This window comes from Trachurus japonicus, chromosome 16, assembly GCF_045865225.1.
Source record: "Trachurus japonicus isolate A0001 chromosome 16, Traja_1.0".
Taxonomy (NCBI): Eukaryota; Metazoa; Chordata; class Actinopteri; order Carangiformes; family Carangidae; genus Trachurus; species Trachurus japonicus.
The window spans coordinates 14,776,052-15,344,116 of record NC_140922.1 but is presented as its reverse complement, the minus strand read 5'-3'; the positions used below and the strand labels follow the sequence as shown (position 1 = coordinate 15,344,116).

At 41.8% G+C, this 568,065-nt stretch overlaps 33 protein-coding genes, 2 long non-coding RNA genes and 1 pseudogene across 87 annotated transcripts; 16 read left to right on the top strand and 20 right to left on the bottom strand.

Moving 5' to 3' along the window:
- The first annotated feature begins 21,021 nt into the window (after positions 1-21,021).
- Positions 21,022-62,488, top strand: LOC146972124 (dynein axonemal heavy chain 11). 2 transcript variants are annotated; one of them, XM_085801946.1, is made up of 83 exons: positions 21,022-21,280; positions 21,430-21,573; positions 21,711-21,904; positions 21,975-22,164; positions 22,268-22,367; positions 22,491-22,702; positions 22,875-23,096; positions 23,188-23,355; positions 23,484-23,600; positions 23,697-23,834; positions 23,920-24,035; positions 24,149-24,344; positions 24,707-24,811; positions 24,955-25,350; positions 25,482-25,814; positions 26,221-26,475; positions 26,569-26,738; positions 26,817-27,039; positions 27,516-27,632; positions 27,730-27,816; positions 27,905-28,063; positions 28,293-28,376; positions 28,505-28,663; positions 28,756-28,878; positions 29,193-29,315; positions 30,210-30,434; positions 30,522-30,613; positions 30,702-30,828; positions 30,944-31,096; positions 31,185-31,418; positions 31,728-31,859; positions 32,169-32,329; positions 32,442-32,598; positions 32,697-32,842; positions 32,928-33,044; positions 33,130-33,268; positions 33,474-33,566; positions 33,671-33,865; positions 34,620-34,697; positions 34,789-34,921; positions 35,036-35,163; positions 35,484-35,632; positions 35,830-35,980; positions 36,074-36,205; positions 36,671-36,844; positions 37,424-37,628; positions 37,922-38,087; positions 38,217-38,319; positions 38,713-38,952; positions 39,038-39,199; positions 39,314-39,507; positions 39,824-39,986; positions 40,456-40,579; positions 40,786-40,928; positions 41,616-41,777; positions 43,207-43,440; positions 43,612-43,758; positions 43,894-44,007; positions 44,098-44,241; positions 45,056-45,238; positions 45,373-45,474; positions 45,602-45,736; positions 46,943-47,116; positions 47,277-47,512; positions 47,653-47,775; positions 50,137-50,341; positions 50,496-50,660; positions 50,924-51,064; positions 51,271-51,441; positions 51,868-51,990; positions 52,079-52,272; positions 52,365-52,513; positions 52,590-52,717; positions 53,066-53,293; positions 53,384-53,575; positions 54,637-54,765; positions 55,620-55,862; positions 55,958-56,140; positions 56,229-56,344; positions 56,498-56,610; positions 56,696-56,836; positions 56,959-57,202; positions 62,360-62,488. In XM_085801946.1, exons 1-83 carry the CDS (start codon positions 21,065-21,067, stop codon positions 62,442-62,444), a joined length of 13,467 nt encoding a protein of 4,488 aa, XP_085658072.1. In that variant the 5' UTR covers positions 21,022-21,064; the 3' UTR covers positions 62,445-62,488. The 2 variants fall into 2 exon arrangements, with proteins under 2 accessions (XP_085658072.1, XP_085658073.1); XM_085801947.1 differs by having other exon boundaries at positions 56,959-57,218; positions 62,360-62,383.
- On the bottom strand, positions 60,359-79,312 carry rapgef5b (Rap guanine nucleotide exchange factor (GEF) 5b). 2 transcript variants are annotated; one of them, XR_015037853.1, is made up of 19 exons: positions 78,791-79,271; positions 74,474-74,613; positions 73,671-73,771; positions 69,582-69,660; positions 69,195-69,339; positions 69,003-69,100; positions 66,821-66,851; positions 66,540-66,618; positions 66,118-66,267; positions 65,440-65,537; positions 64,983-65,105; positions 64,699-64,877; positions 64,375-64,465; positions 64,209-64,259; positions 63,842-63,929; positions 63,628-63,692; positions 63,460-63,514; positions 62,093-62,636; positions 60,359-62,060 (listed from the first exon to the last, which is right to left on the bottom strand). XR_015037853.1 is itself a non-coding variant. In XM_085801948.1 (18 exons), the coding sequence occupies exons 1-18, from the start codon at positions 78,968-78,970 to the stop codon at positions 62,518-62,520; spliced, it is 1,872 nt and encodes a 623-aa protein (XP_085658074.1). In that variant the 5' UTR covers positions 78,971-79,312; the 3' UTR covers positions 60,359-62,517. The 2 variants fall into 2 exon arrangements, 1 of the variants encoding a protein (XP_085658074.1); XM_085801948.1 differs by having other exon boundaries at positions 60,359-62,636; positions 78,791-79,312.
- A 7,856-nt stretch (positions 79,313-87,168) lies between these two features.
- On the bottom strand, positions 87,169-91,737 carry LOC146972122 (ferroportin). The gene is made up of 8 exons (XM_085801941.1): positions 91,563-91,737; positions 91,402-91,469; positions 91,077-91,236; positions 90,649-90,764; positions 90,312-90,438; positions 89,898-90,152; positions 88,477-89,157; positions 87,169-88,084 (listed from the first exon to the last, which is right to left on the bottom strand). The coding sequence occupies exons 1-8, from the start codon at positions 91,681-91,683 to the stop codon at positions 87,825-87,827; spliced, it is 1,788 nt and encodes a 595-aa protein (XP_085658067.1). The 5' UTR covers positions 91,684-91,737; the 3' UTR covers positions 87,169-87,824.
- Positions 91,738-92,997: 1,260 nt separating this feature from the next.
- Positions 92,998-97,415, bottom strand: LOC146972121 (sodium-dependent neutral amino acid transporter B(0)AT3-like). The gene is made up of 12 exons (XM_085801940.1): positions 97,141-97,415; positions 96,506-96,646; positions 96,199-96,336; positions 95,909-96,090; positions 95,597-95,707; positions 95,390-95,502; positions 95,181-95,309; positions 94,766-94,922; positions 94,472-94,676; positions 93,929-94,088; positions 93,682-93,844; positions 92,998-93,572 (listed from the first exon to the last, which is right to left on the bottom strand). The coding sequence occupies exons 1-12, from the start codon at positions 97,313-97,315 to the stop codon at positions 93,378-93,380; spliced, it is 1,869 nt and encodes a 622-aa protein (XP_085658066.1). The 5' UTR covers positions 97,316-97,415; the 3' UTR covers positions 92,998-93,377.
- Positions 97,416-98,179: 764 nt separating this feature from the next.
- Positions 98,180-102,066, bottom strand: slc6a19b (solute carrier family 6 member 19b). Its single transcript, XM_085801890.1, has 11 exons — positions 101,891-102,066; positions 101,672-101,809; positions 101,394-101,575; positions 101,197-101,307; positions 100,861-100,973; positions 100,652-100,780; positions 100,397-100,553; positions 100,076-100,280; positions 99,838-99,997; positions 98,789-98,951; positions 98,180-98,685 (listed from the first exon to the last, which is right to left on the bottom strand). Exons 1-11 carry the CDS (start codon positions 102,021-102,023, stop codon positions 98,521-98,523), a joined length of 1,656 nt encoding a protein of 551 aa, XP_085658016.1. The 5' UTR covers positions 102,024-102,066; the 3' UTR covers positions 98,180-98,520.
- A 2,882-nt stretch (positions 102,067-104,948) lies between these two features.
- fhod3b (formin homology 2 domain containing 3b) lies at positions 104,949-192,112 on the top strand. 3 transcript variants are annotated; one of them, XM_085801939.1, is made up of 29 exons: positions 104,949-105,471; positions 111,396-111,502; positions 118,970-119,034; positions 156,211-156,278; positions 159,023-159,128; positions 171,178-171,272; positions 172,195-172,306; positions 173,399-173,493; positions 173,623-173,766; positions 173,977-174,221; positions 175,656-175,838; positions 175,959-176,129; positions 177,252-177,311; positions 178,072-178,182; positions 178,327-178,461; positions 178,796-178,846; positions 179,636-179,823; positions 180,496-181,059; positions 181,146-182,077; positions 182,818-182,976; positions 183,731-183,913; positions 184,771-184,890; positions 185,843-186,004; positions 186,113-186,303; positions 186,500-186,692; positions 188,097-188,120; positions 188,696-188,882; positions 189,110-189,271; positions 189,372-192,112. In XM_085801939.1, the coding sequence occupies exons 1-29, from the start codon at positions 105,307-105,309 to the stop codon at positions 189,452-189,454; spliced, it is 5,061 nt and encodes a 1,686-aa protein (XP_085658065.1). In that variant the 5' UTR covers positions 104,949-105,306; the 3' UTR covers positions 189,455-192,112. The 3 variants fall into 3 exon arrangements, with proteins under 3 accessions (XP_085658065.1, XP_085658063.1, XP_085658062.1); XM_085801937.1 differs by lacking the exons at positions 175,656-175,838; positions 175,959-176,129; positions 177,252-177,311 and having other exon boundaries at positions 189,372-192,109; XM_085801936.1 differs by lacking the exons at positions 175,656-175,838; positions 175,959-176,129; positions 188,097-188,120 and having other exon boundaries at positions 189,372-192,109.
- Positions 192,113-192,216: 104 nt separating this feature from the next.
- On the bottom strand, positions 192,217-199,836 carry LOC146972118 (retinoic acid receptor RXR-beta-A-like). 4 transcript variants are annotated; one of them, XM_085801942.1, is made up of 12 exons: positions 199,701-199,836; positions 198,209-198,402; positions 197,789-197,942; positions 197,355-197,534; positions 196,939-196,992; positions 196,324-196,484; positions 196,005-196,134; positions 194,626-194,752; positions 194,464-194,505; positions 194,242-194,333; positions 194,019-194,124; positions 192,217-193,867 (listed from the first exon to the last, which is right to left on the bottom strand). In XM_085801942.1, the coding sequence occupies exons 2-12, from the start codon at positions 198,347-198,349 to the stop codon at positions 193,720-193,722; spliced, it is 1,335 nt and encodes a 444-aa protein (XP_085658068.1). In that variant the 5' UTR covers positions 198,350-198,402; positions 199,701-199,836; the 3' UTR covers positions 192,217-193,719. The 4 variants fall into 4 exon arrangements, with proteins under 4 accessions (XP_085658068.1, XP_085658069.1, XP_085658070.1 ...); XM_085801943.1 differs by lacking the exon at positions 196,939-196,992; XM_085801944.1 differs by lacking the exon at positions 198,209-198,402.
- A 1,560-nt stretch (positions 199,837-201,396) lies between these two features.
- Positions 201,397-203,537, top strand: LOC146972117 (uncharacterized; annotated as a pseudogene). Its single transcript, XR_015037934.1, has 5 exons — positions 201,397-201,512; positions 201,781-202,143; positions 202,240-202,575; positions 202,677-202,995; positions 203,087-203,537. The product of XR_015037934.1 is annotated as an uncharacterized LOC146972117 (transcript).
- A 4,351-nt stretch (positions 203,538-207,888) lies between these two features.
- LOC146972116 (complement C4-like) lies at positions 207,889-220,088 on the top strand. 2 transcript variants are annotated; one of them, XM_085801934.1, is made up of 41 exons: positions 207,889-207,985; positions 208,202-208,391; positions 208,475-208,649; positions 208,738-208,808; positions 208,891-208,979; positions 209,068-209,150; positions 209,280-209,367; positions 209,546-209,669; positions 209,781-209,919; positions 210,142-210,254; positions 210,357-210,518; positions 210,601-210,768; positions 210,863-211,054; positions 211,298-211,441; positions 211,539-211,662; positions 211,983-212,054; positions 212,145-212,357; positions 212,532-212,646; positions 212,843-212,913; positions 213,022-213,161; positions 213,278-213,493; positions 213,609-213,660; positions 213,760-213,849; positions 213,945-214,148; positions 215,179-215,257; positions 215,496-215,688; positions 215,826-215,921; positions 216,297-216,465; positions 216,622-216,815; positions 216,912-217,067; positions 217,168-217,227; positions 217,303-217,393; positions 217,479-217,650; positions 217,802-217,892; positions 218,321-218,395; positions 218,473-218,575; positions 218,662-218,751; positions 218,833-218,937; positions 219,067-219,150; positions 219,260-219,392; positions 219,493-220,088. In XM_085801934.1, the coding sequence occupies exons 1-41, from the start codon at positions 207,921-207,923 to the stop codon at positions 219,629-219,631; spliced, it is 5,130 nt and encodes a 1,709-aa protein (XP_085658060.1). In that variant the 5' UTR covers positions 207,889-207,920; the 3' UTR covers positions 219,632-220,088. The 2 variants fall into 2 exon arrangements, with proteins under 2 accessions (XP_085658060.1, XP_085658059.1); XM_085801933.1 differs by having other exon boundaries at positions 211,971-212,054.
- Positions 220,089-224,292: 4,204 nt separating this feature from the next.
- LOC146972115 (complement C4-B-like) lies at positions 224,293-237,994 on the top strand. The gene is given in 42 exon segments (XM_085801935.1): positions 224,293-224,450; positions 224,825-225,014; positions 225,097-225,274; positions 225,351-225,421; positions 225,491-225,579; positions 225,677-225,759; positions 225,861-225,948; positions 226,364-226,487; positions 226,607-226,748; positions 227,760-227,872; positions 227,965-228,123; positions 228,207-228,374; positions 228,464-228,658; positions 228,902-229,048; positions 229,149-229,272; positions 229,469-229,540; positions 229,637-229,849; positions 230,799-230,913; positions 231,110-231,180; positions 231,281-231,420; positions 231,539-231,754; positions 231,855-231,906; positions 232,006-232,095; positions 232,189-232,392; positions 232,865-232,940; positions 233,469-233,631; positions 233,748-233,843; positions 234,317-234,479; positions 234,624-234,817; positions 235,038-235,193; positions 235,286-235,345; positions 235,433-235,463; positions 235,466-235,522; positions 235,604-235,733; positions 235,873-235,963; positions 236,638-236,712; positions 236,785-236,887; positions 236,997-237,086; positions 237,191-237,295; positions 237,402-237,485; positions 237,610-237,742; positions 237,818-237,994. Coding segments are annotated over 42 exon segments (5,064 nt in total). The 5' UTR covers positions 224,293-224,379; the 3' UTR covers positions 237,960-237,994.
- A 3,654-nt stretch (positions 237,995-241,648) lies between these two features.
- Positions 241,649-248,599, top strand: tnxba (tenascin XBa). Its single transcript, XM_085801884.1, has 15 exons — positions 241,649-241,770; positions 242,954-244,209; positions 244,305-244,436; positions 244,526-245,686; positions 245,810-245,932; positions 246,048-246,191; positions 246,282-246,401; positions 246,481-246,636; positions 246,742-246,854; positions 246,943-247,075; positions 247,166-247,317; positions 247,413-247,509; positions 247,606-247,767; positions 247,873-248,036; positions 248,131-248,599. The coding sequence occupies exons 2-15, from the start codon at positions 243,084-243,086 to the stop codon at positions 248,227-248,229; spliced, it is 3,882 nt and encodes a 1,293-aa protein (XP_085658010.1). The 5' UTR covers positions 241,649-241,770; positions 242,954-243,083; the 3' UTR covers positions 248,230-248,599.
- Positions 248,600-248,872: 273 nt separating this feature from the next.
- cyp21a2 (cytochrome P450, family 21, subfamily A, polypeptide 2) lies at positions 248,873-252,453 on the top strand. Its single transcript, XM_085801932.1, has 12 exons — positions 248,873-249,053; positions 249,276-249,459; positions 249,605-249,694; positions 249,782-249,936; positions 250,109-250,204; positions 250,471-250,581; positions 250,682-250,768; positions 251,019-251,102; positions 251,180-251,308; positions 251,391-251,557; positions 251,980-252,083; positions 252,180-252,453. Exons 1-12 carry the CDS (start codon positions 248,907-248,909, stop codon positions 252,431-252,433), a joined length of 1,608 nt encoding a protein of 535 aa, XP_085658058.1. The 5' UTR covers positions 248,873-248,906; the 3' UTR covers positions 252,434-252,453.
- A 5,810-nt stretch (positions 252,454-258,263) lies between these two features.
- LOC146972112 (uncharacterized) lies at positions 258,264-261,138 on the top strand. Its single transcript, XM_085802512.1, has 8 exons — positions 258,264-258,357; positions 258,660-258,944; positions 259,031-259,318; positions 260,053-260,337; positions 260,424-260,684; positions 260,776-260,880; positions 260,982-261,007; positions 261,112-261,138. The coding sequence occupies exons 1-8, from the start codon at positions 258,285-258,287 to the stop codon at positions 261,136-261,138; spliced, it is 1,350 nt and encodes a 449-aa protein (XP_085658638.1). The 5' UTR covers positions 258,264-258,284.
- A 2,626-nt stretch (positions 261,139-263,764) lies between these two features.
- Positions 263,765-266,326, top strand: LOC146972111 (uncharacterized). Its single transcript, XM_085803329.1, has 8 exons — positions 263,765-263,960; positions 264,268-264,549; positions 264,635-264,922; positions 264,999-265,283; positions 265,370-265,630; positions 265,722-265,826; positions 265,928-265,953; positions 266,059-266,326. The coding sequence occupies exons 1-8, from the start codon at positions 263,888-263,890 to the stop codon at positions 266,176-266,178; spliced, it is 1,440 nt and encodes a 479-aa protein (XP_085659455.1). The 5' UTR covers positions 263,765-263,887; the 3' UTR covers positions 266,179-266,326.
- Positions 266,327-267,700: 1,374 nt separating this feature from the next.
- LOC146972110 (allograft inflammatory factor 1-like) lies at positions 267,701-269,205 on the top strand. Its single transcript, XM_085801881.1, has 6 exons — positions 267,701-267,762; positions 267,935-267,996; positions 268,110-268,176; positions 268,278-268,319; positions 268,459-268,624; positions 268,954-269,205. Exons 1-6 carry the CDS (start codon positions 267,747-267,749, stop codon positions 269,039-269,041), a joined length of 441 nt encoding a protein of 146 aa, XP_085658007.1. The 5' UTR covers positions 267,701-267,746; the 3' UTR covers positions 269,042-269,205.
- Positions 269,206-269,610: 405 nt separating this feature from the next.
- On the top strand, positions 269,611-275,400 carry LOC146972109 (casein kinase II subunit beta). 3 transcript variants are annotated; one of them, XM_085801926.1, is made up of 7 exons: positions 269,611-269,683; positions 270,072-270,147; positions 270,918-271,020; positions 271,106-271,221; positions 272,340-272,415; positions 272,526-272,715; positions 272,924-275,400. In XM_085801926.1, exons 2-7 carry the CDS (start codon positions 270,076-270,078, stop codon positions 273,012-273,014), a joined length of 648 nt encoding a protein of 215 aa, XP_085658052.1. In that variant the 5' UTR covers positions 269,611-269,683; positions 270,072-270,075; the 3' UTR covers positions 273,015-275,400. The 3 variants fall into 3 exon arrangements, with proteins under 3 accessions (XP_085658052.1, XP_085658053.1, XP_085658054.1); XM_085801927.1 differs by having other exon boundaries at positions 269,611-269,687; positions 270,075-270,147; XM_085801928.1 differs by having other exon boundaries at positions 269,611-269,687.
- LOC146972108 (uncharacterized) lies at positions 273,838-302,603 on the bottom strand. Of its 27 annotated transcripts, none has more exons than XM_085801892.1 (35): positions 302,427-302,603; positions 295,392-296,653; positions 294,674-294,955; positions 294,454-294,558; positions 294,225-294,343; positions 293,515-293,733; positions 293,223-293,310; positions 292,684-292,836; positions 292,331-292,428; positions 291,268-291,440; positions 291,055-291,171; positions 290,132-290,389; positions 289,825-289,956; positions 288,877-289,722; positions 288,055-288,285; positions 287,746-287,970; positions 287,437-287,658; positions 287,067-287,288; positions 286,765-286,986; positions 286,453-286,680; positions 286,102-286,317; positions 285,729-285,983; positions 285,196-285,390; positions 284,825-285,058; positions 284,533-284,724; positions 283,723-283,928; positions 283,368-283,436; positions 283,186-283,230; positions 282,474-282,536; positions 281,030-281,209; positions 277,202-277,588; positions 276,525-276,647; positions 276,196-276,315; positions 276,031-276,111; positions 273,838-275,634 (listed from the first exon to the last, which is right to left on the bottom strand). In XM_085801892.1, coding segments are annotated over exons 1-35 (7,599 nt in total). In that variant the 5' UTR covers positions 302,428-302,603; the 3' UTR covers positions 273,838-275,604. The 27 variants fall into 27 exon arrangements, with proteins under 27 accessions (XP_085658018.1, XP_085658019.1, XP_085658021.1 ...); XM_085801893.1 differs by having other exon boundaries at positions 285,741-285,983; XM_085801895.1 differs by lacking the exon at positions 282,474-282,536.
- Positions 302,604-308,809: 6,206 nt separating this feature from the next.
- LOC146972107 (potassium channel subfamily K member 5-like) lies at positions 308,810-311,781 on the top strand. The gene is made up of 5 exons (XM_085801879.1): positions 308,810-309,068; positions 309,939-310,050; positions 310,430-310,596; positions 310,719-310,887; positions 311,018-311,781. The coding sequence occupies exons 1-5, from the start codon at positions 308,883-308,885 to the stop codon at positions 311,701-311,703; spliced, it is 1,320 nt and encodes a 439-aa protein (XP_085658005.1). The 5' UTR covers positions 308,810-308,882; the 3' UTR covers positions 311,704-311,781.
- On the bottom strand, positions 311,759-315,061 carry LOC146972106 (serum paraoxonase/arylesterase 2-like). The gene is made up of 9 exons (XM_085801880.1): positions 314,952-315,061; positions 314,652-314,719; positions 314,380-314,435; positions 314,089-314,254; positions 313,360-313,486; positions 313,066-313,266; positions 312,873-312,954; positions 312,295-312,423; positions 311,759-312,209 (listed from the first exon to the last, which is right to left on the bottom strand). The coding sequence occupies exons 1-9, from the start codon at positions 315,032-315,034 to the stop codon at positions 312,048-312,050; spliced, it is 1,074 nt and encodes a 357-aa protein (XP_085658006.1). The 5' UTR covers positions 315,035-315,061; the 3' UTR covers positions 311,759-312,047.
- Positions 315,062-315,613: 552 nt separating this feature from the next.
- On the bottom strand, positions 315,614-319,088 carry LOC146972105 (serum paraoxonase/arylesterase 2-like). Its single transcript, XM_085801878.1, has 9 exons — positions 318,915-319,088; positions 318,757-318,827; positions 318,591-318,646; positions 317,917-318,079; positions 317,305-317,431; positions 316,986-317,189; positions 316,818-316,899; positions 316,424-316,552; positions 315,614-316,266 (listed from the first exon to the last, which is right to left on the bottom strand). Exons 1-9 carry the CDS (start codon positions 318,989-318,991, stop codon positions 316,105-316,107), a joined length of 1,071 nt encoding a protein of 356 aa, XP_085658004.1. The 5' UTR covers positions 318,992-319,088; the 3' UTR covers positions 315,614-316,104.
- Positions 319,089-320,126: 1,038 nt separating this feature from the next.
- LOC146972104 (casein kinase II subunit alpha-like) lies at positions 320,127-325,821 on the bottom strand. 2 transcript variants are annotated; one of them, XM_085801924.1, is made up of 15 exons: positions 325,628-325,821; positions 324,901-324,992; positions 324,443-324,519; positions 324,084-324,212; positions 323,860-323,971; positions 323,632-323,733; positions 323,470-323,520; positions 323,308-323,367; positions 323,113-323,196; positions 322,892-323,002; positions 322,693-322,794; positions 321,671-321,771; positions 321,427-321,575; positions 321,202-321,291; positions 320,127-320,978 (listed from the first exon to the last, which is right to left on the bottom strand). In XM_085801924.1, exons 4-15 carry the CDS (start codon positions 324,182-324,184, stop codon positions 320,863-320,865), a joined length of 1,179 nt encoding a protein of 392 aa, XP_085658050.1. In that variant the 5' UTR covers positions 324,185-324,212; positions 324,443-324,519; positions 324,901-324,992; positions 325,628-325,821; the 3' UTR covers positions 320,127-320,862. The 2 variants fall into 2 exon arrangements, with proteins under 2 accessions (XP_085658050.1, XP_085658049.1); XM_085801923.1 differs by having other exon boundaries at positions 325,757-325,821.
- Positions 325,822-326,513: 692 nt separating this feature from the next.
- LOC146972103 (uncharacterized) lies at positions 326,514-329,312 on the top strand. The gene is made up of 9 exons (XM_085801925.1): positions 326,514-326,796; positions 326,930-326,991; positions 327,109-327,141; positions 327,294-327,332; positions 327,599-327,646; positions 327,851-327,901; positions 327,987-328,025; positions 328,113-328,499; positions 329,054-329,312. The coding sequence occupies exons 1-9, from the start codon at positions 326,789-326,791 to the stop codon at positions 329,071-329,073; spliced, it is 687 nt and encodes a 228-aa protein (XP_085658051.1). The 5' UTR covers positions 326,514-326,788; the 3' UTR covers positions 329,074-329,312.
- Positions 329,313-329,526: 214 nt separating this feature from the next.
- Positions 329,527-330,449, bottom strand: tyrobp (transmembrane immune signaling adaptor TYROBP). Its single transcript, XM_085801929.1, has 5 exons — positions 330,398-330,449; positions 330,258-330,278; positions 330,029-330,172; positions 329,877-329,944; positions 329,527-329,751 (listed from the first exon to the last, which is right to left on the bottom strand). Exons 1-5 carry the CDS (start codon positions 330,432-330,434, stop codon positions 329,695-329,697), a joined length of 327 nt encoding a protein of 108 aa, XP_085658055.1. The 5' UTR covers positions 330,435-330,449; the 3' UTR covers positions 329,527-329,694.
- Positions 330,450-332,674: 2,225 nt separating this feature from the next.
- Positions 332,675-336,121, bottom strand: hcst (hematopoietic cell signal transducer). The gene is made up of 6 exons (XM_085803328.1): positions 335,987-336,121; positions 335,669-335,830; positions 335,104-335,174; positions 334,896-334,916; positions 334,575-334,709; positions 332,675-334,287 (listed from the first exon to the last, which is right to left on the bottom strand). Exons 3-6 carry the CDS (start codon positions 335,147-335,149, stop codon positions 334,244-334,246), a joined length of 246 nt encoding a protein of 81 aa, XP_085659454.1. The 5' UTR covers positions 335,150-335,174; positions 335,669-335,830; positions 335,987-336,121; the 3' UTR covers positions 332,675-334,243.
- Positions 336,122-339,107: 2,986 nt separating this feature from the next.
- Positions 339,108-347,889, top strand: nfkbid (nuclear factor of kappa light polypeptide gene enhancer in B-cells inhibitor, delta). The gene is made up of 12 exons (XM_085801930.1): positions 339,108-339,276; positions 342,007-342,125; positions 342,219-342,252; positions 343,356-343,540; positions 343,650-343,825; positions 344,385-344,490; positions 344,611-344,757; positions 344,854-344,905; positions 345,003-345,160; positions 345,485-345,601; positions 345,747-345,911; positions 346,014-347,889. Exons 1-12 carry the CDS (start codon positions 339,261-339,263, stop codon positions 346,083-346,085), a joined length of 1,347 nt encoding a protein of 448 aa, XP_085658056.1. The 5' UTR covers positions 339,108-339,260; the 3' UTR covers positions 346,086-347,889.
- Positions 347,890-347,984: 95 nt separating this feature from the next.
- Positions 347,985-350,641, bottom strand: LOC146972099 (uncharacterized). 2 transcript variants are annotated; one of them, XR_015037851.1, is made up of 4 exons: positions 350,277-350,641; positions 349,322-349,357; positions 348,255-348,292; positions 347,985-348,166 (listed from the first exon to the last, which is right to left on the bottom strand). It is a non-coding gene; the product is annotated as an uncharacterized LOC146972099 (long non-coding RNA). The 2 variants fall into 2 exon arrangements; XR_015037852.1 differs by lacking the exons at positions 347,985-348,166; positions 348,255-348,292 and adding exons at positions 348,306-349,004; positions 349,106-349,180.
- Positions 350,642-351,262: 621 nt separating this feature from the next.
- On the bottom strand, positions 351,263-359,648 carry LOC146972098 (FXYD domain-containing ion transport regulator 6-like). Its single transcript, XM_085801891.1, has 9 exons — positions 359,366-359,648; positions 356,713-356,769; positions 355,059-355,082; positions 354,808-354,831; positions 353,608-353,682; positions 351,924-351,960; positions 351,762-351,799; positions 351,638-351,674; positions 351,263-351,516 (listed from the first exon to the last, which is right to left on the bottom strand). Exons 2-8 carry the CDS (start codon positions 356,762-356,764, stop codon positions 351,670-351,672), a joined length of 255 nt encoding a protein of 84 aa, XP_085658017.1. The 5' UTR covers positions 356,765-356,769; positions 359,366-359,648; the 3' UTR covers positions 351,263-351,516; positions 351,638-351,669.
- Positions 359,649-360,388: 740 nt separating this feature from the next.
- Positions 360,389-376,660, bottom strand: fcgbp (Fc gamma binding protein). The gene is made up of 24 exons (XM_085802506.1): positions 376,431-376,660; positions 373,942-375,165; positions 373,651-373,807; positions 373,437-373,450; positions 372,009-373,232; positions 371,541-371,881; positions 370,764-371,334; positions 370,061-370,659; positions 369,412-369,979; positions 368,982-369,247; positions 368,522-368,854; positions 367,781-368,354; positions 367,436-367,635; positions 367,093-367,234; positions 366,627-366,955; positions 365,951-366,533; positions 365,257-365,855; positions 364,366-364,933; positions 363,663-364,261; positions 362,994-363,561; positions 362,692-362,891; positions 362,163-362,543; positions 361,787-362,073; positions 360,389-360,915 (listed from the first exon to the last, which is right to left on the bottom strand). Exons 1-24 carry the CDS (start codon positions 376,570-376,572, stop codon positions 360,906-360,908), a joined length of 10,479 nt encoding a protein of 3,492 aa, XP_085658632.1. The 5' UTR covers positions 376,573-376,660; the 3' UTR covers positions 360,389-360,905.
- A 1,441-nt stretch (positions 376,661-378,101) lies between these two features.
- On the bottom strand, positions 378,102-388,464 carry LOC146972096 (IgGFc-binding protein-like). Of its 3 annotated transcripts, none has more exons than XM_085801865.1 (18): positions 388,175-388,464; positions 387,450-388,020; positions 386,630-387,213; positions 385,873-386,440; positions 384,882-385,453; positions 384,200-384,761; positions 383,892-384,091; positions 383,600-383,735; positions 383,184-383,518; positions 382,533-383,103; positions 381,844-382,436; positions 381,194-381,761; positions 380,008-380,558; positions 379,364-379,916; positions 379,091-379,290; positions 378,636-379,013; positions 378,271-378,542; positions 378,102-378,166 (listed from the first exon to the last, which is right to left on the bottom strand). In XM_085801865.1, the coding sequence occupies exons 1-18, from the start codon at positions 388,319-388,321 to the stop codon at positions 378,151-378,153; spliced, it is 7,377 nt and encodes a 2,458-aa protein (XP_085657991.1). In that variant the 5' UTR covers positions 388,322-388,464; the 3' UTR covers positions 378,102-378,150. The 3 variants fall into 3 exon arrangements, with proteins under 3 accessions (XP_085657991.1, XP_085657993.1, XP_085657994.1); XM_085801867.1 differs by having other exon boundaries at positions 383,184-383,515; XM_085801868.1 differs by having other exon boundaries at positions 383,184-383,503.
- A 561-nt stretch (positions 388,465-389,025) lies between these two features.
- On the bottom strand, positions 389,026-396,016 carry LOC146972095 (IgGFc-binding protein-like). The gene is made up of 10 exons (XM_085801869.1): positions 395,819-396,016; positions 393,611-394,750; positions 393,173-393,507; positions 392,524-393,085; positions 391,839-392,434; positions 391,202-391,766; positions 390,577-391,121; positions 389,972-390,500; positions 389,634-389,830; positions 389,026-389,206 (listed from the first exon to the last, which is right to left on the bottom strand). Exons 1-10 carry the CDS (start codon positions 395,859-395,861, stop codon positions 389,036-389,038), a joined length of 4,683 nt encoding a protein of 1,560 aa, XP_085657995.1. The 5' UTR covers positions 395,862-396,016; the 3' UTR covers positions 389,026-389,035.
- On the top strand, positions 395,111-405,604 carry LOC146972094 (uncharacterized). Of its 6 annotated transcripts, none has more exons than XM_085801875.1 (8): positions 395,111-395,191; positions 400,596-400,653; positions 401,090-401,125; positions 401,901-401,933; positions 403,181-403,261; positions 403,403-403,471; positions 403,609-403,651; positions 404,905-405,604. In XM_085801875.1, exons 2-8 carry the CDS (start codon positions 400,605-400,607, stop codon positions 404,948-404,950), a joined length of 357 nt encoding a protein of 118 aa, XP_085658001.1. In that variant the 5' UTR covers positions 395,111-395,191; positions 400,596-400,604; the 3' UTR covers positions 404,951-405,604. The 6 variants fall into 6 exon arrangements, with proteins under 6 accessions (XP_085658001.1, XP_085657999.1, XP_085658003.1 ...); XM_085801873.1 differs by having other exon boundaries at positions 403,175-403,261; XM_085801877.1 differs by lacking the exon at positions 395,111-395,191 and adding an exon at positions 396,364-396,661.
- Positions 405,605-407,403: 1,799 nt separating this feature from the next.
- Positions 407,404-413,741, bottom strand: fxyd5 (FXYD domain containing ion transport regulator 5). Its single transcript, XM_085801870.1, has 11 exons — positions 413,582-413,741; positions 413,394-413,484; positions 412,000-412,039; positions 410,321-410,425; positions 410,067-410,171; positions 409,930-409,980; positions 409,238-409,309; positions 408,796-408,825; positions 408,640-408,714; positions 408,489-408,534; positions 407,404-408,072 (listed from the first exon to the last, which is right to left on the bottom strand). Exons 1-11 carry the CDS (start codon positions 413,593-413,595, stop codon positions 408,048-408,050), a joined length of 654 nt encoding a protein of 217 aa, XP_085657996.1. The 5' UTR covers positions 413,596-413,741; the 3' UTR covers positions 407,404-408,047.
- Positions 413,742-417,108: 3,367 nt separating this feature from the next.
- Positions 417,109-457,879, bottom strand: nphs1 (NPHS1 adhesion molecule, nephrin). Of its 2 annotated transcripts, none has more exons than XM_085801864.1 (30): positions 457,589-457,878; positions 454,587-454,680; positions 450,929-451,123; positions 447,707-447,829; positions 441,925-442,047; positions 440,450-440,531; positions 439,154-439,257; positions 437,235-437,359; positions 436,873-437,044; positions 435,461-435,618; positions 434,403-434,544; positions 433,865-433,989; positions 433,607-433,775; positions 432,607-432,736; positions 432,260-432,432; positions 431,383-431,523; positions 430,679-430,816; positions 429,076-429,197; positions 428,298-428,457; positions 427,992-428,148; positions 427,458-427,609; positions 423,461-423,572; positions 423,186-423,367; positions 423,018-423,068; positions 422,572-422,694; positions 421,950-421,998; positions 421,485-421,617; positions 420,479-420,557; positions 420,129-420,295; positions 417,109-419,965 (listed from the first exon to the last, which is right to left on the bottom strand). In XM_085801864.1, the coding sequence occupies exons 2-30, from the start codon at positions 454,648-454,650 to the stop codon at positions 419,876-419,878; spliced, it is 3,741 nt and encodes a 1,246-aa protein (XP_085657990.1). In that variant the 5' UTR covers positions 454,651-454,680; positions 457,589-457,878; the 3' UTR covers positions 417,109-419,875. The 2 variants fall into 2 exon arrangements, with proteins under 2 accessions (XP_085657990.1, XP_085657989.1); XM_085801863.1 differs by having other exon boundaries at positions 419,681-419,968; positions 457,589-457,879.
- A 12,210-nt stretch (positions 457,880-470,089) lies between these two features.
- LOC146972091 (uncharacterized) lies at positions 470,090-474,726 on the bottom strand. Its single transcript, XR_015037933.1, has 3 exons — positions 474,378-474,726; positions 472,611-472,776; positions 470,090-472,165 (listed from the first exon to the last, which is right to left on the bottom strand). It is a non-coding gene; the product is annotated as an uncharacterized LOC146972091 (long non-coding RNA).
- A 37,294-nt stretch (positions 474,727-512,020) lies between these two features.
- On the top strand, positions 512,021-546,555 carry kirrel2 (kirre like nephrin family adhesion molecule 2). 5 transcript variants are annotated; one of them, XM_085801806.1, is made up of 15 exons: positions 512,021-512,694; positions 534,173-534,328; positions 534,952-535,101; positions 537,172-537,329; positions 538,782-538,932; positions 539,133-539,238; positions 539,570-539,718; positions 539,842-539,969; positions 541,195-541,321; positions 541,503-541,603; positions 542,325-542,523; positions 543,431-543,538; positions 543,693-543,802; positions 543,972-544,061; positions 544,186-546,555. In XM_085801806.1, the coding sequence occupies exons 1-15, from the start codon at positions 512,655-512,657 to the stop codon at positions 544,678-544,680; spliced, it is 2,268 nt and encodes a 755-aa protein (XP_085657932.1). In that variant the 5' UTR covers positions 512,021-512,654; the 3' UTR covers positions 544,681-546,555. The 5 variants fall into 5 exon arrangements, with proteins under 5 accessions (XP_085657932.1, XP_085657931.1, XP_085657930.1 ...); XM_085801805.1 differs by having other exon boundaries at positions 512,023-512,694; positions 543,431-543,550; XM_085801804.1 differs by having other exon boundaries at positions 512,062-512,694; positions 543,951-544,061.
- Positions 546,556-547,449: 894 nt separating this feature from the next.
- On the bottom strand, positions 547,450-567,584 carry st14 (ST14 transmembrane serine protease matriptase). 2 transcript variants are annotated; one of them, XM_085801800.1, is made up of 19 exons: positions 567,094-567,584; positions 560,613-560,760; positions 559,879-560,039; positions 558,670-558,740; positions 557,994-558,166; positions 557,165-557,200; positions 556,486-556,714; positions 555,006-555,145; positions 554,785-554,888; positions 554,208-554,317; positions 553,640-553,770; positions 553,060-553,164; positions 552,543-552,650; positions 552,077-552,190; positions 551,441-551,560; positions 550,751-550,931; positions 549,590-549,858; positions 548,879-549,015; positions 547,450-548,741 (listed from the first exon to the last, which is right to left on the bottom strand). In XM_085801800.1, the coding sequence occupies exons 1-19, from the start codon at positions 567,118-567,120 to the stop codon at positions 548,580-548,582; spliced, it is 2,526 nt and encodes an 841-aa protein (XP_085657926.1). In that variant the 5' UTR covers positions 567,121-567,584; the 3' UTR covers positions 547,450-548,579. The 2 variants fall into 2 exon arrangements, with proteins under 2 accessions (XP_085657926.1, XP_085657925.1); XM_085801799.1 differs by having other exon boundaries at positions 556,486-556,717; positions 567,094-567,577.
- Positions 567,585-568,065: the final 481 nt, after the last annotated feature.

Below are 568,065 nucleotides of genomic sequence, written 5' to 3'. Positions count from 1 at the left end.
TTCTCTGCTCCCTGCGCTGCACTAATCACAGGCCTACTTTGTTTAATTGCAGCAAAACGGAGAAAATGTGTTCAAGAAGTCATCCTAATCCCTCCCCTTTACCCCCTGCTCCCTCACAACAGCCCCAGCTTTGCCTCTCCATACTCTTTCCCTCTCTTCTTCTCCCCACCCCCTTTTCCTTTTTTAATGAATTGTGGAACTTTAGAGAGACAACAAACAGCAGAACCGTGATAAATAAAGGATAACGGGAAGGAGGGGGCCTGATAGGTAAGGGCCTGAGGTGTTGGCTGGTTATCTATGAAAAACCCACTTCCGCTGGATTTAAGCGCTTGCAACAAGTGCCATTACACTAGTTTTCGGATGATGCAGGTGGGGGGTAGGAAGATCAGACTGAAAATAAATCCTGCATGCAGCTATAGCTGCTGGTAGCCCGCTGGGCATGCAGCCTCCGAATAATCATCGCTGTAAAAGCACGTCAACCCTCCCTCAATAGACACAAATTCGCCCCTTCTATTTTTCGATCGTAGATTTAGAAACTTACGGTGCTGTGTATTGTACTTGATGACTTTGGGGTCACAAGCGCCAGGGGGGGCAAGGGAGGGGATTTATCAATCAGGACTCCTCGTCTTTCTAAAGCTGAATAAAGAGCGACCCATGAAGAGACAAACCAGTCCCCTTTTAACCAAAGGCTTTTCTTATTCATTAGATCCGGATTCTGGCTTCTCCCTTTACCTCCTTTTTTAGAGAAGGAGGCATCTCAAGCATAGAAAACCAGTCAGTGGAAGAGGACAAAATTTAAAAAGATCTGTGAACTAAGGTTCAGGATAACGTCATGGACAGTCTCCCCCTATGACTGACTGTGGGGCAATAATAATAATATTGTTATTTCGAGATATTTTTTACCCGTTAAAGTCATCACAACATTTCAAAGTAAAAGACCACAAATATGCGCTGATCTAGAGAAAAATTACCTCAGAAAATATAAAAGGATTACCAGGAAATTGAAGTTTTTATATTTTAGAAAACAGCATGTCAACATTAGTGGCCCATTGTTTTTTTTGCTGTCAATCGCTGTCCTTCTGGATATATTTTTTACATAAAATGTGCAAAATATCAATTTTCTATTTGTGGAAAACAGAAAAACTTTGATTTTGTTAGCACAAGTCTGATCAATGTCTTCCTCTGAAGGTTGGCAGTAGTCTCAGAGGTTTTTCATATCTTGGGCAGAAATCAAATCCAAGTTTCTCAAAGCTGATACAAACGAAAGCCTAAATTATAAGATATGACTTTAAAAATGGCATTACTTATATTCTACAAACAGGTAAGTTAAGGTTGAAGGTAAAATAGCAGTAAAATGCAGACATAAAAAATAAATTCTTACTATTTTTTCATAGTTTCTTTTTTTTTAGGGTTAGGGTTCCACATTGGGGGTTTGGTTAAAGCTTTTTGGACTAAGTGGATGAGGGTTTGGATGAGAAAATCCACCCTAAGTAAACGACTTCCCATGTGACCTGGGGCAAGTCACTTAACCTCTGTCTTCATGCCCACCACCCAAGTTTAAACAAGAGGATTGCTCAGTTCCATCCCCATACACTCCTCAGGTCCCCTCAGACCAAATCATTTTGCTCAGGGTGAAAAGCCCTCAACACACAGAGCTCTCAGAGTAAACAAATATACCGTTTGTGTTATAATACCACACCCCTGACCACATTGACAACTCTCACTTAAAACTTGCATAAATAACTTTGCTGAAATTGCACAATGATCCAGCTTTTTTCTTTTTCTTTTTAAAGGGGATCTACACATTGTCCTCTCACAGTCAGAGGAAAACACAGCACTGATATTCACATTGTTTTACTTTGGTGATTCTATCTCTGGTTTGTCCCTTAACTTTGGTGAATCTTCTAGAAACTGTTGCAAGCCAGCGAGGACTCACAGATGCCTGTGAATGTAGCATTATGGCCCAGTCTCTTTCTCACTCCCTGAAAGACTGTTTAAATGGTTTGGTTTATTATTGCCCAAGGAAGGCTAAAGGCTTCTGTCAGCATTTGGGAATCACTGCCTCTTTACTGGACAGCTGTTCCGGCCTTACCCCACTTTTCATATGGATATGTATGTTAATGACAGGCAATGGACTGGAGATGAAGAGGCCTGAGCGCTAGGCCCTCTCTTCAGCGCACTTCTAAAGCTTCCACAAAAGGAGCAGTAAAAGAGGCTGCAATGGTGAAGCTCCCACTTTTGTGCCCTGAATTAGTTCTGCAAGCAATGAAAGTGATCTTTTCTGGACGACAGGGGAAGTCTGCCGATGGCTGGACCAGCTCATTAGCACAAAAGTCTGTTGGGACGTATAATTGACTGACACAGATCCCCCGCCTGTCACAACACAGCACAGGCTGTGGGACAGAGCACATACAGAAAAATACCTATCTTCAAAACTTACCTAACAGTTTACATTAGAGCTGCCCTCCCCCTGTCTGTAGGTGCTGTTGTGTTTACTTCCTGCATGCAAATGTTGCATCCTCCTGACGGCTAAGGAGCACCGCTTCCTGTTGCTGTCAACACTGTTGATAATACATCTATTGACTTTACCCAGTGGGAAAAGGAAAACAGACCTATCTCAACCTGTGTTTGTGGGTGTGGAGTGCTCCAATTGTAGACTTCTACACTCAGGATTCCTACAAAATTGAGTGCATATATTTTTATTTTTCATTATTATTTAATTCAATCCAAATTGCTGTTTTTTTTAAATATATATATATAAGTGCCTTAATGTATTTTGCAATGAATAGTGTGAATACTTGAATTGTGTTGTCTTTTTCTGTAGAAATTTACTTTGTGTTTTTAAGAGGATAAATTAGCTAACATGTGCATCTACTGGAATATCAAAATCACTTTCCTGATATGCAGCAGGAATCTCTTTCTTTTTTGTTTCATTTGTAGCCTGGAGACTGGAGTAACAAACATGCTCAGCACACCAGAAGCCCCTAATGGCTGCATCATGGTTAAATTGACTGGAAAATGCTGTTTTAATTTCCATGTTAATTGAAATGGACTAATTGTTAATATATTCTGAGAGCAAAGTACCAAAATGGAATAATTTTCCCAAAATTGAATCCATTTAGAAATTGCTTTGGAACTGATTGTCGTTTCGGGATGTTTGTCTGGCCATGCATTAAAAATGAATTGCAGATAACTAAATAATACAAGTCTCATGAAGTTATTTTAACTTTTTGCGTAGCAGACATTAATAGATTTTTTTATTCTAGTAAAATTCAGAGACTTGGACAGTGTAAAGGAGTCCACTTGAAAACAATTGCCATTGTTTTTCCATTTTTAAGCAAAAGAATTTTGTCAAGCAGCTAAATAGGGTATTCTTCATGGTCTCCCTTCTTCACAGGCAACTATAGAAATTAGCCCTACGTTTCTCGGCTCTCACACATGGATACACACGCTTGCATGGACACAAGAAAAATTTCTTTTCTTCTGTCAGCATTCCTGGCCAACAATGGCTAGATTAGTGGACGTGAGGGCCCCCTCGGGGGCACGTATTGTGGCACAGAATACCCTCGGCAGGAACAGCTGGTAGGGGTTAATGGCTACTGAACCTCTCAGCCGGAGCCCTTTCTCTATTGTGTGTTCCGCTCATGGGAAGGAAGGAGGCCACTGACAGCTTCTGGGGTGTGAGGAACCCTCAGAACAGCACCCGGGTCACCCCAAATGGGGAGCAGGGCAGAGGGTGGGGGAAGGAGCAAGGGGGAGGGGGACCTTGATGCGGAGGGTGGTAGGGATGGTGGCAATAGGCAAGTCTCTGTGGACCAGAAACCAAAAGCTGCACATCGACACAGCCAACAGTGGAATTAGCATCAGTGTATATCCAGCAGATAACAATAAGGGCTGGACAATGGGAGGTGCAAACTGTACACAGGGAGAGGGCGTAATGATGACAGTGGGAAGGGCAGGGGGCAGCTCTGTGGAGGCTGAGTGACATCAGCTCATCCTGCGATGTGATGTTTGTTTTTATGAGAAAAAAAAAAAAGAAATGTTGGACTCATTACCACTTGTAGTCTTTTCAAAAATGTAAATAAAAAATAAAAAATCTATTACAATATATTTGCAAAAGAAAAAAAAAAGACTAATCGAGAATAATTTCACTATATTTATATATTTCTTTCAGTAATCTTTTGAAAACAATCCAGGCTAATGAGCCTTACAATTTGTATGTAAATGTAGGCGCTACTGTATACTGGAAAGAAAGAAAAAAACACCTTCAGAAAGCACTGTCAAAGCTCCCTCTCAGACAAATGATGTCTGGTCTGGAGTCTTGTTGCATCTTAATGATCCTGTTGCCTCATTTCAATGATAGCCTGATGTGATCTAGGGCTGGGGTCACTCTGCCGGGGCTCCTCTCCTCCTGTAATGGCCCCCCGTGCATTAGTATTCAGAGCTGAAGATACACATGGAGTAAGCAGCAGTCCTCTGATGCTTCCTCTTTGCTGTCTGTGTGTGTGTTTCAGCCATATAAGAGCAGCTCTCCCCTCCAGTCCGTCTGACGTGTGTGTGTGTCTGTGTGTGTGTCTGTGCGCGTGTGGGGCCTGTTGCTGCGTCTTGTCAGCAGCATCACAGGGCTCGAGCCTTGCCACCCAGAGGAGCCCCTCTGTCAGGGCCAGAGGGACCGCACCTCTGATTTAATCCCTCAGCTACTCACCCCCCGCTGGGCAGCGTGGAGAAACCCTTCTCCCTGATCCATCCAAGCCTCTCACACCAGCGGCCACACTCATTAGACGGCTGATTATGATAGTGTGCCGGTGTAATGTTTAATCGGGTCTGACACCTGATTCGCCATGTTACAAATCCTGTCATGCAAATTGAGCCATTTGTGTCGTTTGATATGGAGAGATGGGCTATGAAATGAAAGATTAGCCCTGAAATGAGGCACAGGGGACGTGTGCCCTCTGCTCCTGCCGCTGTGATTACAAAGATGAGAACAAGCATCTTTCTCTATGCGTGTGTATTGCGTAGGGCCAGGACACGTTAAATTAACATGGTGTTTTTCTCCCCGCAGGAATCAGGAAAGCAGCCTATCAGTGAGAAAATGTCTCATCTCCCCCTGCAAACAAGGGCAGGATAATGGGCCTCTGGGAGCATTCTTTGAAATCACACCAGTGTGTGACAACTGATGTAAATAATTCAAATGTCCTCGGCCCCTCAGGTTGTCTTTGCATGATCGAGGCGTTAGAGCATCTTATGTGGCTCCAGTTAAATCAGCCTATACATGAAATATTTCTGGGGCAAACCTTTCAGTAGTGGTAAAAGTCATTGGTATGCTGTGGGAAAGTATTTCTATTTCATTGTAAAGACGGAACAAATTGCTGATCTGAGTGCTGCATTGAATTGAAATTGTAGGGGGTAGGTTGACATACAGATTGGGGTTGGGGGGGGGGAATTAAATGGGGAAGTGCAGAACTTGCCATTTTTCACTGCCCTGTAATGACACTTGTTTTAAGAATGACCGCTTCTCATCTGTGGCAAAAAAAGAAAAGAAAAAAAGTGACAGTCCGAACAAGTGCTCTCGAACGTCTCGTGTGGCCCCACTTATCAGCCCCCTCACTGTAAACATTTCATTTCCTCATCCTGTCAGAAACGTCTTTGTCGCTGGTTGTTGCTCGGGCTTTAATCTGAAAGACAAAGTCAGCCAGAAAGCTCCCCCGCTTTCTATTTGTCTTTTGCTTCCTCCTCTCTCATCTCTTGTGACAACCTTGTCTTTACAGCGACTTAAGTTCATGTTCCAGTATTTCTTGGCCTTCACTGAAAGTGCAAAGGTCCTTTAAAATATGCCCTTTTAAGTGGCTGACTGTTTGTCTCTTTGTCAATCTAAGGTTATAGTGCTGATGCTTATCTCCTGGTCAACAATGGATTACATTACCGCAAACACTGTCAGATGCTTTCACTGGCACAGGGGCTTTTTTATATTCACTCCAGTGAGGATATTTGTGCAAATTAAACACTGCTATGATTTCAGAGTCTCTGGGCAGACAGCCAAGACCCAGTTGTGAGTTATTGCAGCAGCAGAAGCCTTTTATGTGAGTCAATTCTCGTCTCAGTGGAAATCTACCTGTTTTTACAAGTCATCTCCTCTGAGAAACACCTGTACTGAGCAACAGGCCCATTGTTTTCCTCTTAGCTACATCGTAAAGATTGAGAGACCAGAGAGACAACACCAGGCAGGTTTGCTGAATCACTCATCCTTCCTGGCGCCACTCGGCTGACTGAAGAGTTCCTGTCAGAAACACTCCATCATGACTGATGTTGGACTAGAGATGGTGTAACTTGTTAGCACCGTTGAGCTGTTTTGCCTCACACAAAAACATAAGCTCATCTCTTGGAACCATTTCAATATGAAGTCACACGTTGATTGATGATTGCTAAATTACCATTTTTCTCAGATGGTCGTGTGACAAAATCCAAATGATTTATCTGTCATGGGAACATATTGGTAGATTGAGAGGCCCGTGCGCATGATTTGAATACATAGAGAAAAAAATAATAGCATTTAGGGTTGTTGTTTTTTTCTTTTACCGGTTGAAAAACACATTTAGTCAGGAAGCTGTTTTTGTAAAGCTGTTGTGAAGGACAACAATTTCTCTCCAGCGGGCAGCGTAAACACAGTGTGACTTATTTTCAGCCTAAGTTACAGTCAAGCTCCTTTTATCCATAGTTTGAGTATAAAAGAGTGACTTGCTCTTTTCTGTTAAATATAAACGTTACTGTTTTCCCAAACTGCCCAGAATATTGTAAAGTTATTGATTAGTTGTCATGTTTGGCGGCTCTTATTGATGGCACAAGAATGTGAAAGTAGCTAGCAACCTGGATGTAAAGATCAGGATTTATTGCCCAGAATCTCTTGAACAATTTTATCAAAAGCCCATTCCACTGTGACATTTTTTTTCTCCCATAAATCAGCGAGGGGAAATCTATCAGTGGACAGTAGTGAGAGATAGATGAGCAGAGGGATGAGAGGGTCAGCAGAGATTTTTCACTGGTCCTCCCCGTCACAGCCGCAGCCCCATTTTTTCACCTTTATGAATTGGTCTTTTACTGACTGTCTGGGCTTTTAATTTGTTCTACACACTTGGAAAAAAAAACTCAAAAAACATTTAGACTTTGCACATAAGATAATGTATTGATTGTTAAAGCACTGGTGGATTGGGTTTCTGGCTCATATTTAGATAGCACAAACTTTAGATAAATGGTTCCTGGGAGATGGATCAACCCCTATATTATTAATATCCTGGATATATTCCATTTTGGCAGCAAAGATATGAAGCAGCATCAGGGGTCCTTAATACATATAATTTGTAAAATGACCTCGGTGTAAATTCAAATGGCTTAGGTAAAGAGACGAGCAAACAGACAGAGTTTGTATAGTGGTTAACATTTTGTAAAAAAAATGGCATCATTAGTCAGAGATTTATTTATCTCATGCACAGGCAGGAAAGATGGCATTTCTGAATACAAAGAGACAGTATTATGGGTGAGGCCTTACCAGGAAAATAAAAGAAAGGCACGCACACAACAGCAAGTCTGATAAGGATCGCATTTTGTTTTGATTGTATCATTTTGTCTATGCAAAGACACACAATGCATTTGGCTGCATATTTGGACAGTTAAGGTATTTCCAGTGGAAACTGTTTGGAAACAAAAAGATGCCATTAACTTAGCTGCTTGATTAAAAATGTATCCAAACAGAGTATTATGTGGTCTATCTAGAAACAGTATTTTGTGGTTCCTTTTTTTTTTCTCTTTTATTTGATGGATTTACTCCTTTGTCATTACTCTCAGTGCTGTGTGTTGGTGTACCCACGGTCCATCCACCCAATCTGACTTGATTGAAGGCCTTCATTTGCTATGCGGCCATGTAAAGCAGAAGCCTTGAAATATCACACTGACCTTGGTGTTCCTTTCTGATTCATTTTTCCCCGACACCCTGTCCTCAGATGGAATTTCTCAATAGGCAGACACCCGACTGACATGCTGGTACAGTAACTCTTCCCGTAATTTTCAAATATAATTCAGCGATGAAACATCATGAAGTTGCTGTGCCAAAGAAAATGTGTTTACTGGATTAACTGCAACAATTCAGCAAAGTTCAAAGAATCATCTTACTTAATGGAGAAAATGTAAAGACACTGCTATTCACTTGCACCTACCGACAAAAAGCTTTGTATTTGTTTTTTAACATATTTATTGTACAGGATATTTTATCAAAGGTCAGTAATCTTTACACATAGGCAAAGAACAGCATTTAGGTAGTAAATCCTTTGTATCAAAATCACCACTGCTGATTGCTTTCCAGTCAGAATTATTCAATTATTTTAAAAAATATGTTAAATTTGCAGTCGTGGTCAATAAAGCAGTTAAATAGCAAAGTCATTTGTGCAGTTTTGTGTAACATTTGTGTTCGAACGAGATCCTCACTATACTGCGAGACTGACTCTGTGCAGGCACATAACTTGCAGCCGCATAAAATGGTTTTGCAGTAAAATGGCTCCATGGTGTTGTCAGGTGACATTGTTGGCATACTTGTTTCCTGTGCCTTCAGGGACGCAAGCGGTGAACACAGGGGATGAGTGAGCCGCCTGGTGTCGTCTACCTGTCTGATTTACTGTCCTGCTGCGTTTGAAGTAGGACAGGCGGAATTCACTTCACTCTGGTTCTTTGTGATCAGTCCGCCCAGATTACAGCCCAGGTGAGGCCCCTCACCATCAAGCACAGGATATAGGAAGTAGCTGTCTCTCGTAGCCCCTGGACATTACCCGTGAACTAGCTTTCCTAATGTCAGCATATGTAACATCGTGCTTATGTTTCCCCTGTACAAGACCTGTCTGCTCATACATGATGACTTATACACGTGATGACTAACTTTAAAGATCACAATGTTGTGATTTCACAATCCACGATGGGTTGAAGTATGCATGTAGCATGAGAATAGCCCGCAGCTGTGGCACTGTGGTGTTTTAACCTGTTGTGGGCCCAGACAGCACAACACGAGCCTGGCGTCAACTATGTTTTCTTTGTCAGACCTGTTCAGCACATGGATATACAAGCCAATACATGTGATGTGTTTGGCTGTAGCTCTTTTTAACAACAAGCTTTTTGACATCAGTCACCGCTGCTGGCAGCACGCTCCTCTTTGTTTAAATGTTAACATACTGCCGATGTTTCAGTGTTGAAGAATGGAAACAATTTGAACCTAACTTAGACTGATTTATCATACCATATTTCACCATACAAGTCCACAACATGGACATTAAGACATTATGGCCCCTGCACACTACTATGGCAGTACATGCATGCAGTGAACAGCCTTCTTGGTGTAAATAGTGCATCAAGCCATGCTAAATATTTATGTATTTTGCAGTTTCCCCTGTCTTCCCACCTAATCAGTCACCAGTGTATATGGGCTTCAGGACAGAGTGATGTTGGTATGGTGTGGCTGATTAGAGTCAATCAACAAGAGGCGAAACAACATCTCCGTCAAAACAACCACACGGACAGAGGTTTGGAATTTCTCTCCTTGGCGCATCGGCTAATGGCGCGGCCAAATTTTCTCAGACCAAAATGACGGCTTGATTGTGAGCAGCATGTTCATTTCATGTGGAATTGGGATGCTGATTTGGTGCTAGATGGGAATCCAGAGAGGCAAAAGACCGAACATAATCAGCGTCTCTAAAAGTTAAACAGGACACCGACATCAAAGTAATTGATTGGGATGGATTGTAAGGGAGCTGATCTATCCCAAGAACAAAAACAGCCTTAAATCTGACATTTCAGTGTGCAAAGGCACAATCAGACTATTGAATCAACAACATCTTGTGTTGTTATTATATTAATGTGGAACACTGGTAGAAGTTGATATTCAGATTTGATTATGCCAAGTGCAGACAGGGAATTCAGAAACATTTAATACATCAGCAGGCAGCTGGCAGAAACAAAGAAAACATTGTAACGAAAAGGAAAAGTGGAGTAAGTGCACTGGTTTGTACAGTTAAATTGTTATTATTTTCTTGTACTTCACATGTTTCTGACATAAAATTGCATACAAACCCATTCCCCATCTAGAATACACAGAATACATAAATGATATATAAAATAATAATAACGCCAGTGCCAATGATAAAAATAACAAGGATAACAACAATCGTAATAAAAATAATAAAAAAATAATAAAATTTCCCCTTTTTCTTATACTTCTTCTCTTACTTGCTCCCACTCATTTACACACACACACACACACACACACACACACACACACACACACACACACACACACACTATGGACATGATTTGCTGCAGAGTCTTGGACTGTGTAAAATGTATTTTGATAACAGGACAAATTAGGCTGTCATACGAAGGGTGAAGACCTGTGATTTTCTAACACTGGAGCAGCAGTAATGAGGTCTACTTGGCTGCTGGTGTGTCTCGCCTTGCTGTGACCAAGTGTGTGTCCACACCCTGAGTACTCTGAAAGACTATTTTTAGAATCCACAATATTTCTCTTTTTTTGGGGGTGAGACACTACATGTCACACGCAATTCATAATAAACTGTTTTTTGAAGATGCACTATTTTTCTCCAACTAAAACTACCGTATTGCTTTTTTATCTAGCAAAAAAATATTTTCTCCTAATAACACAAGATAATGCAAAACAAATCCGAACAATGTTTGACCTTTTTCCACAGTGATGAGGTCAAAGGTCAAATTTCTGAATTAGAAATGAGACTTCAGATGCAAACACAGTCTTTCATTCAACAATAAAGTGGATGACTGCTGTGAAATAAACATCACTACAGTGGCTAACATTACCATGTGTCAGATAAGAGACTTTCAAGCATCTTAAGAGAACTAAATAACTGCCATTGATATTTTAGCATTTCAATGGTTGCCATAACTCTCAAAGCTGTCATTGTTTTTATTTAAGGCCTTTGCTGCCGCTATCAGTTAAGTTTCCCATTGAAGGGGAAATCAGAAGAAACCAACATTTAAATGAGGGATAAGAGGCTTCTATGTGTCAAGAGCTAAAAGGAGCTGTTTTTGTCCTGCAGCATTGTATTGCCTTTTCAACGGATTACTTCAAGGAAAAACAAAGTAATAGTGACCTCACTTTCTGCAGCTAATGAATATTGTTTTCTCATAAAAGGAACTTACCCCTCTCAATTTATTCTTGCATAATTGATATCTCTTCCCTGTTGAATGACACATAACGTGCAGAAGGAGTGTTTTTCTTTTTTCGACTGAGGGAAATTCAAGACAAAAACCGGCACTTGCACTTACCATCAGTAGTAAAAGTTAATGGACTTTTGATTGAATGTTTGTCTCTTTATCTTCCCTAAGATGACCTTTCAAAATAAATGTGTAGGGCTTTTTTTTGAGTGCATTCTACTTCACCTCATTTTGTTTTATAATATTCAGTTAGAACAAAGGTTCACACACAGTGAGCAACCTGAGATGTCAATTCACATGAGGTCATTTTACGTCGGAGGTTAGTTTTTGGTTAAATTTTAATAGAAAATAGTCATTTGCTGTTGATTGTATCAAAATAAGATCTATGTATTTGATTGATTTTTTCAGTTTTATTGATTAATGTTTGGAGTCGATTATATATTATCAAATGCACCTATTCATATTTTCCATGCAGTCAGCTTTTTCAATATCAACTGTTCCAACTGTGTATGAACTTACAGTGGATTGACAAATCTTTGTGTGCGGTACTTGAGGCAGCAGTGAGTCCCAAATTGAATTACATGCACATTTCTCAGCCACAAAGGGGAGCCATCACTAATTAAAACCATGTGATTGATGACACTGACGCTTCATGCCAAAGGAGGATAAATCACTCTCACAGTCACTTTGCTGCATTGCTTCCTGTCTCCACACCACACGCTACTGTAAGTTCAACACTTCCGCAGCCATGAGGAATAAACAACCGGAGGAACACAGCGCTGTTGCTCTGTGGTTTGTTTTTAATGTTTTGTTGTGCATTATGCCCTCAAGTCTGTAGCTCCTTAGTCCCATAACTGAAATAATCTGTGGAAACAAAGTCACTTGTGAAGGCCAACATGGGTGTATGACTCTCTGTCTAATGTATATGAATTTGTCCGTCTATGAGCATACAGTACATCTTAGTTACGTTAAGCCGAGAGAGACTTTGACCTGTTAAAAGGGAAGCTGTCACCTTATCCATCTAGGGACAGCACTCTGTGAATAATCGCTGTCTAATGGCTTTTATAGCTACTGAATCCATGTATTATACACACACACCTATGCACCTACACACACTTATACTTCTAAAGCTCCTGATCCTTCAAACCAGTAGTTTTACGTCCTCATCACTTAAAAAAAAAGAAAAACCCTATACAGACAATACAAACCAGGTTTTAATACACATTTCTTGAAGAAATTGGGACCAAATAAACAGTTTTTCTTTATACATCATTTATATCTCCAACATTAGACAACAGAGTGGTCAGTGTCTTGTTTGTTCAAGATTTAAATACACTAATATCAAATATGTTACAATGCATTAATGCCAGGTACATATGTCACAGTAGTTTCATATTTTAGCTCTTTTTTTTCTACCCATAGTTGGGATATTTGCTAAACCTTCAACTTTTTTATTCAACTTGAGTTATTTCTAAATTCACAGAAATTGGCATTTAAACAATTATTCTAAAAAAAGAATAGTAGCAGGATCATAACGCCTCTTTTTCCCCCCTTGTTTTTAGTGTTTGTAAAAAAAGAAAAAAGAAAGAAGAAGAACCAAATGGTAACAAGAAGTTTCTCCTCCTTCATAGTATATAATCTATGATTATATAAGGATGTTACCACCTATCTAGCACACGTCCATGCTCTCTCTCTCTCTAGGTGGACTATTACAGTGGTTTAAAACTGCTGTCTTTGGCCAGGAACAATTTTGCACTCTTAAGCTGCATACAAGTCAGATCCTGTCAGTGGGTTAGTTTTGTTCAAAGGACCAATTAGTGGGTCCTACCTTAGCCTGCAGCTAAAAGGCCTAATGGTGGGGGCATCCACCTGAGAGGTACAGAGCTCTCCCCACTGGGCTTTAATTTGAGAGAGGGGTGGGTGGCAGCTTCTGAGGCTTTTACCATTACACAGGACTTCATTGTGGCTGCTGACCGTTTGATCTTAAAATAATTTACTTAATGATCTCACCACGGGAGCAATTGGTGCTGCTCGATTAGTCTGCAAGGTCTAATGGACATGGGAAAGAAAGAGGAGGAGGAGGAGGAGAAGGGGAAGGTGGGAGAGGGAGGTGGGAGGGGGGCGGCAAAGTGAGGACTAAATGAATCTGCTATGTAACCTTGGGGAGGTACATTTTTTAGCATAAATTCAGAGGTGAAATTCTGACAGTGCGACATGAATTCAGGGTATGTAACAGTACGAGGTGTTGTAGCAATTAAACGAGCCAAAATAAAGCGGAAACGAATGACAGTTATTTATTTACAGTAATATTTTTGCATAGAGTGCTTTTAAAAAGACAATGACACACAGAGTTTGTGTTGAAAATGTGTTGTGAAGATTAATATTCACGTGCATGAACAGGATTCAAATTCTTAAGATTTATTATGTTTAGAGCAACAAAGACTGGTTAATTACACCCATGTAATATGAGTATATGTGAGAAATTCACAACATTATCAATATTTAGCCTTGGATTGTAAAAACAAATTTGGATTGAATTAAGAACATTTAATTAATATGGATTTATGTTCTATCATTATTTTATTTACATTTGTATACATTTAAATCCAATTACTACATTGATGGCACACTTTAAGTCCTCAAAGTATTATATAACATACTGTATGAAGGCTAAGAGTCAGACAGCTCAGACCACAACGGCTTCAGGGATTCACTTAAAAAGAGGAAAGTTGAAAAGGTCACTCCACTTCTCCAGCACACACTCAGCTACAAGACTGAAAGGCGTCCTGACCTATGCGTCTAGATAACAAGTCAAGTGGGGTGGTGGTTGGGGGGACGGGGTCTAATGCAGCCATAAGGAGTCGAGATTGTTGCCGTAAGGTAGGTTGGTGCAGTTTACAGTAATCCCTCTGGCAAAGTTTGAAAAGCGGAAAGGGGAGGCAGGGTGATTACCACAGATCACTATTATTAAATCATGCACGAAGGTTGTTAGAGCACATGAAATTGTCTGTGACATGTCATGACAAAATCTGGCTCACTTGCAGGAAGAACCCAAATAAATCTCTGAATGGAAAATTTTTTAATGTGAAGACGCAGCATAATTAGTGCCATCAAATTTAATGATGAACTACATCTGTTTCTCTTGTCAGCACTGTAACCTTATTCAGAGAAACACGATTACAGTAAAAGTCAAATGATAGCTGCTTGTGCATATGGAGACTTTTCTTTTCACATGCCAAAACAATCAAAGACACACAGGAAAAAAAGATTTGCATATCTAGACAACTGCATTATTATTGTCATTCTTTCACACAATTATCAGTTAAGTAAACCACTTTTTTTTTAACCACTTTTCCCATTTTTTTTTAACAATAACTTAATATAAACCCTTCAGTTCATGTTTGCTGCATGAAGGATGATCTCCCAAAGCTAAACTGAAATATCAAGTAGATGTCCAATAGTGTGGCGGCTACAGAGAGGACAAACACTTACGCTCTGAATGAATGGCATTCAAGAGTTTGCTCTCTTGATTTTATGCTGAGACTTTTACTGTGACATGAGCAAAGGTCGACCTCTTCACTTTAAAGTGGGCATTAACCACACAGTCAACAATGTAATTAACAGCCAATATAACTGCTCCCAACGCATTTTCTGGTTGTATATCACATATTATTCCCTATTTTGAATTATATTTTATCATTCCTATAGAAGAGTAGAGAATTTAACATAACATGTTGGAATTTAAATTCAGCTGAAGTGACAATATTGAAATAAACAGCACACTGCATATGAATAAATGACCCACTGTGATACTGTACCTCTCCTGGAAAACACACACACACACACACATGAATGTTTGTATAATAGCGATCTGACTGTATGGCCTCTGATGAATTTTAAACATTTATTGACCCCCCTACCCCCCACTGAACAGCAGTAATCCTTGTGCCGGGCCATGCCAGAGACCACGAGGTGTGCATATTAAAAGTTTTTACTGAGGCTCCACAACACCTGTGATCTCTCACCATTGAGCCCTGCACCACAAGAACATAAATCACAGCTTGTGTGTGGAATATCTCATGGAGAGCCAGCATTCCTCAGCTCGTGCTGGGATTAGGAAATCAAAAGGGCACGCGCTCTGCAAATGCTACACAAGGCCCCAAGGAAGCCAGCGTGTTGAGAAACAGCCAAGGAGGCTCACTCAGCTCTGTCATTTATAATGGTGCCGGACTGACAGAAGCCCCTGGGACATTACCGCTACAAACCCCAAACCACTGACTGTATGTGCCATCCAAACAAGTACAAATTATGGTCTAAACGAAGCGGAAGAGCTACTGCAAATTGCAGGAAGCGTTCTCCTGTGTCTTCATTATCTTGTTAGTTTTTAGATAAATGTATTTTCAGCAGCATGTGGCTACAATGATCACCCTAAGAGGAGTTAATGTTCCCTGCTGGGACAAGCAGATTTTACCATAATGCTCAACATCATATGTGCAAAATAATTCTAGAGGATATGGATATGTTTACTTGTCATATAAGAAAGGCTATAATCTCTTCTCAGCAGGTGTGTGTGTGAGATTAACACTGCACCGAGGACATCTATGATTTGCCCTTCTGTATAGTCCATTATGCAGTCTCCAGGAAGAGAACTGTACTGTGAGAAATCCAAGCATTTGATATGCAAAAATGCTCTCTATGTATCCTTGCCCTGTGTTAGTCAAAACATTGATGAGATTAATTTGCATTTATGGAGTGAAAGATTACACAAGTACACTATATGAGGAATAAAGGGCCCAGCTCAGGTTAAGGCTGATTGACAGCAGCATTGTCTGGTGGGGCTTCACTTCATTTTGAGAAGCCCACAGTGACCTCAGGCATTATGGCCATGGGGGCAGTGCCAGTCTCTCAGGATGCTGATTAAGTGGGATCAACCACCCCCTCAGTCACAAGTGGCCTGGCTGTCCTCAGGGGAGTCCTACCTATAAGCGCCTGCATGGACCCGGCTTCCTTCACAAACACACTCAACCCACCCTGCCTTGTATACACACACACACACACACATGCACATTCATGATATAGCATTCAAGTACCTATATGCATCAAAATGTGATGTCGTTTTATATGCAGTTTATTACTGTGGCGTCAATTATATTTAATTTAACACACTTTTGCAGGAGTACAAACACAAAAACTACAGATAACACTCACAGCTCAACTACAGTTGGGCTTTTATCAGGGCTTTACATCCATATTAACCACTTAAATCAGTACAGGCTTTAACTTAAGCCTAATTCATGCCATATGCTCCAATACCAATGCGTGTGAACTGCCAAAACAATGGGGGATTGTACAACAATTGTAAGGTAATGGGTGCCCTTAAAGCTTTTGTTTCCTAGCAGAGGAACACTTAAAACAAGCCCTTCAAGATAAGCGGCCTGCTGTTGTACTGGCTTCACCCAGTCCCCCAGGACAGCATATCCATCACCAGATGCCCTCGGGTGTGGGCTAACAAATTTGTTCATTCTGGGGGCTTACATAACACCCCAAGAGCTTTAGCACTATCTGCTAGGATTTCTGTGTGATCTGCCAACCTCTGTCGGGTTGAGCGCTCAGCAGTGCTGTTTTTTAACGTTTCATTACAGGGGCGTTAATTCACTCCAGTGCAAAATTCCCCACATGTTGTCTAGGCTATTATTTACCACCACCAACACATCGAAACTAGTTTACCGTGTCTGTATTTCCGGAGACAGATGGAGCAGTGACTTATGACGGAATGACTGACAAGATATTATTATTTAGTCATGTGATCAATTATATGGACGGCAGGCCACCTAACAACAGGCGCATGCTGCGTGTTTGATTTCTGGACCTTTGTCAACTCGAACTGCTCTGTATTTATTTCACTGTTGAGTCTATAGCCTAATAAAGAACGAAATTAAACTTGATTGGCCTAGGCGAAATTATCTATCTATCTATCTATCTATCTATCTATCTATCTATCTATCTATCTATCTATCTATCTATCTATCTATCTATCTATCTATCTATCTATCTATCTATCTATCTATCTATCTATCTATCTATCTATCTATCTATCTATCTATCTATCTATCTATCTATCTAGTCTTCCACCCTTCCTTCCATCCAAACAAATAAAATAAACTTAAGCACAAACTCAACCTGTCCCCTCTTGTCTTCTCCTGGATCTCATAGTCCCCCGGACCTACATGAAGATCTGCCAAAAGAGAAAAGCCAGTGCCCTCTACAGGACGCCACAGACGGTGACGGTGCGAACCCCGAGGGGAGCATGGTTAAGTTTTGAACATCTCATGCTCCGTGATTTCCAAAGCTTCTGTTGTTGTGGGTAAACCCATTTAGTGTAATGATCTAATGAGATTTTCTATTTATATTATACAGTTTCTACTCTATCTGCAGTAAACAGAAAACAATCTAAAAATAATTATTTCCTCTAAGGGTTTGATGTTATTCACTCTGTGTGCACTGTGCACTATTGTGCTATAGAAGTAAAATCTATATTACTAACTCATCATATTTTGTCTTTCTTTGCAAAAGCTATGATCTGCATTGAGAGAAGCTCTAACATAACCCGGCCCTGTAGAGGGCGTCTCTGTGTTGTAGACCTCCTGACATCCAGGGGTCAGATGTTACATTTGCACACAGCAGGTGACTTGGTAACTTGGATTTCCCTTGTGTGTGCTACAGGATTTATTCATGTCTGTACTCTCAGTATGACTGTGAACGGCCAAAATCTGCTAAATTTGTTTTGAAACCAGTCTGGAGAAATCAAGCTTACATAGCGTGATTGTTATGGCAGTTATAATTGTAAGCTCTATGGGATTTAGGAAATGGATGGATGGACTGGATGACTCTGCTATTCCACCTGCTTACTGTCTCCAATCTGCTGGGTAAAAAATATACCAGAAATATTTTCAGGATCTAAATTATTGCTGTTCATTGAATGAGTAAAACATAATAAACACAATCTTTTTATTTATTCATCAGGATCTCATTGAACATGTTGGAATACTTTATGGTGGCTTTTTAAATTGTGTAAAATAAATATTATAAGCAGCAGCAGAGAAGTAAACTGTTAAAATACAGTACGCCAACTTAATCTGACTTATTATAGTCGCTGTAGATACTGTTGCTCCTTGTCTGGACACTGTAATTCACTATCTGTCTCCATAGCCTACTGCAATTTCTATGAATTCAAATAGTATCTATCTACTGAGTTTACTTCTAGAAATGAGATGTCTAACATCTGTCTTTAGCAAATTTTGGAAAATCATTTGAATCTGTATTGTGCTGATATTTACACACAGTTTTGGTTCCTATGTACAGGGACAGCTTGGTCCTGAATACAGAAGTGTGCACCATTAAACAAATGTAACTGATTTAAGTCTCAGATAACACATTTTCCTGCTCACTGCTGTGTGTTGGATTGACTGGGCTGCTATGATGGAGTGCTGTTTTGGGATTCGGCTCAGGAATCAATACAGCATCATCAACAAAACTCTGTTGACACTGCCAGTCATTGATGAGCTGCTTCATATTACAAATGTACACGGTGCATTTCTTGAAGGCCAAAAGACAAAGTGCAACACATACAATAAGAGTACAGATCATTACACATACACAGTTTCAACTTTCTTGAAGATATATGAAGTGTGGTGTTATTAATTAGCAGATGAGTCCAAGAAAAGAGATAATGCACTACACCAGAACACCAATTTTAATACCAATGACCGTGGGTGATGAATGAACTCCAATATTTACAGTCAGTTTGGAGCGCATCCTCTGCTGCGGCAGACTGCACAACAAGCAGTGGATGGAGATATTAGAAGGGCTAGCTCAGCAGTGTAACAAGTCTTGGCAGAAAAATGGTCGAGGCGGTCGGTATAGTGCCAAGTTTGAACAGCGTTGTTTGCAGAGGAATAGTTTTTGGTTGCTCAGTGGGGCACATGGTGCAGTCTGTCTTGCACAGATCAGAGGCAGATGGCTGAAAATAAACTACGACAAGGGAACAGAGGGATACATGCACATACATGGATTGCATTAGGAGATGTTGACCTCTCTCTCCTTCCATATTGTGGTTATGTTTATAATAATCTTATCCTAGTTGAGGCTGTATGGGTTTTCGTGGCAAATTGAATGGCTCATGTTCTCAGCCATGTTAACATCTGCACTGATTTTCAGAGTAAAATGAGCGTGTGGATTACATCAGGAGCCATCTTCATCTTAGCTGCTTGAATGCATTGCTTCCAACTTGTTATTACCACCATGGCAACAGGCAGGCAATCTCTTCCCCGTAGGTGGTCTTGTCATTGTTAGTGATGAGGTCCAAAACAGTAGTGCCACCTGCAAACCTGCAGAGTTCGTCTCACTCCGCTCTCCATGATCTGGAGACTCTGTTTCTTGATGTGGAAATAAAGTAGTAAAAGAGGAATATGGGGGAAAAAAGGAAAAATGGAAAAGAAATCACACTACAGCAAGAAGTGTATTTTATAAAAAATACTTTACTTTAAGCATTCACTATTAAATCAGGGCACCAGTCAGTTAATCAAATCTCTTAGCTGCTCTAAAAGTACAATTTGTTATTTATTTCATGCTGTCAGACCTCCAGGCTACTCTGAAATGAGGTGTAGTAAAGTGCCTTGTAAATGGCAGTTGCTGGGTACAGTGCTTTGCTGCTAAGACAACAGTGAAAGTACTCACACACACTCATATATCACATACATTTTACTGCAGTCTGTGGCTCCAACACATAGCCCCCTTCATGTCCAGTCCTGTCATAAAGAGGACAGATTTGTCATAAAAGAGGCCACAAATATTCAGCTGCTAAAATCAGGAATGTACTGTGGACCACTGGTTAAATGACTCTTTAGTATATGTCATGACAAAAAGAAGGCATACAAATTTCAATGAGTGGGACCTTCAAATAGACATGTGATTTACTGAATTTGAAAAAACATTTTGAACATTTTCTAAGCTCCAACTTTCTTTGTGTTATTTCAAACTAAATATTTTCATTTTAACTTAAAAAGGCTACTTCCTATAGCCATATGTGATAGTACAGTGTACTTGCAGGCCTATACAGCCTAGTTAAACTTACAGGTTTTTGTTAGAGCACATCTCAATCATAAGCCTACATAAATCAAACTAATTATCATTCAGACACAAAGCAAACTGATGTAATAGGCCTAAACAGGATGGAGCAAGTTGAAACATACCAGTGCATTGTGGAAGACCTTTTTAAACTCATGGACTGTATGTGAATAAAAATAGAGTAGCCTACATCTGTAGGTTAAATAACAACATATAATCTACATGAACACTCATCTAAAATAATATGAAGTCAGTAAGGAAGGAAACACTTGATTTAAATAGCACATTTCCTGCCAGAGCAACTCACTGTGCTTCACAGCCAAAAGTAGATACATTAATAAACCGTTGTTAAGTTTTAGCCTATATATATATATAAAAAAATCATAAAGTAAACTGGGAAATGTGATCCTTTGAGAAAGTTTTAATTTCACTGTGAGCTGAGCTGGTCAAGGCACCTGGCAGTGATTGAGGGTTGTGGGTGTTGCTAGGTAACGGAATGCTGAACCGCCCCCGAGGCTGCACAGACACAGCTCGTGCCAGTCCTCGCTCCACACAGATATGTCGCAACTTCGAAATAAATAATGTAAAACGAAGTTAATATTTGTTGGAGAACATTTTTCGGAGTCGCAACGAGTAAGCTTTCTTATTTTATTTTTTCTTTACACGTTTGTCAGTGGAAGTGACGGGGATAAAAACATGTCATGGTTATAGAGAAATCATGTCCGACGACGAGAGTGTGCCCACTTTTCTTGAGGACGTCAGAGTAAAGTTTGTCGGAGAAAAAGTTTGTGGGCTTCTCCGACTGCAGCGTCAAACATGGGAAAAGAGTGCTGTCCACGAAGAGTTTCAAACTCTTCTGAAAGACTTCTTCGAGAAGGAGTCTGTTGTGTTTTTCTCCTCATCGAAAAAAGGTTGTCTGGTTGCTTCAAAGGAGGTACGCCTGTAACATCACAGTACATTCATAAGTAGCATGTATACATTTGGCAAATAAGCGAGTTGGCTAAAAGTAAGAAATGTTAGCTGTTAGTTGCCTACCTGGAAATGCCATATTTGTTTTTAATAAAATATTGTGGTATTATGCAGGTTTCCCCTGTTGCTCAAAACAAGGCCATGTATTTTCTCAAGAAGAGAGTTCATCCTATCAACAGTGAAAACTACAGGGAACTGCTGCTCTTTGGCCTCCTGTCTCCATCACCACTTCTGCAACTGTCCAGCACAGTTGAGCAGGTGATTGTTCCTGTCACAGGCCTGTCTCATAAACAGACCTTTTACTATATCTTCAGTGACTTATTTACACCCGTTTATTGTTGTTTCCAGCTTGCCTTCATAATGTGTAGGTTTGTTCACTTTGTGTCTCTCGTTAGGTATGCGTTCCGCTGCTGTCAAACAACAAAAACCACCAGATGTGGCCAAATCTAATGTCTGAAGACATGGCACGACATGTTGAGAGCATGTGCAGCATAACATCAGTTGTGCAGGGACAGGTTTTAGGGAAAACCGTACTCCCTATCCCAAGTGCGACAGATAGGATGGAAACTTCACACAGCATTTTCAATATGTAAGAAAACACAGAGTTAGCTTTTATTTCATAAGCTGTACGGTTGAGTAACAAATATTTTCACATTCAGGTATAATAACAATGACAGGGCACTGGCCCACGCCATAGAGACCCAGGTCATCAACTGGACCAACCTTATCCAGAAAATTTTAAAGGAGGATTCATCGGATCTATTGAGGGCCAGTTGTAATCCAGGGCCCAGTGTAGAGCTGAAGTTTTGGGCTTCCAGGAAGAACAACATACAGAACATCTATCATCAGGTATTCTTTCCTTTTCTCCTAACCTTCATTTAGGTATTGTTCAGTTTAGTTTTGTCTCCTGGTGTTACACTTTTGTTGAAGTGTTTGTGACTGTCACTTGCAGCTGCAGAGTCCCGTTGTTCAAAAGATGGCAAAGATTTTAGAGATGATGGATAGCAGCTATTATCCAACAATCAAGACTCTAGTTGGAAATGTATTTGATGGTAAGATTAGCTTGTCTCTTTCTTATGACCAAACTGTAGTTTGATCCTTCTGAAACGTCAGATGTACATCATAATGTGAATACCAAACCCTCGTTTTAAATCTTCTTTTTTCTCAATCAAAAGCACTACAAGAGGCCCAGGACATTGACCTCCATCTACAGCCACTAAATGCACACATATCTCAGCTGGAAAAGGGAGGGTTTCCTCACTTGGAAACATTCATCCCTGCACTATTTCACACACTCTTCCTTATCTGGACCAACTGCCAGTCTTATCAAAGACCAGCATGTATTGTTGTCTTACTACGAGAATTTTGCAATCTGCTCATTGAACAGGTAAGGATTCTCATTTCAATTTTCTTTTATATTGGTTTACATCATGACACCAAATTATTGCAAATCCAATAAGACAGTGCATGGGATTTTAATCACCATATCTCTGACGTCTGTTATTACCTCTTTGTGTGTGAAAAAAAAATTGACAGATATAAAATCTATCACCCTGTAGGCATCTACATACCTCTCTGAAGATCTGCTGCTGAGAGAGGATCCAGTGGAAAGTCTGCAAATGGTAAAGAAGGTAATACAAGTCTTCAGATGTTTCAGAGACAGTTACCAGACCCAGAGGGAGAGGTTGGCCAACCATGTGAAACATGCACCCTGGGATTTCCCATCTGCCATGATTTTTGCACGTTTCAACCAGTTCCTTAATCGTATGCTACAGCTGGAGGTGAGACCCTTTTTTTTCTTCCTTTTTTGTGTTCATGTGTCACTGTGGGCTTGTATACAGTGTTCTCCAATTCAATGTGTTATCTTTTCAGGGCTTGTTTGACATTATGCAGGACTTTCAGAGGATGGAAAAGCTGGAATTTGGTGGACTTAAGGGGAAGCTCTACAGTGAGCATGCTGCTCAGATGTACACAGAGTTCACTAACCACTGCGAAGTGTTGAAGCACAGTGAAAACAGCCCATTTGACTTAAACTCTCAGGTGAAATTGTAGAAGAATCACTGTCACTTTTGACAGCATTTCAAATGCTAATTATGAATTTTATGGGGACTTAGAGCAAAATCATGATACAGACCTTTAAATGAGTTAATTAATTAATTTGTCTGCAGGATTTTGAAAATGAATATAAGGACTTCAAAGCCTGGACTGTGGATTTTGAATGCCATCTTGCCAGCCTCCTGTGCTTGGCGTTTAAGGATTGTTCAGGACTGGAATCAGCTTTTAAAGTAAGCATGACTGGATAATAGTTGCATAATGATGCCACAAACAAGACTGTTATGAGTTACTGACAAGTCTAATTTCTGTTGTCTTTTGTCCTTTAGCTGCTAACTATAGTCGGACCCTTCCTTGAGAGAAGCCAAATTAGACAGATATTCAGCCCTAACTTCTTTTTGCTACAGCAACATTTCCGAGAAGAACTGGAGAAATGTAAATGTCTGTTTAAATCCCAGATCCATCAGGTAATCAATATTAAACTCACCACTGACATATTAGCAATATCTATTCAAGGCACTTGAACTGAAAAGTTATTTATTTTCTGTACAGGTGGAGAGAGGCCTGACTAAGAACATGGCTCAGACATCCGGAGCGCTGAAGTGGGCAAAAATGCTCAGGGAACGTATTCAAACACCTTGGGAAAAAATAAGATTACTATTTGACATGTCAGTAAAAACACCTGACTATTTACCAGTGAATGAATGAATTAGTTACCAATACTAGCAGGTATACAGATACACAGTTCAGTATCAACCTTTACTATTTGCAACATTTCCAGGTCTACAGAGGGTGTGGAGATGGCGAAGGAGAACAACATGTACATGGAGATGATGAGTCTACTGGACCAATATGAGGTGGACATTTACTCTGAATGGTGTAATCGTTTAGAGCAGGCCTGCTTGATCAACCTGAACCAGCCCCTTATCTGCAGAAATACCTCATCTGGCCTGGTCTCAGTCAACTTCAATCCAAAGGTAATTGTTGTCCCACAGCGCTAAATCATTTTTCAACTTATTGGGAGAGACTGACGTAGCGTTCTTTGTCTTTTTTTTTTAAAATAATGTGTTCCTGTGCACTTCTATATATATGTCCCTCAAAATTAGATCTCTAAAAAAATTCTCTACAGTGGTGCAAATCCATTTTACACACTGCTGACTGAATTGATGAGAGGTGAAAAAAAACAACTACTGTTCAAGGGGAATAGCTATTTGCTATAGTTATTTAATTTAGGTTATTATATTCTCCAAAGGTTTCTGTTAGTAGAGACAAAACATTTTGCCACCACCCCACTGTGACTATGCATATGACTTAATCACTATTTCCTTTCACTCCTCAGCTGACTGAAGTCTTGAAAGATGTGAAGTATATTCAGACTCTCAGTCAGGTCAACATCCCTGCAGCTGCAATGACTGTGTTTGATAAGCGTGACATGTTCACAAAGGTAAGAAAAAAGCATATTGCTTTATGGGCTCACACACTTGTGCACAACTATGTGAGTTAAATAACAAGCAGCATGCCTTTTTAATTATCTTTTACATAGAAGACACTGAAAATATGTATTTTCTTCCCACTTGCATTTTCCAGTATGTAAGCAGTCTGCAGCTGTTAGTACAATGGTACAATAAGCTCAAGCAGACGGTGCTAGAGGTAGAACTTCCTCTCATCCGAGCTGAGCTGGAATCCATAGACCTGCAGCTGACCAGAGCAGAGACTGACTTGACATGGCAGGATGTGGACTGCTGTGGCTTCATCAGCACCACCAAAGACCTGGTCCAAGACCTCGCATGTAGAGTCAGTAGAGCCAAGGAAAACTGTGAAGCCATTCAGTCATTGATGAAAGGATGGAGCAAACAAACCATGTTTTGCAGAAAGGATAACAAGAAAGGATCACTCATCCAACTGGAAGACAGAGGAGACCGTGTCAACAAGAAGTACAGGGGCATGAGGAAGGATGGAGATCATATCTATGAGCTGGTGCAGGTGTCTATGGCTGAATTTATTATAAAAGCCACTTGTGTATTTAACATTTTTCAATGCAATACTTACAAAAATACAAAGTATTGATAGTTTTTGTGGTGACCATCTCTCCAATATTCTACAATTTTCATCAGGAGAATATGGTCCTTTTCCATGCTGACCCTGCCTCAGAAGTGTGGCAGTCCTACCTGGAATATGTGGATGAGATGGTGGTGGAGGGACTCTTCAGCTACCTCAGCCACTCGCTTCAGTTCTTCGTGGACAACATGGAGTCTTGGCTAAACCAGGCCCCCCTGTTTGAGGCTCAGTTGATGCTGAATGGTTCAGAAATGGTCTTCTTCCCCTCACTGGAAAGAGATGCAGGGGATGGCCTCTACGAACTAGTAGAGGGACTGGTTGGAGACATATTCAAGACTTCAGTTAATATCAACAGAGTGGCTGCACATCTGAGCACGGAGAGCTACCAGGTACTGTTATGTTCTTTTTGGATGTCAAAACAGACATAGTTTACATATTACAGTGGTTCTGTTCTGTTAAGATAGAAGAAAATCAGTTATTTGGTCATACTGTAATGCTTGAAAGTGATTTTGATGTTGATGTGTCGAATTAATGTGTATGCATACAAACCATATTGCATGCTCTGCAGTTTTTAATCTATATAATTATGATATGCTCTGATATACAGTATAATTGAACTTGTAAGAGGCACAAGTATTAAGTACATTTTCCATTTAGCAGATTGCATTTCTAAATCATTTAATTTAAACTAGTTAAAAGGTATTCAGCTTAAACTTTCTAAACTCGTTAGAGTGCATTCCCCTTTAAGTATAAGACACTGCAGATGTTATATGTCATGTAATATAACTCTTACAGGATGTAATGGATGGCATGCTGGATTTGTTGGACCTGAGACATGAAATAATGGAGCGAGTGGAGAACGTCCTGAGGAAAGCTATAAATTACCAGAGAAAGTTTGACTGCTACACCCATCTGTGGCAAGATGACAGGGCTGAGTTTCTCAGCCAGTTTCTCCTGTATGGACGTGTTCTAACAGCTGAAGAGATGGAGGCTCATAGAGCAGATGTACTCCCTGAGAACCCGCCTACAATCGATAACTTCAAAGAACAGGTTAAAAAAAAGGCTTTATTAAATCATGGATCATATTGTCTGTGCATGCCAGGCATCCTAATTGTAATCTCTGATGTGATCTTAATTTTATAGATAGATTATTTTGAAGATCTCTATTCTGAAATTTCCAAGCTTGAAGATTTCAGAGTTTTCAATGGATGGTTTCGGGTAGATATCAAGTTCTTTAAAGTCAGCCTGCTCAACATTGTAATGAAGTGGAGCTGGCTTTTCAAAGAACACCTCCTGACTTATGTCACTAACAGGTAAAGTTAAGATTTGAATGTCTATTTACAAACCAGACCAAAACTTCGGTTCTTCTTACTGTGTGCTTTCTCTCTCAGTCTTGATGAGCTACAAACATTTGTCCGAACCACTGTTGAAGGATTGAACCATCCTTTGGCCAACGGAGACCACCATGACTTGGTGGAAGTTATGAGTCACCTGCTGGCTGTCAGAGACCGACAAACAGCCACAGACAAGATGTTTGATCCTCTCAGAGACACAATTATCCTCCTGGAACGATATGGTGTGACCATACCAGACCAAGTCTATTCTCAGATGGAGGTAAAGAAAGGAAGGGGTTAATACTACTTTTTCCTTACGACTTTTAAGTCGCAAATTAGTAAATTAGTAATGATTTATTCAGAGACAAGAAATCAGAATGCTGTATATATTATATACACCAATCAGGCATAACATTATGACCACTGACAGGTGAAGTGAATAACTCTAAATTACACTTCATCATAGCACCTGTTAGTGGGTGAGATATATTAGGTAGCAAGTGAACATTTTGTCCTCACAGCTGGAAGAATGGACAAGCGTAAGGATTTGAACGAGTTTGAAAAGGGACAAATTGTAATGAGCAAAAGCAGGACCAACACAATATTAGGCAGGCAGCCATAATGTTATTACGAAAACGATTAAGAAAACTTTATTATCCACTGAGTGGAAATTCCTCTTTGGTTTCACCATAGACATGTCTTATGCCTGATCGTTGTATGTTTGCCATTTAACTTTCAAACAAATTCTCTCCATAGGAACTTCCAGAGAAATGGTGTGAAGCTAAAAAACTGGCCGTGAAAGTAAGGCATGATGTAGCTCCCATGCAGAATGTAGAAGTGATGGTTTTACGAAGACGATGCATGGCATTTGAGGTGACAAGTCACTTTTATATTTTAATTTGAGAAAAAATTATATATGCACACTTTTGAAGGTTTGAAGACCATTCAAGTGGTATCTGTTATTTTTCAGGTAAAACAAGCAAAATTCAGAGAGATGTTCAGAGCAACTGCACCCTTTGGTTACAACACGGTGCATCCCTACATCAGTCTGGAGAAAGTATGAGCTCAGCCCTTGTTTAATTACAACATTAAAATATCACAACACTCTATCCATCATGGATAACAGTTGTCACGTTCTTTTCTAGTCTGAAAAAGCAATACGAGACATGGAGAAAGAAGTAACAGAGCTTCAAGAGTCCACAAATCTATTTGATGTCACTATTCCTGACTACAGAGACATTAAACTCTGCAGAAGAGAGATCACTGTCCTCAAAGAACTGTGGGACATTGTTGTATTTGTGCAGGTAGGTAGCGTAATGTATATTGCATACTTAAACATCTCTATTCCTGAGGAAATGGAAGTACGGTTGAATGCCTCATCACCTTACAACGCTAACCCAATAATTCAATAACATGACCAGCCTGTCCTCGTGGTGGCTGTCATTGATTCTTTGAATACCCCAAAGACACTAAATGTCCCCATTAAGCACCCTCAGCCCATTGACCCCTCTGCATGTTACTTTATCTATACAGAGCAGTGTGAAAAACTGGACAATGACCAAATGGAGGCAGATAAACGTGGACCAGATGGATGCAGAATTGTGGAGGTTTGCCAAGGTGAGGTCACCAACAGTGCTACATCACACCAGCACATCTCTCCTGCTGTCTTGCTGTCATGCACCATTGCTGTTTGTAACAGATGCCCTTAATAACTAATTATGTTTACCTGCCTTCTGTTTGTGTAGGACATACGGAAGCTTGACAAAGAGGCTCGTGTGTGGGATGTGTATTCTGGGCTAGACCTTTATGTAAAGAACCTGTTGGCGTCACTGCGGGCCGTGAGTCATCTACAGAACCTGGCAATACGAGAGCGCCACTGGGTGCAGCTAATTAGCGCGACACAGGTGCGTACCAAGTAGAGGTCTTACTATAGAACAACGTTTTGCATGTCTTGGTTGACAGAAGTTTGCATTTGAAAATAATTCTTTTAAATCAGATGGACATCACTGTGACTGACAGTACCACCTTGGAAGACCTTTTGGCTCTGCAGCTGCATTTGTTCGAAGATGAAGTTCGCAACATTGTGGATAAGGCAGTCAAAGAGATGGCCATTGAGAAGGTTCGTCTTTAACTATGAATAAATGCAACCACATCAAAAGCGGAGTCTTTGACTCATAGTTACCAATGACATATGTCACATACTGTATCACACACCATTTCTTGACAAAGCTCTCTATTATGAATAGGGTTCAGACCTCTTCAAAGTTGAAAGATAAAAACACACCCAGATGGGAGATATAAAGTTTTCACTGGACAGCCAGAATCACTTTATTTGTTTATTGTTAGATAAGGTTTATTGATAGTTGGAAATACAGTCATACAGTTTGAATTTAAACAGTGTCATCATTATACTATGTGTTATTTGAATTTTAGGTTGTAACAGAAATAAGTCAAACATGGGCATCAATGGAGCTTTCATATGAAGATCATTACCAGACATCTGTGCCACTTCTTCAATGTGACGAGGAACTTATTGAAACTCTTGAGGATCATCAGGTAAATATCTAAGTTGCTGAACTTGTTCTCAAGAGCAGTTGTCTGTGAGACGCTCTGATAGTGATGCACTGAATAGAGATGAGAGTGCAGAAGGGGGCTGCTCTGTCTGACTGTCGAACAGCACAGCTGAGACTGAGAGGTCCCTATTGAGTCCTTGGATTTATAGCTTCTTTAGGACACAGGGCATTGTTGCACTGTGGGGGTCTTTGTATGTGTACACCAGATGTATTTTGGGGAGGTAGGGGGGTTTATAGCCAGCAATTACAAGTGCTTCCATCTTTGTGTGAAAAGATCGCTTTCCTCCCCCACTTTTTTTTTATGACTGAGCATTCTGATGAGGTTGAAGTTGTCTAGAAATTAAACAATACATGTTAAGATGGCTGTGTCCAAAATCACTCACTACTCACTATATAGTGGACTATATACGTAGTGATCACGTCATTTTGTAGTGCTTTCAGGATGTTTAGTGAGTATTAATATACCCTATAAGTGGACTCAGTATCCCACAATGCAGCATGAAAAGATACAGTACAACTGATGGTCACTAAGCAAGTAATATATACCATAATACAATTCGGTCATTTATCGTTGTTATGATCATTGATCTACAACGTTTTAATTGTGTGACGTAATTAACTGTGTGGCAGAGTAGTGTCCGAAAGTGTTTTTTCATTTTATCAGTGAGCTCACTATATAGTCCTCTATATAGAATTCACTATATAGTGAGTAGGGAGAAGTGAATGAGGGAGTGATTTCGGACACAGGCGGAGTCTTGTTATCTGGTGATGTGTTGCATGGTTATGTGGTTGGGTGGTAATATGTGTGTAGGAGTTTTACATTGTACTAAATCCTTTAGATAAACTATGCTAATGGTTCTGTGTTCTCGTCCTCAAGGTTCAGCTCCAGGGCGTCTTTCAGAGCAAGTATGTAGACCACTTCCTTTCCCAGGTGGTTGAACTACAAAAACAGCTGACCGTGGCTGACTCTGTGTTGATGGTCTGGATGGAGGTCCAAAGGATGTGGGCCTACCTGCAAAGCATCTTCAAAGGCTGTGATGACATCTGCCAACAGCTGCCTGCAGATGCACACAGGTTCCAAGCTATAGATGGAGAATTTAAGGTCTGTACATAATATGCCAGTCATGCAGTTATGTAAATTCAGTGGTTTTCATGGTCGTAAATGTGAGGTTTTTTTTGGTTCTTTCAGGAGCTAATGTTAGACAGCGCCAAGACCAAAAATGTCATCGAGGCCACCAACAAACCTCATCTATTTGAGAAGTTAGAAGATCTACAGAAAAGGTTTATGAACAGTTTGGTATTTTAAAAATGTCATTATACTGTTTTCAGTTAAGTTTGTCCTTATTTTCCTGTACCCTCTTTCTTACAGGCTGGCACTGTGTGAAAAAGCTCTTGCTGAATACCTGGAGACGAAGAGACTTGCTTTTCCACGATTCTATTTTATTTCATCTGCAGACTTGTTGGACATCCTTTCTAAAGGGAGTCGTCCCAAAGAGGTACAGTAATGTAGATTACTCCTTTATGTTTTTTTAAAAAATATATTTGTTGTCACCATGTTTAGGCTTACTGCACTATATTTGTCATGAAAAAGTTAATGATTGTGTTTTGCAGGTAACTGTCCACCTCTCAAAATTGTTCAGCAACATGTCAGATCTTGAGTTTTCCAAAAAAGAGCAGTTGGATAATCCTAAAGTTGTAGTGGGAATGTACAGCAAAGAGAGAGAGTATGTCCCCTTCCAGGCTGAATGTCGCTGTTTGGGGCCGGTAAGACACTGCATACATTCAGAATTTAATAATATGGATTAGCGATCACAATTGATGAAACAACTTGGAAAGGAATACTGTGTTTTAGGTGGAGGAATGGCTTACTGGTCTGGAGGAGTCTATGAAGGAAAGTGTCAGGGGTCACCTCTCTGAGTCTGTGTCTGTGTACGAGGACCGGCCCAGAGAGCAGTGGATCCTCGACTTCCCTGCCCAAGTGGCTCTCACTGGATCTCAGATCTGGTGGAGCAACGATATGGAGCTTGTGTTTAAAAGACTTGAGGAAGGATTTGAGTATGCACTGAAAGATTACAACAAGAAACAGGTACACATAATATTACATGTGAGAATATCTAACCTGCTGTTATACAGGGCCTGTGACATATGCAGGACATCCAGTAATATTTTGGTCAAAATAACAACTCAGTACTAGGGGAATATTCTTTATTCTGTTGTTTACATTGTTACACAGTCTTTGCTGTTGTAATGTGACTTTCAATACTTAAAATTACAAACGAGAAAGGCAATGTGAAATATACAGCATGTGTATTGCTATCTTATTGTGTTCTTCTCTTATTTGAACTGTCTGGTTTCTTCAGCATTCCTTTGAATCCATTTTTCTTCCCACCTGCAGATTTCTCAACTCAACTCTCTGATCAGTATGCTTCTGGGAGAGCTGAGTTCAGGTGACAGACAGAAGATCATGACAATATGCACGATTGATGTCCATGCCAGAGATGTTGTTACCAACCTCATACTGCAAAAGGTGAGCATAACTGAATCACATTATAATCAAGTATTCCTTTTTTGTGTGGCTGAATTAACTTTAGAGCTACAAGAACATTTTACTCAAGGTGTAACGTAAATATAATGATACATTGTCACAGAATGTCTTTATTTTGCTTGTCTAAAGTTTGATTGCAGTTTTTTGTTCATGACTGCCATTTCATGAAATTTGTTCTAATCAAGCTGTATTGAAAAGATGAACCTTCACCTGCTAGAGTCTAATGTGTGCTCCATCTCTGGTGATTAATTATCTCTTTGACATAGTTTGATACTAGCCATCTGTGTACAGGTCTCCACTTCACAGGCTTTTCAGTGGCTTTCCCAGCTTAGACATCGCTGGAGCGAGCAGCAGCATCACTGCTATGTCAACATCTGTGATGCTCAGTTCCTGTATTCTTATGAATATCTCGGAAATACACCACGCCTGGTCATCACTCCCCTCACAGACCGGTAGGTCTGCTGCCTATTCGAGTTAAGTGTCCAGTGTTTTCAACACATATGCTATATCTAACTTTGCTAACCAGTACAGTTGTGTTTTTCTGTGGGCTGTTGCCAAGTTTAGGTGCTACATTACCTTGACTCAGTCACTCCACCTGACCATGAGTGGAGCCCCAGCAGGCCCCGCGGGAACAGGGAAGACTGAGACCACTAAGGATCTTGGCAGAGCCATGGGTGTCATGGTATACATCTTCAACTGTTCTGAGCAGATGGACTACAAGGTGTGACAGATCATGATTATTTTCTTAGCCAAGTTCATGTCTGGTTTAGATGTTTCAGTGAACATGCAAATTTGTAAATGTTTTTTGTTTATGTTCAGTCAATTGGAAATATATACAAGGGTCTGGCCCAGACTGGAGCATGGGGCTGCTTTGATGAGTTCAATCGTATCGCTGTGGATGTTCTGTCAGTTGTCGCAGTGCAGGTTAAAACTATACAGGACGCAATTCGCTCTAAAAAGAAAAGGTGATTGATTACACACAATACTTGATAAATCTTAATGTTGAGAAAGTATACTAGATGTTTGTCAACACTTTCTGCAATCTCACAGGTTCCTGTTCCTCGATAAAGAAATTGTCTTAAAGCCCTCTGTAGGGATTTTCATCACAATGAACCCTGGCTATGCAGGCAGGACAGAGCTACCTGAGAACCTCAAAGCTCTTTTCAGGTGGGAATGATACAGTCACTTTCCTTATACGGTGCCTTAAGTCAACATGGAATTCATTGTCTGCTCCTTTTGTTTCCTGCTGTAGACCCTGTGCCATGGTGGTGCCTGACACTGAGCTTATTTGTGAGATAATGTTGGTGGCAGAGGGCTTCCGTGGTGCTAAGCTTTTAGCCAGGAAGTTTATCACTCTTTACACTCTCTGCAAAGAACTGCTCTCTAAGCAGGTAGGAGAAAATCACTAAGCACTGTTATATTTCATAATGTTGGCTTAGAACAGAACATCAATAATAAATCTTTTCAGCTATGCCTCAGGAGCTCGGTGATGCATGAAACCATTCAATAACTCTTAGTACTTTGTATGACATGATTTATGGTAAGTGTAAACACAGGAGTACACATCTTTACTGTCTGTCCTCATTTGTCTGTTAGGACCACTATGATTGGGGTTTGCGTGCTGTCAAGTCTGTTCTGCTTGTGGCAGGGGGACTAAGAAGAAGAGACAAGACAAGACCAGAGGATCAGGTGACTTACATGTGTTTGTGTACATCACCTCACAGCTGCAAGAGGAAGAAGGATTGTATTATATAACCTATAAAACCATTTCTCGCTACACTTTATACCTGTAGGTGCTAATGCGTGCTCTTAGAGACTTCAACATGCCTAAAATTGTGACTGAGGATGTGGCCATCTTTTTGGGACTGCTGGGAGACCTGTTCCCAGGCCTGGAGGTTGAGAGAGAGAGAAGCTGTGAATTTGAAAAGGCCATCCGGAAGAGCACACTGGAGCTCCGGCTCCAGCCAGAGGAGACATTCATCCTTAAGGTTTGACAATATATGGTGTATACCAGGGCTATTCAACTATAGTTGTGAGGGGGTCAATTTTGTTGGAGGACTGTGGCCTGTGGGCCGGTCATTCTTCTGAGCTATCTTCTGTTACAATTTCATCGACAGCAGCAGTGTTGGGCAAATTAACCTTGAAAAGTAATTAGATTACTGGTGGTACTGATTACTCTTCTTAAAAATAGGCTTATCATGTTACAGTTCTTATTACTTTATTTCAAAAGTAATTAGTTAGATTACTAGTTACAGTAGGCTATTAGTTTCTCCATTCTCTAAAAATGAATAAATAAAATAAATAAAAAAATTCAGGCGGAGCGGGCCGACACTGTGTAGCCCAGGATGGGTAGTGTGGGAGAGACTTCTGGCCAGACTCTCTCTGGTCTGCTGTAGACAGTGTGTCGTTAACTGCCGCAAGTGTCGTAAAATGGGCATGTATAGGAGCGTCAAACATTTCTTTTGGCAAAAATATTGCACAATTTCTCCACTCTTTCTTTGCTTTTCACTATTAATGTTAGGTTTTATGAAAAAAAAAGTTTTTTTTTTGTATTTTCTGAAAATTATTATTTTCTTTTTATTATTTTATTTTATTGGTTGATGGGCCGGGGGGCTGGTCTAACTTGACATACGGGCTGGTTCTGGCCCGGGGGCTGCTAGTTGAATAGCCCTGGTGTATATTCTGCAAATACTTAAGAAAAGAATGAAAATGTTTTCATGAATGACTTTATTTTGTTACTAGGTGGTGCAGTTGGAGGAACTGATGGGAGTACGTCATTCAGTCTTTGTTGTTGGAAATGCAGGGACTGGGAAAAGCCAGGTTAGATTACTTAGATTTCAAGCATTTTCTCCAATCAGATGCTCTGCTTAATAAGGCAGATGTGGAATATCAGGTATGTTTATTTTAACAGATGCTGAGAGTTCTCCATAAAACATATGTAAACTTGAAGAAGAAGCCTGTGTGGAATGACCTCAATCCAAAGGCAGTGGACAGAGATGAATTGTTTGGCTTGATCCATCCTGTAACGCGAGAGTGGAAAGATGGTAGGCAGAGCTGATTTTAAAAGAGAATTAGAAAAGTAGAACACAAGAAACAGGTCTAAATAGTGCTTATGCCTTGATATCTCAGTTGTTTGTATCTTTAAATCTCTTTGTAAGGTTTGCTTTCATCACTGATGCGAGAGCAGGCAAACATCTCCCACCTAGGACCTAAGTGGATTGTGTTGGATGGAGACATTGATCCGATGTGGATTGAATCACTCAACACAGTGATGGATGACAACAAGGTACCTCCCTTCTGTTCACTCATACACTATTGTACAACACATAGCAACTAAGGTGGTATAGATAGAAAAAGATGTTTCTTTCCCCCTCCTTCAGCAATCACTTCCTGGAGTGTGAGTACTTGGAGGTATTTTTCCAGAGCAATGAATCATGTCACAGTGATCCTGTGCCTTTGAAATATTCTAAAGCAAGTCTGTCAAACCTGATGAGATATGGAGGTGTTTACCTTATCGTTTGGGTAGTGTCATGTCCATCGTATTGACCATTCAAATGTTATGATATTTAGAAACTATAATGCTTCATACTGTAACATTTCTTTCAGGTTCTGACTCTGGCGAGTAATGAACGTGTGCCACTTACCTCCTCCATGCGACTGGTGTTTGAAATCAGTCACCTCAGGACGGCCACTCCTGCTACTGTGTCCAGGGCGGGAATCCTCTATATTAACCAACAGGACCTGGGCTGGAATCCGTACGTTGCACCGTGTACAGTCACACCGCACCAGAACATTTTTGTGCTATTTTCTGTAGCACGTGTTTTACTTCATTAGTCATTAGTCATCATATTTCACCAAAGAGACTATGATTTCGACAAAATATTTAAATGTATTACACATCCTGATCCGACCAGCTCCGCAGTATGAAATAATTTCTTGGTCTGTTGCTCAGGTATGTTGCCAGCTGGATTGACCAACGAGAGCGACAGACAGAGAGGGCTCACCTCACCATACTGTTTGAAAAATATGTTCCTCGTTGTCTTGAAAAAATGAGAAACAGCTTCAAGACCATCACTCCCATCCCAGAAAACTCTATGGTGCAGGTACACAACACACAGGCAGGCACATTTTATTTATTTCTCCTTTTGTTTGCCTGTACAGCCAGAAAATCACTATCAAATTTTCCTCTTGTTCAGACACTCTGCACTTTGCTCGACTGCCTTCTAACACCAGAAAATATTCCGTCTGACTCGCCACGTGAGCTGTATGAGACCTACTTCACCTTCGCCTGCATCTGGGCCTTTGGTGGGGCTGTGTATCAGGATCAGGTATGACTTCACTTCCTTTTACATATCAGCTTATATATACAGTAGCAGCCGTCAGGACAATTTGTGTGGATATGTTTCAACATGATAACACATACTCAGCATACTCCACAAAAGTATTTGTGTCCTAATAAAAGTCATAAAGCTTAGTCTTAGGTGCACATATCTCTAGACTTGTCCCTCCATTGAAATTAAGCATTTTCCACAGTACAATGTGTAACTGGGCATTACTCCACTTAGTTAAAACTCTACTTACTCATTGCTTTGTCTTTTTATTCCTATCTTCTTCTCAAAGGCATGAATATAGCTGGAGGTGTGATACTTCCTTTTGTTGAGAGGCATGTCAAGAATGTCAAGTGACCAAGAATAATATACACTTAACTGTCAATCAGTTGGACTAATGGTGGGGTTGTCCATTGAAATTACATGAATTAATGCATGATATTATATCTTCAATGATTTGTCCAGCTCTGTGATTACCGGGTAGAGTTCAGTCAGTGGTGGACCAAAGAAATGAAGACAGTGAAACTACCAGCACAGGGAACAGTGTTTGACTACTACCTTGACCCTCAAACAAGACGATTTCTGCCCTGGAGTGACACTGTGCCCCCGTTTGAAATGGAAACTTGCACACCATTACAGGTAAGGACATATACATAGTGGGGGAGAGTAGGACCCTTCAACATTTCAAAGCATTTTTGACACATAATCACTTACACGATCACAAGAAGTGGCCTTCTTAAAGAAAAATAACCAAAAATGAACAATACAGTCATATTAAAAATGTATGTGTGCCTCAGTGAACATAATAAGAGAGGGTAAAGTCACATCATGAGGTTATGGCAGGGGTGCTAGAATGGATGATAGGCTTACCACTGTGTCTGATTACCATCTACTACACCCCATACCAGACTGTGTGGGGGTGAAGGCATGAGCAACAAGGCTTGCGCTATCACCCACGCTCTATTGTCTTTCTTTATGCTCCTGCGTACAGCTGTGAATGCTCCAAAGGCTCTTGCTGAGCCATAATTAGTGGGGTTTTGTTCTGAACAAATGATGCTATTATGACAGAATAGTTGTGGTGTACTGGGGAAATACAAGAAATTATAAATCACATACAATTCACTGAACACATGTCTGTCAATAAATCACACTCAAAGAAAGCCATAATAACCATGTATGTTTCTGTTCTCTGTCTTCCTGCTGTTTCTATGATTGCAGGCTGTTCTGGTACACACAGCAGAGACTGTGCGTCTTCGGTACTTCATGGACTTGTTGCTGGAGAGGAGACAGCCAGTGATGCTTGTGGGAAATGCTGGAGTGGGAAAGACTGCACTTGTCAAGAACAAGTTAGACTGTCTGCCAGAGAGTTACATGACCACAAAAGTACCTTTCAACTACTATACCACCTCCCTCATGCTGCAGGGTGAGTGTGAGGGGGTTTATGAGTTGCTCTGTGCTAGCACATCAGGCAAACTGTAGCACCATCTGCTGGTAATTTTCAGATGGAGAAAGAGAAGAGTGGAGGGAGAGAAAAACTCACGCTTAAGTATTGTTAATTGTTTTAATCATGACATTCTCATGCTTCCAAAGCTGGTTTGACTAGGGTACGGTCAATCTACCTCTTTTTAGTTTTGCTGTTTTGTTTTCAGCAGGTAACTGTTGTGTGGCTGATGTTTTTTTGTCATTGATTTGATTTGTCTTTGCTTTCTGTTGCAGGGATTTTGGAGCAACCATTAGAGAAAAGAGCCGGCAGAAGCTACTCCCCTGTAGGCAACAGAAGGCTGGTCTACTTTATAGATGACATGAACATGCCAGCTGTTGATACTTATGGAACTGTGCAGCCTCATACACTTATACGCCAACATCTGGACTACGGCCACTGGTGAGAATATCCCACACATTTAGTACGGGTTTTGCAGTTGTCTGTTACCAGCACATAAAAACACTCTAGCAACCATCTTATGTTTATTAAATCAAGCGTGCTTCCATTTCTTTCCATTTCAACCTGCAGGTATGACAGACAAAAATTGACCCTAAAAGAAATACACAATACCCAGTATGTTGCCTGTATGAATCCAACTGCTGGAAGCTTCAGCATCAACCCCAGACTGCAGGTATCTAATTCAGCATAGTTTATTTTTTAATACAAATATTATCAGCTGTGTTGAAAGAATCACAATAGCATCTTTTTAAAGACTGAAATTTAGTTCGAATTTTAAAAAAAAGGAAAATGAATGTGTGTGTGTGTGTGTGTGTGTGTGTGTGTGTGTGTGTGTGTGTGTGTGTGTGTGTGAATTGGTGCAGAGGTTCTTTGATAGATAAATCATGCAACAGATTGAACATGGGGAGAACTACCACCAAAAACAAGCCGATTGTGCATAGTGTACATACTTTATATTTTTAATTCAACATTTAGGGTTAGGTGGAAGTGATCCTTAAACTAGTCTATTTTAATAATTAAATACTGAACATTTTCTGAGACTTGGTTGTGCCTGTGCTCCCTACAGAGACATTTTTCAGTGTTTGCGGTGAACTTTCCTTCGTCTGAGGCTCAGGTGTCGATCTACAGTAAGATCCTGTGTAGCCACCTGAAGCAGCAGTTTTTCAGTCCACTGGTTCAGAGGGGCGCTGCAGCTGTGGTCCAAGCTGCCACAACACTTCATCACAAGATGGTTCACAGCTTTCTGCCCACGGCCATCAAATTTCACTACACATTTAATCTACGAGATTTATCTCATGTCTTTCAGGTATTGCTGATAGCAGACAAGTTGTACTTTGAATGGACTTTTGAATGTTTAGTGAAATATTAATTTTAGTATCTGTTTTGTTCAGGGAATTCTCTTAGCTGGGCCAGAGACTGTGAGAGACAGCACTGAACTGGCACTGCTGTGGCTCCATGAGTCCTGCAGAGTGTACTCAGACAGACTGGTAGATGACAAGGACCTGCAGTTCTTCCGGAGGCTCCAGATGGAGACTGTGCATGAATGCTTTGAGGTGCAATACAGATTCTGATTAACAGTGTAAACTGTATAAATTGCTGTTCTTCACCTTCACATAATAACATTGACCGAAAGATTGAAATGATTTATTATGCTTGTCCTCGTCCAGGGACTGGAGGACAAAAAGGTGACAAAGCAGCCCCTCCTCTATTGCCACTTTTCCCAAATGGGTGAGGAAGCCTCCTATGCTCCTGTTAGAGACTGGTCTGTGCTCAGGACCATTCTGACAGATGCACTGGAGAGCTACAATGAGCTCAATGCAGCCATGGATCTGGTGCTGTTTGAAGATGCCATGCAACATGTGTAAGCAGTGGATTCACATATTATAATAATTACATTAATTACATTATAATAATCATTGTAACCTTTTTTCCTTTGAACCAAATCAAATCAAAATATAAAAGTACTAAGAGGAGGATATTAGATCCTTTATAAAAAAGAAAACGTGGCAGTTTATTGGACAGTGGAATTAAAATGCTGTGAGCTACATTTGTTAAAGGGTTTTGTGTGCTGTAATGGGAACACCATATTACTTTAAAAAAAAAGCAATCTTTGAAGATGTTTACATTTGGAGGGACACATGTATTTAATGGCATAACAAAGATTATGTTGTGACCAGCTGTCGCATCAGTCGCATCCTGGAGTCTCCCAGGGGTCATGGGTTACTGGTTGGGGTCGGGGGCAGTGGAAAGCAGAGCCTGACTCGTCTGGCTGCCTACATATCGTCTGTGGAAGTCTTCCAAATCACTCTAAATAAAGGTTACAGCATCCAGGACCTCAAGGTAAATGTTGATGTCATTAATCCAGAATTTTAAGTGCATAGTAACTACAAAATCTACAAAAGCTAAAGCGATATGCTTTTAGTTACAATCCTCGAGCATGGCGCTAAAATACATTATTATTATGCAAAATCTAAATAGTTAACTTAAATCAAGGTTTTACAAAAAATCTCTTGATCAATTTTCTCTCTGTTTGCATGCAAGATATTGACGAAATTCTGTTTTGTTCAGCTTCTCCACTGATGCAAGAAATAATTGTCAGATACTATTAAAAGCCACAGGGAAATATTTCAATATCTTATTGATGAAGCAAGTTTGTCAATCTAACCATTTAATAGCCCATTTGTGAGGTGTTTTCATGAGACTTGTGCTATGTCACTGATTATTGTTGAACAATTTGAAATTCTGTGGTTGACTCCATAACGTGTAAACAGCATAAATGTCCATTCATTCCATTTGTTGTTTTACTTAGATGGATCTGGCAGGCTTGTTCCTAAAGACTGGAGTGAAGAATCAGCGTGTGGCTTTGCTTCTCACTGATGCACAGATACCTGATGAACGGTTTCTGGTCATTATCAATGACTTACTGGCATCAGGTCAGACCCCAACCCCATAATAGTTGTACTGTTTTTCCAGCTCTGTCGGCCTAAAAGAACAGTGTTTGTAGAATCATATGTTGTTTTCCTCATCACGCTGTCGTTGAATAGATGTTTGCTGTCCTTTCATGTGATTCAGTTCATTAATTGACCTTATCAAATATATTCAGTCTTTGCTGTGATTATGACTGTGCCTTTCCCTCCAGGAGAAATTCCTGAGCTCTTTAGTGAGGAGGAAATGGAAGGTATCGTGACAGGTGTGAGAGCTGAGGTCCGAGCTCTCGGACTGCTGGACAACAGGGAGAACTGCTGGAGATTCTTCTCTGACCGAGTCAGACTACAGCTCACGGTCTAGTCTTGCAAACTCTCTCTACTATCTTCAGTTAGCCAATGTTGCTTTCCAACTTTATCTTCTGAATATACTTACAGAGCACCACTGTTCCATTGTTTAGCTTGATAACATATCAAATGTTTTCTTGAGAGAACCTTAAAGACAAACATTAGACAAGAATAGATTAATATTTAATAAACACAATGCTACTCTGAGGATGACATTTTTTATGATGTGCCATCACAGCCAATATTCACAACAAGATTATGGGGAAAATCCTGCTCCAGCCATTTTGAACTTGAAAACCAAAAGCACAACTGCTGTGTTATGTTATTAAATATGTTTGACATGTTAAATTACCAGAGCCAGACAAACCGTGGGGGTTAAAAGGAAGGAAATTCTTGTCTCAGTACACACGTATGCCATCCAGCTAATCTCTGCGCCAGGGCCTCTGGGAGCGTCACCGTCTGCTCCAGCCAACTGGGAATGTGGCTGCCTGTCCACATGCCAATGTGATGGCAAATGGGGGCACAGAGGGCTGCCAGTTATGGGTTCTTGAATGCATCAGTGCATCATTGTTGATTTGTTGATTTCCCTATGTTCACTCGCATGTCTTTTTATATTCAAGCATGGGAATTCACCTTTGCACATACAGTACGTGTTTTTGTGTGGTGACTCTTTGTGTCTCTGGTTTCCTATTTGTAGGTGGTCCTGTGTTTGTCTCCTGTGGGCAATGTCCTTCGTGTAAGGGCCCGTCGATTCCCGGCCCTTGTCCAGTGCACCACCATCAACTGGTTCCATCCTTGGACTACTGATGCTCTGCAGTCGGTCAGCTACAGGTTCATCCAAGAGATTGAGGGCATTGAGGTCAGTCTTTTGGCTCTATGCTTTCCACTACACATGTGTGATATTACAGCAAATAGCAGTCAGAGTTGCATATGTATGTGTGATTTGCAGTATTTCCCTTGCTTTGCCATGTACCCTCACATTCCAGACTGAGTTAGACTAAAATGAACACCTTCTAATTACTATGGTGCAGCTGGATTAACTTTTCAATAGATCCCTCATCATTAGTTCTCTGCTGAGGTACTGACAAATTGCTGAACACATGCCTGGAGACTCACAGTGAGTGCAAGCATATCATTGTTTTCCATCATAGCAGTGGAACGATCACAACCCAGGATCATTTATGTTAATGAGAGAAGAGTGATTAAGCACATAACGACCCTCTAAGGAGGCACAGCTGTCACAACCAGGAAGTGTCATCACATATCTGAACATGTGCCAGACTATTAGTTTCCACTATGTGTGTGTCGACATCTGTCCATGTGTGGATGTCCATGTGCAGAAAAAATGTTTTGTTGTGGTAGTAGCTGTAGTACTTGAGAAGTTGCGTTATAAGAGTGTTAGTGGTAAGTGATAATAATGGAGACAACACCAGACATAATGTTGTTAGAGGTGCTTTTAGTAGTACTGGTATAGAGATACGCAGAGAAGGACTTGAAAAATATAATCAAATAATCAAACAAACACAATCAAGGAAATAACTTTGTGTAAGTTTGTGCATTAATCAGTATAAATATAAATATGTAAGACATCTAAAGTTATTAATGATTGTTTATCTTCTTAAAGAGGCAGGAATACAAGAAATGAAATGATCATTTATTTAAAGTTGAAAATGCACAACCCACTGATAGTTGCTACACAAGGCCAATCAATGAGAACTTCTCTCGCATCTCAACTGAACATAGCATTGTTTGTCAAAAAGCATTATGTCAGATCTTAATTAATAATGATTTTATTTCCTACTGGCTCCACAATCATTAACAATGGCTTTTTGTGAATTATGTTTAGCCTTGATTCTTGTATTCTCTGCTCATTTGTTTTTGCTTTAATTGATTGCTAAATGTATGATTAATGGAGGTTGTGTGTCATTGAGCACCATATGATGAATACCTCATTGGAATATAGTACAACAGCAACTGAAGACAGTGTTTAGAAAGTTGGAGGGCATCAGAGATAATGTAAACACTGTGCATGTCTTACAAGCTGCATGTCACTGGTCTAAACACATTATTTTCATAGAGGTTTCAAAGCCTAATCATTCCTGGTAGCTGCACCTAAATTTCAGATTGAGTAAGTCAGGGCCAGCCAAGTAAGATGGCAAAACTTGTAGATGAATTCAAAATTTATGAAGATAATATTTCAGTCCCCATCAGGTTGTGGATGTTAAACTCTACTCAATCCAGCTCGCCCTGCTCTCCCCTACCCCCCCCTTGTCTGCTTATTTTTACAGCCTGCCGTCCAGGAATCCATCAGTCTTTTCATGGCCTACGTTCACACCAGTGTCAACCAGGCAAGTGAAAAATACCAGCGCAATGAGAAGAGGTACAATTACACCACCCCCAAGAGTTTTCTCCAGCAAATCACCCTGTACAGAAACCTTCTGGAGAAGAGCCGGGCTCAGCTACAGCACAAGATGAACCGGCTTGACAGCGGCCTTCAAAAACTCCAAACCACTGCTGCTCAGGTAAACGTCTTCATTATATACTGGATGGGGGCTAATGTTAGGGTTTAAGGCACAAGGTTGAGGTAGAAAAATTTGAATGATTATTTGTCTCTGATCTAAACAGTGTGGGTTCTTACCCGACATATTAATATTATACTCCGAAGTACATGAAATTGTTTTTCTCTGTTTTAGGTTGAGGATCTACAAGCCAAATTGGCATCCCAGGAAGCAGAACTGACCTTTAAAAACCAGAATATTGAAGCTCTAATTACAAAGATTGGACTGCAGACTGAGAGGGTTAGAAACAAAAGGGAGGCCGCAGATGTCGAAGCACAAAAGGTGAGCTATTCTGTCAGATGTTGGTTTTCACACAATTTTTTTGGTTTGTTCTACTCTTCATACCTCATCATACCGCTATCAATTACAATAAAGTCTTTCTGTGAGTTGATAAAATGTGGTTGTTTTTTCTTACAGGTTGCTGTGATTCAGGCAGAAGTATCAATCAAACAAAAGGACTGTGAAAATGACTTAGCCAAAGCCGAGCCATCACTGACAGCTGCCACAGCAGCACTAGACACTCTCAACAAGGTAATCCATGTTATCATACAGTACTAGCCAGAATTCCATCAAAACCTCAATCAACCCTAAAGATTATGTAATGTCTCTAATTGTTTTTAGATGAATCTCACTGAGCTGAAGGCCTTTCCAAACCCTCCTGTGGCAGTGATCAATGTAGCAGCAGCTGTGATGGTTCTGCTAGCCCCCCGCGGTCGAGTGCCTAAGGATCGGAGCTGGAAGGCGGCGCGGGCCTTCATGGGCAAGGTTAAGCTGTCATAATGTCAATCACATCTGCCTGATTAATGCCAATCTAATTTGTGTGTGGGCCTTGACCCTGGCCCTGCCCAGCGTCTCTCGAGTGCTAACATTACAGCTGGATGTCTTTATGAATATGCTCACTCACTAGGAGAGCAAGTGTGTTGACCCATTTCTCAACCTCTAGCGACTATTAATGCAAGTGTCGCCATTAAAGGATGTATTAGGTTTTTGAAAACCAGTAATATTAAGCATGAAATTAAGGTTCATTATTTTTATTTTTCAGAAGTAAATTTTTGCATTTTAATCATATTATGTTTTTGAATGTATTAGTTGGTTGGATTTGGTTAAAATACAAATGATACATTCATCTTATATACATAGAAAAAAAAAAAAAAACTTCAGTTTAAAAGATTATTTTTAATGAAGTGGGCAACAGGTAAGAATATAAGAGAGGAAAGTATTCTATTAGTCACTGTTACACCAGTATGCCTGCTCAGTTTTACTATATAGTCATAGGCTGTGAGTATGAAATCCATACAAAGTCTTCTCACAGATTTCATTTAATAACAGAGATTATTTCATTTGTGTATAATGTTATGACGAACGGAATCAAATATATAATTATTGTTGTGCAGGACTGTTTCCTTTTAAATCCTTTTTTTGACCAGGGACTTTTTTCCTGACAGCCCCTGATTTTATTCTGGTATGGGCCCAGCCCCTTTTATATACCGTAAGGGACTTTTTACTCTAGACTGGGCCCAGGCTTTCAGCATGGATATCAACATACTGTATAACCTGTATTTGTGTTTATGTGTGTCAGGTGGATGACTTCCTGCAGGCCCTGGTGTCATATGACAAGGAACACATCCCCGAGACCTGTTTGACTGTGGTGAAACAACAGTATCTGAAAAATCCAGAGTTTCACCCAGATCTAGTTCGGACCAAATCTACAGCTGCAGCCGGTCTCTGTGCCTGGACTATAAACATTGTCAGATACTATGAGGTCAGACAACGCCTTATGATGAGTTGTAGTCATCAGTTATCAGTTGTAGTTAAATGTGAACACATTTTCTTCCATTTTTTTTGCAAAAATGTATCTATTTTGGAGATATTTTTCATGTGTCTCCTGTTTTATAGATTTATTGTGAGGTCATTCCCAAGAGACATGCATTATCACAAGCTAATGCAGAACTAGAAATGGCAACAGCCAAACTGCTGTCAGTTCAAAAGAAGTTGGCGGTGAGTGAAATATTATTATTATTATTATCATTATTATTAATATATGCATTTAAGTCACTTAGTCTAAAAGCTACATTTTCTTGATATTGTTTCATTTCCATGGTTTCTCTGTGGTTTGTCTCTCCAGGATCTTGATGCCAGTGTTCAGAGCCTAACAGCTCAGTTTGAAAGGGCTACAGCTGAGAAAATCAGTTGTCAGGAGGAGGTGGCGCGTACCAACCAGACCATAGAGCTGGCCAACCGACTAGTCAAGGGCTTAGAGGTAAACAAGGAGAGATAGAGGAGTTTGGTGGTGTCACTGTGGTTGACCTGGCATAACGTAAACTGTCAATTTGCCGGAGGCATGCATGGACAGGTGCTGGTAATCAAATTGCATCAGTAATCTGGACTAGGAGTTGTTATGTCCTGGCAGGAAAGCCTAACGTTTGTATGAGGAGCTCAGGCAAAGGGAGATTTTACAGCCTGGCCCAGCAGCATATCGTAGACTTGTGAGACAGGTAGAGAGGGCTGGATCACAGAAAACGCATGGCTGAACTGGGCAACTGGCAGGCTGAACGGTTTCCAAATGGAGAAAGGAAGAGAGATGGCAAGAACGCTACACTAACACTGCTCTCAGACAATAGACTGTCTGTGTGTATGTGTGCGTGCACGTGTCTATGCATTTGTATGCGGAAATCCTTGTATAATAATACATTCTTAATATTAACTTACAAATTGTCATGCAGTACAATTACATTGAATGTGTAAATGTCTCGTGTTGCATATACTGTATGTAAGTCTTTTGTGTTGCTGTGTGCTTTGGGCTACAGTATCTATTATCTTTATGGATGCTAATATGAAAAAAAGATTGCCATTTCAGTGGCCATTTTCCAAGTTCGACTTTCTTATTCCACAAAATAAATGTAGTTTGCATGGAACAGCTTGGCTTTTAAGCATATCAAGATAAATGTTTTGTCTTTATGGCATTGACCTGGAAGCAATAGTATTCAGACTAATAAATCAGGCCGTCTATATTTAATCATTAACTTACCTCAAAGCCTCAACAGCTGTTGGAAATTAACAGTGTCTCACCCTGGACTGAGTGATATTACAGGCAATCCATAATACATTAGAGTAAAATTATAGTGATTTTTAACTGTCTGAGAATTTATTATGTGACATATTCTAGATCCACAGCCCCTTGTAAGAAAATGCCATGCATGATTTATTGTTGTAGGGCTGTCACAGTCCTAGTATTGAAGGTTTAAATTAATGCTAAATTGATGCTGAGTGAATCAAACTTCTGAAGCTATTTTAAGGGAATTGCAGCTGTATGCTTTACTGCTTACATTTTCTTAGTTTGTAAAATAAATGGAGTGGGAAGTTGCCCTATGCACTGTATTTTAGATTCCTTTTTAGACTGTGTTCAGAGGAATCTCATTGTAACTTGTACGTTTTTTAATGTGTATTCAAAATGTGTGTCTTGCAGTCAGAGAAGGTGCGCTGGTCCCAAGCGATTGTTCAGTATGAGAAACAACAGAAAACCCTGTGTGGTGACGTCCTCCTCACCTCAGCATTCGTCTCTTACATGGGATATTTTACCAGGCAGTATCGTGTGGAACTGCTTAACAATGCATGGATCCCTTTCCTTCAGTCTCAGAAGGTACAGTCCTTTTTTTTTTACTGTTTTAAACTACAGTCGTTGGGAGAGTAAACTCTTTCTCGTTACAAACGTCGACTATGTCTATGAACTGAAACTCATCTGTCTCAGCTGCCACTGGTGCTCCAACTCGAGTGACATCCTTCCTTGTTTTCTGTTCCAGGTCTCTGCACCCCTGACAGACGGTCTGGATCCCATCCTCATGCTTACAGATGATGCCACTGTGGCTGCCTGGCATAACCAGGGCCTGCCAAATGATAGGATGTCCACCGAGAACGCTGCCATCCTGACCACCAGTGAGCGTTGGCCACTCATCATTGACCCACAGCAGCAGGGCATCAAGTGGATCCTCAACCGGCTAGGGTCAGAGCTGAGGGTGGTGCAGCTGGGACAGAAAGGGTGAGAAGGAGTCGTCTATCAAACTGTATGTCTTTTGTGCAATTACAGTGCCCTTTTTTTAATATGCCAGGAAATTAAAATATCATATGCGGTAGAGTGTACATTTGATCTTTTTTAATCCATTGCTTTTGATTCAGCAGGTATCTAGATGTCATTGAACAAGCTCTTAGTTGTGGTGAAACAGTCCTGATAGAGAATATGCCAGAAAAGGTTGACCCAGTCCTGGAGCCTCTACTGGGCAGAAACACAATCAGAAGAGGAAGGTTGGTAGTGAAACTACAATATTATATTTATATTATTGAGATAGAAAAGAAAAAAAACAGACATGAAGCATCAAACCTGCTCAACAACAGAAAATCCTTTGTCTTGCTGTTGCACACCAAAAACATTTTAAATCAATGTATATTTTTATATCCCTGTTGATGCACAATTCAATAAACCCACAACCACATCACAATGTGTCTGTGGTGTGAGACAATAGGAGCAGATTTGCCAGCTGGTTGACTCTCAGTGAGCATTGAAACACCAGTAAGACATGACTGAATGCATTATTATTGCCCACTCTTTAGCTTATAAATGAATTTGTGGCGCGTGTTCTGAATCCCTGAGGCCAACGTATTGATTAGCCCCTCAAGAGGTGTGATAAATGTATATTTGTGTGTTCATGTTCTTTAGATGTGATGAATATTGAACAGCTGAGCCTCTGTGTAAAAGCTGAATTGAGGACAGTCATGGTTATGTATAAGGACTCCTGTCTGCCACAAAGAGCTGGCATGTAACACACTAAATTCATGGGTCCTCAATCATCATGGCAAACACAATTCAGCTTCAGTCATTTCATAACCCTGACGGGCGATTTGTTGGCATTTTTCTGCATTTATTTATGGAAATGTAATAATACATATCACGTTGGCAGCTTTACACTGACTAACGGCACTCATTGCATCTGGATTATCTGAAATCATACCTGGTCATTTGTCAAGTAATGAGGTCATTTTTGGTTATTTTCTGTCATTGAATTAGAAATGAGGCTTTACCACTAGTGTTTCTTGACTCACGGTAAATTATTAAGCAGCAACTTACACGTTCTGTCCAAACTGGCACTTGTATGTATTTGCTGAATCAGTTTGTTTTCAAACCGGATTTTTAAACAGTTAACCAGTTGCACCAAAAAAGCCAGAAAATGGACTAAACTGGACAACCCACAGAAAAGAAATAGAAACTACTGTACAGTATGTTGACCTTCTTTGCTTTGACTTGCCCCTCAAAAATGTCAACATCTCTCTTGCTCTCATCTATGTCTGGCCCCCGGCCCCCAACCACTGAGTATCTTGGTCCGTGTTCACCAAGCTTCTTTGGAAGTCCTGTCTGTCCAGACGTAACAATTCATCATAGCAAATCTGATTATAAGTTTATCCCTTGTAGATGACCCACACACTTGTTTCTGTCGATGATTAATACAACCTGCAGGGGCAGCCATGATGGATCTGGTAGGGCTCCACAGCTGAAGTTCATTAATAATTGGAATGTTGTAGAGTGTGAAGTAATGAATACTAATTATTCCTTTCATGGCTGACGGAAGACTACAAGCCAATCCATCAGCAAGGACTTTAATTTGGTGGAGTAATGGTTCTATCAATAGTACATTAATTCTGGCTTGTGAAGATATAGAGTTGAACCAGACCCAGGCCATGAGGAACCTATGCTGTAAAATTGGGGCCTCGCCTGACATCTAAGGGGTAATTAGAGAAAAATGAAAAGCCACCAGGTTCGTCAAGCCAGGGCTAATTTAATTGAAATGCAGGAACAGATAAATATTGGCTGCTGTCGTGGTTGATATTTCACATTTATTCAAGATTATTTGTTCGCACTTTAAGTGACATTTGGAGTCAGAGTGAAGTTCATTGAAGCTGAAGTTGCAACACATCTAAGTACTGTATGAAGTCCATGAAGTGCGTACAGACTGGTTTCAGTATACAGAGGGATTGTGCTACCCCAATTCATGTATTCATTATCATCATCATCTTGGTCATCATCATTATCACTCTTTAATTTTATAAATCACCTGCACCGCTATTTAGAAGGAAACACTGGTGATATTTAATCATCCTTACTTCCTCACTTTGAAAGTAAATGCAATAAACCTTCATGATGGAAAGCTTAACCAAATCGCACAGATTTAACTATCGCTGTTTTTTTAGATTCTTTGTTCTTGTCAGGCAGGAAAATATTATGTTTACAGCAAATTATTTATTTTGTCACTCTATACATTGGATCTAGGATCATTTCATTCATAATACTTATGACATTCACATGACTTATTAGTTAAGGAAGAATGAATCTCTTGCTTCGTCCTTTAAAATTAAGGTGTTACAGTTGAAAAGTTTCAGAAAAAACTACAGTAGTAAGATGACCTTGAGTCGGGGTTCAGCCCTCAAATTATTCTAAAGTGTCTTTCTTCAAGCTGTTTTTTACAACAGTTGTTTTGAATGTTTTAAAGCACACTTCCTGTACTTCATGAAATCAGATGGCGTATTATGAGATAAAATGCCAACACAACAACAACACACACGAAATGTTGGCATTTACTATTTTTATTCAAAACATGCTCTCCTGTTTTTCAGGTACATTCAAATTGGGGGGAAAGAGTGTGAATACAACAGTAACTTCCAACTAATTTTGCACACTAAACTGGCCAATCCCCATTTCCCTCCTGAGCTCCAGGCTCAGACCACCCTCATCAACTTCACAGTGACGCCTGTCGGCCTGGAAGAACAGCTGCTAGGACAGGTTGTGTCCCGGGAAAGGCCTGACTTGGAAACTCTAAAGGTGAAAACTTTAAAAGTATTATTTGAAAGATGTACTACATAGCATGCTGTCAAATCTGCACAAAACCATTTTAGAGTTTAGTGATTTTCAAAGCGAGACCACAATCATTAAGATGAAATGGAAAATCTGAATGCTGCTTTGTATGTTGCTGAAGATGAAGCTGACCACACAGCAGAACCACTTCAAGATTGAACTCAAGAGGCTGGAAGACGACCTGTTGAGCCGCCTCTCTGCGGCCTGTGGCAACTTTCTGGGTGACATTTCTTTGGTGGAACAACTTGAGGCCACCAAGACCACAGCTGCTCATATTCAGTACAAGGTGAGGCTATAACACCAATGGGGTCCTCTCTGTTCTCAGAATGTAGTCAAATGTGTGTGTGTGTGTGTGTGTGTGCGTGTCTGTGTGTTTTTTTGTTGTTGTTTTTTTGTCACTCAAGTGTTTTTGAATGCCACACGACAGCAAGCTCCCTCAATTTATTGCATTTGCTGCAAATGATGTGTAGTTCCGAATATGTGTAATGAGAGGGTTTTGGAGCATGACTGAGAGCCTAATAGCTCATTTTGCACAATTGGAACACGCAGGTGGTGGAGGCCAGAGAGAACGAGACAAAGATCAACGAGGCTCGAGAACTATACCGCCCAGCAGCTGAGAGAGCGTCACTCCTCTTCTTCATCATCAGTGACCTCAGCAAGATTAACCCCATGTACCAGTTTTCTCTCAAGGTGAACCCTTTACCCGTGAAGCACTGTCAAGGGACATGCATTATTTTGTGCATCATTTCAATCAGTACTCGATCCACTTTGGGCAATAATCTGTTTTCTCAGTCTTGTAATCAGTGCTGTTTGTGATGTTTGTGCTGTTTCTCTTAGTGGTCAGTATATGTACATATTCCTTATGATGGCACTAATCCTCCCTTTGGTTATTCCAGAGCTTTAACTCAGTGTTTAACAAGGCGATGGAGCATGCAGAATGGGACGAGGATGTGAGGACCAGAGTGCACACCCTCACTGAGGCCATCACCTATTATGTATTCCTGTACACCAGCCAGGGCCTGTTTGAGAGAGACAAGTTAACCTTCTTGTCACACATTGCCTTCCAGGTGAGGGACTCAGGGCCGCCTCAAAGGTGTGGCCTCCTGTCATCCTCATCAATCAAAGTACTTTTCTGCCCCCACATTAACTTCAATTAAAAGCAGTCAGCAGGACCATACGCTGCTATTGATTACCTCTCACACCTTGCTCTGTAGCTGCTGTTCAGACAGTTGGTTCTGACAAGGGGGTTGGTTCTGATGGCATAATGCAATTATCTGTCATTGCACCAACTGTTTTCATCTTAGAAACTGTTGTGGTCTGAAGGCTGTCCTTCATGTGGCTTTTTCACACTCAGGGGCACTTTTTCAGCCTGTAGGAGTTTACCCAGTCCCATCGCCAGAGTTTTCTTGCAGCCTTCAGTTGTTGTTGAAATGACTGAAAAGCGATCAATGCAACTCAGATCATTACAAATTGCTCTTGGTCCTTCCCCTCAGATTCTGCTCAAACAGGGCCTGATTGATGATGAGGAGTTTGACTTCCTACTGCGTTTTCCTGTGGAGGCTAGCAAACTTAGCCCTGTCTCCTTCCTCTCTCCATATACCTGGGGAGCCATTAAGGTACACTAATTGGCCATTGACATTTCGACACTGCTAACGTTTTAACATTATTAAGAGGCATCTTACAATGTGTGTTATTTGGATACAGACAATTTCTACTATGGAGAATTTCACTGGACTGGATAGAGACATAGAGAGCTCACCAAAGCGATGGAAGAAGATTGTTGAATCGAGTTGTCCTGAAAAAGAAAGGCTGCCCCAAGACTGGAAGAACAAGAACTCCCTCCAGAAGCTCATCATCCTCCGAGCACTTCGCCCTGATAGGATCACATACACACTAAGGTGAGTAAATGACCAAATGATATTTGTATTTGTAAGCATTGAACAAGATTCCCTACAGTTCAGTCTGCCTTTTGACAAAGTTTTTCTGACAGGAGCTTTGTGGAGGAGAGCATGGGAACAAAATATATGGATGCTGCCAGGCTTGAATTTGACAAGCTCTATGAAGAAAGTGTGCCTTCAACCCCTGTGTTCTTCATCCTCTCACCTGGAGTGGATCCACTCAAAGACGTAGAGAAACTAGGTACTGAGCTTGTTTGTTATTCATGCACCCTGGTTACTTGGTACGGATAATTATTTAGAATATCCTTTCTTTGCAGGTTTGAAGCTGGGGTTTTCCATTGACCAGGGCACGCTGCACAATGTGTCCCTTGGACAAGGTCAGGAGGAAGTAGCTGAAAGGGCTCTGAGGAATGCCTCCAAACTGGGACACTGGGTCATTTTGCAGGTGGGGATTTCTGCTATTTACTGACTAAACCACTGTAGTGATTTCAGACTGCTCCTCCAGCCGGCCTGTAATGTATCTAATGATATTATCTCACCCCCTGAGCGAGGGAAATAAACTCAATTTGGTTCAATAAAAACATAATTGGCTAGATCAGCTCCATAAATGCCTCCTTTAAAGGGAGCCAAGTGAGTCACTGAAGGGTTTCTCCCTATTTCAGAAGAAAGGGAGTTTTCTTTTTTTCAAATGAATCTCTTTGATACAAAGACAAACATATCTGTCATTTAAAACTAATTTATTTTTATCAACTTATTCCCTAAGCTTCTCTTTGATCTTTGTGAAATTGTTCAGAATGTACACCTCGTGGCTTGCTGGCTGCCCTCTCTGGATGCTCTTCTGGAGACAGCAGCAGTGGACAGTCACTCCAGCTACAGGGTTTTCATCACTGGGGAACCAGCACCAAGCCCTGAGAAGCATGTGATACCCAGGGGCATACTGGAGAATGCCATCAAAATCACCAACGAGCCACCCACTGGCATGAATGCCAGTCTGCATGCAGCCCTCAACAACTTCAGTCAAGTTTGTTGGAAATTAAAAAAAATATATTTGCATTACATTTAATAGCAGCCACTGTAATCTGTAGTTCCTACCCTCTGTCTCTCTTTTCAGGACACTCTGGATCTGTGTACCAGGGAACAGGAGTTTGGCTCGATGCTCTTCTCCCTTTGCTTCTTTCATGCTTCTGTTACAGAGCGCCGTAAATTTGGTTCCCAAGGTTGGAACCATAACTACCCCATCAGCACCGGAGACCTCACCATCTCAGCAAATGTCTTGTACAACTACTTGGAGGCCAACGCCAAAGTACTTACACCACTACTTTTAAATATAATTGAATATTTCATTTTTTATATATATATTTTATTCATGTTTCTTATTGATATTAGTAAAACTTTTAATTTGTTCTGTACTACTACTTTCTTAAGCTGTGTAAATTTATAATGATAATGGTGTTTGCAGTGGCATTATTGTCAGACAGGGATGCTGAATTACAGTACAGTGTCTCCAATTACTTATTGAAATCTTTTGTTCCACTGTTATTTGTGAAAAATGTTCATTCCCATATTTTTTTTTTTTTTTTTTTACATTTCTTCTCTTATAACGCAACCTATAATTTAGCTTTATTTCATGGAGACAAAAAATCCATTCTTAGGGTGCTGCACCCCTCACAACTCCTAATGCATTTCTCTTAGAACTCCTATTACTCTGGTCACAACCAATTATGTCTCCTAGGTATTCTGCCCTCCAAAAACGAATGTCCTTCATTATGTTAACCAAACAGTAACCTGTATGTGCGTATACAGAGAATTCATTAGGAGGGCAATGAAGCGTTATCCTAAATGTAATTACATGCAGCCAATGTGACAGTTCACAACGCTACATAAGTGATCACTGCAATTAGAGCTGATGAAGGAAGCAATTTGCAAAACAATACAGGTACAAATGATTGTGAACCTCCAGCTTTTGTAATTTGTTATGAATCACAGGTTCTTTTCTTCCTCCTTCACCCTCACGGATCATAATCTCCTGCTGAGGAAAAGACTCTTCTGTCATACATTAGATCAGTGTGTGTAAAGAAACATAATTTTGTTACATTTCCCCTCAGTTATCATTATTAAGAGCTCAATTGGTAAGAGATCATATAGCTCCCACTTGAATTTTGAAAGGGGGGAAATAATACAGAGAAAATACAACCACTGTGAGATGATGCTGACATATTGCAACAAGAACAAACAAACAAACAAAAAATATATTTTTTAAGAATAACATTAGTCTATACTCATCAAGGTGTGTCCAATTATTTATTGAACCAGTTTTGTTATTTTGACAAAGTGATATTTGTGTACAAACTCAGTCTATTATAGTTCATGCAGGTGCCGTGGGAGGACTTGTGTTTTCTTTTTGGAGAGATCATGTATGGAGGACACATTACTGATGACTGGGACAGAAGACTGTGTAAGACTTACCTGCAAGAATTCATGCATCCAAAATTGGTGAGTCAGTGTTAATGTTGCAGTCAAAGAAGAATCCATTTTTATGTGTGCTTGTGTTTTTTTCCCGACAAATTATTGCACCTGATATATACTATATATGTATATATACTGTATATATATATATATATATATATATACATTTTTTTTTTTTTTGTCAAAATTAGAAAAAGAGAACTTCATTTTATTAATCTCAGGCAATTCAACTCATTTGGATATAGACTTGTCTTAGACTCATGTTCAATTTTGTGATGCAAAGTTGGAAGGAAAATGTACAGTTTTTGAATGTATTGGTGTTGTTGTCATGGTAAAGGGTGCCCTCTTGGGATGTAAACCTAAACTGCAATGCTGCACTCAAAAGTCTTTGCTTCCGCTGATTTTTCTGCACGCACTCTAGGCAATGTTTACCACTCTGTGCATTGCACCAAATTTGGCTGCCAGCTGCTCCCCTACAGGCAATTTAGCAGATCATCTGGTACTTTTAGTTGATGATGTTTCACTAGGAGTTCATCTGTTTCGCTCCATCTGAGGGCTGATTAGCCCTTTAGGAACTTTACCTTTACTTTCAATACCACCAATCTTTCCCCCGAAAAGCAGTTTGAACAATCAGACATCAATCAATGTGTTGTTGGTCGTGAAGTGCAACACTTGAAGGCCTGTACATGCAGCACCCCTGTCCATCATATTGAGTTGTAGTAGAAAACACAGGATACGCTTTGCTTTCATTAAGCTATGCTAAGATTTGTGCAAGAGGTTTAGCCTCATTATTGTAATTCATTGTCATTTTTGCAGTACATTCAATATTGTGCTGGACTGTGTTTTATTAATCTTTGTATTTTTACATTTTCAATTCTTAGTTTGAAGGAGAGCTATTTCTGTGTCCTGGGTTCCTGGCCCCTCCATTCATGGACTACAGTTGTTACCACAGTTATATTGATGAGCATCTCCCATCTGAGAATCCCACTCTGTACGGTCTACATCCAAACGCCGAGCTCGAGTGCCTCACTGTCACCTCAGACAACCTCTTAAAGACTCTGCTGGAACTGCAGCCACAGGACTCCTCCAGAGGACAGGGGGCAGCTCAGAGCACAGAGGAGAAGGTGTGAGGGCAGAAAGGAGCATTACTGGAAAAAAAAAATCTAAATACAATGACCTACTTGCATAAAAACCTAACCATGTTTATTGTATTTGTCAGGTCAAGTCTGTGATTGAAGACATCCTTGACAAGCTTCCTGAGGAGTACAACATGGCAGAGATTGTCGCAAAGACGACAGAGCGAAACCCCTATGTTTTAGTGTGTTTCCAGGAGTGTGAACAAATGAATCTCCTGCTAGCAGAAATAAGGAAGTCCCTTAATGAGCTGGATCTTGGTCTGAGGGTACAGTCTACTGTGATATGTACTGTTAACACAATTTTGCTCTATCAACTCTAAGTTGTGGCATTAATGAGGATTCCTCTGTCCACAGGGAGAACTCACCATCTCTGCCAGTATGGAGACTCTGCAGGTCGCCCTGTTCAATGACTCTGTCCCAGATTCCTGGGCCAGACTGTCTTATCCTTCCACTAAAACACTGGCACAATGGTAACCACTCTTTCAAAAAATACTGTTTATACTTTATTATTGATCTATCTTTATGTTTCCCCATAACATTATGCACTGTGTATTGTAATAAAACTGGTTTGAATAAAAAAACTAAAAAACATGTGTTGTTAATTCTTTTCTCTTTTTTTATAGGTTCAATGATATAATGTGTAGCTGTCGTGAGCTGGACAGCTGGACTCAAGACTTTGTTCTACCTGCAGTTGTTTGGCTCTCAGGACTCTTCAATCCTCAGTCTTTTCTCACAGGTGAGATCCCAGTTTGTTAACAAGACACTGATTTAGATGAAGAGTACAACAGAAGCATGAACATGCGCATTTATTGTATTTGCAGCTGTGCTCCAAAGCATCGCACGCAAGAATCAGTGGCCCCTGGATAAGATGACTCTAACTGTAGATGTAACAAAAAAAACAAAAGATGACTTTGGACATCCACCAAGAGAGGGAGCCTACATACACGGACTCTTCATGGATGGTGAGAATTTATCAAACCTAACATCTGTCCAATTCACAAATTATAATTATGACATCAATTTCTGAATTGAAGGATTTTGAATTTACTGGTAAAGTACAAATCTCTGTCCTGTGCTCCTGTAGGAGCACGGTGGGACACGCAGTCCGGGGTCATCTCTGAGGCGGTTCTCAGGGATCTCAGCCCAGCCATGCCAGTGCTGTATGTTAGAGCTGTGCCTGCAGAGGAGCAAGAACTCAAGAATACTTACGAGTGTCCGGTGTACCGCACTAAGCAGCGTGGGTCCACATATGTTTGGACCCTTCACCTCCGAACCAAACAGCCTCCTGCCAAGTGGATAGTAGCTGGAGTGGCGCTGCTGCTGTCTGTGTAAGACATTATGGAAGTGAGTCCTAGAGTGTTTTATGAAATTTGCCATCAGTATCCTGGAAACAGTTTTTAGTACTTTACAGACAGTATTGAATCATGTGCTGCGATTTGTTGCCCCTGTATTAGGATAATTAGTAATAGACACTTTCATTCCTATTATTGTTCGCAAATTGGTTTATATGTGACATCATGTTTTTTGTAGGGTGGGCGCATGCGTGTGTTAGATTTAAAGATAAAGTATAAAAAAAGAGTGGAGGTCCATGTTTATCAAGTGTTGAATCTGTTGTGCCTGTGTGCAACACTGTGGAACCTCTCCCCTGAGATGGTTCAGTCTGGGGATGATTTGTTGGGAGCTTATGTCTCCATTTTAGACCATGTAATTCTGGATAGGGAGCATATTTTATTGGAAGGTCAAGATTAAAAAAGCTCTCTGGCTGCCCTCTGCTAACTGAATGATACACAATGCCGTCTGGAGGGTTCCCGGACAGAATTCCCAGGAGATGATGTGCATGGTCGCTATTGACTTTTAAATGAGGTGCATTTGACATTGACCTTTTGTACGGCAGAGCCAGAATACTAACAGACTAGTGTAATTCATTCAGCTGGGCCTGTTGGTGAAACCTATTCAAAGACACTGATAGCTTTCTATGAGAACGCAACGCATTAGATTGCCCATCCTTTATCTGTCTGCACTCTCTGTTAGCATCTGATTAACTTAATAAGAACCAAATAAAACCTTTAACTTTGAATGAGTCTTAAGAAACATGGTCTTCTTATCTAAAACGATTTGTTTTTTTTTACTTTGTTGAGATCAATTGGAAACCAAGATAAGATAAAAGTTTAATTGTATTTTGCATATGCAGATATCATTTGAAAATTTCAGGAGTGCTGTGGGAAAACACACAACAATACACTGAGAATAATATTTTTAATCAACACAAAGAATACTGTAGGTGCCAAGTGGAAATGTTGTACAATCATGAAAAGAGGAGATAAACGATAAACAAATATAAGTTGTATTTATTATTCAGAACAAACTTATTTAACCTTTTAACCTTTTATTTCTTTTTGAACTCTGATTATCAAGTAGACTTTGGTAGAATAGCACGTTATGGTATTAATACAACCAGGAAGTAACAAGGCATGTGTAATATTATCTGCTACGATAAACAAGTGACATTATGTATACAATTTACAGCCACTGAGTCATCAATTGGATGAGAATGAGATTTTCTCCAACTCTAATAACTGCTGTGTTGCTTTTAATTTCTCCCTGCAGCCAAATTGGCAACAGACAGACAAGTGGAGGATGGAGGATTGATTCTATGCATTGTATTGCACAGGGGAAATGAAGAACTAGTCTTCCTGTAGTTTCTCTTCATCTGCCCTCTCTTCCCCTCATTAGCACGCCATAGAAGCTAGCCAGTCATTTGGTGACAGGGAAATGATACAGTGCCGGCGGTGTTTGGGAGGAAATGGCAGGGTAGAGCGGCCCGGCGCAGCGGGGGTTATGCCTCAGATAGTCACGTTAAAGGCCAAGCAGGACACCTGGTTAAAGTCAGCAAGGGCATCTGGGTCACACCTCCGCCTTATAGCACTCAAGGAAGACATTGTGTACTAATGGTTTTGTTATCCAAAAGATAGATTAGGAATCGGATCCTGCAAATGTAGCTTTTTGTAGCTCACTTATTGTGTAAAGAAACAGATTCTCATCAAGTGAAGTGCTGTGCATTGACATAACAGGTCTCTAACTGTGATATTTTAATGTAGCCTACTGGAAAATGAAATTAAAACCCATATTATAAAATAATGAAAACTAACGAAATCGATGTTGAATTTTATTGGTGTATTCATTCTTAAAAACAAATGTAGATTTACAGGAAAATTCTAACTCATCAGACCAGCCTACAATCTTCCCCTGCCTCTATGCATTGTCTAAGTATCAGCCATCTGTTTGTGCTAACCTGCTTACACACAAACTTATTTGATAAGATGTCTCACAATATACAGTTCTGGAAAATAAATCACTTCAAAATGATACGTTTCTCTGGTTATTGCTATTTGTAGGTATGTGTTTGAGTAAAATTAACACCTTTGTTTTATTCTATAAACTACTGAAAACATTTCTCCTATATTGTAAATAAAAAATATTGTAATTTGGAGCATTTACTTGCAGAAAATGACAACTTGTCAAAATAACTAAAACGATGCAGTGTTTCCAGGCCTTGAATAATGCAAAGAAAACAAGTATATATTATTTTTTAAACAACACAACACTTTTTTTTCTTAGGAAGAGTTCAGAAATCAACATTGGTGGAATAGCCTCAATTTTTAACCACAGTAGTGGTTTTTAAACTCGTTCTCATTAAATACGATTTGGTTCAGGCGATCACCCTAATCAGTGCCTCATTAAGTAGAATGAGGTTCGCTTCTGTTGGAATTCAACAGACACTGGAACGGACAGGCTGCCATATTGTAGAGATACTGTTTATTAAAAAAAATATTTAGGGTGGTCTTTTAATTTTTTTTTCCAGAGCTGTATCTATAAATAAAGCAAAATCTGGTTTTAATTCCATTATTTAATTTAACCCAAGGCCCCAGTAAGAACTAAAGTGTACAGTTCCCTTTTGCAGCCACAGGGTGGCAGTGAAGCTTCCTTTTTGATTGTCTGATAGTCATGTTGATGTGATTATAAAAAAGTCATTATTTTTTCAAAAGATAGAACTGTTGAAAGAATATAAAATGTGTATGCTCAAAGTTAAAATCTGCAATTAAATGCTGATGTTCGTGCACATAGTGACCACGTTAAGTTGTCACATCTTTACATTTAGCAGCTGTTTTCTTCATTACTTTACTGGCCCGGTTTCCTAAATATTTTTTTTTCATCATGATTTTACAGTGTTTTATGTCTGAACCTTTAAACATATTCAAAACCACAACGTAGTAACAATGCAAAAACTTGTCAACAGATTATTATCACAACCAACACAGTTTAAGTTATGTGTAAGTAAATTTGATAGATAGTTGATCTTGTGTGTTTGATAAAGATCCCTTTGTGTTACGATTGTTACTGCATTTGTATTGGATCAGTCCGGTAAAATGAATCCTGAATGTCAGCAACTTACATGTGGAGAAACAGCATTTACAATAACTGGCTCATGATGAGGAAAAATATTTTATTGCATGCACAGTTGACACTGGTGGTCAATCCATGGGTTTGTTCCATATCATGCAGACCAACCAAAACATGTGTACAAAAAGAAAACAAAAATTAAACTGAATTTATAGAGTTAATATCTATAGAACAAATAAATAATTCTGAAATAAATAAATATCAGTATTCAGAATTTTAACATAATATATACACAGTATAAACAGAATCAACTGTACATTGATGATAATAGAAATTAAATTCAAAATAACATAAATACTGCTAAAGCGTGTCAGCTCAATGTTCAATGTGGGCTTTTAAATCCAGAAATATACAAATAAAATATCAAGTTCCATCTACATTAACACTTCACAATGCCTACTTAAAATGGCCTAACCTCTGAGCGGAAGTGAGCATTTTCAGTTTAGAGAATAAATACTGTATCCTCTATCGCTACACACTATACAGATGCATACAGTGGTGTTACTACACATTGAACATGAGCAGATGGCTTCTATGTATCTTCCTCTGTCTCTACTTATTTCTGTCCAGAAGGTGCTGCAGTATTTGATTTTACTATTGCTCTTTATTCATGCTGACAGTTAATGCAAAAACATAACAAAACTTACTTTATCTCTAAAATATGTATCTCGCCGGAGCTCTTTCAGGTGCAGCTCTGTGACGAAGCTGAACAACATTCGCTTCAACTACAAAGCAGCTCTCTGTTCAGAGGATGGGTTATCGTGGGCTGCAGTGCTGAGTCACCGTGTCATTGTCTTTGGAAAGACACTTTGTTGCTATGGTGTCTTTCAAATGCAAATTTCTGGTACACCGACTACATGACAAAGAAAAAGTTAAATCTCCATCTCTAAACCTGAACAGATCAAAACAAACTGATCTGGATGGCTGATTCTCCCATACAAGGAAAACGTGTGTTGTATTGTGTTTTTGCTTGAACTTTTAAAGACCAATACAGATGTAGCAGGATGTATCTGCTGTTTCACTCCACTGATTGTCCACAACTCAGCTACATGGAGATCCTTCTGCCAGTGCTTTTGAAAAGATGAGCTATTAGCAGTTATGGGGCAGTCTTTATGGTATTTGGCACTAACGTATGTGATTACAACTCACACACAGGGACACACAGCTTGTCACACATACACACCGAAGAAATACAGTATACCATATGTATATCTGTTTCTAATTTCCTGCTCTAAAATCATCTGACTTGCATCAAGCCTGATCTATTACACTGTACTTTAAACTATAGGAAACTGTTTGGAAATAATACATGAAAATGTAAAATATTCACCATTGTTTTCACTGGTTTGATTCAGTTTAGCAAGACATCAGGTCGGTGTACAAACACTGTACTGATTGATAAGTGACTGCATGTCCAACATCAGGCATAGAGAACATCTGGATTGTGTCAGACTCTGAGAAAACAGTGGTGTGTGCACAGTATATATATATATAGGACTGAAATGCTCTTTGGTTGAATCTAAACTGTAAATAGAAAATGATGTAAAATGAGTCAAATTGCATCTTGTAATCTTCATCACTATATGTGACATGAGCAGAAGCTCTGGAAAGGCTAGTAAGTGGAGCTTTTTGTGACATATTCTGTTCTCGAGGTTTAGAATGAACTTCTATGCTCTACATCTTGTTTCCACATTGTTTTTTTTTTTGTTTTTTTGTAGCTTTGAACTAGATAGGAAAGACTTGACCTGCAAACTGACACTTCATATGAGACTGCTGATTCACCACAGAGGGGAGCTGTTGGGTTGTTTTAAGATCAGCCTTTTCTCAACCCCTGCCACCTGTAGGGAAGTAAAATGACAGCACGAGCAGCAGCAGTTTGGACCTGCAGTGTCAGACACACTGGTCGACACTTGCGGCACTAACTTAGCTCTGCTGCTGGTGTTGCTCTGCCCTGCAAACTGGCAGCACAAGTCGACCAGAGTCTAACCTATGATATGTCCTCTGCTGATTATTCCCGTCTCCAGTGAGAGTTTTCCTGATCGAGCGGCTCCCTCCTGCGGTCGGCCCGGGATCGTGCAGTGTTCCTCTGACTTGAGTCCTGAGAGATAGATGAGACAGCGGTAGATTGTTCCGTGGCGATCCGACAGGCCGACAGAGTGGGAAGAGCAGTGGCAGCCGCTCTCTAGGCGCGAGGCTCCAGCCTGTGTGACAGTTCGAACAGGGTCTGCTGATTGTCGATGATATGAAGGTAATCAATGTAAGCTCGCACTTCAGAGCTGCTCTTCTGTGTGATGCCATTTCCTGGAGGGAAAAACAAAGCATTTCACTTGCAGAGCAACATTAGCAACATTATGCTTTTGTGAATTTCCCTATATTTTTATGTCTTATTACACACATAATTCCACAATACAAACACACAACAGTCAAGAAAAGAAACAAGCAGCACATAGACTGACAAAAAAGAAGAGAACAAACAGAAACTGTCCCATAAACCCTGCCCACAGTACCACTGTCACATACACCATCACCACATCCATTACCTACCACAGCATCAGTTTCATGATGCTTGTCTGAACCCAATTAACAAAAGGATTTACCATTTGGTCGATGGATTTAGGGCACCTGAGCATGTATAGCTCGTCTGGACAGGTTTTATAATCTATCTGCTGTTTCTGTGATATATTTGTGGAGTCTGACCTAAAAGGCTCTTAAATCCCCCGCCACCCTATTACTGTACATCTCCAACAGTCTGGAGTTTCTTTCAAACCCAGCCTCAAAAACCTACTAGGGTACCAGAAGTATCCATGGAGGATTTTAAATGATATCCCTAGAGATGTGTATTGTAGTACAACTACTTTCATCCCAGTCGTGTTCTTCAAAAGAATTTCCCAAATCCTTTTCTCACATTGTTTTCAAGGCTGTGTACATGACAGCAGACAGTATGAAGCCGATTTAAACTATCTGGAGATTTCTTGCATATAGATAAATTTAACTGAGTTGGTTATTAAATGCCATCACATAACCCTAACCCTAACCCACCTAACCCTAACCCTAAGCATTAGACCAGAATTCGAGGAAACGAATGAATGAATTGAAGTGAGGCCTGAGAGCTGTGAATACTGACCCATGTGATCTTTCTGACACTGCCGGATGAGCCGCACTGCGTCTGCAATCATGTGCTGGAAATAAAAATGGACACAGGCAACATTAAACATGACATTTTCAATTCAGCGCTACTCAGTGTTTTCAGTACCGGATCAGACGAGGCCATAACAAGGTTTGCGAAACTCACCAGCTTTTCAAAATTAACCAGGTTGTCGTGAAACGTCTTGTTGCCTTCGTGAATGAATGTGATATCTAAACACAGATAAACATCTTGTCAGTATTCACCAAGTAGGGTGTCAGTTTGTTTCTCAGTTGTCAAGATTGATAGAAATATGTCACAGCGCTCTCCTCCAGAGACGCACTGGTTGTTTGGTATCGGACTGACAGAATAATGAGCGCACCTTTCAGTAGCAGTGGAAGAAAAGGGATCTTCGGCGCCTTCATCTTCTTGAAGGAGTCCCTATAGGCCTTGTGGTTCAGCGACGGATCCTGTGAAGACATTTTCAAAACGAATGAGTGCAATCCTCAGGAGGAAAGGAAGTGTGGGGGGCATGTGTGCCCGTGCATGCATGCATGCTTTGTTAGATCTGAATTATGACGGCATCAGGGACTAATCATCATCTGAAACACCTGATGTCTCGCCTGATGTTTAGAAATGAAGAACATCTGTTTGTTTCACCTCGCTGTTTCACTGATGTAGGTTTATACCAGTGCTTTGCATTTCAGTTGCTAAAGTAGTGTACGCTGAGCGACATGAATTACACTTACTGTAACTGTCTCCAGCTCCGAAAACAGCTTTTTGAATTTCCCAGGAATTTTCTACAGAGGTAAAAAAAAACAACAACAAAAAAACATCAGAAGCCATGTAACACAAATTGAAGGTGGTACAAGTGAAAGAAGAATTCTTCCTCTGGGAAAGAGAAGACATCCTCACCTCCCATGTGTGGCTGAGGCGGCTCACTGCTGCAGTATTCAGGCCCATTATAATGGCAAAGAAACAGTTGAGGTTCCTCTGTGCCTTACAGCTGTGAAAGATCAATGGAGCACAACATTCTGTTACTTCCGGGGTTTGACGGCACAGAATTAGATGCAGTTTGTGGATTTACCACTGGAGGGGGCAGCATTCCCACACAAACCCTGACCTCCCACCCTAACAGAAGAGCTTGCAGTGGGTGCAGCTTTGGCTAGTATGTGATTCCAGTCAATAACCCACTAATGGAAATACTTAGGGATGTGAGTGAAGCTAGTAGCTACTAACTGGGCAGCAATCTTGATGAACTTCTTGATGAGCTGGACCCTTTTGCAGAGCGTCGGGCACAGCAGCACCTCGGTCATCACCCACAGCTGGATCTCATTGCAGCGCTGCAGCAGGAGCTCGAATGCCACCGTGTGTTTGCTGCTGGCGTGACGGCTGAAGGTGAAGTAGACCAGCTCTTGCTGGAGAAGAACAACATGTATGGGATGAAACAGATCACAGGGCATGTGGTGCTATTGACCCTTTAGGCCTATTTTAAATACATTTTTAATAAGACTGGGACATACCTCGTGTATTGAGTCAAAGATGGTCCAATCAAAGTTGGTGAGGGCAACAGCCACATCCCATGTGTTTAAACTGAGCATGCGAGCCGTCCTCTGTTGCAGCTCTGAGTTGTCAGTGAATGGGCACTGAAGCAGGAAAACAAGAGGCAAAAAAAAAAGATTAGAGCTGTCAGTTTGTCCAGTTATTCACCAGAAATACTGGTATAACTATTTAAAGAAACATATTTCCCAGATGTTCCCACATATGATTTGACAATATGAGAATGGGGCTTTGAAGCTTCTAGTAGGCTATAACCTCAACTGTGCTGCATATGCACATATAGGCATGAATATACTGAATTATGGATTGACTTGTTCGTTGCCTCTCAGTGGAGAATCATTAGACGTAAACAGACTGAAGCTTTTCCTTTGACACCTTAGTATTTTTAAGCTGAAGTGACACTTGCTGTGATGTTCCTACCAGGACTTCTCCGGGGTCGTTCCTGCATATGTGAAATCTCCCAACGGGCCGTAGACAATCTGAGAAAACTCTGTCCTGAGGCTGCAGGAGAAGCTTCCCTGCCGGGGAGAAAACATATCACAAACAGCAGAAAGCCGTGAAAAATCTTCTAGTCAGCATGTACGCAGCTATCAGTAATCAGAGATAAGACTCTGTGCGCCAGGAACCACTATGAGGTAGCCAGTCACTTTAATCGCTGATAACAGAGACTGACATTACATTACCGCCCTGTACATGCTTCTCCCCTTTAGCTGTTGTCACTGGGAATAAATTTTCCTCTGTTGACTGCAATCTAATGGTTTCATGTCTGGGTTCAATATACAACTCGACATTGTAAAAAAAAGAAGAAGTGTGAAATGTTGTGAGAAATTGAACTAGCCTACGTAACAAGTTTTTCTTGTGAAATATGTCCTTTCAATTTCTGAGCGGAGAGTTCAAGACTCAAGACACAAAACCCCTCAGACTTGCTGCCTATTCTGATTTATTATGGACTAGATAGCACAAAGGTGTGAAATTGTAGTCCTGTGGTTTTGTTTATAACATACAAAAATAATGAAATATCCAACCCACAAACATCATCAAATGTGCATTACATTATCGTTGTATGTACTGGAACTGTTAGATTAGGATGGTATATACCTCCAGGATAAGTCACGGCCACAAGGACTAGTTCCCCCTGGGGGACATCCATCCTCTCTGCCACTGCCTGCAGCAGCTCCTGGGCCACTATGCCAGCATGGGCCCTCATACTTAGGTATGAGTCCACAGTGATGTACACTTGACACAGCACTGCAAAGGAGACAGAAATTATGTCAGTAGGGGATAATATAAATTTCACAGCGGGTGAACCTGCTGTTTAAAAGAAGCAAAAACTCATCCTAATAAGGCAGAAAGAATTCATAGGTCATAGCTCAGGTATTTGTATTTTCAAACCCTCTCATTCATTCCTTGGATAGATTCCCATTGTTCTAATGTTCAGACTAAATGTCTCACTACAAGAGGCTTTGGAAACGACGTATGATGGGAGGAATGTGTGAAGTACGCCATGTTTTACGACTTACCTTCCTTGGTCTCCCTCTGTGTGCCTCTGGACTGCAGCCCATTCTCTTTCAGGCTCAATTGGTGGAAAAGTGCTTTGCTCTGAAACAAAGGGAAATGCGTGGATTTTGACACACATTCATACTGCCTGAGAACATCGAGCTTTTCGGTTGAACTGCGCCACAATGTCTTTGGCAGGAAATGTGAGGACAATTAGGCTTCACACCCAAACCAGTGTTTCAAAGAGGGCAGCCAGCTCGAAGTTTGTTCAGTCTTAGTGTCATAAAGAGTTATTTGAACTCACCTTTCTCTGAGGGGAATATTCATCGGACGTACTGGAAGGAAAAGAAGGAAAATACGTCAGTGAAGTGACTGTCATGTGAATACGCATGCACAAATGCAACTATTCTTTGTCTTTAAGAACATGATCTGATTAATTTAATTGGGCTGCAACTGTGTCTCACATAGAAACAGCCAACACTGATCAAGGTAAAGTAAATGTATATATATCTGTATTTATATACTCCTCTGCTGTTTTCAGTCTCTTACTGAAGCCCAGTGTCAAGGCAAGATTAGAGTGCTTAGTAGATTTTTAGGCCTTCCAATGTGATCCCTTCATTTAATCACCCTATTCTCATCAGTTAGTTCCTGCCGGCGTGATGGATAGCCCCGTGTCCATTATCATCCCTCAGCTTTTACTGGGCTCTGCATCACAATAGGCATGTTGGCACAAAGCCTGCCCTAAGGGATCCCCTCTCGCTGGCCAGCAGCAGTCCTGCACTAATGAAAAACCTCACTCCCACTGTCATGTCAAAACAGAGCTCAAGATCGTATTCACACTCATTCTCCTTTCAAAAACCCAGAGTCACCATGGATGTCGAAGAGCTGTGGCAAAGAAAAATACCGCATGACGGGAGAGAGCACAAGAGGAACCAGTGTTGTGTGGTTTTGAAGCTTTAAGGAACATATGACTCCAGCTTTTTTTTCCTTTTTTTTACACAAAGGCCAGATGGAAGTTGATGTGAGCAAAGGACACCAAAAAAAAGACACCTTTTAGCTTTTCAGTCGGCAGCAGATTGCCACAAAGCAGTCAACCTTGTCCTCCCACGGGATGAGCCTGATTGTGAAAAGCTCATAAATAGTAGAGTGTGTCAGTTAGTTACACCCACACAAAGTCCGCTATACTTTAAAGGAGCGGGCGTTGTGGAGCTCCCTCCCTGGATATAAACATGAATATGTCAGATAATGGCAGCAGAAGTCAGGTTGAATAATCTGCACTGGTTTTTTAATGGGTGGCAGGTTGTGGTGTCCCCGGGGAGAGGAGCTGATTGGAGGCTGTGGTTGAGGGAGGAGGGGGAGTGGGATACGGGTGTGGCGATGTGTCTGGTGGTGGTGGGGGGTTGTTGACAGACAGACACTGTAATGCCAAAGAGACACAGTTGCATCATCTGCCTTCTACAGTCCAGTGGTCATATATTTTCTGTAGGTGTGGCACACCAGAACCTAATGTGGTTCTTTTACTTTTTTTTAATCTATAAACTCAGCAGCAGCAAACATGATTATCATCGGTATGACTTTATTTAAGTAGGAATATTTGATGTGGTGACTGTGGGGATCATTCTACATGATTCACACCAGTTTCACAATCATCTAACTGTTCAGTGACCCCTCATGTCCAATGGATATCTGTGTATTCATACTGTAGGTCCCCTATGTCAATTTAGAATATCTGCCTACTAAAGCCCAATACCCAGCACTTGTCTGATACCAGCACTTTCTTTTCCCCAAATGGAAAATCCTCCTGTGAAATTCACTGGGATCATTTTCATATCAGGAGACATAAAGCCAGAGTATGCTGTGGCTCTAAAACCTGAGTCATTACTGACTAGATGGAAAAGATACTGGAAATGTGGATGTTTATGTTGATGAGAGCTGGTCACTTTATGATGGATACACATTCCACTTTTAAAGGTCAATATCACAGCTGATACCAACCCAGCACATTGGATCAGTATAAAGAACAAATTATCAGGATACCTTACATAATGATTTTATTGCTCAACAAGTCAGGAGCCATAATGACGTGTGTATTTATGCGACTGTGTGATTATACTCGTGTTTGCCACCGTGAACAGCCAGCAGGCTTGAATTTGTGTGCAGTAAACAAGCGTTGGAGAGCACTTTCCATTGACTTTGAGAATTCCTTAATTTCCTCCATCTTTAAGATTTTGGATGAAGAGCTGACTATGACCTTCATATTTTGGTCCATAACACCCCAGAACACTGCAATTACTCTTCAATCCCTGAATGGATTCATTGATGAGACGCTAAATAAAGGCACAGAGCAGAGAATAATCTCTTCCTTTGTGCTCAGAGACCAGCTAATGTCTCTGGCTCTTTTCAGACCTCCAACACTCATAGTCCTCACTGGCTGCTCTGCCCTACCAGACTTGATCACTTTTTCCATTTGCATTTAGGACACTTACTGTCGGCGATGCAGCTGGTAGATTCTCTGCAGTTCCCTCACGTCCGTCTCCAGTGCTGGGTGCTCATACAGATCATCCAACACGTAACGACACAAAGTCTAGAAGGAAATGTCAATTTTCATTCCTCTCAAGTTGAAGTCACCTCTCCCGCCCACTCTCCACCCATTTCCACAGTACACCATGTCCACCTACCTTCATGAACAGCTTGACGTGTTCGTCTTCTTTCAGGAAGTCTTTGCAGAGACACATCCACTGCGACACCAGGTGCAGCACTTTTCGTTTCCTCTCCAGCGCCTCCTTCCTGTCCTCTTTCCCTCTGCATCGCTTGTTGCAATAGGTGGGGATTGAGTTAAGGCTTCAGCACAGATGGAGGAAGATATCTTTTGCACACACTGTGGTGAAGAGTGAATATAGCCAGAGTGTGCACATGTAGCACAGTTAGTTAGCTTGGAGCCTGTAAATCAGTTCTGCTTTGGTATAAAACACCTATTTTCTGTCTGCAGCATCCACACAGGACGGTTAATATATGTGAATCTTTGTAATAATGTTCCCATAAACCCCTTCTGTTCTCAAGGATATTGTCCCAGCAGAGCCTGACATAAATCACTGGTTGACATGAACACGGGGTAGGTCAGCAGAAAGTCATCCAGAAGTGTATCTGCAACGAGAAATCCAATATTAACAATGGAAAAACAATGAAAAAGGAATATGGTACATATTTTCATAAACAGTTTGACTGTTACCAGGTCCATATAGAAAACACTGTCCAAACCATATGAATCCTATATAAATACAGGCTCATTAGGTTTATACAGGATACTGGAGGGCAAGTCCATCACTGACCTTGATAACTATATGATTGGTGCTTGCTGAGCTGCACATCTAGAGCACCTAAACCTGTGATAACAGCTAATAGAGACTTGGCTTCAGCTGTTCCTATTCCATTATAATAATTCCAGTTAACAAGCACTGAGCAGTGATATTTCAGAGACGAGCGTAATGTGAGAGACATTTCGATGGCACTTTATTCTCCATGGTCAGGGTGAGATACTGACTCCTGAGGATTCTTCAGCTTCTACAGTATTTCACTTTCAAGTTAAAACAAGCCTTTACTGGCTTTATATGCTCAATCTCACACATTCACCGTCGCAGGCTGTATCAGTGCAGATAAGCCAATAATGTTAATGTGTCAGCTGACTCTCGCTGACCTCTGATGAAGTCTGTGTTTTCATTGTGATTTATCTTGCTCACAGAAAGGCAATCTGATATTGCTTAGCCATCACCTTAATGTGTTTACATGCAGCATTTTTCGGCCACTGTACTGTATACTGTGTGTCAAGGTTACACGCATGAGGAAGTGTCTCTGTAAATGGATTAAGTCAAAGCTGGTCAAATACTGTACATCACCAACTCACTTTCACAAGTCCCCACGATATAAAATACACTTTAGAGTCCACATCATCACAACAACGAATATCATTCCCTTAACTTTTTCATCTTTTAAAAAGATCCCTTTCTTCCAGAATATTTGTTTTTAATGCAAATTATTATTTATAGTAAATTACAACAAGTATGTTTCATAATTTGACATAATTCCAAAACTACATTTCTCAAGAATAAAGAACAGAAAAGGACAGTAACTCCCTGACTTGATGACCAGCCAATAGTGAAAAGCTTTACAAATCCTATTAGGGCCAACCTCCTCTCAACCCCTCTGTAAGTGTGCCTCACACCCAGAATTGTAAATTCTCTCCTTTAATTTCACACTGGCTTCCCAGGGCCTTTGTGTGCGTTCTGGTCCACAGGACTCCCTGACATCATTATGTTAATCCGTGCAGAGCAGCTGTGGGATGCATCGCTGACTGCTTATGAGAGGTTACACGTGTAGCTCTCATAAAGAATACAGTAACACACCTTAACACGGAGGCAGAACGCGACACACACAAAAGGCCACTCACATACAGTAACTGCCCCCCGCGCACACAATCACCGTGAATTGATCGCTGGCGCTGCTGTGTGTTTGTGTTGTTTTCTGCAAACTCTCTTATAACTGAAACACTTTCTCATGAGTAGCAGCTTGCAATACTTCTCCCCAGGCTGTAAACACTGCAACTTTTTTTTTGAAGTTGGAAAACAGCATAAATATTTAATCTTACAACCTTAAGACATATTCTCATATAGGTTTTTCTTGGTAACACAGCAAAAAGAAGTAGGTGATGTCCTGCAGAGAAAGAAAACAGTTCCACAAACCCATTTATGCATGAGTTGTGCTGTATAAATATAGGTCTGCAGTGTGTTTGGCTCATTTGTGCCTCCTACACATCACATCATGTTGATTTGAGATTTTCAGTTATCATCACTAATTGGCCTGGATCCGAGATGAGAATATTCACTGTACAAAAATCAGTGTATCCTGCTCTTCTTGTACAGTGGAGTCCCGTACGTAGACACTCAAACCAAAACAAATTTAGTTTCATTTTCAGAGGAAATGCAGAATGGATTTATTGATCCAGTTTGTCAATCTGCCGTGAAATCAATCATCCTGTCAATCAAGCTGCCAATCCCTTTAGCATTTCAATAAGCACTCGTAAAATTGGTCAATGCAGCCTTTGAAAAATAGGATGTTAATGTGTCACTTATTGGCTCAGTAAAACAGCAGAAATCCTCAAACATGCCTATATTTTCAGAGTTTTCATTTTCTATTGAATCACTCAAGGTAATGTTTTGACTAGAGATGAGCATCGACATCTCCCCCCACGGTGCATCTGTGAAAGAGCTGGAACATCCTCTCATTAAGACCACAACTGTTCCATTACATGTTTTGCAGAGCTGGCAGCAGGTACTGTGAATCTGTGCAGAGTAAGAAGAATCAATAGCTGCACTCAGACATCGGGCACAAGAAAGACAGCAACACTCAACACTTGTGAATGCTACCCACAATGCTAACCCACAGAAGATCAAGCCCAGCGTATCAGAGATCTCCACAGCCAACCCAGCTGCAGTGCTCCATGTTTGCTTCTCCTCAAACGTGCCCGTGGTGCTCTCAGAAAAAGTGCCATCTCTTGCAGAACGACGGGAAATCTCCTCTGCATTCTTAATGTTGCGTACTGAGTAAATATGGAAGCAAGTGGTGCCATGATGAGATGAAATTGGCTTTCTAACGGGCTGTACTCCGTGTTAAGTCATAAACACAACATCAATAATTTGCTGCAATCATTAATCACGTCCCTGCACAATCTTTCTGAGCCGTCCTACAGGGACCGACCAAAGGCGGCAGCTGGGTGGATGCTGGAATAAATCTCTTTTTGATGAAATCAACGATCTCATGCTATCACGCTTCCACTGAGCTGAAACTCCAAGGGCGCACTCAGCAGTGGCACCAGAGCATAGTCCTCACACCGAGACAAGCAAGGCCAGCAGGAGTCAGCCTTATTAAACATCACAGTGCACATCAATTCTTGTACAGGACTCAGTTCATTCCCTCTCCTCCTCAGGTCTCTGACTCCTTGACCCTGGGATGTCGCTCAGCATCACGCACTAGTCCAACGCTCCCCATGGAGACTCAACTTCAATACACTCATTGCAAGGTGAGCTAATGGTGAATGATTCATCAACAACACACTGACTACTGAGCCCAAAGGAAATTAGCTAAAAGGTAAAAGACAGATGGGTTGACTGTAAGGGCAATAAGTGCAGACACTTGCCTGCCACTCAACAAACTCTAGATATTACAGTAAATACTTAAAAATAGCAGTAAAACATATTATTCAACATAACACAACTCACTTGTGTATGTAAAATGCACCATTTTGCAACGACAGGCGCATCTCCTGAGAGGGCATTTAGATCAATTTCATTCACTTCCTCATCAGAATGACTAATGATCCCTGGTATGAGGTTAGCCTGTCTCCACCCGGGTAAGAGATCATCTGTGACCACCTCCATCTCCAAGGGAATATCTGAATCCCTCTTTTTCTTTTCCCCCCTGTCCTTGCTTCCCCTTCCCTCCAGCCTTTAGATTGTTGCTCTTTTTCCCCCCTCATATTCTTCCTCTCCTTGTCTGACTGTACTGCCACTGCTCTCAATCATCACCTCTCATCCAGCCATTCAGCAAAAGAGAGTCTTCTCTGCCTTGGCAACAGAGGCACATTATCATGTTACCTGCTGGGATAAGAGGAAATGTGTTGATTTGTCATCATTGCGAGGTTAGACTTCATGTCACGTAGCCCCGCTACAACCTGACTCAAATGATATGAGCGACATTCATCTCTATCAAAGGCTTTTTTTAAATGAACAGGCTGAAACTTAGTGGAATGATAACACATGAGCAGCCCTTTAATATTGCCTAGCAGGGAGGGGGACGGGGACAGGGGGGTGTCCTCTGAGACAGACAGGAGTGGGGAGGTGAGAAAGTAAAATGAAAAATGAAAGGAGGGATCTCTCTGTCTCCTTCTCTTTCTCTTTCACATCGCATATAATAACATCAGTGGAGCTACCCAGGCACAACGCCAATGTTATGGTCATAAAGTTGTCTTGACCATCCACCCACTGAATATACAACTTTAATTTCTCAACCAACAATAAAAAAAACGTATTCATAAATTGAAAATATGCAGTGAAATGATTGAGATGATAAACTTCCAGGATATTAGATGAATCTATACTGACCTGATTCTTTGCCCTGTGTTGTTCCCTGGTCATCGTCCAGTGTCAGGTCGTTCAGCAAGTGCTCCAGGATCTTCTCTGGGGTCCCCGATACCACCATGTACCTGTCAGACACGACAGAGTCAGTGGATGAGTCCTCCTCGATAGAGGACAGTGAGCGGCTGCTGCTCCATTCCTCTTCTCCCTCTGTCCCCTCATCGTCTATGTAGCGAAAGTAGGGGACGTCAAAGGTGGGCATCGTCACCGGCTCTACCCGGCTGGTACTGTCACTGCTGCTCTCCTCTGAGCCCTCCTCGTCATCCTCGTCCTCCTCCTGCTCCACCAAGGCAGCGTGGAGCAGCCTGCTCTCCTCCTGCCGCAGGTTCGGGGGCTGTGGCCGAGATCCCATCCTTTACAGAGTCCCCCCGTGCCCTTACACCGGCAACGTTGCCGTGGTTACTGTGGCATGCCCCCTTTACCCATCCATGCATCCATCCATCCACCCACAGCTGATACAGCCCGGAGTCCAGTGCTGTGTATCTCTCACGCACACTGAGGAATCCCAGTATGTTCACGGCTGAAAAAGCTCCTGAATGAGTTGAATGGGAAGGAAGCCAGTGGGGCTCTGCCTCACAGCCCCACGCTGCTTACTTCAATGTAGTTGATGTAGTCATTTATGTGTAGGGAGCTGTGATGTAAGCATGCCTGAGTGAGTGTGTGATCCAGAATGACAGAGAGGGAGAATGATGAGAAGGGAGAGAGCGCTGAGGGAGAGAAACAGATAGTGAGAGAGGGAGTCTAGGAAGGAGGGGAGTGGGGAGGCTTACCTCTTGTTCCTCGCCTCCTCCCTCCCTCCTCCCCTCACCGATGCAGAGAGGGCTGGCCGCTCTGACGACACTCTCAGGAGAACGAGCACATCGTGGCCCCTTTCCCTCAAACACACACGGACTGCCTCGTCACTCTGGGGCTGGAGGGAGAGGGAGAGAGAGAGAGAGAAGGGGAGGGAGCAAATGTGTTATCACCAAGGAGATTCCCCTGTATATTCTCCCACTCCCACAAATCACCACTGATTTCCATCATAATACTCTGTCAAAGCCCGCACTGTAAATGAAAGAGAATTTCCATACATCATTATTCAGTCCTTATCTGTGGAGCCCATTCAGGGATTAACATAAAAGACTCATACATATTTTAATTACCAAATCTTGTAGAAAGCCTATTCAATTATGTGTGGTGTCTAGAGACAGTCTGTTTTTAAGCCTACACAGGGTTAAACTCAGGATGCCAGAGATGGTTTGGTGGTTTAGTTAACTCACATGGTTGCTCCTTGTCTTATGACTAACATGAGGTTCTATGATGATAAATTCACCATCACGTTGCCCACCAACTCCCAATCTTTCTCTCGACTCCCTCTTTCTCCCTTAGTCATGCAGTCACAGAGTGACAACCAATCACCATGAAATCAATCAAGATGATCACAATTATTGTCATTTTAAAGGAACCAAACATATATACTTTGATTGCTACTGACAGCTGAGTTGTTACACAGGAGTGCCTAATAAAAAGTCTCTAAATTCCACAAAAAAACCTATGTTGTAAACAAAGTGGCTTGTTGCAGCATCCCTGAACTATAAAGAGGGATGATGGCTGCTTGAAAATGGAGGGTCTGGATCAGAAATATTGGTCATAATGAGGAGTTCACTGTATGGTGCACGCATCCCGCATCATCTCCATCCCTTCACCCTCCCTCTCCTCAGCCATCAGTCAATGCAACACAAGCCTCTCTGCATGCAATTAGCCAGGCAGACAGGCTGGAAGTGGTTGCAGTTTTCTCCCCTAATTGCCTTTTGCACAGAAGCATCCATGGTTCCTCAGTTAAGCATGACTTCCCAGCACATTAACACTTATCTGTGATCTGTGGACAAACATACACAAAGAGACGGCCGGGCATGTGCCACACACACACAAACACACACACACACACACACACACACACACACACACACACACACACACACACACACACACGGATAAACACATTAAGACAACACACACATGCAATATCCCAACACAGACATACATTACAACCGTGCCCATCAGGTTGATCCCCTCATAGTCAACACTCACGTTATACAAGCACTCTCATCTATAAACAGGAGAGATGCTTTAAAAACCTCAGAAAGGACCATTAAAGGCAATGTTTGCTGGCAGTTCCTTCAGTGCCGTGACTCATAATTCAAAGCAAAGTTTAGATGTATGTTAGCGTCATCCCATGAATTCATTTCTGCAAGGCGTACGCATGCAAAATTGCTTTCATGTTCTGAAGGGTGCGTCTTGTGTAATAACAGTATTATCCTCTCACAGGACGTGTAGAAAGGGGTAGGGGCGTGACGTAAGGCAAAGAAGTCAAAAATTCCCAGAAAGGGAAGGCTGCGCTGATTAGCTTCCTGGTTCTTTGGAAAAACCGATTCAGTGCTTCTATCTTTATCAAGAGATGACGTCCACTGTGTACTCTCAGCTTAGCCAAAGTCACGAAGAAGCCACTGCTTCTGACTGCGCATGAAAGCAAAGCTAATTAACAGAGTCTCACAGTCTACCACTAAGAGGTCAAACAGCAAACAAACCTTTCTTCACAATAAATTATTAAATCTGACTTGGCTGCTGCAGGCCGCTGCTCAGTGTGCACTGGGATTTGTGGTTACTGGTGTCCTGATATGAGAAAACAAAACAAAACAAAACAATCAGGCCTCTCGAGTGGATGCTTGTCCACCCTTGCCTGGAGGTGACCTCAACTCCCATGACTAACCACAGCTACTACACTGCTGAAGTCCTCCGAACATGGACACTGTCAGAAGAGTAAACACTACTTATCAGGCCTCTGCACAAAGTTATGTCCCCTGAAAATGGTTTACTGTCTCTTCCAGGGGTCCAGATGCATTCCACTGGCTGGAAGGACATTGCCTGTCTGCAGGTCCCTGTGCTGCTGCTGTAAGGTCTGGCACGCATGGTATGGGACACTTAAAGGGAGCTGGAAGACGTCAGACCTGACAGGTCGTGGATTTGGTCCTGATTCCTTTCAAGGAATAGCGTGGATCTGACACAATGCAGCGACGGAGAAGAATGAGACCAGGGAGTCATACGTCAGGCTTGTTTTCAAAGAAGCCTTTGATGCAAATGTGCTTCGTTATCATTATCTCCAGCAATAATTCAATGAAATCCCTGCTTAATGCATTGTGCTCTGCTAATATACTGTAAACAACATTATATGCATGTTATGTAAATATTTGCATACAAGCTTTTCTTTTCTTTTTTTTTTTACACTTCATGACAGAAGATGGTAGCTCCATGTTCTAAGCAGAAGTACAGAGCAAAGGAAAATGTGGTTGATGAAATATTGTTACATAAGGTGCAAGAAACTCGGAAGGTGTCAAAGACAACAGATGCTCAACTGTTTCACAACCTTGAATAATTTAAAACAGAGATAAAGTAAAAGGACAAAAGAACAAAACATTTCCAGAGTAAAAGCTGTAAACTTAGACATTAAACAGCTAAATAATATATAAATAGTTTTGCCTCTTAACAACCAGAAGAAAAGGCCTAGAAAAACATTATTTACTAGATAAAAGAAAATTGCATAACATTCATGATTTCCATGCATCAACAGATATGCAGCCTACTGTATATTAAGTATCCATGTTTCTACCAGTTGGGATTTGACTGATTTCTAAGCTCTTTGATGTCTGGGCTTAGATATTTGTACGAGTCACATGTACTGTAACACAGTATGCGCATCATTGGATTATTTCAAACCATTCTATAATCTAGAAACACTGCTAGATAATCTCACATAATCTAAATATTTCTAGATAATGTCAAGAATTAAATACAAGGTCAGCATATCTGGCCATTAGCACCAGGATTACACACATATATACACACGTGCCGTTGGTGCACTCACGTTTGGTCTTTTGGATTCACGAGAAACTTTGCACAATGCATGCAACTGAGACAACAAAAGTACGACAGGTTGCTGTATTGTGCGGCACTAACATTTTGATCACATGCAGATTGGCAGTGGCTTTGTGACAACGAAAGGTCATCATATTGAATAACAACACAGATAAAGAGATCTGGCCTTGTATTTGGAGAAAAGGTCAGAGACCTGATGCAATGGAATCCACTCTGAAAACCACACAATGTCTTGGCAGGGTGGTCGAGCAACTTGCGTCAACTCTTCCTGCCATTGTTGAACAGGGTGGTGCACTGATACAGCTGGCAGGAAGGGAGAAGCTGGGCCCGCCGGGAGGTCAGCCAATCAGACGTCTCCTGCTCAGCTGGCTGCCAGGTGATGTAATGTTGTTTAAAAAAAGTGCGCAGGTTGAACTGAACATACAGTGCTTGTACTTAGGTTGTCAGAAATGACAGATGGCTGGGGCCGAGTGCTTAAAGGAAAACCCTCCTCAAACATAAGAGTGCTGCCATACTTACAGTATCCTGGTGTATGTTAAATCTCTGCAAACAGAGTATTTATAATGTAATTTTTTATGCATTTGAAACCAGTGCATCCAATAGTACACTGATGATATCTTTCATAGAGTTATCTAATTATTATAGCTCTTTCAGGGCATATATTTTGGTAGCAATGATTGAAGAGATCCTTTTGCTCTCTGGACAGATTCTAAATTACAATATTCATCATTAGAAAACGTAGAGGCGATATAGAATGTATGGAGGGCAATATAAACAGACAAATTCAGATCAGTTTGATTAATGGGACACTGCGGGGGGTGCAACAGAGGATGCTAAGGTAATAGCCTCACAAAATAGCAACATAAAACATCACAGTAGAGCCCAGAGTGAAATGAAAATCTAATGTTCTCTCACTGAATATTCAAGGAGAAAGTATGCTGATTGAGTGGGATTCATAATGACATGAAGAGGACTATCTGATAAGCAGCTTGACTGCTGTTTCACTGCGACAAGGCCAAAGATAGCTGTTCAGGGCAATGCATCAAAGAGTACAGTCTTCCACAGTAAGGCTACACTCCTGTGTCATCATCACTTCAGTATAATTTAGTGGTAAAATACTGTAAAAACATCTGTCATCCTCTGACTTGCACGAGTGTTGTTCTCCTGTATCTCACCTCGCATGTCCTCTCCGGGCCCTTGCTGTGGTTCTGCAGGAAGCGGCATCCATCCTTGGCCAGTCTCTGCACCATCTCCAGCCTGGACAGGTCCTCCTTGTCATGCAGGATGCACATGCTCCCCTGCTGCAGCCCAGGGGACACAGAGAACATGTACCTCAGGCCACAGTCCCAGGACATCGCCGGCGATCCAACCACTGTTGCTGTATCACTCAAAAACAAACAAACTACTCCACCGGACAAAACAGCAGGATGCCGGGCTGCGGGATAACACTACCCTCAAAAAGTGTGAGAGCAGGTGAGAAGCTCAAAAAAAATTAGTGTATGTATATGTGTGTTTCTTTGTCTAGGTGAAGTAAAAAGTCCTCTGTCCCAGTATGAGTCCTGGCCTTGATCAGCTCTGTAGTAGAGAGGCTCACGAAGAAAAAAAAACTTCACCACTTTTCTAGGCACCTTTCTGAGTGTTTGGCTTTACTGCGAGTGAATGACAGAGTTCCTCCCTCTCCGTCCTTCTGTTGCCTTTCACTACCAGGGAGGGGAGTAAGTTATGAACACGGTGGGTTCAGGAAACATCTGGTGAGCCAGACAGCCCCAAAAAGGAAGTTTGAAAATCTCCCGAAAGCAGGGGAGAGTCCAGATTCAGGACTGGGCAGGAGAATTGAAACTGGAAGGTCAAGCACTTGTTAGGGTGGAGATGTCTAGTTTTAAGGTCATTTGGGGAACAAGCAAGCAATGCTTTTCTGTTTTCAGTGAATACAATGCAGTAACTGAATGTCACCTAAAAGCAGCTCCTTTGGTAAAAGCAGACAAACGCCATAGGCCTGTTATGAGTAATTCACACAAAGAAAGAATGACAGAGGGAGCAATTAGTTTAGATCCATATGTAAATGTGTTAGGTGGAGGACTGGAGGGTCTCCATGTGCCTGTTATTTGGTGCAGTGAGCAGAATGATAAGATATAGGCAGAGCTGATACAGTTTGTTGATAAATTGGCTTGTCTCAGGGAAGAAAATAAAATCAGCAACAATTTTGAGAATCGCTTGTGTGAGTTAGCCTATTTAATCAAGAAAAATTACTGAACACTTTCTGGCTCCAGTTTTTGGATTATGAGAATGTCCTGCTTTTCTCTGTTACACATTAGACATTCAGTATGGATTTGGGGTTGCTGGTCAGACAAAACAATAATTCTGAGCTTCATGAAAACTAATGTTACTGCTATTCTCAGACTTCAATATTTGCAGATTTAGAGTTTAGTCTTCTGATTCATCTGTAATGAAACAAATACATGTCTCAGTTGACAAATTAATAATTTAATCATTCAGAAAACTGTGACAGTGTCCATCCCAGTTTCCCAAGCCAAAGTCATTTACATCAAACTGCCTCTATGCTTTCAGGCCAACAGTCTGATGCCCATAGTGTTTACTGCATAAAAGAAGCACATTAATGAATTGAATAAATTGAATTGTGAAATTGATAACGTGATAAATTATGAACGTAACTGCAGCTGTAGCCTTAATACCAGCTATTAATGCACCTATTTTTCCTAGCTAAGCAGTAAAGCCTTTAAAGCTCCCTGTGGAGTTTGTTAGCACTGGCGTAGCTGCAGAGCATTGTTTTGTTAAGGTGGTCTATGAGCTCTTTTTTGTTAAAGATCACCGAGACACTTGCCAATGAAATGAAGGTTGTCAGTTACATAAGGACTAGCACCAATTTCCTTGTATTGACCAATAAAGCAAGGACATTAATTCTTCATATGAACACTTTATCTATTAGGCTATCGTCATATCTTTTTCCTCCTCTGTCAGCAGTGTGATGCTCGACTGGGTCCTTGCAAAGCCATTCAATTGTGCTGCTGTTCCAAACTGCTGATACAGCAAACTGCTGAATGAGAAAAGGTCCCCATCACTAGACGCTGTTTCTCTTTCGTGTGAGGTGAGTCCCATCACTCACTCACGCCGTGCTCCTCTGTTCTTTCAAAGTAAGTGACTGGGAAGATGTCCACTGCCCTTACACACAACATTTGTCTTTAAAACTGGGTATTGGTCTGGTTGTATAACTTTAGTCAGATAATCTTACCCCTTAGCTCTTGACTGGAACCCGTTCATTATGGCTGAGGTCTCTGTTCAGAATCAGGCATTACTCATTAGTGGCAAATTCAATAAATCAAGCAAGTGCTCTTAAAATCACACTATGGTTCTATTGATTGAGAGGGAAATGTCACTGAACTACAGCCTTTTAACCTTTTTAAGGTAGCTCACCTAGCCAGACTAATTGTATGTTGCTGTGTGCTGTTTTTGTATTCTATACCATCCCACTACAGGAAGGAAGCTAAGGAAACTATTGGCCTTGAGTATGTAAAAACAACCTTGTCTTCCTTCCTGCACCCTTCTAGTGAACGCTCCTTAGACAAAGGCAGAAGGACGACTCCAGCTTAATGTGCTCCCACTGACCCAGTTTCTCAAGTAAATGAATTGCAAAGTGAGAATGCCTGAAGTCAGACTTGTTAGTGAGCTTGCTCTGATAGCAATAATACAGTCTTTAACCAGGGACTGCCATGACAACCACGGGAGGTAGCTACACTGTAACTGTAGGCCTGCAGCTCTGCTAAACACTAAAAAAGTGATGAAACTCTACTGAGCTTGTTACGTATTCCTCTCCAAGATAATAACCAGTCAAGAACAGAAATTCAGCAGCTGCAATCTCTCTCTCTCTTTTTTTTTAAGAAGATGATAAACAACAGAAACAAGGACATTACCACACAGCATGAATGCAATTTATTCATATTGTTTCCTGAATTAATACAGTACCTTACTGGATTTTGTAAGCACAAATCAAAATTACACACAAGAGAAATGGGTGCTCCTGATAGTGTTCTGTCAGACACTCATTGGGGATCACGGAGTGCAGGTGTGACTTAAAAGAGACTTCAAAACAAGTTGCTATTCTGTCTATACATCGGTATACTACCTCTAGTCTGTATCAGGGAAGGTATGTGTTTTCTGACAGGTCATGAGTCAAAACTTTGAGTAAACTCTCCTGCTGGAATAAAAAAAAAAGTTCCATCTGCTACACTACACCTCACAAAAATGTGTCAACCTGTTTTCTGTAAGCCAGGGGTGACATAACCGCTCTGCTATCAACCCCATTTTCAGGTAAACCTAACTTTTGGGCTATTGTAAGAACTGATTAACCTACCAACTAAGTAGCTATGTGATTTCCATAATGTTCTACTGAAATATATCATGGCATGGCACAGAAAAACAGTACATCACATCTGAAAAGCATGAAACAGAAAACGTTTGGCAGATTTCTGTGAAAAATGACTGAAATAAATCATTGCAAAATTTACTGCTGATCAATTTATCTGACAGACTAATCAATTTATCCAGACGTTGCTGCTCTACTTAATGTTATGGTTTTTGTGGTCTTTGTGAATTATACCATGTTAGGCTTAGGGGTAGAGGTACTACCCCAAATGCAATGCAAATAATTATAGAAAACGTGAAAAAGAATTTAATTGAATAATGTGGGAATGGTAGATAAAAAACCTAATGGTAGGGGTACATGTCATGTCCTTCCGCTTTGGTCATCAACTATAAATTCTTTGCTAAAAGTTTATTTAATGTAATTACTAATTTTATGTCAGGGCACATTTCCCTTTCATTTGATATGAAAATCCAACAGATCCCATCATTTATTTTTTGTTAAAAATGCATATTCTGTGTTGAAATAGCTGTTTTTGGGATGTCCAATTTGCTAAGTACAAAGTTTTGCTCTTCAGGAGAACACAAAAAAAATATTTTTTGTGTACAATTTTGCCAAATATTTATTCAAAAACAGTGAAAAAACACGAGAAATGTGTTTTTAAAAGTATTTGCTTTAATGTACACTAAATCATTCATTTTGTGAGTGCCCGAGAACTCATGTCAACCGTATTACCAATTGACCCCTTCCCCAATAACCAAACAATGGTTCGCTCCGAAGTCCAAAGTCCAACATCATGTGATGCCACTTTTCTTTTTGGAGGGAAACTTGAAGATACTATGGTAAATTTCTACTCCTCCTCTTCAATATTTTCTCAATATTAGGGTGTGCGCATAGAGCGGGTTAATTGACCGTCAACTGTGTTACCAACATATTCTTTTGAACTTTCTTTAGTTGCTATATTGACAAATAGGGAAAGTGTATAAAAACACGAGTTAATTAAGGTCATGTGGTGATGGATCAGAAGTCTGCAGTTAGCACAAGGCCCCAAAAATGGCTGAAATGTCAGCCCGTGTTACCTGTCAACCGTGTTACCCACAGTTGAAAGGGAGTAACACGGTTGACATTGTTGGGAGTTTCAACTGTATACTGCTGTCAACCGTGTTACTTTGTCAACTGTGTTACGTGTGGTTTTTTTGTCATAAATGTTTAAAATACTCTGATAAACTGTAACAAAGACGATTGGGGCTCTCTCTGGATAAGGGGATATTACATAAATATGGTGAATATTTATGAATTCAGTGTTTTCAGTGGATTCAGTGGATTTATGTGGAAAAAAGATCCATCCTTCATGGTAATATCTCACAGAATTGACATGATAAAGCTCAAAATTCATAAAATCTAATTAGTTAAACAAACAACCTCAAAACCCTTGGTGAGTGGACCTGGAAGCTTTCAAGAAAATGTGTTATCAAATCTGTAGCACTTCACACATGCTTTCTATGACCAAACATTTGTCAGTAACATGGTTGACATAATAATGTATCCAATAATTATTTTCACAAATATATTTAAATAGACACAGATTAAGCTTGGCAAATGATGAATTAAGCACATTAAGGGGGTATGCTATGGAGACATCAAGTTTATTTTTCAAAAAAGAATAGGATTTTCTGGTTTTGGATATGCTGAAATGTACCCCTAATTATGGAATGACTCTGGTGACGCATCAGCAACTCAATCACTTCCATAATAGCCTACACCTGAGAGCAATAAAATCCCCCCCAAAAAAGAGACAGTCCGACATTTAAGGGACCTGAGAACGAATTAGCCAGCGATTACTTTGGTAAGTGTTGACACCTAACTTTATTATTTTGTTGTTTGTTTGTTTGTTTTTAGCTCGGTTCGCCTTTGATAAAGTCATTAGCTCCGGGGACTCTGGTGACGCTAACCAGCTGATGCTAACTAGGCTAACTACTCCAGATATTAGACAGGCGGGAAGAGAGATAAGTCTTTATCTGTGGGCGGGAGGTGGTTGGTGCAGAGCCTCTTTATACAGTGTATGGTGCAGAGCTCCGGTGGATCTGTGGAAATGAGACAGAGTGCGAGACACCAAGGCCAAACTACAAAGTGCAACAGATAAAGATAATGACAGTTCAAAACATGTGAGAGGGGAGGAGAGGAGAGGGCTCCATGTAACCCCCAGGCCTGTAGTAACATCAAAAGGGTGATAACAGGAAGACTATCCTGGGAAACTGAGAAAACAGGAAAACTGGCAAGTTATCAGAGCAGTTTTAGGAGGACTATCGCGAATTCAGTATTACAGTAAGACAAGAGCTGTAGGAAAAGGCCCGGACAAGAAGAGAGTCTACAACTCCAGTGTTTCCTGACACAAAAAGCTCATAGGGGAGGATTGTAAATGAAGCAGCACAAGATCTGTGTTGGTCGGACAGCCTTTAACTAGAAAAAGGATTTTCTGTTGGAAAGAGAAATCCAAGTACAGAGTGGGTTACATCTGTCAAATGGGTTTATGGTTTGATGTGGCTTACCCTGAAGTGGTGTGATAAGGCTGCTGCTCTTCATTATGATCGATGCCATCTTTTCAAAGGTACCAGAAGATGTGTATACTGTAGGTCAGTGTTTGCAGAGCTCTGTGGAAAAGAATACAAGGACCAATAGGGTGGTGTGTCTCCCATGTCTCACCATGTAAAGAATAAAATAATGAAATTAAGATATAACAACATTTGAGTTTTGAGCTTTTTATTGATTCTCGATTAACATGGGCACACCACATTAGGAACATAGGCATGTGATTTTAGACTGTTATGATTTCTTTGACTTCTTGCAAATGGGGAGCAAATTGCTCATTATTAAAGGCAATGTATTTAGTTTAAATCACAGCAGCATAGCGAATGTGTCAGCAGGCAAGGAAACTGGATTGCAGGCACAGCTGAGAGTGTGCAGTGATTTTTAGAACATCATCTGTACCTTCCCTAGAGGTGGAAATGGGAGAAATGCCATTGAAATAACAGAGGATGCAACTGACGGACAGCTACAGGACTAATTTGCAAGGACACAATGATTCTCACCCCTCAGAGGGTATGTTGTAGGACTCGGAGTGCTGCGAGACTGGGAGTAAATGAAGGGATAACTTCCAGTAGGGAATGACACTGAATTTAGAGTGTGATCTGAGAGTAAGCCTGTCTGTAGTCTGCTGCATTTATGATGTATAGATTAGATATTTTTAAAGATAAAATTGATTTTATCTACTAAGTACTAATACTGATTTGTTGACACTATAAAAACAACTTGAGACTGGACTGACATGATTTGAGGGGGCATCAATACCAGTGAAAGGAATTAACAAAACAACACACAGTGAGTAAGGGGTTCGGACACTGGAGAGATGTTGGGATCTTTGGTTAAAATGTGACGTGGGGAAAAACAGACAAGGTAAGGTGCTGATGTGTTCAAATCCACCCTCAGCCCTAATAAGTTCAAGGTCTTTCCATTCAAAGAGCTGTTACGAGGTGTCATTTATCGGCCTCCTAAACATACTCGCCCCCTGTATTGTTTAATTCTACAGGTGTGCCAGTGTATTGAATAACCAAAGTGAGCATATGCCATTGTGACGTTGGACACTGTAGGTGAGAATCTGGATTTCCAAGTCCTTCAATGCTACACGAAACCCCTCTTGAAAACTCATGATGATGATGGTTGATACTGTAGCTATGTCTTTTTCCTGCTGTGATCTCCAGATGATTGTCAGAACTAGTGTTACGTGAGCTGGTACTGATGATTTACACAGAATCCTTACAGTAGATGCAGTGTTAAGACCCTGTGTGTTGTAGTTGTAGTGCACCAAAGCCTAAAAGCTCTCCTGCACTGGTTTAGTGATGACCATTTAATGTGACATTGACCCCTACTGGACACAAAAAGCCATTACATTTGCATATATGGTTGCTGTATCTCCCTTGGTTGTGATATCTTTATGTCCTCAGCATTTATGTCCTATGCAAATGTTTTATATCTCAGGTCCTCTTCTTGCAATTTCCCTTTTACATTAGTGGTATTTCTACCAACGACCACAACAAGCGTTCTACAAGCTACAGCTTGTTTCAGACTGATAATGAATTTATTCCACCTGTAGTAATAAATCCCAGGTTGTGTAAGCTCTCGTAGTTGAGCCACAGCTTGAACAATGTTGGCAGCAAAATCTCGATTAACCCCTTTGAACTTACATGAATGGATTCTGTGAATGTATCTAAAGTCCACAAACCATATGCCTGTCCCTTTTTACTGGAATCATTCTTACAGAAAAGAGTAACATTAAATTGTGGGGGTTGAATTAATGACTTTATTTACTCATTGGGCTGTGAATTAATAGGGTCAGTGACATTTTATTTAGATGACTAAGTTGAAGCGTAGCATGTGTATCATTTTATTTTACATTATGAATATTTATTTGTTGACTATTCTGTTCAGAAGACTTGAGGCCAAATCCTCTTCAGTCATCTTTATAATCATAATAGTTAGTCTGAAAAAATAACGACAACATAAAATACGGAAATTTCACAGGAAAATTATACAAATATATTGAGATGTATTGCTGGTTGTATGACAGAAGGTTAAACTTGATGTTTTTTCCACTGTACATGAAGGAGATATGAAAACATACAGTAGTTGAGAGTAATTCCCAAGTCATATTCCCAACAGTGTTCTGGTTTTTAGTTGAGGTAAGGTAAAGTTTAGTTCATCAGAACTACAAAAGAATGAAGCAAAATTTAAAACAATCCTGCCAATAGCAGTGATCGACATTTGCTATCAACACATAGCTATCACTGATTTCAAACATGTCACAAAATGAAGATTGCTTTCCGCTTTGATTTCTATAAAACTATTAGTCTCACTCTTTATATGGGAAGGAAAGAAAGTTTGGAAACTATTTTTATTTATCTAAGTACACAAGCAATTAGAATAAAATAGTTTGAATCGAAGTTTGACTTAAGTACATGATGCGATATGATCTTTTTTGTTATAATCCATGAGCCAGGTTTACATGCATAAAAGAAAGGCAAATGTTTGATTCATCCACAGAGAAACAAACCAGGGGAAGGAAATACTTCGTCCTTTCACTTCTGTCCATTAAAAGGGGGGTGCCTTTCTGATTTAATTAATCAAACAATCTCACATCAAGTTCCCTTTATGTTCCTTTCTGGACATCCTGGAATATTTCCAAGTGGACGGATCAGTAACATCGATGCCACTTGTAAAAAATACTGTCTTGTCTTGTTTATATTTTCATGTATCACTGTTAAGTTTTCCTCACGACACCAGTTCTTAACTGAGTGAAGGTTCGAAAAATCTCTCCATCCATCCACCCTCCCATCCAAAAAGCTATGTAAGTTAACAGGCTTGTTTGATGAAAGTCTTGCAGTAATCCTGTAGGGTTTCCAAAGGCATGTGCTGGTGCCTTAGCCGTTACCTTTGTGTCCTGTTGTACATTAGATTAGGACAGTTCCCCTGGAGGTACCATTGCTGCATTTATTGTAGCCACCTCAACGTATGTACACGAAGGGAGAGCGTGTCTCCCACTCTACTTCACCTGAGTTCTTGTTTGCTGCCGTGGCACATGGCCCCGCAGGAAGAAAGCAACCGAGGTGTGACAGGCACTTGCTGAGTTGTGCTGAAATGAATGGCTACGTTGGGAGTGGAGTGTTGCAATAAGATTGCTGTAGGAACAGGAGGGAGACATTCATTTCACAGGTGCAGAGTGGAGTCAGTGCTGGTGCAAGCATCTCATGCCTGGATGTGTGGGTCTCGTCTGCTCCTTAAGTGTCGTGGCGGCGTTTTCTCTTGGCTTTGTGCGCATACATGAAGTACATAGTGTGCCCAGTGGTGATGAATAATACAGAAATGATAACTAGGATGCCAAAGTGCTGTGGCTGTGGAGCAGAGATGACCATTATGAAGTGAAGCAGATCCATCAGGTAATTCATAGAGCTCTGCACCCCGTTTACCACACCCCTTTCTGACTCAGAGATGTTCTCCTGCAGGAGCTGGGTCACTGTCAGATCGAAGGACCACAGACCTAAAACACAGATGGCATTGTTGTTTAAAAATTTACCTGGCATTTCAGTTGATCTAAAGATTTAACAGTTGGGCATCCATCCAGAGTGAATTGGGAACAGTCCACAAACATTTACCGGTACTAGGCCTTTTTTAAAGCTCATACCAACTTTATGATATACTGTATGTCTGTAGGGCATCCCTGGCCCACTGACATTATTGCATTCTCTGACATTGCAACTGCACTGTTGACTCTTGGGTTAAAATACACAATAATAGTTACAGTGTCTGCCATGCCCATGTATGAGTCAGGCTTTACAGTCGACAGCACTGTCATGCATTTTCTAATAATATACAGTAGTATACTGTTGGTGTCTGTTAAATCAATTCACCTTCAGATGTTTGTCTACTCACCGATGCGTGCTGTGATGACCCCCAAGAACAGCAGGATGATGGAGATGTAGGATTCTGGCGCTGTGCCAGAGGGCACATTGTCAAAAAGTACAGTGTTGTTGGTCCAGTGAATGGAGGAGCGGTCCGGAAGCAGTGGCTGATTGCTGCCTCCTCTTAGAGGATAAGTATGTTTCTGCTTTTGGCTTGCCATCCCCCCAAGTTCAGTAGAGGAGTTGGAGGTAATGTAGGGCATCAGCAAGCTAAGATCCATGGGGCTGCCAGGGGCAAACACAGAGCACACACACAGCAGCAAGCAGCCCAGGTGGAGGCAGCTTGAGATGATTCCTGTGTTAACCAGGCCGTAGGTTTTCCTGAGTCTGGTGAACATCACGGTGCCCATCAGCCCTGTGATAGCTGATACACCCATCAATAGACTAAGGAGAGAGCCGCTTATACCCTGAGTGTAGGCATAGCCAGTGGTGATGCAGTCGAAGCCCAGAACTGTGGTGTAGAGGAAAGCTAGACCCATTCCTGCCAGGAAGACATCCTGTCGATAGTAGGCCCTCCAACCGTCCTTACAGGTGCTCACCAACCAGCGAAACCTCCGGAAACACAGCGGCAGGTTTGTGATTTCTTTTAGGGGCAGGCTTATGTTGAAGTTGCCTTCTGTCAGAGGTTGAGGTTGTGCGACCATACGTTCCCCTGATGAGAAACAGGAATTTTACCCATCACTTGCATCAATCACATAAACAAACCGCAGTCGATGTCCTACAGTACACCCTTCACATTATCTGCCAAGTAAAGACCATCTACACTAACATGTGTTATGCTTCACTGAAGCTTTGGAGCTGGATCATTCTTGTTCTATGAATTAAACCAATTTAATGTGATTACAGAGAATTACGGAACTGACAGCACCCATCAGATCCATTATAGTTGATAGTTCTGGGCTAATTACAGTGTTTTATAATTCAACAAAGGCATCCTATCACAATCAAGAGGACCGTAATGTTAACATTTTAAATTATATGCAATTTTTCTGATGTCATTTCAAAGAACCGCCAGGGTATTTAGAGAGAAATTGTAATCATTCTCTTAACATGAAAATCGACAGAAATCCCACTAGATAGCACTTGTAAGTTAACGCTGTCCAGCTCTTAATCCTGACATCAAAGCAAATTTTCAAAATTAAATTGAAATCCGAGTTCAAATTTAAGATGATGGATCTCTTTAGCTACTCTATGTCATTGCTAACAAAGCCTAAAACAAGTTTGGCAAAGTTTAGCCTGTTTTTATTTTGCATGTCTATGAGGTGGCTTAACATGTGTACTGTAGGACTCCATGATGCTGTCTCCCTTTGGCATATTTTCCTGTAAATTTGCATTCTCATGTTAAATTCTAGGAATACAGAAATTATTAACTTAAAAAATGTCTACCCATACCTTGCAAGCTGCTTCTCTCCATACTCTGCAGATACACCTCATCCTCCTCTGACGCTGGTGGTTTAATGGAAAGAGCAGGGACGATGCGGTACACCCGTGACAAGAAGAAGAACTCCACAATGAGAGACACAAGGTTCCAGCCCAGGATGAAGCCACAGCCAACTACATTGGAGGCCAGGGTCATGACCTGTCCCACCGCTAGTGGGGCCAGGATGTTAGTCACCTGATCTATCCGCCTCATGGTTGCATTCATTCCTTTTGTTAGGATCAAAGACACAGAGGTTAATGAGCTTTCGCTGGAGTTTTAGCAAGACCAGAGACATACCAGTTCCTGAAATCCTCTGTGATGCAAGCCTACAACAAACATGGGATACAAAACCAACATTTACAAAAACAGAGCGCAAATCCCCTCACCAGCTAAGTGACCTCGGTTGTAGCCTGTGATAACAACAATCCAGTCCCTCTGAATGGCAATGGTCAGCGCTGTACTTGCAAGGTTTGCCACATCTGCCAGGACGATCACCACCGTATAACAAACCACCTTGTGTGAGTTTTGCGATGCAACATGTTACTATGACAGCACAGAGTAGCCACAAGCTCAGAAGCAGAGACAACAGGGACACAGGACAGAGGGGACAACAGCAGCAATAACTCCTCTGTGTATCAGTCATGGTGAGTATCCTGTTTGCAGATCAACAAGGTATTGAGTTATAAAAAATAATTATTAGTCAAATGTGTAGTATCTACTCACAGTAAGCCATCCGTCCCAGATCTGTTCAATCCTTTGCTTATATGAGAACACCAACATGAGCACAATGCTACATACTGTCACTGAGATGTTCTGAATGAAAAGAGACGCATGTGCAACTAAAAGAGGAGACAAGAAAAAGAAACTGTTTTAGACTCTCAGAACATTAGTAATGTATATAAGAAATGAAGGCCTGCTTTGACAGATGTGAGTCAGTGGCTGTGAAACTTGTGCTTTTTGTCCTGCTGGGGTTGAGTCTAGCTATCAAACCAGAGACTGATTTATGGGTAAATACAATTTATCACCTGGTGAGATAGGAAACCAGCACACCTCTGTGCCCAAGATTGAAATCCAGTGATCTATATCGCTGTCCTGTGATATATTGCATACTGAAATGTTCAAACGTGTGTGTGTGAAATAGTCGTGCATACCTTTATTTCTGGGATTGCGATCAACCCAGTCTCCAATCAAAGCCCCAAGCAGGAGCACTGACCCAGCCACTACCAATCCAAACACCGCAGTCAACAGCAGGTTACGGCCGTACAGCTCAATCAGGAACACAGAGATAGCAAAGTGCCACATGCGGTCACCCTGTGTAAATCAACATAAACACATCACATCATCCTTATTCGTTGTTTTGAAAGAGGCTGTCCGTACGTTGTCACACCGTTTACAATAAGTAACCTTGCAGTTATTTAAGTTTCCTTGTGTTATCTATTGCTCCAGGAATCTGTTTCTTCAGGAAATGATTCTTACCCACATTGACAATGCTCCACTGACATAGATGAGAAACTTGGGACCCTTGAGGTAGATAAGAGCTGAACCTTACGAGGAAATGCATGAAAATGGAATAAGCACACTTTATATTTGCTTCAAACACATCACATCAATTCTTATAGATTTAAAGTTGAGTTCACCTGGTACATTCCTGGCTCTATTAGCTCTCGCATCCCTGATGTCATCCGACTCGAACTCGACCACAACCCCACCACACTGGGAGGCATCTGCTCGCTGGGACATCGCCTGGAGTAGGATCATGGTTCCAAAAAACAGTTGAACTTTTCGCACTCTTGCTCCATTGTTGATAGTACAGTGTTACAGTACTGTAGGTCATAGGGCTCAATCACTGAGATATTTCGAAAGACAGTTTAGTCCCCTTTGTCCTACTAAGGTTGCTTTGTTATTGGGGACTGTGTTTCGTGTTTAAGCCACTTACAAGTATGCTGGCTATTTACTTGTTAGCAGTTGTATAACAACACCAAAAAATCAACAGCATCTTTTCATCTCAGCTAGCAACTTGATGCAACAAAAGTTGAAACACCGTGTCCTTTTGAACTCAACAAACCACCTTAAACTCTGTGACAGTGACACCATGACTGTGCCACATCTAGTTTAACCAGTTCAAATATAAAAGAGACATCAATAATGGCTGCAATGGGTCAGTAAGTCAGATTGTGAAGGAGGAAAAAAATTAAGCAACAGCAACAACAAATCAACAATAAGACCTATGTCAGGTATTTAGATACGGCAGAACTGAAAGTAGCGTTAGCCTGACTCCTTGCATAGCTCTATAAATGCAATCTTTAACTGACAACAGTTACAGCTCTCATAAGTCATCGCAGGGTCAAATCGTCACCTTTTGTTATGATGTTTCACTCAATCCTTGCTGTTGTTCCTCGATGATGTATCTTGTGCCATATATCCTACATTGGGATGCTAGTCTTTCCTGAGAGCTGGAATTCAAGCTGTAGTAGTTTGAAAGGCTTAATAACATCACAGTGTTCAAGTGCACCATTGTATGAAAGTGCCAGAAAAGCAGAACAGGCAGAGGGGACAACAAAGGCAGCCAGCATATTCCAAAGCACGTGACACCGGGGGGACAATATCACTGTCCACCCACACCACAAAAAAGGATAACAGTGTAACTCGTATGACTCAAAATACACACACACATGCGCATGGCAAGTGAGCACATGCATGCACCCTCACACACACAAGCACAGCCCTACTACATACACCCACATGCACTGTTGACGTGCAAAAAAGTTACATAAAGGACACATCATGCAACACTACATCACTCTTCACTCTTGTAGTTAGAAAGCACATTACTATATTATATCACATGAAATCCTTTCCCCTTGTTCCTTGGCCCATGATGCATAGTATGAATAGCAACAATAATGCATCGCCTGAACATACAAAGACACATTTTCTACAAACATCCACTCGTGTCATTGCTTGTACACTCTGTACATGTGACATTTTTTAGGAAAACTAATAATGAGCTTATCGCAAACCATTCAGAAAAGTTATCCATCGCCCTCCTATTCACAGCATGAACACAGGAAATTAACTGTTGTCTTCCTTTAATCAAATATCAACACAAATTGTATTCTCTATTCCAGCCTTTTTTTAATCAGCTAATATTTTTCTCAGGGATATTGTGCCTGCATTGATTTGATCTGGCTGACTCTGTTTGCATTTCCTTCCCCATTGTAAATACACATGTGTAAATTAAGACAAAATTGATGTATTTTAATTTAGCAAATATACTAAAATTACAGCTGCGACTGCCAGCACACTGAAGTAGTGACAATATAGTTCAAACTGTAATGAAATTCACGGCTTACAAAATTACACTATACAAAGACAGAAAAAAAAAAGAAATACAATGAGAAGTTAGTCAGTAGTCCTGATTACCAATCTGATAGAAGAGCAAAAACTTTAATTCACAAGTCTCCGTTAGAGAATTCATTTGCATATGGGTTTTGATTGTGCCTGTTCATGAGGTACTTCTTTAGGAAACCGATGAATCTGTACAGAGCCACAAGAGGGATGGACACGATGGGAAGGACAGATAGGAGCACACAGATAACAAAAACCCATTCAGGATAGTGCAGAACATCAGCAAGGGGGAAGTTCACCTGTGGGGGTAATGGAGTGGAAAGTCAGTGTTGTTCCTTTCTTTTCAGTTTGTGCCAGATTTAGTAAATTCAACATGGTGCTGCTGTAGAGGGGCCAATTCTGCCTTACGTAATCTGGGTTCCAGACGTTATACGTTGGTCGTTTTTCTGCCTCTATTATAACGTACGCGACGAAAACCACAAGTAACATGAAAGGGCTGATGAAGCGCCAAGTAGCCTGCCAGTAGATGTTCGGCCTCCGACCTGTCATCCATTCAATGTCGTCATTAAACCTGTGGACGTGGGAACTCGATGTCAGATCATTCAAATATGTTATAATTTTGCATATATAATCATGTCACGAATTACAATATCACCTGTTAATTCCATAGATGTACACCACACTGATGATCTCGAAGAACGCTATGATGAGCAGAGGCATGGATCCCACATAGCTGTTGAAAATCTCCAGCCAGTAGTTTCCAGATCCCAAAGTGAAGATGAGAGCCACAGTGAAGGAAACAAGGCATATTAACCCTGTGAGTAAAGAGCAAAATACAAGAAATGTATATGAAATTTCTGATGATTTCATTTTTTTGATAATGAATATACTGAACATGCTTTATAGACAACTTTTCACAGTCTACCAATATGAAAGTAATTTGAAATTTTAAAGAATAGTGTTTTGCTGAAAACAGGTATTCTGATGTAGCAGATGTTCATGTTTTTTCCACACGTGTGAACTATTTAATTTCAATAGGACTGAATTAACATAAGAAATTTCGGTGTTCCTACCAAAACTAATCTCTCCAAAAAACACATTTTGCTTTGCAACTGCATCTGGGCTTTTTTTTTTTTTTTATTATCGATGTGACAGTATAAACAACATAAACACAATATAATTAGATGTTTGACTTAACCTGTGAAAACCTCCTTAGGAAGCCAGGGTGGAACCACATGCAGGTCCAGCAGAGGGGTGAGGACCCCCTCCAGATTTCCAAACATGGAGGACAGGCCCAGGCTGAAGAGCATTACAAAGAACAGCACTGCCCATACCTGAGAGCCTGGCATTTTTATCACCGCCTCAGTGAACACAATGAAGGCCAGCCCAGTTCCAGATGTGCTCTACAGGTAAACAGTGATACATAATCTCATACACAACCTCACTAAACCTTATTTGGAAAATCATTTTGATAGTATCAGATAAAAAATACCTGGTCCAGGAAAGTCTGAAGATTGCAGTTTTTTAGATTGAGGCTTTCGACCTCTGAGGGATCAGTTGCATTGAGATAGTTTAACCACTTATCATAGTTTTGAAGAGTTATGTTTTGATCCCCAATGTTAAATGCATTTGTCAGTCTTAGTATGTTCCTAAAATCGACAAGATATTAAAGCAGTTAATTCTACAGTTAAAACATCTCTTCTGATAATAATTAGAGTATGTGTTTCACATAATAATCTTATGTATGAGTGATAACTGTAGTGTATATACTATAGTCGGCATGGGACTATTCCTTTGGGGTCTACTAATGACACAATTGTCAGTTGTATTCTATTGATAATAAGATATAATTATAGAGCTGAATACACTGCATTATAGCACACCATATTTTCTTCAGTAGTACATACCAATTTTGGCAATCATTGTAGTCTTCATTTGCTTTAAATCCAAGAATGGCAAAAATAGGAATTGATGCATATATCGATGTAAAGCTGTTCACACACCCAACAATTAGGGCATCTCTCTCGCAATCATTCCTGCAAAGACAGAATATTATCTCTTTTGTCTAAATTCTGTGTATCACACAATAGATGAAAACTGTTTCAAATTTCCTTACTTTTGTGCATTATAACTGGAAAAGGCAATAAGTCCCCCAAAGGCCAAAGACAAAGAGAAAAAGATCTGAGTAGCAGCATCCAGCCAGACTTTAGGATTCTTCAATGTTTCCCACTGTGATGAACATATTCATTTTTAGTTTGTTTGCAGATTTTACTGTAAATGTATGTGGAAATATTCAACTGTTTCAGTCAGAAAGCAAACTTACATTTGGAGTGAAGAGATATATTAAGCCATCACTTGCCCCAGGCAGAGTCAAGGCTCTGACCAAGAAGATGCTCAGAACAAAATACGGAAAAGTGGCAGTGACATAAATGGCCTGTTGAAAAAGTTTTGACATTGAATTGATATTTAATATCAAACATATACACCTGTATTCCATGTGTAGATTGTGGCAACATCAGCTAGTTCCTTGTCAGAGTGCAGGTCATTTTGAAAGGGAGATAAATCAATGGGCAGGACAAAATAACAGTAGATTTGTGAATATTATGTTTCAGCTTAAATCAAATGAATAGATTACCTTTCCAATAGTCTCAATTCCACGGATGAAGCAGATGTATACAAGGCACCAAGCAGATGCTAGACACAACACGAGCCACCATTGTACCGACCCACTGGTCTCGATGTCTGGTGTTATGTTGAGTGTTTCACGATACCAAAAATAGTTCACTGGTGAACTCTTTTCACATTCAGTTACATAACCTGTGCCAAAGAGATTAGATGATGATATTGTGATGAATTAATTGGCTTTTCTGTGTTTTTCTTTAGTTTTTATTATATTATTCATATTATTCATGATGAAAAAGTTACCTGTGTGATTCATGTTTACTGGGCAGTCCCTCCAAGGAAGGGGGTTTTGAAAGGAGTGGAAGAAGTACCAGAGGATCCAGGCCAGGATCATGTTGTAGAACAGACCAACAAAGAAGGATACTGCCATGGAGGCCACACCTGTGTATAAACATAGAGGTTTCCCAATGTATGTGCAGTATGTATATATGTGAGTTATTTTTAAGGCAGTCATAAATTTATGTTTTACTGTTAATTCCCCCATTTGGCATCCTGACCTTTTGAGTCAATTCAAAATGGGTTCACATTCATTGATGCCAAACCTTCTCACCTAAACCTCCCAGATATGGGGAGATTGAGTTCCACACTCCAACACTTCCCATGCGGAGCCGTTGCCCGATGGCCAGTTCCATGTGCAACAGAGGAAGTCCCTCAAACACCAAGGCAATGACATAAGGAATCAGGAAGGCCCCTTGAAGTAAAGAGAGTGTGTAAGTAAATATGAGTTGAAACAATAAATATGACTCTGTATTGTTGAGGTCATTCAGTTTCTGATTACATTTTATCATCAACAGCCTCAGAGCTTTATCACACTCACTTACAGTAAGGTGTCAAGGTGTAGGTTAAATAAAAATTGAGATTAATCAATCTTTTTCACATCAAAAGAAAACAAAAATCAAGAGCATTGATAAAACTTAAGGAAATATGTAGCTCTTATATTAATGTACCTGTTAATGTAACAGCGAGTTACAGTTACAGAATGGGAGGTAAGTAGAAATGATAACAATCCATATACATAATTTGAGATGTATCTTAAAGATCAAAATCAAAATTAAGTAAGAAACATACATCAAAAAATTTAGTTTGTGTTTGTGTGTGAAGTGAAAAGCCAGATTTATATCAGATTTAAGTATTTGTTTTAACATTATGAAGCGTATTGTAACACTGTAAATGAAATTATCTTACCTCCACCATAGGTCTGACACAAATATGGAAATCTCCACACATTACCAAGTCCCACAGCAAAACCTATGCAGGTAAGCAGATATTGAACTTTATTGTCCCACTCTGGCCTTTCAGTCTTCTCCTTCTCTCTAGAACTTCCAGCTTCTCCAGCTATCACCATTTCCTCCTTCGTCATTTTTGGTATATTTTAGGAGGCAAGCCCAAATCTCTTTTTGTCTGACTTTTACCACTACTTGGTCCAAAGAGAGCCTACTCACTGCCAACCTGTGAATATCAGGAGTCAGGGACGTTTGCTTTATCAGCTTTGTGTTTCTTGCTGGCTCTTGAAGCTGTGGGAACAATGGAGCCTGTTTATTTAATAAAAAGCCCTTGTATAAAGCGGCATATCATGCTGATAACAGAGGCAGTTGATTGCAATACAAAGCAGCATAAATACAGAACCCAGGGAGTGAAAGTGTGAGAGTGCACATGCCTTTTTTAATTTGATACAATTTACATTACTGATATTTGAACACAGTCTGAGTTATTTTAGCCGACAGCGATCAAACACTATTTACAGCATTTATAAACATCATGAAATTCCTTATCAGAAGCGGTCTGAACAAAACATTGCTATTATATTCTATTGTTCAAAAAAACAGAATCATAAAGGGAATACTGTGTAATAAAACAAAGTAATTTACTAATAAGAGGGGATGCAGAAATACAGAGATTAAAATAGCATAATGCATCTGATAAAGTCATCTGATACAGTCCACTGTTAATGTCACAACAGTGACTCCAGCTGGACAGACAGGTACAGTGTAAGTACATGGCTCCAAGTCCAGCTCCCAGGCAGAAGCTCCTAATTGTTTGATTACATGACATTACACTATAGCATAACATACTTAACCAAATTGGAAAATCAAGTCTCAACAGGTCTATGCTGTAGATATGAAAAATAAAATGGACGTCAATTGCTTGCAGTAAGTGGAAACAAATTACAATGATGTGCAACTCATTAAAGTTGCAGTACCTTATTGAGGTTTTATTGATATTTGGTATTATCTCCTGTACATTATGTTGTTTTTAGTCATGCTTGCACCAGCCCTATAGAGGCAGATAGACAGACAGGTGCAACAGGTTCTTCCAGAAACCAATGTTGCTACTTGACAAATAAATTATAGTAGAATAAGGCAATGAGCCACTGCTGCTGAAGCAGTCTTTTATCAAACAGGAAACAGGCTGACTTTAAAGCAAAGAGGAAATGTTAAGTAACTGGAAAGTAACTGGAGCTTTATTATAAGAAAACTGTGCCTACTATTTTTATTGTATATTATTCAAATATATTTATTTGAATTTGAATGAAGAAAATTGTGCTGCAGAATTGTTGATTTGAATTTAGTCAGAGAAGTTGATGTCTTGTGACGTGTCCTTCCTCCTGGTAGTAAAGCATTTCCAGACAGCAATAACAGGTATTGCAAGACTCGGTATTCCTGCCAAGATGAAGATTAGCACATAGGACCAGGCAGGATATGGCTTCTCCTCTAGCGTAGGGAAGTTCTCCTGAAAAGAGAGAGAAAAATGTTTTTGTTTTTTTTAGTTTTTATGGTACATAATGGTATGCAATAAATTATCATCATCCATAGTTTAGTTAATTCATATTCACCGATTCAGGATCCCAGGCTTTGTAAACGATGTTTTCAGTTACTTTAGTGACGAAGTAAAATATCAAGATGACAAGCATAATGAGTGGACTGATGACTCTCCATGTCGCCTGCCAGAAGAAGTTGGGTTTGTGTCCAATCATGAACTTTATATCATCATTGAATCTAGGAGGACAATGACAGACATCAAGGCTTGAGCAGTTAATCAAAAATAGCCATTTTTAAATGTACAAATTAACCATTTTGGAGCTACAAAGATGCCCTGGCCTACAATTCTCCAGATTTAAGATATTAATACAGACCCCAGGAAAAGTCATGACAATTTTTCAGTGAAAACGAAAATGACCATTTCCGCTTAAATTCAAACTCATATTTTATTCCCAGTATATATGAAACTGATCTTAATATGATGTATGGTATATCTTATTGTACCAGAGCCTCCCAGCCTGCTCCACAAAACTGTCAAACAGCTTCTTCCACCAGGCTGTCAGGATGCTGAACTCTGCCCACTACCTCCCCCCTCTGCCGCCTTTACATTGCTTCCATATGCACTTTACTTTGCACTACAGCCACTAATGTACATAGGTGATTTTATATATTATGTTTTATTTTCTACAGCATTTAATTTATATCTATAATATTTATCTCAGGTGGGAGAGAAACGACTTCTCGATTCTTCTGTATGTAAAAATCTTTGAGTCTTGAACCTTTCAGCCATACCATGTACTGCACTGACAAGAAACAAGCTTCATTTGTAAATGTGGTGCAGTAATGAAGGGATAGGAAAAGTCACTTAGTTACTTTCTGAAGCAGAAGGTAAAACAAACTGAAGGATAATGCTCTAAATGTCAAAGCAACAGCAGGGCAGAACTATCAACTTGCACATAATGAATAATAAGTGTATCTGCACTGGCTTATGTTATAAGTCACAACTATTTTTGTTAGTCTTTTATGGACTTCCTTTTTCAAGGATCAAAAACTGCTTGATTAAGCACTAGTAATAAGAACCCCAACAACATATAAACAGAGTTTACACCAAAATGTATATTACCTGTCAATCCCATATATGTATACCACTGAGAACATTTCACAGAAAGCTACAACTAACAAAGGGATGGATCCTCCATAGGTGTCAAAGATTGAAAGCCAATAGTTCCCTGAGCCTTGCAGAAATATCAGACCGACCAGGCAGCAGAATATGCACGTTAGACCTGAAGGAGAGGGAAGAAATTAGGAAATGTACTAGAACCCCTTGTTAATTGAAAATGAGACAACAGATGCTGACTTACCGGTGATGACCTCTTTTGGCCATTTCTTAGGGAAAATCTTAAGGTCTTGCAAGGGCACTATAACTCCCTCAATATTACCAAACATGGATGACAGGCCAAGACAGAAGAGCATAATGAAGAAAAGGACGGCCCACAACGGTGCAAGGGGCATCTTGGTGATAGCCTCAGTGAACACAATGAAGGCTAAACCAGTTCCTTCAACACCCTAGGCCGAAACACAGCACAGAAATGCAGTAGAATGTTAGATGCATAATTTTCACTCAAATTGAAGCTGCTGCCTTGGCGCGTAAATAATCTTACTCAAACCTGCTGAAATCTTACCTCACTGAGAAAAGTATCTAAGTTGCAGGTTTTCAGAGCCAGCCCTTGAATAACATCGGGGCGTGTTTCATTAAAATGCTTAACAACCTGATCATAGTTGCTTTCAGTGACGTCACCCTCGGCAAGGTCAAACACATTTAATAGTGCCATGATGTTTCTGAAACCCAAAATGCATTAGATTTAAGAGGTTTTTTTACAGTTGATGTATTGCTGAAGACGTTGAAATACAGCTTGTCAAAGAAAGCCATAATGTACCCAGCCACACAGTTGTCAAATCTCTCAGTTGCCCTGAAGCCAATGATGGTGTAAATGACAGTTGCAGCGTAGACGGAGGTGATGCCATTGATGATTGAAATGATCACTGCATCCTGTTCACAGTTGTTACTAAAGGGGAAAAAAAGTTTTTAGTACAGTGCATATAACTTGAGGTGGCACAGCCTTAATAAACAACATGACACACTTACTGCACGGAGTTGTAGCTGGAGAAAGAAATGAGACCACCAAAAGCAAGGGAGAAGGAATAGAAAACCTGTGCGCCCGCATCAAGCCATGTTGTTGGCTTTGCCAGCTCTGCTAACTGAAAATCTTAGTGTGTTAAAACATTTTGCAATTATATGGCTCCACTGATGAGGAATGAAGGTTACAGTATATTCAGATACAGTACAACAGCTAAAATGTGGTTATTAAAAAATTTAAAAATACTCCGAACCAAAACATCTGTATAAAATGTTCTCACTGTAATTATCAAACAGCATTACAACAAATGTATAAACATTTGGATTTGTATAAAAACAACTTACATCTGGCGTGAAGAGAAACTTAATTCCACTCAAAGAGCCTTTCAAAGTCAGTCCTCTGATCAGAAATATTGTCAGCACCACATATGGAAGGGTTGATGTCACATACACAGCCTTGGGGAAAATAAGATATTTACAAAATTATTGTTCAGCCGATTCAACTATTTTCTCGTAACAATGTAGGAAGAAATGTGATGCACCTTCCCAGTGGTTTCAATCCCACGAATGATGCAAACATAGAGCAGAGACCACGCACAAATATGGCACAACAGTGTCCACCACTGCAGCCCACCATCCTCTTCAATTGTAGGAGTTGTGTTCAGGGTCTCTCTGTACCAGAAATAGTCCACGGGGGAGCTCCTCTCACACTCAGAGGTAAATCCTGAATGTAACGAGAATGTGCAACACTCAAGTTAAAATAATTATTTTTTAACATTACTCCTCTTTATGTAGGGGTATAGTATGATTATAGCAATACCTGTTAAGTTTTCATTCAAGGGGCATTGGCTCCAAGGCAGAGGCTCTTGAAAAGAGTTGAAAAAATACCACAAAATCCAAGCAATGATGGTGTTGTAGTAGAGACTGATCGTCAGAGACACACACATGGATGCAATACCTGCAAGTGAATGTGAAAGTTTTTCTTTTAAGTTACCTTTTCTTCAAGTTGCAGCAATTACTATGCAGAAATGTTGCTTACCAATGCCAGTCAGACAAGGATGAATTGTAGACCACACTCCAAAGCTTCCTCTTCTTAAACGTTGACCAATGGCAAACTCAAGATGCAGAAGTGGGATTCCTTCAAGGACCAGTAGGATCAGAAACGGTATCATAAATGCACCTGGAGTAAAGGCAAAATGTGACCAACTTTAATGATGGTTTGACAGCGCATCATCATCAATAAATCCTGATCTGTTTTGATACCCAGATCAAGTTCTGAAGAACAGAGTACATCTTATCACAAGAGGAAACAAAGAAACTTCATATTAAGCAGTAAATGGGATTACATTTCGACATTGACGCCAGTTATGCTTGATACACAATGAGCATGTGCAGAGATAAAGACGGTGAATGAAGCTAGGTTTATAGTGCAATGTACACACACACTAAAGCCTTCGCAGCACTTTACAAGACACTAAGTTTCTTATCTGAACAGAATAGTTACAAGCCATGTTTTTGAGTCCACACTGTTGAACGTGACTTAAGATGCTTAACGGATTTTACAAGGATATAGTCATTACTGTGGTCTTGTGGTCTTGTGATACTGGTAATGAACAACTTTACTTGTGCAGTTCCTGTATTCTATAGATCTCATCAACATGCTTATTGTAGCAGGAGTTTGCAAAAGTTTAGCAAGGCTTCTTTGTTTTTATCACACATTTCATACACTTAGGCAAATCAAAGTGTTTTACAGAGCAATAAAATATAAAACACAATACAGGGTACAGATATGAATACAGAAAAGATAGTACAGAAAACACAATCCAAAGTAAAGATGATTTGGATTGGAAAGATACTGCGATACTTCTATACTAGGCTACCCAAAATATTAAAAATTTGGTGGCAATAGAAAACAGACATACTCATCTAGGTCTGGATTGGACAAATTAATGTATGAATATTTTTCTTTTTCTTCAGAAACATTAATCAATTATGGAATAAGGACATGAAAGCATCACTTGCCTCCTCCGTGACTCTGACACAGATAGGGGAAACGCCAGACATTTCCGAGTCCAACGCAAAACCCCACACAGGTCAGCATGTACTGGGCCTTGTTGTCCCATTTTGGTCTGTCTCCAACCTCTTCCTCCTCCACCTTCTCCAACTGTTGGTGGGACAATATCCTGTCCTCCAGGCCCGGATTGGGGAGTTTCAGCTTCATGATCTGACAAACACTGCAGGAGTGTAGTGATACAATAGTGCACTGTACAGCCCTGGAATGTAAATTGCAGCTCACGCTGAGATGTGCTGTAGCCTACCTCTGGCTGTGGTACCAGAGAGCATCAGCTGGAGGTGTACAGCCTTTAAATCCTCTGCAGAGCAACAACGCAGATGACAGTTATTATCTAGAGTCTTATCATGGGGCAGGGTCAACGCTCAAGGGTCACTTTACCTTTCATAGGATTTATTGTGGGTAACACCTTAATGAGTCATCTAGATTCTAGAGTGTTCATCCTATTCACTGTAAGTATGTAATAAAAAGTGGCATATCAAACCTCAGTAGTATTGTAATTGATAAATTATGTTTTTATAACGACAGTAACTCTGGAATCATTTAGGGAAAATAGTATTGAGCACCCATCCCTATTCTAGCCACTCAGAGTGTTACATTTATTTTCCAAATTGTTAAGTTATCCATCTTTATGATTGAGTTATGACTTAAAAATATGCTTACATTTGTCATGTTTTATATATGACATTTATATATATATTACATTAATTATCAGTCAGACATTCACAGACGTTTAAACTAGTACAAAAATAGCTAGTGTAATGACAAAAAGCACAATATTGTGTATTACAGTATGAATCATGTGTTGTTTATTATTAGGGGAGACCGGGGATGGTTGTAACAGCATCACTTTCACCAATAAGGGATAACATTCGAGTTATGTGATCAATATCATGTGTATCCACTCACTCCCTGACATTGCATGTGAATTTGCATGGCTGTGTCAATAAGTGTGTACAGTAGGTTTTACAGCTGAAAAACATTTTTTTTAGGTCAGAAACTAATATTTTTGGACCAAGCCTAAATTTTGACTAGTATCGATACCGTTGAAGTTTGAATTAGGTAACTTGTATAAGATGAAAGAGCAGGTTCCTACTGTAGGTAAAATATGAGTCATTTCATTAATGTTTATTTCAAACCCCCATGCTGACAGGGGTGGGGATGGATGTAGGATGTAACACCTTTTATCTTTGTTGTTTTATTAAGTGCCATTACTGTAAGTGTCACCATCTTTCCTGGAATTTTACATGGACTAAGAGCTGCTTCTGACTTCCTGCTGAAGGTTTACATTCATACATGTTCACCATTCACTGGTATTATCAGAAGATGTTCTTTAAGACAGCTTTCTAATATTAGGATACACACCACTGTCACTGTTCTTCATTTAGCCATCAGTGATTAGTTCTTTTTGTTCATACTGAACCACAGAAAGATGCTTTAGTGTTGGAACATGCACAATAAACTTACGTAGGTGCATGTTTTTTTGGTTTGGTCTCAGTTTTTAGTTTTTGGTTGTGTTGTAACAGTGGCACTCCTTGCATTTGACATCAAATAGTGAATTATGTGAAATAGTTTGAGAAGTTTAAGGCATTGCTATTAGTAGAGAACAAATGAGGGGACTTTTTATGTCAAAATTTGGGAGCCCTACCATGAACACTCTGCATGTTATGGGAGCTGAGAGTGTTACAACCATCCCTGGTCTCCCCTGCTGGGTGTGTTGTTCTCAAAAACACCTCCGAAAAACAGCTGTTTTCAGCTTGTCTATCCATACTGGCTCTGTTTGTGTATCTGCCATCGACAGTTTCAATCCTAAAGTGTGTTTGTTGATGTGTTTAACACGCGTCACGATGCTGCAAGCTGAAGTGCAGTGCAGTGCAGTTTTTTCCCCCCTGTACTTTTCTCTCTCGCCGCTGGAGGCCGACATTGCGCCTGTAATTCGAGCTGCGGCGGCCGGCTGAGGTCTGGCTGCTGTGTGTCCCCCTGGCAGAGTTTGTGCTTGAGGAGGGAGCCGCTTCCCATCGCTCTCACAGACCAGGCGCCAAGTGTAGCAGTCCCGTCCGCAGTCTGCCTCAGCACCTCAAGCGCCCGCAATGCCCTTGGATACTGCCGCCCCGCTCATACCCACACCGCTCTGACAAACCGTATCTCTGAAGGAGGTACCCTGGATCTTTACTTTTGGGACTCTTGTGTACACTGTCCTGCGTCCTCCGAGCTGCGTGAAGCGAATGGAGAAGGTCCAAGGATAACAGAGGGTGCAGGATTTTGCTACTGCAGAAGACCTGCCGGTAGTTCTCTGGCCGGGAGGGTTTTTTGCGCGTCTGTCACAGGCTGCCGTGTCGCATCCACTATTTTGATCATCCAAAACAGCCTTGCATGGATACATCATGGCTACGTTAATATGCAGGGTGCAGTTCTTAGATGATACTGATCCATTTAACAGCACCAATTTCCCTGAGCCCACCAGACCACCTCTCTACACATTCAGGGAAGATATTCCTCTGATAAATCAGATTGCTGGAGTCCACCGGCTGCTAAAAGCCCCACAGAAGGTATGCAGACCTCTCTAGTTTCTTTATTTCTGCTTTTGTTCATGTGCGTTTTCAATGGTTTTGGTGAAGAGTCTACCCCTTAAAGAATCTAAATTAATAATTAGCTTGAACATGTTGATGGGGTTACCAGCAAACAAACCTAATGAACCATGGATTGACTCAGTGACTTGAAGGAGTTTGCTGATAGGCTGTGGGATGCTGATGCAGCATCAACACATCTATCTAACAGTTTGCTGCATGCACATTGTCAGTATATTAGGCCTATAGGTGTTTGGTGTTGAGGTGATATTAGGCTGAAGTAGGCAGCCATTATTTGACTGAGGAGAGGCAGGCATTTGTTAATGTTTACCTAAACCACAACACTAATCCCCTTTCTGTTGAACATGCTTTATATTCATCATCTTGACTTTAGGTGACCTTTCAAAATCTGGAAAAGTTTTGGTATTTAGTGTGAGAGAAAAGTAGCAAACGAATGATTATAAATGGTACACTGAAGATATTACTAATGATTGTTTGATTTCACTGCAAAATGTAATCTGTCCTCAATTTTGGTTGGATTATTCTTGTCTTAACTATGAAATAACTGAAGAAAAATACTAAGCCTACTTCACATTTGCATCAGTGATGTCAATTTTGAAGGCATGAAGTCCACATAGGAAACCATTTCTGCTATTGTCACAGCCCCAATTAGAGTAGGTGGGGGCAAATGACCAGCTGGGCAGTTGCTGAGAGATGGAAGAGGGTAATTCCTGACCTGGGTTGTCCTAGATCTGGGGATTTGCATTGGAAGCCACCTGATCTCATGACTTTTCATGTATTTTTAAACTATCAAGACAATTTTTTAAACATATTTTTGTGTTTTCACATCTTCATCTTTTCAGCATATTTAGTTATTTCCTTGGTCAAAGGCAGAATGCATTTTGCTCTGCCTCCACACTTGTATTTGGTAAGCTGCATCACGCCCATCTTCATTTATTCCTAGCTCTCTGGGAAGGTAAAACAGTACTCATTGTTTTGGTTGCAAAAGTTGGCCTTCTCAAGATCCACAACTGCACAGCAGTTAAGCAGCTCAAAATAACTGAGTGTTCCTCTTTGGTACGGTGTAATTGCCCTGTTTAAGTTTCCCTAAAGAAAGCCAGTGACAAATAATGAAAATGTAAAACCATTTTGAGTTTTTTTTTTTTTTTTGGAGACCTCTGAATGCTGTTGAGATATGCTTGCATCACTCTTCTGATTAGACCATGTGCAACCAAACACATCTCCAAAAGGCCTCATCTACTGACCCTTGAATTTAAACAGTAAAGGGGCCACAGCATCTGAGGTTGAGCCTTTTATTGAGCATTCTTCTTAGTCTGGTCAGGAAGTCGCGTAAATAGAAAGTTAATTTGGGTCTTTCTTCATTCTGTCAGATCAGTGGTACTCCATCTTGTTTGAGTAGAGTTGGTAAGATAAGTCATGGAAGCCTCAGGATGCTGTGGATCACCACAAGCCTGGCTCTCATTCTGCAGCCCACTCAGCCTGACCAGCAGGATGGGATGGGAACACTTTCCACTGTTTGAGAGAGGAGAGGGAAGCGGGTAGAATTAAAAACACAAACAAAGAGCTGATGTACTTTGCACAGTCGACTGGTCTCAGTTTAGCAGTAGGCCAGCTGGACCACAAACTAGACAGAGAGGGAGTACCAGCGGTAGGCTTCGCACTGCCTGGTTAGTGAGATTTGGTCACATGGGCATTAGTGGTTAGCAATAACTTGAGGGAGCAACGCTTGTGCTTGTCATGAAGGAGAAAGAAGAATAACAATCAGGTGGATGAAAAGACTGTGTCACCATGTTTGAGCAACAAGGTCTCTGAATCAACCCCCCCAAAAGTTCCAAGAAGGGACTTTGGTATGACCCTCTTAAGATCTTTGACAACAGACCTGTTGTCTTTGAGCTCTGTCTCTATGGTGCAGGTCAATTGGGTATAAATAGCACACTGCTAACACATGGTGCCGAGGGAATCAGAACAGCTTGCATATGCGGTATCCTGGGCTGTTCCTGTCAGTTTCAGTCTGCAGTCTCAAGAGGGAGGATCTGTTCCTGTGGATATGTGTTTTTGTGTGGTTGTTGTTTATACTTGATGTGTGTGTTGGATTGAGTTGTACATGGGTTGGTGCCTTGGCTGCACTACTGTACCGACTCAAACATCAATTAGGAATAACTGTCGGTTTTAGGAAGCAAAAGCCATTATGCAGAGCTTTGATTTGATAGCCATAAAGAGTCACAGTATACATGTGTTGTGTAGCAACAACAGCTTTGTCAGGGCAGCAGGCAGAGATCAGTATCACTTTTTCATCCTCTGACCTTTTTGAAAATGCCATCCCACCATGTAATGTGTTATTGTAATAGTACTGTTGATTATTCTGAAACCGTGCATAGAAATGTAAACACCTCTTTATGATAAAGAGACCATTATTCATCCGTACAGAACTGCAGCATCTTTTATAACAAGGCACCCACTACCTGACTCAGCCATTTGATTTAGTCATGAATAATACATTGTCCTTTTCAGATGACGTAACATGCAAACTGTTCAGAATCTGTTGGTATTATTCCAAATCTACAGTTTTTTTGTCAGCACAAATCATTTGGTAGTCCTTCGTGTGCTCTCTTCTCTGTCAGTGCTTTGTAGTTTGTGTCTCGGTGGCCTTGAGGCCTTGCTGCAGTTTGCAAAGCACAAATCAAGGGAGGGAAAATGTGGCTAAGTCTTGGAGAATGGACTCTCACTTTACCAATTTCAATTTTTGGGCCGGTTGTTTTCCTGCATTTTTTCTTAAGAAATTACAGACTCCTATAATGAGAAGTTATGTTAAATGCTGTAAAATACAGGTTCCTCATCCATGCCTGTCAGAGCTCCTTTGAATTCTTTTACACATTGTTATGCAGAGTTGAGGTTTTGCCGGTCTCTGCATTTTGGAGAGTTTTTTCTCAGCAGAGAGCTCCTTGCAGAAGAATGCAGCATCTGTGGATAGACTCATCCTCTACATGCTTGACAGGAATTTAAGATTACTGTTGTGGTTTCTCTTTCATGCATCAAGTGTGTTTTAATGTGTTTTAGATTACTTGCCTTCAGAGAAACACCACAAATACCATCCTCACCTTTATCAAACAAACATCAGGCTTTTAAAGTGGCTTATTGTAATTCCTCTTGTTTGATTTGGAGTCCGGTGCAGTTGTAGATTTGCTAACACGGGGTTAACATTTTCACAAAACCATGCACAAGACAGTGTTGTTGTTCTTATTAGGTTATTATGAGTTTCAAATGGGCAAGATGTATGTGCTATCTCATTCCAGATGTCTTTCCTTTGTGGAAGACAAAGACATTTGGAGTGAGATAGCAGTTTTAAATTGGAAATTGCATGGTGTTTATTTTTAGTCCTTTCTGCCTTAACTGCCTCCCTGGTCAGTGGACCACAGTATGGTGGTTTAAGGGAGAGGCCAGACCTCAGTGTGTGAGCAGAGCACTTATGGTTACTTCGCTGGACTTGGCCATCACAGAGCCACCCTGGGTTCAAGTCCTGGGCGGGGGACAGTTAAGGAAGACTGCCACTGCTAATCTGGTAACACTGTTCCTGGATTAAGGGCCATTTATGTACATCAACCTGGCCTGGTTATACATGGCAAAGACATGTAATCAGTAATCCAGTTTGATTATATAATGACAACCTGAGGTAATACGTGTTAGAGGATGGATGCAAAGACACATGAATCAGTAGATGGATGCACCAATGGGAGTTTATGAATGGGCAGACTTCACTTAGACTTTTCTGCCTTCTCTTTTGCTTTTGGTCTATGAGTCAAAGCCTTGTATGGTGAAATGCATTTCTTGGTTTCACAGTTAGCTAATTACTGGTTAGAGCTGGAAATGCAGTCCAATGTCTTGTCTATTTCAGGTTGTGATACAGAACATAGAGTAAAGTTGCTCTTTCATCATATCCATGAACTTCAATACTACTTCAAATATAATTTAAAGAGCTGTACAATCTCCAAAGAGTAAAACAATGCTGAAATAATAAACAGAACTCAACGAAAAAAGCAGGTAATCAGACTGACAGCTTTGTACCCAGGTCATGGAAGCTTTCACATTTACAAAATGTTCTTGGGGTTGTAAATTGTATATTTTCTGGTAACATGAGCAGCAACAGCATTTCTTACAAATAAACAGAGAAGGAGCATATTTTAACTCACAATCTACCTCAGGTAGATTGCTGGTGTAAAGATGGGAAAAATCAGTCAATGTTGACATTTTTCCTTACTTAAATATTTCACAGGTTATAGATCCTAACCACAGGTCAGCGTATATGATTTAGTGTGTCTTCTCCTTCATGCTACATTTCAGGTTACTGTAACATCCATTATTTCCAAAGGCATGTCAGTTCATAGGCATAAAAATAGTGGGCCTAACTCTGGTCCTTATGTCTGGATTTCCTGTCAGTCCAAAATCTGTGCTGTAATCTGGAGAAGCACTTGCCTCCCTCCTCTGTCTGTGTACAGTACAGCTTTGTTTGTTTGGCTTCTGTTCTGTCTACCTGCCTTCCTTTTCTTTCTCTCTCGCTCTATCTCTGTCTCTTTTAATCTCTCTGTCTCCCACTGTAAGAACATCAACAACAACCTTAAATGAGACTTGTCACTGTCTCAGAACACAATAGGATTTCTTCAGCAATTAAAGTTTTTGTCATTTGTTTACCACATTGGCCTCGTGTGTCTCTACAACTATTATATTACCAATATTCTTCTGGTTTGCCATGCATTTAGTGCCAACAAGGCACATCAGTCAGAGAGAGAGAAAGTTGAAGAGACAGTGAGAGTTGTCCTTACCAACCACATGTTTTGTTTCAGCTTTCAAATATGACACAGTCCTTGTGTGCTGTTGGACAGCAATACAAACAGAGTGGCTGAACAGATCAAAGCCATCAGACTCGTAATGTCTTTTCCAGCCTTTTTTCCTTCACATTCAATTAAGTTACTGTCATATGGTACAGGAAATTGAACTGCATCAGCACTGGCAATGATAATAATTTGAGAAACACACAACTTAAAAAGTTACACACTATATATGTTTGCATAAGAGGTGAAAAGTTTGCAGGCTGCTGATTTTAGATAAATAGTGATAAATACAGAATAATTGCATATAGAGATCTTTGCCACGCTACAAAGCTCTCAAAATGGTCTACTGTAGCGAGAGACGATAATTTATTGGGTTCAGTATATTTGTGGACTGTGCAGTACAGTATGTTGTTGTTTTACACACCCTGACTGTTGATGGAGCAGAGCAGTGCCGCTCTCTCCACTTAAGTCATATGTTTGCCCTCCTGCAATGGTATTTGTTTTTCTGTCCTCCCCTTCACTGTTGGAGCCGTTGTCCTGCAGAGCTGACAGACCCAGAATATAAATAGGCTAATATCTCCAATTTGGAGGTCAACCAGACAAGTGAACAGACAGGATCATTCTTCAGCTCCTTGACCGTAGTCAGCCAATGACAGCCATTCAAGACCAGACAAATCATACCTCCTCGGCAAAATCATCACATGTGATGACTGTTTATCAGACAAGGAGGGCAGGGAGATAAGAGACACCAGACAGCCAAGCTCTGCTCCAAATCTGTATGACTTCTCTCCAAACATGCACAGCTTGTCATTGTAGATCGCTGACAGGAGTTGATAAAATAACTTTCTATTGTCTGATGTGGCCATAAACATAATCCCTAAAAGACACAATGCAGTCTGCAATTGAGCCAAAATAGAGCAAAGTTGTTATGTTTTGTAAACACGAGGGCCTCCAAAATGACCAGAAACATTTCCTAGCTTCTTTCTGTTCAACCATTTGTACATGCTTGATGAGTGTTAAAGACTAATCATTGTTTCACTGTGTCCTCTCTTTGTTTAGCCTGATGACTGCGCCCTTCAGCTGTCCCATAATGGAAGCTACCTGGACTTGGAGTCTACCCTGGCAGAGCAGAGGGATGAGCTGGAGGGATTTCAAGAGGAAGGAGGGTAAGAAAGCCATCACCTGCATCTCTGTTTCTCTCTTTGTCCTCCTCACTATTGCTGAACTTAAAAAGCTATTATGTGTACACAACATGCTGAAATTAAATGATCTCCATTACTTCACTGAAGTTAAAAGATGAAATAAATTTAAATTACTCCTTTAAAAAGTTGGTCATACACTCTTTGTACATCAAAAGGTGCAGCTGGGACTGATGCCAGAGCAGCTGAAAACACAGGAGTGACTAGCACTGTCTGGCAGGTGGATACTCGCTGGGCCCCAGAAAAAGGCTGTTCAAACTGTTGTGGTCAAATTAGATGCTGTGAACCAGAAATAAAGTTGTATTATTCAAGAGTAAGTGACTTGAAAGTTTTTGATTACAACAATCTGGCTTGTAAAAACATCCCAAATATTTATCTGCTTTAACAGTCAGACATAATCAGAACAATGTGATTTGTGTTTTTGGAGAGAGAAAGAGACATATAAATCCAGGCAAGATAAGAGGGAAAAGATACAGTCTTAAATCCTTGGCCGTGAGGAAATGTATTCACATTGTACTTGCTATATTCCTTTGGCACATTTGATTCTATTACAGCAATTTGAATGGTAATGACACCCATTTTGTTCAAAGATGATTTAGTGGAATAATCTCTTTTCTGGGCCTCAGCTGATTGAGCTCACCTGCCCTGGTTTGGTTTGTTGGAGAGCAGAGGGGATGAGCTTTACCCCACTGAGGAGAGGAGGAATATAGAGTAAAAAGATCAAATTAAAATTTTAATCAAAATGAAAATCCTATTTTCAGTAATTTTGCTGTAAATTGGTCAACAAATGTCTCAACCGTCTCACTAATTCAGGACAGATTATTTTGTCTGTGTTTGATATAATTTTATCAGTTCAAGAGTCATATTCAAGCCACTTTGGTAACAAACTAATTCTCTCAGTGTTTCCTGCTTGGCATTCATCCACCCACATCCCTTCAAATACCTGGCCTGCCTGGCCGAGTGGCAGCAGTGATGTCATCTAAACCACTTAGGAAGTGTACACACGTCTCATGAGTAATCTCCCTCATCTCCACTGAATGTTACCTCAGTGCTCTCATTAGAGGTGGCCAAACTACAATTGTACCATACAGCCCTCAGCTTTTTAATCCAGCTGCATTGTTACCCCTGTAATGTCAAGTTAAACTAGACTTGGTTTTGACATAACTCTCGGACCTGGATGAAGAAGAGAAAGGTTTATAATTGTGTTAGTTTCATTTCAGTTTCATACACTTTCTTAGGCCAGTTACTTTATTGACTCCATATGTTTTTTCATGTACTGTGGAGTATGTTGATGTATCATTCATGTGCCGCCCACTTTAGATGATCACAAACCAAAGGTTGGCATGAGAGTTCCTGGTTGGCTGGACCACAAACTTGTATGGATTTATTTGTCTAACTTGGAATTCATAAGCTGCTCTCTGGCTTGGTGTTTCTATTGGACGTTGAGTAAGCTGTCCTTTCCCAGTTCCATCTGAAATTGTTAGGAGCTTATGGGAGGCAATTGAGAGCTGTGAGGTTAAAGTGGTCCACTTCTTCTCTCGTCGGAGAGCGAGCCTGCCAGGGCCTGCGTGGTGCCAGCTGGCACGAGCTGGTATGGATGTGTGTCATTAAACCCACACAGTGTTGTCTGAGGAGGCTGGAGGTGAAGGTGGTTAGCCAATTATTTTGTAAAAATAGGGCAGTTCGGGCGTGCTGATTACGTCCTGACAAATGCTTGGTGTTGTTGATTTGAAGATTATTGAACTAATAAAAGGTCTGACGAGGCGTTTCACCTTTACTTGCTCCATTTTTTATTTTTTTGTTTTCACTCTCCTTTTACTGCGTAAGATCTGTCAACAGCAGACTCCAACTCCAAAACATTTGACCTACAGAAAATAATTATCAAATTTCCCTGTGTTTTTCAGAATTTTACAAGTTGATGTCAAAGTAACACCCCTACACTCCAACTCCAGTTAACAAGCTTCATGGTGGTTTCATTATTTTCACTTTCAGCCCAGCCACGTTCCCTTTGAAAAGAGAATTGGACTGGTACGGTACTCATACTGTATACTACCAGAGTGCCTGAGCTCTCCTGATCACTGGCCATTGAATCCATCTGTAATTGATATTAATGACAGGTTACATTCCTGAGGCGCCTGTGTCATACCTAGTGTCTTTACAATCAGATTAAAGTATGATCCTCTGACAGAGCGCTGCAGAGCCAGGAGATATCCATGTCACAGGAGCTTAAGGGCCATAATCACTTCCACACTGTGTTATGAAGCTCGGCTATAGGGGATTGTGACTCATAAATCCCCTGTCCCATCTCTGATACAGTCTCCCTTCAGGTAATAAACTGACCATACACCCTAAACATGTGCTCAGACATATCTGCACAGTTTTAAGTATAGTCAGTGTGTCACTCAGGTTTCTAGCTGTGATAGATTGATTGACCCCATACACACAATTTCCTGCATTTGAAGCCCTAAGCTGAGATGGAGCATGGGGGGGCATAGTTAGGATCAGATGGCCTGACATGTGTTTACAGACATTTATAGCCCTTGAATATTTTTGCGGATTACATGGATTGAAGAGCGGGAGCTCTTTTGGAGCATTTCAGGGGACTTTGCTTCTGATGTTGTTGGAAAATTTTTATATTGAACTCATGTGAGGACTTACAGTAAGTGTCAGGCATGTTGTTGTTTTTTTTCTCAAATATGAGACAGTGATTGACAGATGATGCGTAAAGTAAGTCTTCAAGGACATATTTCCTGGCTTGTCTTTTGAAGATAACCTGAATTGCTGTTATTGACCTACCACCTAATTGATTCAGCATGTGAAATGTGCAGCTGACACACAGCACTGAATAAGACACTTTTTTACATTTCGCTGCCCCGTTGCACACAATGCACATTCATAAGCCAGTGATTTTTGTGCTGAACGTGCCTTTCTTGGTTTTATTGAGTGTTCTTGATGTGTTCGACAACAAGTTAGAAGTCAAGCATATTAAAAACCAACTGTTCTTGCTCCGTAGGCCTCAAATATTCAGAGTTTCTCATCGTATCCTTTCATCTCTTGTTGGACAGCTCCGCTTTCATTATTTTCATTTTTTTCTGACCTACTTGGACATCGTGTCTCAGACTCTCACAGCACACAAGATTTTCATTTGAGGAGAAAAAAGCACATTTGAAAAGAACCAGAGGAATTGTCAAACACGGCACAGCTTAAACTTCAAGGGGGGAAATAAAACACCAGTTGTCCCCTCTGTGTTTGCAGAGCAGTTTAAGGGTATTATTAACAGAATAGAACAGCTCGCTGATTGTTCAGTGTGTGTGTGTTTGGTTTTGTGTGAGACCTGGTCAATGGTTAGTGAAGCAGCCGCTCGGAGGGAAATCAACCCTGGAGATAGTCTCAGCCTCAGTCTTCAGCCTCTTTACCCCACCTGGCTCACTCGGGTGCTGCGGGTCCTTCCACTGGGGTGCTCACCAATAAGTGCTGAGTCAGTATAGGCCTCTGTGGGGCCTTCTTGTCTGGCATTAATTGGTCTTCAAGGGGAAGTACTGGCTTTACTGTAGTCCAAGTATGTGTGCTCACTCTCTGTGGGTACACATTTTGTGTTGTTTTATAAACAGGGCCAGTAATGCTGCCTTAGATAAAGCCAGGGAGGATGGAGCTGGCAGCCGTCCACTGGTCCAGTTGCTGCTGCTCTGGGTATTAGGATTAAGACAGAGTTTTATGAGAGCGCTGTACAACAAAATAATGTGGGGTATAATAATTGGCAGGTACAGTTGTAAAGTGCCCACAGCTGCATTCCTATATGTAACATTTGATAGGCAAAGTGTTGGTGATAAATATCAGATTCATACTATTGATACAAGGTTTATTGTCCATTCCTCACCACATACAGTACAGACTGAATAATAATGCCCCATATGTTTTCGTTTAATTTTCTATAAAGCAGTCTAATTCTGACCAGTTGCCTTGGCTAATGCTCAGGAAGTAAGATGCAAGTTAGAGGTAATTGTTTAAAGTAATGGTCAAGTTCATTCAATTCACAATATTATTAAAAAATAGTCATGGTTATTCAAATGATAGCAACAGAGGTATTTCAGAAGCATGATGTTTCACATGATGAATCAGATTTAATAGGAGCTTGGTTGAAGTTGATTATACAGTACCACCACTGTGGAAGAAACCACAACATTCTGGCACACAACAACACAAGACCAAAAGAGGAGCGAGGAATCCAGTAGGTATTATATCCCAGTATGTAGCCAATTTGTTATTTGGCTGACATTCTTTACACTTATGGTTATTTCTATAAGTTTGGGCTCCACCTTAAACACTGTCTGTGGGTGTGTCCAATCTTCATGTTTAAAGGGGACCTATTATGCTCCTTTTTGCACCAACTAAAATAGTTCCTGGGTGTCTTAAAGACATGTCTGTGACGTGCTTCGGTCAAAATACCCCAAAGATCAAACATCACAGCATTCTCAAAAACAGGGCTCTGCAAAACGGTCTGTTTCAGTGGCCCCTCCCTTTAAATGCAAATGAACCACTCCCTCAGCATTGCGTTACCATGACGATGTCTACTACTAGTACCTATACTGATTTGGCCAAAATGTAGTATGCAAACAAAAGCTAAATCTGCAGTAGGCAAATTGCCAGATCTCCAGTCTGCATCTGGCCAGTCTACATTGTGTAATGAAATGTGCCCATGACCTAGTCTCACCCTAACCAAAGATGGTATAGAGTAGTCTTTGCCATGTAGGCTACTGTAACCATGTAACATGTAATATAAAAATGCAAAAATAAATATATAAAATAAATTAAAAATATATGCAGACTGGTCAGTTCATTGTAAAACAGTTATTTATTGATGTAAATGTGGTGATTTGTGCACATAGACTACAGCAGCACTGCTCCTCTCTATCCTCCTCCTTCTCACAGCTTCACTTTTCATTCAAACTGATTCAACTGCCACAAGATTTCATCAATGAGACCAACATTCTGCTAAATAGACTAACCACACGGCGGTAAACGTCTAAAAAACCTGCGGGTATGTTTATTAGCGATGGTTTTCTCTACCGCGATGAGCACGGACGCCTGCCCGGCCAAGGAGGCCTGCAGACGGGCTCTGCCTGTGTGAGGAGCCGCTGCAGCTCCAGAGCTCCGGTGCTCCGGCGGTCCAGCGTTACGTCGGTCCGGCGAACAACGTCGCCCCGGCGGTACGTCGCTCCTCACACAGGTACAGCTTCACTTACATGAAACGTCGGCGTAAACTTCTAAATAAAACTTAGTAAAGTGACGCTACAGCGCTAAAACATGCAGGGAAGAAGCAGGAAGTAGTCCGCTCCGCTCTCCGCTGTGACACCAGGCACAACAGAGCAGCATGGGAGGAGGCGGGGCCGGCTGGAGCAGAGACCTCGGCATGACCATGTAGGGGAGTCCGGCACGCATCGACGTAGACGCGAGCTCATGTCAAAAAAAACTCAGCGCAACCGAGTGTAACAGGTGTGCAGAGAAATCCCAATTATCTAGCAGGGTTTACCTCCAAATGCATTAACCTCAGGATATGACACTTCCACGGCCTCTAGAACCATTATCCAACATTTTAAACATATATAAAAGTCTGAAAAGCTGGAAAAGCATAATAGGTCCCCTTTAATTGGTCAAGAGGGGGGTCTGAAAACCTCACGTATATTCCATGCAAGTTTGTTTAATTTGATAATGAGCACGTTCGGCCTGCGTAGCCTCAGGTCTCGGTTAAGCACAGGGATACTGTTGCAGCGAAGCGGAGAGAAAGCAGACGTTCGTGACAAAATGGCTCTGGTTACCCGTTCGCTTCAACAGCATCACAGGGGATTAAGTTCCTGTTTGCCGTCTCATCTCACCACCGAAGGTCCATGATGACAGATGTTGCTCCTGTGTCACCTCTGCTTGTTGCTGGATATTAAATTTGATAAAGAGTGAGCAAACACAGACGTTCCCCCTGCCATGTAATCTGCTTGCGAGCATGTCAGCACAGTCTCCCACTGACTGGTGGGGGGGATGTCATTACGTCCGTCTGCATGTGCGGAGCAGTAACGTAGTAATGCTGCTTGTTAATAGTGAAGCTGTAGTGTGATCTGCCGTCTGTGCTGATAGGCTTTTACTCTCTCTATCAGAGCCACTGCTGCCTGATTGTCACTGACAGTGACAGTCTGTTGCTGGCACTGGGCCAGTCTGAACAATCGCCCAGCCTTTGTGCAGGCGGCATAAAAGCCTGTTTTGGGGGGGGGGGTGAGGGGGGCTTGCGCAACTCTACCTGCTGGGCTCTTGTTCACAGTTGTGTCTACTGGGTTTGTTTGTATGCTTCTTTAGCTAGCAGGGAGGAAAAAGGCACAATCTGTAAACAAGCGGGCGGTCCCCCCCCCCCGCCCCGCACCAAGATTCAACACAGAGGATTGAAATGTCCCCCTCTCTGTCGAATTCATTAAGATGACATTAAAAACTAAATCAGAGTCATCATTCTTTCCCTAATGTTATAGGTTTGTTTACTTTTTGGGAGGCAAACACAGACAGAGATGTTTCATTATGACTGGCTGATAAGATATACACACACAACACGCAAAACTATTAAAAACACATCAGGGAGCCAGACTGTTGCACTAGATGACTAGTTTCTTCTTTACCATGTCGTTTATTTTGGGTCAGGCCCACATACGCTGTTCTGCTGACGTAAATACCCACTAATACGCTGTTGGTTTTGGTCTTTTCGTGGGATTTGTTGACACTATTTTCCATATCTTTTAAAACAGCAAATATGTCAGACTTCAGTCTTAATACACATTAGAGGCTGAACTTCTAAGCAGGCAAATTATCCTTTGTATGACTACAAACTGCACTGCTCTCACATTCACTTTCACAATTGAATAGAACTGAGGTGCATTGTTGCCGCCTTTGTTTGGGATTGTCATTCAGACATTGTAAGCAGTTGACAGGATGGTGATAGGGTCTTGGCGTATCTCCATTAATACAGGGGGAGGAGTTGACCTCTGACTTGCTTTCCATCCTTCATTTTCACCTATGGAGACCTTCTCCCCCTGCAACCTGTTCCCTGCTGTGCTCAAACCACAAACATCGAAGGGTTCTGGTGAAAATGAAAGGTGCAATTTGTTGAAACAGAATTTAGCTTGAGGATCATTTTGCACCTTTGCGCAGTAGCCACTCAACAAAATGTTCCTGTCAGCACTTGTCTGCCTCTGGCATATTGATGGCTGCCTTAGATTCAGAGAGACATTCTGTTTCTTTATCTAGATACAGTTGTGTGTGTGTGTGTGTGTGTGTGTGTGTGTGTGGGTGCGCTACCCCTATACAAACGCACAAAAGCATCTATGCACACACAGACACACACAAATAACAGGTCCATATAACATCTCTCTTTCTATTTGTCTTTTTTTATTTCCTTTACAGGAGAGGCAAGAAACACAGCGTTATTCTTCGAACACAGCTATCAGTCAGAGTTCACGCCTGCATCGGTGAGTAATAAACGATACTTTAGACAGGTTTGTCACATTTTACTGTATGCTGGTCAGTTTGTCTTCCTCAGTGTATATCGCCAGTGGGGTTTAATTGCATATATTACCAGTGGATTATTTAAAGTAAGGTTTTTGTTGAACTTGCACAGTGGCAATTTTGGGAAATCGCCTAGAATCTTAATTTGAGTGAGAATTAACAGCGTTTCAACAACATTCAAACATGAGCACTGGCACTGAGCAGAGACTGAAAACATTTTATGAGTTACTGTGTTCTGTCACTTTGTTTTATTAGGCTTCCTGGTGTCTTTGAGTAATGTGGGGGAACTAGCACAAAGAGCTGAGTGAAAACATATGCAAACATGTATGCACGTGGCACGCGTGCAGGCACTCACATATACACACCGTACGCTTATCAGAGGCTGGCCTTCGATTAAAACCGAGGACGCTGACAGTCTGAGTTTTTACTAAGTGCTATGCGCTCTGTCAGTTTTTGGCTCAAGTTCCCAACTTAAAGGCTTAATTTCCACACAAATTTCTGCAACTGGTAAATAGGTGTTAATTATTCTGTTGACTTGTTTAATGCATGTAAAATGTAAGGAACCGACAGGAGCCCTCGTAAAGCCATTTGCCTGAGACTTAAAGGGAATCTTAACAAAAGCCACTGTAGCTCAGTAGCAGGATGTGGAGAAGCACACATTCTCACACAAAGACACACGCTGCCTCCTTTACAGGCTTCAAGTGCAAAAATAACCCACTGCATGGAAAAGCTATTAGGTTGTAAATTGTCAGATTTTAAATTTGCTCGTTTCTTTTTTTTTTTTCCCCTCTTGTGCAGTAGAAGACAACCAAAGACCCAGACATTTTTCATTTGAATGGAGTCGCTGTGATCTGAGAACTATCTCTGATATTTGTCTCTGGTTATTTATTCTACCTACTGATGCGTGACGTGTCATGGAAAGGGAAAGGCTTGAAAACTCCAGTGGATCTTTTATTGAGATTGTTCTGTCACGACAGCTCCACTTTTGGTGAGACGCACGAGAAATGAGACGGCTTTTGCTTGAACCTTATGTGGTCTTGTTTGCACATGTTGATTATAAAGGAGGATTTCCCTTTGATGCTCTTGACACTATAATTGTGTAACTGATACATTAAACCCATCATGTGTTATATAAGCAGGTTCTTTCAAACACTGTGGAACTGCCACTCTTAATAATATTGTTTGGTGATTTTTCCCCTGATTTTACGACACCTGGCTGCCAAAAGACATTTGCAGTTGTTGCCTGATGTAACAGGTAATGTCATGAACATGGCTGTGCTTGTGTTTATTTGGCTGAAGCTTGTCCACACACTACTGTGAACCGGCTTCACCTCATACTCTCCTCCTGCTGGTGCTTGACTTAGCTTAGGGAGGGTGGAGTGTGGTGGGGGTGGCAGACATCCTTGCTGCTCCTCTCTAAGTGGATGATGACCCTCTCTCTCTCTAAGTTGACAGCCACCTGTTGCCCTTCTCTAGTCTCCCTCAGAGACTGCCCGCGTGGCTCGCTGATTTATTTCCTCTAAGCGAGGTGGTCACTGTTACTGTAACTTGTCCAGACATTTGAGCCTAATTTTATCTGACTAGAGGGCTTACCTTGTAGCCCCATGAGTGCAGAATTACTGGGTGATTTTCCTGCTCCACACAGGAGATAATTCGTTAGTCTTCCACAGACAAATGGCATGGTATTCTTAAGGCTTGCAGTGGCTGGGTATTAGGGGGGCTGAGCGTTTCCCTGCTGTCAGTTCATGAAGTTCCCAAAGACAAGCCCCCTTATACTCTCACACTCACACACGTTGTTATTCTGTAATGAGAGATGTTATGCAATGTAAAAAAAGAAAAAAGAAAAGAAAAAGCTACACTCTCTCACAAAAATTGCCTTTGGTGAATGGCCAGTACATAATGTACGGAGGCATCAGAATGGCTTCAACACTGTGATTGTTGGATCTCTGGAAATCTTTAAGAAATGCTCCTTTTGTTTAAATGTGACAGACTTGAACTAATGGCGCCACTCTTGTGTTCACTACAGGTCAAAGGACACTTTCAACAGCGCTGTTCGGATATGAGCAGTTTAGAGTTGGGCTAAAAAAAAAAAATCCCATTTTAAATGTGTCCTCGCTCACAGATCGAGTGCGAAGCGAGCACACCCACGTTGTTGATATTTTGTTTATCCCAGAGGGCCCTTCCATGAGAATGAGTGATGAGCTGGTTACAGTCGTATATGTAATCTGTGTCATTTAGCAGTGTTTTGTGGACAAGCCATTGTGTGTATTTCAAGTTTTAATTCAGTAGTACATAGCTTTGTTTAGGTTATCTGGCTTTTTTGGTTTCCTTCAAATTTACACAACTTTGAGTGTGTGTGTGTGTGTGTGTGCCAGCGTGCATGTGTCGTGAACCACAGCGAGACCTAATCCAGGCTTCCCTAATCATAGTCATTAGCCCTCACACACATATGGCTCTGCGCGGTCCAGGCGGAAATCTTTACAGCAAAGTCAGTGGAGGAAGGGAAGTGCTCGCCCAAAGAGCTAATGGTTTATTAAACTGCTTTTTACCGTTCCACCTCTGGCACGGCGATTTGTTGTAATCACACAGTGAGGCAGTCCAGGCTTCTTCTTTTTTTTTGTGTGTGTGCACTAAAACTGCCTGTCAGCGACAAACACAAAGCTTTATCTATGGGTGTTCTGCACAGAATGTGGCCTCATTAATTTGACCTGTTTTATAACCGCTAACCTTTAAATGAAGCCTTCATTTTTTTCCTTTGTGGCTTCCAGTATGACCTCAAAAATCAGTGCTCCCGGAGGACAGATGTGATGAAATGCACATGTAATAGATACAGTATGTGCCACTGTATCAGTGTAACTCTGTGACACAGTATAACACGATGAATCCTCTCAGGGCAAAGAAAAATGACTTTTGAAAGGATGTGTTTTTGTCACTACATAACCAGTAGTGGTGATGGCTGATCTCTTGTTTATTTGTTTGACCAGCAGCCTGGGGATGTAGGAAATAAACTCAACTGGTCCCCTCTCTGCGTGTCAGCATTGGCCACAGTCTGTTTATACTGTTGAGCTGTTATTGTTGTCGGCAGACTAGATGTGGTAGCGAGGGCTTGATTAAAGCCGCCTTGTGCTCATTTTACTGGTGTCTACAAGGACAGTAGGTCCTCTTTATATGCGCCTTTCTGTTTTCTGAGGTGGCCAGGGTTGCCGTCATGTGATGGCATCAGAGGGTTTGAAGACATGGAGAGAGGCTACAGTGTGAACTGCATGATGTTCAAACAGAGATACAGTACCAAGTTAAGAATTAACAAATGTTGCATGTTTTGTATCATCTGCAGCTTCAGACTCCAAGCAAGGTTTTGTAGAGTTTATACAGATGGACAGTCAGAAGCTGCTCCACTGGCAATTAATAACATTCATACTGTACAGTATTAGAGTAGCATTTGATGTGGCAAATCTATCAAGTTCAATCCAGAAAATTCCCCTTTATGCTCTGAAAATCATCTTGAAGTCTGTTGCTGTTCCAGTCATTCAAATCATTTTATGTGGAGCCAGCAGTTACACATAACTTTGGTTTACAGCACGTAGTAATTACTCACAAATGTAAAAATCATATATTTGGAAGCTGAAATTTTGTCGGTATTCCCCTTTAAGAGCAGGTTCATCTGTCAACACATTGATCCCAGCTGAGGAGTGACAGCTGTAATCAGAGGTGGCACATTCTTGGTGGATTATCTGGTCTTTTACAACTTCTTATAATCCAGGCTCGGGGCATGATTCATTGTGACCACTGTTGACTTGTGTTCCTCTTTTCGCGCTATAATTTTGCCAAATTGGTAGTTTTGATCGTCAGGTTGACAGCTGACAACTCTGTGGCTGTTCGAGTGGAAGACGATGAGCTGTAAATTCTCTACGCTTGTGCCTCTGTGAATCATGTCAGAAGATAAGGCGCTGTATTGAAATACACACAGTCACAAACGTGGGCTTTCCGATGCATGTTTATCTAATTGGTGCTCAGTGTTGGAGTGGGATGATACAGTAACATCACCTGCAGGTTATTGTGGTTCCTCCAACCACAGTATCTTTTCCACACACTCTGCCAGATATGCACTACTAAGCCATCTGCACTTTTGTGAGCATACATAAAAACAATTGCAGTCATTACGCTCGTTAATTACACCCAAGTTTATGGGCCGTGTCCAGGTCTCTGCATCAGCTAAAATTAATTCAGGGAGAATATAAAAAATCTGTTCATACATTTTTTTGTGTTACGCTTATGTTAAAGGGATAGTTCACCCAAAATTCTAATTTCACTCATTATCTACTCACCCTCATGTCGACTAAGGGCTGGGAGAAGTTTCAGAGTCCTCCGTGCCTTCTCTGAGTTACAGCAGGGCTCCGTGCAGCACTGCATGTCCATATGACGGTTGCGAACGGAGCTCACTTTTTTTCGTCCAAAAAGACACACCAAAAAACATCGAAATACCTCCACACAACTCGTCTGTAATGTCCCTCTTGTATTGAAGCCCCAACATGAGAAATTGTTCAGAAAAAAAATTAAATAAGTCTATGTTTTAAGCTTGTTTGTAGCGGAAGCTCCCAGTGTTGCTCTGCCGGAATCTCGCGCGATTTGCGGAGCCGTGAACTGGGTGTCAATGCAAATCGCGCGAGATTTGGACGGACCAGGAAGAGCAGTGCTGGGAGCTTCCGCTACAAACAAGCTTAAAACATATACTTATTTAATTTTTTTCGGAACAATTTCTCATGTTGGGGCTTCAATACAAGAGGGACATTACAGACGAGCACTATGGAGGAATTTGATGTTTTTTGGTGTGTCTTTTTGGACGAAGAAAAGTGGTATCCATTTGCAACCGTCATATGGACATGCAGTGCAGCACGGAGCCCCACTGTAACTCAGAGAAGGCACGGAGGACTCTGAAACTTCTCCCAGCCCTTAGTCGACATGAGGGTGAGTAGATAATGAGTAGAGTAGAAAGTAGAAAGTAGAAAATGAAATTTGGGTGAACTATCCCTTTAAAGATGTTACACCTCAGCCCTTAGGCTTTGTTAGAGTATCTGCATAGAGCAACCTCCGCACTGCAACACAATTGGAGTCACATTAAAGCAATCAGATCAAATATCTAGCCATGTATCTGTGACCAGAAAGTGCCAAGTAAGTGAGAATAATTAAAAACATTCATGTCACGTGGCACCTGCGAGACACAGAGGAAGATCGAATGGCCCGAATGGTCTCTCATCTCTCTGACTTCCCTCAAAGAGACCCCAAAATGGGATCATGGACTTAGAGTCACCCCAGGAGGCCAACCTAAACAACACAGTGCCAAAGAGGAGAAATGTGAGGCAGCAAACATCTCGGGGAGAGGAGAGACAGAGCGGGTCGTGCTCCTCAAATCACAGCTGATAGCAAAACTAGATCAGTGGAAGGTCTGATGGTATCACTCACCTCACACTTTGCCTCGCTCTGTTTCTTATATGTACTTAATGTTTGGGCACGAGCCCAGTGACCCCATGCAGAGAGATATCAACATAGCTTAGGTTAATGCTTCATTTATGGGCAAACAATGTTTCCTCTTATTTTCCTACCGTGCCCTCACAACTAAAACACAGCATTTTCCATTGTTTGGTGGGATTTACAGCTAATTGTTTGCTCTTTTGCAGATTTGCTCCACAGACTGTACAGGGTTTTAAACAACTAACATCAATTTGTGTAAGCGCACTCACATCCTCATGTTAACATGCACACGCTCATGCAAAGGCATGCACGTATTAAGAAGCCATCTGGTTCCAGTTGTAAGGCCCCTCAGCTCTTCTCCTCGCCCGTTCAAAAAGAAGAGAGCTGTCTACGTTTTCACCCAAGAGAGGAGTATTTTTTTTTCTCGGTATGTTTATAGGACAGAGGGAGAAGGGTGAGCGCGCAGCCCGACTAGGGGACAAAACTGTTTTCTTGTGGACAACTCAGGATCCTATATCCTTATTATCGAGTTTCAGTGCCTTAAATAATGATACTCTGCCCCTTTAATTGTGTGAGAAAAAAAGCTCCTGCCATAAAATCAGATCATTGGTTGAATATTGGTATAACTTATACTTTATAGTCAATGCATAACAAAATACAGTTTTGCAAATTGGTACTTTGTGACATACGTACAAGTTGTGCAGTTATGAGTGGATTCCATGTGAACCACCCCACTCTGAGGTTTCCCACTGCTGTGAGACCCGGAGCAGTCTCTCGTTGAAGTGGACAGGTGTGTAACCTAAGTAGCCACAGACTTTAAACAGCTGACTGCTTCGCAGGGAAGTAAATTTGGAAGGAATCTGAGTTTTGCTTTTGCTCAAAACCAACATTTATTTGATGTCTGCTGAGCATTGTTTATTGTATATTTACACAGGGGTCTATGATGGTTTAGAGCTGAGGTTTGAGGTGCCTCCACATGGCCTGTGTTTGCCCTCTCTCTCTCTGTCCTTATGGAGAGAGGACAAGGAGGACATGCATGAATTCTCTCCATTTATCTGAATTGTTTTACACAACAGTGACAGATTCAAATGCATTTAAATCAATTAATCTGTCGATTGTTTGATTGATTGACTGACTGTTTGGTTTCTAAAATTAAATTTACTAATGCCAATTTCCATTTCCTCCAAATATTTAGGAAAAAAAAGAAAAAAAGGGGAGAAGCAAATGTGAACTTCTGAGTGTTTGGTAATTTTGCTAGAAGAATGAACCATTCAAACAATGAATGACTAATTAATTGTATAATCATTTCAGCCACAACCTGAGTTGTTTGATTTTGTTTGAGCTTGTTTGAATAAGAGCAAATGTTTTTTTTTCTCTGGGATGAATTTATTTAGCTTAGTATGCAATTGCTGTAGCAGTCCATCTGCTACTCAGGTGAATGTTTTCACACCTTTTGGCTCTGCTTCATGGTTTTCTCTGTCAGAGTATCAGACTGTGTGTAATTCATCATCTTTGTCATTTTTGAGTTTTTATTTTGGCGCTCTGGTTATACTATGGGAAGGTATAGACTTTGAGTGCCACTATTAACTAGAAAAAAGCGTGACCTTTAACTCAGTACCCCACTGGCCTACAGCCAAATCCTAGTGTGCCATGGAATTCCATCTCACATCCTTCCTCACATGTCATGCTGGCTCCTTTTCTTTCTTGCAGCTTTGATGTCAACATCTTTGTAAGGAAATGTCTCTTTCCCTCTCTGCATCTATCAGGAGAATATGAGAAATGCTTAGGAGAACCAAAACATTTCATATGTTCTCTGTTTGTCGTTACAGTAACTGTCACTCATCTGCCGTTCTATGAAACAGGGTTGTTATTCCTTCTCTCACCTTGGATCAAGCCGTGTTGCCACAGCTGGCTAGCTTTGAATCATTTACTATTGCTGTTGGGCTTTGAGGGAGGATTTATTGGATTTTTGTCACATTCATGTGTGAAGATTGATTCAGTCTTTAAGTTGACATCAGCTGGAAAAATAAAGATTGACATGGCTTTGAGTTTAGAGGTTGTGACAGTCATTTTTGCACAGTGTGAGAACTCAAACTCAAACTGTCGCTTGGTGAAGAAACTTTGTTTCATATTGTTTTGGTGTTGAATAGGCTGACACAAATGTCGTAGATTATTTGAGTACATATTAACAAATTTCCACACCCCTCATCTCCCTCAGCTAAAAATGCCATGCTCTCCTTTTCCGCCTGCATCTTCCCCCTCTGATGTGCCAGCTTCTCATGCCTTGGGCACATAATGATGATGCCTTGAAGATTTTCTGTTTCTGTTTCATCGGATAGACAGTGGTCATTTTCACTTCATAGTGCAAGACAAATGACCAATGTCCTTTTTTCATATCCCCATGACTCCTGACGCTTCTTTAGCTCTCGAACACCTGTGGCTTCCCATGTTTAACATTGCATTGTGGTAACTGGCTGAGAGCCAACAGAAACTTCAGGCATATTCATTGTGAGCCATTTGGCAAAGGTAGAAAGCATGTGGCATTTTATGGTGATGTGTTGATGATTGAGAGCTGTCCACTCGTGCTCTGGTTCACAACAGTGTAACCACCCAAAGGGGAGATGTGATACATTGCTGTGGAATGATTGTGGATATTGTAGACCATATTATCTTCCATTGTAAATATTAGCTAGGCCATCAGGTATCTGTTTCTCTTTATCAGCTTCAAACATGTTCACGGCCAAGGAACAACTGCAGTTGTTATTTTTAGAGCTGATGTAAGCTCAAATGCAGGCCAGGAGTGGGATAAGTCATATTTATTTTGTAGGGCCTTTAATGAAACATAATCTTTTCACTGTTAACCTCACAACAAGTCATTTTCTATTCATACTGAACACTGAGGTGAGGGGAGGCATAGAAGATCTGTGAAATGTAAGCAAGAAGTAAACACTTTAGGTATTGGACTTATCTAAAGAATCACAAAGGAGTAAACTGTGTACAGGGTGGTGATGAGATAGCGTTGTCATCAAACTCAAAGCATGCTTTTGATTCAGGCTGCAGCTGAATCTGAAATACTTGATCCCCTCACTTCCATTCCAGACATTGTTCAGCCCAGTTGAAATAAAGAGCTCAAGCACCAGGAGAATCTCCTCTTTTAGGGCACTCATAGCTCTGAAGGAGAGCACTCAGTGTGGCCTTAGCAGGAGAGGATTGGTCAACCTTTGTTACATTCTTTACAGCAGAAGAAAAGAGACACCGATAGAGAGAGCAAGACAAGGTAAAACCTAGTACATGGCTGTACCATGTAGGGGAGTGAACTATGGGCTCAGGGTTGTGCCTCTTGTTGGAGGCAGCTGGGCACTCACGCAGCCGCCCTGGCTTCCCGACTACTTGAGAGGTAGGGAAGCAGGGAGTTGAGTGTTCTCTTTTACAAAAGCCTTTCCTCTTAGAAAATTAGCAATAGTTTGCAAGAGTGTAAATATAAATACAAGCCTGAGTAGATCAGATTTCATGCTTTTAATTTCCCCGACAACCTCTGTACTTAGCAACAGTCTCTTTTAAGACACATTTAATTTTAAAAATATCATACTTGGGGTATTTACTGATATACTGTATTTAAAACGTGGGTATCTCTCTATTGTGCTGCCTGCCAACATTATCTCTGATATCAAAAAACCCATTGACTGGCAATAATACCAACTTGTTTTTAAGTTTTGCACCATTCAATGTGTTAAAGCAGAAGTAAGCGATCCAGTCGTTTTGGCCAACTTCTTGTCAGCTGATGGAGTTAGCAGTCCCCGCCCTCGTCCCTACGTCACCACATTCACGAGCATCCCTTGGCTGCACACACAGAGAGGACTGCCCCTTTATGCCGTTCTCTCTCCTCATTGGATAAAGGTTGTAGGATACAAAGAAAGTTTTCTCCTCGGCTTACAGCAGAACAGAGTGACTGACAGACCCGTGTTTCAGACCAAACACTCTATAGAAGTGATTGCTGTCGGAAGATATAACTATTCAAGACTTATGTTAACACAAACATTCTGCTTACTTCTGCTTTAACACCCCCCACCAACTCCCAATAGGGCTGTTTACGTGCCAATTCATTTTGAGAGGGCGACTGCCAATAGGGAAGTTCCAACTCAGACAGTCACGTGGCATTCAGCTGACCAATGGTTAAAATATGATCACTCAACAATGATCACTCAGTCAGTCAGTCAGTCACTCACACACATTTGTGATTATAGGGCTGGCCCTGTTGTGGTTGAGCTAAAAAGGAGAGGCCCCAATTCCTTGTTTGCATTTCAGCCAAGAGCCTACTTAATCAGTTCAGGCATGTTGGACGTCTCCATCTGAACTGCAGGTTACGAGAGGATTCAGTGTGTTGGCCTGAAACGTGTCGGTGGTCAAGTGTCTCACAGTCGCAAATGGAGAAAGCTCATGCAAAGCAACTGAATATGTTCATCACAGGAGCTAATAGCACTGATGGTACTGGGGGAGGTTTGGGAGTGGAGAATGTGCTTAAATGAAATAGGAAATTGCCACATTTTATGGAAAAAAAATCTGTAATAATTACATTTGAAGGAACAGCTTACCCAATCTTCCTCTGTGGTAAAAGAAACATTGTCTGCTTTTGCTTAGTCTGGGTTGTAAAGAGGAGTGAAAATCTCTATTGGTATAAACCATAAGTGACGTTTCCTGAAGCTGTGAGGAAAATGAGCCATGTTTACATCATTGTTGTGGTCGAAGCTGTGTAAAGTTAAGTCTCATCTTTCAGTGAATATGTCAGACTTTGTTGTGATCCATTCAGATCTATTCGTATTTGTTGTATAGTGGTTTTCTCAGTGGTCACTTAAGGATCATTGAACACACAAAGCGCTAAAATGTTTTGCTTAGACCTCTTGTTTATAAGATAAAAGCCTGTACATAAGCCTTTAATCTCTGTGTTTGGAAATGTGAAAAATGTTTGAATCTCTCCCAGTGTCTGGACCTCAGAATTCAATGACATCAGTGGCTGCTCTCCCTGCTTGTCCTCTGCTTGTTCTGTGATGAATGCCTTTTGTATTATGGAGGTTCAACACAAAGCTAAGAGAGGCCGTGTAGGCTGTAGGGTTTCATTCAGAATTTGCTGTTCCCAGACACATACTAAATGCAGGGGATGGACGCAATATACAAACATCTGTTGAATGAAATGGCTTGCATTATCCTCTGTTGCATTATGTTATCTTTCCTTATCTGTTTTTATTTTTATTTTCAGAGTTGGGGGTTAGGAAGGAAATGGGGAAATTTAATGCTTTCCAGGGAAACACCACCGCAAACCACAGCTTCAATCAACAGCTTTCTAAAACACTGCCAGCAAATATTACACAATGGTTTTATGAAAGTAACATCATATTGTGCAGGTGTTATTGTTTAAATGTGCTGAATCCCACTACACGAGTAAATCAAACTGAATGTCAGTGTGTAGCCTGTGGACTTTGAAAGAGCTTCACAAGCTATCGAAAGACAGGCAAATAACAGAATAAGAAGCAGCGCACAAACCTTAATAAGTAAATAAAACGACACACATAATGAGTTTGGTGTTGCCTGTCTTAATTTATAAACCAAAAAAAAAGTGCAATACAGCAGTCGTACAAAAAACCTTTGTCGTAAATATGATTTCTCTCAAGAGAGGCAGGAAGTGCTAAATACATTCACTGACTCAAAGCTACTGGTGATATTATGTGGCAAAGATGGCTTGTAATTTTAGTACACTTAATGGATACAATTGTTTTGATTTAGTTTGGGCACTTCATACAAGGAATGCAATAAGTGCACATTTTGTTCTATGTTATGTGTCATCATGAACCACATATTAGCCCCAGACTCCCTCTTAACTTTCCACTCCTGCAGCCGAGCACAGCCGACTGTGGCAGGAGCAGCTGTGCTGGAACAGAGTCGAGGAGTAAAAGAGTTCGATTTCTTGTGTTTATCTGTGTTTTCTGCCCTGGAAAAGTCAGACAGCTACAGTATAGGGATAGTTTTGGGCCAGGAAGTAAATTGCCATCATTTGCGTTAAGTACAATAGATGAACCAATAGCATTAGATATACAGTAGCTTCAGACCTACATCTAATCCAATTAAAGCTGCAGCATAGCTCCACACAAAAGAGTGAATAGTCCTGCCTGTTTATCCCTACCATCATCTATTATTTAGTGACAGATCATTAGTTAGATGTGAACTTATGAAAAATGCACTGCCCCTATTGTTGTGCAGTGTTACTGTCCAGCTCCAAAATTTACTAGCGCACACAAAAGCTTCTTGGACTCATCATCACCAAAAGTCTACACACGCTAGTCTGTGTGCACACCTGCTTTCTGACAACTGCTGTCTGCTACGCTTCGTCCCTCTGAGACTACATCACAGGAGCGAGGCCAGTTGAATACACAAACGCATTCATCAAATTTTGATCAGAGCGGTTTGATTCCAGCCACATGAGTGGCTAATGAAAATGTTTTGGGTGCCTGGCAGCTTTCTACTCCCCAGGCCCACATTTAATTCAAGTGGCCACATTTGGACTCCCAACATGAAGCACGAAAGGAAACATTAACAGATAAACATTAACATACGAATACATGTTGTAACCATTTTAGGGGATTTGATTGTCAACACAAGATTTAATGCCTTTTGAATGTATTTGTTGAGCTAATGTTTAGTCTCTGTTGGGGAAGAATACACAATACAGCTCAGTAAAAAAAGAGTTACAGTCCATTAACGTTTATTTTGCTCACAGCTGCAAGATACCGTCTGCCAGTCTTTGTACATAATCTCCCGTTTTGTCATTCTCGCTGGAACAAATTTAACAGTTTTCTATTTTAGTAAGCGTTCCCAGACAACAACCACCACAGTTCAATGTCTAGACTTATCTTTAGTCCTCACCTGGATGCCTGAACACAACAATGTATTTACAAACCTGCCAAATCAGCTGTTGCAGACTGCAGAAATTCCCTGACTGCCTAAAATGAGACTGAAGGAGACCCCTATCCCTGCCATGTGCTGCCATCCGAGACCTCTGTGTCTCAGCATTTATTGGAAGTGTGTAAACCCAACCTGTTACCCAGCCGCGTACGTCTGCTGAGGCTTGTTCACAGACACTATCGTTTGACTTTACTGGAACCAATACAACTGAGTGTTTCAGACTTGACATACAATAATAGGAGCTAGATTAGAACAAAATGTTCAGGCATGATTACATGTTTCCATTATGACATTCAATACCTAGACAATGTGTACAAATGGGTGTAATTTAAAGACAGGTTTGATTAGATAAAGAAAAGGAGGATTATTGATACAGGGCTGTTAGGTTTCACAATCAAGTATATATATACTAATGTGTGTTTGTATAAGGAAAATCCCCATAAAAGGCTCTGTTCAGTGGCTGTCTTACATGATGGACATGCCACATTGTTCTGGTTTCCTGGACAAGCTAAGGGTAGATCTCCTACTTCTGACAGCAGCGATCCAGGGTCAAATGGGGTTAACCCCGTCTAACCCCGTGGGCCACCTGGAGACCCCCGCTACACAGCTCACCAGGATTATCCCACACCCTCCTACACATGAGCTGCACACATATTAAGGGTCACAGGGGTCATTTCTGTCTCTGTCTCTGTCTCTCTCTCTCTCTCTGATACACATACACTCTCTCTCTCCCTCTGCCTTTGATGCCTGTGCTCTAGGATGCTGATCCTGTAAATGCTATAGGATGAAAGGGCTGGTTTGGCACAGGCCTGCGTGACCTCTATAGCGTCGGCTATGAGAGCTGGCTGCGCCCCCTTTTTGTTTGGGTTGGCGCTCGAGGGAAGCTGTCACCCCTGAGGTCAGTCAGCGGCGGTGGGCTGACTGACTAGAAGACCACCTCCTGTCACCATGAAGTGATTTATGGAGACGAGAGACAATCAAGGCTCCTGTAAGCAACATTGAATACTAAAGCTATAACATCATTTCAGCCCTCTCTGCCTTTCTCCGTGGTGTTTAGTGGGGCATAGTAGGAGAGAAAATATTTTAAATAGACTGTTTGGCATGAGTTGCGCTGACATCCTTCCGAGACATTACCTTCTGGACATACTGTAGATACCTGCTCCCCTCAGAGAGATTCTGTTTAGTAATGGTAATGTTTGGCAATGGTAAAACTTTCAACCATTTTTTTTTTTCACTGGCATGCAGAGAAAAGAGGTTAAGTGGAATTCAGTCTCATGTATTTCTTCCTGTGGAAAGTTCCTGAATAGGAGAAATTATTTTTCATTCCCAGTCTGGGACATTTCACATATGTCAGGTTTTTTTTATGGCTTAATTTTGCATTAATTTGCTGCCCCATATTTTCGCCCGAAACCACTTTTCGTGCCCCCCGTTTCTAAATCGAGAAAGATGGTTTTAGAGGGAGAGAAAAAGACATGGAGGAATGTTCCCCTGCTAAGACGTCATGTGGTGTATGACTGTGCACACCGCCAGGCTGTGCTTTCCAGGCCCTCTCAGAGAGACAGGCCTTTCCTGGAAATCTCAATTTACCCCTGAATAATAGAAAAGGGACAATATATCACAGACTTGTATGTCTACATGATGATGTGAACTAATAGGGAACAGGAGCTATTAGTGAAGAGTTATAGTACGACGAGGAAATGCACTTGATTTGTTTAGAATTTTTTTTGTATTTGCTGACATTGTTGTTATTATTGAAACATGATACACTGTCAGCCGAGTATCCTCGATGTAAATCTGCCACATTTAAATAATGCTTTCCTCTCCCAACGTTGGTCCCTGTTTCTCTCATCAATATCAACTATCTATAGACCTTAAAGGCGTATCACGTAGTAGTGCTGTGGATCTGAGGGGATGTCTTGAGCCAGCTCTTTTTGGTCTGTTCCCCATCAGGCAGGCTGCCTCAGCAGGGCCTCAGCCTGCCCGTGAGTGGAAATCTTTGGCCCATGTTATCTTTGGAAAGTGTCGAGTCCACAGAAACCCAGGAGCAAGGAGTCCAGTGTCAGCTAGGCGTCCCATGCTCACTTTTACTAAGGAAGGATGGAGACATTGTGCTGCAACAGAAAGAGGATGAGTTGAAGTAGAAGCAGTAGAAAATTGGACTACAGTTTGCAGTGTTTTAAAATGACTCTGATGTCTGGTTATGTGGATGTTCCTCAGGAACTCTGGGCACTGTTGCAGTTTATTGAGGATTTTTTTAGACACATAACATCAAAACCACAGCCATGTTTAATATTGAAGAGCACTCTCTGACTTCGAGAGCTTCATGGTCCAATGACATGGTCCAAGATTGGACGTTGCTTTTAGCTGACACAGCTTGGGGTTTTTTTGTCATGAAAAAGCAGAGGGAATGTGGGACAAAGAGCTCCATATGTGTAGTAGACTGTAGTGTAACCCAAATCCTGTAGTGAGGAGGGCCTCATCCACTTAATGCAGGAATCCATCTCATTCTGTCTGTCTATATTGCTATGACCCCCCCCACCCCTTCATAATGACCCCCAAGAGCCAGCAGGAGATTGGATGGCCTCCTATACATTCTGCATGTTGTGGTGGGGCATGACAAATTAGCACCCTGCAGAAATGCTGAATTTCTATGGATGTTTGTCTCATCAAAACAGCATGGCCATTTCCTGACTTGGCAAACAAGAAGCTGTGGTATAATGGAACATTCATAAGGCTTTCAGACAGGGACAGTTTCTCATCAGATCTACTGTTCTCTGTTTGCTGCACGAGTTTATTTCATTATTATTATTACACAATGTCATACTCTATACGTACCTGGCCACTCATCCCTTTGGAACCAAATCAAAGTAAGCTGCGCAATTAAGCAAACCAAAATACAATGAAAAATACACTGTAAAACTCACAAGTGAGTGGTATCAGTTTCTGCCTGAGGCGCCACATACCTGAATATTTTATTGTGGTATTATGTTAATCCTATTATTTGTCATTATTACTATATAATGTCTTACCATAAATGTAAGAGATTAAATGTCTTTTCATGTCTTGGAAAATGGCCACAGGCAAACATCTGTAAAGGAATACAACTTCCTTTGAACACAACGTATGAAATCATAGATGCTTGAATACCAGACATGCCTCCTCATCTCCCCATCGCCCACATGGGTAGAGCAACAAGTGGTTTAGAGTCAGGTTTAGTTTTAATTATGTTATCAATAAAATGTGAACAATTATGACGAATCTGGACTCAAAAGTGAGGATTAATCGACCTCAAAACGTCAGATAACTTGTTAAAACATGTTACACGTCCGATTGGTGAAGAAGAAAAAATCCACTGAACTTTGAAGTTGCAGGTTTCCCATTTTCCCCTGCGGAATTATTTTAAGACGCAAGAAATTAAATGTGACTATTATTCTTATCAGCGCTCTGTGTCACTTGATCTGCTTGCGTGACTAAAATACCACGTCAGCTGTGCTCAGGACACAGTAGATTTTCTGTAGATATTCGTCAGTGGATGTTCTGGGTTAGATGAGAGCCAGTGGTAATCAAAGAGTGACCTGAATATTAACAGAGGGGCTTTGTCATTCCTTATTTGCCTGTTGGAGAAAAGCTGAGCATCAGCAGGGGAAATGATTGCTTATAACCTCACCGCATGCCACGTGCCACACAGGTCTAATGCAGCATGCTGTATTTTTACATGTGCTCGTATTTATATTTAGCGTGACACCCCCCTCTCTGCTTGGACTGCTCAGCTGGTGACTCATTATGAACGTTTGCAACGGTGCTAATTTATTTTTTGATGTAACCCAAATATATTCTGGGTGTAGACAGGTCTCACTTTCCTCTCACTTAAATACAGCATGCCGAATCAGCTCTCTCCAACTGATTAGTTTAGTAACGGTCTCTATGTTTAGTGAGTAATTTGACCATAATAATAGGTCATGAAGAGGTGTGTAAGCCCATTTTTAGGTTATTGAAACCTTGTACAATTGCAACAGGTGTGATGTCATGGAACATTAGCCTAATTATTCCTATAGGACCTCCGCAGCACTGCTACATGGTTTGAGAGTTTGACTTCATATTTACATTCACCATGAGAAATCTCACTTTTCTGTCATTCTCAGTATTATGTAACATCACATCTGTCTTCACTCATACCTTTTGCCAAGGTGTAGCACGAGGTCAAACCGCTGTCCAGGCCACTGAGGTTGTCTTTTCTCAATGCCTGGATGGGCTGTGCTACAGTATGCTGCCACCCAGTAAACTGTGACATGAGGGGAAATCACGTTGATGGCTTTACAGGATGTCAGAGGAATTTCGGTCATGCTCAGTAAAGCTCAGAAAAAAAAAAGAGGCGAGCAGGGAAAAGCAGTTGAGACCCGTCTTTAATTCTGCATAATGTCTACATATGGCTGCTGTGCGAAAGTAATCAGCGACGGTCTTTGATTGCTTTAACCCTTCAAAACTTTCGAAAGAACAGCTGATTTTATGAGTTAGTCTGTCCAGGTGGTGGCCAGAGTGTTTTCTCTCCTCGCTCGAGTGTTTTGATTATTTCTTATATCGATCCTACAGGGAGAGAGCAAAAAAAAAAAAGCATCTGCTAATATCAATTACCTTTGAACGACTGGAGTCATTTTCTGCCTTTCTAACATCTACAATCCTCCAAGGAACCCTGTAACACAAGTGAATGAGCCGTGTGTGTGTGTGTGTGTGTGTGAGTGTGAGAGAGAGAGGAGATTTGACCATGAAGGTGTTGGAATTCACCCTGGCGTTCATGAAACCGCTCTTGAGTTTGTTTAGCTGTGTGTAATGGGGCTTTGCCATCTCTTAACATACTGAGGGAACAATGCATCAAAAAGGTGCACCTGGACCCGCGAAAGCGCTTCCTTTTTCTAGGCCGTCACATCACTATGAAGAGCTGACATCGCACCTGATGCCTGCCGTTAGATGGCCACAGATCCCGCATGCTGGTCTGCATACAGGGGAAGGGTGAAAACGACTTATCACACCATTTACTTTCTTCCCAGCCAGAGTTGTTCGTCATTGTGTGCTAACCTTGGATTAAGGCCTGCAGAAAGTGATTTCCAAATGGCAGGACAGATGTAAATATCATCTTCCTGAAGTTTTGAAGTAAATTTCAGGCCATCCAATTTAATTTTCACCACTGACTCGAGATGCTTGTGCATATTTGACTCATGATGTATTTCCTCTTGACATTTAAAAAGGACTTGGAGGTTCAGTGACTGATGTAAGTTATATTGTGGACACACCTCACAGGTGTTTGATTAAAGTGCTTTGAAAACTCACACATTCAAGTGCGGACTGTCAAACCTCTCACTGACACACACTGATTATTGGCCTTCAATAGGTGACAGGCCCTTTGTTGTAACTCTAATTTAGTTACTTCAAAGGTAACATCCTTTCCCATGTGATGACTCCAGTTTTGTACCCACCTCTATTATCAGGTTATCACCTTGACAACACCAAATATCACAAGGTGAAAACGTTGTCTCCAAGTTACTTATCATTTTATCTCTGTGCCGGCTGGTCACAAATAATTTACCATTAACTTGCACTGCAATTGTGCTTCTGCAGTGATGAGAAGCCCCCCTCCTCGGTGATGTGTGAGGTTTGGATTGTGATGGACAGATGTGGATGTGAACAAATGAACAGACGGAAATCCCCAACACCCCCCACCCCCTTCCCCCGCATTTCACTTTAGGGACAAAACAGTGCAACAACACAAAAATATGGGTCAGAAGAATCAGATGATTATGTCCCCTGGCTCACAGTATTATAAGAAACCTTTATCTTGCTTTAGTCATATGAACTTGTACAGCTGTTTGGAACAGTTAGTGCTGTCCAGAGGGGAGGTAGAACACAAACTCCAACTCCACACCCAGCGTTGCTACCTAAAAGTCAAATTCAATTCTCCCTTCAACACTTAAACTGAATTAGGCCAATATAAGAGAGTAGACATCTGCTGTCAAGACGTAACAATTTGAAAAGCAAACAAATAACTGCTAGCGAGCACTTTGAGTGGCAAACACGTCCGCAGCTCTGTGCCAAAGAGCTGCGTGGTGCAAAGGCCTGGTTTGGCAGCCAGCACAGCCTCCAACAACTGTTTTCACACAATGTGAATTCACATGTCCGTTTGCTTAGATCCCTGGGAGTTTATTGCTGTCATTTGGGGTTTTGAACATGTCAGTTAAACGTAATGAATATGATGTTTGAATTTTTTATTTTTTTTTTTCAACCCATTTTATGTTTGTTTGTTGTGGTCACAAATTGCTGGGGTGAACATATTTGGGATGTTTCCATGTGCTGAAGGAGGAATACATGAGGCTGTCATCTTCTCTTGATGTTGTTTTTTTTTGGAAAGTATAAGCTTGTCAAACAAATAAATGGCCTTCTCATATTCACCCTGTCACTGTCTAATTTTCTGGTGTGTTGCCGTACTGGGCGTTCACATCAGTGTGACCAGATGAAGGCATTTCATTCAGTAAGTTTTCCAGAACAACTGATGTTGGCTAATGCAAAGCATCATATCCTTGTCATGTACAGTATATATCATAGCTTTCAGAATTGAGTACATTCCCAGTTGTTTTTTCCTCTTGTTGGTAGCTTTTTAAAAATGAGAACATGACATCAGTTAGGTTGACTTCACAGTTTTGATCTGACCGTTGCCTTTCTCTGTATTTTTTGTGGAGTTTGCAAGTTCTCCCCAGTTCTGGTTGTGTGAGTTTCCTGTGGGAGCAGATATGTGGGTCAGATGAACGGGGAAACTCTAAACTGTTCACAGGTGTGAACGCGGCTGTAGCTGTGATTGTCTGCCTGTGTTACACCCAGCATTACTCCAGTGTTTCCCTGCCTCTCAGGGCAATCTGGGATGGTCTCCAGACCTCTACAGCTTTGAACAAGATGTGCAGGTATAAAAATAAATGGATGGATAACACTTTGTAAAAACGTATAAGTAGTATATTAAATACAATACATCTACATTACAACTGTTGCAAGAGAGCAGCAGCTGTTGTCAGAAGAAGGTTTGCAGATTTATCCCCAAGTATCAGTAAACAAAGGAGAAAAAAAATCCAGCAAATGAAGAGTTTTTAAGAGTTCAGGGATCAGATATTCACCTGTACCAGCTCTTTGCTTGACAGTTTGGATAAACAGTGGGGGACTCGGTCTGACCTCACTGTCAAACAGACTGATATGAATCACCTCAAACTCCAGTGAGCACTTCCAGCCTTCTCTGTCGCCACCACCACCCAAACACATCACATTACCTCCTATGTTTTCAGAGCTAAAACTTTTCTGTGTTTCCACAGATTGTATGTTCCTTTTTTTCCCGAAACAATACTACTCTGCAACATCCACAACTGTCAAAATGATTTCCTCCTACTTGCCCCAGAAAATGCTACGTACATTTGCATTCACATTTATGTTTGTGACATACATACACAAGACTAAAGCGCAAACACAGGCCAGTTAAAACAAAAAATCTTACCATAAATGTGCTAATTACAGTTGCGGGCTTGTTGGCTGGTGTAACAGAGCGGGCCACAGTGGCCCTGTGAACCAGTCTTGCAGCTGTCACACACATCACACACATGCAGACTTCACTTTTCTCCTCCTCGTTCCCCACTGATGTGGCCCAGTCAGCCCAGAGACAAATGGGCCCAGACATGGAAGACATTAAGACTAGCTAAAAACAACATGCTAAGTACAGACTTGCTCTCCCGCAATGCAAACACAAAGTGTTCACTCTGCTGCAGTTATACACATTTTGACATGGACAGCAGGGGAGACAGTTTTCTTTATATTTATCCAAACGCTTGTTTCAGGAAAAGTCTAAGATTTTGAGACAATTTGTGGCCACAAGTAGCTGTGTTAACATTAAAATGAAAGGGTAAAAGAAAAACCAAATTATCCAGATCAAGGGTTAACCATAGATATATGGTTGGGCATTTAATGCATACTGTGAGAAATAAAACTTTAATAAGATACATGGGCTGCAATATTCCTGTTGATTGCCTTCAGACGACATGGGAAGAGAAGACACATGCAAGCTAAGCTTCCAGAATAAGTTTCTCAATCTCAAACCCAGCAGTGTGAGGAATGCCCCTGACCCTTCTCCAGTTTCTCCGGTGTCTTGACCTTTGTAAATACGGCTATTCTTAACACCTGAATTGTTTCTAAATCTGAGAGTGCAGTGGGTTGACGTGATGTTGCAGAACACATTAGCCAGTTGTGTGGTGTGCATCAAATCAATAAGCAAAAACAGTAGCAGTGCAGTCCTGACTGTCTCTGGGTTTAACATGTGATGAGACTGGGGAAAGAGCTTGCTGACGTGACTGGTAACAAATGACTTACTGTTGCACTGGGCTTAGAGGGGGCGGCTTCCCCCTGTGGATCCTCAAACATGGTGTATTTTCTTAAGGGAGACAATTAGCTCTTGATGAGGAAGCCTGCCGCTAGGAGCTGTTGATATCAGGGAGTCAAAGGTCAGTATTTGAAGTGGAAAAGCTACGGCATGGACCTGCTCATCCAGTGGGAAAACATTACCAGCCTTTTTCTTATTTATGTGCTAAGCTTTTTTTGGATTGGTACCAGACGCTGATACGTTGTTAATTGTTCATATTTTGGTGACACATTACCAAAACGAGAAGATCAGATTAGCCTTTTATAGTCATGATTTTTATGCAAAGAAATCAGCATCTAGAGAGAATGTCTGATTTGCTTGTTCTTTTTGCCATGATACTAAAAAACATAATCAAAGTCATAATGTACTTCAGTTCCAGTGGTCTAGATTGAAATACCTCAATAACTATAAACAGATTCCCTCAAAGTTTTGTTTTGTGGTTCCTAGTAGATGAATCTTACGTCTTAATTGATCCCCCGACTTTTCCTTAAATGCTAAGATGATATACAGTATTTTGTGATTTTGACGGAAATTTTTCAACAACTGTTGGACTTACTGGCGTGAAATTTGGATCAGACATTAAAGTGTTCCTCAAGATGAATAATCATAACCACTATCATCATCAGGCCAAGAGGTTTTTCTAATAGTTTTGCATAACAGTCATTAGCAAATGTCAGCATACAAACAAACTAAAGTAAACATGAAAAATACTGAGCTTGTAAAGGTCAGAACAGTAAATGGCCATTGTGAGTAATGTCAGCATGCGGACATGAACCTGTGGGTGAAAACTTCACTATGCCTTCATTGTACCTTACAGAGCAGCTCGCCTGGCCAAAGACTTCGCTGTCTGTCTCAATAACATTCTCTGATGCATAGGAAGTGATGAGGTGTACAGCACTGCTACAGTAGTAGGCTATGTGTTGAATAAACAAGAGCAAAGACTGGGTAGTTAACATAACCAACAAAGGACAAAAAAAAAGAAAAGACCAGGAGCCTAAGTCAAAACAAAGATGCTGCAGTCTTGCATGCCGACAGTGTTTAAACACAAAATGATTTCTTGGAAGTGCAGCACAAACACCAGAGCACTGACTGCTGGCTAGCTACAATGCCATCAGATTATAAATAGCACCGTCTTCCAAATCACAGATTTAACTACAGCCGCCACTGAGATATGTAATTTCTCTTTAATTTTAAAATTAGACAGTCAACAACTTACGCTGGCTGCTGCTGGCAGTTTGTATGTACCTAGAAGTAATAGTAGAAGTAGTAGTAGTTTATTCTAGTACAGCCGTCGCACGTCCCCTCTGTTGAATCATGGAAGATTTAAAAAGGAAATAATAAAGAAAACAAAACAGAAAAAAAGGCAAATCCTCCCACCCCGTGATCAAACATATCAACAACAGTCCACTTGAAGGAAACCAAATGAAATGGTGCAGCCATTACCCTCACACTGTAAACAAACATGTCTCTTTTCCCCCTCTGGATGCCATTAGGAATGTTTCAATGTTTGTTTTAGTCATTGCGCCGAATATGTTCTTTCTTCCTCTTCATACTTGAACAGTATGCAAATCACAGCATTCATTCACAAGCCGCCATTGTTCGTAGTCCAAACACAGCTTGTGTTTTTAACTCTGTAATTGTGCGGTATACGCTGCGCTGCTTATCTAACCTCCCCTCTTTCTAATCATGTAATATTTAGAATATATAGAGGCTACAACGTTGTGCGCTGGTTAAATCCCGTGGCTTTTACAAAGAGCGCAAAAAGGCCGCTTTGAGGCCTTTATGGAATCCAGCTGGCTTGGTCCAACATTTCCAAAGTTCCACATTTATCTGAATCAGATCAGAGCCAAGCATCGTCCAGTCGGACACCAACTGCAGCCTGGAAAACAACGAGAACATTTTTAGAGAACATGAACACATTTGTACAGATTAAACACTGGGGTGGGTCACAAAGTTGTTTTCGTTCCAGTATTGGTCCTGGTGACAGTGGTCTTACATACAGTGCAACTCTTTCTTAATGTCATGGACTGCAGAATCATCATTCACCTAAACCAGGTGTCTAACGCTTTTAACGCTTAATAAAATCATACGCCATTTATTAAGCATTAGATACAGCAGCACTGTGAAGCTGTAACCTCAATAATCACACACACACACACGCACGCACACACACTGCCATTCTCTGTGGTAAAGTGCTTTAGCTCTCCAACACCCCTCAGCAGGGGTGGCAAAATCTTTACAAGAACCCTAACTCCTCTTCATCATCATCATCATCATCATCTCAAAACACAACCCTGTGAATGTGGGTCAAACCTATTTTCGGAGCTGTTATTCCTGTAAAAATAAAAAGTAATAGATGTGCATTCCATTTTCACACGACACACTCAGCCATGTTGAAGTTCAGGCTTTTGAAAACATTATTGCCAGCCGCACTCCACGTGGAAATAGTCGCTGGATAAAAGGTTTGATTTTTAAAGTAGGCATGGTTTGTCCAGTGCACCTATTTATGTACATGCACAGTAACTCAGCTCTGAAATACAGTGCACAGAGTGGATGTGTTAATGAGAGCACCTTTTCTGTCAAGTTCCTCTTGTCTTCTGCAGCAGCACTCAGGAGCTTTGTGCTGTGATTGAGCCTAACCACTACCAGGTGTGCTTGAAAAGGTTTTTTGGTGAAACTGGCACAGGGTCAAGAAAGACAGGGTGGAAGGAGGAGGAGGAGGAGGAGGAGGAGGAGGAGGAGGAGGAGGAGGGAGCACCAGAGGAATGGAGTTGCTTAATGTGAAAACATCAAACGGCCCGAGTCTGGCACAAGAGTGTTAGGCCAAGGTGTCTGAACTTGTTACGGTGCGATCGAGCAGGGCTGTTGCCTGGTGAAGCCTTGTCTCACGCAGAACCCCAAAAAGGCCCCCCCACCCCCACCCACCCACCTCAGAAGCTGAGCTTTTTTCCAAGGGGGTCGTGTGAAGTCATGAATATTATTTTTCAGCAATTGGCGCTTAAATCTGGTTCAGTCTTATGGGTCAATCAAGATGAAAGACAAATGACATCAATTCTAACATTTACAATTCGTCATATTCTCTGTACGAAAAAGACTCTTTCTCTCAACTATGAAATTATCTGTTGTGAAAATCATCACGACTCCACCCTGCAGTCCACTCACAGCCTCGCGCAAACTGTATTGAAAAGGTATGTGTGGTCATGCACCGTGTCAAAGAGCCTAAACCAAACAGCATTTGTTTGTTCTTTGAGCCAAGTTAAGTGGATTTGCTCTGGGAATAATCATATGTATATGTACAACAACAGCCAGTTGGGGAAAATAAAACAGTTACACAGTATAGCAGTATGTTTCCAAAATAATATTCCAGAAATATTCTAGAAATGATCCACACATTGCAGCATTTACAACATTCTATTTTCAAGCAGAAGCACTGCTTGATTTTTTTTCTTTTTAATTTGCATGTCTCTTTCCAAACACTGAATCTGTGATAAGCCAACTGCAGAGTGCAGACATCCAGTATTTGGGGCTCTACGTTTTGGAGAGTTAAGAGTTTGAAATACCAGAACCACTGTGTTGTCATTGGCTTTATTTTTCAAATGTATGTCTTCATAGATGTAGATGCAGCCATGCAGAAAGCATACCCCCTGCTGAGCCGAGAGCAAGGTCCTTCTCTCTTTTCTTCTCCAGCTTTATTACACCGGCCTCCCGTCTTGTCTGAATAGTTAAACCTGTTAACTCATGCACAGTAATGCTTGGTGGGGGGAAAAAAAAACCAGACAGGGACCTCTAGGGGTTGGCATGGTAAAGACACCCACTCACACATGAGTCATCAACTATAATCAAGGTTATCACAAAGTTAGTTCAGAGAAAAGAATATTTCAGACATTTTAGCATCTCTGTTGAAGTTTTCCATCAGGTTATCTCGTTTATTTTATTTTCTGTAACACGTTCAGTCCCCTGTCCCATATGTCTCAGTACTTTTCCTTTCAGACACTGCCAGGAATCTCTTATCTCTGCCATTCAAGGAGACACACAAACACAGATTCTTCAAGTGAAAACTCACAAGTGAAGTTCTAGTTAAGTTTGAAAAATCAAAATGACTTGATGCTGTAGCAACGATAGCTAAATGAAAGGTGTCTGTAGTGTTAGCAGGGTTGTTTTAGCCATTCGTGTTGACATCCAGTGCATCATCTGCTAGGAGATGAGAATGGCTCTGTCCTGTCGGGTTTGACACTCTCAGATTCATACAGTAGAAGGTTATATTAATCGTCATTTAATCTACTTATGCAGTGATAAGAAATATCCATGGCATCCCTCTCTTACAATACAAATGTGATGGAAAATCTCTTACCACTCTATGTGGTTCCTGGCTAAATAATGTGAGTGTCACTGGGGTCTGCACACCTCTCGTCATCCTCATACCTCAAATATCTTTTCACTACTTCAAGGTATGTTTTGTTGACACAGATTTTTATAGCCGTGGATCATAATAGCTTTGGATCATAATCTTATCTCTCCTCCTGTATCTCTCCTTTTTTTTTCCATTGCACGCTCTGTGATATGATGGCTGGCTTTGGCTAAATAAGGTAAGAGAACACTTTACATTCTTTCTTGCCAAAAGACGGCTGATCCTCTGTAGTGCTGCGAGCCAGAACGCCTTTTTATCCTATCAGAAATTGAGGGTGCCTTGGGTGTGCCAGCCAATCCCTCTCCACCTTGACACTGTCATGCTATGGGGATGCATGACTGGCTGCTAATGGTGGTTTTCAAAAATCTCTTAGTGTGATTTATTCTCTGTGGGCATGTTTGTTGAAAGCCAGGTATGTCTCTGTTTAAAGTGGGCAGCAAGTTACTGGTAAAGCACACCTTCTCCCATCTTCTCCTTTTCATTGAAGCAGTCATTTCCCACTTTGTTTTGTATTGAAGATATGGGCCCCGTTGAATTTTCCAAGCATGCATATTTTCAAAACAGTCATTCTCGGAAGTCATCGGTCAGGTTGTCAAACCGAGAGACTAATAAATAAAGCGCCAGGGCTCTGTCTCTTGTTTTAAATGTAGCTGTGATCTGCCATAGCACATGGTTTTCCTGTTCTTTTTCAGTTCAACTTTTCCCTTTATAAACAAAAGAAATGAAATTTGCTTACTGCAGAAAACGTGTACTAAATATTCTGTGACTAAGTGAATTTAGGAAACTTTTTAGAGACATTTACTCGGAACTGTTTTTCATCAGCATTACTGCAGACTGAACCCAGCAGTGCAGGTCATGGTTAGATTAGCTCATTAAGAGCTATCCGCTGTAGGAAGGTCTTAACTTTTCTCCAATCCAGTTGACCAGAACTTTTTTTGGAAAATGTGGTGGGATTTACTCTTATATGACAGATGAGTGATGAGCAAGAGGCCCCATAGTGTTGCTGAAAATGCAGACAAGGAGCCTACTGCAAAAATACTGGACCGTCTCTTGTTGATTTTTCCCTGGGTAACAAGAGAGGGCACCCATATCTATCAAAGGGGTATTATTGCATTTTATCTCACATTTGTGGAGTCACCCTGTATCTTCTTTCATCATAATATGGATTAATGTCTGCTGGGTGTGTATGCGTGTGTGAGTGTGTCTGTGCACAGAGAGTTTGATGGATTTGAGCTGCAGTTACCTTTCCTCTCCGAGACTGGCCCACTGTGGTACAGTGATCCAAGGCACTGTATCACTGTATTTATTCAGACCAATCCAAATATGTCGAGGGGTGCAATGAGGCCCTGTGACACTGGAGAATAATGATAGTTGACCCTCACAATGAGGTGTCAGGGAGGATGGCATGCTTGAATATTTGAGATATCGCACCACTTTTTTTTTTTTACAAAGAGAAACCAGCCACGTGTGAATTTGGTGACTAAAATGTGCAACTGTTGACACTGGTGCTTTATGTTGTTCAGTCAAAAAAAACTGCAGAAAACCACTAAACAATTACACATTTTGGTTTAATGTCAATAGTACATGTTGAGCAACAGTGTTTGGCCCCTGGCTGTCACTACTTTGACAGTTGGCAAAGAGAACTTTAATCTACAAAAAGAAAACAACAAGATCAGAAAAAAAGACATTTATTATGCCAATAGGCTGTCACTGACTTTACTAATTTGGTTTGATAAGCAAATATTTAATCCTTATCATGGGTTTACATGGGTGTGAAACTTCATGGGGAATAAAACAGTGAACACATCAGTCATTTGGCATTGTTGAGTGGGATTTCGAAGAGAAAGCAGTCAGTCATGTTGGTTGTGAATTTGTTCCAGTTGGGCAAACATGTTGGCCCCAGAGGACAAAACAGGTCTTTGAGTCCTTTGACCGTCTGTGTGCCAAGCATGGATTATATTCATTTCAATGACACCTCGGAATAAAGAAGTGTCTATCCAAACAAAACACCTCCTCAACAACAGAGATAATTAATGATTCAGGCTGAAACTGTCTCCTCTCGTCCATGAGAAACGTTCTGTTTCACTGCATTTGACTCTAATAGCTTCTCAAAGTTAATATTGACAGTTTTAAACCTAAGTCAGCACCGTAGGCATAAATCACGCCTCTAAAGTTACAGTTCCATTGTATGCTGCCGTCTTTAGACGTCAATAACAGTGCTGACTTGACCCTTCTCCAAGCTCTGCTGTCTGTCAACAGCCAGATCACACTTCACACCCACCTTGGCATAGCAAAGCTGGAGCCAAGGTGCAACAATCTGACATGACAGGCCAGTCATGTGAGGCCAGGATGGTTGTGGTAACTGATGTTTATGATCACACATCACCACAGAGTAGCATTTGTGTCCCATTTCATGTCCACCCACACCTACTAAAGCTGGACAGCATTTTGATAAAATTCCTTCCTGGCTGCACGTCCTCCCTGGATTCATTAGAAATCATTTCACTGCTTTGAAGGCCACATCTAAAAGAGAAAGATTACACACACTGTAAAAACAGACTCATGCGCTGGCTTGTTTGATGATTGTACTGTAGGTAACGTCTGTGCCAGTCTGATTGTGAATCTGGATCAAAGATAATGCCATGCACCTCTCACAGCCAACCAATGAGTATTGTTTGGAGATATTACACAGATGAGAGAATAAGAGCTTGGTCTTTCTGTTGTTTCTGTCTACTTGAGTCTGCTTCATTTAGAGTCTGTGTTTTCCTCATGCATACCTCAATTTTGAAGAAGTTTGGAGCCCTTACAGGTGCTGTTTCCAGGCCAGGCTTTATTTTGTTCAGTAGCCAGACAAATAAGCCTCCATATGCTTTCAAATGCAGCCAATAGTGCTTATTCCCTTTGTCCCTTTGTTAGATTTGGGTCAGATTCCCAGTGCAACACATTTTCTCTTCTGTCAGGCATTTATATGCTCCTTTTAATTGCTACCATGCCAAAACCATGTTTTCCAACCAAGAAAATAGTCCCGTTTTCAGTCTGATGGGTTTTTAGATGGTTTATTTGACCTTAAGAGGTAAGAGAAACATGTCTAGACGTGGAGGAAAACTTACTCATTCGATTTATTTGAGAATTTCGAAACACCAAAAAATTGCAGATACTCAGTTCTGGCTGGACACTGATGCTAAAATCTAAAGATCAGATTTGTCTCTCTTCCCTGTCAAATGTGTTTTTAAATGCCTGTCTGACTGGTGGAAGTAATTACCCGGGGTCATTATGGGTTGAGGGCAACACTGATGACAGGTCTCTGGTCTTATTAGACCTGATGTCAGGTTCACTAAATTGTGTCCTCACCGAAGCCACTGACAGACAGGTGTCAAAGGTGCTCCTCCTCTCCACTGAGAAGACAGGAGGAAACACATTTTGCCCATTTTGGGAAAACTGTCAGAAAATAAACCAGAAATAGGAACTGGAGAGAGACTGCAATGGTTCCCCTCTTGTGCACCAACCAGGTGCCAGAAAAACTGTAACGCGTTCTCTTTTCCCCCCACCTCTTTTCCATCACAGAGTGGCTAGTATGGAAATGAGACGGTGTACTGTCACAGCTGTGTGTGGGTCCACATCGGTCTGCTTCCTATTCCAAGAGCTGAGTCTGAAATAGATGTGGTCTCAGCACAACTGTGTTTATTGGACAGAGTTTGCACTGGTCCATTTCCCCACGTGTCAGGTTGTTGAGAATAGGAGGGAGCAGAGAAAGTCAGAGGCAGAGAGACAGCCAGGAGAAGCGAGAGAGGAAGAGGGGAGTAAAGTAGGTAAGGGGGAGAGTCATTGAGGTCATTGTTGAGAATATTTTCCAAGTCTACTTGAAGGAAGAAAAGAACCATTAAATATTCTCATTTAATTGCTGTACATGAAATGAAACATTTTTGATTTTAAGGATCATAAAAGTCTAAATTGAGAGAAGCGCTTGGCTTTGTGGACCTGTCTTTTATGGATAAAAGATTAATTAAAAAAAAAAAACCTAACCCTACAGCATATGTGCACATTCGTGATAGTCGGGGAATATATGCTGAGATTTTAAGTCGTACTCTTAAAGCATCTGGTCCTGCATCTATATGCACATGGCTGGTTTTTACTGCAGTAAGAAAAGCTGTTTGGCTGCAGCAGCTGCCAAGCAACACATGGGGAACAGCCTTGACCCAACCTCCATCCAACTCTGAGTTAAAGTTTTATACACAGAGATTATTAGATGAGCACTGACCCACAGAGTCACAGAAATAACACTAATAACCAGCTTCACCCCTGTCAGCAGTTTTTGTGATTTTATAACCCTATCACGGTACATGGCGACTTCAGTGCCTCCAGTGTGGCCTTTTTTCGTCGCCACCCCAACCAGACCCGTTTCCATTGTCGACCCCCCTTGTTTATATCTGTGTCAGGCCTTTGTCTGGTCTGCTGAATGAGTACATGCCTTCACTCTACTCTCCGCTCCACTACGTATCTGTGTCAGTGGTGGCGAATGTGGGGGAAACCCTGCTGAGGAGGTGAAAGGGGGTGGGCTGGTTGGCTACCAAAAAAAAAAGCAAAGGGAAGAAAAAGGGGGATATATTCTGGTGGGGAGGGGAGGGGGTTGTAGTGAGGGTCACCCCACCTGGTAGCTAAGGAATGACTCATTAGACAGGCAGGCACTAATGAAAGATGTGTCTGTCCTCACATCGGCCTTGCTGTCATGACTCTGTCCTCATCTGGAATTCTGCAGATTCCACCCTCACTTTCCTCTACTGTTTCTCTCTGACAGCACTAGATAGTATCTTGATGGCTGGTTAACGTACAGTTTATTGAAGAAACTTACCAAGAGATGATTGGCTTGCCCTTTAAGTGGTCTACGGAACACCATTCAACCTCTCCCGGAGTAATAAAACAGTAGGGCCGTGTGCTCCGTAAGAAACCTAACGACACCTAACGCCACCGCTGTTGTGATCCAGGAGAGTTATTGTGACTGACAAAAACGTAAACTTTCATTCAATGTCTAGCATAAACACATCAATAAACGCAACAATCCAATCCCCCCCTCCCCCGTCGCTGTTTCACATCGAGGGACAAAGAGTGCCGTTGAGCTCCGTGGGCCGGGTTTTTGTGTTTATTGGAGCTCGGTATGCCTTGGTATCAAATGCCTCTGCCAGGATAGAGTGTCGCAGGCCAGAAACCTGATCTCCTCGCTGCTCCCGTGAGACACGATGTGTAGAGGAAGTCCAGGTACAACATCCGTGAAGGAAATCGAATCACAATGAATTAGTGTTGGTTTATTTGCATGTTCCAAACACCGTCATCAACGTAGACCTTGAAATACATAGTCCAGACATTCTTTACCGTCAACCTCCTCTGAATGCACATGACTTCAGATTATAACAGTCCTGAGCTGCATATAAACTCTCTTCTCGTTGCTAGATTAAGCTCAGATTTATTATCTACTTTTTGTTCCTGTCCCAAGCCTCAGCTTTGTGTCTGCTCAGAGACTTTCACGCCCCGTGGGTCCATGCAGGCCTTCCTGTGCGGCTCGCTCCCAAACGACAGAGGCTTCTTCAGTCTGTGTGGGCCCGACTCGGGTTTTCTCTAATCTAAACCATCATCTCCATATGTCTTCCATCACAACTTCCAAAGCATTTGAATAAACTCCAGGCAACAGGAACAAATTAATTAATGTCTTTATTCCTCTGCACGCTTTGTAAACTGCCTGTGTGAGTGTGTGCGCATATTCTTGTATGTTACACCCACTCACATTTTCCATCTAATTGTCTTGATCCACTGTTCAGTTGCACTCGAAACCCAAACACGTTGAAAGTGATCTCATTCTTACCTGCATTCCCGCTTAATGATTTCCACCTGAGCGCTATAATCTGCTTTTATTGACCCATCATTCACCTCATGTTTTCGTTCAGGGAGAAGGGGATAAAAAGAGCAGAAGAAAGCCCAGTCCACAAAGTAGCATGTTACAAGCCGATGCACATGTTGGGAGGTCTTCCACCTTAATTACTTGTGTTTTCTCTTCATAAATGTTGGAACAGGAGGTTTCCCTTACAGAGTTAAGAGGGAGGGAAAGGGGGGAGAAAAAATTAAAATAAAGCACTGCTGATGTTGTTGTGCTGCTGTCTCGTGACTGCAGAAGGCCATTACGCGTACTGTAAACTCAAGGGTTTCTCATGAAAATACCAGGGGATGAAAATGAAAAGATGGATCCCTTTATCCTTACACATGGCAGGCAGTGATGTGGCAATGCTGACACACATGAGACCGTGCTTTCCCAGATGGCTCACAGTTTGTCTGACCTCAGTCTGACCACCGTCACCTCTCACAGAGCCTGTGGCCTTCACTGACCAGTGGAGCAGGCTCCGGCCTCTCTGGGACCGGGCTAAATGCAGACATGGGCAGGGCACTGGCTTGGGACTAAGGCCACTCTCAGGGTCCAGACCAGGACTTTGCAGCTCAAACTGACCTTTATTTCCACAGGGATATGCATAAACACCATCCATCTGCCTGTCATTTGATTAATATAGATCATGACTTATTAATTTCTTGTCTTTACCAGACTTCCTGTAGGTCTACTGATGCGTTCCTAAGGGGTTAAAGCAGTGCCATCAGGACGCACAGACACTGGAAGTGACAAATTCTACTTCCTGCAACCTGCATGCAGCATTGTATACCCTTGGCGATGTCAGGTGGTCTATTTAGGCTGGCAGTGCTCTGCTTGCAAATACTGTGAGGGCAGTGCTGCTTATGTAACTCCTGCAGCTCTTTTGGGTTTCATAAGTTTACTTCAGGTTGGAAACAGTCATCAGTCCCCATTTTGCTCTGTGCTGAGCTTGTGGGAGTGACAAGGTCAAAGAAAAGAGGTGTTATCATTGGTGAAATAAAGCCTATACTCTGGACACTGGATATTGTAACACATGTTAGCATTTATCTCCCCTTTGTCCTCTAAAGACACTCTCAGACTCCCAGTGTTTCTATTTTTGCTCATGTTAGTTTGTTGGTTGCAACAGTAATAGCAACACAGCACATGCAAGATTGAAGAAGTGGTTGATGACAGACTGATGGGTCTGTGTACTGATGACCTACTTTCAGAACAAAATCAGGATCGTTTTGTTGAGGGCGTGATGATGAGGAAAGATGCAGCACAGACAGTATTACGCTTTATATCACTCTTTGTTGTCTGCTCCCAGCCTCAAATCAAGTGATCAATGGTCTCACTTTGCTGTTCTCATCTCAGCCTCGGTGTATCCCACATTAAGGATTTTGACTTGATTGTGAACTGTGAGAAAGTTTTACATACAGTCGCCAACACGATGCTCGGGGGCTCCTCCTCCTCCTCAGCTTCTTGTCTGACAGCTCCACTCCTGAAAGCAAACACAGTTTGATTTACAGCGGTGTGTGCGGGGGCTGTCCTGCCCAGTGGGGTCTTTGTGGGTTTCCTGGCTGTGCTTTGGATGTGGTTTATGTGCTCCGCCTGCTGCGTGAAGCAGGAGCAGCGGTAGTCATCCCTTTCATTTTATGGCACTTTCTGGAAATAAAGGCATGTGGATGTTTGTAACTGGAAAATGAGCAGGGCTAATGGCTTTATGGGCAAACTAATTTTGACTGTTCGTTAGCTGTCCAGCGGTGAGTGGTGGGGGACAGGTCTCAGGTTGAGATTGGCATGTGGAGATAAATAATAAGTGACCCATAACTCATACAAGACAGCCTTACTGGAATGTGCTGGCACTGGGATGGAAAATCAGAAGGTGTCTGAAGCAGCACAAGACAGACTTGCTTTTAAAAGTCGTCCTCTCAGCAGTAGCACAACCATCCATGAAGTCCTGTCGTGTCTGAATGTCTCAGGCCCCACAGCAGGTTTTTCTTCACTCTGGGTATTAGAGCACATTCCTGATGATTATAGAAATTCCTCTACTACTTTTATGATTGTTATAATTATGAGTCCATTACATCCCTGTAGCTGTTCCAGCTGAGAAAACGTGACTGTGCATTGCAATTTAAGGGGAGAACAGCTGCTGTCTACGACGCATCAATGTGAGGCATCAAAGAGACACTTTCACTCTGTTGAGTCATTCTTCTGTCTGGTACTTGTCAGTAAAACCCTAAGGTGAGTGCAAAGATGATGGGGGAAAAAAACGAGCTGCTCGTCCTTAGATGCACTCAAACATTCTTTTAATTTTAAGGCCTTGTTTTGTGGTATTGGCAACACAATTGGATGGCCGTGTTGACATTAAAAAGGTGTATTGAATTAATCTGAAATCCAGGCTGTGGAAAGTAACTTGGCTGCTGCGATTGGTTTGTTTTGTTATTGAAGCTGTATTATGGTCCAGTGAGAACAGAGGTGAATCTTAAATGTTTTGCAGTGCCTAAACTGTGTGTTATCCATCATAACTTCCTTTGTTCTTACAGTCCTATATTTGACTTGGCTCAGTTACAAATCCAGGACAAATGTAGCAAGCTATTGAGTTTGAAGTTTCAGGTGTTTTTTGGGGGGTTTCAGGTGAACACGACTTTGAGAGTTGGGGGTTCACAAGCATCTCATCTCCATACATGAGAGTCTGGGCTTTTTTTTCCTAAATAGGGAAATGCAGAAGCTCCATACTTCTGGGCGCATATCTGTGCCAAATGGTATGGAACTAATCTCCACTGAGCTATTTCTCATTAAAGATGGGCCTCTGGGAGGTGCATCGTTGTATGGACCATGGACAGGGACATGGGAAGGAACCGTCTGTTCCTGCAGATGGGCTTCATTTAGTGTTGGGAAAGAATAACTTTCTGACAGTTTTATTGCAGTCCAAACTACAGGGCTAAGTAGAGGAGCGCAATCCCCTTTGTGCAAATGTCAATGGAACTCTGCTTAGAAGAATTTCTCTGTCATGTTGTTACTGATTGACACACATGTGCACACAAACCCACACTAAAACATGCTTTGGAGATTAATTCAAACCCAATGGCAGCCCCAGTGCTGATGCATCACGCCGTAATGCTGATTGGCTGTGACCTGGGTGGAACCAACACCGGTTGTTGAGCAGAGCTGGGTGTAATTTATCTGTTGACCGATTAACATCCAGCGTCCGTGAGGAAGAGCAGTTAAGACTTTTAGAAGGAAAAGACGCACACTGATTCTAACTTGGGCTGAAGTAGCACCACAAATCAAGTTTTGCTTTGTATGGTGAAGGTGTGATGAGTAACCCAGAGTATCCCCCATCTGCGTTTCCGCTCGAGTGATCAGAGGGCTTGTCTTGTTTAGAGATCCCTAATCTACACTCTGAGTCATCTTCCTGAACTGCAGAGCACTGGATGTGGCCCTACCTTGACCTGCAGACACTGAACAAGCTTTGGTTCCTCACTACCTGAGCCCTCATTTTGTTCATGCAGATATCGTGGCAATGGGCAGCGATGTTTAACATGTTCAAAAAGTCATTTTATCTCACGTACATTTATGATTGTGTAGAAATATGTAGTAGTATTGTGTGTTGTTTCTTCAGTCAGAGTCTCGAGTTTATGGCTTTACCACACACAGTGATTATGATAAAAACAGAATCAGAGGTTCAAAAAGAAAGAAGAAAAAAAATGTTAGTTTTGAGAAGAGATTTAAAGATGATGCCGACTTTAGCAACCTTGATTTCCTCAGGCTGGGAGTTTCATAGTAGGGGGCCCGAACCAACAAGGCCCAGTCACAGCTCCTTCCTGTTATTTATAAAGACATAAATCACCAACATCGCACAGCTTCCCTTCCTAATACCTCTGGACTTGTGGAGATTTATTCCTTGCGGATGTTGTTGCCAGTGACTCGCTGGGACGCTTCCATAAAAGACCAATACTCATCTACTCATCAGGTGTCTGACTGAGCCATGTACGGTACTGACTGCACAAAACATTTCAAACTCTGCCTCGCTCTCACCAAATACCATCAGAGTCATAAATTAAAAGTGAGACATCCTCTCAAGATAAGGAGCTCTGCTGGAACCGGACCGTGAAGTGTTTGAATCCAACACAGCGCCTCATCACATAGGAAGATTTCAACTACATGTGGCTCAGTCCCAGACTGTCTGCGGTACAGATGCATCTTCAGTGTCTTGTCTCTGTAGTAGAGTAGATTATATCTATAATTTGAAGTGTTTAGACTTTTTCCCATGGTAATCAGGAATGTCCTGGAAAAGAGCCAAAATTGACCCAAACTGTGACTCATAATGTTATACATATGTCAGATAAATATATTATACTACAATACTACTATGTTATTAAAATAATAATTCAGACTGAAGTGCTGTTGATATATGATGATGTATGTGTCGTGTTAGTGGAAAATGCACCCTGGTCCGGGGTCGAGAAGTAGGCTACCGTGTAGTTTTGCCTACAGACCTGGCAACACACACCCTGTTTCTTCCTCTCTCCATCTGTCTCTCACTTCATCAGCTGAGAGGATTTACTCTATGGTTAAGGAGGAAGAGAAGGAGAAGGAGGAGGAGGAGGCCAACAGAGACAATGAATAGAGGCTTGTTGCTCTGAATCCCAAGCGTATGCACTCATCAGTGTGTGTTTCTCACACTTCTGAATAGAATTAGTGGCAGCTGTTTGTAAAGACTAAAGGATTTCATGGGCACAGCTGATTTGCGTGTGGGTGTGTGTTACTGGATGAAGGGTGTATTCAAGGCAGCATGTACATACGTATGTGGTGCCTGCCAGCGTGTTTCTCTCAACTGGATGTTTGGGTGTACAAGTTGTAACTCAACAACAGTGATAAATCATTTTTCTGCCAATCTAGCCAGGACTGCAACAGCTGCAGTGGTGCAGCAGACAGGAGTCGAGCCACTCAGCAAAGTGCTAGTCATGTCTTTATGGAGTGTGTGTGTGTGTGAGAGAGAGAGAGACAGAGAGAGAGAGAAAGAGACAGAGAGAGAGAGAGAAACAGACTACCTCATTGTGTTCATGCTTGAATGTGTACATGCCAATCTCCTGCCAGATCAACACATATCAACATACCTCCAAGCAAGAAAGTAGCTATAAAATAAAAGGGAAAAAGGAACCACTTTGTATTGAAAAAAGCAAACAAAAAAACAACATGCAACGTGTGAATCAAAAGATAACAGAGAGTGAGAGTACAGAACAGTACTGCTGCATTGGGCCAGAGTGTACTGTATGTTGCTGTATCTGCAGCAGTAATAGGCAGGTTTTGCTGAGTCAGAGAGAGTTCACAGAGCAGTGATGATGAGCGGGGAGACCAACACTGTGCTCAACACTGCCACTCCCTGGCAGACTCTGAGAGCTGCACGCAGGGGAGTAATGAAGGATTGTCAAAAGTAGTTGCAGGAAATGTACCGCCTCCATCACAAGCATCTGTCATCCGCCTGATTCCTTTCTTTTAGTCCCCTCTGGACTTTCCATAACTGATTAATGGGTGTATTGTGTCTTAGCCATTGTGGTGCCTATTGGCTTAAGGTTCTGCCATGATTTTGTATTATGGTGAGCTACAGATATGGCTTTGTCAGCAGGAAACATCCTCTGTTCACTAATTCTCCACAGATGTGTTCTGAGTTGCTCCTACTGTTCTTTTTCTCTCTCTGCTGCTCTTGCATGATATATTTCATTTAAAGCTTCTTGGGATCATTTCTGCCAGTGACATGTGCACCATGCAGACACAAGTGATTTTGAAGAAGTTTATGGCTCATGGGAAAATGTGTGAAGCCCTAAAACACTAGTGGATTTATTTTTCCAGAGAAGTTAGAACCATCCTGACTCTCTTGTCAAGATTTGTTTTGTTCACTCTTTGTATGATAATATTATCAAAGAAATACCACATTAGCTGATTTTTCCATTCTTTCCTCTTCTCTCTCCATACAGAAAAACTCTACAACTCAACTGGAAGGGAGCTACGACGAGCCCTCTTTTCCCTCAAACAGATTTTTCAGGTAATTATTTCTCTGTTCTCGCTCTCGCTCTTGCTCTTGAACTACATACTACATCTTTTTTTTCTTTTTTTTGAGGGGGTTGGGGGGGGGCAGCAGCCCTTGTGTGACGTGCATGCACATGCATGTGCACACATTAGCATGACAGAACTACATGCAGCGTGCACACATGCACTAGTGCACACATGCACACTCACACTTGCACTCGGCATTGTTTTCTTGAGGAAGAGTCGTGCTGCTGAAAGTCTGCCTTCGTGGCAGCTGTGGAGTGTTCAGGTCTGGTCAGACTTCACACACACACACACACACCACATACAGTCACTCACACACATTTGGGCTGGGCTGCTGGGCAGTCGCCTACAGAGGGGGAGGGTTAAGTGACAGTTGGATGAAAAAGAGAGCAACAGACCTTGATTCAGATCCAAAATAGATTAGAATAGCTCACTTTTTACACATGGCTTTGCGGGGTTTCAGCTGCAGAGAATATCGATCGTTGTTGTTGTGTAATATTACATCCACTTGGTTTGATATCAGTATCACTTCTGTACGTTGCAGAAGCGTACATGTACATGCACAGGTCTCACGACTGCTGTCTCCTGTCTCTTTAGTGTGCGTCTGTATATTTAGACCGTTTGCCAAATGACTGGAGTCTCCATCACAGCTCTATGGTAAAGCTGTTCTGGAAGCACTTACGCTCCCTCCAGGGAGAGAAGGAGCCCTGACCACCTCATGGTGTTTATTGCTGTCTTCCTCTGTATCCCATCTGTACAGTAGAGTGTATCAGAAAAATGTTCAATCCTGCAGAAAGCCTCCTGCTTGGCCCTAAATTACAAAGTCATCGACAGGTGTGAGACACGCAGGTGGTTTTGTCATCGAGGACAAAATGTGGGATGAAGTGGGGAGGCTGAAGCGACAGAAATCCATTCGAACAAGCTGCAGGCGGATTGGGTCGCTCACTGCACTTGTAGTAGCTTTAACCAAATATATAAAATAAGAAGATTCATATTGTATATCCAGCTGAGCATTCTGTAGAGGGTGAAATGAGTCGTGTGCTGATGCCCTCTGGCAAACCACAGATCAGTTGAGGAAGTTGAACTGTTATTTTTTGTCTCAACTCTACAACATGCAATGGGTGTTGTTTACAATGCGACAATGCAATAGAAAGGTTTGTCTTCCAATTTTCTGCTTCAAGTAGAGGGCCGCTGGAAGTAATTATAGGCAGGGGGTGCTGAAAAAACACTGCCTTTTTTGTGACAAAAAAAACATTTTAACATAGCTCTTAATAGGATAAGAAAGAGTGTTATCTTCACAGAAAAGAGCCACTACTGTCATCTATGGAAGGGATAATGTAGAGTGAGCCGGTCGTTATGGAGAAATAAACCCCCGACAGGATGAATAGAGCCCTGACGCGAAGCGTATAATTCAGAAAAAACAAATCTGCCCACGTTTTGTGTGTGTCACACTGGCCTGGGAGGCTGAATTTAGTCTCTATTTAATAATAACAACAAAACTGGTCGGGATTTGAATAGTTTTTGTGCTATAAAGTGTCCTATAGGCCTATTTAAAATGTGAAATAAATAAATACAGAAAAAACATCAGTAGTACCCATTGTAGCCAGACCGAGGGTTCGTAACACAGAATCAGTTTTCAGATGAATATTATGTTGCTTTTAATTAAACTTAACAATAATGTTATAACAAACAAATACCTATATTTAAACCTGAGTCTCTGCACCATCACATGTAGCCTATGGCAACTCTGTTATCTCAAAAATCCGTAAGCACACCACAAGGAATTAGCATCCATGGCTTAAAAAAAATCTCAGATTTTTTCACAAAAAATCTGTTTCAGGATTTAAATACATTTTTCCCTCCTTAAAATAAATCAGCAGATGACAAAGAAATTGTTCAAAACAAGTTTAAGTTTGTTTCGTTTTGATTTTCCCTTCTGCGGGTGCAATCAGAAACAACAAACCTTGCCCGTCATTGTACGCAACAGGACATAACAGTGAGAAAGTAACTTTTCAATAAGCTTTCAATGCAAGGTCCAATGCCACACAGTCCATTTGCAAACTTTGTAAAAGAGCTGTCCATGAAAGATATGAAAGACGGTCAGATGACAAACTTACATGGACATCTGTGTGTGTAAAGATGGCACCCGTAAAAAAAAGAAGTTGCTGCGCTCTCCAGCCGACTTACCTGCAGCTCACATTGACGAGCTGTCAGGGAGCACTCTGCTGTTTCTCTCAGTGGGAAGATAAAGATTAGGTCTACTTTGTTTATAGGCCTATAAAAAGAGTTCATCATTGAAAGATCTAATTAGTCCCCAAAACATTCAACATAAATTATTAATAGGCTGTTATGTATAATTACTTGGAATAGTATATATATTTTAAATCTCACTCTGGTCACTAGGGGTGCTGCAGCACCTCCAGCACCGCCACTTCCCGTGGCCATGTTCAAGTATGATAGATAATTGGTCCTACTGTGTGTTCAAATTATAAACATTGATATCAGATTTTTGGGAGTGCTTTACTTCCTTATCACAATACAATTCTTTTAAGTCATGGGAAAGAGCTGGTTTGGCTCAGTTTGTTACGTCTTGCCATGCTCTCTCATTCTCACTCTGTTATTTTCAACTAACATTCTTGATAAATGATGTGATATATTATGATAAAAATTGTTAATATAAATGAATTTTTGTGTGATGGATGTTAAATGTTTTCCTCTTTTTTTGTCCTTCTCCAGGATGACAAGGACCTGGTGCATGAGTTTGTGGTGGCAGAAGGACTCACATGTTTGATCAAAGTGGGAGCTGAAGCCGACCAGAACTACCAGAACTACATCCTCAGGGGTATGTGAGCTACGGTGCACAGCTTTTCAACAATGAGCACACAGCTCGCCCTCCTTACCTCCACGCTCTCACACCTCAGTTTACAGCGCCAGCTAATCGAGGATGTTATTAATCAATCCCATAACACTTTTCTTTCCATAAACCTATCCAGAACCACATGTGTTTACATGCGCCATATAAATCATTGATTGATGATTCTGCTTGATGACCTCTAAGCACTCACACACTTTAGGTATATAAACAAACCTAAATGTGTGTCACAGACAATATGGACGTCAGGCCAAGTTTGACGGCTGCTTAATTTATCTCTCCAGCGTCGGAGAGGTGAAAGATCAGATGTGTTTGGGTCAGAGAGGGGCAGGGGCAGCATGGTTTGGGGATACTAGAGGACCGCTGCACTCCAAGGTCACTACCATTTAACAGCCTGCTGTGAGGTGGTAAGGTCACACGCTTAAGTGGCTAATAAAAGTTCTGGCAGGATATTGCAGATCATAAAACTAATTTTCCCCCTCACCGTCTTTTTTTCTTTCTTTCCCATTTTTATTTTTCCTTGTGTGTTCCTTCATTCCCTGAAATGCTCTTGCACTTTTTTCTGATTGACTTCAGCCAGTACAGAATTACTTTTTTTTTTTAATCTACATTATAAATGGTATAAATAGAGACATATAAATCAGACTTCTCTTCATTACTTTACGAAGCCCTGCAAAAATGAGTGATAGTGTAGTTTGACCCTCATGATTTGGGTACAGCTCCGCTCATGTTTATTCAGGTAGATGCTAAATGCTTGCACTAAATGCTCTAATTTTCCCGCTTGCTCACCTTTGACCTTTTCTGTCACTGAACAAAAATCAAAGAGCAAAGGGCGGATGTCTGTGTCATAGTAGTGTTGTTGCTCCCACCACTCATCCCCAACCGCCCCCCTCCCCCCCGGGTCGATTTTAAACATGAACATGATTCCTGCCTGGACTACCTGGCTCAGATCTTTAGTGTTGGATGCTTCATCTGAACTCGGCTATCGGCCTCTGACTCAGACGGATAAATCTCATGGGTTAAATGGCCCAAATTATACAGAGGAAGAGAGCAACAGGCTTATGGAAACATAAGAATTGGCCACATGTAAGAGCTGTTAGTGTCACGATGCTTTGAATGATGAGACCGCTTCCGCGTCTTCTCACCCCTCCTTATCACGCTGTCGTTTTTTCCTTTAAACCTCCCAGAGACTTCTGATTAAAGATCTGTGTCAAAGTCTTTCCGTGGGACTCTCTTTATACTTTCATGTGCTAATTTATCGCTCCGTCTCTGCAGACTGTGCTATTTCCCCTCGTGTGTCTCCACATCACCAAGAGAAACTAAACCAAACTACCACTCTCCCAAAAGCCCCTTTAACCTGTTTCAACTCCTGACCTAATTTCTCCTGACCAGCTGAGGAAATGTGGAGTGTAGTAGATCACCCTCCCTCATGAGCCATGTGTTGGGAGAACACAAGCCGAGCATGTGCTGGAACGCAGATGCACAGGTCAGAAATGTGTATAGAGCTGGCCGCTTTACTCTTGACGACTTCCAAGAGGAGCTATGTCATAAGGATTCCCAGGACGAGAGTAAATTAGTTGCCTGAAATTTTCACACGTGCGCACAGACGGAGAAAGAAGAGAGACAGAGAGCAAAGCAACAATTGTAACTGCTTTGGTATCAACCACTGATCACTTGTAATGGGTTTCTTTTTTTGCGGTAATGTCTTTCAAGTTGAGGCCAGTAAAAAAAAAAACTAAACAAAGAGGAATGCAGCCTTGAACCCATCTGTCTGGTGTGTATTAACCCCCCTCCAACAAAACAATCTTGCTCTCTTTCATGAATAAAAATCAATCTTATGGGTCTTTTGTAGTTGAAAAAGGCACAGTCACACGTGCACACCAGTCTGCATGTATTTTACAAGAACAGGTTCCCAGCCTCCGCTCTCTGGAACATTGCCGTCATTGTAAATCGCAGTTCCTTCAGCTCTCTCAGCAATCTACACCATCTCACTTTTTTTTTTAAATTCCATCTTCTCAAAGCCCTGGAGGTGTCTGTGGCCAGTTAGTGCTCCCTCAGTGATGTGGGTATTTTCTGGGTCGGTCTGGCCCCTCTCCGGGCCCCTCACACCTGGCTCGGAGGGCTTCCAGACATGGACTTAGCTCCTTGGAGGCCTGCGTTCTTTTGGCCCTGGGGGAAACTTGTACGCCTTTATCACCCCATCAGTGGAGAAGGGTGTGAGGTCACTGTTTCAGAGGTGCCTATGCCATCTGGTACTCCTGTTGGCCTTGCACTCAGTCCTGCTGAACTGCTGCAAACACACACAAGAGCCAAAAAGGTAATGAAGGGCTCATTAGAGATATCCATTTGCTATTTTCATGTAAGCATCCGCATGTTGTTCATTACAGAAACTACATGAACACAGAGGTTATGTTTCATCCAACGCAGCTCATCTGAGCTCATTTGTACTTTTTGTAAAATAGTTCTTGAAATCATAAATCTTTGGTTGATGAAGTGCAAAGCTGAGTGAAGGTTTCTTAATGTATGTTTTTGTAGTTAAGAATGTTGTTTCTCAGACTGCACAGGTCTCGTGGGGTTGTAAAATGTTATTCCTCTTTCAAGATGTATTTCTCACCATTTATGTTTACATTTCAAGCTCCACTCAAAATCTTTGGCCCTCAATCTATAACTCAAGTGTGGAAAACAGATGCAGCCTTTTCTTTGTGCAAATAAAGGAAATTGACTTTTAACATCCAGGTAATGGACAAAATAAGTAGATCTTTATAATAAGATGTAGTCTAGTGAATAAACACTATTCAAACTTGTTATACTAAGTCATAGAGGCCACTTTAAGGAGGTTATTATATAGTGTGAATTGCTGATGCAGAAGATGCACACATCTTTTGTGCATCTTCAAACATGCTTTTCTGCCATTTGTTATGATAAGATAGCCCAATGCATGTGTTTTTATAAAGCACATAACATATGTTGTCATAGTAACACATCACAACACATGAAGTGGTTTAAAAGCCTTCAAATTAAGGCAGCTTGTGCAAAAGGTCAAAAAGTTTCTGCACCAAGCTCAGGCTTTTTTCACTGCGGTTTCAAAAGAAAAAAGAAGGATCCCTACAGTTCTAATTATCATGAGCAAAACAGGGAGACGAGGTGGAAGAACAAATAACAAGGTTCTTCCCGGATCATCGTTGCACTTGTAGTATTTACAGAAAAAGCACCAACAAAAGTAACAACTGTGTTTAATTGGTAACTGTAAAAATGGGAGCGGCGGACGGAGGGCAGATTAAAGACGAACCAATTACAGTCAACTTGAAGCAATTATTCTCTCCTTTGAAATGCTCACTGTTGACATTCCGCACCATAAGCTATGTTTTTAGCTACACTTTCTCTGTTTGTGCTTCCTAAAGGCTAAAGGCCGTGCCATTTCTGCCATCGTTTACAAAACACTCGCCGTCTCTAAGCCTCAGTGGAAACATATTGGAAGTGAAGCTTAAGTTTTGATCTATAGGAATTTAGAAAAACTGTCTTTTTAAAAAAGAAGACGTTTTTTTTACAAAGTAGTCCACGATGCATTTTTTGGAAAACACATTCTTAAACTTTGTATAAATTATCTTCATACCCAGTACCCAGAAGGCCATACCTCATCACCTGCTGTGTTATATACACAGGCTTACACGCTATAACTTATACTTGTGAATTTATAGCTTCCACAGAAATGGGAGTTGTGTTGTGAATGGTCCAGAAGTATTAATGTATCAAATAAGTCATGCACATATTTCATTTGGTGCTTTTATCTCATCCTTTCTTCCTCTCTCTTCCTCTCTCTCCCTACATGTGCAGTATCTCTCTCTCCCTCCTGCTGACATCTTGGGAGCTCCTGTTTTTAATGGCACCACCATTCTAACACCATAAGTTAAAGCACCTTGACTTCCTGGTTTCCAGAGGGAGCAGCTAACGGGGGCCTCTGCGGGAAAGGGAGATGTGCTCTAGTCAAGTGTTTCATTACCTCTTAAAGTGTCTGGGGCCTGGAACACTGTTCCCAATACAGCGCTCAGTCCTTCTTTTAGTGTCACACACAGCAGTAACTTTACTGGGCGGCAGTCTCTTTCACAAAGCTACAGGTGCAATCGAAACACAAGACCCTTTTGTTGAAATCGCAGCCAGTCTTATGGTGTCTCTGTAAAATTTTATTTGTTTCAGATCAGCGAGGCAGAACATCCAGTGACACGCCTGTGCAGCCGTTTTCATCCATGTGCCAAGAGTGTGTGTGTGTGTGTGTGAGCGATCCAAGTGTCTTTTCACCGTAAACAAACAAAGCAGTTGATCACTCACTTATTCACTCCTCCTTTGTAGTCGTAGGAGTTTAATCAGTGAAACCAGCTGCTGTACTGCATGTGTTTGGACAGAGGTGATCTCATGTAGCTAACATCCCCTTCTTCTCAGTTATAAAATCTAATAATAGTTGTACGTTTTTTTTATTCGATAAACAGCGCCATTACATATTTGAGTGACATTTTATTTCTCTTAATTCAGAATCGGGGTCATTGTTTTTGTGTAATATCCTGACCCAAGTTCTTTAAATGTTTAACAGAGCGTAACTGAATTCTCCCCGTGCTGGTCTGACCACTCTGCTGAGCATTAAGTGAAAACCCAGGCACAGTTGGGTTACCAGCAGCGTTGGAAGCTCTTGTTGGAAACAGTCTGTATTGTGTTGTCTGGCTGTGTTATAGGTCGTCTGTTCTAGAGGGGGGAGACCTTTTTTACTATGGCCTATTGTCTGGATGAACATTTCCACTCTGTCTGGACTGGGCTGAGAATTCATCAAAGCACATGCTGGTTGATATAAGTGTGATCATTTCCTTGTTTGTGTGATCATGTGATAGTTATGCATAGGGGGAGATGAGGGAATGGGTTAGGGTTAATTTAATCCTCTAGGATGAAGTAAGTTTGCATAGGGAAAACACAGGAACCGCTGACACTCGTATGTGGACAAAGCCTGATGTTTGGAGTGTGGAGGAGATCTCCAGGAATGCCCCTTGTCAAACCAATAGAAACTTGAACTCCTGGTTTGTAATGAGATCCCATGGGAACACGTGCATGTTTTCCACCCGATCTCTCCTGCAGCTCTGCGGGCCAGCCACCGCTCCCCCTGCCCCTTTGTGCAAAACTTTTCAATTTGAAAAGCACTCAGTCACTCTCTCTCTCACACACACACACACACACACACACACACACACACACACACACACGATACCACTCTTACTCTTTTAAAGGTTCTTCCATTCACATTTATGTTTCAGTGTCCTGCTTATGATCCAAAGGGAGACAGCTTTTGTTTTGTTTATCTCATTCTACTTAAATGCTAGTTAACCCCCAAACTAAGAAAGCCAGTTTAATCTTTAAACATATTTCTGTTTCATTACCTGTCTGATGACTTCATTTGGTCAGAGGATATTTAGGAAATGAGCGTTACACACGGTTTCAGCCCACAACCTCTCACCTCTCTTCGCTCCACTGGCAACATTTTGACTTGCCTCCAGCCTGGTCTCTCTCCATTAAATTAAATCACCAGCTTCCAAACTGAGTGACACTGGCACTAAAACATACACAGCTGTATGTCCCATGAACTTCTTTGTTCAGTTGTTTTTAACATCCTTTACCTACACCTTTAAGAAGAAAAAAAACACCAGTTAACCTTTAACTGAGTAGAAAAACATAACCTGTTGTCATGTTTTTTGTTAAGTCTCAGAGCCTTGTTCCTACCGGATATGTCCCACCCGTTTCTCCCCCTGTGTTAGACCCCTCAGACCTCCACAGACCCCTTCTGTTCCCCCTGACATGAGCAGACGGCTTGCATCTGAACCCAGTTCAACCCCACCTGTCTGACCTATTTTCTGCCTCCCCCCTTTTTTTCAGCTCCCTTCATCTGTAGAAGTTTTCAGCCTTAGCAAACCCACTGGCAGTGGAATTACAAACCCCGTCCTGGAGCCTGTTTTACTGTAACAGAATTCAGCATACAAGCCAATTATATTATAAGAATGTTTGATTTGGTTTATTTCTCAAGCTCTTATTTTATCATCTCTGACCTTGCCGTCTAAGATACATAAACTATAATTTGGAAAAAAAATAAATCTTTTGCAGTAATGTAGCACGCAGGCAGATAGACTGAAATCCTCAGCATTGGAGTGGGTTTTACGGCTGATTCCTGTGAGCTGAGTGGTTTTTGGGACTGAATTCAGCATATGGCTGGCCAGAACCGGAGCGAATCACACCGCTGCTCTCTCAAGAGCAGTAAGAATTTACCGCAGCTCATCTTTCAGTTCGCTTTACAAGTGGGTGGATGTCATGCAGTAGCTTTTCTCCGAAGTCTTCCCCGCTTGGATAGGATGGGAAAAACTCATCTGCTGGGCTTTCCCCAGTTGTTTTGTCCTAAATTGATTTTCTTTTCTCAAATCTGTCACATTTATGATATGTCAAATATTGAGATAGCCTACATAAAGAATATTTCCCTGTGTTGTAGTCTGAGCTCACTTTACCCTGCTTAGCACTGCAGTCCTTCATCAGGTCTGCATTGCCTCTGTGGAGCTTGCTCAGCTGAATATTGGAGAGGCACCGCTGCCTTACTTCATGCTATTGTTCCATTAGGTCTGTTTGTTTGTCTTTAGGGAATTTGTTTGGGCCTAGGTCGGCCGTAAATTGTGTGAAATGCTGGCCGACGTGTGTCTGGATTTGAAAATGGAAGCATCCTCCTGTTGTTTTACTGTATGGTGCTAATTGTAAGCCTGGCAGTCGGCTCAGTAACTGGAATTGGTCTGGCAGAGGCAGTTTGTCTGGCTCTAATGGTCTGGGTGATTAGCTGAATAAAATGGAACCAAGCCCAAGAACATGTCTTATCCAGTTCATGTATAGTCAGAGCACTTTAATTGGCCTGAGTAGTAAACTTGTCTTTTTGTGGTATACTGACTCTAAATCAGAAGCTCGCTGGAGGCATGGTACAGTAATGATATATAAAAAAAAAGGAAATCAGCCAGCTTTTAGCTCGATGTCAGTTAAACTTTTTGCCAGGCTAGCAGCACGGCTCCATGATGCCAGTGTTAGTCAGTCTGTCCACCACTTTATTCCAGACTGAAATATCACAGCGGCAGTGTGATGATGGATTGGCATGAAATTTGGTGCACACATCCATGTCCCCTCCAGGAGGAGTCGTTATCACTTTAGTGATCCCAGACTTTTCATCTAAATGTCACCACGTCAAAATCTTTGTACGTTGGTTTATCTGCACGTATAATGTACATTCTCACTGCATATTAGCAGTTGTCAGCATACAAAACCTGACTTGGCTCGGCTGGCAGGATTCTCACTGTGACAATGTTAGCATGTCAATGTAAGAAAAAAGCAAAAAAAAGCATGTTGTTAGCACTCAACTCAAAGTATTACCATGTGCAGCCTCACTACACTTGTTGCGTGACTGTAGACTCTAAATAATAAGAGTTTAGTAAAGGAACCTCTGGCCCTCACAACAAACAGTATACAAATACAAACAATACAAAAGTGCAGACAAGAAACCACAAACAGCAACAGCCTGTCCACAGTTTGATATGTAAATTAACATAGATGCTACATAATTTCTCTTCAAGGCAACAAAAGTATCTGTGTTTGGCACAAATATTTTTCTGGTGCCACAAAGAAAAGAGTCTGCCCAGTACAAATATTGTTAATGGGCAGACAGTCAATCAGAGCACAGTGGACCCTAAAAAGGTTTCCTTGATCAGCATCAGCCATCACCTGAAGAAGTTTATTTGCTCTAATGTACTGGGAACAAGTGGTTGAGCTGTCGTCACACAGGCTTGTAGTAATCACATTACCTAGGTTGTTGGTGGAGTCAACATTTTGCAGATTGATATTATACAGTAGTTGAAGTTGGCCCAAAGTTGCAGACTGTAAAACCAAAACAGTGTGAAAGAAGAAGATAAATGATCCCAGAACCCCCCTTCATCACACAAGTAGTCATGTGATCCTTTTTTGACATGAACAATATTCATTATGATCACTTTAAATATTTACTCAGACTTAAGTGAAAGGGAGGGAAGTAGCCAGATGTGACTGTATTGGTAGGAGTAAAAGTCTGGTGAAAATATTATTGAGTTCATCTGATGACTCACTATTAGTGATTATTGAGAGAATTTACATAAAAACTCTTTCTCAGTCTGTTCAGTATGGCACATCCAGCTGACATGGGCACAGGGAGGCATGCCTCTGAGCTGTGAGGGCAGCTCTCAGCTAATGCAGAGCATAACAAGATAAGGGGCTCTAAGTTGTGCTGTATGGGACGGAGAGTTGGCCACGATCCCAAAGTCCTGGTAAAATAAATGTTGCATGCTGACAGACAGTTTGGCCGACCCAGTTCTGATAAATTCCAAAATGTAAATGAAACTCAAGGGGCAGAGTGGTGAGAGGGAGGAGAAGGTGGGGGCGGCTCAGGTTTGGTAGAGGGGAAGCTGTTGAGTTGATTTCTCGCATCTTTATGGATAAGGCTCTCTTTTTTTTTTTTGTAATCAGCTGGCTCGTGTTGGCGCTGCCACCCAAACCTCAGAGTGTTTCTCACCTCAGCAGCGGTCAGGGGAGCAGCCCTTCCTGCACATTCCTGGAGCTGTGGAAGATAATTGCTGTGGTTTATGAGAGGGAGAGGCCCTGAAGAAACACTTCCACCAGACCTCGGTCTCTTTGCGTTTTTCAACTTCTCTGAGTTCTGGTTCAGACACCAGAACAGGGTCTGTCTCCTCCAATCAGTAGGTCTGTGGTTCCCCTACTGCAGCTTGATAACATTCAAATGTTCTGTTTACTCTTAAGGCCAATGTGAAAATCACTGCAAGAAATGGGGTGTGAGAGTGCTGCGCAGACACCAGGCTGCTCATTGTACACTTCCAAGTTTCTTCTAAGCTAAATCTTTCTTCCTCGGATATCCTCTCCCATAGTGGTTTACATTTATATTCTAATCACAGTGCTTTGAAGGGAGCTCATTGTCTGCCAGCATCTAATTACGTGACATACATGCAGAGGGACTTAGCAATGTTATTGTTGTACTTTGTGTGAGGTATTGTAGAGCCTGCTCATGATTACTCGAATGGAGGCCAGCATTGTTGGCCCCAGATCAGTGCTTGAAGTGGAGGGAGTCCTGTACAGACTCAACACCCACATGCTCTTCTTATTAACCTTCTTCCAAAGTTATTGATGACTGTCTGTTGTGGAGTTTAAAAACAGCTCACAGGTTCTGGTATCCACAGTCTTGGCTAACCACAAAAGGTGCAAAGCTTGATGTGCCATAGTTTCACGGTCTGATCGCGTTTTAAAAGCATGAGCTGCATGCAACACACAGGTAACTTTTCATTTTCTCATAGCAGTTTCATGACTAATTTAATCACAAGTGTGTGGAAATCGGTTCCATTTGCAGTTCACAAAGGTGATTGCTGTGGGAGTAATTAGATGTTTCCTTCAAACGGTTTCTGACCAGTGTCTGAGGGTTGCAGTTTCCCATAATGAAAGGTAATTTTTTTTTTTTTTTTTTTTGAAACAGTTACAGTATCGTTTTACCTAACCGTTCACAGGGTAACTGTGGTTCATGTGGTTTCTGGTTCTTAACGCAGAACTGTACATGAATGGCAGTTGGCACTGAATAATTCCATGAAGCAATAGTTTTAATGAATCTGAGCGAAAAAGATAATGATTGTGTGGTTTCTGGCGTGGTGCGTAAGTGTTTAATATCATATCATTTCTGTATCTAAACTGCCCACTGAATTAAATTCACATATGATATAGACATCCACTCTGATTTTATTTTACTTGGTGAAAATCCACCCGCTCCTTATTGTTTAAATCTTTAAATAACGTCTTATGATAACATGTCAGAGGGATCTAAAAAATCATCTCATTCTGTGGCTGACTTTTGGGAACAATCACTAACGTCTCATCTGTCAGCGGCTGAACGTTCATGTTGTGTAATGACACTTTTAAAAGCCTCATTAAGGCAACCTATCTTTTCTCACCCCTGTTTTCAATGGACATTCCTCAAAACCTCATTGCACCAAGGCAGATACTGTACACAGGTGCAGCCAGGAGATAAAAGTAGGTGCATTGATGACATTGAAGGTCAGACATCGGCTACCAATTTGGAAAAAAAGAAAGAAGCCTGTAGCTCATTACTCAGCCAGCAAAAGTCACAACTGTTTGTGTCTGTGTATAAAGAATTACTGTGAATCATTATTTTCAGACACTTTAAACATAACAGTTAACATCTTTTTTTCCCCAGTGTAGCAGAGGAATCCATTCAGGAACCAGCTGCACGTCATGCCATTACTGCTGTCACTCATCTGTCAGCAGCAGTCCCACATAAATGCAAGAGCTACAGAAGAGGGTGACACTCTGGCCCACGCTGACTGAGGAGGTTAATCATGTTTTCATAAACACACTCTGATGTGGTCTGCTCTCGTACGCCATGTTGTCCATGCTGCCGACTGCTGTGACACATGGCTCTGAGCTCGCAGCGGGAGAGGACTGTTAGGAATGCTCTGGCCTGACATGTTGGGAGTAATTAACCCTGATTGATAAAAGATGAACTGCCGCTGCCGCTGCCGCTGCTGCTGCGATGGGCCCTCAGCATGCTCATACACACACACACACTTATATCTATACACACACACACCCATGCATTCATGCATCCACCCACACGCTCTCATGCACCATGCACACACAGCAGCTGCACCTGGGAATTTTGGCTTATCTACAGCATATTCACGATTTTCATGCCCCTCTAGAGAAGAGGAGAGGAAAAATATATGACAGACGCTACAGCCACTCATCATAACATGTCAGAAGAACCCGTCCTAAACACAGCAAGAGGAGATTAGATGGTAGTTTTCTGAGGAGCAGTCAAGTCTGTTAAAGTATTTGATTTTAGTTTTTCGGTCAGAGGTTGATGTGTCTCTTCCTTTTTACCCAGTTCAAAGCAACTGGTGTATCAGTTTTGCAGCATAACTACTAATACATCTCTGAGCATGATCACAACAAGTTCATCAGCCGTCGTGTTGAAGAAAAACAGGATTTAAAAAAAAAAATCCTCTCATGTATTACCCCCAAAACCAGAGTGTCTTCCAGGAAACAAACAGGCCTTCCAGAAGTGTTCTACTTTCAGTGTGTTCACATGTTTATGTTTCACTTTTTCCCCCCATGTCAGCCAATGTATCACCTAAAGTTGCAGTGGGTTCAAGCTGAGCTCATCGTGTTGCCGTGCTCTTCTGTGTGACTGTTTTAACTCCTTATGTGTGTTAAAAGAAAAGCCACATATTTAAAGGAAACCCGCCCCCCCACATCTGTCCAGTGGTGTTTGCCCCCCCACCCCCACCCCATCTCTCTTCTTTTACAGAAGCCTTATACTTTTACTGCCCCCCTACTGAGATCCCTTGGCTCTTATTATGTTCTTATTTATGTATCCTGTTACAGATGGAAGTCATGTCAGCATCCAGTGAGGCACTCTGCCCAAACATTTCCCCCCCTCTGTTGCGCTCTCTGACTCGAGGGATGGTGGACGAGTGCTGTTTTTCTTTTCAGGTTTTCACTCTGCTTACCTCTGCAGCAGCTCCAGTTTTAACGTAGATCTGATCACGTCATTGACCCCTTTTCACTAACAGTACGCACCAGTTCGCTTATTTGTGTGGCTGTCTATTTTTTCGTGTGCGTGGGCTTGCGAATATCCACAGCACATCATTCATCAGAACAGTTTCACAATCATTAAAAGCTAAAGAAAGGTTTCACCTGCTTTACATAGCATGAATTCCACTGAGATTCATGGTTTTCAAAACACACGCACGGTCACATTCAAACCTTCAGATCATTCTGGTTCTCTTCTGCTTTGTGCAGGAGAAATGTAAAAACAGTGATGGACTGTTTAAAAGAAAGAGGACAAAGATAAAAACTGAAAAAGCAGATGATTAACCAAACCCCATCCCTCTTTCCCTCTCTCTTTCTGCAGCTCTTGGTCAGATCATGCTGTATGTGGATGGGATGAACGGCCTCATATCTCACAATGAAACAGTCCAGTGGCTTTACACCCTGGTCGGATCCAAGGTAAAGAATATGAACATTAATTTTAACGAGATCCCTGTTGAAACTACTCAGTGGATGGACTTTAAAATCAACTCAGCAGCTCCATGTGGGCGCTGACAAAGTTGAAATAAACCATATAGTTCACCACTCTGATAGGTCATACCTCACTGCTTTGACAACATGCAAGCGACTCTCCTGTCAGTGTGGTCTTCAGCCCTCTAGTGGTCAAACTGCATCATGAAACAGCATATGAGGGAACCACATTGGCCCTCTTCCATTTCCCCACTCTTTTCTGTTCTTACTAATTGCTTCTCTGTCTTCCTGTGTAGATATTGACATAATATTTGGCATCCGCATCCTTCCTAATGTTTTTTATGTGGCAGATTTCCATTAGCATTATTCATTTTGACCACAATTTTTCGATTGTTGCTTGTCCAACATAAGCGCTGATGTGGCAGCTGTTTCACAAGTGTTAAAGTCACGATGATGGCCTCTTTAATTATGTTGATTTTTTCTCTCTGACAGATTTGCAGCATCAGTTTTTCTTGTGCGTCACTGTCTGTCAGCAGGCTTTATTTTGAGACTCATCTCTGTTTCTGTGTTTACCATTACTCAGTTATTCTTTTAAGCAAATTTTATGGCTTTGACTACAGCACAGTATGTTCCACTGAGCTGTCAGTGTCAAACAGCACTCTTATCAAACCTCTCAAGACTGTTCAAACAGGAAAAGCTGGTCTAAGACAGTAATTCCATTTAGTATTTAGAATTTAAAGGGCTAGCACGTACTCTCATATTGGTCTATCGTTGTTTTAAAAAAACAAAAAACAATAAAATATTCAGTTCACAGGTGAATCATGTATTACTGTATGTGGGTTTGGGTGTGTAGACTGATGCTGCTCTGTACTGTATGTTGTTTATTAATTGTGTTTTTCTTTTTATGCAGTTCCGTCTGGTGGTGAAGACGGCGCTAAAGCTACTTCTGGTGTTTGTGGAGTACACAGAGTCTAATGCCACCCTGTTGATAAAGGCTGTGAATGTCGTGGATGCCAAAAGAGGTAAGAACCTAGAGGAACCAGCCGACAGCTCAGTCAATGGCATGAACTGAAAACACCTAACAAATGTATATATACAGTATATCAAACACCATCAAAACCAGTGAGTGACTTGTAGGTCATCTTTTTGAAATTGGGGATTTAGTCACATATTCTCCACATATACACATTTAATCCACTTGTTAGCAGATTATAGTGCACATGGTGCTACATTATTATAGTAATTTCTGGATGTTCAAATTAATATGCAGACAGACAATTGTAAGAGAGTCCAACTTTGAAAAAATCCTTCAAACACATTTTTGTTTTCAATCCATTAAATTAGTAGAAGCCAATCGTTTCAATTTAAGACATTTTAACCAACTTTATCCAAATGAACAAATTATGAATTGCCCCTTGTCTCTGTGAAATCAGAGAAGAAGCTGTCATAAAAAACATTTAAGGGAATCATTTCCTTTCAGTTCCACTAATACGGTCACAGTGGCTTTAGTGCTGTTCAGCTGATCACAGATCAGTCTTCTGTTACACAGTAGTCAGATCAGTTGTCCTGAACGGCTCCCTAGCCATGCATGGAACGAGGTTTAGTGAGACAGCCTGTAACTTCTACCTCTAGTGGGGTTCAGTTACCTGCCACTCTTAAAGCTCCACATTGTGCCGTGGCGTACAACAGGGGGGTTGAGCATCAGCCTGGGAGGGGGGGGGTCAGGTATCCCTCTGCCTCGGCTCTGTCTTATCCCGTCACCTCTGCTGTTGCATAAGAGCACTAAACCTGATCCCCAGTCTCCTGATGAGAAGAAGATGGACTTGACCCTTGGGGCTGAGGCACAGAGCTGCTTCTTTCTCACTGGAGATCAGTGCCCCTGCTCCGTGTTTCCTCTCATTTTTCTGGAGGGAAACTGCTATGACTGCATTTCTCCCTGGAGAGCCATGAGATGACATAACAATTTCTGATTTTTATTGCTGCACAGTGGTGGGGTGGAAAGGTTGCAACAGTTTTTTTTATTCTATAAGATCATAGTTACTTAAGACTTTTTACTATTTGCAAAAGTTTGTCTTGTGATATACAATATGTTGTCTGCTTTTTTGCTTCTGCAGGCACAAAACTGTGGTCAAACGTCATCGAAATCCTTGATGAGAAGGATGGTGTGGATACAGAGCTGCTGGTTTATGCAATGACCCTCATCAATAAGGTCAGGAAATATTTTCCATATTATTACTGCGCCAACTCGCAGCACAATCATTTATCTTATGTCTGAGCTGCTATTTCTTAGACCACATTTACGAAAAAAGGGCAATGTGTATGTGTTTGCGTGTTTCAGACTCTGGCAGGTCTCCCAGACCAGGACTCCTACTATGACATGGTGGACTGTCTGGAGGAACAGGCCATTGAGGTCATGGCCCAGAGACACCTGAGCAGGAAGGGCACGGACCTCGACCTCGTGGAACAGTTCAACATCTACGAGGTCAGAAAGCCTTTATTACCAACTATTATCACTGAACAAAAAGCCTTAATTTGATGTTAACTAGTGTCTCACGAGAGAGGTCATACAGTGTGTCACATGACATCTGTCTCATACAGCAGAAACTAAATGACCGCCGATGTTGCTGTCTGTGAACAGCATGCAGCATGCACTATGTTTACTCAGCCTCTTTTTGCCGACTCATTGTCCCAGATGACACTGCGTCATGAGGACGGTGATGAAACCCAATTGCCTCCCAGCGGCCGAAAGGACCGCCGACGGGCCAGTGTCGGCGGCAACAACGAAAGGCGGGGCCTGGAGAGGAGACGCAGCCGGAGACATTCGCTCCAGAACAGCAGAGGCCACGCTTCTGCCCCAGCATCGCCCAGCAGCCCACACACTCACACGAGCAGCTTCCTGCCCTTCGGTGGCCAGGGTGTTGAGGACATCAGTGAAAGGTGAGGCGGGGGGAGGACAGAGAGGAGTGGAAAAGTGGAAGACGTTCAAGAGAAGAACAGAAACTTTATCCTTGCCTCCATCTTAGCTTGAACTCAGTCTGATCCTGCATCTAAAAGGTTCTGCCAGTGGGGGTTCGTTTATATTTTAAACCCTGAGAGATAACTGCAACTAAAAAGGAATCACAAATTATTCCTGGGTCCATGGAGTATTACTCATTTTCACAGGAAACAGCTTGACTGCAAGCCTTGTATTATATTTCAGTCTTGGAGAGATGTGTCTACTCCATCCAGAGCCAAAGCAGAGAATTTAATTATATAGTAATTTAAAGAAAGGCGAAGAGGAGGCCGTTGCTGCAAAGTGACATTTAAATTAATTTTCCCACTGTCAAAAACATTCTCCTGCCACTGGTGGAAATAGGAAGCTTCTATAAACACATGATATGAGCTATCTGCTCTCTGTCTGAAGGCACACTTCCTTCACTGAGAGTGTTTTTAGCCTAAACTCCACATTGCCATCTGTTTTATATACAACAAAACCTTTGTAACTACACAAACTCAGAGAAACCACAACTGGTGATTCAGGCAAGAAGCAAATTGCAATCTTGTTTAATTATACAGTAGCTTGGACTCTGCTTTATAAAAGCACCAGAAAAACCTAGTCAGGCGGTTCCTTTTAGTGGAAATTATATTAACCCCTTATTCCACTTTTTATTACGGGTCACAAATCAGAAGACAAAAACAGAAGAAAACCTTTAAAATTCACTACAGATTACTGATTCCCAGCGCTACGTAATCCATCCCCCCATCGTTAATAACAAGCTTTTTTTCCCCCTAAGTAGCAAACCCACTAATATTTCTGGTAGCACTCAGGTCTTCAGGTATACTTAAATTCAATCCAGCAGGTCATATACCAGACTAGCCTCTTCCAGTCCGCCACAGGAAATTCAAGCCGCCTTTGAAGATCACCATTTTCCATATTGTTAATGAAATCCAGACAGCCAAGAGGGATCCAAATCGCACGCTGGTCGCGGACTCATGTATGACCATGTATTCCCAGACTATCAGTCCAAACACAGACAATCCCTCCACCTCTCACACTCCTTATTGAATTGTTAAATCTTATTCTCCTCAATTAAAATCACCGGGAGATGTTTTATGTGAAACATATTTTTGTTTAGAGGTTGTACTTGAATGTAGTTGTATCTGTTGCCTGTGCATATTGTACAAGAATACGTTGAAACCCACTAATGTTCTCATCCACCTCACTAATATTTCTAACTCTTTCCTGACATGCATGATTCTTGTGTAACCGCTGTGTGTTGTCTCTCCTGGGCTTTTGCTGTGTGTTTTCATGTCATTGTTGTCTCTGTCCACTTTCTCTCCCCTCTCGCCTGCCTACGTCCTCCCTTCCCTCGACCCCTCCTCTCACCACAGAGAAGAGGAGGAGGAGGAGGAGGAGGAAGAGGAGGACGAGGAGGAGGACGAGGAGGAGGATGAGGAGGAGGAGGAGGAGGAGGAGGATGATGAGGGGAACGAGGAGGAGGAGGAGGAGGAGGAGGAAGAGGCAGATGATGAAAGTCATCCAGTCATTGAGTCCTCTAGACAGGGCGCTCACAGGTATTTTAGGCCAACTGGTTTGCCAAGAGTGACTTGCTCTCTCATTCCCCTCACATTTGCATAGTTTCTCTTTCCCTCTACCTATTTGGACTCCTACTCTCTTGTATTTTGTCATCCTAGTGTGGGTCCAGCTGTAGCAGACACTCCTAACATGTGTTTGAACTTAAAGTGTATGGCCAACATCCTCCCTAAAGCCAGTGACCCTGAAGGGCAGAGAGAATATCTCAGCGTCAAGGCCAGGACATCGTCTCCTGTGTCCGTCGCACCTAAAAAGAGGAACTTTAGTCCTTGGTGTGTTCCTCCCCAGCCCACCTGATTGTGTGTTTTTTTTTGTTGTTGTTGCTCTGAGTAGAATATCAGGCTCTCCACACCCTCAGTGTCAGTCTACACCAACCTCACCCCCTTTCTCTCCCCCCTGACCTCTCCCTCCATCCAGTGGTTTGAATCAGAGCCAGAACCAGGTGTTTGTAGGTTTCACAGAGAGTGAGAATTGCAAGGACACAGAGAGGAGCTACAGGAGATACTATACATCCCATCCAGACCATAATTCATGTCTGGCTCTATGTAGATGACTATACATTCAGCAGAGACACATGCAAGGAGTAAAATCAGATATAGTAATACTAAAAAGTTTGATTTCTCTTTAAAATCTTTTTTCCAAATTTTGTCCCATAGAGTTATTCTTGGTCGTCATGCTTGAGCTTTGTTCCTCTCTACCTCCCTCATCCTATAAAAATGTTTTTTTGATCATAGTGGCCAGAAATGTCTTTACCTCCCATCAGATGTGATTTATGTTTCATCTGTCATCTCTAAAGATGTACTGTACCAGAAGAAGGAAGGTCATAATTACTTCCTCTTCTCAGCCGCTGGAAAGCATTATTTTACAGACGTTTGCTGCTCATCTGTCTCCCATTGTGGCTCTGCATCACAGCTAATCCATGACAAGTCAATAAATTCATTCAAAGCATTAAAGAATTCAAAGTATCAGTATTAGCCACAGCCAGCCTTCTTAGTTGGTCGAGATCTATCGTAATAACAAACAGGAAAGGAACAGCAGCTCCTCCGCATGCATCCCTGCTGCCATCTGAGCTGAAATAGTCCCCTGTTTTCTATAGAGTTGACAATGAAAAGTGATTCAGTGAAAACTTTTTAAACTATTCTATTATAGTGATTAGTAGTAAGTTTATTGATTTCTAAACAGAACGTTGTGCTGGTAGGACAGACAGAGAAACTCCTGCACTGCCCCTGTCGTCAGTCGTTGTCGTTGTGTGGTCTTGCAGCCCTCCTACCTTCAACTGCTGTCTCACTATCTTGTCTGTATGACTAACATTTAATTATTCTTAATCTGTGGAGTGTGTGACCTGACTGTTACTCTCTCTCTCTCTCTCTTTTATCTCTCACTTCCATCTTCAGTCTGGAAACAAACAACTCTCCTCCATCTTACACAGCTAGAAAGCCTTGCTGGGCTGAAAGGTAAGGCCAGGAGTCAAAAGGCCAAGTACAACAACAGTGTGCAATGGCATGAGATGTACATGTGGTAGTGCCGAGGCTTCGTGATTTACATTAGTTTTCAGGGTTCGAACCCCGATCCTGGGACCTTTCTGTGTTTGCATGTTCTCCCTGTGCCTGTGTGGGTTCTCACCAGGTTCTCCATCTTCCTCCAACAGTCTAAACACATTCACATGAGGTTAACTGGTGTCTCTAAAGAGCTCTAGGTATGAATGTGAGCATGTTGAGGTTGTTTGTCTCTATATATGTTTTCCCTGTTTTTCCCTCGCTCTATGTCAGCTGGAGTTGGCTCCAGCCGCACCATGACAAAAAGATAGATATACTGTACATTTTCTGTCATCTTTGTTAGTGTGCTGGCTTCTTGGACAAAATGATTTTAGCATTTTGCATTTGAATTGATAAGGCCCCATAGACAAGAGTGTGTCTGGCGAAGGGATATATTTAGGAAAGATTACGTTTAGGCACGGTGCACCTGCAGGATACCCTTCAGAGTGTGATGGCACAGGAAAGCTGTTCAAATGCCTGGGGAGAAGTGCTTAAGAGCACTGTTCTTTTATTCAATGTATTCATATCTCAATGGAAACCGTCCAGCAGTATGACATTGGAATTCGCATCACATCACATCGCAGATTCTTGAAGCGCCGTCCAGCCCTCTTTTCTGTCTCTCAGTGGAAAAAATGTGTTAGGGGAGAACAAGGCATTTATTTTTCCCTTCTTTTAACAGAATCACTGCCAATGGCACTCCATACCCTGGCAGGCACCAGGCGCCTACATCACCCATCCATCGCTTCTCCAGTTCAGCGGCCTCCACCACACCAGACTCCAAAGCTGACAGGTTGGCATGTCAGCTTTTCCACAGCTAAATGCAGAACACATTCTGGATATGGTTGATTAAGTGCACAAATACCCACATGAAAACACAAACCAATCTCTCAGCTTTAATAAAGCTATCACTATCTCTCTCTCCTCTGGCGCGCAGACCCAGTTTGGGGGGCTTGCTGACTTCATCATACAGACAGCATCAAGAATCGCTGGCCGCGGAGAGGGAGCGGAGACGCGTAGAAAGAGAAGAGCGTCTGCAGAGGATCGAAAGAGAGGAGAGAAATCGCTTCAAGTCAGTCTCAAACAATATAACACCTCATATCAAAGAGAATAATTCTTTACTTTGCGACCATAGGCAGCTGTACAGCAAATGAAGACATGTTGACATACGTCATTTTTAGAAACAGGTGGCTGCTGCTTCGACTCAAGAGGGAACCTCACATATCTCCCATGAGTCTGATTAAAGCTCGGCTGTATTTTTTTATGATGATCATTAGATGTACTGAGTCACAGCAGAAAGACTCTGCAGAAGTAAAAGTTCAGCTCATGTGTCTTGTCTTAGATACAGGTCCTCAATTGACTCTTTATTGTTCCTCTCTGGTTCTGTTTCTGTCTTTCTGTCTCAGTCGAGATTATGTGGACAAGATGGAAGAAGCAAGGCAAGCCAGACAGGATAGGTGAGTGTTTTATTTCATGGTTTCACATATTCACAATAATGCTGATAGATTAAAAAAATAATAATAAAATACTAAGAAGGTTTTTAAATGCTTTGAGATCGTTTTCGAAAATTGATAGCAGATGTAACGTGAGTTGCACTTCGCCTCAAACTGACTTATAGTTGTCAGGGCCTCTTCAGGCCTGCTCACCATTAAGACGTCCTAGTGTTAACAGGACAAGTGTGTAATTGTGTTTTTCCATGGATGTCGTGTGGTTATCTGCCTCTAACCGTGTCCGAGTGTGTGAGAGTCTGCGTGCACAAAATGACTCATAGCTCATAGCTCATTCCTATGCCCTCACCTTCTTCACCCCTGTGGACTGGATCATGCGTCTCATGTACTTTTCAAGAATGTGTGAACTGAGATCAGCTAACAAAAATGTTTAACATAAACATTTTGGGCCACTTCATTAAAGAAAGATGTCAATTGTCATCATCATTTGAGCTCTTTAGTAATGGGATTACAGCTCAATTTTCCATAATTACTGAGGAATAAGACAAACATGTCCAAAATGCTAACAACATAAATGCTGATATTATGGCTATTATTTCCTAAAAACCCAGCTGATACTTTCACCACTGTCTAATTGAGCCTTCATATCTCTAAAATATCATCTCACTAGTTGTTTGTTGAGTGTACTGAGTTTCTCCCTCATTATACCACAACAATCGGATGTCTGAGCTGAGATTTAAACAGCTGTAGACCTCAGCATAGATCTAAACGTCTGAAAGCTACATTGTGTCACTGCAGGTACAAGGCGGTGGAGAGGCTAGCTGCCGAGGAGTTTGAGCGGGAGCGGCCCCGAGCACCGACAAAAGGACGGACTGAGATCACTTTGTGTTTGAGCTCCAACCCTGCCAGCCGCTCAGCGTCTCGCTGCGCCACACCGTCATCCATCATCTCATCAGAAGACACCGTCAGCACTGCACAGACATCAGGTAAGAGAGGACGGGTGGGTTCGCCAACCATGTCTTCATCATCATCAGTAACCGGGTCACATGAACATGAATGGACTGTGATGTTGGTCTACGGCCCTGGCAGAGATTAAACTGGTCCTGGCATTAACCTGACAGATGATGATAACATAGGAATTAGATCCTGCTGCATTGATGAAAAGAGTTATTGAGAATAATAACTTGACTCTCATATTTTCATCATATTTTGTATAACGGTGTCTAACGATGGTGAAAAGGAGGTGGTGTGCATACACATATTTTCCAATCTCCAGTTTTTGAAATTGATGTAATAAGGTTCAGATTAAAGGGAGTTAATGATCTGATTAATTGATCTAATTTCTGTCTTATAGATTTGATGTGTCTTATTTTTCTGAAGAAAACTTGAAGATCGAGGCATTTTTTTCTCAGAAACTGTAAAGTTGTTATTCTTGTGTTGAATAGTCGTGAGTCATGGTCACAGACTTTACTTTAATGACTCATTGTGAATTACTTCCGCAGTCTTATACAATCTCTAAGAGCAATTAAGGATATGTCAGGAAGCAATTTAAAAGCAGTTTTAATTAGAAGACGATCAGATAATGTAAAGACACATGACCAGAGTATTTAAAGTAACATTATTCTTCCACGTTGTTTTGATTTCTCTTCCTGGAACAGACCACATGTCAGAGCCAAACCTTGACCCACAGACCAGAACCAAAAGTCCAGCGCCAGAGTTAACAGTATCACAACCTCCCCCCACACCTCCCCCCGAGCCAGAAACGCAGCAGACTGAGACAGAGTCGCCAGCGGAGACAGAGGATGTTGCTGAGTCTGAGCAGAATGTAGTGGCAGAGCCGGCGTCAGATGACCAGTCGAGCATGGAGCAGGAAGAGAGGAGAGAGCAGGAGAGGCTGGAGGAGCAGGAGCAGCACGAGGATGAGGCAGCGGATGAGGCAGCGGTGGAAGAGCAGGTAGAGGATGAGGTAGCTGATGTAGCAGAGGTGGGAGAGGCAGATGTGGAGGTGGAGGTGGATGTGGATGTGGAGTTAGAGGAGGAATGTGAGAAGGAGCAGCCGACGGAAAGGGATGTAGAGGACAGTGTACTGCTGAGTGAGAAGGAGAGACAGAATGAGGAAGTGAATGAAAAAGACAACTGCTCTGCATCCAGCATTTCCTCAACGAGTAGCACTCTGGAGAGGGAGGAGCGGGAGGAGAAGCTCACCAGTGACAGTGAAGCAGGTATGATTGGTGTTAATTGATTCATTTATTTTATTAATCAACTATGTGTTTTTCTTTAAATATCAAAGTTGTTTCCATATCAACAGGCCAATGGACTCAGTGCATTAAAGACGCAGATGTGAACGACCAGTGCAGCAAAATTCTCAACAGCAAGCGCTTCATGCTGGACATGCTCTATTCTCAGACGACCACCAGCAAGGACGAGGGGAACGTGGGAGAAACAGAGAAAGACAAATGTAAATGTGAGAAGGAGACGGAGGTCGGTGACTCCTCTGTGGCCAGTCTGGCCAGCAGGATCTCCACGCTGGAGGCTCACAGACAGGCCAGAGAAGAAAATGTGAAAAAAGTGGAGGTGGGACACTTGGACAACCAGGGCAGCGTCCGAGCAGTGGCAGAGAAGTTTGGAGATTTGGTCAAAGGTTTATCATCTCCTCCCGAGGTGGAGGCTTCCAAAGAGCAGCAGCAGCAGCAGCAGCAGAGTGACAAATCATCGACGGCTGCCTCCTCAGCGTTACCTCCTAAGAAAGAGTCCGATTATATCTGGGATCAGCTAATGGCGGCGCCCCGGGAGCTGAAGATCAAAGAAATGGACTTCACAGACCTGAGGGACGAGGATGACTTGGATATTTTAGACATGGACAATGTGATGGGGTCAGGTGACCTGATACCACCGCCTCCGCCTCCACCGTGCAACGCTCCCCTGCCACCACCCCCACCGCTCTTTGGGTGCCCCCCGCCTCCCCCCATGCCCGGCAAAATGATGCCGCCCCCACCGCCGTTCATGGCCCCTATCCCTCCACCCTCCCCGCAGCTCTTTCGAGGGGAGGCGCCCCTCTTCCAGAAGAAGAAAAAGACCATCCGTCTCTTCTGGAACGAGGTGCGTCCTGTGGACTGGCGGTGCAAGAGCCATAAATTCTGTAAAGAGTCCCTCTGGTCCAAACTGGACCCAATTAAACTGGACACATCCAAGCTGGAACAGCTGTTTGAGTCCAAATCCAAGGAGCTGCCTGTCACGAAGGTAAGTTATTGTTGTACTGCTGCTACAGTAGAACCATTCAGTGTTAACATACGCTTTAGAGGAAACCAGGTTTTTTTTCTGCACTTCTGATTTGCTTGTAATAACTCATGGGGTGTCACATGGGGTCAAGTAAGTATTTAAACCACTTCTCTCTATCAGTGAGACAGTAGAGCCCTCCTTAACAGGAGATAGCAGACATGAATAGGAAGTGTTATTGGCAAAATAAGAATAGAAATGATAAACACAGATATCTTCACTTGTCTTAATGACCCCCTGTAGCATCGCCATCAGGGCATAATTTCTCATTCATATTCCCATCACTATCAGTAATGAATCCCCCCACCAACCACCCAACCCCAGCCCATCCTGATGTTGCGTATAGCACCAAAGCTCATCATTTCCACATGCATAAAAACCTGTAGAAATCCCCTTTGCCCATAATAACATTGCTTCTTCCATCACTACCCTCAACTTGGCTCATTTTTTAAAACCCCCATTCGTCTTTTTGCTCAATATATCCAGTCACTTTGTTTTCTGGTGCAGTGAGATGTGCAAGCCTTCAGGTAATCAAGTAAAACAGAAAACACCACTATTATGGTGGAAGGAACTCAAGATGCTGTTTTTCTCATTTGCATTTTATGAAAAGTGGCTTTGTTTTCGCACTGTTTTTTGTGTAGTACATCTTAAAACCATTATCAGCCACTTCCACTTCAACACGCAACGTTTTGTATCTCTCATAGAAAGCAGCTGTTGATGGCAAACGACACGAAATCATCGTCCTGGATTCAAAACGAAGCAACGCTATAAACATCGGCTTGACTGTTTTACCCCCTCCTCGTACAATCAAAACTGCTATCCTCAACTTTGATGAGTATGCACTAAACAAGGAAGGTATCGAGGTAAGCATTTCATTCAACTCAAGATACATGCTGTACATTTGAATTTGCATTGTAAAAGCGACATCCAGTGCGCTTACATAAAATGACAGCCATTGAAGCTCACTGGGTCCAAAATAAACATGGCTTTCTTGAATGATATTTACCCAGCACACCAAAATACACTGTCGGATTTCCCCAAACAAGAGCGATTTTAACTCATCTAAATGGGATCGCCCACAATGTTGACATATCATGTGATTTTTCCAGCGGCATGGCTGGATTTTTGGTCGATCTCATGTAATTAATCACAGTGGCGATTAAAGGATCGCTCCACATGCATATTTTCAACTGGTTTTAAAAACCATACCATAGACTTTTGAAGGACTTCACATCAGCAGATAATGATGGATGTTGCATCCCTCTGGTATTATATAACCTGCAGTTTTCAGAGGTCCTCCTTGACTTGGTTTTCAGCGGAGAGGAGTATTTCTCTCCACCTTTTTGTCTCTGGAGGTATTTTCAGCCAGACAACAAAAGTGAGGTTGAAAGTTCAGATGTCACAATTTTGTGGGAAAGCTGGAAACATCTTAGATAAACAGAACTAGAAATGTCAGAGACGGTTTGTTTCCTCTCCATCTCTGTGATTTACTCTCGGACATGTTAAAAAAACTTTTTTTACACAGACTCTGAAATGCTTTTGATATGCCTGATGAATGATCCTATGAGCCGGCTTCTTTTCCCTTCCCATCCTCTAATTTCTTTCTTCGTCTCCAAGAAAATCCTGACGATGATCCCCACAGAGGAAGAGAAGCAGAGGATCCAGGAGGCTCAGCTGGTCAACCCTGATATTCCCCTGGGCAGCGCTGAACAGTTCCTTCTCACCCTCTCCTCCATCACCGAGCTGTCTGCTCGCCTGCAGCTGTGGGCATTCAAGATGGACTATGAGCTTATTGAGAAGGTCAGACACATTCCTGCTCACTCTAATCACATGCAGACACATCACACTTTAAAGGGGCTGGGGAGGTTGTAAGTCATAAGTCTTTTTATTTCCAACTTTACAATATGCAATGCATGCTATCATAAATTAAAGGAGGTTTTAGGAAATATACTTAGTTGCTTTCTTGCCAGGAGTTAGACAAGAAGATCGATAATACTGTCAGGTCTGTATGTTAAATATGAAGCTACAGCCGGCAGCTGATGAGCTTAGTTTAGCGTAACGACAAGAACTAGGGGGAACCAGTTTGCCAGGTTCTTTTTTTATTTATACAGAAGAGTTAGGAAAATACTTTTAATCTTATACTGTGTGGGACTATTTTGGGGAGCAGTGCTGCTAATCTAATTATCTAAAAAGCGCATAAACCCACTGGGATAGTACAACATTTTGGCAAATTGACCCATTGCCATAATCCTTATAGTTTTAGGAGTAGGTTTGTTAATCGTTACCTTTAATTGTCGGTGCAAGCTATTTTTAGAACAGCGGAGCAGAGCTACACTACGGAGGCTCATGGGATTTCTTGGTTTCCCTCATCAAACTCATCAAACGAGTTTGATGAGTTTGGAGTTGTTGGATTGCGTATTTGATACACAATCCAACAACCAAGTTGTGACCTGCACATTCACCACGCTATAAGATAATAATGGAACCTTACGAGACAGAGTTGTTTTCGAGGTAAATTCATGCAAAACCGCTGATGTGGCTTTCCGTCGGGGGCAGTTTTTCGGCAAGCAGTCTCTGCACCGACAATTAAAGGTAACAAACCTACTCCTAAAATGTTGGTATTGTCCTTCTTGACTGTGTTTTTTATGCTATTGCAGGAGGTGGCAGAGCCTCTGCAGGACCTTAAGGAGGGGATGGATCAGTTAGAGAAAAACAGGACACTCCGCTACATCTTGACCACATTGCTGGCCATTGGAAATTTCCTCAATGGCACTAATGTGAGTAACCCTCAAACCATTTATGGCTTTAAGGTTCCTTCTCTTTTCACTCTCTCTCCCTCTGTGTCTTTCAACCGCTTCCTCCATTTCCTCCCAGGCTCCTCCTCCCTCCCCCCCGACTCCCCCGCAAACATATTTATTTGGCAGGGATAACAGTGGACTCTGTGTGTAGAAGAATGTGCTGCCTGACTGTCTGCAGCAGACACTGTCCTTCTACAGTAAAAATGCTTGTCAAGGATTCGGCTGAACCTGGCTCCGTCTGTCCATCTGTCTGAGAGAGGAAAAAAAGGGGGAGGGAGGTTGTGTGATTGTGCATTTGCTGGAAGTGTGTCTGTGTGTGTTTGTCTGGCTGCTCTTGTGTGAACTTGCGTCTGTGTCTCTAAATGTTTTTTTTCTTTCCGCCGCCTCACTGTGTGATGGGGGGGGGGTTCTGTGTTTCTGCAGCCTCGCGTGTGCTTTCCTGTGCATGCATGTGTGTAAGTCTACGTATGAGTGAACGTCTGGGATATGAGAGCCAAACATGCAAAAGGGAAACATAAGTCATCAACATCAAAACAAGTAGTTCCCGTAAATAATGGCTGCATTTATATTTTGCAGTAAGCCATTTAAATCTGGCATAAGAACAAAGGAGATCCTGTTGGGATTATGTCTTTCATGATACGTTCAGCCTTTTGTTTTTTCTTTTTTTAGCTTCGCTGTGGTGTGTAGCAGAGCAGTCGTTCAGCACTGAAGTAGATTGTGGTTTCTGATAATCACAGCCTAATGAATCTACATATCTACTCTGCGAACACCATTGAGCCCCTTTTTTTTCTTCTTTTTTTTTGTCTGTGCCAAAAAGGAAATTCACTGCAATTTGGTCTTCGAGTCAGGGGCTCTTGATTTCTAATTTCAGACATGTTGTTTCCATCCCACATTCTGAGCTGTGTTGCTGTGTGTGTGCATGCATCTGTAGGCTAAAGGCTTTGAGCTGAGCTACTTGGAGAAAGTCCCGGAGGTGAAGGACACGGTCCATAAGCAGTCCCTGCTGCACCACGCCTGCTCCATCGTGGTGGAGAAGTTTCCAGACAGCACCGACCTCTATTCTGAGATAGGAGCTGTCACCCGCTTGACGAAGGTCGGCCTCGCTTACTTCTCAGAAACTCTTTCAACAGGATCAGTTTGTGCTTGTATACACACTAATAATAGCAGTGATCACAAATGAAGAGTCCTCCTTTGTTGCCAGGTGGACTTTGACCAGCTTCAGGACAATCTGGCCCAGATGGAGCGAAAGTGCAAAGCATCATGGGATCACCTCAAGGTCATTGCGAAACACGAGATGAAACCGGCGTTGAAACAAAAGATGTCCGACTTCCTCAAAGACTGTGCAGAGAGAATTATTATTCTGAAGATTGTACATAGAAGAATTATCAACAGGTACATTCAGGTGTAGAGCAAACACCTCCAAGTTAAATATCACATTTATTCAATACATTTTCAGATATATTTACATCAGGTTCACTTTCCATGTTCCATGTTTATCCTCTGTAATTTCTGTGACTTTTTGAAGCACGTTTAAAACATCTTCTCCGCCAAAGGATCCCTGATGTGATGTTTCTCTACACATCTGCAGGTTTCATGCTTTTCTGCTGTTCCTGGGCCATCCGATATACGCGGTACGTGAAGTCAGCATTCATCGCTTTAGCAAGATCCTGAGTGAATTTGCCCTGGAGTACCGCACAACGAGAGAGCGTGTGCTGCAACAGAAACAGAAGAGGGCCAACCACCGAGAGAGGAACAAGACCAGGGGAAAAATGATAACAGATGTAAGTGGTCTTCACCACGGGCAGCAGTCACATGAATACTTTCTCCATTTCCTGATCTCAGTCTTTGTTTAGTTAGCGTTCTCTCAATTCTATGAAACAATACGAGCGATCCCTCGACACTGGTTATATTCTTAATCTGGTTAAAGCGCCGAACGTGGTCATTTACGACAGACACGGCATAGATTAATAATGACATCAGCATAGTTCCTCAGTGCTCACATGTATAGGTTACTGTAACAACAATCAGTGAGTTGTTTTTAGTGTATCCCATTCTGTAGCTGCAGCAGGCTAAGAAAGGCCAGAGCAAATACCTCCCTGCATGATTAAAATCCCTTAAACCCAGAGGAGTCAGCTGGTCAGAGCGGACTCCACAGCGAGCCTTGGCAGGGGCCCCTCAGCCTTCAAAGGGACTCTAATTCAATCACTGTGTGAAAATTCAAACCCTTGGATGTCCCTGAGGGAGAAATAACAAGACCCACACCTTAACCACACTCTTACAAAGGTGTCCAGTCAGATATGCTCTCTTGTTCTATACCGTGTACATCTGCAGTGTTTTTGTTTTGTTTTGTTTTTTTTACAGGGGCGTGGGGGGGTGGGGGGGCTCGTTTGATGTTTAAAGGAGTAGTTAAACATTTTGTGAAACACTTGTATTTCTTACCAAGAGAGAGTTAGATGAGAAGATTGATGCAGCACTGTTGTCTGTTCAAAACGACCTTGGAATCAGTGTCTGATCATCTTAGTTTAGCATAAAGCTGACAGATAAACCTACCAGTAACCTTCACATAAAACCACAAAATGATTTAACTTTAATTTATTATCATTATTATTGTACTGATGAAACAAGACTTTATAAATATGCTTTAGGCTTTTTCCCCTCCTTTACAGTCTGGATAAAGCTAATTCATACCATTCATACCAAGCATCTCTATGTGCCTCCTCCCACACTGTGTACACAAACAAGTATGTGTTGTTATTTTAAGCTTTTAGACATCATTGTTGTGTCTGTGTCAGAATGTGTGTGTGTGTGAGTGAGAGAGAGAGTGAATCAATGCACTGCTCTTAGCTTGAAATGGTAAAATATTTTCCATACCATGTATTGGGACTAATCGGACTGTGACCGAGGACGTCAGTTTAGTGGGCGGTCCTTCAGTGTGTGTTCACAATGATACTGTAATACTGTATGTCCACATGTTGCCCAGGCCACCACATCTGTCTGAGATATCTCAAATGTGTCCTCAAATGGGACTGATGTTAATAATGCTAAGTGTGAGCAGAACCAATACGTTTATTTTAAAAATACTGAACTATTCTTTCATCATTTATAAACCAAGGGCTATCTGTCTAGCGCACTCTTTTTACAACACACCTCACTGCTTCTTTTTTCCATTTCCTTCATCTCTGTAGAGTGAGGATGACGATGATAGTGAGGTAGGGGAAGTAACAAAGTGCATGTGAACTCTGTGTGGTGACTAACTTTCAACCAGGTTGTGCTGTCGCAACTTAGGACAATAACTGGTGTAGTGTATTCATGAGGATTAACAAAGGACAAGTCTTTGGTAAGACTGACAGGTTCCATGTGTGTGCAAGTCCACATGAATGAGGAAGCTCGATGGTGATGACAGGGAGAGAAAAAAAAGGTGGTTGCATGATGTTGGCTGAAGTGTTGAGTGAACCTCTCTTGGAGGAGCCGCAGTTACTTCCTGGTAGAGAGTAATTGACCTCGGGAGGACTTGAAGCTGAACTCTTGAACTCGGCATGTCTGTAGTAAGAAAAAGGGAGGATCATGACTCTTTTTTTTGTCACAAAATTAATGTATATGTGGAAAATGTGACTCAGCTGGATGGAAAGTGTTGTTTAACATGTTTGATATTCACACCATAACCTTACAGATCTTCCTCAATACTGAATGTACCAGAGCATGGAGCTGAGTTTGAGCATGGTATCCTACGAGTCTAATATCAGCTTTTTGTAATCATGTCTCTCCCGCTCCCGTCCATATGCAGAGTGGTAAATTTGGCAGTGCCCCATCAGACACGCAGGAGAGCCAGCCTCAGGGTATCCAGTATGCTGAAGATGCAGCTGAACATGAGAACATGAAGGCCGTGCTGAAGAGCAGCCTGCAGAGCGGAGAGAGTGGGACGTCCACGGTGCCGGGCCTGCGTACACGCACCAGAGCTGGCAGCACCAGAGGTCAGTCTCATAAACATGTTATACTATTACAGCCCGCTATGTAGCTTCTTATATTAATACCATCATCCATTCAATCGATGGTATTTTTAGACATGCTAGCAGCGGGACCATCAGTAATGTCTGTGCGTCAGGCTGTCGGACACTTGGGCTTGTGAAGTCGTGTTAAGTACAAAGCACCTCTGCGCTCACAGCTACAGCTCCTTATCCATCCTGATCTTACTCTTCAGGGCGTATTCCCCCATGGTGCTCTGGCAGCGACGACCCGGTGAACTGCACAGACGACAACGCTGATGAGATCATGGAGAGGATCGTCAGGTCAGCCACTCAGGGGCCCAGCCAGCGGACGCAACCCCGAGAGAGGAGGCGTTCTCGAGCCAACCGGAAATCATGTGAGTCATGTTGTGTATGAAGCTGAGCGGTTGGTAACGGTAACACAAAAAAAGCTATTATTTATTACAACTGACCATATTTTTCTCCCTGTGTGTACAGTGAGAAGGACACTGAAGAACGGTTTGACTTCAGAGGAGGCCAACGCTCTCGGCTTGTCCAGTGGTCCAGAGATGCAGGTGTGAGCTGGGCCTGGATCCCACTGGACATTCAGACGTCTGGAAGTCCTTTCACTGCCCTCGCCCTCCAACCTGGCAGCCCACTGCACTCCACCTTGGCACTAAAACTCCACCCCCTCCCCTAGCTTTGATGAGTTGATCTCATCCTCATACGTTTGGTTTACATAGGCTTGACGCAAGTGCTTCCTGAAGAGAGTGGATAAAAGGCCGAATAGTTTTTTTGTTTTTTTTTTGATTTGGGCCCAGAGAGAGCAGAAACAAAAAGCAGAAGAAGAAAAGAAAGCTTTTTCTGTTGCTGGATAGACATCGATGATCTGCACTCACAAGGCTTGATCACCATCATCCTTGGAATCTGACATTGCTCACAAATACCCACGCAAAAGTGTTTTTTTGTTTTGTTTTGTTTTATAGCCAAGGGTATTGAAAGAGTCGGCAGTGCATATGCTTCAATCTCAGTGGCCTTGACTGAACCCAGAGGACTAGAAGTGTGGTACAGACACTAAAATCTCCACTAACTGTTTGCTTGGGTTTTAGTGTCAGCCCTGCAGCTTTAGTGACAAATTGAAGTGAAAGACATTTCATCTATTGTATAGATGGCATTGTGCAGAGGGTTATTCTGTTATATACTACTGTGGTAGTTTTGTGTTTCTATTCATTTTTGCTCAAGAAGGTGCTCAAATAAGGAACAATTGCACTGGATGTAAAAGTTTGGTATCAATGGAATGTGAAATCCTCGACACTGATGAACCACTCTGACATCTGAATCTGAAAACATGCTCAACAGTTTTACCAGCAATTTACAGTAGCACAGTTTTTAATGTTTAATCCGAATCTACAGATTCAAAGGCAGGTGTGCATTAGTTTACTGGGCGAGAATGAGACGGTGCAAATATTTGTAAAGATCACGAGGAGACGGAGAATGTTACTGCGGTAAAGACTGGTGATACCACTAGCTTCAGTCTAATGCTCATCACGCAAACTTTTCTCTTTTTTTTTATTTTTAGCTTAAACCGGGACAAAATTTGTATCATGTGACCTATTCTCACTTAGAGACTGAACAGTTGACAGGGGACAGCTTGAGGAAGGCGGGCACAATGTTACATACAGGTGAGCGATCTTTGGAAGAGTTTATGTAGTTTTATTTTGTAGAAACAATGAGCTGCACATTTCAGAGTGCCTTTCAGAGACAGTTATTTATTACAACGTTTTCAGGGACATATAAAAAAAAAATCAAGAAAATGTTACTACAGATGTGCGGTCTGTGAGGGGTGAGACGATCATTTTGCAATCATTCGTGAGCTGTGATTTATTTTCACCCGGTGTTTTTAAACTCGTCTTCTGTTCAGTTTTTCTGTTGTTGTTTTTTCCCCCTGCATTATATCTTGGATCAAGTAGTTTGTTATGAAGCTTTAAAATATTTATAACAACTTAGGGGTTTGGTTATGCACATTAGCCGTATCCTGTTGCCTTACTGTAGAATACAGGCTTGCGTTGTTCCACTATAGTTGAGATCTAGGTCAAATATATCAATTAAAAGTAGATCAGACCAAATTAATGTGTAGTTGAACCTGCATCACTGGAGATCTCGCTTTGTCATCTACAAGACATGTAAAGTATTCCTTCATTATTTAACTATGAATGTGAACATCAGGGGTTTCATGATAATTAGATATATGAACGCACATAAAATATCCATAATTTATCTATTTTAAAATGTGTTAATCTGTATTGAGCTGAATAAGGAGGAGCCCGCAGTTTGACCTTGCAATCATGTGGGTATGCTTTTAACTATAGATGAGCTCACTGTGCTTTTGATTCATTTGGAACGGCCTTGGCTACACAACAACCGAATAATTTCAGTTGACATCACGGCTCGCGAGATGCAAGGTAACTCTTATCCAATCGCAAAATTTTTCACTGTGATATGGAAACATAGCCATTGAGAAAAACAAGAATCTAGAGCAACATCATGCTAAATCTACGTAAAACCACACCAGCAGTAGGTTTAGTTTTTTTTTTTTTTTTTTTGTTATTTTTTATTTAGACTTTTATTCAGCACCTTAGACTCAATGTGTAGCATGCAATTTAGAACTGAAGTTACGAGGGAAGAGCTCATCATTTCCCAGATTGTACTGACTTTTGTCAAAAACAAGACACAGTAGATGTGTACAATAATATAGGGGAATGCTGTAAAATGATGTACATGTCATGACAATGTCTTTATGTTCTTTTTTTTGCTCCATGTGTAGAATAGTGTATTATAGACTAAAAAAGGCAGTATTATTCTAAATATAATTTAAACAAACCAAGCCATGCATGGTTTAAAAAGGTGTCACTTCTGCTTGATACAAAGGGAGGTTCACTTTGGTTCTCAGAGCTGTACGGTTTGTTTGCGTGCGTGTTATTAAACCTTTTTACTTCACGGACTGATCAAATTTACCAGCTACTCCTGTGGAATCCCTTAGAAGCCTTTGATTTCATTGCACTCAACGTTTTTCCTCTTTTTGTTTAACATTAGCCCACCACACACATTGCTGCCTGTGCCATAACATCACTGTGGAACTTGGACACGAGCGCTATACAACCAAGGCTTCTATTGCGTCTATGTGCCCACAGCAAAAACTATGTAACAACTACAATAAAATGGCTCATTAAAACATCTTTCGGACGTTTCTATTAAGCTTCTTTTGGTTCTGTTGTATTGGGTTAGAATTTAGAACATTTCACAGCACACTTTTAGAGAAGGAAAAAACGAAAACCAGAAAAAGAAAACTTAAGCCTCTTTATTTTTAGTCCACACAACCCATGCTTCAAGTCACTTTATGATCAAGAGCATACAGAGGTCTATGACAAGCTTACCAATAGAGATCATCTGGTGTTCGCTCATGGCCGTCATACAGACCTCATTTGGTCTCTTGTTTAAAAATTCCTATGTCCACAGGTGTCATGGAGCTAAATGTGATTATGGTTTGCTTTTAATAAATTGCAGAGACATTACAACGAACAAGACAGCTACCTAAAAAGTGGGGGGAGTAGGAAATACAATTGAGCATCAAAAAAAAGGGGGAAAAAAACATAGCTGAAACAGTCTCAGCAAATCCAGTGCAACCCAAGACACGTTCTGCTTTATACTAGCTGAAAACTAAAAACAAGGGCACATCATAAGAATTAAATAATTTGTATCTCCTGATCATAATTCAAATTTATCAATAAACATTTTCCCTGAACAATTACTTTTGCACAGTACCTTTGAATTGTATAGATAAATTACAAAATGGAGTATTCCCTTTCCACCAGACATGATTTACTTTGTAAAACCCCTGAATGACTGACAGGCAGAAAGCTCTTTTGCATTTTACATTTTATATTGCTACATTTTCAACAAAAGATTAACAAAGGGATTTTCAGTTTTGCATATTTTCTTAGGTTTGTGGTTTGGTGTGCGTCTGCACCAACAACGTCAAATTATCTCTGAAATAGCACCAAAAGACAAACACCTGACTGTTTTAGAAGCCAGGTGTTTATTAAGTATGGTTTAGAAATAGTACATAGCAAGTATGCAGCGCAGTGTAATCGTTAACCACAAAGTGATAAGATTTATAAAATGGCAAAGGAGTAAACAACACTGCCTGCGTATTATCAGATACAAAGCTGATCCTCAATCAATGTGGACAAGTCCAATCTGACAGTTTAAACCAATGACTTGTCTATCTGGGGGTCACTGTTGGGATTTTAGATTCTGTGAGTAAATTCAGGGCTGTTGCCACACAATTGCCGGTGACTGCATGGTACAATAATAGACTTTTAGATCTGGTCTGAATTAGAAATTATAAAAAGAAGACGACATCCTCAACGCATACTCATGATTTCAGGTTGCCTTGCTTTTAAAAAACAGGGTTTAGGGATCCGTTCAGCTGGAGAAACAACTGAAGCTTAATGTTTGAGGTGTCTAAAAAGCTTATATAAAAATGTGTACCCAAATTATATCTATTCCTGTGAGGGAAATATGTAAATGTTTACATTTTTAAAAAATACTTTTTAAAACCGTAGTTACTCATGAAGTTATTTCGACACATAGCACCAGCTTGTAGATCATGCCAAGCCTTGGGTTTGGTCTAAAGAGCAAATCTGTGCTGCACTAAAAAAAGTGTAACCCAGACAGCAGTGAGACAAACTGACAAATCTTCAAAGAACTTAAAGTGCCACTCCAGTCTCACTCCAGCTTCCCAGACTTCAGCTATCTGAACCTAACCACAGTACGCATTTCCTATCTAAGACAACTGATGGGGAGCTTCAAGCATTTCCATGAGGAAAGTGTCAATAGGTGTGTCACCAATCAGCTTGAAGAAGAAGAGATGCTCCAAGCACTTCAAGCCAATGGATCGCAGTGCTGGCAGTCGAAGAAGGAGCTTGGCAAACCTGCAGGGAAGAGAGAGGGTATTTATTTTAGTTTGAGAAGGTACACAGAGCTCAAGAGATGTTAAACTTTGACATTTCACACATCAAAACAATGCAGTTGAATGAAAAAATAAAACTATGCCATGTTTGTGGCAGCATTTAAGACATTTACCTTCCCTGCTGCTCTGGGTATTTCTGTTTGCAGTAGGCTTCCAGTGATGCATAGACCTTTTCTCTCAGGAGCTCCACCTCACTGGTGTTGGAGAGCCCTTTAGCATCTGCAGAAAAAAGAAGAAAACACTTTTATTAGGGGAAAGACACTACTTTGTGAGAAAAAAAATCTTTCTTATTATATGTATTAGCCTCTAGCATTAGCATAATGCTCTGTCAAGCACCTGGGTTGAAGAGGACGATAGCTCGGAGGCAGCCCAGCTCTGTTTTGTCCATTTGCATATCTCTCATTTTATTGACGAGCTCAGTGAGAACCCTAAATAATGACACGTGATGAGAAGATTGTTTGAAAAAGGTTCAAGAGTGTAAAAACAATGAACAGTAAAAAAAATTATATTCATTCTAGTTACCTAAAGACATTCTTATTAATATAAGACATAAATTACCTGTCAAATATGGCACCGACCTCTGCACTCTGCACACTTTCTCTGCATCAAATAATAACAGTTAATTAGCAGAAACTATGCATATTTAAAACATCAGACAGATTGCTTTTTTTTTTTTTACATTTGACCATGCTGGATTTTTTTTTGTCTCCGTCAATGTACCTGTCAAAAATGGCTCCAACTCCTGCACTGTGTGCACTGTCGCGCTGCAGCTCAGAGGCCAGGAGAACTCCGTCCTTCAAGGCGATGGAGCGATGGGAGAACGACGCAATGAGGAGCTCATTCCACCCTGACAAATGAAATACAATACAACACCTGTGAGGGATATGCATGATAGCATTTCAACTCAAGCATTTCTGTTGTTCCTAAGGTGAAACTGCCGTTTCAATGAAAAGCTGTTTTAAAACAAAACTTTTTCCTGCCTCAGGTTGAAACCAGTTGTACAACTGTGCTGCTGACACATCTGACTACAGTCCTAATGTTGAAATCTTCCTAACAGCTTCCTTTTAGATTCATTTCCATTTTGTGCTGGCCCAATCTGTCAGTGCAACACATTTCAACTGATTAAAATCCTTGTTGTCAGTCGTCCCTTTGGACAGAAAAGGAAACCCTTGGGACATCACCAAACACACAAGAACAGGAACCTAGCAACAGTGACTATAACAATGTCCTACCATTGGATGCCTCTGCCTGTGTCAGACTGAGTTGCTTTAGATTATTACTGTGTGGCTGCTGTCGTCTCAGTGTCTAAGCTCACAATCTGTATCCCACCCACTTCTTGTGGCTGATTTGCTGACAAATCTTTTTCATAAACATTTTTTGTGTTCAAGCTGTCAAATCTCACCATTTTGGGTGCAAATAAACACACATACAGTTTTAGACTGATAGCATGAAAACAGACCATTTCAGGAAATACTCTGGGACTTCTTGTTCTTTCAAAAGTCCTTTGCATAAACACAACATTAATGATTTTCCACTTTTAAACTTGCTGACAACTAACCTAGCTCTGACAGCTGTGTTTATTGTAGCATTGGGCAACACGGCCAACCATTTTTTTTTTTTTAAGTTAAGAATGATGCTTGATTTGAATCATTATTTATGTGCAATATCAACAAACGGGGACAAAAATAATAGTCAGTCCTGTGAAGAAGCGTTAAGTCGCTGCTTTTTTTTTATAACTGTGGCTGCTTTTTGGACAAATCACTATTGGGACCAATGTGTATGCAGAGTCATTTAGTTTGGGTGGTTTCAACCATGTCTAACATATGACTAACATAGTTATCTTTCTTTGGAATCATTTCATCAACTTCAGTGGGCATAACTCAATCTCGTTGCTCAATGGTAAAGGAAATAATGACAGCGTATGCTAATGTTGTGGCTACAGAGTTGCTGCTGCTGCTGGTATCCGACAGCAGAGGAATCACTATTCTCAATTCAGGCATTTTTTTTGTTCAAAAACTGGAATCAGTTCATTGCGTTTACTAAGTTTAGTTTTTGTATGCTGTTTTTGATCATTCATGGCTACAGTTTCTCAATCGTACCTGCGCGCAGAAGAATGACCTGGTCATCAAGGGGCAGTTCTGAGAAATGCGGGATTCTCTTTGCCCACTCCACCAAGGCAAACAGCTGTTTGTCTGCAGTCTGACAGATGTTGGTAACTGCATCATGGGGCTGGAACCAAACAACACAACAGTGATGACTTTTAGACATCTAAACCAAACACTTTTGAGTGATTACAACTTGAAAGCACATGTTTAAAATATCTCAGAAAATTGAACCCCAACTTGTTGCACCTCTATGAAAAAAATCTGACACAGCTACTTATGAAAATCTGTTCAATGCCTTGTTCTGGCCACTCACAGAGTTGCCTGCAGAGCCTCCATCAGAATGAAGCTCAGTCTTTAGCTCCACTGCCGTCTCTGCCTCCAAGATCTTCTCCACAGGCATCTCCTCGTTCACTCCTACACTGAACTCCAGCTCTCCTTCACGCTCTCGGTTCCTCTGGCGCTCCTCCTGGACCGCTGCGTCAGACAAAAACATATGGAAACAGCAGAGGTGGGAGAAAAAGAATGAGAAGGTGGCTAATACTGAAGAATGACAAGATGCCTGCATTGAGAAAGTCCAGTTTCCACTTTAGTGCTGAGGAGTCTAGTATGTGAAGTTCATTCAACTATAAGCGGCAGTGAAAAATTGGGTCTATATTGTACTACAACAATTGAAAAGGAGACTGATCTTTGACTGATCTACCCATCTCACTGGCAGATCGGACACAATACAGTGGGTTAATGGCTTTACTTTAATAAATCATAAAATTATCATAAGTCAGTATGCCGAAGCTATCCATGCTCATTCACATTTCTGGGTACACTACTCACCCAAAAAACCCCTAGTGAACAAATCTTTCATGCCTAACACATTAGGTCTAATTCTCTCATAACATTAAAATACTGCATTTTTAACATTATAATGCCATACTCATCCATCCCTCATCTTTTCCATCTTCTTTTATCCACTTTATATGTTTGACCACTATTGAAAGATGGAGAAAGGGTAGAATAGGAGAAAATGAAGGGAAGAGATGGAAAGGGGTTAGTTATATAAACCAGCCCCGATATACCATACTCTACCCTTAAACACATCTAATCAAGCACCCACCCTCGCCTATACCAGAATACTGAACTAATCAATCAATGATCTAATCAACTAATTGGGCCTCCTTTGGCATAACTAATTCTTCTAAGAATTCTCATCAACTGCCAATATTCAATTCACTCAGATTTGTCTTTGTGTATGCATGTGAGACAACGGTCAACAAAACATGTATCCAAACTGTCAATTGCCAAACAAGTCCTCAGTATGAACTGCTAATATATCCCCCGTTTGTTCCATACCTTCCCTCTTCATGCCCATGGCCAGACACTTCTGATAGCGGCAGTACTGGCAGCGATTGCGCTGGCGTTTGTCAACCAAGCACTCTTTGTTATCCCTGCAGGTGTAGCTCAGATCTTTGCGCACAGTTCGTTTGAAGAAACCTTTGCAACCCTCACAGCTGTACACTCCATAGTGTTTGCCTGTAAAGTGCAGAAATTATAAATAAAGGGCAAAGGTTAGAGGCCAATGGGAAGACCAAGTAAAACCAATCCAAGTGAAGGCAATACTCGGTCAAACATTTTTAACAATGCCTGAAATTTTGTTGCAGCATTTAGGAAACAGTCAAAATCATCAGACAGTGAGAGATAATCCACACTAAAATAAACACAGAAAAAAAGTATTCTCCAGCTGATGTTTCACTTGTGCCAACCTTGCTCTTAGTGCGCTCACTCACCAGAAGAGCGGTCTCCACAGATGACACACAGACGTTTCTGAGACAACATGATGCCAGGGCTGTGAGCTGGCATGGGCCTCAGGCCAAACGGAGGCTTGACATCCTCTGAACTGCTGATCGAGTGCATCCCTGATATGGGTGCTGAGGAGGAGATCTGGAAAAAACAGCGCAACAGCATTGGTTGATCGTATGCGGCGGTGACAACACTCACTTGTAAATTAGCTTAATTCACCTCATCACCATCTTTACAGACACTAGTGGATTAAAAAAAAAGAGTTGATAGTCCTGTGTGCATACAATAGCTTCTGGTAACAAATATCTAAAAGTGTTATGAAGTCAAACATGCATTGCCGTGGACACTCAAGTCAACATACCCTCTGCCCCATGTAAACAAATGTCAATGCATTACATTTAATTTACCTGACTGTTGCTGATGGGTCCAAATCCCAAAGAGGGCGACACCACTGGGGAGTTAAGCGAGGGGCTGATAACTGAGAAAGGAGAACCCAAGATGTTTGTGGGGCTGTTGGAGGCTGAACTGTTGGGCTGCTGTGAGGACATGGCTAGTAAGCAACCCACTGGAGAGGATGGTGTCCCGTCTGAAGGATATTTATCTGAAGGTGACATATAACATAATCATTAGTCTGACTATACATGTAACTATAACTGGCTGCACTTGTGCACGGCAAGTCAGACTGAAAGTATACCAACTGGATTGTTACGTGCTTTATAGTTATTATTCAGCCAAAGCTGCAAAAGAAAAACTCCCTCATTCAAGTCATTCAAATGAGAGGCATCGCCACTCTAGACAGTTTTATTCAATGATGGATTAAATTTGCACACTGGACTGCTGGTCATAAAACAAAGACAAAGCACAAGCTACCAATTTGTGCTTTTCAGAAACCCCGGTGAAATTGTTGCACTCTTTTCATTTCCAGACTAATCAATCCACCCGGACAATAATCGTTAGTTACAGATGTAGCTGCAGGACACAGTGACTGCGACTTTCAAACAGCTCCACCAAATAAAGCAAAAAACCCTATATAAACCTGGACTGTACAGTTACAGAAACAGTGAGATTAGCTGTATCGATGTGACTGAAACGACACCATTTATAAGCTGCTATACTGAAGCCCCAAATTGTTTAACAACGTTAGCCCCCAAACAGATTATTAGCTCACATTAAACGGAAAATACACCATGTCCGGTGTGTTTTGAGGGAGAACCGATGTTCAAAACTCAGCACACCACGAAGTGCAGTATGATTTTTCTTGCATTAGTCTTTGTTTGATCACGTTAAGTGACTCCTGATGGAGTCGCAATAACGTTACACGTTTGCTAAATGTTGCTAGCGATACGCAGTAATGCTGACATTCACGTTATCCCGTCGTCTCGCTGTTAAATCAGTGTTAACCGCAAACAGGGGTGTCAACATCCGCATACATTTCCAACAATTGGCATTGATAATGTATATATATATATTTAGCAATATCACATGAATTATGCCCTATGTTTGATTTTACCGTTAGCTAGCCTGCTAGCTTGCCACAACCCTGGACAGGAAGCATTAGCATTAGCATTAGCTACATGTCCTACGTCTGACTGTTAACGCATCTGTGGCGCTTTGTTAAAAAATACAAAATCAAAACAAAAATACACAAACCCTGGGCGTCTTGCAAAAACGCGGAGCTTAACAACGCGAATGTGAAAGTGCGAACCGCTTGCAGTGAATCCACACAGCCAGCGATGTTATTTTATTGGTAACTACGATTAGCTGGTTAGCTGCAGTCACGGCTAACGTAGCTAAATGTTGCTAACGTTAGCCTAGTGCACGACTCAGGGTGATTTACTCTGGAGAAGCAGTTATTGACAAAAATAAACCGATAGACGTCTGGAGGTGGGTAGTACTTACCAGACACACCTTCGACGCATTGTTGAAAGCGAGTTCAGTGTACTAATACTAATCAGACAAGCGCCAGACAACAGGCCGACACTCAGGTCCAGTTTACTTCAACTTGACGCTGCTGTTGTTGTTTACAGGCCATGGTGGCTCGGTGCCAGCATCCCTGGAGCCAAAATGTCTCATGGGACCACCCATAACAGCACTGTCATATGACACTCCTGCAGTAAATGTTCAGCATGATGTATTATTTAATAAAGCCAATTTTGTGTTCTCGTTATATTATTATTCCCAAAGATTAGAGCAGGACTAGGGCATGTTACAGTTTTTAACTTGTTACAATTTGAGCATCACACATTCCTGGGCTGAGAGGCTGAGAGTTAATGACCTTCTAACAAAGCCTTCACACACATTCACATCATCAGCTGTTCAATACCCTGAGCACTGTCAAAACTAGGAATTTCTGGTGCATTCAAAGAGGAAGTAATGGAAAATGACTCATGCATTTGCAAAATACTCAAGGTAAACAACCAGGCAAACAAATGTATGTGGTTATGATGTGGAATGGTTAGGGTTTGGGTTAGGATTAGTAGGCTATTATTTTATAATACTATTATTTTATAATTATATAAATATAATATTATATATTATATTATATATAATAAATATAATATATAATATATATAATTTTTTGTAATATATATTATATATAATATAATAAATACAATATTATATATAATATATACATATTATTATAATTATATATATATATACATATTATGATAAAATATCATGAATTCATATCATATCATCATGAATTCAACCAGAAATGGGGTGTGGTTTTTGGGTGGCCTGCTATGTTACATGTGAACATTTTTTGGACAGCCACACCTACAAAAAGCTTGGAAATGTTCGTTGCCTATGACAGGAGTGGCACACACTGTATTGCACAACATGTTCTTGCTCCAGTTGTTCAGTAATATTTTCCACTATCTAAAATATTCAGCACACTGTTCTGTTTTTAAGACCATCCTTAAGCTCCCGTTAGAGTGGAGACTGAGTCGCACTTCTGCAGGAGTCACAATTAGTTGCAACACTTCCTAACCCTCATGCACAGAAGTGACATGCAATTTCTTTCAAGCTGCTTTTATTCCTTTCCTTTCACATGCTTAAATTGCTATAGGCTACTAGGCCAGTTAGGGAAAACCTCAAAAATGTCAATGGCTGTGTAAACTCCCACAAGAGATGTGATAACCGCCACATCTTCTGATTGTCCTTTTCAGATTTTTTTTAAGCTATTGAGATGTTTTGAATGCTAAAATATTTGTTATGGTATTTCTGGATTTATCTAATCTTATTTATCACAGGGAAATGAGGAGGTCGTTTATATTTGTCACAGTGTGTCAAATCAAGACATGCTTGTCTTTATTGTTTGATGATGACAATACTGTGGATTTCATCATTCATTCGTCAGCAGACTTAGGCTATATGTTCACTTGTGACTCTTGTATTTCATTGCAGGTGTGGTTATTTCATATCATCTCATCTCAACAAACCGGATGACCATGCATGTACAGTGTGCGTGAGACAGAGGTAAACTTGAAAGACTACTTTGTGTACGGTATCCAGAAGAGGTGTTTCTTAACTAGCTGGGTGACATTTTTACTGCAAACACTGTGCTGGTCATAGCTGCTCTAGCACCATCGGACAAACACCTGCCTTACAGATAATTATTTACTTGTTGGTTTCCTTGAATCATGAATGAAAATAGATTATCCATCATGAAGAACAGGATTTGGATTCTTCATCTGATTTTTATCTCAGGTTTGTACTTATGATTTCTTAGTTGGGTACTGGTAGATGTCGACACAAGGCGTTCAAGCAGTGGAGAAATGTGACTCTTTAAAATGTATAATAATGTCCCATAAAAGTTAGAGATTATCAGTATAACATGTGAATATGATTGCCACTGCTTGTTATTAGAGCTGTTATTAGAGCTGTTAAACTGACTACTTTTTAAATTTCGTTTGTACCTTGGTATGAATGACAATAAAAGGAATTCAATTCAATTCAATCAATTGTACTTCCACAGGATTTTGCTTCTTCACAATGGGATCTCCAGATTTCCACCTGATTGACACTTCAAAGTCTTATGAAGAAGCAAAGCAGTATTGCAGAGACATGTACACTGATTTAGCAACAATTCACAGCTTAACAGATATGAATAATTTAATCACTTTAGTTTCGACCACTGACACTGCCAGAGCTTGGATAGGGCTGGAAATTGGAGAAACATGGTTGTGGCACTGGTCTTGGCCTGATCAAAAACTAAATTTTTTGAACTGGAGGGCAGGAGAACCACAGGAGAAGAATGAAGACGCATGTGCAGCAATGGATGAACATGGCAAGTGGTTTGAAAGTGGCTGTGAAATCAAAAGACCTTTTGTTTGTCATGGTAAGTAAAATGACAATAATGCACTAAGTTATTTCATCTTGTACAGAACCTCAGTATTTGTATGTGATTAAAATATGAAACTATTGCACTTTTCAGGCGGTGATGAAAGTGGTCATGTTTTTGTTGATGACACCAAATCGTGGAGGAACGCTCAGAACCACTGCAGGAATTTATCGTCTGATTTGGTTAGCATACGCTCAGCAAAAGAGAATGAGGCAGTGCATAATGTGTCTCTGTCACAAAATGTGTGGATCGGCCTCTTCAAAGATAGTTGGAAGTGGTCGGATGGGAGCAATTCATCATTCCGTTACTGGAAACCGAGTCAGCCAAACAACCAAACAGATCAGAACTGTGTCGTAGCTGTATTCAGAGATGGAGGGCTGTGGAATGACTTGAGATGTGGTCCCAAACGGAAATTTGTTTGTCATGGGGGTAAGTTGATTTTCTTAACTTGGGGTGATCTTAGAATTATTATTATTACCTTATTATTTATCCTCCACTATGTGACTTAATTAATTGATTAACTCTTGCAGCAATGAAGACAACTCCAACAACCCCCATAATTACTACAGAGAGCTTTACAACAGATCAACTGCCAACAAATATGACAACTACTACAACTACTCTCACTGTAAGTACCTAACAATCAAACGCTACTAACATTACCACTGAAGTAAAAGATGACAACACCAAATACCACAAATGTTGCATACGGTATCACAAGCATTGAGCTCAGAAATGCAACTGAAGATATGTCGACTGTAACTACACAGATGCCTCCAGAAACTACGATGCAAGCAACCACAGATGGTATGCAGAACACAACGCAGCTTTCAACTCTAACATCCCCAGGTATGTTTACAATTGTCACGTGCCTATACAAAAATGTTGATTATGCATTATAGAATTACATTATGTTTCTCTTTTTGTTGTTTTTCACAAGGAAATCTGATTCTAGTCCACCGAAACATGACATGGATTGATGCTATGAGTTACTGCAGGGAGCACCATGTTGACCTTGTCCATATTACTTCCAAAGACATTCAAGAGAAAGTGGCAGAAATAGCAAGGAATGCCACTTCATCCCATGTTTGGCTAGGCCTACGCTACACCTGCAAATTTAACTTTTGGTTTTGGACAGAGTCGCCGATTGGCTGTTACCAAAACTGGGCCCCAGGACAAGGCCCTGAAGAGAAATATGACTGTGGTGCTTCTGGTGCTATTGAGGCCACTGGGAGGCAGCAGTGGGTAGGTTTGCCAGAGACCGAGGAGCTGAATTTCATCTGCTCTGCATGCACTGGGTGAATGTTGAGGGCCAGTTAAGCTGCAGGTGATAAAGATGCTGCAGTTTTGATCATGCTGTGTGGAAATAATAACACATTGGTGCTGGCTGTACGTTTAACATTCAGAGGCATGTTTCTGACAATTGTAACATCAAACCAACAAACCTAGACAAAATGGTCATTTCAGTGTTCCCTTAAGCCATCATACTTCTACACTTGTTGAAATACAGCTGCTCTCCCTATTGTTGCGATTGAATTTCATTAAATATGAGAACCTCATGTGGTGTGTAGGCGTGCACATTCACAGTCATGGGCAGCAAGAGTAATGTGAGAACACTGATCTGCTTTATGCCTTTCACCCAGGGGTTACTATTTGCATGTTGACCCCCTGGGTTGGGCCCCAAGATTGTCTTTTTTAGACCACCAGAGTATGGCCCCGATCCAGGCTGCCTGCTGCCCTCACTGACCTGACCTTCACTAGTAGCCACATGGAAGGCAGAGCTCAGACTCACCTTCCTGTCTGTACCCTTGAGATACATGTAACTAATCTATAACCATGGGAAACTGCACTTTCAGGGGGAAAAAAAACCTGTATTTCATTTATCTAATTCTGTATGCCATGAATGCAAATATGTATGCAGACTTTTCATTGTTACTGTGAAATTATACTTGTTTACTATTCATTACATAGTTTAAAAAAAAGTCCTTCCTTTACTTAGTGGTAACAGTAATGATGACATTAGATACAGTACATGTTTGAATGAGCATCTATTGTCATCAATAGCACATCTTAAACTCTATGTTCTTTGAGGTGGAAACAGAACGCTGTGAGAAGAGTGATACAACACCCAAAATACACTGTCCTTAGCAATGTTATACATTATAACTGCTGTCAGTTAAAGATATTTCAATACAAATGGGGATGAGATGCATATGTGATGCAGTGTCCTTGAAGTATAAACCGAAAATAAACTGTTGTGTCTAAATTCCATGTACTGACATTCCTATTTTGTGTTGTAAAGTATTGTGATGTTTTTCAACACTTTCAATATTATCCAGGTTCATGGATACAACTTGTATCAGTTTTATCTGTATTTTATTTTGTTTGGATCTTTGAATTAAATAATCCTATATAACAATTGAATACTGGTGTGTATAGTGTGTAATCCAGTTCTGCATTCTGATAACTGCTTTTGCATCCACAATGAGCGCCTTGTCACTTGTCAATTACCACGGACCATTACACATGAGTGTGTCATAGCTTAGTTTCTCCTTGAATAGGCATTGGTCAGTGAGCCTCCCATCAGTTCAATGTTAATGTCCCATTGGGTCCAGTCAGTCGATCCGTGGACCACCCCCCCACCTCCTTTTCTCACCCTCATCTCCTCTTGTGTGCTGTCCAGCTGGCTCTGACCTTTGACCTATTCACCCTCACTCCTGACCCCTGGGGACATTCCCACGCCACACCCTTTTGTGTACACCTCTCCATGGTTCCCCAGTGGTCACTCCATCTGCATATGTAGAGATTATGGTGATAAACATAATTCACTTTCACTTGGATCAGTGTTATGAAGCCTAATTTGGCCTAATCCCAACTGAAGTGTGAGATGTGGCAAAAGAGATATCAATATATCAATTTAAGGTGTGTGAACAATTTTCACCAAATACAATGAAATGAAAACACTCACATTACTGTAAGCTATATTTTGGTGTGTCATAGGATATTTATCTCTCTATATACCATACTGAATATTGTGCTAGATCAAAAAGATGAACTAAATGATTCAATTTAAGAGTGCAAACATGCACCCAAAATGAATCCATGATTACAGCCAGCAAACAAAGTTTTGGGGATTTAAAGTTGAACATTTAAAATCAAGTGCATTAATTATTAGTTTTCAACTTCCCATCTCTCAACCTGTCATGCACACTTCTGTCTCTCCCCTCTCCCCTTTATTTCTCTGAGACTGCACCCCTGAGTAGACCCCTCCCTTCTTTTCCTTCTGCCACTTTCACAGCTAATTGTAGAAAAAGAGATTTTCTCTATTGAGGGTGAGTCTCTTAGGTAACCCCATTCCTGCATGAAATGAGATGGATAGAGGGAAAGACACAGAGAAGGGGACATGGACAGGCAGAATGAACAAGCAGTGGTTGAGGACGGATGCAGAGGAGCGTGGACTTTACAATTTTTGACAAAACTTAGGATGAAAGAATAAGAGTTTAATATTTCATATTCGTAGTGACATACAATTAATCACTGCTTCTCTGGGACTATTATCGCTCTATTACTGATGGTGCACTATAGGTAAATATCAATATATTTCACTTTTTCACTTAATAGGACAAGTTAATTTGTGAAGGCACTTGTCAATACCTGAGAATTATAGGGAATCAATATTAAAATATATCTGCATTTCTTAAAAAAGCATTTAGTGGAATAAAACCTTTTTTTCAAACAGTTACTTTTTAAGTGTGTAGTCTGATTTATTTAGACAGTTCATTGATTCTTCCCAGAACAAGGATTAACAGCTTGAACTGCTTGAAAAGCTTTAAAAAATTCAATACATTTTATGATTGATATGTTTTGCATGTTTTTTAAATTAATGTTTTATCAAACCATCCATCCACCACAGGGTTGACTTCCATGACTAAGAGATGCTGATGTTGATGACAGGGAGCCTGGTGCTGATTGTCCAAACGCAATTCTTGTATTACTTCTCCATACTTAGGAGTTGTGGATGGACATCATGCCCCCGGCTCTCATTCCCTTCCTCTAGCACCTGACTGATACGGTATGATGATGAACATTGGAAGTAAATGAATATCATCTGACTGTGTGCCAAGAAGGAATAACGTTTTCATGTTTTGAAAGTTTGACTCTGCAGGGCCGAAACTGGGTTAGGAAGATCTTTATTATTATTTTTTTATACAATTGATAATTTGCGATTTATCAGCTTTTGTGACTTTAGATCTAAAAGGTTGATTTAGATTTTAGTTGGGGTTTCCAAATCAAAAGCTGTCTCATAATTCAAACTGAGTTTTTATGCCCTTTTCTGGGAATTTTCAATTCCCTGATACCTACTTTCTCTGAGGCTGCTGCATCGGCCTTCCCTGAACATGAAGTTCCAAAAGGCTCAAATTATTTATTTTTGTTTAGTTGCATGGATATCATATTAAATTTTAGTAACTGGCTAACTGACAATGTGGATGAGTTAGTTTGCTGGACAGCTGAATGTGAACTGAAATGGTGGCTGACAAAGATGTTTCTCCGTTGTGCCAAATGCCAAACCATGACTTAACACATCTTATTTATAACTGAGTCCAGGGTGATTACAACTTGCTGCAAACACGTCAGTTATTTGATCTTACAGACATGTAATTTTATCAGAAATGATGGAGTTATGTATATTACAGTATTCAACATTTGATTAAAAAAAAAGATTCAATATTGGAATTATTTAATTTGGACAAAAGACTTATATTCATAGGTGCCATTCACATCTCCACTTAGCCTATGACTTGAGAAGGGCCCAGCAAGGTGGAAAACTGAGGCAAAAAAAATTCATAAACTTTATGGAGTATTGAACTGGAAAAGCCATTTGGGGAATTCAATTCATTAATGTTTATGTTTAAATTTACACAAAGACTATAAGTAGGTATTATTTACTGCTCTGTTGGTTGTTAAAAAAAACAAAAAACAAACAAACTTGAATATCACAATGTATCCTGTTAAAGTACACTTAGTTGGAACACAGACCTGACTGTATCTTTCACCAAAATGTTCATTTGGGGGCAAATAAATAAATAAATAAATAAAACTTCTGAAATTGTCTCTGAGTCTGTCATTTTTTACACTGCTTCATTTTGCCAGATCATGGCAGAGTTTCACATTCCATTAACCATACCAAAGGTTCTTCATTTAGACAACAATTCCTGAACCACTAGTTAGAGAGTAAACAGTGCTCACTCCAACCCATACCCAAAGAACTAAACCTCTATTTCTTGTAAATCACATGATTTCAGGGAAATCTGCCATGCAACAACCAATGAGAGCACAGTTACACATTGTGAAACAGAAACAGAACACTTTTCATGCTGCAAGCCAAGTTGTGCTACAAAATGAATTTTTAATAAAATAAAATAAAAAAAATCAAACATGTTATAATATGAAATGCATGTCAATCCATTGCAATGCACTTGTATTGTTATTGTCTCATGTTTAGAAAATCTGTAGATCAACTTCTTATATTTATACTATATACTGTAGGCCTACACACTATACCTTTTGTTTTGTTTTTGTTATTTCATATTTGGAAAGAGTGTTGTTTGAGACTGAGGAACAGATAACAGAAAACAGACAATTCCAAGTTTAGTGAAAAAACAGAGGGAGGGCATTGGAAATCCAGTGATTGAGAAATGCAGGGGTGTAAACATATAAAACCTCTGCTGATCAATTCCCCGTGTCAGAACACAGAAAGACACAGCAGCTGCAAAATGAAGCGACATATCACTTTAATACTGGTCCTGATCATGACCTTGGACACAGTCTGCTCAAACAGGTAAATATAGACAAAGCTTAGATTGTGTAGTTATGTAATATCCTAATGACCTATTTGTGTAACATGCAAGAAATGGTTTGTTTTTGTCTTCTGGTAAATGATTATTTTGTCACAATTTAATAGACAAGACAAAATGCTGCAATGCAGACATGTTGGCACAGATGTTGATCAATAAGGAATTGCTTGGGAACATTTTTTTTTCACCTTTGTGTGCAGATTCTTTATCTCAGCCCCCAATGTGTTTCATGTGGGAGTTAATGAGAAAGTGTTTGTCCAGATGGGAAAACCTCATCTCAACAACCCTGTCACTCTCTATCTGGAGCATGAGATCACTGGTACTCTTATGTCTACAAAGGAACGGGTTGAGTGCACTAGTGACACTGATATTAAAGCAGTGGAGCTGACGGTATGTAAGCCCTCTATTTCTAAAATGCAAATTATCGAGACTTAAATGTCATCAAATCAAACTTCTAATTTGCATCTGTACAGATATCCAGGGAAAAGTTGTTATTAGCCTTCCAAAGCCAACAAATTCCTTACCTTTTACTGGTGGCAGAGAGCAGTACCTTCACTCGCAGAAAATTAACAAGGGTCCTGCTGTCAAAACACAGAGGCTATATCTTCATTCAGACTGACCAGCCAATGTACAACCCAACACAGAAAGGTATGGGACAGTCAACAAATGTGAAGAAATGTAAAGCAGGAAAGATTAACAGTCATAATTAAAGCTAAGTTGATTATTTCTCTTTTAGTGCGTTACAGGATATTCACTCTTGACCACACCTTCAGACCTCTCGATGAGGTGTTCCATCTATCAGTTTATGTGGGTATACATTTTCTTGAATAAATTAGAGGACCTTGAAAGGTTTGCAAAAATGACTCATATGTTAAACAATTTCTTACAGAATGCTGCTGGAAACAGGGTAATAAAGGCCCTTAAAACTGCGGACAGGGGAATACTCAAAGGCTTTTTTACCATACCTGATATCTCCAAGTATGTTACAACCGTTTTGTAATCAACTTTGATTTATACTCTACAATAGCAAAAGCAACTTTGACTTAATTACACTTTGTTTACACAGAACGGGCACATGGAAGATTAAAGCGCACTATGAAGGCGATGAAGAAAATGCAGCTTCTAGGGAGTTCAAAGTCCAAAAATTTGGTAAACTACTAATTTCTAGTGCCAGTACAGTTTTATTTAAAAAAAAAAAAAAAAAAATTATAAATATAATAAAATATACTTTTTTATTGTTAACTCATATATTAACATTTTTGTTGTTATTCGCCCTAGTTTTACCAAGTTTTGAGGTGAACATCGGAATGGTGGATAACTATATCTTGCTTAGCACTGAACATTTTAACTTCACCATCTCAGCCATGTAAGTGTTGATTCATTTCCCATAACTGATTAAGTTTTCTGTTAGACACAATAAGGGACGCTGGGTCCATGTAGTTTTCATCATACTGTACAGTTTTGGTTGATTGTCTTAATTACACTCTCAGACACTCTTCTTATCTTAGGTTTAGAACAAAACATTTTAACATGTTTTTTTTTAGGTATTCACATGGTGAAAATGTTAAAGGGGCTTACCACTGCCAGTTTGGATTGTTAGAAAAAGCTAAAAGCCATGGTGAAAATACAAAGCCTGTCTTGGTCAGAGGACTGGAGCTCACTGGTTCGGTGAGGAAATAAATATTCATACAACACAAGACTTACAATGCAGCATAGTAGTAGTTAAACTGTCAGTTAAACAGCATTTCTCAAGTGATTCATTACTATAATTTCTTGCAGATCAAGGATGGGAATGCAGAGGTTTCTCAGAATACAGCAAAGATAAACGATCAGCTCCGAAAGGAGAACAAAACCCTCTCTGATTTACAACAAAGTGGAGCACAACTCTATTTGAAAGTGTTCGTCACCAATATACAGAGTAATTTACACACCGTCACACTACTACTACTACTACTACTTATTATTACACTGTAAGCAAATTGCCAGAAGGACTGAATTGAATCTGAAATAATATTTATGGTTGTTTGTCTTTTATCTGACATTTTATTTTATTAATTTGATAAATGTATTCATAATTAATTCTTTAGCCTACTTGATTGATAGATCAAAAAGCTCCTACTACTTATTTGTTTTGTCCCAGGTGGTGAAATACAAGAGGCAGAAGTTTATCTTCCTGTCCTCTCTCACAAATACACCATGGATCTCTCTCGGACTCGCTCACACTTTCTTCCTGGATTTCCACTTGATGTGGTGGTATGCACAAATCTAAGAAATGGATACACAGCTAATTAGATGACTGATATTGTTTTGTATTTTTATGTAAAACTTGTGTTGTTGTTGTTGTTGTTGTTCTAGGTGATCATGCGTCTCCCAGATGGCTCTCCAGCAGCTGATGTGCCAGTAAACATTAATGTACCAGGATCTGGAGAGAGATCGTTCCAAGGCGTTACTGACCAGGAGGGGGCAGTGTTTTATACCTTTAATATTGCAACTACTACAACTGAGATTCCTGTTGAAGTTAGTATCTCCAAACTCAGCTGTGATTTCTTCAACTGTATTTTTGTTCAGTTTTAACTGTTTCCACCTCTGTCTCTGAAAGGTGACTGCAGAAGGCCTGCAGCAGGTGAAAAGAATTGGACGTGCATCATCTCCAAGCGGCAGCTACCTTTATATGAGTTTTACCAACAGGGTGTACTCTGTGAAGGAGTCATTTACAGTCACATACGGGACTGTGAATGGCCCAAGTAATGGAAATATATACTACATGGTGAGCCATATAAAATTAAATGCACAAAAATGCATTTTGCAAAAGTGGAGCAGCAGTTTGTCTTCATCGAACATTTTGATTGTCTCTGTTGTAGGTCCTAAGCCGTGGGATCATAATAAAAAATGGTTCGCTCCCAATTGGTAGTTCACTTAAATACAACCTGCCGATAACAGCTGATATGGTCCCATCCTTTCGTCTGATTGCCTACTTCTACCACCAGAATGGTGACATTGTTGCAGACTCAGTGTGGGTGGACGTCAGGGACGAATGTGAGATAAAGGTCAAGGTGGGTAAACAGAGCAGAGTGCAGCATGGACAGAGTGAGAGAGTGGACTGACAGAGCTTTACCTCTGCTGACCGTGTTTGATTGAAGTGATTCACTATGAATGAGAATGTTTAAAATAATTTAAACACTATAAACATATAACTTGCCATCAACTCGATATACAACCCTGTAGTTTCACTATCACTGAACACATATGCACTTACATGTACAAATCCAGTGTTCATGTTTTGAATTAACTTTTAGGTAGAACAAAAAGGATCCTCTGAACCAGGAGAGGAGGTAAAACTTGAATTTGATTTAGATGGAGAGACAGCCAAAGTGGCTTTGCTTGCTGTGGATAAGGCCTTCTACAGTCTCAATGCTGATAATAAACTCAGAGCCAAACAGGTAATTTCTCTCACTTCTTCTGTACCTTCATTCTTTTTCTTTTTTCAAAATCATATTTACACCAAAGCAAATCTAAACTCTTGTTCTTATTTCTCAGGTGTTTTCTGCTATGCAGTCATACGACCTTGGCTGCACATATGGTGGAGGACACAACCCAGTATCTGTACTGAGCGATGCTGGCCTGGCTTTCGTGTCTAATTCCCAGTCAGGGTGGAAGCAGGGTATGACAAAAACATGTTTTAATCAAAATTATTGATACTTACTTACTAATGATGTAATTTACATTGAAGGTTCTCATTAGACATTTATTTGATGGAAGCTTCAACATGGGATCTTTATAATTTCCTCTTAATATTGTTTTAACGACAGATTACTGCTGATATTGATTTTGTAATGTAGGATGACCAGAGCACATTATCTACATAAAAGATCAAACTTACTGACTTTCCTATTTTGATGCCAGAAATATCCAAATGACTCAAACTCAGTCTTGAAAACAGCTATCTACTACTCTACTTAATTATCCCAGCTACTTTTCCAGGTTTTCACTGTGATTCACAATCTGCACGACACGGACGCTCTGTGGATCTTCAACATGAAATGATGACCTTACGTAAGACACGAACAGCATTACAACTTACAATAATGTAAAACACTTCTAAAAACACTGTTCAATAAAAATGTGTTCTTTTCCCCCCCACAGAGTCTAACTATTCAGAAGAAACTCTTAAAGAGTGTTGTGGCGACGGGTTAACTCTCATCCCTATGGCACTAACATGTCAGGAAAGAGCGGAGAGGGTCTCTCTTGTGCAACAAAATGAAGCTTGCACAGATGCATTTTTACAATGCTGCATTGCAGGAGAGCGTCTGAGACAAAGAAAGATACAAGAGGATTCCCTGAAAGGACTTGGCCGGAGTGAGATGAAATTATCACCAGGACATTACATATTTTTACAGTTTAACATGTTACATTTTAATGTTAGGTTACATTCAATAGCCATAGCATGGTTATCACTGAATTAATATATATATATATATATATATATATATATATATATATATATATATATTCATTTTTTTTTTTTTCTAGCTGCAACAGTAACTGATATTGAAGAATTCTTTTTGGATACCACCCGTCAAAAGATTAGACGTCTTTTCCCTCCAAGCTTTTCATTCAAAGAAGTTGATGCACATGGCAAACTGAGGTAAGAGGTGGACTTTCAAAACAATTTTAATGCTTGTTATTTTTTATTTTAAATATCTAAATGTGTTAATTACAACCACTGCAACCATAGTTTTACATTTGTTACCATGGGGACTATTTCTGCAGTGTGAACTATACACTTTTATCAGATGCATTTCACAGCCGTTGATTTACTTTAACTTGAAAAACTCTTTCAGTGTTCCTTTTCTTCTACCTGATTCCATCACCACATGGGAAATTCAGGCCATCACATTATCTAAAACCAGTGGTAAAACTTCAAAAATACATCTTGGATATTTGACCAAAGAAATTACTACATTATTATTGATAACTGCATAACTGACTTTATGCATAACTGACTTTATGTTTCATTCAGGTCTCTGTGTAGTGAAACCATCTGAGGTTAGAGCATTTAAGAAAACCTTTGTGTCTCTGAGACTGCCTTACTCAGTAAGAAAATATGAGCAAATATCTATTTCACCTGTTATCTACAACTATGGGGATACAAAACTAAGGGTAGGTATAGAAATATAATTTCTCAACAACAATCATATCAGTAATGATAATGTGATTTGTGTGACCTATGGTCTGACGTGCGACTCATGACTCATCTCACCACCTGCATTTCATAGCTGGCTGTTCATATGGAACAAGTTGAAGGACTCTGCTCTCCTGGCTCAGCGACCACTTCAAGTTATGTTAACATCGATGTGAAACCACATTCCTCCCAGTTTGTCACTTTTTCTGCTGTCCCCATGGTAACTGGCCCAATTCCCATCAAAATACGTGTCTTTGACATAGTGAATGAGTATGGCATAGATGCAATTCAGAAGACTCTGAATGTACAGGTGAGTAAAACCCGCCTATTTTCTCCCACTAAAGTCATTACTTTGACCTCTATATTTACATAGTAAATGGCATGGGATGCACTGTAATTAAGCTACCTGCTTTCTCATGCTGTAGACAGAAGGATTAGAACTGAGATTAGAAGAAACCAAAGTGATTAAATTAAATGGTGAGTTATTTCAGTATTCATCAGTTTTCAACAATAACGTTTGATATTTGTAAAACATCAATCAAACAAACAAATGTTTTAATCTGTTTGTTGTAAAAGGGACGGGCCTAAGGACTTTGACAATTGATGGGACTTTACCAGATGAAATAATTCCAGACTCCACCTCCAATATCTTTGTTTCAGTGGAAGGTTTGTACTGTTAGACACACAGACATACAAGACATGCAACTCATGGATCTTTGTAAATTAATGTATCTTACCTGTTTAATGCTCTCACCCGGCAGAGAATGGATTTGATTTTCAAGCAGTGAACCTTCTGTCTCCTGAGAAGGTTGCGAGCCTGATAGTGCTGCCTCAGGGATGTTTAGAACAGACAATGGTGCGACTTGCTCCGACAGCTGCAGCCCTCCGCTACCTTGATCTGAGTGCGCAATGGTTCACCCTGCCACTGGGTTCCAGAGATGATGCTCTTGATAAAATTGAGAAAGGTACAAAGACATCACACAGTTAACTGCATAATGTATTCATTATTTTAAAATATATACCTATTTCTGTAACTCTGCACAAAGTTTAGAGCCAAAAAGAAAAAAATAAACCTAGGATAAAGACTAAATCTAATAACTTCATATCAACTTTAGAGAAAGTAAGCATTTCAGAGTTGGTAGAATGGGTCGGCCAATAACTGGAGATGGAGAGTTAGCACCTGTGACTACTGACGTATCTTACCACCTCCAGACCAGGTGTGAATGTGGTATGAATGAATCATGGTTTCTGTAATGCGCTTTGAGCATGCCATGAAAAAGCACTACATAAATCAGAGCCATAATTATTTTTATTATTATTAATATAAAACTCACTGACGACCGACACTGTTAAAAGTGAAAAGCAAGACATGGAAGCATCATGACTTAACATTTACAGCAGTTTGTTGACTCAATTCCCAGTGGGAGACTGTTTCATAATCTTGAAAGCAGGAGAGAAAAACTTTATCATCTCAGGTCTGTGAGTTTGGGTAGGTAGGGCATTCCCAGGAGCATTTGTTGTGATGACTACAGAGGCCTCATTGACCTTTAGTATAGTAAGTATCCACTGACCTATGGCATAGTTATTAAAACCCAAGTAGTAAGTCAGGTTCACATGTCAACTGTAAAATGTCCTAACCAGTACATTTCTTTATGGGATGCTAATTCATGTTATGAATTTTGTGAAGTATCTTATAGGATTAACTATATTACATAATAAATACATTATAGGCTATTCTCAATATCTGTGTGATATTTAAATGTAGTACGTTAATAAGAAAGTGATTCTTGGTCATCATGTGGTTTAGTTTTTAACTATGTGTAAGTGAATTTCAGGGTTGGGTTTCATCTTTTCACATTAGTATTGTGAGACGTAATCACTGCTATGCATTTTGGATCTACAGGTCATGAAAAAAGTCAATAGAGAGTTAGCAATAGCAGTAGGTTGTTTTCTTAATGAAGTAAACACTCACAAAGACACACTGTTTTTTGTCAGGTTATCTGAAAATCTTTGAATACCAGAAACAAAATGGGGCTTACGGAACATTTTACTCAATGCCTACATCCAGTAATTGGTAAGTGTTTGTTCCAATAGATTTTTTATGTATAGTTGTTAATTATAGCATACTGTTTACACTCACTGTCTGAAATGTTGAATACTTCACATATCACTTTCAACAAAAATATATCATAGGCCTATCCTTTAGCTTTAGCCATTGCTGATCTGTAGGTGGAAAATTCAGCATTTGCCAAATTGTAAATAAATCTTGTCCATCCACTCTGCTCCATTTTTATTCTTTCTCTTGTCTTTAGGGTAACTGCCCTTGTAGTGAAAGTCCTATCATTTGTGGCACAGCGTCAGACAGCTGCTTTTGGACAGCAGGGTTGGTCAATGAGAGTTGTACCGGCAGGAAAGATCACTGAGTCAGTCAGATACTTGCTCTCAGAGCAGTCTGGTGATGGCTCCTTCACTGACCCACAACCTGTGTTGCACAGAGGAGTCCTGGTAACCTCACTTAACACCTAATCCTGTTAAAATTTAAAGCATATTGTGCATAAAAGAACAATATACGTATAAAAATATTGCAACAACCTGAACAGCAGTGATTTGAATCCAATGTTGTCTATGTGTGTTTAATGTAGACAGGCACAGACCACACAGCATCGATGACAGCTTTCATAACTCTTGCACTGCACCATTCCCTTCAATTTGTGCAAACTGAAGCACAAAATGATGTGGTAAGATGATATCAAACTGGCCAGTGGCCACTGGCACTTAGTAAAATATCTTGACTATTAAATGGGCTGAATTTTGTGTTTACATTCTTCTAAGCAAAAAACCTAATTAAAAAAAGAAAAAAACTTTTAGTTTACTCAACAACCTCGTTTCAGTTATGCGCTAATTAGCAAATGTTAGCATGCTAATATATGCTAAAGTTAGAGGATGTTGCATAGTATTGCATAAGCTAAGCACCAACATGTTAGCATTTTAATTGGCTGTGGATTGTTTATTATTGTACAGTTTTGTACTGTATAGTATTTCAACGTGAATTGTAGTCAGAGCACCATTTGCCAGTGAAATTAATTGAATGTCTTTATTCTACCTCCTGCCAGGAAAGAAGTATTTCAAGATCAACCACGTATCTAATGTCAAACCTGAAGGAGCTTCAGCATCCCTATGCTGTTGCCATTACAGCTTACTGTCTCTCAGTGTGCCTGCCAGTGCCACAGCGAACTGACCTTTCAGCTGTCTGGACAAGACTTCAAGCAATGGCTACTGAACGTATGTTTGATCACCAAGTAGAATCCTCTTTTGGCAGTGGCAGACTATGCAGTTGTGCAAAACAATGTATTTCATTATAAGGGTCTTTCAGAGTATGCTAGACTATGTATTTGAGACATATTCTCACTTTTACTTTGTCTATTTCTAAACTATCAGGGGAGGATGGCTGTTATCTGTGGACAACTGATACCAGCATGAAGAATCAAAAGAAGGCAGATGCCATCACAGTAGAGACAACGGCCTATGCCCTCCTTACTGCAGTAACACTAAGTCAGATCCAGTGGGCAGACAAAGCAGCCTGCTGGTTAATCTCCCAAGAAAACCATTTTGGAGGCTACCGATCATCTCAGGTAATTGGATGCTACGGCCTCTATACACTTACCCAAGCACCCAGTATAGTCCAAGATCATCTGTAATACAACTATTATTAATGTCTTCATCTTCAGGATACCATCATGGCACTAGAAGCCCTTGCAGAATATGATCTCAAGAAATCCTTCAGTACTGAAACAAATTTAATTGCAGAGTTCAGAGTCCCAGGAAGGAATGACATTGTAACACTTGAACTAGAAAAGAGAAAGAAGGTGGAAACAGACCTGAAGGTACCATAAAGCATTTCAACAGCACACTTCATTACAAAGACACCAAATCACATAGACCTCATTCTACAAAATATGTTTTTTTGTGTTGTGTCTGTCCCAGAAACTCTCAGGAAACAACATTGTTGTGAAGTTGTCAGGAGAAGGAGAAGCCAAACTAAAAGTAAGTTTCATTCATTTCTGTGCATGTGCTGAACAAGGTCCATAATGTGAAGAAAATATCCACCCTCCTTCACAGATTGTTAAGGCTTACCATGTACTGGAACCCAAGGAGAGATGTGCTGATCTGTCCCTCAGTGTCACAGTGGAGGGAAAAGTAAAGTACACTGGTGAGTTTTTATCACTGATAATAAATCACCTATACAGGTATTGATGATAGAAGCCAGACTGTCACATCAACCTCTGTCTCTTTAGATAAGGTCATAGACACGTATGATTACTATGATGAAGGCGATGTTAATGAGGAAAAAGAGACACGAGTGCCAAGATCAGCAATTGAGTGGTTTGACGCTCGCACAAGAAGCAGAAGAGATCTGGATAACAATGCAATTGCAGACGACACTGTCACCTACACAGTCTGTGTCAGGTTAGTTACATAAGACTCATCACCTTTGTAAGCCATAATGACATTGTGAACTTTAAAGAAAAATGTCATGAATCCTGATCAGTATTTCTCTGGCGGCCTTATTTGTTTTATGCGTGTGTGTCTGTGTCTGTCTGTCTGTGTGTGTGTGTAGCCATAACCCAGGCAACAACCTCACAGGAATGGGCATTGCTGACATCACACTACTGAGTGGATTTGAGGCCAACACTGATCAGCTGGACAATGTTAGTAGCTCTCTCCCTCCTCTTTAAATACTGTCATCCTAAACACAAAGAGATATTTTTTTCAGAATTTAATGTCATGTCACATTTCTTTTCTAAGTAGATCAGCTTGGCAATTCACAGCTAGATGGACATTAAATTCTTCCAATTTAATCAGTGCCATGGGTTAGATTGTGTACATAAAAATGTACAGTACATTACACTGTGCCTTGCAGCCAGTGGAGAGACTTATTCCAAGACGAAATCTGTTGTTTTTACCACTTGCTTACCTAAAACTATGAAGGACGCTTCTGCTGTGCTGTGTGCCACTTCATGCCAAGTACAATATAGGGAAGGTTTTTTGAATTTATGCCTCTGACTGGCCTCGTCTCCAAAGCAATTCTCGCCAATTTATTCAGAGCCTGTCAATTTCCCCTTTTTTCTCCTCACAGTTAAAACAGCCGTCTGCACAATACATTTCCCATTACGAAATTTCCTATGGAAGGGTGCTGATCTACTTTAATCAGGTAAAACTGAGATCTATTTCCATTCACAGAATATTTTGTGAAAAATTTACATGCTAAGCCATGTCTTTCATTTTTAGCTTATAAAGCCACAGGAATGTATTAGTTTTGATGCGACACAGAAAGTGCCCATTGGCCTCCTGCAGCCGGCTCCAGCTGTGTTCTATGACTATTATGAACCAGGTAAGCTTTTAATTTCCTATCTACATTTTCTCAGGCAAGTTCTATGATTAATTTAACACAATGGTGTATTTGTGCTTTTTTTGTAGACCGCAAGTGCACTGTGTTCTACTCTGCCCCCCAAAGAAGCCGGATGGTCTCTAGGCTGTGTTCAGAGGATGTGTGCCAATGTGCTGAAAGTAAGTCATAACTGAGAGGTTGGCTTACCCTTTAGGTTTGTGTAAATGATTAACATGTTATTGTTTTCATCTTTTCTTTAGGACCCTGTCATAAGGTTAAGATAACATTCAAATCAGACGGAAATAAAGCACTGACAAAGAATGACCGTATAGAACATGCTTGTTTCTTCCCTACAGTAGATTACGGTCAGTAGCTACTTCACACCACACACTTTGATGAAGTATCTATTTTTGATATGGGTTTGAAAATCTTCCAAAATAAAAAAAGGATGAATGGTTAATTTGTCTTATTAATTTATTCTTGTTTTATTTCAGCATACATTGTTAAAGTTCAGAGTGTTTCTATGAAAAGCAACTTTGAGCTATACAACACCACTGTAAAGGAGGTACTCAGATCAAGTAAGTAAATTCTGACCAGAAACCATAACAGATGACGTAACGCTGACCTTCAAAGGATTTTGTCCCATTCCAGTTAAAGTAAACATATTGACTGTCATCTCTTTATCAGATGGAGATAATCTTGTGGATGAAAACTCTCTTCGGATCTTTGCTAAGAGGCGCCATTGCAAAGGACAGTTAGATTTGGGAAAGCAGTATCTCATCATGGGCAAAGATGGCACGACAACTGACTCAAATGGAATGTGAGTATAATCAATGGCACAATGGAGGCAAACTTGGCACTGATTGATCCTCATTTTGTTCATGATCCTCATTTTGTTCACCCTCTTCCTCTTTATGTAGGATGCAGTACCTGTTGGAATCAAACACCTGGGTTGAAAAAAGGCCTTCTAAAGAGTGTCAAAAATCTGCCCATCAACCTGCCTGCAAAGGGTTCAATTTATTCAGAAATGAATACAAGTTAGATGGCTGCAGACAGTGAAACAGTTGTCAAGAAATATTTTTCAAATCTTAGTAGCAAAATAATGCACAGTGAGCATAGGTTTTAAGAGCTCTTTTCTTACTGTTTGTATTATTCACTTCTGAAATGCTTACAGATTATTAACAAAGTCATGATACTAAACACACAATAAAAAAGTCAAATATTGATCATGTCACACACTGTAATGATGGCAAACATTTGGCCTTTTGCTTATCAGTTGACCTGTTTAACTTTTCACAATCCATTAAGTGTAACTGTTATTTTTGTATACTAATCATGTATGATGTTTCGCCTGATGAAGAGCTGTACACGATCCCTTTTAAGGGTATAAAGAATATTTCTGCATGTTAAAGTGAGACAATCATGTGGAAAACCCTATTTGACCCTAATGGGTCAAATTTTACCTGGTGACGACTGGAGAGAAAGGTAAATAAATATTGGCTGTAGTAAAATGTTCCATCATTTGTTTCAGTGTTATTGATAAAAATTTAATAATATCAACCATGAGACGTGTCTCAGCCGTCAGCTTCCTCTGGATTTCAGCTTTTATTCAGCTTCCTCGCTGAGTCTCATTGACATTGATCTCTTTGATGAGGGTGTGTTGTTGTCTATCTATCTATCTATCTATCTATCTATCTATCTATCTATCTATCTATCTATCTATCTATCTATCTATCTATCTATCTATCTATCTATCTATCTATCTATCTATCTATCTATCTATCTATCTATCTATCTATCTATCTATCTATCTATCTATCTATCTATCTATCTATCTATCTATCTATCTATCTATCTATCTATCTATCTATCACCTTCTTTCTCTCTAATTGGGTAGGCTATACAAATCTGTGACTCACCTAGATTACACCACTGGGATCTCCAGGAACAGAGAAGCAGCAGAAGAAGATAGTAGCAGCAACTAGTGCTGTGATGATGATGCAAGAAAAATGGTATGCCAAAGAGTAGTGCAAAGAAGTGCCAGTGCACTGATGTATGCCAGCAGTGACCATGTAGCCTACCGTCTAACTCACATATTGGTTCATCATGCTATCCTAGAAAGCCAGGGGATGCTTCTATGAACCCCTGTCACACTGCACACTCAGCTTGGTCTGTCATTGTGCTTTCTAAAAGAAATATAGTAAAATGCCCCTCCGTCCCTTTCATTTTCTCATTCTCTCTTTGCTCAGGCTTTTCATTTTTTAAAAGTTGATATTTTTTGGTATTTTGACTTGGCCTGTCCAGTTTACGTGTGCTCTTCCACAGCTCTATTGCCCGAGAAAACAGCAGGGACAGGTGACAAATTTGTTTTTCAACACATATTGCAACACATATGCATTACAAGATAAACACTTACAGTAGTAGAGTAATGGAATTGCCGTTTATTACAATCTTGACCTTATTTCTAGCATAAAATACGATCATTTACTCACCCAGATGTCTACACCCACTACTCCCACCTCATCCACTCTGGCTCCAACAACCCCAAGGCTCTGTTCTCCACCATCAACTCCCTTCTCAAACCCCACGACAACACCTCCTCATCATTCACTACTGAAAAGTGCCAATCATTCCTATCATTCTTCCAAACAAAAATCAACACCATTTACAGTAACCTCAACACCTCCAGGATCCCTCCCATCTCCCCGCCTGCCTCCCTCCCTGCCTCCCCACCCACCACTATCCAGTACCTGACCCCCTTCTCTCCAGTATCACCAGCACAACTCACAACCATCATGACCGGAATAAAAACCTCCACCTGCAACCTGGACCCCATACCCTCCAAACTCATCAAGGACTGCCTCCCTGTCATCTCCCCACTCATCATTGACTTCATTAACGCCTCCCTCCGCTCTGGTTCTGTCCCCCAAACCCTCAAACTGGCTGCCATCACTCCCATCATCAAAAAACCCGGTCTGGACCCTGACAACCCAAATAACTTCCGCCCCATCTCCAATCTCCCCTTCCTGTCAAAAATCCTGGAACGTGCTGTCGCCTCACAACTCACAACCCACCTCACCTGCAATAACCTGTTTGAATCATTCCAATCTGGTTTCCGTACAAAACACAGCACCGAGACAGCCCTCCTGAAAGTCACCAACGACCTCCTCCTCTCCTCAGACTCCGGACACCTCACCATCCTCATCCTCCTCGACCTCACAGCAGCCTTCGACACCATCAACCACTCCATCCTGCTCTCCCGTCTGGAATCCTCTCTCCACATCACTGGCACAGCACTCTCCTGGTTACACTCCTACCTCTCCAACCGACAACAGTTCATCAGCATCAACAACTGCACCTCCACCACCGCTCCCCTGTCACAAGGTGTCCCCCAGGGGTCGGTGCTTGGTCCCCTCCTCTTCATCCTCTACATCCTCCCCCTTGGCCAGATCATCCGTCAACATGGACTCCATTTTCACTGTTACGCCGACGATATCCAACTGTACATCTCCACCAAAGCCATCACCAACAACACCCACTCCACCCTCAGCAACTGTCTCACAGAAATTAAATCTTGGATGCAAACAAACTATCTTCAACTGAACAGTGACAAATCGGACATAATCATCATTGACCCCACATCCCGCACTAAAGCCAGCCACAACTTCTCCCTCACCTTTGATAACTGCACTTTGTCTCCCTCATCCCACACCCGCAACCTAGGAATCATCTTCGACAGTAAGCTAAGGTTTGACCTCCACATCAATCACATCACCAAGACCGCCTTCTTCCACCTCAAGAACATCGCCCGTCTCCGCCCCTCACTCACCTTCTCTGCTGCAGAAACCCTCATCCATGCATTCATCACATCCAGACTGGACTACTGCAACAGCATCCTCTATGGTTCACCATCCAAACTCCTCAATAAACTGCAATACATCCAAAACTCAGCCGCACGCCTGCTCACCTACACCCGCTCTAGAGATCACATCACCCCCGTCCTCCGTGACCTGCACTGGCTGCCCATCACTCACCGCATACAGTTCAAAATCATCCTCCTCACACACAAAGCACTTAATAACCTGGCCCCCCCCTACCTCACAGACCTGCTCCATCACCACACCCCCTCCCGCGACCTCCGCTCATCCGAAGGAAACATCCTGTCACTACCCACACGGACCAAGCACCGAACCTGGGGGGACAGAGCCTTCTCCATCACTGCCCCCTCCCTCTGGAACTCACTCCCCAAACCCATCCGCACCTGCACTCACCTCCCAACATTTAAGACCATGCTAAAAACACACCTTTTTAAATCAGCTTTTAATACATAATTTCTGTGTGTGTTTTATATTGTTTTCTATGTTTTATACTGTCTTTGCTGCTTTTAATTGAATGTCTTGCGTTCTTAACTGCATTTATTGTATGTAAAGTGTCTTTGAGCTTTTGGAAAAGCGCTTATAAATAAAATGTATTATTATTATTATTATTATTATTACAAGTCGTTCCGACGAAATTAGATCCAGCCAAGAGCCGCGTATATCCCTATAATGCGAGTCTACAGGGCAGCGGAAGAATGCAGCCTCTAAATAACACATCTGCCGCGAAACTCGTTCATTTCACCAATATTTTGTCATGATCCATGGTTATGATAAGCTAGTGCTATTCCCCTCTGAGTCCGGGGTTATCTGTTATCAACATCCGGGGTCTGTAGGTTGACCTACTGTAACCTCTGACCTGGATGATATCATTTCCGAGCGGCGGCTTGTTTACCTGAAAGTTGCTAATGCTACAGTTCGTTTCTGCATGTTTCAAAATTGTCAGAACAAAATGATCTGCTGGACGAAGTTCAGCGCTTCCTCTCCGCAACCTGGACTTAAAGCTCTGGCCAGTTGCGCTAAAAATGGACCCAAATGCCGAAGTGGAATAATTATTATCAGAATGAGCCAGGCAGCGGCACAAAATATTGGTGAAATTAACGAGTTTCGTGGCAAATATTATGTGTTATTTAAAGGCTGCATTCCGTTGCCCCATAGACTGGCATTATACGCGGCTCTCTGCTGGATCTAATTTCGTCGGAACGACTTGTAACACCAAGTTATGGGTGAGTAAATGATCGTATTTTATGCTAGAAATAAGATCCAGATTGTAAAGAACGGGGCAATTCCCCTTTAATAATGAACTTGCAACTTCATCTAGACTGGCAAGTAAATTGCTGTAAGTGCTAACTACAGGGGAAAAAAATCAGCCACTATTACTCCCAACTATAGGCTCCCAACTGTATCTTTCAGCTGTTTATTTTGAAGAAGAAAAAAAAGGCTCTTATCTCTTATCCAGAGTCACACTGCCATGTTTTAGCTAGCCTACTGAATCAAAACAGAACTCAATGAACCAAGTTTCAATTTCTTGGAAATCACATGTTCTGGGCGAAATCTGTCTCACTTTCAACAACCAATGAGAGCATGGTTACACTGTAAACAGAAACAGATGACTTTTAATGCTGCAAGCCAAAACAAAATAGACTTTAATAAATAAAACATGCAATCTGGAGACATGCCTGTACGAATGTGTTGATGATGATTATTTTCTCAGTTTATGTACTGCCAGATGGCACATACTACATGAGACTGAGGAATGATATTTTCTTGGAGGAAAATGAACATAGGGAAGGCATGAAGAGATCCAGTAGTTGTGTAATACAGGGGTGGAAAACCTAGAAAAACCTCAGTTGATCAAAGTCCTGTGTCAGAACCATAGACTGTATAAAAGAACAGGTCAGGTCAGAACAGGCAAGACACAGAGGCTGCACAATGAAACGAAATATCTTTTCCATACTGGTCCTGATCATGACTGTGGATTCAGGGTGCTCAACGGAGGACAGGTAATTGTGAAATCTAGATTATATAATAATGCAACTCAATGCTGACCTATTTTTGCTTTGTCCATTGTAGAATTTCTCAATAATTTAATGTCAACATACTGAATTGTGTGGAAAAAAGGAGCCCGCACACCAGTCTGTAGCTCCTGTGACAGTTTTATTGTTTTATTGTATTTTGGGATGTGCGTGTTTTTGTGTCTAACATGCTGAATTCACATTACACTAATATTTTAGGTAGAGATTAGATTCGAAGATTTTATTTTAATTATTTTGTCAAAATCAACGTGCAGCTTTGCAGATGTATTTTTGGGCACAGAAGTTGCAACATAGCAGTGGTGGATACTAGAGTGAGAGTTATTTTTCATCTCTGTGTGCAGATTCTTCATCTCAGCTCCCAATGTGTTTCATGTGGGAGTTAATGAGACAGTGTTTGTCCAGATGGGAAAACCTTATCTGAACAGGATAGTCACTCTCCATCTGGAGGATGTGAATACTGGTACTCCTCTGTCTAATAGTAAAATGGTTCGTTGCACTGATGAAGGGGATGTCCAAACAGTTGAGCTGAAGGTATGACTTTCCTTACTCACTGAAAGCTAAAAAATTTGACTGAAATGCCATAAACCCAAACTATGAATTTGCATATTTACAGATAGAAATGGAAACTATGTTACAATTTGGGCCTCCAAAAAATCAACCTAGCATTGCTCTGCTGGTGGCAGAGAGCGGGACATTCAGTGAAAGAAAAACAACAAAGGTCCTGTTATCAAAACACAGAGGCTATATCTTCATTCAGACTGACCAGCCAATGTACAACCCAACACAGAAAGGTAAAAGGACAATCAACAAATGTGAAGAAATGTAAAACAGTAAGGATTAAAGCTATGTTCATTATTTATCTTTTAGTGCGATGTAGGATATTCACTCTTGACCACACATTCAGGCCTCATGAGGAAGCAATCTACATAACAGTATTTGTGAGTACATAATACATTTTCTTGAGAAAATAAAGAGGACTGCAAACTGATCCATGCTTTTTATTGCAGAATGCTGATGGAAACAGAGTAATGAAGTCTCAAAAATCTGCAAAGGGCGGACTACTCAGGGAAACATTCACCATACCTGATATCTCTAAGTACTAACTCACACAATATGACAGAACAAGTAACACTGAAATAATAAATAATTGTTATTGACATATTGTGACATGGTAATTTATATTTTGTTTATAGAACAGGCACATGGAGGATTACAGCACACTATCAAGGTGATGAAGTAAACGCAGTTTCTCGAGAATTCGAAGTACAAGAATTTGGTAAGCTACAAGTAGTTTTCTTTTCTTTCGATTTTTTTAAACATACTGTATACCATTTACTGTAATTCCAAATAAAATCTTTTTATTGTTACACACACTAGTTCTACCAAGTTTTGAGGTGAACATTCAAATGAAGGAGGACTATATTTTGCCAAGTACTGAAAAGCTGGCTTTCACCATCTCAGCCATGTAAGTGTTGATTCATTTCCCAATCTGTTTACTGCTGACATTTTGTCGTATAGTTTGAATTATTAATATTTACAACAATATGAGTGAGCCGATGATACACTACGGTGTTTACATGTGTCTAGTCCAGTAGCTCCTTAAAAATTGCATTAAACATTCTTTGTGGAGCTGAAGAAATATAGTGTGAAGTAATTTGAATCAGTTAATACAAAGATTTAAAAGAATGTTTCAATATTTTAATAATGCTTAATGCTGAGTCCATATGATCTACAATAGACTAATGTTGCCCATCAAGTTGGGCTACTCGTTTCAAGCCTATTTTTCATAATTCCTTTTTATATTTATTGATATATCCTTTATAGAATTCTTGTTCTAACATCACTGAAACAAAAGTAATTCAATTTATTTTTCTATCTAGGTATTCATATGGTGAGAAAGTTAAAGGGGCTTACCACTGTCAGTTTGGAGTGGTAGAAAAAAGCAGACCCCATGTTCAAAAAATAAAGCCTGTCTTTATCAGGGGGCTGAAGCTGACTGGCTCGGTGAGGAAACTAAAGAGTAAAATGCAGCTCATTTCAAGATCTGATACTGGCTGTCAACATATTGCATCTCTTGTGTGTTTCATTACATCAGACCCAACAATTTCTGCTTTTTCTTGCAGACCCAGGATGGAACTGCAGAGGTTTCTCAGTCTATAGCAAAGATAAGTGATCAACTCCAAAAGGAGATGAATCAAACCCTCTTTGATTTATGGCAAAAGGAAGCACAACTCTATATGAGAGTGTTTGTCACCAACATACAAAGTAAGACACAGTATCCCAGAGAGACAAAACTGAATTAATAATATGAGTGTGTTATATTTATAAAAGATTATGTAACATCTATTTAAATTAAAATATAATTATTATCTCTTATGGCATAGAATGAATACATTTTATAATTCTTGTAAAAGAGTTGGTGGTTGTACAAAATGTTTAGTCTTGTTTGGAGTTAGATGGAAACAGAGATAGTTTCAGTTTCTTGTTATGAATCTCCAGGACACTATGTTGCAATTTAACACTGTAAGAGAAGTGTTAAGAAACAGCAGTTTGTAGCTATACAACTTCTTGTAAACTTCAAAGATGTTGAAATACTTTAGAGCAGGGGTGCCCAAATTCTTCTCAGTGAAGGACCAAAAATGAATTGGGGTGGAGGGTCGTGGACCAAAACTAAACATTTATGTTGCACTGCATTAAATTAAATATGCCTTTAGACTAATTGTGCAAAATAAACACTCGAACAAAGTAATTTTGAAATCACTATTGATTATTGTGTTTCACTGCAAAGCAAAGTTACTTGTACTGGTACTCTGGATGAGAAGGGCATTGTCTGCGTCGTCCCTGGAGAAGCAGAGTAGTGTGAATGTGAATTTGTTGCCGTTGCCGGTACCAGCCCAGTCTCACTGCTCCTCTCACACACACACGAGTGTCCTGTGCTGGGCCGCACAGCCAACCAGCCTCCCCTCCCCAGTTCCAAAGCTCTGGAGAAAGTTCCAAAGCTCCCGGCAAGGGCAACTGCACCATAAATAATAATAATTTTAAAGATTAAAAATGATAGGCCCCAAATTGGGCAGCCCTGCTGTAGAGGTTATAGGCTACATAATCTATTAAATTGAATTCTTTGAAAAAAATTCCCCAAACTACAAAATATACTCATGAAATATAACATCTAATTACATTTTTCAGCAGATCAAAAATGGTCCTGTCATACACTGATATATGCACAAAGCTGTTTATTAATTATTGTTCCTTGTGGTTGTTGTTGTTGTGTCCCAGGTGGTGAAATGCAAGAAGCAGAAGTTTATCTTCCTTTCCTCTCTCACAAATACACCATGGATCTCTCTCGAACTCGCTCATACTTTGTATATGGATTTCCACTTGATGTGGTGGTATGCACAAAACTAACAGATGGATACACAGCTGAGTAGAAGACTGATATTGTTTTGTATTTCTATGTAAAACATTGTGTATGTTGTTCTAGGTGATCATGCGTCTCCCAGATGGCTCTCCAGCAGCTGATGTGCCAGTAAACATTGATGTACCGGGATCTGGAGAGAGCTCATTCCAAGGCGTTACTGACCAGGAGGGGGCAGTGTTTTATACCTTTAATATTGCAGCTACGTTTAGTATTAAAGTTAATGTTAGTATCTCCAACCTGGACTGAAGGTTTGCTCACATTTATGTTTGTTCAGTTTTAACTGTTTCCACCTCTGTCTCTGAAAGGTGACTGCAGAAGGCCTGCAGCAGGTGAAAAGAATTAGACGTGCAGCATCTCCAAGCGGCAGCTACCTTTATATAAGTATTACCAACAAGGTGTACTCTGTGAAGGAGTCATTTACAGTCACATACCACACCAAAAATGGTCCAAGTAATGGAAAAATATACTACATGGTGAGCCATATAAAATTAAATATACAAAAATGCATTTTGAGAAGGAGCTTTCATCATAATCATATATTTTTTGATTGTCTCTGTTGTAGGTCCTGAGCCGTGGGGTCATAATAAATAAGGAATCACTCAATATTAGTGGTAGTTCACTTAAATACAACCTGCCGATAACAGCTGATATGGTCCCATCCTTCCGTCTGATTGCCTACTTCTACAACCAGAATGATGAGATTGTTGCAGACTCAGTGTGGGTGGACGTCAGGGACGAATGTGAGATAAAGGTCAAGGTGGGTAAACAGAGTAGAGTGCAGCATGGGCAGAGTTGAGAGAGTGGACTGACAGAGCTTTAACACAGTCCATTTTTTCTGGCATTAGATGGTTGTCAGGAATGGAAAGTATATTATTCCATTCAGGCTGCTTTCTTGATCACATCCTTTGTCTTTATATGTGTAGTTTATGTGTACATTTAGAATTAACTTTGATAATAGATGACAGCATGTAAAATCCTCTGCATCTTAACTTTAATTTAGATAATACAAAAAGGATCCTCTGTACCTGGAGAAGACAAGCCCACGCTAGAATTTGATATAGATGAAGAGACAACCAAAGTGGCTTTGCTTGCTGTGGACAAGGCCTTCTACGGTCTCAAAGCTGATAATAAACTCACAGACAAACAGGTAACACTCTGCTTTCATGCTTTCTCTCTCTAAAATCAAAAATAATAATAAAAAGACATCCACATGTTAGAACAGAGCAAATCTAAACTCTTGTTCTCAGGTGTTTTCTGCTATGCAGTCATATGACCTTGGCTGCACATATGGTGGAGGTCATAACCCAAAATCTGTACTAAGAGATGCTGGCCTGTCTTTTGTGTCTCATTCCCAGTCAGAGTGGAGGCAGGGTATGACAAAAATATGTTTTCATCAAAATAACCGACATGTCCTTTCATGCTCTACTATGTTCCACTACCCTTTGTGACCAGTCTGTAACCACTAATGCAGAAAATCACTGAATTAGCTAGATTAATGTTTTCATAACACCATGCAAACCACTTACTTGTCTTACATGTTTTTATGTACACTGAACTACTTTTCTAGGTTTTCACTGTAATTCACAATTTGGACGAAAAAGACGCTCTGTGGACCTTCAACAGGAAATGATGACGTTAAGTAAGACAGCATTCGAGGACCATAACTTTGATCTGTGACAATATAAGACACTTTTTAAAGCACTATTTCATAAAAAATGTGTCTTCTTCCTTTCAGAGTCAAATTTTTCAGATGAAATACTTCAGGAGTGTTGTGCTGATGGGTTAACTCTGATCCCTATGGCACTAACATGTCAGGAAAGAGCGGAGAGAGTCTCTCTTGTGCAACAAAATGAAGCTTGCACAGATGCATTTTTACAATGCTGCATTGCAGGAGAGCGTCTGAGACAAAGAAAGATAGAAGAGGATGCCCTGAAAGGACTTGGCCGGAGTGAGATGAAATTATCACCAGGACATTACATATTTTTACAGTTTAACATTGTGTTACATTTTAATGTTAGGTTACATTCAATAGAGAAAAAGAGAGGGTTGCCCGCACACTCTTAAAGGAGGTCACAGTGATTTATTTAGCACTTGCACAAACGTTTTCGACCATGTGTGGTCTTCATCAGGTGCCAACAGAACAAAGGAACGCTCACACCCATATATAGGGTCACAGGTGTATGGGTGTGAGGTCCAATTAGGTGAGGAGGGGCGAGCCTGAAGGTAAGGGGCACATCCTTAAGCTTACAGTATTTAAATATACACTTTTAAATATATAGTTAGTTTTTAAATATAGAAAATCTTTTAAATATAGAAAACATCATACACTTATCATTAAACAATTGGGCCCAGAAAAACACAAATATAATCAGTGGGAACCCATTTGTAGTCAAAAAGTTTTTTTCATCATAGCAGTGAAACAATAATCAAATATTTCATAATCATGAGAGAAAAAAGTAAGTAAACAATGTGTATATAATCCAGAATGGATACCAATGCATAAACAACCAACATTACACATATAAAGGATCACCAAAGTTACAAAACAAATATTTGTTTTGTAACTTTGTACTTTTTTCTCTCATGATTATGAAATATTTGATTATTGTTTCGACCACACATGGTCGAAAACGTTTGTGCAAGTGCTAAATAAATCACTGTGACCTCCTTTAAGAGTGTGCGGGCAACCCTCTCTTTTACTACGTTACTTTTTATTGCCCTGCACCTCAATAGCCTACAGCATGATGTGCGTATAAAAACCTCCTTTTTCCAGGTTACATTCAATAGCCATAGCATGGTTATCACTGAGTTATATATATATATATATATATATATATATATATATATATATATATATATATATATATATATATATATACTGTATTCTGTCTTTTTAGCTGCAACAGCAACTGATATTGAAGAATTTTTTTTGGATACCACTCGTCAAAGGATTAGACAACATTTCCCTCCAAGCTTTTTATTCAGAGAAGAAGATGCACATGGCAAACTCAGGTAAGAGGTGGACTTTCAAAAGAGTTTTAATGCTTTTTATTTTTTATTTTAAATATCTAAATGTGTTAATTACAACCACTGCAACCATAGTTTTACATTTGTTACCATGGGGACTATTTCTGCAGTGTGAACTATACACTTTTATCAGATGCATTTCACAGCCGTTGATTTACTTTAACTTGAAAAACTCTTTCAGTGTTCTTTTGCCTCTACCTGATTCCATCACCACATGGGAAATCCAGGTCATCACATTATCTAAAACCAGTGGTGAAACATTATCCAACTTCAAAAATACATCTTGGATATTTGACCAAAGATATAACTGCATTATTATTGATAACTGCAACTGACTTTATGTTTCATTCAGGTCTCTGTGTAGTGAAACCATCTGAGGTTAGAGCATTTAAGAAGACCTTTGTGTCTCTGAGACTGCCTTACTCAGTAAGAAAATATGAGCAAATATCTATTTCACCTGTTATCTACAACTATGGGGATACAAAACTAACGGTAGGTATAGAAACATAATTTCTCATAACAACAATCACATCAGTAATGATAATGTGATTTGTGTGACCTATGGTCTGACGTACGACTCATGACTCATCTCACCACCTGCATTTCATAGCTGGCTGTTCATATGGAACAAGTTGAAGGACTCTGCTCTCCTGGCTCAGCGACCACTTCAAGTTATGTTAACATCGATGTGAAACCACATTCCTCCCAGTTTGTCACTTTTTCTGCTGTCCCCATGGTAACTGGCCCAATTCCCATCAAAATACGTGTCTTTGACATAGAGAATGACAATAACATAGATGCAATTCAAAAGACTCTGAATGTATTGGTAAGTATATTACTTTATCCCTGCACAGTCTTATATAGTAAATATACCAACATGGCATGTGATGCGCTGTAATTTGGCTTCCTGTTTTCTAATGTTGTAGGCAGAAGGATTAGAACAAAGACATGAGAAAACCCATATGATTAAATTAGACGGTGAGTTATTGCAGTGCTGATCAGTTTTAATTAGTGATACCTGATCATTTTTTCCCAATACATTTGCTTAAATCAGTTTACTTCTCTTTGTTGTAAAAGGGACGGGCCTAAGGACTTTGACAATTGATGGGACTTTACCAGATGAAATAATCCCAGACTCCACCTCCAATATCTTCATTTCAGTGGAAGGTTTGTACTGTTAGACACAGACATACAAGACATGCAACTCATGGATCTTTGTAAATTAAAGTATCTTACCTGTTTGATGTTCTCACCTGACAGATAATGGATTTGGTTCACAAGCCGTGAACCTTCTGTCTCCTGAGAGGGCTGCAAGTCTGATTCAGTTGCCTACAGGATGTTGTGAACAGACAATGTCAGGACTCGCTCCTACAGCTGCAGCCCTCCGCTATTTTGACCTGAGTAAGCAATGGTTTAACCTGCCACCAGATGCCAAAAAAGATGCTCTTGATAAAATTGAGAAAGGTACAAACACAACATCAAAAATTCAATAATTTCATATTAATAATCATAATGATAATCATTATTCTTTTTGCTTTTGTTTTTGCTTTTTTTGTGATGAGTATCATAAAATGGGTATAGGTGTAAATAAGCCTAGCTTCTACCTACACTCTTTCAGTGCCTTTAAATGTACCGAAATAAACACATTCATTCATTTAAAAATATGTCCATACCTTTTTTCTGTAAATAAATTCACACAAAATTAATCCAGGTTTCTCTCACACTCTCAACACACCATGCGTCATGGCAACATTTGACCAGATTGCCATGAAATTTGTACCTGACACCTACACCACCCTTGTACCACTGTAGTATTGTCAACCCACAAACTGAACACATTCCCAGCTAAATACTAGAGCCAGATTCTTGGTCATAGTTGAGAACTCTACCATGGGATGTGATACATTTTTTAAACAAAGACTTATCTCTTTGTCAGGTTATGTAAGGGTTCTAGGTTTCAAGGAACCTAATGGATCTTATCAACCATGGTATTCAGACAAGTCTAGTGTTTGGTAAGTATTTGTTTCATTTTGCATTATTGCTTTTTGATCTGAGGTAGTCATTTGTGCATATGTTGAAACCTGCATATACAACAAAAGTCTTTGGACAACAATAAATTACAGATATGGGCGTCCTTTTAGGTTTTAGATTTTACAAGAGACTGTGAACTGAGACTCATATTTAAATGGGTTAGGGTTTGTCTTTGTTGTTGTTAAAGATTCATTGTACAAACAATTGGACAGACATTGTTCTGACAATTCATGTATTATTAGCCCAAAGCAAATTACTTCATATTATTTTAATGCCACTGATGTTATTGGGAGCCATCACAGATTTTATTATATGTTCAAACTTGTTTTATAGTAGGCTATGTACAGGCTTGTGTATCTTTCAGCTGCTCCCATATTTTATTTGATATTCTATGTTTTTACTATCAAACAGAAAATGTATGGTTTAAGTTGGTCACATATCTCACATAAGGAATCCATTTCCTCTTCCATCCACTTTGCTCAATCATTTTTCTTTCCCCTTGTCCTCAGGCTGACTGCCTTTGTGTTGAAAGTTTTTTCATTGGTGGCACAGCATCAGCCGGCCCAAACATCAGCAGATGAGATCAGACACACAGTCAATTACTTGCTGTCAGTACAGAATATTGACGGCTCATTCAGTGACCCACATCCTGTGTTACACAGATATGTCCTGGTAACCCTACCTTACACCGAACATACAAATACACATACGTCGATAAAGATAAACTGTAAGCAGCAGTTATTTGAATGCATGAGTTGCCTGAAATTTTCTATGTATATTATATCTAGAAAGGCAAAGATCGGGAGGCATCCATGACCGCTTTTGTAACTCTTGCACTGCAGAAGTCCCTTCAATTCCTGCAAAATGAAGCACAAGATGATGTGGTGAGATGATCTAAAGATTTAATGTCCTGAATGCTGGGATTGCTTGCCCACTGCCACACTGTCAAATAAATAGTTTTGCAGTTTTATGGATTCAAGTTGGGGTAAATGCATTTTACAGTAGTGCTACTATGATATACATTAAACTTCTGTAAAAATGTTGGGTTACAACCAAATTCCTGCAGAACTAATTACATTTCATTCTGTTTTGAGCAAATGATAGCACACTAACTTTCTAAAATAAGGGAAACAAATATAGGCTACCTGCTGAAGATCCACACATCTGCATTTTTAGTGTGTTAGCTTGAGCATTTAGCCCTAAATGCTGTTGTATTCTGGTCCAGCTTTGCAGTAGGAGCCTACTGCAACTGTGGCCTTGTTATTGTTGTAGTTTTCAATGTATTTTATATGAGCTGTAGTTAGAGCATCATTTGCCAGTGATATGAAATGAATGCCTTTGCACTACCCTTTTCCAGAAAGCAAGTATTTCAAACTCAACCACGTATCTGATGTCAAACCTGGAGGAGCTTCAGCATCCCTATGCTGTTGCCATTACAGCTTACTGTCTCTCAGTCTGCCAGCCTGAGCGAACTGGCCCTTCAACTGTCTGGACAAGACTTCAAGCAATGGCTACAGAACGTATGTTTGTATGTATGTCAAGATATATGGATTGAATAAACTGTGAGAAAGGGGCTGACTTTATAAAATCCACAGACTATCAGCAAGTGCTGTTGTTTGAGTTGTGATATTTTTCTTATATATGTTTTTTTTCTCTATTGACAGGAAAGGATGGATGTTATCTGTGGACAACTGATACCAGAATTAAGAATCAAGAGAGGGCAGATGCCATCACAGTAGAGACAACAGCCTATGCCCTTCTAACTGCAGTGGAACTAAGTCAGACCCAGTGGGCAGACAAAGCAGCCTGCTGGTTAATCTCCCAAGAAAACTATTTTGGAACTTTCCGATCGACACAGGTGAATGCGAGATCATAATTTCTTAATACAGTAATTGTTTGGACTTGGCCCCTGTATACTTACCCATACCATGCAGTGTAGTCCAAATGAAGATGAAGAGTAGGCCTACATATGTTGTGAATAAGACAAAAGGTTTAGCACACTGGTCTCCAGATTAGATGTGCATGCACTTCCTTCAGAGTAGATTTGTTACCATAATATTCATGTTGTTTGTGTCAAGGATACTGTCATGGCACTGGAAGCTCTTGCAGAGTATGATCTAAAGAGGTCCAACAATCCTACAGCAAATCTATCAGCAGAGTTCAGAGTCTTGGGGAGGAATGACATTGCAACACTGGCACTGGCAAACAAAGAAAAGGTGGAAATAGACTTGAAGGTACCGTAAAGCATTTCAATAGTACATTTAGAAACACTTAGATATTTAACCTCATTCTGAAAGTATTTATTTTTTTGTTGTGTCTGTCGCAGAAATTCTCTGGGAACAACATTGATGTGAAGTTGTCAGGAGAAGGAGAAGCCAAACTAAAAGTAGGTTTCATTCATTTCTGTTCATGTGCTGAACATGCACAGAAATGAATGAATTCATTTATGAAAAATCACCCCCCTCCATCAAAGGTTGTTAAGGCTTACCATGTACTGGAACCCAAGAGAGATGTGCTGATCTGTCCCTCAGTGTCACAGTGGAGGGAAAAGTAAAGTACACTGGTGAGTTTTTATCACTGACAGTCACCTATACAGGTATTGATGATAGAAGCCAGACTGTCACATCAACCTCTGTCTCTTTAGATAAGGTCATAGACACGTATGATTACTATGATGACGACGATGTTAATGAGGACGCTCGCACAAGAAGCAGAAGAGATCTGGGTAACAATGCAATTGCAGACGACACTGTCACCTACACAGTCTGTGTCAGGTTAGTTACATAAGACTCATCACCTTTGTAAGCCTCAATGACATGTGAAGGGAAAACATCATGAATCTTGATTTGCATCTCTCGGGTGTGTGTGTGTGTGTGTGTGTGTGTGTGTGTGTGTGTGTGTGTGTGTGTGTAGCCATAACCCAGACAACAACCTCACAGGAATGGGCATTGCTGACATCACACTACTGAGTGGATTTGAGGCTGTAATTGAGGACCTGAACAGGGTTAGTATGTCTCTCTCCTCCTCGTCTTAACCACTGTCAACCTCAGTGAGACACATTTTTGACATGTTCCCTGTAAAATTAGCTGTGGTGATTGGCAGTTGGGAGTGTGGTTTGAATGGACATGAAACTCTCCACTATCATTACATTGTGGAAACACTTACAGGGCTAGTTTGGGTTATTTGACGTGGGGTGGTTGTTGTGCACAGGGAAAATGGGAAAGCGAAGTGTTAGAGACAATTTCCACCATTGAACTTTTGTATTAGTGCCCACCTGTACTATTACCCCACAGCCAAAGGTCAGCTGTACTGTATGAATCAAAGAGTGGCATAATAGAGGTTGATAGGTTATGTTTTTTGAGCATATTTTCTGATTCATCTGGTTTACACATCTGTTTCTTAATCACAGCAATAGCAGCCAAATTTCATGTGTGTTGTTGTATTTACAGGTGTTGCCAAACTGACAGAAAAAAGACAAAAAAAAGACATAAATTTATGGGATCGTAACAGATTAAAGATTGAATGAAAGACATGTTCAGAACCAATGCAATGCTCTCCACTTGCTTTGCACTAGAACTCAAAACACTGGCAACTATTCCATTCCATGAAAATGCATTTGACAAAGAAAAAAGGTAAGAGGAAGTAATACCAAAATGTTTGATTTCTTTCTCCTCTCAGCTAACAAAAGTGCCTGAGCAATACATTTCCCATTATGAAGTTTCTCATGGAAGGGTGGTGATCTACTTCAATGAGGTAAAAATTTGATATATTTACATTAAGATTTTTTTTTCATTTTGAATACTAAAAGACTTCTTCCCTTTTTAGCATTTTAAGCCAAAGGAATGTATTAGTTTTGATGCTAAACAGAAAGTGCCCATCGGCCTCCTGCAGCCGGCTCCAGCTGTGTTTTATGACTATTATGAACCAGGTAAGCTTTTTGCTTCTCTATTTTCAATTCAATTTTCAATTTTAGGATAAAGATGAGATATTTGTATAATTTACCGAGAACACATGAGTTTACAGAGCTTTCTTTGTAGACCGCAAGTGCACTGTGTTCTACTCTGCCCCCCAAAGAAGCCGGATGGTCTCTAGACTGTGTTCAGAGGATGTGTGCCAATGTGCTGAAAGTAAGTCATATAACTCTGCGACCTGAACCGACAAATGCCTGTCAATTAAGTTTTGTCCTTAAGGTTTGAACAAACAAGTAAAAGTTTGCCTTCTTCGTCTTTAGGACCCTGTCATAAACTAAAATGGACATTTAAATCAGGGAGAAATAAAGCACTGACAAAGAATAACCGTGTAGAACATGCTTGCTTCTTCCCTACGGTAGATTACGGTCAGTACTGCACACCACACACTATGATGAAGTATCCGTTATCAACTTGACTCATTTCAGATAAAGGGTTGATTGGTTTAATTGATTGATTTTTGTTTCATTTCAGCATACATTGTTGAAGTTTTCAGTGAATCTTACAAAACCAACTTTGTGCTATACAACACAACTGTAAGGGATGTACTCAGATATCGTAAGTAGCCTACACTCTGACCAGAAACCTGATGATGTAACCCTGACCTTCAAATGGTTTTGTCCCATTACATTTAAACTGGGAGGAACTTTGATCAACACATTGACCGTCATCTGTTCACCAGATGGAGATATACACGTGAAGGAAAATTCTGTTCGAGTCATCGTTAAGAGGCGTAGTTGTAAAGAACAGTTAGATTTGGGAAAGCAGTATCTCATCATGGGCAAAGATGGCACGACAACTGACCCAAATGGAATGTGAGTATAATCAATGGCACAATGACATGACACTGATTGATCCTCGTTTTGTTCACTCTCTTCCTCTTTATGTAGGATGCAGTACCTGTTGGAATCAAACACCTGGGTTGAAAAAACGCCTTCTAAAGAAGAGTGTCAAAAAACTGCCAATCAACAGGCCTGCAGAGGGTTCAATTTATTCAGAAATGAATACAAGTTAGATGGCTGCAGACAGTGAAACAGTTGTCAAACAAATCTGTAACAAGTCTCAGTTATCAAGAGAGAGATGCACAGTCAGCGTGGATGTTGACAACTCTTTTCTTACTGCTCTGAATTGGTCATCAGAGCCATGAAAGTATAATAAAAGAAAACATCCATAGGTACTGAAACCCAATAAAAAATGAATTTATATCATGTAATGTGATGTTCATATTACTTTATGATATATGCTATACATAATATCATGATGTTTATATTTGATATTACAGCATGTAACATATAGCCATTAACTGTAATTCTTAATGTCCATCATGTATTGCATGACATAGATCTGATAAATAAAGAAAACCATATTTCTGTAAAGAAGTACCATTCTATGTGTATTTTTTGTTCAACTATTATATTATATTATTATAATTTAATTTATCCATGGTAAATCATCAGTCTATTTAAAACGGTCAGGTGAAACAATCAGATTAATGAACAAATCATTGAAACTTTATTTCTCACCTAAAGAGGTGGATCCACCCTCTGAATGCTGCCCTTATACAGTACGTATGTTGCTGGTTAAAGCATACATGTTGAGAGAATGATTTGAAATGACATTCAACATTTCCACAAATAGAGTGCATCCACATTTATCCACTAGGTCTTTCATGTCCCTCCAAACACTGTGATTCAGTTCGGTGCGCCTGTTTGATTTAACTTTCCTGCTGAATATATTTATTTTTTTGTTTTTTTACTGGCAGTAAATGATCTGAGAAGGGTCTCTGTGCTCAATGCAGCCCCCCTCAAAGTCCCCCCCTCCTTACTTAACATCTGCAAGGTGAGGAAAAAGGGAGAGGGGGAGTGGTTTTGGGTGTATGGGACTAAGTTGCTCCCAGTGAAATTACGCTGTGTCAGGAATTGGATCAGTCATCACCTCATAAGGATAAAAGCTCTCTATTAGAGAAAGTTGATATGTCCTGTGGCTAGAAACATGCTGCAGAAGATTGAAAGTGCAATCATAATTTAAAATGTTAAGTTAAGTTATAGTTACAGTAATACAGAGAGATGATGGGAGAAAACGAGGAGGGAGGGAGCGGTGCAGAAGGGGGAAGAGGGGGGTATGGGCGGAGAGATGAGGAACAAGCAAGGGCTTATGTGCTTATATTATTCTAATCTCTGAGGCCCGGTCCAATGTAAGCAACACGGGAGTACTGACCATCACTTCAATCACAGCCAGATCAATGGCTGCACTGTTTAGGCTTTTGCCATCAGACATTTTATTAAATTTGAATCAATAAGGGGTAAATAAATACGCAGACGTCAGCATCACACATTTTCATCTGGGGATTACTTTAGTGCACTACTGGCCTGGGGCAAAAGCACATCTGAAAAATAAAAAAAAGTATTATTTATAAGTATTATTTTCACTTTCACTTTCAGTAATCAATGGTTTGTTGTGATTGTCAGAAGAAATATTTGGAATTTATTTATTTCTTATCTCTATACATTTGCAGATTACTTCTCTGTGCAACACAATAAAATACAAATAAACTGTTCACAAAGACAGATTGACTGCAGTATGACAGAGATTTATATTCTGGCCAATCTGTGGATGGCCACAAGAGATTTACTGTAAATACACGTATTCCATGAGTACATGCTCACTTACCTGCTGACAAACCAAATACGCTTGAGCAGCAACTGTGAAACTGGCTGGGGAATTGTGAAATGTGCTCATATGACCAGGTGTATTTTCTTAGGTGTGCAGCAGCCTTACTTGCTTAAGGTAGCCTATGTCTCCAGCCATTTTTCCAAAGGCCAAGACAGGGTCAGCGGTTTGAGGGTGGTCTGCAGAAGAGAGAAGGTGGAGCTTGTTCTAGGAGGTTGCCGCCAGGGACCACACACTCGGGACTCCACTTTACACTGACAATTAGACTTTGTTTGTCATCCTGATCAAAGTGGCTTGACATGAACACATAGTTATCAATGCAGGGGTTTTCCAAATCATTTTCTCATTTCACAGCATAAAAAGATATAAACTGTGAAATAAATGATAACAAATGAATTACATTTTGTTGCTTCAGTCTTGCTGGCACACTGTCATGTCTTAAACCGGGACACTTATGAGAACAGAGCCATTATTGATGGTTATTAAGTTGACTGGTGATGATCTGTAGTTTCAGTATGTGGCCATTGATTAGTTTTATTGAAAGATGTGGCACATAGCCTATAGCCAGTTCGCATGCAAATCTATGACTATAATGAGCACAGACAGTGATACTTGCTAACTGATGCTTGGATTTCACTCATATTAAAAAAAAAAACTGGCAGATAAATAAGTGCAATTAACCTTAACCAAAGAAACACAGTATTGTTCAACTTAAAAAACAGTGCCATGAAGTCACATTTACCCTCGTGTTTATGTGACATTGCTGTGCTGGAGCCTAATAGTGTGCTGGTAAGTCAGTTGTCTATCTTGTCAGAAAATGGTGTACTAGCCAAGAAAAACTTGCTATCTCAACATATTTGTGACTTAAATACCGATGAGTAAACACTTTTTTTTTTTTTAACTGTGGGTTCTTATATCCCCCCCACTGTAACTTGGCTATATAGGGTGAGTAGGCTGCGATACAGTCAATGGTGAGTAGGCCTACTGTATATCTATCAGTAAGAATATGAGAGCTGTTTCTTCAGCATACACATTTTTGCCTCAGGGCAAAAATATACAGTTAACTATACTGTGTAAACTCTTAAGTTTATAAAGGATAATTCAGCTGAAAAATATATATAGAAAATACAATGTAACAGAACTGCAGATTAGGCAGATTTATGCTATAGGTATTACGTTGCATCTGCCTCTCCTAATAACTATCAGTAAGCACTTTGTATTCTTAAAGGCAAGGCAGTGATATAAACTTCTGATTTTACTCTTGTGTAAAATTAGGAAAATGTCACTTAGGCTACGTCTTATTTGCTCTAGGCCCTTGATAAAATTGTCTTCATGTGGTTAATAAAAGGTGGGATGGTGGGTGGCCATTTGGTCAGAGATGCAGTGCCTTCACAGAGCATTCCTTAAATCTGGTGGATATTTGGTCACTTACATAACTCCCACGTAGTTACATCTCATTACTTCCAACAAACAGCCAATTCATATAGCGAGAGGTTCCTGTCCCCCAGAGTCAGCACTGAATACCTGCAGTGTTATGCTATGTATTACAGCTGAATCATGATTCTGGGACCAGCGCTTTATTCAATCAAAGACTGTGTCTAGGTGTTAGCAATGTCTGGAATAAGTCAAGCAGACACTGGAATAACTGTCATGATGCTGAAACATGTAGGCTATATGTTACACATAAAAAGGACTAAAATATTGGTATGTTCTGCAATGCACAGTACATACTGTAGTTGGAGAAGTCAAAAAATCAATATTTATTCAAACAGATTTATTATTTTTTCTTCAAATCAAAGTACATGACCTTGGATGTTTTGTATTGTTTAATCCACCAGAAGAATTTACAGTAAGTTCCCCTAAAACAGAATACAAGAGAGTAATTGATCATATTATACAACATCAACATCATATATACACAAATCTGTGTAAAAATGTAACTCTTTTTGTAAGTCCAATACAAATATTTTCCATGGTGGTTGAGAGAGTGGGACCACTAGGCGTGGAAGAGGGGGGGTCCTTAAGTAGGAGCAGACTTTATCACTCTCCTCCTTTCTAGTGGTGGTCCTTTCTCTCACCTGATCATATCCAGCAAGTCTGTGTGAGCTTTTCCAATCAGATGGAGGGAGCAGCACAAAGGCAGAGATAAAGCCAAGAACAAGTCATTGCTCTGGTAAGTCATTTCTCATTTGTCATTTTTCAATTTTATTTCTTATTTATTATGATCTCAGAACGGTAACTGCAGTCATTTTAATGAATGGACTCTAGTGTGATGTCTGTTGATCCCTTCAAATCCCAATGCCTTTATAGCAAAATATATTATTTCAAGAACGTGACTGATATAATGTAGTGCTGTTGATTTATTTTGTTTTATAGCTGCAGAAAAACACTAAAGTACTGTTGCAATGAGTGTGGAGCTTGGCAATTTAATTTTAGAATGCACACACAAGATAACACTTTATGCACTGATATAATTACTAGAATTTAATGATAAAATTAATAGAATTTTTAATTCTATAAAAAATAATACTATAGAAGCAACTATTCACTGCAGCCATGTAGTCAATTAAGCTTTCTCCAATGCAACATTTAAAAATAGTCATGCAGTGTAGCAAAACATCTGAATGTTTACCTGCTGCATGATTTATTTGACTTTCTACCGATTTAATGCCAATGCTGGACATATTCCCTTTGGTGGTTTTATGAGGAGTGAGTGCAGTGGATTATGTAACCGTCTGTATAGTGAAAGACGTACAGTGTCCCACAGTTCTATACAGTGACACTCTGTTACCACTCAGCATAGTCTCTCCAACAGACTCTCTGGATTTCCCGCTCAAGTCACCTTCTTCCTTCCTGTTCTGAAATCAGCTAATTTAGAATTTACTTGGTTTGGCAGGCCATGGCTGATTTGAACACTGCTGCAACTTTTCAACTTAATGTTTGTTGTTCACTTTTAAAAGTATACCATGGATGTACTGTTGAAAAAGTTATATTTTCTCATTTGAAAGTTCAGTTTGTGGATCAGTTGAGTGATGTGTGATCATTATTACCCAGTTAGTTAGTTCCATTATCTTTTCTCATAGCAAAACTGTAAAATAAAAGTATAAGTAAAAGAAGTTGACATAAGGTAAATTGAAACATGTGTAAGTGTAACTTTTTAGTAACCAGTTACAGAGGGAGCAGGGGAACATATTTGTGAATGGGAACAGTGTGGATGTTAAACTAGCCAGTGTTGATCAAAGAGCATGTATGCTCAGCAAACCCCTTCTTCGGATATAAAAAAAAATAGTTTTGGCCTGAAATGTCCTTGAAATAAGTCATAATTCAGATCTTTCTTATTTTTTTTTCATTTCTAGGAGAGACCTGGCAAATTCCCCTACACAACTGGGCACAGAAATATAGAGGAAGGAGTTCATAATTTTACAGTAATATACATACAGATCCTCCAAGGGCAATACCATTGCTGGCTGCTGCTGCTGGCTCAAAATGCTGTTTACTCTAGGACTTCTCCTCCTTCTCACCCCATTTCCCTCCTTTCAAACCACGACCAATGAGAAGAGAGACTCCACAGGAAGCGACGTGACCAAACCCAATGCCGTTTTCACCCCCTCAAAACCAAAAACCACTTCTACGCCTGCCAAACAGGCCGTTCGTCCCACCCTAAAGCCAAACACAGTCAATCAGACAGTTTTATCCACTCCAGCCACCAACCAAAAACCTCTAACAGTCATCGCTACAGTGGCCACCAAAAGCAAGGCCAGCCCAGTAGTAATTAACGTCACTCCACCGGCACCAGTAAAGACTGTGCCAGCCAGTGGCACCATCACCAACAAAGACAAGCACACAGTCTCAGTCAATCAAACGGCTTCAGCTAAATCTCCTTCAGCCAGTGAAGTAAAGGCAAGTAAAGACAAACCTGCCCCAACTGGAGCGCCAAATGTTCAGCCAACACCCACAAAGCCTACTTCAGCCAGCAGCGCTAAAACCACCAAAGATAAACCGCAACCTTCAGTCAATCAGACTGTTTCAATGAAAACTCCTTCAACCAGTGATGGGAAGATTGCCAAGGACAAGCCTGCCCCTACAGTAGTTCAAAACATTCAGTCAACAACCACAAAATCTGCTCCTGCAAGTGGTGCTAAAACCACCAAAAACAAGCCCACAGCCTCCGTCAATCAGACTGTTGTAGCTAAACCTCCTTCCACCGGTGATGTGAAAATCTCCAAAGACAAGCCTGCCCCTGGTGTAGCTCAAAGCTCTACATCAACACCAACAAAGGCCACAACAGCGAGTGGTTCTACAGCCGAAAAAGACAAGGTCACTGCCTCTGCCAATCGGACTGCTATAATCAAGGCTCCCACCACCACCACCACCAAAGAAAAGCCTGCCCCCTCACAACCATCAACCATCAAGGTGGTAATCAGTGATGGCTGTGACTCTAGCAAAGCCAAGGACCAGGAGCTGACGCTGAAGCCTGGTGCTCCTCTGGTGATGACGCATAAGATCAGCTTGTTGCCTAGTGGCTGCAAAGGGGAATGTGAGGCTGAAATGACCGCATTGAAAGGAAGAGTGGCCCGACTGGAGAAAGAGATGAACCTCCTAAAAGACAAATGTATGATTTGGTCACAATCACCAGATAACTATATTTGACACAGCTAACTAAAGATGTGGAATTAATCATTCTGGTTTATTTTTGCATTTTCCCAGGTCCATGTTCTGCAAAATGTCCAGATGACTGTAATGGCAACGGGGAATGTGAGAAGGGGAAATGTGTCTGCCATCAGGGATTCACAGGTCCAGACTGCAGTGAGTGTGCCCAAGGAACCGAGTGTAACAAAAGTAAGTGAGTCTATGTTCTTATCTGAATGAACATTATTATTTAATATTTCAGCCACACTTTGATCACAAATTCTACTTTAAAATTTCAGAAGCTGCCAAAGGCAAGGCCAAGGAGACAGTGGAGGTGGTGCCCCAGCAGAAAAAGGAGCAGAAGAAGGAAACTGAAACCAAAGAGTCTGACGGCAAAGCCAGAGTGGCCACTAATGCTAAACCAACCCCTGTTAAAACACAAGCAAAACAAGATGTTTCGGTTAAGAAAATAACCCTTAAAGGTCCCTCAAGTGTCACAAAGACCACTCGCCCAACCGTTGCTCAAGTTCTCCTGAAACATGAGGGAAGAAAACAAGAAGAGGCTCGCAAAGGCAAAACGACAATACTGACCTCCAAAAAGGTTATCCGAAAAACTGACGTCAAGCTTGTTAAAGAGGGAACTGCTGGTAAAACATATGCTAAATCAGACCATCTGAAAGATGAGCCTCACAGCAATATGACCCAGAGTAATGTTAAGAAATCTAATGGCACAGCTAAAATTGTGACTATTCTGTCCAAGAGCGCTGCAACAAACAAAACCAGAACAGGAAAAGAGACCTTGGAGCAATCCACACTGGCTGACAAGAATGTTACTCAATCATCTGGACATAAGCACAGTAAGACAGTCAAGGTAGATACTACAACTGTGCAATCTGTTGACAACAGAAACACTGAAGCTGGGAAAGGGAAAGTTACACAGAAGAGCCAATATGTAGTAAATTCAACCATCACAACAACATCAGCTCTGCAAAACAAAACAAGTGTCCATGGCTCTGGGACCAGCAGGGGGATGAGTGGATCTGGATTAGGTTCTGTGAAAGTTGTGAACATTTCCTCCTATAGCTTCACCATCACATGGTCAGCGCCACAAGGCATGTTCAAGAATTTCACTGTGATCAGAAGAGAACCAAGAACAGAGGGCGATGAAGACGACCATGAGGAGTTTGAAGAGGAATCTTTTGAAGGAGAGAAGATCCCTGAGGCTAAGAACCCAGCTGAGGTCCAGGTACAGACAGAGAGCACTGACACGACTGTCTCCTCTCGTAAAATTGTTGGATCAAAGGGTCAAGCTGAAACCAAGATGATCTCCATGGTGGTCCCCGGCAACGTACGCTCTGTGGAGTTCAGTAACCTTCGGGCTAACACACGCTATTTCCTGCACATATATGGAGCGAGTGTTCATAGAAGATCAAAGGTTCACAGAGTAATTGCAGTAACAGGTAATTTAAGTCACATCATCTTCATCATTTATACCGAATGCTTCCACAACAAGGGACACAGTCATTAATTGATACCATCTGCTCAACAATATGAATAAAAATCACTTTGTTTTCTCTTGCTAGGTCCTGAGCCAGCCACAGAGCTCGTTTTCAGTAATGTAACGGAGTCTTCTCTTGCTGTGTCCTGGTCCAAACCAAAGACCACATTCGCAGGCTTCAGGGTCACGTATACCAACATCATCACAGGTTTGTCAAAGGCTAGCTGTAAAGTGCAGGTCACAAATTCCTGGTTTAATGTCAGTTAGTGTGGTTCTTTTATTGTTAAGTGCTTAATTGTGAAATTTACTATGTTTTCTGCCAGGGGAAAGCCGCTTTTCAGTCATAGGCTCTCAGCAGTCTCACATGGTTCTGTCCAAGTTGTCCGCTGGGACCTCCTACATCATCTCTGTAACTGCTACACAAGGCAGAGCCCAGAGTGATGCCCTTGTCTCAGTTATCACCACAGGTACCGAATTAGATAAGCTCAAATGGCTACTTTTTGGGTGTCATGGCATGTGTAAAAAGCAATAAACACACTGATGTCGCTTGACTGCAGTGCCCGCCCCCCCATCGCAGCTTGAAGTCACCAATGTGACAGACACCAGAGCTCTGCTGCAATGGACACCCAGTCTTGGGAAAGTAGATCGCTTCATCATCAGCTATGAGTCCTCCAAAAGTGAGTATGGACACATTAGCCTGATGAGAAAGTGCAAACAATTACACTGAGCGCGATTAACTGTTGTTCTTGCACACAGCTCCTAATGTGACAGTGACAGTGATGGTGTCTGGGAACTCAGTGGAGCATCAGCTGAGAGGTTTGCAGAGAGGCACCTTGTACACAGTGAAGGTCTTGAGCCAGAAAGACAGTCTCCAGAGTATGGCCATCTCAACCACATTCACTACAGCAAACGGTGAGTAGAAAGGAAATAAAATAAAATTTGAGTGTGCTGATTACTTATCAATGTCCACAGAATTGGTGTAAAGTGTGCAAAATGAACACGTTTTGTGTCCCTCAGTGGTGAAGGCCCACGAGGTGGGTGCTCGTACTGCAGTGGTAACTTGGAGAACGTCCACCGTTGTGTATCACAGCTATAGAGTGATCTATCAGGTGGTAGGAGAAGAAGCAAAGGTGAATAATATTCCTTAATTACTGTAACCCACAATATACATATAGCTGTTTGCAGAACTTTTAACTTTGCATTCATACATTAAATCAGGAGGTGACCCTGGACTCAACCATCACAGAGTATAAGCTGACAGGGCTTTTGCCCATGTCACGCTATATCGTTCTGGTACAAGGCGAGAGAGATGGACTCTACACATCTGTTGTCACCACAGAATTCATCACAGGTAATAAAAGTAAAGGTTAAGTAATGCAGCCCCTGGATCTGCCCATTAATCTAATTAATTGATCAACCAACTCTCTTTTCCATTCTGTAGGGAAACTGCGATTCCCTTTCCCTACTGAGTGCTCTCAGGAGCTGCTGAATGGGGCTCTGCAGTCAGGAGAGGTGGACATTTACCCACAAGGAAAAGGGGGACAAGCAGTCAGAGTCTATTGTGACATGGAGACTGATGGTGGTGGCTGGACGGTGCGACAACCTGCGGCTACTTAAATGAAATGTTGCACTTAAGAAATGTCAGAATGGGTTTAGAAAGAAAACAACAATCTGGTGTGTGTTTCTAGGTGTTCCAAAGGAGGATGAATGGAAAGACAGATTTCTACAGAACCTGGAGTGAATACAGAGCTGGCTTTGGAAACCTGAGTGAAGAGTTCTGGCTCGGTACAGTTGGGAGCTAACAATTATTACTATACTATCGCAAGATTATTGTAGCCTAAATCAACCTCATATATGTTTTGTTCAATTTACACACAACAGGAAATGAACTTCTTCACAACCTGACCAGTTTTGGCCCTGTGAGTCTGAGAGTGGATATGCGATCTGGAAATGACACGGCATACGCTCACTATGCCAACTTCTCCCTCGATTCAGAGGACAAGCACTATACTCTGACAGTGTCCGGCTACACAGGAACTGCAGGTAAAAACTTGAATAGAGGTTTAATTTTCCTTAACATGCACAGTATATACTATACAGAAATTCCCTGACAGTTCATAATGTGATATTGCTGTATTTCTTTGTCAGGTGACTCTATGAAGTATCATAACGGGCGCCCATTCTCAAGCCGGGACAAGGACCCTGATCCTCTTGGTCTCCACTGTGCCAAGGCCTACATGGGAGGCTGGTGGTACAAGAATTGCTACAAGACCAACCTCAATGGTCTTTATGGCATCAACAGTAACAATCAGGTATGATAAGTCTGCAATCAATTTTAAACAGTTTTATCGTTTCTGATACAACTCACTGACAAATACCATCACCTTCCTCTTTCTGCTAAAACAGGGAATAGTCTGGATAGACTGGAAAGGTAAAGACTCCTCCATTCCCTTTACTGAGATGAAGTTCCGACCATCCAGGTTCTCCCCTGCAACTCATGGCTAAGAACACCCCGGCCTTCGTGGGCTCTCCATCCATAAAACAAAGAAATTGGAGCTCCAGAAATCCAGAGGAGGGTGGTCCTCACAGTTGCATTTCACTATCCGAATGAAATTGCAGTGGTTTTGATAGCTATGATAGCTTTTTTAGGTGATTTACCAAAAGAGTGGAGAAGGGTTTTTAAATTGCAACTTTTTGTATACTGCAACCTTTTGTATACTGTTGTACTGTTCTGCCTGACCCGTCGATTTCAACAAAGCTTTTGACTCTAATTCCTTCTTGTGCACCACCATGCCATGGTATGCCACCCCACTACTACTGTAATTAATATGCACTGTCTCACTCCATTGTAATAAATGTGGCTAATGTGGGTCTCAAGTGTTGTGTCATTATGTAATTTGCACCTTTTTCTACAACTCATTGCTAGTATCACACACTGCCCATGTCAGCTGTGATGTGTTGCTTTGCCCTTCAGCGAGCCCCAGCCATGTTTATCAGGCTGTCTCTTGTTGCGTGCATTCATCTCATAATCAGATAACTTGACGTAAAAATGTTTAGATGTCCTTGATTTTTGTGAAAACACCAACAAGCTGACATATTGAGAGCCTGTTCTGACGACTATAAATGGGACAAGCAGTGCAATGACCAGCTTTCTGAAGTGGGAACCAGCAAGGAGCCGCAAAATGGCAATAGAAATATCAATGTTCAGTGTTGGAGCTGTAGTCCTAGTTCTAGTGCTGTTCATGGTGCTGAACTGCATTTCTAATCGGAGAAATAAATGTGCACAGGCAGATCACAAGAGCAAGTCTACAGGTAAATATGGATTTGTTGTCTTCATATGTATTTGACTATGCTAGGGGGGTTTCTGTTTCATTGAAATATAATGACTACTACATTGGACGCAGTTATACCACACATGAATAGTTAGAACATTCGATCATTTGATCACACAACGTGATTATTGGTCAAATGGGTATAATTAATAATAATTTATAATCTTCCTCTCTCTATTGTACCTTTGTCTTTTCTGACTCTACCTTCTAGGAGCTCAGTCTGGACTCCTGTACTATCTCCATCAATGCTTTCCCTGCTCCTCATCTCCCTCCCTCCCAGGTCCTCCCAGCCTCTTCCTCATTGGCAACATGATGGAGCTGGCACACGATCACTTGCCAATTCATTTGACCAATCTGGCACAACATTATGGAAACATCTACAGGCTAAAATGTGGAAACACAAGTAATTAGATTTATGTTTTTTGAACATTATTGTGTCATATACTACGTAATATACTCATATAGAAACAAACAAACTTGGAAAACATTATGGACAGTGAGGCAGATGCCCACCACACCAACACCTCTGTTTTGTTTTGTTTTTCCAGCCATGGTGGTACTTAATAGTTGTGAAGTTATAAGAGAAGCTCTGGTGAAGAAATGGTCTGACTTTGCAGGGAGACCAATTTCATACACAGGTAAACAATTCAAATTTCCTTTGTCTTTAATTATAAGTATGTTATTTAATCTCCTTATAAGCTCTTCTGACTCTACTTACTGACTAGGTGATACTGTGTCTGGGGGAGGGCGCACCATCTCTCTGGGAGATTATAATGAGGAGTGGAGGGCACATCGTCGTCTTGTCCATAGTGCTCTGCAGCGCTGTTGCCAGCAATCTTTGCATGACGTGATCGAGAGACAGGCCCTGTGTCTGCGAAAGGTACAGATGGCCCGAGAAACAGATTGCAGTCCAGCAGACAATACAGCGCCTTATCTATATACCATAATACCCTGTAATGAGATATCAGAGAGCCAGACAACAGATTGAATGTTGGAGTGTTTCCAAAGTGGCCAGATAAAAAAAGATAAAGCTTGGTTTGTTCACTGTGCAGGTTTTGATTGACTATCAAGACAGGGCTGTAGATCTGTCCGAGGATTTCACTGTGGCAGCCAGTAATGTCATCACCACTTTGGCTTTTGGAAAAGAAGTGAGTATTTTTCCTCTCACAGTTCAGTTGGGACCTCTGGGTAAATAAAAGTAGTAGTGAAGGTTTATAACAAAATCTGCTTTTCATCAATGAACAGTTGTGGTTGTGGCAGAGCAGTGTTTATGTAAGGAACTGGGGAATTTAACTGTTTATGTTGCCTTTTTTAGCAGCTTCTACAAAAGTGCATTCATAATGTGCTATTTAGTTAGTGGACAGTGCGTTTCATTGGCAGGATATATTAAAACGTAAATCTCTGTGTTTCCTAGTATGACAAGAGTTCTTCAGAGCTGCAGCAGCTGCACTCCTGTTTGAATGAGATTGTTGCTCTGTGGGGCTCCTCCTGGATCTCAGCTCTGGACTCCTTCCCACTGCTCAGGGTCAGTCACATATGAACCAACATGACTGTAGATCAAAGAATAGACTGATGGTCAGCTTTAGTTTGGGATTTCACACATTGTGACATCTGTTCCCTCAAAGAAATTTCCAAACCCGGTGTTTTCCCGTCTCCTGAAAGAGGTGGCCAGGAGAGATGTGATCATAAAACAACATCTCAACAATTACAAGGTTGGTCAAAACAAACAGCAATTAAAATGTTGAAATGTATTATTTGGTTTGATGCACATTATTGAAGGATGTAATAATGATGAATGTCTCAGCTCATGGGTAAAGAAAACAACAACAAAAAAGACACTGTAATGTTTGGTGGCTTTGTTTTTAAATAATACTAGATTGGGCAACACTCACTCAGATTTGCCACCGAATCCCAGCTCTGCCTTGTTAATTTTAATCAGCTGTCGCTTTATTATCTTCTCAGTCACAAGCCAAAAAAAATGAGGATGCCATTACAGGATCTCTCCTCCAGGGTCTTGAAAAACATAACAACACAGACCATGGAATCGTAAGTACATTTAACAGTGAATACCAGAGGTTTGGATTGAATTTAGAGGTGTCTGCATGTTACCCTCCTCTTGTTAGCTCCTTACAGATACTCATGTCCACATGGCCACTGTGGACCTCCTCATTGGGGGAACAGAGACCACTGCAGCCTGGCTGAACTGGACCGTGGCTTTCCTTTTGCACAGGCCAGAGGCAGGACACATTATTACAACAAAACCTCTTCAACATAACACTTACACATCCTGAAGTTTGTCTCATTGTATCTGCCCTCTCCTATTTTAATCTTCAGGTGCAGACCATGGTGTATGAGGAGTTGTGCACAGTGTTAGAGGGACGATACCCCAAGTACAGTGACAGACACAGACTTCCCATCCTGTGTTCTTTGATCAGTGAGGTGCTCAGACTCAGGCCAGTTGCTCCGCTGGCTGTGCCGCACAGAGCCATCAGAGACAGCAGGTAAGTCTGCAAAACAAGTGACATAGGTTTTTCTATTAGTTGATGCCTTGTATTGATCAGGATCCAAGCATTGGTACAGGATGATACAGTAAATCTGGCACAGACCCACATTTCTGTAAGATTAAAAAAATAAAATAAATAGTTAAATATTATTTGGCTCTATGCAAAAAATGATGACTAGAAATGAATGCAATAGATAAAATGGAGGCCCTGCTAAAATGTTGCTATCATTACTCTATTAAGTATGTTTTTTCTTCACTCTTGTCATTTTGAGCTTGAGACTGCATGAACCTGAAATTTAACATATTTCTAATTATCCTGTAAAAGTTTCAATGTACACTAATTTAGAGTTGTTCTTTGGATATGCAACATTTACCCACTTTTCACCTGTGGAGAATTAATATTTCCCCTTGCATATTTAGTATTGCAGGTTACTTCATCCCCAAGAACACAGTCATCATTCCTAATCTGTTTGGAGCTCACCATGATCCTGCAGTTTGGCCTGACCCGTACAGCTTCAGACCAGGTAACTGTTTGGGGGAAATGCATTCCTCTCACTTGGCTCAGCAGACCTCAAATAGAGCTGCTACTCACTCTCTCTCTCTGTTCCTCTCTCCTTCAGAGCGTTTTCTGGCCGGAGGAGGAGGCTCCACCCGCTCCCTGATGCCTTTTGGAGGAGGGGCTCGGCTCTGCCTGGGGGAGTCTGTTGCTAGAATGGAGCTCTTTCTGTTCACTGCCTACTTACTGAGAGATTTCCAGTTCATCCTTCCTGAGGGCCAGGCCTCCCCACCTGACCTCAGAGGAGTTGCTAGTGTTGTGCTCAAAGTCAAGTCCTTCACAGTTATAGCACGTCCAAGACCTGGGACTGATCTCTGAACTGCAGAGGGTGTACTGCCCACTTGTCGATTAAACATTTCCGTGCAAATAAATTATCTTTTAAACAATAGAAGAAAATGTATATGCATGTTTATCATCCTTCCTTTGTTGATCTGTAGTATGCTAATTAAAATAACTTGTCCATTGGTTGATAACACATGTGCTTTATGTCTGGTCCAGCAACACAAACTGCATAATCAGTATCTGTAGGCTATGTACTTAATTACATGCATGTAGAGGGGAAATTACAACACCACCTAGTGGACAAATACAGGGCATGTTACCAAAAAGTGATAAACTCCCTTTGGTGGAAAATGGTCAATGTTTTATTGTTTCCCCCCCTATGATTTATCATCACTGACCTGGAGGCAGTATTTGCATTTTCACCATCATCTAATAATAGATGAGAATGATAACAGGGGATAACTGCAAAGATTTGCTTGAACACCTGACAAATGTAAAAAATATTACACCAAAAACACAACAGCCAGAGCAAATGACATTCAAAGCAGTGAACTACATGAACACTGCTGGTTCTTTCGAGGGGCTGATCTAAAATGAAAAATGAGTTGGCTCGATGTAATTTCCTGAGATGACTTTCTGAAAACCTCTGCTGTAAAAAGGTTTTGCAATCAGCAAGAAAATCTTCAAGCAGAAAAGAGAGAAGGATCGTTACTTTTTCACTGCTGGGACTCTCTCTCCTTTCTATTATAGCGGCAGGAGCTCAGTCTGCTGGAAATTATGACAACAATAATAGAAAAATGAGTTCCTTATGAGATGCATGCATGCAATATTGATCTTGCAGCTAAATATTTTTATATCTTGGTGCCCCCCCTGGCAGCTTTGTGTTTATTTTAGGATCTAACGTAACAAATCAAGTATTGAATTGGTTACTGAAAACATTCACTGTAAAATTGTTTTGAACTGATACTCCTTTTTTTTTTTTTTTTTTAAATAAACAAGCCATAAACTGGAACAAAAAATATTCAAAGAAAATATGTGTTAAAGGTACCAATTGTGACATTATTGCTTCTTCATCGCCTCATTCAACAGATCTTGGTGATATTTGCCTCACCTAGAGACAGCATTACTTTGCCATGTGCTGAAGTGCAACAGGGACATCAAGTAGGTTGGGAGCTTCCAGATCAATACTTTATAACTGAACAAGAAGCAATGTTGCTCTCTACGAGAAGTGAGAGAAGAGCAACCCACTCTTTCATACAAGACACAGTGATGGGTGAAGAACCCACTGCCTGTAATAAAACGTAAAGCACTGTGAAACACGACTACATCAAGAGGCCTCAGAATGGAGGAAGAGGCATGCATATACAAGGTGTCCCCATAATCAAAGACAGGCATAATTGTTGATTGTACTACGGCTTTTCTGCTGGTAAGAGAAAAACAAGATTTATTCCTCGAGGGCAGAGGATGTTGTTATGATGCCATGTAAAGCCCTTTGAGACGAACTGTTTGTAAAAATGGGCTATACAAATAAAATTGCCTTGCCGTGGCTTGCCTTGCCAGACTTACTTCCACAAAAGCAATGCATGCCTAATCACCTGCATTCTGGTTTGGCTGTCGAAAGAACTAACAGGGTGAAAATGTGTTATTTCCTGTGTCATGTAGTGGGTGGACACAAAAAGTTTGTATGTACACATCTCTTTTTTTGTGTCCACTTAATTTCAGTTCTCTATTGCACTAAAAATAATAATATAGTTTATTTTGTCTATGTGTTTGTCCAAGACCAGGGACTGGTCTCTGAACTTGCAGAGGGTGCACTGTTTACTTGTTGATTATTTTTTCAAACAATATATCAAAAAGAGAACCTTAACATGCATATTTATCATCAATACTTCGTCTGTTGGTTTGTAGTTAGGATTACGATTAAAATAACCTGTAAAAAAATCCTGGTAGATCTGTCACCTATGTGCTGTCTGGTCCAGCCCTACTTTTACAATTATGTGCATGTAGAAGGGAAATTACAAGAATGGTGAAGCAGGTGATCAAATTAAAATAGAGAGCAAAGGGCAAATCAAAAGCTGGAGTTTGCACAGCTTACTATGAAATGAAACCTGGTCAAATACTAGTTATGTTGCAACAAGAACATCTGTCACACAGCCTGACAGCATCACCTAGTGGACAAACACTGGACATGTTACCAAAAAGTAACAAACTCCCTTTCCTAGAAAATGTTTTTTTTTTTTTTAATGATTCCTCATCACTGACCTGGAGGCAGTATTTGCATTTTCACCATCATCTGATAATAGATGAGAGTAATAACAGAAGGTAACTGGAAAGATTTGCTTGAACACCTGACAAATAGTACAGCGGCTAAGCATGAAAATTGTGCACTTTTTGAAAGAAACATGAAACTTCTACCATAGTTAGTTTATGCCATGAGGTTTATTTTAAGATCGGGAGGGAAGTCAGATTTGACCTCTGAGGCCCGGGAGAGGTCAAATCCAAGATGGCCGCCAATAATATTCAAAAATGCCTATCGCTGGAACCAAACACAGTAGAAAAACACTTAAGGTGTCATTTCCCACTAATTTTTGGGTGCCCATTCTGTTGGTGATACCTTTGAGACCAATAGAATTCAAAAAAATGCATTTAGATCAATGTGGAGGTCAAATTATGCAGACATAGGGAGGTGAACAGTGCAAAAAGGTAGTTTATTTCCAAAATAATAGCCTAACAGTGATGATGATGTTAATAATGATGATAATAGTGCCAATAATAATAATCATTATCATAATAAGTTCTTTTTTTTAACTGATTTATTATTAACTCATTGGCTGCCAGCCATTTTCAGAGCAGAGAGCTGCTGCCAGCCGTTTTAGAGCATTTTTTACAGACCCTTTCAAGACCCACAGAATATTGTGTTCATGTAAACATGTAAACACCAAAACTACCAAGAGTAAGAGTAGACTCTCTTCTTTCATTAGGAAAAAAAAGTTTGTTTCTACCTTTTTCCATTCTTTAGTAAACAGCAGTAGAACATTGGCTGGTTTCGCCAAAAACACCAGTTTTTGACCAGAACACATTCAAGAAAATGCATTTATGTAAAGGTGCAAATCTGCAATTTAATAATACTGTTGCCCTCCTCTTTCCGCGGAGAGAGGGGTGGTGTCCGACGCTGTGTGGAAGCATTGCGAAGGCCCATGGAGGGGAGTTGACACAATGTGCTTTCGCCCAGTACTCTGAATGAGAGTTCTCAATTTCAACCCAAACCCGAGTAAGGCCGATGGGTCAGGTTGGTTTGGCACGAGATGCTGTGTGTATCTCCAAAAAACCACAATGTTTTTGTGGCCGAAATTGAATCAGTTTCACCCACTGATAAGGTGCTGCTGCGTCACTGGCACCATCTGCTCTCGCTGCAAAGAAAGCATGTCACTTTTTTAGTTTAGTTTTTTTTTTTTTTGTTGGGCTGGGCTGGGTTTGGCCAGACAACTAATGCTGGTGTATCGAGCTCTGTCGGGTCCGGGCTTAAAACCCACGGGCCGGGTCAGGTCGGGTTGTAATTTTTAGGCCCGTTGAGAACTCTACTTTGAATGTCAAAGTGAAGAAATTTAATGAAGTGCAGGTAAACGGAGTAACTATTGGCACTTTTCCACTACACAGTCACGGCACGGCTCAGTAAAGGTGCTTTTCCATTACAGCTGAGTTCTCTAGTTCCTCCTCAGCAGGGGTGGGGGGATCGCAAGGCCACACTGTTTCTCTCTCTATTTTCGATCTTCTCGTCAGCTCCAAACTCACTTGTCTGTTCCTCGATTACGGACCACAGCGTGGTTTTCCACACAGCATCATTTAACTCGGGTGAAGGAATAACAACGGTCTCGGTACAGATGAATTCTCATGTCGGACATCGTGCTCACGACTCTTCCAGTGACAACGCTCTGCCCAATCAGTGGAAGGCAGTCGGCTGACGTCACGTTTTAGGTATGGCCGTTCCAGGATTGAGGACTACGGCCCTCTCCAGGAGCCGAGCTGGTCCTCAAAGGGATGAGGGACGGCCGCAAGGGTGGCTGGTGCCCTGAGGGGACCTCTACACGACGCTGGCTGGCCCTCTATAACGGGAACCCCGCCTGGCTGCATCCCACCGGCTGGCGGTCAGCTGGGGGCAGTTTGGGCTCGTAATGATTATAGAAGGTGGCGGACCAGCTGCTGATGCAGAAATGAGTCCGTATGGGCTGTATCATGTCGTAGTACTCACGATGGTGCCTGACGTGCAGGTAAACACGGAAAGCCGTATGACCCAGTAGCCAAATGCCTCGTCATCTAATTAGTGACACGCATGAATGGATGAACGAGATTCCCACTGTCCCTACCTACTATCTAGCGAAACCCCCTGACAACCGGGTTTTGATTACAGCGAGTAGAACCGTTGGTGACAGGGTTGGCGCGTGGCCGGATGGTGGTCCGCCGGTCCTCTCCAATCTCGCACCGCATGTTTGTGGAGAACCTGGTACTAAATCACTTGCAGACGACCTGATTCTGGGTCAGGGTTTTGTACGTAGCAGAGCAGCTACCTCGCTGCGATCTCTTGAAAGTCAGCCCATGATCCAAGCTTTTGTCGGTCTGAGGGCGTGGGCCCCCAGTTGGCAGTCCCCCTCATCCCTCACCGGTGGACTAGGGGCACGGTGGCAGCCCTCAGTCAGGCAAGGATAGAGGAGGAGGAGCACCAAGTGGACCGGAGCCTGAGAGCCAGGGAGAGAGAGTAACAAGCGGCTGTGGTGTACTAGTGCCACGAACAGAGCCGAGAGACAGTGTCTCTTTAACTCATTGGCTGCCATTGATGTCTATAGACATGTTGTTTCTGTTGTATATTAACTTCAAAGTCACTGTTCTGCTTGACATGTTTCTTTCCACAAAAAGCTTGTTTTCTCAGTGTTCTGGTCAAAAACAGGTGTTTTGGTCAAAAACAGGTGTTTTTGGCGAAACCAGCCAATGTTCTACTGCCGTTTACTAAAGAATGGAAAAAGGTAGAAACAAACTTTTTTTTCCTAATGAAAGAAGAGAGTCTATTCTTTCTCTTGGTAGTTTTGGTGTTTACATGTTTACATGAACACAATATTCTGTGGGTCTTGAAAGATCTGTAAAAAATGCTCTAAAACGGCTGGCAGTATGCAGCTCTCTGCTCTGAAAATGGCTGGCAGCCAATGAGTTAATAATAAATCAGTTAAAAAAAAGAACTTATTATGATAATGATTATTATTATTGGCACTATTATCATCATTATTAACATCATCATCACTGTTAGGCTATTATTTTGGAAATAAACTACCTTTTTGCACCGTTCACCTCCCTATGTCTGCATTATTTGACCTCCACATTGATCTAAATGCATTTTTTTGAATTCTATTGGTCTCAAAGGTATCACCAACAGAATGGGCACCCAAAAATTAGTGGGAAATGACACCTTAAGTGTTTTTCTACTGTGTTTGGTTCCAGCGATAGGCATTTTTGAATATTATTGGCGGCCATCTTGGATTTGACCTCTCCCGGGCCTCAGAGGTCAAATCTGACTTCCCTCCCGATCTTAAAATAAACCTCATGGTATAAACTAACTATGGTAGAAGTTTCATGTTTCTTTCAAAAAGTGCACAATTCCCCTTGATTTGAGGGCTTAACCGCTGTACTAAAATGTAAAAAATAAACACCAAAAACAGCCAGAGCACATGACACTCAAAGTTTTGTAGTTTAATACTGAACTACATGCCCTTCAAGGGGCTGGTCTAAAATGAAAAATGAGTTGTCTCAATCTCGTTTCCTGAGATGACTTTCTGAAAACTTCTGCTGTGACAAGGTTTTGCAATAAGCACGAAAATCTTCAAGCACAAAGAAGACAAGGATGGTTACTTTTTCACTGCTGGGACTCTGTTTCTTTTCTCTTATAGTGGCAACAGCTGGAGCTCAGTCTTCTGGTAATTATGACAACAATAATAGAAAAAGAAGTCTTCTCTTGTTAATCTGTTTATTTTAGGATCTGACTCAAGAAATTAAGTATTGATTTAGGTACTGAAAATGATTGACTGTTAACTGTTTCACTTTCTCTTTTTTTGTTTTTAAAATAAACTATCCACATAAACTTGAACAATACAAGAAACTATTGTATCTACATGAGGTTACAAATTGCATCTGCATTACTCCGTATGGTAAAGGTTTTGTTTTGTTTTTTGAAACTTTGAAAAGAAATTAAATGCTTTCTCATCACCTCCTTCAACAGAGCGTCTGGTGGTATTTGCTTCACCTAGAGACAGCATTACTTTGCCATGTGCCATCCCCTCTATTGGATCCTGCTCTTCTATAACCTGGAACATGACTGGAGATTACGGCTTTGTCACCGATCAGGTGGTGAAGGCTGGAAGAGTGGCAGCTCCACACACCTCCCGCCTCAGCCTGCTGCCGGACTGCTCTCTGGAGATTAAACAGCCTGTTCTCGGTGATGCTCACCTTTACACATGTGGCATTGGAGCACTTAATTCAAGTGTTTCAGTGTTGAAACTTGAACGTAAGCGAGTTGTCCTGCCACATCAACAAGTAAGTCAGTAGAAATATCACAGCAGTCACATGATGTTTTTTTTTTTCATTCACCAGTTGTTGAGAGAAAGGATCCAGAGAACAGCAAAACAGAACTTCTCTGTTACCTCAATACATATAGAGGAGTATTTCCCTGTTACAACACAATGGGGATACATATCAAGTGGAGTACTGAGGATAACACACCAATAACTGGAAAAAGGTTTGACTTTAACAGCCCCTCTGAATGTTTGTCCAAATTGATTATCAATAAAAAACCAACAGACCATCACAGAAAATGGAAGTGCCAACTGACACAGGATGATAAGGTTCAAGCCACCGTCATTCATACGACAACACTGACAGGTACTGTACTAATGTGTGATCATTTCTAGAGAAATTTGGTTGAACACCTTTAAAGTTTAACCCTTCTCTTGTGTTCGGGTCACCAGTGACACGTTTTCAGGTTTTAAATGTATAAAAGTACATACATTTGTTTATAGCATCAAGCCTTTTTGACTTTGTCAGGAACCTCTATCTAAACAAAATAAAAAAAAATTTCACAAAATTCTAAAATGTTCTGGTTAAAATTATGACATTTGTGGTGTTAGGGTCAATTTTGAATTTTGACGATAAGAACAATAATGAGAGTTAAAACTGAAATCATAAGTGCAAAACCAACCTTTTCATGGATGAGGAAGCTTAACAACGTAACCAAGAGATGAGAAACAAATGGGATGATAAATAATTGTTTTAGTGTGTTTTACAGCTGATTTAAGACTCGGGTCAAAACTGACCTGAACACCATAAATGGTAGCAGAAAGCTGACAAAGGGAAGGTTCAATTGAAGACAAGGGGTATACTGACAAAAAAAAGCCTAGGGGCACATTCCAAAAAATATTACAATCAATATTTTCATGGATAAGGAAGCCTAACAATGTAACCAAGAGAAGAACAGCAAATTGGATGAAAAAAAAATGTTTTTAGTGTAGCTATTTTACAGCAGATTTAATACACGGGTCAAAACTGACCCGTACACCATAGATGGTTGCAGAAAGCTAACACAAGACGATGGTTAACCACTTCTCCTTTTGCCCTAGATGGTGTAGAGGAAGTTTTTGCAGCTGTGGGTGAGTCAGTTTCACTCTCTTGCAGCAGTGCATCCTCTTTTGGTGTCAGTGGCAGCGTGACGTGGACTGTGGGTGGAAAACCACCGTCAGATGGAAGCTCGCCCAAAAAGAGCCAGTCAGTGGTGTTTCCTGTTAATGAAGATTCATCGCTGTCCATTTGGACAGTGAGTGCTCTGGATGCTGGGGACTACCGCTGTTCAGAGTCCGCTAATGAGAAAAATGTGTTCAGCAAAGTCAGACTGCACATCCTCAATGGTGAGTGCTCAAACTCACTCAAAATTGCAGCACTGTGCTCCTGCTGTTAAAACATCTCTTCTCATGCCTCATGTTTGTCTTTGCAGTTACTCCACAGTACGGTCCAGGAGGAGAAAATCTCACCTTGACTTGCGTGCTTACCTGCCCTGAACAATGTGACGATGACTTCAATTTAACTTGGTCTGGAAGTGGCCAAAACAGCTGGCAGAGCGGTTTAATGAATGTCAACAACACTCTCCTGAACAAGCTGGTTCTCCCAGATGGTTCGAAGGGATCAGAAGGAATATCCTGCTCTGTGCAGAGAGAGGGGGCTGTGATGGCATCAAAGAGGTGGAGCCCTGTTAACTGTAAGTATGCATCATGCTTACTTGTTCAATTGAATAAAACCCACAGATAAGACAAAAGTGATAAAATGATAATTATTCAATGTCCCCCAAGCTTCGCAAACACTTGCGTGGTTAGTTCGTTCTTTGGGTCTCCTGATGTGTGCAGCTGCTGGAGTTCTCTACATATGGATGAAGAGGAAGCAGAACAGGGATGCAGGTACTGATTATAGGACCTCATATCAAAACTGCAGTTACAAAATAATATGATGTAGGTGAAATGTTATCTGAATCACTGACGTTTTTACTTGTTGTTTTCAGCAAATGAACAGCCAAGTATTGGAATGGTAAGGCACTAAAATGTAATGGTGCTGAAAACACCTTTTTCAAGGTTATATACTGTATTGTAATACAATAATCATGGTTCTCTTCTGCAATTGTTTTTTTACAGACTGTTTATGAAAACCTTGAGGTTTGAGGAACATGGAACTCCACACACCTCCCGCCTCAGCCTGCTGCCGGACTTCTCTCTGGAGATGAAACAGCCTGTTCTCGATGATGCTCACCTTTACACATGTGGCATTGGAGCACTCAATTCAAGTGTTTCTGTGTTGAAACTTTAAAATAACTTGTCCATTGGTTGATATGTCTGGTCCAGCAACACAAACTGCATAATCAGTATCTGTAGGCTATGTACATAATTACATGCATGTAGAGGGGAAATTACAAGAATGGTGAAGCCAGTGATCGGATTAAAATAGTGAGCAAAGGTCAAAACAAATGGTGGAGCTTGCACACCTTACTATAAAATAAAACTGGTCAAATACTAGTTATAAGAATATCTGTCACACAGCCTGACAGCACCACCTAGTGGACAAATACTGGACATGTTACCAAAAAGTGATAAACTCCCTTTGGTGGAATATGGTCAATGTTTTTTGTTTTTTTTTCCCTGGTTATGATTTATCATCACTGACTTGGAGGCAGTACTTGCATTTTCACCATCATCTAATAATAGATGAGAATGAAAACAGGGGATAACTGCAAAGATTTGCTTGAACACCTGACAAATGTAAAAAAAAATATTATACCAAAAACACAACAGCCAGAGCAAATGACATTCAAAGCAGTGAACTACATGAACACTGCTGGTTCTTTCGAGGGGCTGATCTAAAATGAAAAATGAGTTGGCTCGATGTAATTTCCTGAGATGACTTTCTGAAAACCTCTGCTGTAAAAAGGTTTTGCAATCAGCAAGAAAATCTTCAAGCAGAAAAGAGAGAAGGATTGTTACTCTCTCTCCTTTCTATTATAGCGGCAGGAGCTCAGTCTGCTGGAAATTATGACAACAATAATAGAAAAATGAGTTCCTTATGAGATGCATGCATGCAGCTAAATATTTTTATATCTTGGTGCCCCCCCTGGCAGCTTTGTGTTTATTTTAGGATCTAATGTAACAAATCAAGTATTGAATTGGTTACTGAAAACATTCACTGTAAAATTGTTTTGAACTGATAATCCTTTTTTTTTTTGTAATAAACAAGCCATAAACTAGAACAAAAAGGGTGTATTCAAAAATATGTGTTAAAGGTACCAATTTCCGGTACTTCTAATTTCAGCTCTGTCTGTAGTTCTGAATTGCTTCCTCTGTTTTTTAAAAGTACTTACAGTAATTGTGACATTATTGCTTCTTCATCGCCTCATTCAACAGATCTTGGTGATATTTGCCTCACCTAGAGACAGCATTACTTTGCCATGTGCTGAAGTGCAACAGGGACATCAAGTAGGTTGAGAGCTTCCAGATCAATACTTTATAACTGAACAAGAGAAGTGAGAGAAGAGCAACCCACTCTTTCATACAAGACACAGTGATGGGTGAAGAACCCACCGCCTGTAATAAAACGTAAAGCACTGTGAAACACGACTACATCAAGAGGCCTCAGAATGGAGGAAGAGGCATGCATATACAAGGTGTCCCCATAATCAAAGACAGGTAAAATTGTTGATTGTACTACGGCTTTTCTGCTTATTTATTCCTCTAGGACAGAGGATGTTGTTATGATGCCATGTAAAGCCCTTTGAGACAAACTGTTTGTAAAAATGGGCTATACAAATAAAATTGCCTTGCCTTGGCTTGCCTTGCCAGACACAAAAGCAATGCATGCCTAATAGTAAATTTAGACATTAGAAGATGTATCACCTGCATTCTGGTTTGGCTGTCGAAAGAACTAACACGCTGTGGGTGAAAATGTGTTATTTCCTGTGTCATGTAGTGGGTGGACACAAAAAGTTTGTATGTATACATCTCTTTTTTTGTGTCCACTTAATTTCAGTTCTCTATTGCACTAAAAATAATAATATAATTAATTCTGTCTATGTGTTTGTCCAAGACAAGGGACTGGTCTCTGGACTTGCAGAGGGTGTACCGTTTACTTGTTGACTAAACATGTATGTGCAAATGAATTATTTTTTCAAACAATATATCAAAAAGAGAACCTTAACATGCATATTTATCATCAATACTTTGTCTGTTGGTCTGTAGTTAGGATTACGATTAAAATAACCTGTACATGGGTGCATAGCACTGATTGTTAGATAAAATCCTGGTGGATCTGTCACCTATGTGCTGTCTGGTCCGGCCCGACTTTTACAATTATGTGCATGTAGAAGGGAAATTACAAGAATGGTGAAGCAGGTGATCAAATTAAAATAGAGAGCAAAGGGCGAATCAAAAGCTGGAGTTTGCACAGCTTACTATGAAATGAAACATGGTCAAATACTAGTTATGTTGCAACAAGAACATCTGTCACACAGCCTGACAGCATCACCTAGTGGACAAACACTGGACATGTTACCAAAAAGTAACAAACTCCCTTTCCTAGAAAATGTTTTTTTTTTTTTTTTTTAATGATTCCTCATCACTGACCTGGAGGCAGTATTTGCATTTTCACCATCATCTGATAATAGATTAGAGTAATAACAGAAGGCAACTGCAAAGATTTGCTTGAACACCTGACAAATGTAAAAAATAAACACCAAAAACAGCCAGAGCACATGACACTCAAAGTTGTGTAGTTTAGTACTGAACTACATGCCCTTCAAGGGGCTGGTCTAAAATGAAAAATGAGTTGTCTCAATCTCGTTTCCTGAGATGACTTTCTGAAAACTTCCGCTGTGACAAGGTTTTGCAATAAGCAAGAAAATCTTCAAGCACAAAGAAGACAAGGATGGTTACTTTTTCACTGCTGGGACTCTGTCTCTTTTCTCTTATAGTGGCAACAGCTGGAGCTCAGTCTTCTGGTAATTATGACAACAATAATAGAAAAAGAAGTCTTCTCTTGTTAATCTGTTTATTTTAGGACTCTGAAGAAATAAAGTAATGATTTCGATACTGAAAAGGATTGACTGAAATTGTTTTGAACTGATACACTTTGTCTTTTTTTTTTTTAAAATACACTATCCACATAAACTTGAACAATACAAGAAACTATTGTATCTACATGAGGTTACAAATTGCATCTGCATTGTTCCATATGATAAAGGTTTTGTTTTGTTTTTTGAAACTTTGAAAAGAAATTAAATGCTTTCTCATCACCTCCTTCAACAGAGCGTCTGGTGGTATTTGCTTCACCTAGAGACAGCATTACTTTGCCATGTGCCATCCCCTCTATTGGATCCTGCTCTTCTATAACCTGGAACATGACTGGAGAGTATGGCTTCACAGATCAGGTAGTGAAGGCTGGAAGAGTGGCAGCTCCACACACCTCCCGCCTCAGCCTGCTGCCGGACTGCTCTCTGGAGATTAAACAGCCTGTTCTCGATGATGCTCACCTTTACACATGTGGCATTGGAGCACTCAATTCAAGTGTTTCAGTGTTGAAACTTGAACGTAAGCGAGTTGTCCTGCCACATCAACAAGTAAGTTACTAGAAATATCACAGCAGTCACATGATGTTTTTTTTTTCATTCACCAGTTGTTGAGAGAAAGGATCCAGAGAATGGCAAAACAGAACTTCAATGTTACCTCAATACATATAGAGGAGTATTTCCCTGTCACAACACAGTGGGGATACATATCAAGTGGAGTACTGAGGATAACACACCAATAACTGGAAAAAGGTTTGACTTTAACAAACCCACTGAATGTTTCTCTAAATTGATTATCAATAAAAAACCAACAGACCATCACAGAAAATGGAAGTGCCAACTGACACAGGATGATAAGGTTCAAGCCACCGTCATTCATACGACAACACTGACAGGTACTAATGTGTGATAATTCCTAGAGAAATTTGGTTTAACACCTTTAAAGTTTAATCACTTCTCCTTTTGCCCTAGATGGTGTAGAGGAAGTTTTTGCAGCTGTGGGTGAGTCAGTTTCACTCTCTTGCAGCAGTGCATCCTCTTTTGGTGTCAGTGGCAGCGTGACGTGGACTGTGGGTGGAAAACCACCGTCAGATGGAAGCTCGCCCAAAAAGAGCCAGTCAGTGGTGTTTCCTGTTAATGAAGATTCATCGCTGTCCATTTGGACAGTGAGTGCTCTGGATGCTGGGGACTACCGCTGTTCAGAGTCCGCTAATGAGAAAAATGTGTTCAACAAAGTCAGACTGCACATCCTCAATGGTGAGTGCTCAAACTCACTCAAAATTGCAGCACTGTGCTCCTGCTGTTAAAACATCTCTTCTCATGCCTCATGTTTGTCTTTGCAGTTACTCCACAGTACGGTCCAGGAGGAGAAAATCTCACCTTGACTTGTGTGCTTACCTGCCCTGAACAATGTGATGATGACTTCAATTTAACTTGGTCTGGACGTGGCCAAAACAGCTGGCAGAGCGGTTTAATGAATGTCAACAACACTCTCCTAAACAAGCTGGTTCTCCCAGATGGTTCGAAGGGATCAGAAGGAATATCCTGCTCTGTGCAGAGAGAGGGGGCTGTGATGGCATCAAAGAGGTGGAGCCCTGTTAACTGTAAGTATGCATCATGCTTACTTGTTCAATTGAATAAAACCCCCAGATAAGACAAAAGTGATAAAATGATAATTATTCAATGTCCCCCAAGCTTCGCAAACACTTGCGTGGTTAGTTCTTCCTCTGGGTCTCCTGATGTGTGCAGCTGCTGGAGTTCTCTACATATGGATGAAGAGGAAGCAGAACAGGGATGCAGGTACTGATTATAGGACCTCATATCAAAACTGCAGTTACAACATAATGTGATGTAAGTCAAATGTTATCTGAATCACTGACGTTTTTACTTGTTGTTTTCAGCAAATGAACAGTCAAGTATTGGAATGGTAAGGCACTAAAATGTAATGGTGCTGAAAACACCTTTTTCAAGGTTATATACTGTATTGTAATACAATAATCATGGTTCTCCTCTGCAATTGTTTTTTTTACAGACTCCTGTTTATGAAACCATTGAGGTTGGAGATAACATGGAACCACCACCACAATTTAACAGAGAAGCAACCACCACCACCACTGACAGTTTCTATGATTTATTACAAGCTGTAAACTAGAGCCATTTCAACCAGAAGTCATTTAGCAAACACCAATAAATCAAAAATATGTTTTGGAAAACCTTTGTTCAGTGTCTATGGTCACTTATCTTCCTGTAGATACGAATTCAACTCAATCTCAGAACTCAAAATACAGATAAAGACACTGTTAGTCGTCTTTTGAAGACAAACACTTGCAATAGGCCTCATATTTTTACATAATGTGTAAATGTAAGATGGTAAAAGTTTTATTTCAACAGGAAAAAAAATTAAAAACATAAAAAAAAAACATCAACATTGGACTGTATAGATAAATAATTTTTTGGACCTGACCTCATAAGAGAAAAAGGAAAAATAAAAGAAATACGCTGTTGGAAAAATGAGCATGCAGTCCAACAAGCAGAAGCGATTTGGGATATACAGTAGGTCTAACTACTGGTTAGGATGGTGAGTAGGGGGATATACAACAGTAGAAGAAAATTTGGGGACATCTGGTGGCCAAAGGGAGAATGGCTGGTCTTGGGAAATAAAGGGAAAAACATGGCCTGGGGGTGAAGAGGAACTGAGGAGCAGACTGTGGAGCATCAATGCACTTATTACAAAATTTACACATCATCACACTGCAGATTTACTTCCATAAAGACAATACATGCGTAAAAGTAATAGACATAAAAATGTTTAAATATTGATGAGTAGAAATCTTTTGGCCCTATTAATTTGACACATCAGTCTGATCTGACCTTTCACCCAATCTGGTTCAGCTGTCGAAAGAACTACTAACACGCTGTGGATAAAAATGGGTATTTCCTCTGTAGCGGTCGGACACAAGCGTTTTTTGTCTGCACATGTTTTGAATTTTCTATATTGCACAGAAATGTAATCTTGAAAAAAACAAAACAGATTACAGTGTATTCTTTCCATGTGTTTGTGAGGCTAATAAGGCCACCTTTAATTAATAAAACATAATATCATGCACCATGACAACACATGCTTTTGTCAGGTTGTTTACTGGGCTAACGCATGATTAAATATGAGCAGAGAAAGTGAAAGAGTTATAAACCAAGATTACTCAGTGGTCAGCACAACTGACTTGTTCTGGGCTGCTTTCACATGAATGATGCATGAGTGTAAATAAAAAAGGAGAACTTCACCTCACAGTGAAACTAACTTGAACAATAAAAAACAACTTGAAACGTGCTTCATAAGCTAGTAAATGCAGAGAAATGTGTATTTCCATCTGTTTGTAAAACACTCCTTGCTGCATCATTCTTCCTCCTTTAAACACAACTTCACTTCATCCAGCAACATAACTGCACCTCTTTTTCACATAATACTGTCTGTGACAGCTTATACATTTGAAACGTGACCATTACCAACCATTACACAGTCAGACTAACTGTAATTACTACGTTTTACATCCTCTTGTTGACCCTGTTTGCTGCAACCTTAAACAGTACAAAGTAACTTCACTAGTGCAAACTGAAACTTTGACACTTCACTTCCTCTTCTGGCTCAATTTATAGAATCGGCTACATAACCTTTCACACTCTCAGTGCAGTTTTCACAGTCTCTCAGCGCTGTGCACAGAAATGGACAGTGCTCAAGGTCAGTTTGACAAATTTTCTGCCATGTCTCTGTCATTTTACTATTTAAATATTATCTCAGAGTCAGCTTACTACTTTTACTACTACTACTACTTAGTTGAAATGTTAGTTTGTATATATTTTTATTAGATAATTTGTAAGACTTCTGTGAATAAGTTGTTGGTCTCTTACAGGTGGAAAAGCATATGGTCTTCTCAAGACTCAACAGGATGACAAACTAAACTCTATCAATGAGGTATGTTGAACTACAAATGATATCTTTGTAGGCAATGTCTCCAGTGTGATATCATAGTAAGAATATGTGTGAATATTTGTGTGTGTGTGTGTGTGTGTTTATCACTCTTCTAGGCTTTTCTCTCAGATCCCCAGTATGCAGAAGAGGAAGACCTTGCCTCAAAGCTTGAAATGTTTAAAAGTAAATATCAAAGGGCGTTCAATCACTCCTCAGTGAATTGCGTTATTGTTTATTGCACTGTCATAATTTTTTGAATGTGATTATATTTGTTTGTATTACAGAACAGTATATGGAGTTTGATCTGAATGACAAGGGAGAAATAGGTAAAGCTGCACCAGTTTTACCGCCCTGAAATATTTTTAGCAACAATTGCTTTCAGCAGTGACTCACAACTGTGTTCACTGGTTACAGATATGAGCGCATTTTTATTTATTCATATTGTGTGAATCCTCAATTTTATAGATCTGATGGGATTAAAACGAATGCTGGAGAAACTCAACTTGGCCAAGACTCACTTAGAGCTGAAAAAGATGATGTCAGAGGTGGTTGGAGAGACATCGAAAGATACAATCAGCTACAATGACTTCCTGAATATGATGCTGGGAAAAAGAAATGCAATACTAAAACTGTGAGTATATGAAATACTGGGTAATTCAGACAGTGGGTGGAGACTCAAAGTTGGGTCACAGGAGGATTAGGGTTAATGGGAGATTAAGCCCCAAAATTGATACAAAAAAGTAGGTGCTGGATTTTGAGAATTTATAGATTTGCATGAAGCCTCTGTTTATGTGGCCTAAATTCATATGATCAAAATACATTGATACAAAAAAAAGATACCAAAACATTGGTTTGATGTGAAAAATAGGCTATACCTGCTATCTAAGGTATTATCTAAATCTGTCTAAAGCTTTACAATAAAGCCATGCAAACCAACTGACATAATTTTCTTCTGCTCAGGATCTTGATGTTTGAAGGCAAGGGAAAGGAACAGGAGCAGAAAGAGGTTGGACCACCAAGTCGCAAAACTTTCTCAGACCTGCCCTGAGGAGCTGTCCGTCCTGAGTTGGAATGAATGTTATTGTGTTTTTTTGTTTTGTTTTTTCAGACCTAAAAATCATCAATCTTCTAACTGCTTTCAAATTCATACTAGAAGGATGTAAAATCAATAGCCTATCTTTTGTGCATTTTGTTTTAATTAAATAATGGAATCTACACAAACTATGTGTCCATTGGCCCTTAACTGCTGTTCACATCTCTCACAAAACAGTAGCCAGTTTACTTCTTTGTAAATGTCCAGGTCTGCAACTTATTAGTATAGACTCTTGTGTCATGCTGCTTGGTTAAAACATAGCCTCTTAAGGTTTTATCTTGGTGGGGATTAGAACATAAGATCAAATAAAAATATAGGCTATTTTAAATACATTAATATAATAAAACAATCTGACATCGTCTATCGTTGAAGCTTTTATTTGAAATAAATTACGTGACTAGGCAGACGATAAGTATTTCTAAAATGGGTATATTAATAAATGAATCATACTGACATATATGCGTCACATACAGTCTATGGTCACGAGTGACTTTATTTTGAAAACCCCAGATATACCGGAAATCGTATTTGTCACCCAGGAAGAGAGGACAAACCAGCAAAGCCCGCAAGTTAATGTGTTAACTAATATTAACGAGGGTGAGTAAAAAATGATTTTCGTCAAACTGTAATAAACACGAAAAGGCAGTACTTCTAAATACAGGTCGCAGTTAGAGTAAATATCTTCCACGCTATCTGTTAAACGTGCTCAGGCTAACCAACAGCAGCTAAACCACGGGCTAGCGAAGGTAGCAGGTTAGAGACGCAACCTCAGAGGGCTAACTGAAGATTACTATACAATCAAAATATATTTTTTGTTAGATATATCAGAAACGATATCGTGTAGTTGTTGTGTATACGGTGCAACAAAGTGTTAAATGTTTAGTGTTTACATCGACAGACTTTGATCTGCCGGCGTTGAGCTGTTAGCCTGTAGCAGTGGGGCTGTGAAATGAGTCCTGGTCCTGAGTCTGTTTTGGTTCGCCAGGAGGATGAGCAGCTCAGAGGAGGTGTCCTGGATATCCTGGTTCTGTGGACTGAGGGGGAATGAGTTCTTCTGTGAGGTTCGTCTCCTGGATTATTTTCCTTTTTAAAACGTAGATTTAAGAAGTGGGTGTTGCAATGCAATGCAATGCCCAGGCAGTCGGACCGCTCAACAACACCCTGCAGCCAGCTCAGCCAACACAAACCACATCGCCGCTACATCATATCTTTTATAGTATATTATGGGTGCATACTGATGCAGCAATAAGTAACTGGATAGGAGGTTTACTGGCAAACCATTTTGATAATCTAGCAATCACTTAACGTCAAAACTGTTACTCTCTAATAGAGGGATTTACAGTGCTAATTGACCTGTTTGACACTAGCTCATGAAATGATTATGTGACAGAAGGCAGCATGTGTTGCAGATGTTGCATTCATTTTTGTCACTTAGAATAAAGAGAGATAAATATGTCTCACTAACTTTTTCATACATTTTCTCCTTTGGGGTTTCAAGGGATACATTTTACAATTTTACATGATCTGACATTTTATACACAAAGTGATTAACTGAGGAAATAAACTGCATTTTTGCTTGCAGCCTTGTGGGTGTATACTATATCCAAGTCCATCTTTATACATCTAGAAATAGTGCTGTCTATGTTGGCATCAGTGTGTAACTGCAACTCTAATTTTAACTCCTTGCCTTCTACATTGGTAGCATCTAAGTAATCCTGTTAAAGTCTTGCGTAAGGCAGCAACATTGGTGTGGGGGTGCCATCTGCTGTTTCAACAGTAATTCATTAATGCAATTAATTGCCATTCATTGTCTTCTCTTGCTGTGTAACAGGTTGACGAGGATTACATACAGGACAAATTTAACCTGACAGGTTTAAATGAACAGGTGCCTCACTATCGCCAGGCCCTGGACATGATTCTCGACCTGGAGCCAGGTGAGACTATTAAGAGAGTAGACACATGAGGTGAAATAATTAAGTATCAGTGATTATAACTGCTTGTGCTGCTTTTAATTGACAGATGAGGAGCTCGAGGATAACCCGAACCAGAGTGACCTGATAGAGCAGGCAGCGGAGATGCTCTACGGGCTCATACATGCACGTTACATCCTCACAAACAGAGGCATTGCACAGATGGTAGGCTGTTACTTAATGGCTTCAAATTCTTACATGGGTCATTCTATGAAAATGGTAGCTTTTTGAACAGCAATTTCATGTTTCATTTGTATTATTTTTTTAACAACTTAAACATGGTCACATAACAGTTAACCACTTGCCATTATAAATCAACATAAATTACAGCTTAATGTATTTTAATATTTCTATTATATTATATTTAAAAAAATGCTAATGGTGGTTGGTGTTAATGATCGTCACTGGTGTTACCCACTGGTCACTGGTGTTACTAACGAAAACTGGTGTTACTAACTAGAACAGTAACACCAGTGACAGTAACACCAGTGACAAATGGACAGAAAAGATGGCCTATTCAAGATGGTGGACATTGCAGGCAAAACCACACTTCTTAACTTGTAAATATATCAGCTTATCATACAATTTTATCAATTGTTTTAATAAAATTTCCTTTCCCCTTACTATAAACAGTGTAACACCAGTGACGCATCTTAAGTCCTCACATGAAATTACTCGTTAAATCTTAACATTATCAACATATGAAGAGAAGGTGCTGACTAACTATGTGCTCTTCAAAATGGACACACCTCCAATTAACTCTTGACCCCAGAAGATGTTTGCAGAGATGAAGTAGTTTTTCAAAATAAAGGGTTTTACAAATAGTAACACCAGTGACATGAAATCAAGGGACAGCTATTTTTTGTAAATTATTTAAATTATTTATTGATATTTTCATTATTGTAAGTATTATACTAAATAGCTATAACACTTTCCTTTGTATTATAATCTTTAAAACAGGAGAAAAACATTTATTTAAATTCAAAATATGTCACTGAACCATGACTCCTTACCCGAGGGACAAGCCAAATTCATGTCACTAACAAGATTTTCAAGATATATTTTAAAATAAATGTGCATTATAACTGTCTTATGCATGGTTTAATAACAAGAAAACACTTTAATTACAAAAAAACATGTATATTTTGTGTCATTGTTGAACACTTTTGAGCGCTTTTCCTGGTGAATAATGTAGGGACAGGAAAGCGACCATTTCTATAGAATGACCCACATGCACCTTGAGGAGACGTGGCTGTGATTTCTAAAATTGCTTTTTTCTGTAGTTGGAAAAGTATCAACAAGGGGATTTTGGCTATTGCCCCAGAGTCTATTGTGAGAATCAGCCAATGCTTCCTATTGGTAAGTCTGACTTTTTCTGATTTTCACATTAAACACAAGAACCCACTGTACAAGTGATGTTGTTTGTGGCTATAAAGACTCTTTCACCATTCATCTCCTGACTGTCATAGGTTTGTCAGACATCCCAGGAGAAGCTATGGTGAAGCTTTATTGCCCAAAGTGCATGGATGTTTACACCCCTAAATCCTCCAGACACCACCATACAGATGGAGCCTATTTTGGTACAGGCTTCCCCCACATGTTGTTCATGGTGCACCCAGAATATCGTCCAAAGCGACCAGCCAACCAGTTCGTGCCAAGGTTTGTTTGTTTTGACAAAAATGCCAAGTACAGAAAAGCTGGGATTTGACATATGCTAAATTAACTCTTTCTTAAATCATTTAAACCATAAATACTGCAATTTTTTAAGGCTGTTTTGTTTTGACAATGGTATAAAAAATATTAATCAATAAAAGAAATGTCTTTTCTATCCAAGAGGATGATCATATTTTTTCTTTTTCTTTTTTAGGCTATATGGTTTCAAGATTCATCCCATGGCTTATCAACTTCAACTTCAGGCTGCATCAAGTTTCAAGAGTCCAGTCAAGACAATTCGCTAGAACTTTCTTTGACAAGATGGTGGACTCAAAGACTTTGTCATTTACTACTTGTTTGAAGCAATGGATCATTATATATGCCCAATAAATGCCTGTACAGTTTGATCATTATTTCTCATTTAGCAAAACACTGTTGAGCAAGTTAGTTATTTTTTCCCCTAAGATCAGTCTCCTGATTGATCCTTAATTGATGTCAGTTCATCTGTTTTATATTCTGGGGTTGTTTCTCTTAAACAGAAACGTGGCTTTAATGAAGGCTAGTCTGTGTTGTGGCTCAATTGCACGTGATTGAATGTAACAGGAAATCTTGCCACCAGCTGCAGACAGTTAGTTGACACTTATGAAAGTTAACACTAAATTGCATCAAATCATATTAACTTGTGCTGCAGAATGAATGTTGGAATGTGCATATGATTTTATTCTGTTAAAATGGATTTTATTTGAAAAAAAAGAGCAATATTTCTAAACGTGATGAGGTGCTTTTTCTAAGAAATGGTTAATACCGAATTCGCATCAGAAAGTCCTCATCTTTAAAATGGAACTACACTTGATATCTGTTTTATTTTCACTGTTAAGTTTCCTTTAAATCCAGTGTTTGTTTGTGCTTGACTGTTGCATCAACTGTAACAATAATTTCCTGATAATCACATATTTGAAGTTTCATCTTGTTTACATTATGGTATTGCAACCGAGACACTCTGTCACCCTCAAGCGTTTGATGTTGATTGAACATGCAGCAACGTCCAATATGAAACAAGTGAATGAATATTTATTTCTTACTAAGATCTCACTCACGTATGTTTCACACACACACTGCCCGCCAAAATGCAAAATAATGCATATTTTATTTTTTTTTTTATATAAAAAGACAGGGATAAGTCACAAAGCAACAATATTTTCAATTGTCTAAAAACTATTTTTCTTCATGTGAAATTCTACATTTTCTTCCAGGAGAGTTTGCTGTTGTCATTCATGTAGCTACATTACCAATGGTTTCTTTCCAGGTAAAAGAGTTTGCTAACAATCATGCTATCTAAAAGGGGCAATATATTCATAAGTATTTTCTTCTCTATGGAAAGGTACAAGAAAACAGCAAGTGAGAAAGCAATCTACTTAGACTAAATGGTAAAAAGGCTTTACAAACTTGGTTGATAATGAATGCAATATTTAACATTGTGACATCTTTAGTGGAAACCTGGAAACCAGCTTGTGTTGAAACATCACAATACATCAAATCACATGAAACATTTCCTACTTTACAAATAAATTACTGTATAGTAGTACATGTAAAAAAGACAACTTGTGCTCCTATGAGAGAAAAGCCACATATACTGAGACAGCTGCCTTCACCTCTTGCACGTGTGGTTACTGTGACCGACAAGCTTTTACATGAATTGACCACTTGGCTGAACATAAATGTACATTAAAAGTAGGGATGAATATACATATATGGACATTCCTCATACAATCATACGGAGATCTGTAGTCTTAAAAACAATATCAAAACCTGAGATAAACAGACCAAAGCTTGTAAAACACTTTATCAACCAAATATATTCAAAGCAAATATGGCTTCTATTCTACTGAATAAAACACAGGGCTGAAGGAAGCACTCCATTGTCGTATGTAAATTTTGAAAGGTTCGATAAACTTGGTGGACTACAAGAGGAAACGAGTAAGAATGATTCAGGGTGTCAGGCAAGACAGGTAAAGAGGTCTTAAAGAGAGACCTTGAAATTCAGTTCACAGCACAATGGTAACCTACAATTTCATGAGCAGATGGATATGAATAACTTAAAAACCTCATTTTGTACAAACACTATAAAAGCATTACTTCTATAAAATAGAGGGATATTTCAAAATAGATCCATTTTTAATTCAAACTTTACAATAATGTGTAGGCTACCGGTTCTTGGCTGGTTGGGGAAGAAAAAGATTTAGCTTTTTTTTCTTTGTTTTTGTACCTGAGCAGTGAACAAAGCCAAACAAACTGTCCAAATTTGAGCACAGAATATCTTTGTCCACATATTGATGTGAGGTATGTCATATAAAAAAATGTCTCTCCTGAATTAAATAGACAAGTAAACAACAACAAAAATAAGCGTTCCCTTGAATGTAGTCTTAACGTTCCCCTAGCAGCACCAAGGGAATGAATGCTGATAATGGTGTCTAAACTAGAATGGAAACAGTGCATTTGTATAAAATTAACAATGTAAAAACCACTAGGAAAATAAAAGCATTTAAAAGCAAACATAACTGAGATCACTCAACAGAAAAATGCTGTTTTTTTAACCAAATAAAAATGTATCTGCTAAGCTTTTTTGAAAAACCAGAATGAGATAAGCATTAATCCAAACGTGAGATCTGTGCAGCCCTCCTCTACCTACAATGAACAGCTCAACTGGAAAAAACAAAAAAACAAAATTAAATGTAGATCTAAGATTTAGTCTACTTAGTGACTGTTGGTGCAGATTTGAGATATTTCTTTTTGGATATGTCTGTGTAGCTGGTCAGTGTGTGTTGATCGCTGCGCTCTGATAAAGTTGATGTCGGAGGTGGAGAGTCAAAGGAATAAACCAAGGTGGTGGTTCAGTTACAATGCTGATGCTCCGCCATGTTTCTCCTGCAAGACAGACATTATGTTGTATTGTATTTGCTTAAATCAGTCATTATCATAGGTAAGCCGCTTTGGGAAATACACATTTGTGCTAAGAGCTATATGTCCTTGAAATATGATGCTACAGCTAGCAGTTTAGCATATCTTAGCTTAGTATAACAACCGGAAAGTCACTGCTCTTGGCCAGGAACTAGTCTGGCACAAGATCTCCAATCAGCCAGAAGCTGTCATGTTATGAGATTTTTTTTTAACTTCTGGAAAGGTTAATGTTTTAGTTATGATAAGCTAAGACAACGTTCTTCTCACCCTAGCTTTATATTTCACAACAAAAAGCTACCACCAAGGACTGAATGACCATATGTTGTCCAGTAATGTTGTGTGTCATGGGCTGAGGGTTTGTACCTTCTCTTGGTCAATGTCCGAATCTGCAGTGATGACGATCCTCTTCTCCACACGAGTCTCTGAAGATCCACTTTTCACAACCTGGTAGAGGGAAGGAAAAAAATATGAGCCAAATAAAATTAAATATAAAACTGACATAGTGAAAGCAGGATTTTTCCTGCTGACCTTTGAGATGTGAGTGGTAGTGGTCGTGACTGAGGTGCCACTTGTGGTCTCCGAGGTTACGGTCTTAGAGCTGGACGTAGTTGTGCCATCTTTGTCCTCGTCTGTCCCATCAACTGTCACCTAAGGAGAGCAAAACCAAAGGAAAGGCAGATTTAATGATTGCCTTAGATTTTGCGACCCTGAGCGTCAGCCGGGTGAAGGGGCTGTGCTAGCTCATGCTCGTCTTTGGAGCCCCTGGTCTGGTCCTCCCAGACCTGCTCATGGTCAGCTTGTGCGGCCATCCATGCAATAAAGCCAGATCTGGGCTGAGCAGGTGCTGGGGCTCCTACCTTTGAAGACTCATAGGTGAAGGTCTTGGTCGGCACGATAGGAACTTCGGTGGTGGAGATGCCAGTGGGTAAGGAGTTGGAGACAGCTGTGATGGTTACTGTCTGGGTCTGCACCAGAGGGGGCTGTGGATGGGAGCATAGCCCCATGAGTGGCTGTTTGACCAGACACCTCGAATCTCATGGCAACCATTTCATTTTCACACCATGCATTCCCTCTTAAGCCTTTTGCTGTGTGGATCGATTTTCACAGCAACAGCTCTTTCTTCTCACCAAATTTGTTCCAATTAAGATTTTTTTTGGAAGCAACAACCATGTTAATCCCCTTCCCGCCACCAGCTATTACAGAAGGGAAAGGGCAATTTCAAGCCATAAGCGAGTTGGAAAGATGATGAAAGTAAAGTCAGTACCTCAGAAACACTTTTGTGGCAGAGAAGAATATGCTAGTGTTAAAACGACCCATCACCATAGTTGAGAACTTAGCACACCGCTGTGCAACACATCTGCAACAACCAGAGTTATATTTGACTATGACGACCAGGCTAATAACTCCCTTTTACAGATTTAAGGTTGATTTAACGGTGCTGCAGAGGAGTGAGCAAGTGTGGCAGACTTGAAATGATACAGAGGCCAAGCGGAGACAGAATCGGCATCGACCCTAAAGGGAGTCAGCGGGCTACCTGGAAGCAGCGTATGACCTGGGGACCATTGCTCCTGAAATAGGAGGCCGGGGAAGATCCGACTATCCTCCCAGAGCACTCCGACGCTCCGGGATATGATCCTTCTTCCTCCTGGAGCTCATCTAAAGCTTTACAGCGGGGTTCGAGGGAGGGAGGCAGCTGCGCCATCTCCACCTCCACGATGGGCACCAAGGAGGTCTCAAAAACTACAACCTCGTCTCGATCGCATGATTCCTCAATGGGAGCATCGTTGGCTTCGACACTATCAGGCTCACTCGTGTGGCACACAGTGGGCCAGGGTGTGCCAGACAAGCCCAAACTGCTGCTGGTTTCCTCATGTGCAGCCTTTGTCTCTGAACCATTGCATAGGGAACTAATGCACACACTCTAAAAAAAGACAAAACATAGTCACTATGTGATCATTGGTAGTTGAAGTGTAGTGTAAATATAACAGGCTGGAATATACAAAGATTACAAACATGTTCGCATGCAAGTTAAAGATATGCAACTGTATAGATGATGTACACACAGTATCCATTTTGTGAGGCACTACACATGTATAGGAACACAGTGGTCGTCTAATCAATACTGTTTTAGAAAACACATAGCAGGCATCACAACAGCCGAATCTACCCTTTACCACATGACACATGCTACAGTAGGTGACCAAATAAAATGGATACTGGATACAAGTTCAGCTGTGTACTGCATATTCTTTTTCTTTCTTTTGTTTAAACCGTGGTTCAAGAAGTACAGCCATGGACTTAAAAATGATTTATGATGAATTATAAGAGCATCTGAAATGTTCAATGATATAATATACGCTCCTTGAAAAGGAACAAACAGCCATAGGTACTGTATAAGGAATGACTTTTATTCTTTGGTCAAAGTTGATTGTCAAAAACTCATGCAACAAGAAATCTCTTGAAGTTGCTACACACTGCCTTGCAAAATACTGGTGAAGGACAAAGAAGTTAACAGGTATTACAATTAAGCTGCCTCAAGATCTCCTATCACAGGAAATAATATACTGTGACAAAGACTATTTCCCAGTAACCAGAGTAAAATCCAAGTCTTTGATTAATGTTTTCTAGTGCTTACTTCATGTGTGTTCTGGAAAAACTATATACTGTACGTCCCAAAATCATCACAGTGATCATCTTATCCAAATACAATATCCTAAGACAATTGAATATATAAATGCACCTCAATTTGTGTAAAAAAGCAGACTCAGAGTGATATGGTCACACATTAAAAAAACAGATAAAAGTCAGTTCTTAGGTAATACTGGTTGACTGGTTTGTGTCTTTAAAATCCAAAAGATTTCACATATAATGCCAAAAAGTAGTGGATTGTCATTTTCAGTCCTTAGTAGTCTTTGGGGAACACGTCTGATTCTGACTGGAGAAACCAGGGAAATTGTGCTGCAGCATGAAATAGAAGTAATGAAAGTCTTTTTCCTCAGAGGCCAGAAAAAAAAGCACGAGCCAGCTTCTTAAGTGGAGCAGAGGATGAGAGATGAAGAATGCTACAGTGATGTTGCAGAGGAGGCGAAGGAAGTAGGAAGCAGAAGAAGAGGAAGAGGAGGAGGAGAAGAGAAAGTTAGAGGTTGATGGGCAGATGGACGACTAGGCGCGGTCTCCACGGCTCACACTCACACCTGTGTGGGGTTTCCGCAGAGTCGAGACGGCCCCTCAGCTGCGTTTGGAGTAGAAGTCGAGCAGGGGGCCGCGTGGTAGGCGGATGACAAACTGAGGGAGGGGGGGAGGGAGGGAGGAGGAGGAGGAGGAAGAGGAGGAGGGGGGAAGAGAGATGAGAGGGAGGAATTTTGAAATGTCTGCAAAATGACCAACAGTGAACTGAACTTGAATTGAAAAAAGAGCCAGAGCTGGGTGATAACTTGATTTGTGAAAAAAAAAAAAGAATGTTAGATCTAACAACATGGCAGAAATGTTTATTTTAACAGGAAATGTGGTTTGACAGCAAGGTCTTCTGTCCAGAGCATGGAAATGTTACTGGCACATGCATTTTAACATGCATTTGTAAAAAAAAAAGAAAAAGAAAAAATGTATTTCCATGTGCTACATTACACTTAACGTGACGTGACTGAAAAGGCAGAAAGTCATCCACACTTGTAGTGATCAAAAGGGGAAACATTTGAGAGTTTTTACTGCAGTAGGATCAACTGAGTCAGTTTAGCCACAATGAGCACAGGCCTCTCAATTTAGGATGTGACACTGACACACATGCCTCGTGTGGCATTTTAAATACCATTAAACTGTGTTAGAGGTTCATAAGCCTGTAAAATCTATAAACCAACTGCAGCTTAGTTTAATTACCCTGACTACTTTAGTCCATTAGCTTTAGCCAGACCCCATTCAGCTGCTCCCTGCAATATTTACTTTAGTCAGTCTTAGTTTCACATTCACTCACTCAAAGTCAAGAAGGAATACAGACTGGCCGAGCAGTAAAAACTGTCTGAATGTCGACTCAACTGGTCAGACAACATTTGACCACTGCCATATTTTCATCTGCATCTATCAAAGAGTTTGTACATTTGCTTTGGTCTCTTTCCTCACTGCAGGCTTTACGTTGTCAGTTTTGCTTTGCTTTAATTTCACTACAACTCTAATGCATCCTGACAATACGATGCACGTGGAGGGGGGGTTAATCTCCAAGTCTAAAAGTGGTTTATGTCCAAGCAGTGATGATACGATTGAACTGATGTCTTGCTGAAAGGCACAGTCATTTATTCATGTAAAAAAACAGCACAACTACAGAGGGGTTGTGATTCTGGTCCTCTTCAAAACTGTCATGTAATCATTTAATGACAAGAGAACTATTGATGCCAGTAATAGTACAATTACATAATTTTCATACAGAATTTCTTATTACCAATTACTTAAGTAGAGTGGGGCAAAAAATGCTGATACAACTGTGAATGAGGCCTTGTCTCTTCACGGAAAAACAACCGAGGCTCGGAGAAAGAAGCAGTGAAAACAACAGGTGAAAGCAGCTTGAAAAGAAAAAAAGTGTGCAAAGTAAAGCATATTAAATGCAGAAAAAGAAAGGTCAATAATGAAAGAAGGACAGAGGAGCGGGTAAAGTAAATTCTGCTCAGCATCAGAACGTGCAAATATTCAACAGAGCGGCCATCTCTGAGTCATGCAGTACATTTTCAAGGTCCTTTCTGTCAGTCATGCAACACAAACATGTCAGGGTTCAGAGTCCTTCACTTCAGGTCCCATGAACTAAAGTGAGTGTTGAGGAACGTGACCCCAAACCGCCACAGCCACATCAGCCTTTTAAGAAAGAGAACACGAGTACAGACCCTATTCAGACTGCATTCTCCATTCACATGCTTGTGTTACATACCACATGCTATTCTTGAATAGGTCTGTACATGCACACACAATCCATTACACTCAAACTGTCCGAGAACCAAGAATGACAACTAGAAGAGCCTGATCCCCTCTGTGTCACTTTTATCTAAATATATCCACCATTTGTGTATAAAATTTAATGCAGCAATCCAATGTTAAATATTACTCAAGCACAAAATGGTACCAAGAATACAGGTTCTTCTGTCCCATTATAAATCCATGCACACTGTTCACATTAGTGCAGTGATGTTTTCCAACCAAGCGCAATCATCTCTGAAGATGCAGAGCCATGGAAAACACATCCAGCCTTAACCAAGTCAGCTCAGGAACTGATAATCTGAACCGTGAAGTTTTATTGATTTGCACAATTTCATCTGATTCCTGAACTGACAGACTTCAGCTAAATCAAGTGTTTGGCAGCTGGTGGGTTTTGTGGAAGACTTACCCCATCTGCGCTGGGCAGGGGCTGACCGTTGATACCCAGGGTGCGGAATGGAGAGTGTGTGGACAGACGCTTGTCCCACTCGCTGGGCCTGGGCTCCGGGACGGCTTCCATGAAGTTCTTCTTCAGCTTACTGATGCTGGCGTGATGCCGGATCAGCTCCTCCTGAGGCTTATCAAAGTCCTGCAAAGAGGAGAGGGTGGCGGTCGTAGTGGTGGGGTGTAGGTAGGGGGCAGGAGAGGAAATTTGGTAGAGAGACAAATGGAGCGAGGAAACGACAAGAGGATGTAGTGAAGAGGAAAGATGAAGGATATGTTCGTAGGTGGGAGAGAGGGAGAGATTAACAAACAGAGGAGAATAAAGAGAAAAAGAGTCAGTTTAGGTTGACTGCACAATTTCTGTTGACTTACTGCTGATTAAATAAATAAGCAGAAGCAAGGTTAATTAGTGATTCTAAAAAAACATAAATTAGAAGGACCAATTAATCTAGACAATCATATTAAGTGGATAATTGTTTGAATATCAGCAGCTCCTTTTCAAAATCTAAATTAAGTCTTTCAGCTGATTAAAGGAATTGATCAGAGGAGTCTGTGCTAGGATTTATCAAAGTTGATTATTCCTGAATGTTCTGGATGGGTAGAAGCTATTAACTACCCAACACAGCACAGTAAGGATCTATTTCATAGCATTAGGCTTGCAGTGAGACACGCTGTGAAAAACAGGTTGCAAATCAAAAGAGCAGGAGCGGTGATGGTAGCAGACACGGTAAAAGCCTTGGTATAAATGGAAACCTGTTCATTTCACACAAATGAACAAAAGCAACGATAGCAGCACTGATTTAGCAACATTTAACATCAAGTTGATCTTTATGGATGACTGCTAGATATTAACAACCTTCTTACCAAATGCAATACAGACAGTTGTTCTAGTTCATGAACAGAAGTGTTTGTTAGCTCTTAACCATGACTTACTGAGGCACTAAAGAGCAACTTAATGATAAAAGTGTTTCTCCAAGCACGACGTATGATTATTCTGATTATCATTTCTGTGATCAAAAGATTTCATTTGTTTAATTGCTGAAAAAGTGCATTGCATTGCTGGCAAGTTAGAAAGTGAAATGAAGGTAGAACAAAGCAGAAGCAGCACCAGGAGAATACTGATGATCTGGAAAAAATGTATTAAATACAAATAGAGCACCCTGTAAATCCTGATCCTATACGTGTTTGTTGAGCTCAACAGCACTCTCCTGATAAGAGTTACATTAGAGTAAAGTTACAGTGCCACACACGCACACACATTTACCATGTAATCTATAGAGAGAATCATTAAACGCTGATGCAAAAAGTGTGAATCCTGCCACATGCAAGCGTGATATTAAACAGCAGCCAGTGTGCCAAAGAGCAAGAAAATACAGCCAGAGACTGGCTTCTCCAGAAGGGATACAAACCTCCAACATTAAAAGGCTATGTCTGATATAAATTGAGTCACCCTCAATTTTCTTAGCTCTTTTCTGTGAAAAATGAAAAGAACAAAAAAGTGTGGGTTTGTTTCAGTTTCCCTGTAAGCTGGCATCAAACTGCCACACCTCAGACATGCATACAATGAAGTTTACATTTAAGTGTTAATACAACAGACATGAGGAGTTGTGAGGAGTGCATGCAAAACAGTTTGGGAACGAGTGGCCATGAGTTAAGATGAAACCTTTTATAATGAGCAAAGAACTAAAGAATGGTGGAGTGACAGAAATGTGATAAAGACCATTTATCATGCTCATTTTTAGTTAAGTGCATTTAATCTATAATCATGCATGTGTGCATTCCAGGGTTTACGACAACAACAAGCAATGAGAAGGAATGAATGCCTCCTTAACTTCCAAGCAGCTTACATGTGTAAAACATACTTTTAAACAAGCATGATCTCTACATATTAAAGTTACCCTTACTTCTTCTTTACATATTCTATCCACCTGTACATTTTTCTACACTTTTAAATATATTGCATGTGAATCGAACCTGATGTAGTTTTCATCTAAGACCTAGCCGTATGGAAGCACAACATGAGAAGAGGGTGAAATTAGTCTTTTGGATGAGAAGCTTGATATTATCAGAATGGAGGTGGAGAAATGGCTATGGAAACATATACGAGGCTCAGAATCTGACCTTTCGCATTCGCACCACCTCCGTGCTTGTCACCTCAGACTCGCGCTACCCCAGGGAGGAGAGAGGAACACATGTTAGCATCCTTTGCTTGTTGGCTGAAACACTCAAGAGCTCAGCTGTAAGTGGAAACATGTCTTGTCTTCGATGGGATGACATGCAAGAGGCCAGTGTCTGACACTAACCTGAATGTCCCCATTGATGGTGGATATCAGTGAGGAGTATATTTCTCCCTGGTCCCTCCACACTGCTGGCTACAGCAGCAAGAGAGACACAGTTCACACTCAGACACAGAGAACAATCTCTGCTTGCTACTTTAGCATTTAATTATTAAAGACCAACAGGTTGTTATGATAACATTTTCTTAATAGCTCTTCTTAAAGTGGGAGGACACATCATAATAATTTGTTGAACTCTTACCGCCACCATGTGGTTGACATACATACAGTATGTATGCTAATTTTCCTTTCTTTTTTGGCAAATAAACTTTTAGACTACTCTTGAAAAAAATGTGTAAAAGAGTGTTTGCAGAAATCGTACCTTGACCTCAGAGGCAACCTCGATTTTTGAGGGCTCCACAGCTTCTACTGTGACCTCCAGCTTTCTTTCCTCCATGCGGGTGGTCTTGATTGGAGTGGAGGTCTGGGGTTGGTCGAAAGGGGCCATGGGGATTCCTGCCTCGGCCAGAGCAGCCTGGGAGAAGACCGGAGCACTGACGGGACGGGCGCCCCTCAGTGCGCTCACCACTGGACACAACACAGAACAAACAGAAATGAATAAACTGGGCAAATGCATCTCAAAGATCAAGGTTTTATGTACATTTGACATCATCATATCTCAGAATTCAATGCACATTTGAAAAACAGCAACAAAGCTTCAAATACAGATACACACTTGCAAAAATCCAACTCATACTTACACGTTCAAGCCTTTCAACTTCCAAGATATATGCACACACTTCAGGGGTATACTGTACCTCTGTTGATTCCCTTTCATAAAGGATAAGCATGAATTCAGGAGCTGACACAAGCGAGAAGCAAATATTCACCAAGTGAAATGAGAGCAAAAGCGCAGATTAGTTCTTGTTAAGATCCAATGATGGATTCAAGAGCAGATGATGTGAGGCTGCAAGGAGCTAAAAAGCTCGATGAGGTTGAACTGGTGAAATGCTGAGATTAAGAAGACCGTATTTCTTCACTCTGCAACACATAGCGCTGTTAGAGTTCCTTGAATACCAGTAAATATGTAAACACACGGCAAACGTTAATAAGCGTTTCATGGAACGAAGGAAGCGTGCTGATGTGTGAGCTGCTGCAAACCAACAGGTCAAAATGGGTTAAATAAAAATACCTGACTCTTTGGGGCCAACATCTAGTAGAACAAACCAATCATCATTGACATGTGTTTGTGTGGCTGGACGTCTTTCTTCCAGGATCCGTTTCTCAAACAGTGGCCTTGTCTCAGACACAGCAACCCTTGTTTTGGCCACAGCCCTTGGGACTGTGACCTCTTGTCGGAGCTGCTCACGCAGAGGAACAGCAGCTATAGAAATATACAATTAGATATTGTTGTGGAAATTATACATGACAGAGATGAAATTAGAGCAGGATTTTTTAGCACAGCATATGGCAACATGAAGTACCTGATGGTACGACAACAGGCTTTTCTCGGACGATGTCGAACAGAACGAACCAGTCGTCTCCTCCTTCTCTCTCTGACGGAGGTGCTATTCGGATTTGTCTCATTTCAGAGAAACGTGTCTCGTCTTGCCTTCTGTCCACACCAATTATTGTCTTCTCCCATGTTCTAGTCTCTGTGGTTTTCACCTTAACCTCAAAGGTCTTCCTTGTATCCCGAACGATCTCAACAGTGGTAACTGGCACAAACAGACAGTGTCACTAGCAAATCCACCACACAAATGCTCAGCCCTAAAAGTCAATTAGAAAGCTGCTGAAATGTCATAAAATACAGTGTTTCAGCTTGACTGAGTGCAAAAATACATGAAGCAAGTACCTGATGGCAGAATGACTGCTTTGTCATGGACAGCATCAAATAGCACAAACCAGTCATCGTCTCTCTCTGGTAGTGGACGGGAAGGCTGCGGTCTGATCTGGTCAAAGGCAACCTGCTGCACCTTTTGCTCTGTGCTCGTCACTTTAATTTGAGGTTGAGCACTAGGATAAATTTTGCTGGCCACTGCCTGAGAGACTGAAAACACAGAGAATTTAAAAACTTAACCTTCAGCCACACAGAAAGATTGTGATAGAAACTTAATATCTATACATCTTATATCCGTGTGAGTGGAAATCATGAATTCTTGATTGTTTCAGGGATTTAAGTTCTCAAGTTTAAAACAGATTTCTTTTAACTGGAGAACATGGCAAGGCCATGGATGAAATTGTGTAGGTAAAGAAGCAATAGGAGGGGGTTGTTATGGGACTTGCACTACCAGGTGATTAGTTAGCCTCATTATTATTATTAGCGGCTCCTTTGGAGCAAGACGTGAACATGCTATAAAGTAATAGGTGTTTGAAGGCTGTGTGTACCTGGAGCAACACCTGGAGCAACATATGAAGTTTCTCTGGGAACAACATCCAGCAGCAGAAACCAGTCATCGTTTCTTTCTCTCACAGGCTGGGATACTTTCATCTCTGGAATAATCTGCACAGGAAGTTTTCTTTCCTCTTTCTGCACCGCAATCACTTCAACTACAACTTCCTTCTTGGACACCACAGCTATTGTTTCAGCCACAGCAGAAATGGTTTTTCCAGGGTAAGTCTGAACATACTCATCCATGGTAACTAATGACAAAGAGAACCAAGGAGAACCATAAGACATTTAAGCCAAAAAGGTGACAAATTGAATATTTAAGTCCGTTTGGAGGGACTGGGGAAGAGCATAAAAGAAGGTTGGTTATACCTGGTGGCACATATGAAGGCTCTCTGATGGGAAGATCCAGCAGCACAAACCAGTCATCTTCTATTTCTCTCACAACTTGTGTCACTGCTGCCACTTGTTTTATTTCTTCATCTTTTACTACAGCAACCACTCTTTTTTCTCTCTGCTCCATGGTTGCTACTTGAATCACAGAGACCAATTCTCCTGGTGACACTTGAGCACGCTCCACAACTGCAACTATGACACAAGAGATAAAAAAAAAAAAACTCAGACAGTGCCCTCATATTTAAGAATAAAAGCCTCTGCAAAGCTCAAGATAATTGCTTGCTTTATAAAGGCTGCAAGGCAGTGTTTTGTTTTTTTTAGCAATACCTGGTGGCACATATGATGTCTCTTTAGGAACAGCATCCAGCAACACAGGCCAGTCATCATCTCTTTCTCTTACTGGCTGTGGTTGGATCTCTTGTGGAAGTCTTGGTGCCTCTTCTCTTATCTTTCTCTCTTCAACAACAACTATTTGTCTAATCTCCTGAACTGCTGGGCCTGCAGTCACAGAGACATAACCCTCTGCCTCCATCTGGTCTTGTCCCTTGGGGGTAACTGATATAAACACAGACAGTTTTAACACAAGTAGCAAGCAAAACACGAGGCACTATGTAAAGCACAGTGGTATTTTAGCAGTACCTGGTGGTACATATGATGTCTCTCTGGGAACAGCATCCCACAACACAAACCAGTCATCATCTCTGACTCTCAATGGCTGTGGTGGGATCTCCTCTGGACGTCTTGGCGCTTCCTTTATTATCTGTGTCTTTTCAACAGTGACTTCTCTGACCTCAACTGTTGTAGCTTCAACAACAGAGACATACTTTTCTGCCTCAATCTGGACTTGTTCCTTCAAGACAACTGATAAGAACAGAGACAGTTTTAAGTAAAAAGTGCAAGACAAAGCATAATGTTAGGTGCAGGGGGATGTTTAGCAGTACCTGGTGGTACATATGATGTTTCTCTGGGAACGGCATCCCACAACACAAACCAGTCATCATCTCTGACTCTCACTGGCTGTGGTGGGATCTTTTCTGGACGTCTTGGCACTTCCTGTATTATCTGTGTCTCTTCAACAGTGACTTCTCTGATCTCAACTGTTGTAGCTTCAACAACAGAGACATACTTTTCTGCCTCAATCTGGACTTGTTCCTTCAAGACAACTGATAAGAACAGACACAGTTTTAAGTAAAAAGCACAATACGAAGCATAATGTTGTGCGCAAATGGAAGTTTAGCGAACAGACACAGTTTTAAGTAAAAAGCACAATACGAAGCATAATGTTGTGCGCAAATGGAAGTTTAGCAGTACCTGGTGGTACATATGATGTCTCTCTGGGAACAGCGTCCCACAACACAAACCAGTTATCATCTATTTCCCTCACTGGCTGTGGTGGGATCTCCTCTGGACGTCTTGGCACTTCCTGTATTATCTGTGTCTCTTCAACAGTGACTTCTCTGACCTCAACTGTTGTAGCTTCAACAACAGAGACATACTTTTCTGTCTCAATCTGGACTTGTTCCTTCAAGACAACTGATAAGAACAGACACAGTTTAAATTAAAAAAAAAAAAGCACAATACAAAGCATAATGTTAGGCGCAGGGGGATGTTTAGCAGTACCTGGTGGTACATATGATGTTTCTCTGGGAACAGCATCCCAAAACACAAACCAGTCATCATCTCTGACTCTCACTGGCTGTGGTGGGATCTCTTGTGGACTTCTTGGCGTCTCCTCTATTATCTTTCTCTCTTCAACAACTATTTCTTTAATCTCCTGAACTTCTGGGGCTTCAGTCACAGAGACAAAACTTTCAGCCTCCACCTGGTCCTGTTCCTTCAAGGCAACTGATACAAACAGAAACTGTTTTAACACAAGCAATAAGCACAATAGAAAGCATAGTTTAAGGCGCAAGGGGATTTTGACAGTACCTGGCGGTACATATGATATCTCTCTGGGGACACGATCCAGCAACACAAACCAGTCATCATCTCTGTCTGTGATGGTCTGTGGTGGTGGAATCTCCGGTGCACGCCATGTGTCCTCTTCCATTACTTCACTCTCCTTTGTTATAATCTCTGTTTTCTCTTCAACTGTTGTAATCTCAGTCTTTGCAGTGACATACTCGCCTTTATCCACTCGAGTGTATTCCACAGTAGTAACTAATGATGACAGTAAAGAAGTAGAGCCTTTCAATGTGGGAGCAAACATGCAGTGATACAAGTCTTCTGATTATATCGACTACACTGCCTATACCACGTTATACGTATAAGACTGCACATCCAGTCAAAATCTTAAAATATCTCACTGTAGATATCAGAAAAAAGAAATATTGAGTTGGTTAATATGTTAGAATGGTTTGTTGTTTGAAAAACATTCCCCGTCCTTAAGACTTAAGTCAATAAGAGCCGGGGCCACTTCTGAGCCTTTGATATACATAACTGACTCCCTTTAGGACATCCAGAATCAACCAAATGTTTCATATCTGCTACTTTCACTATGTTAGATCTGCCTGAATGCAACCCAAAATTAAACCAAGCACAAACAGCACTTTCATAAATGTCACATTTTATCTAAAAGAAAAGAAAGGAGAAGAATGATCACAGTGAGAAAGGAAGCTGCTAGTTGCATTCTCCTTTAACTTCCGATTTCTATTCTATCTGAAGTGGGCTTTGTGGACAAAAAAAAAAGGGAAGCTGTATATTAGAGATTAGTGGTGGTTAACAGTCGTTTTGCTCAACAATATACTGTACCTGGTGGTATAAAAACAGCTTTGTATGGAGGCCGTATGTCTGTAACTTCCACCCGAGGCTGATCCCCTGCCTGAAGCTCCAAGGTGATGTCTCTCAGAGTTTTCTCCACCAATACGTCAGTTTTACGCCACATGTCTTGTTTTTCTAACCTCTCCCGTATTTCAGCAGTCTGTTCCTTCATGTCGTCTGCGTCACCCAATATTTCCCCCCTCTCGTCTATAATAGTTACTCTCTTTTTAGTCCTACGCGCCACCCTCTGAACTTCAACTCCGTAAGTGGTGTCAACTGCTTCTGAAGAGCCAAGCTTCTCCTCCACCTCACTCTGCCATTCCTTCTCCATCTGACGTAGCCTCACTCTCAAACTATCATCGAGCACACTCTCATCTGTAACTTCTATTTCACTCTGCTGCTTCACCTCAACCTCCTCCTCCTCTGGCAACAAATCTTTTAAAAACACCTGTTTTATTTGCTCCTCCAGTTGGTCCACTTCCTCTTCTTTTTTTGTCTCTATTATCCTCACAGATTTCTTTACCACTGTTACTGTTGTACCTTCCACTTGCATTTGTTTTTTCCTCTCCCATTCCTGCTCCGTTTCTTCTCTTAACCTTTCTATCTCCTCCTTCCCTAATTCTTCCTCTATCACTTCTTGAATTTTCACTGCCATCTCATCCACTTCTTGAAGCCTTCCCTCCAAATCCCTCACTTCCCTCAGCCTCCTTTCCAAATCATCCACCTCTGTCAGCTTGTCTACCAAGGTAACTGATTCCTGAAGCCTGTCAATGACCTCTTCCCTGGTCAGTTCCTGATCTTCTTTCTCCAGGACATGGAGCTGAGCTGGGAGAGAGACTGTGAGGAGCAGGGATGAACCATGAAACAAATCAAAATTTGGTTAAAAAATGCAAGTTGTTACCATAACTGTTTGTCACACTTCCACACAAAGAAACTCACATGGTTTTCCAGCACTCTCAAATGAAGACAGGGTGAAGAGTCGGTCAAAGTAGAGATACCAATCATCTTGCCGTGTCAGCACAGGTTGCAATAGCCTGTCCATTGAGCTCTTTTTTGTCAAGCTGATTTTAGCTGACAAAAATTAGAAAAGCAATATTCAGCACTTTCACACCAAATGGGAAGAAAAACAATCAAATCTCAAACTGCAAATAGCTGAAAATAAAAATGCAGAACAGTGCAACATGTGTGGCCTATATGAAGATAATGCAGCGTGAGCATACATATAGTGGCAGATGCGTGACGATACCTGGTTGTTTCTCAAAATCAAAAGGTGGGATAAAGGGCAAAGGAGGATCATGATATAGCAGGGAAGACCACTCGTCTTCTTTTCCCCACTGCTGCTGCTCATCAGATGCCAGCTGCTGCCATGGCTGACCGACTGACTGGGTGATGGTCTGAGAGCCATTCTGCCCAGTCACAGTCCCCTGCCAGGTTACTGTGACCGTCTGAACAGACTGCCCCTCCTCCCATGACTGAGTGAAAGTCTGTTCAAATTCCCCTCTGGCTGTGAAGAGATGACGAGGTGATAACAGTTATGCAATGTTTTGCTAGAGAGATGACGGCCGCTGTGCTTCAAGCGTGTTTTTTCGACTGAGGTTAGTACAAAGCTGAACGATGCCTCTCATTCCTCCAGAGAGATAAAAAAAAGGGCAAAACTGGCCATAGACTGAGTGTTTACAGCTCTAGCTTCATCCTATTTTAATGACGGTCATTGGAGTAGTAATGAGTTGAGCCAGTCAGTCATGATGTTGAACATGAAGATGCAAGCTAGAAGCAAATGCAAGTAGTTGTTGTGCAACACACATCAAGCAGCGGCTTCTGAAAATGCAGAAAAAAAGAGGAACAGTAGCTTCAAGACTGGAAGTGCCGTGTGCAGTTAAGCATGTGAGGAAACTCATTATTTTCTCTGTAAGAGTTCACAGTGACCCGGGACGACGCCAAGGAAAGTATGAGCTGGATGTCAGATCAGGTCACCCTCCTGACAACTTAACCAATTGTGCCAAAGCTGAAGGGCAATGTCTTCGAAGGTTTACGGGCATGAAAGCAAATGATCGAGACGGGACTGGGATGTTAATTGATGCGATAAGGATGTTTGTGAGCAAGAATGAAATAAATGCTGCAAATATGCCAAAAAAAAGCGTCGGCGCACTTCCACACAGTTCCGGGTACCTGGGGATTGAGACGGAGGCTGAGGTTTGTCAGATCCCAGCGTCACTGACCAATCATCAACCTCAGACCTGGTTGATGCTGAGAGCAGTTGCAGAAACTGGAGAGTGTCATCTCCAGCTGCGTGAGTGAAACAAGTTGGGGAAAAGCGTTCATTTCGAGATGCATATGCTACATGGCGAGACCAACAGTAGTTCACACACTTCACACTCATACCTCCATCAAAGTTGCGGGAGAGCCTCTTGCTTGCAGAGCGGGCGAAGCGGGGGGCTGGGCGATCAATCATGGAGCTCGCCTGGCGGGTCTGGGCCTGAGTACGTCCACTGTACCGGAACTTTGACCCCAAGACGAGGAAGCGACGTGATGACGGAGGTTCAATCGTTGAAACCCTGAAGGACACACACAGTAATTTAATTTTAATCCACCCAGCATTTAATCAATTAGACAATTTCATCAAAATGACAGACCCACACGCATGGGGTTTAAATATAGAACTATATTAATACCACATCACAGGATTTTGCATTCCCTACAAATTGACATCGTTGTGTAATAGTAACAAGGTTAGCAACAAGTTTGACCTTGATCTTATCAATACAAAATATTGAATGTTTCTTCTGAGCTCAGCTCAGGAGTATGAGTGTGTAGCTTTTTCTCAGTGGTTACAGTGCCATGGAGTCAGTGTAGGGATTAAGCTCCAGGCCTCTTAGCCAATTATCTAGGGGATAGGCATAACCTGAGAGTGACCCGTGTTGCTGGGCAGGGAAGTGTCATTCAGAATAAGGCAAGAATGACTTGGGCCCAATCCCATTTATCTTCCCTTAACACTAGCACTCGGTTTCAAGTGGCCACCAAAGGGAGATTACCCTTGACGATGAAGTGAGAAGTAGAGACCGTACACTATGCAATGGGACACACGCACACACTTATCAATGATTAAAGATTTGATTTGAAGCTATTTTATAATAGCACACCGGGGGTTCCGACGCACCCCTAGTTCCAACGTCTATAGTGGCGATAATGCGCCGGAAAAGCTGGTTCCACCCGCAATAACGGAACCAGTTCACAAAGTATTGAGGGTGATTTCATCTTGCACTACGTTCGAAGTCTGCCTCTGACCTCCCTCCGATTTAAGGGGTAGTTTTAAGGGTTGAAAAGTACTTCCCCTCACTCTTAAAAGAATTGGGACACACTACCCCTACACGAGAACGCACAAAACCGAGTGCTAGGGTCAAAATCGAGTGGAAGTGGGGGAAATGGGACAGGGCGTTGCTCTTACCTGAAGAAGGTATGATGTTCAACACAGACTTTCCACAGCTTCTTTGAGGCTTTGTAGTTGGGCAGTTTGAAGCCAATTGTGCTTTCATACTGCTCTTGCTGTAGATGAAGAAACAATTATAAAGTCAGAGTGGAATATAATGACCTTATGCTAAAGGCTAACATGAGATATCGATCAGAGCTTGCTTGAATGAACAAACTGTAAATCCTGTCAATTTTATTCATTTAGGATAGAGAATAGGTCTTAAAAATAGCTCCAGCAAAACCAATGCATTTGTAAATCCAACTGTATATTCATAGGTAATAAAAGAGACAAATCACTCCAGGACTGCAGAGTAAATGTTTGCGATTTACCTCTGATGGCCGGATCTTGATAAAGAAGCTGCTGCGTTTGTAAGAGATCTTAAGCACTTTGGGCCAAGGGAAACGGTTGATCCTCAACTTGTCCTTGTAAACCATAAGACCACTGGAGCAAACCCCCAGTGTGATGTCAACACCATCCAGATCCTGCAAACACAAATATAGATGCAACATTGTATCACTACAGATCATATCCATTAGCCCGTACTTACAGCAAACGGTCACTGGGGGGCAGACTATGTTATCCTACGAGGCCAGGGAGTTTGAGGTCATGGAGTTTGAAATGTTATTAATCCCAAATTTTCCTGAGAGGGGTGGGGGGTTGGGGGGCTGACATCAATTTTGTAATTAAAACTGGGATGCATCTGATGTAATGCATGCATGCTGCTGCAAAATATTGACATGCAATTTAAAAATGAACGGCACAGTCTGTACACATCTGAACTGATGACTTTCATAGAAACCTGCATCACCAGTTAAACCCACAAAAATATTCATAATATGTATAAAAAAAAATTTGAAAAACGCCAAACCTTGGCTTGGTGAAGGTCAACTCCATACATGGCAAGTTTCTTGGCATTTTCCAGAAACAACATGTCTGCTTGGGCAGGACTCATTGACCTGGAAGCACAGATGAGTGAGAGTCTTTTAAAGGACATAGTTTACTGTCAGTATCTGAATAACTTGTTGGAAAAACGCTGAGGATGCACCGCACAGTTTCTGTCTGTGTACTTGTGCTTACTTAGAACTTAATCATAGTTAGGGGTTAACTACAAATTTCAATTGCTATGTTGCTCCAATCAATGCCCATCCTTTTGTGATTACCGGTATGAACGATGCAACTCGATCACTTTGTCCTCCAGCTCTTTGGTTTGTCCTGGTGCCAGGTTCAGATCCTTAACATAATCTGTTCCATGTACTTCTGGGTCATACTCCCCAAGCTCTGACTGGGCTGCGTAGGAGCCCAGCAGGGATAGTGTGACAAAGGAACAGGGAAGAACTCCACGCATGATATCCTGCCTCAGCTGGAGACACAGATAGTACCTGGAGAAGGTGTGACAGAAAGAAATTGGACAACTTAATAATACAGCACTTTGTTCTGAGACATTACAACATTTCACTGTAGTGCATATGCATATCACTGTATAAACTCTCTTGAGACTGAGTTAGAAGGCCAAGACAGCTCTCATGTATGCATGTTAAATATCAAGGTCAAGCCAAAAAGACAGTTAACATTAACTTATCATAAAGAGAAGGAGCAAAGGAAAACGGCAATCGGGTGTCTGACATATCATCATCACTGTGAGGTTGCCAAGAAATAGTCACAACACATCGCTGCTCATAAATCCAGACATATAACATCTTACTGAGCTGTAGAAGCCAAGGTTAGGGGTTCTACTTGCCAGTCATCATGCTAAACTAATTTAACAAACTCTTGGCTAAAGCTTTACATTTATTATTGAGCAAACATGAAAATGGTATCACTCTTCTAACTCCACAAGTAAAGGAATCAACAGATTTTCCAAAACACTCACCTGGTGAGGTCTTCTGTGAGCTGAGCTGGATCAGGGGGGTAGAACTTCACGTTGAATGTAAACTCATAGACAGCACCTGAAACCTGTTTCCGGATCTCTTTAGTGGGTTCCAACCATGTCTGTGGAAAATGAAGGAAACATATTACAAACTACTCGCAAACCAAATAAATATGTCAAATATGTAGTTTTGTGCTTTACACAAAGCTACAGGAGGATAAAAACAGCCCACCTTGTTGGTTGGGGTTTCCCAGTTAGCGAGGCCAAAGTAATCTTTCTCCACCAGGTTGACATGGTCCAACACCTTTGTCAAAAGCTCCTGACCTTTAGCGTGTTTCTGAATAATAACAAGGGACGCAAGCAGAGAGTGAGACAGTGGCTGAGACATCTTATTTAGTCTTCACAACAATTTCATGTTTAACTGGAGAGGTAGCCACAAGTTTGTCCCTTACATCAAGCTCACACTCGAACTGAGTGTCATCCAGCAAGGTAATTTTGCATTGCATGGTTTTCTGACGTTTGGAGCCTTTAGCCTCCTCTGTCTTCTTCTCTGTCTTCTTTTCTTTTGAAGGCTTCTCCTTCTTCACCTCCTCCTTTGCCTTCTCCTCTCCTTTGACTTCTTTCTCCTGTTCTGCTGGTTCTTGCTCCTTTTTCTCAGTGTCTTCCTTTTTCTCCTCTTCCACCACTTCAGGCTCCTTTATTGCAGCTTCTTCCTTGTGTTCCTCTGGAGCTGGCTGTGGAGTCAACACAAGACATTTGCAAAGTATGTCAAATGTAGACCAAAAGAACAAAAGAGGACACAGTGTATTTTTTTTCAGTGAGTAATCACAGCAGCACAAAGTAGAACAAAAACATATCTTTAATAAACAACACATAATACTGCTGTTGATACAAGCTCCAGTTCAGAACAGCATGTTGGCTTTAGACCAAGCTTTCAGCTCGACCCAGCATCATTACTTTTCGCTGAGCAGGCTGTCCACAACATTAAAAATTCATTACGAAGAAAAGAAAAACACATGCTGCTCTACTACAATTCAATCCGCAGTATGAATCTGTATACAGCAGAGCTCTGCTTTTCATGTTTACCGGCAGTATCTGACAACACTTCCTGTTGCCATGTGTGAACATCCTGATGTAATAAGTGAAGAGTAACATCTGTCAGTCACTCACCTGCGTCTCTACGCTGCTTGTCGAATGCTGATCTGGAGCCTGTTCAGCCTCTGGCTCAGTTTTAAGTTCAGGCTCAGGAGCAGCAATCGGTGCTTTCACCTGCTCCTCACTTGGCCCCTTCACCTCCTTCTTTCCTTTGTTCTTCCCCTTCTCCTTTTTCTTCCCCTTTTCCTCTTCCTTCTTCCCCTTTTCCTCTTCCTTCTTCTGCTTTTCCTCTGTCTTTTCCTCCTCCTTTTCCTTCTCCTTCTCTTTCTTCTTTGTCTCTTCTTTTACCTTCTCGTCTTCTTTCTTTTTTACCTCCTCTTTTGGTTTCTCCTCCTCTTTCTTCTTTGTCTTTTCTGCCTCTTTAGCTTTTTCCTCTTCTTTCTTCTTTGCCTTCTCCTCCTCTCTCTTCTTTGCCCTTTCCTCTTCCTCTGCTTTCCTCTTTGCTTTTTCCTCTTCCTTCTTCTTTACCTTATCTTCCTTTTCTTTTTTCTTGGCGACCTTCTTGTCTACTTTTTCCTCCTCTTTCTTTGCGACCTCTGCTGCTCCTTTTTCTTTAACTTCTGGGGTCTCCTTTTCCTCCTCTTTAGTCTCCAATGTTTCCTTCTTTTCTACAGTGTGCTGTGCTTTCTCCTCTTTTGGCTCCTCTTTCTTTTTCTCTTTCTCCTCTTCCTTTTTTTCCTCCTCCTTTTTCACTTTGTCTTCATTCTTCTCCTCAACTTTCTTCTTGGCTTCTTTCTTTTTCTTTTTACTGCCCTTCTTCTCAACTTTTTCTTCCTCTTTCTTTTTATCCTCTTTTTGTTCAACTTTTTCTTCTTTCTTTGGCAGTTCTTTCACCTCAGGTTTTTCCTCCTCTGCTTTAGCTTCCTTCTCTTCACTTTTCACCTCTTCTACTTTCTGTTCTTCTGCTTTGTCAGCTTTTTCCTCTTTATCTGCCTTTTCCTCTCTGGCTTTCTCTGCCTCAAACCCCTCTCCCTCAGAGCCCTGTGAGCGGCGTTTGAGGAAAGATGAGAAGAGGCGAGACAGGCCTTTGCCAGCAGAGGTCCGGGTACGAGGCTTCAGCTGCTCCTCCTCAGGGGAGGTAGCTACGTCAGCTGGCCCAGGCTCAGAGGCCTGCCCCTGGGCCTTCTTACTCGACTGCTCCCCCTCCGGCTCGGATGATGCTGCCTTTGGCTTCTGATTGTTCTCTGGTTCGGGTTCGGGCTTGGCTCCACTGGCCTTCTGCTTGCCCTCAGTGTCCGCCTCACTCACCGCACTTGCCTCTGTTGTCATGGTAGCCACTGGGAAGGAGAACAGAAGGGAGTCAGAGATGGAGAAAGGTCACGGCGCTGTACACAGTGTGACAGTGCACAGCATGGCTATACTTGGAACACAACAAACAAGATTAGGAGCAGTGGACTATTAGCCTGTGTTTAGGAAACATCACGTTTCACTTTGCTGTGAATGGCAGGCCAAGGTACTATAATATCACTATATCTCTTTTGTTGTTGTTTGTGTATGTTTGACAACAAATATGTACTGGTTGAACATTAATTTCATTGTCTTTACTTTTTTTTTTTGCACAATCGTGTAAGTGACTTACTTTTACTTTGTGACTTTTGGCTGGACAAAACAAGCACTTTTAAAACTGTCATGGGCATTTTCTCAGAAAACTTTATAAGAAAAATAATCAGCAGATTAATTGACACTGAAAATAAGTTGGTTACATCTCTACAGACAAAACAAAACAAAGGTCAACAATTAACAACATTAATAACGTTGAATCTAAACTAATGAAAGAAAAGTATTTTTAATATGATAAGAGGCAATAGAGAACTTCATCTTTTATCATGCCAACGGGTTCATCTGCATACATGCTTTACCATTGTCACTTAATATTTTATCATTTTAGATGCTCTAATCAGGAATAATTTACATCCTTTACAATAAGTAATTTACATTGCTGTTTAAATGTATTGTTAGCTGCCCACTCTGAGACTCATTCCATAAAACATGAAGCCAACTGCCTCCCACAGATTTTTTTCCAGCTCAAACACACACACACTTACTCACACATATACAGACATCACTTCACCACACAATAGCCTTCCTTGTTGAAGAGTGTCTGTGTCTACATCCAGTTCTGAGGGTAAGCTCACAAAGCTGCCTATCACAGACTCATTAAAACTCACTGACACAAAGGGGGCATTTTGCTGTGGAGCTGCCTATTAGCACCACCCGGCTCATCCTTGCCAACCAGGCCATGTCATCTAAGGCATCTACATACACACAGAGTTAGGACTGGTGATGGGATGATATACACCATGACATGATATAAAAAGGTAATTTGTCTGAGATTTCTCAAAACTTTTGGGACATAGCTTTTTGATAATATTATGTGCAACATACATGCAATTATGAAAATCAATCATCGGGACTGCTTTATTGCAAGATATGAATATGTATAATTTTTGCATAAGTATGATAATAATAAATATAATTTGAAATACTTTTCAAATTAAAAAAACTTTCCAGACAATTTGCAGCCTTAAAAATGACAAGATATATGCTGACTAGGCCAATATGCGAGGAGAATTTGCAGAACAGCAATGCTCCTTTTTGATTACACATTAGTAACACCGGATTTTGAAAAACGTCTGTTAGGGTTGTGTGATAACCTTAATCCAATAATATTACTGTCGGGTTTATATTTTTTTAAGCTTTCACATATGAACTGCAGGAACTGCAATCAAAAACAATAGTAATGATGGTTTTAATTCATGCTTTTAACTCTGCAAATTTCGTGTTATCCAATGAGTCAAAGTCACACCACAAGGGCCTTTAAAGTTCATGAACACGACTGATTCAATGGTGTGGCAGCAGGATGACTATTCTGTTAAATTTAGAAACTTCAAATCACACAACCGACACTGCAGGTGTTATGCAATCACACACACACACACACCTCTCCCAAGCGAGATTTATCAGTTCCAGTGGCTCGCATCACAATCGATTCTCATCTTTAACGAGACGGACACGCATCCTGTCTGGACTAGGCCTGGTCTAATTGGTGACTAATGTTGCTGAGCTCGTCTCTTCCATATGTAGTTCAAGTCCTACTCTGTCTTTTATAGAGTGGGGGAGGGGATGCACTAGACAGACAGGCAGGCCAATCTTCCAGATGTACAGGGCCGCCCAAAAGGGTGCAGCCTGGCCCGCTATACCATACACTTCCCGGTGGCACTGCGGGACAGCAGGAGAGGAGGAGGGGGTACGCACACAGACCAAATCCTCTTTAGCCCTCCCATTGTTTGTGTCCAGTGACCAATAACTGTGCTGCACACTATTACTAATCCTGCCTACCCTTCCCCCCACAAGACCCCCCATAGGCCTGTTCCCTAGGTCACCAAACACACACATATGCACACACACCGGTATGCATCAATGCCCATGGTCTCCTCTGGGTCTTTTAATGCTCTGTCATCTCAATTCTGATTGTCAGGAAACAGACATGCTCCTAATGGACCAGCTGAGCTTGTGTCTGCTGCCTACTCCATTTTGTGTTGGCTATCTAACATCTCTGCTATCAGCCAGCTGAGCAGGACCCTCCTGTATCATGACTGATTGAGACGGCGGCAGCCACACCACATGATCTCCCAATAAGGCATCAATCTCTCGCAATACTAAGCCTATTTCCTCTTTAGTGTGTTGGTTATTAGATGAAATATTGCTGTACCGTAAAGAAAAAATCTGCCCTCGATACTCCATAATTAGTGTCTCTAATGAGCTAAATTATAGATGAAGTAGGCCACCCTCTGGCAAGAGTGAGCCTGCAAAGAGCTGCAGGATCAGGTGCAATACCAGGGCTGGGGTTGAATTAGGATCTGATTTACAGTTCATATCTGTGACTTTTAATTGAATCTAATGTTCCCATAGGAAGATCATTTGAAATTTGAAGAGCTTTGATACGACTCAGTGAACTTCACTCAAGGGAAAGAAGACACCACATTTAAATTGACTTCAAAGGAACAAGTGAGGTTCATTTTGCAGAAATTCTACATTTTCCATGTTTGAATTTAAGAAACACTAAAAATGGGGACTGAGATTTATTGATAACATTCATTAAAATAATGAAACTCATTATCCTTCCTCACTGTCTCACGTCATCAAGTTCAAAAAGACATTTTCAGGAATTTGTCTGGATACCAAAGGCTTGGCAGTGATACTGCAGTGCTGCTGTGTCTGTGTTGGTGTGTGTATGTGTGTGTAATAAAATGAGACAAGAGAGCTGAATGGGGAAGAGCTTGCAGAGGAGGAGAAGGAGGAGGTATAGTATATAAATAGCTACTTGTGCTCAGGATGCAGGGACTCATTAGTTCGCCTTTACAGACAAGCTCATATCTATTTCTGTTCTCAGTGTGCTACCCACGACATGCATATGCACATGTGCATACATGTGTGAACCGCCATAATCACGCACAATGCTTCATTTACAACTGAGAGAAGATTTACTTTGTTGTGAAAGAATTCACTTCCCCTTCCTCATCAGTACTGTCCGCTGACTGACCGGTGTCACAGAGTCACAATAACTTTACCATGTAGGAATACGAGGACATAAAGAAAGCATGTTTCCTGGGTACTGAGAGAAGGCTTAAGGAATTAGAGGGAGTTTAGAGTTAATCATCCCCCAAGTGACCAAGTAAGATTATCTCCATCTATCTACCTGCCTACAGTATCTATCTCACTGTCTCCCTCCACTCTGGTTCTCTCTCTCTCTCTCTCTCTCTCTCTGTCTCAGTCAGTGGGCATCTGTGTGTGTGTGTGTGTGTGTGTGTGTGTGTGTGGGAGAGGGAGAAGAGCTGGCAGTAGGACAGTGGCGATCAGCTGTGCTGATTCATGGTTTTATGTGGGGCCCCGCCTACCTGGCTGAAAATCAACAGAAATGAACTGAAGGCCAAGATATCAGTCCTCTGGTATTAACCTCTCTGAGTAAACACTGACACACACGCCAACAAATACACTGACACGTGTGAGGCTGTTTATGATTTAAGTTAACACACACATACACCTGCCTAGCAACTTCAGGAGCACACACAAAATGGGTAGACACTGCAGTCATTATTCATGTCTTTAATAATACATAATATGAGACTATAGAGAAAACTATGTAGATTTTTTTTTTTAATGATCAAAGACTTTAAAGACTCTGTGGTACTATATCTCTTGTGTGAACTGGGAGGGGGGGTCTACTTGTCTGTGTAAATCTATACCAAACCCAGTGCTAAAATAATCAATACACACAGATGGTCTCTGAGCCTGATGCTGTAACATGAACCAACATGGGAAAAGAATGAAGTAGCTTGATTGATTTAGTGTGGTCTCTCTGAAAGCAATTCTGAATCCATTTCCAACATTACTTCAGCCACAGCCCTCCATATATCTGTCCATCAAAACACATCATGAAAGAAGTGGGTTTTTTTTATGTAGCATACACACATATTCCAGATCTTATTTATTAATTTCTTCAGGATCTAGGAACATTCCTGTAATTTACAACATTGAAAGTAAAAAAAACAATCTGCAATTTGATATCAGAAGTTGAAATTTGATTTTTTTTTTTTTTTTTCCCCATATAGTCTCAAATTGAGTCAAATTCATGGAGTCTTGTTCATGAGGAAAAGAGCATAGGAATCTGTTGCCTATTTAGTAATGCTCAGACAAACAGAGTAGTAGTCTAACCGCTCGAATGCATCATAACTCCCAAAAGAGGATTAACACCAGCAAGCTCTTCTGGGGCCTCAGTGACCTCACTCTCACACAGTGGAGCCAAAAACATCCTTCAGCATCACCTCAGCAGCTCTGTGTTCACAACACTGCTGATTCAGCAGTACAGGAGAGCACCCCCAAGCACCCAGGTCATTTCCCTGCCATTTTTTAACCTCTGTGCTCACTTGTGTTGCCTGTGCAAGCATTTGCCAGTCGAACCATCTCATCCTTCCTACGTCATATCTGCAGCGCTTCATAAAAGATTATCAGACTATATATATCCAGAAGTATCATCAATGGAGATGAGGCTTATTGGATGAGTTTCTCCTAAGTGCGTTCTGGGTGGTACAATCATGTGTGCGCATACCAACAGACACATTCACATGCGTTGCCCTCCAGCAAAGATGGGTATTTTTAACCCTTACGCTCCTCTTGGGGTAAAAGCAAGTCATGTCAAGCAGAAAATGAAACCCCGGCGCAAAGCCATCTCTGAAACTGCATGAGAAAAAGCAACAAACATCTGTGCATCTTGCAGAAAGATGCACAGATACACCTCAAAGGGAACAAGATGCTGACACAAGGAAACACACAAGCATCATCTGGAACAATTTGCATGATTTTCTCCCTCACATACCACACAGTAGCCTATGTTATCTATACTGTAGCTGCTTCATGTGAAGATAAGCCCTAGCTGGACAGAAAGCACTGAAGCTGATTAGTAAACATATTTGTTCCCATATAGTCATAATTTTCCAATTTTAATAAGGCACTGATTAAAAACAACTACAACGCCTACCATACTGTGTGTACTGATACAAAAACATTTCGCAATAGGTAAATCTAATGTAGCTATATCATGTGCAATGTGTGTACTGTGCGTCCTCTTTTGAGCAGTGTGATAACTTGCCTGCCCATTCATTTTCACAAAAACAACTCCCACATGACGAAAACACATCACCACCTCCATCCCCCCCAGCACGGACTACTTTTGGCTCAGAGAGATGTTGTTATACTGGGCTATTTTAAGCAGATAAATATAATATTTAATCATTTTAATTTGCTTTAACAAAACATTATTTAACTGCCGCGTGGTAACAGGGAACAATACGACTTCAATTTCCAACTTTTCATTCAATTAAACCGATAAAGACTATGACGGGCTGTTATCGGAGCAACGTGCCAGGGTATTTAAACAATCTGTGTATGAAAATGGCGCCGAATGAGCAACAAAACAAATAAACACTAACTCATCTCAGCCGCCCAACCCCGCGCGCGAGTAAAATAAATCTTAAAATTTGGCTTACCTACTCTAGAAATAGCATCAACGGGGGAAGCAAGCAGCGCAAAATCCGACAAAATCCTATATTCCCGCACGTTCAGAGGAGAAACAATGTTGCGGAGCCACACATGCTTTGTTGTGCCGAACGTGTCCGATGCTCGTAAAGGGGCGGAGCCTCACACTGAGCCTTGAACCGAGTTGACCAACTGAGAAACGACCCGCAAGTCCCACACACAGACCGCATGCCCAGGTGGAGGAGAAGGGCACAGCTTTACTGAGATGGCTGGTGATTGGAAGTGTTCATTGTCTCTAAATGTAAATCCATGATATAAAAATGCAGATTTAATATCAAAAAGTTAAAAAAAAAAAAAAAAAAAACACACACACACACACTTACGCACAAACACACAAGAGACTCCTATTAACTGTCAAAATCTGCACTGAAATTACTGATTTCTACTCACATCTGTGGTTATTTTCTACCCCTGACAGGAAAATATTTACATTAATTGCCCACTTTTTTTTATTCACAGCTCATTACCATGTTGGGACAATACACAAGGCCTCATTACAAAAAAATCCCCAACAGGCATGGTGGAAGGCGTGCCAAAGAGTACAGTCATTAACACGGTACAATGTCCAGAAAGAGGCAGGAGGCCACAGGAATACTCTTGAGAGTCTTGCCCCGTCTTTTCAGAGTACCAGCGCGGTGCATTCATCTGCTCAGTGTGAGGGTGTCAGCACTCCGACCCTGAGCCAATTGGTGTGTTTAGTGACATGGAGACGGGTTTAAATTCACGAGGGAATGAGCACCAGCTGAAAATGGCGAGTCCACCGGCGGAGCATCTTATCTATGTTTAAAAAATTCAAAAATTCACATGTGCGTCTGATCACGTGCACACATACACATACAAGCTGTCTTTATGGACCCCGGCATGGTCCCCACCCATCTGCCTGACCCCATTAGGGCCATACGGCTCACAGGCAGAGGAGGGGGGGGGGGGTAAAAGGGGGTTCATTATTCTCTAAACCACTCAGGGTCAGTCACCGTCACCTTTGTCTCACAGAGACAAGTTCGTGTGGTATGCACAGCAGTGACGCATGTCATTTATGGGCATTTTATCTGCTATTCCATGAAGAAACTGTCTTACCAGTTTAAAGGTTGCTCCACAAATCCTCCACTTAAGACAAAAAAAATGAGAGCGATCAAATGATATAGGAGGAAACAGAAAATATCTCTCAAGTATGGTATGGACAACTGATAATAGGGGGTTTCTTCTTTAGACTTTGATCACAGAGCAAAGTGACGACATATCAGCGACACAGCATCGCTCTGACCAGTGCTGTTAAACATTTACTGACACACAACACATCTCCCGGAGGAATACGACTTCTGGCTGTGCTTTAGTCTCAGGTGGAGGGAGAAGGACAGAGGGAGAGCAAGGAGGGAGGGAAACAAAGCCTATATGACACTACTGGCGTTGACTCCGGTTGCTTAGGAACCCCTGCCCTGCCCTGCGCCTATACTGCGAGGAGCAGGTGTTGAGCTGGACCCAGGAGAGGGAGGAGAGACGGAGAGAAGAGGGGAGGAGAAGAGGAGCGGCACTCACAGACCCACTGTCCCCCGAGACAGCGACAGACTGGAACCACAGACTCTGAGACGACCCACTCACACAGCAGACACACCCCAAAGCACTGACTGACGCACACTTTCTGTTTTCTCTTTCCCCCGCCACTCTTTCCACAATTTTGTTGAAAAGCACAAGCAGACATGCACATGCGATGGTGCAGTGCTTTACTCCAGCTGAGTGCATGGGGGTTATGTTTGTTTGGAACATCTTTATCCCTCTCTGGCTCCATGGCTGAATGATTACATAACGTCCCATACCACTTCCATCAAATTCATCTCTCTTTTGACTTTCAGCTATGCATCTGGGTACGCATCACACACACATACCACACTGGCTCTCTTCCTATATTTAACTTAAATCTGCAGCTTTGAAAATGCTTTATATATGAATTTTGAGTGCATATGATGGAGGCATGGTTGCAGGGTTTTTTATTTGTGCTCAGAATCTGGGCGCTCAAGAGCACTGATGGGATGGATGGTAACAGGGCATCAATATTCATAGTGCGCCATTATGTTATTAAGAATTTATGAACAAGGAATGCTCCATGTTTCCAGCCCTTTCAGCCTGCAGACATGTTGTTCCTACTTCTTGTTTCAGGGCTGAGTCTGAAGGCTGGAACACCTCTGAGACTTTAAATTACTCTGTATGATGTTTATAAAGAGAAGAGTCAGGACCTTATGTTTCGTACATCAAGTGTGTCCTGTGTTGCAGCCTAGAACAAAGAATTAGATGGAGCAACTTTATCAAAAAATGAATTATTCATAATGAATTACTCGTTTGTTTTTTGCAGCTAGTAAATCTGTCATAAACATTTGCATCCATAAACAATGCAAACAGATTAGAGATGAAATGCTTACATTATGCAAATACTTGGATCTTATCAGAGATTGAAAGCGCTCATAAAGACAGTGTAAAAAGGAAAAAGCCCTCGAGCTCACAGCACATTGAACAAATTCTAGCCGACATTCCAGGGCCACCTAAGTACATGCTGCATTGTGGCCGATCAGCTGACGCTACTGTAACTGGCCAACTTGTCTTAGTTCACACTGCCACCTGGTGGAGAGACGCTGAGGTAAATTCACTTTTCACATACTGCTCATGGTGGTGATGGTCAATATGGTGGGACTGGTATCTCTATATGATTTACATCATGTTTAATAATGTGACTGCAACATAATTACACTCCTAGAGTCTCCGTTATACTAACACAGCCTAATCTGAATATAAACATGTGTATTTTGAGTCAACTTAAAAAAAAAGAAAACCCTCCATGGTGAAAGCTTATTATCTGTTGTGAGAGATGGAATCCCCGCCAATCCTTCTCTACCTCAACACAGAGCTGTAACGCAGGCTGTGAGCATGTGTTCACTAGAGATAAAGCTGTGTTTGCGTCCAGATGCCTGAGGGTGACACGGTGACGCCACCCCTCCCAAAACTAGACTAATATGGGCGCCAGGAGGTCAACAAAAACTGTGTTAAAACAAACAAACAAAACCAAAAAAAAAAAAACTCAGCTACAAGCTTTCACTGGGATTTCTTTACACTGTCTTGTTTGGATCTATGTGAAGAATTTAAAAAGGATGTCTAATTTGTAATTGTAACATAGCCTGATCATAAAATAGCACAACCTTTTTTTATGAGATATGAAGAAATGGCGGAGAATGACAGATAGTCAGTGTTTCACACAGTTGATTAAGGGATGATAATATAGGACACTTTTGAGCTGGAAGGCCTAAACCTGATACATGCATGCAGAAGATACCGATGGAGTCATGAAAGTCTGTTTCTCATTTAGCTTAAATGGTTTTCGATACTCACATAACGTCCATGCAGAGGGTCATTGTGCAATGAATGGTCAGTCCAGGACAGCGTGTCCAGGTGAGAGGTAAAGAAAGAGAAACAGAGGGAGAGTGTGTTAATGCAAGAAAATACCTCTTTTTATCAAAGTTAACACATAAATGACACAGCACACAAGGGTCAAGGGGATGTACAATATGAGGTCAACTTTTATTCTGCCTAACAAATTACTTATGTTGCTCTGTATGTTATACTAAAGGTTGCCTGAACATGTGAACATTAATAGTTGTGTAACAGTATAACTTATATCTCTAGCATCAGCAAAACAAGGTGGAAACAATGTGCAAGGTTACAGGTGACCAAAATCAGTCATATGAATAACATTACCAGGTTGTACCTTTATTATATGAATAATAAACAGACCTGACACAGAATAATTGGCATAGGCTGTTTCAGTCTTTTTTTTTCAGGTTAATTAGCCCACAGTAGCCTATGGAGAGTTTGGGGCCCATGGTTTGTGTCAGGCTAAAGAAACAAACCTCCTGCAAACATGCCCGACCTTTTTTCCTCACCATGTACTCGCAAATTCACTGCAGGTTAGCAGTCCTTTGTAGTTCCCTATGTAGGCTAACACCACAAACATCACTGACCTCGTCGTGTTTGACATAATCCCTCTAAATACGGCGCCGTGAACTGTACACGAACTGCTGCCTTGTGCGAACGACAAACATGTAAAAACTCGCTAGGGAGAAAAAAAAAAGGTGTGTGACACAAACAGTGCACAACATCAGTGTCTGAGTAAGCGAGTCATAGCCTACCTGAGCAGACAGATGTGTCCCCTCTTCTGTGGGTTGTCCACCTTTAGTTTGATGCCATAGTTCCGGTGTTTCCCTTCAGAGGAACTTGTAAACTATCGATCAGGTTTCCACGCACTGGACGGGAGGAGAGAGAGAGAGAGAGAGAGAGAGAGAGAGAGAGAGAGAGGGGCGGTGACGCAGCTACAATGACGAAGCGTTAACTAATGATGGGTGGAGATCAGAGGTGGGAGCATTACTACTTCAAAATCACCTAGATTAGTCCCTTCTGCTCTGTAATGCTAGACTGGCAGCTGAAGAGGAAGCGAGAGATGCATCAGTGCAAGGCTGTTTACCATGACAGGTGAGATCAGGTGCAGTAGCCTATTCTATTCTTCCTGCAGCACAGTGTTGGTTAGTGGGCGAATCCAAACCGCCTGAAAACAAACACCAAGGAGGAGTTTAGAGAAAAGTACTCAGTGCAATGCAGGTGAAGTAGTAGCAGCATGGGTTTATGTTTACCTGAGGGTGTCAGGATCAGGGCTGTGGCATTTGAAGAATGTGTGGTCAACCATTAAGCTTTTGTACAGCTGCTTCCAACTTTTCTGCCAGTTTGACTGGGTGATGATCACAAACAGGTCTGATATCAGCACCCCAGCCAAACCAAACCCACCTGCTCTCTATGCAGAGAGTCATGCCTGCACTGCACACATGGTTTCAGACTGTTAATGTTCCACAAAGGGGCGCTGTGTGCATGTGTGGAGGGCTATTATTTTTTAAGGAAAACAATGTGCCAGTTTACAACGAAGTAGCCTAAACTAGAAAGTATAAATAAGTGTTTCATGAACCAAGCAAACACATAGATAATTATTACTTTCTTATAAAACACATTAGTTTGTACAATAAAGTGGTAAATTTACAATGACCTTACCTATAGGCTATTTCTCCATCAGTGTCTCCTCAATAAAGCCGTGCTCCAAATGTATAAGGCCTACACAGAAATCCTAGCTGTGGCTCCATTTGATGACCTTCGATATCTCTGTAAAAAGATGAGCGAAATCTCAGAGGGTGCAGCAGACCTCAATCTAGCAGCTGCTACAGCTGGAGCATCTGTCTCAGTATTACCTAAAACCCAGTGGCCAGTGTTGGCACAATCCCAGTAGGTTTAGTCAAATATATCTGCATGGCCTTAAAGGCGTACTTCGTCAATTTAGTATTGCACTTTCAAATCTGAAGCAGCAGTGGGTCAAGATAGATAGATAGATAGATAGAGAGAGAGAGAGAGAGAGAGAGAGAGAGAGAGAGAGAGAGAGAGAGAGAGAGAGAGATTTCCATTCAGTTTTCTGAGAATATAATGTCACAGTGTGGACAACCCCTCTCATCTATTATCATGCTGTACAGCCAGGATCCACCCAGTGTGATTAACTTCACACACTTAACTCCAGCCCTCTGGATGTCCCTACATGGAGATAAGAGCAACTGTCATCGCCCACAGACAGTTCACCAAAGTGCATGAATCATGAGTAGTGATACTGTTGCCCCCTGTTGAGTTTTTCTCTCACTGCATCACATAGTTATTCTGCAATCATAAAAGAGGGGATGATATTCTGCAATCATAAAAGAGGGGATGAATGGATTGAAAATTGGTAGATAGATAGATAGATAGATAGATAGATAGATAGATAGATAGATAGATAGATAGATAGATAGATAGATAGATAGATAGATAGATAGATAGATACTTTTCGTGATCAGACTCATTGATGCCTAGCTGCAAGAATAAAGTGATGCCTACACATTAATAATTATGATCAGCATCATCCCCAAAGTGCTTTTATTTTGGTGATTTTATGCTTACCTGTATTTACTAAACATAAAATTGAACAAAAATGTCTTTGTAAAATTAGCACAGGCCTGTGAGAAATTTCTTTCTTTCTTTTTTTCAAATTTGTGAAATAGCTTTTTTGTTTTTTTTTGTTTCCACAAGTTATTATGAGCAGGGTGATAATGGCCGCGTTTGTGTTTAAAGATTAAAGTACTTTGACTCAATTGGATGATGCAAAGTTGAAAAAAAAAAAAAAAGTTTTACGGCGACTCCCGAGCTGGACCGAGATGAGTGAGATTGAGTCTCCGCTGGAAGCAGTGGGGCAGTCGATGATGTTTTACCAGGAAGAAAGCACAGCGTGTATGGTAACGCGAGTCCTCTGAGGGAATATGAACCACAGGGCGTCGTAAGACTCAAGTGTGAAGTTATGACTTTATTATGGCTGATAAGGGTCCTTTTTTAACTTCATGTATTATTTTTTACCTATCGGTTGGGGCCGCAATCTTCCAAATTCTTGAGGAGCCAAACTGGGTAGCGTCCAGAGACAATTATATTCTGCAGAAGGAAAACGTTTTGAAGAAGTATGCCTGCTTAACAAAAGAGGATCTGGACGAAATTCTGGAGGTATGAACATATTTGTCCTTTATAGCAGGCTATAGGAGAGATAAACGCCATGTGAAAAAGAGTTTACTGTTTATCCTAAAGGGGAAACTATACATTTACCTGCTGCGTGGAAGATTGATCAACCAGAACTCCCATCAACTCTCATAAAGTTAAAAGTAAATAAGTGTAGATGTATTTATGTTTTTAAAAAAAAATAAAAAATAAAAAAGACTGTATTTCAATAACCTCAAATTCGTGAATGAGAAGTTCCTCGTCTGTGTGGGCTATTCACGCCAGGACACCTCAGAACCTGTTTTTCCTGGTCAGGAGTTGGAAACACCCATTTACACGGCTGAAGTGCGTCAGGTCGCTGTAAAGCTTAATGGCTACTAACAAGCTCTTTTGTTTGAACGTTGTTGTGTAAAATAAGAAAGTTCAAGCATTCACAGTTTATTCCACACATGGCAGCGTGCTACATGCAGGTACATGTCACCTTAACCACAAATATTTGAATGTTTGCTCAAGGTGTGTCCCGGTTTTAATGGCTGAACGAGATTTTTATAGGAGAATAAATACTGTAAAGTTCGACGTGTTTTGTCCGTATACAGTAAGGTATAAGGGAAAGTAGGGTGGGGATCGGGTGAGGGTGCATCCTGAAAGTTTTTTTTTTGCCATTAAAAAAAATCATATTAAGGACATGTTGATACAAGATGCCCCAATACCCAACGTTTGATTCAGACATTTTAAATCTCATGCACATGTAGCTTTTCCTGTTAGATTTTGAATTAGATGCTTTAAGTCCAAGACCTTCCGAAAATACTTTGGGTAAAACAAAAAATGCTTGAGAAGATAATTTGATCATTTGATATTTGCTCAAATGGTTTTCCGCAGATAGTGTCAGAGGCTGCAGGTCAAGGTGTGACCATCACTGGGGACAAACATCTTAACACGTGGGACTGGGGGAACTCTGTCATCTTTGCTGCCACCATTGTCACAACAATAGGTTTGTATGAGATGTCATTTGGGACATATATTTTCAGATTCAATTTGTACATTATGTATTATTATTTTGATTATATAACTGTCTTTCGTATTCTACTAGAAATTGAAAAAAACATTTTCTTGAATGTTAACATAGAAACATCAAATGCACATTTGGTGGATTATCATGGTAACCCCTCAAATGTGCAGTGAATGTTCATTGTGCAACAGGATTCTTTGCAATTAATTAAACTGTGTAACTTAAGTAAGTAGTAGTAAATAAGTGTGTAAGACAAAGTGTGTAATACTTTTTACTTTCAACTGGGGAACCCAGATTTCTATTCTTACCGCAGTGCCAAACTGTTTGTAAAAGTCTATAAAACTAGTTTTGTCATCTACAGGTTATGGGAATGTTGCCCCCAAAACTAAAGGTGGCCGCGTGTTCTGCATCCTGTATGGTCTGTGTGGGATCCCCCTATGTCTGGTATGGATAAGTGAATTGGGTTCATTCTTTGGAGACAGAGCCAAACGGCTGTCCCAGGTTCTGATCCGTAAAGGCATTTCCGTGGTAAGAAATGACTGAACTGCAGAGTAAATATTCATGCCAATATTTTAAGTCAGCCTCATGAAATTTACACAGTATACCACATGAATTTTTTTCTGTACAAATTCTGTTCTCTCTTCTGTCAGAAAAAGGTCCAGTTAACCTGCACAGCCTTGTTCCTATTATGGGGACTCATCGTGCACCTACTGATTCCTCCAGTCGTCTTCATGTCTCTGGAAGGATGGAGCTACCTGGAAGGGATCTATTTTTCTTTCATCACACTCACAACGGTTGGTTTTGGAGATTATGTGGCAGGTAGGTTTCATTTATGGCACAGGGTCAATCATTTGATCCAAGGGTTATGTTTCTGTGAAGTTATTTGTGTGTCTGTTTTTGTTTGGTCCTTTGTTAGAAAAGTCATGCAGGGTACCTACTTCTATTTCAGGTGTGAACCCAAACATCGAATACCCCAGACTATACAGAGTGTTTGCAGAGTTATGGATCTACATGGGCCTTGCCTGGCTGTCTCTGTTCTTCAGCTGGAACGTCCACATGGTGGTGGAAGCTCACAAGGTGTTTAAGAAAAGGAGACACAGGCACAGGCATGAAGAGGAACCACAGCCTGTAGAGGACAAGTGCAACCCAGACGTGAAGCCGTCTGTCATCGACATCTTCGACTTCCTGTCCGAAAAGGAGGAAGACTACAGCACCGTCATCAAGGAGATTGGAATAACGGCAAAACATCAGACAGCAGACAACATCAATCGCTCAAAGAGTTGCAGCGACATTTTGACCCTGGATCACTCGCCACGTCACAGACGAATAATCAGCATCAGCGAAGTGTTCGTGAACGCAAAGGGTGACACTGACAAAGGTGACGAAGAGCAGAAGCTCTCTCTAATCCAGGAAAGCAAGGGAGGTCCTGAACCTGCAGACGACACAAAGACAGGAAATGTAGAGAACAACCACAGAGCTGCGTTCGATTCAGACAGTTATGGTATCGTCTTCACTGTAACTGCCAAAGATGCTACAGAGGAACAAATTGCACAGCATCCTGATGGTGGGGGGACTAGGTTTAAAATATCTAAAGTAAATGAAGATTTGTTAATAGACAAAGATAAAGAAGGGTAAACCATGCTTTCTAAAGCTTCTCAGACCTTAACCGAAATAGTGGAACCAGACAAACTGTGTTAGGGGAAGGAGTTTTATTAGGAATTATAATATCATAAATACGGTTCTGCATTTAAGGAACAAACAGCATTTTGTGGAAATACTTCATTCAGCTATGCAAATTAAGGTTGCACTATCAAACGGTCCCCTGCTTAATTTTATGGAACTTTCCGATTATTAGCTGCAGAATATACCCAGTGTATATATCAAGTAAAATATTGGTTTTTGATCCAGTGCCTATCAAGATTTATGGTACAACATTGTGAGTCTATAACAAAAAAAGCTATAGACATAGAACACATAGATTATTTCAAATCACAGTACAGGGCTTTATGAAACACAGTGCCAATAAGCAACTTTCCCTCAAAGGGAGCTGCTACAGTGGAGCCCATTAACACGCGGCCATCATCAACATACTCCTGGGTCACCACCGGCTGCTCTGAGAGAATGTTCTTGATCTTTATGATCTGGGGGAGACAGAAAAATGGGCAGACTGTCAGACAGATCCAAATAATAACGAAGCGGCATATTTTTAAGGTACACAAGACGAACCTCAGAGCCAGGTGGATCTTCAGGGTTATACGCTGCCAGCTTCTGGGAATTTGGATGACAGCCCAGCCAGACGTCACCCGTCTTGTGGTCCACATCAATGTTATCACAAAGTGACCCAGCATGTACTGACTGGATGGGGACATTGCAACAAAAATAAATGAGACTTGATGAGTATTTTCACTTGAAATAATGGTACAAAATGAGCAAAACATTCATTTGTATTAGCTCATCATTTTTGAAATGTACATTTATTTGCTTTCTGCTAAGAGGTTGGATGTCCAGACTTTATGTAAGACATGGAGCTAAAGCAAGTAGCCGGTTATCTTAACACTTAACTCTAAAATTCACTTATTAAATGATTTTGTCTTGTTTGTTTAACGTATGCAAGAAGTGGAACAAAATACATTTTACTGTTTCAGTCATTAAGCTAAGCAAATACAAACGACTGCTGACAGATATGAGTGTGGTGCAGATCTTCCATCTATCCGTCAATAAGATTTACTTCCTAAAATGCTGAACTATTTGTGTAATTTCATTTTAGCCATGATGCAAGAAAAGAGAAGAAAACACAGTGATACCTTAATGTACACCAGCTGTTCTCCAGGTTTTCTTTCCAAAACGTCTATCTCATGGTCTATGATGTCTGAAACATAAATGTACCTACACAAAAAAAAATTACATAACAGGGTATGCAAACACAACCTTGTGTTTATCAGTTTAAAAAATGTGCAGGTACATCATCAGTGACTTCAGAAATGAACTGATAGTAACCGTTTGTCAGGTGACATGTTGATGCCATTTGGTCCCATAAAGCCAGTGGCAGCCACCCTCACTTCTTCTGGACTGTAGTATATCACATTGCAAAAGGGCACACCCAGTAGGACTGTCAGAAAATGAAGCGCATCACTGAGGAAGTAGCGATCATTTGTGGCGTAGAAGCTCTCAACTCCAACTGCAAGAATGTCATTCACACTGGAAAATATGATAAGAAGAAAAACAGAAGCATATAGTGTTTGTCAAATGTTAACTCTGTAATACTTTAAAGTACTACTACAAAGAACAAACCTGTGGAGTAGAGGGTGAGTGATAGTTTTCAGGTGTGCAAGTGTCTCGTCTCCAACAAAACTGAAGATCTCAACTTGGCTTTTTTGATGCTGGGGGTGATTGACAACAAACAGGTACACAGCGTCCTCTGCAAAGAAAGAGTAATGTGGACCTTAATATGGAAAAGTGTTTGAGTCTCACTGTTTCTTCACTGCAGTTCAACACCTGAGCAAAAATTGCAATTGATCATCTTTTGAGTCATTTTGCTAACACTCCTGACATAATAACAGTACTGCGTATGTATAGTTTTAAAACTACAGGACCCAGAAAATGACTATTGCTCTGTAGATCAATTTTTGATGAATGATCACGATCATGTTTAACTCAGTGACAACTGCATTGTTTCCTGTGACTTTTTCACAATAAAAGCCAGTTTGCTACTACCTGTAAATCAGCTAAATGTTTTGCCTCATATTTATAGCTATATGTTAATTCTTAGGAGGTCACTTGCTTTTGCATATGCATTTTCAATGGGTTGTTTTTGTATGATTTTGCTCTGTTTAATTATAAACCAATTTCTGACTTTGTTTTTTTGTAGTTCTATGCTATAACAATATGATGAGTCAAAGGCCCAAAGAAAGGTGCCTAGTGCATTCCTACTTGTATGTTCAACATATGTTTTTACAATAATTGCAGCCATACAAAGACAATAACTTTTCTATTTTTCTATAATTGAACTCTGTACACTACCTGTCTCATCAGTGTATACACTAATGCCATGTGGGTTGAAAGAGCTCAGGTCCAGCTTTCCTTCGATTTTGAGCTTCACTGGGATTGGCTTTGGGTGCAGCAGGTCCATCATGAACATTTGCCCTGGATCATCAGAGAATGAAGGCAATGGAGGAAACTTCAGCCCCTGAGTGGAAAAAACTTAAGGTAAGGTTATAGGTGCAGATCTGTCAGTTTGTCTTGAGGCAACTATCACAGAAACATTTAGTTTGAGAATTCTACCTCAAATATACTAGGTACATAATGACTTACCGAGCTAAAGAAGGCCAGTCCATCTTTAAGTATTGTGATATCCTCCGCCCCATACTCTGTACAAAATGAAACCTCTTTTAGTTCTTGCATTTTACAACCTTGACGTTATAAGACAAATATTCACTGACACTTGACCTACTGACAGTTTCCTGGACTTTGAACTCCTCAGTTATGAGCACATTTTACACATTCATACTGATCTAAACCACGACTAAAAATATACATTTCTAAAAGGGGACAGTGACATGAATAGGAAGAACAAGATTGCTTACCAATATTCTGTAAATATTTACATTTAAGGTGTTTCGGTGACACTTCTCTGGATGCAAGGGTAATTTCCCTACAGAGGTAGAATTAATCACAGGAATTAACAAGAAACAAAAAGACGTTTACATAAGACTTGCTATACCAAATTGTACTTGTAACGTGCTGCACTATTGCATGTTAAGACTTGTTCTTGTACTTCACATACAGCACATATAAACATAAACATTGAGAAGCTAATTTACTAAACTTCCACTTTACAGCCAGATAAAGTCTGTTGTTAACATCAAAAAGTAATAGATACTTACTGTAGTTTACGAAATCTATATCCAAGAAAAGCTGCAAAAGCAGCAACAACAACTGCAAGTAGTGCTTTCCTCATGGCTGCCATGTACACTTTAAGGTTACACAAGAACTCTTTTAAAATGCATTTACAAAGCAGCACCAAAGATGGTGCTAAAGTGTTCGTCCCAAGGTGCAGAATTAGATTTACCCTCCTGACTCCAGGAAGTCTGGATGGGTTAATGCAGACTGTCTGTCACCATGATTATTCCAATGAAAACTTCTCATCCAGCAGCAAATGAGGGGCATCTTTCTTGTTGCAGCTTTTTTAAAGATGGCAAGTGTTTATTTAGCAATGACATCGCAAGATGCCAACACACCTTGCAAAATATTAAAAGCAACAGAAATAAATATTTAGTAACTACAGGTCATGTGCAATATGAACACTTCTCATACAGTATAATGTGAGAATGCCGCACGGTAGTAAGGAGGAAGCTGGGCAGACCTGAATATCTGGTTGGCCAGAAAACAAGACAAACTTGTGTGACTTATGAAAAATACATGCGTAAGTATTGGTATATTGTTTTTCAAGCTGCGCATTAACCATTTTAGCTTACATGTAGTCATTATGCATGCTGCCTGCAGATTAACTTTTTTTAGGGCATATTTGTCAAAACACAAGACAAGCTAGAGTTGACTCACTTTGTTTTAATATAGTCAAATAGAGAAATGTGACATTTAAATCAACAATTGCAAATCAAACATGAAAATGGCTTAAGTTCATATTTTCAGGTGATCAGTTAGAAATATTATTTTCATGATACACAGCAAAACCACTTAATAAACTTTTTATTTGATAGAAAATATCATCATCCCAGCATTTATTTCACAATGGTTCATGTATTTAGTGAATCCAGTGTCTGAAACCATTTTGAAAATCAATATTACTATTAATCTAGATAACACTATACATCTATTTTCCTTTAGCTCCTGAGGAATCTTGAGATACTCTCATGGCATCTGAGAGACTTGAGGGTATTTCATCACATAGTTCAATAGGGCTAACTGTGTATTTCACATAATGCTCCAAGTGCTGCTATTCAAATCATCACATTAAATCTTGAGTACATTTTTATTATTTAACTTCCATTCATTTTCTCTGCTCACTGGGAATCATGCCTACTTCAGATCACAGACCAAGGCTTTATGAAACACAGAGCCAATGAGCAACTTCCCCCCATAGGTAGCTGCTACAGAGGAACCCATGATCACGTGACCGTCATCAGCGTACACCTGAGTCACCACTGGCTCATCGGAATGAATCTTCTGGATTTGGATGACCTGGGAAAAACATAGCGTATTATAATACATTGTAAATCTATGGATCATCTGTTTAAGTGAAGATGTAAAAGATCAACACACAAAGCACAATACATTTTATGTCTGTTTTGTCATAATTCTCACAATTGACCATCTGGTGAAAAGTGAATAGACAAACCTCTGATCCAGGTGGGTCCTCAGGGTCAAACATGAAAGCTTTCCATCCATTAGGGTGACAGCCTAACCACAGGTCACCTGTTTCTGGGTCAACCTCAATGTTGTCACAGAGTGATCCCACAGCCACTGACTGGTGAGACATCAAAGAGAAGGTTATAATTATACTTCACTACCTTGAATTACAATTCTAGCATGAGCTGACTTTGTACGTATAGTTGCAAGAAAAATATGTTACAATTGTGAAAGATTATAGAAACATTAAGTTTTTCTTTCACCTACAAAGTTATAGTTATAGGATAGCAACTGATAACTAACATGTTTAATTATCAAAGCACACTGTGCCAGTGGAAAAACAATTCTATGTAAAAATGTTTCCAAAATTTTGCAACATTTACCTTCACAGACACCAGTGTGTTGTCTTCTTTCCACTCCAACACGTGCACATTGTGGTCAAACAGATCTGCCATATATATATGTCTATAAACAAGAAACAATATGACAGTGAAGACATTCAGACATGTGAAGCATGAATGACCATGCATGACCATGCGGCCCGTTCCTACCTTTTGTCTGGGGAGATATTGATGCCATTTGCGAAGTAATAACCCTCAGACACTACTTTTACTTCTTTGGGACTGTAGTACACAACATTAGCCCAAGGCTGACCAAGAAGAGGCTCCACCACACTTTTAATGATCTCATTGGAAAAGTAGTGATCATTGGTTGCAAAGAAGCTATCCACACCCACCGCAACAATATCGTTGACACTGAAAAGAAAAAACAAACACAACAAATGACTTAGAATAGTTTGGCAAATATTGTTTCAGACCCGTGAAGTAAATTGCAGTTCAGGTACATTTTAAATTTGTCACCATACTCTACCTGTAGAGAAGTTCGTGCTTTATAGTTTTGAGATACACCAGGGAGTGGTCCTCCTCAACAAATCTGAAGACCTCTACTTGGCTTTTGTGTTGAGGATGATTGACAACAAACAGATATATTGTGTCATCTGATGAAAAACAAGGAAAGCGTTGTAGAAAAAAAGAGGACGCCTGTGATTTTTTAAAATTTGCACCGACATCAAAAAGGGACTAGCACTGATTCTGTCAGTTTTTACATATATTATTTGGCATCTATACACACAGGGTTGGCTGTTGTTAGCACTGTAGCCTCACAGCTAAGTTGTTCTGGGTTTTAACTGTGATATTCCAACCCTATAGAGTTGAGATTGATGGATGGATGTACAGACACACCTAATAGTGTGCTTTTGTCTTTCTAATAGCAACCTGAAGAAAACAGGTTTTGCTCACATGCATAAATACTATTTTGCTAAACTGCCTTCAGCACTTATACAGCTACACATAATTTTCCATCACATAGTGTGTACATTTTGGACTATTATTGAGAATATATGAGAGGTAGAAAAACCACTATACTAGGGGTTTCCCCTTAAATGAGACTTAAGACAACCCCATATAAATGCTGAGTGCTTACCACTTGGATCAGTGTATATACTGATGCCATGAGGATTGAACGACTCCAGATCAAAGTTCCTTGGCATACGCAGCTCCACTGGTTTCATCCGTGAATCTTGCAGATCGAGGGAGAAGATCTTTCCTGTCACATCTGCAGATGGCATTCCAGGATACTTCAAACCCTGGAGATATTAGAAATCACACAGGCTATAAAAAAAATTGCACAACAAAATAAAGTAGGCTACATACATCAAGTGAAAATGATCACTGAGAGTGAGTTGGAAATAGCCGGTCCTTAGGTTAGATTTAGATACTGCTTTGACTTTTTTTCTTTCTTTCTCCAGAGTAGCTAAATAACATGTTTCTCTGTATCCTAAAACAAGCTGGTCAGGTACATTTAAAGAAAAAGTAAGATAAACGTTTGACCTTTAGGGAAAGTTCATGGTTTTAAATAGGATCAAGAGAGATTTCTTTTTATCTTTGGAGACCACCAGAGGGATTAAACAAACATTATGTTGAGTTAGTTTTCTTTAGACGGCAACAACCATAGGTCACAGATTGAAACCCGTGACTGAAACACTCAACTTGGACAGGTTGACATGACTTTTATTCTAAGTTGCTCTGTTCTTGTCTAATGACAGGATTGCTTAACCTTTCAAACGTGTTTGGCTGCGCATCAACTCAAATACTTACCGTGCTGATAAAGGCGAGCCCGTCCCCAAGGATCGTTATATCCTCTGAGCCATAATCTGCAAATACAGAGAGCGAAGTTTACTGCATAGTGCTGTGATCTGCATTTTCAGCTTCATTCTGCTGTGGCGTTACTGTAGTCAACACATCAATATACCACATTACGTACCCAGGTTTTTAAGTGCAACACAGTTGGGAAGGTGATTCTGCTCCAGCTCTCTGGAGGCGAGGGTCCTTTTCCTGCAACGTTTTCAACATTCATCACCATTCAAAGGCACACAGCATAACATAGCCTCGTTGTCGTTTTGGAGTTGTTTTCAACTTTACCTTAAGTTGACAATCCTCTCTCCCAACAGCGCCGACAACGCGGCTATTACAAGCGAAATGAACACTAACTTTCCCATTTGGAAAACACACACCGCAAATCCCACAAACTTTGCAAGTGCTCAAGCCCCTGCAGCAGGGGCGTGGGCGTGCCACAGCGAGGGAGACTAATGCTGCTTTCACTGCTGTCGGACATCACGGCTGCTCGAGTTTCTTTTGTTGATGAACAAAAAGAGTAGCCGTTCTACCTTTAATTTACAATTACCTCAATAACTTAAAACGGTTTGACTCGATTGATTTCACCTTCTTCATCCTGGGCCTCTAGGAAAATATACCTATTGGTTTACGTATCTCTCTATTAAACCGAACAGTTATGCTTACGGGACGATCAGAAAAGCGAGAAAAGTTTTGGTGTTTATAATTTCCGATGTTTGAAAAGCACTTGAACGTCGCGTGATTCTAATTGGTTGGAGCCGCTTTAACTGGATCCAAGCTGCAGCTGATAACAACTCATGTCACAAGTTCGCTTTAAAGTTGTAGCTAGTGAGCAGAAATGTGTTGAATTAGTTTTTATATGACTTCTGAGCACTGTTGCTAGTAGGCTAGTAGTAGTATCCCACTTGTGTGGTTGTGGCATACGTGAGGTTTAGCGTCTCCACACATGGCCCGTTTGCAGTAATGGGAAGAGTCATTGCATGGTGTTTTTGTCAGGCCTTTGGAAAACCTGACACTGCCTGCTTTGCCTTAACCTTTACATTTATATAAGAGCACATACGTGTGAGTGATGACAAGACTCGACCTTTTACTATACTGTAATTAACTGAAACATCTGCTCTGAGTGTGTTTCATTCTTCATTCACACAATCAGCTTTTATTAGCTTTTTTCAGGCTATCTAGAAATATGTACATATACACGTTGCCTCCAAAATGATTTAAAATATATGCGTTTGCATTCACATGCTCCCTCACACACATCTGTACAGTGAAAAAAAAATAAACCCATTAAGCCACTTTTGTTCAAACTGACCAAAGTGATATAAATGTGAATGTATATGAACAGACTAGGGGGATTCATCTTGCTCTAAATGCACCACAAGTCAAATGAAAACCTCTCCTGTGGGATAAGCTGACTATACTGTTGTTTTAAACTCACTCAAACTGTCAATACAACCAGTCGACAGATGGTATACTCAATAACATGTAGTGCCTGCACAGCCCTGTTTAAATTGTTTATTTTTGAAGTTGTTTTTTGTAGGTGATGACTCCTCCCAACATAAAACAAAAAGTTACAAAATTGTCTATGTAATCAAAATCATGTGTAAGAGACTTCATAAAAAACAAACATGAACACATACATACACATACAGAAGTGAAAGTAACATAAAATTGGCAAACTATTGACCCTGTGATATTCAGCATTGGGTGCATGCAACCTGACAGTAACTGTAGAATATCTACAAAAGTCCAATTAAAGAATGATAGCATCTAACAACTTCAAAACACCAACAACTCCTGCACATTACATCGTGTGCAACCAGCGAGCACTGTTAGTTGGGGCACACCAGACTCCTGACTCTGTTTTGTGAAGTCGTGTAAGGTTCACAGTGTAATACAGCAGGATCCCCATCAAACAGTTTCAAGCAAGACTGTATATTTGGAACATACAAAATAAATTTTATTATCCATTCTCTTCATGTCTACATCTTATTAGAATTTCTAGACAATGGCATTGTCAAATAACACACCCAAATTAATTCTAATAATCCTGACAGGTGCAACAATACATTTCTGTCAAGTCCAGGTGTCAAAATATAACTGAATGTGAAAAGCAATTTAAATCTTCTTCTTTTGTTATTTTTAACATAAAAAGGGGAGCCATGGCCCTGGGCCGCAGTGAGAGCTAGGCAGGACATGGCCATGAGCACACATAAACACAGGTGAGGAAGTGGCTTCAGGGTTGAGCCCCGGTGGCTGCAGGGACTTGTGTGGCCAGAGTGTTGGGGGCAGAGATGACGGGTGATCCAGCAATGTTAGCCAGTGGCTGTGAGGAGGACATTGAGGTGATGCCTAGAAAAGACAGGAAGCTCATTAATCATTTGTAAATGCTCATATTTACATGTTATGTCCGTCTAAATATAGGGATATAACTTTCTTTGCTGCCACTTGACGATGCTCTTCTTGCAATCTGCCTACTTTGTTTGGCTCCAAAATAAGTTACACCTCAAATTAAATCTTAAAAAAAAAAGAAATCTTCAAATATAGGCAGTCGATTCCAAGACGCATTACTCACCGGCCATCATACTTGAGGAGCTGACTGGTGTGGAGCTGGCAGCCATCCCCCCAGGAGTGGCCCCCCTTCCCTGATCTTTAACGATGGGATCTGTGAACAGATTTGAGCACCTCATAAACCAAATGCATGTGTTGACTAAATTAAGCCACTTTAAATAGCGCACAAACATTATAGTTTGAGCCAGTTTACTCAGGGTATGCGCAAGAAAAAAACAAGGGATCTTACAGAAGTAGGGATGATCCATGGCCTCTCTGGCCGTGAGGCGAGCTTGATGGTCATAGCGCAGCAGTTTGTCCAAGAAGTCTAGAGCCTCGGTGCTGACCAGGTGCTGGTTCTCGCTGTGCACAAACCTCTCCCACCTTTTGCGAGAGTGTCTGTAGAACAAACCAGGAGTTAGGTGTTGATGGGAGGTGTGCGTTAGTCAATAATATTAAATCTGCTTTGAGGTCAAACAGCTGCAATGTTTTACCTTCCCAGAATGTCATTGAACCGTGGATCCAATTCAATGTTGTACTTGTCAATGTAGTCGTACAGGTCCTCTGTGCCAAGTACTTTTGCAATCCGCACAAGCTGCAAGGTGGAAGAAATATAATTAAAATCACAGAGGCATTTGTTAAATGCTGTGAAGCGAATTGAGGAAATGTGGACTGGATTCCACTGCATTGCATGATGTGTATACGTTATGTAAATAGTGGTTATTGTGTTAAACAATGTGCATGTTTCATTAAATATTTGTATAGCACGTTTACAGCCTGCAAACATGCAGGTTTTTAAAAAGAAATCTGTTTTATTACCATGAAACCTAACTGAATAAGTGCACTTCCCTGTAACTCACATTCAATAGCCTATGCTAAGTTGCAAAAATATTTACAAACCATTATAAAATAAAGCTTAATTTCATTTTGATGACGTTCTGACTACAATAAAGTTTCTTTCATTAAAGAAGCAAAACATAATCAACGTCTAAAAACTACTACAACTAAACTTAAGGAGAGCTAATGTTCAATCACCACGCACGGTGTAGAAATACAAGCTGATTATCTGAAAAGTCAAATCAACATCTGTTATTGTGTGCCAACGGAAACCGTTCAGCTGTGCTGTGGCACAGCTCAAATGAGAATCTGGAACGTTAAATGGTCAAGGTCCTGGTGTAGGCAGGAGAAGTGGGAGTGAAATGTGTTACCACTGTTTCCACCAGTACAGTCACACATTTGTCTTGTACTCATTTTCTTTTCCATTCAGCACAACAAACTGCCAAAAAGTTAATAAATGCCTACCCTCACACAATAACCATTGAGATGACTTTGACAAAAACATAAAATCCCATGAGGCCTGTTGCTAATGTCTAGTGTCAGAGGAATGTGGTTTGACTGTGTAAAAACAATGCTGTGTACAACAAAGTGGAGAGAGAGAGAGAGAGAGAAAAGACACCCAAGACACTGCTCTCTTTATGCCACAGACCACACCCTCAAAAGATGAGATTCGTCTTACCTGATCATAGTTGTCGTGACCATGAAAGAAAGGTTCCTTTCTGAAGATCATGCTGGCGAGCATGCAACCCAAACTCCACATGTCCAAGCTGTAGTCATACATCTACAAACACATACAGAGAGAGTGTAAAGGTGTGAACCGACTTCATGACTGAAAAAAAAAGGGCATGACTAGACATGCAGGGAGAAAAGAGTGTCACCTGGTAGTCTACCAGCAGTTCAGGTCCTTTGAAGTACCTGGACGCCACTCTCACGTTGTATTCTTGGTTTGGGTGGTAGAATTCTGCCAGACCCCAATCGATTAGACGGAGCTAGAAGTTGGAAAAAAGAAAGAGAATATGGTATATTTTGGAAATTATACTTGGCTGATGTCACAGGGAAAAGACAAAACATGAGGAAAATGGGATCATTAGATATCTACCTTCCTGTGTTCATGATCGATCATTACATTGTGTGGCTTGACATCTCTGTGCATTATCCCCATACTGTGGCAGTAATCCAGAGCCTACCAGGTAAAAAACAGAAAAACATTGTTGAGAGTTTTCTCTGACTTTTAAGCTGATTTAACCCAAGAAAGTGTGAGTGTACATATTCAGGACTGATAGCTGTTTCTTACCTTCAAGATTTCGTACATGTAGAACCGTATGTCAAAGTCAGATAGGGTTTGGTACAATTGCTATAAAAAAAAAAAAAACATAGAACATACAATCCATCAGAATAAAAATAACTTTGTTTTAGCTTCTCTATAATTTCAAGTGAAGAGAACCTTGATAATTACCTTGAAGTCTGTGTTGTTCACATGTTCAAAGACCAGAGCAGGGGTTCGTGACTAAAAAGATCAAGAAAAAAAGTACACGTGTTTATACACAATACAGTATGTATATGCAAATATACACACAAATCCTGAATGGTTACAATGCCATAAGGAGAACAAAATTACCACAGGATCCTTGACGATATCTAACAGTGAGATGATATTTGGGCCACCCCGCAGATTCTCCAAGATTTTTATTTCTCTCTTGATTTTCTTTTTCTTGACCGGCTGTGAACAATGACAGTCTTGTGAGTTACATAAAAATTCCTTTGCGGGGACAAAATGTCAAGACTGCACTTCACCACAAAACATTGGCAAGACATGTAACTCGCAATCAAGTGATTATCACCATACCTTCAGTATTTTGACGACCACTTTTTCATTGTTTGTGATGTTTATGGCTTCAAACACTTCACTATATTTGCCTCGCCCTAGTTTTCTGACTAGCTGATAGTCATCTTGGTTTCTAAAGAAAAGGAGAGAAAGGAAAACGGTTCACAATCCTGATATGGCTTACCCGACTAAGCAAAAATAAATTAAATACAACTGAAGCCACCAACAAACTCCTTTTGACTTACCCCCATTCAACAACATGGGACTCATAATCCCAGTATTCTCGAGGTCTCTGTGTGTTTACATCAGGGTAAACTCGAGAGCGGCTTGGAACAGGGCCAGACATATTCTACACAAGATATTCTCAAAACCTCCTAAAAACATCAACAGGACAAAAAACAAAACAATAAATAAATGAATCACAGTGGTATAATTTCACAATAGAGGACAAAGATGATACAAAACACAAATCCCAATCAGTAGTTAAGTAAATTAGGTAATGATTAACCTTGTTAGTATTTGTGTGCTTACTGTAACCCACATACACACATATATGTGTGGTGTTACAGTGTATTCAATCAGATATAATAAAATAACTCATTACCTGGGAGTATCCCTCCAGGATGTTGGTGATAGATGAATTGGAACAGGAGTGGTTGAGATGCCTTTATGGTAAGAAAGCTACATGGGCATAGAGAAATAAAAATAAGACTAAGGGCTTATCATTTATCAGCCAATAATAATTAAGTGTTCTAACGCCATATAAACAAAACAGACGGACGAATTTAAAGTCTAAGCGACAACGTCATATCAAAATGTTTACCCACTCTTTCCCTGTGTGTTCATCTGAACATGAGCGTTTAAAAGAAAATGCAAATGTATCTCACGTGCTACGTGAAGGCGGCAACAGTACGTACGGTACACAGTTAAAAATAATAAATAAAAAAGCAGCATATATATGTGAGAGTACTCAGGTGTTAACTAAATAATAAACAATTCAAGTAAAATTAAATTATTGGTGGCTAGCGTGTCTAAATATGGTGGCTTGTGAAATGGAGAAACCTGAATGTTAAATGGGGGCATCCAACCAGTCTAATCAGGAGGTACAGGGTTCAATACAGTCATCACTGGGGGCTACACCAAGGCAGTATCTCCTGTTGAAAAGAGACAGAAAGTAGGTTGATTAAATCAATGCTGTCAATTAAGCAAACATGAGCGAACTATGTGAGCCAACAACGTACGCTAGCCAATACAGCTAATGAGGCTGCATTACATTACTGCGTTTATGAGAGGCATCCAATCGACAAATGGTTTCTCTCCGATACCAGATGCTCGTTCAGTTGTGCCCAATTTGCCCCCGCTTAATACTTTAATGAAAAGAAGACTGTACGCAGAAAGCTCCTGTGGCCCAAGGCCTCTCCACAAGTGCAGTGAAAGCTAACAGCTAGTAGCTATGAGGCGAACCGGGCAGCTGGCTGGGCTGCTAGCTGGTTAGCATTAGCATTAGCTCGGCAACAGCAGAGGGAAAAGCCGGCTGGAAAGTCACAACTAGCTCTCGACCACAGTGTGGGCCTGGGACCTAAAGAAACGACCAGTCCGCGTAAAACATAGTTACATAGTCTTTCCAGCGACAATTATTAACGCACAACTAAACAGGAAGCTTCGAGAAATATTTCCTAAAGCTAAAAAAAAAAAAAAAAAGTGCTAAGCTAACAGGCTAGGGGAGTGAATAGCCTGCTGGCTGGCTGGCGAGGCAACTGGCTGACAACGCCTTGAAAAAACATCCTACAAACACCGTGGTTGAGCAGCAGAAAGGCACGGCGGTCGTGATACTTGTTCCCAGCTTTCTCCGACAACCAAAAACACCAAACGGGTGTCCCAAAACCTACGACGATTTACGGTTAAATAACACGATTACCTCTCGGCGCTGCTGGGACGTCAATATGGCGATGCTTGGGATCAAGAGCTTAGTGCGAACAGCCTTTCCCGCAGAGGGCGCTCTCCTTTTTCTTTTTCATGGAGGGGATATTGTGGCTCCCTTTTGCCACCAACAGGTCTGACTGAAACAGAAACTTTGGTGTGCATGTACTATGTATGCGTCTGTGTGCTCAGACAGCTGTTTTGTAATTTAACTAAAACCCAAACACACTGCTCATTTCTACATGCAGTATGTATTTTGGCCATATAGGCACTGCAGATAAAAGATTCAGTATGTTTATGATTAATATGACTAAAATTACAGTTTTAATAGAAGTAGCCTACAGCAGCTGTAAGAGGCAGGGTTTAACATATTCATTCCTCTGCAAGCCTAAAATAACAGTCCTCAGCCCCACCCTTCACACCACAGAGGCACACATGAGACTGCAAATTAAATTGTTGTAGGCTACTCTTCATTTCAGGATATTTCTACCCAGAGACATTTCTATGCACTGATGTTCAATGGAGGCCTTTTTTTAAAGGTCTGTATGGGGCCACACTGAGTAGTAAATGGACAATGGTAGTGACAGGAAACAATTAGGAAACAATTATAGGCTACATGGCCTGTGGCATCATGTAAAAGGCTACCTCAGTCACAGGAAGAAGAAGCAATGGTCATTTTCCTGAAGCAACCAACCACCTACGGTATAATCAACACAGGAGAGAGACAGACTCATTCTTTTTGTGCGTTTGTACATTGAGGGCATTTAGTTTCTTATTAAAGTGATGTAATGAATAGGCCTTTGTAAACCTGTAGTCTAATTGTTGCCTCTCCAGGCTGCAAGTCACACAGTGTTGAACACACAGAAATAGCCATTGATGAAATCTCAATTTGATGCACCAGGTCAGAATCTATAATTAACCAGGACAAGACCTATTCAAGGTTAAAAAGTGGGATAAAGTGACAGTATTTAAAAGCCCAACAGCCCCCTTGCTGCCAAACAACAGACACAGCCGGAGCCTGCAGTCAACAATGAAGATGTAAGTGTTACTATTTTGTCATATAGATATTTGTCCTTGCAATCACCTGTCACTGAGATGCATTTTATTTCTGGGCTATATACATTTTATAGGCGCATACACCCCTCACCAAAATCTTTGTCATTTGTTTCAGCTTTGTGTATTGTCTTCTACTTCTTCCATTTGCAACTGTGGTGTTAACAGCCCCAGTTAGAGGTAAACGCATCTGAGGAAAGACAAAATAATCAAATGTTGTTTTGGTCTGAGCTTATTTAACATTTATTAGATAGGCCAGCAGTAGTCACACCCTTTCTTTCTTTCTGTTTTTTCAAGCTCGAAGAGATAATGTGTTAAGCTTCCTGAATGGTGAGACTATTTATCATTTTATATGTCAAATAATTATTGTTTTCTTACAAGCAAGATAATACTTGTGCCATTGTCTTAAACCAGATAAAATTGCTGTTTAAGTCATTACCGTGAACCTTTATCTCATACTCTTTTCATTACTGTTGTTATAGATGCACTTGGCACAATGACTACACCTGCAAAAACAACAGGTCTGTGATTGAAAATGTTGCAGCCAGACATACTGAGATACGTTTAGTTCAGCAACAGGTGACGACTCATTTCAACAGATCCTCAATTTACTTTTAGTTCCCTAAGAATTGAGATGTGAGGTCACAAAAGGGAAAAGAGACATTTTTCGTGTGAATTTGTGTTGCTTTATTGTTCAGCTTTATCTTCAAGGTGGTCTGTGGCAAGCATTTTATGTTATTGTGAGAACTACCTCAATGACCAGCAGATATTTTTCTCCTGTCCACAGAAAACAGAAATTCTCCAAGTACACCTGTGATAGACAAAGACTCTGAAGGTGATTTTCATACCTTTTTCTAATGAAAGAAACACATATAATAGTGTCAAATGAAAGGTTATGGATACATTTCAGCATCTCTTTACAGACTGTCATTAGAGTTGGTATTGTCCTAATGTCACACATTGCAATACAAAACAGTTGATGATGTATGTGTTTGTCATCAGAGGGATTTTGTTTAATTCGCAGCAAATTCTTTCACAGATGTGTCAGATGCACAATCTGCAGAAAATTATGACACCAATGGATTTACAGGTGTGCATTCAATTCACACGCAATAGTAGAAAATAATATTTTGTTTTCCAAAAACATTAAGTTTTTTTTCTTCTCAATATTTAAGAACCTGGGGTATTTGAGAAAAATGGAGGTGAAAGCAGAGGTGCAGTACCTTAACTTTTTGCTATAATTAATCATAATGTCTATAACAATGCAGATTGATGCAGATGTTGATTTTCACCCTTCCCAGATACAGAGAGTCATGAGGTCGGGGTTCCTAAAGTGGTGACTGGTAACACACCATCAGGGAGGAAAACAGGAATGGGCATAGACAATGTGAGTGCAAGCAAAAGACTTGTTCAAGACCATGACAGCAGAGAACAGACTGAGTTTGACAGTGAGGAGGGAATGACGGTAGTTGCCAAGGAAGATGGAAATTTGTCAGACAAACAATTTATCCGGTTAAGTGGAGACAAAGTGATTGACAATGCCAGTCAAGGTGCCAATCTCCAAGGAATGGCTCGGAGAGTTGATGGTATGTTGGCTCAAGGCCAAAGTAGAGAAATGCAAGACTGGGACAGTGCCGAGGAAAACAATGGCCAACTGGTTGCAGTAGGAAACACAGGAGATACAGATGGTAAAACCAGATTCTACATTATATAAAACAATATACATTATTTGAAGAATTATGCCCTGGATGATCAAAGGCTGAACAAACAATCCCAATATTTCCGCAGAAACCAAAGAATATATCAGCTTTGAAAGTTATCCAATTGGTAAGAATATTTTTTTTCTTCCATTTGTTAGTATTGTCCGATTGTTTCCTGAAAGTGCTGTCAATTTTTGTGATTCACATTCTCTTATGTGCAGAACACAAGCCCAGTGGCTTTCAGGTTCCAGTCAAAAGCCAGGTCTCCGGTGATCATATGAAGGTTTGTTTCTCCTGCTTTTGACTTTTATTTTTATCCACTACACTTTTTATCCATTTATCAACTTAACTCAAATTGAGTGACAGCTCCATGACGTGTTGTATGAAGTTTACCACATTTAGATTCCCTACATTTCATTCTCATCTAATTACAAGATGAAACTGCCTAGATTCTCCTAGATTTTGCTTTGTTAGACTAATAGATAAGATAATAAGCATGTAATGTTGAATAATAGTTGAATAATTGTTTTCCTTCTTTTCAGACTTAATCTCTTCCTCATAATGAGTCATTGACTTTTGACTCATGAGGAAGACATCCTGCTTCCACATACAGCTGCTTCTGGGACTTTCAGAGCCAAATTTAGATCTCTACATGTCATTTTTGCTATGTGATCATGTGAAAAGACATACGTACCAAAGATGTTTTGACAAGTTTGTGTTGAATAGCACAGGTCTGTACAATGTGATGTTTTGTAGAAAAGCTGTAGCATGAGAAATATAAGAAAAACTACTGCTTTTGATAACTAAGTACAGAATTGTCTTTTTTATCTGCTGAAAGTCTTTGTGTATGTTCACTGTCATGTGACAATATATAAACAATGCCCCAAAATAAAATAAAAAAAAGAAAATGTAAAAACTGCATCTTGTTTGATTTGCTTTGTTTTTAATTCATTATTAGATAAATACACAAACACATTTTAAGACTTTATACGATTTACAAAAAAACAAAACAAGATTGTGACGCAACGAACACCTTCAGCTCGACACAGTCTCAGTGCATAAAACATATACATGTAGACATTGATAAAGCTTCTTGTTATTTATAGTTCCACATATTAGTGCAAAACAAAACAGGAGTGTGTGAGTGTTATAAGGACAGATTATTTTTTATAGCTTTGTTGTTTCATTTCCTAAAGTGCTGGAGCTCACTGTACACATCTGATTGGACCCCATGTAACTCCTACAAAACAGTAAAAAGCAATCCATCATGGAAAAAACAAATGATATGTCATTAAAAAATTCTAAACAATACAGTTTCACAATTAGTGTCTTTGGGGCTTAATTAATGATGTGGTTTTACGTTACCTGATAGGGAGATTCTGTGACCTCTGTTGGCATTTTCTTTGATACTGATGATGGTAGGTTCCTTCTACCTGATAAAAAAACAAACATTCACATGTCAAGTTACTGCCACATCAGTGCCCAAAATACTCACAAATTAGCAGTGATTTTCTCACCATCATGAGAATCCCATTCTCTCCTTCTCTTGTGGTGTGTTGCAAAGCAGAACACAGAAATAGTGAGGAGGACGGTCAAAATGATGTCAGAGGCAATAATGGCGATTACAGACTCCATGTTTATAAGGTAACAGGAGCTACACTCTGTGAAGGATTAGAGACATGGAATTGAAACACAACGCATAATACAGTCTCACACAGGAGGGATTTTATTAGACTAACAACATACCTTGCTGTCCTTCTGAAGATCCTGAAAGACAAGAGAGTTGATAAAACCTCAGATTATTGAACAGTTGAATGAATGCCCACACTCATTTACTATTTTGCACATATGGTAAAACACAAACACCCATATGGCATAACACTCACCAAACAACGAACCCACAATACAAAGACCGTCAGACATCTTCTTTATGTTGGTTTCAGGTCGAGGAGGAAATAGGACGACAGAGAGTCTGATGGCCACCAGTTCCTCTGATCTCTTTTCAAATGTCTGTGTCGCTGCACATAAACAAGATACACAGATGATCTGCCACCAGGACTGTCATGGGTGTGAGGGTTTGTCAGCTTGTGACTACACTCAGAGGAGGAGGGAGTCTAGTGAGAGAAGAGGAAGCTGCTGTTTTGTTTCTTTGTAATGTCGCATTCATGTGAGGGTCGCTGGTCACACCTGAAGAGAAAATCTTTTCACTTGTCACTTTTCGTCAGTGGATCTCTTTTTGACTTCTATCTTCAAATTAACTAGTCTGAGGAGTAGTAGCCACTGCTACTTAAGATCAGTTTAATGACACAGTCTGCATTTTCTGCTGAAACAAATGTCATCATAATACAAATAGAGCATTTCCTCATGATCTGTGGTTTAGTGTAGATGCTTGGCCAGTGGCTCTGAGCTACTGGTAAACCGCAGGTTTATCTATAATGATGCTGTATTGTCAGTGAAATGAAAGCACACCTTCACACACACACACACACACAAAATGTAAAACTATTTTTTAATGGGAAATACAAAATAAAAGTTGGAATATATATATCGAGGGCTTGGAGCCAGAGGGGCGTAAGTGGCATTTTGGGCGAAAATGAGTTCTATATATCAAAAGAAAGGTCTTGATGAGCTCTATCCAATGGTGCCAAAAAGACCTATCTGAGATCAAACTGTATTGAATAAAGCAACAAAACAATAAAGACCTAACACAAAAGTGTGAGTAATGTTTGGAGCCAGAAGGGCCTAAGTGGACTTACGCCCTTCTGGCCCTGAAAAATACATGTAAATACATGTAGGACCCACATGTTTGTTCAGAGCCAGAAGGGCGTAAGTGTAGTTGTTGCCCTTAAACAGCATTGAAAATGGCTGAGAAAACTGCAGACATGGAACTGTCTGTGGCAGAAAAGATTTTGATGAATATTATGAAACAAACTGATTAATCCTATATTGAAGAAGTTGAAGATGAGTCAGAGTTGTTTTTGAATGTATGCCCTCACAAGAGTGATGACAGTAAGACAGAATCATGCCTTGAGAGCCCATCCCTATGTTCTCCGGGTCCTATAGCTGTTTTGTGTGTGACTGGGGAACATAGAACCCTTTTTTATAAAAAGGGTCCTATGTTCCCCACTTTTCCCCAAAAGGACCCGGGGAACATGCCATTTTTGGTCCCATACCTGCAGTGGAGTTGTGACTTTGCAGATTTTTGCCTATTTTGGAGTGAGAAGTTGAGTTGTGACTTTAAGTGGGACGTGTAGTTGTCCCATTGGTTGGGTTTAGGCAGTGAAGAAAGGAGTTGGTTAAGTTTAATACAGTAAAAAGACCAGGTAGAGGCTAGACAGGCCAGATAGAGAGAGACAGTCCAGATAAGTAGAGAGAGTCAATTGATCGGCAACAGCGGGGAACATAGGATCCTTTTGAAATAATTAATGAATGAGTTGAATGAAAATTAATTACTTATTCAAGTGTTATTCAAGTGTTAATTATTCAATCAATTCAATGCATTGTTCAGCAGATACGCCCAATATGTCCATAGAAGACTTGGAAATGTTTGGTGCCAAAAGGGCGTATCTGACGTTTTTGCCATATTTTTTTGATTTTAAAATGTTTTAGAACATGTTCATTGTGTTAATATGCCATAAGTTTATTACATAAATACTCATTCATATAAGTATGTCTGTGGTTGCAATGTTGTGGTTTAAGGTTAATGAATACAGTTGATTGAAGTGTGGTCAAAATTTTGTTTTGTCTCTCCTGTAAAGTTTGTCAAAAGCCACTTACGCCCCTCTGGCTCCAAGCCCTCGATATGAAGAGTTCATTTGCAAAAGCAGATAACTCCGTTTAAAAAAAAAAAGAAAAAATATATTTATATTATTTACCTCTTCTCATAAAATGATTGTGACAATATGATTTATTCTTGATAGATAGTGTACAAAAAAAACAAAACAAATAAACAAAATTATTCCAACTTTATGGGCAACTGTATTCAATGATTAAACTGAATTGTAGCCTATATAAAAACTTACAATTAATTAAAAACATTAAAAACATTTAAAAAAAAAAGAAGAATCTGAAGAAAAGAAATAGAAGAATCTAACTAAATTCACAATCAACATTAAGAACAATTATACTAAAAATGTGACAAGACTTCAAGTTAAAGTGTTTGTGATATGTTGTTGTGTGAGTCATGTAGCCCACTGGTTAAACACTCACTGGCTCTCAGTGATATTTAAATACAGATATAGAACAAGACCACATAAAATAAGGAAGTAACTACTGGGTAGACAAAAGGAAATGTAAATCATACCATAGTCAGATATTGCAAATCTTGAATTTTTATTGTTGAACATTTATAATAATATCTATAATTATCAGTATTTCAATCCATTTTAATTTCACAGTAAGAACAATAATGGGCTGTTTTCTTTTGCTGTACAGGAACCTGAGCTGACTTCAACGCACTCACAATAATAATGTAAGATGGCCTGTATACTATCAAAAACACAATAAATTGAAAGCATCTTCTTGATGACTCGGTTACATTTATTATTTTTATACCTTTGCATGAACATTATTTACGACTCATTAGCTATCATAACCTTAAATCCCCCAAAATCCATTTATAACTAACATACAGCGGATATATAAAGAATTAGCTTGGCTTGAAAAGAAGACTTTGCAAGTATACAGGATATTCTGAAACCTACAAGCTGCCAGGTGAGAGCTCTGATGAAAAAATCACTTCGATATACATACTAGAAATGATTTCCCAAACATTAACTACCAAGGAATCAACAATGAGAGAAGTGAATAAGTGTAGACAGACTACACCAAGAGACTATACAGAGATACTGAATTAGCTATGGTTAATGTGTGAATTCGTCTGAAACAGCACACAGCAGTTTAACCACACTAACACTTCAACCCACGGAGGGACTTAACATCAGCTGCCCTCGTGTAAACAGGCCGTCTGTGTTGTTTCATCAATGTTTATATATAGCTAAATAAAACAGTTAGTCCTCTAAAGCATTTTTGGCACCACTGTACAATGGCACTTTACAACGAGATAACCCTTACGAGGGATGTATAATCATAATCAAATTGTTTTCTAAATCATAAATAAACAATTATAAACATATTATTAAAAAAAAGTCATCTAAAACATATAATAAAACAATTAGTCCTCCAGCATTTGGGCACCACTTTACCATAAGACTACCCTTGTAAGGGATTTATAAATAGTTTATGATTATGATTGAATAATTTTCTAAATCATAAATAAACAAATATTAACAAGTTAATTTTTTCTTATTCATACATTTCCATGCTCATTAATCTTACTAATGAGTTCCAACAATTGGTAGTAAATGGGAACCTTAATGTAAAATGTGAAACACGCTGGATGGTGGAAGATGGATGATGGAGATATGAGGAACACTACATATGAATTTGGGCTAACTATTTGGCAAGCAACAGACAGTCAGCAACTGTTGCCCTTTTATTCCTATGTGTAATGGCAATTTAAAAATGAAGTAAGTGTTAACATGCTTATTTTTAAACTAGCTGTAAACCATTCATAAATCCTTTATAGTCTTACTGTAAAGTAGTGCAGAATATTGTACTGTATGTTTTAAAAGCAGGTCCTAAAAACACAACATAATGTTATAATGTTTGATTATGACAACCATTGTTAGATTAGCTCTAACAATGGTTAACAATAACTAGCCATTGTTCGATCAGCTCTTGCAGTTTTTCCGGACATTCATGTACACTTTGTCAGCTGTGAAGAGATGAGAAGAGACAGTTATATGTAGGCTACATATGTACAGTATGTATAAAGTCATTTGATTCAATATAAAAAAATAACCTGAGAAAAAAATTCTTATCAACATTAGGGGAGACAGCTTCCAAAATATAAGCTGCACATAGTGATAAAACATGGCATGAGCAGCGCTAGGAGACCAAGCAGGGAACCCTGATAAAACTTTATCAACACTGATGCATTTAATTGACTTTTCAGAGGAGCATAAAAAACATGACTAAATTCAGCCCCATGCACCATCTTACCATTGTCTAGTTTCTGACGGCGAAAGCTGGCACATTTGTAAGTGACAACGACAATGATGAGGGTCAACAACACATCTGCACAGATGATCCCTGCTATTGTACCGGGCTCAATCCTGTAGCAAGATGGAGCGGTGTCTGGTAGAGAGTCAGTGAATAAACAGTTAAAGAGTGGGATGACAGACAGGGAGGGTGTGAACAAAGTCAGTGGAAACAATGACTGAGTATGAGTGGTTGTATAGGAGGCCATAGCTCTTTTTAGTCTGAATGATAACATTAATAAAAAGTTAATTTCAGAGTGTGTCCTCTTTTTGTTGTACATACCTGTGAGTGCTCCAGTCAAGTCTTATAGAGAGAGAAAAGAAAAACATAAGGCTCCATCAGAACTTCAACTTGTTGTATTGCAGCAGCAACACCTCTGTCAGTTAGGTTTCCGCTGTGTGTTTTGTATGTGGTTTCATTTTCCTGTGTAAGACCCCCTTAATGTCATGGGTGCATGATGAAATATAAGAAACTTTAAAATGGCACTTACTGCAAAGAAAAAATAGGACAAAGAGAAAGAACTTGTTGTGTGCCATGTTTGTGAACTCAGTTAAGAACTTTCTGAAAGACAAAAATAGATCAAAACTTGTGTCATATAACACTCTTAAAAAGTGCAGTTATGCATTTACTAAACGTGTCACATTTACATATCCCTTAGATTCCATTATATTTCAATGTAAAGGTTATGCGGGGGGAAAAAAATCCCCTAATCATTTAGGACAGTTGAGGTTGACCTTGTTTTTTTATTTGCACATATCCACAACTCTGCTGTCACAATGAGTCATGAGTTACAGAGCTGGCATTCAAGAGCTGAAGAGATGAAAAAATGTAAACATACTGATGAAGGTTTTCTCTTAAATAATTAAAATGGTGTTATCAATCATTAACATCTTATGTGACAAATTCTATCATCACAGTCGTATAAAATAAAATAACTTTATAAAACTTTAGCCAGATATTCTTGAGCCTAAATGTAAAACTACATACGAAACCATTGTGATGTGAAATAATAGACGTTAAATGGTTAAAAGTCAGGAGGGATAAGATGCTCATACCTGCTGTGTCCGGACTGATCTGCTGTCTGGAATCCAAAAGATGATATGACCCTGTTTCCTATTAGTTTTCACTTTTGAAGGCTGAACACTAATGTTCTTCCGTCTTCTGGTGAGATGAATCACTACCCTTTCTGCCTATCAGCCTGGCTGCTGATGGTTTCACTGTGACAAAGACCTTATAGATTGAAGAGCAGAATACACTTGAATGAAGAAGTTGCTGCACCTTTTGAAACAGTTTCAAAAATAACTAACATAAGGTGCAATATGCTGCCGTATGACATTACAAAAGCCAATGGAAAACAATTGTTTTGCACTTACCTCTGTAGGTTTAAAATACCAACACATCTAGGTGCAAAAGTTGTCTGATGCCGTTCTCTACCTCAGGTATCATTATATTGTCTGCCAGAAGGTGGAGGTTGAGAACACAAACTGCATCGTCTTCAGGGCCTGTTCAGAGATCTCTTTGTGCTCATAGATCATCTCCAGTCATAGAGGTATGGGAGAAAGTGCGTAGGTTGTTGAAATGCAACCCTTGTGCTAACACTGTGACTCTGCTGACTCTTAGTGGCCAAGCCCCATCAACAACAAACTTGTGCTATACTTGATACCCAGCCAGGTACACTCCAATTGACATTCAAAGTTTATGCAACTATTTCTGTTAGTTATTTAAATAATTTAAGGATTAATTATCCCTGGACTTCCTAGCCCGTCATCTTGTCACATTGTCATTTAAAGGTCATCAAGCTAGTGTATTTGTGATTTGTCTTGTAGTTGAGTTTAACCGTGAGAAAGTACGGTTTCCATTATCTTAGTGGTTTGCCTAGTTTCATTTTAGGTCAACAGTGGTTTTGACCCAGGATGATGTTGACTCTTTGCAACAGCAGAGGGAGCTGTGAGGCTTCATTACAGATGATGCATCACAGCACGTTTGAAACTGAAAATCTCTTAATGGTCTCCAAGTTTCACAAACTGTTGCTTCTTGTAATATTTCAACTTTTTAAAATATCCACTGCTGTCTTTGCGCTAAAACTGCCTTCCTTCAAACAAAAAGGCCTCAAGGTCCCATTTCATTCAAAAAATAATGCCAAATAGACTTGGGAAAAACCTGAATACCTTGTCAGATAGTCTTTCATAACATAATCATGCACTGCCTCAGAACAACAACAACACATTAACATCCACTGAAACAAATACTGTATTGAAACATCTATTGTAAATACATGGCACTAATTTTCCATGATAATACTGATAACATATCCATTGGATTTCATATTATTTTCATATGAAAATCTTAAGTCTTGCCACTCATTTACTGTAAACTAGTGCAGACCATGGGCAAACAAACATTTGTGGCTGAATGTGTCATGCCTAGGACACCACCATGTGTTTGAATGTTAATGAATTAAACATTCAAATAAACGTTGTGTCCACCACAAGACACAAAGCAGATATTCAAAAGCTGCCCCTCATGCTTAACTCACACTACATATTTGCACAAGTATTTAGTGAGATAATGTGTTCCCTGTATGAAGAATTTAAAAAAACAAAATGACATTGAGGATATAGAAAATGTGATAATAATGATAATGCAGTCACTGTCATCATTATCATTATCATCACTGTCGCTGTCACTGTCATCGTCGTCTTCGTCAGTTTATCTCTAACTTTGTTTATTGTGTGTTTTTTGGAAAATGAACTAGGCTTGAATATGAGTGTAGAGAGATGGAGAATCTAGACAAACAGAAAGAAAACTACACTTAATGGAAAGTGGAAACCAGATGGACTGATGAACAAAACATACTCTGTTTTGACAACCTGAGTTAAACTTTCACAATTCTTTCAAAAAGCCTTTTTCTTTTTAGCCTTACCTTTAGTTGGATATGGCTTACAAACTTACTGTAGTACAACATACAGCGCAAAACTTACTGTAGTACAACATACAGTGCAAAGCCTGATCACCACACAGACACTCTTTGATTCTTCCTCTGTTACTTCCTCATTTAAGATCTTTCTCAGTCTGAGATCTACAATCAGCTTTATGTTTAAACCTTTGACCTAAACATTAATTCACCTTTCACACACTGTAACAATTTCTTTCTTTTACACTTCAATTTATCAGTCTTTGGTTCTTTAAACCCGTGTTTTATGCTATCAGGCTATAATTCTCCATTTTTTTCATCTCTCCATACTATTGTATTATGGAACAAGTGTTCATGGGAAAAAAGAGATTTAAATTTTAGTCATTTAATAAAAAGAGATAGTATATCATCGTGTTCCGTCCAATATGATGTCTTGTTGTTTTTGAGATGACACATAGGTTCCTGTAGGGCACTGTCTAAACTGGGTATTGAAAAGAAATCACACTTTATCAAGCACACAATCTGATATCTGATCTGACAAATAAAACCCAACAATGAAAATTCAAAACACATTACATTAACAGAACCTACTCTCACCCTTTTCTGATTATCAATTTTTCATGACACAAGACATCTCCTCTAGTTTTCTAAGGGATATGCACTGATATTGAAGTAAAATGTATTTTCATTTATGCCCAGTCACATAGATGTTTTAATTGATAATACTGTATATAAATTCATGTTCAATCTATATTAAAACTTCTTTTGATTCTTAAAAACTGTATCCTAAATAATTATTCTGCAGTGTTTAGCATTCTGTTGTTGTAGCATGTTGTCTTTGCCCTATCTCCATTGGTGTTTTGTATTACAATTACAGTATGGATGTATGATATTGTATTGAAGAGATTTGTTACTTATATATTACAATCAACTGAAGGCATTTAGTACATATTAACTAAAGCTAAATGTACATGTACAAAGAATCAAACTTAAAGTTTCAAATAACTATGTAATCCATAAAAGAAAACATCATCCTATGAAACGTAACCTATTTTATTTGATATCAAACTTCAGCAATGAATCAGTTGAAATTTGTCAAAATTACTTCAACACCAACAAGCTGCAATATTGAAATGCTTACACATTAATATGCTAGTATGATATCCAATATTATAGTTGAAGTCTGCATAATAGGCACTTACACTTATATACTTATATTTACGGTTTAAATAATTAATTGAATATGGGATTTATACTTGTAATATGATATTCATAGTGTATATGTCTGCTTATACTGAAATGATCTGATGACTTCTTCCACAACTGTCCCTTATCACAGTGTGCATTTGTGTTTACTTGTATACTACTGTACTAACTGTTTGTCACAGAGCAAATGGCTGTTTATCTCTCTTCTGTCGGCGAGGATACCTCATGTTCACTTCTGTATCACTCTGTTACCCAGCTCTGCTTTGACATTATGGTGAATGTGTGCTTCCCCTCTGTGCTGGAGGGCGTGGACACAGCTGGGGGCGGTGATGAGGAACAACGTGTGCTCTGTGTGTGTACAAGCAGCAGAAGTAAGACAACAAGTCAGACAGAGACTCCGGGCAACCAGAACGTCACACAACATCACTGATCCCTCCGGCTGTGTGGATCCGTTTATCCCGTTTTGAACACATTATTGGCTCAGAAGACAACCTCTTGAAAACTTCAAAGCAAAAAACGGTTCTGACATGCACTTTGATAAATGTGAGTATTTGTGCTTTTATTTTGTTAAATATGACTGAAGACAAGTGTTATCAATGGGATCTTCTATTTTCATTGAGTCCAGCTTTATAGTCAGTGTGACAGTAATAATGACAGCTTAATACTTTTTTAAGTTACTGCAGTTATAGACAATTATAGAGTGCTGTACTTGTTTTCTACATTCATTGACCTGTTATTACATTGGTGGTGGCATTACATTAGCCTTGATTTAAATGTTATTTCTATGCTCACAACTTTATTTTACTTAAATTTGATTTGGCTAGGCCCATCAGAGTTTTTGTTTTGACTTTGTCACTTTGGACCTTAAATCTGGTTGAAACTCCTTCTGTGTATTTTTTGTGTGTTTATATGCAGTTTATTTTACATGACACATGTATGTACTATACTATATACTGATAGTGTTTTATGAAGTAGTCACTCATTTTACTGATGTGTTCATGTATTTGTCTTTCTCTCGGTTTTCATTGAATCAGAGCGCGATTCGGGTGAATCCAAGATTCACAGCATCATTTGGGGAAACCCTGATACACCCCCACCCCTTCTGGCTTGTTTTCATTTCCCCTTTTGAATAATGCCAGACAAGCAAGCTGTGTGACGTGACATCTCAGCTTGTTTCGCTTAACTTACTTTATTCACGCGTTCTCTGACACGGGCCTGGGTGATTACATATTCTGTTGTGTGCGCTGGGTCTGTTAAACCACAAAATGAGGAAGCTGGCTCTCTGCTGCTTCTTTCTTTCTCTGAGGACCGAGCCAAAAGAGAAAGGTTGTCGGAATCCCCAGCCTCCCACGCACATGACTCAATGTCCAGGGGTTTCCACAACCTTTATTTGAATATGGCACAGAATAGCCCAAAGCAGTGTGGGGGCAGAGTGTGCAAACCCATCATTTAAGTGCAATTTATGGGCTATAGGTTTTCCTCTCACGCTTGGACAAGTGATTGAAAGCCATTTCCTGACTTTTAGTTTCTTTCAGCTGATGTGTCAGATCAGGCTAATAAGTGGTGAAGAGCTTCTGTCATCAGGCAGTTTCCTCTTCTACTGCCTGATATTGATTGTGAGGTTAAAGGTTACAGAATTACATCACCTGCCAAAAGGCCAAAGGCGGCTTTTCTTTTTTCAAATGAGTCAGGATTGAGTAACATATAGTAACACCTTAGCGACTTGAAAATGAAACCTGGTGGCACTAAAATGTTCTGACTAATGTCATCATGCACTCTGACAAATTGATCTTTATCATGTAGTGGGGGCACAAGGGTGCCATCTCTACTTTAGAGAGGAACCACCACAGACACATCCATGAGCTCATATTTCTCTCTCGCTGTTCAAATTAGTATTTTTCAGAAGTGTGTGTTTGTGCTGGTGAACAGAGCTGTCTTGTCCCCTGTGTGGCTTACCACAGCAGTCAACACTCACAGAGTAAAACAAGAGAGAGAGAGAGAAGTGAAAAAAGAACATCATCACTCTTCTTTTGCTCTGCCTCCCAGACGTGTAGGTGCAATAGAAAGCAGAAGGCAATACACTTGTTGAGGTGACGTGCCTATGAAACACCAGAGGCTGTGGAGGATGTGGTTTACGCTTCTGTTAGCGTAACGGAGCGAGACAGGAAGATGTCATAGAAAATAAGCAGTGGCAATCCCATGCTAAAGGTTTTCTGATGAATCTGGTTTACATGGCCACATGCAAGATCTGTGTTCCTAATGGAGGAGGTTGTTGTCAGAGCTTTATCTTTGTTCTCCGGGTTCCACAGACAGGGTGGAAATATCACTTTGTATTTCACGTGTGGGGTAAAGTTTTTTGAGGAAACAGCACTGTGTGGTCACATTATGTTGACTGGAAACATCAGAATTCTGTTTTGTATTATTTTTTTCCTATTTTTCTAATTTCCTTTACCTGTTCGATGGAAATGATACTCTCATATCAGCAGGGGGGAAAATGTACTCATAGTAGAATGGATTTGATTTTGATGTGAAAGGTGAGTAGAAAACCACTATGGAGAAACTGAGCAGGCAGCACCAGCCAAGTGATAATAAACCTTAGTGTTAATGTCTCACTACACCTGCATGGCATGAAATTATAATTTCATATTTTGTGTTGCTATGGTCTCACATTTGTCAGCCTAGAATAGTATAGTCTTTTAAACTAAGCCCATCTTGATGAGATGATTATATTCCAGTGAGAGTAAATAAGACACTACGCATTTCATAATCCAAATGATGAGAGCTCACTGAGCTGTAAGGCTGTCTAAAGTTCATTAAAAACTTTTGTCCATTCAGATAATCACTTTTAATGCATACTTTAATTGCTCCGACCAGACAAACAAGTCTGTAAATGTTGTTTTAGGATAAGCAATGATGAGCTGAAACAATTAGTCTATTCACTGACTTACTGAAAGACTGAACTGAAAAATAATTAGCAGCTCACTGTAATAATAGATAATTAATTTTAATAATTTTTCAATCAAAAACAAATCTAGTCTCAACATCTCTGATGCCACACAAAGATGTCACTGTGGGATCTGGGGAATTGTGATCGATATGACCACACATAAAACATTTAGGGCTATTTTATCATCCATTTATCTTCTCATTATCTTTTCAATATTTAATTAATTCTTTTGTGCCCATAATGTTGGATAATGGAAAGAGATGCCCGTCAAATGCAAACAAGACATGCCATTACTTAATAGTCACTCTTCTTGTCTTTTCATCCAGCGCCAAAGGAGAAGCCGTGTTGCACTCTGCCCACAGTGAAGAAACTCTTGGAGGAGAAGAGAAGGCGCGAGACGTCCTCCACAGCCAGCACCAGTCCCGTTCCCCCAAATACAGTCACAGTAAGCCAACACACACAGAGGAGCTCAGTATCTCACTAAGTATTATCATTAAGGCGTCATTGTTTACGATTGCTTCTGTTTTCTCCTACTCAGCACTTGTCATCAACAGAACTGTTTACCTGTACAGGTAAGAGCTGCACTTCCTTACAGACACTACATAAATGTCTTAATTCAAAGAATTCTACGTCATTATGGAAAAAGCTGTGAGGCAAAACAACATTTACAATATTTAATGGAAAATATGGAAGTCTTCAACCAATAAATGTGACCACTCTCTTTATCTTACTGATTGATGTTCTCCCAGAGCATCACAGCCACCTTCACCTCCTGCTTGTTGTAGGATCTCTCTCTGTCTTTAGTGGATTGGACCTGTGTGTTCGCTTTAGTTATTTTGTTCAGGATCATTGTCCCGCTGAACGATGAAATATCCTTCGCTGAGTTTTGAGTTGTTTGATTGATTCCGGCACATATTGCTTCTGTTCATCTCTGATTTCATCCTGCTTCTTCCATCAGCAGTGAATTCATTGAAAAATGCCAGTGTGTCAAGAAGCGGCGGCTGATCCATCATTTTGATAGAAGATTATTTTTGTGTTACTGATCCATAAACCATAACCATAAACCTTTTGTTATGTTTTGATGAACTGCAGTCTGAACTGTCTGCTTCTGAGGCATAAAGAGGGTTTGCATTTTGCGGTGATGCTCTCTGAGGTCATGGAAGTTCATGAAGTTTTCTCTGACAAACATCCTGTACAGCATCCTTGAGAAGCTGTGCAGTCATGAACTGTTTTTTTCTTTCTTTCTTTTTTTCTCCACCCCACCAGCTTGTTTGCCATTTTGTAGTTTTCCAAGGAACACAGTTTTCTTAAAAACAGGTTCCTGTTTGTTGATTTGGACGACCACCTAACTTTTCCTATCTGTGACAGAGTTGTGTTTTTTTTTTTTTTTGAGCCACACTATTGTTTTCTCCACTTGCATGATCTCACCCTTACTCCTCACAATTGAATGGCAAGTCTCAGTGAACTCTGAGCCACTAACCTTGTGCATGAACTAATGTCGAACAGGCGCCCTGCCGCGCCCACACAACTTAGCCAAGGGTCCAGTTGCTTTTAAAACTTAATACTTTAGCATTTTGTATTAAAATTGGTATTTACAGAACCAAAACCCGAGCTTTGTCCTTGCGATCAATTGATCCTGATCATCATTCCTAATCATATGCTCTTTCCATTCTAGGTGCATCAAACAGCTTCTCAGAAATGGCAGTGGGCTATGAACAGTGGAATCCAGCACCAGAGCCTACCCTCAGTTACTACAGCAGCCATCCAGGACCAAGCTATGCAACATACAACCTCCCAATGTCATCTGAGTATGGCACACAGCAGCCGCTCCCATTCGTAGATACAATGTCTCAGACATATGTAAGAGAACCCCCTTTGTCGCAGGCTTTCACCAAACTATTTTGTAAAGCAAGAAATTAATTGCATAATAATGTTGTTGTCTTAAGTCATGTCCTGCGTTCTTTCATAGCAGGAGTGTGCGATAGATTCCAGTATGGGTTTACCTTGGACACCTCTGGGTCCGAGTCACAGCACAGAACTGAGTTTTGTTTCCTCAATGGATGCCGCCAAATTGGAAGAGGCCAGGATGCTGCTGAGTGGGATGGATTACAGCAGAGCCACCGGGCAAGACGAAGACGGAGACACGTGAGTTTTTACAAGTGAATGCATGTGTGTGAGAATGTGGATTTTAGTGCATTTGCTGGTGAGCCCCCAGAAGAATAAGGAAACTATGGGCCTTCTCAGTCGTCTTTGAGATCATTGATTGCAAGATCACACTGATAGTACACATACACACACACACAAACACACACGCACACAACATGACTACTCTGAACCCTTCAGTGTGTTTTGTGAAACAAGAGTCAGAACAATACACATTTTCTTCACCACTGATATTACCATGTTGTGTGAATGTGCATGTGTGATCGCACAATTTATTTACTTCCGTACAAGTTTCGTTTTCAGTCGTAAGCTCAAACTGAGAGCCACATTCATAGTTTAGTAATCCTAGAAAGATTAAAAAAAGAGAAGATGTCAGTGAGTCAGGCGCTTATGCTCGACGATTAGAGAGTTAGATGAAATGGAGAAAAAAAAGAGTAAAAATTCAACTGTGAAAGGGACAAGTGTGTAATTGGTTGCGGGGATAACTGCGATTTTCCAGCCTTGTTTATAACTAATTTATCATGTGCTCTTGTTTTGTCAGCATCCTGCACATCTACACTGCCAAGGGACTCAGGGAGTGTGCCTTTGCTGCTGCAGAGACACTGAGGGGTTTAGGGAGGCTTGATGCCAAAGAACACAAGGGAAAGGTATGAAAAGAAAGCACTCATCTGCCAAGCTGTGAAAATTGCCCTTTTTGGCAAAAAATATGTATTTTATCTGATTTAACACAAACAGATAAGACTGTATGTTGAATGTAAATTTTGCAGACGGCTTTACTGGTGGCAGTGACGGCAAACCAGCCGGAGATTGTACAAGATCTGCTGTCTTTAGGGACAGACATCAACGCTTGTGATGTCAAAGGACAAACAGCTCTTCATCTGGCCGTCCATTATGGCTTCCCTGGGGTTCTGCAGGTAAAGCATTAGTCAGACTGAACTACTTTCACAGCAGGTTAAAAAAGAAAAGTTAGTTATACTGAGCAGACCTTAACAGTATCATTTTTTTTGTAGGCAGTTCTGTCTAGCAGACCTCCTGTCAACCTGGAGGCCCGAAACTTTGAAGGTAATCTAACCGTTTACCAATCAACAAGGGAGTTGCGTTAACACAGGTGCACACAGCCTTAATTTGAATGTTAAATATGTCTCTTTCTTCGCCTCAGGTATGACTCCTCTGCACTGTGCCGCCATTTCTCACAGTGTGACCATGAAGGCTTTGTCTGCCAGTGGGATGGCAGATGTTAACCTTCAGACCAAAGCTTCGGAGAAGCTCTCCTGTGTGCAGATGCTGCTCAACTCAGGGGCGACCCTGCTGAGCCAGGTACAGCCCAGCTCTCCCTTTTCTGAATGTCACACAAACTGTTTGGCTTGTCACCGAGCATGATACAGATGAAAGGATGGACAGCTCACATAAGCATCAAAGTCCAATATGCTAAACCCCTGACCTTTTTAGTGAACATACAGGTCACAGGGGAAGTGCCCAGGTTTTTATCTAACTATGATGTCATAGTGGGAGCCACCCCCAATCCCCCCACACCCAGCACTCGCTCTTTTGTCTTGTCTTTCTTGTGTGACACTTAAATGTCTTGGTTTGACTTGTGGTTTCATTATGTTTTTTCCATCTCTTCCAATTCTGCAATTCCAGGAAATCAAAAGTAACAAGACGGTGCTGCACTTGGCTGTAAAGGAGGGGAACATTGATCTGGTGCGTTATCTGCTGAGGATTCCCCTGCCCAACATGAAAGACTTTGTCAACATGAAAGTGAGTTTCACACCAACATGAAACTCAGAGCTGGATTTTAGATCTGCATGTGTTTGTGTGTTTATGTGTGGGTGCAGACAAATACTGGATACACACATGACTGTAAACAGTCTGAGTCATGCTGCATTCTCCACATTTGCTGTAGGCTCACGGCCACACGGCTTTACATATGGCAGCCGGTCTCCATGGCAACCCCCACCAGGAGGAGATCCTGCGGCTGCTGCTGAGCAGAGGAGCTGATCCCAGTATCCGCAACCTGGAGAACGACCAGCCAGCTCACCTGCTGCAGAGCGGACCCCAGGGAGAGCAGGTGAGCTGCCCATCATTTAAACAGCCAGCCACATCCGCACTGTGCAGTCCTGTCGTTTCAGTTTTTTAAAATTATCACCCTAATTCATCTTTCCATTTCTAGCTCAAGATGATGCTGAAGAAACGAAACGCTTCCTCTCGTCGACGTAACATGTCCTTGCAGGACCAGGAATGATTTAAATCACTTGTAATCCCCATTTGGAGGGAATGAGTCTGTTTCCTCTGTTGAGAAGGGGACATTCTTATCACTGGGAGTCACTGGCCCGTATATAATTAACAAACTAGCTTGGCAAAAGCTGTAATTCACATTGGATTATACACGTGATGTTTTAATGCATAAATCTTAAATTAGCTGTGATTTAGTTTCTGTAGAAATGTAATGCTTTATTTATTTTTCTACGTTTGAGCTCAGGTATTCATTCCAAAATGTTGTTCCCACCCTCAAGGCTTTTCAGCAAGTTCTCCTGCTCCTGCTGACAAACTAGTGAAGACATTTTAATTTATGTATTTATTCCGGTCAACGTGGGTGTCGAACTGAACATTTTGAAATGCAATCTTTTGAAGTGACCAGAAATTAAGTGCATTAGTTATTTTCAAAAAGTAGAACGCATAACCGGTGCTGTGGAAGGTGATGTTAATATTCATTTTCCGACAAGGCCACACTCCCAGTTTTATGTTGATTTCTATGAAATCGTCAATATGTACCTCAGGACAATGTCCCTGAAAGCCCCCTGACTCTCCTGTCAAAACCCCCCATCATGATAAGTTATCATATTGATACACTGAGTGATGGTTTTGATTTCAGTCAGCATGTGTGCTTATGTTAAGAATGCGTGTGTCAAAAAACGAGGATATTCAATTAATTTAACTGTCTGTCTGTATGCATCATACTTGTGTGACCTTTAGTATCTTATTTTCTTTATGGAAAAAGAAACTTTACTGTGTAAAACTCTTATGTATTTGAAACTGAATGAACAAAAGAATGTTCTTATCACAAAGACATTACATGAGTAAGTGCGCTGACTAACTGTACATTTTTATCATGAGTCATGAAGAACAAAAGTACAAAAGTACAATAACACTGTATTTAAAGTTCCATCTGATTGTTTTGATGTTTTCTGAACAGTCCCACTTACACCTGGCTACAGAAATTAGCAGGATGGAAAATACACCATCCTGCTATGTGTACAACAGTTATCTACCCTCACACCGAAGGAGGATTTTATTCTTCAAGCTCCGTTACCACTGACCTTTTCTGCCATGACAATCAACCTTAGTCATAGGTGAAATGAGGCCTCTGTGGTTAGAGTGATGAACACGATTTGAGCTGTCTCTTACCTCTGTGTCATGTCTGTTCTGATATGTTGTGAATTCCTGTAAAGCTGAAAAAATCTGAGTCTTTAGTAAATGATATTACATTATTACACATAATTCCAAATAGATATCATTAAAGACACTGAAAATATTATGTTGAGTATAAGACCTTTATTTGTGGCCCCATCATTTAGGTTTTCATCATTTCATTTGTAATACCCTTTCCTTATCTTGCAATAGCACAAACTGTTAAAAACATAACCCAAAACCAACACTTCAGTACAACATGATTTATCCAGTACGGTATTTTCAAAGTGCGATACATCAACCAAACACTGTCTTCTTTGTTCTCATCAAGATGTCATGGACGCTGCGTTGTTTTACCATTTTTATTTTATATGACATTATGTTCAATTCTATCTATGGATTTCTCTGTACGGTCGTCATGCTAATATTTATTGCTTTTATTTTGAAAAGCAATAAGTAGATACCAACAGAAAGAAAAACTAAGGTAAAGACGTGTTACAATCCATTAATGCATGCACTGATTGATACAAAAGGGTCAAGTCTATTTGTAATCTTGTTCTTCATTTTATTGTTTCACAACAGTACAATGTAAAGAAGAGAGACTGTTGGATTTGTCTTATTAAATAAACATCTAATCAAGTCTCATGGCTGGAGTACTTTTTATGCATGTCTGTATTCATTTATTTTGTCTCACGTGATTTTCACTCTAAAGAATTCAGTAAGAGACACACAATGTGATGGAAAACCCTGTTTATTGATCATCCAGCCAACACAGGTACGTATATTATCCATAAGAGGAACAGTCATAAACAACCATTGTGTGTCTGTGCGTATATTTGTTGCTGTAGCTTCCGTGATGACTTCCTCTTTCTCTTTCAAGTATATGCTATGTTTCCTATACAGTTTGAGGAGGAACTGTAAAAGAGAAACAGAAATAAATCAGAGACAAAGGAGATTGACATCGCTGCATTTTAAGTGACCTGGACATTATGAATGAACTTACCCTCTGTCTTCGGTATTTGGGTACCAGATGAGTTGGAACTGTAAACAGAAATAGAAAAGCAGGAAATTAGTAAATATTAGTAATTTTTCATTCATCAAGATGATTGATTATCAATTATTGATTGTGCAGTGTGAAAACTGTGGCCGCAACTTCAACATGAATTTGCTTTTAGTCAAGTTTATCCATCATCATCAGGATTTCAAGTTTCAATAAGAGTTGAGGCCACAGAGTTCTGAGTGAATAGAGAAATTACTGTAAACCAATATGCAGTTTTTTTTCCGTCCCGTTCAAACAGCAGCTCTTGTCTTTCTTCTTGTCTGGCCATACAAGCGGCATGCGATTAGCTGAGAAAATACACTGCCCACTCACTACCAACACATGAGGAGTGTGACGCATACATTTCAAGAGCAAGCAGCAGATTTAAAGAAAATATCAACCCACTATACCCACATGTGATTAGTCACGCATGGTTCAGTGTTAACTCTTTTATGTGTTGGAAGTGTGTTTTGGGTTCTGTATGCAAGAACAGGGAGGGGGTATTTAGAGAAGAGGCATCCAGGACAGGGAAAAGGAAAAGCTGTGGGAGACTCAGGTTTAGTCAAAGAAGAATATATTGAAAAGATATTTTTCCACACTGGTTGTGTTTGTCCTTCAAGTCAAAGTCATACAGCATGCACAGGCGGGTCATCCACTGAGCCTTGCACAAGTCTTACTTGGATGAGGATTTTACACATTTTGTGAATTTTTTACCTGTTTGAGGAATGATAGATTAGTTAGAAAGGCAAACTTGCTTTTGCATACTTGATAAGCCTCTGTATTGAAGGGATATTTAAAAGTAAGTCTATACTCACTCAGGGCTATTAAAATGCCAGAGACAAACATAATAACAGCGAGGATAACCCCTGTAGTCCGCAATGTCTCATAATCTACACAGGACGAAACCATATAGGACTTTACCACACAGGTCCACAGGGGTTTATGATCAATTTAAAACATGCTGTAATCAATAGATCAATATGTGCTAAAAATTGATTAGTACATGTAGTAAATGCTGGTGTAAATCTTACCATAGTCAAAATCACTTCGGTCTGTAAACATTGATTCTGAAAAAATAAAGAAAATAAGAGTCTGATCAGTTACAGAGCAAATAGAAATATAGGTGTTCAGTTCAGTGATAAGCTTGAAGGGAGTGTTTTCCTGCACAGTTGACAACAGGCTTTGCAGCTCTATCTCTCTCTAGATCTGCAGGCTTGGCTCCATAACTCCTCAGGAGTATTTCTCTGCCCACAGAGAGGCGCTCAATGCAGCATCTTTGCTCAGCAGAAAAAGATGCACCAAGAAAAGTGGGTTACAAGCCAGAAGCAGCAGCAGCAGCAGCATGGTGCAGGGGTTTCATCACAGCAACAAAGAAGGGAGCATGGACAGTATACAATGTGTTTTATGAGTGATTCTGCCGTTTTAGGAGCCACCTGAAATCACATGTGTTAAAGTCATTTTCAATCCACCATAACTCTAATAATAATGATTTTTATTCTCTTACAATATCAATATATTTAGCAAATACAAACGTGTTGCCAACTACAGCCTGTGCCAAACTGTTAGGATATCTGGGCGTCAATAATGCGGCTTGCATGTTGCTGAACCCTCACTCCCCAGTGGCTGAGTCGACAGTTTGTATTTCTTTCCTGTTTTCCCTCTACAACAATGAGAGCTCCATTCTACACAAACAAGACTTCAATTTCTCTAATATTGTTCATTGTTTATTTCTTGAACTCCCTTTGTTATACCATGGATGCATGCATCAGCAGTAAATTGGCTTTGACATGAAAGAAACAATACTGCAATTACATTAACTTAAGACAAGAATGGAAATAAAACAATTCATTAAAGTAACCTATGGTAAATTCAATTATCACATAGCCTATATTATTAACCAGGCAAGAAAGCTGTGGAGCTTTTGATTGAAATGTACTGTATGTTGTAACCATTCAAAGCCTATAAAAGAGGAAATAATGATCAAACCTGTGGTGGCCATGGCTGTTCAGCAGGGATGTAGAAGATCTCCTTCTCCCAGAAGTCTAGCAGGTAGCAGGGTTGCAGTTGGAGAGTGGATATGAAAGCAGAAATGTGGACAGGACAGCAGGCAGAGCTGCTCAGTGAACCCTCATGTAAACTCAATAGGAGCCCTCTGGTGGCCACAGAGAAATATTACAGTGATAAATGGTGCAACCCAGGGGGTACTCCCCATAGCAACAAATCTGGCAGGTTGTGGAGTATCAAGGAGGTTCACTCCCATTAGCCCAAAGGTGAAAAAAAATAGTAGGGTAAGCAGATGATGGTATCTTACCACAATAAAGTAGACAAGTTTATTTATCTATAATTAATAATCTGAGAGAGTTTTGCGTGGGCTGTGTGAGTATAGGGGTGGAGGGCTGCAGAGTGGGGGAGTGGTTACACTAACAAGATGTTATTTAATCTGTCTGTACATTGTGTTTTCGGCTCAACTATTGTTTCAGATTTTCTTAATTATATATTTTTGTCCAGAGAAATGTGTTTGTAATGATCAAAATGCACCATTTTCCATCTCATATGTCATATGTCTTTTGTGCAGTGCAGTCAGCCTGCTCCTACAACTCCAGGGAGAGAATATAGCCTACATATGCAGCTTCTACCTGCGCAGAGGCTGCCAGTCTTACTACAGTGGAAAATCTGCCAATAAACTGCTCAACACAGATTGGTCAAATTAAAAACACTGATTTTTTTCCTTTCTTTTTTTTTTAAAAGGAGAGTCTTCTCCAAGAGCTGAACGGCGCAGTGCATAAATCATTCACTCTCTCACTGCTGGTGGTTACTACTGCATGTGTAACCATACTGTCTGCAGTGTCAGCAGAAGCAGGAGTGCAGCACAATACAGGGCTATCTTCTTTGGTCCACTTCCCATTGCAGATATAGGCGCATAATTATCAGTAAAAAAAAAAAAAGAGAGAGAGAGAGAGAGAAAAAATCTGAAGCTTTTTAAAACTGTTTATTTGATCATTTTTGCATCAGTCACAAAAATACAAATGATTATCACACTATTGCAGCCACATAATAAAGTTGATACATTATCAACTAACTGTTACTGATGATACAAACATTAAAAAGAAAAAGAAAACAAAGGTGCATAGTAACATTGTGTCATTGTAAGAAGCTTTGTGTGTTCATGGAAAGATTGTCTGTAATCAAGGGATCTGCTGCCACCTAATGGCACGGGTCAGTAACACTGTAGAGCAAAGGAGATGGGAGATTAATTTGCAGAACAATTTGCAGAACAATCTTTTGCTGCTTCTCCTTTGTAGAAAATAGTAACATTCACAGATGTAAGACAGATGTAATATACTTACCATATCTCCACTTCTCCTTGTCCTTCTTTCTTTTAAGCTGTAGAGAGTACCGGATTATTACTTTCTGAAGAAAAGAACAGCATTTAACATTTGTAACTACAGGAGGGGGAGGAGAACTATTTACCCTTTGGGACGCCCGATTCAGCATCAGGAACCCTGGGCCTAGAGAAACATTAAAAACGTGTTAATGAAAACTTTCCATTGTTGGATAAAATGGCCTGTGACGCAAAAATTATGAAACAAACCAAATTCTTTAAAAATTTGCTTTCTGTTGTGTCTAACTTACCGTGGCTTGTCTTTACTCGAACAGGTACATTTCCGGCCTGTTTTTTTTTTACAGAGGAAAACACATGAAAAAGAATTAAACAACTGCCACTTTCTTGTACTTGCGCTGCACCTCCAACACGATCGATCTTTTGTACCAAAACAAGAGGTTGCCCCAAGCTTTGATAGGTACATGAATACAGTCTTGAGTTTGTGCCAGTAAGCCCGCCTGGGCTTCAAGCCGCCAGAGGCCTTATGAGCTTTCAGCTTACTGGCCCCAGCTCAAGACTATATTCATATACCTAATAGCAAAAACAAGCACCTAAAAATACAAGAGCCAGTGTGTTGAATACAATTTCTTAGTGTTTACATGTGCAAGACCACAAAAACATTTCAATATTTCACCTCTTCTGCCACGCACATAAACATATAAAGTGTAGTGCGGTTTCATCTCATAGTGTAGATGAAACTGTAATTACACTGTTTATATATTCACAGAACTTCAGCATGAGCACAGTACAGGCTCTTAAGAGGAGAGTAAACACAGGGATTTGATTTAATGTTGATAAAATCAAAGAGATAGTTAAGTGCACCAGTAAATCCTGTTGAGTTTCATAGTTAAGAGTCAAAGGATTCTTGAGAATGTTCCCATTAGGTTCGTCCTGTACAGCGTCATGTTACAGACACTACTTGAAGTGTCGGTAAACATGGAAAATTGCTAGAAAAGTTGGTGCTGTGGTGAGCAAAATAGTTGGACCAGACCAGGCTAGTGACTTACATAACTCAACAGACTAAGAATAAAGCTGTGAGCATCTTGAAAGGTTAACACTTGTGCTTTATTCACTCGTTTGACACTGGGGGGCGCCAAAGGGCGACTCTCCCTATCAGTGAACAATCAAATTTTTCCAATATTTTAAATGTCAGAGAAAAAACTGATAAGGCTTGTCCTCTTTAACCTGTGTGTCATGGTCAGTCTCTAAGACTTGTCACCGCCTCAGTGGCATTTGATGTCACACTTAAACAAGTGTTCATTAAACCACGTAATGTTGAAGTATATGGACAGATGTGATGTTTGAGTTTCTTTTTTTGTGTGTGTTAAAAACAAACATCAATAAATTTATACGAATTGCTGTTGTCTACTGATTAATATGTAGGCTAACTCAACAATCAATTCTGAAGCAATTTCCACATTAACTCTTGATTGGATTGGATTTCAATCACAAAATTGTACCTTTACAAACCTGAGTATCAGATAGTTTCTCAATTTTTGTGATTTCTACCTCACAACAACCTGTTCTGTACAGATGCAGTTGGGGAATCCGCTGTGATCTTGACTACCAGGAGCAGAGAGAGAGTGCGGCAGAGAAACAATGAATTATTTATCAGTTGGGTTTGGTTTTAGGGCTACCACTGGCAGTAACACCATGTGCTGGCAGGTAGGGGGAAGAACCTTGGAAGGACCCCACCAGTGAGTAAAGGGATAAGGTATAAAGGGCTGCTGTGATACACCGAGCATGAGACTGTTGAGTGCTGAGATTGTGGAAGAAGCATCCGCCTGCCTTCCAACCAGACCTCTGAGAGAAAACAGAAGCCTGCTTGTTTTTGCAGCACCGGATAAATTGTGACTGCGAGGTCAACTCACTCATACAGGGATCACAGTGTGGTGACAACTACTCATTCTGCTGTGGAGACGGTGAAACACTTACTGACGATGAGGACGATACCCAGGAGGAACAGGACCACTGCGAAAACGAGGCCACCGATTCTCAGAGATTCATAATCTGAAATGAAAAACAAAGTTACTTGAAAAATTGCATGGCAGCTTATAAAGGTTCAGGGTTAGAAAACACAGTGGACTCAAACGCCTTCTGAGGCCTTTCATGAGGCATGTAACCACATTTTTATTCAAGAGCAGAGTTGCAGATATATTCTGCAGACCCCCAAATAGTCATGTTGGGACGCCACAAATTCCTGGGAGCTGCAGTCACCAGAAGTGTAAACACTACAGTCAACTTTAACTCTGGAGTTGGCTCTTACGTGACCAGTGAGTAAGATAAAATGGTGCAAGAGAGTCTGTTTGTCTTATATCTGGCTAGTTATGATGAAGAGGTAATCTGATAGCTTTTAAGCAATAGCACTAACATCATCTAGTGTGTTTGTTACTACCAAAACAAACACTATTACAACTCTGTTTACATGCATCAAACATCTAGCCTAGTTCACTACCAGGACATTAAATAAGAACAGGTAGTTCAATGGTTATGAAGCAAATCAACACTGATGAAGAATCATTATTAATTATTCAATCAACATTTGATCAAAATGGGAGGATTTTAAACAGATGAGAAAGTCATCAAGTTGCTCCAAGGCTATATAAAGATGTGACGGGATAACAGTATCAACAATTTCCTGAGAAAAAAGAGAAAGATGACATAAATATGTTTTTCCTGTCTTATTCATGATAATATCTTGTGACCCCTCAGATATATCTTGGGACCTTCTGAGGGGTCAAACTGGGAACAACTGCTTCAGCTGTCTTTTAGCAGGATGTGGGTATTTGTTGTAATGGTACGGTGGGAGCATAGAGAACACAAGAAATTATCTACTGCCTAAAGAAACTTAACGACAACAACTACACAATAATATTGAAAAATGAACGCAGATCTTAAGTCCCTGCGTGCAGTTTGAGGCCTTGATGAAGTGAAAACCATCAGACCTACAGCACAGTGGACAGGATTAGAAGCATTTGCAGTGGGACGGCTCCAGAAGCTTGGCCCCAGGGTGAAAGTTTTCCATCACTTCTCTAGAAAAACAAGTGGAAAATGCAAACTCATCTCAACCTCCCGGATATTTCCTGTGCAGAGGGTAAGACTGTAAAAGACCACGTTCATCTGTTCGACACTTACCGTACTGAAAAGCGCTGTCATAGTCTGGTAGGAGAGAACAGAGAAGGGAAACAAATGAGAAGCAGATTTACCCACTGACACACTTCAGAGAGCACTCATCATATGACAGCCATTCAGCGGTTTTACGCCATCAGTCATTCATCTATTCATTAGGCGGTTTGGTGCCAGTACCAATTTATGTGCCAGAGAAAAATGAGTATGCAGCTTATCTTAATTTGACTTTTCTGAGCTTCTATTCAAATAATACTCACCTTTGTCTTCCCCCCCTGCTGAAGCTGTGGGAAAAAAAAGAAGAAAAACCATTAGTCTGTAATAGACATTTGCATGTCAGTAAATGGCTACATTGATGGTAGAGGAGCAAATTCACTCACTTGAGATTGTGTACACTACTTTCAAAGCCCAACTTGTATCAGAGTAAAAGTGCTCATACTGAGTTTTAAAAGTCCTCCAAAGGGGAATCATGTATGGATAAGGACTTCAGTTAAAATAGCCTACTGTTCCATCAGTAAATATTTAACTATCTCACCCTCAGAGAAGTTACAATGACAGGGATGCTGTGCAGTGACTCTACTCTCCACACCTACTGTGTTTATGTTTCAGCCCCTGATCTGTGTTCATCTGTGTCCTGTCAGTGACGTGGGAAAGAGCAGACCCCTCGGCTCTTGTCACATCTCCATGCTCCCATCTGGGAAAACATGTTGGCTGCATTCATGTTATGTAATGCCTTCTTTAAAGTCTTGATAGAAAGCCTACTGACTTTACTGCTAATAATCTTAAATCACAATTTCTCCGCAACATCATGAAAACAACCAGAATTATTAGGAACAAGTTCATGTGGTGGACTTATAAATACACAAAGCAGACATTGTTTATATGAGTGCCAGTATTTGGAGTGAAAACAGGGTAACCTTGTTGTGCTATGGGAACATTTCCCACAATTCATCTGTTACTTTTACATTTCTAACAGCATTTTAAAACGTCAGCACACCTCAGCAGTTGACAACTGATGATGAATACAGGAAATGATAATATGCAAAAGCAGACTTGAAGGGTACATGTAAATTTTATGTAAATATAGCTCAGGTGCTAAAAGTCAAAAAAAGTTTTTCTGATACCTGGTAAAAAAAAATCATGTCCTTGATATTTGTGTTTTAGCGAAGCCTGACGTGAACTACAACAGAGTCTGACACAGTTGAAACTGTGAATTTTCATAAACAGTCTTGAAATTCCATTTACTGAGCAGTGAGGTGATGGAGTGAACTTTGACCTGACCTCATTGCAGAGAAGTGAATATTAAGTAAATAGTGAATCTATGAAAAACACATGTTACAGTGTTGGCGCTGACAAGCCTCAGGAAATGAAGTCGGAGGGAGAAGATAAATAAAATCCCTTATTGAAGGAAAATCTGCTTAACATCAGGCTCAACTAATGGCATGCAGCACGCAGAGGAACGAACCAAAGACCAGGACCTGCATTAACAGTGGAAAACCTGGCAGCAGTCTGAATAAATGATTATTCTAACTGGAGTGTAAGGAAACATTTACACTATTCTGACACAGCCTTTTTCTCACTGTAAAACACTGACATAAGATGGAAAATATTAAATATAAATTATACTGGAAACACCAGTATTGTAATGCTAACAATAAGTTTTTACACACTTGATCAAAAAGAGCACATGGCAAGCAGTCCTACCAAAAAAAAAAAAAAAAGATTTCAGAAAGGCCATGCATTGCCAGTGACCACTCTAAGGCAGGAAACTTACCCACCATTTCCCTGCCAAATACTGAGCCTGTTGTACAGACAACATCAACTGCTTTGGCGTGGAGGGGCTTTAAGTAAAGCTACTGAAAGGGGAAGCAACAGAAGAACAGCAGGAAGGGTTTCAACATAAAGGAAACTCACCAAGTGCAGGAGCCAACCAGGAGCTGAATGCCACCAGCACCACAAGATCCATTGTACCTGTTGATGAGAAACAAACAGGAACAAACTTGTTAAGAATATTGACAACAATAAAACAAGAGAAATAATAAAGTTGAGTTACATATTTCCTACCTTCAGTCCAACTTCAATAACATAATTAAACTGCTGTTGCGAATAGAAGTGTGTTTCAGCAGCTCAGATCTAATACCTCCCTGAAGTTTGGTTTAGGCCTACTTTATCTAACTGGTTCATGCGAATTAAGGGTTAGGGTTAGACTATGATGTTCATGGAACACTTCATCAAAGAGAACAGCAGCAGAGGCTGAGATACCCCAACTTTTAATGACTTGTGGGGTAGGTAAAACCTTATAAGAGCTCCCTCCAGACCGACAGAGGACAGTTTTACGTATTAAAGTGGTAAAATGTGCCATAATGGCAGTGTGTAACCGAGGTCCGCGGGTATAGCTACAGTCACGAGGTACCAGTGAGGAGAAGTGACGACGTGTGGCGGTTAGCGGTACTGAAGTTAAACTCACTCGCCAATAAAAGACGTGCAAACCCACTTGCCAAGTGGTCATTGACCTCTTGGCGAAAAGGTTTGCATTTGTCGCCCGTGGTGCGGGAGACCTGGGTTCGAAACCCACTCAGGGCAGGCCAGACCACATCGGTCACAAGTGTTCTCCTGATGGACTCCATCTCAGCTAGAAGCTACAGGAGTATCACTGAAATGATGAGGATGTGTCTTAAAGCAGAAGTAAGTGATATATTTGTGTTAATATAAGTCTTAAATAGTTATATCTTCCGACAGCAATCACTTACATAGAGTGTTTGGTCTGAAACACGGGTCTGTCAGTCACTCTGCTCTGCTCTGAGCCGAGGAGAAAACATTTATCGTATCCTACAGTTTTTATCCAATGAGGAGAGAGAACGGCATGCAGGGCTGTGTGTGCAGCCAAGGGACGCCGTGAATGTGGCGACGTAGCGACGAGGACTGTTATGGTGCGTTCAAGGAAACTCGTATTTTTCCGACCGTGAAGTCGTACCAGTTCGATCTGGTACGAGTTCACCAGTCGGAAGTTACGAGTGGCCGTTATAGTGACTTTCACCGGTAAAACAGGTCGGAAAAACACGAGTGGGTTGCCTGGAACGCTACAAAGTCGTAAGTTGTGACTTGAAGCTGTAAATTTTAGATTTCAAAAGCCTGCCTGGAACGCAGCATTAGCGAAAACGACCGGACCACTTACTTCTGCTTTAATATTGTAGCCAACTGACTGTGGGGTGAGGGATGAGGGTCTATTTCAGGCTCTGCACCTCAGAACATGAAGCTTGGCAGTAGAGGGGTGCAAGGCGAGGCTGGTGTTGAGTTGCACTTGATATTTGGTCAGTGGCTTTGGACTGGTTTCTTTGGGTCACCCAGCTTACAAATGGAACTTGGACTATATATTACCCTGGACATTCTTTAGGATTTTCTTACACCCATTCGTTTGCACGCCGAGGCTCCACAGCCAGACTCATGACTAGAAGTGAGAGTTGTAGGTCTACAGGGCCAAAGGGCATGTTCATGCACTGCTGTCGGCTTTACAGCCAATACCAATTAAACCCAGAGACGTGACATCAAAAATGTAATGCAGGTACAAACAGCTTTAGAAAATCTAAGCTGTGGAATAAAATGTTTTGCATTGCAATGATCAAAGCCTGCGTTTGTAGAGCCAAGGTTCTCCCCTCCGTTTGCCCAGAGCACTCCTGGGGATTCATGCATGACTAGAGTGGGGGTGTGAACATGGATCTGGAGTGAAGAGAAATGAACACTTCAACCCTGGGAGCAGGATTAAGAACAAAGGCCTGCCAATCAGCTTTAATCAAACAAATACAGGGTGAGTTATTCTAACAAGAACCAATCCAATAATCTTGTTTGTTAGCACTGTGAGTGATGTAGAGGAGTATAATGGGCAGAGAGTGAAGAAGCACATGGAGCCAACACTTAAAAAATTAATTATCATGGATTATAATAAATGGGATTATCATGGACAGTTGGCAATTAGGGGGGAAAAGGCTTACTTCCATTAACCTTTACAGACAGTCCCTATGTAGGAGTAGGTCTACTTGTGTTTGCACACTCGGATACAAGTTTTCACATGGATAAATCTGGTTACACAGCTTCTCGTATAGACAAGCCGAAGGGCTTTTTATATAAAACTTATTTGCCACAGTGTTGCTGTCAGTGCTCGCTGTAGTTATGTCACTATGAACTTCTCAGATGGCGTAGCATGTCCACGCGTAAATAGTCCGCGAAGACACCCCGATAATAGAAAACACGCACACCTTTACACGGGAAACAGGGAAAACAAAAAACAAAACAAAACAAAACAAAAAACACCAGAAACTCAACAGAAGCATCAGACTTCCTGCGACTGAACGGTCACGATTTGAGAGGAGATTGATTTGGAAGTTTGGAAAACGGCAATAAAATAACAAGAGAGAAAAAAACTGCAAGCAAAAACACGTGGAAACGAAAGGGTATTTTGAAAGTCTTAAACTGTGGGTTTTAGTTTTCTCTTCCATTTATGGTCAACAAAAAATATTGAAGAAAAGGCATTCATTGCAGGGGAGCATCGGGCTTTTGAAAACACACTTACCGTGAATCAGCCTCCTGTAAAGTCTAATTTGAGCTCTTTCCTCCCAATGAGCCGAACTTTGCACAGAAGTTTTCCACCAATTATTCAAGGCAAAAATAAATAAATAAATAAATGAATAAATTAATATGCAGAGCAAACCCTTCTTTTAACACGTAAAAAAAAAGGCAAAGATTAAAAATGAATAACTCTGTTCTGCATCCTGTGGAAGTTTGATCAGGACTCGGCTGCACAAAGCAGAAGTCTGTTCCTTCCTTGGTCTTGTTTGAGGAGTGAGGGAGGGAGGGAGGAAAGGGGGTGGGGGCGGGCCGGGGTGCTGGGTGCGCTCAAGCAGCTTTAGTGACCCCCCACCCCCCCAAAAAAACAGATAAACAGAGCAACGGTTCGGTGTTTATGCGAGTTCCCAGATGGATTGGTGCCAGCGCTGATAGTAAAACATGGTTTCATAATTAACTGTAGATCTCATGCTCATTTCGCCAACCTCCCCCCAAAAGCCAAATAAATATCAGATACACAAGTAGCATCAAACACTGCAGTCTGCAGTACTGTGGTGTAATTTACAGGCTTTGGAAAAGTGACTCAGTGCAGTCAAGTGAAAGACTAAACACTAGTGTGCTTTTGCAGCCAAGCACAAATGTTGTCCGTGAGATAAGTTTTCTCTCAGCTATATGAAAACTGTCTCCCCAAGGTCTCTCCCACACCAAACTGCCAGATTCCCACCCTCCACCAGTAGTAGCAAGGACAGAGCAGCAGGTCCTCTCACAATACAGGAAACGCAGGCTGTGATATACAGAGTATTTCCTGGGTGTGAGGGATTCTCTTCTGTTCCCCCTCTCTCTACTCCAAGGATCTCTAGTGCAGTGAGCTTATCCAGACATCAGGTTCATACAATAGTTCCTTTTTCATTAGCAGAGGGCACACACTCATTACCCTTATGAGAGTCATGCATTTCTAATTAGTTACACACACTGTAAACCACTGTGAATTCATTGGGATTTATCACAAACAACAAACACCCAGTGACAGGAAATATAGTTTATTGGCCACAAGAGTAAGGACAACACGTGGTAAAACATGCATTTTTATTTATTTATCTTTATTCATTTTTTTTTTTTAAACTTATACAGATATGAGACAGTTGAAAGATTTATGACTGTTCCTTGCTCCAAGTTATTTTTGGGGGAAACTACCAGAGATGCTATAATTTCTTTAACCACTAGATGGAGATGTTGTTCAAGAATGAACCAGGTTTGTTTACAACTGCAAAATGAACAGTAGAGGAGCAGACCTCCTGTGAACAGCCAAAAACATTTAATAAAACCAAGAGAAAGTGGAGAAGTGTGATGAGTAAGGATGTAAACAAGCGGTCGAACAGCTTCACGTTCTTCATCCTGTTTGATGGGGGTAAAAAGCAGTGATGTAAAAACAACACTCTACAGCTGTTTTTTTTGTGGGGTTGCATTGGTTCGTGGGTTTTGAGAGGAAACAAGTTTAGTTTTTACCTTTATACCAGATGTTTTCTATCGTCTTGAAGCCAACATCTCTACAGGCCACTGAAATGAAAAAAAGGGGGGGGGGGGGGTAGTCAAAGGGCAGTGGAGCAAAGGAAAGACATGTTCACTCAGGCACAACAGAGATTACAAGCAACACTTCTGAACATTGTGTTTTAAAGGTAAATGCAAACACTCAGGAACGGAATTGATTCTGAGGGGTATTTTCCGGTGCGTTTAGGGTCTGTTGTTGAGAGACAAAAAATAACATGGATGGGGAAGACAACTACCTTGAATGAAGAGAGGAAGGGGATGCACAAAACTTAATTCTCTAAGGGACTGACTTAAGGCTAGAACACAGAACTAAAGATGAGCGCTCAAATTAATATTGCACCCAGATGAGTCTTAAGTGTCCTTGGATGACAAGCAGTGATTGGATTGCAAGCTTGGTAGCTTTTGATGGCCATGCCTGTCAGCCTCACCTGCTTTTTAATCAGTAATTACCATTGGGGATTCTCTGGCATTTCTTAATTAAATTGGATCAAATGCAATTAAAAACCACACTCTCATTCCTTTAAAAGGGCTCTGTGGAGTCCTTGTTTAGTTCTTGCTGTTAAGAGAATAAGCGGTTGAATGGTCATAGCACCGTCCCGTCTCTCGCTGATCTGTGCTTGATTATTTCACTGGTCAAATTAAGTTTGCAGTTTGTATAATAAAGGGCAAGAGATAGAGTTCAAGATTGAAACTTCTACTCTAACAAGGATTGTAGGTTGTTAACCATTAAACAATTAAAGTTAACATCAGGAGCAATCTGATCAGAGCATGTACTAAAGCTGTAGGAAGCTCTATCATTATCATAGACTTAAATGTAGCATTAATTTACCCATTAGATTAATACAAATGAAATCTCACAATACAGCTTTTATACACTCACCATCCAGAGAAGTCCCCAGCGCTCCAGGAACCGACAACCACAGACACATCAGTGGTAATTTTTCCGTCCGCAGTTTTCATGTCATCTTGGGAGTTCTTATTGTAGTTGCCACAGGCACCGCACGTTTTACCGGACAGGGCGGCATCAACAATGACGTTGACTTCCTGCGAGACTGAGTAGGTGACTTGCACAGCAGATGTCCTCGCAATGATCACAACCTTCTCTGACAGCTTGACAGATAGTTCACCTGTCACTTCACTGGGAAGAGACACTTTCCTGCCATTTACCTGGGAGAAGAAGCCAAAAAGGAGTTGAAACAGATGAAAGAACAACCTACATCAGTCTAATTAATTTCAAATCTTCCAGCTCCTCTCACCCAGGTCACTAATTGACTGTTCACTGTCACAACGGCCTCCTTGAAGAACACATACACAGCGGCAACAGCTGGATCCGCCCCCTTACTGCAGACCCTGACATCCACAACCACACGGAACCACAGCTCAGATGTCTCATCACACAGAGATGCCACTTCAAATGCCCTCGGAGCTCCCACGGCTCCAGACATGCCATCAAATGAGCTGAGGTGGCCAACGTGGCTGATGGTGCAGCGGCCCTGTTTGGGCTGGCAACCTCTGACTCCATCTCTCACACCGCAAACCTCCCGACAAGTACAGGAAAGCTTTTCACACTTCACCAGACCAGACGCCTGACACACACACGTGGATTTACATTCTTTGTCCGTCACTGCTTGGCCAACCTGCAAACACATATTGTTTATAGTATGTTTATGTTATCTAACAGAAAGTATAAGTCATTTTTACAAGTTTCTTTTTTCATGACTAACTTTAAATTGCTGCACAGTCTCTATGTATGACAACAAAGTCAAGTTTCAGCACAGTTTTTACCGTCAGATATTTGTCGTTGTACACACACCCACAGCTGTCCAAGGCAACACATTGGGCGCCATCAAACACAAAGCCGTCATCACACTGACATCCTTCAAAACAGCTTTCAGAGCAGGAAAACGGAGAAATAAAGCTGGCACACGTCCCACCACAGGTGTCGGCGCACACCTCATAGTGACTGTGTGGAGGGCAGGAAGCAGCTACAATAGAAGAAGACATTTGTGAGGCTTTCAATGAGCAGCTGAGATATAAAACATAAAAAACAACAAAAAAAACATGGAAACTTTTTGTGGGTAACTTACGGCAGAAGGAGTTGCTTCTCCATGGCTGAATTTGAACACCTGCATTTTGGCAGGCCAAAGCATAGCCCTGCACACTGTCACACAGGGTATCTTTCTTGCCATCCACAGCACACACATCAAACACGCAATCAGACACATATGCAGTGGGGTCGATTTTGCTGTGACAGGCTTTGAAAGGCCCATTAGGTGCACTCATGATGCCGCAGGAGTCGGGCTTTCCATACGAAGCAGCTTTGGCCGGATCACACACGGGGCACTGTCCACCACAGCCTCCACACACGTGCCCAGGCAGGTCCACCACCCACGCCTTCCCAAACTCATCAACACTGCTTGTTTGATGTCCCCCAGGAAGTACGTAGTCATCGCCACCGTTCTTGTTGTAGTTGCCACAGAGACCACACATCTTACCCTGGTAAGTAGAGGGCACGATCACCTCAACATAATAGACGGTGTCATAGAGGACAGTCAGTCCAAAGTCTGTCCTGACAATTATGTTGCGACCCTCCTGGGTGACTCTGAGGCGCCCATCGTCCAGGGAAAGCGGGAGGTTTACAAATTCATCATCCACCTGGAGAAGAGAAGGAGAAGTTGAAACACATCAGCAAGACATTTCTGATCAAAAATAATGAAACATTTACAAATGTAGTTGGATGTAGTTGTTGAACTCACAATAACTTTCCATGGCACTCTCTGCTGGATGTTAATGACAAAACCATAGACTGTTACTGTAATCGACTTCGTAACAGCCACTTTTCCGTTTCCATACTTCTCATTCCCCTGAGTAACAGTGAACGGTGTCAGCCGGCCGTTGTCATCGTTACACACCTTGGCCAGTACATAGACACAGGTACCCTGGAAATCAAACCTCCGTCCATCAAAGGAAGTGTAATGAGGGTCACCAGAAGCGACACACTTGCTCTGCCCCTCAGGATGGCAGCCTTTCACTCCATTTACAAGCTTACAGGTCTCCCCTGTTCTGCACGTGGCCTTCTGGCACGATACGGCGCCGTTCTCTCCACAGACACACTGTTCCACACACTCGTTTTCGGGGGAGAAGACGTCTCCTCTCCCGTAGTACTGACCACCATAGGAGCAGCCACAGTCTCTCACAGGCACGCAGGTACCCCCGCTCAGCAGGAAGCCCTCGTCACACTCGCAGGCTTCTGTACAATGCCTGCGACAGGTGGCATGGGATGTTAAGCTGGCACAGCTGGTTGGGCAGCCCGTGGCACACAGGGTATAGTGGCTGTTAGCTGGACACACCATTGCTGTGGGATAGGATTAGAAGAAAGGGAGAGGAATACAGTGAAAGATGACAGATATATTTTGAAATAATACCTTTTTAGTATGAAAAAAAAAATTGCAAACTCACGACAGAAGGTTTCTGTCCTCCAGGTGTGGATAGTGAATCCTTGGCTTTGACAGGCTGAGGCATACACTCCCACTGCATCACAGACTGATCCACGGTGGCCACGATATTGACAGGCATCGTACACACAGTCCTCCAGGTAAGGGGCGGGGTCCACGTGGTTGTGACAATCTTTGAAAGGCCCTGCTTTGTCGGCGATAATACCGCAGTACTTCTGGGCTTGGTAGACTTTCTTCTGGGAGTCTGAACAGGCCTGGCACCACGGCCCCTGGCAGACTGATGAACAGCCTGGTACGAGGGCCACCTGCCAGCTCTCTCCCAGCTTGGCTCCGTTCGGGGCGATCTGCCCATTCTGCATGGTCAGGTCATCTTTGGCGTTTCCATTGTAGTTGCCACACAGACCGCAGACTGCACCCTGGTAGTTGCTGGGCAGAGTAACGCTCACCGTGCTGCGCCAGTCAAAGGTCACAGTGATACCAGCGGCGATCTCCACAACAGCTTTCCAGCCACTGAGAGACACCACCAGCTCATTATTGTAATCCAGTGGCAGCAAAGCAAGCTGCCCATTGAGCTGAGTAGCAAAAATGAGGGAGGGAGGGAGAGTGAAATATTTTTAGGAGATTAAAGATTTAATAATTCTCTGGTCCTTAATATGCAATTAAATTTATTTCCAGAAGAGCACGAGGGATGTCAGAATTAGCACTATGACAGAAGGCATTATCAGATCATCCCCTAAATTTGTATGAGGCTCAGAATATTTGTCCTGTTTTTATTTTCAGTACTGTAACTACAAACTGTGCCCCACTTTATCTCTTTCCAAAAATCCACAAAAAACAAGCCTGCTACTGTATTACAAATCAAATCAGTTGTATGCTTCACATCATCCATACTTACTAGGACCTTGTAGGGGTATTCTCTGCTGATGATGAGGGTGATTCCATATACGGAAACCTTGACGCTCCTCGTGTAGGACACAGCTTTGCTTCCCCGGTGGTCATTCTGCACAGTGACCTTGAACGGCTCAAGCCCGGGCGTCTGCGTGCACAGTCCCACCAGCTGATATACACATGTTCCCTGGAAGTCATACTTGCGGCCATCAAACGTGCGGTAGTGTGGGTCACCTGAGGCGGTGCATGTGGCGTGACTGATGGGTCGGCAGGCCCGCTCTCCATCCTCTATGGTGCACCTTTCCTTGGCAGAGCAGGATGCCTCACGGCACACCACCAGGCCCAGGGTCGTATCGCACTCACATAGGCGACCACAAACCTCGTCGGCCCAGAAGCGCTGGCCTGGCTTGTAATAGCGACCCTCGTAGGAGCAGCCACATGTTTTAGCAGGTACACACACATCAGCGCTGAGGACATAACCTGCGTCACACACACAGGCCTCAACACAGGAGCCTTTACACGCCTGCTGTTGTTCAGGGAACGGGCAGGATGGTTGGCACGGGCTGGCACAGTCTTCATAGTGGCTGTGACGCTGACAGTTCATTGCTGGATGGGAATTGAATTTAAATAGTATTAATAAACACTAAAAGGGAAGAATTTGACTGAAATATTAAACAAAACACCTTCTCACAAATACTCACGACAGCCAAACTTTTTCCTCCAGCCCTTGATTATTATCCCTTCCTCGCGACACTGGCTACTGTAGGAGGCCAATGCCTGGCACAGCATCCTCTTGTCCCCCTTATTCTGACACATATCAAACACACAGCTGTCCATGAAGGCCTTGGGGTCCAATTTTTCATGGCATTTCTGGAACACACCATTGGTCTTGGCTGTGAGAGCTCCACAGGAAGCCTCGGTCTTATAGAGCTCAGCTTCGTTGTCATCACAGGGAGGACAGTTGTTCTTGCTGCATGTGTCTGAGCAAGGATGGTCTTTGTCCTGGTCAGGCGTCCACCAGCTCTTTCCCCATTCTGTCACTGATGAGACTTTCTCTCCCGCTGGATTCTGGAGCTCATCACCTTTGTTGCCATTGAAGTTGCCACACAGACCACAGACACTGCCAAAGTAGCTGCTGGGCAGCTTGATGACCAGTTCCCAGTTCCAGTCATAGCTGACAAACAGGTCAAAGTTCGTCTTCACAACAACTTTGCGACCAATTTGAAGCAATGACACTTCACCGTCACCCAGGTGCACTGGAAGATTCAGCAGTTCCCCATCCACCTATATAAATACATGTAGTTCACATATTACACACACACATTTACACACAAATACAGCAAGCCAAAGTTATAAGACAAGAAAGTCAAATCTTACCATGACTTTGCCAATTTGGTTCTTGCCCATGGTGATGGAGTACCCATATACGGAAACATACACCTCCCTGACATAGGAAACTGCTGTGTTTCCTCGATTATCGTTCCTCTCTGTGATTGTGAATGGCACTAGACCATCTAAATTTCCACAGGTCTTGGAGATTACATACTTGCAGGTGCCCTGAAAGTCATAGTTGTAACCGTCAAATGTGTGGTAGTGGGGATCACCCCAGGCCCAGCAGGTGCCAGTATACTGGGGGATGCACACAGCTTCACCCTTCTCAACACGACACGTCTCCTTGACCCGACAGTTGGCATCTTTGCAGGGATCTACACAAAGGGAAAATATTGGAAGGTTGCACTCAGTACTAATTCAATTATACATTTATTAACAGTATTTGTATTGGAAAGAGCATTTAGACAGTTAATTAAGTCGGATAACATGAATATATAGTTATTAGTCTTGCCTATATTGTAGCATGCTCGTTTTCCTTTCCTGACCATGCATTTGGTGTTTTGAGGGCAGGAGTGCTTTTGACAGACAAGCCCTTTAGCTGGATCACAGGTGCACTTTGTGTTACAGTCTTCCTCATACACAACCTCACCAGGCTGGGGACACAGAGCAGGATCATTGCAAAGAGGAAAATAACACACAACTGAAATCACAGGTACAAGAACAATCCATATTATTCTATTTCTCCTTGCCATGAAACGTAGACAGTCTGCTGTTTGACCCTCATGAGAAATTTTGGCTAATGTCAAACCTTGTGGAAAGGGTTTTTGAAGTGACTTTGAGGTGTGGGACTTTACCTTGTAAGTTCTTCCATTGTCATAGCAGCCACACTGAGCATCTTGTACACACATCTGTCCATTGAATAAGAAGCCATCATCACATTCACATCCCTCTGTACAGCTGGTGGAGCATTCGATGATATCTGTGAGGCCTGGGCAGGGTGCAGAGCAAGTATCTGCACACACCTCATAGTGACTGTTGGCTGGGCATTTCATGGCTGAAATAAATCATCACAACACAATGAAAATGTGTATTAGAGAAGAGCCAGTGCAGACATGTAAAGTTTACAGTGTGATTGTGATGGAGAACAATAAAAAGTTTTTTTTTTCAAGGTAAAACAAAATTTTCTGTTTGTCACTCACGACAGAATGAAGATGTCCTCCAGTTTTTGACGTCCACTCCTGCCATGTGACAGTTGAGGGCGTAGGCCGCTACGCTGTTGCACAGCACCTTTCCATCCCCATTGGAAGCACACACATCGAACACGCAGTCATCAAAGTATGGTTTTGGGTCCAGTTTACTATGGCAGACTGCAAAAGGACCTTTGCGATCTGTGACAATACCACAGTAAGTGGACTTTGAAAACACAGCCTTGTTGGCTGGGGGACAGTTTGGACAGTTGTTGCCTTCGCAGCCATTTTCACACACCACATTAGGAATAGTGACCTTCCATGATGTTCCGAATTCATTCAAGTTGTTGGTGAGGTGGCGGTTGGGCATTTGGAAGTCATCTTTTTTGTTGTCATTGAAGTTACCACACAGGCCACAGACCTTATCACGGTAGTTGCCAGGCACTGTTACTGTCACGTGGTAGACCAGGTCATAAGTGACACGCAGCTCAAAATCTGTTTTGATAACATAATATCTGCCTTCTTGATAGACCTGCACAGCTCCATCATTAAGATTCAGTGGCAGGTAGTTAAACACTCCATTTACCTACAAAAAAGACGCAAAAGTCTTATTTGCAGAAAATAATCACTAATACATAAAATATTTGCCAGTTTGTTCTAAATCTCTGAGATATGTCCGCCATGACATGATATAAGGTAAAAATATATCACTGAAATTCAAACATGGACATTGTTCAAATAAGAATTGCTCACCAGGATTCCAAACATTTTGTTCCTCAGAATAAGAGTGAAGCCATAGACCTGTACAGCAACCAGCTTAGTGACAGACACCGCTTTGTTGCGGTCCCACTTAACGTTCTCCACCTCAACAGAGAAGGCCTCCAGGTGGGTGCCTTCCACCCCACAGCTCTTAGAGAGCGTGTAGGTGCAGGTGCCCTGGAAATCAAACTTTTGGCCATCAAAGGAGGTATAGTGGGGGTCACCAGAGGCCTGGCAAACACCCTTACCAACAGGGTGACATTTCTGGATGCCATTCTCTACTTTACATATCTCATTAGGGCCACAAGAGAACTTCTCACATTCAACCTGAACACAGAAAAAAAACAGAAATGTGTTACAAGAAGCAAATGAAATGTCATACTGTAAGTTCACATTGAGCATAATTAAATTATTACTACTGCCATTTTAAACTGTTCTTGTCAGTATGAATCACCTCTCCATCTTGTGTGCATTTGCACTTCTCCTGACATTTGCCGTTCGGGTAAAACACTTGGCCGATGCGGTAGTAGCGCTCGTCGTGCACGCAGCCGCACTGTGACAAGGGGACACAGACGTCACCGCTGAGGATGTAGCCGTCATCACAGGCACAGCCCTCCTCACACAAATCATCACAACCCGACGGGCGGGTCAGACTGCTACAAGTGGCAGGGCAGCCGGTTGCACAAACTTCATAGTGGCTGTTGACAGGACATTTCATCGCTGTAAAAGAAGGGACATAAAAGACAAAGTGAGTGTTTTTTTTTTTCTTCTTCACTTTACTGGACACAGAAAGCTACATAAAATCCCTGAAGGAATAAACAAACAATTCAGCACATGGACAAAGAGCAGGCTCAGAGAATAGTGAAAAATTATTGTTATCTCACCACAGAACTGACTGGTTCTCCAGCTGTACACCTTGGCTCCCAGAGCCTGGCAGGTAGATGTGAATGAGGCAATAGCCTCACACACCACATCCTTTCTGCCTTTATACAGGCAAACATCATAAACACAATCTTTGAAGAAGCCATCGGGGTCCACTATAGCATGGCAGTCACGGAAGGGCCCCTTGGGGTTTTTCAGCATACCACAGTAATCATCTTTTTCATACCGAACCTTCTGGGTAATGTCACAGTTAGGACACACCCCTTTACAGCCCTCGACACAGCCCGGGATCTCAGCCACTCGCCAGCTCGCACCGAAAGCTGCTGGTGCAACACCTTTGTTACCATTCTTTGGAATCAGGTCGTCCGGAGCTTTGCCGTTGTAATTGCCGCAGAGTCCGCAAACTGCTCCCATGTAGTCGCTGGGAAGTGTGACATATAAACTACTCTGCCAGTTGAAGGAGACTTTGAGGCCAAAGTTTGTTTTCACAACCGCATGGCAGCCGCTCTTATACACAGATACCTGCCCTTCGGCCAGGGTCACAGGCAGGTTGACCAGCTCATTATTCACCTGGAGGAGAATACACAGTTATGCTTACATACTATGATGAAATATTTAGAAGAAAACATGAACAAATGAACACATACTTACCATAATTCGGCCCTTGTGTGTCCTTGTAATGACAATGCTGAGGGAATACACCTTGACCTCGACTAACTTGGTGAAGGAAACCACCTTGCTGTGCCGATGATCATTCTGCACCAGCACTTCAAAGGGCACCAGGTCCAGGTTTTTGGAGCAGAGTCCAACCATTTGGTAAACACATGTTCCCTGGAAGTCAAACCTTTTCTTGTCAAAGGTTGTGTAATGAGGGTCACCTGTGGCCCTGCAGGTGCTGTAGGAGATGGCTTTGCACTTTCTTATACCCTCAACCAGCTGGCACTTCTGCCCTGCCCCACAGCCTTTAGACTGGCACTTCACCTCTCTGCGTCCAGCAACACATTCACACCATTTCTGACATCCCTGGTCAGCCCAGAACGTCTCCCCGGCAGGGATATATCGACCCTCGTAGGTACAACCACACTGAGCGGCACGCACACACCGACTTCCGCTCAAAACAAAACCTGCATTACAGGTGCAGGTCTCCACACAGGGGCGTTTGCATTTGGCGGGAGCGTTAGGATCAGAGCAGGTAGCAGGACAGGCATTGCCACAGAGCTCGTAGTGGCTGTTGGCTGGACATTTAGCAGCTTTAGGGAGAAGATGGAGAATAGTGTGTGATAAATGATTTTATAATAATGAGAGAAAAAAACTAAAGTTAAAAAAGTCTTGTGATTATTTTAGCATTACTTACGGCATTTTGCCATCTTCCTCCAATCTTGAACCTGGATTCCTGCAACCTGACAGGCGTCTGTGTAAGCCTCTAGTGCCCTGCAAAGGAAACGTTGAAGGCCACCTCCCATGCATACATCGTATTTACAATTCTCCAGATAAGCTTGAGGGTCAATAACGGCATGACATTTGCTGAATGGCCCAAGTGTGATGAGGCCACAAAACAAGTTACCCTCCCATTTCTTCATCAGGTTGTGCTCACAGCGCTCACACCCGCCCACACAGTCATCTTTGCACAGAGCATTTGTCACCAACCCTGCAACTTTCCAGCTGCTCCCGAAGGCCACAGCCCCATTCGCCTGGGCGCCAGAGGGCGTAGTGAAATCATCACTGGGGTTGCCGTTGAAGTTTCCACAGAGACCACAAGTCTTCCCAGCAAAACGGTCGGACAGAGTGACCACAAGGTAGTGTTCCCAGTCGTATCGCACAGTCAGGCCAAAAGCGGTCTCAATGACCACAGAGCGACCGCTCTGAAACAATTTTAGTTTGTCATTGTTCATGACTACAGGCAAACCCCACAGTGTGTCGTCAATCTGCACAAAAGGAATAGAAAATACATTATGAAGATATTATATTCATATTTGATTCATTTGAATGCATGCATCTTAATGTGTCACACGAAGAAATAATTAAAACATATCATCATAATAAACTGAATTAAACATTAGGCCTACTTCTTAAATTGAAATAACATTTACATATTGAACACTCCTTTACTAAGAGAAATTGAAAGCCTTACCCTCACACGACCTGTCTCAGACCGAACTACTGTGATGGTGATGCCATACACCTTCACTGTTACCAGGGCAACATAAGACACCCTGAGACTTCCCCTGTTTTCATTCTGAGCAAGGACCTCAAATGCCGGGATATCACCCTTTCCACAGTTTTTAGCAATGACGTATGTGCAGGTACCCATGAAGTCATAGTATCGCCCGTCAAAGGTACGGTAATGAGGATCTCCCACAGCCCAGCAGGTAGACTTATTCTCTTCTGGCTTTGGGACACAGGAGGGAATCTCTCCCTTCATTTCACACACCTCATTGGCATTGCAGGTGATACTGCTGCAGGACAAAGCCACTAGAAAAACAAAGAATATGAATTTAATATTTCGAGTTAATCTTCAATAAAATATGTTATTGCTTGAGTGAATATACTATGTATTATAGCAATATTATGAAAAACAGCCATAGTTTATGCTTCTTACTTGGCTTTATACATTGTGCTGGGGATCCGTAACCATTCCTTTGGCTGACTCCTATGCTGTAAACAGCAAAGCGGGAACCAGAGCTGGACACAATGTGTCGTTTGCTGCCACCGGCTCGTTTGTAGGACATCTCTGTCCAGGAGAAATCTGTCCCTGCAACCTTTTTCCACTGAACGGATAGCTTTTCATTATCAATACGCAGCTCTGCTGTTGCACTGGTCTGTGCCACAATCAGGGCTTTGTTTTCAAAGCCATCAATAGCCCCTAGTGCATAAGAGGAGCAGAAACGGTCTGAAGGCACGATGGTCATCAAGAAAGGGTCGTAGTATCGGGACCAGCCAATACTGACGCCATTGAAGAGCAGGAGAACCTGGATGCCGTGATCAGCGTGAATGGACAGTGTATCACCACTGTTGACATTGATCTCCTTTACCTGACCCCTGGTCAGACTGTAAGCATTTTTACGTTTGTCATTTTGTACTGTGACTTGGGTGGTCTGGGAGGCCTGGATGTATACAGTGTCATATTTCTTCTGATAGCTCACGGGAGGCACAATGAAGCTGGATCCCCAGCTGCTCACTGGTAGTAGCTGCTCGTAAACATGGTCACATCTCGAGAAGAGCTTGGTGCAACTGTGACCTGTGAAAACAGCAACAGGGTGCTGGGAGGCAACTCTAGTGCCAGAAAGATCATACTTGGTCTGGATCTGGATACTCTCATATGGCTGGAGAGCGATAACCATGCGACTGCCTCTCTTGTAGGTACGGCCCATAAAATAGACTTTGCATTGTGGGAAAATCTCTACTTTATTGACCTGTTTTCCATTTGTCACAGAGAACTCTTCTCCGGACAGTTTAGCAGGTGTAACGATGAAATATTCTGTTCCCCATTCTGTGGTGGGATACACCACAGATGTCTCTGTTGAATATTTCTTGAAGCTGAGGGAGGTTACAGCTACATCTGCTGAGGCTTCAATGCGCACAGTGTTGGGAGACCTCACAGTGCCGTACATCATAACAGCTCTAGGGAGAACGACTGTGACCCCTTCTCCAGCTATTAGTGTTTCCACTTTCTTGAAGTTTAGGGGAGGCACCTCAACTGTCACTTTCGCATTGGCCTGAGCAGCAGTGATATAGAGCTGAAGTTCAGGGGTATAAAGTCGACCAAGATTCTCCATGAATGACAGGGCAAACTCCCTCCCAGTCCATACAGCGCTAGATGGACCTGAGAAACAGGGCAAAGACAGAAAAAAAAACGCATGACAAAACAGGAGTTTGTTTTAAGTTACAAGTAAAGAAGTCAGGTACAAAATTGTGCTTCACAAACCCTGTGTATAAAGAAAATGTGTAAAAAACAAAAAGCATTAGAAAATGAATGAGACTATTTGTGCCAAAGCAATCAAAGGATTCACAGACTGGCAATACAAACTTGGCTTGATACTTCTTGGATCACAAACACAGTACAAAGAAACAATATGAGACCACAGTTAAAGTGACTGAAAATGCCTTCATTTCAAAGTTAAAAATCAGGGATGAATGCTACTCTGTAATGGATGGATTGCTTTTCCCCTGATAACTATTGTAAGAGATTTAGACTGAGGAATAGTGACTTGACTGCTTCTCAGCAGCACTCAATAAGTCACTTTCCCGTCAAAGGTACGGTAATGAGGATCTCCCACAGCCCAGCGGGTACTGTACCAGGATTATTCTCTTCTGGCTTTGGGACACAGGAGGGAATCTCTCCCTTCATTTCACACACCTCCTTGGCATTGCAGGTGATACTGCTGCAGGACAAAACCACTAGAAAAACAAAGAATATGAATTTAATGTCTAGATCATCGAGTTAATCTTCAATAAAATATGTTATTGCTTGAGTGAATATACTATGTATTATAGCAATATTATGAAAAACAGCCATAGTATATGCTTCTTACTTGGCTTTATACATTGTGCTGGGGATCCGTAACCATTCCTTTGGCTGACTCCTATGCTGTAAACAGCAAAGCGGGAACCAGAGCTGGACACAATGTGTCGTTTGCTGCCACCGGCTCGTTTGTAGGACATCTCTGTCCAGGAGAAATCTGTCCCTGCAACCTTTTTCCACTGAACGGATAGCTTTTCATTATCAATACGCAGCTCTGCTGTTGCACTGGTCTGTGCCACAATCAGGGCTTTGTTTTCAAAGCCATCAATAGCCCCTAGTGCATAAGAGGAGCAGAAACGGTCTGAAGGCACGATGGTCATCAAGAAAGGGTCGTAGTATCGGGACCAGCCAATATTGACGCCATTGAAGAGCAGGAGAACCTGGATGCCGTGATCAGCGTGAATGGACAGTGTATCACCACTGTTGACATTGATCTCCTTTACCTGACCCCTGGTCAGACTGTAAGCATTTTTACGTTTGTCATTTTGTACTGTGACTTGGGTGGTCTGGGAGGCCTGGATGTATACAGTGTCATATTTCTTCTGATAGCTCACGGGAGGCACAATGAAGCTGGATCCCCAGCTGCTCACTGGTAGTAGCTGCTCGTAAACATGGTCACATCTCGAGAAGAGCTTGGTGCAACTGTGACCTGTGAAAACAGCAACAGGGTGCTGGGAGGCAACTCTAGTGCCAGAAAGATCATACTTGGTCTGGATCTGGATACTCTCATATGGCTGGAGAGCGATAACCATGCGACTGCCTCTCTTGTAGGTACGGCCCATAAAATAGACTTTGCATTGTGGGAAAATCTCTACTTTATTGACCTGTTTTCCATTTGTCACAGAGAACTCTTCTCCGGACAGTTTAGCAGGTGTAACGATGAAATATTCTGTTCCCCATTCTGTGGTGGGATACACCGCAGAGGTCTCTGTTGAATATTTCTTGAAGCTGAGGGAGGTTACAGCTACATCTGCTGAGGCTTCAATGCGCACAGTGTTGGGAGACCTCACAGTGCCGTACATCATAACAGTTCTAGGGAGAACGACTGTGACCCCTTCTCCAGCTTTTAGTGTTTCCACTTTCTTGAAGTTTAGGGGAGGCACCTCAACTGTCACTTTCGCATTGGCCTGAGCAGCAGTGATATAGAGCTGAAGTTCAGGGGTATAAAGTCGACCAAGATTCTCCATGAATGACAGGGCAAACTCCCTCCCAGTCCATACAGCGCTAGATGGACCTGAGAAACAGGGCAAAGACAGAAAAAAAAACGCATGACAAAACAGGAGTTTGTTTTAAGTTACAAGTAAAGAAGTCAGGTACAAAATTGTGCTTCACAAACCCTGTGTATAAAGAAAATGTGTCAAAAAAAAAGCATTAGGAAATGAATGAGACTATTTGTGCCAAGGCAATCAAAGGATTCACAGACTGGCAATACAAACTTGGCTTGATACTTCTTGGATCACAAACACAGTACAAAGAAACTATATGACACCACAGTAAAAGTGACTGAAAAATGCCTTCATTTCAAAGTTAAAAAGCAGGGATGAATGCTACTCTGTAATGGATGGATTGCTTTTTCCCTGATAACTATTGTAAGAGATTTAGACTGAGGAATAGTCACTTGACTGCTTCTCAGCAGCACTCAATAAGTCACTTTCGCAGACAATATAATTGCATAATGGAAATATTATCAATATCTGTGCCTATTCTGTGAAAAGGACATTTTCTGGGCTCAGTCAGGGCCTGGGGGATTTAGATTACACCCCTGTTTCACCCATTCAGTATAATAGTTGCAAGTCAATAGCAGCTGAAGGTAAATGCTATTCCCAACAAAAGCAAATTTCAATTTAGATGACTATCCTATTTGTGCTCCACTCTCAAATTCGTCACCTGTTTAACATTCTGCTTCACTCACACAAGCACGTGGCACGGCTGCACAACAATGCTCTCAACTGAGGGGGCTGACAACCTGGATTAATTCCCTCAAATTTAACCAATCACTTGGCTCCATGTCCTGCTAGGTCATGGTTTGAGGAATGCTGTTGCAGTTGATTAACTAAGCTAAGCCACAGTCATTCATGATGGGCAGAATATTTGACAGATATTTAAGGAAAAAAAGAAAGATTTTCCTGAATTCTTAATATTTTCATGATTGGTGCTGTTGTTTGTCCAGTTTAACAAAACACATCAGAGACTGCACACACCTCCCAACTTTCAAATCCCTGATCAAAACACACCTTTTTAAGTTAGCTTTTAATTCATGACTATGTGTCTGGTACCGTTTAAATACTGTTTTAACGTTTCAGTTATTTTACTTAACTTTGGTCTATTTTATAATAATTCGTATCTATGTAAAGCGACTTTGAGCATTTGTAAAAGCACTTAATAAAAACGTATTATTATTATTATTATTATTATTATTATTATTATTATTATGGGTATCAAATTGAAATGAGGAACAATCAAATGCATCCTGCAACAAATGTGACAAAATATACTTACAGCTGAGTATTGCTCCCAATGCACAAAGCAGCAGCAGAGCACCCATGGCTGGAAAACAGAAATTCTTGTTTAAGTTACAGAAATACAAGTTGTTGTTTTTTTCAGTATTTCTGCAAAATAAATTTGACCAAACAGTCAACATTAATATTCTGAGTGCCTACCTGCTTCGGATTAAGAGTGATGAGTTTCCCCACAGTTCAATCCCTTTATATTCTCTGATAAGAAAAAAAAGAAACAGCCTACCAGAGCAGCCAATCAAAACAGGTACTACATTAGAAAAATACCCTTCCTCTTAAACAAATTAAGGTAGAACTACAACGCAATGACTTGTAGGTCCGCATATACAGTATGTTGACTTGGTTGTGAAATCCAGTATCAGATGCATCTATTCATTGTTGCATTAATAACACACCCCGTGACAATATCCTATCCCAGGAGTCACGGTATGATCTTAATAATTAGATTATGGGTAATAATAATTAAATTATGGGTATTGGTGAAAATAAATTGTAGTTATGGGTTTCATGTTACATCACTGTGTCCACACTTTATTTTGTATCCGAGGGAAAACTCTTATCAATCTGGACAGCTTGCTTTAAAACACAATATTTTTCTTCTTTCCTCTTGGTGAAAAAATTACAAAATGCCAAAAATTCATTTGAATAATATGTTATAATAATGATATCATTAGGAGTTTTTAGTTAAGTCTCTTCACTATAACCCAGTGTTTAACTTATTGAAACAGTGCCACTGGACATATAGGTCAATTTGAATATTTGCCCCCATTCAGCTGTAATGTATATTCTGGCGTAACCAAATAATATTATCCATTTTAGACTAGGCAAGGCAAGAATGTGATATGGCCAAAATCAAAACTTATCTTGACAGTTACCCAAGAGTCTCAGTCAAGTTTGATAATTGGGTTGGGTTTAGAGAAATGAGAAGAGGTAATATTATTCACATCACAGAATACTGTAAACACAGGTGAGAGTATCTAGTGCTCAATTTAATGACGTTTAGCTCAACTGCAACATTCTTATCTCTGCTCTGTAACTTTGTTTGCCATTTGTTTAATTTCTTTGAAACACACACACACACACGCCAACATTACAATTTCAAAGCTACTGTTTTAACAGTGTCTTCACGCCACTTGAAGACACACTGTAATGCTTGCATTACAATAATACCATGAAACTGACCAGTCTTTGTTGATAGGTTAAACAGGTAGTTAATGTTGGTTTTGTGTGTCATGAAAGAATAACAACATGTTGATTGAGTTGTAACAAGCATTCGTGCAATGCTATGAAAGTAAATATATGAAAGTAACCCGACCCTTAAAAGTTTGTATTAGAGCCATTTCATTTTCCTAATAATTCTTAAATAAACCAAACCAAATATTTAACTGGCGTTCATGCAGTCAGAGGGCCTATGGGCAGGGCAACAGGAAACTTGGCTTAGTTTCTGTACACATATTGCGGATTCAGATCAAGGCACACCCTCCATTTCTTTGTTGGTATGTAATCAACCAGCGATGATCTTGTTTAAAAAAGGTGTATATGTTACGAACTGATAAGAGTGCTGCCAGTATTATGTAAAATGCATGAGAGGGTAAGGCCTATTGAGTACAAATGACAGAATATATAAAGTTTTGTTATTGTTTTTGTATTTCAACAAATGGTCAACAATACACATTTACTCAGGACATTAAAATGGGTAGTTATCATCCAGTGAAGCCACTGTGAAAAGAGGAAACAATTCATTACCAACCTTATTTTTTAAAACATACACACAGTCATTAGTGGAAGTAGTAGCTACTGGTGTTGTGGAGGGGATAACTTACCAGCCAGGGAAGTCGGGGAGAACCCATGACTTGACTGAACTGTGTGAATGGATGTCATTAAGGTTTCCACAGAGACCACACAATTTGCCTGTGTACCACACAGGAACCTTGACTGTTGCCGTGGTAACACCAATCTCCATCTCCAACTCAGACTCCATCCCAGTGTCTCTCCTCAATATCACTGTGACCTCTGACTTGTCCTGGGTCACACCAGATGACAAGTACACACCTGATGATAGTGTGCAAGGAAGGGAAACAAAGTGTCCGTTCACCTGTTGTGGTGGGGACAGTGAGTTAGGGGCAAACAGTGGAAGATTTCAAAATGTTTCACTTTCTGACCATTGAAATTTTAAGTGGAGTTATACCTTCACCGTGCCTTCCTGTATGGCCACAGATGATCCAGGCAGGAGGATCTGAAACACAGTGACAGGCCTGGAAGAGCTGCCATCACAAGGTCCGTAGTATGAGACCAGGCTGAACCACTGATCACTGGACTCATCACAGAGCGACATCAGACTGTAAGGTGAATCTGGTTCCAAGCTCAAATGCTGCCCAACGAGTGTGGAAATCTGGAGGCTGTCCCAGAGCTTACAAACTTCTGGTTTATGATGACAGCCCCAGGAACCATTCTTTAGAAGGCACTGCTGCCCTGGGTCGCAGGCTGCATCTTCACATATCACCCCACCCAACGTGTGGCACCAGCACATCCGGGTGCAGTCCTCAGTGTACACTAACTCACCCACCTGAGAGAAGACACACATTTGGCATGTGAGCTATGATCACAAAGAGTACACTGCCCTTGACAAGTTTAAATATTTACCTTGATGTATACACCATTGCGAATACACCCACATTGACTGTAGCCCACACACCGGTTCCCTTCAAACACATTGCCATAGCTGCACTGGCATCCCTCTGAACAGCCAGTTGCTGAAGGACCAGGCTGGAGCAGAGCAGGGCACGAAGTGGAGCTGGAGTCAACACACTCCCTCGGGCTGCTGCGGTCAGGACACTGGAGCGCTGGTGGTAGAAAATACAAAATTAAGAGTGTTTCTTTTTCTCCTCTCAACTATGATCAAACATGTTTACTTACAGCAAGGTGTGTTCTGTCTCCATGGTCCCACGGGTATTCCTTTAGCCTGGCAGGCTGCAGAATAGGCCTCCAGTGCTAAACAGGCAGCCATGGGACCTGCCCCAGCACACACTGCCCTAATGCACATTGCACTGTAGATATCACGCTCTACACCACTGTTCCAGCAATGGTGGAATTCAATACTGCTCTCCAACAGGAGATCGCAGAACCTGCTTTCATGTGGGGACGGGCTGCACTTTTCACACTGCTTCCCACATGTGTCAGTGCAATGCTGCCCGGGAGCCACTACAGCCCAGCTGTGCAGGAGCTCTGCGAAGCTTTCTGTAAGATGACCATTTCTCAGTTCCAAGTCATCGTACCTGTCCCCATTGAAGTTCCCGCAGAGGCCAGAAGCTGTGGCGTCATATACCTGCGGTACAGTTAGTCTGAGGTATTGGGTCGAGGACAAGTCAATTCCCACCCCGTCTGGTGTGATGATGATCAGTCTGTTGCCAAGTTGGTACGCTTCAAGTTCTCCATTGTCAAAAGGCACACTGCGGTCTTCTCCATTTACCTGAAAGTATTGACACCAGTTAAAGTTGTGTCAAAGGCAAAGTTTATAAAACTTATCTTTAACACAAATCCATAGAGACTGCAGAGCTTACTTGTATTTTCCAGAGAGTTTCAGTGTCAACAGACGCTTCAAGTAAAGGCAAACGAAGCACCACTCTGCTGATTGTGAAAATGCCATTACTGTCTTTTTTAAAGCTAAGTAGCACAGTATAGTCATGGATGTCTTTAGAAGAGAGTGCTGACACTACATAGGTACAAGCACCATGGTGAGGCAGGATAACACCATCAAAGGTGATGTAGCCAAAGCCAGCAAACACTTGGCACACACTGTACTGCAAGACAGGGCCATTCTTTACTGAACAGCTCTCCATGGGGCTGCAGGTCACTTCTCCTCCTTTACAGTTGCACTTTTGGCAGCTTTTCACAGAGTGGAAGTGGCCAGCAGGGCGATACTGTCCCTCATGCATGCAGCCACAGTCAGAAAGCTGCACACACTGGCCATCACTCAGGACATAGCCTAGGTCACACTGGCAACCCTCCTCACAGCCTCCAGCACAGTTTGCTGGAGAAGATAGCCCAGCACACACAACAGGACACCGAGGTCCACACAGCTCGTAGTGGCTATTCTTAGGACATGACATGCCTAGGGGGGAGGATGAAGAGAGACAAGTAAATAACAAAGTCCTTACAGGCTATATAGAACGTGTCTGGTAAATAAAATACTAAAAATAAGCCCCAAACATGTAATTCTGGCTAATCATTGTACTTTCATCCCACAGGTTTCAATCCATTGACTTCATAGAGCAGATATCTGAGGAAAAGACTGTAGAGAGACTTTAAATATTAAGGAGTAAAAATACCTTGAAAATCTCTGGTTATTTAGAGAGACTGGAACATTCAATCTTTTAGCAAAAATAATACTAGAGTGAAGTCAGAGGACTATTTACTTAATATTTGCACCTTACACGTGTCAAAAACTGGCTTCTCAAAGTAGCTACATGCATGAAAACTTGCTCTTTATTCTCTTTTGGTATGTGCTTCTATTCCAGACCTGTCATTCGCATTCCCATTTGTTGAGATGTTACAGGCAATAATGGAAACTGTGTGAAGGAAACTATGAAAAACTATGTGCTAAACCCTCACACAAAGATTGGCACAATAATGTATAAATCAGCTGATTTTGGACTCGGGCATAGTTTTGGTATCTCTGTTTTGTCACTTGTTGAAGTGTTTGCTCACAGCAAATGATAATTCACGGGACATGTGAGTCATACTCACCACAGAAAGTGTCACTCCTCCACTGTCTGACAGGCAGGTGAGCAGCTTGGCAGGCAGCAGTATAAGATGCAATGGAACTGCAGAGTGCTGAGTAGTGTCCACTGAAAGAGCAGGAATCTGCTACACAGCTGTGAAAGTAAGGTTTGGGATCTAACACTGAGGCACAATATGCAAATGGTCCAAGCTCATTCAACAGCACCGCACAAAAACCACTGCCTTCAAAAAGCCTCTGTGCCTCAGCATGACACTGCTTCTGTCCAGAGGAACAGTTGGACCTACAGGTCTCTGCTCCCTGAGTCCTCCAGCTGTGGCTTAGCTCGAGGGTAGTTTTGGCAAGTTTTCCATTGGACATCATTTGGTCATCATGCGGGTCACTGTTGGCATTCCCACAAAGCCCAGATACAGAAGAGCCATAACTGCTGGGGAGGACAACCATTAGAGTACCGCTGTTATAGGTGATCAGCTGTAATCCCACATTAGTATGAATGACAATCGATGACGGGGTGCGGTAGACATCAACATGGCCCATCGGGTCCGAGTATGGTAAGGACTTGGACAGTCCATCAACCTGAGTATAAAAATAGAGCACATTAGGATTACAGTCAGTGGTCCAGTTTAAGTCTGGCAATTAGACTTTACACAGTACTCACCAAAACCATTCCTGGCTCATTTTTCTTTACCACCACTTCCAAACCATGTACTGAGAGTGTTAATGTAAGGCTATGAAAAAACCTTTTGTAGCAGTTGGCATCAGATATAGTGATGTTAAAAGGTGTCAATCCAGTTAGGTTGGTGTAAGTTTGAACTAGTGAATATGAACAACTGTCTCTAAAGTCAAAATGATGTCCATCGAAGGTTGTGAAATGCAGCCCAGTTACAATGGTACAATTCAGAGGGTTTTCAGGTTGACACAGTCTCTTGTGATGTAGCTGCTTGCAGATCATTCCTCTGGGGCACTGGGCTGGACGGCAGTGGATCTCTCCAGTAGTTGGTCCACAAGTACAGAGCTGACCACAGTCGTCTGGGATCCAGAAAGTTGATTTGAGGCTGTAGTATTTGCCTCTGGAGTCTGTGCAGCCACACTGATGAGGATGTACGCAGCCTTCTGGACTCCTGATGAAGCCGGGGTTACAAAAGCAGCCTTGGACACAGATCTTATTACAGAATGTGGCATTCAATTCACAGGATGGAGGACAGGCTGATCCACAGGTCTTGTAGTGGCTGTTTATAGGACATTGCACATCTGAAATGATTTATTGGCATGTCATTGAAATATTTCAGCAGTATAATCACAAGAAATTAATAGCATTAATCTGCACTAGTCTATAAGACTTCTTACCTAATGTGACATCACTGTAGTAGCCATCCATGGTTTCCTCACAAACTAGGGAATAAGACTTTACAGCCTTGTCAAGAGCATTATCCGGCAGTCCGTTTAGCTTGTGTTCCACTACACAATTTTCATAGAAGGAGTTTGGATCAATATGACTATGGCAGTGGGCAAGCGGACCATTACGATCCCTGAGCACTGCACACCGTGTTCTGTAAGTGGAGATGTCTGACACAGGATCGGCTAGCAAGGCCCCTTCATCCAGTTTACAGCCAGTGCAACAATCATGGTGGCCATCGTAGAGCTTGTAAAACTCAGCGAACTCCACACTTGTCTTGATGGGAGGGGAAGCAGGTGTAGTTACAGCATACTCATCATGAAGATCACCGTTAAAATTGCCACAAAGCCCGTACACATTGCCTTTGTAGCTTGGGTCCAGTGTAACAAGAACAGTGGAGCTCTGGTCGAAGACTACATGCATACCAAAGTCAGTTCTCAGCACAGTTTTGCCTTCCATGTAAGAGACCTCAATTTTACCCCGCAACAATTTAACAGGAGTGTAAGTCAGCTGACCATTAACCTGAAAATAAAGGGGAGAGTCATAAACGATAGCAGTAAAACTTGAGCTACACTTTCACTAAGAAACTGATATTTACTCACATGTATGCGGCCTTTTTCACTGCCGAGCTTGATGATGAACCCATAAGCTTGTATGGTCACCACCTGTGTGGAGGACACAGCTCTGTTGCCTGTGCAGTCATTCTTCTTGGACACACTGAAGGGGGTCAGACCACATGCTGGTCCTTTGCTGGCTGCGAGCAGGTACGTACAGGTTCCCTCAAAGTCAAAATTGAGCCCATCAAAGGTGTGGTAGTTCTGTCTTCCCCAGGTCCAACACAGACCCCGATGACTTTTACAGACGGGTACACCGTTACTCAGAGAACATTTCTCCATTTCATCACATTTTTCCTCACATGGACCTAGGATTTTCTCTGCTTAAAGAAAAATACACTTAGCTTTAATTATGAAGGTACAGTAGAATAATCTAAAAATGTTACTTCAGTTTAGACGCTCACCTTCCTTGTGGCAGGTCATGATTCCATCCAACACTATGCAACTGTGCAGTGGAGGACACGAGTATTGTTGACAGATAAGAGGAGGCCCACAGGTGCAGTTAACAGTGCAGTTTTGGAGAAGTTTGCTCTCAGAGGCCTGAGGATAGAAAAAAAGGAAGACACAAAAAAAAGAATGTTACCTAATACAGTAAAATATTAATTTGAATAAAACTCTTAAAATATGTCACAATGGACTGGTAAAATTAATGAGGAGAACTTTAACTCTTTCCTCAAAAAAGTGTTTAATTCTGACCTTAAACGTCCTCCCATTCTGTACACAACCACACTGCTCCTCTGGTACACAGCCATGACCATCATAAAGGTGTTCACCATCACACTGGCAGCCTTCTTCACAGTCTCTGGGGCACTGAACTGCCTGGTTAACCTCAGGACACAATGAGGAGCAAACGTTGGCACACTGGCTGTAGTGGCTGAATTGAGGACACTGATAAGCTGCAAAGAAAAAAGACAGTCTCAAGTTCCGTTTGAAAAGCATTACATCTGAAAATTTCAATTGCATCAAGACATCATTAACGCATATACCAGGCTGTTAAAACTTACCACAGCCGCTGGCGTTTCTCCAGACATCAGGCATCCCTCCTGCTTCCCTACATGCTGCCTCGTAGGCCCACAGAGCATCACACAGGGTCGAGTGTTGCCCCTTTGCCACACAGAGGTTTGTCATGCAGAGTGAATAGTATTTCTGTGAGCACACTAAATGGTGACATGAGGAGAATGGGCCTCTTGGGTGGGTAAGGAGGCCACAGTACAGGGCAGAGGTATACTCTGGCACAGGGGCATGACAGAGCTGACAGCTGCTGTCACATGTGTCGCTGCACGTTGATTCAGTACTGTGCAGCTTCCATGATGACCCAAAGGCATCAACATCAGAAATCACAGTGCCATCAGGCAGCTGCAGGTCATCTATGAGATTCTCATTGTAGTTTCCACAAAGGCCTCTAGTAGTGTTGTGGTAAATGTTGGGCAATTTAATCCGAATGTGGTCTCGGAGGTCTGAAATAAGCTCAAGTGACCTGAGTGTCCTGATGGTTATCCATCCATTTTTCTGATGTACAGTGACGTTGTTCTGGGAGAACGGCAGATTCTCATAAACTCCATTTACCTGGGTGAAATAATTCACTTTTAGACATGCAATACAGTTTGGGTATGCTGTGAAAAATTACTTTACAGTGCATGTTAAGAGATGAACAGTAAGTCATGTTGAAGGTTGTGAAATCATTACCTGAATTTTTCCAGGAAAAGATGTTGACATCTTAAAATACATTTTATTGACTTGCAGGTAGATCTGCCTGCCCGCACTGTGGCTGCCCTGTGCAGCAATCAAAACGGGCTCCACATCCACTTTCTTGAGAGAGCACGTCTGCACCAGAGTGTAGTTACATGAACCGTGAAATTCAAATGCCTGTCCATCAAACGTGGTGTAGTGGGATCCATCAACAGAGCAGTGTGCCACTTTGGGTTTGGGATGGCAACCTTGAACACCCCTAATAAGCTTACACTCCTCATCCTCTCCACAGGAGACATTATTACAAGTCATGTGTCCCCCAGCATGACATAAACAGCTTTGTTCGCATGTAGACACCTCCTGTCCTGCCCTGAGGTACTCTCCACAGTGAAAGCAGCCACAGTTTTCTGGGTAGACACAGAGGCTGCCACTGTGAACGAAACCCTCTTCACACAGGCAGTTCTCCCAAGTGTTTAGAGGCATCTCTACTGTTTTATTCTGCCAGCCGAGGCAGAGGTGAACAGAGGCAGAACTTGTGTTGTAACTGGTACTGGAGGGACAGGACAGGTCTGTAGAGAAACAGAAATCAGTCATCTAGAGCAGGAAGACAGGAAAATGCTGTAAATGTCAGGGTTGACCAGTGATGCATTAGTACCATCTAGTGGTCCAATAGCATCTTAAGGTTGTGGCCTCAATACCAATGAGTCACATCACACTGCATCTAAATTACACTGAAAAAAAATCCAACTCTCAATACATGCATTTGAATGCAAATTATTGCCATGCTCTTTTCCACATGTTATGTGATCAATATCAGTATTGATAATCCAAGCATGATTAAATGTTATGTGCATGCACAGGCGTTTGCAAATCCCCTATATATTATTTTAGTGTGCAATGATGCTGAACTTAACACTGCACAGTTACAATAGTAGGGGATATTAATTTAATTCACTTGCACAACAGAGCTCAGAGCGTTAACACTCACAGCAGAATCCAGGACTCCTCCAGGCATAAACTGTAGCCTTGTGGGAAAGACAGACAGCAGTATACTCTGCCAGGGAGTGACACAGTGCAGGCTGGAGACCTCCATGAAGACACAGGTCACTGACGCAGTGCTTGTAAAAGCTGGAGGGGTCCACTTTGCCATGACAATGTCTGAATGGTCCATTAACTTCCAGAATTTTTCCGCAAGCCTCCGGGTCAGAGAATCGGGCCAGACGCTCAGGTGAACATTTTGGACAACTTCCTCCTAGACAGCCCTCCACACACCAAGGATTCTGCCCACTTCGCCAAGCTTTTCCAAAATATTCAGGACTGAGACGCTCCTGTGTGCCACTTGCTGTGAGGTCATCAGTCGGATCAGAGTTGAAGTTACCACACAATCCACAGGTAGCATTAGCATATTTATGGGAGAGACTAATGCCAACTATGCCCTCTGTGCTGACGCTAAATTTAAAGCCCATGTCTGTGTAGAGGTAGGTGTGCAGCCCCAAGGAGAAAGCTAGTGCACTGGGGCTAAAGTGATACGGCATGCTCCTCTTGACACCATCAACCTGTAGGGGGTGCCAACATTGCATTAGAAAGTCAGCAAAGGGCAACACATTTTCAAAAGTAATCTTTGTCAAGTTCCGTCTAATTATTAGATCATTTATGTACGGTCTATTACCGAGTCAAAAGAACTTAATGTGACATGACATTTCAAGAGAGGCAAGAAATACACAGCAACAACAGAACTCACTCACCTCAATGTTCTCAGTGTTTTTGCTGTTTAGCTCCACAAGCACGCCACTCACATTGATCAGGACATGAAGTTCTGAATCGAGGTGTCCGTCTGTCTGTGCGTGAACCTGAATGACATCAAGTCCTGGTTTCTGTTCACATATACCAAGTAACTGGTACTGACAGATGCCATGTGAATCATAGCTGTACTGGTCAAAGGTGAACACGTGATGCCCAGTGTACACGCACATCTGCTGCTGGAGCTTCACACAGCTTCTGACTCCATCTTGAAGGCCGCAGTATTCATCAGGGCCACATGACCCCAAATGGCATTTCGTCTGGTGTGTGTGGGGGTCACAAACACACTGTTCAGTGCATCCCTCATCCGCCCAGAAGGTCTGGTTGCTGTGGTAACTGTGGCCTTTGTGAATGCAGCCACACTCGGACAAGGGGACACAGGTTTCACCGTCCCACACAAACCCAGAGTTGCACTGGCAGGTCTCCACACAAGCCAGGGAGCAGGGGCTTGAAACAAATGGGTCCTCACAGGTGGCAGGACAGGCTGTGCCACAGGTCTCATAATGGCTATTCAGTGGGCAGGACATGGCTGATGGAGACAAAAAGAGAAAAAAAAAAAGATTGAAAAATACAAATGATAAGCTGCACACATGAGCTTTTAAGTTTTCCGACTCGCTACATATGTATGTGCGTTAGAGACACCAGTGGGTTGTTAAGTATAAGTAAGTATGATTGTGAAAATGAAAGGTAGCAAGAAACCTGTAATTAATTCTAATTCTAGTTTAAAATTGCAGATAACCAATTCATGAAATATCTTTTTCTTACGGCAGACGGTGCTGTTCCTCCACTCTCTGATCTGGACCTGGGCACGTTGGCAGGCAGCAGCATAGGCCTCCAACATCAGACAGATGGCCTTTTGAGTGTCATTAGTGGAGCACAGGTCAAATATGCTTATTCCTGTTGAGATTTTAGTGTAGTTTACAACTTCCCAGCACATGTAGAATGGATTTTGTGGAGACGAAATGTACTCGTGCAGAGAGATCCACCGACTAACACTCTCTGGGAGCTGGTCAGCAGAGCAGTGTGGGCACACATCTCCACAATCTGCTGTACATTGAGCTGCCTGATCGGGAGCTCTCCAACTCCAGCCAAACGTGGTTGCATCAACTGCCTCCCCCTGTGCTGTTGTGAGGTCATCGTCTTTAATGCCATTGCCATTCCCACACATACCACGGACTTTAGTTGTTTTAGAGATGAGGATGGTGGCAATATGAGTGCAGTCGTACCTAATTTGGATGTCACGATACATATCCACAACAACAAACATGCCAAGCTGATGAATCTTCACTTGTCCAAACTGTAGAGTCACAGGAAGTAGCTTTTTTTCACCATTAATCTGCAGAGAGTAGAAAACAAGAAACAGTCAAGTATATCTCAATTGCCAATAAAGAACTATAACATTTTTATACATTTAACTATACATTATGGTTATCATCACCATTACCCCTAAGAAATAAAAGGTAGATGGGCATCCCCGAGTTCAAACTTACCCAAACATAGCCTTTTTCCTCTCTGTAGATAGTAATATTGTCTTCAGCCACTTTAGCGAGAATAGCTTTGAGAGAGGATGACCCACTGGGTGTCCTGTCCATCTGTGCTCCAACCCAAATCGTATTATTGTTACTGGTGCTGTTCATGATATGGATTAAAGTGTAGGTACAGTTTCCTTGGAACTCGAAAGCCTTCCCATCAAAAGTGTAAAAGTGGGTACCTCCCAGCACCCAACACTGGGTTTGCTGAGGTTCGCTCTGGTCACCACAAGCATCTTCATTCTCACAGATTTTACCTGTATAAATAAAGGTTAATAAAAAAAAATTAAAAAAAATTATTGGCTGAAAAATTGTGGTTAAAAGGTTATCAGAGAAATGGCTGTTTATGCATTAGACACTTGAGCATTAAAAAAAACATCTGTAAATAAAGAGAAATGTAAGTTGAAGCAAAAACACTAAAGTGCAGATATTCTGTGGTTACAAACAAAAACAAAACAGCATTAAATGCAAATACCCATTCACAGTCAATTGAGACATTTCTTTTAAATGTCATGGGCTTCAATGAGGACAAGTAAAATTATATATATAAAAAAAGGGTGCAATATTATTTGTGATTGACAAGCACTAGATCATCATTGTGAAGTGCAGACGAAGGCAGACAGCATACAAGCACAATGCACTATTCAGATGTGTGAGGAGTTAACCACATTTTGGGTAAAATGCCAGGGCACAGAGAAAAAAAAACCTTTGTGCCGTGTATGAGGTTGCAAAACAGTCCTTACAAAAAACAAAGTGACATTAATTTGAGTGAGTGCTGCATGGTACAAACTGAGGAAAAACCCGCCAGCCTGTGAGGAAATGTCACCCAACCCAGTAGAACCAGCTGGGCCTACCTTTCCTTACACAGCCCCAGGTATTGTTAAAGGTGCAGCTTTGTCCCTCAGGGCAAGAGACTGATTCACAGCACATGGTGGCAGTGGAAGAGCAGTTACACTGCATGAAGCATCCCTCGGCCCGTAATATCGCCCCAATCTACAGAAAACAGTGAGTCACTGTTTGTGTGCGTTATCCAACTGTTCTCTAAACACCATAGGCAAAACAACCACCCAACCCAACACAAAGACATAGGATTTTGTGATTAATCGTGTCACATGTTTAGGTGAGGCATATCCAAGTTGCGCAAAAACATTAATGAGTCATGTTATAAAGAGTGGATGGAATAACTAAGGCAGGTCGCTTGTTTGGTGCAACATGTTTATAACTGAACTTGCCGTGGGGTCATATGAAAATGTGTCACAGCAGCACACCCTCAGGAAAACAACACGTTTATCAGAAGCCGAGCAAAGCTGCACTTTTCCGGTCAGACCACATGCCTAGTGTGTAGCCCCGTTGCATGAAGACAGAAATTAAATATGGATTGTTTTGATAAAAGGGAAAATGTACATGTGTAGCAACTTACCTCGTAGTAGTGGCCATGGTAGAAGCAACCACATTGCTCAGCTTTGACACAGCCATTTCCACTCTGCATGTATCCAGAGTCACATTGACATCCCTCATGACAGGGCCATGGGCAGTGGATATCAGATAAAATACCACAGGACTCGGGGCATGCACTAACACATATATTGTAGTGAGCGTTTTCAGGGCAAGACAGTGCTGTGGGAGAGAAAAACTGTTAATATATTGTAAAGTCCAGATCATCACACACTTTATAGAGTCTGAGTCCTTGAAGGAGAACTCAAGCATATGTGCCGACCTCTGAGTTACTAATGAAAAACCCTTTTCACAAATACTCACGACACTTCTCACTCCTCCATGGCTCAACTTGGGCTTCTTCATCTTGACATGCAAAAGTGTATTCTCTCAAACTCCTGCAAAAGAAATCTACATTCCCATTAGACATACACAAGTCATTCACACAGTTCTGAAAGAAAGGCTCTGGGTGCACAGTGGAGTGGCATCCACTAAATGGTCCTACAGAGGAAAGCATAATGCCGCAGACGTCATCAGATGCAAATTCTGCTGCCCTGGTTGAGTTGCAGTTTGCTCCAGGTGGTGAAAGAGGCCAGGTAGACACAGATGTAGAAACACCACTTATCAGTCTGCCATTCAGGTCCAGTTTGTCCTCTGTAGCAACAGCACTGAGGTTTCCACATAAGCCGCAGAGTTGTCTATGGGATGCAGGAATTGCTACTTGTATGAGATCAGGCCCTCCATAAATAACAACCAACCCAGTGTCAACAACAACAACATAGGTCAGCGAGCCAGAAGGGAGTATTGCGACATGATCCAGTTGTACAGGAAGACCCCACAGAACACCATTAATCTGAAATTTTAAATAGTTAAAGTTATAAACAAGGCAAACTGAAACAGTATGTGTTTGCAAATGCACAACAGTTTACCTTGGCTTTTCCAAAAAGCTGCCTTTCCAATGAAATGTTCAACCCATGGTCCCTGAGGTGCAGATCTCCTTGCTGGACAATTATGGGGTCAGATTCCTCCTCATCACAAACCTGGGATAAAACATATGGTCCTTCTCCCATATCAAAGTCAAAGCTGAGCCCATCATAGTTCCTGATGTGTCGGCCACCGAAGACTGCACATTTAGCAGGTTGTGATGCATGGCATGCCCTGTAGCCATCTTGGATGAAACATTTTGTTCCAATAGGACATGTGTGGTTGGTGCACTGCAGCGTGTCGTGGCCCATACAGACACAGTGGAGCTGGCAGTTCTCAGAATAGAAGCTCTCATGGATTTCATGGTAAACACCATTGTGAATGCAGCCACACTCAGAGTTTGGTACACATTTACCACCACTGTGGAAATACCCAGGTTTGCAGAAACAGCCCTCTTTGCATTTTGCTGCTAGGGGATTTGGATTTTCTGCACAATCAGAGACTTGACTAGAGCACAGGTGGTATTCACTGTAAGGTGGACAGGTGAGATCTGAAAGAGAGGAGGAAAATATAATAAATATATATTTTTACACATTTCACATTCAAAAGAAAATGTGGAATCTTACTTACTACAAAAGTTGGAAGCCCTCCAATCATCTACTAAAGCTCCCATTTCTTGACATACAGTGACGTAGCTGGACAGAATCTGACACAGGGTTGTCTCTTTACTATAACAGAGATCATGAAGACAGTTATCATAGAAATCTTGTGGATCAACCATTTTGTGGCAGCCCTGGAACACTCCCTCTGTATCCAGTAGCCTTCCACAGAAATCCTTTCCACCATAAAGAGCCACATCATGTGAAGTGCAAGCCGAGGAGGTTATAAGTGAATCCACACATTGGTTTTCAGTGTCGATTTGCCAGTATCTAATGGCATGAAGAATATCAGCTTCATCAGCATCATCATCATCATCATCAAGTATCAAGTCATCTTCTGGATTAGCATTAAAGTTTCCACACAGGCCACAGAGATTACCAGAGTAGATCCTTGGCATTTGGACGGTCAGAACATCAGGACTGTACGTCACAACAACGCCAAAATCAGTCTCTATGTGTTTTGAGAGTCCATTCATGTAGAGCTTTACTTTGCCTTGACTCAACACAGATGGGAGATGCAGAAGCAGACCATTTACCTGAGAAAAGGGAGAGTAATGTTAAAACTGAGAAATTGGTCTAAAAGTACAGTGGCAAATAAATGAACATACCTCTACCCTGTGACTCCAGTCGTTTGACATCTCAATGACATAACCAGAAACCAACATTTTAACGCGGCGAAAGGAAACAGCGGTGGCATCCGTCATCTGGTTCTGCACCTCCACGTTAAAGTCCTCCATGCCCCCCCAGGTGGGACAGTGAGAAGTGAGGAGATAACTACAGTTGCCATAAACATCAAAGTTACGCCCATCAAAGGTGGTATAGTGAGGATCTCCTTTGGCTATGCACACCCCAGGCCGATCCATGTGACAGCCCAAGACTCCATTCACAGTCTTACACACTTCCCCAGACTGGCAACGAGACTGAGTGCACATAATCTTCTTGGACTTGGGCTGACACGTACATTTCTCTTGGCACTGCTCACCAACCCAGAAGTTTTCCTTGGGGAGATAGTAGGAACCTTGGTGGACACAACCACACTCTGAATGTGGCACACACTTGCCACCACTCAGCAGATATCCCTTGTTGCATTGACATGATTCCACACAAGGCAGTGTGCAGTTATGATGGGCCACTGGGTGAGCGCATGTAGCAGGGCAGGCAGAGCCACAGATCTCATAGTGGCTGTTCAGAGGACATGCTAAAGCTGTGAAAAGGGACAACACAATCATTTTATAGGCAAACCATTATTCTAACAAATAAAAATAAACTTAAAAGAAATGTTAGCAGACTCACGACACTTGGTAATGGCTCTCCAGTTTTGGACTTTGGCTCCATGCCTCTGGCAGATGTTAGTATAGGCGGTCAAGACACTGCACATAGAAGAGCCAGTTCCTTGGACATGAAGGCTGTTTACATAACTATTTACAAATAATTCAGGATCAATATATGAATGACAATCTGCAAAAGGACCACCCCTCCTTTGCAGTAGCTCATGCAAAATCCTAAGTGAGCTGCCTTTAGAGCCAGAAAAAGATTTGGTCTGGCTCTGGCTGCACACTGGACACGAGACACCTCCGCTGCAGTCTTCAGTGTAGGAGCCTGCAGCTCCCATCCGAGTCCCATCAGTGCCATTAGAGGCAATGACGCCATCTGAGGAGCTGTGATTAGCATTTCCGCACAAGCCACACAGGACTCCAAACAGCTCTGGACCGACTGCAACCTGAAGGTGGTGCTTCCAGTCATACTGCAGCACCAGGCCAAAGTTAGTCTCCAAGACAACACTGGAGCCACTAGGGTAAAAGTTCAGAGATCCATTTCCCAGGGTCAGGGGCAGGTTCCTCTTCTGTCCGTCAATCTATTGAGTGTAAACACAAGAGTGAGCTATATGAACTTGCAAATTACAAAAGTGTATATATAATTTAAATGCATTTATTGCACTCACCCTCACATGGTTTTTGTCTCCTTTAACTATGGAAATATGAAGGCCTTGGGTGCTTATCTGCACTCTGTGGACAGTGGAAACAGTGGGACTGTTCAAATATGCTCTGGCTATATTAATCTGCAGTGGAACAGGAGCATTCAAGCCGGTACAGGTAGTCTGAACTAAAGTGTAGTTAGGGTTCCCCTTTAGGACGCAATCTCTGCCATCAAACATGTGGTAGTAACTGTCACGAAATACAGAGCATATTTCAACTTTTGAGGCACAGATTGGTTTTTTATCTCTGATACGGCACATCCTTTTGTGGTCACACTGTAGATCTTCACAAGAATGTGCAGCTGAAACAAAAAAAAGTTCATATTCATGTCAGTGTTACAGATCAAGACACCAAATGTTCAACAATTAAGTACGTAAAATCACTGAAAAAGCCTCAGTTCATACTTTTCTCACACACTGCTGCACGTAGTCTGTTCATGTTACTCAGGTAGTGTCTGACGTCTGTGTCTGTTTGAGGAAGACTGAGCTCTGTATCACCTGACTGTTGAGGAAAGTTGGCACTTTGGGAGAACTGAACACCAGACTTTAAATCTCCTCTGTGATCACTGTTACGTTGCTGCTCACTCATATTGCCTGAATAAGTCTGGCAGATATCATCTACAGATGGCACTACAGTTAATGTTGAAAAACTCTGTCCACTGACATGTTTGAAGTAAACAAGTTGGAGGGGACTGTCACTAGTTATGTGGATTTTATCTGAGGTCACAACTGGGATGACCGTCATAACGCCACCTACAAGAGAGACTGTCTTCTGCCCAGTGTTGGTGTTGATGTCCAGAGCAGAGTTCATAGAAGCCATTGCCAACAGGGCACTGGAACTCATTCCTGTGTTTTCTAGGGGAAATAAAATGTGATCAAAACTCCAGTGTGAAACTGGAGAGAGTTCAGCAAATCCATAGAAACAATCTTCATGTGTGTGTTTGGAACATGTAAAGCCAACCACAACACCTACAGCTTCTTGTGAATTTATCTCCAAGCCAGAGAGACTGGTGTTGCTCTGGAGGTACACACTCTGCAGCACCCCTATATGCAACTTAAGCACATTGCCGCTGTGGTACAATTTATCATCAAAGAGCACGTCCCCTGTGAGTAAGATGTCCACTGATGTCTCACGGTCTGAACTGGTGATCACCATCTGACTGACAGCTGTTTGGTTAGGTAAGTGAGGCGTAATGGGATAGTAGTGGGTCCCCCAGGTGGACACATCATGAAGGAGGCTGTGGTCACAACCAGTCTGGGTGCAGAATGAGGCAAGTGCTGTAACAGGCTTCAAGGACACCACACTGAGGAGGTGGGAGGAGTGAGCACTCCTCATTTCAACAGACAATGGCAGGTGGAGTGTCTTTGACTGGTGAGCAGACAGGAAGATACGCTGCATGAAGCGGGTTTCCAGAACCATCACAGTGACCGGGGTCCAAACATCAGTGGCCATTATAGTTACTTGGTGACTAACATTTGCTGTTGGGTCATTTTGAGGGGGAAACATCATCAGAAATCTTCTACCAGGACTGGCTGCAGACAGGCCTGCAGATAACAGAAAACTGAGTTAACTCTTACTGTATATTCATATTCAATATAAAACATTTCAATATATTTCCACATTACATCTGCAGGAAATGTGCATATAAAGTGAACAATAACATGATTAAGAAAGATCGACCTCTGACAGTAATTAATGATTTAATAATGGTAAACACTTTTGCACCAAATGACAATGTCTATTCACTGGAGTTTCCCAGTGTGTGCACAGTATGTCAACTTGTGTAACAGATAAGACAGGTGGTGTCGGATTTCAACAGGCTCAGCAGCCAATGAAGAACGTAGTTCCTAGTTCCTGGCCGAGTACACTGTATTAAAACGTGCACACTCACTCTGGCAGTTTCCATGATAACAAGGATCTTGGCGTGGGAGCAACGACATACCAGCAGTGTATAGAGACATATCTAAACAACAGCTCACTTAAATGTAAGTTTACTTTTCAGTCTACACTGTGAATTACTTGCTTAAAACTACTGCCTAATTTCTCACAGGTTGATCTTTATCACAAGTTTATACTGTAATGATTGTCATGAAAAATGAAACAAATGTAAAAAGAAAAAAAAGAAAATCTGCATCATTGTAAACAAGGACAAACTGTTGTTGTGGTGATGGTTTGGTGTGTTCTTTGTTTTGTTTTTTAAATTATATCTAATTATGCACATCTCAATAGAAAAAAAAAGGCAATTGCAAATTTCTCAAGACACCAATTACAGCCAGTAATACCTTTTAACAGTGCACAGATTAGTATCTTTTGTTGCGCCATGGGTTAAGAAATAGCCACACCCTATTCATCACTCATAACTGGTCAAATAGAACCTCTCAAGATAGACAGCAGAACTGTTGAGACTTGAGTGGTGCAGGTGAAAGAGTAATAATGCTAATGCTGCAAACATCCAGGAGAGTGGTGATGAAGGTGAAACTGGAGCAAGGAAAAGACTAACTTGGTGAAAATTTAGTTGAGTTCCAAAATTGGGTATACCAATGACATGAATTTATAGTTTAATTCCAGCTCAGCACTATTAACAATAACAATTTATAAACCATGACACTCACCTAGTCCCAGGACACACAAGTGGAGGAGCAGCACAAACTGCATTGCTTCACTCTGACAAGGAAACTAACATGGATGGAACAAATGTAGCTACTGATTCTGTTTTCCTTGATTTAAACTGATGAATTACGGGCTATTTGCATGAGGAAAACAGTGTCGAAACTTATCGATTAAGCTGGCAACACACCACCAGATACAATGGAGGGCGATGGTTAAGGTGGTTAATTAGCACACCTGTGCTTCGTGATTTCAGCTTGTCAGTCACTCACCATGGACGTCATCAGTCGTGGACAAATTAAAACTGCACCTGCCAGGTGATCTGCATTATCCTTGATTATCACAACTTCCTGTCATTTTGTAGCTCAGTGCAAAAAACAAAACAAAACAAAACAAAAAAACAACCGCAAACGCCAATCATTACAGCATTGGCCTTAATGATTTGACTGCTCTGCTCTAATTTAGTTTTTGACAGGAGCAGAGCTGAGCATAACTCACTTTCAGGAAACAAAACAGCTGTTGTGAGCAGAGTCTGGAAGGTATTTTCCACAGTGGCAGAAACTTAACTACGCGGCAAAAAACGAAGGGCAGTTTTTAAAGCGCAAAATGAGGTGGCTGTGAATCCCCTCGTAGGTGAGAATAATGTATCAATCGCAGAGAGCTTTTCCTGTTAACGACTCAGCGCCTCTGTGTTGCTCATATGATCGCCTGACGTTACAGTTGCGGTGAGTGCGTCAAGTTTCAAGGCAGGCACGAAGAAAGAGACACAGGGGTGTTGTTTTAAAACCCAAATTTTCCTCCAAAGGAGTACACACACTTTGCATCAGACCTGGCTCTCCCCTGAGCTGGTAGGTTATTGGTATTTTAAATGTTAACAGACTGTAATGTGATACAAAATTACCACCATTGAGCTTTTTTTTGTTGGTTTATGAGCATTATTGTCTCAGCAGTGAACCCTTTTCACACTATTTCCTGTATATTTTCAAGTATTCTAAGTTTTTTCTGTCTTATTTAACAAGTTTGCCCAGATGTGTGTAAATTATCTGTAATTCTCCTACAGTGTGTAAGATATTTCAGCTCTAAACAACAGCACTTTGTCAGTTTGTCCTGTAGTGATGTGTGTAGCTATGTGGCACTTTGATTTCATTCATTCAAATATCCAGGCTTCTTCCTGAAGGAAGCAGGTCACAAAAGGTGATGGAGCTATTAATGTTAAAAAATTGACTTGGCACACTAACACCCCTTATCTCATTTCCTGTATGTGTGTGTCCCTGTGTGTGTGTGCGCGCGCATGTGTATATGCTAAGATTGTCGTGTGTAATGGTGGGGGCGCTTTCAACCATAATATTAGTCTGACACTAAATAACAAAGTGTTTTTCTGCTGTTGTTTGCCCAGGGAGTGTCAGAGGTGAAGCAAGGGCGCCAAATCTTTGTTGAGCCCTTCACACATTGTCTCTGCTGAGTCCCCCCCCCCCCCACTCCAAACGTTGTGTGTTGCTTGGTTCTTAGAGGAGTGATGAGGCTGCATTTCAGATAGATTGGGTTGTGCAAACCCTCAGTGCGTCTGGGATAGGTCTTGTGATAGTGCGCTTAACAAAACAGAAAACAACAGCTTTGTCTCCATCTGATAAAAAGCAAACCTGAGGTGTACGTGCCCGGTGTGCTGTATGCCCCTAAATCTGATTGTTGCTGTTTTGACCACAGCAGAGGTTTAAAATACCAACATTTTTGGCTGGACTATAGAATCCCTTCATTCTTGTGTGTATTAGCATGATTTATGTTTTTGTACACACGTGTGCAGAGAGCAAAAGAGAGAGAGAGGGGGGGGGGTAGGCAAATACAGGATATGTGTCTCTCAGGCAGCTGCCATAGTCAGACACACACTCATATCCTCTTTTGCTGCTGGCTTTATTGGCCTGATGCTCAACAAGACACCCACAAGCAATTTCTATTGGAAGTAACTACTTAGTCACTGTTTATCAAAGGTGGATTGCTCACTCGTATGCATGGCACCAACTGAGGTATTGTGAGTTTTTCTTGCTTACTTCTTTCTTTTTTGGTTTTATTTTATCATTAGTTTGCTTGTTACTTTGTTCGCAGTCCAGTGGCATAGAAGAGTGTCTTATGTTATGGGGGGAAAAGATGGCATTGCATCATCCGCTCTTAGATAAACAGCCACTGTAGAGATGGCAGAGTTGAGTAAACATTTCAATAAGAATATTTTCTCTCTTCACTGAAGCAGAGTAAGCTACCACTTTTATAAAATTGAATGGCAATGAATAACAAATGATCTGAGTGCTTTCCCCCGCCTGTCTCACCCTTATCCCTTGTTGCGCTGCTCACTCTTTTTAGAGCGAGTCTGTTTTAGTTTTGATACATCTTCACAATAATCGTAAACTTTTTCTCCCCTATCTTCTCTCCTTCTTTCTCAAATGTTCATGCTTGTATCGCTTTTCCTATGAACTCTATAGGCCACAGTAATTCTGATATCTTTGCATGTTAGTGATTTCTATCGATGGTGTCAAAGTCTTGTCACAAGTGCATGGTGGTTGAGCATAGGGCTGTTATCTGTGCAGTGTGCAACCAGATAAGAGAGCGGTTGTCTGTGTCTCTGCATGTAGTTCTGTTTATGTACATGAAGTAAACTTCTGTTTGTGTGTGAGTATTTTGTTGATATAGATAGTACTGGGTGGGTTAGGGGCTGGAAGTGTTCATCATTGAAACTTAAACCTGGTAAACAAGATTTAGGTGTTCTGTGGGCTGGCCTGACCAGACAGGTATGAGGTTCAGGGTTAATCCTGTCAGTGGAAAATTGCACTGGGGAAAACAGAAAAAACAAGACTCATCCACCCTCCAGCTACAGCACTGTTTAGGCCTTGTTCTCCATTTTTTCGATTTCAACGTTTAGAGTCTATGATCGTTTCATCTCCCACCAGAAGGCAGTCAGCATGTCTACTTAATAAGCAAGCCATTGGATATTATATGTTGAAAACTAGCTGTGGTATTAAAGAGCAAATTCAATCGGTATTCAAATGTACAAGAATATATTACCCAATTTGAAAAATAATGCAGGCGTCAGGAGCCACTTTAATACAGAGGCAGTGGACTGGGTTGATAAATATTTCCAAATTGGATCAGCTTATTATTTCACCCAAAGTGACTCTGAAAAGCAAATTGGATACAGAAGGGGGTTTTATTTGCAGCTTCTTAGGTTATTTGTGTTTGGAGATTTACTGCAGCTATTCAGGAGGCCAGAACAGCCCACACCACACTCCCTCTCCAATCAGCCTCAGTTGCGTGATTAACATCTTTTTCCAATATAGTCAACCAAAATAGTCCTTGATGCTGTTCTGCTAATTTAGCATGAAGATAATCTTGTTGTGGACTGGGCCATACTCATTCCTTTGCAGCCCTACAGGGTAGACATTTGTCTCGCATGAAGGTTTGAGGAGATCATCTACCATGGCCACATTTATAGATAAGATTACAGTGTATGGACACATCCCTGATGCCTCGGTCTTTCATTAAAGTGCCCAAAACCTTATTAAAAGAAATAATTGATGCCGCAGAGTGTCCTGTTTCCATTCTTAAGTCACATGCCTCTCATGTCTTCATTTCCATTCACCTAATATGGTGATTTGAATCTCCTTGCCATGTACTGAACATAATCCACTTCCTTAAATTGTAGTAATAAGTAGGAAGCAGTGAGTCGGTAACTGCTGTGGGTGGGTGAAGAGTAGGTGTTTAGAGGTTTTGCTGCTGTCCCTTAGCCCTGTTTCTCATAGTCATGGAGGAAGCAAGGACACAATGGGCATTGCTAACAATGAAGAGGGGGCTATTGTATGACAGAAAGGTCAATGGGTTAGTTCCTTCAGAATCAAACATTACATGAGTGATTATTGATTCCTGGTCCCATGCCAAACTCTGGCTGCATCATCCGGGACAAGACCAGAGGAGAGGCCATTCCCATGTTTCCCCAAATTAAAAATATCACTGGTCTTATTGTGCTGAATACAGCTGGCACTTTGTTTGGCAGGCCAGCAACATCTGTGTTTCACATCTAAGAGGTGGCGATGGGGAGCGGAGGTAGAGTTTGTTTTGGGGCTGTGCCATGAGGAAGTAGTGGCATTTCTTCCATCGAAAAACAACATACAAACAGACGTCACAGCCAGTGTCATTTTGTTTCCTTAATGAGGTAGAGTTGGTGGATATGCTAAATTGGGCTCATGGTTTTTTAGTTCCATATTAGAATGACAGAAAAACTCCTGAGCCACATACAGTGAATAAAAATAAATTATTGATCTGAGTCCTTCACCAGAGAAAGTCATGGGACACAATCATTTTTCTAATGCTGCTCAACACCTGGCATGACACCTGGGCCTCACTAAGCAAGGGGAAAATGTTGAATAGACACTTGTCACCTGTTGACAGAAAACTCAATTGTTTTTCTGCTGAGCACTAAGGGAAATAAGGCTGTCGTTCTCTGACCCTCAGATTGCAATCTGGATTTGCCTGCATACTTCTTAACCTGCATACTTCTTAACCAACTAGTTTTAAACAGTTCAAGGACTGGCTGGTGTGGAATTTGTAGTTTTCCAGTGACTCGCGGTACGTGATCCTGGAACTCAAAGTGCCAAACAAGCACCCAATAATAGACAGCGTTTCTGCTTTCCATCACATTCTATCTCTAAACCAAAACACCAAGATTTCACACACATCAATGGCTCTGAATATTAATAGCAGGTATTTTTAACTCGGTTTCTCTCCCCTCCCTCTCTACAGCATTTGAAGATGATGCGATTGCTGTTCCTGTGTCTGCTGCTGCTGCCAGCCGCTACTGGTATGTTCTCATCTCTGTGACGCTTTCAGGTGATAAACATCTAATCAGGGCCTATGTGTCCCTGCGCCGGTATGTTTTTCTCACCTACCTGCGTATGAGCAGGCTGTGCTGTGTGCAACAGGATTAATGTATGCGCTCACTTTTTGAATTATGCGACCACCTGAAAGAGAAGGCGCTACACTGAAAGAAAGTGGTGGCACGTATAAGAATAACATTAAAGGAGAGCAGTGAAATTAGCAACAATATTCCCAGTACTTCACTCTCTCGGTATAAGCAGATAGACTTTATGTATACAGTCCTGAGTGTAGAAGCATTCTGAAGCAGAGTTTTAATGGCCATTAATCTTTTAAGCTGTGAGTGTATTATTTACTTTTTTTTTATTTAACCAGGTGAAACCCATTGATCAAAACCTCTTTTACTCCGTCTCTTTTCACAGCTGTTTCAGAAGACGGTGAAGGATCTGGAGATCCTGGTATGTCATTCATCTTTGTATAAAATAAGAAAAGCTGAATAAATTAAATAAAATGTATTTGACATAAGGAAGAGAATGTGTGGCCATATGTACCAACAACATATTTGGTTAATTTGTTATTAAAGAAATTATTACACTGTAATTTTCATTCTTAGGCCCTTGGCTTGTTTCTACACGTTTCCTGTACAATTACTGTCAGTTCCAATATTTGGCTAAGCTCAGTGGGTCCTTTAGGCCATGTATGAAGTAATTAACAGATGTCAGGGGTCACACAAGACATGTTTGTTGACATGAATCAGTGAATTTCATGTCAAATAGAATAATTGAAAAATATGTGACCTATATTCATAATGCAGCCTGCTGGACAAGGGAAACAAAACCTTTCCTAGCACATTTCTACTCACTTTACGCAAGTGCACTACAGGGGCTGCATGATAATGTGTGACACACCTGCAGCTCTCCCTTATGGTTTTGCTTCCTCATCTGGAGGTTTTTAGTCATGGTTTTGGTCACTCCACATAGTGGGTGTAGTTTCTCTAGTTCTGTAGGTAAGATTTCTTGTGCAATATTGATTTTTGTTCATAGTTAATTTTGTTTGCTCCTAGGCCTTTTAGCCCTAAAGTGACTTCATAAACCTTCAATTAATATTGTTGCTAAAACATTAAAATGTCTATATCCTGACTATTACACACAGGGAGAATTATTACAGCGTTGATATGTGCAAAATGCTCACAACTGAGAAGCAACAAGCAGGTAATTTCTTTTTATCTTACAGATGTCGATGATGAGGATCTCTATGAGAAAGGGGGTAAGTACTCTTACTCTTACTTTATTTCCCAAGAGTGGATAGAAGGGCTGCACCCGTTTCTAGTTTCTTCCGTGTGACATCCACGAACACTGTAATCACAGCTGTCCAGAGGAGAGTGTGTTAAGGTTATGGCCTCTGTAATTGTTGTCAGTAAGTCAGCATTATGTATAGGGCGTTCTAGTCCAGTGAGATGTGTGAGGGGCTGTGGCCCCTGTCGGGCTTCCCCTCCTCCCAACCATTAAGGCCTGATGGAATCAATTAGCTCCCTGGAGGGGCCCTGTGGATTCTGCCGAAAGGCCAATGAACACGTCGACGTCTCCACCGTCCTGCCGGTCAGCTAATCAACATTGGCATTTTCATTCCCTTCCCACGCCTCTCTCTGTCACTCCTCATCTTCACTTTGATTGACATTTGATAGAATTACAGATCTGTTTAGAGCAGGGCTGCAGTCAGTCGGCTCTTGGAGAAGCAGCCTCTCTGCGAAGGGCTGCGATTCCTCTAAAGCCTCAAACAAACACATTCACATAAATTTAATTCCATACATGTTTGTAATTTCCTTCAAGTGCCTTTTAAATTATTCAAGCAACACGCACGTCAAAATGATTATCTGCAAGACTTGGAAAAAGTAGTCCACAATTTTAGGGAATATGCTTATTCGCTTCCCCCTGAGAGTTAGATGAGAAGATTAATACTACTCTCATATCTGCTGGTAAATATGAAGTTAAAGCCAGAAGTCAGTTAGTTTGCCTGGCACAAAGACTGGAAAGCAGGTCACAGCTTAATTGGCTGTCCACCTAGGCCTACTTCTAAAACCCAATAATTATCATGTTGTGTGTTGTTTGTAACTTGAGGTTTTTTGTATCAGACTGTCCTTAGCCAGGCAGAAATTGGTTCTTGTTCAGATAAGTACAAATAAGCGTGTTCATTATTTCCTGTGGACAGGTTCATGATGGCTGCCTGTCGTCCTCTCTGTTTCTAGTCCTTCTGCTTAATGAAAACAGACACAGAAGAATGGCATCGATCCTCTCATCTTTCAGCAACATGAAAATCATATTTCCCAGATTGTAGAACTATTCATTTAATGACTGAGTTCTTCTGCTGAAGCACATTTTGTGGTATTATTGTGTGTGTAGGAGAGGTACTGCTTGAATTGTGATGTAGGGGGTGGGAATGTACAGCACACTTGAAATCAGCATCACTTGTATGAACTCTTCTCTTGTTCTTTTTGTTCTCTTTTTCAGATAAAGTATTTGAAGGTGTAATAGACAGCAAACAGTCCCGCGGTACAACATTTGTAGATAAAACTACCGGTGAAGAAGACAAATCAGGTTAGAAAAGTATTTTGTCATATGTATTACACAGTAAATGGATTGAAACACAGATTCATTAGTACAATTGTACCAACTAAACCCTCCTAACACTGCTTGTTCAATACGCTCATTCACACCCTTTCACGTTTTGTCTTTTAGATCAGCTCACCTTGATCGTCATCATCGTAGCTGTGGCTGTGGTGGCTCTCTCAGTTGCAGCGATAGTCGGTAAGTATCTGCGTTTTGCTCAGACACAATTTAGTAAATTTTTCATTCCCACAATAAGCTGCTTCAAAGCCCTTCACTTCACAACTTTTCTCTTATTAAGCTGTGACCTTTTTTTTCAAAATTTCTTCCCCTTTCAGCCATAATGCTAGTAAGACGCCGCATGCACAGTCGACAGCAAGGGTAAGGTCAAATTACTTCACTTTTTTTTCTTTGTTACATTATCTTCTTTTGTGTTGTTCTCTTAGTAAGGTTTGAATATGCTGTCACTCTTTTTTCTTTTTCTTTTTTGCTTGTACTGTCACATGCAACAAGAAGAGCAACTTAATTTTCTTCGTAAGGCCAATACAGCATGTTCCATTTGACACCATGTCAGCCTGCAGGTGACAGAACCCGTCTGGTGGGTAACAGCCTTTCTGCTGCCCTGCCAATTTGTCCTACTTCATCCAAGTCATCAGCATTAAAACCAAAAAAAACAAACAACAAAAAAGAAACCACTCAAGTGGCAAAACGCAGCCAGCATCCACCCATCTGAGCCCGTCTAGACTTGCACAGCAATTGGTACTAAAGCCTGAGGCACTACACTACCAACGCTACACACGCCCCACCTTGAACCCTTTCCATCTTAGCCATCAACAATAGACCTGAGACAGTGCTACTGGGTCGGTATGACCGAATGGGACAGGACCTAACTTGTTCATTCTCCTACCCATGAACTCAGGTCTGAGGAGGTGACTCTATTCAGGAATAACACACGCCTCTAAACACAGTCCTGGCGTCATGACAACAATCTGCAGCAGAACAGCCTAAACCAGTTACACAGAGATGTTCTCTCTCTCTCTCTGCACTTTTCCTGCCCTCCATACGTTGGTTGTTTAGCCACCATTAGCTCTGGGAAAGATTTTCTGCAGACTAATCAGTTCCTTTTGTTCTCGCGTGCAGTATTACATGACCTGCAGGTTGGAGGCAGAGGGGTTTCAGAGTTCAAATTAGTCCCGAGAGATGTTCGAGCAGCAGGGGAACTGCCGTTGTGGAGCAGACACCCAAGTCAATCTGCAAGGGTTAAATTCCACCGCGGGATTACTGGCTGCCTCCCGAGGCTGCAGTCAGCTCTGGCAGTGTTTGGTGCTGACTGATCGCTCTGCTGAAAAGAGGCTTAATCACACAGCAACCTCTGGCTTGTTGGATCAACAGTTCCTTGCCAGCTTTATAAGTCCCACCTGGGGATGAGCTATGTTTTGAGGCGATGCAGTCACTGTGCACCTGTCAGAGCCCTGCAGCATGAGGCAGACATGCCGTTTCCTGAATTCCAACACATATTGATGCTTCTTGTGTTTTTCTGCTAACAAACCCAGAATGAGCCTAAAAATGTCTTAAAGATGTCATACTTTTGTTTTTAACAACACCATCGTCCTCCCTCCTCTGTCTGTCTGCAGGGTCTACTCCGTGCCTACAGAGCAGGACCAGAAAGGGGCCGTCTAGTTCCTGGTGTAGCTGCAGGTCTAAAACACACAGGAAAGAGAGGAGCAATGCATTGGGCTATGCCATCTCCTAACTCTTTGACTCAGGACAGCTAGACTTCTTTGCACAACAGTCTGCTTCTCACCATTCAGTTTATTGCTCGCTCCTACACAAGCTCCTATCGATGAATATGCAATATGTGTTTGTTTGTTTTTTTAAACCGTTGTATATGTTTGTCGTTGTCCTAACCGTTTGTACTCCACATACATTATTTAGCCTGGGACATTTGGAACACATTCAAGCCTTCTAATTGGATTCTATTTGAGGAATCTAAGCCAGTGAATATGGCTTAGAGCTTCTTTTGTTAAAAGGGATAATTTAGCACAGCCAGACCCCCCCCCGCCCGCATTTTTACTACCTGAAACAAGAAATTATTCCCACTAGCTATGCAGTGAAACTGTATTTGCATTTGATTTGGTGCATGTGGAACAGACCTGTCGGTGTGAAATGGTGGTTGAGTGAGACAAACCATGCTAATCCACACTAAGCCAGCCCAGTGCTCACTTCGTTCTCCTATTCACTTGTCTGACATCTTCTGTTCCCGGCCCATTAAGAGTGACAGGAGGCAGTGCAATAGGAAGATAAAAACCTGTTCCCCCTCTTCTCAACCTCAGTTAGAGAGAGAAAAAAAGAAAAAAGAAACGAGTGGAAATAGCCAGTGTGAACGCCGTCTTGCAAGGCAGCAAATTAATCGACCGCCATGAGTGATGATGTTTTCTTTTCCACCTCTTTTTCGTTTTGAAAGGCTTTCACTTCAGTCTTGCAGATTGTAAATAGCCCTGTGAATGTTGCAGAGAGTTAGATTAATGCCTCACACACTGGTGGAGAGAAGCTGGGTGTGAGGGAGGGATAAAATCTTGCAAATCAAATAAAGGGTTGGGGATGATTGGGGAAATACCAGCAATTCTTTTGTTTATACAAAGCATGATGGCTTCTCTGTTTTCATTTAAATGAAAATCAATCATGCTCTGCTCTGTGAAGGAAAGCTTTCTATCCAAGAACCCAAGGCACTGGTTGCCTTATTTGCTTTGATACCGAAGGAAACTTTCCCCTGGGGAAGGGGGACATATCCCTGTTCGACATGTCAGTTTTTCATTTGTGGCTTCATGAGCAGCACTTATTATGGAGTCAGCAATGCTGGGAATAGTTAAACACTGGCTCCAATCCAGGCAGTTATGTCCTAATCAGAGTGTGCAGTGACTACAGGTCTGTGCTGAAGTGCCTTAAAATGATCCATTCCAGTTTATGTTAACAATGACAAGCAGATTGGCAGATGTGATTATTGTTAGTGCATTTGTTTTACTGTTCATATTTGAGCTCTATGTGTACAGTGTGTTATTTCTCTAAAATGTAGCATTGCAAAATAAGCCTGAAATAGGTACCAGCATTTCAAAGGCAGGACAATTGGACAAAATTTGCATCAAACATTTCAGTTTTTTTTTTATGTTTGCATAGTCTCTCTCTTCATATTTACTCACATTCCCTGTTTACTCACATTTCCTGTCAAACAAACCACAGTGCAACAACATTTTAATGTAGCAGTCCCATCTTTGAATGCTTTTCCTCAGACAGAGAAAGCTTTCAGACTTGTGTAAAACCCCCCAAAAGGAATACAGTATTCGGTCCAGTCGGCCCCACACATGCAACCAAAAATCTCTTATGTCATTATAACACCTCTATGCTGTGACACTACTTGTGTAAATCTACTGTAACAAATGTAACTACCGAGCTTTGTGTGATGTATATGAAAAAGGCTTTTTCCCTTTTTTTTAAAAAAGAGTCCTTACGCAATTATTTCTAACTTGTATTGTAATATATAATATATTGTATGTATTTACAGATTTTCTGAGCTATGCTTTTCCATTGTGCGTCTTGATGAGAAATATCTATGGCTAAAAGGTCTTTTTATGTGAGTTTAAAAGGGCAATTTGTAATCTCCAATGTTCATTTATAAACTGTGTGTGTATAAAAGCCTTGGTGGATGGGAGTACTATTTGAGTATAATATTTGTATTATCTAGTGTCATATTGCAGAAAAGGTATAATTTGGTCTTAAAGTTGAACACCTATGTTTATATGCACTTATGTATGCAGATCAACCCATGTATTGCTTGTGCCAAGGACATTCATTCACTGTGGTTTTTCTCCTTATAATAATTAACTGTAAAGTACTGTATCTAATACATGACATTATAGCTTACAAGAAAGCTATTGCAGAGGGAGACTGTATCAAGAATTGAATCTGTTTGCACAGCTGTGGTTGTTCTGATAGCAAGTAAAACATTTAATACTATATTATGTAGCTATGCTGAACTTTGGATTGTGTTTATTTTTCCCATTAAATCTGTTCTAAAATTTGTTTGGTTTCTCTCAGTTTGTTGTTTCCATAATTTTCACGCCATATGGATGCAAATATAATGCGCTAGTGGATCTTGTTTAATCTAGGACTTAACTCACTTACAAGCATAGAGCCACTAAGAGGCTTTGACACCCCTCACTAAATATCACGCTATTCCTGAGATTGAAATTGTGGAGAGTGTGCGAGGAGGAAGAGGTGACCCAGCTTCATTTTCAGATGACAAAACATAGGTGTTGTGCGAGGCAGTCAAATATGAGATGTTACAGGGGTAAGTCTTCATAACCTTTAATAATAATCCTGGCGGTGAGACACTACCTATGGCTGTGTTATCAGTTATACGATACAAAGGTCATTAAAAACAAGTCCTCTTCATGGCTTAAGGTGTGATTAAAATATGAATCATCTTTTGATTATTTGCCAAGATAATCACTTTAATTTTTTTTGTGCACTTCTGTAAAGTCTAGAAATAACAGTAACAAAGATTAAGCAGCTGATGGCTTCATCTCACAGGTCTGCATGATTCATGCTTTCTGTGTTTATTCAGTGTTTTTCAAATGACACTGTTACTAAGTCGTGTACAGTCAGTCCACACATGCACATGCACGCGTTGCCAAGCATTGGTTGAGTGTTTTTCTCCCAGCTGGTTTCTTGTTGCAGCTCTGCTCTTGTGTCACTGTACAGACTCTCTCTCTCTCTTCCTTTATCCTTGGGCCACTCGGTATGATCTGGAAAACAAATCAACACAGCATTTAAAAAAAATCAAATGCTATATAAGAAATCAATCATGTTTATCAAACACAAATATTCCACAGTAAGGGAAACAAACAACTGGGTTTGCTAGTTGTTGCAGCTGGTCTGTTGTGGTTTTATGCAGTAAATAGTTTAATCATAATCTTTTTGATCTATTAATCTCACAAAGACGTTAGTCAGCATTCTGTCGAGCTGCTATATGTCGGATGTGACTGATTGTTAGCAATACATCACCCAGAAGCCTGTGATATAAATTAATTAACTCATTCAACTGCAGTTTCTAACAGTGTGATGTAAGCACAGCCACAAGTCAGGCACAATGGACTGTAATTTAGCCACTTCTGTTTGTCAGCTTCCATTGTCTCTCAATATAATGGCTGTAAACACTTACTTTGATGACTTCTTGTGACACTTGGGCAGGCGGCAGACCCTGCCACCTACAGTTAAAGGAAAGCGGAGGAGTAAGAAGGGTGGTTGGATATAATTACAGTGGTTAGCACGACATTATCAAACACAGAAGTGGCTTTCAGTGTCATACTTACAGCTAATAACCATTATGCCGAGGACGAAGAGGACCGCTGCGATGGACAGTCCAGCCGTGCGCAGGGATTTATAATCTGGACATATGAAATAAGTCAAGCACTCAACTATAGACGCAGGTAATAGCAGAAAACACACAGCAAAGTCAAGGCTCTTACCATAGGTGAAAGCTTCATCCCACTTCGGATCTATACGAAGTAAAAGTAGAAAGAAAAATATTGAATTAAGTTTGACTGTTGAACACAGGAAGCTTCTGCAGGAAGGAAAAAACAGAGAGGATCACTGGGGAACAACAGTCAGAGATGGCATGACAGATCTACTGGCCCCGTTGACATGCTGTTGATGGTGTATCAAAACCCTATCTATGCTAAGCCAGCACAGCATGAGGACACAAATATCTTATCTCTTCTTGCATAGGGTACAATCAAGCATTAATCTGCTGGCAAGAGAGGAAGTGAGGTGCTCTATTCTACTACCCCGCCAAGGGTTTTGTTTGGAAGACAGGGAATTGTGATACTGTCAGTCTGCCCTGAGATAACAATAAAACCACAATGCCTGTGGCATTTAAGGTAACTATGGAGCAGGAAATTTTTTAGTTACCCCAGGCAACAGCTTGATGGGAGCCTTTTTCAGTGGTTTTCTCAGTCGTGGATCGGGATGTTGCTGTGGATGCTGAATAAAAAAGACGATGAAAACGTTAGTTTACTCTACTTTTTTAGATTTTTTACCCCCTGCATAGTAAAAAAAATTGTCTAATATTCATTATACACATTTTAATAAAGCAGAAAGCATCAGCATCATCCTCTTTATTGGAGCACATTTTTCTGGGACATATTGACGCCTTATCTTTGCCATGCAGTCCATACATAATTGCTTCCTATTAAATTACAGGTACATTCCTGTGTTTAACTCCATTTTTAATTGAATCTCTGAATATTTCAGTGAGATGACTCTCAGAGGAAATTTAGGCTAACACTTTTAAAAGCATATCAGTGCTCTCTCTGTCTCTCTGACTATAATTCTCTCTTTCCCCGGTGCTGTAAAATGCAGCAGAAATACTCCTCTGTATATCTCAACAAGGACAGGGAGTTTAACATTTTTCTAATTACCTCATAATTAGTTTTAAAGCTGTCTGCATTCTTGATAGGGAGGCTCTCTGTAAAGCCTTTTGCTAGTGGCGTGAGGGGGTGTTAAAGCCTGCTGGAGAGCTCACAGCCTGTGTAACCAGTCAAACTCAATGGCTCCACCAACTGGGTGTTTAAACAAGTGAGGGAGAGGGTGGAGATGGTTACCTGGGGCGGCTGTGGGCCTTGAGTGTGGTGTTTGTGTTGCTTCTTTGGGAGCTGAAGGGGTAGAATGGAAAAATTACATCAAGTGAAAATGTCACTATTGATGTTGGGTTTTCTAATGGCACATCACATCAGATTACCTGCAGAAGATGTGTTGCTGACGTCTTTCACTGGGTTGGTAGTGCCAGTGCGCTGGTCTGTGGTTTGTTGAGTTTCCGTGGAGGCTCTGCTTTCCAATTTCCTTTCTGTTAAAGTGATGCACAATGGTTAGCAGAACAGTGTCACATAGATAGATACAGTAGATAAACAGGCTGGAGTAAAAACAAAACAAAAACAAAAACAAAACACCACAACAACAAAATGGTATTTCTCAGAACAGCCATGAGTATTGTACCAGTGAAGTTAGAAGTCAGAGCTGTGGGCATTGTGTCCAAGTTTTCCATATTGCTGTTTGAAGACCTCATTTGATCTGCGGTTGTGGGAGACTGAGCCTTTGACACTGCGGGGGGAAGACACATTTTAATCACCAAAATACACGAGTCAGATGAAGCCTCATGGCGAGGCCTCCAGACTGTACACTTTACAGGAAGAACAAAGAGAAGCGTTGTTTATCCTAGTGACTTTCTCAAACAATGCTGTGATGTATCTGGCAGAGACCAGACTTGAGAATCCGTCTGGCCATGCAGGGGAGAGAGGCCTGCAGATGCATTGAGAGTGTGGCACAGTAATAGTCCTGTGAGTGGGGCAGCGCGGCACAGTTACAAAGAAGTGGCTCTTACAAAACCTCTGGCTACAACAGAGCTGCATTGTTGTGCTAGACTGCAGGACAGTAAGACCATTGTCTGTTTACTCACTCAGCACCTTCCAATTAGTGCTGAAGCTCTACAAAACCTCTACTTTCCTGGACTAATACTGTGATTCTTACTACTTTAATGAACCAATACAAGGAGACTGACTTGACTAGGGATGTACTATTTTTTTTAAAAAATGCATAACTGGATCACGTCAAGTTTTTATGTAGCCTATCAGATAAATTGCAATAAGATGTAAACCTTGATTTTGCTTATATTAAAAGCAGTTTTTTTTTAAAACTCATACATAACCTGTACTCCTTTATATCCTCTGGTCTGAAATAACGTTGGACTTACTGTAAGTCACAAACATTACATCCATTGGATTTTCTCAGCAAATTTGTCCTGACTCCTTTACATAAAAAAAAAGAAAGAAACAGTCCTCAGGCTGTTATAGGCAACCCAGAAAGTCCGGGCTCATTTTTTAAATTCACATTATCTACTTGCACATTGGCAATGAAAAAAGGCTATTAAATTGCTTCACATTCTTACATTATAGTGCCTATAAATATTTGTGCTAAGCCTTTATGTTAATTCCTTTGCATTTAAAAGGGACCTCCACAAGTATAAGTTTAACTATGACACCACAGTAGGCTACTCACCCCATGAAAACGGATATACTATGTGTGTTCATGGCAGGTATGTGTGTGGTTCGATTACTTTCACATGCAGCTTAAAGTGACTTTTGAAAGAAGAAGTAACATATTCTTCCTTTTATAAATGTCATGTTGCAATAAAATACACTCGCTGTGAATAACTGACATTACGTAAATTCTCTTCACTGCTGTAAAAGAGAGGCCCCAGTTTTCTGTTGGAAACAGTTCAATAGGAAGTTGGTGTAGCCTATACTCCAGTCAAGCAGATGTGGGGTATTTTAACTTGCAGTAAAGAATAGATCTCACCTTTGTGTCACTTGCCCATGTTTGTTTTCAAGTGTTGAATGGACCCATTGTTGTTTCTTGTGGCTGTTTGGCCAAAAACTGCTCACGGTTCAAAAACTGACCAGCACCCACTGGTGGGTGTTTCCCTCAACATGGCCTCAGGGGGCAGTAATGAGGCCATTACAATGTAGTGAATCATGAGAAGATCCCACAGGTGAATACTTACCTAGACAAGCAACACAAAGGTGAGATTTATACTTCAATCTGCTTAACTTCCTCATGTCAGCAAATTCACTTCTCATTTGACTTCCCAGTGAGCCAGTTCAGTTTTGTGCACTCACCGTCAAACAAGACAAAGAAGAAAATGGAGGCCAATAAGATCTGAAAGAGAAGAAAAACATTTGGGGGAAATAGGATAAATGATGATGTAGAAAGAATAAACAAGGCTGTAACTCAGTTAGTATCAAACTGCACCTTCAGCGTGCTGCTCTAACACAAACTGTGGTTGTACACGATTCAAATAACATTTATCTAAGATGTAGGCTACATCTGCCTCAGAAGTTTCAAACATCCAGACAAAAAGTCTCCTCATTAGCACACAGAAAGATGCTGATCATTTTTACAATGTGTCTTCAGCCATTGTAATGATGTTGCTCAAGTACAAGGCAAGTGACTGGCAAATTACAGCATCTGCTTAGATGATTGAAGCAAGACAGAATTCACCCTAGAACATTTTGTACGCTACAGCTGTACCAAACAGGAAGATGTACTCATTGAGGTTAGTACCACATGGCCACTTCTCCTTCCTCCTGAAGCACGCGATCACCCACACTCCTCATGCAGTGACAGAAAACCGATTCTTTTGAACGTCAAACCATATGAAACACGCACATCATAACCATCACTTTTCTACAATTGTGAAAAAGATGACTGATTGGGTGTATGCATTGTGGAAGCTATCCTCCCACACCTGCGTGTAGAGAACTTTGCGGTACAATTGATCAAACTTCATCCCATTTCTTTTTTATTTCAACTTTGCTACTGTCATCAATTAAAAAAAATGCATAGGAGGATGTGTCAAAACAATTCTTTATATATATTTTCATTGTAATGGAGATCTTGTAACAGTGTGCAGTGTTCTCTGAATCAGTGGAAAAACTTCTTCCTCCCCCTCACAACATATTGACATATTGAGTTTGAAACAAAACACTATAGGAAAACAAAGGTAGGCAAAACAACAGCCCAATATTATACGGTTCTTTCAGCAATATAAATAACAACAGCTGCCGAGCAGGTACTGCAAAGGCAGGCACAGTGACAGATGGGATTCTAGGCCAGTGGCTCGTTTAAATCCACCTCTAGCAGAAAATGAATCTCGATCTTTGACCTATTCTGGTGGCAGCTCGTCCTCCAGGCTTCGGGAACAGTGTGACAGGTGAGTGTCTGTGGCCGTCATGAGCTGTGACAGCTCAGATTAGCAGGTCATGCCAATCTACATTTCACTCCAGAGCATATGTCAAGATGAGGCCTGTTTCCCTTGGGCTGTACAGACGTCTCTCCCTTCCCCTCGCCTGACCCGCCTGCCTGTTTGTCACATGTAGCACCCGCACTCAGTCTCTGTCCGTCCGCTCATCCGTTTGTCTGTCACCCTCCATCAATCTCCTCTCAGTCCGCTTCACCGAAACACCCTTCAGCCTTCTGATATTTAGTCATCCATCTAGGCTATTATGCTTACCTTAGTATCCATCCTGTAAGGTGCCCCAATCCAGAGGTTTATCCACAGCCTTGTCATCCACTCTTCTTTCCTCTCTGTGACCTCTGAAAGGCTGATGGGGGGAACTGCTAAGCAACCACACCCATGTGCTCATCATCAGCACTTCCTCATCCAACTGTCTGAACTCTGTTTCGTTCTTTTTCACTCACCCACTCTTTCTCATGACACGGCCTCCTCCTTCTTGTTCTCTGGCTTTCAGTCTTTCACTCCCTCACTCGGCTATGATCTCTGTGTGTAGTTCAGCTGTCTCTCAGCGCTGACGGCTTGTCGTCCCTCTGTTTTACTTCTGTATTTCCTACAATACGTTGTCTCTGGTTTTGTACCTGTGCTGTTTGCTTGTCTGTCATCCTGTCTGGCTGACTATCTATTTCCATGTTTATACAATCTTCTCTATCCACAGGTCCATCTGCCATCTGCTGTCTCACAAACAAAAACATCAATTACTTTGTTGTAATGAGAGATTGTTGACAAATTTACATTCACTCATAAGATGCAGTGCATATTGGTGCTTACTTTAATTATGTCTTCTTATTATTGGTGAAGATGTTTATTTAATACCCTCCCCTGAACAAACGCACTCCCTTGACATTGAGTGTGCTTTGATATGTGTGGCTGCAAAGTTATATATACTCTTTACTTTAAAATGCCAACCTTTTTAACAACCATCTAAAAATGCAACTTTTTTGGAATACTTTTTGAAACTTCTGTTTTGCTCCAACTCTATTTATATAAAAACCTCATTAAAGTCCACGTCTCTTTTTGACATATTACCCCAGAAAGTCATTTGCCTCTTGCTCATCACATTGAATTGCGGTTACAGTGACACAATCTACATGTTTTTTTTTATTTTGTTTTGTTTTTTTCAACTATTGCTTAAAGGCTGCATCATTGGTGTGTGTGATTGTGACCCAACAGCATTACACATCTGAGAAACACAAACCTAGACTGTTAACAGCAGACAAAGCCTGCAATTCATCCACAGAGGCGATTTTAGAGTCTGCTGGGGCCCTAAGCAAAAATCCCCAGGGGGCCCTCCAACCAGTGTTTATCACCATAATTTTATAAATAATCGAACACCAACAAAAAATGTATGAAATTTAAACTTTTTTTATTCCAAATGTCCAGTTATGGTGTAAGCTGGTGACATGTCGTCTTCATGATGGGCAGTGTTGCTGTCTCACTGGAGGTGGACGTTCAACTGATATGACAAAAAACAAAAGACAGTTTTACTTTAATTGATAACATATGCCATGCCCTCTAAAGATTCTTTATGACAATACACTTACAGTTTTCACTGTCAGCACTGGGAGGAGGCACTTTGTCCTTCTGATTTGCTGCTGTCAGAAACCTAAATAATAATCCTGAGGAGAGATAAGAGAGTGATTTTTAAATGTTTTCCTTGGGCATAGCTTTCATAGCACCAATATACCTACACTTTCATATTATTATAATAGGCTACTCACTTCAATACTGTAACATAGCTTTACTATGTCACCCTGCTAGCTAGCAAGTTAATAGTGTTGTTACTTGCTGCCAAGGAGGCCAGCAGATAACGTTAAGTTAACCTTGCTCTCTTTTTTTTTTTGTCACTTAACGACCGTAACCGAGTGGAGCACCAGAACCGCACGCACAGAGTCCCTCAGTCAGGTGCAGTCCCACTCGCTAACTGGTCACCACTGGTCTGAAGCTAACATTAGACTATTAGCATTTGTTCAACAGTTATTTACTGTTCACGTTACACTCTGCTCCACTTACCACCACTGTCTTGCATTCTTTTTTACTTCAGCCTCTTTTTTCTTCACGTCTTGCTCCCAGGTGGACTCTTCTTTTCCCCTCGGCTTCATTAGAAACTCCCAGTGATAAGGTGCATCATACAGGTTGACGTTAGATGGGATCAGGTCCGGAGAATGACATGGGGCCCCGTTAGGGGGGTTTCCTACTGCGATGTCATTGCAAATCGACGCTATACGACGATACGGGGAGGGGGGTGCGGTCACTGCGGGTAGCGCATTTTGAGATATTTCTGTCGATAAAACTGCCCTCGAGCCCCGACCCTCGGGGGCCCCCTAATGGCTCGGGGCCCCAAGCAGTTGCCTGCCTTGCCTGTTCACAAGTAGCGCCTCTGTTCATCCACACTTGCAGAGGACAGCCTTTGTCCTGAGCACCAGGCTTGCTTTTGGATCAGATTTTTACTCACGCAGTTTACATCACTTCTCTACGGCTCCTTTAAAGTGTTGACACTTCAGCATCCTGAGTACAGCTCACATGCTCGGCCCTCTTTAAATAAGTTTCTCTCAAGTTTTCTAACACAAAATATAAACAGAGCGTTGACTCATTTGATGCAGATTCTTCCAGTATAAGACTCTTTTATCTTGAGCTTCCAGACATTTATAGTATGAAATGTGGTGTGACAAGTCATCATTGACCAATCACAATCTGCTTGTAAACAAAAATGATTAGAGGAATAAAAGGCTATTTATAAATGTAATATTTTCATCTTTAATAATTTTGTCCTTTTTTCTTTTACCGCATCAACTTTTTCCTGGCATCAAAATTATTTACTTACATGATGACACAATTAAAGCAGCTATATGTAAGACTGTGGCCAAAACTGTTGCTGCAGTCAAATTGAAAATACTGCAGCTCGTTGTTTCCCCTCCCCTCGCCCCCAGACTAGAAGTTGCCAGATAGTTTGCTCAGTAGCCACATGCTAACCTCTGCCCTGCTCCAGCTTTGTGGCTATTGTACCTCGAGACTCACTCACACAGTCTCTACGCCACGGGAACCACAACGATGTAGTAATAGAACGAAATGAAACAGATAAAGCTGTGTACATGCACTGGAGAAAATGGATTATTGTGCAAAAAAGGTAGGTGTGTGTACAGGAGAAAATTAGCCACTCCGGCATCTGTCCTCAAGTTCTTTTCCGCTTTCAGCCATCTTCATCTTTCAAACGCATCTCCTATGGAGATCGTAGTTATGTTTCTGCTTTAGTCAATACGTTTTTGAGAGTCATAGCAAGGTCTTTCAATTCTATCATCAACAATGCTTGTAGCAGCTCAGTGGTAAGTGGCAACCTGGATGCCAAAATGCCACTGACTTTGTGGCGCAACAGGCCAAAACACAAAATCAAAACATAAACATGATTTGCATGCTATTCTGGCTGTACCATTGTTGTCAGTTAGATCAATATTTCAAATTAACATGATTCCTTAGTCTCTGGTGACATACAGTACTGGGTGATTTCATAATTGCTTGCCATACATTTCTTACATATAGCTCCTTTAATTCTGGCATTGTATTTTTCCATCAAACAATGTACTTTCTGTGCATAAATGTAGGTTTACATGTATGGGTGGATAAACATTTGAAAACACCATAAATATATGAAACAGAAGCAGTGACAGAAATCATAAAACATATGTCCATGTCTACCTGGGAGTGAAAGAAGAAAGGGATTCTGGGCAAAAGCAAAGTAATGCCTGTGCAGATATTAAGAAAACTGTGTACTGTGACCATGCAGTGTTTCAATCATATACACATTCCGAAAACACTTTTCTGCCATCTTTATATCTATTTAGACTCTTCCCTGTTCATTTTGTCTGGTACAATGCAGTCATCAAAACACCTAAGCTGGAAGGTGTATTTTTCTATCACATCTGCCCTTTTCAAAATTAACAATGGACTTTTTTTTTTGGTGAAATATTGTTGTATTTATTCAGTTGCAAACTGCCAACCATATTGGAGGGCAAATTACATCCTCATTAAAAACAACAAGAGATCAGAGCCACAAAATAAGTCATAATAACTGCCAGTAAAATCATGTTCTAATTTGTAAAACCTGTGGTTGCATTTGATTCGATTTCCGTTTAGTTCTAATTGAAAAATCTGAATAATTAGAGTAATGACAGCGTTTTTTTTAGAAATTTGAGTTGAATCTGAGTTAGCTCCCCACTGATACCCCAACCTGTTAAAATGACAAAGGAGGTTTATTCAATCTAATATTTGTTTTTTTTTCTCTCCAAAGGAAAAAAAAACATTAAACAGAGGAGTAAAATAGATGTGAAAACCCTCCAGGAGCTGAAGTAATTAAAGTCTCTTATTTGTTCCTCTTTTGACATAATTGTGCACTTGTGCAGCCTTGTGTGTTCGAGCTCTCTTGAGATTCTTCTGAACGCAACATATCAAAACGTTCATGAGGCAATTGAGGAAAAATAGAAGTTGACATACAGTATTGAGCTGTCAAGCCTTCAGTTTAGCAGATTATCATTCCTGCCTGAGCTGAAACAATGCATCATGAACAGGCTCTGGTGTGAACACGGCGGTCAGCCTGACAGGAACTTAAACAATTGTTCAGTAATGAGACAAACATACCTTGACAGCTCATGATGGAGAACAGGTGGCCTAACTGAAGGAATGCCGCTTGGTGAAACATGGAGATTTATCTCCGGGCAGGCAGGCCCCAATGAGGAAACACAACTTTGTAGGGTAGAAATATGACAACTTCATCAGAATTGAATATCACCTCTTACAGTACATGCTGTAATTATAGATTTCTGAAGCAGTAATGACACAATAAATACTAAACAGTGAACCTTGGATCAGCAAAAGAACTACTCACAAAGCAGAGCCTGTGCTCACCAAAAAAGAGTGATTATATATCTATAAATAAGACAATAAATGGAGATTATCATGCGCGTGTCTCATTGGACTAGATGTTGTCAGTGCTGAGTGTAATGTGCGTGCATGTGTGTACTCGTGAGGCTGATGTGAGGAATCGCGCTTGAGGGAAAAGCAGAAGGGTGCATGCATAACTGTTCTGTGTGTGTGAGTGTGTGTATAAAAGCCCAGTTACAGTATATATATATAACCATGTAGCAGGAAGTTAATGGAGAAGGAAACTTTGAGGATGTTTCTAATCTCAGCAGGCTAAACATGAACAAAATGAAGTTAGACACATACACAGCCCTGCTATTGTATTAAAGGTGTACACCATTCTGCTGTTGTCAAGCTGGCATGTGAGTCTACGGTTACCTGAATCTCCATCACGTTCTCAAATCTATTTTTCTGTATCAGAGAGATTGTCTTGTTTTCTCTTTAGTTTTTTAGCCTGAAATATCTCAACATCTACTGAATAGATTGTTAGATATAGACATTAATGCCCCATTCAGTCTTTGCAAACGTGTCATTTACTTCACTTAAACTGTGTTTTTATTTAAGTTATCTGAAGCTCCTCAAGTTATTTGTCTTCTGTTCTATTAGATTTTATGTTTGGTTTAATTATTTAATTTATCAATTTAAATGAGCCCTTCTGTGAAAATCATCTTTGTTAGTAGACAAAATAGCTCGACAAATAACGATGACAAATATCATTGTATAGGCTGTGGAGTAAAACCGTGCAGCAAACCGCTCTCCTTGAACTACAATTTGAACAATAATGAAAACCAAAGAAAAGGAGAGGAGATTTTTTTTCTGTGACTGTAACCATAGCTGCAGCTTAGCCTAACCCTCTCATCCTGTCTCTATCTCCCTTTGACTGCCCACAGTCAGTGAGACAAATTCTCTGTGCGGCTTCCCGCTCTCTTGCTGATGTTGTGAGCTGAACTTCAATTCGAGGGAAAACAGGATTAGAGTCTGGCCCGAGATATGGCTTTACCTCCCGAAGACATAACCATGCTAAATACCACTCAGTACAATCCTATTGTAAGGATTCCCACGGACTAGCTGTGAGGTCTGAAACTCTTTATATCACTCAGGGGAGGGACTGGCAACTGTTGTCGGCTTCTCATCTGGGGTGCACGTAGGAAAACGCTGACGTCGGACGGGTCAGAAAGGATTGCGCCATGAATCTGTGCTAGTTCTGCCCTGATGCCAACTACAGCGATATCAGTCCATTTTTTTTGTCTCTAACTAACTGATTCATGTCTAACTGCAGGCCAAAGCAGTGAGGGGAAGGGGAGGGGGGGGGGGTTGTGGGTAATGACCAGGACTTGGCTCCAAGAAACAGGGTAAAGGTGAAAGGACAAAGCAAGGTTCAGAGAGGAGGAGGAGTGAGTGAGATTGCAGCAGGAGGAAAATAGGCTGGATTGCATGAGGTTACTGAGGTTATTGAGGCTTTCAAATCTTTCCTTTTTTTTCAAATTATTCTGCTATTCTACTATTCTACTTCACCTCTGTTTAGTTTGTTCAGTTTGTCGTACTTTACCGTAGATGTCGGAAAATATTCACAACACACTCATTGAAATTTCAAAACCACTTGAAGGACTAATACTGTATTATTTAGCTTTTTACATCAAGCAGCTCTAGCTCCATTCTACTCTCAGAATAGGCAGGTCCGTTCAAAGTGGCTTGTGAGATACCATTGAAAAGGAATAGAATAAATAGCTCTGCATTGAGTCACAAGCCCCTTTCATGGCGTGTTTCTTTGGTCTGACCTTCTCGTTCTAGACTAACTCGCCTCGCAGTTCAAAGGGAAGGTCGGAATCTCTCTGGGGCTGTCGAACGTCCGCGAGGTCCCTCACCCTCACAGCATCCTGCTGAGACACAGTTTGGTTCAGTTAATCGTCATATTCAAGATGAAGCTGAAGTTACCTAATTCTCAACTCAATTATGTTATGTTATGTATTATAAATGTAAACAAAGCATTACTGTAAATAGGAGGTGTCATCATCACAGGGTGGGGTTTTGTTTACAGACCTGAATGTAGGGTGGTGGTCTGGAGTTCCTCCATTGATGGGGTAGTCTGTGGTCAACCAAGATCGGAGGGGAAGGAAGAGAAGAGGCCTGGATGTCCCGGTACAGACCCCCGTCTCTTACATCTTCATACAGATGGCTGTGGGAGTCAGCAAGGCGGTGGGTGATATCTTGAAGAGCACATGCAAACGCACACACACAGACACTATAAATATGAAGAAATATTTATACTCATATTCTGAATGAAGATAGAAGACACACTTCCTGATTGGCCCAGGTGGCTTCATATTTAGGACATGAGGTGTTTATTGTTGCATTGTTTACTCTATATTTAGGCATTTTTCATGTCTCACCAGGCCGGCGTATTTCCTCAGAGTGTGGACTGAGAGGCGGCAAGTATTCAACGGTGGGGTAATAATGATGGGAACGTTCCTAGAATTAGTGAAACAGGAGAAGATAGCATCAGATCAGCTTTGACCTACAAGTACTTAAATGACAATTCCACATGTTTACTCCAGAGCAAAGGGGTTGGCGGTGAATTATTAGAGGGTTACTTCACCCAATTGTTTTCTGACTCGCCTCTAGATCTGAATCAACCAGTTTGGTTTTATTTACCTTTCTTTACGCACCCATCTGTGAGGTATCTGGGATTGATTTCTGTCTCTTCCATCCTCCATTCAGGTGAACACACCGGCCAGACACCAAAGTCAAGAATACCCAGAGTAATGGGGTTTGTTGTTTATAGTCTGCCTCAGTAGTACTAGGCAGAAATCTAATAAGCAAATATCTCAACCCTGGGCACATCAAACCAAAACTATCAGCTCCCCAGGTTAAAAACCACTACAGCTAAGTGAGAGAATATATATTTTAGTAATTTAGAAGAATCAGCCCTTACATGTATGCACTGGTTTAAAATCATGGACGAGATAAAGCCTCCCTCCACGGGGATTTGAGATTTCATTATACCCCATCCTGACATCACAGTGCTATCTGTTTTCTTTTACCTCGCTCATCAGTTTTCTTTAAGGTTCAAATCCTTGCTGGCCTTTTTAAAGTACAAAATGATAATTTCTCCAAGATCAATGGGTATTTTGAATGCTAATTGTGAGGTATTGATTTATGTTCCATCACTGTGCACAGCTAAAGGTTTCATTAGTTTATTTATCCATTTTCCTTGTTATGGCTGAATTCTCTACTTCCTCTTCTGCCAGATCCTTTCATCCCCTGTCTAACCTCTACCCCCTCATCTGTTTACTCAACCTTCTCCATGTCTCTGCTTATTTTCTCAACTGCCTTTTTCTCTTCCCCTCATCCCACTCTTCCCTCTCCTCCTCCTCCTCCTCCTCCTCCTGTTCTTACCGCTGCATAGCTCTCATAGACATTGCTGTCTGTGTCAGATCCAGACTCAATGAGGAGGGTGCGCTGGGCTGTGGCGTTGATCTTTTCTCTGCTCTCATATTTATTGGAATTGCTCACAGTTGAGTGACTGGACCTACATGGAGAAATCAGGTTTTGTCATCTATTGAGTTCATTTCCAAACAACTCCCTAATGTGAAGTCAGGGAGGTGCAACAACACTCAAAAACATGTTGCAACTTGTGATGCACTGAGTCATTAATAACAATGTGTCATGTGTTACATACAGTAGACATATTTGCTGCAGGACTGTGGTGACAATAAAACAAATGGATATTGACAAGAGGTTGTTGTTTTGCCTGTCTGGCTGTTTTAGTGGCTGGGTCAGCCAGTGGATCAGGTCTGAGGCTTCTTAGAGTGGATTGGATGAGTGTCTGTTTATTACTTCCACTGCAGGGCCTTAACTTACCCCTTCTCTTCATTCTCCTTTCCACCCAACACAGTGCCTCCCCTACCCCCTGCAGGGGGAACAGAAGCAGGAGCAAAGAGGCTTAGTGTTAGGAAATTAGAACTTGTAGAGCGGAGCATCATCTCATAAGCACTGAAATTGATCAGAGCAATAAAAAGGCCAGAGTGTGAGAGTGAATGGAAAAACAAGCGAGCTGGGAAAAATCTATGTAAAAACCAGAGGGCAGAGGAAGGTGAGGAATGAAAAATAAACGATTTAGAGGGAGAGCTTGACAGTTAAACTGAAGAACAAATAGAAAGAGACAGAAGGAGGGATAGGGGAAGGACATAAAGCTAGCAAATGAGATAAAAGATATGGATGAAGCACAGAAGTGACAGCTTTGAGGGATGAATGTGGCGGGAGGTAGAGACTTAGCGAATGAGCAGAAGCGGAAGAGACAGGATAGACGGATAGAAAGAGGGACACAGAGAGATGAGTGGAGAGTGAGAGACTGAGCTGACAATTGCATCATGGTTCAGGGTAATCTCTTTAGAGTTTTGTGGAGGAATCAGGACATTATAATGACAGGAAGAGATGGAAGAAACACTTGCACATCTGTAGATGAAAAGACGATTATGGGTACCTGTCTGGCCTCGCCTCCTTTTCCACCTCAATCCAAAGAAGCAACCCAGTGAATTCAACAGCAGCAGGAGCCCAAACACCACTGTGAGGACTATAGTCAAATATGCTTGAAGTCCTCTTTTACCTAGTTCACAAGAAAAACATTAGTTCAATGCATAACAATGAAAGTTAAAGAGGTGGTAATATGGAAATTCTAGGAGATAAAAACTGACGGAGACAGACCCGACCACTCACTCAATTGTCTTTATTGATTAAAGACTAGCAGCAAGGAAAAAGTATGTGTGGGTGCCATGACAACCGCTACTCTCGTAGAGCAAACGTTAACAGCCTTGGAGGTGCATACATTAACATGATTTAGCCAAATGAAGCTAGCTGCTGTGCAAACAGCAATTTCCAACTGCCCTTAAGAGCTTTTCTTCTTCCACAGAGTTGTGATAAAAGACTTACTCCGTGAGAGTGAGTCTTTGTCCGCTGGGAGTTCTTCTGGTTCCGGCCGCTCTGCAACGAAAAAGGGAGGCAACAACTTGTAATCACAATACACCTCTGTTAAATTCATTATCAGATGGTGTAGAGCAGAGTCTTGTCAGTGTCAAGCTGGGGTGGCTCCAAACTGACCCTTGGTGGTGATGGTCAGTACTGCATTGTTGTCAGCATAGTCACTCTCTCCCATTGCATTGAGGGCATTGACAGAGAAGTTGTAGGTGGTAACAGGCTGCAGACCAGTGACAGTGAACATTGTTGCCCTGGGAGGAAACACGTCCACGTACAGGTAACTGACTGACCGATCCCAGCGGTACCTGTCGATCAAAAGGCCACCGTTGAGCACAATCCTTTGACTGTGAGTGGGAATCACTCTCACAGTAAACCAACATCTTTACTCAGCGTCTCACCTTATACGAAATCTTTGCCACAAACCTCCATTGAAGCCAGGGATCCACTCCAGAGTGACAGAGTCATGGGTAACACTGACTTGGCGAAATGAGGAGGGAGGATCTGGGTGACCTGCGGGCAAGAGAGCAGAGCAAAAGGGGAAAAGGGCAAATGGTAAATGGACTTGCACTTTTCTAGTCACTTGGACCACTCAAAGCACTTTACACTGTCTCATCACATTCACTCTTTCACACAGACATTCATCCAGCTCTGTGCGCAGACAGGCTTGGAGGCTAATCATTCACACACATTCATATGTGATGATACGTCGGAGGGCAAGTGTGGGTTCAGCGTCTTGCCCAAGGACACTTTGACATGCGGACTGGAGGAGCTGGGAATCGAACCACCGACCTCCCAGTTAGTGGATGACCGGCTCTACCTTCTGTCTGAGCCACAGTCGCCCACAAATGCACTCTTAACTTTGTGCTCGAGCAGAACATATCCACTCGCCCGGTGGCTATTTAAAAAGGCTTTTGGTGCCAGGAAACTGAGATGTGTGTCATGAGATAGTCAAGTGATTATATCCATTGTCTTTGAAATACTGCAAGGGACTGTGCTGACCTATAGGACTGTGTCTGCCCTACACTGTCTCTGTCTGCTGTGGGATCTTTAGACTATAGACAACATTATATAACAACTATAATGGTCACTTTTTTTTCTCCAATACAAGTGGTTGCCTTCACTATCCTATCCTATTCAAATGATTTGCACATGAAGTCTCTTGATTTTTTTTCAAAATAGCATAATTCTATCTGAAAACAAAGTTGTCCTCATCAGAAATCCAAACAACATGTCAGAAGAGGCAGCAATAACTATTTATCTCAAATTTTATTTGACAATTATTAGTGGGTGGAAATATACAACGCTATTTTTAGGTACCACGGTATTTCAAGTGCGTGAAATTTAATGAAGGAATCTTGCAACGGCTGCTGATGGTAAATAATGAAAAACAGTGAATAAAATTAAATCAGGGAGAATAGATGATCACTATAGGAAAAAAAAACTTGTCAGTGAGCCTCCAAAGCCTCTTTGTTTTTTTAACAGTTCATCTCTTCTTAATCACAGTTTATTCCTCAGGCCTCCAAAGAACATCTTTTTGACAGCCGTGGCTTTGCATTTTTTTTAAAAACATTGTTTCACTCTTTATCTGCTCTTTCTTAAGGTGGTTCTTTGCTGTATGGATGATCAAGAAACAGGGGCAAAGCTACAGCTGATCCCTCTCAGAACAAAGTGGCTGATATGTCCATTTTATCCAACCAAAGTCGTGCAATGTAGGATGAAGCCTCTTGATTATTATCAACATTTTTGAACAAAGATCAAAGGACGCTAACCAGGCCTTCAGTCTGACACGAGGCGCTACTTCAGTCAGGCTAGTGAAGGGAAAGTGGATTATTTTGCATTTGGAGCATGGAAAAAAAAAAGACGGGTGGTTTTAGGGGCAGAGGCAGAGATAGTCAAGGAGAGAAGGAGGAGAGATAGTTGAGGAGCTACATAAGAAGAGGATGCTCTACTCGTTCCTGGCTTCAGGCTGCAGCTCAGTTTGCAGAGTAAATAATTCCCACTATCAGCAGCACTCATAAGATTCCAGGGCGAAGAGGTCAGCCTTATTTGGATCTTGTCTCCTTCAATTCCAAAAAGTACCATGCTAAGAAAAGGGAAAACTCTCTCTTCCTCTCGGGCTCTAAAATGATAAGGGAGCATATAAAATTTATTATCACTGCGTCAGATTAATTATGAATATTCACAGCATTGAAAAAAAATGACTGGGGAAAACAGGGCCAATATTGGATTGTATTTTATGGTTTTTATAGTAAACATTAAATGTACCCAATGATGGCTGTGGGCCTTTGCTGAGAGCAGGACTGTGTTGATAATGCTGGTGGTGCATGGATACGCTGGTAGCTTTAAGGCAGAAAAGTCTGAACACGCTGGGAGAGCAAAGCACATCACTGTAGCATTATCTGAGGGAGAAGTGAAAGAGTGCTACAGGCTCCATGATAAGGCAGAGATAGAGCCATGGAATAAGTCCCTTAAAGGCCTGACACTCAGGAGCAACAACTCTCTCCAGTTTACAAAGTTCTGCATGTTCCATGGCCCTCCCACACTATTGTAATGTTGCTGGAAAAGGCTGATAAACCTTGGACAAGGCAGCACAGACACAATTATTTTGAGATGCTGCCAAATTAGAACCAAAGGAAAAAAAAAAGTGCTCTACTGCCAAGTACGTGATATGCATAATCCCTCCACACTGAGTGCCCTAACCACTGACTTTGATCATTTGCCACTCATTTAAAGCTGCCTTAGGTGAGTTTTGACCACTAGGGGGGAAAAGAAACTCAATAACAACTGATAGCTACACAGACCTACTGAAGTAGCCTAAAGCCTAAAAATAAGCTAGATGTCTGAGATGAATGAAACAAGCTCTGTGGTTAACAGAAGCTCAAGACATGTTCATGTTTTATTCTGTCACATAAAATACATCAGTCAATTTGTGGTTTTTAAACATTTGTCGCATCTTAAAAAGGCTGGTTGCGATCAAGTGGCAAAATGAGGCTGCAGAGCTTGTCAGTGACATTAACAACTGTCATGTCGAGCACAAAAACCAATGCACTCATCACCTTCACAGCCTCACTGTGTTAATACTGCAAACAGAGTTCAAGGATGAATCAAAGCGTAAGCATAATGGTGGAGACTGTGGCATAGTTTATAAAATTTTACCTGGTGACTGTATTCATGTTTTCAAATGAAAAAGTGCTGCTCGTTTTTGAAGATTATCTTGCTGAACAAAATGTGTGAGAATCATAAACTTTTGTTTTCCACAGAACCTTTTGTCAAAGGAACCAGGTTGATGCTAAAAAAACAAACAAACAAACAATGCCATCTCTGCAGCACTCTATAGTGAAGGTTTAATTAAAAAAAGTTCCTTCTTGAGCAGGTACAGACTCTAAGGCAAGTGAGCACCCAATTTACATTTGACTTTTAATTCTGGTTTACTACTTTTATCGGGCTCTTATACTGTGCACATTCTACTTATTACGAAAGGTCATTAGACTGTGGCCAGTGTGTCGTTGGAACAGTGAGACTGAACCATCTAGACCAGAGGTTCCCAACCTTTTTATCACCACGGACCGTTCACCAGTGGACAATTTTACTGTGGCCATGGTTTCTTTTTGTTGGCAGTAGTCGTCTCATTACTGAGTCTCTCCCGGCAACGTGTGTTTTTTACTCTTTTATGCTTGTGGACCTGTCTGTAAATTGCGCAGCGCTTGGAAGATGCACAGATGAAAGTGGCAAAATTTCCAAAATAAAACGACCAGAAGTGTAATTTAAACAAAACAAACAATTTTGTATTTCTTCATTCTCTCTCAGTACCAAATGATCCACGGCCCGGTACCGGTCTGGAGACGGGAGGTTGGGAACCACAGATCTAGACTATGTGTTGGCCAGATAACAAAAACAATAAGTATAGTTTATGGTAGCTAAAGGCTGCCATAGATTTGTGAAGCTGCAGAGTTGAATGTTAATTCTAAGTGATTTTTTCAGTATAACCAAAGTAGAAATTATTCATAAATTCAGTTGGGGAAAAAAAACATCATATTGTTGCTGTTCTCCATATTTAGTGCTTTTAAACTGAGCTGAAGGATCAAATACGCCCTTATGAAATGAATACATCCTCCTACATGTGAAGCTAAATGAGCCATTTAAGAGTTAGAGTTACTACAGTATCTGAATAATGCTTCGTAACAAAACTGGAACAAGGATGTTTTTTTTTGTCATTCATGGATTTTTAGAAATATATGGTTTTAGCAGGGCACTGACAAAGCAGTGATGTACAAAGAGCCTCAGTCACCCAAGGACACCAATTCACCCACCACCTGCCTTTGTACAGACACACATACACACACACACACACACACACACACACACACACACACACACACAAAAGTACATAAATACTTGTGCTGACGAGCTGGATGTCTAGCTTGTCTTCCCCAAGTGAGTTGCGAGCAGTGCAGCTGAAGACAGCATAGTCCTGGACAGCGCTCACATTTACAACTCGAACTGTGCTGGTGTGGAGAAAGCCCTCCCTCACGGTCCGCTCCTCATACCTGCAGCACACACACACACACACACACACACACACACACACACACACACACACACACATACACACACAAAGAAAGAGATAAATCCTGTGCAGGAGACAGCAGGGATTGTGATGTCCTGCAGATTGCACTAAGTCACCCAATTTCACACATCAAAGAGGCATTAAACAGGTATTTGCATAGTGAAAAGCAAAGTATAAAATGCACTAAATCCGGATTTAGTGGCGAAACAGCAAGAAAAAGCAAAAGAATATATTATATTTGGACAGAAACTAATCTAATTGTAAGGACTCATCAATATGTGGGCAACTGCTGACATTAGCACCTTAGTTCATAGTGAACATAATTGCAAGAGAAGATTGCAGAATAATGCCTTCTATCAGACCTTGGGTTTGCAAAATCCATGCGTACACCCTTTTTTTCCCAGGAGAAGTCGACACGAGGAATGCCCTCCGCCTGACACACCACCTCGGCTGTAGTGGTGCCATCCCCTCTGCTTGCAACCTTCCTCCATTGGGGACCTTTCTGAAGTCCTGGTTTGACTTGAGAAGGAAAGATGGACATTGAGTTTATTCATGGAGAAATCATGTACGTATATATTCATTGATGCAAAAATGTGCATGTTCCCACAGAGAAGTCTGTATGTATGTTTTATTCCCGTCTGACACTGAGATAAATATTCTAAACTTACATTGCACTATCAGCTGCACATCTGTGCTGGCAGGGGGTGCTATGCCATTATTGGCTGTGCACTGGTAGAGACCAGCATGAGCCCGAGTCACATCATGGATAGTCAGGAGGCCTGATTCGTCTTCCTGCGTCTCCTCTCCCATCTCCACCTCCCCTTCTCCCTGTGGAAGACAGAGTGAGGGGGAATGAGCAGAGGACAGCAGCTATCCCTCAACACACACACACACCTCCTCCTCCTGGGTGAGGCCTGGTGTTTGGGGGCTGTTCGAGCAAGACAGGTAAGACAGTGAGGGAGAGTCCGGGCCGGAAACCATAAGGGCTTGAGATGGGGATGGGGAAGGGCAACGGGGGAACGAGCTCTGAGGACAGAGAAGGATAATGCCAAGGGTTGGAGAGCCACAGGGAAGGAGAAAAGGAGGGGCTGTGCAGGTTGAAAGCGGGACACAGTATTGCCAGGGGGTGGGTTAGACCGGCGAAGGCATCAGTAGATACAGAGACCACGTCGCATTGACGAATGTGCCCTTTAGTCACGCAGCAGTAATGAAAGCTATTTTTCTGGATTTGGGCTGAGTGTAGAGCAGGAGGAGGTGGGGTGGAAGGATAGTTAGAGCCAATGAAATATGGTGCATCTGTGCACTTAGAAAGGCCAGTGATAAACGGCAAGAACAGATAAAATAATAGAAAGGAAGCCAGATAAAGGAAATATAATTCAGGGGATGATTGTGTTTCTATGTGTGTGTGTGTGTGTGTGTGTGTGCAAGTGTGTGTGTAGCTCTCACCAGCCATTTCCAAGAGAACATGTCAGATATAATGGGGTTGGCATCTGCCACACATATCAAGTCCGCTGTCCCCCCTATGTTCACAAACACAGGGTCTTTCTCTGCTTTGACACCAGGAGCATCTGAAATGAGAAAAGGGGGACAGCGCTAAGGCAGGACCAGAGGTTAATATGCCAACCTGGGCCAAATCAGTTAACAACCCATTAGGCAGGCTTGCTGCATCACTATAATTACTCTTTTTTTGCCTTTGAACCTCTCCATAACCCCATCTTAACTGGCCTCTCTTCGAGATACAATGCCATTAACTTCTTTGTATGTTGGAGCTTTTACATCCAAACCAAGAATGGGACATGTGACCCACACGACCCTCTATCGACAGCACATCCCCATCACGCCTATGGCAGATTGAACACCCCTCCCTCCACCTGTTCCTCTTTACCTCTGACTATTCATTGAATCTCTTTCCCGCCTGCATGGTTGCTGTTCTTGTCTTTGTTCCCCTCTACCTCGGAGGCTTTTTATCCCTCTCATGGGTGCCATGTACTTGCAGGAATGAGGCCATTACTGCCTACTTGTCTAAACCTATGTTCACTCTGGACGAACACAAGTGGGAAACAGTAGAAAGACACAAACCTCCGGGTTGGTCGGATCCAACCGTGTTGGCCCGCTAACCAGGACCGACATTGTTAAGTGGGCTACACCGCCACCCATAAAAGCTACTACAATCCTCCATACATAATGAATATCTACAACTGTCAAGTCCAGTCAGATCAGAGCGGCGGAATCCATTAGGCATGTACCATGGGCTTTGGTGAAAGAGGCAGACCTACATTTTCAACGCTTCCATTATTAAATCATCAATATCGGGGCAGAGGGCCTAGAGCTCGAGGCTGGGCCTGGGGCAGCAGTGGAGGTGCACGACCTTGCATGGAGGCCTAATGAATGAGGCATATTTGCTCGGGAGCAGCTGAAAGTCAATGTTGTTGTTTGGGTGTGTCAATGTGTGAGGCTGCACTGACTGATCTGACAGTTAGCAACTGTAGACATGTTCAAAAACATGCGGTTAACAGGCCACAGATTTAGATCCAGTACACAAACTAGACAGTTATTGGCTAGAAAACATTTGTCTGTTCTCTGTATTTACAACCAGACAGATAAATACTGTGGTGGTTGACTGGTGACCCGCATGGCCTACAGGTATACATGTTAGAACATAAAAAAGGATCATTTATGAATGGACTACAGCCAAGAAGAAATAATGATTATGAAAGAAGCATTTCTATATTTCCATCCATCTCTTTTCCTGTCTGCTGAAGTACTTTATTCAATCCGAGCAAACTACCGTACGCTATTAAACTAAGATTTTAAATGTAACTGAAAAAGATTATAGAAAAAAACACAGGAGACAATTACAGTGCAGCCACCACTTATTTCATCACTAACAAAAATGAAATGTTTACATAATTTTTGCTTTCATGATCACATTGACTACAACATTCAACATGAAGCGCAGAGTACGGTGCCAACCTGACAAAATCAGAGCGTGTGTAGGCGGAAAAGAGGCACGTGTCTGCTCATTGATTCTCGGTGTACAGGAACTTACACTGAACGTCCAGCGTGATGGAGATCTGGCCGATGCCCTCAGAATTTGAACACTCCACAGTGTAAACTCCAGCGTCTTTCCTCGTCACATTCTTGATCTCCAGCGTGTTTTCGTCTGACCAGTGGTGGCGCGGGTGTCCTTGTTTAACAAAACACACGCAAACACACACACGCATGCACACATGCAAACCGATGGTTAATTAAGTATTCATTACATGCCCATCAACCGCATGTCCTCTGGCCACTGGTCTCTAAGTGACATCTAATCCTGCATTATTGATTGGCCTGGCTGGATTCCCACATCACGCCAACAATAGGCGGCGTTGGAGACACCTTCTGCACCACGGCGCTCAAAATGTAATAGGTGGTTTTCTACATTCAAGATTCAGTCATTTTATGGTGGAGGCTGTGTGTGATGGAGCTAACAGAGTTAACAGAGAAAGAGAGTGGGTGCAGCAAGGCCCTGATGACACCGGCCTGGAGGAGAAGCCAGGTTTAGAACCATTGTGTTGTATTCAGGGAGACAGCAATCCTCATTTAGACTGCATACATTAGAGCCATAATGAGAATCACATTTGGCAGGGTCCCATGCTGGCTAACCTGCCATGTTTTATTCAGACCCTGAATGGCAGAGCTGAGTGCTTACTTGCTGGCTCAGCTCAACTAGGACCTGGTTTATAGAGCCATCACATAGCCCTGGATCACCTTTGACCACCTCCTCCTTGCGGTGCAGCCAAATGCAGGAGACCTCCTCTGGGTTAGCTGAGACCAGCAGTGGGATGGTTGCCATGTCATCCTCCACCACCTGGACCTGCGTTGGCTGGTGAGGGCTGAACTCTGGTGGGTCTTACACAAAAAAAAAAATCAGAAAACAAATACAGCTACAGTAAGTTGGATTTACACCAAAAAATACATGAGCACAAGCACGGATACAAACTCAAGCCTGCAAAAAATGACACGAAACAGCAAGAGCGAGCTAAAAACAAAAAAACATACAAAACATGTTGAGCATGAAAGAAGTAAGAGACACTAATGAGAGTCAAACCAGTAGAAAGTCGACATCCCACCAATAATTCCAGATCTGACTAACTTCACACACTCAGGCGACGGGGGAGTGAGGCAACGCAGGAGGGAGAGGGACAGGCATTAAAACGACGAGTGACAGTACTGTTGTCCAACTGCAGCTCCGCACAAACACACAGTGACATTCCTTCATGCTCATACACAGTACCAAGCTTTGAAACAGTGGCTGGCTGCTGCCTGTGAAATGGCATCAAAGGCAAACATGGCCATGCAGCAAAGCAAATGCACAATTAGGACACACTGCCGCAGAGCTCAACAGACCCACAAATCACAACAAAGGTTTCCAGTAAACAAAGAGACACACACATACTGTACGCTGACAATTTCTGTGCAAAAGTACCCAAAGCAAAGCAGCTTTCATCCGCGGCATTATAGATCATCATTATGCATCGTTTAAGATTTATGCAAACCGCATCTCTTGGTCACTCGCCAAGAGAGGAAGAAAGAAATTAAAACTGAGACAGAAAGAAATGAACAAACAATTCGCCCCCCGACTCACAAAGCACGTTGAGTTTGAAGAATGTGTTGGTCCCCTCAGCGATCACAGGGCTGTGGGCCTGGCAAATGACCTTCTGGTTGTGATGCTGCGAGCTCAGTACCAGGGATAAAAAACTGCGCACTGAAACACCGCCATACTGAGCCTTCTCGGGTGGCTGCTCCACTCCATGGAACCTAAGACGCAAATCCCATCCAGCAAATCCAATCAACAGGGGAGTTAAAGTTCAGCAAAACAATCCTGAATATTACCACATTTAACAGGACTCAGACTCACTCTGGCTCTTTAATTAACCATGTCATTTTGTCACTGTCTGCCACTGGGCCTTTCCACCCACTGCCTTGACACACCTGAGTAGGCCCAGGCTCCAGGAGATGTTGACCTTGGGGTTACTGCTTCCAGCCTGGCACTCCAGTGTAAGTGTCTGGCCCTGTCGGAGCTCCTCCTGTTTGGATGTGATCCTCATAGTTATTGCTGTAACTGGAATAAATAAGAAAAATAAAACATTATATCAAATCAATTGATCTGTTTCTGCTCTTTCCTGTCTAAAAGTTAAAGCAGAAGTAAGCGGAATGTTTGTGTTAATATAAGTCTTAAATAGTTATATCTTCTGACGGCAATCACTTCTATAGAGTGTTTGGTCTGAAACACGGGTCTGTCAGTCACTCTGCTCTGCTGTAAGCCGAGGAGAAAACTTTCCTTGTATCCTACAACCTTTATCCAATGAGGAAAGAGAAAGGCATAAAGGGGCGGTCCCCTCTGTGTGTGCAGCCAAGGGATGCGCGTGAATGTGGTGACGTAGGGACGGGGGCGGGGACTGCTAACTCCATCGGCTGACAGGAAGTTAGCCAAAATGACCGGATCGCTTACTTCGGCTTTAAAGGGGAACTATGCATGTCCGGTTGCTTTTCCACTGTTTTGCTAACCCTCCTCCTGGCCATGTGCATTTGTTTACAACGAAGCTGGCGAGAAATCAATCAATATAACGGTACACAACATTATATATCATATACGTTTATATTTGTGTAGTCCTACAGTATAAACAACGGGTTACGGGCGCGTTTATATCGCAGTGCCACTGAGACGAGAGCTGGGACACCGGGACGGCGGCGCTGATCTTGCAAAGTTGTTTTTCAGCCAAGAGATGCTACATGGAAGGCAGATAGCCTCCATTCTCCCTGTAACTAGTTACATGTCATTTATTAAACCATCACAATTACTCCAAAGCTGTTTAATTAAGGTAAAAATGTAGCAAAGTTAAGCCAAAAATCCTGCATAGTTCCTCTTTAAAGTGGGATAAAGATTGGGTTGTTTCCACAACCACATGATATACACTTTGGTCTGACTTACAGTAAACCATCAGCTTGGTGTTGGCAGAGATGGTCTTCTTCGCCTCATTTTTGGCATCACAGCTGTAGACAGCCATGTTGTCGCTCGCCGCCAGGACCAGGACCAGTTCTCGAGCCACACCTCGATCAAAGGACGTCTGTCTCAGCGCGTTAGTCACCGGCCTTCCATTCTAACACATTACAGAGAAAAAAGTGTAGGTATTCTAGACAGATTAACACATTCATGCAGATAGACAGACATGCATAAACACGTGCTAACCTTGAACCAGGTCAGAGTCCCAGTAGGATTCCCGCCAGTGGAGAAGCAGATGAGACGGACTTTGGTCCCCGCATTTAAAGGGACATCCTGGGGAGGACCCTCAAGCCATACCTTTTGTGGGGGATCTGTTATAAAGTGATTAACAAAAGTTTGAAATTTGAAATTGTAGTGACAATTTTACTTTAGTTTTGGTTAACAGTTTTTTTTTTTATAAATAGAGCACATCACCAGCTTCTATAAAGGGTTAGGGTTAGGTTCAATATATTTTATTCTGAAGAGTTCTTGTTTGGATATGTGTGGTGAAAACATAGTCTCGAGCACAAACATGACAAAGCCAGCTCAGAAAATAGTTGCTCATTCTGTGTCAAGGATTATATCTGTGATATTTGAGACGTGATTACAATTGACCCCCTCCTGAACTGTGTTGGATGTTTTCTTGATAAGAAGCAAAAAAAAAGCATCAAATTAAAATCTAATTTTCCATAGTCATGTTGTGACTACTAAAAATACAAGAGCAGCTAGAATTAAGCACACCCACAATAGACGCTGAGTTTGATCATCTGAGTCTTGGAGAAGCGTGTGCCCTTGTTGAAAGCCTCACAGGTGAGCTCCAAGCCGTCCTCCTCCCTGGAGACCTGGTGGGTCATGTTGGACATGGTTGTCATCCCACCATGGTCTCCCTGCAGACACAAAACACATATGACAGTTCAGTTTTGGGGGACAGACAGCCTTGATCTGTGGCGTTCTCAGTCTGAGGAGAGGGAGAGAGAGAGAAAGAAAAGAAAAATCAGAGAGAAAAACAACCCTCTCTGGTTTGTCTTGGCGAATACAGATGGCAAATTAGCTGCTATAATAACTGATGTGGTGGTCTGTGATAAATAAGCATATTCATCTGACTCTCGTGCTGCATAAATTACGCAAAGCATCATTTTGCACCTGCCTGATGGTGGCCATGCCCATGCAGCACATCTGGTTATTAAAGCTATTATTGTGGTGATTACTGTAAAAGCCACAGTCAGAAAGACTAACAAAGACACTGGACAGGAGCGTCAGTCTTCATTAACCTCACACTGTTTCAGATGCATTAAAGCTCACACACAGCACACTGAGTGCCTTGTGTAAGATCAAATGAAAATGCTGCTGCCAGATGAATAAAGAGCTTGTTTAATAATGCTCATCTTCTGTGTCAGCTTTTATTCACTTTGATCTTATTAACATACACAAAAGAGGGGAAGAGCAGCAGAATACTCTTTTTGGAATCAGCAGCTGATTCATTTGCAAAGCTGTAGCCGACCTATTCAGAGACTGCTCATGGTCATACCGTTTTTCTTTCATCTATGAAAGTTCACATGAGGTCAGATTTCATATTGAGGATTCTTTTAATTCAATGGGAGGCATTTTAATGGTATCCCAAAGGCAAGACTTGACTGACAAGCAATACTTTTGCAAATTATTTTTTCACGACTTTTCCTTTGTGTTCACAAAAACGATACAAAAACATGTATACTTTTGCTCTGTCCTTTTTTATAGTGTATATGTGTCTACCTGCTGAGATGGATTTAAGCTTTGTGCAAATTGAATTCTGTGTGGTCTCACCTCTTCCATAGTGACAACAGTGTTGTTGAGCTCCTTGTAGCCCAGCCACCAGCGAATCTGAACAGGGGGATTACTGGAGGTGGCGAAGCAGCTCAGCGTCAACTCCTGTCCTGCAATGGCCGTGGATGAACCCCACAGAGTCACCTCTGCGGGCTCAACTGATGTACATGCACACATAACATGGAATAAAACAGGCAAAGACAAGTCAGTAAAAACATCGCCCCATGAATAGCACATTCAACAGCTTCCTATTCTGATCACAGTGGCAGCGCAACTATTTTTGGATGTGAAACACAGAGCTGTATCAAGACTGAGAGGGAAAATCACTTTGAGTGGCAACTTGTTTTCTCAGGAGGTTTTTTCAATGTGGCTTCTAAAGTCTGCCTCGTTTCAGCCACAGGGGGAGACAGGGTACAATAGCTACAGGCAAAGTGATGCAGCTGCATAAAGCCTTCGGGGGAATACAAAGGCTGGGGACTGAGTTTGCAGACATGGGGAGGGAGGGTTCATATATGTAAATCTTAAAGTATCTGAGTCTACCCTGTATGTGTGGGGCATCCCACTAGTGCATGGCAGGCACAAAGACATGATATTAAGCTGGTGTCGTAAAGTGAAAGAGGCATATTCATATTACACCAGCGAGGCGTATTCTGTGCCCTCCAGCTTCTACCAGTGCCTAGAGCGCAGTCAGGCATTTTCAACATCCCTGAATGGATGACTGGGAGGCATGGCACTGTGGCCGGTTGGGGGCTTAGTGACTAAAGGAGGAGCACAGGGGTAACTTCGGCCACCTTTGCATGAGCATGAGCAAGAAATTCCCGCAGGAGCCGATTCTAATTCAAATCATATTTTCATAGAATAGGTGCATCAATCACACAGCATTTAGAGCTGTGACTTACATTGTCTGGCTCTGTAGTGGAAATCAGGCTATTGTTAGACTCAGTGCACCAAGGCTGCTGAATATTAATTCTTATTTGTTTTATTGTTGCTGAAACAAACATTTTATATTCAGAAGGAAAAGTATAATCTATTAACCATGGGCGTTACTGTCGCACAAAGTGTAGGCTTTACTGCCTCGGGATTGTGCATTGAAGCAATTCAGCTAAATTAGTGTAACAGCTATGAAAGAGTGTGATACTAATCTGGAGGCATTCAGAAATATGGGCTGCAGCCATAATAACCATTAGTTTCATTAATGATATTAGCATTAGAATTTGTGCTGGGACAGCAAAAGAATTGGTTTTGGAGGTAAGACTCTTATTATATTCCTCTGCCTCATGTCCATATCCTTAATAATCCATTGCTGTGAGTCCTGCCAGGTTTTTTTTTCTAAGTAAGTGTGTGTGTGTGTGTGTGTGTGTGTGTCTGTGTGCGCTCCAGCACTGTGCACCATAAGCATTATTTTCACTCACAGAGCACAGTGATTTTGCGGCTGACGGAGAGAGGAGATAGGGACACCAGATTGACACTCTCGCAGCACAGCTCTGCCTGGTTGTCAGCAGGGGTGATCATCAGGTAGAGGAGGCTGCTGGACTTCTGCTCCACGGCGTCCTCTTCCCAAGTCTTAGACACAACCTCTCCATTCTGACACACAGATGAACATTTAAAACCTCAAAAAGACAGCATCACAATTTACATTTAAGCAGTTCTACAACCCCATGCGATGCAGTCAACAAAGGGATACCTATTACCTATACGTTCTTGAACTTAAATTGCTCATTTTGTGTGACAGTCTATAATTACACTTCCTTAAGAGATGGTGGAGAGGATTCACCTTGGTCCAGTGGAGAGTGGCCAGGGGGTTTCCACCTTGAGACACACAGTCCAACACGAGTGTTCTCCCTGCTTTGACTTCCTCTCTCTCCAGTCCCACAATAACTGGAGGCCGGGGTGGTGGGACTGCCAGGAAATGAGAGACAAAAATAAAAATGCTCTTGACAAAGGGGAATGGCACAGAGGGTGATAGAAAACTGAGGAGGAGAAGATGAGGGGGGAAAAAGGGATGTAGTAATTCACAGAAAAAAAGGAGGCGGAATGACCATCAATAGGATAACATAAAAAAAGGAAATGCACTTCAATGAGAACACTCTTGGCAATTGATTAGGGAGCATCCCTATTTGTTGAGGCAGGGCCAATAAATTGGGCACATTCAACATGACTGTGGGATAAGAGGTCCAGATCTGATGAAAGCATTAAGTATTAAGGGAGCAGTGAGCTGGATCCAGTCCATAAAGCAAAATAACAGATGTTCAAACAGTAATAAGGCAACGTGAAATATGAATAAATTACAGCCTCCTTAAATAAAATATACGCAGTAAAATAAATTAGAGGAGGACGGGCCTTTGTTATTGCTGCAATCAGTTTCAGAGAGCAGACTGCAGACCCTGGGCCAGCATGACAAATTGCCACCTTGCTAACAATCTGGCTGGCTGAAAATGGCCACTGCGCTGGCTTTGATGGGCTGGCATGCTGAGTAAGACTGCAGCGGTGGTCCCAAGTTCTGCAACATTAGCACTTAGTACAGAGACCATGTTGTTTAATACAGAGCAGGGGAGATAGAGAGGAAGGGAGGAGTGCTCACGGTTATTGGTGATTGTTAAAACAGCAGCAGCGGCGTCTAATGTGGAGGAGTATAGATAGAGACAACATTAAGGTGTCTAGTCAGCCTGTGGATAATACGGCAGCAGAGCTGGAGAAAGTGCTGCCTGCTGAAGGTGTCAGCAGCCCCGCTCCACTTTAATCAACAACATGATTTAGGCCTGGGAGAAGCAGGTGGGTAGACCCTCGGGCCTGAGCAATCAATTACTTCAACTGATCAACAGAGTAGAAAATACTAAACCTACTGTAGTAGTGAGACACTGTTTGTGCATTCAATAAACAGCTTTTATTGTTGCCTTGACAAATAAGAGGAAAAAGGAACTGCATGCTTTGTGAGGCAGAGACAGCATGGGTGTCAACTCACCTTTGTGTGCTGCTCTAACAATTTTATTAAATTATGCCACACGGTTTTGAGATAATAACATGAAAGAAAAAGCAACAGAATCTGCCTTCCGGCCTGACTCAGAAATTTAATTTGAGCTGATGAGCACAAAAGTTGCTGGGCTAGTGTTGTAGGATTCATTATTATTAACCGTGGTGGCCTTAGCCTCCCATATTAGTTATTATAATATTGCTAAAAAATTCAACACTCGAAGCCTGGCTGATATAATCCATCTCAGTTAGTCTAATAATTGGTTTATGTGTTTTGGTTAACATGAGGGAAATTCGACTCAGGGTGTAAATGCTGTTACTGAATAAAACAGTAAATCTAAACTAAACTTATTCAAATTTAATTGCAGAGTATGGTATCATTTCAAACTGCAAGCCACCAAAAGGAATGTAGACACTGCAACATGCTTTTACAGTAAGAAAACAACCCCCCCGCTTTGGTCATATCAATCTGAGCCCACCGGGGGCAGCCTTGTGAAGTGGAGGCAGTCGCTCTCGTGTTTTCTTGAAGTAGGTGTGAGTTTGCCTTCAGGTTGAATGTTTCTCCTTGGACCGCTAACACAGACTGAGTGCACAAGGCCGGACACCCTTGGGCCTCCCTGAGGTTGGGTTCCTGTGTGGCTGAGTGTGCTTATGTGTGTGTGTGTGTGTTTCAAAAGAGAGGGGGTGTTGACTGTCAGTTCACAGACAGGTTGAGACACTCACAGTACACGCTCATGGTCAATGTGGTCTCCAGAGGCCGGAAAAGGGCGGAGTTCTTGGCATGACAAGCCAGCTGCCTCCCGTTGTCAGAGCTCACGGCGGTGACTCTTTGAGAAGCAACAAAGAAGAATGAAAAACTTATTTTAATGAGTCATACAAAGTGCAGACATCACATCATGGTTATGTCCATCCAAAGGAAATATCCAGGTTCTTTACTCAACTAAAACTGATGTAAACATACTCCATTACCAATTTCTACCAGTAGGCAAAATGTGACTAAAGTTACTGTCGCATCAACACGTGAGCAGCACTTAAGTAGCAAGAAGAAAAAAACTAAGTTCTGCTTCTTCTATACAAAGTAATTTTTCTTTTAGCTCTTTGTGAAGTATTGGATAATTTGAACGGTTATTTAAATGAAACCATCTGTGAATTTGAGAGGGGGAAATTGCTAACAACTCACAGACATCTGAAACGTGACCAGGAGCCCCAACTAGACGGTGACTTTTGTAAGGGCAAGCCAAAAAGGTTTGGAACCACTCGGGTGATCTTTAACAATGTATTGTATTTCATTAGCTTATTATATGTGTTTTCTTTTTTTGGTAAAATCTCAATCCTAAAGCAAAATCATTGAACTTAAGAGCTGTACCTGAGTAAATATGCTTCCTTGCTTGCTCTCCACCTGGGCGTCTGGCCACATGCATTTGCCGCACGACCATAAATTCAAACACACACTCTATGTGATGTACATTGAAAGACCCACTAGTCTCTTCTCTGCTGTGGATTTATTCTAGTTTACTTTTTCAGTTTATGTCTTCTGTATCAAATTACAGTACAATGTCAAGCGTAACAATCACACGCGGCCCACTGCTGTGTACACTCAGTGTGAATATGAGGAAGGAGCATCAATATTGCTTAAGACCTTGGCTGCTCTGCAATAGAGCTGAACAATGTTGCAGCTCCTCAGTACCAATGTTATCTCAGGATATGACAAGAGGTTATTATCTCTGACACAGAGGAGACAAGCAGGATTAAAGTAATCTATGGTCCTGTTTAATGTATAGGCACCTGGTGGACCGGTGAGGATCGGATCTGTCTCGCTGCTGGAATGTAATTTTGTGCATTTGACAGAAACTAATTCAATCGCTCTGTGCCAAGTAACAGTGTGCAGAAATTCATTGTACTCACTAAGACAGAAGGTAAAAATAAGAGCGGGGTGAAAACAAGGGAAACAAGACAGACTTTGGAGAGAATGAACAGGTCGGTGAGGAGAATGAGTCTGGCAAGCGGGCGAACACATACGTTACTTCAGCACGCGTGTTCAGAAGCTTATCCTTTGAGCCATCCATGATGAAAGACTCTGCACCTGTCAGCTCGACTCCATCTAAAAGACACAATGGGGGGAAAGGAGCACAAAAAGGGAGAATGCTGTGTGTAGATTTGTACACGTGAAACAGCAACATCAGTGCTACTCTCAGTGCAACGGTAAACACTTAAATATAACAAATATGTGTATCGGTGCAGGCCCGTGCAGAGACATTTGGAGGGGCAGGTGCTCCAAAAAATATATATACTGTATACAGTATATAATATATATATATATATATATACACAGTATGTATATATATATATATATAGAGAGTACTGAGATGTCTAATTGAGAGGGTGAGAAAATCACAGTTCAAATCCTTGTTTTTATTATTAATAAGTAACTAAGAGACACATAAACAAGAAGCCCGATACTTTTAGCTGACGGCTATAACTTATAGGGCACAGGTGTGTCACAGTCACACACACACACACACACACAAAGGATGTTCACTCCACTTCGTCAGTCATCTTATAATACACCTAACAATGTGCACAAATACCACTGCAGAACCTACTCACTGGGCCACCAGTTGTACAGTAGTACTCCCATTTCTTAGCGAAAATGCAATTAGCAATTATTCTCGTGTTACAGTGAAATCTGTCCGTGCCCGAGCAGCGGCAGGGGCACGTCGGGACACATCAGGGCACGTCTAGGTGGATCATGTGACCAAGGGTAGCCAGGTCATTTCATTTAGGTTATTATTAAATGTTATTCTTGAAGAGCCACAGGCAGGCCTTCAGGTGCTAGAGCCCCCCACCCCCCGCACGTGCCTGTATCTGTGTGTGTGCGCAGTGTGTCTGGGGTACAGTGACAAACACACTCTCAGGCCTGTCTTTAAATCTAAATCAAATTGGTGCTGGAATCACAACATGACTCAAACAAAGTAACATTTTCCTGATTACAACAAAGATGTACGATTTAACAAGGAAAGAATATGTCTTAAAACCTCCAGAACAACCCTGCAGAAAATAATTCACACCAGCTGAGAACAATGGGACAACTCTCTCTCTCACTCTCTCACTTGGGAAATGTACTGTATAATAGGTGTGACAAGGGAGGAAGAGGTAAAAACAGAAAATGGGGAAATTGCAGCTGTTTTGTGAACAACTGGGAACTTACGATCCATCCACCGACTTTACATGTGATTGTCAAGTCAGTGGAAAATGGAAATTCAGATGTTCAGGCTATTTCCTCCCACACAGAGCTTGCTCTTTTCAACTCTGCTATTCCAAAGGCTACGAAAAAAAGAAATCTTCACTGTGTTGTGTTTTTATGATTAAATATTCTTGTTGTGACTTATGAAGATCTCCGCTATCTGGAACATCGGAAAAGTCGGCGCCCTCTGTTCTGATGTGTCAGCCTGACCATCTCTGTCATGTTTGGTGCTGTGGGAAGTGTGACTCACCTTTATAAAGCGTGATTTCAGCCATGGGCTTTGCATCAGGGGCAATACAGGTGACGGTGTACGTCTTCCCCGCAGCCCACGGCATTGACATGTCCACCTCAAAGTATGGACTGGATGGAGGGACTGTAAGAGGGGAAACAAAAACATCAGGTTTCATATTTATCACATCAGTAACCTAATACTCATTACACTCATTCTGAGTTAGTGGAAGCTGCTCATGTCAGATGGATATTAGCTTATGCAATGGATATGATAATAAGCACTTGAAACATTTGGGAGAGACTGGAGTGTCACGCCGTCAGCTTTTGAGTGATTTACTACAGCGAGGTTTGATGTTCTGTTGAGTTAGAATACAAATTGTGGACAAGAAGAGAATACAGAGATGAAATAGTGATGAAACCGATCCAGTGCTAATCTATCATAGCAAACACCAAACACTTCTCTTCTCAGATCACCCCCAAGCTAAATATGTGCTTTCTGGGCTGATCAAAGCAGTCTTCACTTCTCCACTGTTCTACTCTACAATCCTTTTATCTGACCATAAATAGGAATTCCAGAAAAAAAACACAGCTTTTAACACAAGGGACCAAAATTGTTTGGCAGTAAATTGAGGAATCTGTCACCAACTAGTCATCAAAAAGATTTCTGCAGATCTGTGGGACACTTTTTTTTTTTTTTCAGTTTAATCATGCACGCACAACAGAAACCTGATCATCCATTGTGCCAGCTTGTAGTGAGCAGGTGATCCTGTAGAATGAGAAACTATGGTTACTGTTGAGGTTGTTTTTCTTTCATCAGAGATCAAGTGCAAGCGAGTTCAGAGATGGAGGCGGGAGTTGGAAAGTACAGGATGGATAGTGTGTGTGTGTGAATGTGTGTGTGTGAGCGAGAGAGAGAGACAAAGACTCAGGCAGAGAAGAAAAGGGATATTGCAAGTTCGAAAAGTGAGTAGAAGACAGGCGGCTGCAGAGGAGAGCAGCGCCAGAGAAATAGCTGCTGCTGATTTCTGGGATAAATCCACTACTAATGTGAGGGTAAACAGCTGGACCACGGGCAAGCGAACCAGCCAGCCATTAAGCTCCTCGCCTCTCTCTTGGCACATGCAATCAACTCCTGGCCACTAGGAGGAGCTGTTGCTGTGTTGCAGAGCCACCCATTGGCCCCTCGTCTGCTATTGAGACAGATGAGATGTGGCTGCAGCTTCAAACTGATTTAAAAGAAGCAATTGAATCTGTGTGGACTGTGATGGGTTACCCAGAGCACTGCAGAGGCGCGCGCTGCAATAATGAGATGCATTTGTTTGTTTTTCCCCCCTCTTCCCCGAGAAGATGACTGGGCCATGCATCTATTGACAGCCCCTGCACTCTCAATCTACTCAGGCCCGCACGATTCACATAAGCGCATCACTTGTTGTGCTCGAGGAGTGTCTGGCAGCCTAACAAATCCTAAAATAAGAATAATGATATGTTCGCAAATGAGGCAGGCAGGTATCTAATTTTTCCCTGGCTCGCTCATGCTGGCCCATTCCTCTTATCTCTCATTCACTCCATCATCCCTCTCTAGCAGTCGGAGCACCCACCCCCCACCCTCTCCCCACACTATCCTTCTTGACCACTGCAGTTAAACTGCAGAAGTGCGGGGGAAGGTGTGTTCCAGCTTGGACTGGGAATTACAGCCCTCCATCCATCACGTCTACTAAGGCAAACATGTGACCCAATCAGTCCTGTCAGGATGAACTTAGATGCGCATAAACATCTGTACAAACATGATACAACATGTGAACAACAACAAAAGCACATATTATGTTCAATTTATGAGATGTGCACTCAGGAAAGAATAGACGGCAAACGTGCTGTTCTCTTAATTAACTCTTTCTGCCCCTTCTTTGTCTACCTGCCTGTCGGCTTTTTCATTTTCATCTCTCTGTCTGTCTCCCCTTCTCTCTGCTTCTGAGCTCCATCTCTCTTATTAAAGCACATATATGAACGCAAAAATAGATAGGCGAAGACTTTCTCCTGTCGTTCAGATGAGAAACAGTGAGCCGCAAAATTCGATTCATTAGACAAATACAGACGGATGGATGGATAAGGCAGATAAGAAGCAGATTAGCAGACACACATCAATATGCATAAGCAGCTTTTTCCACCTATCTGTCTCTCTCATTCACATACAGATGCAGACACTCTCTTTTTCACTAATACACAAACACCCAAAGATAAAGTCTACATAAATGTCTACAGCACATGCAGATTTGTAAGCACGACAACACTGACGCAGGTAAGTGAATGTGCAGACATGCTGCGTTATTTTCGCTCCGCTCTTAAAACAGGCGTCAGTGCGTGCGTGCGCTGATCCTGTGATAAATGTACATCAGAAAAGGCCCAGAGGATAAACAGGCTCTAAAAAGCGTATTATGCTGAATTAAGAAAAAATTAGAGACCAGAAGGTCAGACATCTCAACACCTGACACCTGACGCAACTCATCAGTTTTATCTGTGGAAGACAAAAACTGATTGGCTGAAAGCACACATGAAGGCACATGTACATGCACACGGCTGGGTTTTTTCTTCTCTTGTACACATAACAACCCAAACACTCACTCATTCATGCTCTCTCTCTTTTAAACACACACACACAAACACACACACACACACACACACACACACACACACTGTAGGTCTCAGGTGTGTGATCTCTGGCAATGAAAGCCTGTGAAACAGTGCTCTTTTTTCAGCCTTCCCTTTCTCTTATACCCCCCTACCCCCCCTCCCTTTCCCTTCTGTGTCTCCTCTGTTCTGGGGGAGAAGTGGAGCAGGTGTCTAGGACACAAATAAGATCCCCCATCCCTGCGACATCATCCCTCACCCACCCACCCACCAACCCACACACAGACGCACACCAACACGCCTCCACCTTGTCCCTCCCCCTAATGTCTCTCTTACCTTTTGTTCTGAGTCCATTACAAAACAGTTCAATTCATATTAATCAGCTTCTGTCTCCCAAATGACCATTTATGGAAGATATTTCACATACTACCAAGGTCTGCACTGACTCAACGGCAAATTGACCTTAATGATAGATTCAGAACTGAATTAAAAGCAGTGTCTCATTTTACTATTTAGCAGAACTTCCCTCCCGCTAATTGTAAAGACCCTGACACTGTAACATCAGTCTGGCGGTGTAATATGCACACCGTCACGCCAGTGTATAACACTCCGTCCTCTGATGGGGTTATATCTTGGGCAACTGTCAGAACTTTTCATGAACGAAGATGAATAAAGTCACCATGTTCTACGTTGCTTGTGCCCCCATTTATAAGTTGTTCCATTATTCATAACAGGGAATCATAAAATGAAGGCTCATTATATACTCTTCAAGTGCTAAACTCATTAGCTACTGCAAAACCTCACCATAGCCTTGGTTCCTAAAATGTCCTCTAACCTCCAACCAACACTGATAATAAGCTTACACACATGGGCACACTTGCACGTACACACACACACGTACACACACACACAAATATCTCTGTAAAACCCAACTATGGCAACCGAATGAGTAACACAGTCTAAAACCAGAACACATCAAATAACTGTTTTGAACATTTGCAGGAGGCATCTGTACAGGCATGCAATGCGGTGAGAGAGAGAGTTGTTCATTAACAGGATTAAATGCTAAGGCTAATAGTATAAACCGAGACACAGGATGTGTCAGGTATGTGACGGGCACAGTGCGGGGTAAGTTTTAGCAGAGGAGGGGGTTTCAGCAGAGGGGGTAGAGGTTGTTATTGTCATGGATTACTCAGTGCCACTTGATCTGCCTATTGCGGTAATCCCCTATCTAAGCCCTGCAGGAATGCAAAAACACACAGGAGTTATGTTGCACCAATGGAAATGTCTTGAAAGCATCTCTTTGTAAGCTCATGGATGGGGCTTATTGACATTTTTGCCTCCATCCCTGCTATTTACTGCCTGTGGTGATCCATCTTGAATTAGCCAGTCATTATACCACTCCCTCTGACCCAAGAATCCAATTATACGACCAGCAATCTCTGTTTTGTTTTCACATTCCTCCCCTTTACCTCCCCACTGTATCTCCTCATAAAGAGTTTATAGTGTTTTGATTTGATGCAGGGCTTGATGGGATATGCCCATGGTTGACTGGCCAGGGGTGTGGGGCCTTGGGAGCCGTAGTTCAGTGATGGAGAAGTCCGCGGGGAACTCATCAGAGACAGTGCTCTTCAAAAGGATGCACAGTTTTCAGTCCCAGTTCAGCACTAACAGGAGATTGAATTCATCAGCTCATTATCAGGCTCCAGATTAGTCACGTATTTTGAATCAGTCTAGTTGGTGGGGTGGAACAAATGACCCTTTAGGACCAAGGTTGCAGTGTGCTTTTAAAGTCGGTCGCTTCACTCTTTGCCCTTTTGCAACAGTACAGCTGCAACTGTCCGTCGTAAACCGTCAACAGCTGTAAAGTGTTCCCAAGACACTGAGCAAAAACACTGGCTGTGGTGTGTGTGTGTGTGTGTGTGTGTGTGGGGGGGGGGGGAGGGAGGGTTCAGATCTGAGCATGTCAAGAGCACAGGGCAGCAGTAGGTTTCAGTCAAGCTAAATGTGACTACCAGCAAACCCCTGATGCAACACGAACATCATTCCCACACAATTTGACCTTTTCGACAAAGCCACAGGCAATTGTGTTGACTTTGTGTATGTGGGTGCTCATGGAATAGGCATTTCAGAGGTAATAAATGTGGGAGTCAAGCCTGCTGTGGCTGCAGGTGTAGGCCTGAGGTAGGACATGAGACCGCTGCAGAGTAAAGGAGAACGCAGCCTTTCAGAGGAGACGTCGACAGTCTATGGCCCTTTCTATCCCACACCACCCCGCCATCCCTCCTACCGACCCATTGATGTCAGAAAAACCTGCTCTCTTCCCAGAGGAGAGAGAGAGAGAGAGAGAGAGAGGCCACTAGAATTGCCACGGCAACCCCCCTCTCACTACCACCCAAAAAAAAAAACCCTCTCCATGGTCACCAAAGAGAAAGCTAGAAGGCGAGGAAGAGAGGGAGAAATTGTGCAATGGAGAGAATGGGGAGGGGGATGTAAGTAAATGAACTGCGCCTGGAGAAGAAAGGTTCTTTTAGAGTCCCTTCCTTGCCACATATGGGCTCGCTCCCACAAGCAAGGGGGAATAGGGAGAGAGAGATACCGGTTGTTATAGAGCGACAACAGGTGGTCCAATGTAGTTGCACAATTACATCTATTCCACCCCATGTCTGAGTAGGAACTTTTCAATCACTCCTGTTATAATTTATTCCTGTGCAAGGGAGAGACATGGATCACCCTGAGGCTTGCCAGGGAATCCAGGCTGTGCTGATACTTTATATTGTGCAGCTGCTGTGTGAAGCCGTGGACCTACTGGAACATGCAGGGGTGGCATAGTGCTTGTTAAAGAAATAAATGTTTGAAAAGTTACAAAAATTGTGACTTCCTCCATGGTCCATACATGGGTCTAATTTGATTTGCATTTGAAGAAAAGTGCTGAGTTTTACTGTAATAAGAATCCTGCTTCAAATGCAACAGCCTCATCTTGAGCAAATTAAAGCTCTTTATCAATAGAAATGAATATTTAACAGCTCTTTATATGCTGATTATTGGTCAAGAGGGCGTGCATGTTACTGGAGCCTCACTGTGCCTTATTACACACATTATTTCATCATTCTGACATAAAAATACATGTTTATAAGACTCCCACGTCACCCCTGTGAACACATGGTTTTCCTCACTTAACACGTTGACCCAGGCTGTGTTGGAAATGATTGCAGAACTGCTCTCGGACTGGCCTGCTTGACATTCAAAGGTGGCGTCATCTTCCAGTTGGGTTTTTTCAATCTGAAGGTGATACTGCCCTGGAATAGAGATGGAGAGATCAATTATTTTTGTTCCACATTATGCTGTGATGATGATGTGAACCCTATATACAGTATAGTGGAGGGGTTCATGTGGTTTTCTTGTTAACGCTGCATAGAAAAACCCTGTTCACAGTTGATACATGTAACCTTACCCTAACTCTGTATATTGATAGGTACCTCCAATGACAATTTCATAGTGTCTGACTTTTTAGAAAATGTTCAACTTTGAAAATGGGAAAATTAACAATCAAAGCCATTTGTGTATTCAATATTGACAACCTGACATTTCAGCTCAGTACAGTAACATACTAAAATACTGATGTTTGGGTGTTTGATTTGGTTAAAAATAGATTATTTTCTTATTTCCGTGGAATGAAAACATCTCACTTGCAGAGAACCTCCTGCTGCAGGCATTTCCACTGACAACCAAGTAAATGTCTGCACTCATAGCAGTCACATTTTGTTTCAGAATGAATTTCCAGTAGGGTAAATGAAATCCAATCCCAGATTCACAACGCAGACTGAATAAACTGTCTATTAATTGATGCCAGGCAGAGTCCTTCTCTCTGTATCTCTCTCTTCTGAGATGGGCCCTGCCAACAGGGCTTGATTTGTTTGATGCATTGCCATAACCTGTGGGGATTAGATGATGTTCAGTGTTGGTTTTCCAGCTCCTGATTCTCTGGCTCACAGCCTACTAACATGTGCAAAATAGTATCTTGGTCTGACAACCACCCAGGCCTAAAAATGCATGTGTCAAGTAAGCTGGCAAGATAATTAACACCAACCAGAAGCAATTTTCACATCCAAGTTATCATTGAGTGCACAGAGAGAGAGACATTGAAGTTATTAATCATATTCCTCTTTCCTGAAATTACTCACAAATAGTGCAATCAAGTTGTAGAGAGAGTGTATTTATGGTAGGGGAGATGGCTGCAACATGATTTGCCTACTTGTCTATTACCCTGTATTTATTTCAAAATTTGTAGGTACAGTATAGCTACATAGCCATTATGTCTACAGCAGAGAATGTTCTCCTCTCTGCAAATCTGTATTTGTGTTTTGGCCTTAAGGCGGAGAATATATATTGTGACATGGGCTATTTGGGAAAGGTCAAACCTCAGAGAAAGGGAAAGTGAAAACTGACCAGAGTGGGTTGTTGATCTTCATTCAGACAACCTTTTTACCTCATTCATTCAGCAAACTATAATAAGTATAGTACCTCTCAATTGTGTGCTTTTTTTTCCATCTAATTTGAAATTCAGGTACTACAGTATGTTACTGTACATTATATAGTCATCAATGTGGTGGTACACGGAACAAACTGATTCAATGTAAAGAATGGTCTATGAAGGTTTCATTTTTTCAGAAAAATGAGAGCAAAAGTATTAGGATCTTTAGCATATCTTTTTCTGGCCTCTGTATTAAATTAAGGGTAGAGAATAATTAAATCCATTTTCAAGGCATGCAAGATTTATTATTAAAATTTTAATTTGCAAAAACATTGTAATACTGCCAACATGACACATATAAGAAATCCCAGCAAATCAATATCAATGTGTAATCATGTTTAATCACTATATACATATCTAATAGTTGATAGTTGAGAAAGTTAAAATTTGGAAGTTGCAGTATATATGATGTCATATTGTCTTGCTGAATGCTCATTTACAATTACATTTTGCTTAACTAACTGGCTCCAAGCCATGTTCTACAATTGAATTACACCTTGTGGATCAATCACTGAAAATAAATTAAGAAAAACTCCTTTATTGGTGCCTTGAACAAGCCATTTTTTCTCTACTGTTCTGCGTGTGTTTGTCTTTTACAAATGCCTGAAATTCTACATCCCCTCTCATGTCGATACACATTTACATTACTGCGGCAGCGTAGGGAAAAGCAAGGGTGCTTCATCTACTGTAAGTATATGTCGAAATCAGCGCTGGCGTCTCCTGTGTGTGTGTGATTTCAGGCTTTTTTAGGCATCAATAAATATCGCTGATGGTGACAATCAGTGGAAACTGGTGGAGTAACAAGTGCAGTCAAGTGTCATCTTAAATGATTTAGCTATTTCTGTGCAGTGTTAAGTGATTGCATACATCAGTCTGCAGTTTGCTGTTTTTTTCCCTTGGATATTCTATTCCTGAGTGTGATTTTAAGGGTTTATCAGCTTGTGTTTGTTTGTTGTTTGCGGTGCATGTGTTCATTTTCTTTTTGTTATTCATGTTAAAAGAGGAAAGACTTTTTCTGTACCTGCTGTAATACTTATTGTAAATTGCTCACTGACAGCTAATCAGCTGACAAACAATATTTTAGTTTGTTTATCTAAACTCCACATTAATAAGCATGAGCAGTGTGGGCACGGGCATCTATGCATCTCTCAGTGTTAAGTCACTGGCAGTCTCCCACACTGTGCAACAGCGGAGTGTGGCTTGTCTAGTTGCGGGCTGATCATGAACAGATGCTCTTCTCTTACTCGGGATTGCCTTCTAATTGGCTATTACTTTTTATAGACTGTGGTGCAGATTCTGCAACACATTTTATTTCCTGCCACATTTCACTGATTTGCTGACACTCTGTTGCTTTAATTTCTTTTTTTTTTGTCTTTATATATGAGTGACAGTGGGATGTGTGAGAGGCTGTTGACAATCACATCACCTCCTCCGTCCCAGATGCTCCCCGTATAGAAAGAGCATGTGTGCCATAAGGTTCTTGTAATGTCTGTGTTGCTTTATGACAGCACTTTGAAGCCATAGCAACAACATCATCCCATTTACTTTTAGAGTAGCCAGCATCAAGCTGGACTGTTGGATTCTTCCTGAGCTGTTGACAGCACTTCTAATTAAAACCATATTTAGCATGTCAAAAACTGATCTAATACTGACATCTGTTATTATGCGGCTATCTTTGATAAAACATATAGTCATTCACCCTTTCATGATCTGGCCTACAGCTTTACCTTGACTAGTGTTGTTTATCTTATTCCACTCAACTTGATCCTCTGAGTTGATTTGTTTTTATGACATTTCTTTTATTCTTTACCAGACCTATAAACTGCCTGGGCATCGACCATATTCTGTGAGTCTCCCTGTTTACCTCTCTGGGGGTTTCCAATCATGCTGTAGCGTGGAAAGCCTGGCAGGCTTCTCTGAGGTCCCAGGAGGAGGCCATCTTTCACCCACTGCACGGTCCCTGAGGCCCGGAGCACCTCACACCTCAACACAGCTGTGGCTCCCATCCGCACAGTCAGGTTCCTGGGCTCAGTCCTGAAGGCCTGCTGGGCCTGCGTGCCTGGAGACATAAAAGGAGAAGGAGAAAAGCAGCTGGAGTGGAATCGTAGAGCAGGAAAAGGATGTGATTGGATTTAATGTAAAGAGGTGGACAGGAACAAGGGGTGGGTATGTGTGAGGAGAGTTAGGGAGGAAATAAAAGGAGTAGGGGGAGCATGACATAAACATACACCACAGGGATGCAGTCTTGTGTCTTTTGTCTGAGAAGGCACCCCATTGTGTCTGGCCACATTATTCATCCTGGCATATGTTTTATTGATGGGAAACTGCAGTGATACGGCCCTGAAAATGAGTCAATAAAGTAATTACTGCGAATTAAATCCCCCCTCGGCTATGCAGATAGGGCACTGGGAGGAGGAAAAAAGCATGGGGTATCAGAGACCTCGTTCACCTGCGGTTTTTCTTCAATGTCGATGTCCCACCAGCTAATTCCTCCTGGGAAGAGTAATGATTATCACTTTAATCCCCCTTGTTTGTCATAGGTGGGGTTGGCCATCCTTCAGCCAGGCTCTTGGGTGACATTCTGTGGAGCAGAGCGCTTGAGTCGGGAAGGTAACCTTACAGCAGACCACCCATGAGCTTCTAACACTGAGGCTAGGATTATATGATTATTATACATGGGGGTTTATGAATAAATTCAGTTCAAGGAGCCAAATGCAACCGCATACTCCAATTAGCGCCTAATATCTAAGTGTGAGTCTCGTTTAAACAATGCCCCACAGAGAGGCAAGTCTGATTCAGCAAGGCTGTTTGAATCTTGACCTTCATTGAAGCAATGACCAAGTTGTTTGTGAAGTGCATGCTCTGTTGTGTCTGACAACATGAGTGAGAGGCAGCGCTCTCAGATCAAGGCTGAACCAGTCACCTCACGTCAAATATGAAGGGCAAGATTGGCCATTACAGAGGATGCATACAAACAACCAAACACAGAAGGGCCATTTGCATACAGTTTACATAAATGAATACTCAACAGCGATCTATAGTGACTTTTAAAGTAGGATTATACCATATTATTCTGACATACAGAAATACTAAATACCATAGTAAAATGTAATGTGATAAGAGTTTTCATGTCTAAACGTGAGCTAGCTGACGAGATAACAGATTCAGCTAATTGAACTCCTAATCTGTATATTCAACCTCTACTAAGCTCACTACATTCAGGTGTTTTGCCACTACAATTTACCTAACCTACTTACCTAACCTACTTAGCAGCTCATGGTGGCTATAGCTATCTGGTAATACTGGCTGAGTTTCACTGAATGACCCCACTCTACTTGTGCTACTGTTATGCTATATTTTAGCATGCAGTTTAATTACAAATGTAAAACAACTTTATAATGTGTGCAATTTCTTGCTTGAGGTCTGAATTTACCACTCTCTTAAATCTCAGCCAGGCTGCCTAATGATAATGTTTACGTCTTTAAACCAACTGAGTCAGCTGGGAATTCAATGATCCATTACCATCAATGGCTACAATACTGTATTTTTGCCACTTGCGGCCATTGTGTTCCGCTATTAGTATCAATTACTTTGGGGCAGTAGAACAAACTGTAAACACAACACGGCCTCATAGTATAATCACCTTCTAAATCTGATATAGCGGATATTTTGGCAAGCAAGTGCCCTACACATCCAGCAAACACAAACACCATCCGTATTCATTTGGAGTAATGTTTGTGGTGACGGGGAAGATGTAACCTTAACATTCACTTTTCATTTAGCTCTGTTTTGAACTCCACGAACTCCTGGGGGATAAAAAAACAAAAAAAAACTCTTTATCTGCTACATGTTGAAATAAGTCACTGATTTTCTCTGTATGTCTTTAGGTGTTGAGAAGGGATTTTTTTTTTTTTTGCTAAAAACAGCAGCTGCCTACTGCAACTAGAAACCTGGAAATGAGGCTGATGACAGCAGCGATACTAAACCAAAACAGTAAAGCAGGCGTAAAACCAAAAATAATGAACTACAGTAAAAGATGCTAAAAACTCTCTATAAGGCTGAAGGTGAAGTTCAGAGACAGGCGAGGAATCCTCTGTGAGCTTGTCACAGTAAGCAATTTCCACCTTGTATTTATATAAAATATGAATTATTACAGCTTTAAAGGAAGAGGGAAACGAGCCTATATGAACCCACTGATACACATTTCACTTCCACTAGTGTAGGCAATAATGTTGCATTTGAGTGCCCCAGTCAGCCATGCCAGAAAGCGGGCATCCACGGCACCATGGTGTAGGAGCTAAATGGACTGCAGCCATCATTAATTCATGTTATTAATTACACCTGCACTTTCCTGCTATGACATGTCAAATATCTGGTGTGAAATATTGATCTCCATTCCTTATTCAGGTCTGGATACCGACAATTAGTATGCACTTTGCCTCTGAATTCTTATTTCCACATTTACCATTACTTTGTTTAAGAAGCAGTTTCTTTCCAGACAATTTTCACCACTTTTTTTTTTGCTACAGCAGCCACCTCATACACCATCATTTACCAGTGAAGGTGTCTTTTGATGAAAGTGTTTGTTTATTGTTAAATCCTCCTCCGTGTCGTGAGGTTGCAGTATATTATCATGTTATCCGCCTATATTATCAGATAACATAAGTTCTCTGAACTGGAAGTTATTGCAGTAATCACCATGGAAACAAGTGAAGAAATATTGTGAGCTTAAACCAAGCAGTAGAAGTGAAATTATGTTACTCATTTGCCGTGTAACTGCTCAAAGGATAAAAATAGGTGTCTGGTACACTCACGCTCTCTTTGGACAGCTTCACCTTGAGCTCAGCTGTACAATACAACAAACCCTGTAAGAAAGGTTGCAGTGGTTGTGTAAAGTAACCCTACTGGCCATACTGTAGCACAGGTGAGGCAGCATTCAGATCAAGTTACTTAGATGAAACACTAACACTGAAGAAACCTTGAGTTTCCACTACGCCATGAATAAACCAATTAACAAAATGTTCCTTTCTACCTAAGGAGGTGTTCAGAGGAAGAATGGCCCCACAACAAAAGAGAGTGAGGAAAAAAATGCTGCTGCTGGTTTCCTATTTGACTGAGCAATAACAGCAGAGGTAACAACGATGATGTGAACAGTTGGTCCTGTTCAGCACCTTGATTCGCTAGATGATGTCTGATTTACACAGATGCTGCGAAAACAAACACGAAAACAGATTTTTGTGTAGATGCCACAGTGAGTCAGTTCAGTACCTTAAACACGATTTTCACAGTGGAAGATTAGGAGATGAGTATGAGATTAACCGGGTGCATTTAACTGACTTATATTTACAGCGCATCCATCTCTGTAAACCTATTAAAGCTATTATGCCATACTGAAAATTCATTTGAGCGTTCAATAACATAAAGATTGCAACTGCTCAACAAAATGACCTCGCCATGAATGGAGCTCGAAGAGGCTACAGTTACTGTAATGATGGCTCTGTGGTGACATTTGAGTCTCTTACCCCAGATGAGACAGAGAAAGGGTAGTGCTGAAGAAGACACAATCCATGCTGACAACAAGTCCATGTCACCACTGACACTTGACCTTTGGCAATCCTGGAACAAAGAAGGAGAAAAAATGCATTCAATGAGTCTAAACATAAACCCCATAGCCACCGCAAAATGACTATATAATATTTCCTCAGCTTTTGATTTTCTTATCCACTGGAGGTTGCTTGCAATTTACTATTCAGTTTAGCATCTAATTTCAAAGCTTCCAGGCACGCTTACAGCAGTCTTCAAATCAATCAATCAGTCAGCCAATCGGTCCATCAATACATCAATCCTGCATCAGCACTGCCATTAAAATATAAATTAAAAAAAACAAAACGAGGTATGTACTGTAAAGAGGTCCTCAGGAGAGTCTAATCACAACAAAATCAGTTTCACCTATACAGTTTGTGTTTTAGATGGGATGTACATGCAGAGAAACTCTAGCTGTGTTGTGCACCATATGAATGTGTGATTAGTTGTTAGAGACCTCTATGGCTTCTTTCTGCATTTTTCACAGTATCAGCTGAGGGAATGAAGAACACATCACACTTTGTACATACAAGCATACATACAGTACATCTCTTGTATGTCCTAAAAGAGGGCTAATAGACAATTTTTCTTTGTTGTCTGACCTTACAATGTCTCAACCATAGCATATCTTGTTTGTGACCATAACACTGTGTGCTGGCTGGCTGACTAATGTAAATACTCTCCTAGTATTTAGGATGGGAGAGTAGATAGTATATGTAACATATGGCCTGTAAGGGTTATTCAAGAGTGAATGATCCGTTTTGTTCTTTAGAGCTGGTGAGGTGTTGGTGGTTATGAAGAAGGTGGGTCTTATTGTCAATTACATAGTGTATTTCTTTGTTGAATGCATACAGTACATATAAGAAGAGCATGTACAGTATGTGTGATCCACTGTCAGGAAGAGTAAGGCATGTTTTTACTCTGAGTACTGGGAAAATAACGGATTTAATACTATAGGCAGTGCTGCGGGTCTGTGCCCACTGCATCCAACACTCTCCCTTATTCGACCAGGGAAGAGCCCTCTGTGGATTTTAAGTCAGTTTGTAATCACTTCAATTTATCTGCTGGAGGAGTGGAACAAATAATAGTGATTTACTTAATTGAAAACTAAATATTTTCTCATCTGAATAGACAAAATGAATTGAAGGCAACAGCTCTTTGACGCATCTCCCCTCAGTCGATTAGTTGCACTCCAACAGGCTTTGATAAGAATTAACTCACACTCAATTATTTTTTCGCTCTCAAAACATTTGTGTATTTCAGAGCCCCCAGCATACTCTTTGAACACACAAGGGCAATTACTTCCCTCTTCAATGAATAGAAATTCTTTTCTGAGGTTAAAAGTTGTCGTCTTCTCTTTATCCTTGACTCCTTCTATGCATCATGTAGGTATATACTGTACACACAATCATTATATCACGCCTAATATCAATATTTCTTCTCATAATCATTGCAATTTACATTCATTCATCTCTCAGTAAAAAGAACTGAGTGTGTTTCATTTGTGCAAAGGCAAAATTTGGGATTTGGAGTTCAAACAGCATTTATCCCGTGCAAGGGAGAGAAGTGTTTGGCCAACACAGAGAGGTTGGTGCTGACCTCATGAGTCATCATTTTCATTCGGACTCTTAATGAAAGCAGACACAGCTGGCCTGACCTCCCCACATTCCCATTACCTAGTCAAACAACTGCCTTAATTGCTTTAAAAAAAAAAAAGAAAAAAGAAAAAAAAAGGCGGTCAGAAGAATGCCAATTCACTGTTATATGTTTATTTTCCATGTATGAAAAATATGCTAACTGTGATATGTTATTTTACAGCTCACTAAAATATAACATAAGATAACTACCAGATCTAATGGCAATTTAATCCATCTTTGAATTGAAGAAAGACATGTATTTTACTACAGCAGCAGTCATTGCCTCAGTCTTTTTTTTTTTTTTTTTTTTTACCTTGTTCTTCAACGGCTTTTTACTAATGCAAATTAGAAAGTTTGATTTGAAATTTGATTCGCTTTCAGGGACAAGGCTGCCACTCTCCTCGCAAAGTGCATTAGAGGTAGCTGAACCATTCAGCGTGACCCCAACAGGTAGATTTTTTTAATGGCGTCTTTCATAAAATCATCAAACGACTCAATACACTCAATCCTAGACCAATTTAACGTGAAACCCCATGAAATCAGTCAAGGTGCAGAAAATGAAGTTTCAACCTCCACGCAGCCCCCCAATTCACATGTCGTCCTACATCTTAATATCAGCCTAACCTTATACCATCTCTCCACTTTCCTGTGTTGGGTCCAATTACCGTAGATTATAGAGGCAGCGTTGTGAACCATTACTGCTTTAACACTGAACTGCAGATAAAGAGGGTTTCTTAAAGATTCAGATTAGATTATCAACAGAATCTAATCACATCCAAATCACTGATCGTTTAAACGCAGCGTTCTTTGAGCACTCTGATTAAGATCTGATATGCTGATATGGTCTGCCCTGCTTGCAGACCTCAACCTCGAGGGAAGACTGGCTAAATCATATCAGCATGGTCCAGCAGTTCAGCATCCACTTGACAATAGACATGTCCTGCACAACTTCAAGGCGCTCAAAGAAAAGACGTTTGTGTGCTTTGTCTGCGCTCCCTTCAACTCAAAAGTGTTCCAAGTTTACTGGATTACTCCGACTTCGCTACACACATTCACAAACCCGCTCTCCCCAGGAAAAAGTTGAGAGACAGAGAGGCAAAACCCGCCTTTCAACCTCCGTCGACTCATGCACATCTGCCTGCCTAAGGTGCACAGAGAGAAAGAGAGAGATGCAGGCAGGCACACTCACACACACACACTCTCACACACACACATAAAGAAAGGGTGTACCTCAACTCTTAAAAAAGCCAAGAATCTTTGAATAGGTGTGTGGATTTGCATGAGAGAAAGAGAGCTGTGCTTACCTGTTGAGTGACGCCTAGGCTCAGGAGCGTCTTTTTTGTCTTCCTGATCTACAGATGGTTCTCTGAACACGAGTGAGCCACGGAGATGTTAAAGAATGCCAATGGGACTCCCCCCTTCTCTCACTCCTTAGTCTAAGACTGAGACAGATAAAGAGAGGTGGAGAGGCAGTAGCAGAGACTGAAGAATGAAGGTAGGTGTGTATATGAGTAAGTGCTGGTGGAGGTGGTTACACGGGGGTCACCTGAAAAACAATAACAACGTCATGCCCACCCCGAGGATGCAAAAGATTCTCTAATGCTTATAAGGCCGAACAGTAACAAACTGATTTCAGAAGTTGTAGGACCTCTTGATTCAGAACTATCTAATAAATAACTATACAATTTTGATAAAGTTGCAGTGAGCAAGTATTTTAAAATCAGTGGAACGTGCCCGCAGTTTCTCTCCGTTCAGCCTTTCTGGGGGGTATTCATGGATCCTATTATTTAGCCTTTCACTCTGCTGGTTTGGAAGTAGCTGAGCAGCTCTCAAAGATACAGATACAACAAGGATGTCTTCACAGCTGCTAGTTTGTAACATTTATGCTCATACATAATGAATGGATAGGAGTATCCACATTACTGTATTTCCTATACTGACTTCTCCTGGGGTGATGTGCTCTGCTGCAGAGATGGAGACAGAGACTGGCCAAAGAATTCACTTTTAACCTTGGAATATTTTTTTTTCTGAATACTGCCTTCCACCCCCCCCCCCCCCAGCCCACCTCCTCCCCACCCTTTTGTCAATTATATACTTCCAACTGAACGGTGGCTGGAGAATACCACCATTTGCTCAATGGAACATGCTGAAAGCTCTTCTAGCAAGACAACTTAAAGGTCATGTTTATTTTCCACATGCATGTATTTTTCATTTGATCTGCAGATAGCCCACACTTGTGCCGTGTGGCTCTGTGTTGACTATATGTATGAGCTATTTGCTCAGTATAAACACAAAATCAGTTGTACTGCTGCATCTGTTGTTCCACTATGGGTCAGCCATGCAGCAATGATAGACCAACCACTGTCTGCGAGAAGCGCTGAGAGACTCCCACATTTGAGCGGTGGGCAATAAAGAAAGAATGATAATGACACACAGCCTCATAGTGGCACAAATTCATGGACTGTAACCTTATATTGTGTATACTGCACAGTGCCAGTGTCCACTATCCATTCTGTGTTTAGTGTGTACATACAGGCGCTGTTAGCGGGTGTGTGTGGCCCAGATGTTAGCAGCTGGGTTGTGTAGTCGTAGCCGGCCCCACAGACAGTCATTAAGCCCAGCAGCCCAGGGCTGGAAGGTTAATTCCCCCGCCTGGAGCGGTATGTAGGTGGGAGGCAGGAGGAAAGAAGGGAGGGAGGAGGAGGATGAGGTGGAGAGGCAATGGGAGGCGAGGGGGCTGTGAAGCTCAGCACTCAGTTCACACAAACAGCACTGTCAGCAAGAGTGGAGGCGCTCCACTGCCAGACGAAGGAAGAGGAGGGAGAGAGCTGGGGCCTGACAAAGAGGTGGTGAGGGGAGGGGAGGAAGGGAGGGAGGGAGATGGACAGAGGACCTGAAGATGAATGGCAAGAGGGGAAATGCAGGGAAGAGGAGGGAGATACAGTAAGAGGGTAAAAAGAATTCATGTCAGGAGGTTGGACAGGCAGAGGGGTGAGATGAAGGGGACACGGACGAGCAAGGTAATGGAGCGAGAGAAACGGATGGAGGAAGGAGACAGAAAGATACTGTAAAATGGGCTGCGGAGTGATGAATAGAAGACGAGGGAGGAGCAGGGGAAGGGGGGGAGATGGGAGGAAGGAAGAGTTGTTTTGAAAACCAACAGGAAGTGTACTGGCTCAGACCAGTGCGGCTGCAGGGAAAGCAAAGAGGAAGATTAATCAAAGAAAGCAATAAGCACTACAGAGGAAAGCATCACAATACGTGGAAGAGGGAAAGACAGGGTCACGTCCAGGAGATTGATTCAGAAAAGTGGAGTAGGAGTGAGACTGCGTGTAAAATCCTTTGTGTTTCTTTGAGCTCCTGTGTATGCCTGTGGGTGTGTACACTATTTGTGTTGAAGGTGCATCACAGGGTAGAGGAGAAGGGGGGTGCGCTTAAATCATCTGGATTGCCATAAGCAGTGTAGCTGCTCAGATTCTGTCACCTGTCAAAATAAAGACCTAAAAAAAGAGAAAAAGCTTAATTACAAAATGAAAATGCCACATTGGAGTCAGTAGCTAATGGTTTAGACAGGCAGAGATATCCAATGCCCAATATGTGATCCACACCAAGAAGAGGATTTAACTAGTTCAGCGCCCACAGTTCTTAGGAAGCAGTTAATTTAATGAAAAAGGTGCCTCACTAACCCTTCAAGACTTCAGAGGGCTTTGACAAAGGCCTGCAAAATTGTCTTTGTGCATTGAGCTGGAGAGTATTGCATCCACACTCTGAGCCTCTGCATTAACTACAGCCATCTGACCTGATGATCTGATTGGAGCCCCGGCTTCTGTTGCCTGCCACAGTGCAGCTGCCATATCAGCTTTGCTTCTGGATTCTAAATCTGTAGACAAGGACAGCATGTTTTTTTTTTTTTTTCTTTCCTGGCCAATCTGGCTACCAGTAGACCACAAGAGAAGGAGATTTAACAGGCAGCCGCGGACTGAGAGCATGCATCACCAGAAACCAGAAATGACAATTACAGGCATCACTAAAATAACAGTAGCAAACAGAGATAAGAGGACTTTCAAAAGTCTGACAGCATAGATAGTTGCTTAATCCCCTTCGGCAGCGCTTTCTTCAAAAGTCTGTCACTGTGATGAAGTCTGAATAGGGACATGAACCTTGTGCCACTGCTGGCAAGTTTGTGAGATGAGATTCTCAAGTCTCTGCCTCTGGGTGGCTGACCTGTGAACCAAGTGATGCCAGAGCATGTGGAAGGTACATGTGTCAGGGTTAAGACGGATTTGGAAAAACCCAATTAAACACACCGACACACTCTTTGCTGTTCCCCTTCAATTCCCATCCCTGTGTCCCTGTTGGCAGCAACACAGAGTTCAGAGCCGGGCATGTGTTTGTGTGTTTGTGCAAATTTTGTGTGCATGTGTCAGGGTGGATGGAAAGGCTTGAGACAGCCAGCTGTGGTGTCCAGATTGAAGAGGGATTATTTCCCAAATCTACCCCCATTTACCTCAGCTGCCTAACAAGCTCCTATATAACCATGTTAATTTATTGATGTTGCGACTTCGATTCTGCATTTAATAACAAACAAACACTGTGAACAATCAAATTAGATCTTTTTGATGGGATTTTACACAGATTGTATAGGTGAAGTACAACACGAGGAGTCTCACTGAGCCGGTGTGAGAAGGTCTGCGGTAGATAAAAATCCTCATCAGACTAATAAACAGCATTAGACACAGGGATATAATTGTGGGATGAGTAATGCTAATTCAATTGATAGCAAAAATAAATAACACTAAGTCGCTGCCAGTGTCTGAGGAAGAAGAATGAGCTACAAAAATGAAAATAAAATAAAGTACCAGACTTCTATGGGAAAGTGGAAACCCTCCATCTAACAGATTCCTGTGTGAAGTCATGAGGTCAGAGGCTGGACAGGATCGCTGAAACAATATTATTAGGTCACTGAGGGAAGAGGAGCAGGGTCAGATAATGAGACTCAATCCAGCTGAGTGAAAATGCATGGGGAGGGAAAGTGCTGACACCTCCCCTCTCTCTCGCTCATCCAATTCCCCGCGCTTACTCTCTGTGCCACTGATATTCATGCCGAGCTGTCCATCCACAGCCCACAAACTTTAACGTCCGCGCCGTCTCCGCCGCCTCATCTATCACGCTGCTGCGGTGATGGACGAATGGAGAGCAAGAGGTGGTGGAGCGGTGGTGGTGGTGGTGGTGGTGGTGGGGAGGGGGCATGAGGGGACAATATTGAAATTTGAGGTCAGAAAAGACAATTGTTGTATCCACTCTGGTGTGTCCCATTCACTTATTCAGAGCCACCTCATCCATGTACAATAAAAACACACAAACATATGAGCAAAGAGGCGCACACACACACACACACACAACACCAGAGCCTCCTATCACAAGCAATTCAATATAAAGATACACAGAGCTCAGGCAATAACCTGATCCTGGTGAGAGATGTTATAGGCTTTGACAGGCGGGGCTGAGCCACACAGCCCAGGCTGTTCTCCCAGTGTCACTAACAAAACAGAAGGATTAGCGGATGAAACTGAGCTAAATCTGGGCAAGCTAAAAATGGGGGCAAAAACAAGGCATGGAAAGAGACGATACTGAATGGATCCAAAGCACGCATTTAACAAAAGCTATTAAGCAATAAGAGGCCACTTTATTAACAAAAACCTTGTGTTCTATTATTTCTCTTCTTTTATCCACAAACACACACCCCCGCACTCTGCACATGTACAGACATATATACCACACACGCAGCTTTGTAAGCTATTTTATGTCTTCTTTGAAGGAAGACTCCATTGACTAGATTCATTTGTCTACCATACTTTCACCATAACTGTCACGACAGTAGCTCTAACGACAGCGAGTCGAGGTTGGCCATAATGATCCCTCTCACCTCTCCTTCACAGCATTAGTATTACCAGAGAGGTGAAGATATAACAATTTTCACCTCATGAGAATGTGATTTTATCTTATTAATATTACTTCTAAGAGAGGTTTGGTGATTGGTAGTGATTCAGTGATTCCAATGCAGTTTACATCATTTGTGATTTGTTACTTAGTGAAGATGCTTGTTAGAGGAGATTTGTCACCTCAACCCAACACCCAAGGCAAAGCTACAGTTAAGACTGGCTTATGTAATGAACAGACAGTGCGTTTTGGGTTGAGAGACCCATAATTCACCATTGTCGCCTATGGGCTAGCGATTGTAGTCTCATGGTTCGTTAAAGCGAGATGATGCTTGATGTTTTTATCACGTGTGGGTGGCTGTGTGTTATTGTTAATTCAAAAATAATGAAGTGAATTCTGCATTTTTGGCCAAATTTAGCAAAAGACACTAACAAGTAAGAATAAGCCCTGGCATTGTCACTAGTCTAGAGCACAGCTTATATCTTTTTTGTCACAGTTAGCTTCTGTATCTGGCTAAAAAAAGACATTTACTTTGAATTTACATCAACCTCCGACAAATGCAACAACACATATACTGGAAAATGTGTAGCCGTGCAGCTGCAAAAGGAAATGTCTGGCCACCTGCTTGTGTGTCTCATGTTTTATCGACTTTAATCATCACACAGAACTGACCAACTTTTATTTTAGCTGTGCTGGCTGAAAGCTACAAGGTAAAAAAAAAAAAAAAAAAGTCAATTGGCTACTGCAGACTGACCTATACACATTACCTGCTGCAGACCAAGCCATTTCATGAAAATAAGAGGACCAAAAACACAATGCAGTGCAGAAAGTGTGTTGCTGTGTGACAACAATCACAGAATCACAGTGCTGTGGTGTTACATTATGTGATGCAGGGAGCCCAAATTAAAACCTGTTAATTAATTCATGTCTCAGATTCAAGGTATCCGCACGGCAGATACCTTGAATCCTAAAGCCATCATACCACTTTGAAGAGAACAGGAAATTTGATGGATTCCTTTTAAAATTGCTCCTTGCTGAATGGATCACAGGCCAAAATGACCTCTCTTTACAAATATGTCCTCGTTCTGAGAGGCTCAAACTGGTTCTCACAGGGATAGAAGTACAAGAGCACGCAGACATTATAAAAACACACACACACACACACACACACACACAATCAGGCCCAGATACACCTCTGCCAACAGATGGGTTTATGGCTTTGTTGAGGTGGAGTTTGCCATCCTGCCCGTCCCATTTTCAGAAAATCCACTTTAATTAACATATCAGAGCTCCAAACGAGGCTAAACCTCTTCTCTGCAAACTGTAATCTGCCCAGTTTGAACTGACCAACCATAGAGCCTACATGATAAGGCTTGCCAACCGAAACACTAGGATAATCCAGTTATACCTGCTTATACAGCGGAGAGCTAAAAGCACTGATCTGACAGTCTCGCTTAGAAGTGCCATGGCTTCCATTTTGATCAAACCAAAGTATTTTGATTTACTTATATCATGTGGCTCAATCTGATGGGATCCTCTAAGTCATTTTAGGCACATTCTCTGGCATGTGCTTTACCCAAACAATAAGATTATATGGACTTACAGTGGCTTGGAGAGCATGTGTTTTCTTTTGTGTGCGTGTTTTTTTTTTTCTTGCCGTCTATCGGCCATACAACCCGCCTCCCACTCCGTCACTGTGTCCTACTGATCTAACTCTTAACCACCACAACCTCAATAACACTTCATCCCTCATAAAATGAGTTTTGAGTTTTCTCCCAAAGCATTCTTCCACTGTCCCTTCCTCCCCTGCCCCCTCCTCCTGGGTATGCATTCTGATCTGAAGGTGTCACAGGAGCAATGGCAGGGTGACTGTGGTTCCCTCCACCTGCAGACTTAAAACCCCCCAGAGGACTGCCGGGGAAAGCTGAAGGGGCCAACAGATGGAGGCTATTGTGAGAGGGAGGGGAGGGTGCGGCGGGGAGGAGTGTGGCAGCAGTGCCGCAGAAGACGTAGGGAGTCGTGAGAGTGTGTGCGCGCGTCTGCGTGTGATTCCAAGTGTGTTTGTGCATGTGTACATGAGCTCTACACTTGTTTTTGATGCGTGTGCTAGTATGTTTTGTGTCTGTGTGCCATTGTGTGTATTTGTGTGTGTGTGTGTGGGGAGCTGGGTGTTGTGGGTGGGGGGAAAGTGGGAGGGGGGGCATGGCAGTTTAACACAAGATGTTTGAAATCTGTTGGCCTGACAGCGTGTCACAAGACTGCTTGGTTAATAGAGTCTCCTGGAATGTCCTCTCCTGCAGTTTTAATGAACCCCAAGCCAAAAGGCCTAATGAAGCGTGCTCCGTTTGCCAAAACAGTCCCTCGGCTTGACCCTCCCTGACCCGCACCACTCCCACGCCACTTAAGGGTGCGTCTCCATGGTGACCGGCCTAAAGAGTCTACTGGGCCAAAGTTGTCAAAGGGACAAAAAAAAAGGAGGGGAGCTAAGTTAGAAAAAAACCAAGCAGTTAAGACAAAGGATGTCAGCACATGTGCCTGCATATGTTTAAAGATGGAGGTGGTTTCACCAGTTTAAGATTTTAAACACTGCATATTCTTCTCTTTGTTATCCTGACAAAAAAAAGGCCAGTTAGCAAAAAAAAAAAAAGCTGTTTTCTGGCCAAGAAAACATTTTTCTTAACAAGCTCTTCCTCCGTGTCAGCATCCAAAAAGGTACACACAAAAGTATACACACAGACACAAGTGCCTGGGCGCACAGACACACACACACAAGGCGGCCCTCATTGCACTTTAACTATTCTTTGCTCATGCTCAGCAAGAGCCTCATTATTCAGTAAGTTAAGACTTTAACGCAGGCGGTGTGTATTCAGGAGGGATGCTTGTGTGTGTGTGTGTGTGTGTGTGTGTGTGTGTGTGTGTGTGTGTATGTTGGGTGTATGCATGTGTGTTAAGTATGAGTTAAGGACTAATAAAGTGCAAGGCACCTAATTAAACAGTTTTTGTTTATGCTCTATAGCAGTGGTATAAACTCAGCAGGCACAATGCAGGGTGGTATGCCAGGTCACTATGCTCTCATTTGAATAACTACAGACAAAAGCAATGAGAGAGAAGGGGGCAATCAACTTCAAAAGAAATTCTTGCTTAATTGCAAAAGTGTGAGAAAACCAGCAAAGACAAAGGAGAGTGAGCTGATTAAAGCTGCGCTGAACATTGTTTGCAATTCTATAAAACACTGGAGTCTGATCCCTTTTTACATTTGTACACTGAATATCCTTAGGGGATGGAAGTTTGATCGATAAGATATAATTTGATTAAAAGTCTTCATTTCCCTTTTCTGATTGCAACTTGGCAGGTCCAAAACAAGTGAACCCTTTCCAGGCTGAAAATGGACAAAAGATAAACAGTCTTTGGACTAAATATCTTTTGATTAATGTTTTTGATGTATTAGTTGTTGTTTGCATTGCTGCATTGCAAGTTTTTTTAAAAAGAATAACAGGCGCAGGAGTACACTGTTTCCCTTCTAACAGCACAAATATAAAGTAAAAACTGCAAAAGGATGGATGGACTTTTTAATTATAATGTGGATCAGTCCAGAGCCCCTTTCACCACTACCCAGAACACCCTCCTCTAAAAAGACATGGTGGAAAACCTGAATGAGCAATCAGTGCTGTTCCGCCTGTGCACATTCCTGAATTCAGCACTCTGATAGTGCCATTCATTATAAGCCTTATTAAAATAAACACAGACTTTATGATATAATAACAAATAAGCCAGGCTGCACACACTGTCATAATCAACAGAAATTAAAAATGCCAAGGAACACTACATTACCTCTGTAACCTGTCTATCTCTCTCTCTTTTCTCCCACACACAAACATATTCGCCCACTTCACACGTATATACACACACATATTGAAATAAAGTAATCAAGGTTATTTAAATGAGTGTGCGGGCTGCATAAACAGTGCAAACAGTAAAGAACATTATGGGCTGAACGTGTCTAGGCATTCCTGATCTCCCAAGCTGCTGAGAGGGGGTGTTCTGGGTAGGTGGTTAGGGTCCATTTATAGACAGTTGTAACTGCAAGCGCAGGTATGTTAAGGGAGCAAACGCGGCATGAAATATGCAGATTATTACACACCGTCTTAAACATCAACTACATGTATTACACATGTTTGTCTCACTTTGCCTAATCTGTACTTTTGTCAGTTAGGACTGATTTACATATTGCACAAGACGGAATCCAAAAAAAAAAAAAAAAGGGTGGTCAGGGGATGTTTGGAGCAGGATTGGAGATTTACTGTAGTGTGATCTGCTTGTGTGTATGTGAGGAACTGGAAGGGTTCCTGAGTGCTACCAGCTGACATTCCCGTGCAATCAAAACACTAATTGATTAAAGTGTTATGAACATGTGTGAATGGAGATGCTATTGAGTGTGCATGTGTGCATGGCAAATATATGCCATATGGGCAAGGGATTGCACCTCAATTACTGTGAATGGGGTAACTGTGCTCAGCACTGCCTCTGTAGTACACATGCTCTATGCTTAAATCTGATCAAAAATCACTGTCAGGCTCAGGATATTGTGGAGTCCCAAAGAAGCATGACAAATATTCCATATATAATCTGAGAGGCCATTGACCTGAATATTGATGTGATAACTGTGAGAAACGTTTTAGTGATCAGATTTTTGCTACAAATTTTGATTTGAAATGACTTTCTACAATGAATATTCCACGATAAATAATTATTTCGACAGTGCAAAATAATACTTTGGTCTTACAATTTTTGTCATACTGTGGCAAAATATGACTTGGGCGTGTTCCTAATCACAAAAGAGCAGACAAATTGTTCTGTTAAAGTTAAGTTTTAGTTTGACATTTGAAGAATATGGTCATAATTGTTCTTAATGAAAGTTAGAAGAGAAGATACTGATCCCCTGCCTCACTGTTGATAATGAATATAGCCATCAGCTGATTAGCACTGTAAACAGGGGCAAACATGGATCTGCATGAAAGTAACACAATCTGCCTACTAGTACATTTATAGATCACTAATTAACACATTGTAAGCCGTCTCTTATTTTTAATGCACACAAAAAAACAATAAAATATTCTTTGCTGTCATTGTGAGGTTGCCAGTCAAGCAGAGGAGAGGAAGTCACCATAGCCAGCCAGGGCATACGCTGTGTGCCAGTTCTGAAGTCTTTGAAGAACATCTACATAGGCGTGACCTCCAAAGGCTACTAGACTGCGATGGCAAAACCAAAATCAGAAGATCTGGTCTGCAGGTGATTTCCCATTTATACTCGGCCACTGTTTTATTATGGGGTTTGCCATATTCTTACGAAAAGTATGTCATCAATGACCACACTTTTTTAATCCAGTCAGGCTAGCCATTTCCCCACTTTCAGTCTTAGCAAAGCCAATGGCATCATCTCCAGGCAGTAACTTCATAATCAAAAGACAGATAAGACAATGGTTTTGATCTACCGGTACTAAGCTAACTCTCAGCAAGAAAAGTAATGAGCATATTTCCTAAAATATCAAACTCTTCCTGTTTTATATGTGTATATTCACTTCTGTGCTGAAATAAAACTGTGCTGTAATAAAACGCAGCTCAACTCAGATGACTATTAGGAGTGTTTAAAACTATTAGATGATTAATTAATTTGCTGATTAACAGAAAATGATTCCTTTGCAATTTTGGTGAGCAGTAACTAGAAATTGGGTGCCCTACTTCAGGTCTTTTTGCACCATGAAACTAAAATGTATCAGAGAAATCGGTAATTGCAGTAACTGGAAATATCTTGAAACTCACACACACACACACACACATACACACATGATTGTTGCCTACCGAGGGTGCATTTTAGTCTGACGCTGTGGATTCATTCAGTGTAATGCAAAACTTCAGCACCAAAGTGAGGATTAGACCTGCTTCATATGGTGCTGTGTTTTACTGTAGTGAGAATGTGCACTGGGGGCTCCTGTTGGATGAATTGACGCTACAAAATTGAACTAATTGCACTGTTGCCTGCCCAGTGGACCCTGTCTGGGACTCAGGAGAGCAAAGAGCTGAGAGCAAGAGAGTACATTACTGAAGCCAGCTAATTGCTCACACCTGTGCCTGCCCAGTTGACTCTGCTGGGGATTCAAAAGAACGATAAAGAGCAAGGCTGGGAACATATGGGTGTGGCGACAGGACTTTACGGATCCCATCCTTCTTATTCTTCTCCATCTATCTGCCTTAACATCCATCCATCTGTCCATGGCAAGGGTTTTCACCTCTCACACATGAGTGCCTTTTTTGTCACCAGCTCAAATGTCTGACCTCTTGTAAGAAGGAAATTAAAACATAAAAGACATAAAAAAGGAATGGAGTGACTTCGTAGGCGCAGCCAGAAAGAAAGCAGCGAATATGGATTACAAAGTTATGAATGACACCGTTTCAACTTACGGCCCCATCTGCTTTAAGTTACCTGTAGGGCGGAGGACCACATGATGGACATTTAATGGAAGTTACAGAACATAAATAAAAAAAACGTTTGTGATGAAAATCCTATTGGAATGGGGGGTTTGCAGTTCAAGACTTCACAACTGCTTTTATATTTTCAGAATTCCTGGGCAATATCATAATTTTACTGTAGCAATACATAGTGCATTTTAAGTATTGTACTATCCTTTTTCACATGTCTGTTGTCTTAAAGGGAAGACAATAGAGAGGATGTAAACAAAAAAGAGTTTATAAGAAGAGAAGGAGTGTGCTGAGATAGCTGTTGTCTGACCAAAGGCTTCCTGGGCAGAGCAGAGATGATCTCTGAGACTCACAGCATGAACTCCACACACCCTTCACCACACAAACAGCATGAATCCTGTGCACCGCATGAGTGTGCCTTGTGGCTCCCACACACCATGTCTTGGAGATACACACACACACACACCTAGTGAAACACATGGACAAAGCATTACTCCAAGCAAGACCTCAAAGTCTGACCGATGTGGAATCCACAGTTTCCCACAGAATTTGTCTTCATCCAGAGGCAAAACAAGCTATAAAAAAGAGAATCCTCTTTATCTTTACAACTTTTCCCATTCAGACCAATCACTTCAAGGACGATGACTTTGCTTATGGCCTACACAGAAACATCAAACTAGAACCATAAACACCTGCCCAACTGTAATTTAAAGATGCTGCAGCTCCGTATCAGAAACACCCAAGCAAGCATTACCTACAGCTCATGTATACATCAGCTACTTGACTGTGACTTTTACCGGGCAGGGAAAATACTGCATTCGGCTTCACTTTCCCCTGGCCATAATATAAAAAAAAACAAATGTGCAATAAATATGCAGTTACACAACTTTCACTGTGTAACCATCTGTTCAACTTCACTGTGGGAACTAACTTTTTGTCCTCACCTCCGAATTTATACATCTGCAGTCACAACGCATATCCACTATGCCTGGTCATGTATTCCTTTGTACAACTGTGTAATTGTGGACCTTGTTTATTGTTGTTTGTCACCCCACCTTCATTGTTGTTACACCGTCTGCTTGTACCTTACTAAGGTTGACACATCTCTCGAGGGGTATGATGTACTGTGCCTTATGTACAAGATATAACAAAGAGAACACCATCTGTATGAGTTTGGAAGCACGGGAGGTGAATTTGTGTGTGTGTATGTGTGTGCACATCTGAGCGCGAGGGAACAAAGCCATCCCCTTATGGCCCATTGTTTTGGAAGGGTATGACTCTTGCACCCCTCCCCTGGTTGTTGGGGGAATAGAGCACAGTCTGGCTAATATTTAACTAATGACTGTACCTTCCAGACTCGACCGCCCTCCTCTCACCAACTGCCAGACCTGAGCCATCTCTGCAGTGAACGTCACTGAAGTGTGGCTGTGTGAAATAGAATGTGGAGGGATGGGGCTCTGCACAGTATCAGGGGAGAGGGGTACGGGAGAAAATAACTGTTGGAGAGCCCATAAAAGAGCTGTGAGTGAGGGAGAGATGGATGCACGCTGTTGTGTGGGAGGCCAACGAGTCCAGCAGTCTGAGAGAATGCCATATGCTACCTTGAGGCAGGCAAAGTCTGGCAAAAAGCGAAGGAGAAGTCGAGTTAGACAAGAGTGGCTGGTTTCCATCAGCACTGATATTATATGTGTCTGGCCTTCACATTTCTCATCAAGGAGCACACTTATCCCCTAGTCTCCCTTATAGATACAGGCTATGCTACTGACAGAGGGGAAACAAGAGAAGGGGCTGAAAGAGGCAGAGGAAGGAGGGACAGAGATAGGGAGAATGAGTGAAAAGGCATAATTAGATAATGAGGACTGTGTGTGTCAAGTGGGAGAGACAGAAGAGGAAAACAGAAGTCTGTGAGGGCAAAATAACAAGACGAGTGGATATTGAGCGGAAGTCAGGGAGACGGGGAGAAGTGAAGAGGGGCAGATAGATATAAAAGATGCAGCAGGGCTGATTATTGTTATGGTGCCACCAATGTGGACTGAAGCCCTGGTGCTGCCAGGCAAATGTAGTATTAGTCACTTCAATAATTAATCACCCTGGGAGCATGTCGTTGCAGCCATGCACTGACCCATTTCTCTGATATTTTTCTCAACAGTAACATACCCACAGAGCCCCTTTTCCTCCATACCTTCATTTAGTGAGGTGGGGGGTGCAGGCCCAAATCCTCTGGGTCAAGCCTGGTCATTTATTAGCCACATTTCTCAGGAGAAATAAAAGTAATCTCACTGCTCTTCTCAAAGGCTGGAAACCATGCAGGGAGACAGAATAGCGGCCTCGCCTGTGGCCCAATGGGCCTTACTGACTGTCTGTCCTGGTGAAATATGAAGCCCATATGTAGGACGGCCATCTGAAAGAGAGACCCAACAGGGCTCCTTCAGGCTTTGATGCTCATCACCACAAAAGCAGATGGCGGTCTCCTGGTCTTAAAAGTTTTTTTTTGCAACAACCCTCCCTCTCCTTTTATCCAATCCTATCCGGCCTATTAGCCCCCTGCCTGTCATGGTCTAGCAGGCTATGCTTAGCCCCCGGGGGGCTTCCAGAGCTATGGAATGAAGTCAAGCTTCCCCATTGACACAGGTCTCACTGGATAGCTTTGAATAGAAGTCAACCGAGTGAAAAGGCATGTTTTAGAGGACAAAATGGAATAAGGTGTGGGGTGGATCAATACTGCAGGGTTGTTTGGACTTGAAATGCTTTGCTCTCTGTGTGCTCAGACAAAGCAGCGCTGACTGCAGGTGGCAAAGAATTTTTCCGGACATTGGATAAAAAGTAACAAAGGATGTTTAATGGAAGAAAAACCCGCATGCATCTGTCTGAAAGATTGCGATCAAAGCACAGAGGTAACCTGCTGCGTGTGCTCTGTATCCATTCTTGCTCTCTTCACTAAAACAGACAGGATTTGTCACCAAGGTCCAATCGCAAAACCTGTGTGCAGCTCGCACCCAAGCAATTTCTGAACCAGAGAGGCAATCAAGGACTTAAAGTCAGACACAATGCAAATAGGTCTGAGAGCCCATCTGTAGTAATCCAACAGTCCCTCCTGCATGAGTCTGCTCTCCGTCTCAGCCTCTCTGTGGCACAAGCCAATTAACTGTTTGATTCAGAGCTGGGGATGAACACCCTAATTGATTACATGGCGATAGTCAATTCAATTATCAATTTAGGCACAAAAAGCTGAGCAGCGACACACAGCCCCGGAAGTTTGGCGAACGAGTTCTTCAGTAACTTGGCAGCACAGTCGCCGTGTGTGTGTTTGTTTAAGCGTAGGAATGAAAAGTACAGGAGGAAGGCAGGGAGGCAGAGGAAGAGAGAGGCAGGAAGACTGACACTGCAGGTTGTTTACTCGCAGTCTCTGACTTACACCTCTCCTCTGCTTCTTCTCTCTCCTCAACACAGACATTCTTCGCTGCCTAAAGCGCACAAAGAAACACACACACACACACACACACACACACACACACACAGTCAGAGGGAAAACACACACAAACACACACACACACACACACACACACGTACAGTATATAACACACACAAGCTCACAAATATTTGTATGAATGCAAACAAAGAGATGTTATTATCAATTTGGACATATTCTCTGCAGGTGTGCTGAATTCATACAAATTAAAATAAAAAATAAGCCTATTAACACACACACACAAACAGCAAAACATATGCATACATAATTAAGAACAAAGAAAAGACAAACCCACAAACATTTTCACTTGCACACGCTCATAGGTGCACATGCATGAACACACAAAACCACGCGGGTATTCAGGGATTTGCAGTGATTGAATCATATGAAAAAAAAAACCCTTCTTTTCCTCATCATGCCTGTGATTCTGCTTTGTTTACTCTGTCATGGAGAGTTGCTCCGTTCGATCAGGCTGGAGAGGCACTGGGTTGGGTGGTTGTGCTAACGAAGTCTCAATGTGCCGTCTGTCGACAGGGTAATTTCCCAGGATAGCTCCGTGTCTCACTCCTCATGGTTCCACTGGTAAAGATAGAAGGAGATCAGCACCTGAGCCATTGGAGAGGAGAAACCAAATGGGTAAAGATTTCTATTTCAATCCACTGTCTTCACTCAGTGCCTATTTCACAAGGCGTCTTTTCAGTGGATGTGTCCAAACCATTTATATGCACATGCAGCTTATCATTGTTGGAGCTCCCTTGGCCCTGGACACAAATTCTCAACAAGCAAAAAAATGGAAATAGAAATACGCAGTAAAAGTTCATGAAAACCAGGTAAAACCATTCCTCGATTTGCACCTTAAGGAACAAAAGTAATTTAACTTAACATGTTATGATAAACATTTACATGCCAGTGCATTTTTTAAAGACTTAAGGAAGTTCTCATGTAACTACCGCAATCACGAAACGTAAACTATTACTCTGCCAGAGCCATATATTTACGTATATATCATGGTATATACAGTATATTATACTACAAGGTTAAGGTTTGTCTTCCTGTTTAAAATGTGGGATTATGCCAGATGTGAGAGAGTGCCTATCATCATCAAGTCATATCAGTCAGTTGGTTAATAACTGAAAAATGTGAATTTAATAATCGTACTGGCAATTAATGTGGGCGGCTTCGGGCAGTAAAGATGCGAGAGATACGGTCCTGTTGAAAAAGAGAACGGCCTCGTTAGGATTGTGTAGAGGCAGAGTTCTTTGCTGATAGTTTGGTGCTGCTTAATTAATCGAGCTTGAGTGCTCTACAGAGAGTCTTTATCTTAAAATTTACACATCTGCTCTGTTTGGGTCATAATATAACAAAGAAAAGGGCTCGTTGGCCAAGGAGGTGCAGGCCACAATGTTGAAATTTTTGAGAGGGATTGCAGTCGCACTGGGAGGCACTGATGGACAAACTGGCACATCAGCCAGTGCAAAAGGCATGCACCGGTATTCACCTCCCTCTAGTCACTATGACACACTGGCTGACAGAGAAAACCACCATTCTGTCATTGCACACCCCTGGTCAGACAGTGATGATGACTGCTTACACAATGACATATAAATTACACCTCTTTTCCATTAACTGGGAATAGTCCAGGAAAAATATGCTCCTGCTCGAGCAGGGCAAGATGGAGACAAGAGGGTATTGTAGTAGAAAAAAGAATGCAAAGACCGTTGGCAAGGGGGTTGGAGAATTTTTTTTGTTATGTTACTTGAGACAAAAAGTGTGCCACAGGGACTTCTCCATCAATCTAACTGAGTCCTCTTTGGTCCTTCTAAGGATACAGTGCATGTGTGAATATGAGGGTTAGCAGCAGGGGGTTGCATGGATATAAGGCACTGCAAGTGGTCCTCCCAGATGGTTGCGTCCCACTGCTAGTAGGAGGTCTGCAGCCTTTATCTATGACAGGCAGTAGGTCTTAACATCCTCCACACACGCTGCCCTGCTCCAAGCCTGAGGCCCACAGGGCTGAAGTTATGAGGGAGGCAGGGTGTCCCAGCGCACGAACAATTCCCTGTTTCCCCTTAGTCTTTTTTGTTGTTTTTTTCACTAAAGAAAGAAAAGACCTCAATGACAGCCACTGCTCAAACACACAGGGGACTGAGGATGCTCTGTTCTTTGGAAAGGACTATCTTCCCCCTAACTGCCACACACACACATACCCATGAATGCCTGCACACACACACACTCACATGCACAAATGCCCCAGCATGGCTCCTTCCTCCTCTGAGGGTTGAAACTGGTCCAGAGCATCAGCGTTGTTGGAGAGGCTTACCGAGGGAGAGAAGGAAAGTCGACTGGAGGAAGAGCAAGAAAGACTGCAAGAGAGAAACGGAGAGACAGTCAGGGAGATGCCAGGAGACACTGAGCCACAACACATTCCTAATCGACTTGCTGCCGACTTGCAAATCCAGCGTCCTCATCTGGTCTAAGCAAGGTCAACTGTGAGATGTGCTGAAACAAACCGAGGGAGACAGACGAAGGGAGATGGGAAAAGACTGGATGAGTAACTGGTGCGGGGAATAGGTGTTGTTAATAGAGAGAGGTGACAGGATCTAGATTTAGGACAGTGTGTGTCTGCTGTTTCATAAGGTGAATTTTAAAAAGTTGTCCACCTCTGTGTCCTCCACAATGCCACCTTGTTACCACTCAAATATCCAGGAAGTCATTTTTCAGAGAGGCTGGTGTGTCACTGTGTGTGCGTGTCATAGCGGATAGGGGTAATTCTTTTATCCTTTGACCCAGATTTGAGGGAGAACTGAACAGGAGACATGAAAGACACAGACCTCCCAGTGGAGCCGGGGTCATGTGCAACCTGAACACAGCCGCACACCGGCACAGCCAGCTGAGCAGAAAACACTATTATGCATACACACAGTGAGGTCCATACAGGCACACATCACATACACACATGCTCGCAGAAATGCATGCATGCACAACCACCTTCAAAAAAAAAAAAAAAATCATATTATCAAGATCAACGAGAACACATCTCACATGGAAATTCTGTCAGATACACCTGCCACAGCTCCCACGACAAGCCTCTGCCTTCTCCCCTCCATGCACACGCACGCAGCATAGTTCTAATGAGGGAACATGCAATCACATATGTGTAATCACTGATTATTACTGGAAAAATTCCAATCCCATTCTCTACTCAGAACCTTGTAGATGGATATCCACATTTACGTATGTGCAAATACTGCACCAATCCACACCTGTGTACGTATGCTCTGTATCCATGACAGATTTCACAGTTATAGAAGCACACAACCTGACTCACTTCACTAACTGTGAACAAGTCTTAGCTGTATAAGCACGCCGGCAAAGGTGAAGGTGAATTATTGCGATTTGCACTCTCCATAGATAGAGCTGAGCGGTGATACAACAGTCTGCAATCAAGTTGGCGTGGGTGAAATGAAATGGGCTGCACAGAGGGACAAAGGTGAGTATGTCTGACTGTCAAAGGCAGATGTTCCCCGGTTCTTCCAGTGCAAGAGTAGAAGAGTTGAGGGACTGATAAGGCAGTAATAAAGACAGGAAAAATTTTAAAAAACTACCAAAGCAGACAAATTCAGTACACCAAACATGTTAAAGTTTATGTGTGCTGTGTGCGCGCTGTGTTTTTGACGCCGAAGCTTGAGGAAATGAAAAAGAAATAGCAAATATTAAGTGCAATCTGATTTAGAGAAAAACTGCGGGAACATAAACGAACAGATTCACAGTGGGAAATGGGCAAATTTGCTGGAAATGCTACAGACACAATATTGGGTTTCTGCCAGTGTTAAATATGGTTCCTCACCTACAACCAGATGGTTCCTCACTTCTGACCACCCCTGCCACTCCATTCTCCCTCTTCCTCTCTTTCTCTCAATTTTTGTCTCACCAACAGTCCTCTAACTCTCCCTCAGGGAAGGTAATAGCTAAATGCTGTCATTTCAGCAACTCAACTTAGTGTCACAACCGATTGTGCTGTCACAAAAAAATAGTCTTTTCTTTGGACATGAGTGACAGTCTTTGGCCGGACTCCTACGACTACTCCTCATGACCACTGAAATCCCTTAAGGTACACTTCTTGTTAGAGGTGACAAGTCAGCTTGGAAAAGAAAGCCATTACCAGAGAAGAAAGGTATCAGGCAGCCTCCTGCTGGTATAAATTGAAACCAAATACAATGGCTCTGAGCCAAGGAAGTATTCTGGGAAATCTAATAGTGCCATTTCCCTGCCTTGCTGGTAATTCCACTGAAGTTTTCTTTACCTCGTCTGAGTAATGTCAGGGGCAAGCTTTTTTTCTTTAAGATTTAAAGAGCACGTTTTCTTCTTTCATTCAGTAACGGTATAAATAACATGAGAGCAGTGTGGTTAGACACCGACCTGCCAATATTTCCACATGTCTTATTTTCATTTTCTAATTGACTTTTTGAAATCCCTCAGCACCTACTTAGTAACTGCAGCCCTCCTCTCTAGTCACAGTGAAGCCTGGGAGCTTGGCCACATGGTTCAGGCCTGGGCTACAATGCACAAGGACGAGGGGGGATGAGGAAACTAGTGGGGGTTCAGTGGCATAAAAGTTCCTTTCTTCTCCGCCCTTGCCTCTTTCTTTGAGCCAGAACAGAGGGTTGCCACGGCGATGAGGTTGGTCTGTCTCCCACGGCGTGGTCTGGGAAGAGCAGCAGCTTGCTCTGACATTTACTCAGGCTGGAGGAAACAGAGACGACAGAGGAGAGAAACACGCACACACACAAACATGCAACACATGAGAGAGAGAGAGCGACGTGTTAGCAGCTCGCGGTTGCAGGGAGGGGGGGTGGATGGATTAAACAATAACACCTGTAACATCAGAGGAATAAAACGCACACATGGAGAACTGATTGCCACTGCTTTTATCTCATTCTCAGTGTTAATTCATCCTCAACTTCTATTCCTGGCCTCCTTATTCATTTGCTCTCATTTAGAGCTTGCCAGCAAGTCAGTAAGCCAACACATATTTCCATCTTGATAATACTCACTGCCAAACTCTACACAACTCAACCAATGTGCAGACATGAACATGAGCAAACTGACAGTTCAGACGCACAATTGCACACACACATACAAAACTATCGCCATCCCACTGGGCGCCCAACAACCGCCGATGCCAGCAAGTTCTGTAGTCAAAACTGCGAAACTTGGCCAAAGACTCTAGCGAACACAACTCAACAGCTTTTGTTTCACATTTCAGCACAGGAAAAGTTGACCCAGCTAAATAGCTATTGAGAGGATCCCTTTTTATTCCTTATCTTTTGGTGCAACTGTGTGTGTGGACATGTCTGAGTGTACAGCCATGTCATTGTGTGCATACGTGGCTTTCAGAAGCCGCTTTGGACCTTGAATCCACCAAACCGTCATTATACTAGATTTCAATGCTGAAAACAGCAGTGATTCATGAAAACACTATTTTCTATTTTATCAAATGCCTCTCAAACAGTGACTTATTGTGACTAAAGGAGACAACAAGCGCCTGTATTGTATCAGCCATACACACAAGTAAGTAGAGGTAAGAAGGATATAACTGATGTGATGTGTGTAAAGATAAGTACAACATACTGCCACATTTAATGCACATACAACCTTTTTCCCCTAATGGATCAGTTAGCATACAACCCACAAGAGGCAGAGACAGATGAAGAAATGCATATGCCACAATGCAAGTCATGCAACATTTAGCACGTTTGCCTGCTGACAGGAGTGGCAGCATTTTATGAGATACATGCATTTGTGTCACTTTAGGGAACTTCTGTTAGAGTATGCTTCCGTCAGACATGGCAATACACAAGGCCCTCTGTCATTTGTGAATGGCCTTTGTTCTCCTTACACTGAAGCTCTGATTATGTGATTGCTAATTTTAGGGGTGGGAATCACCAGAGGCCCTGCGGTACGATATCATCAAGATACTTGTGTCTCGATTGGATATTATTGCGGAATTAAAAATATTGCGAAATGCTGTGTTTCTTAGCTTGTTTCAACTGCAAATGATGTCTCCGAATGAAAACTTTGTTTTTCCCTAATAAAATAAACTTCTTAGTCTGTTCAGATCAACACTTGGCGTCCATATATCGATACAATATTTCCATGCAAAATATCGCGATACTATGCTGTACCGACCCCCCCACCCCTAACTGATTCATTGGAATCTGAATAAGGCAACTTCACTGAGAATATCTTTGTTACCACTACCCACATGAACACAGTGGCATAAGGACAGCTATCCCAACATGATCATAAAAGTCTTTTTTCCTCTTCTCAGAGTGCTATCTGTCCATATATCCTATAAATCACCACAGTACAGTGCACTTGGCACTGAAAGCATGAAGGAAATTTGAAAAGCTCACCAGCAAACATTTCTTATAAATAAAAATGACACAGCTATGATAATGCAGAGTCCTCACTGTGAAAAGTTTGAGAACTACTCTCTACCAGCTGTTCATCTCCATGCAGTAGGACAAAACTGTCAACAACAAGGTCTGTGGGTTATCATGAGCAACTGTGTCACTTCTCCGCAGAGACACTTTGGCTTGTAGCATAGTGCCAACAGATATATTTGAAAAATAAAACACCAAATGGTGCAGACTTTGAGATGAAGTCCCCTTAACTGTCTGGTTTGTCATTCAAGAATATTCTGGTGATTTCCGACCCCTTCGGCAAATGAAAAAAGACTGAAAAACACATTCAGCAGTGTCACCCTTCATATGCTATATTGAGGCCTTATTCTATTTCCATTAAACAAAATGAACAAATTAATATAGTATTTCTCTTGAATGTTTAAAAAACTGAACAAAAAAACAAAACAACACCCGATTTGGTCTGCTAACTCTTGAGAACTATATCTTGCCAGTTGGCTTTCCATCTGCTTAAATGAAGTTTGCTTGGATTTGTTGGGTAGTGACCATAAAAATAAAGCAGTGAGCTGAGAGCTGCAAACAGCTGCTGGATGCTGGATGTTGACTCCCAGTGGGTCTGGTCGTACTGGCAACATGGTGAAGTTTAAATCTATATGTAAAATGTGTAGAGCTGCAATTCCCAAGTTCTCCCCCTCTAACAGAGGAAAAAAAATGATATCCGAATCACAAGAAAAAATCATGACGAATCAAAAGTTATGTCTTCCTAACCACAACTAGGCAAGCTAAAACTGTGTTTACATATTCTTTGACAAACACTAATAACAATTTTAAATTGCATTTTGTAGATAAGGAAACAACTGTGTTATGTTGTTAGTCTTCTTATTTATAAATGATGAACATTTAGCTGTGTAACGTTAGCTAGCTAACCTACCCACCCCAACTAGACTGAAATGACGTTTTTCTCTTGTTAGCAACAAGGACCCATGTCTAAAACAGCTATTTTAACATTAGTTTAAAAAAAGCTTTCACTTAGCTTATCAAAGGGCATTTACCGTTTCATCGTGGTGTGGTGGGTGGTGTCCAATCATGGATGTATTGATCCATGTGTCCAATGGCCATGTTTTCCGGAAATGAGCGAGACAGGCCCACTGCGTCACAGCCACAAACATTATTTGGCGGGTGTGGTTGTCGGTGATGTTTTACCTGTGAGGGAAGAAAATTGTGAAGCTCAGCGAAGGGAATGACGGCGTTATAAAAGAACTGCGTTACAAAAGGCACTACTTTTTTCAGTAACGAGGATTCAAAAAAGTTACTGTTTCCCCGTTATAACGCCGTTACCATTACTGACAATAAAATCCGCCGTTACTCGCTCCCGTTACTTGTCAAGTCCCGTCACAAAATAATACACTCGTTAAAGTGTATCAACTAGTCGGAAAAAGCTGTTTATCTGGGCTCCTCTCATCCGCGACAGATAGAGCTTGCCTGTGCGGAGGAATACCGAATACTGACTGAGTTGGTTAGTTCCAGATGGGGGGCGCGCGTTACTTCATAAGGAAGTAACGCAAAAGTTACTTTTTCTGAACTGAATGAGCCTCTTGGATGAGGGGTGAAACGTCTTGCTTTTTTACTACAACTCCACAAGAAAAAAGAAGAAAAAGTTACTTTTTCTGGTAATTCGTTACTTTTATAGTGTAGCTATTTAGTTACTAACTCCGTTACTTTTGGGGGAACACTGGTGAAGCTGGATATCGATTGGGAAAAAGTTACTGTTACACAACAGCATCGTTTAAATGAAACAACCGGGAGAGTTAGCCCAAAGGCGGTAAAGTTAGAGTTAGCCCCTAGCCTACCTTGTTAGCTTGTTGACCGTAGCAGCTAGCAGCGGAGGACAGAGGAGAGGACGAGCCCCCCAGGAAAGGCCCAAACGAAGGTGACCGTCCCCTCCCAGCGGCGACAGGTGCAGTTGGGTCTAATGGACATTCACCCACACTGTTTGTCGCAAGGACTCAACCATCAGACAACGTGAGTGACATTCACCATCTGTCTGTCCATCCCAATAGCTTTGTTTTTGTAACCAACGTGGCTGTGTGTTGTTGTCTACTTTAGAGTAGCCTACATAGTATTACATAGGGCAGGCGAGGCTACCATTGTGTTGCAGCTGCTGTCCACACAGTCAGCCAGGAGAGAGAGAGAGAGCCTGTTGTTCAGTCACCTGTTGACTTGTCATTTGTGATCTGTGACTGGGCAGAAGATGGCTCATAAGAATTTAATTTTTTTTTTATTCTGTGAAGAGATAATTCCGTTGGTTAAGTTACACATTAGGCTATCTGTTGCTTCTTTGGTGACTTGGCCTCAGAAAAGTATGAAAATCTGTGCTTGATGTCAGAATTGATTTAACTGCCCCTGCGAAAATCTTGACCCTTTGGATTAACTGTAGCCTCCTATACTACTACTGAAAATAATTTGGTTAAATGACTGCATGTGTGAATTTTACTTACCTGCTGATTTCTGGTTCCTTCTCATTTTTGAAAGTCCCAGTAATGCCAGTTTTCATTATGTCTAAACATTTTATTGCCAATTAGAAAAAAACTCAGCTACTTTTTCAATCTGGAATTTCTCTGACATTTTAAAATTGAAAGCAATAAGCATCAAACCAGTTCACATTAACCCCCCCTGAAATGCAGTTACGCCTCCACTAGGATCCGTCACAAAAAAAATCATAAATTTAGCTATGCCGTTAATTTAGACATGTAGTGTTTTGTTCGTTTTAATCTCTCTTCACTTGTAGTCTCCCTGCGATGAACACATGCTGACATGGTCGGAGCTTCATTTGTACATTTTCTGTCTTACAGTACATGTGGTCACTCCCACAGTGATGATGGGGATAAACACAGACCAAATGATGCTTTGTAGCCGATTTATCCTTCCTTGCATATGATCTTATCACTAGCCAAAGGCACTTTGCTACAAACCAATGGGGGTCTTGAACTTGCTCCTCACTGCCACGTGTCATATCTACCCCCTCATTCTCAGGGGGTCAGTCATTCTGCCAAGGCTGAACTCAGGGGGATAGAAGCAGCAGGAACGAGATGAGCCTGGAGGGGATCTTCTCACCCTGAGACGAGTGATTACTTCGCTGGGACTAAGTTATGCTAATGCATTCATCTCCAAAAGCACCGTGATTATTTAGAGTTCCTCACCAACTGTTTTAGATTTTGCTCGCTTGCTATTTTATGCAAAGATGCTTTTTTTTCCCCCAGTGCTCCGTTGGCACAGCGCTTTCCGAGCTGAGGGAGATAAGAGGGGAGAAAATTCAGAAGATTGTTGAATTCTTTGCCCTTATTTTAATGTGCCCTTGATGTGTGAATGAATGCAAATCAAAATATGTCTACGTTTTTTTTTTTTTCCCCCGAAAGAATCGTATGTTGCAATTTTACAAAATGACAGTGGAGTGGAATATAGCAGATGATATTGCATACATATAATTTCCGTTATTTCTCTAGCTCTCTAAATTGACCTATGTTTTATCTAAAAAGTTCCGGCACTTCAGCTTTAATCCAACTTGGTGTAATACTTTCATTTTGCTGAATCAGAACTGAACCTTTGGTGGTCCCATTTGGCAGGTTTTGATGCCATATCCCACCTGGGTGCCGTGCCTGGTGTTTGTGGCTGTGCTGCTTCTGTGAAGGAGCGTCAGGGGAGATCAGCATAATACCAGACTGAATATGTTTGAGCATATTCCCTCTAATCCTGAGCACACTGTAATCATAGGTGTCTGGGCTTCTTACCACGTTGACCACACAAGCTCATACCAATGGTCTGCTGAACTATGCAAAGGTGTGTGGGTGTGGGAGGGGTGAGGAATCGGGAGGAGGAGGGAGAGAAGTGGAGGTTAGAGCGGGCCAGAAGAATTGAAGGACATTTTTTGGGAAGCAGCAAAAAAAAATTGGAAAAAAGAAATAAGGGGAGAGGAGATGAAATATTGCATTGTGTCAGATTCGGGAGAGACGGTAGACGGCGCAGGAGTGAGGAGGAGGAGGAGGAGGAGGTGGTCAAGAAACAAGGGGAAATGGAAGAAGTTGCAGGGAGATTTAAAAGGATTCTGAAGGCCTGCAGGGATTTGCAGAGAATTTGGCGGAGATTTCTGGAAATGAGAGCACTGCCCAGATGCGCTGCAGAAAGCAGCATCTGCAGCATTAATTACAATAGCACTCCCCCCCACCACCACCACCACCACCGCCGCCGCCGCCGCCACCCCTCCTCCACCACACCCTCTCCCTCACCCCCGCTGTACTCCGCCACCTGTTTCCTTTCAATGGCCCTCACTATACGTGAGCGAAATCCAGGAATCCGCATTCAGCACTATGGCTGATGCAATCACATACAACCTGTACCCACCCCACCTCCCTCCCCTCCCACACCTCCATCTCCACCTATCCACCCACACACACACACACATGTCCACTCACACGGATACACACCACCACAAACAATTCCCTGTGGGTATCTTGATGTCTTATCTATTAGGAAGTGAAAGTGAGAAAGGGAGCAAATAAAAGCTCTCTGTCACCTAAGATGTCTTGTCCATGCGGTTCGTTTCTTTCTTGCTGCTGAATTGATTTGGGGAGTCAACCGCTTCACTGATAGAGAGATTGTCGGCCCCAAGAGGACAGAGGCGCACTCTTTTTGCGGGCGTGACGCACGCGCATTGCCATGTCAGAGCTGCGTTTGTGCCAGTGTTGTGGTCTCTACATATTGCTGCTATCTGAATCCCAAGATTACATCTGCTCAGCTGGGATTGTTTTCATGCTGCTCTCATGGAAGGATGGTGAAACTGTATCACAGATTAAGCTCAACCTATTTCACAATGTTGCGGCCGGGGCATCGGGCCGGGATGTGGGTCGTTCGTTACCTTCTCGGGGTGAGAGAGGGACAGTGTCCATAAAGTAACACAGATTGTAATACAGTATGTCAAATGTCTCTGAGAGAAAGACCTGCAAAGAGGATTTGTGGTGGAAAAAAGCACGAGATAAACTCTCAGTGTCTGCAGATTTCCCTCATAAGACCAAGTGGTAAAGGCCTGGGCTTATCTGAGTGGAGGTGAAGGATTGATGGGGGGATGCAAAAGCAGTACAAGCCTCTTATAATTGAAGATCTCTGGCAGAGAGAGAGAGAGAGCACATGGTCATGTGACAGACCACACCTCCCTGCTTAACCCGCAGGCTGTCAGCTCTGTTGCCCCTTCTGGCCCAGATACTGCTGGGCTTTTTCCAACTGATCAATTAAATAATTTAGTGGCCGTTTAGAAATTTGCCACGTAGATGTTGGGATCAATCTTATGGATCCCGCAAGTTAGAATGAAACGTGGCTGTGGAACCAGCAATGTTGAAAAAGGGATGCAACATCTAACAGCACACAGTACTTGTGTGTACTCCTACAGGACTCCCTCTATCTTTCCCTCCCTCCCTCCCTCCCTCCCTCTCTCCCTCTCTCCCTCCCTCCCTGTCTTTTTTTCTTTTAAACGCACACACACACACACACACACATCCATGAACGCAGGGAGATGCAGGGTTGAAGAGCTCAGGCAAGAGAAAGCTATGCGGAGTGAGATCAACAAAAGAGGAGGGAATATAAGAGTAAGCTGCAGTGGAAATAATATCAGCTGTTACAACACTAATGAACACCAACACTGAGGCAGAGTAGAGATAGAAAACTACATTTCTTTTTTTTCCGCTTGACCTCCTGCTGAGATTCAGAGGCTTTAATTCTCCCGGTGATGTTGGGATCCAAACAGCTACAGTGAATAAACAAGATTACCCATTTGGACATGCCAGTAAATCTTATCATATTGGAGCAGGGAAAGGGGGTGGGAAACAGGACCAAAGCAATAAGGTTGACAGAGGCCAAGACACAGGCAGCCATGGCTGATGAACACAATTCCTCCCTCAAACAAGTCTTACTATTTCCTTTTGTGACTGACTGTAGATTTTGTTCATGGGTTGTGGAGAGACAACAATGTTTTCACATGTTGCAGCAAAAATGATCGCTCTTTATCGACTTGAAGCCTGTGCTGGATCATGTATTATTCTCCATCAGATATTAATCACCACTGGATTTGCAGGAAGGCTTCATTATACAGCCAGTCACTTTCCCTTTTGCCCCTCTTTCATGTTATTTCATACTCAAAACACAAAAATCTTACAAAACGGGACTCTCTGTGAATGTTGCTGCTGGGATGAAAATGTCTTTTCAGAAAGCTGTACTTGTGAACGCTCTCATCAGTTTGAATCGGATTTGGTAAAGATAAAAGGGGGGGAATCTTTCCTCGTCTCTATATGCTTTGAATCTAGCCTAATTGTCTTGCTCAACATAAAGCGAACGCAGAAGCCTCTTGTTGTTAAGCGGCCTTGTGCCAGATTTGGTTCTTAGCATGAGGCAAACAGAAGCTGTGCAGTGTGCTGTAGGGCTGGGCATGATGAAGGCTGTGGGAAGTCAGAGACGGCAGGCTCCACCAGACACGGGAGTCGGTGGAGCTGTGCCACAGACTGGTTAGTCAAGGAGTGATTCCTGATTCCATCATGAACGTCATGCCTCATCATGATGAATACTTGTGACTGAGATCATCAGAGGCAGTATTTATGGGACCATAACCTGTAAATAAGATGATTACAATTGCAAACATAATGTGGGCTGGTGGGTTTGGGGGGGTTGGGCAAGAAACATCACTGCGCTAAGCACTCGTGACAACAACAGTGATAAAGGATTTGGGGCTTAGGAGGAAGATGTGGGACTTGTTACCACAATATATTTAACATGAACATGCAAAAAAAGATTATGAAAAAATGCACATGATATAGGGATGACAAAAAGAGGGGAAAAACTGGATTTTTTTTCTTCTTCTGTCTGTGAACAGACGCTGATCTTCTCAAATCCCTGTGTATCTCATGTTAAATCTGTGTAATGTGGATTAAGACCTGTTGAAACATACAATATATATATTTATATCCCAGGAACAGATTGTGGCAGACTTCTTTGCCAAATCCTTACTTGTTTTGCCCTGGAAAAAAGATGACATTAGTAAAATGGATGGGCGATAGGGCCATGTAACCATATGTGGCATCAGACAAATGTAATTTGTCATCCAGTGAATGTACTGTGGTATCTATCTTTTAAAGATCTGTGTATGTTGGGAAATACTAATCAGGAATATTTTATGACAATATTGTAGTTTTATATGACTTTTGCAACAATGTGATTGGGTTTATTGATTCACAGTTCAAAATGTATACACTAACCTAAGAAATATTTGACAGCAAAAACGGCCTTAGTGTTGGAACATATCCTCGAAAAAACACACTGGACATGCAGCTATAGAAAATTTGTCCGCACATGCACACACACACACACACACACACACACACACACACACACACACACACACACACACACACACACACACACCACGCACACAAACAAACATACCATACAACTTAATCCATATTCACTACAGCCAGCATTGCCCACTGTCCATTAGGGCAAGCTTTGTTTTGTTTTTCACAACAAGCCACCAAATCCTCTTTTTTTTCGTTTTAGCTTTAAAAAAAGATGCAGGCACTCCATGATTTTCTACTAAGTATCCCTGTCACTCACTCACTCACTCACTCACTCACTCACTCAGTAAATGGTCCTCCAAGTTTCAGGACAGTGCCCCCCCCCCCCTCCAAACTACTTTCTTATTATGTGTAATTTCTGAAACCTGCCTTGCTGCTATTATCATATAATAACTTGTATTCATATTATGGCTTCCTACTGTGAAAATAATAATGAAAAAAAGCCTCTCTGAATGACAAGGCAAGAGACAAAAACAACAACATACTCCTGCAACAAACACAGCAGCTTAGACATGTAAATATTTTCCTAGCCAGAGAAATTAATAAATAAGCTGCTAGCCCTTCCTTACCACGTGTGCTGAACACCTGCTAGATGCTGCGGATCTGCAATGTCCCAACCTGTGATGTTTTCATCCTACAAATAAATAGCAGCCAGGTGAAAATGGTGTTTTCTCCTGATTCCACCAGGAGACTGGGCTCAACCCACCAAAAGAGCTAGCAGCTGTTGTCTGCAAGTGAGCATAAGGCTGGAGAGCCGCTGAAGTAATGAATATACCAGATCGGAGTGACTTAGACTTTCTAAGACCTGCTTGGAATATTTGTATAGATATCACAAAAGTAGTGGTGGTGGTGGTGGTGGTAATTCTCAGTCAGCTCCCCCCTCACGCATCCCCCTCACCCACCTTGCACCGTGTCTGTACCTTTTGATCCCAGTAGGAGAAGAGGGATGAATGAAAGCGACAGGAAGAGGCAGACAAGAAGATAGAAATAGATAGAACGACTGTATGTGTGAGAGAAATACTGAGTATGTTTGTGAGGGGCCTTGTGCACTCATTTTTACGCTTTTGATTTTGCATGAAATGAAGTACTAGTATTCTGATATATCCATGTGTGTCTCCTGTGTCATCTAGTGTCACATGTGGCACTCCGTACATGTATATTGGTGCAATGCAACAGTAAGCAACTACAAGTGTGTGTGTGTGTATAGATTTTTTGTTTGTGTGGGGGGCTGGGGGGTTGAATGAATTGAGCTGTTTTGATACAATGATACGATCACTGATCCAGTCTTGGCAGGGAGAATGACCACGCTTATTGAATGGCTGCCTGAGTACCCTAATGAGGTAATATTACCACACCAAATGATGAAAAATTCATGTTACAAGTTGGTGTTGGTGCAGACGGCTCTCAGGAATTTCATTTGCTGTTTGATATTCTTACTTGCCAGCTCAGCAGGCGCTATTGTATGATTGGAACACAAAAAAAAAAAAACACACTTAGGGCTGAAAGCCCAAGCTATTACCGTGAATAGCCTGTAGACACGGCAACACAAGTGGAAAAGTGTGTTTGTGTGTTTGTCTCTGGGCTTTTTGTATGAGTGCATATACTGTAGGTGTATGTGTTCACTTTGTGTGTTGGTGGATCTGTGGGCAAGTGTGTGTGAAACACAGGGCAGCGCAGGTGAAGGCATGCATACTGAATGCTAAGTGATCATCCTGCCCATCTCATTGGCAATGGAGAGCTTGTACAGCTCAGATAAGGGCATTTATGGAAAAGTCAGCACAGCTTTATCTCGTCATTGCAGGTTAGATCACAGATAAAAGGATTGGACTCCAAAAAGTAAATGAAAAAAAATCAAGCCTGAGATAAGAGGCCGGCTTCTAAGCTATACCAGCTTGCTTCAGACTCACACAGCATCGTGACTGCTCATCACTATGGCCCCTATCACTAACCGAGGGCTCTGTATGGGGCCTCACTAAGACCGCCGAGGAGTGCTCAGATAACATTTTCCTGGAGAAGCTACTGATGTTAGATTGTGCTGCTTGTCTTGGGCTGGGTTTTGAAATCTCATGCAAAATAGTTTTTTTTTCTTTTTCCCTAAGGCAACAGTGGAGCAATCATCATGGGTAACATTTTGCTCACATGTAAATTCAGGCAGCTATACCTTCAAAGTATTTAATCCCCATCTACCTTTTTTTAATTCTCCCCATGTACTCAGGTCTCTATTTCCCTTCCTTGCCGTTCTCTGCATCTGTTTCTCCTCCGTATCTCTTTGATACAGTCCTTCCACTCATCCACCTCAATCCATTCTTCTGAATACCTTCTTTCTCCCTTTCTAATATCCCCGTCCTTTTCTATGCCCCCAAACCTCTCCATCCCTCCTCTCTTCTCTGTGTTGGAATAAGGCTCCAGCAGTGGACCCTTAGGGTGATGGTGATGGAATGCATTTGGGGGGCCAACAGCTTTCTCTCTCCAACCTCCATGCAAAATCATCCCAATGGGGAATCACTGGCTCTTGTTTACAACACTGAGAGGGGTACGAGCACCATGGTAACACCACTGCTCTCCCTAAAACCCTTGGCAGATAGGTCTGCACAATCACCCCCAGTTAAAACGTTTTACTGTTGGATAAAGAAAAAAGCTGAGGAGGAAAAAAAAAAATTGGCTGAAAGTATGCTGGCGCATATCCAGTCACAGTGGAAGTCTGTTTTTTAATTCCTGTTTCATGTTTCTTGACTTAGAAATTAAATTTATGAGCATGACAGAATGAAAGATGCCTTTATAGTTGCATAAACACGTACTGTACACATAAATCCTACTGGAATCACACTGTACACTGTACACACAGATGCCCAAAAAGTACAGTCAACAGTGCAAAATGGCACAACAAAGGTGCTCACAACAGGAACTCAAGAATACACATGTGCAACCATGCACACATGCATTAAAAAACTCTGTCTCACACTCACTGAGTGCTGTCAGGATTTGCTGCTTTTTCTCCCTGGCAGAGTGCTCAAGAGATTAAGCTCAGGGTAATTTATAGTATTTTTGGTGAGACTAAATGCCTTACCCAGGTTTCCATTTAAAAAACCAATTTATTGATTTCCACTGTGGATTTTTTTTTTCTTTTTTTTTTTGCAGAGTGACCCTAGCAGTTAAATATTCATAAGCCATTAAAAATAAAAGATGCACATTTTGTACGTTTGACCCTTTGTTATGTACAGCACAGGCTATAATCTGTTCAATCCGGAATACTGTCCCACTCAGAGGTGAAGCGGGCGCTGTTTTGCAAACAGAAAAACACCATTAGTTTCCCACATGTTCAGCGTTGATTAGAACTGGATGAAAGGGACTGCAATCTCCTCATTTGGCAGATAGAGAGGCCCACAAATATCTTCATAACATTATGCTGTTGCTGTTGTTCCAAAAAAATGCAGTTTTTCTCTCCAGATTTAGAAAATTGCCTTCCATTACAGCATTTAGATAAGATAACCGGAGAGGAATACAAAATGAAAATTAGGAAAGCCATAAAACCTTTAATTAAGACGTGGATAAGTTTGAGAAGAGAGAATTGCAGAGTGTATTCTTGTGCATCCCTTTATGGAGAATGTGGGAGATGAAGAGGAAGACAGCAGGATGTAGAGAGCAGGTGAAATGGGAGACGTAAGAAGAAAAGTGAGCTTTGTTCCCACGGAAAAACAGGAAATATCCAGTTGCTATTTATCCAATAATGATTATTTACTTGGAATTTTACTAAACTGGTCGCTGGGTCTGAAAGTGTCAAAGAAAAGGTCCAATCTTGTTTTTGTTTTTTTGTTTTTTTCTTGACTGCTCAATACTGTCTTATTTAGTTCTACAACAAGCTTTTCACATGTCTGCCATCGCAGGACAGGGACTGACTGGCTCAGTGTGAGTCCCTCCATCTTGAGAAATTATGCATTGGCTGCGATGCTCCCTGCTGAATCCCTGCTGGGGCTGAGCGGTGTTCTGGGATGCAACCCAAGTCTAATCATCCGATACAAGTTTAAAAGTAGCCACGGGTAGTTTTTCAGTGGCGGGGAGGAGGAGGAGGAGGACCACCGTGAGGGGGCCCCTGCAGAAATGCTCTGCAGAGGCAGAGTAGGCAGCTCTATCCAACTGCCCTTGCATGAAGCAGGGCAGGTAATGAAAGGCAAAGACATAGTTGAGTGATCTGCCTGCAGGTCTCACCAGTCTTGATTAGTGCTTGTGTGCCTTCCGACTGTGAGCATGCAGCTTGTTTCAGCAGTCATTAAATCACTCCACATCGCATAGCGTTCGGCGCACAAGAACTTTTCCCTCCATCTCGGGCGCCTCATACACATGATGTGACCACTTATGTATCCTGTGTAGCCATGCAAATGTGTGCATGTTTGCATACTCAGGAAACATATTTGTGTATACCATGTTGCTGCCCTTCTAATACTCCGCCAGCACCATAATGTCACCATCAGTGACCTTATGCAATGGGAAACTGCCCCAGCATTAAACTCTGTTTAATGTCCCTCCTCGACTGGTTTCGATCTGACCCTCCGTCCAGTGTGTGTGTGTGTGTGTGTGACTGAGAGGGCACTCTGACTCTGTGTGAGGCTCAGAAGGATTTGCCTCTTACTTGGGATGAGCCCAGATCAGGATACAGTTTTAGTAGGTCATGGGTGTGAGCTTGTGATAGAGTAAGTGAGAGGCTGCATTTACTGACATGTAGAACCCGGGCAGCCACTTCACAAAGAAAGAACAGATTCAAACCAACACCCTCGAGATCTTTCATTGCGCTCTACCATCTAACCAACTAGCCCCCCCCACCCTCCCTCAGACTGCAGCAAAGTAATACAAGAAGCTGTGCACCCTACCCTCTCCTATCTCTTCTCCCTTTATCCTCTTGTCATTTACTCCTGATCCCTGATTTCTTTTGTAAGCCGACTTCAGTTGGATAACCCTGTAAATGCTTTGAGATTCAGCGAGGTTATCGGCCCCTTGAATATGCTTAATTACACAGCGCCATGGATAACATGCGTGTTTACGCCACAACAGACAAAAACACATGGAAAGATGGAGAAAAAAAAACAATTAAGAAATAGAGCAGATGATAGATGATTAAGATGGACTTATGTATTTCAGTCATTCGCTGAAAAACAGCGATGAGCCACAAACCCACTAACCCATATCATTCCACGAGATAATAAAATAAACAAGCACACATTTTTTTTCTTTTACTCGCGATGTTGTGTTTTTCAGCCATTACAGCTCCAGTTTGACGTAGTGTCTGTGATTGGAAATTGAAATTGACCGTTGACTCCTGAAAGACGTTCAGCTCGGAAAGCAACACAACCCATTTCCGTTTCCTTCTGCGAGCCACTCACATCTTAACTAAGCTCCGAGCACAAACTCTTAAGGCTGAATGATGTTTCCTGCATGGAAGGTGTTGCAGTGCCTACACGCTGCGGTGTGCACCTCCTCCGAAATGTAATTATAGCGCACATCAGGGCTATGAGAGAATTGTGATTTACCTTGTGGAGCTGCTTTGTGTCCAACCCCCCCCCCCCCCCACACACACACACACACACACATTCACATTCACATCACAAGTGCTAGTAGTGTTAGTTGATGAGTGGAGACGGCGACACACCGCAGGTTGAAGAAAGGATAAGTAATTTTCTCTTTTGCAGTAATGCCAGGAAATTTACTATTTCCAGCTCAAACCTTCCCCTGCTGCATTTGTTGGTGCCTGTCACAAAGTCAGTGAGGGAGTGTAAACATGATTACTTAATGTAAGCACAACACTGCCTGAGGATACATGGCATCATGTCATCTAGAGTCCTGGTGGCGCACTCATTGGATACAACTCTGCTCTGACCTCCAAACGGATCAGCACAGTTTAGGAGCCTACACTGTGTGTGACTGCAGCATCGTTGCGGAGAAGCATAAATTCAGCCCCTCCGTTTGTTTCGCCCTTAGGATGCAGCTGCTCAGTTGACGTGGGCTTTTCACCCCTACAAGTTATTTTACTCTTTTAGTGACTTCCGTTTGTTACAGCGGCAGCTCTGACATATGGAGCCGTGCTAGGGAGAACTAACAGAAAGTTAATCTGCCCCTGATTCCCGTGGCTTGGCCAAACTCCCCCCTTTTAATAAACTAGGTCACAACTAAGCAGAGCCAATCTTGGAGAAGAAAAAGCCCCAACAACTAAAAATAAAAGAGTGTGGTACAAAAAAAAGGAGAAGAAAACAAAAACAACATTAAAGAATCAAAATTGGATCTCTTTGTTCTCAATTTGGATCATTCACAACTTAATTCTTACACTGCGGTGCGAAGGGGTGGAAACTGCTTCCAGGCCAAGAACACCATTGTCTTTGGACTAGATAATAAAAGAAGAAAGCCCTGCATAGCCTACAAACACGAGTCAACCCACAGCTATACACAGGAACACGGAGCTGGTATAATCCACTATAGACATAAGCTGCAGGGTGTAATTGAAACAGTGCTGACAGCAGTGCAAAAGACTAAACACAGACACAATTGAAGGAGGGTGAAAATGGCAGCAGATGGCACTTTTCTCTGGGTTTGTGATGCAGTGAGAAGCGCGTGTGTAGTTTTCCACAGGTCATCTGTTCTGTTGAGAATATGGTGGACGCATTTTCCACCATCATCTCTGATAACACAATAGTTAGGAGGATCGTGTCTTTCAGACCCCTGGCCACCTCTCCACTTCAATCCTTTGCTCTCTTCTCCCGGGTCTTTCCTGCACTTTGTCGTGGCAACCCTGCAGGCACGGTGTGTCTCCTCCTGAGCTCAAAGATTCTGCAGCACCTTGGATGTGCCTCTCGTGGGGGAAAGAAGACGAAAAAAGAGCCTAAGAGCAAGAGAAAAAAGTACTGCAAGGAGAGGCAAAAGATGGGAAAGATGGAGGGGGGGGGGGGGGTGAGTTGTGTTTTCATGTTCGCAGCCTGTCCTTTTGATGTACATACCAAAACAACCTGAGGCCCACAGCAGCCGGTCCCAGTGGCTAACATGACAGTCGGCTTGGCAGCCACTCTGCACGCTTGAGACTCCGCTCCGCCTCTATTCCCGCCCTGTCCTGCCATGCTTACCAGCATCCCCTCCCTATCCTCTACCTTCATGGCGTCCCCCACATCCCTCTACCCATCCCTCCATCGCACGAGCCAAAGCACATTTGGCACCCCAGGACCAAGCTTTCTCATTTCTGCCAACCAGTCTCACTATGATGCCAATGGTTTTGGAAACAGCTCTGCACCATAAAACTGGCAAACCATATGCAACAGAAGACTGCCCACTTACACTCAACTTTCTAAATAAAAACGATAGGCAGGGAGAATCCTCTTTGTGTGAGAGATCTCCATTGGACTGATCCAAAAAGGAGAAAAGGAGGAACAATGTAGGGTGCAGACCCACATTCAGCAGCATTGTACCAGCCCAGCTGCACATGAACACACATACACTCTCAGCATTATTCTGCCTTATTACAGAATTCATAACAATGATAAGGCCAGTGCCGAATAAAAATAATTACAACAAAGGAAAGAATACTAATTACGATATGGATAATCATTATATACACACATGGCCAGCAGTGTTGTGATCATCACTGTTATTGTTTTTTATTGTCTTTCATCTCTGTTAAGAGGCGATGAAAATCAATGGAAGGCTCTCCCTGAGGCTTGGCAACCGACGGCAACGCGCTGAAGAGGATGGAGATGGCTCTCTGGTATAGCTCTCTCCTTCAACACACACACAGTCAGACACATCAGCATGTGTACTCTCATACTGTAGAAACACACACACACACACAGACACACAAGCTTCTCACCATTGGCTGCTGCGGAGGGAGATTGCTATCAGGGTGAGGCAGGGTTTTAATTGATCTTGGTCACAGTTTAATGTGAGGCAAGGATTAGCTGTTATCGGTTGAAGGGAAGGGAGAGGGAGAGGGAAGGGTTTGGGGAGGAGATATCACAGTCCCTGACGTTAAAACCCGCCGCCCTTGATGACAGGAATTCTGTGATGTGACCCACAAAGATGTGAGAGCGCTGCTGGGAAAGTGCTAGTGGAAAGCTGGGCAGTGGAGAGACAGGCGACATCAAGCTGAACTTAATCCCAATTTCCCTGTGACGTTTTGGGCCAGATCTTGGCTATTTCTGCCCTATGAGAAGCGAGGGATAGAGCTGGTGCCAAGGTCTGGCCTGTGCTATTTAAATCCACAACTTGTTATTAAGCCTTATTGGAGCATACAAGACATGAAAGTGAGGCACGTTTGATTATTGGCAGGTGAGTCATCAGAGAGCTAAAGGGCATAAAAGAAAAGCCTGGGAAGAGGTATGGGACTCCTTTTGCATCATACTAACACACCACTGGCATCTAGAAACGGACTTTCTGCAGTCTTTGCAATTCCCTGTGGTTCAATAAAACAGGAGATAAATAAGGTATAGGGGAGACAGGGTCAACATTAATCACCAAATTACACAGGTTCAAAACATAGCCGTCTGTCCTGTGGCCACCGCACATCAGTGGGGATGGATATAACTTCTTTTTTTTTTTTTTTTTGAGCCACAGATTTCAAAGAGTGCTTTCGCTGTAGCTTAAATGCCAGGACAACATGAAAAAAGCAGTAGAGTGTGCCAGTTGGTGAAGCTTCAAACTGAATGAGGGAGAAAAACATCACAGCTGAATAGGGATAGCTGCTTCGTTGTTGTTGGTTTTTTTTTTTTTTGTCTTTCTTTTTTTTTTTTGTCTGTGAGTGTGTGTGTGTGTGTGTTTACCAAAGAGAACATTGTGAAATTCCTAATCAGACAAAAAGAAACAAGGAACTGACAACCAGAGACTGAAAACAACACAGAAAGCAGAAAAGCTACAGCTACAGTATGGCAAAGGGTAAAGCTGCTTTAACTCTCCCATCCCGTGACTCTGTGGATGGTATGGAGCTATGCTTCGTTTTGCTCGTGTGTATTTCCTTGATAGTGGAGCCTGGCAGCTTCAGGGGGTGTAGACAAGCAAAACAAATCATCCTAGCCATGAAGCTGTTGCTTCTTCTGCTTCTCTTTTCTCATTCAGCACTCTCCACTGACAGTAGACTATAGTTCAAGAGCCTCTTAACAGTCTGCCTCACCCCACTCCACCCCCAGCCGCCTGCCTTTCTCCGAGTTCCCAAGACAACACTTAACCCAAAGGAGGATGAAAAATCAGAGACAGCAGAATGTTCAATATCTCCACAGAGGATCCAGTAAATGAGACGGGATTTGATTTGAGAGTGTTGTGTTGCATTAGATGCATTTGTAACTTTGTTGTGGAAATGGTCAATACAGTATACAGTAATAGCATCCTCTGCAAGACAGACTGAAAAACAAAAGAATATAAGCAATCAAGTCCTTTTCTCACACTGAACCCCTGAGTTGTGATGTATATAAAATGCTAAACTCTGATTGACGTTCTATTGATTTTCCTATTGTATAAGCTAATTAAATTATTGTTTTATATCCTCCAGTATGAAGCATTATCCTGTACAGTCACACACACACATACACGCACACACACCTTTATGAGCACCAAACATCCCTGTGCCCCAACTCATTCAGGGCCATAAAAACATATTTATGAGAGCATCAGGCCATTGAGCCACAGCAATGTTTGCCATTTTCTCTGCGCTCTATGATTCCATCCAAGCGTCAAGATTGATTCTGAGAGCGCCTACTGTGTCACCCTCCATAAGGAATATGTATAATTCAACAGCCTGTTTTTTCCCCCCTTTCTTTCTTTCTTTTTTTTTTTTTAATAAACATACACTCATACTATTACCAGCCCTCAGCGACAAAGCCATCCAAGGAAAAAAGAGGATTGTCTGCTTGGGGGACAGAGCAGAGTGGTGGTGATGGCGGGGGTGGAGGTGGAGGGTGCTGGTGTTGCTGGATTGGTGCAGCTTTTTATTCCCCTCAATGCCCAGAGTGCTGCGAACATAAGTCCCATGTTGTTCTTCATGCAGAGACACTAACAGACTGTCACATGGTAGGACCCTGCCAGCTGAAAAATCACCAACACCAATCCTGCCTGGCAATTGTCAACCTGTCATTTCTAATGGCCACGGTGGGCCAGATGCTCGCAGAACAGGCAGGGCAGTGCAACACATGCAGTAGCCCGGATTTTGTACCTGAGCCTCGTAGGGAAACTACTGCTGCGCTGTTGTGTGTGTGTGTGTCTATGTGGCTCTGTGTGTAGCCACTCGTGTGTACTGTAACCTTTAGGGGGAAACAACCGACTGTGTTCGGTATAAGTGGTGTTTCTTTGTGCAGTTCTGTGTGTGTGTGTGCATGCATGACTGAAGGCGCACATGCACATGTGTGGAGTCTGTATGTTTGTGTGTGACTTTGTGGAACCCAGTAAGTGTGCGCTTCCTGTCAAGTGCCTTCCCGGCAACGGAGGGCTCACTGGGCTAGGCAGGACTACAGTCATTACATCCACGCTCTCGCACAAGCAGATGGCAAAACAGATGATCCTCGCTCATCTCACTCATGACCATCCATATTTATTTCATGGTTGCTGGCCCACAGACTCCCCATGCCTATCACTTCTCCATGAGTGCCTTGGCAGGGAGAGGGCTGCTGATGCACACAAGTGTTTGGAAAACAAAATAGGCATGAAAAAGGAAGCAAGTGAGAGAGAAAACAAGTGAGAGCGAACACGGGGAAAAAGCTGTGAAACCCGAAAAAGGAAAACAATAGTCCTCGCCGATGGTCGCCCATCAAAGCCGTTAAATAACTTCACATTGATCAAAAACAGCAGCAAATCCATGTGTTGTTGTGAGCTACTGTTCAAGACTAAGGCTCTGGTCGATGCGGTTGACGTGATTTATACCGCTTCTTGGAGTGCCAATAAATGAAAGGTCTGATTGGCCCAGTGTAGAACTGGACAGAATGGCTCTTCACTCACTCCCTTTGATCTGCTACTTACTGGGGAAATGAGCAACCTAGCCTAAGACAAACTCACAGAGAGCCCCATACATTACCATCCTGTCTCCTGGAGCTAGGCCAGAGCTAAAAAGCCCAAATTGGTCCGCACCATTGCTGTTTAATGGAACTTTGTATGACAAGAAGCCATTTTTAAATCCACTTGACCAGCTCAATACAGACTGTGCGACGTCATTGCAGTATAGCTTTTGCTGAGGCAGGAAACTTGGATCTTTTTACCTGGAATCCTAATTATCTTGATCCCCACTTCTCTGTTTTATGTATAGATGTGCGCATTAATGGGCGGATTTATTCTGCCACCATCATCAAATCTTACCTTGGCCTTCTGCTCACCCCTTTCCTTCTCCTCTCCTTGCTCTTTTATTGTTGATGTCTCAACACATACTTCTTGGCCTTACCAGATCTGGCAGCAGTCCTGGACGATGGATGAAATTTAGGTTAATCATAGGAAGTGACACAGAGGTGTCCCCCAGGGCCAGTGGCTGAGTGAGCAACTCAATTAAGAGCAAACAGTCTCAGACAGGGCCACCCATGCAGGCCTGATCTCTGTGAGCTCCAGGGGAGAGGGAGGGGAGATCTCAGCAAAGTCTTGCCTGCCCTCTCTTTACTCTCCTTGGGCAGGCGATGGATTCAGCACTGGCACTGGCAAGGCATAACCAGGGGGCAGAGTGACCGTGTGCTCCAGTTACTGTGTCGCAGATGATTCACCATAACTGGGGGGGGGGGGCTTCAAGCTGGACATGTGACACACACACAGATGAGTGGACAGCAGCTTTGTTCCATTATCAGCCAGCCATGGGATTCAGAGAACAGGAGGGTGAGAAGCAGGACGGGCCAGCAAGAGCTGGAATCATAAACATCATCCCGGCCTCCTCCCTCCCTCCCTCCCTCTCTCCTTTTCCCGCAGCCAGACTCAGAGAGAGGACCGTGGTAAGGTTAGCGATAAGGGCAGCTTGTGGCTATACTGTTAGCAGGGGTATAGAAAGAGCCAAGAGGCTCAGAATAGATAGCAGGTTCTATCAAGGCTAAGAAAGGGCCCTTGAGTCTAAGTGCCATCATTTCCAATAGCGACAAGCAGATAAAAACAGCTGGTGCCCATGGCAGAACTCTGCTGCTGATTTGTTTAACCCAAGGACAGAGGACAGGTGAAATACAAAAGAGCTGTGTTGCCAGAGTAACAGAAAAATATGGTGCTCATTTTCTTTTTATCACAGAAAATATAATTCTTCACTATTTTATTAGAAATTGTGGTATCACTCCGGTAAGAAGCACAGATGAGACTTCTGCTAATTAACACTACAAAATGTAACCCCAGTGCTTAAAACTTTTTGTGGTGAAAAAAAATACATTGAGTAATGTTTAAGGGATCCTGTGCATTAGCATGTTGGTTAAAGATACAGTATGTTCAGTATGTGTGCGCCTCTGCCTAGACATGAGAAACATGTTACCATGAGTAACAGTCAGCCGTTAGTTTACTACGAGGATAGTGGACATGAGAGGAGCATGCGAGCTTGGCAGCTTCCTCATTGTGATATCACTAGAGAATGAACTCTAACTGCACGACTCAAGCAGACCATGGATAAAGTCGTGGTGCAGGGTGCCTAGGATGTATGCGGGGCAGAGCGTCTACAGTGGAGGAGGTGCACTTTGAGGTTTACCTGGAGAAAAAGCAGAAAGCTGATTTTTTTGACAGTTTGACTTTCAGCCTCTCCATTCAGGGCTGCATTAAATGGAATAGGCATTTGACTGAAAAAGTATCAAAAGAGAGTTCAACATAAGCTTATGTCGGTTAATTTAATTAATACTCTCCCTAACACGAGCATTCATCAACTAACACCTTAGAAAAATACAACCTGGGGCGGTATGTGGCGCAGTGGGTAAAGCGGCCGCCCCATGTAGAGGCTACAGTCCTCACTGCAAGCGGCCCCGGTTCGAATCCCGTGTTGGGCAGCCCTTTCCTGCGTGTCGTTCCCCCTCTCTCTGCCTCCCCCTTTCCTGTCTATCTCTACTATCAAATAAAGGCAAAAAAGCCAAAAAATATACCTGAAAAATACAACCTTGTGACTTGTTCAGTCACGTTTCTTCACCCAGTCCTTAGATCGGTTGGCATGATTTTAACATCCTTATTAATGGCAGAAACAACAACATTTATGTGTTTTTCATTGGTTGCTTGTGCAGCCATCATGCTGGTGTGTCCTAATTTTTCATACTCCTTTGTTTGTAGTGTGGTGAACTGGGATCCCCCTACCACTGACATGAACACGCCAAAACGGAGGGGTAGGGCAAAGGGAGAGAGGTAAGTGGTAAAAAATGAGATTAGGCCTTATGCTTCAGTGAAGACAACACAGACCATAAAGAGGTGAAATGCAAACACTGCAAAAAGACCGTTTCTACTACCAGTTTGTATAATGACTTGGAACAAAATCACATTGCAGAATACAAAGAGGACCTGGCTCGAATATATAGAGAGATCAATAAGTGCCAAACTAGGTGTTCAGTAATTGAAAATGACGTAGAAGTTTGGAATAATCTTGATACTGATATGAAGTCATATCACCCAGGCCTATTTCCCTTACATCCTTTCTTTTCTTCAGCTGTAAGACCATAATATTAAGTTCTTCACCGTGTGGGCGACGCTCTTGGGAGCATTATCAGGGCTCTCACACCCATTACAGTCATAAACATGCTCACAAAGTAGCGCTCCATAGAGGCAAGAACCCTGAAGAAGGCTGGAGTCTGGGTCTGGGTCCTTTATGTGCATCTTGTAAATTAGTCTGCTTAGTCTCTGTGCTTGGGCCCATGCCCAGTGCATAGATAGACTGTCTTAGCACAAGGATAATGTAAATGAAGAGAATTTCCAACCTTATTTCTAATGTTGTTTTAGAAATGTCTGCACTAGTGTAACAGTTAAAGTATGGGCACCAAAATGCTACCCTGGCTTTTATTTTCTTACACATTGATTTTGACTTACATTTTGTTGTTGTTCCAGAGGATTTGAAGTCAATAACACATCCAGGGTACAATCAAGGAAAAAATCTCTTCTGTCAACCAAACAAACAATGATAACAGGTTTCTCTGTGTACTCCTTCAAATAAAGAGACTAAATATGACCTGAGCCAGGTCTTTTATCAGCTCCAGTGTGCCTATGCCAGGTTGAGGCCCAACCACTGTCAACCCAGGCTTATGGAAGAAGCATATTATAATAATTATATTTTGAATACATGAATACATGTTAAACATATTACCTGTTGTGGCAGATTGCATCAGGACCTGTAAGAACAAGAGGACTAGAGATGCAGACTTCCATCAACAGGCTGTATTACCACCATCAATCACCTACGCTCATAATGACTGTCGCTTCTTCTCATCTCGTTCTTCTCATCTACTGTTAGCTTAGGGTGACTAGCAAATAAGATAACAGTAAAACAGCATAATGTGCCGACTAACGTCACCTCTGAGTTGTGTGGGTCTCATTGCTGTGGCGGTTGCAGAGGGCAGGTTGTGGTGCTCTGACCTGTAGTCTCTCCAAAAGGATAATGAGCCTCATGGCTCCCCAAATGAATGGCGTGGGTGGCCAGGGTTCAGTCTGTTTCCCCATAATGAGCTTCCATCCTTTCAACAAAAAAGCCACAAGGCTTTCTTAGCCTTTTTAATTTCTTCCTCTACCCAACTAATTCCACTACAAGAAATAACTATGGACAAATAGCAGAGTTCAAATATGCAAAGAGCCTTAAGCATGATCATGCACACTAGTGCGTGAAATAGTTGGAGTAAACAATAGGAAATGCAACACCAGCTGACATTTTGAGGTTAGCGTCATTCTGCTCTTCATCTCTGGCTCCTCAGCATTCTTGATTAGCCGTAGTGGCTTTGAGGGGGCACATTCTGTTTGTTCATGGACCTAATTAAGAGCGACATACAAAGCAACAAACAAAACAACATATCAGCTACATTAAATCTCATCTGAAGGCACTGAGCAGTACAAACATGTCACTCACTCAACCCTCCCACCACCACCACCACCGCCCCCGCCCTCAGGCTGTGGAATGCCGGCTGCTGAGGAGACAGAGAAGGTACACGGTGCGGTGATTTTGGCCATCAAACACGTCATCTTCCCTGAGTGGGCAGGGAACAGAGGTGGCCGAGGGAGACAGTTGTTGCAGCATACTATTGTGTGATGGGTGAGGAAAAGCTGTGTGTGTGTGTGTGTGGCAGGGGCTGAGGGGAGCAGATAAGGGGAAGACAGGAGAGAGAGGACAGTAGCTCACAGCACGGGGACTTTTCAAGTGCGAGCCTGTCAAGCATGGACTCCTGTGACAGCCGCGCTGAACTCCTGGTGAGCTACTATTTCCTCCACCATGGTCAAGATTACAATGATTGTCCTCACCGCAAAGGCCACCCATAAAGCCGCAGACACAGATGTTTAGACAGACTGGCCCGGCAAGGCTGAAATTCCTCTGAAATCAGCAGGTGAAGCTGTGTGACACCTGACTCTCCTGCAGAGAATTATGCAAGCATGTATTTATGAATTAGCATTTCAAGGCCGTTCATCCATGCTCCAGGGTTGGTCGTGTACCCGAAGCCTTCCACTTCAACAGTATTATAAAAAAAAAAAAAAAAAGTTTTACTAACGCTTTTATAGGAAAGGTATATTTCACTTGTCTTTTTGTGTGAGAAATCATTATGATGCCCTGCTGAGGAGCAGAAAGAGAGGTATTAATGCCAGTTACATTGTAGAGATAAAGAGACACCTGTGGAGCAGTGGTTTAAATAACCCTTTTGATAACACCATGAATTCAAAATGCCTCTCTTCTTCATCTTATTGTTTGCCAATTAGTGGCAGAAACAGGTGTGAACGTGGCCCAGTGGAATGAATAGTGATCGGCGGCGGCGGCAGCGGGCCCCGTAGAGCACTGTGGGATCGAGGGAGATCTGGATCTTGGCCCTGCAGACTCTCAAACAGCCCTGTAATGACGGCTCTCAGCAAGACTCTGATTTCATTGAGGGCTCTGATGTGACCGCTAATGGCTGCTGACAGATAGGCTCACACCCCGCTCATCACACTCGCTGCTTCTTATTGTATTTCCCCAGCCTCACTAGGACCGAGCTCGGGCTTTACCAAGAATTGATTTGATCTGACCTTTGCCAGAGTTGTGTTAAATCCACATTAACCCGTCAAGGATTAATGAAGAGAGTAGAAGGGAACCTATTTGTTAAAGTCATCCAACAAAGATGACTCAAATGGGTGACATTAACTCCGAATGTGATATCTCTCCATGTACTATTACATTCCCTTGGTTCACTTCCTTCAGTAATCCACAGGATGTAGCTGTGCCCGTCTCCAGTCAGATTTGCACAATGCCATGTTTGTTTAAAAACGTGCAAACAGATGTTAGGGAACACTCAGCTTCTGTCATGTTGTATTATGTTTTGTGTCAGCCAGGGAAAAATACAGCCCATCATTTCATGCATGCGTCCATACCAATGCAAACGCACGCACATGTATGCATACGCTGCCAAACATGGACATGCAGTGTCACACACACCCTCATTCCCACAGTGGACTGTTTGTTTATATCTCTCCTACCCTACTTGAGCCGTGCTCTGGTCAGCCAACCATAATATTTGCCATGTGGCAGTCACAACAGGTTTGGCTCTTCATTCGGGCCCAGTCTGCACACATTGAGTTAACAGGTTTCAGCTGCAGTCAGGGCATGTCAACCCAAGAACACACTAATCAATCATATTTCACTTCAAGCACGCTCGGGCTAAACCGCAACCTACCACCGTCCTCCCTCTCTCCTACAGTTCCTCCTTTCTTTGCTTTCTCTGTGTCTCCTGAGCACATAGTGCGGGAAATGCTTAATGAATCAGACAAGCTGTTCACATGGACAATAATGAGCAGGTTTTGGTTGAGGGGAACCACAATTTCTAGTTTCCACTAAGGTACTTGAGCCATTGTTGCAACAATAATGAATAGTACCACAGGGAAGTCTGTTAAATATACTCTTATTAAAAGGTCAGTGCTGTACCAGACTTGCATAAAGGAGAAATGCAATATGTTATGATACTAACTTGACTAACTTGATGCTAATAGTCTTCAGCTAAAACTCTGTTTAGAAATTCTTCTAAATTGGGTTATACAATGTAAACAATGAGAAAGCATATCTGTAGCAATAAGCCACTTTAGAGGGCTTTGATGTATTCATGGATAAATTGCCATATCCCCCACCCCGCCTGCAGTGGCCCTCAGGACAACATCTTAACTGATATAAATCTGCTTTACTGCAACTGGTCAAAATTTACTTATTCACATCACAGAGCTTTCAAGTGATCATCTATCAGCAAAACTAATCTATTTTCCTCTCAAAAGGGAGCCTTTTTCATTTCAATTCATGGGTCCACTTAATTTGAGCACAACCTGTTTTAATACAACACGTATTATGTGGAACGGTTGTACCCTTGAGCAATGTACTTTACCTGCATTTCTCTGGTGCAAAGCTCAGCTTTGCAAATGGGTTCCAGAATTTGTGAGTCACTTGGGATGAAAGCCTGTGCCAAGCCATGAAATAATAACACTAATATTTACATAAGGTCTCAATTCCTCCTACCTCTTTTATTTTATACCAGATACAATGGTTTGGGAACACTGACTGATGTTTCATGTAATCCATGTGTAGCGGGCTGTGCTTTGTCACACAACCTTGGCTTACATCCTCCAGTGTAAAATATAATTAAGCCACAGAGGTAATTGGGGCGTGCCTCTGTGGAAGTTAGGGGTCAGGCTGCATTGGCGTGGCCGGGGCACGATGGACTTCCTCTCAGATCCTATTTTTGCAAAACAGTTCTAATCATTGTGAAGACGCGACCTTATACAGGAACTGCCAGGGAAAGTACACAACACACGAGCTGGAGACGCGGTTGAGACGGGAATGAAAAATGCAATCAGGAAATACTGGAAGGAAGGCAACTGCAGAGAGCGAGTGGCCACCTAATAATAGAGCTGATAACAGAGTAACCCAAACAATACGCAGACTAACTGCTTTAAATCTGGTCTCGCAGGAAAATGAGTTCATCATTTGCACATCTTTAGCAGGCCCTGAGAGCTGCATGTGCCGATGAGGATGAAATATTACCAATATTATTGCATTTTGTAGATTTGTTTCCTAATTTAAATAGCCCACAACAAGATTAGTGGATTCACATAACAACTAATCCAGTTTTACGTCATAAAAATGATCTGAGATACATTAAATGCCAGTTGGGTGATTTCACTGCTGCAGAAACATGTGCCATTTTCGGCAGACAAAAACAAATTGGTGCTTTACAGTTTTTACAATCCTGACTACAGTCCTCCAACGCAGTCTCTGGGCGAAAATCATAATTTGTTATCTCGTTCACTAGGCGAGGTCAGGAGACTAACGGGAAGCCTATGTGGTAAATCACACCTCCTCTTTGAATCAAAACAACCTTTTCCTCATCCTCAAACACAATCTGTTAGGATGCGCTATCTCCCAAGATGTCCCAGTAACAGATGCTTATCCTAAGCCTATCAAGAGGAGATGAGGGAGTAGGCGCGAGGAAACTGTTCTCCAGATGTGTAAAAACAAAAACAAGACTTGCATTGAATAATTGAAGTTATGATTGATCAGCAAAAAGATGAGGCAGGGCTCCATTTGATTTCTTCGACTATGCATTGTCCATCGTAACATTGATTTACCAGTGCTGACCTATCTACAGCAGAGCAGTGAGGGTTGTAGGCTCATTTAGTAGGATGGAAAGGATCTATTGACCCCTACGACAGCTGAGGTACACCAGTAGATCTTAAGCTCTCTTTCTTGGCCAGTCTTTAGCGCCGAACACAAGGGACCTTTGTGTCTCCCTCTCTCCGTTGGCTGGCAGCTGTGGGCTACGCACTCATCCATAGATCTACACATTTGCAATTTTGAAGAAGTAGGAGCAACACCAGTCTATCATTCTTTCCCCTTCTCCTTCTTTCTAATCTTGGAAATCTTGGAAATGAGGCACACTAAGCACCGCCAGGGGAGGTTGATTATTCGAGCTGTGTATTTGCATGGGTCTTTCTTTAGAGATGCTGCTTTTCCTTTCTAAAGAAAACCAAAATAGTAAGAAGACAGAACAGTAGAAGTATAATGGACAGTGAGAGACAGTCATATAATCTGCAGAAATCTAATGGATTCACTTTACATTATGGTATGTCTAAATATTCATGCTTATGGGGAAGCGCCGTGAGATGATTACTGCAAATGCAAGTGGTTATGATAATCACAGGAAAAGTATAAGATACATATTTATGCTTACACTGAAAGGAATGCGGGTTTGATTTAGAGCATATGGGTATTAACTTACAGGCTTTTTTGACTTAAGTAGGGGATATAAGTAGCGCTGTGGTATATTTTGTTTATATCTTTGCTATATCCATGTAGCACCGTGAAGGTATGTTGAATAAGTATGCCAAAGCCATTCCAGATGTTACATTTTAAATCATGTCATTTCCACTTAGTGTAACAGTCCAGGAACTCCATTTGGAGTAAATGCCCCTTTAAACAAGGTAGTTTTGCAGGGCATTTGGTCGGATCAGCAGTCTTTGATCCACTCTCCTCTTCCATGCCGGTTTGCTCCCCTGACCTTTCGCAAACCCGATGTGACGTCCGCCTTTTGAGCAGAGACAATTTGACAAATAAGTGATGACCGCTCACATTTTTAATTTAGGAGTATGATGAAAAATTAACCATGGCCAACTCAAAAACCTTGATTTTTTTTTAAGCATGCCTCCAGCAGCTGGCCTACCTTTCCCACCCACCTTTTTCTTTCAGTACCATCTATCTCCTTTGCTTCTGCCCAGTCCCTCCTCTGCAGCCACCTCTGCTGATCTTTTCCTCCACCCCCCACCCCCCCCTCTCCTCCCTCCTCCCCCTTCCTGCCCCATAACTAATCCTTATTATGCCTCTCACATAAACTGTGGGTCTGGCACCAGGCTGCCCAGCCACACAGACTAACAGGAACAGGGTGAGCGAGGCGACTGGAGTAGGAATTCGAAGTTTTAACACACCAAGCGGCACAAAAGATGCTCCGCAGACCCTGTTTCTTTCCCTCATTTGGGACTTCTTCCATTATATTCCTCTGTCATCCCCTACTCAGCATAATAAGTCCTGAAAGGTAGATAACTATTAATAGAGTTCACACAGCACTGCAGTCATATGGATTGCCCCGCAGCGCTGTGACTAAGTAGAACTGATGTCTCCCGTGACAAGCGCTCGTGTTGCTGTCATCCAGGACGTGCAGACACTCTGCATACATTACCGACTGCTGGCTTCCCCCTCTCCGTCCCCCCTTTTGGATGGCACCACAGCTGTCCCAAAGTGAATCCCAAATGAGAGGATCTGTCAGGGTTTGTTTGCTGCAGGCCTTGATTTGATGCTATTACTCTGCAGATGGAGAGACTGGCTTGGTCTGCGGGAGCCGAGAGCTGCTGGTGGACAACTCTTGCCTCGGGCCTGGCCTGGTGGCAACGAAGCACATTTTGAACAAACACAGAGCTGAAACCGATAAGGGGGTTAAAACAGTTTTAACTTTCTCCATTTCTCCCCCTTAGAACAACATCGCTCTCTGATTCCTCAACACACCCTCATGTTTGTGTTGCAGAGGCCAAATGGCTACAACTTTCTCATATATCTCTCTCATATGCCCATTCAGCCAGATGTTCCTCATTCATTTTTCTCAAACCCAGCTGCATACGTAAATAATCCATGATTTCTCCCGCTGGGTGGGTGGATAGGGGAAAACCGTGTGTCTATTTAAGTAAGCAGCCTCTTCTTTCGCGCCAGGGGTGGAGGCCTGTTCTCGACTTAAAAGCAGCGGGTCTGTGGGTGACTGAGAGTCTCTCTCAAGATGATGAGGTCAAACCCAAACCGCAGCCCTGGCAGCACCTTAGCGCAGGTTATCTAACGCTAGCAGACTGATGACATCTTAGCTGAGCTGGGCTTAGTTTAGCTATACCTGTTCCAGGTCAAGGCAGATTTCATGCTGTTCCTATTCGCCGTATCACCCATCTTGTTTCGGGCGCCCCAAAGCATCTCTTTCTTCTCTGTGGCAACCGTCAGCTGCACCAAGCCAGAGAAAGACTGACAGCCGACCCGCCGAGGAGGTGTGCAGGCAAGTCGACCAGAACAATAACAAAACTGGAGTCAGAGGCAGAAAGGGGAAGAGGACAGACCCTAATAATGGCCAGGCCGTGGCTTGATATGCTATGAAAAGTGACAGTGGACGAGTCATCCATTATTTATAGCAGTGCAGAGCTGGTTTATTTATTTTTTTCAGCAGCATGAGCAGCAAGGGATCATGGCACAAAACAAGCAGCCAGTCATGGCCTATTCATGTGATTGTCAGCAGACAGCAAGGCAAGCCCAGTGGTGGAGGAAGCGGTGACTGTAGTTGTGGCCTAGTGTGGTCACTGCTGCATCCAGGACAGGATTCACCTTGACTATTGCTGACTGTCTGTCTCTGTCCCACTCATTGTCTCTCTTTCATGTCATGGACAGAGAGGTCAGTGTCAACTTTGGACCGGTCAAAACCATGTGGCTGCTTACCTTTAACTTGCATTTGTAATGATATGATGAAGATAACACGCTGCATTGATGAGAGGGTTGCTGAAATATAATTACATTAATCAGTTTGTTATCGAGCTGACTGTGTTTCTACTCTGCTGTGCCCAGTGTGTGGGGACTCACAGTGGAATATTCACCAAATAATCATGAACTGTTGGGAGAGCCAACTGACACATTCATCAGTGAGTGGCAGAATTGCTGATCTCAGTGTGAGACGGAGGCGGCTAAATCTATGAGTATGGATCAGCAGAATTGGTCAATAGTTCTGTCCAGGCGACTGGATCGCTACCGTTGTCTCAGATATTTATTGTGGCTGAGTGGAGCAGTGTATGTGTGTGTGTGTGTGTGTGTGTGTGTGTGTCTGGACATGGCTTAGCACAGCAGAGATGCCACGGACAACATCAGGGCATTTCTGGCACACAGGAACACGCATGACATCAGGAACAGATGTTGCACATGGTGAGGCCCATCAAGGGACAACAACTCTGCATCAGGGCATGAATATTTTAGACAGCTTACTGCTGTACTTATCAGCGAAGATGGAGCTAGGCTGGCCAAGGACCCAGTCAATCTGATCTTAAATTTTGGGGATGCTGTAATCACTTCATTGGAGACGTGGGTGAATATGCACAGTGGTTTTGATGAGATGCTGGCTGTGCAAAAAGAAGCAGGGGGAGTTGCACTCTCTTTTAGTTCTTATGCATTTTTATTAGGTTATGACAAAACGGTCTGTGCTGAAGCTGCCTGTGCCCCGATGAAGACATTTTTGTCTTCATCAGGGCCTCAAAACCTCGGTCTTTATCTTAATACATATGTGGCTTCACCTCCCCTGTTTTGTAATGATTTTATCACTGTGAGAGCCCATACAGAGGAGTCATATCTATACTGTAATGTCAGACTGCAGATCTTTTCTATATATCTGTAGAAACTGAGTTCAATAGCAACATTCCTGTAATCCACACCCTTTTCTAAGCGCAGCTTGAACCAGAAGCCTCAACCTCTCCTTGACCCCAGAGGAAAAGAATCCCTCAACCAGATCCCCGAGGAGACTTTCATTACAGACAAAAACAGAATCCATGGGTGGCCAGAGTCATATTCTGATATTAGGGCAGAGGACATGGATTTGATACGAGCCTGGAAATAGTCCTATAGACTGCAGAGTGAGCCCCAGGTCCATGTTGAGCTTTAATGGCCCTCCTCCTGCTCGTCAATCACACATAAAGAAAATGCTTAATTGCAAATTTCAAACCAGTGCAGTGGGCTGACGTCATATTGCTGGAATAGGAGAGAGAGGGAGACAGGTTTTGAATTGCCAGCAAGCCGGGCAGATGGATACCACTGCCTCGCAAAGGTATATGTCCTTATGAGTTATGAGCTTGTAGCAGCGTTTAGAGTTATGGTTGACACAGATCAGCTCAACATTCAATATCACAATTACAGTAAAAGCTGGTGTAATGTTTCTCATATGGATAGCAGCATAAACCTTAGACCCCTGGAGGAACCCAAACACTGCACCATGGACACACACGACAATATATAGAGCAGGGATGTTAATATTCATCAATCTAGGAGGCTGTAATTCAAATCCAAAGACTAAGCCTATTAATTATGATACAGTTTCAATTAGGGAGGGGGGGTGATTTGCGTGTGTTTTAACAATAAAGAATGATTATTTCATATGCTTATATAAAATGTATATGCGGCGTGTATTTTCATTGGAAACTGTGCCGAGTTTTCCTGCGGCTGTGGGAGGTTTTGAAACAAAACAAAACTCACATTCCTCAACTTTCAGCTCCTGCTACACTGTGTTTACTTTTGAGAGAGAAATGTCTTCTTTTCCTGTGGTAGATAATGAGGTTGATTTTATTCAGTTTAATATTCATTCAAACTAAACACATGGTTTGTGTCAGTATGAATACATTTCCCTTCACTTGAACGTTAGATCTGCTTTCCAGCCAGACAAAAGAGAAAAGCAAGCGATTGTAATTTTAAGGCCCAGCATGCCGTTCACCGCGACTGACATCTCTTTTTTAATTGACCCGAGGTCAAATAAGGACTGGGATAATATTTTGTTAAATTATTCTCATTTCCCCGCGAATCGCATTTCCATATATCTCCTCTTCATGCTTTATTTATTACCTCCTTACAATTACCATGCAAACGACGTCTTAACTGTCACCCCTTTCTCCCTCTGAACAGTTTAGTAAATATCAAACCATATTTATTATTAATAAACCCACAGCTGAAAACCCCCTTTTTATTCATAAATTATTCACACACTCAAAAGCTTGGGGAGTATGGGCGCCCTCCATTTGATGCCACGGAGGCCAGCATAATTAAGACTATTGGCTCAAACTGATGCTCGTGCATGTATCATCTGTTTTGGCCCCTGTCTATCTGTCCATCTGTGTGAGCCATAGGAGATCATACATTTCAATCACAGCGTCATGCCCGGTGACAGACTTTACACAATGGATGCTGATTTTATTATCTCAGCACAACTAGTGGAGGCACCCTGCCGTTTTACTGCTCATTCAAGCCCCGGCCTTCAGTCACTCATTGATGGTTTCACACGTGCACGCTATATGGCCTACAAACACACACACACACACACACACACACACACGTACACGACCAAAAAACCACAGTTTCTTTTGATTATCCTCTATCTCTTACATTCGAGCGCCCACACACACAACCTAAATCGCACTCTGACATGTGGTATATAGAAAACAGCAATCTATTCCTGCACAAACACACACACATACACACAGATAGACACACATACATTCAGACACGCTCATTTACCCATGTGCTCACTCACACTAACCTGGGTTGGCTCCCCAGCTGTGCAAGCTGTTTCTTCCATCAACATGTGTTTACTGGCAGGGGACCCTTATGTTTGCATTACAGGGAGGCAATAAACAGAAAGGCCAGCCTCAGGGTTTGAAAACTACTGTTTTGGGGCGGGGGGGTGCCCCACATGAAGAGTGAGCCCTAATCATTGTGTGGTTCAACCTTTAATTAAATGCAGCGCGAAATGTCAAAAAGGAAAAGGCTCTTATTTTTTGAAGATGATGTTTTCTGGAAACCGCACACACTGAAGACCTCAGTGTCCAAACTGACACACTTTGATGAATTTTTCACAGTCTTGTGGAGTGCTAACCATCTGGTTGTGTTAACAGGGCGTGTGTGTGCTAGACTTTGTGTGTGAGTGTGTCTGTTTGTGTGAGTTTGGGTGTGAAGGAAGGGGAGGGGGTGTTAACATTAAATTAAGTCTTTCCTTGGTACAATATAGAAGCGAAAGACTGATTAACCAGATGACTGCAAGGCCTATTATTTTGGTTAATCAATAGATCCTTGAATAACTAATGAACAACATCAAAGAACAAGCCTATGAACAGCCACAGGCGAGTGATAGACTGCACTGTTTTTATCTCTTTATGAAAGCTTTAGCTTTTGTTGAAATATGATAATGATTCTGTTCTCTTCTGTTCGTTTTAGCGCCCACCGTATGACAATGAACAATGGGCTCATTTTAGATCAAACTGCACCTGAGAAAGTGTGTTTAGAGTGAACTTCAAAGAAAAATCGCTTGCACAAAAACAATCAGTCGACACTATGTAAACTCTCAGGCTACTTCAGTTTAAGAGTTGACTGAAACAGCGATACACAGGCTAAAATGTTGCAGTCAATCAGAGGAAAGACAAATCTCGATGCAGGTAACTAGCGATTCATTCTTTTGCGAGGTTTTAGAGTTAAGTGATCATTCCACCGTTTGGCAAAACATCTGCAGCTGATTGTGCACTAATGCAACTACTTACACTTAATTCACCTTGATTAATTTCCAAATCTGTTGGGTAATGGAGGGCAGAGACTTGAACCAGATAGTAATTTTCAGTTAAATTTCCTTGTTAATGAGAAATTGACCCACCAATTGGCAAACGAGAAGCTTCATTGTGTTCATTTCACTCAGACGAAGGAAAAGTTTTGACAAAAAGCGAACAGTGGGAAGTTTCCGTGATATATTCTTAAACCTGCAGTATGAAGTTTAGGTGCTGATGATTGAGATACAGTACATGAATTAAAGATGGAGAAAATATTGAGCTGCCCCATGAATGATTATTGTCTTATTATCTTTTGGACCATCCTTGTCTGTCCATCACTGCATTATATTGAATATAATTCAGATTTCCACATGGGCTACTCCACCCCAAATCGTCAGGGTAGTCATATAAGTTGGAGTAAGTGTTTTAAATACCCTCCCCAGGACGCCTGCTCAGCCAATAGTGGGCTCCTGAGGGCGGGAGCCGCTGTGGCCCCCCTTCTGGCAAGCGTCTGAAGCATAGGGGCTCCTCCGATTCAGCTCCAGCCAGATTTGGTGTAACCCACCCCCCTCGCCTTACCAGATGACTGTCAGTGCGCATTTCCTATTGGTAAGAGGGAGTGAGAAGTAAACAGAGGAGACCGACAAGGGAAGAGTGTGTGTGAGAGAGAGCAGGAGAGAGTGTGTGACAGTGGGAACAGAGAGAGCGAGAGAGCTACACACACACAGAGAGAAAGAGAGAGGGAGTCCAGCGGAGGGGGCGAGAGGCAACTTCACCGGGCTTTATCACTGCGCATTGCCGAAGAGGAGAGATCGCTTTCGAGCGCAGGATGATCAGGCTGCTTAAAAAGTGGACCGTGGATGAAGCTACTGATTGAAACGCCCCGATTCACTGATGGACTGTTAGGGGGAGCGCAGTGAGAGAGCAGAGAGGCTGTGCCAGCGTGACAGGGGACGGACAGTGGAGAAAAGAAGCTGATGCAGCGGGGAAAGTTAACAACTATGGAGACGCGCTGTTGAGTGAGAGTTCACAGACTGCTCTGCATTCCTTTTCTTTCTTTCTTTTTTTTCTTTTTTAAACTGGATGTTATTCTAGACGAATCCCAGTGCGCTCGTCCCTCCGGTGATATCCCAGTGCCGCGGTGGACCGTAACCAGCTCAGTCTGCACGGACGGAGCCAGCGAACCCTTTCCACGCCAACAGAACCAGCGGCCAGAGCGACAACAATGCCTGCGTTATACCTCATCTTTTGCCTTATGGCTACAGGTAAGACGGCACTTTTGTTATCATTTCGCATCGCAGGGCTTTGCTGATGGAGAGGATGGACTCTCGCTCCATGCTGGCGCGCTGCGTCAAGCCGCATCCAGCGCGCTGCTGGCTGGCTGGCTGGCTTTATAGAGGGGGTGAAGTGATCTGCTGCAGTGCTACAACTCGCTGCTGTTAATTATAGCTAAATGTTTAATTAGTATATATATATATATTATTATTTTTTTTTGGAAGAGTGATTACATCAGGAGGTTTCACTGTCTGCCAGCCGAGTCGAGCCGGGAACAGGTTGGATTGTGGCGCTGCGTAAACCGCGGGGAAACAGCTGTGATTGCTTGGGTGCTGTGTTGGGATCCGGGATGTGTGACACAGGGGCGATCTCCCTGTGTTAGTGGTCAGACGTGAAGCTGCGGCGCACGAATGGAAAGTTCAAGTTTAAAGATTTTTAAACCAGAAGTGGTGGTGGAGGGGCTCCGTGGTCCGTGTGTGTGCAGAGCAGGCGTGTGTGTGTGCGCGTACACCCATGTGCCCATTCATAAGAATAAAGATCTTGTGTTTTATAATTAGGCTGACACGTAAGCAGGTTAGGAGCACATACTGTATAAGCACTGAGAGATGAGGCAGCGCCGCGCGGTGCTCCGCATCTCATCCCCCCTGAAGTTAAGCTAAGTCCGTGTGGTCCCCTGATTCATTTCCATTCAAACTAAAAGCGAAGGGACTCAGTGTGGTGATACGGTGTGAGGCTCTTTCCATCCGTCTGCTATGGTCGGGTGTGAAGTTTTTTTCCCGGATGAACAGATAAGACTGTGGTAGAGAGGGGTGCGTGGTCTGTAATGGGGAGGGATGGAGAGGTGGGGGTGGGTAGGTGGGGGTGGGGGGGGGGCAGTCTCTCGGATATATGCGTCCGTGATGGAGCGAGGCAGATGGAGAGAGCGAGAGTGAGCTGGAAGAGATGGGGAGAGTGGGGAAGAAAGGGAGGGAGAGCGAGAGAGAGAGAGAAAGAGCATTTGTTTTGCAGGAGACAAGCAGAGACAAAACGCACCTGTCTGCACCCCTCCAGCGCCCCCCCCACCCCCTCACCACCCCCACCCCCTGCTGTTTTTTGTTTGCACGTTTGAGTTGTTCAGTTTGTTTATGAACCTTTATGGCATCATAAAAAAAGAAGAAAAATATCCACTCAAACCACTCAGCATGAATCACAATCAGGAAGATTATGATGAGAAATGACACAGATTAATTAGTTTTTGGTTTTTTTCCTTTTCAAAATAACAATCAAGTAGAATTTAATTTGATGCATGTCTGGCTTATCACGTCCACCTTTATGTAAAAGCTATGCATCAGCGTGTCTAACTTCTGATTTAAATGATTGTCTAATTGAGTTAGAGAACAGCACATCTATGTTTTCCCTCCAGTATAAATATAATCATTATGAACACACAGGCTGTCTGAGCAGCTAATAAGTTTTTAGTCCTGCAAATGTCTTGATGCAAAAAAAAAGCAGCTTCTAGCAATTAACACTGAGCAACTGTTGACTTATCAGCATTTTTCAGAGTCGTTGATAAACTAGTGCATGGTATTAACACTGTGAGAGGAAATAATTAAATTTAAATGCAAAGGAATACACATCAGCATGGCAGTGACACAGATCTTCTCTGCCAGGGACTAAAAATGGAATAATGAAATCTTAATAGTTTATTATTATTATTATTATTATTTCTTAGCCTGAAACAGACATACAGCTTGTTGCTTCCAGACTGAATCACATGTAGTTTTACAATGCTTTCAGGATCACAAATGGCAAAGCGTGCTTAATGGCCATTTGTTGGTGAGTATCTGCACCTTCAGCCCCGGTTCCGCATGGTTTTGTCATTATTCAGAGCTCGGGGGAGGGATTTGACACCGGCAGACCTCTGCTCCCTGACAGACTAGCAACAGCTGGATGAGAAGGGGCGGCAGCCAGACAGTGGCATATTTCCCCCGACCACGACCCTGACACACAAGCACATGCACACACAACTCCTCTCTATCTCTCCCTCACACACACAAATAATGAAAATGGTAACAGCTGCCCTAATTAGAACCTAAGAGACCCTAGACCTCATTTAATGTGCAACTCTTACACAGTCAGTCACCAATGCTCAAAATTGGCTGCACTCATAAAATGTATTTCTGGGATCAAAATTTGGCCACAGAACGTGGCTTCACTTTCAAATGTGTGTATGACGCATAGCATGCATTTGTATGTATACAGTCTTGTACAACACCGATAATTTACTTTCTCGGAAAGTCCCCTGGGCTCCCAGAGGAATTGGATTCCACAGTGCATCAGTATTCTGAGTAATCTTCTTCAGTGAGCTCTTCTTTGGAACCTTTTGCTTTGGGTCGCTTGCGTCTCATCGGGCCAAGTTCAAAGGCTGTGAGCTGAGATTACAAGTTTCTCTCCCTTCCTCTTAAGTCATGTCGCCACTCATGTCTCACTATAGTGTAACGCCGTGGAAATTTCCCACCTTGCCTCCTCTCACAACTCTTTTTTTTTTTTTTTTCGCCTGGTTACAGAATTTGTGACTATGGAACAGGAGGACATGAGAGCGTATCTGCTAAATGGCCCGGAGGCGGCTGGCAGACTTTTTACCAAAAGGTTTAAAGCCTGCTCGCACACAGACCTCGTACGAGCAGCACACACAGAAACAAGAGAACTGAAATCCAGGCGACAAAAGTGATGAGCTCTGGCCTTTTCCCTTAACCATTACCAGAGATTTGTCTTTTTCCTCATGCAGCGCTGATATGTTTGTGGATGCAGTGGCAGCCCGGCCCGAGAGGTTTGTTTTAGGGAACTGTGCATATTCTATGAACTGCAGTTCTGTTGCTCTTTGAATTCTTGTGGAGGGATTCAGGAGGGGCAGAGGGAGACAGAGTTTAAAACAGAGGGAGGGGGGGATTGAGAAAGCAAGGGAGAGGAAAGGGAGGGAGGGCAGTCTTGTTTCAGGGATATGACTCGGATGTGTCACCAGTGTCTTGATGATTAAGCTGACAAGCAGCAGGGAAACACTGTGGAAGACCGCTGAGCATCGTTAACCTTTTCTCCATCTTGTTATTCTTCTCTCTCTCTCTCTGTCACTCCAACACATACACACGCACACATCTACACACACAAACATACCCAATCCTCTCTATCTCTCCCTTTACTTTCCCCAATTCTCATCCTCCATCAGTGCTTTCCCTGTACACTCCCTCTGATACAGAGAGACTGAGGAGAAAGTAGGAAAGTGATAGAAAGTTTTGGAGGCATGAACCCCCAGCCGGCCGACGAGGAGCATTGGATACGAGGTGCAAAGTAGTGCAGACGCAGCAGAATCTGAACGGAGCTGAGTGTTGAACAGAAGCGTCTTGCATTATTTAGGAGACATAGTCATGGCAAAGATATAGATGAATTTTGGCCCACTTTGATTTCCTGTGGATGGGAGCTCTGTGTAATGGTTTGGCTGCTGGGTGTGTTGTATTGAACATGCATTTTCGAAATTAATTTGTAAAAAACAAAACAAAAACCAACAACAATAGAAAGATCTGTGATTTGTTGCGGGTCAGCACCGCTTCCTCCTCTGCATTTGTAACTCATATGATCGAGGATGGAGTTACTGTTTGAACGTTGTTGTTGAACGTTTCTTGTACAAAGCCTCCAGATTTTCACTCACAAATCATTTGTCCCTGCAGACACACACATAAGGAGCCAGTAATGAATGATGGAGATCTTAAACAATGGCCTGCTGTTTCCTCTCATCCTGAAGATGTGCCTTGCACTCGTGCCATTGTCTTTCTGCCCTTCTTCATAAACAGATATCCTCCCATTCCCCCTTCCTGCACACGCACTCGCTCTGTGCAGGAAGGAGAAACTGGAAGGAGAAAGGAAACAATGGAGCTTCATAATGTTGCCTGTCGCTAATCAGCTTCGCCACACGGGTAAACACAGATAAAGAACTTGGCAGTGTGTCCTGAGGCTTTGCTATCAGCTGTTAGCAACTTAACTGGATGTGCGTGCGTGTGTGTGTGTGTGTGTGCGTCGGTATGGCTCAACAACAGGAAGCCAAAGTAGCCAGGTAGCAAACTACTGGTGGCACTTGGCCTCTTCAAGTATTATTTTTACCCCTCGCTGCCCATCCTCGTTTTGTCTTTGCTTTCTCCTCGTGTCTGTCTCTGCACGTCCTCACCTTGTCTTCCTCTGGGGTAGTCGGAGGATCCGGGGGAGGAAATGACAGGGAATAGGAGGACAATGGAGGGGCCCGTGTCAGCTTCCTGCCAGTGCCTGGAGTCTTCTTCCCCAGCTAGAGCACTTGAGGCTGTATCATAAGCGTACAGACTGGTGGGGAGGGACAGCACAAACTTGTTTACTCTTCTACTTTTCTGTACAAACACAGTAATGAAGAGAAAAAGAGAGAGGGAGAGACTGGGATTAATTTTATGCATGTCATTAAAACAACCCCCCAAGGGAAACAGTCACGTTTGTACAGTGGCAGCTATTTTAAGAATGTCTTGGATTGCATTTATCTCCCCCTAAAATGCAAGTGTCACTTCCTTCTAGAGAGATGTATCACCATCTCAAAAGACCCTAAGCCCAGAATCCAACATACAACAGAAAAATTGCAGACATACTAGACCGCACATTCATTTTTATTTTCTAATCAATTCTTGCCCTGCAAGACAAGAATTTCATATCTCCTGCCGAGACACAGAAACCAACAGCAAATTGAAATTTATCTTCTGCGTTGCAGCAATATCTGTTCCTGTGTTATCTTCACCAGCCGTGTTCCTTAACCTTGTATTAGAGATAGCTCTGTTGGAGAAGGATTCTGGCAGCTGAGCAGAGGCTTAGGAAAAAGAAAAGTACAGTAAGCAATACCATCAGACATTTATTTAAGAGCAGATGCTGATTTATTTCTCTTATTATCGCCTTATGTGAAATTTGATTGTCGGCGGCGGCGACGCTTGCTAAATAGAAGATCTGAAGTGTTTCGGCGCGGTGAACTGGAGCTTGTGGCGTGTGCACATCATCCAGAAATGACTCACGAGGAGCTCACAGAAGCAACACCCTTAACACATACGCACACGCTCGCGCAGGTCAAGGGCACACACTGGGGCAGAGGATGATAAGCTGAGATGAGTGTTTGGCATCTTCAGGGCTGTGTGCCCTTTCTGGAGCGATTCGTCAAAGTCCAACTGTCTAATTAATGATGCTTCAGCTCTCAGGACATGTCATCTCCTTATCCAACTAGGGGTAAAAACACATTAAAGGAAACAAGAGATTGCCCGCCCGCTGCTCAGTGTGTTAGTAGAGGAAACAGTGCATATGCTTTTGGGACCACATACTCCGACTACTCATTCCTTGAAGTCCACCCCCCCCCCCCCCTCCTGCACCCCCTCTTCTTTATTCTTCTTTTCATCTTTCCTTCCTGTCAGTTCAAACTGCCTGAAACGCCAGGGCTAATATTGTGTTAGTGACTCAACCATTAACCAAAATAGTGGGTTGGCTGTGGCTTAGTCTCTTCTTCCTCTGCACAATAAAAGACTTGCTCCGTGTTGTTGTAGGAGGCAGGGTGAAGGGTTGGAGAAAGTGTGGCCGTGTCTTTCATTTATTTTATTTATTTTTTCTTGAAAGTGGAAGGGCAGTCTCGGACAGGACTGAGACTTTAGCCCTGGGAGGTCTGTGAGAGAAAGCAGCCAATTCTTTATCAACCGAGAGGTGTCAGTCAAAGTTTACCGATCAAGCTTTTAACTGCGGCTGCAGCCTCAGTAGTGGAACATGTTAATGTTATTGAGCTGTGTGTGGAGACGTTGAGGCACAGTGGAAGTGTGTGGGTGGTGGAGGAGGATGGCGGTTGAACCGGCGGGAGGCTAAGGTGTGTCTCTCTCCCCCGCCGTCTGTTTGGCCAAAGAAAGCCGATGCAGAGACAGCAATGGGCTCAGCATGAGAAAAGGGAGAGGGAGGGAGGGGGGGAGGAAGGAGGAAGAAAGAAAAAGGAAAGCAGAGAGGGGTCAAAGGGATTTACTGCCAGGAGCCTAGAATTTCAGGTAATGGATATGCTTGAATTGGTGTTAACCAAACCTGCTGTTTTCCTTCCAGCATGGGAGAGGTGACACACAACAAAGGTGTAACAAAGGCTGGGAGATATGACTTCATATCAATATCATGGCTTTTCCAAACCTGGATACCGCTACCTCCATTACAATCAATGAAGGTTTACTTTCAGTCTCTCTCCTTTTCTGAGCCATGCTCTGTTTATTCTCAACAATGTGTTTTCTTCCAAGTGATAAAACAAAGTGGTGGTGTTATCTCTGGGCATTTTTTTTTTCTTTTTTTTTTTTGGCGGTATTTGCAGCAGGGGTTGAAGCTCAGTGTTTGCACTCGTGTTATCCACATCACCAGCCTCGCTGGAACGCAGACTGACGTCGGTTGGATGTGGTGGAAGCACGTGTAACTAGACTGGAAATCTGAAGGGGATTAACAGAAAGTTGATATTTCAACACCTCAGGCGAAACATTCGATCTCAGGTGTACACTTGGAGTGTAGAGTTGTGGAACTGGGGGAGGGGGAGGTAAGGAAGAAGTATAGTGGGACACTTTTTTCTGCTCTTTTTTTTTGCCACATTCCTGTAAAGCTGCAGCAAGGAGGGTAAGAACACATGGCTAAGTGCATCCCAAGCTGGCTGAGGTGAACCTAACACCCCTCCTGGAGGAGGCAACCCAACCATTGTTCCAGCACATTGCACCCGTCTGACTGAGGCATCCTAGTGCTGCGCAGATCCCAGGGGGCTGGAAAGAGAACGAAGCAGAGGAGGAGAGGGACTGATTGTTCCCTGCTCAGACTATCCACAGATGGGGCTACGGCACAGGATGCTGGCTGTTTGCTTTAGAAAGTCCCAGGCGTTGGCTTTGCAGTCGTGCTGTATAGAATGCTCAGGGGGATAGAGGAGAGGAGAGGAGAGTGCCAGTGGAGACAACAGCAGGGGAAGGGAAAAAGAGGGAGTGGAGCAGAGAGAAGGAAAGAAAAAGAAAGGGATAGAAAAAGGACCTTACCTAATATGATGTCAGTGTGAATATAGTGTCAGTGCCAAGAAGGGAAGACAGATGATACAGCCATACAATGATAGGGTAGTTGGGCGAGAGACTGCTCAAGTCCTCCCCTGTTCCCAAACAGAGACATATAGAGCTGGAGATAATGGAGAAGGGAGGGAGAGTAAAGAGAGCGAGCGAGGAGGGGAAAAAGGAAGGGATGAGATGCGGGGAACCCGGGCTGCATCCATCATGTGGTTTGGTGCAGAAGCCATTTGTACCTATTGTTCTCCATAATTTGTTTTCTCAGAGCCTGCAACAGGAGGGGTGAAGGGGAGAGACAAAGCTACAGAAGCCATTTATTTTTGCGCTAATTACATAAGTGAGACAGCATAATTAGACATATAGCTAAATAGACAAAAGGCTGAGAGAGATGCACAGAGGGGGATAGACAGGGAGGTGTAGATGAATTCAAATAGATGAGAGGCAGGGCCCTCTCAATTTCACATTCAGGAGTGCGAGGGAACACGTTAAAAGGAGTAAAAGGGGATGGAGAAGGATAAAGGGAAAGGAAAAGGGAGAGCAAAGGAGATGGGGCGATGGAAGGGATAAAAGATAAGAGGGAAGGAAAGAAAAGCCCTCTTCACAGACTGCACTTTGAGGTTCGGCCCAATGCTGCTGGAATAGTCACCTCATTTAATACACCTGCTCAGCGGGAGGGGAAAGGGAGATATAAGAAGATGTCGTAAAGAAAGGGAGAAAAGGGCAAAAGAGGAGAGAGAGGAGACAGATCCCATCTCTGCTGCTTCAGATCAAAGGCAGAGAGTGGCTACAGAAAGCTGTTTGCTGCGGCTTGTTTGGGAGGGTCTCTGTCTGTGTGAGGTCACGGGGTGACCCGGTCCTGCTATTCTGCGTGCGCGGCACTTACACTTCAACACAGCCGCACGCCAAACCCCTCGAAGGTACGACAAGGCTACATGGCCCGGGACTATTTGCTAGAGAGAACTTGTGAGGAGGCAAAGCTGCAGGGAAGCCAGAGAGAGGAGGGGGTGTAGGTTGTCTGGTAAAAAAAGAAAGAAAGGAAAAGGAAAATACATGTTGTAAGTTTGTTAAAAAACAAAAAAACAGCAGAGTTTAGAAGAAAAAACAAGATTTTTTATTTTTTACATCTTTTCAATTAAGTGAAAAGACGCTTGCTCTTAACTAGTGTGTTGTTGAATATTCTGCGTGTGCTAATGCAGTTGTGCATCTGCTCAGGTTCCCTTTGAGGTGGTGCGTGGGTTTGTTAAGCATTTCACCAGTCTGTCAGGACTGTGATACAGGGAAAGATAAATAGGCCCTTAATGAAGCCACTCAATCGCAGGCCGGTTAAAACAGCTGACCAAAGATCGAGGGGAAGTCAGGCCTGATTGGAGGCCTATTGAAGCCAGTCGAGGGAAGCTCTTGAGCCGTCACACTTTAGATTAGCCATTCAGTGCACTATAGACCCCGGCCTAACTACCCTTCTTTCTCTAAACAGACCTCTGACACACTATAGTAGCTCAAGTCAACTCCCTGATTGTGCCGGGGAGTTCTTTAAAAGCCAATTTAAAGCCAGTCCTTTGTTTAACTCCCCAGGAACTCAAGCTGGGACGTATTGTATTGGCTGTGTGTGTGTGTGTGTGTGTGTGTGTGTGCTAAAGTTTTGCTGTCTTTGAGCATGTGATGTTTTGTTAAAAAGAACTGGGTGTATCTCAGAGCTGGCACAGACTAGATTTTTGGAGGGTTGAAAGAGAGGGTGCATGAGAGAAATCAATGGCCCGATTCAGCCCATTACAGCCATGACTGTTGCTGTAATGGTGTGGAAATGGACAGTGGTCATGTGGATCCCTTTTATACCCCCGGGCTTGGATCACAACTGAAGCTCTGATTCATTTTCTCACAGCTTTAATTAAAAAAAAAAGTGCTCTGAGGATTTCAAAGACTCACATGATGGTGGGGAGGTAAGAGATCCTTCCATTTTGTGAAATGGATGAAACCTCTATTCTGCCAAAGGACAAACATGACACTAGGCTGCAATTTTCCTCGACAAATAATGACTCCTCTAGTCCTCTCTCCTTCCAGCCTTTGCCTCTTTGATCCCAGGTAATGTGTTAACAAGCAACAGGTTCATGGAATACCCATAACATTAGTATGTGTATTCGAGCCGAGGTGTGAGAGTGTGTGTGTGTGTTTGCACATGTGTGGCCTTATGTGTGCGCGTGTGTGTTTTCACACCAATTAATGAATTGCTTTATATGCCTGCTGAGGTGACGATGGCCTGTCTCTAGCGGGGCATTGCTTTTTTTTCTCCCCCTCCTGTGTCAACCCATGATGGCTGGGGCCTTCTCTCACACTAACACATTAATGAGACCAGTCTAATTAGGGCTCGTGGTTCCATGCAGGGGACCCCGGAAACCACAGCATCATTGTGAGCCGGCTTAATCAGGGGACCACTCAAAAGCCGGAGGACCCACTGCACCAGTGAGAAAGTTCATATATATAAAGAGACCTGCTTGGACTCGCACTCAAATTGGCACACTGGTTAATTGGGACATGAATACAAAAAAAAGAAGAGGGAACGAAAAGAAGAGGTCATATTTTTAGATTTGTGACCACTGAGCTCTTCTCTTCTATACCCATTTAGCTCCCTCGCTTCCCTCCCTCTGGTAGTGCTCCTCCCGAGGGCGATGCAGAAAAATGATTTTGCTCTCCTTCATCCCTCTCCCTCACTCCAGATAATTCAATCTCTTCAATATCAAATAATCTCTCCCAAATTTTCAGCCTATTTTAACCTTATCGCTCAAACAGTTACCTCTGGGGGATGAGCCACGTTCCACCTTGTTAAAAAACTGGGGGAGGCAGAGTGGGGATGGGGCTTTTTTTTTGGTGGGGGGGGGGCTGAGGTAGCCCAGGAAAAGAAGGATGGCAAATAGCTCTCAGAGGAGTGCTTTAAAAGCCTCTGTTTGCCACTCTCATGGGCCATATGTGAAACCGTGGGCAAATAGATTGAAAAGTAGAAGACTAGGACAGGGTAGAGTGATACAGCAAGAGATAAAGGAAAGGGCGGTGACCATCTACAAGAAAGTATGGGAGTGTAGGTGATGTGAGTTATGGTACTTGAGGGCTGGGGCTCTAACTTGTGTCCCACAGCACTTAACATGCCCCCAGCCATCTCTCCTGGCACTTAATTAGAATCCAATAAGGTTGCCGCCTGTTGGTCATTGTTCCTCCAGTGTGTTTACCCTTTCCAGAGGCTCCATTCGCTGCTTAATCTGCCGAGAAGCTGAATGTCAATAGGTCAGGCCAAGACTCCAGAGCCCTGAGAGAGAGGGAGAGACAGAGCAAGGCGTTGGGGGGGGGGGGTCAGTGGGATGAAGGAAAGGGGTCAGTCCTCTCGATATTTTCCTCTACCGTTCCATTCTTGTTGTTGTTTCTCTCCCCCCACCAGCACCTCTCTCCCTCTCCCTCTCGCGTCTCCTCTCCTCTTCTTTTCTTCTCACTTCTAATCCGTCCTCTTGATTGTTCTAAGCTGCTTTCAGCCAGCCCTTGGGAGGGGGGAGGGTGGGGGTTGCGGTTGCGGTGGTGGTGGGGTGTTGGAGTCTGTTTTAATTAAGATTTAAAAGAAGACTCCCTCAAGAAGGGAGCTTTAAGAGCAGGATGGACTGTGCAAAGTAAATAAGTGCAGGTAGGAGAGAGATTGTAGAGAGTGGGCTCAACAAATATCAGAAATCGGTAAAAAGGAGAAAGTTAAAAAGCTATTATTTAACACACGTAGACGTGCATATCGCACACACCCACGCATTCACACAAACACAGCCAGACTCTGAGGCATTCAAGAGGCTAAGCCAAATGGGGTTTTTTTTTCATTTGTAATCAAGCGGCACAATCTATATAGATTGATCTCAACTTCCTGTGATTCATACCATATCCTGCGAGGGTGATATGGGATCAGTGGTAGCCAGCAGGCAAGCTGAGGGAGTTATCTTCACACTCTGTCTAATGATCGATCATCTCACCAGATGGGCTTAAGAGCCTGTAACGCTCCACTTGTTTATCAGAGCCCCAAACCTGAGGCCTCTCAGTAGATGTGACCTGCAAAGAAACTCCTGTTTTGCAGATAGAGAGATAAAATGTTTGGAAGAGAGAAAGGAGCTCAAGAGACGCGTTTGAAAAGTTTGAAGTTTGCTGAAATTTGTCGTCTTTGTAGTTTGACCTGATGTGTGGATAGAGGCTGAACTCAGTTCCCTGTGCAGTGTGGTTCTATTTGGGTGGCAATGTCACTGTAGTAGATGCTCTAGACGTCCCCGTTAGACACTTAATTAACAGGCTTATCGCGCCAGGACAAAGGGAGATTGCTCTGTAGAAGTCTGGCTGTCAAAGATACATGCAGTGTTGCTGTCTATAGCGTTGCCTCGCTTCTGCTTTGCAAACAATGTGCCACTGACAAAGTGTGTGTCCATCTGCGTGTCAGTGCAGCCTGAGAAAAAGCGCGTGCTATATATGTATACTGTATATATAGTATATTTGGTAAAACAGTCACATAGCAGAGTTCACATCTGTCCCTGTTGCAAACTATACATTCTTTATCCAGAGTAAAAGTGGATAAAGTAAAAGAGAAAACACACACCCCACCACAGAGTGCACAATGAAGTGTTTAAGTTCATCAAACCACAGACTTGGGTGCAGCCGGTAAGGTGTTAAAGGCCGAGCAAGGGTCAAGAGCCCAGCCCATGGTATTCTCTGCTGTGATACATTGCAACACACAGCCACCATATGTCCAGGGTTTCATAGTCAATGAGCCAACCCACCCAGCGTGACAAAGACCATTCATACCCAGATGACTCTGAGGAAATCTGCTATGCTATGGTACGATTAGGGCAGAATGCAGCACTAGTCCGTCAGCCAGAGGCCGTTACAGAAAAACAAAAGACTAGATGGTACAGAGACGTTAAAGGAGTGTCAGGGAAAAGGGTGCAAAGACAAAGAACTTTACAAAGCACTTTGAGCGGATAAACGTAAGAATGATCTTGCCCTCAGCGCGCCGCAGCTCCATCGTCTGCCTCCATCAAAGCCCCCCGAGACTCTCGCAACACACTCTGCCCCCGTCACTCACAGCTCCGTTAATAAGGCCGGCAGTAAACGCCAGGAAAGATATGCAGGGATGAAAGATTCCCTCTCTCATGTTCTCTCTTTGAGGATGTGTTTCCGGGTGTCAGGGGGAGGTGGGGGAAAAATGCGGCTTTATAGAGTAAGGCTGCATTTTAATAGAAACAATAAACCCATCCGCTTATAAAATAATATTTTGCGTCCCATATCCTGTTGTGTAGCGGCTCTGGGGAATGTTGGTAGACATGAACAAAAAAAAACTCCACCTTCACTAAGTTAAAGGTAAAGAAGAAACCCATGCCAAAGAATAAAGTCTGCGGAGCTCCGGGGGGAGGGATATATCATACATATATTCTTTCACTGCAGCGATTAATATCTGGGAAAAAAAGGTCAAACTTGACTTGAAACGGTCCAGTATATCACAGTTACATTGGCGGTCTGCATTTCATACATCAATCCCTGCTGTGATGTCTCATCAGCCTGGTCACATAGGAGAGACCCACGCGGCACATTATCAAAGATTGATGGGGTGTCCTAGTTAAAGACGAGGTGGGGGGGTGCTGGTTAGAGAAGGGGAACTTTGCGACACCCCTTCAGCCTTTTTTTCAAAAGTGTTGCTTTTGGGTCACGTGGCCTCTCACAACACAAACACAAACAACAAACACCGTCACTGTAGTTGGTAAATGTTATACCAGGCTTCACAACTGTGTGGCCCAAAGACCTGACCCCTAAGACGTATATGGGGGGGGGGGTAATTGCAAATGCAGCATTTTGAGGTCAGTGCTCCCTCTCTCTCTCTCTCTCTCTCTCTCTCTCTCACACACACACACACACAGGGCTGACTCAGGAAACTCAAGACAAGGGCTGAGTCTTCCATCTCCTCCCATCCGCCCTCTTCCTCATCCTCCCCTGCAACGGAAGACAAAACAAACTGACAGAACAAACAGGCAGATTATCCTAAATCCTTTTTTCTCTAACACACACCCTAACCGTCTCTTATATCCACTGTTCCCCGTCATCTTACCCCGTTTCTTGTTCAGAGTGCTTGCTTAATAATTAATTGATTAATTAGTTCGCTCATTAATCATTTATTCATTAATCATGGCCTGATTTTTCTAGAGGAAGCGGCGCAATCTGAAAAAACCCTGACTTCACATTTCACTCTAATTATGCTCCTTTACTAATCAACGCTTAAGAAATGGAGTTTCAGGAAATTAGTTTTCCCCTTCCCTTCTTTTTCTCAACACAAAGCAGGATGTATTGAGGTTGGCAGGTACATTTTTTTCCCCTGCCCTCTCTTGTGCTCTGGAAGCTCTTAGTCATCAGTACTTTTTAAGAAATGTTTCGAGCTATAGACAATCTGATGAACAGAATGAAAATTTGATGTTAAATTAAAACTTGTCCAGATGAAAGGGGAACAGAAATTCTGCACACAGACTAACCACAGACATTGATTAATAAATGGCAATTTGAAGGCCGCTTTGTAGGAGCAGAGAGGTGGCAGCATTGTGAATCACACACTCACTGTTTTCACTGGATCCATAGCTCTCCTGGGAGAAGGAGGTAATTTGTTTAATCGCCAGGAGTTATGTTCCCTGGACGAAGAGGTGGGGTGAGAGGAAAGTTCACAAAATATCCTCTGTAGTGTTGAGCGTGAGGCGCAAAGTAAAGAGAAACATTTTAAACAGGTTTAATTAGAAATGTTTTTGTGCCTTTTGTGTTCCTGTTGGATGCAGTTCACAACACAGCTCAGCTGCTTTCTCTGAAGAGGCTCTTGTCAGCTGCTGACAAAAAAGAATTATGCATCAAATTAAAGAGAGCTCCAGTGAAATGGAGGCAAGTCGGGCATTAACCTCTAAGCTTTAAAAAGCACACATATTAAGCAACACTAATGAGACTCTCATTGAGCTAGCTGTGTTTTATATTCAAACACACACAAAAGGACAGCTCTGACTTCAATGTGCCATTGCTGCTTCTGAATGAGCTTCCCTCTCTTATTCATCTCACCAGCAGCAAACACTGCAGAAGTGAACAATAGCATAGATGGCCCTTTTACTCTAATGAGATGCATACATTTACAACATTACCACCCTCATTAAAAAATAATAATAATAAAGGAGGAAAAAAAAGTATTAATTATGAAACGCACTACTTCCTATCGTGAAGAGCCAAGGGGGTCTCCACTGGGCTCAATTAGGAAGAGTAGGCCGCAAATCCCCAGACTAAATTAATTGACACCCCAGGGCATTAGGCCCAGAGTCCCAGCACAGAATCTATGTAGAGAATTCCTTTGTTTTCATTTCCGCTGCCTTTTAGAAAAAGCAAGAGATGGAGGCAATTTTAACATTATCTCTTTATTGTTTTATGGATTTTTAATCAATTATTAATATATATATATTTATATATTTATTTGTTTTGTTTACTTGTCATGTCTGCATCTGGGGAAAAGGTTTCATGCTTTTGTTTTTTTTCCCTTTCATTCATCCACGTCCCATCTTCAAGTTCCCTCTCTCGTCACATGTTGCGTCCCATTACTTTTTCATCCACCACGTCAGCTGTTATGCACACACTAAACCAGGGCTTTTGCAAACAGCACAAGAAGTTAATGATTTAAAAGCACAGTAAATTATACTGAAAGCCCTTCCATCCAAACACTGCCGAACGAGGAGGAGAGAGGGTGCGGGTGGGGGGGGGGTCGGGAGTGGGGGGCTGGGGGGTGGAGGGCGCTAGAGAGGGAAATTGGGATACAGAGAGATGGAAAAGAAAAAAGCAAGAGCGGGAGAGGCAGAAGCAGGGTGGGTGCGGGGTGGGGGTGGTGGGGTATGGTGGTGATGGGGGGAGGGGGGGGGGGGCAGAAAAGGGCTGGAACTGTGACACAGATCCAGCCAGCAGCTGTCTTGCAGTTAAAACACCGGGGGGTAAGCAGGAACGAAATGACAAGACTAGCTCAATCAACATCTTGTCAACACTGCTGGCTGATGTGTACAGACAATTTCATACCGCCGCCACTGACTCCCTCCTCTTTTCTCTCTTTTTTTTTATATGGCTTTTTATTTCCTGTCCTCCTGCCAGCCAGCCAGTCACTTGCTATCTGTCTACATGGAGTCAGCTCTCAGCTCTTTGCCTCTTGGCTTCTGAGTGGGGGAGCTGTTTAAAAGCTGCGCTAGAATTATACTCAGAGAGATGCTTCTGCCCACTAAAAACCCTAAAGATATGGGACTGTGACAGTGAGTGCGTGTCAGTGTGTGTGTGTGTGTGTGTGTGTGTGTGTGTGTGTGTGAGCGGCAAGTGTGAGAAGACAGTACAAGAATGAGTGTATTTATGGCACATTGTCGGGCACTGCAGCACAGTGAGTGCGCGAACCATTCACATACACTCACACGCCGACTATGTCACATCAGCACTCTTGGTCCTCCCCACCACCACGCTGCTATACCCCCTCCCCTCCCCTCCCCTCCTCCTTTTCTTTCCCCTCCCTTCTTCCTCTCCTTGTATGCACACCACTATATTACTCTATCCACTGCATCTGTTGTAGCACGTACTCAGGGAGAAACTCTGCCGCTGCTCGACCATGCGATCAGCCTCACTGCTGCCCTGATGTGAGCGGTGCCCTATTCCAGCAGAGAAAAACCTTGTGGTGACAGCCATGGAGACAGACTGATTACAGCGTTCCATCAATCGCCTCTCAGGCCCACTCCTTTGCAATTGCAAGCTGACAGGAGCCCACTTTTTCCATTTTTACCTTACCTCTGTCTTTCCGGTCTTTCTAACATGTGCTTGCTCCTCTCTTCCCCCACCACCACCACCACCACCTTTTTTTTTTCCTCCTTCCTCCTCACCACCCCACAACCACCCTGCTTTCTTGAGTGTTGTGTTGACAAGCTGACACAAACCCCTGTGATTTTCACACCGGGGATGCAGAGAGCGAGAGAAAGGGGACATGGGATACAGGAGACGAGGAGAGGAAGAGATGGGGAGAGAAAGTGCAAAGGGGTAGAGGCTGGCAAGAGATGACAGCTGACACAGAGTCTGGAAAAGCAGAGTGATGGCAGAAAGAGCCATGGAGAAAGCAAATCAACAATTAGTAACACCTTATATAACTCAAAGGGGGCCTGCTAGGCATTGATTTCAGGGATCATGGCTCACTGACTGTAGACATATGAGTGATAAACAGAGGAATGAGACGATGAGGCTGGATTGCAGAGGGATGCGGGGATAGAGGAGGATGCCCTGGGTGGGGGGTGTTAGCGAAGCAGCAGGAGAGGGAGGAGGGGAGGGGAGGGGAGGGGGGAGGCTGGGTGGATGAGCGGGTCCACTCGCTAAAAAGGGTCTAGGTCTGAGCCAAGATTTCCACAATGGAATAAAGGCTGAAAGGGGAGGCTTGGAGGATTAAACTCTGGCAAAACAGCTCTTAAAAAGCTGTTAGACTGCAATTTGGGCACAAAAACGTTAAAATGGGAGAAAAGATAGTGAGAGCTGGTGGGTGGGATTGCAGCTGGAATGCAACACGGCAGAGAAAAGGATTGAAGACAGGACCCGGCTGCATTGGGGCCATCTGCAGAGGCTGTCCGGAACGGTCCACTTGGAAGAAAAACAGAGGCGCCGCTCACACATGTAGTGCATGTGTTGGATGCCACAAGTTGGTGGGTGGTATCTGCTGTTGCCCCCCCACTACCAACACAGCCCCCCCTCCCTCCCTCCCCTTTCAAGCCCTCAGAAGTTCTGTAGGACTCATGGTAATGAGCTTAGTAGCCAGATCAAACATGAGATGGGTGCATGGTCCCCCTTTGGGACATACTCTTTGGTTCAGCTACCTCAGCAGTAATGTCTGTTTGTACACACACACACATACACACATTCACACAAACACTCACACACACAGGAAGAGGAAGACAAAAGAGCCTGACTCAAAACAAAGGGATAATAATTCCATACAGAGAGAAATGGAGCTTGCATTTTCCAGCCCGATTTAGAAGGCCTTATCTAGACAAGGCACAATGGATGGCATTTGGGGAGAGGGGTTGTTTATTCCAAGCTTGACACTTTTTTGCCAATTGCCCTGTTTTGTGCTGGGCTTCTTTTTTTTCTTTTTTTTTTGGTTTGTTTCTCCTACTCATCTTCTCCTCTCTGGCTCTTACTGTGGAAATCTCACACCATGGTTGCTGCCTTCACCTTTGGGGCAAAAATGCAAGTAGATATCAGGCACTATTTTTTAACATTTTGAATTATTACTGCACAGAGCAAATTGCCCAGTCAAGTTGAGAGCACTTACATTTATAGAGCCCACAGGACAGGATGTTGCACTCTTTGCACTGGATGGGAATGAGGACATGGAATAAAATCGGGACTAAAATAGGGACTCTCTACGAACGCAGCTCAGAGCCTCTTAGAGTAAATGAACATATGCAGTTGAGTGTCATTGTAAAAACACAGGGAAATGGACAGAGTGCTTCGCCTGAGCTTCTACAAACAAGAGAGCCTGATGCTGTTTTATGTTTTATTTGAAGGACCTGACTTTCTGAATGCTCTGTTAAATTGACTTACGGCCTAGAGTGTTTTCGTTTTTTTCTTTTTTTGGTCCGATTACCAAAACGCCATAACAGATTATGACTGTGGTGACTGTGGTAGTAAATGTACTGTACTGTGTGTGAGAGAGCCACATTTTATCTAAAGGTCATCTGCAGTGCCATTATCTTTCTCAGTCTTTAGCATCATGGTGAGAGCTTATACACATAGTGCACACGCACACACACATGCACGCACACAAGCACAGAGGGACTGGTTCAATCTAATTCTATCAAGGCAGATGTCCAGTGGTGGACGGATCATTGCTGACATCTGTCTATCTCTTCCTGATCCTTCCTGATGTGAATGTATCTCTATCGGTTCAGATGAAGGCGGGGAGAGTGTAGGCAGGCAGGCAGTCACCAGGGTCGACGCAAAGCCCTTTAATAGGTTGTGTCCAAGACGGAGCGGCTGTTTTTGCACTTAACTCCGACCATGTGACGGAAACAGCAAAGTCACTGTGTCAAAGTAACTGCTAAATGTGCCCTCCGGTGCCTGACAAGTTGCTTTCCCTATTAACACTGCCCCACCCTCCACCCTCATTCAGACATCCAGATGAACACACACACACACAGACATAAACACACATTGCACATTTTGAGATAGGCAAACACACTTTTGCGCCCTGAGCTCTCACAGTCGGGCAGAAAAGCACACACACATAAACTTAGCCCCATGTGCATCCAGCGGCGTGAAATGATATTCCATTTTGAGAAATCCGGATTAAAATGTATCAGGCCAAATGTGTTTTGACCTTGTTACTGGGGGATGGAAAAGTGCACACACACACACACACATACACACACATACACACGCACACAGCAAGGTAAGAAACAGACTAAATGCATTTTTTTGTGATGAGGGTTTAAAAATGTAATTTTTAACTGCCTTTAAAGCAACATTAAGCTCACCACATGTGGTATAACTAATGTGCACTGTTCATATTTACCTGCATAGCATTCAAGAAGACATGCTGAATAAACTCTCAGCCACTGCAGAAATGTTGAAATTTCAAAAAGGGGGGGGGTTCAAATCTTTCTTTTCAAATGCGATTCAATTGCAGCCAAGAGACAAGCTCCTCATTTTGAGTCTGGTGAAAAACACAGAAAGCTGCGTGCGTGCGTGCGTATTGAGTGTGTGTCTGTGTACATGCGTGCGCGTACGTGACACCGCACCACACCGAGAACAAGCCTCTTCACACCCACAGCTCAATACCTCTTCTGACTGCCTCTTCTCCACCGTTTCTTTGTCGGGTTCTGTTCCTCCCTCTCTCCCCGTCAAAAATGTATTCATGTAATTAAGCTGCTAATACACCGTCAAAGAATTGTCTAATTCAGCAAGGAGGAATTAAAGGAATCTGGCATGAGTCATTAGCCAGTCGAGATGTTCTGTTGAGCATTTTCAATAAGGGATCTGGAGAGCAATGAATCACTCATATGGTGTGAAGACATTTGCTATAATACATACTCTGTACTCTACATGTGTACGGCTGCGTATGTATGTGCGTGCATAGTGTTAATTGCCATATGCGAGAATGAGAAATTGCATGTGGGAGGGGTATAGAAAAACAATTCAATGCATCTAATCCATCTAAACAATCAACCAATGCAGTGAATTATTACCTATTGTAAACATTTAGATACTCTGGGCAAGATACTTAATTGCAATCAATGTTTGTACTGTTGTGAGTACAAAGAGGAAAATCCCTAACTCACTCTGCAAGAGGAGGCATATGAAAACACTCAATAGCTCAGCAAGGCAGGATGTTAGAGACAGGCAGGCAGACTGTAAAAACAGCATTTTTAAAGGTATGACGGGAAAATGCCAGCCTTCGCTAAACGCCTAATAGCCTGAGCAAGAAGATGTTTCACTTCTCATTGACGCTCTCAAATTGGCCTCTTTTGATCCACAGTGTGTGACACACATACAATCTACCTGTTTGCACCCGCGGCTCAATAGGCTTTTCAAACACTTTGGTAAAATGATGTACAGGGAGACATTATTGGTTAGCTAACATGCATTGTTCTCTGATCTTTTCTCGGCTCAGCTATCTATTAACACCTCTCTCTTTGGCCCCCGATGGAAGAAGCGAGAGAGAAAGGGTGAAAATGTGAAAATGGGCTTTGAGGCTGTCGCTGAGAACCACAGCGGTTTGAGCTCGTGGTGAGAGAGGGAGAGAGCTCACGTTCCTGATGAGCTCACTGTTTGGCGGCTGTAATTGTGCTGTTGGGTGACGGAGAGGCAAGGAGGGGGGAGAGGGGGGAGGCAAGGGGGTGAGGGTTCAGTCCATGGTGCAGCCCCGAGATGAAGTGGATAATTGAGTGCGGAATAAACACTGCCAACAACCTCGGAAGCCCCCCGCCCCGCCCTCACACCCACCCTTCAACTCCTCCTCAGCCACCCTTTTCAAAAAAAAGAAAGAAAAAAACTGGAGAGAAAGATGGGGAAGAGACACGCAGAGAGAAAAGGGGTGAGGGAGAGGGAGAGGGAGAGAAAATCCCAGCTACCCTCTGGGGGGAAAAGCTGCTATTGAAAAGCTATTAAACTTGCATTTAGCAGGATTGATTGGAAATGAAGAGGCCTATTAAAAGAGAGGGACAAGGGGACAATAGCGCGTCTCTGGCCGCCGTATGTTGCCCTCCTTTCAGAGGCTTTCTTCGCCAGGAAGGGGGGGGGGCAACCCTGTCTGTTTAAGCGCTCCCACCAAGAGAAGCAGTTCAGGGGGGGCTTAGCACTGCCTGAAAAGAACCCTCTTTATCTTCCCCTGTCCCCCTTCCCTTCCATTCTCCACCGAGCAACAAAGAAAGAGAGAAGGAGAATGAGGGAAAGCTTTTTTTCTTTTTCTTTTTTTAAGTCTTCTTCTCGACTCACACAGACACCCCACTTAGATAACCAACCAACTGCCTCTCTCCTTTTTTCTCCTACCTTCCCCTGCGGATTAGTTACCTCTGGAGTGCTGCCATCTTCCCCCACCAGTAGGGTTTGTAATACTCAATCTTTAGCATAGTGCCACAAACAGTTGGAACCGTGGATGCGTATTCATGCTGTGTTTCTGTATGCATGTGAAGGCAGGCCAGCCAATCCGGCGAGACCGCGTGCCATACTTAAACACAGCAGCGCAACGGCGGCAGGTGTCTCCGCTGACTTTCAGCAGGCTCAAACGGATGGGTCCCACGGGAACTTTAATGGAGTTTTGATTGTTTAACATCCATTTTTACAAAAAGCACACTGAAAGAGTGGCAGGTTTTTCTCCCCAGAAGTGTGTTTGCTTCATGTCAGCAAGCGCACAACCATATGGTCTTGGGAAAGAGTTAAATAAGTTATGAGGCGCAGCTGACTCTTCCTCTTAGAAGCTACATTTCGAGGGGTAAAAAAAAATAAGTAATATTTTCACACATCAGCCTTGACAATTCTCTCAGCAAGTGCCATGAAAAGAGTACAGTGAGCAGACCAGTTCACCCGAGTCTGCTCTCCCTCGTACTTAGTTTTTTTTTCCTTCACACCCCTTACAGTGCAAGTTTCACTTTTCTCATGCTACATCTCTGCTGGCACTGCAGAAACGCACCGCCATTACACTTTCTGAAATGCCATTAGCAGTGTTCTTGAATACCTATATATTTTATAGCTATTTTGTGAATTTCAGTACAAATTGGCCATTTTCCATCATGGCAAATGTGAACTCTAAAGAGATATGATATTCACTGTGTGCTTTTTCTTCTTTTCTTTTTTTCCCTCCCTCCAGCAGCCACCCAAGCAGCCTACTTCTCCCAGCAGCCCCAGGACCAGGTGGTGGTATCTGGCCAGTCGGTGACTCTACCCTGTGTCATTGTGGGTTACCGGGGAATGGTACAGTGGACCAAAGACGGCCTTGCACTGGGCGGAGAGAGGGACCTACCAGGTATTACCACCGACCTCTTATATCTGCCTCTCTGCTCCACCGCTGTCTGTGTGTTTATTGCTCTCCCTGTCTCTGTCTGTCTTACCAAGATCAATGCCAGGTCTCATTAGAGACCATGTCTTTCTCTGTCAACCACTAGGGTTTTACACAAATGAATGGTGAGAGAACAATGTACTGCAGACAGGTCGGCTACTGCTGCACACACCAAACTTTAATTTGTTGTTTAGCATTTTAAGGGTCTTGTAGGAAGGTGGATAATCAATTGGCTTTTGTCACGCGCTGACATTTAAATATGTGGCAGACTAGAGAGAAGGTGGAGAAGCTTCCTCTTGACCTTAGCCACCCCATCTTTATTGTGTCTGTGTTTAAAGGACAGGCTCCTCATGCAGCAACCTTCTCACGTGTTGCATTTCCAGCCTCATGCTGCTCCGCTAACACTACAGCTCAATGCCTGGCGCAGTGAGGTGCTGCTTGCTTTCATTTGTGTCTTAAAGAGCCTTGCCACGTCTCTCTTGCCTTTGTTCTAGGCACAAGTCTGTTCATTTTATAGTCCTTTCATTATGTGTTTGTTGTTGGTTGGTTTGTTTGTGTCTGACTCTATTCTCTATGCTGGCTTCATGCAGGCTGGACGCGGTATTCCTTAATGGGCGACCCGCTATCAGGCGAGCACAGCTTGCTGATCGATTCGGCAGAGTTGGCGGATGACGCGGTGTATGAGTGTCAGGCTACACAGGCGGGACTGCGCTCCCACCGTGCCAAGCTCACTGTACTAGGTAAGATACACAGCTCATACATGATCCCCACAGCCAGACCTCGTGCCAAGGCCTGCGGGCTGGCAGCGCTAGGGAACAATCAGGGGAGTGTCTTCATCACAAAACGCAGAAGCATTTAGATAAATGTACGCCTGACAGATGCAGAGTGCAAAAAAATGTATCACTTTCAAGACACAACTTAACATGGACAAATAAGAATATGCATCGGAATAATCTTCAAGTGATTTGCAATTCATAGGATCGTTTCTTATCGCCACTCAAAGATAACCCGGTTGTAAATCTAGTTTCCTGGTAAAAAATCATGTCCTGAAAGCATAATTCAAACCGAGCCGGGCTCAGCCAAGAGACTGAGCTGGGGGGAAAAAAAGGAAACCCCTCTCCTCTCAGTAGCGATAATCAAGACTGTGGACGTCTAGGATAATGTGATTGCTGCAGTCACAAATGACTTGCGTAGTCGCTTGAAAGTCAGGGTCTGCACAGTTAGCACATTTTACAGTGAGCCACAACATTTGTCAACCGCAAGGCGGTTTTTACATTAACATGATGTGAGTGATCTACTTCTTTACACAGACGTTTAGAGATGGGGTGGGGGGTGTGGGGGTGTTTGGTGAGGAGGAGGAGGAGGAGGAGGAGGAGAAGGGACAGGTCTTGTGGGAATTGGAATCGACAAAGCACTACTGGCATCTGGTGGCATTCAAAGGAATATCACTCCATTAATTAGGCCTGTCATTTGTCCATGTCCTCACCTACAAGCGTTACACAGACAGAGGGGAAAACTCAGAGGGAACAATTATGATGTTACAACTTATGCCAAAACACAATGCAGAGCTTTCACCAGAGACACTGTGCGAGTCCTTGAATCTATCAGTTTCCATTAAGGTGTGCGCTCTGAGTTTATTGAGGCTGGGGGTGGGGGGCGGTGAGTGGTACAGACAGGTTGCCATGGAAAGGCGAGCAGATTGCTATCAGAAGCAGAAAGTAGGTACATTTCAGCTAAATGGTTTCATTCAAACAGCTCACCTCTGAGCGTCAGCCTACCTCTCTGTGTCTAGTGTCACAGTCAGAGCTGCACAGAGCATTGTGGTCATCACATGCCCACACACAGCCATGAAGATGTGTGCAAGGAGGCTGCAAAGAAAGTTGATAAAAGGGCTGCGACTTCTACATGAAATGTGCTCTGAGAGGCAAATGGTTCATGAACACTCTGCATTTCATAAGACATAAATAAACATAAACATATTAAAATCAGGCCCACGGATCAAAACCTGTGATTTCTTGTTTACGTGTGGACATGAGAAGTGTTAAGGAGGGAGGTGGGCTTTTTTCCTGTCCGTTTGTATATATGTGCGCACATGCCCGCACGTGTGGGTTCGTGCGTGTCCCTGCGCGCGTGCAAATCAATGTGGCCAGATGAGACCAAAGCAATCCTGCACAGTCAAAGGAGTCAACGGCGGGAGTGCAGTCAGGGGAATCGGCATGGAAATTAAAATCACCTAGCACTCGGATTCCATTAGTGTCCGTGCCGCGGCAGCGGAAGGACCTCTGACAATTCAGATACACACAGTGAAATTGGTTCGGTGGAGGGAGCGAGAAAGGCCAGCACAAACCCCATGTTTACGCCTTCTCTTATTGGTTGGGGAGATAGACGCCTTCATCAGGGGTGGCACGCTTGGCTTGCCAGTGGTGCGTGCAAAACCATGCAAATAAATGAACAAATAAGCAATTCAGTTGAAACATCACTCTGCAACAGTAAGAGCAAACAGAGTAATAATGGTAGTCCCAAGAAAGGAAATAAATAAGGTTGAGTGTGTTTTTTTTTCTCCAAATGACAACTCTTCCCGGTTTTTTCTCCTGCCTGAAACTACACCTTATTAAACAGACACATGACCAAAAGAAGATGTTGTTTTGCTCTTTTTGCTGTTTTTCCATATTGATACTCAGCTAAAAGCAACAACAAGTTCAATAGGAGTATGACTTCTTTGTGACTCTTGTGCAGGCCTGGAGCTGCATTGAGGTTTTTTATTGTTTGTTTCTTTTGGTTTTGAGTGGTATGTTTGTTCTGCTTTACAGTTCCTCCTTCAGACCCCGTGGTGGAGGGCGGCCCTGTTGTACGTCTGAAGGCCCACACACCGCACAACCTCACCTGCAGAGCCTCGGGAGCCAAACCTGCTGCTGAGATCACCTGGTACAGAGATGGAGAGGTCATGGAGGCTGCAATTTATTCCAAGGTACAATGAGAACAGATCTTTGCCCAGCATTATCATTCAATCACTAACACCCACACACAACTATTACAAAATATAACAGCGGGCAAGAATAGATGCAAAGCTATTCAAAACAGAAATATTTTCTCTCAGGGCATAATACTTACTCTCCTTTTCTTCCATTTCTCTTTTTTATTTTTCTCATCTTTCTTCCGTGGTCTCTCACCATTTTTTTTTCTATCATCACCCTTCCCTCACAAGATTTGTTCACTCTCTGCAGTCCCCCTCCCATTTTCACCCATGCCTGACCCCCTCCCCCTGCCCCCCCTTTCCCACTCCACCCCCCTCACTCACTAACATCAAGCACCCCCCCCCCCTCCACCTCCGCTCGCTAATGCAGCGACACTACAGCATAACTGGAGCATGCCAAAGCTCAGACAGGCATGAGTGTTTCATACAGTAGAGCTTCTGCAGAGAAGAAATCACCCACAACAATGCAGAAACACAATGGGGATGTGCCGGAGCGTAAGGCAGCCACGGCTGGGAAAGTGTCACATTTTTCATGCTCTCTGACCACGCTAAACGACGCTAAACGCCACATTTAAGGAGACGAAAGCCTGCAGTGAGAAGGGAGGAGGAGAGAGGAGAGGAGAGGAGAGGAGAGGAGAGGAAAATAAGAATACAGAATTATGGTGGAAAACAGAGAATTTCTCCAGCTTCAAGTGAGAAAAGGGGTTAGTGAATCCTTTGTCCGAGCGAGGGGTGGTGACAGGGAGTGATGTGATTTGATGTAGCATAAAAATGCTTTTTGTGTGTCTGGCTGAGGAAGTGAAAGGCCTGCTCCATTGATTTGGCTGTTCGGGGAAAAGGCTCAGCTTGTCCTTGCTCTTTTCCAAATATGTGTGACACTTCTTCCTCACTGTCATTGCCCCCCCCCAAAAAAAAACAAACACTGAAGCACCTTGGCCATCACAGTTTTTTTTTCCTAGTGTGTGCATGTGCATGTGTGTGTGTGTGTGTGTGCACGCGTATATGAGGAGGGAGAGTGAGCAGTGAGCCATATCCTCAGAATCTACACCTTTCCTCACTTAGGCGTATTGATTTCTGTGAGCAGTAAATAGATTTAAAAGATGATGACAAACAAGGAACGCTGACGGGGAACACTCTCAGAAATGTGGGAACAGCACAATATCCCCTGCTGCATCATAAAATATATGATTTAACTGCCATGCCAAGGAACGGGACGGCAAATGCCTCACACACGAAAAAATAAGACCTGCAGTGTCATAGAGATATTCCCAACTGGTGCAATCACAAATGGCAAGTGACACGCTTGTGCGACAACGAGATGATTTTCAGTTCTCCTTCATTTGTAATGGAGTCAGTTTATTAAAAAAAAAGAGGAATGTTATAAACTGTCGCTTGGACTCCCAGCAGCATCTAACAGTCGCTCTGCTTTGTCGCCCAACCCTACAGGCGCCGATGGAGGATGGGAAGAGGGAGACGGCTGTCAGCATGCTTCCAATCGTCCCGGAGGATAGCGACTCCGGACGCACCTACACCTGCAGGGTTCTTAACCCTGCTGCCCCCGCTGGACGACAAACATCGGTCACCATCAATGTCCAGCGTGAGTGTCCTGGCTTGAGCTCTCCTCGGATAAGAAACAGACAGAACACTATCACAGCATTGTAGCTCACTATGTGCCACTGGATATGTGCAGTAATCTGTTATTCTGTTGCACTGTTGACAGTTGAATGGTAGCAAATACATTACTAACTCCAATGTCAAATATCTGAATCAGTGACATGAATATTTTCCTTCTCACAGACCCTCCCTCAGTGACTCTGTCGGTCCAGCCTCAGACTGTGACAGAAGGAGCCAAGGTTCTCTTCATCTGCTCCGCTTCAGCCAATCCTGAAATCACCGGATACAGGTATCCATCCTTTGCTTTAATCTTAACTTGTTCACTCTGATTGCACGCTCGCACGCCGAGCCAACACAGTATAATCTTTTTAGCCTCTCCAAGACACGATAAGCTGCAAAAATGCCATCTAGTTTTAGAGGAAACACTAAAGCAAAGGAGTGCAAGGGTGCCATGTGCTCACTGTGGCTACATTGATTGAAATGGGCTACTTGATTGGCAGCGTTAGATTGTGATTGGCACGAGCCGTGAATCAGCTAATAGCCACTGAAGCTGACACGCATGGATAAGTCCCTTCCCCGAGCTAATGCCAGCGTTTAATGTGATTATCCGCCTGTCCTAGGTGGTCGAAAGGAGGAGTTCCCATCTCTGAAGCAAACGGCGACAGCCTCGAGGTGACGGTGGACTACTCTTATTTCACTGACCCCGTCTCCTGCGAGGTGTCCAACTCTGTGGGCAGCACCAACGTCAGCACCCTGGTCGATGTCCAATGTGAGTTTAACTTAAAGCAAACACTGCAAAGTGTGTCGAAGCTGGTTGTTTTGAGATTTTCTCGGGGCATATGTTGTTTTCAAAACAGCCTCTTATTGATTGGTCTGTGCTGTTTCACCCCAGTTGGCCCCAGACTGCTGTCGGAGCCAAAGCCAATGACGGTGGATATAGGGATGGATGCATCCTTTACCTGTGCCTGGACTGGAAACCCTCCACTGACTCTTGCTTGGACCAAGCAGGGCTCCAGCGTGGTAAGGCATCAAACACTAGTCAACACCTTATCTTGGTGGTAAAGCTTCAACACCATCCCTCCAGAGAGAAACACTCACACATGGCCTTGAGGCATGAATCTCTCACCCCCCCCCCCCCCCACACACACACACACACATATTCCTTTTTAGGCTGAATCTTCAACAACCCCTCTCACCATGGCTCCCTAGGGGCTAAAGCCTCTGGCAGAAAGCTGTCTGTCCACTGACAGATTCATTCAGCATCATCAAAGCACATGACATACTGTCATCGCTCTAACTCAATCAATTGATCGATCAATCAGTCGGTCAACAAGTGAGCTGAGGCGTGGCTATCTAACAAAATTACAACACGTGCAGCAAATTCTTTAAAAGCAGCATCTCCCCTTCTTAGATATTAAAAAGGCACAGACTGCTCTTGAGTATCCATTTCCTCAAAGTCAATTTCCACCTTCGCTTCACATCATCCTGGTAAAAAGTCTTTCAGCGCACACACGCCATCAGTGGGGACATCCCATAGGAGCTTCTCTCCTGGCTACTAATATAATTTCTGAGGCAATGCTGAAGAAAACTCCCCCTGTAAAGAATGCTGTGGGACGGCGTAAGCGATGCTGTCATCTCAAAGAGTGAATGCTTTCAGCTCCTCTGAGGGGAAACGCGCGCACATTTTTCTAATCCACCCACTGCCACTGTCCCTCACACGGCCACCAGTAATGGATTAATTGGGTTACTCTGTAAGTGTGTTGAAATAAAAAGAAAAAAAAATTGAAGAGAGTGGGAGGGGTGGGGGCGGAATAGGAGAGAGAGAAGGAGGGAGGGAGGAGTGGTGGGGGTAAATGGATTAATCACAGCTTGATGGAATGACAGGATCAATGAGCTAAGGAGTGAGTGAGTGTAGCTGCTCCAAAGGCGAGGGCCCACTCACACCATAGTACGCTCCGTTCTGTCCCCACTGTTTAATTACAACAATCTCCCCAGCAGCACGGTCACTCAGCGGTGGCTGGAGTGCTTAATGCTGTGATTAAAGCTCTTCACAATGAAATTAAACTCAAACCACCGGCATTTGTTACAATGGCCAGCCCACCTCTGCGCTGCCTCCACAATAAGTGGGCCACTGATAAAGGTCCCGGTCTCCCTTTTGTCCACCTCTTCTCCACACCGCCTCGCTCTTTCTCTCGCTCTCTTTCTAACGCACTTCTCACACTTGTCTCCCCGGATCTCTCACTAGGTGCTCAGTAATGGCAACACCTTGCAGCTGAAGGCTGTAACCCAGGAAGACGCTGGAACGTACACCTGCAAGGCCATCGTACCTCGGATCGGAGTTGCAGAAAGAGATGTCACTTTGACTGTGAATGGTGAGTGGCTTCTTTTCAGGCTGTATAATGTCGCTTTTAATGTGATCTGTTGAATAAGTTGCATTCAATTCTGATACCAGACAGTTTGTTTTTTTGGTCTGTATTTTAAAAATGTCTCTTTTCTTTTTTTCTCTCCATCTCTTTCTCTACTCTCTCTGTCTTCTGTACTTTTTCACATAAGGCCCACCTATCATCACAGCGGAGGCCACGCAGCATGCTGTCAAGCACTCCAAGGGCAAGCTGGAGTGTCGGGTGGGAAGCAGCCCCCCGCCTGATAAGATTGTAAGTGAGGCTCTTTATTTCTGTTGTGTGTCGTTCACTTGTGTTTGGGAGCTCGCACGCTCCTCCCAGCCACGCCCCCACACAGGAGCAATCACTCCGTCCACCTTTCCCCCTGACCTCACCTTCACACCTTTTGCTCCGGCACATCTCCACCTCACTCGCTGACAAATACATTCACACATATATTCACAAGTATAATTGCACAGACATTGACTGGAGACATGGGAGAGTCGGGGTGGGGGGGTGAGGGGTGGGGGAGCTGTGGGAGACCGGCTTCCTGCAGATTCGAGCCAAACCACATTCAATTAGCGGCCCGAGAGGCATCACTCAGCTGACCCTGTTGAACTGCTGAGCGTACGCTGGGCTGAGAGAGGATAATTAGGGTGTAAGGAGGAGTGAGAGACAGGTGCCCTGCTGGCCCTGCGCTGGAGACAGCAGCAAAGAGCCTTATTTCATAGTGCAGCTACCTAACCCTCCTTAGGCCTCACCTGCAGGGCAGACGTGGGAGGCAGCTTAAACATGAGCCTGTCAGCCACGGAGCACCTTAGAGGTCGGCAGAGAGAAAGCAGAACAGAGAGAGAAACCGGTGTTCAGTCAGCGGCAGGCTGGGATCTGAGGATAAACAGCGGCGCGGGACTCTCGCCTGGCTCGCCGACGAGGAATTCTTCACAGGAAAAGTGACTGACTCCCCCTTGTCTGTCCTCTTGCTTCCTCTCCGCAGGTGTGGACCTTTGGAGACATGAGCCTGTCCTCTGGCACCTCCGGTCGTTACTCAGTACAGACTGTAACCAGTGACCACGGAGTGCTGTCTTCTCTGGTGCTCTCCGAGACTCTGGCGCAGGATTTCCAGCTGCGCTACAATTGCACCGCTTGGAACCGCTTCGGCACCGGCACCGCCCTGGTCACGTTGAAGGAACAAGGTACACACACACACACGCACACTGACAGAAGTAATAATCTCTCACCGTAGCTTTGTGCAGAAGTCAGAGTGATACTCTCAATCCTTGTTGTGTGAAGGGGGACAGATTAGGTGGAAGCAGTCCCTCTGCCCTGTGCTTATCTTAATTATACTCCTCTAATCGATATGATTTAATCAGCAGATGGTTCCTTTAATGAATATGTTTGCCCCATAACATAGATATTGATTGGGGACAAAAGTCAATTAGAGGAAGCCACATGTGTTTGCGGCCGGACTCATATTCTCTATCACTGTCTCAGAGCCAAGTTCATCATCTCAGGCTGCAGCCACTTTGAGCCATCTTAAAACCAGCCAGTAGAGTAGTACTACTACACACCACACACCACACTGATGCTAGTGGAAGCCTTTGTTGCAGCAGACGCCAAAAAAAAAAAGGAAGAAAAAAAAGGTCCTCGCCAGTAATTTACATCAACGTAGCAGAGTGGGGTCTCCAGAGAAATGGGCAGCGGTATCTCCTGGAATCTCTAATTAGATTACTGTCTATTGCTTCATTGCATGTCAGGCCTTGTTACCCTTCTTTCAGAGAGATTAGAGACAATAGCCAGGCTGTGGGATGCCGGATCGCCCGCGTGAGCATATGCTAGCTGCGAGCAGGTCTGAGCTCACTGCAGATGAATTTATATAGGCGCTGATGTTTCTGGGATTAGCAAGACAAATGAATGGATCTATTTCTTTCTCTGGCTGGCTCTGATCTGCACGTCCCTGACACTGACACTTGCGTTTTGCTATCTCTCTTTTCATCTCCTCCCCTTCTTCTGACAACTATCTCTCCCTCCTCCTCCTCCTCCTCCTCCTCCTCCTCCTCCCCGCCACTCTACATTTTTCTTCTATTTCTGTCCTCTTTTCAGAAGCCTTGCCCATGTTGATAATTGTCGGTGGAGCAGTAGGTGGAGGCTGTGTCCTGCTCATCTGCGTCATCACTCTGGTCTCCCTCTGCTGCAGGCACACAGGCAAAGGTGAGCTCAACGGTCAGTATGGGCAAGAGGGTCCTCATCCAATTCTTCCCTTTCAACAGATTTCAAGTCTTTTATTTTAACAAAACATTCAATAGTTTTCGTTTTCAAACCTTCCTTGTAGATTTCTCACCCGGTAACTTTTCAATCCCCATAGGTAAAAGGTGCACTCGTCTTTCCAAGAGTGACATCAGAGTTCAGATCGTTCACAGTGATCACAACGCTACACGTGGCAACGATGACGAGGAGGATGTCAAAGAGCCCATGGTAAATTTCTACAATCGCTGTCTCTTTATGCCTGATGTCTCTGTTGCAGTTGGGGGGGAAAAAATTCACATTAACACTGTAACTTAATGCTCAGACGTCATTTTGTTCTTATTCAAGTGAGGTCTTGTTCATCCTAGTAAGTCTTCAGAAATGCTTGGTCTTCCCTCAGGCTCCGAACAGCAGCGAGTCTCCTGGGACGTCGCGCACAGAACACAGCGACCTTCTGGAGGAGGAGGAGGATGAAAGATCGGACATCAAGGTAAGACTTAAAACACTTATTTGAAGAAATGCTCTCGAGATAGTGGGTGTGCATTATTTTTCATCTATAATACATGACTGTAAAGTTCATGAATTGTTTTGTTTTTTTTCTGTGCCTTGTACAGGACCCCACCAACGGCTACTACAACGTCCGTGGCCATGAAGACCGCCACATCCGCAGCAGTGGATTCTCAGAGTATGTGCCCAACGCTCGGCCAGTCTACACTCCGTCTCAGCTGCCGTCCCCCAGCCCCGTCTATGGTCAGCACGGCACGCAGCCTCGCGTCTATGACTTCTCCCACCGGTACGCGACCACCACGGCGGCGGGCAGAACCTCGTATGAACAACAACAGGCTGCCCAGCAACAGCCTGCCCAGCCAGCCAGCATTTACCCCACTGACCCCCTCTACAGTGGCTCCGCTTACCTACCTGCTACCTACGGTCGCGCCTTCACCAGCTACGTGAAGCCCGCTTCTTACGAGAAGGTGGACGCGTACGACCAATCGGACCAGGCCAGCAAGGTGTCCAGCTCGTCTCGCTTCTCTTACGCCTCCTCACAAGTGTCCTCCCAGCAGTCTGACTATGGCCGCCCCTCACAGCGTATGCAGACTCATGTGTGATTGGACGGAGAAAAAAAACAAAACACAACAACAACAAGAAACAGAAGAAGAAAGAAGAGTACAGGAGCAGCGAGTAGTTAACTATCGTCACCTCCACATACACGTGTGGCTGGACTAACATGAACAGAGACTTTCTTTACTTGGACGGTCCTTCAAGGACGTGTTTGGACAGTATTTGGAGGGAGCCATGTGATTTAGGTTATGGGATAACCGACCTGTTGTGACAGATGGCAGGATCTACAATACTGCTTTGTAACTGTGAGCTGGAGAATTCAGCAGATTGTGATGTTCAAGTTCAAACTCATGATTACAGTGTGATACCTCACAAGGTTATCTGTACACGATGACCACCCAAACCTGTGGAGATATTCTGTCAGTGCAAGGGCCAACTAGAAAAATGAAATCAAACTCATCTCCTGAATTTGGGTGGCCAAAAAAAAACAAAAAAAACAAAACAAAACAAAACAACAAAAAAAACTGGGGTAGCTGTTTGACTTGCATTCCAGAGTTTACTTTGGGTCAACACTAAATGTCCAACTCGACCTCCAAAACACTTTGAAAGAAGATAATACAAGCTAAGTCATATTTGAGGAAAAAATACAGATATGAACAACCTATTTTTGTCTGTCATTTGATGTTTTGTTGGCATGCGAAAGGAATTCTAAGCACATTTGTGTCTCTATCATCAACAAAAGACTGAGCTATCCACAGAGACAGTCATAAACTATTCTGCACAAGGCTAGCAGTACTGACCAACAAGTGCTACAGGCACTGTACTGTATGAAGAGTTTAATCATCGAGGGAATACTTCTGGCCTGAGCTGTATTCCTGGAGCTTCTTCTGATAATAATCCTAACATGTTGGACTTAGCAGTGGATATAAGAAGGAGAATGTGTATTTTATCCCTCATTCTAGTGAGGGACTGTATGTTAACTATGTGTTGTACCAAGATGGACAAGGTAAGGCCATGAAAACCCAAAGATGGTGACAAGATGTTTAGGGGAGAACGGGGGCTGAGGCTGTACGCTGCAGTCCTCTCCCTGCTACTGTTTTCTGATGTGTTTTCCGATTGTAAAATGAAGAGTCGGCTTTTACCAGAACAATCAAAAAAAGTGGTGGTTTGGAAAATTGGTGGCAATCTAGAACTTGAAATAAACTTGAAAATGAATGCAGCATCTTCGGCAGGCTCAGGTGGGTGGGGTTAAGATGTGTAAGGCAGTCCTAATGCGGACCATACACTCAAAAAGTTTTACAACTCAATCAAATTGTCTCAACATGTTTACAAGAAACAGTACTACCCTGAAACACTACGTATCTGTACAAATGGCTGAGCCCATACTTTCTCTCTGTTGCATGCAAATGATGTGTCTAGTGAAACTCTTCAGCGTTTATATTCATGTCCATTTCATGTTTGAGACATTGGTTTCTGCACCTGGCCCAGTTGCATCCCTCTTCCTGGATGTTTCAGTATGAATGCCTGTACTGCCATTTGTCTAAGAAGCTGTTACCAGGCAGCCTGATGAGAACAATTGTCACTTAAAGTGAAGAGGCAAACATCATCGCTTGTCTTTATTTTTATATTTTATATAAGCCTTAATGTACAGCGTGTAAGCTGCTCTATTGTAAAGTATCTTTATATACATATGTATCTATCTTGGTTGATTTTATTTGGGTCCACAGATTTTCCTCTCTTAAGTTGTTCATCAATCACTGAATGCAGTTACTATGCTTTTTTTTTGGAACACGACTAATTGCCATTTGTTTGTTCATTCTTTTAATAATGTATTAAGAATTTTATTTGCTAAAAATGAGCTATCGTTGCTTGTACCTTTGTACACATATTTATATTTAAATAAAACCATTTCCGATAAACAACTGGTCGGTGTGAATCCTGAGAGTTAATCAGCCTGGTGAGTAGCTTCATTGGGCATGGGGGAGCGGTGACAAACAAAGCTTCCCATGTAGCAACAATGATGAATACATAAATTAGCGGCACTGTCTGTGTTGATTTTCGTATTCCCCCAGTGGTGCGCTGCTTTTAATGAAGACAGATGAGATTGCAGAACCCCCACTGTATATGTATCCACCTCCTGAAGCCGTCGTGCCCATCTTGTAGGGTAATAGGATAGAGCTGTAACAAAGGTAGGTATTATCTGACAATACGACTTCGTCTTGTCACCTCTGTTCCCCAGGTAGACACGCTGCGCACGATGGGGAGGAGAGGTACACGCTTGTAACAGCTCTACTGCGAGAGGAGACGATGTCTCACAAGACAAACATTTATCAGGCACAGCACAACACAAGCCCAGGCTCACATCAGACAAATCATACAGGTAATGCAATTAGGTACAGAGGAATCTGATAAAAAGATTTTTATTATCACAACTTTTTTGTACAAAAACACCAATAAAGAAAGAATAAAAGTGTGTCCATCGCAGCCACAGTATGCAGCACTAATTAAAACAGCTTCAAAAAAAGTTGTAGGTGCTCCCTATTCTTTAAATACACACATTTTAATTGCATAGTTAATGCTCTGTGGAATTAATAAAAGGTCCACTGATCCAAATCCCCAATTTCCCTTTCAATAAATAAATTCTTTGGTTTGCTTATCCAGGTTGTAATATTTCCAAGATAAATCATAGATGAAGGCAAAGAGGCTAAAATAAAACATCAGGTCAAATCTTTACATTTAAATGTTGATGTAGTTGGTTGAGACCAAAGAAATGCTCAAGGACTAGTCACAGTCCCATTGGTTTGATTTGGCTCTCAGGTGAATGTGGCTGAAGACTTCAATCATCCTGAGCTTAACTAGAGACCTTGGCAAAAGCCATCTGTAAAAGTGTAATAAAAATACTGATCTAGGAATCCCCAGTCAGATCAACAACTTAAAACAACTTGAGCATCCCTCTGGTCTCAGATCAGAATGCCTCACGGACAAATGCTGCCGTTTTTACCTGCCATCGACTACAGATCTGTAACATTACTGCCGGCCATTATCCAAAGCAAATCATGGGCTTTTACATTGATTAATGCATTTTCTACCTTCCAGGCAGCTCCTGGTTTTCATTTGTTTTAGTATGATACAAATATGGTACTCAGTGGATTTCAGCCTGATGTTGTGTGTTTTTATTTTTTATTTTTTTCATTTTGGTCTTTTGTTTTTGTTTTCCGTCAAACTCTTATCATCACATGGAAATACAAACTGTGTCTGAAAGTTGATATTTATACTTTACTGATAACAACTGAGACTAATGGCTGCCTGGCAGATAGGTAGATAAAGATCTGTCAAAAAAAACCCTATTCTATGCTGTGGGAAATGGTCAGCTTGTGATGTATGAGTGTTTTGTAGTGAAAAGACTAAAACAAGTGTTATGGTCCTTTAGGATATTGGATTAATAAAACCCCAGATTTATAGCTATCTACAGCATGAGCCCACTGGCAAAGTGCAAAATACACTGCAGCCCAAGAGGATGAAGGCACCTCACCGGTTTAGAAAAACAAAATACAAAGTCCTAAAAACACAATTTCATGTTTAGGGAGTTTAAAGAAACACACTTTAAAAACTGTAAAATGCCTGTATTGGGCATCAGCCTCACATTGTAAAATTTTATCAATACTGGGAAAATGATTCCCAGGATATACATATTTTATTATTTGTTCTCAGGGTCTATCGGTGTGTGTGTGTGTGTGTGTGTGTGGTTAAAAGGGGGTTGGCAACTTAATAAAGTGCTTAAGTCCCTGGATGTGAGTAGCGTCGTCCGTGCAACAGTATCCTCAGTCTGTTGCTAAATGGATACATCTTGAAGAAACTGAATCAGATGCAAATGTTCCTTCTCCATTATTTTTAGCACTGCTGTTGTTCCCCCGCTCTGCATCCCTCCCCGTTCTTCACACCATCGTCAAATCCCTGCCTCCTTCCTGATCCATTCTCTCAGCTTGGTGACGCGCGAGTAGACGCCGGGCTTGTTCCGACGAGCACAGCCCTCGCCCCAGCTCACAACTCCGGCCTGGAACCACTTCCCACTCTCCTCGAAACACACCAGGGGTCCTCCAGAGTCTCCCTGGTAAACACAGCCAGGGGAGATGGGTTATTCGATTGGGTTTGGGATGTGAAAGTTTAATAATTATGCAGGTGTGAAAACGTATCTATGTCAGCCCTTTGCCATTCTATTCTGGAGCACATGTTGCGTGATCTCACCTGGCATGCGTCAACTCCTCCGGCCAAAAACCCACTGCAGAGCATCCTGGAGGTGACTTGGCCCTCTGTGACTGTGTTACACACCGTGTCGTTGATGATTTTCACCATCGCCTTCTGCAGCACCCGCGCCTTCTGACCTGCGAGAGCGAGACAAAGGGGTCAGCGCTCTGCCACGTGACCTCCGTGTTCATCACCAACATCAAACGTGTTAATAGGCTGAATAAGCGTTAGCTAACGAAGCTTTAAGAGGCTTCCCGAGCGGACGTCTGTCTTGATGTATGGATATGGACGAAGGCTTAATGGAATAGAGCAGATTAGAAAAAGATGAGTAAAAAGGGAGGGAGTGCTGAGCAGAAAAGAAGTATGTCATGACGGGAGAGATAAAGAAATGGGAGGGACATTAAAGGAAAAGAAGACAGGATGAAATGAGAAAGAGATAAAGGGAGGGGGAAAAAAAGCAGACAGGGAAAGAAGATGAAGGACAGAGATGAATAGCTCATTGTGAAAAGGATGGGGGAGGAGTGGGATGTCTTAATTTTGATGCGAGTTGGATACACTAAAAGGAAAAAAACACAATTGTAGAGTGGGTCAACCATAATTGAGGACTAGCAGCAGTGTAAATATTCAAAGGAGTATTATGAACCAGTTACAGTCATAAACAAAAACTTGCTACATTTGTTCTAACTAGAGTCACCAAATGATGCACAGTACCTCCTTCTCGGAGAGCGCCCCAGCCTGTGATCCAGCAGGCCATGCCCGCAGGGAAGACGTGGGAGGTAGCGGGTAGGCAGATGGGTTGGATGGTGTTAGTGAACTCCAGCGGCTCGCTGAGCTCTAGCAGTGCAATGTCATAGTCAAAGGTCATAGGGTTGTAATCTGGGTGGGAGATGATCCTCTTCAATGAGCGGCGCTCCACACCATCAAACTTGTACTGGTCCTGCATGCCGCTGTAGGTCTGCCAGTTGGATGCAACACGGTTCCTGTTGGAGTTGGATGTACATCATCATGGAGCAGAGGTTACATATCTTAACATGCATGAGAGAGCATGGGTGAATGTAATATCATCAACATACAGTATGTCCAGTCTACTGTAATACAGCCCAACACAACAGCCCCGCAACATTTTCTGCTGGTAGGCTTTTAATCAATGCTAAGACTGTGTGAGTCAGAAACACAAAACAAACACAAAAATGACCAGAACCTTTCAACAAAAACTGAACATCAGAAGCTTCACAGAGGCAGGATTTGCCACAACAATGCCATTGCTTTCAACAATTTCATTGCATTCCCTTCAATTCCCACAATATTGTTGCAGACCATGTACAAAAAATATGCACAGCCACACAGCACTTATGATGATATACCACGGTAAAGAGAAGCTTTGTAATCTGGAAAATGCTCACAAATTAAATTATGGCCTTGTGAACAACAAATATCAACACCAGCTGTGGATGTGTGAAAAAGAGCACATTCCCCGACTCAGGCAACAACAGCAGTGGCTCAGGTTGAACTGTATGGTTAGTGCTCCACCCACAGGACACTCTGCTGAATACAGCTGCATGTTTTCATGGATGAGTTGTAAATTCAGCCCCCCAAGGTTTTCTGAATTAACTCTATCATCAGGGGCTAATTTTCAGACTTTCCACATTGGATATAAAAAGTCCTCTGTTGAGCACATTTCTTTCCAGAAGAATGCATATGAGAATAGTAAATAATAAGATCTAGGGGAAAAAAAGAGTTAAATAATGTGATGAATAATGAAAAATAAAGAAAATAATAACAGCTAATAGTCCTAAAATGTTTGAGTAATCTTTATACAGTCCTGGTCTGTACATGTGTATGAGAGATGTGGATGTCTAGGGTGGGACTTACGCTGGGTCTGTGGTGATAAAACAGTGGGAGGCTGAGACGAGCCACCTGTCGGAGATGATGGAGGCGCCACAAACATGCCCGTAGGTCTTGAAGTGAAGGCTGACCTGCCAGGGCCACTCCCCCAGCTCCGCATTCTGCCCTCCCACGATGCGGTTCAGCTTGTAAGGCCTGGTGCCACAACCTGACATTTAACAGAGAATACAATGAGAAAGGTGGGGCGATGGATGGCGAGTGCGAAATGTTAGGTGAGACCGGCATGAACGATCACAGGGAAATAAAATAAATTATATAAAAAAAAAAAAAAAACAGAAGAGGAGATTAAGCTGACTTGGCGCTGCCATGACATTGGTCTTGGATGTGAATGCTACTTTGACTCTTTGGAATCTTAATAAGGCATACTGGCATATTAGCTGATCAAAATAAAATAAAAAATACCCCGAGGCTGAAATGGAGGAAAAAACAAAAAAAACTTCAGAGATGACAAGAGCTGCTTTCAAAGAAGAATGAAATAAATAAAGCAGTCAAGGCCTGGGGCTCTTTTCGAACAGACAGCCCAACGTGCAGCTCAACCAAACCCCTCTATAATCTAGTTTGAATGACACTGAAGAGATTAGATCCACTTTCAGCTGTTTTAAACATTTTAAAAGGCCGTGCAATGTGAGAGGCAAAGAAAATTAAAACATTTCTTACTGCAGCCGTCCTCGTCTGAGTTATCAGTGCAGTCGTTGACGCGGTCGCAATCGGCGTTCACCTTGTTGACACATTCTTTGTTCTTGCACTTGAAGCTGTAGTCAGAGCAGATACCCGGAGCTGCGGCGGGGTGGAGACAGGTCCCAGAATCAAAACACATAGCGTATTTCAGTCAAAGTGTTGGCGCATTTCTAAGTTTAACCAGTAAATTCCTATGCAATCAGCGAGGCTTCAAAGTGAGGCTTGAATGCACAATGCATAGTGATTGAGGAGCTGATTGCATTGATTGGGCGTATTGATTGGGGTTGAGGTCTAATATCCCTCCTTATTCACAGAAGCGCAAATCAAAAGGAAATGCAAGGGTGCCCTCTGTGCGTTTGTGTGTGTGCGACCGAGTGAAAGGGAAACTGAAAAAGACTGGAGTAGAGAGTAGGAGGAAATAAAAGAATGAGCGAAGGAGAGAAAAGAATACTCTGAATCGAGAATATTTGAGTATCCAGAACAGCGTCTTTGTAAAAGTTGAGACTCTACTGAGCTGTGGTGATGACTAAAATGGTTGATGTAACATGTTTAGAAATGACTTTGCTGGGGATTTCACATTTTTTGGCTGGGAAGACAATGAGCGCTGCTACTTACAGGTTTTACAAGAGGCCTCATCGCTTCCGTCCGCGCAGTCCTTCTTACGGTCGCACACGACATCCTGGGGCATGCAAACCCCGTCCCCACAGCGCCACTCATTGTCCTCGCAATCTAGAAGCAACAACACACAGTGATGAGGATATTATGGTAAAATAAAGATGAAAACTCAAGGCAATAAGCTTCTGAGGGACATTAGCGGTGCAGCCACAGTGGACATTAGCATCTGTCTCAGTTCTTCTTGCGTGTATTACACATGATTAAGAGTCTGGACAGATGCTGAGCAAATTGGGCAAGGCTTCAAACAAACTCCATTACTGATAGAATAATGACTGCACACAGCCCAGGAGTCAGTGACCAGAGCATTAGCAGTGATGTTCCTTTAATGTTAGCACAATTAGCCTAGCATTATTAGAGAGGGTTTGTATTCCCCACAGAGCATTTAAAAGAGACGGAGGATACTTACTGCACTGTTTCTCATCGCTCCCGTCTCCGCAGTCATTGACGCGATCGCAAACCCACATCATCGGTTTGCACAAGCCATTCCCACAAGCAAACTGGTCCTTTCCACAACCTGAGGGCAACAGTAACAGTGTGTAGGCTAAGCGATGTGTTTAAATGCAGCAGATGGGTGGATGCATGAATGATTTGACAGGAAAGTTCAAGTCTATTCTGAATATAGGCTATATAATTGGAGAAAGATAATGGCTAGAGAAATAGTGTTGCACATAACACCTACATAAACCCACACAATTTATCAGCCAGGATAACCACTGTTTATGCTACACTGGGATAACTGGTAGTTAACAGGTAGATGTGATTGGTATTGGCCCATCAATCCAGCTTCTGGCAAGTAAATAATTTTCAAATATGTCCAACTACCCCTTAAAGGAGCTGAGAAGTGGACATAGACAAGAGAATAAGAACCAAGTGGGAGAGGGAAGAAAGAAGAGAGAGTGTGGTTGGGTCAAGGGGAAACTTACTGCACTTCATTTCATCACTCATGTCACCACAGTCGTTCCAGCCATCGCACTTCAGATTATCGTTGATGCAGATGCCAGAGTTGCAGACGAACTCGCCGGGACAAGCTGCTCGCCAAAACACAGAGAAAAGAGGAGAGAAAGAGGATGATGACAAATTGAGCGAGAGGGAGTGACAGTGTATGCTCACAACATCTGTCATGTGGCCGATGCTTGTCCCTGTTGATCAGAGCAATTATAAATCCATTTCAGTCAAACTGGGAGACAGCATAAAGAGCGGAGGGTATTGAAAGCGCAGTGCTCATGACTGACAGTGGCAAATAAAATGGACCCAATAAACAAGCTCTCTGGTGATTAGTCTAGCTCTTGAGTTTCACTGCAGCAGTTTCTGAGCCTCTATCACTAAAACAGCTCTATTTGGCTGTCAGTCAGCCACCGTCTCCCAGTCTATCAGACTGCACAGTTATTCCCCCTGTCTTGTTCTATAATAGCAGGCTATGAGTGTCACTGTCATGCCGCAACATTTTACCCATCCCGCCAAGTGTTGTGTCAGTGCGGGTGCCAGACAAGACTTTTAACTCACGGTTTTTGGGATCATAGGCGGTGAACTCGGCACTGAAGCCTTTGTCAGTGTAGGACTCATCAGAGTGGAAGCTCACATCCAGGACGTTGGATGTACTGGTTAAAGCCAAAGACGACATTTCTCCACAATACCTGAGGCATAAAATTAGGTTTATTACAGCTTTGATTTTTATTAAGAACACTGTCATCATCGCCACTTAAACTAGTAGAAAAAAAAAAAAATATATATATATATATATATACTGTATATATATTTCGAGGTAAAACTGAGAGCGATTGTTAGTTAATTGAAGCAGAAAACTCTTTGTGTGCAAACGTGCAAATCGATTATGATAAAGGTTGAACCAAGAAATCAGTCTGTAAACTGTAATGGAACGGCAGCTTCAGGCATCAACCTGAGGGTTTAGTTAAAACCTGCACGGCTACTTGACTCATGTTTGAGTCAGACTGCCTTTCAACATTTAAACAATTTGATGCCAAAACTTCAAAAATAAAAACTGGGATTTTCCCAGTTGTGCACACACAGTAAAACACAACCACATATCTCATTTACACAATGTATGTCTTACTTGCTGCCCATGACCTCCACATAGTCTTTGTGACACACACGGACGTCCACCCCGGGCTCTTTCATGCGGAACACGGTGAACTTCACTCGCACCTTTTTCCCAGCAGGGACCTACAGCACAGAGGAGGTGGTGATTGGTTCATGAGAACCCTATTCGCCATGCATGTCACTCCTCCGCCTACACACAAACACATGCATCTATGTCCCATGTAAATGCAAGCATACAAGCAGTGCACCTAAACGGGCAGTGGGCGTATACAAGCACATGTGCACACACACACACACACACACACACACACAGAACAACATGCACACCAGCAAACAAAACCAACACACAGAGCACTGCAGCTCAGCCCGAGCTGCGGCAGCAACCGCCGTCTGACAGATGAAGATAGAAGAGGTACTGAACAGCTTGGCTTCTGTAGTGCTGCCTCAGCATTCCTCTCATGGCAGGCTAAGGATGGTAGAGAAGGAGGTGGATGGGTGGGGGTGGTGTGGGGTGTGGGTTGGGGGGGAGGGGGGGAGGGGGGTTCAGGGAGAGGAGGGGGACCAGGGGGGAGATGAGCAGCGATGCAAACCTTGATGGTCCACTTGCAGTCTGTGGCAGGAGGATAGAAGCCGGGGTGGAGCGGGGAGGTGAAGGTTCCTTCGCTTGCAGAGAGGGCACCACCACAGGATTTCACTGGAAGGAACATGTCGTATTATATTTCACATTAATCTGAGCTGGACTGCTGCAAATATGGCAGGATGCAGTGGTAAAATGAATAATGGCAGGTGCTGCGAACGTCTCCTTCATTACCATCAGACGCAGCGATGGCTTTGTACTCTGCATCGAAGCCCGGCCTCTGGACATCAGTGTCAGTGATCAAGTTAATCAGCATGATGTTACCGGATGACACCACCTCCAGGGGGTTGGAGGGAGGTCTCTGACCACACTTCCTGCGAGACGAGCATGAGTAGTCAGTAGCCAGATAGTGCACAAGTCAGATATGATTACAGGAGCAGAAAAAAATATATTAGAAAAAATATTGTAGTAAACACAAACGTCTGATGCATTTAGTGAGCAGAGTTTTACAGTGCTTCAGGATGTGCCACATTCGGGGGAATTCAAATGCGGCTGTAATTCTCTTTAGTCAGAAGCACTAAAACATCAGTGTAGCAAACAAGTTTAAGGTACTAGAAAGAATAATTTGGGGGGAAAAAATCAATAGATAGGCAGCGAAAGAGATAAATAAGGTGCGATGTGCCAGCACTAGATAGAAATTGCTCAGGTGGAGTTTCAAAGTCAAACATTAGGTACATTAGCAAAAAGTTTCAGCACTGCTGGCGGCAGAGCCATGGAGGTGTGAATGACGCTGCAAGAACAGTAATACATCTACCTCCGGTACAATAATGTCATTATAGAGTATTATATTATGGCTCTCATAAACCCCATGTCACCTTGGATAAAGCTGATCACTCAATAGCATTATAAAAATTTTATGCATCACTTGGTAACGCATATTTGTTTGGCAATGGTTCCCAAGTTTAAAATTGCCTGCAGCTACAACTGCTGTTGCATTCAGGAGCCTGTTCGTTTGAGAATTTTACCACCCCCCCCCCCACAGACATAGTGCAATTACACACAGTGGTGTAGCAGTATTCAGGTTTGCACCCATCACAGATTTGAAAGGAGAGGTCTTTTTGAGCCAACTCAATCTAACTGAGGTCTCAAAAGTTAACAATAAAAACGGGACATGCCACTATGAAGGCTTCAGCGCTGAAGTAAAAAAAAAAAAAAAAAAAAAGTAGTAATCACAAATGCAGTGAAAGGAATGAAGTGGAACATGTTTTTCACCCACATCAAAACAGCTTTTACTCCTAAATCCCTCTGCAACATTTCAGTCAAATACAAAGTGATTCCTAGTGGTTGTCCTCTGGGAATCACGTAGAGCTATATTCCCCCTCTCTCTGATCTTCAAGGCTAAATAAATGAGACAAATGTTGGTTGAGCCCCATCAAACAAACCCTGCTACCAAGGTTTAAGGCGAAATGAGAATGTGATTTGTGTCACAATTTGAAGTTCTGTAGTAGCACAAATGAGTCAATTTATTGCTTTGCTTTTAAATAAAATTCCTCTTGGGGGGAGACATTAGTGAAAGCAATTCAGCACCACATACTGCTATTTAATAGTAAGAAGGTGAAAAATCCTCTATTCATCAAAGATTTAACCTTTAAAGACCACCAATATGACAACACATTCCCCAAACCCCCTGGACATCTGCAGCCAGATGACTTACTCTGTAATGGCCTGCGAGTCATCTGGACTCAAAGAGTCATAGATGGAGACGAAGTCGTCGGAGCAGTCATCCTCAACGTGAAAGAACGGGAACTTGACAGATATGACCTTGTTCTTGGAGGCTCGGATTTGCCACTGACACCGAGACCTGGCAGGGTAGCCCACGGGGTACCCCGGAGATGTGAATTTCTTTGCCGTTTCTCCAGCCTCCAGGCGAAAGAAGCACTCTTCTGCTGATAAAAACCGTGGGCATATCATCCAGCATTCACAATTGGAAAAAGACAACAGTAGTGTAAAGCTGGTAAACTGTAATCTGATCATCTTGGTGCTCTTTTCCTGACATTTGAACAATTTATGGTACTGTAGTTCTTCCATCCTTCACGCTACAGATGTATGTAAAGACAGATTAATGTCAGGATAGTGCAGCTACTATGGTAATGTAATGTAATATAGTCTAATCATCCTGAGGTTATAAATCACCAGACAGTGTCAAAGGAAAGTGTCAGGCTCAGTGACTGACTGGCCCTGGCCTGATACAAGGTTCTCAATCTCTGACTGGAGCAGCACATGTACAGTACGGGCCGGGCCGGTCATTCGTCACGGACTGGCAGGAGGGTGAGCATCTAGCCAGCTGGAAAATTACAGCTGCGAGTGATTGAAATGGGACGCGTTGTACTCACGGGCTCCGGGGTTCCTGGCCATGCGAGGATCTGTGACTGTAGACAGAGAGAGAGAGAGAGAGAGAGAGAGAGAGGTGTGGGAGAGAGCGGCAGAGAAACAGGAGGGAAGGTAAGAATGGGTCACCAAAGTTAGGGAAGCTGATAGAATTTGATGCATGAACCTAAAATATTTGGGTTGCACATTTTCTGTTCCATTTCCCTGCGGTTAAGGGAACCGGTGGCGGCGGCGGCGGCGGCAGCGGCAGCGGCAGCGGTGTGTAGCTCTTTCTGCTCCATCTCACCTTGCCCTACAGCAGCAACCCATACATCTCTGTCTAACTATCTGGGACAGCAACATCAAATCATACCCACAGAAATCATTTTAAAGAGGACCAAAAACCACTGAGTCACAGGGCCTGCGCTTGGCTGGTGGCCAGGATGTGGACAAATGCAATGTGAATGCTGAGAAGACAGAGGGAAGAAAAATGGCCGTCTCAAGCCAGGCCAGAGGCCAGCTAATATCATTAGAGGATCCAAACAGCATAAAATGTGCAATCTCAGATGAAGCAAAAGCAGAGAGCTCTGGCTTATCTATTATCATCTTATCAGCACAACTCAGAGTCGGCTCCTATAATACAAATAGAAAGCAAACAGAATACCAATGCTGATAGGAGATGACAATGACCTTATTCAGATCTGTATTCACTGCGTTTCATCTTTACTGATTGTTAAATGTCATATTCTGGAGCCAGCTGTGGTAAACATAGAGTTGCCCCCATCTATCCGCCCCTCGGTGTGAACCCAACTCTCCCCATTCCTTCTCCCCCTCCCGCCCCTGCTGGGTACCTACATGAGGCAGTGATTTCACTGATCTTTACATCACTGGGGTCTGCAACACTGCGCTGCTCCTTGATGCCTTTCTCCAGCACCTCCAGCACGCGCTCCTCTGAGAACTCTGGCAAAATATCCTCATCTTGGTGTGGAATATCGAACTGGGACCAGTAGTAGGCTTTCACACCCTCACTGGTGCAGGCGGGGAAAAGAGCATAGACGAACCTTTCAGTATCAAGGTTAAACATTTAAGACGAAAGATCAGTGGAACATGGGTAGAAAATTTTTTTTTAAATCACAAAAGCCAAATCTGGAAGCAGCTGTGTGCTCCGTCCACACCCTGCACATTGCAGCGCGGCTACACAGGGTTACAACCATCATAATTTAGTGCCACTGTTAGCGCAGCACTACATAATTCACTAAAGTGCAATGCCGCACACAACCGAGTGTGGTCACAAGTTAACAGACCACATCTAACCTTAATTTTGGATGTGCTGAAATATGGAAAAGCCTTGAAACTCTCAACCCTTACAGGTCAGTGCAACAAAGCTTTCCCTTCATGCAAGATTTATTCAGAAGTTTCTTTTTGTTACAGCGAAGTTTTCAAAAGTTTTACAGAAGACTTTTCAGCTGTAGTAAAAAAAAAAAACTAATATAAAAAAAAAAATTGGAGGAGATCAAGATCTCAATGGTACCTGAATGCAGTGACCACAGATTTAGCGTAGTATTTGCCGAGCAGTGGATCTTTCTTGTAGTTTTCCTCCAGCTGGGTAGAGAAAGATGTATTTTTTAGTGAACAGGGCATGTACAAGATTTCTGCTTGTCTGCCTTAAGACAAAAGTACAAATTACCATGTTAACATGAAAAAAATGCCTTCCATGCAAAGCACACAACAATGGGATCCTCAATTAACTGTCTTGCCTTCAGCTGCACTGAGCTACGAAGTGTATCAGACAAGGACGCAGACAGTTCAAGAGCAAGTGCTATTTGTAGGGTAGAAAAAAAAAACTGCAGCTGCACAGAATGGTGAGAGAAAGTCAAAGAGGATCTGAGAGAAGCAGCTGCAGATAGAGGAACAGGTTTCATTTTGCTGGGATAAAAGAAGACAGATATGGAGAGGAAGGGGACTGTTCACAGGACACCGTGGTCAATTATCATAAAATAAAACATCAGGACCACTTTCTTAAGTTTAAGTGTGCAGCATCAAATATGAACCCATTGTCATTTTATCAAGCCCGCTCAGGGGAGACAGAGGAGATTAAATGCAATAGTCGCTCCACAGACAGGTGGGGCTAGAGCGGCAGAGTGAAGCTGTAGGATAACTGGTTAGACATGCATGCCCAGCATTGTTTACCTGAAGGCATGCCTCACAAGTTGCTCCTGCCATGTTAACACCACCCTAAGTCTAAAAAAAAAGTCCCTTTTTGCCATATGCAAGAGCAAACCCGGTACACCACAAAGCTCTCCCCTAGTCATCTAAAATTCAAATTCACCACTTCCACTCTTCTCACCCAACATCCCTCACTTCTGTAGCTTTCCACTGAGAAAATGTGTGCTTGATGGGGTTTAAGCCTTTTTTTTTTTTCTTTTTTAACTTTTTTTCCCCGTTATCAACATGTTCCTAAGTGGTACTACAAACATCTCCACTGCCTCCAATAATAGGAGATGCTGTTTAGGGAATTACTAAGGGAATGTACAGTGTTTTATTCCACCCACACAAAATGTGCCCTGCAGTTTCTGTGTGCTGCGAGGGGGCAGATTTAAAAAAGCATTTCCACGACACCAAACAGCATCCACGGCTGAGAGAGGAGAACCGAGTGTAACACAGTAGTTAACAATACAACAACACGGATGATTAAAAAGATAGAAAACAAAAATAGGAAAGTCATTTTCTGTTTACTTACATTTGTCTCCAGCTTGCGCGCCAAATCCTTGAATTCTTTGCTGTTCGTATCCTCCAGTTTCTGGTCATACTGCGCACCAGCCAGCTGCATGTGCCCACTGAAGACCTGCTGTGACGAACCCTTGCGTTTACTGAAGGTGGCCTCTGAATCAGCGTCTTTGACTTGGAGTAGAGAAGCAGATGAGAGTTAAGTGTCTGCTCAACAAAATGCTATATAAGATAGCTGCCTCTGATGGAAAAGTAGAGCTGGGCTTTTAAACAGGCCCTGAAGCACTATTTTAAAGCTACACTGCACCATCTCATATCAAGACGACAGTTTGGCTCTAAGAGCAATTAAATCCCCCAGTTGAATCAAGAGGCTGTTTATCGAGACTTCAGAGGCCTTTTTATCAGACCCTGCATGTGTAAATGACAGAGAAGCTGTGCCGTGGACTGTGTGACATCTGTCTCCTTTGCATTATTAAAGGAGAAAGTCGGGGCTGTGAAAAAAGGATAACACTAATGGGAAATTACAAAGTCCAAACAAGCCACTCTTAAAAACTTTAATTTCAAAGACCTGTGCCTTCACAGCAAATAGAAAATGATACACATTAACAGTTTCTGATGTTTATGCTTAGAAATGTTCAGTAAGTGCCCAACATCCCATGGTTTTCTTTTTTTTAAATTCATGCAAATATATACAAACATACTGTAGTGTTGTGCTTCACGTCTCATATAAGTTTCTATAATACTCACAGACAAACAGCCAAATAAGGATCGCTGCAACAGCTGCAAGGATTAGAACTGCTACGAGAATCCCGATGATCATGCCGGTCTTAGGCTTCGATGCCGTCCTCTGTTTGTTGGTCAAGAAGTCGATCTGCTCATGGCGGCCATTATGGTCCTGGTACAGAAAAGGAGCAAAAGAGAATCAACTAAACAAACAGCAAGTTAAAGTTACTGCCATTTTCTGGATGCAAACAGCATTTACTGTGATTACTCTGTGAGCTGCAGATATGAAGGTGTAACCCTGCAGTGTGCGTTGAATCTTAAGAGGTGGATATTAAACACAGTAGCAAACGTTGTTCTTATCTTTTAACCTGAACTTTAAAGCAGATTTCCAAATTGTCCTATGAGGAATGGGTTCAATAAGAGTTTTTGACTCAACAAATGCAATTGATCCTCAATCTATGTAGATAAATAATGAAGGGTCTTCTGTTGGAAACTTCCACAAGATTTGTTTTGGTTATACAGGATGTATCCAGACTATTGTTACCAACATGCCACAGTTTTATCTGTTAACACACAGGCATTTACATGAAATTCTGATAATACTGGCATACTGCAGATGGAAATTTCTATTTCTAGCATATAAGAAACAACATGTTGAAATGATGAATGCAACGCTGCTGCATTCATATCCACAGGGTAACATCTTTGATATGTTGTCATTAAGGCACAAACAAAGAAATTGACTCAGTATGATCAATGACAGTGGGTTGGGAACATTTGTACACACAGGACAGGTCAAATGGAAAAAGCTGTTTTTCTTAGTATTAAAATGATGCATACATTGCTGAACTATGACATTTCATGACGTGAAATGTCACTACACTACACAGCAATCTAAGAGTGGCAGGTTTGGACAGGCAGCTTGAAGAGGTTTGCCAAACTGGTCAAACCAGTTTGGTTAATGTGTCAGAGCTCCCACACTCACCTCCATTTACACATAGTGTAGTGCATTCAGGAATTGCCTCATAACTAAGGGATAACCAAGCAGAGGATATGGGCTCCTGTGCTTTGGGCCGTGTGCTTGTTCTGTCGATACTGTAAATGTGTCTGTTGTTGAGCTCTCTCAAGTGGGCGGACTGTGAGAGAGGTTTCACAACGCTCAGTAATCAACACACAATGAATTCAGTGCCCGTAGCCCATGAGCGAAGAAGCCCGAGTGCCATTAGGGATGGAGAATCACTTTGGTATTAAATCAATTTGTCAGATGTGCTGCCCCTTAAGATGGGGGCTCAATTACATGAGTCTAGATGATAACTCATGGCAATTAAGGCCTATTCTTACCCAGCCCGGGCTTCCACACATGCTTTCTAATTGGAATCTCTAACAGCAATCATGGGCCAGAATGAGGGGAATCATTAGAGAAGGGGTCAGCAAGTGCTCCAGGGTTTCTCTCTATCAGTCACCATGATCACAGTCTAATAAAACCATTACATGCTCTTTATCATATCACATTCTTCACTCCTAGAAAGAAACATTATCCCAGTTTTTAACTATGTGCAACGCTTTTTCTTTTTTCTTTTTAAACGGCAGCTCATTGTGCTAAGCTATTCTTAAAGGGGAACAAGTGTCTGTCTGCGTGTTGAATATTTTGAAGCCACCACCTGCTGATTCAAAGTGAAAAAACTAAACAAAGACAAGACTGACGGTCTGAGTTGTATGACTGATTTCAAGAGAGAATAAGTTTAGAGAACTTAAAAAATCGCTCAAATGAACAATTGTTCAAGAAAGTGGTTAGGGAGTGGGCTAGCTAGTCCGACAAGTGGAGAGCGAGCCTTGACTGCTGCAAGGTGTGGTAACAAAATTAGACAGCTCACTCTCAAGCTGAGTTGCCGTTACGCAATTTCAGCACTAGTCGTCATTTACACCAACTCCTCACACTAATTTACATTTCAGAGTACAATGCAGAGCTGGAACGTACTGTAACAAACAGTAGGCTACATAAGGTACTGGAACATAATAACTTTATTGTTTATGTTTATTGGACTATATATGGAGTTTAACCTAATGTATCTGATGACTGCATTTCACTAATGGACATACTACAAACAATACAATATAAACAGCACAGGAAATCTAATAGCTAGTCCTATTTTCACTATGTAAGTATTGTTCTTATTTCAGGTTTAAGGATCACTGGTACTTCAATACACATGGCCGGTAACCCTGCTGGATTGAAAATAAATACAAGACGATTACAGTCCTGATTTTACATTAACTGAATTAACATACTGAAGTACAGTGAACGAAAATACTGGTGTAGATTGTTTCTATACACACACAGTTGGCTGTATTTCATTTTAATTTGGTCACAAATGTGTTTAAATCTGTGTTAGTGAACAGGTGTGGCTCATCAAGACCCTGATTACAAATCATAAAGCATGATTATCTCACAGTTGTGCCTTGGGACAGACACAATAAAAGGGCACTTCGGAACACACACGCACACACGCATACATAAAGAGTCAAACATCAGGGGCTGTTTCTGTTCAGCTCAATTGGTAGAGCAGCCGCCCCATGTGTTGAGGCTACAGTCCTCACACACGCAGCCCTGGTTCGAATCCTGCAACGAACGGCCCTTTCCTGCATGCCATTCCCCCGTGGATGTATTATGCCTCCCCATTTCCAGTCTCTCTCTCTCTCTCTCTCAACTGTGCTTTCCATTAAAAGGCGAAAAAGCCCCCAAAAATGTACTTTAAAAAAGAGACAACATCAATATGTAACGCCACAGAGCACAGAACTGCAAAAAACTAAACAACAGACACTCAGTGGCTTGTTTGCTATCCGTTCTAAGTTGATCCACTTGAGTAGAGGAATATAAGAAAAGGAAAACAATAAAGACGAAAGTGCAGACTGAAAGGAAACAAAATTTAACTGATTAAAAGAAATCAGCTTGTGTTTTCTGTGCTTTGGTCATTAAATTAAACAAATAGCTGATGTAGCCTACTATTCATGCTGTTGTACAGATGACAGTAGATGACTACAGTCAAAAGAAACCTTCTGCACAGTGTGAAACTATGACTCAGTGTCTCTCAGCTCAAGTCACACAGAGAACGTGCAATCTTTTTCCAGATCTGTATCATCGTCTCCCCAATCGATCTGTCTCTGGTGACGTGGCAAATCTGTAGATTTCCCGCGCACCTCCTACGACATATTTTAATATTCTCTTTTCTAATTTCTCCAACGCAACCACACCTCGCCTCTGTCATGTGCCAAAAGTTAGCCCTAACCCAACTGCTGCGGTGAACAGCCAACATTAACAACAATACAATTCAACCACTTTTGGTTCAGTCAGAAAAATGGCCATGTTTTGTTAGCACTTGCTAATGTAGCCTCAAGCTCTTAGCCTCCAGCAGAGATGGAGAGTGGGTTACAGAGGTCTGGTAAACACATCTCTCTAACTCCACATTCCTAGATTTCATTTTAATTCACAAGCTTTCATCCCCCAAAACAAATCAAGCTATTCACTGGAGGCGTTTTATCACATACATCTAGAATCCACAAAAGGCTTTAAACAACTTTTTCACAAGTGTGCCAGTGCTCCTTCAGACCTATGAACAGACTTTGATGGGTAAAACTGGTGGAGCTGCCCTTTATAAAGCTCTCGTGTGCATCCTCTGCACTGCACCGGCCCTGATCTATCAAAACACACCAGCCTGGAGACTGCAACCAAAAGGTCCAATCAAATACGACAGCCAATCAATGCAATTTAAGCCTTAGCGGCCTCATATTTACTTTGAGCAAACAAACACCTATACACACATCTCTCACCAGACAGTAGCCCCAAGCGCAGTTAGCCTCTTATACTGCAGCATCAGCCATTTAGCTCTGTGTGAGGAAGACAGCCTCATGGCATACTGTATACTAACACCTCGCTGCTCAGTGTGGAGCGAGGCAGAAAGGTTGGAAGAACTGAGGAAGACAAAGGAAGAACGATTATGTTGCTCCCTTTACACCCCCCTCCTATTGTGCATACTGATATATAATTTTATACAGCAAATCCTGCACTCAAAGAAGGCTTGAAAACTCTGTCTCTGGCTAAAGCTAAAGGGCAGACAACACTTGGAACAAGTTTTAGTCAGTGTTTTTGAACATACACATTTAGTGCAATCAATAATAAAAAATGTGATATCAGAGCTGAGTTCATTTCATTTCTGTTGCTCGGTTTCAACATGACTACCCTTGAAATGTGGGCTGAAAAGTGAAGAGAAAAAGCAGCATGGCCTTGCCTGAAGAATTATTCACTGATTCCCTGCTGAGTCACCACACAAACAGAGAACAGACCGACTACATTAATCATAGTGTTCCCATTTGATCCGGTATCTGAGACTGGCCTCATTGACTGAGCGTAATCAAATATTAACAGAGAGAGAAATGTTAACTTACCAACAGTTTCACTCATACCGTTTACTTCATGTAAAACAAATATACCGGTATGTTATTTCAGAAGGACAATGGGCAGAGGTGAGGTGTGGCTGCTTCAGTGTTTAACTTTTAATCATACCACAATTAACAGCATTGTGGAAGTGGTTTGATGATGGTTTAGTTAGTTAGTTCATGTAAATTGGAAAAACATATGCAGTTGATCATTTCTTTGTGAAATCTGGCACAATTCTTTCTAAGAATAACCTACATTATTTTGGGGAAAGATAAATAAAAAAAGAAAAAAGCAGCACTTCTTTTGTTAGTTGCTTATTGTGCTATGTCTCATCAGAAGCAAGGTCAAGCAAGGACTTGCTTGACAGTTTCTATGAGTCAAACATGTCACATCAGATGGCTCTCGTGGGTATTCTGACAATATGCTACTGATTCTTTTAAGTCCATGTCACACAGTCTGATATACCACAGGGTGTTTCCACGGGGGTTCAAATCATTTTCTCGAAGTTGTCAGATAAAGGTTGTAGCGAGCTGGTGAATTTGAGCAGAGCTGACCGAAGCCTTGTAACCATTAATGAATTATTTTAGAAAGAGAAGTTCACCTTTGGTCTTCTGTCATGACTTTACATCCACAAACCAGTAGGCTACTGCTGGTGTTTGACTAAATTTATGTTGGACCAAAGATTAATGACACATGTTCCAGGAGAATCTCACCCAATGGTAAGACGACATAAGCTTTTATATCCCAACCACTGAACATGTTTTGCCAAAAAAAAAAAAAAAAAAACTTTAAGTGGGAATTAAAGCATCCAAGATCTGAATGCTACCTGCTGCTTCACCACGCCTGGATGAGCGGTACACAATAGAAACAAGACAGTCTGTGGATCCTAAGCAGCTGATTCACAGGAGTGGTTCTATGAGCCGGTTGAAGGTGACTCAGCCTGCTAAACAGTTAGTTATTTAACCACATTTAACCAGCTTTGATCAGCAACACATGTCTTTCATACACTTGGCAAATACAAAAAAATATCTACCAGTGTAAATCCAACTATTAAAACTGACACAGTGTGCCTCACTGATGCTTTGTAGGCCTCTTTCTGCATGGAACAGTAGAGATCAACGTCTTAATATCTAACCAGGTCAAATATGACACAATGTTGAATGGTAGATTATACCATTAGACCTCGTACTTCTGTGTGAAATATCTCAATATGAGGAAGCTTAGCTTAAACCAAACAGTAATTTAAAGATAAGCATGAGTGTGAATGTGTCATCGAAGCCAATAGCTTTGTTTTGTGTAGCATAATAAAAAGGATATGTAAAAGAGAAGAGGCACATTCTGCAGAATGTATAATTTAATTACCACATTTCAAACAATCCTTTAATATTTAATTTAATGATAATCTATTATTCATCACAATATCTTTTTTTCTTTCTGAAGGCAAAGAAGATGTAAATAAACAATCTTCCCCTTTTCCCGAGGTGACTGACATCAAATTCAGAAGTTCCAACTTTCAAGTCTATCTCTGGGTGACAGCACACTGGCCAACATGGAAACAACAGGGCTCCTTTTTTTATAGCTCTAGTCAGGTGACCTGAGATTAATCATTCATTCAAACATCTGTAATGGAGGGAACAACTGCATCCATATATCAGAGACGATCCAAGAAGCACACAAATACAGGCCTAAACTGTCAAAATATAAAGGTGTAAGACGAGGCAAGTGTTTGAAATGTCAGCCATTCCCGAAGGCCAATCCCTGTACACACACACACACACACACACACACACACACACACACACACACACACACACACACACACACACACACACACACACACACACACACACACACACACACACACACACACACACACTTACAGCAGAAAACAAGTAGCTCAGCTGCAGATCCAACATGCTCTGGATACATGGTAAACTACAGTGTCTTGTGGTAGAAAAGAACAACTTGCAGTGACTGTCACACCCCAAAAAAGAAACTACAACAACAACAACAAACACATTACACAGAAGCTTCAAGAAATCCGCAGGTTAAAATGCGGCAGAAACTTACGTCGTATTCATATCTGGCGGAATACATCTTCCAGAAACGCCCCCGTTAAGAGTCACAACAGGGTCCAAATCCCAATTCCTCGTTTGTGGTGCTGAATTATTAATATGTACTGTTAAAAACCGGTATAGTATAGGCCGCCTAGTTGCAATCGGTGACTCCTTATAGTAGCCTATCTCTTCCTGCGTCGTCGATGGCTCTTCCTTACACACCTGGCTCAGACCACGCCCCCAAAATACCTGCCCGCGGCTGCAGTGAAGAGTCAAGCCCCCACCCCGGGGTAAACAGCCTCTACAGCACACTGTGCTACAATGTAAGACCAAGACCACAACAAACTATTGTGCACATTCCTTTACTTGCACGTTAAAGATTTACAGGTAGGTACGGGGTTAACGTTTTACTCGCGCACCTGCTGCTTGTCCGTTTGGTGACATCCTGCAGCCAGCGACACAGAGGTGAGTGCGATTGTTTGTTCTTATTTTCATACTACGTGTTCCCCCTGCTGACCATTTGATGATGTTGCTGGCAAGCGTGGTGAATTATTTGTCAGGGACCATTATCTTTTTTTTCCTTTTTTTTTTTAAGCTTTGCGTTGCAAATACATGTAAAATGGATCAGCCCAGCCAGTACACTGCATACCAAATACAAAAAATGCAAAGCAATATAATGCATTATAGTCAACATTATGGATTGTATGCTTGACATTTAATAGTGGACCGTTTTGTATCTTTGTTCACTGACTTGTGGTTTGTTTTTAATTAAAACATAGTGTAATTGTGTGTCCTGACCCTGCAGTGTGTTGTATTGACTACACTACTGCATTTGCTTACAGGAGAAACAATTTGTTTATGTCCAGCTGACGATTGAGTTGTGAGTCACTGAACTAAAGGGGGATCTGACCTTCTGAGATTTCTTTTAGGGAACTGTTTGAATCTTGGAGAATAATAACAGAACATGGACACAAGATGTGTGTAT

Bases quoted from the DNA above. Each gene is read 5' to 3' on its own strand.
- LOC146972095 (XM_085801869.1), bottom strand. From the start codon at position 395,861: ATGCAGTTTGTGCTGCTCCTCCACTTGTGTGTCCTGGGACTAG. The intron at 394,751-395,818 runs GTGAGTGTCATG...TGTTATCTGCAG, and splicing joins CTTGTGTGTCCTGGGACTAG to GCCTGTCTGCAGCCAGTCCT. The intron at 392,435-392,523 runs GTGAGTCTGCTA...CCCTTTTCACAG, and splicing joins GAGAGCCATTACCAAGTGTC to CTTTAGCATGTCCTCTGAAC.
- LOC146972107 (XM_085801879.1), top strand. From the start codon at position 308,883: ATGGCTGATAAGGGTCCTTTTTTAACTTCATGTATTATTTTTTACCTA. The intron at 310,051-310,429 runs GTTTGTATGAGA...TGTCATCTACAG, and splicing joins CACCATTGTCACAACAATAG to GTTATGGGAATGTTGCCCCC. The intron at 310,597-310,718 runs GTAAGAAATGAC...CTCTTCTGTCAG, and splicing joins TCCGTAAAGGCATTTCCGTG to AAAAAGGTCCAGTTAACCTG.
- LOC146972111 (XM_085803329.1), top strand. From the start codon at position 263,888: ATGGTTACTTTTTCACTGCTGGGACTCTGTCTCTTTTCTCTTATAGTG. The intron at 263,961-264,267 runs GTAATTATGACA...CTCCTTCAACAG, and splicing joins AGCTGGAGCTCAGTCTTCTG to AGCGTCTGGTGGTATTTGCT. The intron at 264,550-264,634 runs GTAAGCGAGTTG...TTCATTCACCAG, and splicing joins TTCAGTGTTGAAACTTGAAC to TTGTTGAGAGAAAGGATCCA.
- LOC146972109 (XM_085801926.1), top strand. From the start codon at position 270,076: ATGAGCAGCTCAGAGGAGGTGTCCTGGATATCCTGGTTCTGTGGACTG. The intron at 271,021-271,105 runs GTGAGACTATTA...TTTAATTGACAG, and splicing joins GATTCTCGACCTGGAGCCAG to ATGAGGAGCTCGAGGATAAC. The intron at 271,222-272,339 runs GTAGGCTGTTAC...TTTTTTCTGTAG, and splicing joins ACAGAGGCATTGCACAGATG to TTGGAAAAGTATCAACAAGG.
- rapgef5b (XM_085801948.1), bottom strand. From the start codon at position 78,970: ATGTCCTGGGACTGTGGCCTGAGGTACATGTTCTCTGTGTCCCCTGGG. The intron at 66,268-66,539 runs GTAAGTCGTAAA...TCTCCTTTGCAG, and splicing joins ACAGAGGGAGACCAAGGAAG to TGCTGTGTCAAGTGTACATC. The intron at 62,637-63,459 runs GTCAGTATTCAC...TTTTCCCTCCAG, and splicing joins GTGTCAGAAAGATCACATGG to GAAATGGCATCACACAGAAG.
- LOC146972124 (XM_085801946.1), top strand. From the start codon at position 21,065: ATGTCCGACGACGAGAGTGTGCCCACTTTTCTTGAGGACGTCAGAGTA. The intron at 22,368-22,490 runs GTAAGATTAGCT...CTCAATCAAAAG, and splicing joins AGTTGGAAATGTATTTGATG to CACTACAAGAGGCCCAGGAC. The intron at 37,629-37,921 runs GTGAGTGTGAGG...TTTCTGTTGCAG, and splicing joins CACCTCCCTCATGCTGCAGG to GGATTTTGGAGCAACCATTA.
- LOC146972103 (XM_085801925.1), top strand. The intron at 327,647-327,850 runs GTGATTTTCATA...ATTCTTTCACAG, and splicing joins GATAGACAAAGACTCTGAAG to ATGTGTCAGATGCACAATCT. The intron at 328,026-328,112 runs GTGCAGTACCTT...CACCCTTCCCAG, and splicing joins AAATGGAGGTGAAAGCAGAG to ATACAGAGAGTCATGAGGTC.
- LOC146972098 (XM_085801891.1), bottom strand. From the start codon at position 356,764: ATGGATCTTGTGGTGCTGGTGGCATTCAGCTCCTGGTTGGCTCCTGCA. The intron at 354,832-355,058 runs GTGAGTATTATT...CTCTCCTACCAG, and splicing joins AGCAGGGGGGGAAGACAAAG to ACTATGACAGCGCTTTTCAG. The intron at 351,961-353,607 runs GTAAGTGTTTCA...AAAAAAAAACAG, and splicing joins GGGTATCGTCCTCATCGTCA to GCCGGAAATGTACCTGTTCG.
- nphs1 (XM_085801863.1), bottom strand. From the start codon at position 454,650: ATGGACTTGTTGTCAGCATGGATTGTGTCTTCTTCAGCACTACCCTTT. The intron at 451,124-454,586 runs GTAAGAGACTCA...TTATGTCTCCAG, and splicing joins CTTTCTCTGTCTCATCTGGG to GCACGCAGGCCCAGCAGGCC. The intron at 447,830-450,928 runs GTAAACAGGGAG...TCTCTATTCCAG, and splicing joins GATTGGAAACCCCCAGAGAG to GGCAGTATCACCTTCAGATT.
- kirrel2 (XM_085801801.1), top strand. From the start codon at position 512,655: ATGCCTGCGTTATACCTCATCTTTTGCCTTATGGCTACAG. The intron at 537,330-538,781 runs GTACAATGAGAA...CCAACCCTACAG, and splicing joins AGGCTGCAATTTATTCCAAG to GCGCCGATGGAGGATGGGAA. The intron at 539,970-541,194 runs GTAAGGCATCAA...ATCTCTCACTAG, and splicing joins CCAAGCAGGGCTCCAGCGTG to GTGCTCAGTAATGGCAACAC.
- LOC146972094 (XM_085801871.1), top strand. The intron at 401,934-403,174 runs GTAAGTACTCTT...TCTCTTTTTCAG, and splicing joins GGATCTCTATGAGAAAGGGG to ATAAAGTATTTGAAGGTGTA. The intron at 403,472-403,608 runs GTAAGTATCTGC...TTCCCCTTTCAG, and splicing joins CTCAGTTGCAGCGATAGTCG to CCATAATGCTAGTAAGACGC.
- fxyd5 (XM_085801870.1), bottom strand. The intron at 408,826-409,237 runs GTAACTAAAAAA...TACTTCGTATAG, and splicing joins CCATCAAGCTGTTGCCTGGG to ATCCGAAGTGGGATGAAGCT. The intron at 408,073-408,488 runs GTAAGTGTTTAC...TTTGTTTTCCAG, and splicing joins TGTCACAAGAAGTCATCAAA to ATCATACCGAGTGGCCCAAG.
- LOC146972106 (XM_085801880.1), bottom strand. From the start codon at position 315,034: ATGGCAGCCATGAGGAAAGCACTACTTGCAGTTGTTGTTGCTGCTTTT. The intron at 314,255-314,379 runs GTAAGTCATTAT...TTTTCCACTCAG, and splicing joins GACTGGCCTTCTTTAGCTCG to GGGCTGAAGTTTCCTCCATT. The intron at 313,487-314,088 runs GTAGTGTACAGA...CTTTCTTTGCAG, and splicing joins TGTATACACTGATGAGACAG to AGGACGCTGTGTACCTGTTT.
- LOC146972110 (XM_085801881.1), top strand. The intron at 267,997-268,109 runs GTATGTTGAACT...TCACTCTTCTAG, and splicing joins AACTAAACTCTATCAATGAG to GCTTTTCTCTCAGATCCCCA. The intron at 268,625-268,953 runs GTGAGTATATGA...TCTTCTGCTCAG, and splicing joins AGAAATGCAATACTAAAACT to GATCTTGATGTTTGAAGGCA.
- tnxba (XM_085801884.1), top strand. From the start codon at position 243,084: ATGCTGTTTACTCTAGGACTTCTCCTCCTTCTCACCCCATTTCCCTCC. The intron at 244,437-244,525 runs GTAAGTGAGTCT...TTAAAATTTCAG, and splicing joins AGGAACCGAGTGTAACAAAA to AAGCTGCCAAAGGCAAGGCC. The intron at 246,192-246,281 runs GTACCGAATTAG...GCTTGACTGCAG, and splicing joins TGTCTCAGTTATCACCACAG to TGCCCGCCCCCCCATCGCAG.
- fhod3b (XM_085801939.1), top strand. From the start codon at position 105,307: ATGGCTACGTTAATATGCAGGGTGCAGTTCTTAGATGATACTGATCCA. The intron at 111,503-118,969 runs GTAAGAAAGCCA...TTTCCTTTACAG, and splicing joins GGATTTCAAGAGGAAGGAGG to GAGAGGCAAGAAACACAGCG. The intron at 119,035-156,210 runs GTGAGTAATAAA...CTCTCCATACAG, and splicing joins CAGAGTTCACGCCTGCATCG to AAAAACTCTACAACTCAACT.
- nfkbid (XM_085801930.1), top strand. The intron at 344,906-345,002 runs GTAATCTAACCG...TCTTCGCCTCAG, and splicing joins GGAGGCCCGAAACTTTGAAG to GTATGACTCCTCTGCACTGT. The intron at 345,161-345,484 runs GTACAGCCCAGC...CTGCAATTCCAG, and splicing joins GGGCGACCCTGCTGAGCCAG to GAAATCAAAAGTAACAAGAC.
- st14 (XM_085801799.1), bottom strand. From the start codon at position 567,120: ATGTATTCCGCCAGATATGAATACGAC. The intron at 560,761-567,093 runs GTAAGTTTCTGC...TTTCTGTACCAG, and splicing joins CCGCCAGATATGAATACGAC to GACCATAATGGCCGCCATGA. The intron at 552,651-553,059 runs GTAAGTTTCCCC...TGTTGCCCTCAG, and splicing joins GAGTGATGAAATGAAGTGCA to GTTGTGGAAAGGACCAGTTT.
- LOC146972108 (XM_085801892.1), bottom strand. The intron at 292,429-292,683 runs GTAAATCGCAAA...CTTCATCTACAG, and splicing joins TCAAGATCCGGCCATCAGAG to CAAGAGCAGTATGAAAGCAC. The intron at 276,316-276,524 runs GTAGGAGCCCCA...TGCTCTCCTTAG, and splicing joins TCACCTATGAGTCTTCAAAG to GTGACAGTTGATGGGACAGA.
- LOC146972096 (XM_085801865.1), bottom strand. From the start codon at position 388,321: ATGAACAGCACCAGTAACAATAATACGATTTGGGTTGGAGCACAGATG. The intron at 385,454-385,872 runs GTGAGTGTTAAC...GTTTCTCTACAG, and splicing joins GAGGAGTCCTGGATTCTGCT to ACCTGTCCTGTCCCTCCAGT. The intron at 383,104-383,183 runs GTGAGTAAATAT...CTTTATTTTCAG, and splicing joins GTGAAAAAGGCCGCATACAT to GTTAATGGTCAGCTGACTTA.
- tyrobp (XM_085801929.1), bottom strand. From the start codon at position 330,434: ATGTCTGACGGTCTTTGTATTGTGGGTTCGTTGTTTG. The intron at 330,173-330,257 runs GTATGTTGTTAG...AATCCTTCACAG, and splicing joins ATCTTCAGAAGGACAGCAAG to AGTGTAGCTCCTGTTACCTT. The intron at 329,752-329,876 runs GTAACGTAAAAC...ACTGTTTTGTAG, and splicing joins TCACAGAATCTCCCTATCAG to GAGTTACATGGGGTCCAATC.
- fcgbp (XM_085802506.1), bottom strand. From the start codon at position 376,572: ATGTTGACTGTTTGGTCAAATTTATTTTGCAGAAATACTGAAAAAAAC. The intron at 370,660-370,763 runs GTAAGTAATGCT...TTCTCCCTAAAG, and splicing joins GAGGAAGATGGCAAAATGCC to CTGCTAAATGTCCAGCCAAC. The intron at 364,262-364,365 runs GTGAGTTTGCAA...CCTATCCCACAG, and splicing joins GAGGACAGAAACCTTCTGTC to CAATGGTGTGTCCAGCTAAC.
- hcst (XM_085803328.1), bottom strand. From the start codon at position 335,149: ATGGCACACAACAAGTTCTTTCTCTTTGTCCTATTTTTTCTTTGCA. The intron at 334,710-334,895 runs GTATGTACAACA...ACTCTCTACCAG, and splicing joins CTTGACTGGAGCACTCACAG to ACACCGCTCCATCTTGCTAC. The intron at 334,288-334,574 runs GTAAGATGGTGC...ATCTCTTCACAG, and splicing joins CCGTCAGAAACTAGACAATG to CTGACAAAGTGTACATGAAT.
- LOC146972112 (XM_085802512.1), top strand. From the start codon at position 258,285: ATGGTTACTTTTTCACTGCTGGGACTCTGTTTCTTTTCTCTTATAGTG. The intron at 258,358-258,659 runs GTAATTATGACA...CTCCTTCAACAG, and splicing joins AGCTGGAGCTCAGTCTTCTG to AGCGTCTGGTGGTATTTGCT. The intron at 258,945-259,030 runs GTAAGCGAGTTG...TTCATTCACCAG, and splicing joins TTCAGTGTTGAAACTTGAAC to TTGTTGAGAGAAAGGATCCA.
- cyp21a2 (XM_085801932.1), top strand. From the start codon at position 248,907: ATGGCAATAGAAATATCAATGTTCAGTGTTGGAGCTGTAGTCCTAGTT. The intron at 249,460-249,604 runs GTAATTAGATTT...TTGTTTTTCCAG, and splicing joins GCTAAAATGTGGAAACACAA to CCATGGTGGTACTTAATAGT. The intron at 249,937-250,108 runs GTACAGATGGCC...TTCACTGTGCAG, and splicing joins AGGCCCTGTGTCTGCGAAAG to GTTTTGATTGACTATCAAGA.
- slc6a19b (XM_085801890.1), bottom strand. From the start codon at position 102,023: ATGATACCGTTTCTGATCCTACTGGTCCTTGAAGGAATCCCACTTCTG. The intron at 101,308-101,393 runs GTGCATCACATT...ATTTTCCCCAAG, and splicing joins GGATTGAAACCACTGGGAAG to GCTGTGTATGTGACATCAAC. The intron at 100,781-100,860 runs GTAAGTGTGTCA...TTTCCCCTTTAG, and splicing joins TCCAGCTACAACTCCGTGCA to TAACAACTGTGAACAGGATG.
- LOC146972105 (XM_085801878.1), bottom strand. From the start codon at position 318,991: ATGGGAAAGTTAGTGTTCATTTCGCTTGTAATAGCCGCGTTGTCGGCG. The intron at 318,647-318,756 runs GTACGTAATGTG...CTGTATTTGCAG, and splicing joins TGTTGCACTTAAAAACCTGG to ATTATGGCTCAGAGGATATA. The intron at 317,432-317,916 runs GTAAGCACTCAG...GTTTTTCATCAG, and splicing joins TATATACACTGATCCAAGTG to ATGACACAATATATCTGTTT.
- LOC146972104 (XM_085801924.1), bottom strand. From the start codon at position 324,184: ATGTCTGGCCCTGTTCCAAGCCGCTCTCGAGTTTACCCTGATGTAAAC. The intron at 323,972-324,083 runs GTAAGTCAAAAG...CCTTTTCTTTAG, and splicing joins TCCCATGTTGTTGAATGGGG to AAACCAAGATGACTATCAGC. The intron at 322,795-322,891 runs GTGACACTCTTT...ATGTGTTTGTAG, and splicing joins AACTGCTGGTAGACTACCAG to ATGTATGACTACAGCTTGGA.
- LOC146972116 (XM_085801933.1), top strand. From the start codon at position 207,921: ATGAAGCGACATATCACTTTAATACTGGTCCTGATCATGACCTTGGAC. The intron at 213,661-213,759 runs GTGAGTTATTTC...TTGTTGTAAAAG, and splicing joins CAAAGTGATTAAATTAAATG to GGACGGGCCTAAGGACTTTG. The intron at 215,258-215,495 runs GTAAGTGTTTGT...TCTTGTCTTTAG, and splicing joins ATGCCTACATCCAGTAATTG to GGTAACTGCCCTTGTAGTGA.
- LOC146972122 (XM_085801941.1), bottom strand. From the start codon at position 91,683: ATGATCCTACTCCAGGCGATGTCCCAGCGAGCAGATGCCTCCCAGTGT. The intron at 91,237-91,401 runs GTAAGAATCATT...TGATTTACACAG, and splicing joins GTGGAGCATTGTCAATGTGG to GGTGACCGCATGTGGCACTT. The intron at 88,085-88,476 runs GTGAGTAGACAA...TCTGTGTTTTAG, and splicing joins GGTCATCACAGCACGCATCG to GTCTGTGGTCCTTCGATCTG.
- LOC146972118 (XM_085801942.1), bottom strand. From the start codon at position 198,349: ATGTCCTCACAGCAGCCCAACAGTTCAGCCTCCAACAGCCCCACAAAC. The intron at 197,943-198,208 runs GTAAATTAAATG...TGTTTTTTCCAG, and splicing joins GACCCATCAGCAACAGTCAG to ATCTCCTCCTCAGCACCCAT. The intron at 197,535-197,788 runs GTGAGTGAGCGC...TGCACTTTACAG, and splicing joins CTGTGGAGACCGCTCTTCTG to GCAAACACTATGGAGTGTAC.
- LOC146972121 (XM_085801940.1), bottom strand. From the start codon at position 97,315: ATGACGAAGGAGGAAATGGTGATAGCTGGAGAAGCTGGAAGTTCTAGA. The intron at 95,708-95,908 runs GTAATCTATTCA...CTTTTTCAACAG, and splicing joins GAATTGAGACTATTGGAAAG to GCCATTTATGTCACTGCCAC. The intron at 93,573-93,681 runs GTAAGGCAGAAT...TTACCCCCACAG, and splicing joins ACGTCTGGAACCCAGATTAC to GTGAACTTCCCCCTTGCTGA.